Below are 571,785 nucleotides of genomic sequence, written 5' to 3' on the forward strand. Positions count from 1 at the left end.
CTTTCTTTCCAGGCATTAAAATCCTTGAGGACTAGACAGTCACCTATTTTTTTCTCATTTCTCCTAGTAATTCACACATATACTGTAGAAGAGCTATAAATATACTATAAATATATTGAATAAAAGGTGTTCTCTCTCATGATAGTTCTAAAATGTACGTCTATTCAATAAGAGGCTGCTGTACGGCTTGGTTAAAGATTCCTCTGTATCTGATGAAGAATGTTCTCATATCACCATGTAAGGATTTTTCTCTTAGGCCAACCAAAGGTGAAAATAGTACACGTAGGAGAAAATATTTTTGCTCTATATTATTTCCCACTGTTATAGACATTATGTAAGTTAACATGTATGTTTCAATTTTTATCCAGGAAATAGCAACTCATACATGATGAAATTAACAACATAAAAAGTTTGTTAATTAGGCAATCTTAACGTTGTAAAAACAACTTTGTCTTATTAGAACAGTGTTGAGTGGCCTACTCTTTAATTATTTTCTTCAGTGAGGCTAGGATTGCTGGTCTGGGTGTTCCCAGACTCTAGGTGGAGGAAAGCTGAGCGCGTAGGATGGGTGGTACTATAATTAGGCTTCCTCTCCCTACCGTTTCACAATAGCCAAATTCAGTGGAATGAATTAGCAGATCTCACCTGATATCAGTGAGATGAACATTCTAGTCTTCCAGATATTTTTATACAAACTGCACGAACTCAGGAGTCAGTTCAATTTAAAAATATTTGCAACGAAGGTGTTTAGAACCTATCATGCTCTGGTTACAAATACAGGGAGAAGATACAAGTTTTTCTTTCCCCCAACTAAAATGCTTCAACCAGAGAAAACAATAAAAATACAGTCAAGTCAAAGCTCAAATGAAAGTACATTTTAGGTGAAGTATAGGGTCCTATGATGATCTTAAACCCAGTAAGCACTTGGAGTCTAATTGGAAACACAAGACAAACTAGAAGTTAAAAATCATGCAGTGTAGTGCGAATGTTACAAAGTACTAAAGTATGAGTTATAGATTTCAAAACAATAAAGCCCCAAATTGGCGATAATTGATGTTTAAGATTAGTCTAGCAATGCACTGTATAAACACCTGGGCAAACAAAGTTGGTAGCTTGCCAACATCAGTTTCTTATCACTACAAAATAGAATATGGAAACAATAACTGTCATGACACACAATTCATAATGAATTTAGAAAATACTGTTCATTCCCCCCAAATTAAAAAACACCCAGAGTTCCCAATTAGATGAAAAAGATAAAGTACAGTGATTTACTGATTATGATTGTGTGAAAGTAAAAAAAATCTTGGGACCCCAAACTCACTAAGCCAAATGGAAACGTCAAGTTAGAAACTGGGTCATGCCAACCTGCATCTCATTTTGGTTCCTAAATAAGATGGCTAAAATACAAAAAGCTACATACCTCCATCACATTTCGCCCACAGGGAAATTCCTTGGAGGCCCCAAGACTTTTACCCTAAAGTGTTTCTGTTAAGATGCATCATGGCAATGTGAACCGATAGCTTTTCTCCACAGGTGTGGGGACATAGGCGCGAACTCAAAGTCATCCCTCTGCCCGCCTGAGACAAATGCATATCTGATTGTTTCCTCTGCTCTATCGTCTACATTATCTATATTATGTAAAAATGCAGATTCACTGAGCCAGACAAAGGCATGAATGACTGTTTTCCCCTACCCTCTTCTCACATGAAAATTATGTATTTCTCAATATCCTTCCCTTTCCCCTTTAGATATTGAAACCCTCAAAATCATCTTTGGGGAAAGGAATAGACCTATCTCCCAGGTGTGTATCCTTAACTTTGGCAAATAAACCTCAAAAAATGATTGAGATTTGCCTGGGTCATTTTCCTTGATTGACCACGGAGGGATCCTGAGTGAAGGTGGCCCCAGCCTGCAGCAGCTCTCCTATTGGTACCAGTTTGGGCTCTTTATAGCCCAAACCAATAGGACAATTTGTCGAGGTCTGGGACCTCCTCCCTGCAGGAAGTTGGGGCTCTGAGGTTTAATTTGATGTTTAAAAAAAAAAAACTTTTTTTTTTTGGTGGGAGTTTTTACTTGCTTCCGTCAAGGCAGGCAAGCTTGTCTGCTTCTTATCAGTGGAGAACAGTCTTCAGCTTGAGCCTCATCACTAGGTAAGGAGCTGAGTTGAGATTCTGTCTTGCAAATTCTCGTTAATAACTAAAGTTACTGTTAACAACCAGCTGGTCTTGATTTCTCCTTACATTTAGAGCACTCAGAAATTGTATAATTTGTGTGATTGCTGTTCGTTTTGCTTAGATGTCTTGTTTGTTTCTGTCTTGTTAGGTATTTTTGTATGTTTCAGTCCTTCTCTTATTGGATTTGGCCAACTCTAAACCCTCTAGCTTATGAGTATGGAATTTTCCTCCCCAAAGAAATAAGAGCACGCCCCTCTCAGATGTGCAATGGCTCTGAGTAGGATTTCCCATCAGAAGAACATACTTAGGGTCTAATCTCAGCTAGCAGGTGCAAACAAGGAGCTCATCTCCCACACCTTGAGCCCCTGACACACAGTGCCAGGTAGCCACCATACCAGTTCAGGGAGTAACGGCCCTGAAAAGCTAGGTCCCCAAGCAGCACACTTTGGATCCAACAAACCCTCCGACTTGGTCAAATCTGAAAGAAAACTCTAAATTATGTGGAAGGAGCCCTTTAAGTTGGCTAAAAGCCCCACAGCTGTGGAACACAAAGTTCCGCCCTTAGAAACTCCAGCCAGGTATGTGCAAAAACACTTAGAGTGAATTGTCATGCAAATATTTAATCAAGTGGACCACTATAACCAAGGCAGATTCTAACTTACAGTGGCCTTGATGGGGATCTTCTGAGATGCCCAACTTAGTGTACCTGTGAACTAGGATGCAAAACGCAGGCACAAAAACTAAACAACCAGAATGGGAGAGCTACTTTCAGTGGTACCTAGAGAGGAGCAAATAGGGGGAAGATCGCCTCATGTCCTTACAAGAAGCCAACAAACAACTTAGAGTCCTAACCAAGGACTCTCTAAAGTTCTGTCTCTCTTAAAGAAATCCTCAGAATCCCTTACTTCCCCGTGGCACCTCCCCATCTCTAATTACACCCCTACTTTACCCCTGACCTCTCTGAACTTCCCGGACCAGATCTGTTCCCTCCTTCTCCTGCATGTTTCAATCTAACATCTTCCCCTCCTTATATGCCACTCACTCAACAGAAGGCAGTAGGGAGTCTAACTTCCAAGATCCTACCTCCTGACAATTCCCTGACAGTGCCAGCAGCAGCCTCTCATTTGGAAGATGTGGAAAAGGGGGACCCCGCAGGGCCATCTCTCATGATCACCCTGTTTTGGGAACAACCGGCAACACGTAGGGGAACCCCAGTCATTGTCTACCAACCCTGGTCAAAGGCTGAGTTGCAGGGCATAAAGAATTTCTGGGTCTGCATAAGATCCAATTGGGTTTGCCCAAGAATTTGAATTCATTATCAGAACCTATGACCCAGGCCATTCAGACCTCTAACAGCTGGTACACATGTTGGTCTCGGAAGCTAAAGCTAAGGAATGACTGGAGAAAGTACAGTGGTCAGACCCTGTAGCAGACTTAACCCCTGAAGGCCCAATAGAGCTACAATAACCAGCCCCCAGAAATCGAGAGCACAGGCACAAAGATGTGTGGGAATGAGCAACTGCTCTGTTAAATATCATTTCTTCAATATTCCAAAGGGTTGTGGATTGGAATAAAATCCAGCAATGCCACCAGAACCCAAATGAATCAATTTTAGATTATTTTATACAGTTTGACTGAGATAATATGCTCCAAATAATTAACTTACACTCTCTTGCCTGATTCTTCTGATGAAAACCCTCATGACTATGTTCTGATGACTGACCAACTTCTCGCTCCCAGGACAGCCCTACAAGAGATGCCACTGGATAATGCTGAGATAGAATGGTATACAGATGGGTCTTATTTAAGATGGGAGGATGGAAATTTTAGAGCAGGATATGCTGTGGTTTCTTTACTAGAGGTAATTGAAGTGGTCCTCTTCCTCAAGCCAAATCAGCTTAAGGGGCCAAATTGATTGCCCTGACTCAAGCTTGTCAATTAGCAAAAGACAAGACTGTGAACATACGCTGACAGCTGCTAAGCAGTTGGAGTTGCTCATGACTTTGGAATGTGAAAGGAGAGAGGATATTTAACCTCCTCAGGGCAACAACACATAAAAAATGGACAACCAAATATCAGAGCTGTTAGAAACTATTCTCAACCAAAACTTTTGACAATTGTGAAAATCCCAGGTCACTCTACATTGGACACCACTAAAAGTGGAGTTAATTAATTTGCTATTGCTACAGCTAAAAAAGCAGCATTGAAGCCACCAGCCCCAATCCAAAAAATGATCATAAAGCCTGAAACACTTAAAAACATATCGAAGGAAACCTAGAATGTAGCCCCAACAAAAGAGAAATCCACTTGGAAACAGACAGGGAGACACCTGTCTCCTGAAACTAAAATATTGTATGGACTTAATAATAAACCATTATTCCAATGGGATGTCAGGTACCCCTTAAGGAATGTGTTAATAACTTGACACATTGGAATCCAGATAAAAGTATATCCTAGTGTAAACAATGTTACTGGAAACCATCCTCCACAGTGGCACAAAAAGATTTATTCCCAGTGTGTTATTTGTCCTAAGTATAATCCAGGGAAGCTCCTCCATGAGGCCCAAGGTCATTTTCCCCTTCCAGCTGGACCTTTTGAGATACGGTAGCTTGATTTTATCCAGCTGCCATCCTCTCAAGGTTACATGTCTTAGAATGGTCTGCATGTTCAAAATGAAAATGTAGATAATGAAGGATACCTGAAGTCACTGTAGGTCTATTCCTGCTGATTCTGACTGATGTTACCTTATTTTCTGGTGAGCTTGGGTATTATGAGAACACGTATTCTGGAGATTCTCTGATGCTTAAAATGATGGTGCCTTCCTCCAGAGGGGATTTGCACTCTCCAGGCACCTAGGGTCGGTCCAGGACTTCTTTAACCCAGTTCGGGGCATAGGGTTTTTTGGACCATCCAGTTGAGGTGAATTGGAGTTACAAACTCACACAGACTTCCAGCACGTGCTTGTCACTTCACAGAGATTGCGTTTTTCTTTACTTTCCCTCCTCTGCACTGTTCAACACAAAAGAATTTTTTTTTCCCTTAAGATCTCCTGGGGGAGTGTTGGAGGGTTAGAGGGTAAAAGTGGGTTTAGGTTTACTTCTAGTTCATTCCTGACCTAAGGAAGGGTGAAGGAAGGTTTCCTATTAGACTCCCCACCTTTGCCGGAACATAAACTTTAATTTCTGAACTTGTGGACCCTGAAAGAATAAAAACAATAAAATCCAGCTTTCCTTCATTGACATATGTCCTCAGAGGCAAAAGCAACTTCTGTGTTCTGAGACAGGGTCTGGCTCTGTCTGCCAGACTGGAATGCAGTGGCACGATCTTGGCCTACTGTGACCTCCGCCTCCTGGGCTCAAGCTATCCTCCTCCATCAGCCTGCTGAGTAGCTGGGACCACAGGCTGTGCCACCACACCCAGGTAATTTTTTGTAGATACGGGGTTTCACCAGTTGCTCAAGCTGGTCTCGAACTCCTGAGCCCAAGTGATCTGCCTGCCTCAGCCTCCCAAAGTGCTGGGATTACAGGCATGAACCACCACCCAGCTGCAACTTCTGCATCCTGCTTTTCCCTCTAGATTCTCGTTGCCATTTGGATTTTGTCATGATAAATCCTATCTTATCACCTTTCTCATGCTTTTCAGACTTTTCAAATTTTTGCAGCATTTTTCCAACTGGTGGATTAGTCGGAATAGTTTACTGACTACATTACCCAAAACATAACTTCTTTAAGTTTGCAGACTGTCAAATAATTATGGAAATGGGCAGGGAATCTCTTAAATGAAATGACTAAAAGTATTTAGTAAAAAGTTGAAGCAAGATCAGTTCATATAAAACTGTACAAGATACAGTCAATCCTATAATTTAGAGGTAAATCATAGCAATAAGTACTTTTCTTGTTCTTGTTTTTGTTTGCTTCTTTGGAAACAGGGTCTCTCTCTGTCACCCAGGCTGGAGTGCAGTGGCACGATCATAGCTCACTACAGCCTCAAATTTCTGGCCTCTCATGATCCTCCTACCTCAGTCTCCTGAGTAGCTGGGACTACAGGCACATGCCACCATGCCCAGCTAAGTTTTTGTATTTCTTATAAAGACAGGGTTTCACCATGTTGCCCAGGCTGGTCTCAGACTCCTGGGCTCAAGCAGTTCACCAGCCTAGTGCTCCCAAAGTTGTGGGATTACAGGCACGAACCACTGTGCCTGGCTGGGACAAGCAATTTTCAAGGTCAGCTTCCCAGAGCCTCGCAAGAGTAGGGCACATGAAATGGGATGGCAGGGCATCACATCAGGAGGGGTCCAACCTTTCCCCATCTGGTCACCCACAGCAGCTCCATCTATACTGATACCTAGACTTGGCCAAAAATACCACACAGAACAGATAAGCATTACAAATTGCGTCAAGGGTCCCCAAGACCACCCCTGGTTTCAAGGCTTCTCTAGACGGACTTGCAGGACTCAGCATACAGTTGCACTCATGGCTACGGTTGATTACAGGGAAAGGATACAAAGCAAAAAAACCAAAGGGAAGAATCACATGGAATGAAGTCAGGAGGAAGCCAGATGCAGACTTCCTAGAGGCTTCTCCCATCAGAGGCACAGGGATGTGCTTCCTTCTTCAGCAACAAGGTGACAATATGGGTGAAGTGTTACCTATCAGGGGTGCTCACTAGAGACTCAGTGCCCGAGGTTTTTTGGGGAGTTGGTGGTATAGGCAGCCTATGCCTGGCACATACCACAATTTCAAATTCCTAGACAAATAGCAGCTGTTCAGCATACACTATGTTATGTGCACAAAGCAATCCCAACACAGCAAACCACCCTTATCATGTAAGAAATGGTGGGAACCCTCCCAAAATCCAGGTTACCAGATGCCAACCATGGGCAACCTTGCAAGCAGGCCTTTCTAAAAATAGCAGTCTCAGGTCTGCTGTGGTGTCCCTTTACTATACACACAAGAAGAAATATATCATTTAAAACTGATCTTGTGTAACTATAAAACATAAAGGAATTATCTGATAAACTATTAAAATATATAAAAGCTTATAAATATGTCAATATAGAGTCAATAATATGTTTATATACTAGCAGTAACATATACAAACCAACAAACAGAAGGTCCTATATGCAATAGCAACTAAAACATATGTAATGCCTGGAAATAATCTTAACAAGACATGTAGTGACAACATGAAGTAAAAACACAATTATATGAAGAAATATAAAATAAAACTTGAAAAAGTAACCAGATGATTATTCCTGATTAGGAAGACTGGATATAAAAATGATGTTCAAAATTAATTTGTAGGTCTAATGGAACCACAATGAAAATCTCTGCTGCTTTGAGTTCTTTCTTTAAAAGAAAAACATAGGTTTTGGGGGGTTTTGCCTACTTTGACAAAATGATCTCAAAGTTCACTCAGAGAATAAAAAAGGAAGAAAATTCAGAAAAAAAAAAAGTTGTTAGAAGGTGAGTCTCATTCTGTTTTAATCATCTTACAATGATATAATTAAAACAATGTGGTAATTGTACAAAGAATAGCCTAGATCAATGAAAAAGTTAAGTCCAGATATGGTCTTAGTATATGAATAACAAAGAATGCCTCACAAATCGATGAGGAAGACAAAAGTTAGTCAGTATGATTTAGGAATAACTGTTTGACAATTTGGAGCACATTCATCTAAACTCTAATTTTTTTTTAAAGAAAGCCAATCATGTCTGATCTTTTTATTACTGCAAATAGCCATTATGAAATATAATTAAAACCAAGTGTGTTTGGCTTTGGAAAGGTTATAGTTACATTAGTATTTGCTACTTCTATATGTCAAAAAAAGTAGGTAAAATAAAAGGGCAGACAGGCCTGGGAAAAATATTGCAGAGTTAATATATTTTATATTAATAAAATATACATTCACATATTGCTTAATGACAATATACATTCTGAGAAATGTGTAATTAAGCAGTTTGTAGTGAGAACATCATACCCTGTATTTACACAAACCTAGATGGTACAGCCTACTGCACACCTAGGCTACATGGTATGGCTTATTGCTCCCAGACTGCCAACCAGTACAGCATGTTACTATATTGAAAATTGTAGGCAATTGTAACACAGTGGTAAGCATTTGTGTATTTAACATATCTAAACATAGAAAAGGCACAGTAAAAATATAGTATTAAAGGAAAAAATGGTGTACCTGTGTGCGACACTTACCATGAATGGACCTTGTAGGACTGGAATTTGCTCTGGATGAGACAGTGAGTGGGTGGTGAGTGAAGGTGAAGGCCTAGGACATTACTATACACTACTGTAGACTTTATAAACACTGTACACTTACATTAAATTTATTTTTATTTAAAAATAGGGTTTTTTTCTTTGATAATAAATTAACTTTGGCTTACTGTATGGCCACCACCATATATGCAGTCCATTGTTGACAGAAATGGCTTTATGCAGGACATGGCTGTATTGTATCTTTATATGGAGCAGAGGTGATAGTAGAAAGTATTTTGTCCAGGCCATGTGGCCTTGGATAAGTCCTTTAGCTTCTCTAAACCTCAATTTCCTTCCTTCTTGCAGGTTGTGGCAAGGCATAAATATACATAAAGCTCTTGGCATATATTCTACTTATTATGGTTGACTGACAAATGATAGCTAATTAGTAGTGGTGGCAGTGGTAATATACTTGTAGTGATAGTAAGAGCTCACATAACTAAGAAAGCATTGTCCCCAAAGATAAATGCATTAAAAACATGAACAGAGAATTCTCAAAGGAGGAAATAAAACTCATAAACTCGGAAAAATGTTTGACCTCACCCACAAAGTTCAAATTAAAACCATGAAATGGCATTTTTTGGCCCACTAAATTATCAAAACATTTTTTAAAAAGCAGTACCCAGTGCTGGGAGGGTGTGTTGAAATCGATATTTTCATACATTTCTGGCGATTTATAAATTAGCACAACTCTGTTAGGAAGTAATGTGGAAATATGTGCTGTCATTTCCCCAAAAGATCATATCCTCTGATTTAGTAGGCTGAGATTTACTCCTAGGAACAGACCCCAAACATAAAAGTGCTACATGCATACAAATGTTAAGTGTAGTTGTTCCTGAATAATTAAAAACAATCTAGCTGTCCAGCAGTAGGAGAAATTACTACAAATTACTCAGTAGATATGATAAATAGAATGTTACTCAGAAAATACAAGAAGTAAGGCCGGGTGCGGTGGTTCACACCTGTAATCCTAGCACTTTGGAAGGCTGAGGTGGGCAGATTGCTTGAGCTCAGGAGTTCAAGACCAGGCTGAGCAAAATGGTGAGACCCCATCTCTACTAAAATGCAAAAAAATTAGCAGTGCATGGCTAATTTTTTATGTCCGGGTGCCTGTAATCCCAGCTACTTGGGAGGCTGAGGTGGGAGAATCGCTTGAACCCAGGAGGCAGAGGTTGCAGTGAGCCGAGATCGTGTCACTGCACTCCAGCCTGGGCGACAGAGTGAGACTCTGTCTCAAAAACAAACAAACAAACAAGAAGTAGTCCAGGCGCGGTGGCTTATGCCTATAATCCCAGCACTTAGGGAGGCCGAGGTGGGCAGATTGTTTGAGGCCAGGAGTCAAGACCAGCCTGGGTAACATTAGCAAAACCCCGTCACTACCAAAAATACAAAAAATTAACCAGGCATGGTGGCAAGCACCTGTGGTCTCAGCTACTCAGGAGGCTGAGGTGGGAGGATCGGTTGAGCCCAGGAGGCAAAGGTTGCAGTGAGCCAAGATTGAACCACTGTACTCCAGCCTGGGTGACAGAATGAGACCCTGTCTCGAAAAACAGTTAAAAAATTAAAAAGAAAATGCAATGTGAGAAAATAAAACAGGAAGCAGGATTTTATGTGTATTGTGTAGCAGACAAAAGTGGAAAGACATATTTCAATTTAGAAACTAATATTAAAATGTATGCTTATAGAGAATTACTACTTTTATAATTTATAAATTATAGTTAATTAAAATTAGATTTTGATAATTATTTCCACATGATCTCTTTCTTCTTTAAATGACACCAAAATTTAACCTCAAAATCTTGGCACTGACAGCCCTGAGGTTTTTTATATTGCTCCTCTAGAGGGAGCACAAGTGCTTGAAATACTTCACAACCATAACAATCTGTTTCACAATAGTCAAGAATTTTAGAAGGGCAAGAAAACACAGTAATCTACTGCAGTTTATCAGTAGTGTAGTCTGGTGTAGATAATCTAGTCTTAGATACAGAAGACGACCTCTAGCTATAAATAATTTATTTTCTATTATTAGCGCTGCTTTTAAGTGACATCAATTTTCTTGCATTGAGTATATCATCTTTTTGAGTTGAAGTTCCCAGTAGAGATGAAAATGGTGAAAAGGAAAAGAAAATCAAGGATGCAAGCTATTCTCAAAGTCCTAATATTATTGACATGGAATTATGGTTTAATAACTTTTCCTTGAACTTCCAAAGAAAAGTGCTATCAGCCCATTTAATTTTTTGCTTGTTTGTTGTTTGTTTGTAGTTGGTATCCTATTAATGCTGAGTTCCACAGAGCACCAAGAAAAGGAAAGGGAAGAATTTGTATCTTTAATGCATTAGTTAATTTGACTAGGTGTCTACCCAGGCAGGGCAACTCTGATCAAGGATCCAATGTGTCTCTTGCTATGCCAATTGCAAAAGCAGATGGGGTTTCGATTTGGACGGTCCTCAGGGTCAGCCACTTTCTAGCTCTGAGTCCACTCTAAATGTTCTCAAGTTTGTTCAATTTGAATTTCAAAAACCCTAATTAAGGTGCATAATTTCCTTCTCGTAACCCAGTTTTGCCACAAAGCTACATGGAATCTAGAGCAACATGAACAACCATAGCTTCTTCACAAGTACTTATTCCTCCTTCCATCTTTATATACTCAGACAACAACAAAGGCAATAAAAGATGGGGATGATAGGAACCTGAGAACTCTTTTTTCTTCTGACCTGAACAATGAGCATCTTTTCAAATAACATAACAAGTCCTAAGACAACAGCAGATGAACTATTTCTCATGGAAGCTAGAGGTAGAAATGCCCATAAAACTTTTCTATTTAGGGAAGGATTGCTCAGGAATCTCATTTCCTCTATTGGGTGTAGTCTGACAGATGAGATAAAAGGCCAGGATCCTGCAGGACCATCCCCGCCGTGGAGCCCTTGCCCAAAATGAAGGTGCTGAGCTTCACTCCCTGCCTGTCGGGACATCTTCATCCATCTTCTTTGCACTTTCAAACTACTACTACTACTACTTAGTATTGTAATTATTTTTAATTATTTAAAAGGATGTGAGCATTGTAAAAAGTTACCCTCCAAAAGCCCAAAACCCCTGCTAATTTAACTTAAGGTTCTCCAGCTTTCCATGTCAATATATTTTCATCTTATCTAATATCTAGCCCATATTCAAATTTCCACAATTTGTTCCCAAAGTGTCCCTTATAGCTAATTTGTTCAACCCACAGCCCAATCCAGGAGCATGCATTGCTTCTGGGTGAAATGTCCTTTGAGTCTCTTAATCGAGCCCAGTTTCTCTTCTTCTTCCTCCTTTTTTTGTTTTGCGACAGAGTCTTGCTCTATCACGCAGGCTGGAGTGTTGTGGTACAATCACAGCTCACTGCAACCTCGATCTCCTGGACTCAATCGATCCTCCTGCTTCAGCTTCCCAAGTAGCTGGGACTATAGGTGGGCACCACCATGCCTGGCTATTTTTTTGTATTTTTAAATAGAGATAGGGTTTTTGCCATGTTGCCCAGGCTGGTCTCAAACTCCTGGGCTCAAGCAATCCACCCACCTGAGTCTCCCAAAGTACTGGGTTTACAGGCATGAGCCACTGCACCCAGTCCTGTCTTTCTTCTTTTTAATGACTCTGACTTGTTGAAGAGCCAACCAGGACAGTTTTCCTAATTCCTGACTTTGTCTGCTTGCCATTTACTATGGCATTCAACTTGTTTCTCAACTGCTGAAGTTTACATCTGAAGTTAAAACTAAATACGATGAATTCAAGTTAATTTTTAAATCTATCATAGATGGTGGTATACTTCACACTGCATCTTCATCATATTAGAGAAGATAAATATTAATTGCTTGCTAAGATTCATCCCTGGGTTAGGGTAATAGTCTAAGCCTTTTATTGAGTGACAGAATGTTGATTTTTTAATTCTGTCCTTCTACATTCTTGGCAAGCATTCTTCTGAAAATAGAACTTTTTCTATTTGGTTACTCTAAGATACATTCCTTACATAAAGGTTAGATAAATGCTTAATTCTTTCTTTAGTTACCAGTTGTCAAAGTAAGAAGTCAATTATCAAGCCATCTCAAATGATGGCTTATGAGTTCTCTCTTTGGCTTTCTCTTTTTTTAGTATCCCTATAGAAACATGGATTTTTAAAATTTAGTGTGATTCAATTGATTAAATCACTGTTCTTTTTGATGTTCAAATTGTTGCAAATTTGGGTAAGCATGGGCTCCCAATTTGGACATACTTTTTATTTTTATTTTCCATTAAAAATATTTTTAGCATTTCTTTTGTATTTATCTACTTATTTATTTTTGTGCATGAATGAGTTCTTTAGTGGTGATTTCTGAGATTTTGGTGCACCTATCACCCAAGCAGTGTACACTGTATCCAGTGTGTAGTCTTTTATCCCTCACCCCACTCCCACCCTTTCCCCCAGTCCCCAAAGTCCATTGTATCATTCTTAGGCCTTTGCATTGGACATACTTTTTAACTTAGATTTTACAGATAATTTTCCTTCCTCTGGCCATTATCTCAGTCCCCAATTTATGCTTAATATTTTTTGTTAATGTTCTTCTCTCATTGATTTAGAAATACTCTTAGACTATATATCTGTGTATGTTTTGTCTACTATAAAAAAGTTCCACTTTTTAATTTTCAGGTTTATAATTCACATGCATAAAAGTATCCTTATTTGCCAAGTCAGTGATTTGTTGTCCATTTTCTTATAAGTTTTCAAAACTTTATTGTTGTCTCTTCTCTGACAACAATATGGCCTCGTGGAGAGATAGGCAGGAGCCAGGGCATGAAGAGTCTTGTATGCCAAGTTGGAGAATTCGGACTTTCACCTGAAGGCGATCAAGAGACAATGAACAGGCATTGAAGGGGAGTATCATGATCAGATCTCCTTTTTGGAATGATCAGGTGATCAGGCTATAATATGGGGTATTTCACAGATGTGAACAGGACTAGAGGCTGGAAGTCCAGTGAGGGACCTAACTTGCAGTGATTCAAGTAACTAGATCTAAGAAAGTAGCAGTGGGTATACAGAGAAGTGAACAGCTCTCAATGTATTTGGAAGTAGTCAGAAGGGCCGGATGCCATGGCTCATGCCCATAATCCCAGCACTTTTGGAGGCCAAGGCAGGAGGACTGCTCAAGCCCAGGAGGTTGAGGCTGCAGTAAGCTGTGAACGTGCTACTGTACTCCAGCCTGAGTGACAGAGAGAGGCCCTGAATAAATAAACAAACAAACAAATAAATAATCACCAACAGGATTTGGTGATTATTTAGATGTAGAGGCCAAGGGAGAGGAAAGAGTCAAGGATGACTCCAGGTTTCTAGCTTGGGCAACTGCGTGGGCAATGATGCCATCCACTGAGATCTAGCACAATGGATGTGAAACCAGCTTCACAAGGAAGTGTAGCATGCTGCCTTTATAAATGCCAAGTTCCACTACGTTGTATCCTCATTGACATATTAATGAGCACATTTTCCCAGTGAATGCACTTTTCTATTCCAGGAAGTAATACACATCATTTCTACTGGAAATCGTCAACGTTCCCTCTTTTTTCTTCCACAACCTCCTCATCCTGCGCTACCAGTTCCAGCAAACTCCCTGCACCTGTGCCCACATACACTGGCTTCCATCCTGCTTCAGTGGAAGAAAGGCACCTGCTGCTCTTCATGGCACTCCTCTACTTGTGCCCTACAGCCCTCTCATGTTCTCAAGGTGTCTGCACTGGCAAGTACACTTTTTCTCTTCTGTATCATCTTTTTCTCCCTCCCTTAAGGATGATTTCCATCTATATGCTATTATCCATTTTAAAAAGCAAACTTCTCTTGACCTCATGGCCCCTCCAGCTACCACTAAATTTTTCAACACTCTCAAAGCTCTTCAAACTCATTCATATTGTTGTTTTCATTCCTAGCTTTACTTTCTCACCTTTTATTTCTCCCCCGTTCTGTTCCTTAGCTTCTCTCTATTCAGGTTTTTATTCCCACCATTCTACAGAAAGAGCTCTCAGCAGGGTCCCCAATGTAGGTACATTCCACAAAAGTCAAGGCCAGATATCTGCACTCGTCTTATTAGACCTTCCAGCAGCACTGGCCAAGTCTCCCATTCCCTCCTTCATTCATTCAACACATCTGTATTGAGCACTTACTCTATGCCAGGCACTGTTTTAATCCTTGTGGATACAACAATCAATTAAAAAGACAAAGATTCCTGCCCTCTGGAGACTTATATCCCAGCAGGGAGAAACAGTTCACAAGCAAAAAACAGTAAATAACTAAATTACATGGTATGTTAGAAGGCAATAAGGGCTATGGGAAGGAGAAAACATAGAACTCAGCAATAGGCTGGAAGAGTTTCCCTTTTAGCACATAATTATCCCTATAACGAAACATACCCTCTGTGACAATATTTGATATCAAGCCAAATTACAGAATATGTCTCTACAACCTCACATAATAAAAAGGAATCAGATTTTCATCTGCTATCTTTCTGAAGTGCTCTCCTCTCCCCTAATTCTCCTGGATTTGATGTGAGGACGCTGGAGAAAACACAGAAGAAACAGTTGAAACTCGAGAAGGGGGAATGGGGCTTTAGTATTTCCCATTGTGATACTATGTATTGGATCTTGGGGGCAGGCAACAGAAATGGAAGTGGCAAACGTCCAGGGTATAAGCTGACTCCTTTTTTGCCCTTTTTCCAATTATGTCAAGTGATAGCTGTTTTCTCACAGTGGAGAGTGAGTCAGAAACTCAAAGTATGATAAATGGTCCAGGAGGGAAATTCTCTGTGGGTTAATACTTTTTGTTTTCATGTGAAAGAAAATAAAGCTATTGTGTAAATATCATAATTATGGTAAGTATTGATTTTCTACTAGGAATGGCAGATTGTTTACAAAAACGACTGCAATCATTCCTTCGTCGCTGTACGCACACTGCTCCCATCAAGAGGTAGTCTGTTTCCCCCTCCTTTTATCCAATCAGGCCTTGGGACTTACGTTTATTAGCAGAATGTGGTGGAAGTGATGGTGTGAAACTTCCGCATCTGGGCCTTACAGCATTCACTTTCGCCCTTTTGGAACACTGTGCCACCATAGGAGCCGGCCCAAGCTAACATGCTAGGAAATGAGACAAGCCCTGCCGACTGAGGCCTCCCAGACAAGCCAGTCCGCAGTCAAGCCACCAGAAGACTGCAGCCACAAGAATAAGTCCATACAAGACCAGCACAAGAACCTCCTAGCTGAGTCCAGCCCAGCATAATTGACCCACTGAACATAAAACCATAAAATGGACTGTTTCAAACCACTCAATTTTGAAGTGAGCCTGTTATACAGAAATGGGTAACTGATATACTAGGTATTAAATATTTATTATTTATTCAAATGATAATCGTTTTAACATTGAGCATTGATCTTTTAATAAGTAGAATTTGAATAAGTAATTTTAATGTTTATGAAAAGAGGTAACAGTGAAGAGTACATACTGGAACTTTTTTTTCAATAAAAAGTCCAGTAGTGGCCAGGCGTGGTGGCTCATGCCTATAATCCCAGCACTTTGGGAGGCCGAGGCGGGTGGATCACGAGGTCAGGAGATCTAGACCATCCTGGCTAACACAGTGAAACCCCATCTCTACTAAAAAATACAAAAAATTAGCCAGGCGTGGTGGCAGGCGCCTGTAGTCCCAGCTACACGGGAGGCTAAGGCAGGAGAACGGCATGAACCCGGGAGGCAGAACTTGCAGTGAGCCGAGATCGCCCCGCAACACTCCAGCCTGGGCAACAGAGCAAGACTCCGTTTCAAAAAAAAAAAAAAAGTGCACTAGCCCTATATCTTGAAATAAGTGTTTATTTTTATAAAAATTAACCACATTATCCATAGTGTTTCATGACTCACTTCATCCACTCAACATTGTAGATATCTACCCATGTCAATACATGCAGAGCTATATTTTTAAAAAGTTGCATAATATTCCATTGAACAGATACACATAATATATTTGTATAACTCCCTTTTGACTGACAGCTGGGCTAGTTCCCAATGTTAATGTATTATAGATAATACTGAAAGGAACTTCTTTATACTTACAACTTTGAATACTTACTCTTTCAGCCTTGGTTTTCTCATCTGTAAAATGGAGATATATCTGACCCCTCCTATAGAATTGTTATAAAGATTAATGACACTTTGGGACGCTGAAGCAGGAGGACTGCTTGAGGCCAGGAGTTTGAGACTAGCCTGGGCAACACAGTGAGACCCCCTATACAGAACTAAAAAATTAGCGAGGCATGATAGTGCATATCTGTAGTCCCAGCTACTCAGGTGGTTGAGGTGGGAGGACGGCTTGAGCCCAGAAGTTCAAGGCTACAATGAGTTATGATTGTGCTACTTCACTCCAGCCTGGGTGACAAAATGAGACTCTATCTCTAAAAAAAGAAATAAATAAGATGAATGAAATAATGCATATGAAGCCCTTAGCAGTTTGGGGAATGTAACGAGCCCTTAATAAACTGTGGTTTTGTCATCATTATTATTATAAGCTTCTTTAGGGCCCAGACCATGTCAGCATGGTCCCTCAGGGCCTGGCACATAATAAGTGCTCAATATTAAAATAGCTAACACCTGCTAAATGCTTTCTATGGGCCAGACCCTGGGTTCAACTGCAACCTATGAAGTATTACAGGTACTGCTATTATCCCCATATTACAGATAAGGAAATGGAGGCACATAGAAGTGAGGTAACTTGCTTAAGAACAGAGCTAAAATTTGATTTCATAGCAATCTGACTCCAAAGCCCATGCTCTTAAAACTATACCATGCTGCCTCAGTAAATATATCCCCAGTAAATATAGAAATCAATATGATAGATTTCTAGAAATGCAACTTTTGGGTCTCAGGACATACATATTTTTAAGACTTTTCAAACATATATGTAACATAAGTTATTATAATGTTAAGTTTTTGAAAAGCAGTAAATAAAATTTTATATGCAATGTTATCATAACTATGAAAAACAATGCATAGAAGAAAAGTGGAAGGAAACCCATCAAAATGTTATAAGTTACCATTTCTGAAGGACAATTCATGGGTGACTTTTTTCCTTCTATTTTTTAAAATTTTTCTATAACGAGTTGTTACTTTATAAGAACAAACTAAATAACCATAGCCTTGCTTTTGGTGTTATATGTGTTGTTCTACCTCACAGTTCATTCTGTTCTTGAAAGCAAACCTCTCTAAGAAAAAGAATTTTCATGATTAAATGGCATTCTGTATCCTCTATCAATCTTAGAAAGGAAATTAGGGTCACAGGAAATCTGCCTTCCTAACATGAGCATGGTAACTTGTTTGATCTAACTCCTGGCACTAATAAGGAGTGTTGTAGATTTACCTGTCTGATATTTCCTGACTGAGGACAAGAGAACTGTTGTACTCTTGCATCCATTTGTAAAGCCCTTTTTATTGACTCAGGGTTTTGCAAAGACTTTATCAAATTGTTTCTCAAACAATCCTGTGAGGTTGTAGTGTGTTCCACTGAACCTTGGATACACATACACACCTACATGAAAGCAAATGTAGCCAGATAATAATTTGACATATTAACCTCTGTACTTTTTGCCCAGTACTTGCTGCTACTCCAGAGCTTTCCCCAGTTTTAGCAGCAGCTAGAGTGTTCTCTGCTTACTCCCTTGGAGAAAGAACAATATAACAGACCTTGAAGAACACAGGTATCAATTCTTGGCTTATGACTTTCAAAAGCCTAGGCTTAGAGGAGGCCCAGATGACAGAAAATGAAGAATAGCAAAGTTTCACCACATCTCCCCCCATCTAATTCCTCAGCCAGTGAAGGAGAGAGGGTGAAGCTCAAGAGAACAAGGAGAGCTTAGATATTAATACAGAGATTTCTTGAAAAAGTGGCCCTGTACTCCCAAATCTCAGAGGAGTTTCAGGGATCTGACATCGTAGAAAACCTATGCCTCACTTGGGTATAAACAGGGAGAGCAGGAGGAAACAATAATTCTCTAAGCCTTACACGGTATGGAAATAGTGAGAATATTTCCCATGAGTGCAGAAGTAATGAGGACATGGAAAGAAATTACTAGTCGTCAAGTTCACTCTTCTGCCAACTCCAACCTGCTGTAAATTTTAATTCTGGGATTTCCTTTGCATTCTTTTTAGAGTTTCCATTTCTCTACTGAGATTCCCTACTTGTCCATTGACAATTTCTCTAATTCTTTGAACATATTTATTAAATTCAAAATCCAGGTTATCTGGAAGTCGGTTTCTATTGACTTTTTTTTTTTTTTTTTTACATTTTGGTGGACTAGTTACCACCTTTAGGAAAGAGGAACTTCCTGGCAATGCTAGTGTCAAAACTGGATTAAGCAATGACATTCAGGGATGACAATAATCTAATGTCAAAGTAGTTGCTTGAGGTGAAGGAAGGTATTATTTTGATAGAAACGACGCATAATGTGTAATGATTTCCAATCTTCAAGTAAACATGACAGTTGTAAAACCCTTGTAAAAAGTATAAGGATAGCATCTCCAATCCTCTTGATTGGCTTCAAACAACTGACATGACCTGCCCACTCTTTAAAGAGTAGAACTGGAAGAGAATTTAAATCATTAACATCTAAGTCCCTGCCTTCTACCAAGTATGAAGACCATGTCCTCCAATGATGACAATTTTTTTCTAAACAAAAATCAGCTTCCTTGCATTCTAATATATAGGTAATATATACTTACAGAAAAATCAACCAAAACAGACAGGTATAAGGAAGAAAGTACCATTTAATTACTATTAATATTTTGTTGAACATCCTTATAGATGCTGTTCTATGCAAATCCTTATGCATATAAATATTGCACTCACACTGTCACCAACAACGAACCCATTTCTCTATGTCTTTGATCATACTGGATGTGCGCAATCTTTCCAAACTTTACCATCAAACAAAAAGTAAGACTTCAATTTTGTTGAGTGATTTGGTTCTCGTGCTGAGGATAAGGATCTTGTCATGTACTTCTTTCTGGCTTTTAATGGGCAGTATGTGCAATATATAGTGGCCTGGAGCATAAATAAGATGGTTTGGCTACCATACTCCCAGATATATTGCACTAACTCTGTGTGTCCTTGAGTAAGCCACTTCATCTTTCAATGCCTCCATTTCTTCACATGCAAATGAGGGATTTGGAATAGGCATTCTTGAGCTTCTTCTCTGGCTATCAGTAGGGGAGTGATGGCGAATGCACCACGCAGATCTGCAGTAGGCCCCTTTGGATGACTAACTCGATAGCCATGCCCAGCTCCTCTCCCTTCCCTGCTTCTACTCTAGAAGAGGCTGGAAAAACTCAGCAGCCCTTCTGTAGGCCTTTTTTGGAGTTAAGGGATGACAATGTGACCAAATTCTGGCTAAAAAGACAGAGGGAAGTCTATCTGGATGCTTCTAGAAAGCCTTTTGCTTTCCTGATGGAAGAAACAGGCACGAGAGAGCAAGCTCACTGGCACTGTCTCTCCTTTGCCCCTGGCTTCCAGGTAGACTTGATGTCTAGACCTGTAGGACAGTGTGTTGGCTTTGCATTGTGTTGGTGTAAGCAGCATCTGTTATCCAGAATCCTCCCATAGTTCCAGCATTGGCCACAAGGGAAATATTGCATGAGATCTGAGAGGCAGCAGCCAAGCAGCAGCCATGGTTTTTATGCTGTAAAGGACAACACAAGGTGTAAGGAACATTGGCAGTTCTCACACATTGTCACTGACCTGCTGCCTCACCTTGCTGGCATGAGCAGGAGCAAGCCTCACAGTTCCTCCTGCTCCCGCCAGATCACCTCCTATGGCTTCTTAAAGTCCTAAGCCAAGTGCATCTGTAGCTCGGTAAAGGGTGCCAGCATGTTTTGCAGGACACCTGTATTATTGAGGCTGGAGGTAGTGAGAGACACCTGTAGATCCAGCCTGTCCTAAAGGACTTCAGTCGTTCATGAATTCCAGTTTGTTCTCACAGATTCCAGTCTGTTCCCTCTATCATCCACATCTAACTTTCTACTCTGACTGCAATCCTGGCTGACCTATAGTGACTTCAGACTCAACACTAGAACCAAAGATAACAAACAGCCATGCCAGGACTCCTCCACCAGGTCTCATCCTGCAACGTCTAGGGCAGCACTGTCCAGTAGAACTTTCTGTGATGATGGAAGTGTTTTATACCTGAGCTGCCCAGTATGATAGCCACAAGTCACATGTGGCTATTGAGCATTTGAAACGTACCTAGTGCCACAGAGGAGCTAAGTTGTTACACTTATTTAATGTTAATTAATTTAAATTTAAGTAGCCAGATGTGGCTAGTAGCTACAATATTGGTCCAGGCAGGCCTAGTGCCTAATAATAAATTCCATGTTTTTTAAATCACTCGTAGTGGCTCTGTTTCTCTGGTTGAATCCTGACTGATACAGGCAGCAGCTGCTAGCTACATGGGAAAAGCATGGAGACACAAAGCCAGCATTACTAGGAATCACAGGGCTAGAGGAAGAAGCAGCCTGGCTCCTGGAAGTTCAACCAGCTTACAACCTTTGAACTTCTTAGTGAGAAAAAAAATAGACCCCCAGTGGGCAGTGAACTACAACTGTGTGCTTCCAATAAATCCTGCCTCTTTTCTTGGTGGCTTCTGCTTCCTGCCGTGAAGTGGTGTAGACCTTGTCTCGAATACTACAGGACACAGATGGTGTTCTTAGAACTCAATTTGAAAAAAAAAAAGTATTCATGCATGCATAGGAATCATAAAATATAAATTTAAACTCATCTTTTGAACAAGGAAAGTAACATCAATAGAACTATGAACAAGAATTGTTAGCTTTCTGCCCAAGCAATTCTCCTTTCCTTCATGTTTATCTTTGCTTTCTCTTGAAGAATGACCTAGAGGAAGTAACTCACCTTCCACAGTCCTTTGAGTTCATGGATACACAAATGAACACTATGAACTTTAGACTTTAAGAAGTGTGTATTAGTCAGGGTTTTCCAGAGAAACAGAGCTAGTGGGATGGATATATAGAGAGATATTTATTATAAAGTATCGACTCATGCAATTATGGAGGCTGAGAAGTCCCACAATCTGTCATGTACAAGTTGGAGACCCAATAAAGCTGGTGACAAAGTTTGAAGGTCTGACAGTTGAAGAGCCAATAGTGTAGATTCCAGTCCTGGTCTGAAGGCCTGAAAATTATGAGTGCCAACAGCAGAAGATCAATGTCCCAACTCATGCAGTGAGGCAGAGAGTGAATTCCACCTTCCCCCACCTTTTTAGTTCTATTCAAGCCCTAATGGATTGGATGAAGCCCACCAACACTGAGGAGGGCATGTGCTTTACTCAGCCCATCAACTCAAACACTAATCTCCTCCAGAAACACTTTCACAGACATACCCTGCCATCAAGTTTAACCAGCTACCTGGGCAGCCCATGGCCTAGTCAAGTCCACACATAAAATTAACCATCACATAGTGTTCCCCACATACAATGGCCCCACAAACATGAACTAAACAATTAGCAAAGTTATATGGCTCAATTCTAGAACTGAGGGTGTTAATCTGTTTTCTGTTAAGAAACTCTAGGCTCTATGTAAACTGAAACTGTATCAAGATGTTGACATTAAAATTAGAAATGGGAAGAAGCAGCTTTTAAACCACAACATTAATTGAGGGTAACTGACAAGCAAGATTAGACTTGCACTTAAAGGAACAAATATGATGATCCAGTTGCTATGTAGCGACAGCAAACTTATCAACCCTCCTACTCAGCACTACTCAGCAATCTAGCAACATGGAACATACCAGAACTGCTAAACCAAACACACACACACACACACACACACACACACACACACACACACACGTATGTATTCTGTCCAAACGCTGGAAGCAATTAAAAGGAGTAATTTGAACAAGTAATGCTGAGCAGCACAGCAATTAATAGGATACCGGCCCCCCAAGATTTATAGGGTCCACTCTAGTCTTCCTCTTGTTACATACCTTACCACAGGTGAGACACCCTCAGGGCACTACTCACCCAGACCCCATTCACCCTCCATTCTAGACCACCTTCCAGGTACCTGAGATCATGAAATTTCCTGCTCAAATATTGGTCCCATAACTTGCTTCCAGGGCTTGATCAGGCATCTTCCCTAGGTCCACCCAATCAAGGGTCAACTGCATGTTTGAGGTACGTATTCCCAAGACCGAGGTGGCTTTTGGGAGAGAGCTTGGTTATCAAGAAGTATACTGGCCACATATTTCTGTGCAAGACTCCTTGTGGTGCAACACTGAGTCAGGGGTTAGGAAGACAAAGGGGCAGGGGCCTGAGGGAGGATCTTCAATTGCACTCTTGCTCTGGTATTCATAAAAACCAGGGGCCGGCCTGCCACCAGGTACCCATCCAAAGAAAAGCTAGAGACAAATACATAGGAAAGGTTCAATAGTAGGTTTTTGTTGTGAGGGGCCTTATGAAAATTAAAAAGGTATAAAAATATTTGGAAATAAGCACTGTGCAAATTTAGTGAATCTAAAAATCCCTTATTTAATAGTAAAACTGCAGTGCAGAATGCTATAAACCAGACTCATAGTGTTTTCCTATTAAGAAATACTTCTAATTTAAGTTTGATGTTTCCCCATTGCTTGGGGTGAGATGGGGGGAAAGTTGGAGTAGGGGAATAGTCAGAGATGGAGGCAAAGATTAGTGGTAAGTTGTTACTGACCTGCAGAGTTTACAGCTTGAAAGAAAAACTGTAGGAGTTAAGATCCTCTTTCCTAGGAATCCATGCCATAAGAAGTTTAGGGATTGAGGCAGTGGCTGCTGATATGTGAAAACAGGCCTGTAAACTTTGCAAGCGATCCAGTAAATTATGCTTGTCCTAGTGGGACCCCCCACTCCACATTTCAATCCCCAGGCCAGAATCATCAAAGTTGGCAAAAAATATTCATGGAGAGTAAGCAGGCTATAGCAAGATAGGTTCTTCAGCAGGCAATTTGCTTCCTCCCACGTGATGACTGTCTTCTTGCCAGTTCCCTAGGCAGATCAGACCCTTCACTTCCCAGTTGGCCTCCCTTCCCCAAGTGAATGTGATTTCTTACAGAACACAATTACCCATGTTGTCTGCCAAACTGGATTTTGTTTTGTTTTAAGTATCAGCTCATTTTCACGACTATGCAATTATGACAATATGTGGTAGGAAACCATTACTGTCAGCTACAGTCTGAAACTGGCCACTTACCAATACACTTTGCCAGGAACGAGTCTTTCTGGAGGGATACTACGTGGTTAACAGAACACGTAAAGATAAACGGCTAAACAAAATATCAACATTTTCTTACAGAGCTGAGCTTAAGGACAGAACAGTGATGTGCAATGGTTTTCATGTATCCACAAACACAATTCTGTACAATTACAAGAAACATTCCTTTTTTTTTTTCTTTGATGGTTGCTTAACCAAGTGGTTGTTCTTTATGCTGTTGACATAGGAAAAGGTGAAATGCTAGTAACCGAATCAAAGGGGCAGTGCAACAGGCCGCTCGGTGGTGCTCATTGCGTGGTTTGGTTCCTTGGATGGACACACTTGCTTTACACTTCCTCCCAGTTTTTGTCCCAACCTCTTAGTGTATCTTCCTGGGAATGGTAAAAAACAAAGCAAAACATTTTGGTCTTACTTCAAGCTGCCTTTGGACTGTTATTCCCTTGTTTCGCTCTTTTCATGGGATTGGATTCTCCTAACTTCATTGTTTGGTGAGTCTCTTTGCTTTGCTCTTTGCCCCGATCTTCTGTGCATTCTGCGCCGACCCCGCAAGTGCTCCTGCACTCCCTCCCAGCTCGCTGCTGGGGCTTAACGCTTCCCAGCCGAGGTCAGACTGCCGTGCGAGAAATGCCTCTCCGGCAGGTTGAGGACAGTTCCAGTACGGCAACACGTGCGCTTCTGCCCAGTGCCGCGCCCCGCGGGTGTTCAGACGCCTTCTCTCCATCCCCGCCGGCGCGCCCCAGGGACTCGGAACGCCCCCGCCAGTGTGACGCGTCCTGCCTCCCCGGCAGCTCGCGGACACTCGCACTTACAAGGCCTGGCCAGCGCTCCTGGGCCCGCCCCCCGACGATGTGGGGGCGGAGACGACGGCTCCCCTAGGCTCTGGCTCCCGGCCTTGGCCTGCGCGGGTAGGCGCGGGAGCCTCGAGCGCCGCTCGGATGCAGCAGCCGAGCCGCCACTCGGCGCGCGGCGGGAGACCCAGGGCAAGCCGCCGTCGGCGCGTTGGGTGCGGGAAGGGGGCTCTGGATTTCCGTCCCTCCCGTTTTTCCTCTGAGTCTCGGAACGCTCCGGCTCTCAGACTGTCTTCCTCCCAGGTAAAGACCGGGAGAGGACGACACATCTCTTTTCCAGGCACCCCACCATGGGCAATGCCTCCAATGACTCCTGGCCTGAGGACTGCGAGACGCGACAGTGGCTTCCCCCGGGCGAAAGCCCAGCCATCAGCTCCGTGATGTTCTCGGCCGGGGTGCTGGGGAACCTCATAGCACTGGCGCTGCTGGCGCGCCGCTGGCGGGGGGACACGGGGTGCAGCGCCGGCCGCAGGAGCTCCCTCTCCTTGTTCCACGTGCTGGTGACCGAGCTGGTGTTCACCGACCTGCTCGGGACCTGCCTTATCAGCCCGGTGGTACTAGCTTCCTACGCGCGGAACCAGACCCTGGTGGCACTGGCGCCCGAGAGCCGCGCGTGCACCTACTTCGCTTTCGCCATGACCTTCTTCAGCCTGGCCACGATGCTCATGCTCTTCGCCATGGCCCTGGAGCGCTACCTCTCGATCGGGCACCCCTACTTCTACCAGCGCCGCGTCTCGCGCTCCGGGGGCCTGGCGGTGCTGCCCGCCATCTATGCCGTCTCCCTGCTCTTCTGCTCGCTGCCGCTGCTGGACTACGGGCAGTACGTCCAGTACTGCCCCGGGACCTGGTGCTTCATCCGGCACGGGCGGACCGCTTACCTGCAGCTGTACGCCACCCTGCTGCTGCTTCTCATCGTCGCGGTGCTCGCCTGCAACTTCAGTGTCATTCTCAACCTCATCCGCATGCATCGCCGAAGTCGGAGAAGCCGCTGCGGACCTTCCTTGGGCAGTGGCCGGGGCGGCCCCGGGGCCCGCAGGAGAGGGGAAAGGGTGTCCATGGCGGAGGAGACGGACCACCTCATTCTCCTGGCTATTATGACCATCACCTTCGCCGTCTGCTCTTTGCCTTTCACGGTAAGTCACTCCGTACGTTTCCACAGCCCAGCTCTGCTCAGCCTTCTCATGCTCTCCCCTGACGCCTCCACTCTTTCCACCACCCTACAAACTTTTTGCAACTTGTAAAAATATGTCCTAATTTGTAAAGATCTGTAGCCTTCCCCACTCACTTCCCCTCCTCTTTAACCCACTTCCTTCCTCCCTCAATCCTGGCTTATGGGCATTGCTAGGCTAGTTTCATATACAGTAATACAGACCGTCCGAAAGGGAGTCCTGGGCCTCAGCTAAGCCAGCCAATCTCCTCATCCTAGCCCTGTGCGGTGTCCCTTTCTCGCCGTTGCCTGTCTTGGCTTAGTAATTGAGAAAGAGGCAGCCCCTTCCACCTTAGGATGGCTGTCACTGTTCCAACCTGATGACCTGGAGCTGCAGTTTGCTGCCCTGTACCTCTCACCCACTGTTCTCCACTAGTTCTCCATGCTTGCCTTCTGTTCCTGCCAGGGCAAAATGTAGTACCCAACCCATAACATTCCAGCTGCCATTGAAAATGGTCCCAGATGAGAAAGGTCCCTGATGCAGAAATTTAGAGCATTTGTTATTTGTCCTAAAAGTCCAACAAACATCAGTTTATAGGTTTCCCAATTTATATATTTGAATGGAACTCTTTGTGGCCATGAAAGTTTATAAAACCATAATGATAACTAGAGGAAATACTTGGAGGAACACTTTGCTAAGCATTTGTAATATCTTGCAAAACACCCTCTTAATGTCACTGTCAGAAATACACACAGGTGTCCTTCAGCTTACAGTCATGCACTTGAGCACAAAGCTACATGCAGGAATGGCTGGTCCATCTCAGGAAGGGAAGAGTGGGGCTACCTGGGGGACTGAAGGACAAGAGATCAAGTCCTGGCATCATGCTGCCTTGATTTGGGGCAACTTTAGCAGTTAGTTTATGCTAACTAACTGCTAAATGATATGAGGCTGTGAGTTCAAGTCTCCTGAAGTGTAACCTTTTAGCTGAGCCTGGAATATGTCTGAGAATGTGCTGGCCTCTTACAGGGGCTAGGAATTGGGAGCTGTGGCAACTCCACTTCCTAATCTTCAGAAGAGCTAGACTGCTGCTGCAGCATCAAAGCAGTTAATAGTGACTTCCACCTGCCACAATCTTGGAGAAAATAAAAGAGATGGGCAGGGCCTACTATTAACAGGTCTGACCTGTAAAAGCTGGAGGAGAAGTAACTTTATCCTATCTCCTGCCTCCATTACTGCTTCTTATATCTTCATGTGCTCATCTTCAGGAATGGGAAGGGACACAGGGTCCCAAAAGCCTGAATATGATTCTCTCCTCCCCAGCCCAGTTAACTCCCTTTCTTAGCTACGTTCTCTTCTCCCTGGTCCCCACTGTCCTCACCCTTCTACCCCATCCTCTGTCAGGGCAGAAACTGTTCTGAATCGGTTGCTTTGAGGGAATGAGATGGAATATTCAAAGACGCCCTCTTATAAAATGAAGTCGGACTGTGGGAGGCTGCATCTCCCATACCACTCTGAGCACGGGAGTTTATGAAACAGAAACGCTGTGATGTAGAAACCCACATGGCTTACATGCTTTTGATTTATTTTACTAGTAGGAGCTTTTGATGATGTTAGGAGCTAAATCAGCTTTTGAAGGTCAGGACTAGGATGCAGAACATATATCTATGAAAGGAAGCATTTCAAGTTCCACTAAACAGCTTTGCATTCAGCTCGGGAATCAGAAACTATTCCTGAAAGACTGTCTTAGGGTGGTGGGAATTAAGATATCAGTTCTTAGGGTTTTATCTGTCATTTGTGAGTGTATTTATAAAAACATCCCCCACCATCAGCTACTTAAATAGCCTGGGAATGGGTTTGGGGTGATAACACACTTGTGGGGTGATAACACACTTGTGAAAATGATTTTTAGTCTCTTTCCTACATGAGCAAGAGGAAAAAGGTCTCCTCTTTGACCATGACTGACCCATTGCCTAAACTGTATTTTTTTTTAAATAAAGGCAGTGGTTTCCAACAGGTTGCCCTGTTTTCATGTAAATAGGCCTTTTACCATGAGAACTCCATCACTGCCATATGTTTCTGTAAATTCAAATACATGTGTGTGGATATAGATATAGATATAGATATAGAAATTGTTTTCCCTCCCTCCGTTAATATTAGGCCAAGGGCTGCTCCAGAGTTGCCAGATAGAAGGGGCTTTGCGACAGAAGTCTGGCTAAAAGGTGTTGAGGGAGTAGGAGCTTTGCTTTGAAGCTGTGTTTTTATTTCTATTTCCTGTTTATGGCTTAAGGGGGCCAGATGGAGACTATGAAGGGGCTTTTGCTCCCCCAAGCCACCCCTAAGCATTGACACTATCAGCAAATTCCTTTTGCTTCCGCATATATTCATGGCAAAGATTCCCAAAGAGCCGGAGAAAATCCTAGTGTGAAAGTAATCAGAAAGCCAGCCTCCCTGACTTCCGTTCTTGGAACTACCATGACACCATATCCAGATGAACTCGACACAAAATGGAAAGGTGAAGCATTGTCACCTCTTAATAAGAAAATTTATATTGACCACTGATGGCTTTTATTGTCAATAGATTATTGGGAATAATTGCTAGTATATTTCACTTACATAGCACTTTAAGCTTTACGAAATGCTGTACTATCTTGATTTTAAGTTATTTCTTGAAGGGCTTATCTGAAAATTCAAGCTTATGGCTACTGTTTGGTTCATACATTCCGCTGTTCAGAATCCTTGGCATGTGCCTCCAGGGGAAGTTGCTTTTTCCTCCAAGTCCTTTTCTTCTACTTGGCCTACACTAAAATTGTGGTCAGAAGTGGCCTATACCAATCTCACACCTGAAGCAGGAATCATTTCCACATGTCCTAACAGGGGGCTCTAGAAGCAAAGGTTTATGGTTGCCTTCAGAAGTGTTTCTGCTTCTCTAACGGAGTGCACGTGATCTGATAGAAATACAGTGTGAACCACAAATGCAAGCCACGAACGGAATTTTAAATTTTCTAGTAGTCATATAACAAAAAGTAAAAAGAAACAGAGAAAATTAATTGAATTATATACTTTATTTAACCCAATATATCTAAAATATTATCAATTCAAAATATTAGTTATGTAAAATAATTATTAATAAGCTGTTCCAAGTAAGTTTCTTCTTTGTATCCCAGAAAATAGTAGCAATCTACTTTATCTCTTCCCACTCCTTCCTCAGGATAACAAGCTGCTTTCTATGTCCCTCAAAAGTGGACCAAACCACTGGCAACAAGGAGGACAGCTATACCCAGTGGGACACCAGTCTATTCCACAGCACTCCAGTAGTGGACAGAGGAGGGGAATGGGGGAATTCAGAAACCTGGAACTACTAATGTCAAGCATTGTCCCAAAGTTTGGGCAGGTTGGAATTACTGCTTCCTCCGAAGATGCCAGTCTAGGGCTTCCAAAATTTTGGAAGTAAAACTGTAAATTTTTTTTAAAGGCCCAGTCCCTTCAAGTGAAGTCCAATTCAACCTCATATATCATTATTATCAACCACAAAATAAGACTTTTGAATGCTAACTTTTGCATTAACCCATTATCTTCACAACACCATAGGAAATAGTATGATGATTTCTATTGTACAGACAAGGCAAATGACTCACGCTGTGTCCCACAGCTAATGGGTGGCGGAATTGGGATTCAAAGCTAGTCAGTTTAAGCACTGAGCCAATTAACCTAACCACAACACTATCCAAGAGAAAGTACTCATTTCAGGGGTAACAGATGAGATTAACTAAGATTTCATAAAAGAGCTATGAGACTATTATAAATATCTGGACACTTTGCCTCTTAATTCCAACTAGTTAGCTTTAAAAATAAAATGGCAAGGACCTTTTTCTTCATGTCAGCTCAAGGGAGCTGAGCCGGGACCAACTATGTGGTTCCCTTTCTTTTCTCCACAGACCTATGAAACAAAAAGCTGAGACTCAGATTCTAGGAGATTGGCTAATGTAAATGCTGGTCTAAATTAAGAAATAATCAGATTATCCCTCACATAAAATCTTTCATCAGAACAAATAAAACCTCTCTTAAGTGATCAAAAACCATGTGGTGTTTGGGAAATGACATTGTTTTGGCTGCCCAATATGAAATTCTGCATGGAACCAACAACATATTCCAAACTGTTTATTCACTAAAGGGATATTGTATAAATTAATAAATTTCTCCTTATGTTAATCAGCTATTGCCATCATTTTACAGAGATAAATAGAAACTCTTTTCCTGAAATGGAACAGAACACAGGAAATATATGAGATCTCTATTCTTGCCTCAGATACTGGTTGTGTCTTCATATCCAACTCATATCATGCCCCTTTCTCACCACTTTTCTAATTGTGGATAGCTTCTGGCCATTTTAAACTGTTTTCCACATGCCATGAGGATAAAGTGCTTAGGCGTTTTTATTCAGTTCTAAAATTTCAAGAGTAAACCATTGACTCATACTAAAAGCTCTCCAATTTTAGAAGTTATTTAGGGTTATAACTTCTAGGTAAATCTGATTAGTGGAAATCTGATCTTGGCAATACAAAACAAACTCCAGTAAACGGTACTAGAGTTTCTTGTTCATTTGTGGTACTCATTATGTAAAATATAACGTGATTGGGGGTTGAAAAGCTGATATGACATTGGTAGATTACATACATGCAAAATATAACAATTCTGGTAGGAATGAAAAAGAACTCCAGACATCTCTACAGACATCTCTAAGTATAACCACAATGAACTTTGCCTGGTGATAGTTTAAGTTAATGTCCATAAACAACTGGAAGGCCCTTTATCATTTAAACATCATTAATGATGTGTTTGGGGATAGATGAGACAGTTTTAATACACATGATCTTTTAAGAGAAAGTTCCTCTATATGAGTGTTTTCACTTGACATCTTTTCTCCTTTGCCATTTGATATTATGAATAGTGATTTGAATAAAGACACAATTACACTGGTTTTAAAAATGTAAACACAAGGAACCTTATTTCTTTCCCCAAAAGAGAATTTGTGCATCATGTCCACACCTTTGGTCAAGTGGGTCCTCACTGCTATCTCAGATGGTTTAGGCCAGGTTCTCAGCTTAAAGAGAAACAGCTTCTGGAGATGGTATATTTCTTCTTTGGCATATCAAAAACCAATCACAGTATTAAGTTTAAAAAAAGAATAGAAATGGTGAGACAGTGTTTCGGGAAGGCAATCAACAGGTCTCTTTCCAGCTAGAGGCTTAAGACCCAGTTAATCTGCAACTTGGTCTGCTCAGTTGGCTTCTCCTGACCTATTTTGAAGTTTCTGACCCTCTACTCCCTGTCCTTATCTTGAGCTCAAGTCCATTGTGCCTCAGTTTACATTATCAAGGTATACTAAGCTCCATTTTTCTGAGAATATTTTGCTACCTAAAACTGCCCCTAACAGAAAACTAAACCTATGAACCTTGCAGCTGGGACATATATGTGATGGGAAGGGCCAGGGATCTGGTAAGTACATTTAGAAAAGGCGGAAAGTTCCTCTAGAGCAGGGTCCATAACCTGTGCTGCATGGAAAGTGCATGGATTTTCTGCCTGAAATCATTTGCAAAAATGTTTATATGAGTTTATATGTTTGTATGAGTCGTGGGTAGATGGTTCATAGTGTCCATCAGTTTGTCAAAGAGTTAAGAGCCACCATCTTGGAATAAATAGGCCCAGAGGTCTAAACCTTAGCATTTGCTCTTTTTTTGTTTCCAGTTCTGAGAAGCACAGAGCAAAGGACACTCTAGTCCTGCAGCCACACGGATCTGGTTTTTCCTACTGAAAGAAAATAGGCTTCTGTTTCCCTCTACCACAAAGCACCTGTGATTCGGGCAAAGGAATTTCATTAAAGCATCATATACCTCAAAAATAATCTCCCCACAAAATGTTTTTTTTAAAGAATAAATTAGGCAAAGTCTATAGTCAGGACATCTTAGTGTCTTTCAGAAGGCAGATAACCATATAACAATCTATGCTTGCAATTTAACTGTGGAAAAGTGTGGAGGAAAAAGAAGTCCCAGTGAAAGCTAAGTAGCTACTTAGCAATAGCCATGGCTTTTCAGTCCATAAACAGGAACCATGATATCCATAAATCTTTGTGACATCTTTGAAGAGAAATCTCCTCCAAACCCATAATGTGGTCAGACATTTGTGAATTTCATGCGAAGCTTTACATTACAGGCTTTTTATATAGATGGCAGCAGAGTGTGTAGCGGCTAAAAGCAAAGTGTGGTGTCCCATGGATTCAGTTTGACTCCACATTTTCTCTACTTACCCAGACTGTAATTCTATGCAAAGTAATTGATCTTCTAAACCTTCATTTCCTTCTAACATGGGAATAATAATACTTTGTAGGTTTGTGTAAATATTAAACAAAATATGCCTTATAAATTGCTTGGCACCATGCCTAACACACAGTAGGTGTTTAATAAATGTTAGCTGCTATCTCTAGAGGATTCCATTTCCAAGGGAAAATCAGATTGTATATTAATGATCAGGAAATGAATTCTGAAAGCTCAAAGTCTTTTGTTTGATTGACCAGGCCTAAGTGGGCCTTTTGTTTTTAAGTGTGATAAATGAATAATTTTAAACTATTCCAGGTTTTAGATAAGGTTCTAAAGGGATGTCTCACACCCTGGCTGCACATTAAAATTACCTGGAGGAGTTTGCAAACCTTGATACCCATGGCTCAGCCTAGACTAATTAAGTCAGAGTCTCTGGGTTCTGGGGGAACCCACCCCTAGTATTTCAGCATAGGTTCTTTCTATTTTCCCTAAGTGTTGGCCGGCTGAGAAGTAAAGAGAAAGAGTACGAAGAGAGGAATTTTACAGCTGGGCCGCCGGGGGTGACATCACATATTGATAGGACCATGATGCCCACCTGAGCTGCAAAACCAGCAAATTTTTATTAAGGATTTCAAAAGGGGAGGGGGTGCAAGAACAGGGAGTAGGTCACAAAGATCACATGCTTCAAAGGGCAAAAAGGAGAACAAAGATCACATGCTTCTGAGGAAACAGGACAAGGGCAAAATCAAAAACTCCTGATAAGGGTCCAAGAAAGATCACAAAGCAAAGGGCAAAAGCAGAATTACTGATAAGGGTCTATGTTCAGTGGTGCACATACTGTCTTGATAAACATCGTAAACAACAGAAAACAGAGTTTGAGAGCACAGAACCAGTCTGACCTCAAATTTACCAGGGTGGGGTTTTTTCCCCACCCTAATAAACCTGAGGGTACTGCAGGAGATGAGGGTGTATTTCAGTCTTTATCTCAACTGCATAAAACAGACACACCCAGCATGGCCGTTTATAGACCTCCCCCCTGGAATGCATTCCTTCCCCAGGGTATTAATTATTAATATTCCTTGCTAGGAAAAGAATTTAGCAATATCTTCCCTACTTGCATGTCCATTTATAGGCTCTCTGCAAGAAGAAAAAGATGGCTCTATTTTGCCTGACCCTGCAGGCAGTCAGACCTTATGGTTGTCTTCCCTTGTTCCCTGAAAATCACTGTTATTCTGTTCTTTTTCAGGATGCACTGATTTCATATTGTTCAAACACACATGTTTTACAATCAATTTGTACAGTTAACACAAATATCATAGTGGTCCTGAGGTGATGCACATCCTCAACTTATGATGATAACAGGATTAAGAGATTAAAGTAAGACAGGTGTAAGAAATTATAAGAGTATTATTTGAGAACTGATGAATGTCCATGAAATATTCACAATTTATGTTCCTCTGCCGCGGCTCCAGCCAGTCCCTCTGTTCAGGGTCCCTGACTTCCCACAACATCTGGGGAAGGGAGAAAAGCCTCAGAATATTTTTATGTATGTATGTATGTAGGTATGTATGTATGTATGTATTTATTTATTTATTTATTTTGAGACAGAGTCTCACTCTGTCACCCAGGCTGAAGTGCAGTGGTGCGATCTCAGCTCACTGCAACCTCCGCCTCCTAGGTTCAAGCAATCCTTCCCCTCAGCCTCCCAAGTAGCTGCGATTATAGGTGCCCACCACCACGCCTGGGTAATTTTTGTATTTTTTAGTAGAGATGGAGTTTCACCATGTTGGCCAGGCTGGTCTCAAACTTCTGACCTCAGGTGACCTGCCTGCCTCAGCCTCCCAAAGTGCTGGGATTACAGGTGTGAGCCACTGTGCCCATCCTATTTTTAAAGCTCCTCAGGTGATTTAAATGATCAGCCAAATAAAAAGCCCTCATTTGCTCTAAAATTCTGAACCCATTTTGTAGTTGCATTAAAGATAGAAAAGTAGCTCAAAAGAATAGTACCTGGTCAGTGCCAAAATGAAGTTTTCTATGGGAGGCTGCTTCTATACATGACAATGCTAAAATAGCACTAATTCTCATCTGTGCCACTTTGTAAATGTCACAACAAGGCTCTACCTTCTTAACAAAGCCCTGTAGAGGGAGCCTGCCCTAAGGAATTAAAATTCACTGATTCATTGGGATTAGCACTTGGTACTTCTCTCATGTATTGGTAGTGCATACAAAAAGATGGATAACTTCTACCAACCTCTGAAACTGAATTGCTGAATATCACTGACATATTATTAATTATCTTATATCCTTTGTGACATCCTTTAATTCAAAACTCAAGACTGGCTGGAGGGAGAGGAGAATGGGCAGTTATTGTTTAATGGGTACAGAGTTTCAATTTGGGATGATTAAAATAATTCTGGAGATGGTAGTGATGGTTGCTGTTCCTTGTGCTTCTATGTGCATGCAGTCAAGTGCATCCACAAGAGGAGACACAGGAGACGTTCAGGAAAACACAGACATGGCAGATCGCTCAAGGCCACACGAAGAAACATCGGTTTCAGTTAGGAGGCAGAGGGGCAGGAGGGTGGGGAGGATCTGGGCCAAGACTTTATTGGGGTTTCCACAAGAAAGGCAGAGCAGGGTAAACAGTTTAGGGTTGGTTAGGTGGAATAATTTCAGTGGGCTCTAAGCTATAGGGTTGGTCCCTAGTTGCCTGATACCTGGCACTGGAATGATTAAAGCAGAAGAATAAATATTTCCTCTGGGTGTATGGGCTAGATAGAAGAGTTCTGGCCCTGGATAGGTTAGTCTGTGTATCACAGATATGCTCCCAGCCTAACTCTTTGCTGTCTCTACAAATTAGCTAGCCCCTAGAGGGGCAGTCTCTCCCGGCCAAGAGGAATTTAAGATATCAAAACATAATATGCAGAAAAGTGAAAATATAAAAAATATGATTGCACCACAATGTAAATGTATTTAATGTACAGCTGAAAATGGCAAAATGGTAAATTTTATGTTATATTTATTTTACCACAACTTTTTAAAATCCCAGTATCCGTAAGATCAAAAATATAGTAATCTAGGCAAAAGACAAGAACCAAAAGAAAAAAATGGGGAGGTAGAAGACAAAACTTACATCAAGAATTTTGAGGGTCACTGAAATATGTCTCTTCTCCAAGTATAAAGAAGGAACTGGCTGGGCGCGGTGACTCACGCCTGTAATCCCAGCACTTCGGGAGGCCAAGGCAGGCAGATCTTGAGGTCAGGAGTTCGAGACCAGCCTGTCCAACAGGGTGAAACCCCGTCTCTACTGAAAATACAAAAATTAGCCAGGCGTGGTGGTGGGTGCCTGTAATCACAGCTACTCAGGAGGCTGAGGCAGGAGAATCACTTGAATCCAGGAGGCAAAGGTTGCAGTGAGCTGAGATCACACCACTGCACTCCAGCCTGGGTGACAGAGTGAGACTTCACCTCAAAAAAAAAAAAGAAAGAAAAAAAAAAGCTGTCTTCTACAAAATATTGGTCACCTCCCAAAATGCAAATTTTAAGCAATTCTCAAAATTACCCAGCATAGTAGATGAAAAGGAAAGGAAACAGTACAGAATTGCTTCATCCTCTACAACCGTTTTTCACTTCTCATTATTCTGTCACGCTCTAAAGACATTCAGGAACTCTGATGTGGGTTATTCTCCCCTGAAAACCTGACTCATCTTAATGTGTGAAGCTGCAACACCAGAGGCTATGCCTTTTCTGCACTTCTCTACTGGCCAATTCAGTGTGAGTATGTTCTCTGGCTAAACTAGATCATCAACTCAGCTGCAGGCCCTTTCTACAGGAGTGCTCAGTTATGCATCACGTGCACACATGTGTGTGCATATGTAATCACGAATGTGTTTTAATCTATAGACCTATGTGCATCATTATCCTGAATTTCTTACCTCCAAATCACTCCTTTCACACACCAGCCTGTATAGTTTTCATCCAAAATAGTTTAACTGACAGGAAAACTATTGCTCCATTGCATCTCCTCACCTAGTTTTCCCCTTCTCTCTGTAATCTGGGAAACCTATCATCAATTCTTTTTCCTCACTCATCTGCCAAATCTTTTCTCCACTCCCTATGCCAAGATTCTCCAGCATAAACACCTATGGCTGCCAAACCTTCCTGCCCTTGTCCTAACGTAAACAAACTGAAGATGACTACCCTTTGCCCTCTCTGCAATTTGCTTTGTATATCCAGTTGCCAGATGCCTGCGGAGTAAGTACGAGGAGAAAGGAAACAAACTGCTCCTTCTTCTGCAGAAAGGGAGCGAAGAAAAGAGGGGCTAGGTCTCTAAAGCCATTGGTAAGAAAGACCCTGGAGCCTTATAAAGCACTGGTTTTAAATGACTAGGTGTGATCTACCTTTGTTTTCCTCTTTTCTGTGAATTTTGTGGAAGTGTGATCTTTATCAAGATGCACTATTCCATTCCTTCCAACCTGCCCAAACATTTGTGTTGCTCCCTAAGTATCTAAGAAATTGTTTGAGAGCTGGTAGAGCAGTTTGGTCCACATGTAAAGACGTGTCAGCTTTCCAGTGTTCAGGACATTGTTCTGGGGCCTTTGCTAATACAGGCCTGCATGTAGCACACAGTGAGCACTGCACTGCCATCAGGAGAGTTGGAATTTGCATCCTGATTTGGCCACTAATCAGCTCTGGGTACTTAAGTAAATTATCTAATTTTCTATACCCCAGTGTCTGCATTTGTAAAATGGAGATAATAACAATGAACACTGTGGAGCACTTATGATGTGAGCACTGATGTAAGTAGCTTACACACATCACTTCCTATCATCCTTTCAGCAACTCTGTGAAGTGGGTGTGTTATTATTATCACCCATTTTAAAGATGTCAAAACTGAGGAAGAAAGGTGCATTATTAATATCTTGCCATTGGTCCCAAACTATATACAGAGCTAGGATTCAAACCCAGTCCAATGGCCAGAACTCATACTCCCCCTGAGGGTGTTCCATTGCAGACCCTGTCTCACTGAATTGCGATCATTCGATTTAGTATTTGGAAGTAAATGTAACATGCTGTTAATTTTCCTGAAGTTCACTTCCCTATCTGTAAAAAAGAGACAATCTCTAAGTTTCAGAGTTTCTCTAAGGAGTAGAGATAAAGCAGGGTTAGTACCCAGAACAATTCATGACACATATATTAGGTTATTGATACATTGGAGCTACTAATATTATCATTATTATTTATATTATTAAAAGATTCTATTCTAGGTGACAAGAAAAGTTTATTTCTGTCCATTCCCAGTGACACCAGAACATTGTGCATAGTGTTAATGTTAATTGCATTCCACAGAAAACATGCTTTCATTGAGTTCAAAGGGAAAAAATACATTCATTATGTTACAGTTTACATGAGGAAGAAAGGTGAGATTCCCACAACCCACCTTTCGTTTCCCCCCACTACCACAGACAAAACATGGTTTTGCTTTTAAATCTCAAGACATAACATAGGATCTAAGCCTGTCTACTGCTACGATGTAAAACTAACATCATTTTTCCTCTTTGCGTCTTACAGATTTTTGCATATATGAATGAAACCTCTTCCAGAAAGGAAAAGTGGGACCTCCAAGCTCTTAGATTTTTATCAATTAATTCAATAATTGACCCTTGGGTCTTTGCCATCCTTAGGCCTCCTGTTCTGAGACTAATGCGTTCAGTGCTCTGTTGTCGGATTTCATTAAGAACACAAGATACGATACAAACTTCCTGTTCTACACAGTCAGATGCCAGTAAACAGGCTGACCCTTGAGGTCAGTAGTTTAAAAGTTCTTAGTTATATAGCATCTGGAAGATCATTTTGAAATTGTTCCTTGGAGAAATGAAAACTGTATGTAAACAAAATGAAGCTGCCCTAATAAAAAGGAGTAAACAGACATTTAAGCTGTGGTCAAGGCTACAGACCTGCTGACAAGGCACTTCATGTAAAGTGTCAGAAGGAGCTACAAAACCTACCCTCAATGAGCATGGTACTTGGCCTTTGGAGGAACAATCGGCTGCACTGAAGATCCAGTTGCCTTTTGATTTAAGCTTTCCTGTTGAATGACAAAGCATGTGGTTTTGTAATTTGTTTGAAACCCCAAATAGTGACTGTATTTTCCATTTTAATCTTGCTACTACCGTTATAAACATATAGTGTACAGCCAGACCAGATTAAGCTTCATATGTATGTAGTCTCTAGGAAGTCGATATGTGGAAGCAATCAAGCCTGCTTTCTTGTGATCACTTAGTGAACACTTTATTTGAACAATGAAGTTGAAAATCATAGGCACCGTTTACAGTGATGTTTGTGTATGTGGGAGTCACTACAGTACTATTCTTACAAGAGTGGACTCAGTCGGTTAACATCAGTTTTGTTTACTCATCCTCCTGGAACTACAGGTCAAGTTGTCAGGTTATTTATTTTATAACGTCCATATGCTAATAGTGATCAAAAAGACTTTAGGAATGGTTCTCTCAACAAGAAATAATAGAAATGTCTCAAGACAGTTAATTCTCATTAATACTCTTTATTTATCCTATTTCTGGGGGAGGATATACGTGGCCATGTAGGAAGCCAGATATTAGGATTAAAAACTGAAAATTTTGGTTCATTCTTCAGATATACTGGAACGCTTTTAATGTTGATATTGGGGCCATGAGTAAAATAGACTTTATAAGACGACTGTGTTGTACCAAAATTCATCTGTCTATATTTTATTTAGGGAACATGGTTTGACTCATCTTATATGGGAAACCATGTAGCAGTGAGTCATATCTTAATATATTTCTAAATGTTTGGCATGTAAATGTAAACTCAGCATCAAAATATTTCAGTGAATTTGCACTGTTTAATCATAGTTACTGTGTAAACTCATCTGAAATGTTACAAAAATAAACTATAAAACAAAAATTTGAAAATGGAATAGTATTTTATGAAGTCCCTCAAATAACATTTTGCAATTAATATAAACATAGTACCATTTAAATGAGATCAAAGTGGAAAAATTATATTTAATTTGGCAGATTCGTAAAGTGTGGTTGCCAGGTTTTAAAAGTGTGGTTGCAAATTAGAGTTTAAAATATTCATTATAATACTTGGTATTAGAAGATATTTTTTTCCTCCAGTTTTTACCCTTCCAGTATGATCCTTAAATTAGTAGAACCATCTTATTTTTTACATAGTGTTATTATTGGATAGCCACTCCTAAAAAAAAAAAAAAGAAGAAGAAGAAGAAGAAGAGAGAGATGCTTGTTTTTTCCAAAGTCTCATTGAGTTGTTTACCAAAACTATTTCCTTTAAGCAGTTATAGAACTAGACGATCACTTAGAATGATTTCGAACCAATCTAGGCATCAGTGTATTTTGATACAAACAATCTACGTCAAATCAGCTCTTAAGAAGAATAAATAAGTGGTTTGCTTTTCTACAAATTTAAACAAGCCAGGCAAAATTTAACTAAAATCTCGACATATAAATAAATCTTCCCTGTCCACCAGGCATTCTAAAGTTAAGAAATTATTCTAAATGGGACTAATTAGGCCCATGGGTAATTCCTAAACATAAAATTCTGAAGTTGCTTTGAATCTAGAAGATTGATTCCTTTTATCAGATGACTTGTTTTTCTCCAGATGAAAATGTCAACTACAATTTTTCACCCCACCTTACCCCTCCCCCGAAAATCCCAGAATAATGCCTGAGAACTGAAAATAAAAACACAAAATTGGACATAATATCACTAGCAGGAACAAAATGATTCACTCTGGAGGCCAAAGTATAAGAATTTAAGCCACTTATTTAAGCACTGATATATCTCTAGAACTTTGTTTTCCTCATGTACTCCTGTTCCATGCACTGTGCTGGTATTTCATTTACACCAAAATATATGTAGAAGGAGTTGAAAGTAAAAATCCTCTGTAATGGTCATTACCTCCTATTAATGGCAATTTAAAGGTAACTTAGAAAAAAAATTACTAAAATTAGCTATGTAAATATTCCCTTTCTAAAAATCTTACCACATCAGACATACCTGTTTAAGTTACTGATTCATTATCAAGTTAAATAAAACAATAGAATTTACTTAGCCTGATATATTAAAGAACTGAACTGTGATAAAAGAAGATCTAGACTTTATTCTTTGCCCCCAGTAGTCAGAATGAAAAGGGAGAAAGAAACTATAGTTGGGATTCCCTGCAGCATGCCAGCCCTAAGTTTAGGTGTTTGGATATGGGATGGACCAAGCTGTCTGCTCTGAGCTGAGTTGTTCCTCAGTGGTTCAGTGTGGCCCTGGTCATCTTTTCCAAGAAAGAACTGAAAAATTCTGGTGCTAAATTGTGGCCTTGAATCTCCAAAAATCTGATTGGGATCTGAATTTTCTTAGAAGGTATAAGATGACTCTGGAAGACCTGCATCACAAAGTGGGTTGGACCCGCGACAACCCAGAGCGAGACCAAAACTCTGGAAACCACTCCAACTCCAAATCATGATGCTTGCAGAGGCCTCGAACCCTGAGGAGGGAGGCAAAACTGATTCACATCACTACACGCCCATGTAATTCAGTTACACTTCGGCATCTCTGTCTCCTCAGCGTCAGTGCGCTTTGAGAGAGGGATTGTCCTAATACTAATGGCAGGTCAGCTCTGATCTGAACCAAGAAATAACAACACATTCCAGTTTAGAATTTGGTGACTTTGAAAGGCAAGGGAAGACAATTAGCTCTCACTTAGGCAGAGTTTTGTTTATTTCACTTAGCTTAAGCCAAATCTAATGGTTTTTGGAACTTGGGAAGAGCCAGTACTTGGAACTTGGGAAGAGCCACTACTTGAGCCATTTACAGAGAGAGATGCATTCCTCTCGATAAATGATTATTTCATTCATGTTGACTTGCAATGCCTACTCTTACTTGCTCTGTTACAACCTGAATATTTGAAGCCTCTCTTCTGCCTTCATCACTCACTCACTCCATTGGCTTTCCTCTCAATCACCTAACAGCACTATAATTGATTTTTAAATTTACAAGTCATTTTGATGACCTAAAATACATTCTATGGAAAGAAGTATTATTTTAGCAATTCACAAAAGCTACATTTTAATTTATACATGGGCCAAGGCCATGTATTGGGCATTACTTATTTCAGAAAATTGCTTTTTTCCCCCCCTGGCAGCTTTTGTGTTACTATACAAAAAAATTAAGTGCATTTTCTCGAATATTTTTATTTCTTATGAAATGTATGTACTATGTAAGGTCAATTTTAGTGGTTTAATTCTGTGATCCATGTTTCATGGCACATGATAAATCCTAATAAGTTAGGTATTAGTATCATCTTAGATGCCCATTCAGTGGCCCCTCTGACCTCTTTACACACACCTGGCTCTTATTTCTGATTCTCAGTGGTGGTGGTGGGTGCTAGGGGTGATGCTATATATTTATTAACTCTGAGTAACTGTCAAGAAAAATGAGAATACACAAATGGGATGAATTTGCATCTCATAGAATGCAGTGAAGATTGGTACACATGGGAGAATGTAGAGGACCGAGTAAGTATAAAAGAGAGAGGAGGCCAGGCGTGGTGGCTCACGCCTGTAATCCCAGCACTTTGGGAGGCCGAGGTGGATGGATCATAAGGTCAGGAGATCAAGACCATCCTGGCTAACACAGTGAAACCCCGTCTCTACTAAAAATACAAAAAATTAGCCAGGCGTGGTGGCGGATGCCTGTAGTCCCAGTTACTCAGGAGGCTGAGGTGGGAGAATGGCATGAACCCAGGAGGCAGAGCTTGCAGTGAACCAAGATCGCACCACTGCACTCCAGCTTGGGCAACAGAGTGAGACTCCATCTCAAAAAAACAAAAAAAAACAAAAAAAAAAAAAACGGAACCAGACAGACAGAAAGACAACAGGGCATATGACACCTCACCATTTTGGTGCCCTCCTCCAGATCTTATCCAAGTTATCAATGCCCATCTAAAAACAGTGGGCCAGAACCAAACACCAGTAATTCTAAACCAGTCTTACCAATACTGAATGCTGATATTTCAGTTCCTGGCTTAATCTGGATATTATGTTTCTATTAATGCAACCTGGGATTACAAAGCTATCTAGAAACCAGGTCGTATCTTTGAAACCTCCGACAGATAGAAGAAGCAACAGCATTCCAGTTTACATAGAGGAAAACTGGGTGTGCAGGGGCCAAGTGAGTTGGTCACTAGAGACATCCTCATAAGATACCTTTATGATTATGGTGCTGATCTTGCCAACCTGAGACCACATAGCCATTTTGTTTCTCTCTTGTCTCTTATCTCTTGCTTTTGGATTGGCTGTGTACACTAGGGATGGGGAACTTTGGGCTTGTCCATTGAACCTGGTCTTTTGGGTTAATAATTTTGCCGCTGAGATTATGTGGAACTAGATGCCAGTGCCCTACCCCAGAGAACAGGAGTTCTCTTGAAGTGGAACTCACTGCTTTGAGTTACCAAACATTTTTACTAGAGTTAATTGGCAATACTCATCTCAGTCCTAACAGTGTGCCTGACAGATCATGATAAATAAAATGTTTAACAATTCAACAGTGGCACAAGCAAACCTTTGAAGACATAGTGGAGCCTTTTATAGCTCTTACAGAGCTCGTCAGTGCGGCCACATTGTGAAGTGTTCAGAGAACAAGCCAAAAAGCCCTAGGCTTTTGAAAATCCAATGTTAACTTTTTATGTTTTTAAAAATAAATGGCCTCATGTCCCCATGGATGAAAGGTATGATAACCAAAACACTGTGGGCTGCTTGTTGTGGTGTACTACTCTCTGACCTGTAAAAATAATTTTTTTCTGGTGTGAGTAGGCGTTCCGATAAAAGAAGAGCAAGCCTAATTGTAAACTAGAGACTTGACTCTCTTGACTACCTTTTATGGTGATGGGGGAGCTGGACACCCACTCTGAGAGGAAACACTTTCAGATGTTCACATCTTTCCATGACATGCCAGTCTGGAAAACTAAGGAGAGTGAAGAGTCAGATTCCTGTCTTCTACAAATTTCTTCTGTGTTTTCAATGAAGTTATAGTAAACTACAATGGCTGCAAAGAAATATTAAGTGGGGAAACAAAATTATCCTGTTATCAGTGTTAAAGGCTTTTTTGAATAATAAGGACTTTCTTTTGTTTCTCTATTTGAGCACATTAAAATGCTACTAACTGGAATCCTTCATAGCAGGAATTTTGGATTAAGAGACAAATCACATGGGGGGAAAAAGCCTGATAACTTTATTTTTAAACTAATACACTGAAAGGTTAAGTGAGAATCGTGACACTGGGATTAGAATGCAGACGTCTAATCAGGGAATCTTCCATCTAGATGAACTTTCCATTGCCCAGGCCACCCCTCTCTGCTCTCTCCCCCTGCTCATTGACTCCAACCACACCGGCCACCATGCTGGGCCAGGAGCACACCCAGCAAGCTCCCGTCTCAGGATCACTGCCCTGGCTGTTATCTCTGCCTGCAACAAATGCTCTTCCTCCAGGTAGCCCTGGCTCACTTTCCTCACCTTCTTGAACATTTTGCCCCAGAGATGCCTCCTCAGTAAGGCCATTACTGAACCCTCTTCCTAAAACTACACGCCCCTGCCCTACCCATTCGCTTTGCCCTCCTCTATCATTTCCCCATATGAGTGACCTTAGACATACCTCAAGATTGACTTTTTATATAATACTCATGGTCTGTCGCCCCCGAGTAGAATGTGAGTCCCAAACAGAGAATGCTGCCCATTTTGATGTCTAATGTTACGATATCTCACACTTGCCAAGTGTCCTATACATGTAGAATTGTATCCTATACATTTCAAGGCCTTTTTCTATTTTTTATTTACTCACTGTGTTAACAGCAGTGAGGGTGTGTGGGTCTGCAGCAACTCGACTTTTGCCTCCCAGGAGGAAAGAATTTGGCTGAGGGCAATAAAGCAGAGAGAGAGAATGAGGCAGTTTTAGAGCAGGAGTGAAAGTTTATTAAAAAGTTATAAAGCAGGAACGAAAGGAAGTCAAGCACACTTGGTTGAGGGCCAAGCAGGTGACTTGAGAGATCCAAGCATGCTGTTCGGCCCTTGACTTGGGGTTTTATACATTGACATAGTTCCAGGGTTTCTGTTTCTCCTCCCTTGATTTTTCCCTTGGGGTGGGCTGTGCGCTTGCACAGTGGCTTGCCAGCACTTGGGAGGGGCCCCATGCAAGGTGGGTACTGAAGTTGTGCGCATGATCATTTGAGGCACTTTTCCCTTATCAGTCATGTGTTCCAAAAGGAGGGTCATATGCCAGTTAAACTCCGCCATTTTGCCTCTTAGTGCACATGCTTGAGCCTGCTCACCCAACTCCCAAGATCTTATAGGGAAGGTGCTCATCACCACTTTCAGCTGTTTTCTATCTATTGAGATGCAGCCTTTCCCTGGCACCAGCTGCAACCAATTACTATTTTAAAGAGGCAGTTTAACAACCAGCTATCACCTGATGGCTGCCTGACATTCCTGGGGTGGGGGACTCTCCTGTCCAGCTCATGTCTGCCTAGCTACCTACTCTAACAAGTATATTCTTCTAAAGATATTTTGAAAATGATCCCATACCATGTTTTGAATGTGGTAAATCTCATTTAGTCTTCAAAACAACACTGTAAGGCAGGCACTCTCCCCATTCTACAGATGACAAAACCTATTCAAAACTAAGCAAATAGCTCAAGATCACACAGCTTTTAAGGGAAAGTTAAAAAATTAAACTATTTTCTGGCCAGGCACAGTGGCTCACGCCTGTAATCCCAACATTTTGGGAGGCTGAGATGGGCGGATCGCGAGGTCAGGAAATTGAGACCATCCTGGCTACCTTAGTGAAATCCTGTCTCAACTAAAAATACAAAAAATTAGCCAGGCATGGTGGCACACACCTGTGATCCCAGCTACTTGGTAGGCTGAGGCAGGAGAATCACTTGAACCCGGGAGGTGGAGGTTGCAGTGAGCTGAGATTGTGCCACTGCACTCCAGCCTGGGCAACAGAGCGACAGTCCATCTAAAAAAAAAAAAAAATTAAACTATTTTCTGATTTCAAGCCAGGGATCATTCTACTTACCCTACATAATGGAGATCTATAATGGCCCTCTATTTCCAACTCTATTCCCCTGGAAGGAAAATCCCATTGGCATGGCCCTGGCCTATCACCACCATATTTGCAGTATCTAGGATTATGTCCGGTATGTAGTAGGTGTTCATAAATATTTGTTGAATGAACGCATGGCTAATGTCGAGGATACAATCTCTGTCAACCTCTGAAAGACTTCATCTTCCTCCTGTTTTCTTTCCCTCCTGTCTGAACAACTCAATGTGAAGAGCTTTGAGTGGGGCAGACTAAGGCAGGCTTCTGCAGCTGGGGGTGTGAGAGCCCACACAGGGGCCTGGAGTGGAGTATCGAAGCTCAGACGGGGTGAGGATGGGGGTGCTGCTGTGCAGAGTGTGGACTGGGGAGAGTGTTCACACAGAAAGGCAGCCTACAGTGGGCATCTGAGTCCAAAGCGGATAAGGTTATTCACACAGGAGGTGTGATATGGTGTGGGGCACTGGAACCCAAAGAGGGAGGGAGTAGGTGCCCTGGTATTGGGTTGTGGGGCCTGAACAGATTGAGGCAGAGGAGGGTGTCCATTCAGAGGAGCAGCCTTGCTTGGACAAACAGAGCTCAGGGGCCTGGGGAGGCTGTCCACATGGGGTGAACTGCTGTAGGGAGGCAGAGCCTGACTGAGAGGATGGGGCACCCTTGCAAGGGGATGGCCTAGTGATGGGGTTTAGGAACCTGAGTGGGGTGAGACAGGCATGCACTTGTGGGATGGCCTGGCAGGAGCTGTCAGGACCCAGGCAGGGTGTGCATGGCCTCCACGTGGGGTGAGTCAGGGACTCAGATTGGGGACTAACAGCTTGAGCAGGAAGAGGGAGGTGTGGGGAGGGGAAGATGCTGGGGATGGGAGATTGGTTACATACAGAGGGATTTATCAAATAAACAAAGATATTAAAAATAACAAAAAACAGTTTAGTCAGTTAGAGAAAAATGAAAAGAGAGAAAACTGGAATGAATGCTGTGGTGTTGGATTGGAACTGGTATATTGTGTTAGCTCATATTTTTCAACATATAGAGATAAATATGGAAATAAATTCATATGTAAATATGTGTGAGTGTGTGTGTGTGTGTGTGTCTGTGTGTATCCTCTAGCTCTGTCCACTGAGAATAGCTGGGATTAGCAACCTCTTCCCCATCCAATAGCAATGAGCACACCTAGCTCATAGGTCTTGATTTCTAAATACTATTTTCCTCTAAAAGGAACCAGGGCTCTTCTGAGAAATGGCTGACTTCAAAACTGGGGCACGGAAAGTATAAAGCAAGCCTGGAACATCTTAATTATAAGGAAGTGCTCAAGGAATGAGAGAGCCACTTCACAAGAACACAGAAGCCAGTTTGAAAGGGGATTCCCACTGACCAAACTGGGGACAATTTGAGCATCAACATATATAATGATAATAATAGATTATGACCCCTTGAAAAAAATAGGAAACAATGATTCCACACAGATAAAAACAAATTTAAAAATGAAAGTTTAATGAGAAACAGGCAACTTATAAAGTTTCAAAGTACCTGACCATAAAATAACCATTAATTAGGAAGGGAAAGAATAACTTTACAGTAAGAAATCCTGACAGACCCTAATGTAATCAGGAGACCAAAGTAAACTATCAGCAGTGACAGAACCAATTAAATTGTAAGCCAGAAGACAAACTGCAATAAGAATACAGTGTCACTTCTGGGATATTTCTTCTTGTCGAAGAAGTACCTGAAAGAAGTAGCCTAACCCTAATCATGGAGAAATACCAGACAAACCCATATTGAAGGATTTCTACAAAATGACTGGTTTGTAATCTTCAGAAGAGTCAAAGTCACGAAAGTTAAGACAAGAGTGATGAACTATTCCAGACTGAAAAAAACTAATGGGACAGGACAACCAACTGCAACAGGGGAATCAGAACTCTATTCTGTTGCCATAAAGAGCATTATTGGGACAACTGGCAACACTTACTAGGTCTTGAGGAATAGATGCAGTAATGCATCCAGGTTAACTCCCCGACTGTGGTTATTAAATTGTCATTATATAGGAAAATGTCCTTAGAAACACACCATGAGGTCCTGAGGAATGATGATGCACCATGTCCACAACCTAATCTCAAAGAATTCAGGGGAAAAAAGTTACGTGTACTGTGCTCCTAATGTTTCTGTGAGTTTATGATTGTTTCGATACTCAAAACAATTACAAAATAAAACAGTAGGCATACTCCCTTCAAAAGAAAGCAAACCAAAAAAGGGCCATACTGTTTGCACATAGACATACATTAACGATGTAAACTAAAATCACTCTAATTCCTATCACTCTAATCTTTCCTCATATATTTTGTTTTTGAGTTGTGAATGAAGATGCATATATGAAACGAATATCAAAACTAAATGCCAATGATAGCTATCTTGCTCGTTGGAGAATGAGGTGGTCCACAAAGCTGCCATCTATCTGTCTATCCATCTATCTATCTATCTACCTACCTACCTACCTACCTACCTACCTACCTACCTACCATCCATCTATTTATTTATTTATTTAGAGACAAAATGTCACTCTGTTGGCCAGGCTGGAGTGCAGTGGTGCAATCTTGGCTCACTGCAACCTCCGCCTCCTGGGTTCAAGAGATTCTCCTGCCTCAGCTTCCCGAGTAGCTGGGACAACAGGTACGCACCACCACACCCAGCTAATTTTTGTATTTTTAGTACAGACGGGGTTTCACCATGTTGGCCAAGATGGTCTCAATCTCTTGACCTCTTGATCAGCCCATCTCAGCCTCCAAAAGTGCTGGCATTATAAGCATGAGCCACTGGGCCCAGCCAAAGCTGCTCTTTATAAGACTGTTATCAACTTGCTCACCAACAAGTCAGGCTAAGCATTTATATGACATGAAAGGAATTTATATACTTATCACTCTGTTCCCATTAGAGAGAAATAAACCAAACACATTTACAACTGTGAACTGTTATTTAAATTTACATGACTTATTTTGGAAAAATAATGCAGTTATTTCAGCATTAAGTTAATGATAATTTTAGATATCATATGAAAAAATAATTCTGTGCAAAAGAAAACAGTAGTCTACCCACCAGAGGTCTAGCCCACACTGTGATTATTTGAATTTGTGGGCTTTTGCAGCTTCCTCAGAATAATGAGTTCATTCTTAACTACAGAATAGCTGCACTTCAACTTTCTTGTTCCTCACTTCAACCTACACAGATGCAACAAGGTTTCGAATCTCCCAAATGGAGATTTATTGTTCTTAAAGATGAATTTCCGTAAGTCCTTTCCCGTAATGAAATTTCCATTGAACTTTCCATGCATTTCCATAAGAGCAATAAGGAAATCTGTTTGCTCACTTCTCCTGTCAATCATAAATCTGTACTCAAAAGCATGGAAGGATTGTGTTTACTCTGCAGACTGTGCACCAGGATACCCAGGGGAGGGAGCAGATTGTCAGGAAATTAGTCAGAAGTACTGCCTCCTCTACTTAGTGCTAATCTCCTCCCCAGCCCATCCTCCACCCTGGTGTAGGGGCATTGCCCTTGGAAGCAGAATAGCACAGTAGTTGGTATAAAGTTTGAACTTTGAGGTTGGACAGACCTCATTTCAAACCCTAACTCTGCCACTTGCTGTGTAACCTTAAATAAGTTACTTAGACTTTCTAAGCCCGTTTTTTCACCTTCATCATGAGGGTAGTAGCTGCCCACCTCATAGGATTTCTGCAAAAAGTCAAATGATAATAAAATCATACCAAAAAAGTCACAAGAGGTGTATGAAATACTTAATGTCTGGTACACAGTATGAGCTTTAAAAATGCCAGTTATTATTATCATTTATTGATATTTTAAAATGAGAATCTGATCATGTTTTCAGGATCCCATACTTCTAGTGTACTGATTTCCAATCCTCTGCTACTCAAACCTTTCTCATCATGAGGGACCTACACACACACACACCACCACCAACAACACTACCAAAACTAACAACAGCACCACCAACAACAACACAAGCAATATAACAACACTACCAATACTAACAACACTACCACTAACACCAACAACACTACCAATACTAACAACAGCACCAACGACAACACTAGACTTACTACCAATATAACAACACTACCAATACTAACAACAATACTAACACTAACACCACCAACAACACTACCAGTACAAACAAGAGCACCATCAACACTACCAATATAACAACACTACCAATACTAACAACAACAGCACCACCAACAACTACCAATACTAACCACAACAGCAACACCACCAATACTAACAACAACACTACCAATAATAACACTCACCAACACTACTAATACTAACAGTACCACCAACACACTACCAATACTAACAACAAAAAACTACCAATACCAACAACACTAACCCCAACACCAATACCAACACCAACACCACCAACAAAACTACTACCACCAGCACTACAAATAGCAACAACAACAACAATACCAACACCCTCACCCACCCACTACCCCTCCCAACATCATCATCACCATATTTGTGTTTGCCTGATGACTGTGACAGATGTTACCAACAAGTCTAAAGTTGACTGGAGAGCCTGAGGAGCCCACTGAAGCCAGAGGTGTTGCAGCTGCTTGAACCTATGTTGTGTTCACAGCAAGAAATCCCCAAAGAAGTAGTGACTGGAGTGACTGCCCCACCTGTCTCCATCCATCCAAAGACATTCGGAAGCATTCATGTATGTATTTTCCCCCAGGTAGTCTCACTGCTGGCTCTCTCATTTTGTTCAGGTCTCTGCTCAATGTCACCTCCACAGATAAGTCTTTCCTGGTCTATATAAATATAAAATCACTCAATAAAATATTTTTATTACTTTCCTTCCCCTTCCCCTCAGTCTGTTTATTTTTCTTTCTATCACCCTTCTCACTAGCTGGCAGTATATTATCCGTGTCATCATCTGTGAGTGTGTGTGTGTATATGTATTATCTTTCTTTAAACATAGAAAAAAAGTCTTTATCATGGCAAGGCCTTTGTCTGTTTTTTTTTATTTTTTATGTTTTTGCTATTAGAACAATACCTCATCTAGTGGGTGCTTGATAAATATTTTTGAGTAAACAAATACATGAATCAACCAACCAATCAATCAAACTGTCAGCCAGCAGTTTAGGGACAAATAACAGTAACATTTAGTTGAGGTCAAAGGTCTTGCAAAAATGAAATATTCCCATGTTTGCTACAGGGAAATTTACAAAGAAAAGAAGATGACTTCAATACAGTTCATGCAAAAAAAAAAAAAAAAAATCCCCAAAGCAGCCTTCACTACAAAGCTCTTAACACACACTTATAAAAGCATATATTTCTGTGTTATTTCTTTCCTGTTTATTTTCATGACCGAGTTTTTTCTCATAAAATAGGTTTTCAGGAACAGAACCCCACTCTATAACACTGCACCTATAGGACTTCGCAGTCCAATGTGTGACTGTTGTCCAGGAACCAATTCATTCCTAAGTCATCAGTTTCCCCACATCATTGGATTTCCATCATCCCCAGAGTTAAGATCCAAGCTCCTTGGTGGTCAAACAACAGGGGGCTGGTTCCACTCACTTCCCCATCTCATTTCAGGCAACACCTGCTGCCTCCGCTCAGTGCTGAGATACTTCCAGTTTCCCCTCTCCATGCCTGGGTTCCTGCTGCCCCTCAGACTGCAGCACCTCCATTTCCCTGTCCTGCTATGCACTTAACCATTCTTAAGTCTCTGAGGAAGGTATTCCTGACCTGTACTTCCTACCATGACCATAATGAAAATCAAATGAATTCAACATTGTGATCAATAATATGTTTGCAACCCTTTGCTAAAACTGTTCAGAGCAAGTAAAACTAACATAATGGCCCTGCTTTTTCTCTGAAGCTGTGTATTCACTGAAGACATATCTTTAAAATGTTTTCTTCATAATATTCTCAAACAATTCACCCTATTCCATATCCGCTGTAGATCTCGAGATTCTAATTGTGATAATATAATATGCATCTCTCCCAATACCTGTGGAAGTATACCATGATCCAAGCATGTAAAAGAAATTAAATACAGGTAGAAAAATAGCCTTAGACTAATTATTTTTCCCTCTGCAGATAATCTTACAAACAGTACCCAGCTTTTAAGAAATGGCAAAAAAAACAAAGCAAAACAAAACTTAACACTGATTTAGTCAGGCATATCTCTGTCAACTCATTCTATCAACTTTTAACTCAGCAAAAACTCGAAATAAGGAAGCCCAGTTTGGTCAGTCACAAAATTATATATTATTTCATGAAGATTCTCAGAGTATAAGTGATATCTCAGAAATAATGGTGTTATATTTAAATATATCATTTTACATGAAATTTTCTCAAGGCAAAACAAAATAAAATGGATATCTGATAAGCATTTGCATTTCTTATGCCAAAAAACAATACCCCAGGGGCCAAAACTAGAAGCTACAGTTTGAGTTTCCTAAGAAGTCAAGATAAAATCTCAAATAGTGACATAAATAATAAACTCAGCCAGATATGTTGGATTAATAAACTTTTTAGTAGGCTTCCACTTTAAATGTTGATCCCAAAGTCTTGTTTTACGTTCAGACATTTATTTCGAGTGAAGAATTTTGAACTAAGAATAATGACCAATGTTGGCATCTAGCTTTGGCTGAAAATTAAACACAAAAGAAAAATTAGCAAATACACACATAAGAGAACTTGTGCTTTGATTGTGAAGTGGTCATTATGACTATATATGGCATTTCCACTGAGAGGATTCTTCTCCGGAAATGAAAGTGTTGATTGAAAGGTTTCTTCTTCAGACCTATCTTTGGAAAGTCCTTTGAAAATCAAGTACACTTGCGGAAATATTTTGGTTTTTTTTTTTTTTCTTTTTTTCTGAGATGGAGTCTCGCCCTGTTGCCAAGGCTGGAGTGCAGTGGCATGACCTTGGCTCACTGCAACCTCCACCTCCCGGGTTCAAGTGATTCTTGCACCTCAGCCTCTGGAGTAGCTGGGATTACAGGCGCGCACCACCACACCCGGCCAATTTTTGTATTTTTAGTAGAGATGGGGTTTCTCCATGTTGGCCAGGCTGGTCTTGAACTCCTGGCCTCAAGTGATCCGCCCGCCTCGGCCTCTCAAAGTGCTGGGATTAGAGGCATGAGCCACTGCGCCTGGCCCAATTGTATTTTTTGTATCCTATGTACTTCCAGAAAGGATTTCAGGAAAGTTATAATGGTAAGTCACCTATGCAACACAATAATCATGTACAATTATGTATTTCTATTTATATATATGAACTAAATGAAAATAAACTACTGTTTCCTTAATACCGCATTGCCTATCTTTTGTGTTGATGATATGACAGACCTTTGTTATCTAATCTCAATAAGAAGAGAAAAAAGACTCAACTGCTAACTGTGAGGCATTCCAGAAAATGTAATGGACAATGTCCAATAGTGGAACAAAAGAAACAGTCTTCAAATGTAGCCTTAATCAATAGACCTTTATTAAAATTTTAAACTTGGCCCAGTTCAGGTATTCTGTATACACAGACAAGACAATATGATATATATAAGATACTTTCTGACTATCTAGCAAGACAACAATCATGGTGGCTTTTTATTGTGTCGATACCGTTAAGCTACAACTGTTTTTCAGTGCTTCCTTTTTTTCATGGTTTTGGGTTCAGGTTGGCCACAAGAAAAATTTTTGCCAGAATTAGAAGGCAGAAGTAAAGCCTCAGCCATGTTTAAGCTCTGAAGGGCGATGTTAGTTCAGGTAACACTGTGGCTCATACACATCGTTGTATTTGCTGGCTCATCTTGTTGGCATGGGAAGGCCATGGCTAGCCCCCAGATCCCAATCTCCTCCCAGATCTCCATGGGACAGCAGCCTGGCCCACTGTACTTCCAACAGGAGCTAGGCTGCTTTCTTCAGCTTTTTTGAATCCTGTGCCAGGTTCATGTGCTGTTCCAAGTGAGTGCACCAGGTCTTCTGAAGGTCACTCATATCATCAAGGGGGTGGTGGGAGCCCAAGAAAAGATATCCTAAATAACTATCCTAGATATCCTAGGCTGATAAAAGAGATCCTAGAAAAAGATCACCCTATCTTTGAGATTGATTTGGCTTCTGGCTTCCTTCAAAGATATTTTTAGTTTCATGCCATAAACAGGGCATGTAAGGGTGAGTCTACCCTCTTTCCCAAGAAGGCTGTCTTTTAGGCCAAGGAAAACAAATGGTAAAAAGGTTGGGGAACATTCTAGAAAGATCTTTATAGAACTGACAGAGTAAAAGAAGTGGTTAGGTTTCATGGTTTGGACAGGCTATCCCCAGAACAGTACACACTGTTTCTTTACTGACAATAGGAAAAAAAAAAAAAAAAAACCCACACATATATACCTACAAAGCTAGTTGACCAGAACAAGAAGGAAATACCCTAGAAAATGCTTTATTCTATTGGCCTGGAAACCTAACTAATGAAGTGAGACAAGAAACAGAAACACATATGAGAGTTAGAAAGGAAGACACATTGTTTGTAAATAATGATTGTCTGCATGGAAAATCCACTGGGCACTTTAAGCAAACGATTCGAATAATTTTTTTTTAAGTTCAGCAAGTTTGCTGGAAAGATCAACTTGGAAAAACCTGTAGTGTTCCTACACACAATGACAAATGAGAAAATATAATTTTTAAAAAATTTTACCATAAACAGCAAAAATTACAAAGTAGCTTGGAATAAATATATCAAAATATGTGAAAGATCTTTATGGAGAAAATTACACTACTTTATTGAAAGGCATAGAAGACTGACCAAATGTACAGTTACATTACTTTCATGAATGGAAGACCCAATAATATACAAATATCAATTCCCACCAAATTTATCTACAACATCCATGCAATTCCAATCAAGATTTTTTGTGGATTTGTGTGTGTGCGTGTAACTTAAAGTTATTCTAAATCCACGCAGACAAGTAAAATGACCAAGTATATTAGTTTCCTATTGCTGCTGCAACAAATTTCCACAAACTTAGTGACTTAACATTTATCATCTCAGTGTTTCGAAGGGCAGGAGTTCACAATGAGACCTGCAGGGCTAACATCAAGGTGTTGGCCCAAGCTGTGCTCCTTCCAGAGGCTTAAGGTGAGAACTTCCCTTTGCCTTTTCCAGAACAGAATTAAAAACAAACATCATACGATTATCTCAATAGATGTAGAAAAAGCATTCAATAATATGCAGCATCCTTTTATGACAAAAATCCTCAAGAAACTAGGCATAGAAGGAGCATACCTGAAAACAATGAAAGCCATCTATGACAGACCCACAGCCAATGTCATGCTGAATGGAGAAGAGTTAAAAGCATTACCCCTGAAAAGTGGAACAAGACAGAGATGCTCACTTATACCACTTCCATTCAACACAGTACTGGAAGTCCTAGCCAGAGCAATCAGGCAAGAGAAAGAAATAAAGGGCATGCAAATTGGAAAAGAGGAAATCAAACTATCACTGTTTCCCAATTATATGATAATATACATAGAAAATCCTAAAGACTCCTCCAAAAAAAACTCCTAGATTTGACAAATGAATTCAGTGAAGTCACAGGTTACAAAATCAATGTACGCAAATCAGTAGCAGTGCTATACACAACAATGACCAAGTTGAGAATCAAATCAAGAACTCAATCACTTTTACAAAAGCTTCAAAAAAGTAAAATACCTGGTAATATACTTAACCAAGGAGGTGAAGGAGAACTACAAAACACTATTGAAAGAAATCACAGATGACACAAATAAATGGAAATACATCCCATGCTCATAGACTGGAAGAATCAATATTGTGAAAATAACCATACTACCAATTCCTATCAAAATACCAATATCATTTCTTATAGAATTAGAAAAAAAAACTCCAAACTTTCATATGGAACCAAAAAAGAGGCCAAATAGCCAAAGAAATCCTAAGCAAAAAGAGCAAAGCTGGAGTCTTTTCCAGCTTTTAGAGGCTGCTTGCATTCCTTGGCTCATGGCCACATCACTCTGACCTCTGATTCCATCATCTTATCTTCTTCTCTGATTCTGACACTTCTCCCTTTTTCTCATAAAGACCCTTCTGATTACATTGAGTCTGCCTGGATAAATCTAGGATTATCTCTGTATCTCAAGATCTTTAACTTAATTATATCTGAAAAGTCCTTTTTGCATGCAAAACAGAAAGGTTCTAGCGATTAGGATGGGACCTCTTTGAAAGAGGGTCATTACTCTGTCTGCCACACAAAGATAATTTTGAAGAAGAACCAGGAGAGGGTCCTTGCCATACTAGATACTAAGACTTATGATAAATTTCTAGTAATTAAAATCAGGTAGTATTGGAAGAGGCATAAGTAAACAGAACCCAGAAAAGGGCTATCATATATGGGAACTTGGTATATGACATAGGTAGTTTTACAAATTTGGAGGGAAAGCCAATAGACACTGTTAAGACAATTAGTTTTCCATGTAGGAAAAAAGAATGAGCTCCCTAACTCATCACATATATAAAAATCAATTCCAGATAAATTGTGTAGACATAAAGGTAAGGAAAATATTAAAATACTGACAAATAACTTTATGACCTTAAGTAGAGAAAAATTTCCTATATAGACCCCCAAAGCACAAATGATAAATTGTATACATAAAAATGTAATACTATTCCACAATAAAAGACACCATGCATAAAATAAAAAGACAAGCCACAAACTCTAAAACATGTTTGCCACCCATGTGACCAAAACCAAACCATTAATATTGAATACATAGAAACAATGTCTATAAATCTATAAGGCGGTCCAGTTATATAACAATTAAAATAGATCAGAGTCCTAAATCTAAGAGCTAAAACCATAAAAAATCTTAGGAATAAAATAGAGGTAAATCATCATGACCTTGGATTTGCCAGTGGTTTCTTAGATAAGACATCAAAAGTACAAGCAACGAAAGAAAAAAAAGATAAGTTGCACTTCATAGAAATTAGAAACTTTTAGGCATGAGAGAACACTATCAAGAAAATAAAATGGCAACCTATAGAATGGAAGAAATATTTGCAAATTATATATTTGATAAGGGTCTAAGATCTAGAATATATAAAGGGCACTTGTAACTCATCAATGGAAAAATGAATAACTCATTTAAAAATAGCAAGGACTTGAACAGACATTTCCCTAAAGAAGATATACAAATTGCTAACAGGTACATGAGAAGATGATCAATATCATAAGCCATTAGGGAAGTGCAAATCAAAACTGTGATGAGATACCACTTCACATTCAATTGCAATTGTGATAACACTTTTTTAAATGGAAAATTAGTGTTGGCAAAGTTATGGAGATATTGGAACTTTCATAAATTGCTGATAGAAATGCAAAATAGTGTAGCTGCTGTAGAAGACATTTTGGGTGTTTCTCTAAAAACTAAACATAGAATTACCACATGACTCAGCAATTCCATACCCCCCAAAATTGAACAGAGACTCAAACAGATACTTTTAAACCAATGTTTATCAGACTACTATGAAAGGTGGAAACAATCCAAATGTCATTAACTGATAAATGGATAAATAAAATGTGCTACATATATATTATATACACCCCAATATTATTCAGCCATAAAAAGGAATGAAGTACTGATACACACTACAATATGGATGAACCTTGAAAACATTATACTAAGTGAAAAAAGCCAGGCAAAAATAACCATATAGTGTATGGATCCATTTATATGAAATATAATGAGTCAGCAAATGTATAGAGCTAACAGCTTAGTGGTTTCCAGGATCAGAGGTGGGAAGAGAATGGGGAGTAACTGCTTAATGGATATGGGTTCCCTTTTTGAGTGATGAGAAGTTTGAGTGATGATGGTTGCACTGCCAAATATCACCAATGGTAAATTTTATGCTATCTATATTTTAACACAATAAAAAAGCACAGGTGATAAACTGGATACATCAAAATGTAATACTCCTACACATTAAAAGACATCATAAATGATGTAAAAAAGATAAACCACAAATTCTTAAAGACCACTGCCACCCATGTAGCCAAAAAAGCATACAAGATTATAAAGTGAGCGTCTATAGTTCTTTAAGAAAATACAAATCACACAATGAAAAAATGAGCCAAGGATAAGATCAGACAACTTATAGAAGAAAGAATCTAAATGTCCAAGAAAAACAAATATGAGAATATGTTCAACCTCATTAGTAATTGAGAAAATGCAAATGAAAACATCTTTTGCACCCTATTAGACAAGAATCACACATCAGATAAAAATGAATGGGTAAACTAGATCTAAATACTTTCTTATGGATAAGAAAGGTGAAAACAACCCAAATGTTCATTAACTGATGAATGCATAAATGAAATGTGCTACACATATATTACATATACACATAATATACACTCAAAAACAATGTCAAGCTTAAAAAGTTAAGTTTCAGCTCATTTGTAGAATAAACAGACATTTGTGTAAAGTTTAAAAACACATAAACAGAAGCAAATATTTTTTTGAATACAGACATCTATAGTAAAGGTACAAAAACTCAGGACAGATACCCAGTAACTTCCTGATGACAGCTGTCTCTGGGGATGGAGAGACAGGAACAGAGTAAGGGTGGCACAAAAGAGGAGTTGTCCCTTATTTTCATTTCTTAAAAACAAAGTAAAACAAACAAACAAACGTCTGCAATCCCAGCACTTTGTGAGGCCAAGGTGGGAGGATCACTTGAGCCCAGGGGATTGAGGCTGCAGTGAGCAATGATCACGTCACTGCACTCCAGCCTGGGCAACAGAGCAAGACTCCATACCATCAGAGTGAACAGGCAACCTACAGAATGGGAGAAAATTTTTGCAATCTACTCTCTGACAAAGGGCTAATATCCAGAACCTACAAAGAACTCAAACAAATTTACAAGAAAAAAACAAACAACCCCATCAAAAAGTGGGCAAAGGATATGAACAGACATTTCTCAAAAGAAGACATTCATACAGCCAACAGACACATGAAAAAATGCTCATCATCACTGGCCATCAGAGAAATGCAAATCAAAACCACAATGAGATACCATCTCACACCAGTTAGAATGGCGATCATTAAAAAGTCAGGAAACAACAGGTGCTGGAGAGGATGTGGAGAAATAGGAACACTTTTACACTGTTGGTGAGATTGTAAACTAGTTCAACCATTATGGAAAACAGTATGGCGATTCGTCAAGGATCTAGAACTAGATGTACCATATGACCCAGCCATCCCATTACTGGGTATATACCCAAAGGATTATAAATTATGCTGCTATAAAGACACATGCACACGTATGTTTATTGCAGCACTATTCACAATAGCAAAGACTTGGAATCAACCCAAATGTCCATCAGTGACAGATTGGATTAAGAAAATGTGGCACATATACACCATGGAATACTATGCAGCCATCAAAAAGGATGAGTTTGTGTCCTTTGTAGGGACATGGATGCAGCTGGAAACCATCATTCTTAGCAAACTATCACAAGAACAGAAAACCAAACACTGCATGTTCTCACTCATAGGTGGGAACTGAACAATGAGATCACTTGGACTCAGAAAGGGGAACATCACACACCGGGGCCTATCATGGGGAGGGGGGTGGGGGGAGGGACTGCATTGGGAGTTATACCTGATGTAAATGACGAGTTGATGGGTGCAGCACACCAACATGGCACAAGTATACATATGTAACAAACCTGCACGTTATGCACATGTACCCTACAACTTAAAGTATAATAATAATAAATAAATTAAAAAAAAAAAAAAGAAAGAAAGAAAAAAAACCTGAAGCAAATAAAACACATTGTTGATATTTGTTAATTCTAAATAGTGGGCACCTATGCCTTTATTGTACACTTTCCATGCTTTCTGTGAGTCTGAATTTTTTTAGAGTTAAAAAACTAATAGTCTATTAATGTGGAAAAATAAAATAAGACACAAGTCTGCAAAGATGAAGTATATAAATGTGTAAATTTTGCTACGGTGAGAAAATTGACTAAACATGTGTATGTGTGAGAAAGAGAGAAGAAGAGAGAGAATGGAAGATATTTCATGCATCGAAAACTGCCAAGTTGGGTTTATTTGAAGAGACCTCTTAATGACAACTTTGGGGACACTCCCTAGTCAGGGATCTCTGGATAGGGCAGTGCTCAGAGACTTGGACATTTGCTCAGGACAGTGCATGCTGCAATCGACTCAGGGCACTTTCTGTTGCTTCTCTGTAGAAGCCAGCCAAGCAACAAAATTCAGAACAAAACTGCTACCCACTTCTGGCTCATCCAATATTTTTTACAGTCTATGGGTTCATGTTATGTGCTTATTGGCTTAAATCTGATATAAGCCATAATATTACAGGTTGGATCATCGTTTTTTAGACTATGTTTGCCATTCTAATCACAACTGGGAAAAAAGTGATCCCCGGCCCATTTGCTTTTGAGGCTCTTGCCTGACACCAGCTCATGTTTTCTGAAGAATACCAAAAGGAAAATGTTACCACCATTCACTCATTTAACAAATGATCTGCTGTTGATTTTCTGGGCTGCAGATTCTGTGTTAACATTTAAACAGCCACATGGAAATGACAACTTATTGACAAAGTTGGCTAAGAGGTTCCATGGTTCCACAGTTCAGATGTCTAAGTATGAGTCCACATTGCCTGCTTGCTCAGCACACAGGAATGCTTAATTTACGTGGTACTTTTTAAAGTAATAAACACTCCTTTCTAATGCAGGGCTAACTTGCAGAAGCCTGACTTAATATTCTTGGGTTTTTTAAACCATATCACAGGAGATAAAGCAGGGAATTATTTTCCTAAGAATCACTGCAAATTTGTAAATATTGTATGTGAGTAAATATGGCATTAAGATGGAATTTCTGTTTGGTAAGATTCGTGACTGTTATTTTCACAGCATGTTCTGACATAGGAAGAGCATACTTATTTTTTAAGCAGAGCACACAATAAAATGTATAATCCTTTCCAAATCTCATTATTCAAAATTTTCTAGAACACAGCCTCCTTTGTTAGAATATAACCTTGTGGGCAGGGCCTTTATCCTATTTATTTAGCATACAGGTTGTATCTAGTTAGCATCTGTTGTGAATAGTGCAAACACCAGATAATTACATGGATTATGGACTGCATTATCGAACCAAGAATCAAGATGTATGCCCTATCTTTTGCTCTTAAAAGATGGTATGAGAAAAACAAACAAAAAAAATGGAAGTAAAATATTAGGATTCTAATAACTCCCCAATCAAGAAAACTGTGTTTTTGCACATGAAGAAATAAGTGTGGTCATTGTAACTGTGGAAAAATATATAATCTCACACTAAGAACAGTAATGTAAACAGCACATGAACAATTACCTGTAAATCTCTAGAAAGCAAATCTTTATATTGAAGGACAAGAACCAAGATATTAACATTTAGGGGCACACACACACACAAAACAGGAAACATGATGTGGTATGGCCTTGCCCCTTGGGTTTGACTGGGCAGCCAAAGGGAAAACCCCTGACCCAAGCTGTCCTGGGCACATTCTCTTTCTGGTATTTGGAAATGAAGCCAAGAAAGCTGAGTCAGAATCTATGTGTGTGACAGTCCCTGCCGTGTGTAAGCTTGGGCATTCTGGGGAGGCCATGTTTTGCTCTGTGAACTAAAGGGCAGAAAAAGCCATTCAGTAAAGAGAAACAAAGGAGATGAATGTTGTATAATTTCCTGTTGCTGCTGTAACAAATTACCACAAACTTAATGGCTTAAAACATACAGATGTATGATCTTACAGTGCTGGAAGTCAGAAATCTAAAGTTGGCTGGCCGTTTGTATTCTTTCAGAGGTTATAGAGGAAATTCTACTTCCCTGCTTTTTCCATCTGAGGCTGCCTGAATTCCTTGGCTTATGGCTACATCACTCCACTCTGCTTCCATTGGTCACATCTTCTCTGACTCTGACTTTCTTACCCACTTCTAAGGACTCTTGTAATTACACTGAGATCACCTGGATAATCCAAAATAAATTCTCCATCTCAAGATATTTAATTTAATTCCACCTGCAAGGTCCCTTTTGCTATGTAGAGTAGCATTTTACAAGTTCCAGGGATTAGGACACCTTATGTGTGGTGGGGGGTGGGGGGTCATTATTTGCCTACCATAAAAGTTCAAGGAGGAACGGTGATGACAGGTTCCAATAAAATAAAAAGTTCCAATAGCAAGCCATTCCTGCATTTCTGCTCTTGGATGCCATGACACACTCTTATACTCCTGTAAGAAGCCTTTTGGGCAACAGCTGCCTGAGTGCTCTATTGACATGAATTCTGAAGACTTATTGGAACGTCATGATGAGTGAATGAATGTCTGCCAGGGCACCAAACAAGGAGAGCTATCTCATATGTGTCACAAATTCACCATCCTTGCTCAGGATTAGAAGTTGTAGAATTAGTATGGCTGTGTAGAGAATCATTTTGTTCATTATAAAAAGGGGGCTTAAACTATGAACATTTAAATCCTTGTTAATAGTACCAGAACCTTAATTAAGGGCTATTTGCCTTAGGAGACTGTAATCTCAGGAGCTGAGAGTAGGTAGGCCACATTTTACCATGTACCAGATGCATAGCACTTAGAAAAAAAATCAGCTTGATGATTTTGCTATGTAACACCTCTCCCATTGAACAGAACAGTTGCTGTTCGGGGTCCCTGATCACAAACCTTTGAACAAAACAGTTGCTGTTCAGAATCACTGATCACGGACCTTAGGATCGCATCATATGGCTCCTCTTAAGTAGCATGGCCACAGCCAGGAGGCAATCTATCTCACTAGGCAAAACATTTTTCTTTGTCAGAGCATTTTCTCACAAGAGAAGGCCACTGGTTTCAGCAACCCAAAGTTTTCTTTCTGCCAGTTTTGTTTAGCGCCCTGTGCCAGGAGCTCACTTTTGCCTGTATCCTTGGCTCAATTTAATAGGGAATTCTGCCCTGAGTGACACTTAATAACCTCAGTAACCGCTAGCTCCAGTGTTCTCAGTGACTTCAAAGTGCTGAAATTACATCACCACATTCACACCAGCCAGAAACAAAGATAAGCCCAAGATGGCACAGAATTCATGAGGAGCTGAAGGGTGAGCTGGAGGGTACGGCTACATTTTTTAAGTGGCATCAAGAACTCAATCTGTCTCTCAGAATCAGTGACAGCACTTAAAAGGAGAGGAGCTAGACTAAATAACTCACCAGGCAGACCTCCTCCGTTTAACTGCCTTGAAGTTTTCCCTTCCTAAATAATTCTTTCCTCTCTGAAGATTTAAGGAGGCACATGTGATCTAATCCCCCGCACTGTAGCTTCTAAACCCTGTAGAATGAGTGTTTACAAAGTAGGATCTTTTACTAGATATTGTAAAAGAGATGTCTGTGTGTGTGTTTTGCCAAGAAATTAAAATCCAGTCTTTGCCAAGGAGCATAAATATACTTGGCAGAATCCAGAGGCTCAGTAGCAAAGATAAAAGTAATTGTTCCCTTCAGCCAATTGCTCATACTTATTACAAAACACTTATCTTCCCCCAGGGTGGATTTTCTCCCCTGATGCAGTCTGGCCCAGGAAGACATCATCCTCCGCCCTGGAGGGCCCATGAGATGCGCAGGGACACATCAGTACATTTCTATGCAATTCCAGATAGGTACAACCCACAGAGCACAATTATTGACCTAAAACATTTCATCTCTCAGGGATGTGATATTTTCCCCTCCAGTAATGATCAACTTTTAAGAAAGACATTTATATTTTAACTATGTCATTCTTTCCAGTGCTTTAAAATCTGATTTGATTTTCTTCAGCTCTCTGGGCTTTATATAAATGTCAGTAAACTGAATGGGCTGTCAACACTTAGATTAATGATTGGCTAACAGGAGATTTCTTAGTTTTACATTCAGTGAAGCAACTCAGGGACTGCAAGCGCTGTGGTGCTTTTACGATTTTTCCCTTAACCCTTCTATGCCCCTAAAGACATATCACCCTGGGAGAAAAACAACCACAGTGGTCTGATTCTGAGTAAAACCCCTCTGTTCTTCCTTTTCCTGCGAGGTATGCCCCAAACCAACTAATTATCAGAAAACTAAAATGTTGAAACACTCAAATTTAAACTGGTTAAAACTTTTCAACACGATTTGAAGGTCAAAACAAGTCTAACATTTCAACAAAAACTTGTGCCATCATCAGTAACTAAAATTTAATAATACTTGGCAGTGAATTCACTTTACTCTGTGTACTTGACAGCACTATAGCTGTATTTCTTCTTAAAATAGCCTCTAAAACGTTTCAAATAACTCAATTACTCATTTGTTTAGAACTATAGTTGTTTGTGTACTTATCTTACTTTTCTCTTGAATTGTGTGTTCCTGGAAGGGAAACACTCCAAAGCATTGCACAAGGAAACCAAACACGCATCAGACATAATCCCTGTTGTTCAGGAGGTGAGGAAAACACAAGAGATGAGATCCTTACACAAACAGCCATCCCCATCTTCTAATGGTCCTCTTCTGTTTCTCCTTGCACCCCACTGCTACACTTGCAAAAAACATAAACATTGCTTATTATTTATTAAGTGGCTCTTTTCAAAAACTTCTACAAAAAAAGCTGTCCCTCCAGATCCTTTTGAAAAAGAGTAATTCACATTATAAGTCATTCCTATAAATCATCATAATAACATATAATAAGGTTACTATTTGGGATTTTTTGAGCAGAGAGGTAGAGTAGAAAGAGGAAAGAAGGAAGTCTCTCTTCAGAGAATGACTAAAGTAAGCCATTTGGCAATGTTGTTAACATTGTAGCTCACATTTTATATAAAAGCTGGACACTACAGATTTTAGATTATAAATCATTTTTAAAAATCAAACATCCTGGGGAAATGTTTTTAATACATTAATAATATTATTGTCAAGGTATTTTCCCACAAAACCAGAAATAAAAAAGTATAAGAGTCGAGTGCGGTGGCTCATGCCTGTAATCCCAGCACTTTGGGAGGCTGAGATGGGTGGGATCACCTGAGGTCAGGAGTTCGAGACCAGCCTGACCAACATGGAGAAACCCTGTCTCTACTAAAAATATAAAAATTACCTGGGCGTGGTGGCACATGGCTGTAATCCCAGCTACTTGGGAGGCTGAAGCAGGAGAATCACTTGAACCCGGAAGGCAGAGATTGTGGTGAGACAAGATCACATCATTACACTACAACCTGGATAACAAGAGCGAAACTCTGTCTCAAAAAAAAAAAAAAAAAAGAGTATAAGATGCATGGTTTTGCACATTTCATGGCCTGACAAGTAGTTACACAAACCAGAATTTCTTTTAATAAACCAAGAAAGTCAAATTTATTCCAGGAAAAAAAGGAAGATGCAAACAAGTCAAAATCTATCACTAAGATTTTTAGATAATAAAGACACTTAACAGTAACCATCTTCCACCTTCTTTAGCAAACTTAGTAAAACAAAACTTGGATTTATACAAACAATAACCTATGAAGGGCCTTGATAGTATATGAAGTGAGGCTGGGTGCGGTGGCTTACACCTGTAATGCCAGCACTTTGGGAAGCCAAGGCAGAAGGATCGCTTCAGCCCAGGAGTTTGAGACCAGACTGGGAAATGTGGTGAAACTCTGTCTCTATAAAAAAAATACAAAAATTAGCCAGGCATAGTGGTGTGTGCCTATAGTCCTATAGTCCTAGCTACTTGGGACGCTGAGGTGGGAGGATCGCTTAAGCTGGGAGGTTGAGGCTGCAGTGAGCCATGATTGTGCCACCGCACTCCAGCTTGGGTGACAAGGAGAGACCTCATCTCTCTTTCTTTCACTGTGTGTGTGTGTATATGTGTGTGTGTGTGTGTAGTGAAATTTAAGTATCTAACTTTTCTAGTTCTACTAAGCAGTTTATAAACGTAATTTTAGGATTACATGTGCTAAGTAAAGCAAAGTACATCATAACAGAAAAGAGCCTCCCTTATGAGTAAAACACAGATCTTCCAAGATTTTAGCAAAAAAGAAAAGTCCCCAGGAAGTCATTCCATAATGGGAGTCTGCTAAGGTTTTCCTCATGTTGATTCCCACTGAAGCTCTGACTCAAGAATAAACACTCTTCCCTATCCCCTCCCTGCCCCATCCCCTAGTTCCCTTTGACCCATTTAATATTTTCTTTTAGACTTATAAACGCATATACTTGTGTTGCTTTTCATTTGGTAGTGGTTTGTGCTTGATATTTTTTAAGACTTAACTAAATAAAAGAGAACATAAGAAATAATTATGGAAAACCAAAACTCTAAAAACAGGCACAATTCCAAAGTACATATTTCTGATCCTAAAATAATCTCCTCTAACCCTAAAGGACCAGTAATTCTTTGCAGTCACCTTACCCAGCTTCCATCTTTTCCAGTTCCCTGCATTTCTCAAGTTAGCTGAGAATTCTTGGAATCTATACTAATAAGAACCAATCTTAGCAAATAGTTCTTAGACACAAAATTTGACCCTTTCCTTTTGTTTCCTTTCTTTAAATTTCCTTCACCCGTAAGCCTCCACTGAAGCCCAGTTTCCCATTTGAGAAACACAACTGATTAATGGGGACATGGTGATTAGAATAATGAATTATCCACTTCTTTCTAACCCAAAAGTTACAAGTTCAGTCCACCTTCGGAAAAGGCTATGATTCAGTGGCAAGTCACTAAATATACAGCCAACTGTGTGATATCCCTAAACTGGACAACAGCCATTGCATACACACAGTGTTGTGTCTTACTCCACACTACTGGCTTTGGAGGCCATGGAACTCAGGAGGACTCAGCCTGCTCAGGTCTTATCCACAAACCATCCCCAACAGCTGAATAAAAGGAAGACAAATCCCCTCAAGACTGCAGGAACAGAAGACATAAGCACTGGATGAGAAGAAAGTCATAGGGCTATTTGAACAGCAAAGGACTTATGGGAGGAAGTCATCGGGAAATGAAAGTCAGATTAACAGCCCAGAACAAACTGGAATTTGACTACTTGTTTATGACTCAACATGGAATGCTACCAAGTTTTTTTCATGGACGTTTATTCATGTCTGAAACATAAACTAGTGAGAAAAAAATCCAACAACAAAAAAATAGCAACAGACTCCCAGTAATTAGAATAATTTCTAGATTTCTGCTTTTTGTAGAAAAACTACAGTTTGACAGTAATATTGTGAGGAAGACAGCAGAAGCCAAAGATTTGTGGGTGTTTTTTTTTTTTTTTTTTTTTTTTTTTTTTTTTTTTTTTTGAGACGGAGTCTCCCTCTGTCGCCCAGGCTGAAGTGCAGTGGCGCGATCTCGAGTCACTGCAAGCTCCGCCTCCCGGGTTCGCGTCATTCTCCTGCCTCAGCCTCCCAAGTAGCTGGGGCTACAGGCACTGGGTGAGTGGTCATTTTTTCAGATGGGTTCTCTTTTCTCTTTTTTGTTGGTGTCCCATCCATACTCCCTCAGCATTCACCTCATCGTAAACTCCCAGCACTTGTGGCTCTCCACTTTACAGCTTTCTTCCTCGTCATGGAGTTAGCCACACTACAAGTCAAGCCACAAGTGTGAGAGTGCATCACCCTGAGTAATCCTCAGTCCAATGTGAGATGAGTAGTTGGTAGAGAAATACTCTTAACTTCTTCACTCCTCGATTGGTATAACTTTGAGGCCGGTTCTACACTGGATCCCAGGGTTCCCCAGGGGATTGAGCCCTGCCTGCCCACAGTGGTAACCCGATAACACACCCTTCAGAGGCTGCCTTCCCCTTCCCATCTTACTTCTCCAGGTCCCCATTGGTATTTCCTGGGATCATTTCCCTCCCCAAATTACTCATACCCAAATCTTTAGAGTTTGTTTCTGGGGGGACCCAAATTAAGACAGGGTCTTGGCTGACCCTTGTCCCACTGAGCCAAACATGAATGTCATGGCAAATCCATGTAATACCATGAAACAAGTTCCTAGGTACAGCAGTCCAGATGTGCTTCTGTTCAATCATCTCACATCTGGCATCATGAAGGCTCAGTGGGATGGGTAAAGGTGGACTGGTGCCAATGTAACCAAAGAATCAAGTTATGAAGATTATGTAAACGTTGATTCTGAACAGCATTAGCGAGTGTGTGAGAAAACAGGCATTCTCACTCAACCTTCATTGAAGTGGGAAACGTTACAATTCTTTGAAGGCACTATCTATCAAAACTTTGAATGTGTGTATAGACTTTGGCCCCCAAACTCCTCTTTTAGGAATTTATTCTGTAGAAATACTTGTACATGTATGTCTAGGAATTTTCATCATAGCATATTTAAAATAACAAAACAATGTCCACCAAAAGGAGACTGAATAAATTGTGGCACATTCATATAATGGAATAATTCATAGCCTTTTAAAAAATGAGATAAACCTATATGTACTGAGGTAGAATATCTCTAAGATACATTATAAAAATGAAAAAGTAAACTATAAAACATAGTCTCTTTTTGTCTTAAAAAATTGTTTGTAAAGTAAATCGGAACATATAGAAAGACATATTGTGTTTTAGACAGGGAGACTCAACATGATAAAGATGTCAGTTTCAAGTTATTTCATAAATGCAATGCAATCTTAGTAATTAAAAAAATAACATCAGGTTTCTTTTCTGGAGCTAGACAAATTAATCCTAAACTTCATGCTAAAAATAAATAAATAAACATGCAAGAATAGCTAGGAGAGACCTGAAAAGAATGAGTAATTGTTGGGGGTGGGACAGGGATAAAGAGGAGAGGCTAGTCTCTATCTGTTATTTAAATATGTAATAGAAGTCTCCGTAGTTCAGCTGTATGGTACTGGTTGAATAGACTATGGCATGAATGAGAGACAGACCAACAGAACAATAGAAATTACAAAACTAGAGCCAAATCGGGAAACTTAATAAAAGAGATAGGTGGCATTTTAAATCAGTGGGTAAAAGATGGGTTTTAACATATTCTTTTTAATTAACAAAATTTTTAATTAAAAACATTTGAAATGAATAGACATTTAAACAAAGATACAAGCAGATTCATACATTCCAAGTGAATCAGGTATCTGAATGTACAAAATGAGACCATTTTAGTATTAAAATAAATCATGGATTAATTTATTTAAAAGCTGAGAGTGGAGAAACCCCCTACCTAGAACTCGATACCCAGACTTCATAAGGTTAAAATGCTTTCACATGGCAAAAAGTCTTATAAGCAAAGACAAAAGACAAATTGGAAAAATATTTGCAGTGTTTATCATGGAGCTAAACTCTCTCGCACATAAAGAGCTCCTAAAGATTGTGAAGAAAAAGACCAACAATCTGACAGAAAACTCAAAAAATGTCTAAATACTTTATAGAAAAGTAAAAGCAAATGGTCTTTAACATATAAAAAACTTCAACCTCATTCATACTAAGAAAAATGAAAATCAAAATTTAAGGAGCTATTATTTCTCTACCAACAGATGACAAAAAATCCAAAATCTACATCTGTTCCCAGGCTGTGGAGAAATAAGCACTTTATGCACTGTTGGTGGGAATGTATAATTGTAAAACCCCAATGGAGGGGAATTTATCAATTCCACAAAAAATGTATGTTATACAAATATATACATAAATTACATATTTTTATATACAACTATATACATAAATTGTATATTGTGTATATATTAATATATATAAAAATTATTTATTTATATATACAAATATGGCCAGGCGCAGTGGCTCACGCCTGTAATCCCAGCACTTTGGGAGGCTAAGGCGGGCGGATCACGAGGTCAGGAGATTGAGACCATCCTGGCTAACACGGAGAAACCCCGTCTCCACTAAAAACTACAAAAAAATTAGCCAGGCCTGGTGGTGGGCACCTGTAGTCCCAGCTACTGCGGAGGCTGAGGCAGGAGAATGGCATGAATCCAGGAGGCGGAGCTTGCAGTGAGCCGAGATCGCGCCTCTGCACTCCAGCCTGGGCGACAGAGGGAGACTCCGTCTCAGAAAAAAAAAGAATAAATAAATAAAATAAAAATATTAAAATATATACATAAATTATTTATATATACACATAAATTATATACTTTTTATATATACATAAATTATATATACATAAATTATATACTTTATATATACATAAATTATATTTATATGTAAATAAATTATATTTATATGTAACTATATACATAAATTATTTCTTTATATGTAACTATATACATAAATTATTTCTTTATATGTAAATATATACATAAATTATTCCTTTATATATAAATATATACATAAATTTATATAGATACATAAATTTATATATATATTACCCCTTGACCTAGTCATCCCACTTTTAGAAATCTAGTCCAAACAAATATGTACATCTATATATATATACACACACACACCCCCACACACACACACAGAAGACTATTTATTGTGACAATATAACAGCAAAAGATTGGAATCAACCCATTTATCGTCTATCCATCAATAGCATACTGGTTAAAAAAAACTCTTATGCATCCACATAGTAGAATTTATGCAGCTATAAAAAATATTAAGGCAGTGCTCTATATATTGATATAGAATGATCTTCAGGATACATTATTAAATTACTTTTAAGGCAGTGTTGAATAATATGAATAGTATGCTTGTTTTTTAGGTAAGAAAGAGGAATACAAATACTTGTTCCTCATGACAACGTTGTGGTCAACAATGAACCCATATACAATAGTGGCCTCATACAGTTATAATGGAGCTGCCCTGAACAGCTATCATATTTTTGCTGTAACTTTTCCATTTAGATATGTTTAGATCGCAAATACTTGTCATTGTGTTAAAATTGCCTACAGTATTGAGTACAGTAACATGTAGTACAGGTTTATGGCCTTGGAGCAATAGGCTATACCATATTGCTGAAGTGTGTATCATCTAGGTTTGTGTGAATACACTCTATGATGTTCAAACTATGATGACATCTCCTAATAATACTTATATTTTCAAAATATAAACACTGAAAGGTTAAATAAAAAACTAATTAAAATGGTTATGTGGCCGGGTGCGGTGGCTCACGCCTGTAATCCCAGCACTTTGGGAGGTCAAGGCAGGCAGGTCACGAGGTCAAGAGATCAAGACCATCCTGGCCAACATGGTGAAACCACATCTCTACTAAAAATACAAAAATTATCTGGGCGTAGGGCACGCGCCTATAGTCCCAGGTACTCAGGAGGCTGAGGCAAGAGAATCGCTTGAACCCAGGAGGTAAAGGTTACAGTGAGCCAAGATCGTGCCACTGCACTCCAGCCGCCTGGCAACAGAGCGAGACTCCATCTCAAAAAAAATTTTGTTTTCATCTGACCACTGAATAGTTCAATAACAATGAGCACCTGCAACACACAGAACTTAGTCTCTAGATGCCATCCCCACCCTTGAAGGGAACAAAGACACTAAGGAGGATTCCTTGGAGGAATGACTAGTTCTAGGGTTGCAAAGAATAAAAGAAAATGTACGATATGAGCTTGAGAAATCTTTTTGTGCCAGAGAGTAATGAATGCTTTAAAGCACAGTTGTACATATAAAGGACAAAGAAGCTAGCTTGAATGAGCTCTCCACAATCAACTCAAGAATGGGAAGGAATTCAGACAGTAAGTGAAATCACATTACATATTTAAAAATCCAAGAGTTTATGATGATACTCAAAAAAGAGAAAGCCCTCCAAAAAATTCTGTGTCCACTGGAAATAGCTTGTTCAAAAGCTCTCTATTTCTATAATGGTAATTAAAGGGAAAGAATTAGGCATTTATTGTGCCTTTTCTATCTAAATTATAGTTCAAAGCATCCACACAGCTAGCCCTAATTGATGTCAGAGAGTGCCTCGTTACATAATCCTTTCAGATGATAAGTACTGAAGAAATTATAAAATTCAAAAACATCTATTTTACGATCTCCGATGAAATAATTGATTCAGGCCACAGTCATCAACAGATGCTAAAATCCTAGAAAAAAGGTTAATGGGGGAACTAGATATTTGCAGGATGCCAGGCACTGATTACTTGTTGTTTGTAAGGGGAAAAGGAAAACTCTGTATTGAAGAGACTGTGCTGTCACCCCTGAACACACTGATAATCCTGACCACACTAGCAGTGGGACAATGAGACACTGTGCCTCCTCAAGTGATACGATCTGAAGAACATGAGATCACCTATGAAATATTCTTGCCAAAAAGTTAATCCTGAATCTAAGTGGCTATGAAACGGTACTTTCCACAGTTGTAAGAAAGCAACTAATCATGAAAAAGGAAACTGAAAATGGATTCTATATTAGGTGGGGAAATTATTGTCAATTTTGTTAGATGCAGTTAGAAAAATGAGCTTTTTTTCTTCTTGGAGCTGTGTACTGAAGTATTTGGGGGATGAAATGTCATGATATCCAGGAATTGCTTTAAATGTTTCAGAAAAAACAGATGAAATATGGCAAATATTAATCACTATTAAGTTCAGGGGATAGTTACTGTCTTAAAGAGCCCATTACAATAGTCCATCCTGTGAATATATGTTGAAAACTTTTAAAAAATAAAAATAAAAATACCTTCTAAAAACTGTATTTTAATATATTCCATTTTTTATTCTTAAATAATGATATATGAGATATATGAGATTTGTCTGTGTATAGAGAAAGTTTTACTTTTACTCATTCATTAATCAATACATATATGCTATGACTGGTGCTGCTTCTCATGACAGGAGCAGACACAGTCCAGGCTCTCATGAGCCCACATCAGAGCAGAGGAAGCAAACATTAAACTAGTTATGAAATTAATTGTTTAATTGCAGCTGTGATGAGACCTTACAGGAGAAGTCCAGGCTGTAAAGACAGCATCTAATAAGAGGAGATCTGGCCTGGCTGGGGAAGTGATGGACAAGCCAAATGCAAGGCATATATATTGTTCTCCCAAATGCAATGGAATCTTAGGATCTCACGAAGAGAAAGTGGCTGAATTATTGGTAGCAAGAGAGGACTTACAGGTTAGGGGCTGGAGCCAGCTTCCAGATGGTCCCAGAGGCCAGTCAGGTGAGAACAGGGCATGGTATCTGTAGGGACCTACACAGAGGACTTGCCATGTGTTAATCTAGCAGGAACACTGACTCCTTACCAAGCCCGACCAGATACAACAGGTGGGGCAGGGAGAGAAGCAGGTTAGGGACTTCCTGCCTGGAATCAGCTGAACTCCATTTGTAGAGGGAGAGAGCTGAAGTCCAGCTGGGGAAAGCTGCGGAAGAGCTGAGCCAGGGAAATCAGGCAGGGCTCATCCAAGCACGCAGAAACTTGGACGATAGGTCAGACTCCAGTTTATTTACAAACAACAGTACATTACTTGAATTCCCCAAAGTAATACTCTGGAGGAGTATTAACTCGAAGTCTCTCCAGATTGCAAACTTCTCTCAGAGGAATAATAACACATTTTGTCTCTTCCTTCCAAGGAGATATAGAATTGTCTCTAGAGTTTGGCTTGGTATCCTTCCTGAAATAGTCAAGGTAACATGACTTTCTAGTTCCTTACCCTTTACAGATGGAACAAATGTGGTGAGTCTAAAGAGACTATACCGAGTGGTAATTTTTTTAAAAACATGAAATATTTTAAGTACATGGAGAAGTACAGAGAGTAATATGCAAAATACCTTGCCTACCACTCAGAATTGAAAATACATGTGTAGTATGGTTTTGTGCCTCTTTAAACAACTTTTACAATAAATTATCCAAGTCTTATCATACTATAAAGTATCAATTTACAAACTGTTTTGCCACTAAACACTGTTTTTTCAAGATTCATAAATGTAGATCTAGTTTATTTCACTTTAATTATTTGTTATACTCCATCATGAGAATATACTACAATCTGTTAATCCATTTTTCCTACTGGTAGGCATTTTAAAATTGTAAACTTTGAAATATTAGAGGTCACACATCCATGTGTGCTACTGTAGGTGAACATGTACAAGCGTTTCTCTAACATTTATACCAGGAAGGGAATTCCTGTGTTCCTACATTTTTATCTAAATATGACTCTGGCCTCCTGAGGTGCAGAACATATCTTTAAACTGCTTTGAAGTTGGAGATGATGGAGAAATTCAGTGGGATTGTTGATGGACAATATCACCTTATGGGATAATTAATATACATTTATTTGTAGGGTATTTTGCTTTATATAATTACATTGCTTTATTTATTTATTATAATTTTGTTAATCAGTTAATGACCATATTGGATATTATAATTTACTAGCACAAATAACTTGCATTATAAGTTTCTTTTTTTTTTTTTAAGACAGAGTCTGGCTCTGTCGCACAGGCTGGAGTGCAGTGGCATGATCTCCGCTCACTGCAAGCTCCGCCTCCTGGGTTCATGCCATTCTCCTGCCTCAGCCTCCCAAGTAGCTGTGACTACAGGCGCCCGCCACCACGCCCAGCTAATTTTTTGTATTTTTAGTAGAGACGGGGTTTCACCATGTTAGCCAGGATGGTCTCAATCTCCTGACCTCGTGATCCGCCCGCCTTGGCCTCCCAAAGTGCTCAGATTACAGGCCTGAGCCACCGCGCCCAGCTATAAGTTTCTTTTTTGTTAGAATATACTCTCCTCATCCTAGACTATCTAGTAAAGCAAGTCTTAGATCTTCTGGAGAAATCCTAGAATCATACCTTCCTCTCATCTTTTATAACCCAAGGACTATTTTTCCATCAAACTGTATATACATTAATTAGTTTTCTCATCTTATTATAATAAGAACTGCTCAATCCAAGTTTTGGATCTTTAGAAAATAACCAGTGTTGCTACACTGTTTATCTAATTTTAGCTATAAACCAAAAATCTTAATATTTTAGCTATCCTATGATCTCTTCAAGGATATCTACTTAAATGGCACCACTAGTCTACCACCCAGCTCACCTGCAAAATCTAAACTTCTGAACCAATAAATATGACTTTATTAACATATTCAAATATTTTTAACTATTTCTACTTGTAAATCATACATCCTCAGAAAGACATGAGAGAAAAGAAAAGGAGCAAAGTAAATCCAAGATTTGTGCAAATTATGAATTGACGAAGTTCTCTAATGACTTTTCACGGCTAGATTTCCTTTTTTCCTCTCTGTCAGCATTTTATTTTCCATCCACAATGGAGATAATGCAATGACTTTCATTCACATTTGCTTAGGGGTGATGTGAAAGCTGGTATGTAGCTTTAGTCAACTTTAAAATGTCAAATTTATTGAGTTGATTTATTTCAGTTACTTACAACAAATCAGGTTATCTTGACTGAGACCACCATTAGATGGTATTATCTGGCAAAAAAAAAAAAAAAAGGGTAGAGCTAACCTTTAGCCAAACATAGCAGGAATCAATAGAGTCTGTTTTTCATCCCTGAACTCATAGGTATCCTGTAAACTTCAGCTGACCTGGTATCATTCCAGAATGGGCCAGAAATCCTGGGTTCTCCCCAAGTCTGAGTTGTACTGTTTAAGCTGCATCAGAAGGAAGCAACCCACAATTTGTACTTCAGGACCAATAACTATTAAATAGAAGGAATAAGTTCTGGAGGCTATAGTGATAAAAGAAGGGAAACTTGTTTAGCTTTATAGCAACTTTTCATTCCTGTGCAGATATGTGCATCTTGAACATTTCAAAAGTACAAAGGCACAGCTCCAAAAACAATAATATAAACCAGATGTTCATATTGTTAATCTCACCAGATGGAAACAAACATTTACTTTTTCTCAGAAGATAGTGTACATTTTGGAGCACTCCCTAAAGATGACACTTACATGTGGTCGGGTTTGAGGGGCAAGACTGTAGGTGGGAGAATATTGTATTGCTAATTTGCACTTCAATTGAATCCCACCAGGTAAGACCCACTGGCTTGGGCAAATGCTGTGGTACTCATCCACCATTTCCATTAACAGGGCAGCCTCAGAGATCTAAGTCCAGATCCAATAACAGCTAATGATTTTTAGCACTTACTGTGTGCCAGGCACTGTTCTACGTCCTTTCACTTGTATTTATTCATCTAATCCTCCATAACCTCATGAGGTAGATGCTATGTTTTTTTTTTTCTTTTCTTTGAGACAGAGTCTCACTCTGTCACCCAGGCTGAAGTGCAGTGCCACAATCTCAGCTCACTGCAACCTCCCCTTCCTAGGTTCAAGCAATGCTCTTGCCTCAGCCTCCCCAGTAGCTGGGATTACAAGTATGTGCCACCGTGCCAGTCTTATTTTTGTATTTTTAGCAAAGACGGGGTTTCACCATGTTGGCCAGGCTGGTCTCAAACTCCTGACCTCTAGTGATCCATCCTCCTTGACCTCCCAAAGTGCTGGGATTACAGGCGTGAGCCACTGTGCCCAGTCGAGGTAGATGCTATTATATCCTCATTTTACAAATGAAGAAGTTGAGACACAGAGAGATTAAGTAACTTGTCCAAGTTACACAGCTCCAGAGCTTGTGCTCTGAAGCGGCTGGGTAGGAGTGTCCAATGGAGAGAATACAGTCATGGGTTCTTGGTTTCTGTTTCTGGTCAGGCCAATAAATCTCCTTCCTCATCCCATTTTACCACTATGACTAGAGACAGAAACTAAAAACCATCGCTTCAGGCTGCTAAAAGCCCCAAACAAAACAAAACAAAACAAAACAAAACAAAACAAAATAGCAACAAAATAAGGCAGGTTGGACAAGCTTGCTAGACCACAGCACATATTTTGCAAAGCTCCAAGATGGCCAGTCAGCTACAAGTTGACTGAGGTCTAAAACCCTCGGTGACTGGATCCCTTAGAGAATTATTCTAGGATTTGAGACCCCACTGCCAGACTCAAAATCCAGAGGGAAAGACAAAACCAAGAGTGGGACCTGCCATCCACTCTGAAGTGGCCATGAAAAAGTCCTGGCCTTTGGAGACTCTCAAAATCAAAGCTGTTTTGGAGCCAGATCAGGCTTCCTGGGTTTTTTTCCCGGCTATAATTTCATAAAATTCATTAATAGTTCTTCAAATGTTAATAGTTTCACTACAATTAAGGTTAGGGGAGATCTCCTGGTCAAGTCAATTTGAAAAAAAAACAACATTCTGTTGAAGATACATAATGAATCATAATTAACGTGAATCTATTAAAGGTTTATAGATGTCCTACAGTAAAGAAACGTGTTTAATGTTGTTTAAGCTAGCATTTCCCAAACTTGCACCCCTTAACATATCATGGAATATCACTGGGACTAGCGCTCCAGAATGAAGTTGAACAGTGGCATCTCAAGACAGGGGTGGAAAGGTATAGATGCTCTCTGGTCTGCCATGTCTTAAAAACATTCCACAAAACCCGTTACAGCCCCTATATCCCCGCTTCCTGGGCCTGGCACCAGGAGGGCCTTCTCCTCTGAAAAATTTGGCAGGGTGAGGGCTCTGAGACTGGCATTGCATAATCCCAGGCCTAGGCTCAGCCTCCTAAGTCCCATTGGACTTTTCTATCCAACAGCTTGGTGTGTGGCCCTAAGCAACTTGAAAATGAGCCTTTCAGTTCTGATCCACAAACCAGGGGGCAAGACATTTTGTTTGGTTTTTCAGATCTTTGGCAATCTTCCATATAAGTGGTTCCTCAAAAAGCAATGAATCACGAACATCCATTATGGACAGGAGCAACTGGGTAATAATAGAACAGACACATGCTGTCCTTATGGCTTTTTCTTCAAAAGAGGGGGAGCTAAACTGAATTAAGTTCGTTCCCACAGTATGTTACTCAGTGTTTCTTAGGGTATGAGAAACCTGGAAATTACAAAGCAAGCCAAAAATGAATTGCTCTTTGGTTAAGTCACACAACTAATTGTTAAATTCCTCTGCTACCAAACACAGCATCTCATTCCCAGTCTATCAAAGATCACCAAACCAGGCAGTAGCCACCCTACAAATATATTATCTACTGTTCCATCCAACCAAGGATCTCAGAGCTTTTTAAAAGTGCAAACTGATTAGGACATTCATCTTACTGGAAAAGAACTGTTCACAGGCTAGCGCTGTTGTCTTAGGACATCATTCTTTGCTAGGGAAGGTGGAAATTAGGACTGACTTTTATAGCTGCTATAGTGCTCATGAAGATCGTTAATGACACTTTGTGTTTGTTAAGGTGGAGTTATCAATACATGAAAACTTCTTATTAGATTGTGACAATAATGACCTAAAGCTGTTATTATAACAAGTGAAAACCGTACAATGAAAGGGAGGATAGCTATGTGGCCTTGATGTGGTTTCTGTATTTCCATGGCTTTAGTTTCCTCATATAAAAAGAGGATTGAAGAAGAAACTCATTAAACTTCTTTTAAGCTCTGAATTTCTATGAATATATCATAGCCTGGTATAAAATTTGAAATATCCCATGATATAGAATTACATAATTTGTACTGAACTTTTCATGTGTGTTTGCCTTAACTCCTCAGAGGAATGGTAGGCTCCTCAAGGGCAGAGCTGGTACTGCCTTTTCCCATACCTCTTTGTTGAGTGGCTTGTACTAAGTCAGTTCTGTTCTCTACTAAGCCTCCAGGCATGGCACCATGACTGGCCCATCACTGGTGCTCAATAAATACTTGTTGACCAGCTAACATAAGAAGAATCACAATTCTGCCTTCACTATGCCACTGAAACTTCTCACCCAGAATCCATTAACCTCCTAATATTCCAGCCAAACAGCCTCCTCTTGGTCCTCATTAATCTTGACCTGTCTGGAACTTGGGATACCATAGAATTCAATCTTCTGCTTTTTTCTTAGCCTTCTGTACATGTCTCAAGGGGCTTGACTACTGATAGCTCTTTTAAGGAAAACAGCCTTTTCTGAAGATGTGGGCTGGACTTCTTCCATCACATTTTATAGCCCCTGAACCCTCAACCACAGCATTGATCATCAGGTGGTTTCCTGATCCCAGGTGCCTGGCTTGGAGTTCAATTTCCTGAAGTCTTTGGTCGAGAGTTGCCTGCACTACAGGCATGAAAAAGTCTAGGCTTTTGGCTAGCAAGTGGAGAAATAGAGAGGAACTGGCCCAGGCATTCACCAACAATATCGACAGGTCAAACATGATATCAGGGTCAGCAGGAGGGCCACATTGGAGCAAAGTCAGGAAATCAGGAAACTCTTTGAACAACACCAGGTACCCTCCACATGCTTAGTCCTGCCAATCAAAAGTAGCAGGGAGACTAAAGGTAGTAGTGACAAGGTGGCTGCCAGGGCCTGCTATGTTGGCCTAGTCCATCTACTCAGTCTTCATGAACACAAGGCAGTGGGTGGGTAGACATGCAGTATTATCAGAACACTTTCTACTTCTACATCCCTGTGACTTGAAGATGAGATACAAACCAAGTATAATAAGAGAAGAGCAACTGTAATTCTTTCTTATCCTGTGGATTAGATGGGACATAAGGGAGAGGAAGGCAGCTGTTTATGCTTAGTGGGTACTTTAAATTTTACATTTTCATGTGATCAGGAAAGGGACAAAGTGGTCTGATGATTCATTTTACAATAATACTTATTAGGAGTTATTAGGTATTAAGTGCACAACAAGCATAATCACACTTAATTCTCACAGTAGTTATATGGGGTAAGCATCATTCTTCCGATTTTGCAGGAAACCAAGGCTTAGAGAAGTTTATTACTTTCTCAAGTTAGCTGGAATTTGGATCCAAGTCTTCCACGCCCCTAAACACTCTCTGACAGTGTGTCTCAACATTCGATAGACATGTGCTAGTCATCTACTCTGGAAAAAGCACCATTTTGGAGCTATGGAAATTAAAAATATGAACTAGACATAGTTCCTGTGCTCAAAGAGTAGTTCATGATTTGGTAAGATAATTAGAGTCCAGTCAAACTGGTGTAGTACAAAGGAGAATTGAGTGCCATAAGAAACTGAAACATCTATAGCAGTTGAAGACGGAGGTCAGAATGACTTGTGTAAGTACAGGTAATAGAGAAGAAAAGCACAAGATGGACATAAGAAACACTGAATGATCCAGAACTGCCAGAGATGAGAAAGTTTAAAATGAGGCAGGAGGAAGTGCTGTTAGAATGGTAGTTTGGGGCAGATGAAGGATTCTAAATTTCCAGCCTTGATTTAGTTATATTCGCTCTGGAGAACAGCTGATGTTTTCCAGCAGGAGGATGCTATAGAAGAAGTCTGAAAGTGGTCTGCTGTGAGGGTTGGAAGTGGATCAGCTTGAGTGAGGAAGGACATTAAAGAGGCTGGAATCCAGCCAAGGCTGAGAATCCAGCCAAGAGGTAGAGAGCTGATGAGGGAAGGAGCAGTGAGACCAGAGGAAAGAGAATGGGTGAGAGGTGAGAGCAACTAGGGTTGGCTAACAAACAACTGTGGGGCATAAGTGGGAAAAGAAGTAAATGGAATCCCACAGGTGATTCGAAAGATGATGGTATGATCGTCGGTAATGATCCTGAGAAAGGAACTGAGGAGGAAGAATGTTTAAAGGGAAGGTGATGAGTTCAAGATACTTTGAATATACCAACTGGGAAGTGTCCTCAACAAGCCCAAGGGCAAGCATCTGACAGGAATTGGAAGTGTAGGATAGGTGATAAGGAGATCGGTCATGACTGAATAGAGAAATGAATGTGTCACATGCATGAAGACTTGAAGTCATAGAGTACCAAAGGAGAGAAATCATTCATTGATCAATGAACCTGAATGAGCTCTTACTCTGTAGGCATGAAGGATGCAATGGTGATAGGAGCCCTGCTTTCATGAAATTTACCTTCAGGAATGTGGACCAAAAAGAACAAAGCCAAATGCAGAATTTTAGGGGACGTTTATTCTTAGAGGATGAATGGAGAGGAATAGCAAGACAGGTAACAGAGAGAATACCATGTCTTAAATGCCAAAGGGGATATGTTTCAATAAAAAAGGGTAAAATGTTGCAGAGGGAATTAGTTTGTTATAACTATTCCATATTTATGCCTTGAACCTTCTGAACGTGGAGATGCAGCAGAAGACCAGGAAGAGTTCATTATTGGGAAGCTTATGTTCCAATAGAAGGAAGCCAAGGTAAGCAAATTGAACACAAAAATTATACATTGTCATAACATAAAAAGTAAGTAAACAAAATGAAGCAATGAGAAGCTGAGGACTGGGGAAGGCCTCTTTCTCTAGGGCTGCCAGGTGAGACCTCTTAAGGAAGAGATATTGAACTGAGACCTGAGGATGGTCTAAGTTCTTGCAGAGCAGTGAAAGAGTGTTCCAGGAAAAAAGAACAAGTACAAAAGTACAGAAGTCACAAAAGGTTATTAGAGCAACAGAAGGAAGGCCAGTGTGGCTGTAGCCTACTGAGCAGGTAGAAGACTGGTATGAAATGAGACTGGAAAACGCTACTGCCAGTGGTTTAGCAGAGAGAGGCTATGTCTGGGCCTTGGTTTGTGACAGAAGACATAAGGAAAGGGCCAGATATGAAGTAGAAGTGATAGAATTTCTTGATAGATTAACTATGGGAGATGAAGGAAAAGGGGAACCAAAGTTAACTCTGAGATTCTTTGCTTGAGTCAGGTAGGAGGTGATGCCATTCATGTGGATGTGAAAGACTGAGGGAGAAAAACATTGGAGGGATAAAGAGGTCCATCTGATACATGTAAAATTTAAGATGCCTAAGTGAATATTATTTGGATTGCTAAATAAAAATAATGGTTTTTTGGCAATAAGGAGGCCACTGGTTTCCAGGCAGAGGTGTGGCTCATGGTAGTTCCGGAATCATATCCTTTTAGCCACTTCCCTGACAGCACCAATAGAAAGTCTCTCTGAAGGATTCCATTGGTTTGGCTTGGGCCCAGTACCCAGCCCTGGGGTATTCACCATGCCAGTGGACTTCCAAGACTGGATCTTACCTGTTACCTTCACATTCTAGTGGCTGGTGGGCAGTGGGGCCCAGGGAAGGCATGCAGGGTTCATTTTCAGAAAGAATGTAAAAGACATACCACAGAGATAATAAAAATAACCACAACAAGCAGGGAAGTTTGCCTGTGGGAATTGCCATGTGGCAACTTTTTTTCTGGTGTCCTCTCCACTAAAACCTTAGAACAATCTGTATTTTGTTTCATTAGAGACAAAAATTACAGTGAGAAATTGTAGTGGTATGTGGACATCTTTTGCCAAAATAGGCTCACTTTGATGATGCAGCCAATTGGCACTCCTAAGTTATTTCTGTTCAGAGTCCAGAAATGCTGAATAATAAATTGGCTGTTTGATCTAAGTGTTCATTCATTTCCTCGTTAAACAAGTATATCTTAGGTACTTAATATGTGCTAGGAGATGTGGGGTATATACAGATGTATAAGACAAATCCTTTAATCTTGTGGGAGAGATTAGACATCAATACAAACAGTAATACGAAAGAGAGTGAGTTAAGTGTCATTTGAAACAAAGTCCTCATTAGGAACCTGACTGTGATATCTTAAGGAGGAGGTGGTACTTACATAGAGAGAAAGATCCAAGAGAAGAGGATTTGCCAAAGCATAGAGACAGGAAGTTCAATGTGGTATTGTAGAATGGCCAAAACATCAGTTGAGCCATATTCTAAATTTGCATTGCAAGTAATAGGATATAGGGGTTGGAAGCATTAGAGGTGTGGAGATGAGGAGAGGTCAAGAGGTCACCACACCTGCTCTGTGCATGAGCATAGAGAAGAGAGAAGATGGCAGCACTAGAGAAGAAAGCATGGATAGAAAAAAAGGTATGGAGGGAGGAATGTTTGGCTGGACCAAGGGTGGAAGGTAAAGAGGACTTTTGGAGAAGAAGGAAAAAGTGACTGAGGTTTTAAGCCGAGTCAACAGGAAGCTCTGGTGGTTGGGGAAGGAATGGCCAGTTGGTTTTGGATATAGCTGAGCGAGTCTGAGGTGTCAGAGGGACAGACTAGAGTAGATTTTCAGCAGTGGGTTGGGCATATGGAAGCTGAAAAGTCATGTGGACTGGAGACAAAGCTTTGGGCAGTATTAGCTGGCAGGTGAGCTTTGAAAGTGTGGCAGCAGAAGAGATTCCTGGGCAGAAAGTGTGGAGGGGAGGGTTGAGGTCAGAACCTTAGGAAATCAGGACAGTGAGGAGTCAGAGCCATAATCTGAGGAAAGATCAGAGAATAAAGGAGGAAAATGTGATCATGACAAAAGCTAAGGCACGATCCAGCAAATCTTTCATGTGGATGAACTGGTTTTCAGAGAAACAGTTACCTTGTGGCAAACGGAAAACACATCTTTATCCTACCACAACTCACAGGAGGAGATCCTTAGGCTGAGTAGAGACGTGCTGTGCTGCCAGTTAAGCAAGATTTGGCACTTTTGTTTGGAAGTGCGTTTGCCAAATGAGTTAAATATGTCCCTGTCTCACAAAGTGGGCAGTTTTCTCACAAAGTGCCTCCGTAGGCACTAAGGATGCAATGCAATGGTGACAGGGGCCCTGATTTAATGAAATTTAACTTCAGGAACGTGGATCAGAAAGAACAAAGCCAAATGCAGAGTTTTAGAGGACATATATTCTTAGAGAATGAATGAAGAGGAAGAGCAAGACAGGTGACAGACAGAATACTATGTCTGGCAGGGTCTGGACGGCTTTGGGGCTTCCTTCTGGACCCTTCTCAGGAGTCCTTCTCTACCTGGTGGAGTGGGACTTGGAAATAAGGGAACCAAGGAAGCCTTAGATTCAAAAAAGGAGGTTCACATAGAGGCAGATTGGAGGGGTGGATTATTTAAGGAAAAGGATGATTTTGTGGTAGGGGAATTATAAAACCACATCTAGAAGACTCTTCTGTGTTTTACTAGGAAAAGGGAAAGAATTAGAAATGAAAATTAAAAGGGGAACTAAGATATGAAAACAGTGATGTTTTCAGATATTCAAGCTAGTAAATGCTATTCCGTCATCCAGAAACTTGCACATTACATTATATGTGAATTGCCTGCTTTCAAAAAGAGCTGAAAGTCACTTACTTCTAATTTAAAAAATAACGCATGCTGGACTTTGAAAGTATGAAAACACAAAAGAAAGTGCAAAAAAATCAGGTTACCACTAATTCCTAATCCAGAAATAAACTTAGCCTGAAAAATTTCTACCTTGGAATTGGACAATTAGGCTATTTCTAATCTTTTACTATTTCAAGCAATATTATAATGAACATCCTTGTGCATTCATTTTTTAATATTTGTCTGAATATTATCTTACTATGAATTCCTTTAAATGGAATTGTGGGGTGAGAGGAGAAGCACATTTTTTAAAACATTCAATAAATATTGCCAAATTACTCACAAATGATTATACAAATTCGGTACTCCAGCAGCAATGCAACAGTGTCTATTTCCCCTACTTCTCATCAAATCTTTTATATTACTTTGTATTTCACTATGTGCATAGTTGGTCGAATTTTTTCCTAAATGTTAACCTCTGGTATTTCTTATTTTGTGAATTGCTTGTTCTGTACTTTGCCCATTTTTTTGAAATATTCATCTTTTTTTCATATAGTTTGTTACTTGCATGGATAACGATATAATTTATGTGCATATACATTTCAAATGTCTTAATCACAATTTTCTACCTTCTCGTGTTTGACTTAATTTTATAGTTTTTATAATGTACAGAAACATTAAATTTGTTTCACTAAATATAGTCAAATATGTTAATCTTTTATGGTTTCTGCTATGCATGTTATGCTTAGAAAAACTTTCCCACAACAAAATTGATAAATAATCACTTATATTTTCCTATAGTTTTTTGGCAGTCACATATATGTATGTATGTATTAAAAAATTTTATTTTCAATAGGTTTTGGGGGAACAGGTGGTGTTTGTTTACATGAATAACTTCTTTAGTGGTGATTTATGAGATTTTTGTGCACCCGTCACCCAAGCAGTGTACACTGTACCCAGTGTGTAGTCTTTTATCCCTCGCCACCCACCACCCTTTCCCCTGAGTCTTCAAAGGTCATTATGTCATTCTTAGGCCTTTGCATCCTCATAGCTTATGTCCCACATGCTAATGAGAACATATGATGTTTAGTTTTTCATTCTTCAGTTATTTCACTTAGAATAATAGTCTCCAATTCCATCCAGGTTGCTGTGAATGACATTATTTTGCTCCTTTTTATGGCTGAGTAGTATTCCATTGTGTATATATATATATATATATACCACATTTTCTTTATCCACTCATTGATTAATGGGCATTTGGGATGGTTCCATGTTTTTGCAGTTGTAAATTGTGCTGCTATAAACAGGTGTGTGCAAGTGCCTTTTTCATATAATGACTTATTTTCCTCTGGGTAGATACCCAGTAGTGGGATTGCTGGATCAAATGGTAGATCTACTTTTTTTTTTTTTTTTTTTTTTTTTTTGAGATGGAGTCTCGCTCTGTCACCTAGGCTGGAGTGAAGTGGCACAATCTCAGCTCACTGCAATCTCTGCCTCCCAGGTTCAAGCAATTCTACTGCCTCAGCCTCCTGAGTTGCTGGAATTACAGGCACATGCTACCATGCCCAGATAACTTTTGTTAGAAGAGACAGAGTTTCACCACATTGGCCAGACTGGTCTTGAACTCCTGATCTCAAGTGATCCGCCTGCCTCAGCCTCCCAAAGTGCTGGGATTACAGGCATGTGCCACCATGCCCAGCCTACTTTTAGTTCTTTAAGGAATCTCCATACTGTTTTCCATAGTGGTTGTACTAGTTTACATTCCCACCAACAGTGTAAAAGTGTTCTCTTTTCACCACATTCATGCCAACATCTACTATTTTTAATTTTTTTTATTGTGGCCATTCTTGCAGGAGTGGTATCGCATTGTGGTTTTGATTTGCATTTCCCTGATCATTAGCGATGTTGAGCGTTTGTTGGCCATTTATATATCTTCTTTTGAGAATTGTTTATTTTTGTCCTTAGCCCACTTTTTGATGGGATTGTTTGTTTTTTTCTTGATGATTTGTTTGAGTACCTCATAGGTTCTGGATACTAGTCCTTTGTTGGATGTATAGATTGTGAAGATTTTCTCCTACTCTGTAGGTTGTCTGCTTGCTGATTATTTATTTTGCTGTGCAGAAGCTTTTTAATTAAGTCCCATCTCTTTATCTTTGTTTTTGTTGCATTTGCTTTTGGGTTCTTGGTCATGAAGTGTTTGCCTAAGGCAGTGTCTAGAAGGTTTTTTCTGATGTTATCTTCTATAATATTTATGGTTTCAGGTTTTAGATTTAAGTCTTTGATCCATCTTGAGTCAGTTTTTATATAAGGAGACAGATGAGGATCCAGTTTTAGTCTTCTACATGTGGCTTGCTAATTATCCCAGCACCATTTGTTGAATAGGGTGTTCTTTCCCCTCTTTATGTTTTCGCTTGCTTTATTGAAGATCAGTTGGCTCTAAGTATTTGGTTTTATTTTTGAGTTCTCTATTCTGTTCCATTGGTCTGTGTGCCTATTTTAATACCAGTATCATGCTGTTTTGGTGACTATGGCCTTATCATATAGTTTGAAGTCAGTTAATGTGATGTCTCCAGGTCTGTTCTTTTTTCTTAGTCTTGCTTTAGCTATGCGAGCTCTTTTTTTGGTTCCATATGAATTTTAGGATTGTTTTTTCTAGTTCTGTGAAGAATGATGGTGGTATTTTGATTGGAATTGCACTGAATTTGTAGATTGCTTTTGGCAGCATGGTCATTTTCACAATACTGATTCTACCCATCCTTGAACATGGGATGGTGTTTCCATTTGTTTGTGTTGTCCATGATTTCTTTCAGCAGTATTTTGTAGTTTTTCTTGTAGAGGTCATTTACCTCCTTGATTAGGTATATTCATTAGTATCTTTAATTTTTTGCAGCTATTGTGAAAGGGGTTGAGTCCCTGATTTGATTTTCAGCTTGGTCACTGTTGGTGTATAGCAGAACTACTGATTTGTGTACATTAATTTTGTATCCTGATACTTTGCTTAATTCATTTACCAGTTCTAGGAGCTTTTTGGATGAGTCTTTAAGGTTTTCTAGGTATATGATCATATCATCAGCAAACAGGAACAATTTGACTTCCTCTTTACTGATTTGGATGCCCCTTTTTTTCCTCTTGTCTGATTGCTCTGACTGGGGCTTCCAGTACTATGTTGAATAGAAGTGGTGAAAGTGGGCCTCTTTATCTTGTTCCAGTTCTCAGGGGGAATGCTTTCAACTTTTCCCTGTTCAGTATAATGTTGGCTGTGGGTTTGTCATAGATGGCTTTTATTACCTTGAGGTGTGTCCCTCTATGCTGATTTTGCTGAGGGTTTTAATCATAAAGGGATGCTTTTTCTATGTCTATTGAGATGATGATGTGATTCTTATTTTTAATTCTGTTTGTGTGGTGTATCACATTTTATTGACTTGTATATGTTAAACCACCCCTGCATCGCTGGTGTGAAATGCACTTGATCATGGTGGATTATCTTTTTGATGTGTTGTTAGTTTCAGTTCACTAGTATTTTGTTGAGGATTTTTAATCTATGTTCATCAGGGATATTGGCCTGTAGTTTTCTTTTTTTGTTATGTCCTTCCCTGGTTTTGGTATTAGGGTGATACTGGCTTCATATAATTATTTAAGGAAGATTCCCTCTTTCTCCATATTTTGAAATAGTGTCAATAGGATTGGTACCAATTCTTCATTGAATGTCTGACAGAATTCAGCTGTGAATCTGTCTGGTCCTGGACTTTTTTTTTGTTGCCAACTTTTAAATTGCCATTTCAATCTCACTTCTTGTTATTGTTCTGTTCAGACTTTCTATATCTTCCTGGTATAATCTAGGAGGGTTGTATATTTCCAGGAATTTATCCACATCCTCTACGTTTTCTAGTTTATGCATGCAAAGGTGTTCACAGTGGCCTTGAATAATCTTTTTTATTTCTGTAGTATCAGTTGTAATATCTCCCATTTCATTTCTAATTGAGCTTAGTTAGATCTTCTCACTTCTTTTCTTGGTTAATCTCACTAATGGTCTATCAATTTTATTTATCTTTCCAAAGAGCCAGCTTTTTGTTTCATTTATCTTTTGTGGTTTTTGTTTGTTTGTTTGTTTCTATTTCATTTAGTTCTGCTCATAATTTAGTTCTGCTTCATAATTTATTTTCTTCTGCTGGGTTTGGGTTTGGATTGCTCTTGTTTCTTCAGTTCTATAAGGTATGACTTTAGATTGTCTATTTGTGCTCTTTCAGACTTTTCGATGTAGGCATTTAATGCTGTGAACCTTCCTCTTAGCACTGCTCTTGCTGTGTCCCAGAGGTTTTGATAGGTTGTATCACTGTTATCGTTCAGTTCAAAGAATTTTTAAATTTCCATCTTGATTTAATTGTTGACCCAACGATCATTCAGGAGCAGGTTATTTAATTTCAATGTCTTTGTACAGTTTTGATGGTTCCTTTTGGAATTGATTTCCAATTTTATTCCATTGTGATCTGAGAGAGTGCTTGATATAATTTTGATTTTCTTAAATGTACTGAGACTTGTTTTGTGGCCCATCATATGGTCTATCTTGGAGAATGTTCCATATGCTGATGAGAAGAATGTTTGGCAGTTGTTGGGTAGAATGTTCTGTAAATATCTGTTGAGTCCATTTGTTCTAGGGTATAGTTTAAGTTCATTGTTCCTTTGTTGATTTTCTGTCTTGATGACCTGTCTAGTGCTGTCAGTGGAGTATTAAAGTCCCCTACTATTACTGTGTTGTTGTCTATCTCATTTCTTAGGTCTAGTAGTAATTGTTTTACAAATTTCAGAGCTCTAATGTTAAGTGCATATATGTTTAGAATTGTGATATTTTTGTTTTGGACTAGTCCTTTTATCATTATATAATGTCTCTCTTTGTCTTTTTTAAACTGCTGTTGCTTTAAAGTTTGTTTTGTCTGATATGAGAATAGCTACTCATGCTTCCTTTTGGCGTCCATTTACATAGAATGTCTTTTTCCATCCCTTTATCTTAAGTGTATGTGAGTCCTTATGCATTAGGTGAGTTTCCTGAAGACAGCAGAAACTTGTTGGTGAATTCTTATCCATTCTGCAATTCTGTATCTTTTAAGTGGGGCACTTACATTCAATGTTGGTATTGAGATATGAGGTACTGTTCTATTCATCATGCTATTTGTTGCCTGAATACCTTGGTTTTGTTTTTTGCTTTTTTTCATTTTGTTATTGTTATATAGGTCCTGTGAGATTTATGCTTTAAGAAGGTTCTATTTTGGTGTATTTCAAGGATTTGTTTCAAGATCTAGAGCTCCTTTTAGCAGTTCTTGTAGTGCTAACTTGGTAGTGGCAAATTCTTTCAGCATTTGTTTGCCTCGAAAAGACTGTATATTTCCTTCATTTATGAAGCTTAGTTTTGCTGGATACAAAATTCTTGGCCAATAATTGTTTTCTTTAGGGAGGCTAAAGAATAGGACCCCAGTCCCTTCTAGCTTGCAAGGTTTCTGCTGAGAAATCTGCTGTTAATCTGATAGGTTTTCCTTTATAGGTTACCTGATGCTTTTGCCTCATGGCTCTCAATATTCTTTCCTTCGTCTTAACTTTAGATAACCTGATGACTATGTGCCTAGGTGATGATCTTTTTGTCATGAATTTCCCAGGTGTTCTTTGAGTTTCTTGTATTTGGATGTCTAGGTCTCTAGCAAGGCCAAGGAAGTTTTCCTCAATTATTCCCTCAAAAATGATTTCCCAACTTTTAAATTTTAATTCTCTTCTTCCTCAGGAATACCAGTTATTCTTAGGTTTGGATGTTTAACATAGTCCCAAACTTCTTGGAGGCTTTGTTCTTTTTTTATTATTCTTTTTTCTTTGTCTTTAATGGATTGGATTAACTCAAAAGCCTTGTCTTTGAGCTCTGAAGTTCTTTCTTCTGCTTGCTCAATGCTACTCCTGAGACTTTCCAGTGTATTTTGCACTTATCTAAGTGTCTCCTTGATTTCCAGAAGTTGTGATTGTTTTTTATTTATGCTATCTATTTCACTGAATAATTTTCCTTTCATGTACGATATCATCTTTTTAAAAAATTTCTTTAAGTTGGGCTTCACCTTTCTCTGGTGCCTCCTTGATTAGCTTAATATCAATCTTCTGAATTCTTTTTTCTGGTAATTCAGAGATTTCATCTTGCTTTGGATCCATTGCTGGTGAGCGGGTATGATCTTTTAGGGGTGTTAAAGAACCTTGTTTTGTCATACTACCAGAATTGTTTTCCTGGTTCCTTCTCATTTGGGTAGACTATGTTAGAGGGAAGATATGGGATTCAAGGGCTGCTGTTCAGATTCTTTTGTCCCACAGGGCACTCTCGTGATGTAGTGTTCTCCCCCTTCTCCTAGGAGTGGTATAAACCAAACTATAGTGATAGTTTTTGATCTTCTGGGTCTAGCCACCCAGCAGAGCTATGAGCTAGTACTGGGGAATGTCTGCAAAGAGTCCTGTGATGTGATCCGTCTTTAGGTCTTGCAGCTGTGGATACCAGCACTTGCTCTGGTGGAGGTAGCAGGGGGGTGAAGTGGACTCTGTGAGGGTCCTTGGTTCTGTTTTTGTTTAGTGCACTAGTTTTGTGTTGGTTGGCCTCCAGCCAGGAGGTGGCACTTTCAAGAGCACATCAGCTATGAGCCTATAAGGAGGATTCAAACTTGCCCTAGGGACACCTGGTTAAGTATTCAGGTTTCTTGGGCAATGGGTAAGGCAATAGAGCTCCCAAGAGATTATGACCTTTGTCTTCAGCTACCAGGGTGGGTAGAGAAAGACCACCAGATGGAGGCAGAGATAGGTATGTCTTAGCTCAGCCCTTCCTTGGGCAGGGCCTGCTGTGGCTGCTGTGGGGGATGGGGGTGTGGTTCCCAGTCCAAAGGGAGTTATATTCCCAGGGGGATTATGGCTGCCTCTGCTGAGTCATACAAGTCACCAGGGAAGTGGAGGAAAGCCAGCAGTCACAGGCTTCACCCCACTCACACACAGCCCAGAGTCCGAAAGTCTGATCTCACTCCCACCATGCTCCCCCTCAACAGCACCGAGTCTATTTCTAGGTAGCTGGTAACCAGGGCTGAGAACTTGCCCCAGACCATGAAGGCTCTCCACTAAGAAAGCAAGCAAACTCAGTTTTTCAGCATTTCAGGGAACCTGCAGCAGTGACCCATTTCCTTCAGAGGGTCTTTGGATTCTCTTGGCTGTTCTGGTATGTTCCTGCAGTGGTTCTTGGAGCAAAAGTTCACAATGTGAGTCTTCACACACTGCTCTGTCCAAGCGGGAGTGCAAGCTAGATGCCTCCTATCTGCCATCTTGCCTTATCTCTGTATTTATATTTTATATGTAACATTTTAATCTGTGTGGATTTTACTTTTGTATTTTTGTATGTGAATAATTAACCAATTATCCTAACACAACATTTCACAAACTTTGTTTCAAGGTGTTTTTGTTCAGGGAGATGCAAATTGATGCTATGAAAAATGGATCCTAAGATCAAGTAATTTTGAATAGACTTGCATACTATGAGGCCTCTTTTAGGAATTAATGATAACCACTAATGGTCTAATAAGGAATAACAAACTCCAATTACCTTTGACTTAGGGCTTTACAAATGTATTTAAGCATGAAACACTCTTTGCAATGCAACTAGTAAATGCAAATATGTATTGCATGCCTGCTAAATAGGGATTTAAAGGTAAGATATAGTAGCCCTTATCCTCAAAGCTGACAACCAAAAGGGAATTATAGTCTAATAAGGACCATTTTAGAGGCAGAATATGATACTTCCCAAGAGAGTGAACAAAATCTTTAGGGCTTGTCAATTAAATATATCTAAGGGTGAGGAAAAGGGAAAAGTCAGACGAGTCTCGGTGATTTGTAGACAGAACCATGTTGTGTCTGAATGTGTTCAGCTTGCACTGAAAGCACAACACTTGAATGGAGGCAATGAAAAATCTAGAACAAAATTCAGGTGAGAAGAGCAGAGATATAGATTTGGAAGAAAACAGCATAGAGGAGATAGATAAAGGCCTCAAAGTAAATGAATACCATGAGACATGTCTTAGCATGGGCTGCTATTACAAGATACCATAGATTGGGTGGCTTAAATAACAAATAAAATAACAAATTCATTTTTCAGTTTTGGAGGTTGGGAAGTCCAAGATCAAAGTACACCAGATTCTGTTCTTGGTAAGAGCCTCCTTCCTGTCCTACAATTTCACTGTGTGCTCATATGACCTCTTTTTTGTGTGTGCTCATGTGGAGCGAAAGAAAGCTTTAATGTCTCCTCCTCTTCTTATTAGAGGACTAATCCCATCATGGGGGATCCACCCTCATGACCTCACCTAAACCTAATTAACTCCCAAAGACCCCACCCCCATACACCATTACACTGGAGATTAGGACTTCAACATATGAATTTTAGGGGAGGAGAGGAGAGGGAGGAAACAAACATTCAGTCCATAATGAGAGAGATGAGCTGAGAGCCACAACTTGAGCCCTGGGATGTGGCCACATTGAGGAAGATGTAAGAAGAAGAGTTAGGGAAAGAAAAAAATATGGCAGCGTCAGAGAGGAAGGAGAAGAGTCTTAAATAGATTTAGAAGTCCTTGGGATATGTTTGTTTTACAGAATCATTCTGAGATATTTTATTAAAAATTAATTGGCAATTTCCTGGATAAAAAGCTTAGGACAGAGGGTCAAGTGACTTGGTCAGAGGACCATCATGAATCAGCAACTACATATCAGTTCACCACGTATTAAATGCAACTGAAAAGCAGAGCTGAGAAAGGAGAGAAAACTGAAATTCTACCAATTAAGCAACAAGGACGACATCATTTCAAAATGCAAAGAGTTCAAAATACATGGTTGTAATTTTGAAATCATCATGACTATACACAAAATTGGCCTTTCAGCTTTGGTGTGGCTCCAGGGCCCAGCTCCTAACCACTGTGCTAGAGACCTCCTTCTGCTTTGGGGAGGCAGAAGAAAACAGACTAGTTGCAGGAAGATGGGTAGTGCTTGTTATTGCATGAACTGGGGCTATCTGAAGTTAATGGCCAACTTTCTAGTTTTGAAGGGGGTGAGTGGACAGCAGAGTTTGCTAATAATGAGTAAGACCACAAGAACCTTCTGAAAGAGTTGGCTGAGTCACAGACTCTTAGGGTTTGTTTGAAATGTTTAATAAACTATAGGTGGAAGATCCCAAGTTCTGATGTGGGGATCAAGTATTCAGTTGGATCACAAATCCCTTCTTCTGCTTACAATTTTTCTTATGGCTTACATAAGGGCACCTTCTCTGGTTTGTCTCCTTTCTCTTTGATTGCTTGTTCTTTGATTCTTCATTCTTCTCTCATTCCTTAAATTCCATGTTTATGGACATGGCTCCCTAATTCCAAGTCTTTTACGTATAAAATCAGTTTCTTAAACTATTTTGGAAGATGTTTTCATGTTATCACATCTCCATTCATATTTCTTATTTCACTATAAACAAAACCAACCTCCTTAGCCCTCCACTCCCAGGTATCACCACCTGTAGAAGTGTTCCAGAGTTAGTGGGGGCTCAGAGCAGTGCCAGTGTGGAGAGGTGTTGCTGTTACTGGCAGAGACTAGGTAGAGGTAGCATTCAGTTAAGCTACCATGTTCACTCTCAGCCTCTTCTATTCAGACCCTGGATTATTATTAGTGCCTCTAAAGATGGTTCACTGCTACAGTGTGCTTGTTTGTTCCCTCAAACCCCGTGTTTAAATTTGATTCCCAATATTGGAGGTAGGGCCTAATGGGAGGTGTTTGGGCCATGGGGGTGGATCTCTCATGGACAGATTAATCCCTACCCTGGCTATGGGGGGAGGGGAAATGAATGAGTTTCTACTTTATTAGTTTCTGTGAAAACTGATTGTTAAAAGGAGCCTGGCACTTCCTTCTCTTTCTCTTGCTTCTGCTCTCACCATGTGATCTCTGCATATGCCAGCTGCACTTCACCTTCTGCCATGAGTGGAAGCTGCCTGAAGCCCTCACCAGAAGCAGATTCTGGCACCAGCTTCTTGTACAGCCTGTAGAACCGTGAGACACATAAACCTCTTTTCTTTATAAATTACCCAGCCTCAGATACTCCTTTATAGTGACATAAATGGACTAAGATAGTCCACCATATATCACTGGTTTAAATTTTGAGATAGGTCATCAACACTGATAAAGGAATCACTAACATTATAGTTAACACACACTGATTGCTTACTATGTGCTAATCATTGTTCTAAGTACTTTATATTAATTAATTGATTTAATCATTATTAACTCTTTAAAGATGAGAAGGGTGGCTGGCAAGATGGCCGAATAGGAACAGCTCCAGTCTGCAGCTCCCAAGATCAATGCAGAAGGTGGGTGATTTCTGCATTTCCAACTGGGGTACCTAGCTCATCTCATTGGGACTGCAGCCCATGGAAGGCGAGCAGAAGCAGGGTGGGGCATCACCTCACCCGGGAAGTGCAAGGGGTTGGGGAACTCCCTTCCCTACCCAAAGGAAGCCATGAGGGACTGTGCCATGAGGAATGGTGCACTCCGGCCCAGATACTACACTTTTCCCCTGGTCTTTGCAACCCACAGACCAAGAGATTCCCTCGGGTGCCTACACCACCAGGGCCCTGGTTTTTAAGCACAAAACTGGGCAGCCATTTGGGCAGACACCGAGCTAGCTGGAGGAGTTTTGTTGTTTGTTTGTTTGTTTTCATACTCCAGTGACGCCTGGAATGCCAGTGAGACAGAACGATTCATTCTCCTGGAAAGGGGGCTGAAGCCAGGAAGTCAAGTGGTCTAGCTCAGTGGATCCCACCCCCACGGAACTGAGCAAGCTAAGATCCACTGACTTAAAATTCTCGCTCCCAGAACAGCAGTCTGAAGTCAACATGGGACACTCGAGCTTGGTGGGGTGAGGGGCATCTGCCATTACTGAGGCTTGAGTAGGTGGTTTTCCCCTCACAGTATAAACAAAGCCTCTGGGAAGTTCGAACTGGGCAGACCCCACCACAGTGCCACAAAGGCACTGTAGCCAGACTGCCCTCTAGATGCCTCCTCTCTGGGCAGGGCATCTCTGAAAGAAAGGCAGCAGCCCCAGTCAGGGGCTTATAGAGAAAACTCCCATCTCCCTGGGACAGAGCACCTGGGGGAAAGGGTGGCTGTGGGCACAACTGCAGCTGACTTAAATGTTCTGCCTGCCAGCTCTGAAGAGAGCAGTGGATCTTTCAGCACAGTGCTGAAGCTCTGCTAAGGGACAGACTGCCTCCTCAAGTGGGTCCCTGACCCCCATGACTCCTGACTGGGAGACACCTCCCAGAAGGGGTTGACAGACACCTCATACAGGAGAGCTCCAGCTGGCATCTGGTGGGTGCCCCTCTGGGATGAAGCTTCCAGAGGAAGGGACAGGCAGCAATCGTTGCTGTTCTACAGCCTCTGCTAGTGATACCCAGGCAAACAGCGTCTGGAGTGGACCTCCAGCAATCTCCAGCAGACCTGCAGCAGAGGGGCCTGTTAGAAGGAAAACTAACAAACAGAAAGGAATAGCATCAATACAACTAAAAGGATGTCCACACAGAAACTCCATCTGAAGGTCACCAACATCAAAGACCAAAGGTAGATAAAACCACAAAGATGAGGAAAAAACAGCACAAAAAACCTGAAAATTCCAAAAACCAGAATGCCTCTTCTCCTCCAAAGTATCACAACTCCTTGCCAGCAAGGGAACAAAATGGATGGAGAATGACTTTTATGAATTGACAGTAGGCTTCAGAAGGTGGGTAATAACAAACCCCTCTGAGCTAAAGGGGCATGTTCTAACCCAATGCAATGAAGCTAAGAACCTTGATAAAAGGTTAGAGGAATTGCTAACTAGAATAGCCAGTTAAAGGTGAACATAAATGACCTGATGGAGCTGAAAAACACAGCACAAAAACTTTGTGAAGCATACACAAGTATCAATAGCCAAATTGATCAAGCAGAAGAAAGGATATCAGAGATTGAAGATCAACTTAATGAAATAAAGCATGAAGAAAAGATTAGAGAAAACAAGAATAAAAAGGAATGAACAAAGCCTCCAAGAAACATGGGACTATGTGAAAAGACCAAACCTACGTTTGATTGGTGTACCTGAAAGTGACGGGAAGAATGGAACAAAGTTGGAAAACACTCTTCAGGATATTATCCAGGAGAACTTCCCTAACCTAGCAAGACAGGTCCATATTCAAATTCAGGAAATATAGAGAACACCACAAAGATATTCCTCAAGAAGAGCAACCCCAAGACACACAATTGTCAGATTCACCAAGGTGGACATGAAGGGAAAAAAAATGTTAAGGGCAGCCAGAGAGAAAAAGCAGGTTACCCACAAAGGGAAGCCCATCAGGCTAACAGTGGATCTCTCTGCAGAAACCCTACAAGCCAGAAGACAAAGACAGTGGCAGCCAATATTCAACATTCTTAACGAAAGGAATTTTTGACCTAGAATTTCCTATCCAGCCAAACTAAGCTTCATAAGCAAAGGAGAAATAAAATCCTTTACAGACAAGCAAATGCTGAGAGATTTTGTCACCACCAGGCCTGACTTACGAGAGTTCCTGAAGGAAGCACTACATATGGAAAGGAAAAACCAGTACCAGCCACTGCAAAAACATACCAAATTGTAAAGACCATCAACACTATGAAGAAACTGCATCAACTAGTGGGCAAAATAACCAGCTAGCATCATAATGACAAGATCAAATTCACACATAACAATATTAACCTTAAATGTAAATAGGCTAAATGCCCCAGTTAAAAAAAAACACAGACTGGCAAATTTGGCAAATTGGATAGTCAAGACCCATTGGTGTGCTGTATTCAGGAGACCCATCTCACATGCAGAGACACACGTAGGCTCAAAATAAAGGGATGAAGTAATATTTAGCAAGCAAATGGAAAGCTAAAAAAAGCAGGGGTTGTAATCCTAGTCTTTGATGAAACAGACTTTAAACCAACAAAGATCAAAACAGGCAAAGAAGGGCAGTACATCATGGTAAAGGGGTCAATGCAACAAGAAGAGCTAACTCTCCTAAATATAGATGCAACCAATACAGGAGCACCCAGATTCATAAAGCAAGTTCTTAGAGACTCACAAACAGACTTACACTCCTACACAATAATAGTGGGAGACTTTAACACCCCACTGCACATATTGGACAGATCAACAAGACAGAAAATTAACAAGGACATCCAGGACTTGAACTCAGTTGTGCACCAAGTAGACCTAATAGACATCTACAGAACTCTCCACCCCAAGTCAACAGAACATACATTCTTCTCAGCACCACATTACACTTATTCTAAAATTGACCACATAATTAGAAGTAGAACACTCCTCAGCAAATGCAAAAGAACAGAAATCATAACAGTCTCTCAGACCACAGTGCCATCAAATTAGAACTCAGGATTAAGAAACTCACTCAAAACTGCACAACTACATCGAAACTGAACAACCTGCTCCTGAATGACTACTGAGTAAATAACAAAATTGAGGCAGAAATAAATAAGTTCTTTAAAACCAATAAGAACAAAGACACAAGGTACCAGAACCTCTGGGACAGCTAAAGCAGTGTTTAGAGGCAAATTTATAGCACTAAATGCCCATAGGAGAAAGCGGGAAAGATCTAAAATTGACACCCTAACATCACAATTAAAATAACTACAGAAGCAAGAGCAAACAAATTCAAAAGCTAGCAAAAGAAAAGAAATAACTAAGATCAGAGCAGAACTGAAGGAGATAGAGACATGAAAAACCTTCAAAAAAATCAATGAATCCAGGAGCTGGCTTTTTGAAAAGATTAACAAAATAGATAGAATGCTAGCCAGACTAATAAAGAAGAAAAGAGAGAAGACTCAAATAGACACAATAAAAAATGATAAAGGGGATATCACGACTGATACCACAGAAATACAAACTACCATCAGAGAATACTATAAACACCTCTACACAAATAAACTAGAAAATCTAGAAGAAATGGATAAATTCCTGGACCCATACACCCTCCCAAGACTACACCAGGAAGAAGTTGAATCCCTGAATAGACCAATAACAAATTCTGAAACTGAGGCAGTAATTAATAGCCTACCAATCAGAAAAAGCCCAGGACCAGATGGATTCATAGTCAAATTCTATCAGAGGCACAAAGAGGAGCTGGTACCATTCCTTGAAACTATTCCAAACAATAGAAAAAGAGGGACTCGTCCCTAACTCATTTCATGATCCTGATACCAAAACCTGGCAGAGACACAACAAAAAAGGAAAATTTCAGGACAATATCCCTGGTGAACATCAATGCAAAAATACTCAATAAAATACTGGCAAACCGAATCCAGTAGCACATCAAAAAGCTTATCCACCACGATCAAGTCAGCTTCATCCCTGGGATGCAAGGCTGGTTCAACATATGCAAATCAATAAACCTAATCCATCACATAAACAGAACCAATGACAAAAACCACATGATTATCTCAATAGATGCAGAAAAGACCTTTGATAAAATTCAACACCCCTTCATGCTAAAAACTCCCAATAAACTAGGTACTGATGGAACGTATCTGAAAATAATAAGAGCTATTTATGGCAAATCCACAACCAATATCATACTGAATGGGCAAAACCTGGAAATATTCCCTTTGAAAACTGGTACAAGACAAGGATGTCCTCTCTCACCACTCCTATTCAACATAGTATCGGAAGTTCTGGCCAGGGCAATCAGGCAAGAGAAAGAAATAAAGGGTATTCAAATGGGAAGAGAGGAAGTCAAATTGTCTCTGTTTGCAAATGATATAATTCTATATTTAGAAAACCCCATTATCTCAGCCCAAAATCGCCTTAAGCTGATAAGCAACTTCAGCAAAGTCTCAGGATACAAAATCAATGTGCAAAAATCAAAAGCATTCCTATACACCAATAATAGACAAACAGAGAGCCCAATCATGAATGAACTCCCATTCACAATTGCTACTAAGAGAATAAAATACCTAGGAATACAACTTACAGGGGATGTGAAGGACCTCTTCTAGGAGAACTACAAACCACTGCTCAATGAAACAAAAGAGGGCACAAACAAATGTAAGAACATTCCATGCTCATGGATAGGAAGAATAAATATTGTGAAAATGGTCATACTGCCCAAAGTAATGTATAGATTCAATGCTATCCCCATCAAGCTACCACTGACTTTCTTCCCAGAATTAGAAAAAGCTACTTTAAATTTCATATGGAACCAAAGAAGAGCCTGCATAGCCAAGACAATCGTAAGCAAAAAGAACACAGCTGGAGGCATCACGCTACCTAACTTCAAACAATACTACAGGGTTACAGTAACCAAAACAGCATGGTACTGGTACCAAAACAGATATATAGACCAATAGAACAGGACAGAGGCCTCAGAAATAACACCACACATCCAAAACCATCTGATCTTTGACAAACCTGACAAAAACAAGCAATGGGGAAAGGATTCCCTATTTAATAAATAGTGTTGGGAAAACTGGCTCGCCATATGCAGAAAACTGAAACTGGACCCCTTCCTTACACCTTATACAAAAATTAACTCAAGATGGATTAGACTTAAACATAAGACCTAATACTGTAAAAACCCTGGAAGAAAACCTAGGCAATACCATTCAGAACATAGTCATGGGTAAAGACTTCATGACTAAAACACCAAAAGCAATGGCAAATTGACAAATGGGATCTAATTAAAGAGCTTCTGCACAGCAAAAGAAACTATCATCAGAGTGAACAGGCACCCTACAGAATGGGAGAAAAGTTTTGCAATCTACCCATCTGACAAAGGGCTAATATCCAGAATCTACAAAGAACTTAAACAAATTTACAAGAAAAAAATAATAATAACCCCATCAAAAAGCAGGCAAAGGATATGAACAGACATTTCTCAAAAGAAGACATTTATGTGGCCAACAAACATATGAAAAAAACCTCATCATCACTGGTCATTAGAAAAATGCAAATCAAAACCACAGTGAGATACCATCTCACACCAGTTAGAATGACAATCATTAAAATGTCAGGAAACAACAGATGCTGGAGAGGACGTGGAGAAATAGGAACGCTTTTACACTGTTGGTGGGAGTGTAAATTAGTTCAACCATTGTGGAAGACAGTGTGGCTATTCCTCAAGGGTCTAGAACCAGAAATACCATTTGATCCAGCAATCCCATTACTGGCTATATACCCAAGGGATTATAAATCATGCTACTATAAAGACACATGCACCCATATGTTTATTGCAGCACTGTTCACAATAGCAAAGACTTGGAACCAACCCAAATCCCCATCAATGACAGACTGGATAAAGAAAATGTGGCACACATACACCATGGAATACTTACTCTGCAGCCATAAAAAGGAATGAGAGCATGTCTTGGGTGACATGGGTGAAGCTGGAAACCACCATTTTCAGCAAACTAACACAGGAACAGAAAACCAAACACCGCATGTTCTCACTCATAAGTGAGAGTTGAACAATGAGAACAATGTAATCCCAGCTACTCAGGAGGCTGAGGCAGAAGAATCACTTGAACCTGGGAGGCGGAGGTTGCAGTGAGCTGAGATCGCGCCATTGCACTCCAGCCTGGGCAACAGAGCAAGACTGGGGCCTGTAGGGGTATAGGGGGACTAGCGGAGGGATAGCATTAGGCGAAATACTTAATATAGATAAGGGGTTGATGGGTGCAGCAAATCATCATGGCATGTGTATAACTATGTAACAAAACTGCATGTTCTGCACATGCATCCCAGAACTTAAAGTATAATAATTAAAAACAATAATAAAAATAAAAAGTCTTTAAAACAAAAAAAATAAAATAAAGATGAGAAAACTAAGGCACAAAGAGGTTAAATAACTTACCCAACTGGTAAGTGTAGAAGCCAGGATTGTGCCCCAGCAGTGATAAATTTTTCCCCTCCTAGTTCAATTCTGTACATCCTGGGGATCATGCACAGCCTACCTAGGCAACTACAATAGAGATGGCAATAGCCTTGATTGCTCTGCAATGTTCTGAAGAAGAAGAAGAACAAGAAGAAGAAGAAAGAGAAGGAGAAGGAGAGGAGGGAGAAGGAGGAGGAGGGGGAGGGGGAGAGGGACATGGAGAGGGAAAAGGGCGGGGAGGGGGAGGGGGAGGAGGAGGGAAGAAGGGAAAGAAGAAGAGGAAAGAAGAGGGAGAAGAAGGAGGAGGAGGAGAAAAAGAAAGAAGAACGAAGAACCACAACAACAACCACAACCTAAAGGAATAGGGGTGATTCAAGAAGTAAGCTGGCTAAAGAAATTACACATAATTCACAGTGCAAGTGCTGTGGTGAAAGGTGGGTAAGGTATGCTTTTAAAGGCTAAAATTATCTCTGCCTTTTATTTTTCATTATAGAACCTACAGTTATATATAACAGTTAACTCCTTGAGAGGAAGAAAATATTCCAAATTGCTGAACTGATTTTTTTTTTTTACACTGCCTATAACCCTCTCCAATGAAGTTGGAAACTCCCTTACTTAGGTCAAGGAGATGGTGTTTGGTTTTATTTTAAATTGTGGTAAAAGAGACATCACCATTACATGCATTTACCATTACATGCATTTTTTACTGTACGGTTTGGTGGCATGACATATGTTCACATCATTGTTGCACTCACTCTTGTAGTCTGATTTTTAAGACAAGCCTGGACCACAACCTAGAGTCACAATTTGTCAAATAACAGCCACTTTGTTCCTCACAAGGAGTTAGACCCAAGCTGTCTAACTCCTAATATAGTACAAAAACAAGTCTGGATGGAGAGAAGAGGAATACAGTGGTAAGAGGCAAATAGTTCAGGCAGTATTAAGAAATGGAGTTGAGTTCTGACCAGTCTGACCAACATGGTGAAACCCCATCTCTACCAAAAATACAAAAAAATAGCTGGGCCTGGTGGCGCATGCCTGTAATCCCAGCTACTCAGGAGGCTGAGGCAGAAGAATCACTTGAACCTGGGAGGCGGAGGTTGCGGTGAGCTGAGATCGCGCCATTGCACTCCAGCCTGGGCAACAGAGCAAGACTCCATCAAAAAAAAAAAAAAAAAAAGCAAAAGAAAGGAAAGAAGGAAGGAAGGGAGGGAGAGAGGGAAAGAAATGGAGTTGGGTGCAAAGCAAAGAGACAGATACGTAAAGTTAGTGTGAGGCACGGAAACAAAGAAGACTTCCAAATGGCAGCAAATGACTCTGGTGCCATCCTACCTCCCTAAACTGTCGTCCTTCTTGCTTCCTGCTAAACCCTCCTGGAATGCCCTTTCTCTCTAATATCCTACTCCACACCTTCTCTAGCCCAGGAAAACTTGCTCCAATCCTCACTGCATTCATGACCACCCACCACATCTGCAGGTATTTCACTTCTTATTAAAATACATAATGTTAACATTGCACTGCTTTAGATTGTTGTTTAGCCCTTTCATGTGCTTCTGACTTGTTCCTCAAAATTAGCGAAGGCTCCCCCAAGTCAAGGACCATGTCTTAGGTATGATGCTTCATTAGTCCCACTTCCCATCCACCACCATCCCTCATAAAGCTGACCACATAATAGGCATTCAATGAATACTTGTTGACTCAAATCCCATTATTGTGGAAAACCCTCTAAGTGACCTTTGCATGAGTAAGTTCTCAATCTTTAACTTTCTATTTTTATGTGGCATGCTATGGAGATCCATTGTTTGAAATTGCTTCCAGAATTTCTGTTTACTAAGTATGGTTTGAGTTATTTCGTGCAGGCAAAAAAAAGAAAAAAAAAATGACTGTTAGTTGCCGGAAAACATTTTTTATAACATTGTTATTGGCAACTCATGCTTAAATGGAACTAGTTCTTTATTTTGACTGAACTTTGAACACAGATTCACATCCTCTAAGTTTCTTTTGGAGACAACTTTACTCTCATAATAATTTCCTAAGATTGCCAGCTAACTCTCTCGATATGAAGCAGAAATGGCCTGTATATAGAAGAATGATCAAGCTAAAAGTCCAAAGTCTGTGTTCATTTTGCTGCCTTTAGTTAAAACGTTCTGCTAGCAGCAAGGCTGTAATAACCAAATGTTCACCATATGCACAAGCCCAAGAAAATCAAACAATTTTCTGTTGTAATTGGGTAATAATATGGCCTACCTTCTGTCTTACCATTTGAGTTTGAATATGAGCAATAGCAAACAAATACCATTTCTCTCAAGGAAGAACAAAGATTTTCAGGTCAGTATTATTCAAGAATGCACAGCACACAACACCCAGAATTCTGTGATACCAATGACTGCCCCATCTTCCCAAGGTCTTTGAAACACCCATCATGGAGGTTTCTTTTCTTTTCTTTTTTCTTTTTTTTCTGAGAAACGGTCTGGTTTGTCATACAGGCTGGAGTGCAGCAATGTGATCTTGGCTCACTGCAACCTCCTCTGCCTCCTGGGCTCAAGTCATCCTCCCATCTCAGCATCTCATGTAGCTGGGACTACAGGGGCACACCACCATGCCTGGCACGTATGTATGTATGTATGTATGTAGAGACAGGGTTCTGCTATGTTGCTCAGGCTGGTCTTGAACTCCTGAGTTCAAATGATCCTCCCACCCAGCCTCCAGGCGTGAGCCACCATGCCCAGCTGGTTTCTTAACGATGATAAATTAGCATATTATAATATTTTAAATGTATTAAACCTCCTTGTATTTAAATTCCATCTTCCAATTAGATTGCAAACTAGACGTGAATAAGACATTGTTTACATTTGTTTGTTTCACTTACGCTTTGAAACCAATAACTTAATAATTGAATTGACTCATGATTAAGTCAACAAAAGTTGAACTGGCTTTTTCCATCAGAGACTACTGATTTTTTGGTATTCTGCATTCAGAGGATGTTACCATCTTTTATTTATAAATTTAACTTATAAATATTTATCCTTTTTTTAATCAGAGGGTTGCCTGGACTAAAAAGCATGGTTAATACAGAAACCTAGAAGGTGCCAACTTTCTACTGTCTGTTTGATTTTTCAAGTATTTTTTAAAATTTTTGGACTACTCTTTAGCTTTTTTCCCAGGCTGAATCCCATCTCAGATGGCTTTTCTTGAACCAACGCAAGACCAGCTGATAAACGGTACGGTTTACCAATAGGCTAGTACTTCTACTCCATGTTGAATAGCTAAGTCCCTAATGCTCAGCAACACAGGCAGTAGTCTGTAAGACTAATCACATAAAGGAGCTAGGACATCTCCTTATCCCTACCATCCAGATCTTTCATGGACCCTGGGTTCTTCCATCTCCCCAGGGTACTGGTAGCCAGTGGGATTCCATTCCATGCTGTGTACATCAGATAACTGGCTCAGTCCCACTCCCCACCTCTCTTTTCTTTTTTATTGTCTTCTCTTCTCTCCCCTTCGTCCCCTCACCAGCCTTTCCTTAAGAACCACAGTCCTATGAGACCCCGGGGAGACTATTCTGCTGTCTTCCCCTGCACTGACCTGGGCCTTTGCCTCACACTCCTGCTAGCTCTTCCTTCCCACCAACCCCACAGATGCTTCCTGAAGCCCCTGCGCCCTCCCTTCCCGCCCAGCCCACACCAGGAAGTCCCGTGCCCCATCCTTCCCAATCCGGGGAACATGTGAAAGTCAGGCCAGTGTAAGTGAGGGTTTGGGAGTGAGAGGCAGGGAGGGGGCACTTTTATTTCTGGGGTTGTGAGAAAATAAGTTCCTGTAATCCGAAGTTAGAATCTGGAACAAACATCAACAAAGTAATAAGGAACGATTTGTTTCTCTAGTGCTGAGAGTATTATTCTATGGCCATATTCAGTGATGTTGTGAAGACTGGCCTGGAAAACTAAACCACCTCTTGATTTAAAAAAAAAAAAAAAAAAAAAGTATCTGGGGTGTGGGCTGCATTTTGAGCTCCACTAACCTGCAGTCTAACCCAAGATTCTCTCCATTCCCTTCCTCAATTCCACTACTACTTTCCCTGATTAAGCCCATTGATTCTCAGAGCTTCAATTCGTACCTCTAAAAAATGAATCAAAACCTAGAATTCAAGTGCAACTCACCCTCTGAGCATCAGACACACACTTCATCTTGGAGATGTGCCCAGGCCAAGCTGTCCCCAAAGTTTCCCAACTCAATTAAGGTGCCCACTGAGCTCCACATCTTCCCCTCGTATCTGCCCATGGCCAGTGCAGAGAGACCTATGAAAATATCTAAAAGGCACTCCCCTGGGGGCAGTGGGGAGATATGAAAAATGAACTATGAAATGTGCCTGCCCCTTCCTTCGGGAAACTAGGAGCACAGCTTCCCAGGTCACAGGCTCCCGGTCAAGGCGTTGAGCTCCACTATGAGAGCACACGCTGAATTTCAACTCTGGGCTGTCATTCTTGTATAGAAGCTCCTCCTCCCGTCTTCCCTCTTTCTGTCACTATTTTCTCAGTCTCCGGGGTTGAACATCTACCAGTCAGCTTCGAAGGCAGTTCTTCCAGCAAGTCTTCCTGACCCTCGGAGTTAGAATGCGGTGCCCTCAGCGTCCCGTGCCCCACTCCCCCACCTGCTCCCGCCCCCTAGACTTAGCGCACTGCAGTGCAGCCCCCTGTGATTTCCCTGCAAATCACACTAGTGAGAGCTGGGAGTAATGAGAAACTCGGCTGTCTTAGTTATACGGCTTTTACGGCAATTCCCTTATTTCATTTTATATGTATGGTTTAGGCAGTTGGGCAAGTGTGTTAGTCCGTTTTCACGCTGCTGATAGAGCCTGAGACTGGGCAATTTACAAAGGAAAGAGGTTTAATTGGACTCACAGTTCCACATGGCTGAGAAGGCCTCACAATCATGGCAGAAGGCAAGGAGGAGCAAGTCATATCTTAAGCGAAGGGCGCAGGCAAAAAGACAGCTTGTGCAGGGAAATTCTCGTTTTTAAAACCATCAGATCTCGTGAGACTTATTCACTATCAAGAGAACAGTACAGGAAAGACCCGCCCCCATAATTAAATCACCTCACACCGGCTTCCTCCCGTGAGGTGTGCGAATTGTGGGAGTTTACAATTCAAGATGAGATTTGGGTGGAGACACAGCCAAACCATATCAGCAAGAAATACTGAATTTCCTGTTTTCTTCAAACCATTTTAGTTTTTATTTCTATTTTATTTATTTATTTATTTATTTATTTATTTATTTATTTTTTTTTTTTTGAGACAGAGTCTGGCTCTGTCGCCCAGGCTGGAGTGCAGTGGCGCGATCTCAGCTCACTGCAAGCTCCGCCTCCCGGGTTCACGCCATTTTCCTGCCTCAGCCTCCTGAGTAGCTGGGACTACAGGCGCCCGCCACCATGCCCGGCTAATTTTTGTGTGTGTGTATTTTTAGTAGAGAGGAGGTTTCACTGTGTTAGCCAGGATGGTCTCAATCTCCTGACCTTGTGATTCTCCTGCCTCAGCCTCCCAAAGTGCTAGGATTACAGGCATGAGCCACCGCACCCGGCCAAACCATTTTATTTTTATTCCAAATCCCTATCCCACCATAGTGGGATGTAATTCGTTCTCAGTCATCCTTAGCCTTCCCTGCAGGGCCAAGACCCCAGGGACCTGCCTCAGTCACCAGGACACCCCCATGGGATGTGGGTTTTAGCAGCTATGCTGATTCTAGGCTATGTGTGGGGACACTGAAATCTTGGAAAAGTCAAGATTTGAGGTCCCATCACTCCCCAGGGCACTTCCAGGGAGCAAGAGCTCCCACACCATTCCCAGTTTCACCCACCCACCCCCAAGGATGGGAACCGCCACCCCCACCCCACCTCCAGGATTCCCTCTCCCCTCTCCCTCCAGGACACCCAGCCAACTTCCTCCATGCACTTTGGCTTTTAAAAACCAAAAATCAGAAAAGGAAGTGTCTTACCAGGAACTTCTGCCTTTTGCACGCTCTGAGGCAAGGTCAGAGCCTGTCTCCCTGCTTAAATGCGAGAAGATAAATAATAAAATACAGGAAGAAAAACATAAATTCATATCTCAGAAAATTTCCCCAGCCATGTATCTGTCATCCTTGTCCTCTCGCCTGGCACCCTTGCGGTGAATAATACTCCCTCCCTGCCCCACCAAAGGTGTCCACATGCTAATCCCCACGACCTGTGAATATGCCGCCTTACATGGTAAAAGAGATTTTGCAGATGTAATTAAATTGAGAATCTTGATGTGGGGATATGATTCTGGATTAGCCAGGAAGGCTCAGTATAACCACAAAGGTTCTGTTTTTAAGTTTTAATTTGTTCTTTAGATTCACGGGGTACATGTGCAGGCTTATTACAAGGATATATTGTGTGATGCTGCAGTTTGGGCTTCTATTAATTCTGTCACACAGATAATGAACCATAGTACCCAATAGGAAGTTTTTCAGCCCTTTCATCCCTGCCTCCCTCCATCCTTTTGGAGTCGCCAGTATCTGTTGTTCCAGTCTTTATGTCTACGTGTATCCTGAGTTTAGCTCCCAATTCTAAATGAGAACATGCAATATTTGGTTGTCTGTGCATTAATTCACTTAGGATGATGGCCTTCAGCTGCATCCATGCTGCTACAAAGAACATGATTTTATTCTTTTTTATGACTGTACAGTATTCCATGGTGTATATGTCTATATTTTCTTTATCCAATCCACTGTTGATGGGCACCTAGGTTGACTCCATGTCTTTGCTATTGTGAATAGCATTGTGATAAACATGCAAGTGCAGATGTCTTTTGGGTAGAACCATTTGTTTTCCTTTGGGTATATACCCAGTAATGGGATTGCTGGATTGAATGGTAGTTCTATTTTTAGTTCTTTGAAAAATCTCCAAACTGCTTTCCACAGGGAATGAACTAATTTACATTCCTACGAACAGTATATAAGTGTTCCCTTTTATCCAAAGCCTTGCCAACATGTTATTTTTTGACTTTTGCATGTTAGCCATTCTGACTGGTGTGAGATGGTATCTTATCGTGGTTCTGATTTGCATTTCTCTGATCATTAGTGATGTTCAGCTTTTTTGCCATATGCTTGTGGACCACGTGTATGTCTTTGAGGAGTGTCTGTTCATGTCCTGTGCTCAGTTTTTAATAAAGTTGGGTTTTTTTCTTATTAAGTTCCTTATAGATTCTGGATATTAGTCCTTTAACAGTGGTTTTTATAAGAGGGAGGCAGGTGGGCCAGAGAGAGGAGCTGTAAAGGTGGAAGCAGAGGCCAGAGAGAGGAGATGCTACACTGCTGACTTTGAACATGGAGGACGAGGCCATGAGCCAAGGAATGCAGGCAGCTTCTAGAATCTGGAAAAGTCAAGAAAACAGATTCTTCCTCTAGAGCCTCCAGAAGAATCACAGGCTTGCCAACACTTTGATCTTAGCTCAGTGAGACTGATTTTGTACTTCTGATCTCTGGAACTGTTATGATAACACATCTGCATTGTTTTAAGACACTAAGTTTAGGGTAATTTATTACATCCTATTGAAAACTAATGTGCCACCTGTGGGCAGGGACCTTATGAAGTATCTTGCACAGAGTACTCAAATAAAGTTTATAGAATTGAATTCCCTGCCTCTCATATGTAGAAATTCAGCAACAGCATACCTAAAATATCGTTTAATTGGCAGGATTTGGGCAGGGTAGTTTTGGGTTTTTCAAATGTATTTTCCAGGTGTTTGCCCTTACTCTTCCCTCTACCATCCAAGTAGTATTGGGGGCTTTGTTTGTACCCAGGTCTTGGGGCATGGGTGATCCAGCCTGAAAGGAAGAAGCACCTTCAGCTCCTGGCTTTTGAGCCCTTGGGGAGACCTCATTCAGTTGTAAGATTTAGGCATTGGGAAGGAAAAAAAGTTTTTAAAATTTTCCAAATATGAATTTCTTTTAAATATCAGGAGCCACAACATGATACCAGATGATACCATGAATCGTAGAACAGAAGAAATGTGTGATTATGTAAGAACAATTCCTACCACAAGGACGGGCATTCCACCAACAGGAAGACAAGAGAGATTCCTAAATGCTGAGACTGGAGGTCAGCTGCAGTGGGTCTCTGAGAAAGGCCTGTGCCTTGCACTCCCCTGGGCCAGGCATGAAGCCACGGAAAGAATGGAAGAACCCCCAAGTAAGTTTGGGAGATTCCGGAGCCAAAAAGACAGTTGAGACAAAGTGGATGCAGGTCACATGGACTTAAGAGCAGCAGGCTAAGCTGCAGACATGGGCAACAGACACCAGTTCTAGTGTAGTGTTAGGGACCAGACAAATGCCACTCAGCTAGTACATGGGACATTATGTGGCAGCTGTGCCTTGCCCCAGTGCAAAACACTACGGAAGCATCCTCACTATCCTCACCTTCACCCCTCAACAAGGAGGTGAACCCTAGTGTTTGCCTTAGCATTTAGTCCAAAAGAAATTGTTCATCAAGTGATCATAATTAGATAGTAGTAAGTCTTCCAGCACCACTGGCAGAATTTAGTGCTTGAGAGTAAAATAATTTCAGTTATGGAGAGATACAAACAATGACATCTTTTCACATCAAAAATTTGTACCCTGGTAAAAATTTCTACCAACAAATAACTTCTAATACATATGAAATGGAAACTGTCATTGGAATGAAACTCAATCTTTGTTATATAAAATTTGTTTTTATTCACTACAGTTCAAAGAAAATAATCCTATTGTATAGCTTCATATTTAAAGCACCATTTTTCTTTCTTAAAAATGTTTTCACGGCTGGGTGCAGTGGCTCATGCCCATAATCCCACCACTTTGGGAGGCCGAGGGGGGCGGATCATGAGGTCAGGAGATCAAGACCATCCTGGCCAACAAGGTGAAACTCCGTCTCTATTAAAATACAAAAAATTAGCCGGGCATGGTGGTGGGCGCCTGTAGTCCCAACTACTCAGGAGGCTGAGGCAGGAGAATCGCTTGAACCCGGGAGGTTGCAGTGAGCCAAGATCATGCCATTGCACTCCTGCCTGGCAACAAAGCAAGACTCTGTCTCAAAAAAAAAAAAAAAAAAAAAAATGTTTTTACGGTAGTTCTATATTTTTCTCTTTTATGACAAGGTGAATTTAAATTTTATATATCAATTCTACTTTAAATGTGTACATTTTACAGTAGGAGTCTTTTCCCCTTTTATCAAACATGAGTTGATGATTTAAAGCTCCGTTTTTCATCCCAGATGCGAAAGAGAGATAATCTTAATTCACTCAGGGAAAGACACTCACCACAATTTATTTTTATGACCTATCAGTGCAATGGAGTGGAAAGGTCCCAGGCCCTGGCATCAGCAGACATGGTCTCTAGGATCCCCGTGTTCTAGTGCAGTCTCGGTGGGAGTTCCATAATCTTGCTCATATCTTGTTTCTTCTTCTCCCATTTATAAAATGAGGGTGCTGAAAGAGATGATCTCCAAAGCAGTGCTTTGCACACTTGAATGTATAGATCTTCTTAAAATATAAACTCTGTTTCAGTAGACGGAGGGGGAGGGCCTGACATTCTGCATTGTCACCAGCTCCCAGCTGAAGCTGATAATGCAAATCTTTGGACCACACTTTGAAAAACAAGATTCCAAGGGACAGCCCGTATCTAACCTGTCTTGTGTTTCAGCAGCTCATGTATGCATTCAGAGTCCTGCCATTCTGCACATGTTAAGAATATATTTCGGATAGTTAAAAAAAGACCTGTATTGTTCAGGTTTCAACTTAATTTGTGATTGGGATTACTATTAAGGATTGCAGATCACCATAAACAAATACATAAGCACAGCCCTTTCTTCTCTAGCCTAGTGGTTCTAACCCTAACTGCATATTAGTATCACCTAGGGTGCTTTCAAAAACTACCAGTGCCTGCCCACCCACCCCCGCTTACATACACACCAGAATACAATTTAACTGGTCTGGGGAGGGGCCCCGTCACGGGGTCTTACTCAAAAGCTCTACTTGTGATTTGTGCAGCCAACATAGAGAACCACTGCAGGCCAGTCTCTCCAACTATGAAGGCACTTCAGGTATGGCCAAGTTGGTTTTACTACTACCCACAGCTGTTATCCATTAACTCAGTGCATTCTCATGGAAAGCTTAAATTATACAACACGCATAAACATTTCTCTTATTAACTCAGTAAGAGTTCTCGGCAAGAGAGATGATACAGAGCAACTCCCAGCTTTGTTTGGTCCTTTTTAGACAAAAACAGAAAATTATCAAATTACAATGCACACTGTGGCTGTAAGGAGCACAAAACCTCTAAGGGAGATTTTGTCCATTTTCTCTTTTGCAAGGCTCAAATTTAACCAGTAAAGTCTTGCAACGCTAGCAGAAGCCAGCAGAGGCAGTAAAAGTTTCTGGAGGCTCAAATGTCAGCAGAACAATCCGTCTCCAGAGTACAGGTCTTTCCACAATGTCACAGTGCTCAAGAAGCCAGACTCTGTGTTGTAATACTGGCTACACCATTTTCTAACTGTATGACGTTGGGCAGTTTTCTCAACACCTGAATTTCTTTATAAGTAAAATTAGTAAAAGCGATTATGATTAGGTTAAAACAAGTTGATGTGTGTAAGATGTTTTTTTGCACAATGTTTGGTATATAGTAACTATTATTATCTACCCCATGAGATTAGAAGTGTATTATTGCCACCCCCCACCCACACACACACACCTTAAAATTACATTTTAACATTGCCTTAGCAAGACTACAGGATACGTATATTTGTTTAGAGAATGATGAAAAATGTAGTGTGGCTGCTGGCAAGGTCGGGGCAGTCATAAAGCCAGAATAGTAAATTGAGGCTGCTTTGTGGCAGACCTTATTGACTAGGCTAAAAAGTCTAGCTTTATCCTACTGACAATGGACAGCCATTTGAAATTTTTGAGCCAGAGAATGATGTGATCATTTTCCTGCTTTAAAACAGATGAGTGCAGAGTTCAAACAGGGTTTGCAAGTATCTCACCTCTTAAGCCACCAGCATTTCTCTGCCCTACTTCTACAATTGGTGTCACCACGAGATTGCAATTTGTGATTATCCTAAAGCAAAAAGGGACTCTCAAACTACTGACGTTTTTGTTTCTGTCCCAAGAGGACGACAGTTGAACAAAACCTTGAAGTCCCGATGTACCTCTGACAACTCCCAGTCAACCACATCCTTGGGATAATTTTATTTTTCCCTTAAATCTTATAACAGATATTTGTATCAACCTAAGTCACTTAGGTGATTTACATTCCAGTCCCCTAGCAAGACCCAAATCAAAGCAAGAGAAAAGGTAACTGAGAATAATGTCATGGATCATTCTGGAATAACTTAGGGCCTCCAGGTACTATGGACATTTCTTCTTTATTTGAGAGAAATGGCTACCTTGCTAACAAGTAGCTCATAGGTTTAGGGTCAAGGAGTTTACAACTGAGAGTTGGGGCTTGGCAGATGTGATAAAGAATGTGAAAACTTATACAGGCAGTGAATTTTGCTCAAATTAACTCTCACATGTTAAAACCAGAGGTTGTAAAATTAGGTAGCCTGACTCTGGGCTTCTACTTAAGGAATTAAGACCAAACACTCTTCCTTCCTTTCTCTCTCTCTTTCTCCCTCCCCTCCCCTCCCCTCCCCTCTCCTCCCCTTTCCTCCTTTTTCTCTTGCTCTGTCGCCCAGGCTGGAGTGCAGTGGTGCGATCTCAGCTCACTGCAACCTCCGCCTCCCAGGTTCAAGCAATTCTCCTGCCTCAGCCTCCCGAGTAAGTGGGATTACAGGTGCCCACCACCATGCCCAGCTAATTTTTGTATTTTTAGTAGAAACGGGGTTTCACCATGTTGTCCAGGCTGGTCTTGAACTCCTGACCTCGTGATCCGCCTGCCTTTGCCTCTTAAAGTACTGGGATTGCCGGGCGCGGTGGCTCAAGCCTGTAATCCCAGCACTTTGGGAGGCCGAGACGGGCGGATCATGAGGTCAGGAGATCGAGACCATCCTGGCTAACCCAGTGAAACCCCGTCTCTACTAAAAAATACAAAAAATTAGCCGGGCGAGGTGGCGGGCACCTGTAGTCCCAGCTACGCGGGAGGCTGAGGCAGGAGAATGGCGTGAACCCGGGAGGCGGAGCTTGCAGTGAGCTGAGATCCGGCCACTGTACTCCAGCCTGGGCGACAGAGCCAGACTCCGTCTCAAAAAATAAATAAATAAATAAAGTACTGGGATTACAGGCATGAGCCACCACTCCTGGCCCAAACACGCTTAAATGAAACAAATAAATTTCTTCCAACACGTAAGTGAGAGGTATTTGGGAAGTGACGTGGAAGTGACGTTGAAATAACGTAACTTATAAACCTAGTTCTTTCTTGATTTGGGGAGAGTTATTTAACATTTAGATATCTGTTCTCCCCACAATAAACAGTAGTAGCAAATTGTCAGTCATCCAGATGTGCACATTTCAACAAATGCTCTTGCGTGCTTATTATGTGCTAGCCCTTGCGTTTTATTCACTAAATCCTCACCATAACCCGATTGATTAGGTAACACTATTAATCCCATTTTGCAGAAAAGAGGACTGAAACGTAGATCAAGTAGCTTGTCCACAGCCACAGAGCTTGAAAGTGGCAGAGCTAGGAGGCAAACACGGAAACTAGAGTCTGTGCAGCTGCAATAAAATGCAGTCACTGCCCTGAACAAACGTATAGCCTCGTGGAGGGAAACAGCATGTACAAACACCTTTACAACACAAAGTGCATCTGCAAGAAATCAAAAGGGAAATAAATGTTAAGGAAGAGAAGGAGGAAGAGAGAAAACATTGTTGCCAGGGTCAAAGGGCTTCTGGGAAAAGTTGTGTTGGAAATGGGGCCGAAAAGAATGAGTGCTTGGGATTTCACAGGGTGAGAGAGGGAAGACATTCTAGGTGGAGAAAACAACTTGAACAAAAGCATGAAAACAAATCCCAGGCACATTTGGAGTATATCATTACTGTGCTTTAGTAAAAGAGAGGCACAGTGGGTGGAAACAGACTGCACAAGAGCCTGGAGAAGTATTAAGGGTCTGAACCAGCTGGTGGAAGAAGAGAAAGTAGCAAAGAAATCTATGAGACATTAATTACTAAGGAAGAATGCTGAGAATTTGGCTACTCTTTAAGACTAATGCCTAATTCAACTTTGTATTTAGGGTGCGTAATCCTATATCTGGTACATAGTACACTCTAAGGTCATGTGTGTTGATTGAATGAAGGAGGAAAAGAACCAGAGATGGGTCAGGAAGTCAGCTGGGTATAAGTAATTCAATAAGTGTCATAAAAGAACTCTGAGGTTATACATATGAGTAAATGTTGGAGTCGTGAACTTAAATAGAGAAGTCAAGAAGGGAAACTGGTTTGGAGGACTGCCAGTCTACCTCACAAGGTTCTGGCAAAGATGAAATCAAATGAGGTTAATACAGTGCTTCTGTAACTCTATTTGAGGCATGTGTATTTACATTCATTTGTTCACTAAACATTCTTCCACATTCTCTGTGCCATGTATTCATTCAATGAATACTTCATGAATATCTGTAATCTGTGCTACAAAGATGAAGATAACACATTTGTCTGAGAAACTCGCTGCCTAGTGGTTGAGGTAGAAACAAAGCAGAGTAAAAATAGTAGCCAATGTTTATTGACTATTTGCTGCATGCCAAGCAAAATTACTTCGTGTATTGACTCATTTTATTCTCATAACAATCCTATGAGGTGTATATTATTGTGATCTGTGGTAGGCAGAATAATAGCCTCCAAAGAGGCCCATGTCCTAATCTCCAAAACCTGTGACCATGTTATATGACACCACAAAGGAGAATTAAGCTGCAGGTGGAATTAAGGTTGCAAATAAGCTAATATTGGGAAAGGGAGAGTATCCTGGGTTATCCAGGTGAGCTCCATGTAACCATAAGAGCCCTTAAAAGTAGAAGAGGAGTCAGAGTCCGAAGGAGATGTGACAATGGAAGCAACATGTTATAATGGAGTAGTATTATGTCTCAACCCTCCATTGCCAGCTTTGACGATGGGCTTGCTGACACATTGATGTTAGCCCAGTAAGAAAGGCCTAATTCCAACTTCTGAGCTATAGAAATGTAAGATCATACATTTTTTTTTTTTTTTTTGCTTAAAGCCACTAAGTTTGTGGTAATTTGTTACAGCAGCAATAAAAAACTAATAAACTGTTCTATTTCTAGAGATGAGGAAATGGAGGCACAGAAAGATTAAGTTACTTGTCCTAATTTTGGGTACTTAATGTTGTTTTTTCTTGGGAGCTTGTTGGTTTTTCTCACACCTCTCAGGTTCATTTTTTCTTTGGCTCCTTGCAAGATTGCTCATCCCAACCCAATCTCTAAATGTCAGTGTTTCTCAGAGATTTCTTCCAGAGATACACTTCTCTTTCTCTTTGAATTCTTTTCTACATGATCTCATCTATGCCCAGAGTTTTAAATACTGCTCATGATGCTGTATTATACTAATGACTCCCAAAATGATATTTCTGACTGGGACCCTTTCCTCTGAGCTCTACACTAGTAAGCTTGGCATCTGACAACCTGATATCTTTATTTGAATAGATTACAAATATTTCAAACCTAACATGTTCAAAACAGAATTAATTTCTACCACAAACAACTTCCCAATCCCCATATGCAATTATACTTAAGTCAAAAAGTTTAGTCAAGCTTCATCCTCTCTTTCCTTCAACCTCCATGTTCATCCCACCAGCACTTATCCCAATCCATCCATTTTTGTCTGCGTTGACTACCAACCTGGCCTAAACGCCCATCATTTCTCACCTGCAAAATTGTAGTAACTTCCCAATGGCCTCTGCTTCTATCCTTGTTCCTTCATGGAACTCTTTTCCTCACCAAGGTGACAGTATCCTTCTTTGACAGTAAATCAGATCTTGCCACTTCCCTGCTTAACAACCTTTAATGGGTTTTCATTGTCCTTAGAATAACATCCAAGCTTCTTTTCCATGACTCCTAAGGCCCTGTGCAATCCAGTCCCATCCACCTCATCAGCCTCACCTGATGCCATTGCCACTCACTCATTCACCTTTTTTCTTTTCTTTTTTTTTTTTCATTCACCTTTTTTCAATAACACTGGGCTTCTCTCATTGTCTCAACCCTCAAAGTTCTTTCCTGCCTCAAGGTTTCTATATCTGCTACTTCCCTTTTGTGGAGTGTACTTGCACACCTTTCACCTATCTATTCATTCTTTGATTTTCATGTGAAATGTCTCTCAGTAAAGCCAACACCAAACCATGTGAACTAAAGTATTTTCATTCTGTCATCTGACCTCTCCCAAACTTTATTGTTTATCTCAGGTCCATTACTGCCTTCATAGCACTGATTACACCCTGCAGTTTTTTTGTCATTTTGGTTGTTTTTTGTTTTGTTTTTGTCTTTCTAGAATGTTAGAAAATTTGCTCTCAATAAGAGCAAAAACTGTGTCTGTCTTAATACCACGGTAATCCAAGAGCTTATTACTATGCCTGACACAAAGTAGGTGCTCAATAAATGTGTTCAATGTTGAATAAATGTTAATGTACAAAGTGAGTTATGTTCAAAATGGCACAGGAGAGTGACGTCAGCCAGATGATGGAGTAGGAGATGCCAACCTCTATCTCCCCACGAAAACCAACAAGTAGGCAGATACCCATAAATGAAAATAGCTTTGAGAGGACTTAAGAGTCCAATTAAGAATCTGCAGAATGCAGTAGAGCAAAACGGAAAAGAATAACCCCACAGAAAGGACCACTGGGGAGATCAGCCTATCCAAGACATCTGGAGATGCCTAAGAACAAAGAAGAAGGGTGGGGGCTGCCAGTGTCAGTCACATAGTGGGTGTCACCACAGTCCTCTGTTCTCCAGAGGACACTGGCATATTTTTCACCACAAAGATAACCAACGCTACCCTGCTGCAGAAGCCTCCCAAGAGAAGGAGCTGCTGCTGTACTTCCTATTTCCTTCCAACCCTGCATGTTTCCCAGACCCTGGAGCTGCAGCTGCTTCATGTGTGAATGCACTCCAGACCTCAGCTCTGTGGGCACCCTGTGCGTGCCCTTGCCTCAAACACCAGAGCCGCCACTACTATAGCTAGCTCTGCCACAGGCCTTGAGGACTTGATAGTATAATCCAGCAAGGGTCAAAACATGCATACGATTGCTTTAAAATTTAGTGTTTCATCTTTAATGTGAATTTTACATTATTCTCCAAGATAGCTTTGTGTTTTATGTCAACAAAAAAGAATGCTATCTGTCTTCAGATAAAAGGTGATGCTTTATAAAGATGCTCTATTTTTCTGTCTGTGGCTGCATTTACCCCATTTTGAGATTTGCTCATGACCCTGAGAGAGCAGGAATTCATCACAGGAATTGAATGTAGAGGACTGAGATCAAGAGAATGTGCAGGTTAATGTGAAAAATGAACTTGGGGACAGAAGAGCTAGATATGAATCCTCGGTTATCCATTTGCTGGGTGACTTTAGCAAAGTCAATTCAATTCTTTGAATTTTAGTTTCCACACCTGAAAAATAGGCCTGCAGGTTATATCTCTCTAAGAGTTGTAGGCTGTAGTTTTTAATCTTTCCAAGCCCTTCTTCTTTTACCTACCTATTTTGAGGACCAGTCTAGTAGTGTGAGATAATGCCCATTCACCTTGAGAGGATTTAGAAATCAATGGGAACCAGCATGGACTAAGAACTCACCATAGTTCTGAAAAGTGAAAACTTAATTATTTAAAAAAATAGTCATTTGTAACCATATTTTAAAACAATTCATAAACTAATAGAATATCTTACATATACTGTGTCTTGATTTTTATAAAACATTTGACATAGTTTCTTGTGGTACTTTTATGGATAAAATGATGAAAGCTAACTTTTCTTACTGCTTAGCTGGCATTGCAACTGGTTGAATAATACATTGAAAGAGTATTGATTACTGATTCTGAGAAAAGTTCACTTAACAGTGTACCACCAGTCTCTGTAATAGGCCCTGTAAGATGCAGTATTTTCTATTAATAATATGGAAGAAATATTGTACCAACAAATTAGGTATAATTGATTAATACACCAGAGATTCAAAATGATCCTGACAAGCTAGAATATTATATATAAATTATAAAAATAATAATTTAAACAATATTAGCTGTAAAGTTGTACATTTAGCCTTAGGATAGAAAATTCTGGGTTGCAAAGCAATTCTGACTCAATAGATCTGAGTATATAGTTAGTTACAAGTGCAAAATTAGTTGGGGAAAAGTATGGTTGCTTTTTAGCTATCTTGGCTTTAGTTGATATTAATAGGAGTATTATACCCAGAACACAGGAAATAATAAGTCTAATATCATTCAGCAATGAGGAGATAAAATGTTAGATTCTGGAGAAGACTGTAGAAAAAACTAGACTATGTCCTGGAAGAAGTGACTAAATGGTGGGAGTGCTGTTTTATGATCATTTCAAATAAAAAAAGAAAAGTAAATAAAAACAAATGGTGGGAGATCTGGAAAACAGGAGGGTTGAAAGATGTTCTGGGGATGTGTAACCTGATGAGGAAAGTCTGGGGGATTGGGGGACATAATCTTCCCAGCCTTTCCAGCTACCTCCAAGCAGAGACAGTAGACGTACTCCCTCCCTGACATGGTTTGGCTGTGTCCCCGCCCAAATCTCACCTTGAATTGTAATAATCCCCCATGTCAAGGGCAGGGCCAGGTAAAGATAATTGAATCAGGCCGGGCGCGGTGGCTCACGCCTGTAATCCCAGCACTTTGGGAGGCCGAGACGGGCAGATCACGAGGTCAGGAGATCGAGACTATCCTGGCTAACATGGTGAAACTCCGTCTCTACTAAAAATTACAAAAAACTAGCCGGGCAAGGTGGCGGGCCCCTGTAGTCCCAGTTACTTGGGAGGCTGAGGCAGGAGAATGGCGTGAACCCGGGAGGCGGAGCTTGCAGTGAGCTGAGATCTGGCCACTGCACTCCAGCCTGGGTGACAGAGCGAGACTCCGTCTCAAAAATAATAATAATAATAATAATAATAATAATAATTGAATCATGGGGGTGGCCTTCCCCATACTGTTCTCATGGTGGTGAATAAGTCTCATGAGATCTGATGGTTTTATACATGGGAGTACCCCTTCATAAGCCCCCTTGCTAGCTGCCATGTAATATGTGACTTTGCTCCTCATTCGTCTTCAGTCATGATTGTGAGGCCTCCCCAGCCACGTGGAACTGTGAGTCCATTAAACCTCTTTCCTTTATAAATTACCCAGTCTCTGGTATGTCTTTATTAGCAGCATGAGAACAGGCAAATACACTCCCCTTCAGGGGATAGGGTCAGGACCTAGGGAAAAGGGGCAGGTAAAGTGGGCTCTAATACCAGATGAAAAAGAACCAGAAACCACTGAGTAGACTGTCTCAAAAGGCAAATCCTCTATTCACTGGCTGTTCTCAAGAAGAAACTTCATCACTCTGCATCAGGGATTTTGAAGAGGGGAGGATTTTTTCATCTGGTAAAGCTGGATTAAATAAACAATGTGACTCCTTCCAAACCTAAGTTAACATAATTTATTTACAAATTACTAAGACAAGAAGCTAAATAACATAGCTACCAGTCCGTACAGTATACCTAGTTTTACAAATGTGAGGTAAGGCAGAAGTTGCCTACAGATGCCTTGTCTCACTATTTGCGTTTTGTAGCAACTGTTTTCCTCCAGTCACTATTGCAACCAGAGTGAATGTCTTCATGCTTTCACTCCATTAGTGTACTGGTTAAAAGAGCATGAGCTCTGGAGACAGACCGCCTCTGCTTTAATTTTGGTTTTACCAGTGTGGATTGAGGGCACATTACTTAGCCTTCAAGCCTGTTTCTAATCTGTAAACTGGGAATAACAGACCCGTTCATAGAGTGGTTGTGAGGATCAAATGAGACAGTCCATGTAAAGCACCTAGTGTGGTTCCTGCAACATAGCAAATCCTCAACAAATGTTACCTGTGATTGTATTATTAGTAGTAATAGACTGTACGGTTCTTTGCAATGTGGATTTTACCCTTCAACTTTAACTCTCTCCTACTTTAGGGCATAAATTACTGAGTTTGTCTTATTAACTGTTCTGCTTCAGCAACAGTAGAATTGATGATACAAAGTGGGGCTTCTTAAACAGATGGTAAAAGGTAGCATGGTGCAGTGTTCAGGACAGGGCCCTGGAGTCTAATCCTCTGTTATAGACTAGCTCTGTGACCAGACAAATCATTTATCCTATGCATCAGGACTGAATTATCTTTATGCTCTTTCCTGGCTAAAATGTTTTATCCTAAAAGGAGCCATGCATGGAAAATAAAAAATGAGGACAGAAGGAATAAGAAAACCGAAAAGCCTAAACACTGATGATTTAAAGTAGTCTATGAATCAAAGTATCTCCTTTGCAAATTTTACTGTGCAATTAATTGTCCTTGTGGACTGCATATGCTAAGGCAATAATAACCATTTCATCCAATTATAAGTTACTAAAATTGCCCTAAATTTTAATGAGTGTATACCTTGTTCAACAGAGGGGAAGCTAAAGGTGAAACTTGGCAGAGATTGTGACAGTACTCATATGCAGCCCTCATTATAGGTCTGCATGCTAAAGAAATGATCATAGCTGAAAGAAATAGGAAGTTGACTGCTATATAACCCTAGTGTGTTGTTTATTTGATTTGCTCTGAGATTCTGTAGATTTATTACAAAATCTTGGACAGATAGAATTAAAAGAATTCTTTTAATGACAGATGGCCACCTGAAGCTCTACTCTAAGCCAGAGCCACATATTTCCTGTGTATCAGAGATGGCCTCAGTAATCAGGGGCACAAGGTTCACTCTCCTCCTGTCTCCTGCTCCCCTCTACCCTTGTCTCCCAATTTTGCAAGCACCTCCAGAGTGAATGCATTGTACATGCAAAGAGTAAGATTTGCTCCTAGTGTCAAGGAATTCACAGTGTCATAGAAGGAATAGCCACATAAACAGATCACTCCAGTGCATCATCATAAGCGCAATGTAGAAATATGTTTGGAGCAGTATCTTGGTATTAGAGGAGGGCTAACTGACCCAGATGAGGAGCGGGGAATGAGACAATTAAACAAGAGAGTACTGGGCAACAATGCAAACCAAGTCTTTAAAGTTACATAGGAATTAGTAAAATAAATGGAATAGGCGGGGTGGCAAGAAACAGCATAGTGGCTGCAAGTGCACTATAAGCAGTTCCACATTGCTGAATCATAACATGCAAGACAGGAGGTAGGAAATATAGACTAAAGAGATTGGCATGAAATGAACAGAAAAGATCCATTTGTGTGATGGTAAAGTGCCTAGACCGGTAGTTCTAAAAGTGTGGCCCATGGACCAACAGTATCAACATCACTTGGGAACTTGGACATGCACATTCTCATGCCTTATCCTAGACCTGCTGATCAGAAACTCGGGAGGTAGGGTCCAGCAATTGATGTTTTCAAAGGTGATTTTTGTGCACACTATGGTCTGAAGAACACTGGCCTAGACTATCTTGTAGTGGGAAGGGAAATTTTGAAGAGTGACATGGTCAGATTTGCATCTTAAGCCTCTGCTCAGGTCCCTATTTGTCCACCAAATCCCCGTCCCCATCTGTAGCAAAGCCAACCTGGAGACCTTTAGCTCAGAGAAATATTCAAAACTTCATGGTCTCCTGAGCCAGGCAATATTGGACGGTAGGGGCCCAGTTTATCAGCCATTTGTGGAAGTCCATTTCCACTACAGCATGCAATCTCTCATATTAATCCTAACCAAACAGTGCCTCTAAATGGTGATGAAGATTCTGACAGAACCTGCTAGTTCTAGCTGCTAGATCAAATTCCTTTAGGCCCACCACTGAGTTCGGCTACCCCAATGCTGTCAATACCCCAGCCCACAACACCACAGGCTTTTACTCCACTTCGCACCTGTCACCAATACTTAAGAGTTTTATGAACCCGAGTCACGTTTTTCTTCCTTCCTGCTACAGTTCCTGTTGTAGTTCCTGCTATAACAGCCAAAAGAGAGTCCATCTAGTCCCTGATCCTGTGTCCACATCTTGGTTTAGTCTTTTCATGAATCTTATAAAAACAAATCAGGAACATGACATCAAATACACATTTCCCTGCCTTTCATGATTTTAGAGATCACTGGCATAATTAAAGGCCACTTGAGAAGGTGGACTTGCATTTGGGAAACAAAGTAAATTATATTTTCCTACATATTTATAAAACTATAGAGCTGTGTAACATCAAGCTACTGGGATGAAATATGTCCTGAAAAAATCCTTATCACAGAAATATCTTATTGGCTACAAAAGATATAATTGGACCATTTTGAGATATGACCTCATCATCAATGAAAAATTATTTTGTCAAAAATTTCATGCAGATACCATACATATTTAAACTTTGAGATATTGGTCTATCTTAACCATAAATCTGTAAGTTTTATTTTTAGCACTGGAATTTCTCTACCGTTTATATACCACCCTCCAGTATATGAAATAAACAGAAGTGAAGCCACTCTGGTTGAAGCTCAGGAAGGGGGACAGAGTATCAGCTGTCAGCACTTTCCTTTTCCCCATTAGCAGTGCCTGATACACTTCCACAGGCTCATTGGTTTAGAATCATTGATCTAATTTGCTCCCAGCAGGCATGAATAATCCCATTCCACTAATAAGGCTGATTGAGGTTGTATCAGTCAGATTCTCCAGAGAAACAGAACCAATATGATTTGTGTGAGTGTATTCACTCTTTACATAAAAATATATAATATATCCCTTAAAATATCTTTATATATGAATATACTTACATATAATATTTATATATGTAAAATAAAGATTTTTTTTGTCTGGGTGCGGTGGCTCACACCTGTAATCCCAGCACTTTGGGAGGCTGAGGTGAGTGGATCATGAGGTCAGGAGATCAAGACCATCCTGGCCAATATGGTGAAAACCCATCTCTACTAAAATACGAAAAATTAGCCAGGCATGGTGGCATGTGCCTGTAGTCCCAGCTGCTTGGGAGGCTGAGGCAGAAGAATCGCTTGAACCCAGGAGGCAGAGGTTGCAGTGAGCCGAGATCATGCCATTGAACTCCAGCCGGGTGACAGAGCAAGACTCCATCTCAAAAAAAAAAAAAAAAAAGAAAAAGAAAATTAGCTGGGTGTGGTGGTGTGCACCTGTAATCCCAGTTACTCAGGAGGCTGAGGCAGCAGAATCACATGAACCCAGGAGGCAGAGCTTGCAGTGAGCCAACATTGTGCCACTGCACTCCAGCCCAGGTGACAGTGCGAGACTCCATCTCAAAAAAAAAAAAGATATTTCATGTGATTGTGGGGCTGGCAAGTCTGAAATCTGTTAGAAATTCCGTCAGGAATTGATGCAGTCTTGAGTCCCAAGCTAGACTGGAGTCAGAACTTCCTTGAAGGACCTCAGTCTTTTTTCTTAAGGCCTTTAATTATATGAGACCCACTCACACTATAGTGGCTAATCTGCTTTACTTAGTATCTACTGATTTAAATGTTAGTTACATCTAAAAAGAATACCTTCACAGCAACATCTAGACTGGTGTTTGATCAAACAACTAGGCACAATAACCTAGAGAAGCTGGCGCATAGAATTAGCCAACTCAGCTTGGGCTGAGTTTTCTGGCTCATGTAGTAATGAAAAAGGCTCAAAAAATGTTTGACCAGAGGTGAAAAAAGCATCTTGTAGTGCCAGTGTGATCAAAAGATTCTACTTTTAAATGATTAATGTCCAAAACTACAGGTCGAGCAAGGGCCACAAGCAGAGTAAAGAAGGCCTAATTTTGGTGAATTTGACTTATCTCAAAAGTAAATTCTAGAGGAGAAATTCATCATCAAAGTTCTGCCAAAAACGAAAAGCTTTTCATTAAAGATCTATTAATATTTGAGGTTGATAAATTGAGGTTGAAACTCCAGCAGATTGGAGTTTCATGCGTAACTGGGACCTGTTTCCTAGCAGCTGGTTCTTGTTACCAGGGGTGTAAATGATGAATATAAAACTTTTGCCCTTTGAAAGCTGAGCTCATGCTTCGTTTTCAAAAGACTATTAACTCTTTAACCTAAAAAAAAAAAAAGTTCAGAAAGGAGTGGCTGAATAACCAATACAGTATAGTTCACTCATGCATTATTTGATCACTCAAGAAGTTTTTGGAATGTAAGTTGTGTATGTTTACACTGCACAGCCCAAGTCTCAGAATGGTCCCCTCTAAACCCACCCCAAGGTGAACTACATATATTACTATGCTGGTACCACTCTTATTTTGGCCTCATCTGTTGGATCAGGACAGCCATTTTAAAAAACTGACAGATAACATTGTATGCTTTTATTGTATACATGATGTTTTGAATTATTTATACATTGTAGAATGGTTAACAACTCTAGCTAGTTTAAAAATACATTAACTCACATAGCTATCACTTTTCTAATGAGGGCACATAACGTCTACTCTGTTTACATTTTTCAATAATACAATATACCATCAACTACAGTCACCTTGCTGTACAACAGATCTCTTGAAATTTATTCCTCCTATCTAACTGTAATTACGTATCCTTTGACCAGCATCTTCCTATAACTTACCCCTCTAGCCACCCTAGTCTCTGGTAACTCCATTATACTCTCTACTTCTATGAAATCAGCTTGTTTAGCTCCCACATGTGAGTGAGACCAAGCAATATTTGTCTTTCTGGACCTGGCTTATTTTATCTATTTATTTATTTTTGAGACAGAGTCTCACTCTGTTACCCAGTCTGGAGTGCAGTGGCACGATCTCGGCTTACTGCAACCTCCACAGCCCAGGTTCAAGCGATTCTCGTGCCTCAGCCTCCCCGGTAGCTGGGATTATAGGTGCGCACCACCACGCCTGTCTAATTTTTGTATTTTTAGTAGAGGCAGGGTTTCGCCGTGTTGGCCAGGGTGGTCAAACTCCTGACCTCAAGTGATCCACCCACCTCAGCTTCCCAAAGTGCTGAGATTACAGGTGTGAGCCGCTGCACCCAGCCAGGCTTATTTCATTTAACATTATGTCCTCCAGGTTTATTCATGTCACAAATGTCGGGATTTCATCCTATTTTTATGGCTGAAGAGTATTCCATTGTGTATATTTACCGTATTTTCTTTCTCCACTTATTCATTGCTGGGCATTTAGACTGATTCTGTATCTTGCATATTGTGAATAGAGCTAAAATAAATATGGGAGTACAGATATCTCTTCACCATAGTGATTTCATCTCCTTTGGATATATACCCAGTAGTGTGTGTATGTGTGTGTTTAATTTTCATTTTGACTCAGTGTTCTGTGGAAAACTTTAATTCACTTGAAAAGGCTGAACTAAAAATATCAGTAAAGTTTCACTTTCAGCACAAAATTAGAAATGATGTAAATATAATTTTTTATCTTGAAGAATTATGATTTTAAGTTGGAGGATGGATGAGTGAATTAACAACTGTGTTTATGCTATTGGCATATGTCTTGGCCAGTTTTGCTAGTAAACATCTTTGTCAGCTCTATGGGAGCAATTAAACATGAAATATGCAAGTTTTGAATATTGCCAAGTCTTCAGGAACACGTCACTCTCATAAAATGAAACCGTATTGTACTTTCCCTGCTTTAGTCATATGCCTGTACCATTCATGTCAATAAAGTTTCTTTAATTTGTTGACTGGCATCTGGGTTTTAAGAGGCAGAGAAGAGAATCATGATAAATTTATGTTTCAGGCTATTAAGCGATATTTAGAAAAACTGAAATAAATAGTTCATTGTATACAGTCATCTTGTAAGCTTTAATAGTTTTTTTGCCTTTTTCACAGTCATGAAACTCTTTGACAACCTAAAGAAAGCTATGGGTCTAGGGCCTAGGCGCTTGGGAGGCCAAGGCGGGCAGATCACTTGAGGTCAGGAGTTCAAGACCAGCCTGGCCAACATGGTGAAACCCCATCTCTACTAAAAATACAAAAAATTAGTGGGGTGGGGTGTTGTGCGCCTGTAATACCAGCTGCTGGTGAGTCTGGGAAGGAGAATCACTTGAATCTGGGAGGCAGATGTTCCATTGAGCCAAGATTATGCCATTGCACTCCAGCCTGGGTGACAGAGCAAGACGCCACCCCCTCCAATCCCCCCCCCCGCCCCCGTCGCCAAAAAAAGAAAAATGGGTCTAACCCCCAGAAGAATGCATACACGTTCATGTACACTCCACTTTACCTACGTGTATTACGGACCCCAAGTAAAAAAATCCTTTCTTAGATATAGGATATTTGTGGAGTGGAGCTCTGCATAAGCAAGCACAGGTCCTCTAACACAGTCACCTCTACCTGCAGTTTCAGCAGTCAGCCTCTATCTTACTAGGTGGATGTGTAGACAGAATGTAGTCCTGGGTTCCAATTACCCTTCCATCAATCTTCCTAAATGTTCTGGGACTTCTCTTTGTATTCAGGATCAAAGAATTTTAGACTATTAAACCAAAGGTGAAACAAGATTGATGTTACAAATATTTACAACTATTTTTTTGGTAACTATCAGAGAGTACTAATGACAACTAAAACAATTCGGAAACACGGAATAAAACAAACTATACCATGTCCTAAATTTCATATGATAAAATATGAGTTAGGTAATCAGGGATAGTTTTTTCTTCAAATAGTTTATTAAATCAATTTGTACCAGAAACATACGCACACACAGGCACACATATATACACATATACATATATGGGTATACATAGTGAAGCTCTGAAATTACATGAACATACATAGTATTTATGTTAATACTTTTTTGAATATTATTTATAAAGACTATGCCTTTCTTGAAAGGATATCAAGATTTGAAAATCCAAAAATATAAAACAAGAATCTGTGGATTTTCACCTAAAAAGTAATTCTTGGGCCAGGTGTAGTAGCTCACGCCTATAATCCCAGCACTTTGGGAGGCTGAGGCGGGTGGATCACAAGTTCAAGAGATCGAAACCATCCTGGCCAAAATGATGAAACCCCATCTCTACTAAAAATACAAAAAAAAAAAAAATTAGCTGGGTGTGGTGGTGCGTGTCTGTAGTCCCAGCTCCTCAGGAGGCTGAGGCAGGAGAATCACTGAAACCTCAGAGGTCGAGGTTGCAGTGAGCTGAGATCGTGCCATTGCACTTCAGCCTGGGCACAGAGCCAGACTCTGTCTCAAAAATAAATAAATAAATAAATAAATAAATAAATAGTAATTCTTAATTTTAAAAAAGTATAGAATTATTTCTTCAACTAGAAGTTTTGTCTATTCAACTACTTGTCACACATCTGTATAAAAGGGCATTTATCCACAGGATTATTTATTCAGAAAACATAAAAGGTGAGTTGAAAGATATCATCCAAAAAATCTCTATTTTAAAAAGACACTTTTGAGCCATAAAAATCATTATTTTTCTCTAGTAGACCAAAAACTAAAGATCATTTTCAGGGGAATGGACCAACAGCAATGGACAGAGCCTGAATTCTCAGATTTCCCATAGCATCAGCGGACAGAGAAAACTTCCACTTTATTAAGTTGGATTAGAGCAAGTGTTAACAAAATAAAGTCTTCTACACATTAAAAAAAAAATCCCATACTGGCTAATTAAGGGAGCAAGGGAATTACTAGAAATAACTCGGAAATTCTTTCCCACAAATACTGAACTCTCATTCTTTTTACAATGCGTGTCTGTCAACAATTATAAGAAGGAACAGTAAGACAAGGAAAACGAAGAAATTGCTGATTACAGGTTCTGTTAAATTTTATATTTTCAGTGGTAGACATGATTTCTTATATGTTTATAATAATTTCACTTGGGTTGATTCCTAGAAACTTGGGAAAGTATAATCACATAGTTTATAGGTTTTACATTTATTTTTAGAAAGGCAAACCATCTCATGCATTCCTATAAGAAAAAATACCATTGTGAATTCTTGGGTTTACACTCCTAAAATACAAAAATGCTTTCTCAGGAAAAATGAATTATGATCAAAATTTTAAAAATCAGAGATGCAGAACTCAATCCGAAATTCCCTTCATAGGCTAGGGGAAGTGACCAAGGATAAATGAGAACACTGAGGCTAAAAGTTTCAGGTACTGGTTGTGTCTTTAATGTTTTCCCTGAAGCCCAAATCAGATTTAAGTAAGATCTAAGAGGTATGAGAGGTCTGCCTTGAATCCTAGAGCTTGGAAAGTCTCTGGGAAAAGACATGGAGAAAAGAAACACCTTGACGAAAACCTAGACAACTATGGCCTAGTGACTGGGATATATTTGTAACAATGTAGAAAAAGCAAAAAATAACAAAATCTATGCACAGGAGATCGATGATTTAAAACATCGAAATAAACTTTATACCATTGAAAACATACACTTTACAAAAGCACTATACCATGTAATTCAGATTCTGAGAGCTGTACACACTTAAAAGCAGAAAGTGTTTGCAGTACTACTTACAACAGCATCACCTAAAACACAGATCTTCAACCAACAGGTGATAAATGGCAGCACAAAGAAATTATCTAAAATGTATTCTCCCCTAAATTTGTTTTATAAAAATCCTGCCTAGGGCTGAAATTCATCAACTTCTGAAAAATAAGAATTTGGAAAGTCTCAGTTTCAAATGTCCAAGAAGAAATCTTATAACTGTAGCTCAATGGCTTCCTTTGGTGAAAAAAACAGGGTAAATCAACATTACAGTTCATCAATATCACAAAATGGATTGTAGGTTGCATTTGCCAGGCCTTCTTTCACAGTGCCCTGAAGTTTATTTTCCTCTCTCTTATGGGCTCTTCTTTATTCTATCATTTATTATCATTTATTATAATCATGAGATTGATGGTTTCTCCCATATATTTTCAGAGCATCTTAGGCAAGCTCCTTTACTTCTCTGAGCCTTAGTTTCATCATTAGTAATATAAAAATGGAAACATCTACCACTCAGATCTTCCTTCTTGGGACTCGAGTGTAACTCGTCTTCTAAAACATGGAAGTGTCTCTTCCCCACGCACCTGGGAATTTACTACAGTTACATGGTAATTATTTTTTCATGATTTGTCTTCAAATTTACAGCTTATCATGGACTTTTGTTCGCCATGTCTCCTTGAAAGACACAAAGGATGAATCTACCATTTCCTCTGTCTTGTTCTCCTGCATTTCCTGCTTTTCATGCCTAGAAACAAAAAGATGACACTCACATCATGAATATCCATACTAACAACATTATCCCATAAAATGTTATCAATCTGAAAATTTCTGATCTTGACTATCACTCCATCTTCACTTTTAAAAAAGTTGTTTTTAAAGGAAAATTGCTATAAGATTTTAATTCACATCCATCAACATCCACCCCTCTACCCCTGCCCCTCGACTCCCATCAACTGCGCCTACCTAACTTGTGATCTATGGGAAACACCCTTGATTTGCAGTCTGCATACCTCATTCAAGTTCTGATTCTACTCCTTAAGAGCTTTAGAAATATCCCCCTAACTGGCTGGGCATGTTGGCTCACCCCTGTAATCCCAGCACTTTGAGGGGCCAAGGCAGGCAGATCACAAGGTCAGGAGTTTGAGACCAGCCTGGCCAACATGGTGAAACCTTGACTCTACTAAAAATAAAAAAACTAGCCGGGAGTGGTGGTGGGCACCTGTAATCCCAGCTACTCAGGAGACTGAGGCAGAAGAATTGCTTGAACCTGGGAGGGGAAGGTTGCAGTGAGCCAAGATCATGTCATTGCACTCCAGCCTAGGAGACAGAGTGAGACTCGGTCTCGAAAGAAAAGAAAGAAAGATCCTTTTAACCAGGGGTTCCCAAGCAGGTTCACTATCAGCATCATCTGGGCAGCTATTTAACTGTTAAAGCAGAATCTTGGAGCAGGTAGCGGAGGGCAGGAGAGTGAAGCACACAAAAAAATACAAGGGTCTGTTTTATGAAAAACTCTGTTAGATGATGCAAATGAAGACTCTCGTTTGGGACCTATGTGCTGTAACTTCTTTTTTATTCTGTATTTATTTATTTAGAGAGAGAATCCTGCTCTGTCACCCAGGCTAGAGTACAGTGGCGTGATCTCGGCTCACTACAACCTCCACCTCCTAGGTTCAAGCGATTCTCCTGCCTCAGCCTCCTGAGTAGCTGGGATTACAGGCCCAAGCCATCATGTCTAGCTAATTTTGGTATTTTTAGTAGAGACAGGGTTTCGCCATGTTGGCCAGGCTGGTCTTGAACTCCTGACCTCAAGTAATCCTCTGCCTTGACCCCCAAAAGTGCTGGGATTACAGGTGTGAGCCACCGTGCCCAGCCCTATGTGCTGTAACCTCTTGGTTTTGTTCCTAGCTTGTAAAATACTGAGTCTATTTTATAGTGATATTGTGAAAACTAAACAATGTATAGGAAAGAGCTTTATAAATGGGAAAACTGAATATAATACAAGGTAGTATGAATCAATATTTTTGTAAAGTTTAGAGTAAAATAAACTTATCAATCATTTCTGCAGCAACTATCACACACAGGATGTGATATAAACATATCAATACTGACTATCTTCTGAAATGCTCATAGTATAAACTCTCAGAGTGTACCAGAACACGATTTTAAAAACACATAAAGGAGTTTTGAAACTGAAAGACAAAATGTTTTCACAAGACTTTAGAATAACAAACATCGAAATAATTTCACTCTTTCTGACTTCTTGAATTACGTTAAGACTTTACTGTGGGAATCTGCTTCTCAAAGTCCCAGTCTTCTAGGAAAGCAGAGAAACACTGGAAGACTTTGAAGCCAAACTAAAGAAAAGAAATGGATGTGCACATATTGGTATTGGTCTGCCTCCTTCCCATACCCAAGTTGTTTCCTGGAACCATAGTAATTGAGATGCTAAGGGAGGTTTACTAACTCGGTTCCCATTTTGTGCAATTTATATTGCAGGGGAATAAATTGTACTCTAATAGTCTGGAAAAATTATTTCAGGAAATGACTTTGGCCCTAGAGAGTATGTGATTCATTGTAATTTCCAGGGTAAAACATTCACCTACAATTTTTAATCCCTCAGAGGGCTTAACCTACTTACGTTAATGTAAGCAAAGGGGCTGGTAGAAAGGGATTCTTACTCTAAAATGATTGTAATTACCATTTTAGGGAGACCGTGCGTTTAAGGTAATCTATCATAGATGTTTAATTTTCCTCTTTCATCAAAATAGAAACACTTGAAGTTTACTTTTTTACTCTTGGGAATGGGTGAGGAACAATTGAATAGGCTTGTAACCTGAATTCATAACCCACAGTCCAGAGTTCAAGCTCACTAGTTCAACAACACTTTGCTGTATCTGGCTCCTGTTCCTCTCTGGCCTCCTGGATGTCTTTTCTTCGAACACTCTTCACTCCGAATGGAACTAGTGCTCTTGTTTCCCCATGCGCCAGGCTGTTCGAGGTCTGCATGTCATCACCCAGGCTCTTTCCTCTCCCTGGAAATTCCTTCAGTAAATTCTACTCACACTCCAAAATTCAGCTTAAGCATCCTCTCCCCAGGAAGGTTTCCTGGCCCCAGACTAATTTAGCTGCTCCTCCTCCAGGATTCCCCACAATCCCGGGCCACCCTTTGCCTTAGCACTTATAACAACAGGCAAAAGTGATTTCCATGTCTCTCCCACACACTAGATGCTAAGGTCCTGCGGGTAATGGTCCATTCCTTATCTGACTTTATGTTCACAGCACTTAGCTCAGGGGCTGGCACTTAATAGGCATCACAGATGTTGGTTGGTTGAAGGAATGAATGTAAGTGAATGAATGATGTGATCTAAAGATGTGTGGCATGAAATCTCAGAGAATCAATTATGCCACTTGCCAATACTGCAATAACTGCACATTTTCTAATTTTTTGTGTAGCCAGATTTTTTTTCCTTTAAGTGGGAAAAGTTGAACTCAACTTCTCTGGTAACCAAGTAGGCAATAAAGGGAGTCACTTTGGGTGATTGTCCTTGTTCTTTGAAGAGTCATTTGAATTGTTTTTATATGTTAAGCAAATGTAAGCCAAGATTCTCTGCTTATAGCAAAGGTTATATACCCTTTTCTAATACCCTTGGGTATTCACAATTCTAAGAAGGGGTGAAGTGATTTGGACAAGGATCCCTGGGCTTTGGGACAACTTCTCAGTGGGCCAGAGTGTCCCCGAACAATGCTCAGGGGCAGGGAAGGACAAGGGGCTCCCTAAAATAAACCTTGAGGATAGAAAGGTACTAGAATTGTTAAATGGACCCAGCACTGAGCTATAGAGAAGAGCAACAGCAATCCCGAGTCAAGAGATGGCAGATGCTGGAACTGCTCAACCCAGATTCAGGGCACATTTGTACTCTGGGCAAGTGGCTATGGGTGAACCAAAGTTGCTGGTGACTAACAACTGTAACATTTGGGGACCCAGGCCTCCTTTTGGCATGGGGCTTCTCAATGCAGAACCTCTAGGTCATCCTTACTGCTATGCTATTCCTGGGGCATATCTTCAAACCAGCATCAAGAACACGGCAGCATAGTCATGACCCATCCCCTTATCTTCCATTTTCCCACTTGTGTCAGAGGCTGTGGATTTGTTACAGCATTTTCCATTGCTGTTTTCCAGTATAGAGGTTGGAAAACCAAATATAGGACTTACTTCCCAGCTCTTTTGCAGGTGGGAGTGGCTATATGGCCCAGCTCTGGCCCAAGTGTGATACACAAGCAGAATCTCCCAGGCGACTTTTGATTCAGCTTTTGTTCTTCTTATAAAATGGAGGTATCAGGCACTCACCTCTCTCTTTCTTCCTGCCTTAAATTCATGTTAGATGCTTGAGCTTCAACAAGCATCTTGCAGAAGAGAAGAAACAAGCCATTACATTATGGATAGCGAAGCAAAGAGACAGAACCTAGGACATTGTTACCACCATGAAGCTGCTATATCTGGTGACTTCTTATGTAAATAAAGTAAAATATTTCACTTAAGTAAAATAAAACCTGATAAGTTATTGTTAGATTATCTGTTACATGCAGTTAAAGGATTCTGAACTGACACAATTTTCACACCTGCAGTCATATGCATGCAGACACTAGTAGCCACAAGTGGTATTTAGACACATTGGACAGGGGTTATCCCTTAGCAGGAAATCTGGTGGATTGTTAGTACAGAATGGTATTCTCAAGTACTGCACTCCAGGACACCAAGGGGAGTTGTTCAGCCAAACAAAAAACAATCTAGGTACAATTATGTTAATTTTAAGTTCAGATTTGAAGAACAAAACTGCAGTCAAAAAAGCAACTATTGACTACATTAACGATCAAATGGGACAGATTTTTCTACAACCTCCCCCTTTTGATTTCAGCGTGAGCACTGAATATGGACGAAATATTTAATACCACAAAGTGAAAGAAAAAATGTTAATGCTAGATATGAAAATAAGTTTTAAAATGTATTCTAATGGTATCTTTACTTGATCCTAGTTGAAAAGACTGAGGGACAATTGACTAACCTAAGTATCTTTGAATCCTAAAAACAAGAAGTGAAATATTCAGGTCATATGGAAGCCAAATTGTTAATGGTAGTTACCACTTGTCTCCATAATTGGAGTTGGAGGGAAGTGGGACCAGGTATTTTGTTTTTGTTTGTTTATTTCTATATTGTCTAAATTTTATTATGAGAATGTATTACTTTATTTTATTAATAGGACAAAATTTCTAGTAAATGAACCAATCTTTAAGATGAGATATATCCAATGCTTACTATGCATACTCCCATTTAACCTTCAATACCATGTGGTAAGCAGCATTTTCACCACTGGGGAAACTAAGATGTAAGATTTTAAGTAACTTTACAATGTCACACAGCTAATAATTGGAAGAGTCAGGTCCAAAGATTCTTCAGCACAAATCTAAAGCCCATTCTCTCACCAATGTGCTATACTGGTTATGTCTCCCTGATGTTTCTGGATATGCAGGTTTCTCAATTCTGTCTACCGACATGAGAGGTTCTTTGAATGCTACTTTTGTTAGACTGTTTTTAAGAAAACTGTTCTCCAATAGTTTTTTCCCTCAGACTTTAAGTATCTTTAGAAACAGGAATAACCCTACCTTCTTATAATGTTTAAACAGCGACTTACTCAGTGTTCACATTTGTCAAGACCATCTGGGGCGGGTGTGACCTTAGAGTCCTCTCCTGGTAACTTTGGAGAAGTGATTTAGATGCAGCACTCTCAGTAAAATAAACCAGATATTCTGAAGGAGTTTCATGGCACAAAGAACTGGGTAGCTGGTTAGGTTGTATCTCTAACAAGAAAACAAGTTTAAACGTGAGGAAAATTAATTCTTCAAAAATAGCCTTCATAACTATATAAAATATCCACCTGAGAAACAGAAAATCCAGACTGCATTTAATGTCAGAGGAAATGAGTGCTTTATTTGATTAAAATACTGATGTGCAATTTTGCCCACTATAAGTCAAGAAGCCAGTCTGGAATATTTCACAAGACTCCAGATTCTGCATCTGTTTTTTTTATAGCTCTCAAGGCCTGTGTAAGGACTTGACCCTGGGTTATCCAAACTAAATCTTGGATAGGCTTCCACTAATAAATCTTAGTAAAAGAAAAAGGCTTATTTTAAGAGAATGTGAAATTACAGCCTACAACTATAAAGTGTTAAGAATATTAACTCTAAGGGGAGAGATTATTGAATTGTCTGATTATTCTATAATCTAGTCATGGGCCATTTTAATATTATTTAATGTATTTAAATATATTTTAAAATTTCAATGCAGAAGGATGTTATGGACCGGAAAGGCTTTACATGGTATTATCCCACTAAATGGATGTGAAGGAGACTTAGGTTCAATTCCAAATTTTTCCATTCATAAGCTATAGAATGCCTAGATTTTTATCTCAAGCTCAGGCTTGCAAACCCAACTCCTTAACTCTATATCTCTAGGCATCATTTTGTTATTGATTTCTAGATTAATTGCACTGTGTTCAGAGAACATGTTGTACATGATTTTAATCCTTTAACAATTATCAATACTTGCTTTATAGCCCAGTATATGTTCCTTTTTTTTTTTTTTTTTTTTTTTTTTTTTTTTTTTTTGAGACGGAGTCTCGCTCTGTTGCCCGGGCTGGAGTGCAGTGGCCGGATCTCAGCTCACTGCAAGCTCCACCTCCCGGGTTCACGCCATTCTCCTGCCTCAGCCTCCCAAATGCCTTGTGTGTGTTTGGAAAGAATGTGTATTCTGCAATCACTGGGTGAAGTTAGGTCAAGTGTATTAATGACATTGTTTAACTCTTTAATAACTTCCCTTATTTTTTTTCTGCTGGCTCTATTAATTACTTCATATTTAAAAATCTAATATGATGGTGAATTTGTCTACTTCTATTAATTTTTGCTTCATGTAATTTGATACCATGTTATTAGGTGATCACAAATTTACAATGGTATAACTTACTGATGAATTGAACATTATCATTATAAAGAATCTATCTTTTTAATAATGCTTTTGACTTAATATCTATTTCTCTGACATTAAGGCTATCTGACCAGCTTTCTCTCACTTGCATGGTATGTATTTTTTTCCATTCTTTTTCTTTTAACCTTCCTGTATACTTTAGTTTGATATATATCTCTTATAAACTTCATATAGTTGATTTTTTAAATCCTGACAATCTTTTAATTGGAGCTTTTAGTCTGTTTGCATGTATTTACTGACATTTCAGATTAAATTGTTGTCCTATTTTGTGCTGTTTATCCCACCTGTTCTATGTTTCATTCATTTTCTTTTCCTGCCTTCTTTTGGCTGGTCATTTTTTTTTGTAGCGACACTTTTTTTTTTCTTCTCATAGTTTGAAAATTTTCAATTCTCTTAGTGTTTACCCTAGAAATTACAAAATTCATACTTACTGAAACACAAAATTAATCAGTAACTATCCTTTTCCCAAGGAATGTAGAATGCATTAACTCTATTGATTCCTTTTCCTGCTTATATATTGTCATTGTGTGTTATTTTCATTGATGACTTTTTAAAACTCCACAGGACATTGTTTTATGCACTCAATTCTCATTCAGATTTACCCATGTATTTGCCATTTTTTTCCTCATTCCTTTTTGCCTCTCTTCCCTTCCACCTGGGATCATTTTCCTTCCACATGAAGAATATATCCTGAATCTCCTATTTTGCAGATGGCAACTCTGTTTTTGCTACTCTGAAATGTCCTGATCTTACTTTCTTTTCTAAGAAATCTTTTCATGGATATAAAATTCTAGGTTAGCAATTATTTTTCTTTGTTTACTGAATATATCATTCTACTTGCTTCTGACTCAGTTGTTGTCTGACACTACTTTGAATGCAATGTCTTTTTTTTCGTAGCACATTTTAAGGTTTCTCTGCTTTTGGTATTCTGTAGATTCACTGTGTATGTAGGATAAATTTGTTTTTATTTAATCTGTTTAAAAATTTATAAGCTTCTGAATTTGTGAATTGATGTCTTTCTTCATTCTGGAAAATTCTGTTAATTGTTCTTTCCTTTGGCTTCTTTATCATCGTTTTCACCCTTCATCTCTCTGTGGTACATTCTGAGTGATTTTTTATGATCTTCCAACTACCTTTCTCTTTTCAGCTGTGTCTAGTTTAAATTTTTTAGTTATGGGTTTTTGTTTTGTTTTGTTTTTGAGATGGAGTCTCACTCTGTCGCCCAGGCTGGAGTACAGTGGTGCGATTTCGACTCACTGCAACCTCAGCTTCCCAGGTTCAAGCAATTCTCCTGCCTCAGCCTCCCGAGTAGCTGGGATTACAGGCATGTGCCACCACGCCTGGTAATTTTTTTGTATTTTTAGTAGAGATGGGGTTTCACCATATTGGCCAGGCTGTTCTCTAACTCCTGACCTTGTGATTCTCCCCACTCGGCCTTCCAAAGTGCTGGGATTACAGGCATGAGCCACTGCACCTGGCCAAGTTATGGTATTTTTTTTTATTTCTAGAAATTTTCTTTCTTTCTCAAATTGGTTCTGTTGTCTTTTGATTGCCTATTTCCTGAAGATATGTTTAAGCTTGCCTTTTATTTCTTGAAACAGTAAGCACAATTAATATGTCGAATCATGTTCATATCTGAAGTCTTTGTTTGGCTTTTAATTCTTGCTAGTTTTCAGTATGCTTGGTTTTTCCTTGTGTGCTTACTTAATTTTGACTATATGTAAACCACTGCCCTTGAAAAAGTTATCTTGGTCAATACTTGGGGGCCTGCTATGAAGTGGGTAGCTTTCCCCAGAGAGAATGTGTTTGCTTTTGCCAAGTTTCTAGTTCAAGGACCTGTTTGGGACCATTTTAAACTAATAATCACTTGAGAGTTTTTGGACCACATAGGTTACGGCAATTTGGTTTGCAAATCTCAAGGGCTCCAAGTCTGATTATTCTATAATCTAGTCATGGGCCATTTTAATATTATTTAATGTATTTAAATATATTTTAAAATTTCAATGCAGAAGGATGTTATGGACCGGAAAGGCTTTACATGGTATTATCCCACCAAATGGATGTGAAGGAGACTCGGGTTTAATTCCAAATTTTTCCATTCATAAGCTATAGAATGCCTAGAGTTTTATCTCAAGCTCAGGCTTGCATACCCAACTCCTTAACTCTGTATCTCTAGGCATCATTTGATATGATGTAGGCATCATATCAAAACTTGGATATAGTTCCAAGTTTTCAGAGAGGGTTTGGCTTTTTGCTTCTCAGTATCAAAACATCTTTTGTAGTATTTGACTATGTGGAGATGGAGAAGATTTTTTTCTTTTAAGTTTACCTTTTCCTCACAGGCTCTATGGAGTTCCAACCTTCCATGCTGGTTGGACTTTTAACTTTGGTTCCCACTGCAAAGCTGAAGTTTGGGGCTAGGGACATTTGCCAGGGTATGGGACAGGCAGTCACCCACGCCCACACTCCATGCACCTCCTGGGCCAGGCTGGACCAGTTCCGGCCCCGGGGTGAACTTGGAAATCTCACCACAGGCACCTTACAGAGGTGGGCGTGGGGAGACTACTCTTGCTCACTTGAGGCAGAAGCGGTTCATGGGCTCCTGGGAGGATTTAGAACTTTCTACACAACAAAATCCTTCCTTCGTCATCTTCAGGCCAACAGAGACACTTGGCAGTTAAAGAAACTTGACTGTGTTTTTATTTTTATATTTATTTTTTGTTTTTCATTTTAAACAAGAAGTTTATTTAGACAACCCCATGCTTGGCGTCCAGGGAGAACTCTCCAGGATGTTTTTAGAGTCTTTCATCCCTACTTAAAGACAGATTGCCCTACATGTTGACAGCTAGTATAAAGAAGTTATAAAATGTACTTGGATTTAAATGATAACTGAAAAAGGCCAGGCGCGGTAGCTCATGCCTGTAATCCCAGCACTTTGGGAGGCCGAGGCGGGTGGATCACGAGGTCAGGAGATCGAGACCATCCTGGCTAACACGGTGAAACCCCATCTTTACTAAAATTACAAAAAAATTAGCCGGGTGTGGTGGCAGGCGCCTGTAGTCCCAGCTACTCGGGAGGCTGAGGCAGGAGAATGGTGTGAACCCGAGAGGTTGAGGTTGCAGTGAGCCAAGATTGCACCACTGCACTCCAGCCTGGGTGACAGAGCGAGACTCCATCTCAAAAATAAAATAAAATTAGAATTAAAAAAAAAAAGTGAAAAAGATTAAAATTCTCCATCCTATCAATGTATTTAATAATGTTTCTGTTCTTTTTTTGTGTTTTTGGTAAAACAGAACAAAATGCCAGGCGCAGTGGCTCATGCCTGTAATCCCAGCACTTTGAGAGGCTGAGGTGGGCGGATCATGAGGTTATGAATTCAAGACCAGCCTGGCCAACATGGTGAAACCCCATCTCCACTAAAAATACAAAAATTAGCCAGGCATGGTGGCAGGTGCCTGTAATCCCAGCTACTCAGGAGGCTGAGGCAGGAGAATTGCTTGAAACCAGAAGGTGGGGGTTGCAGTGAGCCAAGATTGCGCCATTGCGCTCCGGCCTGGGTGAAAGAGTGAAACTCCATCTCAAAAAAAAAACCAAAAACCAAAAAACTCCAGAGCAAAATAACTTACTAAAATATAAATATGAGAGCTGAGTAAGTTAGCTTACATGGACAAGTGCTTTAGGAAAAAATACTTAAAAGCGCGTCCTTTAATTCTCTGGTTTCCTGCTTTTACTTACATTTTGGCCCAGTAATTTTTTGGTCTCTGGTCAGTCAGCCCCTCAATCGTTTGAATAAAGATTTTAAAAAATTATCTAGCATTCTAAATTGTTTTAAGTAACAGGGTTGATCACAAATAACCTGAAAGCTTGCTCTCTCATTTCCTTTTTAGGTTTTATTTAAGTTTACCTTATTAGTGAGGCCTTCCTTATCCACACTTCATTTTTAGAATCTCCTATACCTCTCCTTACCCTCCTTTGTCTTATTTTTTTCACAGCCATTATCATCTGTGTATCAACTGTATGTTTACTTATTTTCCATCTCATCTGCACTAGAATATAAGTTCCATGAAGAAAGGGGCTGTTTCATTCACATTTCCAAAAGCAGTGCCTGGCAGACAATAAACAGTATTCGTTGAATCAATGAAGAACAGCTCTCCACTAAGCTCCAGCCCAAAGTATCCAACTGTCAACTTGAAATCAAACAGGTTTTTCACTCTTAATGTAGACAAAATAAAACTTTTGATTTTCTGTTCACCCTACCACCACACCAGCTTCCCTTTTCCTCATTTCAGTAAATAGCACCACATTCTTTCAGTTATTAATATCAGAAACTTGAGTCATTTGTAGTTTTTCCCTTTCCCTCAAAACCTAGATCCAATCCATCAGCAAGGGCTACAGGTCAAACCTCTAAAATACAGCTCAAATCCATCCTCATCTCTCCATCTCCATGGCCACTCCTTATGGCAACTGGAATCTTCTTCTGAAGTTTTGCATCCCATCATATTGCTCCCCTGCTTCTTGGTGCACTTAAATGCCTTACCCTCCATGTCTTCCAAAACCCTGTGTAATGCTGCCTCTTCCTAGCTCTCCAGCCTTATCTCTTTACTGCCCCCCTTGCCCATTAGACTCCAGCCATATTGGTTCTATTCCATTCTTTAAATAAGCCAAAATCTTTCCTGAGTCTTCCAGATGCTATTCCTCTATCCTTAATGCTCTTTATTCTGATCTAGGGTGGCTATCTCATCCTTTAAGTCTTAGCTCAAATATCACTCCATTAGGGAGGACTCACCTCACCACTGTACTTAAGTAGGTGGTCCTCTGATCATAATCATTCTGTATCACTTCCCTTTATATATCCTTCATTGCATCATTGCAATTTGAATTATATACTCATCGGTTTGGGGAATTCTTGAACAGGAGAGATTTTCTGTACTTCTAGTGAGAGTGAATTTCTGCTTGGTTACTGGCACAGGATCCTGGGCCCACAAGATTTTCTGCCTTTCTCAAGGGCAAAAGATTTTTGCTTTTACATCTCCTTCAAGAGCAGTGGATCTCTGCCTGGGCCATAAGGGCAGGAAGGTTTGCCATCTCTCCCCCAGTGGCTTTGCTTTGTACAAGACAAAGGTCTGAGGAAGCGGGCAGTGTTTCACGCCTGTCAGCCCAGCATTTCATGCATGCCTGTGTCACTGAGGGGTCTCTTCTCACCAGTCTCTTGCCCCAGTCTTTCTCATCAGCATGCAGTGGAGGCTTGTGGAAAGTGATTGTGAACCTCTGTCATGTCAGGGGACCTATTTTAAACTGATACCGATTACACAGTTGGCCTTTAAAGAATTCCTTAACATTTAATGATTTCTGTCAGTAGACAATTCTCCACGGGTCTCTCACATTTCTGCATGATTGCATGGAAAGGTACTGCCTGCCTTTTTTCTGGACTACCTTTTCAAGGATATTTATATAAAGAACAGCCTGGAAAGACCGACAGAGATACCATCTCTCCAGACAGTATCTCCCTCTAGAAGAAGAACAAGTTTGATTACTGTCCAGTATAATAAAGACCTATTCCTCCAGAGCAAAGGGCAAGCATGCTAAATATCCATTATAACATGTTTGGTTCCCTAAACTCAGGGTTCCTTCTGTTATGCAATCCACTGTGGGTGCAGGTATCACCTGGGCCTCTTCTGATAACACTGTGGGGATGCTGACACTGACTAATGCTACTGGTGTAATAAAGTCATTTGTTTCCAATTCAGGAATCTGAGGCAAACTAACTTGCAAGGAGTGTAAGCACACAGACTCTTCTAAATTCTTTATAATTTATTCTCACTTGCTTTAATGGCAGCCTCCTATTCTCTGATGAAGGCAAAACAGTTCATATATCCTGTTTCTCTCTGAAGGGGGCTTGTCACTCTTTGAAAACCAGTTCCTTTGGCTACTTTCTCTGATGGATATAAGAAAATTTATCACTTTTTGTTGTTAGGATAGGAGTAACATTCTCTTGCAGCTTTCTACATCTTAGGTGGAAGTGAAAATCCCAAAGTGTATCTATTTGATTACTTTTTATTACTGAAATAGACACTGATTTGCAAACTCTTGTTGTTCACCTTACACATATTTAGTTTTTAAAAAAGCATAGGCATAAGTGAGGAACTCTAGGAATTTTGAAAAACAGCTCATGAAATATTTCATCACAAGGGCTGGAAACAATGGACCAGGATATTTACCTTCTAGCACAGGTGAGGCAGGAGAGGGTGAAATAATATGACTCATGAGAGATGAAATGTTATACAAAATGTATATATGCACTGGCAACCAACCCTACTAGAGGACCAGGAGAACATACAGAAAAGCTGTAACCACTCAGAGTAAAGAGAGGGCTTTTGGAGCTCTCAAAAATGGGTAAGAGGTAGCAGAAAGATCTGAAAAGGATACAGAGGATGGTAGAACAGCAAGCAGTGTCTTGAGGATTCATGGGTTTTCTATTTCTTCATTGTTTTTCCTCCTCTGCATTCATTCTCTTTTTCTGGTAAACAGAATTTGGATTTCTTTTGTGAGATTTACCCCTTCTGCATTTGAAAGTACTGTTAGGACCATCAATTAAAGTGACTAGTGGTCCCCAACCCAACTTTCCCAGGACTCCCTGAGTCATAAAAGATAGTATCTCTGTTGAAACTGATTCTTCACTGACTTGTTAGTTCCTATTACATAGAACAGACTTAGTTCCTATCCTTTGAAAGCCTAGTTTAATTTTTCTTCTCTGAATTATCCAATATTCTCATTTTGCTTAAGTGAGCCAAAGTTGAATTTCTGTTGCTTGTAACCAAAGAAACCCAACTGATAGAGGGAGAGTAGTCCAAGAGAGGGCACAGTAGAGACTCAAGAAGGCTTGTGAAGGTAGTCTGAAACCCAGATACTTTATTTAAAATTATTACAAACATTAATGACTGTCAAAATTGCTGACAAAGGTACAATGACTAAGCAATTTCATGCTTCTATGTGCTGGTACTTAATTAGCATTTTCTAATAATTAGGCTAATGATGTTTTATTACTACAAACCATATTTAGAGTTCACTCTCATAGATCCCATATTAGAAATACAAGCAAATGAAAATGAGTTGAATTAATAAGGCATCACATGCTACTGGAAAAAAATTGAGGAGAGGGTGCTGAGAGTAGCAAAGGGTCTATGTTATAAGGAAATACATGCACTTACTGAATTTTAGCTGTTTGATTCCTTAAATTTCAGTTATAAAACTCAGTTGTATCAGGCAAACCATACATGAAGATAATTTAAAGAACAAGATACCAAGTAGATACTAAAATGAAAAATACAGTAGAGCACCAAATAGAATATTCTCAACAAATGTCTCAAAAAATGCACAGAGCAAAAATGAGACAAACAACTGCTACAAACAGATCAGTCTAACAGCTAAGTGATTTGGAATGAAAATTTACTCTTTGGCTAATCTTTCCCTCCCTCACAGATGAGGCCCTGTGGCTCAGGGAGACAAAATGGTTTGTCTGAAGCTTGCAAGGGTATATTTCAGAGACGCTTCAGATGAAGGAGCCTCTCTTTCCATGAGGAGATGGCAGAATGCTGAATTCCTGTTCAATCTGAAATTTAGCCATATAAGTTGTAGAAATAAGAGCAGGTTTTAAGCCTCCCTTAAAATATAAATATCATTCTGAGTCCTCTTCTAGGGTTATCCCATCACTTTCTGAAAATATTAGAAAAGATCAAGTTGTATCCAGGTAATAATCAGGATAAGACCATCTAATACATATCTTTAATAGCCAAAATTTTTTCAAACATGATACTTGAGCAGAACCAGGAAATTCTGGAAACCTAGTCTGCCACAGGTTACCTCACCCAAGGTTACTCAGCCTTGGCACTACTAATATTTTGGGAAGGGTAATTCTTTGTTGTGGGGGGGGTGCTGTCCAATGTAGGTTATTTAGCAGCATCCCTGGCCTCTACTCACTAAATGCCAATAACTGCCCTAGTCATGACATCACAAATGTCTCCCAACATTGCTAAATATCCCCTGAGGAGCCAAACTGCCCCCGGGTTGACAAACACTGATTTCAATATCATGACTACAACAAAACAAATATAACTGCCAGCTGCATGAATGCACTGCGGAGTTAACTGTGATCAGAGTTACATTTTAATTTTAATCCAAGTATAAATCACGGCTAGAACTAAGTTAGTGATGCTAGTTTTTGTCTAACAGGCCACATATGGCTAATGAACACCTGAAATATGGCTACTCGGAAGTAAGAAATGCAGTAAGTATAAAATATGTACTGTATTTTGAAGACTTGGTATAAAAAAGGATGTAAAATACCTCATTAATAATTTTTATATTAATTTAGCTATTTTGGGCATACTACTGGGTGAAAAATAATATCAAAATTATTTTGCCCTGCTCACTTTTACTTTGCTTAGTTACTAGAAAATTTTAAATAAAACATGTGACTTGTATTATAATTCTATTGGACGGCACTAGTCTACAAACTTGAAATGATTTAGTATTATTCTTTAAGGAAATAAATTAAGTCTAGTATGCCAAAAAAATTTTGGAAACCACAGCCCTATAAAATTAGTTCACCTTTGAGCATCATAACTCTTTATCATGCCTAAATGATTTTTCTGCTTCTTTAAACCAATTACTTCTATTCCAATGCTTTATTCTCAGAGTTTCAATCGGTTCTTTTCTGACTGCCGATTTATCTTCATGTTGTTCCTTATCATTCTCCTGTACATCTGTTTCTTTCATACACTTGGGAATTTTCCTAGTGCTATGTTGAGATGTTGCAGCATCCATCATACTTAGAAAATCGTAAGCTGGAAGAGGAGGTTTCCATTCCTGAGCAGGTAAAATTGCTGGAAGGAAGAAACAATCAAAGGTTAAAGATTAACAGCTATAAAATTGTCACATCAACATACTCGAAAATGTTTTATTTTGAAAAACACATATGTAGAAGTGAAAGCTTTATTAGTTTTACTTATCTAAGCAAAGTTAGGAATTTTTAAATTGTCATCGTCAACAAGAAACTTGATATATTTGTCATTACTAGCCATTTTCATTTTTAGATTACATTTACAGACTATTATTTTCTTTCAAAAAGATAAGCATGAATACGGGGAAAAAGGTCCAGAATCTCAATGCCAATTAACCTCTGTTGAAGTTTTGAAAAATAGCAATATGTGTAACAAGATCACAAACACATATGTAAAACGTTATATGTAAAATGTTAAATGAAAGAGTCACTTGCTTCCCTCTTTACTGCCAAAGAAATGTAACTATTTCTTATAAATCATTCAAGAAAAAAAATCTGGAACATATGTAATTATTTATTATATAGTTATTTATACAAGTGTTTCCTTACATTTTAAAGCATTTTCTGTTGTTGAAGCTTTTGATTAACATCTTTTCCACACACTTTATGAAAACAAGTTCATTTTATAAAAATAATTATAGACAAGAAATAATTAAAAATTGCTGTGGAATCAACTGTACTCTATACATAGTGATTAAATAATTTTTCTTAGATAAGCTTCATTACAATGAATCTTAACATTATTTTAAAATATTGGTTAGTAAAAGAGGAAAACTGATTAAAGCTGATAACATGAGATAAATTAGCTAACTGTCTTCCATTTACTAGACAGTTTACAAAACAGTTTCAAAATTTAGTTGTCCCATTTAGGATACTATTTTAAAAAATAAACTATATAAGGAAATGTACAAAGTAAACCTTTTAAATATAAATTCCAATGAAAAATCTATGCACTGTTACACGCTAAAAAATAAATGCTCATAAGATATAAACTTGAGCATCTCTCATAAATTGAGTATCTTTAAGAACTTAGAAAAATCATATAAATTGCAATTTCCTAAAGCTCAAACAAAAATCTGTATATTATACATGCAGTACAGCTGTACTTTGCTTATTGATATATAATTTCTTCACTCATACTCAACTATATGAAATCTTGGTGTTGCCAGGTTAGCAGGTTCAAAAGTGACAAACAGATGATATATTTTCTTGAATATAATGAATATAATGAACAGGTGAGAAGAAGTAGTTTGCAATATGCAGATAAATGTATATTAAAGTATCTGTAAGAGCCCAGTTTAGGCTGGGCATGGTGGCTCACATGTGTAATCCCACCACTTTGGGAAGCAAAGATGGGAGGATACCTTGACCCCAGGACTTCAAGACTAGCCTGGGCAACATAGTGGGAACCCTTCTCTACAAAAAATAAAAAAATAAAAAAAATTTTCTGGGCACGGTGGCACGCGCCTGTAGTTCCGGCTACTCGAGAGGTTGAGGTGGAAGATTCACTTGAGCCCAGATGGTTGAGGCTGCAATGAGCCGTGTTTACACCATTGCACTCAAACCTGGATGAGAGAGTGTGACACTGTCTCAACAACAACAAAGAGTCCAGTTTAAAGTGTAGCATGTAGCAAATATTATATTTAAGAATATTTATTTTTAAGGTCAACACTGCAGCCTAATGGTCTGAGACTATGATAAAATGCCTGAAACATCCCAATTCTGCTAATTACTTGCTGAAGGTACTCTACAAAGATCTTAAGGTTTTCAACTGCAAATAAAACAGTAACAACATAGGGTAACAAATACATTATTCATGAAATCAGTATTGACGATAAATAATACTAATTAACATTTATTGAGCCTTTACTATACACATGCATTATTCATTTAATCTTTACAATTTTATAGATGAGAAGACCAAAGCATACAAAGATCAGGGAACTGGGCCAAAGTTAAGTGTAAATCTCAAATAAGAATTGCCAGAAAGAGCAAGATGGCTGAATAGGAACAGCTCAAGCCTCCAGCTCCCAACGTGAGCAACACAGAAGACAGGTGATTTCTGCATTTTCAACTGAGGTACCGGGTTCATCTCACTGGGGACAGCAGGACAATTGGTGCTGGTCAGCTGCTGCAGCCTGACCAGCGAGAGCTGAAGCAGAGCGAGGCATCGCCTCACCTGGGAAGCACAAGGGGGAAGGGAATCCCTTTTCCTGGCCAAGGGAAACTGAGACACACAACACATGGAAAATTGGGTAACTCCCACCCTACTACGGCGCTTTACCAAGAGTCTTAGCAAATGGCATACCAGGTGATTATATCCCACACCTGGCCTGGAGGGTCCCACGCCCACAGAGCCTCCGTCATTGCTGGCAGAGCAGTCTGAGATCTAACTGCAAGGCGGCAGCGAGGCTGGGGGAGGGGCGCCCGCCATTGCTGAGGCTTAAGTAGGTAAACAAAGCCTCTGGGAAGCTCGAACTGGATGAAGTCCACCTCAGCTCAAGGAGGCCTGCCTGTCTCTGTAGACTCCACCTCTGGGTGGAGTCTGACAGCTGTCTGACAGCTTTGAAGAGAGCCATGGATCTCCCAGCACGAAGGTTGAGATCTGAGAACAGACAGACTGCCTGCTCAAGTGGGTTCCTGACCCCTGAGTAGCCGAACTGGGAGACATCCCCCACTAGGTGCAGACCGACACCTCACACCTCACACGGCGGGGTACACCCCTGAGACGAAATTTCCAGAGCAAGAATCAGAGAGCAGCACTCGCTGTTCAGCAATATTCTATCTTCTGCAGCCTCTGCTGCTGATACCCAGGCAAACAGGGTCTGGAGTGGACCTCAAGCAATCTCCGACAGACCTACAGATGAGGGTCCTGACTGTTAGAAGGAAAACTAACAAACAGAAAGGACACCCACACCAAAACCCCATTAGTACGTCACCAGCATCAAAGACCAAAGGCAGATAAAACCACAAAGATGGGGAAAAAGCAGGCCAGAAAAGCTGGAAATTAAAAAAATCAGAGCGCATCTCCCCCTCCAAAGGAACACAGCTCATCACCAGCAACGGATCGAAGCTGGACGGAGAATGACTTTGACGAGTTGACAGAAGGCTTTAGTTGATCAAACTTCTCAGAGCTAAAGGAGGAACTACGTACCCAGCGCAAAGAAACTAAAAATCTTGAAAAAAAGAATGGAAGAATGGATAACTAGAATAATCAATGCAGAGAAGGGCATAAACGAACTGACAGAGATAAAAACCATGACACAAGAAATACGTGACAAATGCACAAGCTTCAGTAACCGACTCGATCAACTGGAAGAAAGAGTATCAATGATTGAAGATCAAATGAATAAAATGAAGCGAGAAGAGAAATCTAGAGGAAAAAAAGGAAAAAGAAATGAACAAAGCCTCCAATAAGTATAGGATTATGTGAAAAGACCAAATCTACATCTGATTGATGTGCCTGAAAGTGAGGGGGAAAATGGAACCAAGTTGGAAAACACTCTTCAGGATATCATCCAGGAGAACTTCCCCAACCTAGTAACGCAGGCCAACATTCAAATTCAGGAAATATAAAGAATGCCACAAAGATACTCCTCAAGAAGAGCAATTGCAAGACACACAATTGTCAGATTCGCCAAAGTTGAAATGAAGGAAAAAATGTTAAGGGCAGCCAGAGAGAAAGGTCAGGTTACCCACAAAGGGAAGCCCATCAGACTAACAGCAGATCTCTCGGCAGAAACTCTACAAGCCAGAAGAGAGTGGGGGCCAATATTCAATATTATTAAAGAAAAGAATTTTCAACCCAGAATTTCATATCCAGCCAAACTAAGTTTCATCAGTGAAGGAGAAATAAAATCCTTTACAGACAAGCAAATGCTTAGAGATTTTGTCACCACCAGACCTGCCCTACAAGAGATCCTGAAGGAAGCACTAAACATGGAAAGGAACAACTGGTACCAGCCATTGACAAAACATGCCAAAATGTAAAGACCATCGATGCTAGGAAGAAACTGCATAAACTAACGAGCAAAATAACCAGCTAATATCACAATGACAGGATCAAGTTCACACATAACAATATTAACCTTAAATGTAAATGGACTAAATGGTCCAATTAAAAGACACAGACTGGCAAATTGGATAAAGAGTCAAGACCCATCAGTTTGCTGTATTCAGAAGACCCATCTCACATGAAGAGACACCCATAGGCTCAAAATAAAGGGATGGAGGAAGATCTACCAAGCAAATGGAAAACAAAAAAAAAAAAAGCAGGGGTTGAAATCCTAGTCACTGATAAAACAGACTTTAAACCATCAAAGATCAAAAGAGACAAACAAGGCCATTACATAATGGTAAAGGGATCAATTCAACAGGAAGAACTGACTATCCTAAATATATATGCGCCCAATACAGGAGCACCCAGATTCATAAAGCAAGTCCTTAGAGACTTACAAAGACACTTAGACTCCCATACAATAATAATGGGAGACTTCAACACCCCATTGTCAACATTAGACAGATCAACAAGACAGAAAGTTAACAAGGATATCCAGGAATTGAACTCAACTCTGCATCAAGCGGACCTAATAGACATCTACAGAACTCTCCACCCCAAATCAACAGAATATACATTCTTCTCAGCACCACATCACACTTATTCCAAAATTGACCACATAGTTGGAAGTAAAGCACTCCTCAGCAAATGCAAAAGAACAGAAATTATAACAAACTGTCTCTCAGACCACAGTGCAATCAAACTAGAACTCAGGACTAAGAAAATAAATCAAAACCACTCACCTACATGGAAACTGAACAACCTGCTGCTGAATGACTACTGGGTACATAACGAAATGAAGGCGAAAATAAAGATGTTCTTTGAAACCAATGAGAACAAAGATACAACATACCAGAATCTCTGGGACACATTTAAAGCAGTGTGTAGAGGGAAATTTATAGCACTAAATGCCCACAAGAGAAAGCAGGAAAGATCTAAAATTGACACCCTAACATCACAATTAAAAGAACTACAGAAGCAAGAGCAAACACATTCAAAAGCTAGCAGAAGGCAAGAAATAACTAAGATCAGAGCAGAACTGAAGGAGATAGAGACACAAAAAACTCTCCAAAAAATCAATGAATCCCGGAGCTGGTTTTCTGAAAAGATCAACAAAATTGATAGACTGCTAGCAAGATTAATAAAGAAGAAAAGAGAGAAGAATCAAATAGACGCAATAAAAAATGATAAAAGGGATATCACCACCGACCCCACAGAAATACAAACTACGATCAGAGAATACTGTAAACACCTCTATGCAATTAAACTAGAAAACCTAGAAGAAATGGATAATTTCCTGGACACTTACACCCTCCCAAGACTAAACCAGGAAGAAGTTGAATCCCTAAATAGACTCTGAATAGCAGGCTCTGAAATTGAGGCAATAATTAATAGCCTACCAATCAAAAAAAGTCCAGGACCAGACGGATTCACAGCCGAATTCCACTGAAGGTACAAGGAGGAGCTGGTACCATTCCTTCTGAAACTATTCCAATCAACAGAAAAAGAGGGAATTCTCCCTAACTCATTTTATGAGGCCAACATCATCCTGATACCAAAACCTGGCAGAGACACAACAAAAAAAGAGAATTTTAGACCAATATCCCTGATGAACATGGATGCAAAAATCCTCAATAAAATACTGGCAAACTGAATCCAGCAGCACATCAAAAAGCTTATCCACCATGATCAAGTGGGCTTCATCCCTGGGATGCAAGGCTGGTTCAACATTCAGAAATCTATAAACATAATCCAGCATATAAACAGAACCAAAGACAAAAACCACATGATTATCTCAATAGATGCAGAAAAGGCCTTTGACAAAATTCAACAGCCCTTCATGCTAAAAACTCTCAATAAATTCGGTATTGATGGAACGTATCTCAAAATAATAAGAGCTATTTATGACAAACCCACAGCCAATATCATACTGAATGGGCAAAAACTGGAAGCATTCCCTTTGAAAACTGGCACAAGACAGGGATGCCCTCTCTCACCACTCCTATTCAACACAGTGTTGGAAGTTCTGGCTAGGGCAATCAGGCAAGAGAAAGAAATCAAGGGTATTCAGTTAGGAAAAGAAGAAGTCAAATTGTCCCTCTTTGCAGATGACATGATTGTATATTTAGAAAACCCCATCATCTCAGCCCAAAATCTCCTTAAGCCTATAAGCAGCTTCAGCAAAGTCTCAGGATACAAAATTAATGCGCAAAAATCACAAGCATTCTTATACACCAGTAACAAACAAACAGAGAGCCAAATCATGAATGAACTTCTATTCACAACTGCTTCAAAGAGAATAAAATACCTAGGAATCCAACTTACAAGGGATGTGAAGGACCTCTTCAAGGAGAACTACAAACCACTGCTCAGTGAAATAAAAGAGGACACAAACAAATGGAAGAACATACCATGCTCATGGATAGGAAGAATCAATATCATGAAAATGGCCATACTGCCCAAGGTAATTTATAGATTCAATGCCATTCCCATCTAGCTACCAATTAGTTTCTTCATAGAATTGGAAGATACTGCTTTAAAGTTCATATGGAACCAAAAAAGAGCTCGCATTGCCAAGACAATCCTAAGTCAAAAGAACAAAGCTGGAGGCATCATGCTACCTGACTTCAAACTATACTACAAGGCTCCAGTAACCAAAACAGCATGGTACTGGTACCAAAACAGAGATACAGACCAATGGAACAGAACAGAGCCCTCAGAAATAATACCACACATCTACAGCCATCTGATCTTTGACAAACCTGAGAGAAACAAGAAATGGGGAAAGGATTCCCTATTTAATAAATGGTGCTGGGAAAATTGGCTAGCCATAAGTAGAAAGCTGAAACTGGATCCTTTCCTTACTCCTTATACGAAAATTAATTCAAGATGGATTAGAGACTTAAATGTTAGACCTAAAACCATAAAAACCCTAGAAGAAAACCTAGGGAATACTATTCAGGACATAGGTATGGGCAAGGACTTCATATCTAAAACCCCAAAAGCAACGGCAACAAAAGCCAAAATTGACAAATGGGATCTAGTTAAACTAAAGAGCTTCTGCACAGCAAAAGAAACTACCATCAGAGTGAACAGGCAACCTACAGAATGGGAGAAAATTTTTGCAATCTACTCATCTGACAAAGGGGTAATATCCAGAACCTACGAAGAACTCAAATTTACGAGAAAAAAACAAACAACCCCATCAAAAAGTGGGCAAAGGATATGAACAGACATTTCTCAAAAGAAGACATGCATACAGCCAACAGACACATGAAAAAATGCTCATCATCACTGGCCATCAGAGAAATGCAAATCAAAACCACAATGAGATACCATCTCACACCTGTTAGAATGGCAATCATTTAAAAGTCAGGAAAGAACAGGTGCTGGAGAGGATGTGGAGAAATAGGAACACTTTTACACTGTTGGTGGGATTGTAAACTGGTTCAACCATTGTGGAAAACAGCATGGCGATTCCTCAAGGATCTAGAACTAGAGGTACCATATGACCCAGCCATCCCATTACTGGGGATATACCCAAAGGATTATAAATCATGCTGCTATAAAGACACATGCACACGTATGTTTATTGCAGCACTATTCACAATAGCAAAGACTTGGAATCAACCCAAATGTCCATCAGTGACAGACTGGATTAAGAAAATGTGGCACATATACACCATGGAATACTATGAAGCCATAAAAAAGGATGAGTTCGTGTCCTTTGTAGGGACATGGATGCAGCTGGAAACCATCATTCTCAGCAAACTATCACAAGAACAGAAAACCAAACACCGCATGTTCTCACTCATAGGTGGGAATTGAACAATCAGATTACTTGGACTCTGGAAGGGGAACATCACACACTGGGGCCTATTATGGGAAGTGGGGAGGCAGGAGGGATGGCATTGGGAGTTATACCTGATGTAAATGGCGAGTTGATGGGTGCTGACGAGTTGATGGGTGCAGCACACCAACATGGCACAAGTATACATATGTAACAAACCTGCACATTGTGCACATGTACCCTAGAACTTGAATAAAAAAGAAAAAAAATAAAAATTAAAAAACAAAAATAAAAAAAAAAAGAATTGCCAGTGGCCACAGTTTCACAGAAATTAAGATATGGAACAAGTAAGGTGAGGTGGAAACCAGTGGCACCATGTTACTGATTTAGACTATTTCCAGAATGTCCCTACAACCCACCCCACCCCAACCCCATCTCAGAACACCACTGATGGCAAAGATCTATCTACAAGAGATGCCGACAGCAGACCCTGCTAACACAGAAGGCAGAATCCAATATGCAGAGACTGTTTAGTTTTCTTCTTCCTGCTGCAGAGGCTACAGGATTAATTTAAGAATAGGAGCAGTGATGCACAGAAATGACGGAAACCCACAAAGAATGAGCTGGCAAAGACATTAACAAAATTGCAATCAAAGACGTGCCAGTCTCTCAGAAAACTCAGAATTATTACACTGATTCTTTCCTCTGGGTAATGGTTTGAGCTGAGGAATCAAAGCCCTCAGGTATGCTCCTTGCAGGAAAAGATCTTTACATAGGTGATGATAATACATTAGAGTTTACACTTTACAAAGTGCCTCCGCATACATCTTTTAAATAACTATGTGATGTATTCAGAGTGGAAACTATTAAACTCATTCTATAGTTGTACAGGAGGAAACCAAGAATGACTTGCCTAGAGCCACATAGTAATCAAGGAAGCTAGGTCAGGAGCTCAGGTTTCTATGTTTTGAACATGTCCGTTTTTTTTTGTTTTGTTTTTTTTAAGTAATTCTGTTTGAGAAGCATTCTAGCACTAGCTACACATAATCATGACTTAGAGTCCATGGTAACTCTGTCACTGCACCTGCAAAATTACAATACTCATTTGATTCTATAAAATAGCAATGCAGACAGTGAAGTGAACACAGACTTTCTGAGGAGTTTAACAGCTACAGCTGAAAAGATCCCTATACCATGTGGTGAGAATGAAGCAGTCAAAGATAAGTGATAACTACAGAAAGGTCTCCTTCCAGATCCACTTAAACAAAATATTGAATTGAATTTAATTAATTCTGTCCCATTTCCTAGGAAAATATTAAAACCAATAAATTACCTCAGAAAATTAAGACAAAAATACCATCTAAAGGAACCCAGAATAGCCAAAATCGTCTTGAAAATGAAGAACAGGGCCAGGTGCAGTGGCTCATGCCTGTAATCCCAACACTTTGCGGGGCTGAGGAGGGAGGGTTGCTTGAGGCCAGCAGTTCCAGACCAGCCTGGACAACACAGTGAGACCCTATCTCTACAAAAACAGAAACAAAGACAAAAACAAAAAAAACAAAGCCAGGCTTGGTGGTGCATGCATGTAGTGCTAGCTACTTGGAAGGCCGAGGTAGGAGAATCCCTTGAGCCCAGGAGTTCAGGGCTGTAGTGAGTAATGATTGCACCCCTGCACTCCAGCCTTGGGGACAGAGTGAGACCCTGCCTCAAAAAAAAAAATAACAAAACACAAATAAAAGAAAATGAAAAACAAAGTTGGAGTAATCAAATTTCCCAATTTTAAAACCTACTACAAAGCTACAATAATCAAGACAGTGCAGTACTAGCATAAAGACAAGCACAAAACCATATACATGTATGCTCACAGCAGCATTATTCATAATCGCCATAAGTAAAGGCAACCCAATTGTCCATTAACTAAGGAATAAACAAAATGAAACATATCCATGTAGTGGAATATTCATCCATAAAAAGGAATGAACTACTGGTTCATGCTATAACGTGGTTGATCCTTGAAAACCTTATAAGTGAAAGAAGCCAGACCATAAGAAGCCACATATTATATGATACCATTTATATGAAATGTCTAGATTAGGCAAATCCATAGACCCATAAAATAGATGAGTGGGTGCCAAAGGGTGCACAGAGGAGAAAATTGAGAGTGACTGCTAATGGGTATGGGGTTTCTTTTTGGGGTGATGAAAATGTTCTGGAATTCAACAATGGTAGTAGTTGCATGGTCTTGGGAATGCATGAAAAAGTACTGAATCGTACACTCTAAAAGGGTGAATTTTATGGTATATGAATTATATTTCAATAATATGATTTTAATATAATCCATATTTTATTTAAGCATAATATGTTTGTTAAAACTGTTTAACTTGACAGAAATGAAGCAGATCACTTAGGAAGAATGGGTTTGGTGTAATGATTGACCCTAAAATAAATATCTGATGAAATACATACAAATATATAAACTATAATGGTAGATTCATACTATACCTGATGGTTGACATAATACTGAGAATTTGTATACCAGAATGTATATGTATATACATACAAAGACACATACATACATATTTACATATATACACACACATACAAACCTTATTTCAGGACTCTGTCATGGAACAGTGTCAAAATATCATTTTAGGATAGATCATCTAGTGTCTAATAAAATCCTTATATAGTATCTAGGAGACTTTTCGTTACATCAAATTTCATACTATTTGTTCAATATACTATAATAATCTAGGTTACTACATGTTTACTTATTTAAACTATAGCTACCGGCCTATTGTTGCCACAACTATGTATAAATGGTTAAGATTCGAATATAAATTAATATATACACATCCAGACTACAAATATACATTTTTCTATGTTTTCAGAAAAGTAGATATTATGGTATGTTACAAGCCAGGATCATAGATTCTGGGCCAAGATCTATTTTCTTGTGGTTCAAAATTCTGGCTCTGTCCAAATCAGAAAGGAAGTTAAATTGTTTCTGTTTGCAGATAGCATGATCTTATGTATAGAAAACACCTAAAGACTCCACAAAAAGACCTGTTAGAACTAATCAACAAATTTAGTAAAGTTGCAAGATACAAAACAAACAAACTGGACCCTTATCTCACTCTTAACTCAAAAGATATTAAAGACTTAAATGTAAGAACTTAAATTACTAAAATAAATTATTAGACAAAAACATTACAGAAACTCTCCAGGATACTGGACTGGGCAAAGATTTTTTTTTTTTTTTGAGATGGAGTCTCCCTCTGTCACCCAGGCTGGAGTGCAGTGGCATGATCTCCGCTCACTGCAAGCTCCGCCTCCCAGGTTCACGCCTTTCTCCTGCCTCAGCCTCCAGAGTAGCTGGGACTACAGGTGCCTGCCACCACACCTGGCTAATTTTTTTGTATTTTTAATAGAGATGGGATTTCACCGTGTTAGCCAGCAAAGATTTCTTAATACCCTACAAGCACAAGCAACCAAAGCAAAAATGGACAAATGGGATCACATCAAGTTAAAAAAAAGCTTTGTTCACAGCAAAGGAAACAATAAACAATCAGCAATGTGAAGAGATAACCCACAGAATGGAAGAAAGTATTAGCAAACTACCTGTCTGACCAGGGATTAATAGCCAGAGAATATAAGGAGCTCAAACTACTCTGGGGAGGGGGGGGGACACTAATAATCTGATTTAAAAATTGGCAAAAGATCTGAATAGACACTTCTGAAAAGAAGACATTCAAATGGAAAATAGGTCTATGAAAACAAGTATTTCTCTGATCATCAGAGAAAAGCAAATCAAACCTACAATGAGATATCACCTCACCCCAGTTAAAATGACTTTTATCTCAAACAAAGGAAATAACAAATGCTGACAAGAATGCAGAGGAAAAGGAAGCCTTGTACACTTTGTGGGGCTCGAGATTTCAGTGGAGAAAGTAGCTGCAGATGGGGTATAAACAGCAAGAGAACTAGAATTAGAAGTGGTGCCTGAAGGTGAAACTAAATTGCTGCAATATTACGATGAATCTTGAATGGATGCTTCTCATGAATATGCAAGGGAAGTGGTTTCTTGAGTTGGAAACTACTGAAAATGCTATGAACATTGTTGAAATGACAGCAATGGATTTAGAATATTCCATAAACTTAGTTGATAAAGCAGCAGCAGGGTTTCAAAGGATTGACTCCAATTTTGAAAGAGGTTCTACTGTGAATAAAATGCTATCAAACAGCATCATATACTACAGAGAGATCTTTTGTGAAAAGAAAGCTCAATCAATGCTGCAAACTTCATTGTTGTCTTATTGTAAGAAATTGCCACAGCCCAAACTTCAGCACTTCAGCAACTACCACCTGTCAGTTAGCAGCCATCAACACACAGACAAGACCCTCCAACAGCCAAAAGGTTACAATTCCCTGAAAGCTCAGATAACTGTTGGCATTTTCTAGCAATATTTTAAAATTAAGGTAAAAACATTTTTTTGGACATAATGCTATTACACATTTAATAGACTATAGTGTAAACATAACTTTTATAATATACTTAGAAACCAAAAAACTTGTATGATTTGCTTTATTTCAATATTTGCTTTATTGTGGTGGTCTCAAACTGAACCCACAATATCTCTGAGGTATGCCTGTACTTAGAACCAGAATTTTATATAACAATAATGTACTATTTGTAAAATATTCTCATTTTCTATAAAACCACATATTTGCTTACAGTTATAAAAAGAAAACAAGCTGGTATGCACATGGAAAAAGCTACACAAGAAATGTCCTCTGAAATTTACAATTTTAAATTTTATAAAAATAGATGAAAGACTTATGCTTTGGTAGGCCAAAGCTCCCACTGTAACAATTTTTTTAATGGCATAAATTACGAAAATCATGTTTGAATACACAGGTGATCTATACAAACAACATGGACTCAATGAATTAAAATCCAAGAAATAGGCCTTCATAGGGGAGCCGATCACTGACTGAAGTCTAGAACCTTTGGCCTCCCAGTCAGAGACTGTCCACATGGATGATGCTACCAGCATTTTAGTAACTCATCCTACCATTCTTTTGCTATATTTATAGTTTAACATTTATGGAACAAAATACAGAACTACATGTATTAAACAAAACAGAAAACTTACTGATATGATTTTCTAGTCCTGCTTCTAATTTCTTCAGCCACAATACAAGGTTTTCTTCAATTATAGCCTGGTCTGAAGGAAATGCAAATACTTGGCCACCTGAATGCAGATTCACCAAAACAAGAACAGGGAGGGGAGGCAGAGGATCAAAATATGCCCGCAAGATTCGTCTCCCCACTGGAGTATTCTTTCTGCAAAAAGGAACAATTGAACATATTAATGTTTCTTTCTACAACAAAATAATGAAAATAGTAATTTGTAGAACATTAAACTTTTAAGTAGTATCATGCCAGTAAGTTCACTTTATGAAAAGATGTACTAAAAACCAAGAGATCTATGACTATGTTATTAGTAACTGGATTCTTTAGAAGTTTCTTTTTAACATGGGGCACTTTGTTTGACTTAGGAGAAAAGCGGCAGCCAATGACAATTTTAATGAAAAGCAGGCATAGCCTAAAGGCTTGTCAATTTAGGCTTGACACAACCAATAGTTTCCTTCCAACATTTGGCCAAGTATCCGATCATATATCAGCTCAAAAATCAAATTATTACATAACTAGAAGATAACAAGATACTTATTTTTATAAATACTTCTTTTCCATAAAATTGTGCCTTTTCTCAGGAAAAAAAGAAGACATTAATTTCAAATTAAAGAAGTAGAAATAATTATGTTCATACAAGGAAACTCTAAGTTAAAGATACTTAGTTTTCCTAATGTAACACATTCCACATTTTATAACATAATATTTTACTCTGAGATACCCATAATGCTAATTGCCTGGGAATGGGAAAATGTTGCCTCAAGCAGTAGAATGCACTGTGAAACTCTTCACAGCAAAAATGTACACTGCCCCATTTCTGTTATTTTTCAAATGAGTCTAAAGAATAAAATATGTCTTTCATCTGATGAATCTGAACAAGAAACAGTATATTATTTGTGAATTTTGTTCAGACATTAAATGTAACACAATCCATACATCTAGAAAACATACTAGGAAATATTGCTGATGAATGCACGGAAATCTGTCTAAACTTTAAAAATATAGAAGTACAGAAAAAGGAACTGAAGGAAAAGGTCAAAAATCACAATGTTTACATTCTGTATTTGCCAAATTTTCTCAATGGGCATCAATTCCTTTTAAAAATCAGAAGAATTATTGCTTTTAAAAATTTACTGTAGAATAAAATTCAATCTAAAATAAGGTAATCTTTGGACCCTGTTTGGGGGAGTTTAGTTACTAAAATATCATGATAACATATTTAATTCCATAAAATTAACTCCAAAGAGTTAGAGTTTCGTTTCCTAACGAAAATGTAATAATTATTAAACTTTCTTTACCTCTTACATATTAAAAAATAAAAATATACTTACAGATTTAACCAGCAAGGGGTAAGTGAATCCAAGTATTTCTGCTTTACCAGTGTCAATATTGCTTTTTTATACTGAGGATTTATGCTGCCATCACTGAACAAAATCAATAATGGTTTCTGAAGTCTGAAATAACTGGGAAGATTTTCCACAGTGATTTCTGGCTGTCAAAGAAAAGGAATAACAACAACAAAAAATTCATGGGGGATGATAACGAATACAATAGAAAACATTCAAATCGCTCAGTCAATTTTAGTTTGTAAAATGTAATTCAAATACATTTTCACTTAAGTAGAGATTTTACTATATTAATAACTATGAATCTCAATCTTCTCATTCAATCCCACCTCATCTGAGTTATTTTCAAAATAAAACTATTTAGAGAATTTGAGAATAAATTAATTTAAGGGAGTCCCCTGTTTTACAAGATGTAACACTTCTAATAATTTATTATGCTAAAGTTTGGACCAGACTAACCAATACACACATCACAATTGTTATATTTTTCCTCTAACATAAAAATTTTGAAGAAAACTGTAAGCTGAAAAAATATTTTAACATCTATCATTACTTAATAAATAAAAATAGATAAAATTTTACTTTTTCCAATATTATGGTTAAAATCGTAAAATAACCAAAAATATGCTAAAACAAATCCAAACACCAATCTCGTTTCTTTTGAGTTTAAAATAACTGAAAGAATTTAATACGAAATTAGAAATCTAATCCTTTTATCATTTTTATTATTAATTAAAAGATAGGCAGCTGGGAGCGATGGCTCATGCCTGTAATCCCAGCACTTTGGGAGGCCGAGGCAGGCAGATCGCCTGAGGTCAGGAGTTTGAGACCAGCCTCGCCAACATGGCAAAACCCCATCTCTATTAAAAATACAAATATTAGCTGGGCACGGTGGGGCATGCCTGTAATCCCAGCTACTCCGGAGGCTGAGGCAGGAGAATCACTTGAACCCAGAAGATGGAGGTGGCAGTGAGCTGAGATTGTTCCACAGCACTTCAGCCTGGGTAACAGGTGAGACTCTGTCTCAAAAACAAAAACAACAACAATAACAAGAAAAAAAACAAGATGGGGGGTAATCATTCTCCTGCAATTCGCCTATGCTATGCACATTAATATAAAATTCTGTATGTCTTTTCTCGTATTAATCTGCCTTTTTAAAGTTATTTTCATGGAACCTTCGGAGGACAAAGAGGAAGCTTTCTTTTGGCCACTGCACTCTTTTTATTTTAGAAATACTTCTTCACTCACCTCCCACTCAAGGAAGGGCCCGAAATTCTATTATGTTAATATTAGCAGTAACGACTGTCTATCCTCTCTCTCTTTCTATTCTCTCTTTCACACCTTTCTGTAATGGGGTAGACTTAAACAGTCACTTGATTACAAGTCAGAATCCCAGGTTCTAGATTCAGGGAATTGTCACAGTAATAAAACTTTGAGCAAATCACTCTGCACCCCAGTTTTTAAATCTGTGAAATGAGGGAATTGAAGGAAAAAAAATAAAAGATAATAACCATTTTTAAATGTATTTGTAGAAGACAATTTGTCTAAGCTGTTAGTAACAACAATTGGAAAGTGCAACAACAATGCTAATACATTTAGGATTAAAAATAGCAATGACATAGAAAAATAAAGCCTTCTACCATTATCCATTTTTAGTTCCATGTTCATTATTTCATCCTCTGGATACACCTGTGATCTAGATACATCATCCTGTATCAGACAGATAACCCCCAGCTGACATATGGGGAAGCTGACACAGAGACTAACTTGCTTAAGTCACCACAGCTACACAGTGGGAAGGAGTGATGCTAGAATCCTGGCATTCTGCTCACCAGTTTCCCCTTTCTTTAGATTGCACTACAAATTCAGATGAGCTTGTTTTCAATGGTGTCAACCACCTCTACATACAGTCCTAGTTCATCCTGAAGTACCAAATTCTGGCATATAACTTTCCTTATTCAGTTACCATTGCTCAATTCAAACATTTATTGAGTACAAAGTTCAAGATGTTAAGCTGGGTGCTGAATCTATAAAGAAATAAGATCCTTTCCTTGCCTTCAAAGAATTCATACTTTACAAGAGGGGAGAGGTAAGTATACAGACTGCTATAATAAAAAATTTAATGTATGACAATAAAAAAAATATTGGTTCGAAATTAAGCTAAAATCACAAGGTAGGTGTGGTGGTTAATACTGAGTGTCAACTTGATTGGATTGAAGGATGCAAAGTATTGATCCTGGGTATATCTATGAGGGTGTTGTCAAAGATTAACATTTTTGAGTCAGTGGGCTTGAAAAGGCAGACCCACCCTAATCGGGGTGGGCACCATCTAATCAGCTGCCAGCACAAATAGAAAAAACACAAAACAAAAAGTAAAAAGACTAGACTGGCCTAGTCTCCCAGCCTACATCTTCTCCTGTGCTGTATGCTTCCTGCCCTCGAACATTGAACTCTAAGTTCTTCAGTTTTGGGACTCGGACTGCCTCTCCTTTCTCCTCAGCTTGCAGATGGCCTGTTGTGGGACCTTGTGATTTTATGAGTTAAAACTTAATAAACTCCCTTTTATATATAGCTATCCTATTAGTTCTGTCCCTCTAGAGAAACCTGACTAATACAGTAGGGGAGATCATGGATGATTTTAGGAATTGATATTTGAGCTGGACCCTGGATAAAGAAGGTCTCGTGTGTGCTTGAGCAGGGATTCCAGACATAGGGAACATCATGAGGATAGGCAGAGAACTATTAAAGTGTACATAATATTTGGGAATAGTGATAATGAAGGATGCCAGAGTTAGGCATGCAAGAGGCAAATATGACTGTGAGACCAGATGAGTAATGCCTTGATACGTATTCTAGCTCCTGGGAATACTGAGAAGATTTCTGTATCAGATTGGTGAAACAGTTAGGCCTGTTTTTCAAAAGATGACTAACTAGAATATAAATTTGTGAAAAGAAGGACCAGTGGAAGGACCCTACTCTTTCCTATGTCTGGTCAAAAGAGAAAGACCAAGAGATGTGTGAGTTTAGAAGGAAATTGAGTTCTAAAATTAAAAACTTGGATTTAGGAATCATCAGCTGGTAGTGATGGTAGAAGCTATGGGTATGGATAACATTTTCCAAAGAAAAAACACAGCAAAAGAAAAAAAAGAGTTGAAGATGTAATTCTAGTGAATAAATGAGACAGAGGATGGTCAGAGGGATCAAAGAGGACTGAATTACAAAAGCCAGAAGAAAAGAGAATTTTAAGGAGGAATGGTGTAGACAACAGTTTTGACTGCTACTGAGAGGCTAAGGGGAAACACAATTAAGAGGTCATCAAATATGGTACTTGGAAGGTGACCTTTGGCTCTCTGAGTATATAACAGGCTATAACTGTGTGGGTCCTGGTGTTCTAAACTTGTCAATAATAAAAGCATAAAAAAGGAACTCAGTTTATCTGAGAAAAATACTAAACCTATTTCCTAACAGGAAATAGTCTTAAATATATCAATGCTTATGTAGTTAGTTATTGTGTATTTCGGATTTAAGCATTATTTATCTGGCCCAATTTGTCATCAGGTTCATTAAAATAAAAACTTCACACCATAATAAAAAAATTTTCACCCTCTGGTCATCAACTCTCTTTCCTCATCCAGATGAGGGCACTAAAGTCTCTCTAAAGCCTGTTTAATCTTTATTATAGCTGTTCAGTATTAAGTTGAACACCACAAATAAAAACATTGGAAACAAACACTGTCACAATGCATATTACATTTGCTGTAACTGTAAACAGATTTTGATACTAAGTTTCTCCTACGTTTCTAAGGTTTAACGAATATAACCTTTAAAAAATTAGAGATGAATTTTTATCCACTAGAGATGCCAAGATAAAAAGAGTAAAATGGTACAAATCTTCTGTAGGGCAATACAAAAATTATCAGAAGCCTCAAAAGTGGACCTACTCTTTGGACAACCAATTCAAATTCTAGAAATTTAACCTAAATCCATAATCATAGATACACCCAAAGATTACCTAAAAGGATGTTCCCTAAATTATAAATAAAACAAAAACTAAAGACAGCTTAAATAACCAACAAGAGGAAATGAGCCAAATAAATTTTGGTACATTAGTAAACAATATTATGCAGACGTTAAAATGTGTATCTATAGTACTTGATGGAAATACCATTAATATAAAAAGGCACATAGATACATACAGAATTTTAGGTTTGGGGAAATGTATTTCCTAACATAAACTTGGGTAGAAAAGTTATGGTTGATTATAATTTTCTTCTTTATACTTTTCTGTATTACCTGAAAAAGCCAAATAAAGGCTTACAGTAATTCCAAAAATACTACACTATGTATATTCTAAAGGAATTAATAACATGTCACTAATGACATAAATGTTACTTTAATAAGTGATTAAGAAAGATACATCATGAACATATCAACTCAATGATTTGATTACTTGTAACCTATAATTTTAACAGGAGGAGAGAAAGGACAAAACCAAGACCACAAAAAGACTTAATAAAGACTGCAGTCATTTAGTTGAGCCCAAAATGCAATGTCCTTTAGATCATCAAGACAAAAAACATAACAGGATATTCATTTAGCATCTATAGCTGATAAAAGTGCCCCTTGAGTCACTTTGGAAATGTAGAAAATATAAGTTCTAGCTATGTCTAAATATGAAAGCAAACAACTAAAATCAGGTAATACAGGTTACATTTGTAGTGCCCTTGAATCCATTATTATACAGTCATGTATCACATGATGTTTCAGTCAACAATGGAGTACATGTAAGATAGTGGTCCCATAAGATTATACCATGTTTTTACTGTACCTTTTCTATGTTTAGATACACAAATATTTACCATTGTTACAACTGCCTATAGTATTCAGTCCAGTAACATGCTGTACAGGTTTGTAGCCTAGGAGCAATATGCTATACCTTACAGCATAGGTACGTAGTAGGCTATACCATATAAGTACACTCTATAAAGTTCGTATGACAAAATCGCCTATCGATGCAATTCTCAGAAGATATTCCTGTTAAGTGATACATGACTGTACAGGTAAAACATATGAAAAAGCCTTTCATAAGAGAGTATTTTGTTCTAAAACTGTACAAATAGGAGGGTGAAGCAAGATAGCAGACTACTCTACCAGTCATCCCCTCTTCCCCTGCAATGACAGCAATTTAACAACTATCTACACAAAAAAGCACCTTCATAAGAACCAAAAATCAGGTGAGTACTCACAGTACCTGGTTTTAACTTTATATTGCTCAAAGAGGCACTGAAGAGGTAGAAAAAACAGTCTTGAATCATCAATGATACCCTTCCCCCATCCCCTGGCAGTGGCCACACTCCATGAAGAGAGAATCTGTGTGTTTGGGAGAGGGAGAGTGCAGCAATTATGAGACTCTGCATTGAACTCAGTGCTGCCCTGTTATAACAGAAGGCAAAACCAGACTGAATTCAGTGGATGCTCGCCCACAGTGGGTGTATTTAAACCAACTCTAGCCAGAACAGAATTGCCCATCCTAGAAGTCAGAACTTGAATTACAGCAAGACTTGTCACCTCAGGCTGGAGTGTGCTAGGGCCCAAATAAACTTGAAATGCAGTCTAGGCAACAAAGGCTGCAACTCCTAGGTGAGTCCTAGGGCTGAAATGGGCTCAGAGCCAATAGGACTATAAGCACATATGACCTACTGAGATATCAGCCAGGACAGCTGGGGGGTGCTGACGCCACCTCTCCCCTCATCCCAGGCTACACAGCTTGTAGCTCTAAAAGAGACCCCTTCCTTCTGCTTAAGGAGAGGAAAGGAAAGACTGGGGAAGACTTTGTCTTGCATCTTGGATACCAGCTCAGCCACAGGAGGACAGGACCCTGGTCAGAGTTGTGAAACCCCCTTTCCAGGTCCTAGCTCTCGGATGACATTTCTAGATATACCCTGGGCCAGAAGGGAAACTGATGCCTCTATGGGAAAGACCTAGTCCTGGCAGCATTTATCACCTGACAAGTGAAGAGCCCTTGGGTCCAGGTAGTACACTGTAGGACTTGAGTAAGACTCTGAGACTTGCTGACTTCTGAGACTGTGCAGACTCAGCACATTCTTAGCTGTGGTGGCGATGGGGTGAGACTCCTTCTGCTTGAGAAAAGTAGAGGCAAAAGTAAAGGGGCCTTTGTCTTGATCTTACACCATAGGTACCAGCTCTGCCACAGAAGGGTAGAACACCAAGTGGGTTTTGGGGGGCTACAATTCTAGGCCTTGGCTCTTGTATGGCATTCCTGGACTTTCCCTGGGCCAGAGGCAAGCCCACTACCCTGAAGCATGAGTCCCAGGCCAGACAGCATTCACCACAAGCTGATGGAAGAGCCCTTGGGCCTTAAGGGAACATCAGCAGTAGCCTGCCAGTACTCCCTGTGGGCCTGTGGTAGCAGTGGCCATGGGGTGAGGCTCCTCTATCTTTCAAAATGGGATGGATGAGTGGGAAGGACTACATCTCATGGTTCTAGTGCTAGTTCAGCCACAGTACAATGAACACCAGGTAGATTTCTAAAGTTTTTTATTTTAGTCCCTGGTACCCAGACAGCAACTCTGGACCCACCCTGGTCCTGGAGGAACTCACCATCCTAAAGGGAAGGACACAGGCCCAGCTGGCTTAGCCACCTCTGATTTTAGAGCCCCAGGACCTTGAATGAACATAGGCAGTAGCCAGGGAGTGGTTACAGCAAGTCTTGGGAGAGACCCAGTACTGTGCTGGCTTCATGTCTGACACAGCACAGTGCCAGTGGTGGTGACCCACAAGGGTGCTTGCATCACTCCACCCCCCAGCCCCAGGTGGCTCAGAACAGAGAGAGGGACTCCATTTGTTTGGGAGAAAGTAAGAGAAGAGAACAAGAGTCTCTGCCTGATAATTCTGGGAATTCTTCCAGATCCTGTCTAAGACCATCAAAAAGCAGTACCTCTATAAACCTGCAAGAACCACACTACTGCTGGGCTTGGGATGCCGACTAATGCAGATACAGTTTAGATCACAACACTGAAGTCCTTTCATACTAGAAAGCCTTCCCAAGAAGGACAGGTACAAACAAGCCCAGACTTGGAAGACTCCAATAAATACATAACTCTTTAATGCTCAGACACAGAAAAACATCCAACAGTACGAATAGTGTCCTGGAAAAGATGACCTCACCAAATGAACCAAATAAGACACCAGAGACCAATCCTAGAGAAACAGAGCTATGTGTCCCTTCAGACAGAGAAATCAAAATAGCTGTTTAGAGAAAACTCAAAGAAATTCACGATAACACAGGGAAGGAATTCAGAATTCTATCAGATAATTTTAAGAAACAAATAATTAAAAAGAATCCAGCAGAAATTCTGGAGCTCAAAAATGCAACTAACATATTGAAGAATACATCAGAGTCCTTTAAGAGCAGAAATGATCAAGCAGAAGCTAGAATTAGTGAGACTGAAGACAGGCTATTCATAAACAGTCAGAGGAAACAAAAGAAAAAAGAAAAAAAATACAATGAAGCAGGCCTACAGGATCTAGAAAATAGCCTCAAAAGGACAAATCTAAGAGTTACTGGCCTTAAAGAGGAGATAGAGAAAGAGATAGGGGTAGAGTGTATTCAAAAGATAGTCAACAGAGAATTTCCCAAACTTAGAGAAAGGTATCAATATCCAAGCACAAGAAGGTTATAAAACACTATGCAGATTTAACCCAAAGAAGATTACCTCAAGGCATAATCAAACTCCCAAAGGTCAAGGATTTAAAAAAAGGATCCTGAAAACAAGAGAAAAGAAATATAACACACAATGTAGCTCCAATACACCCAGCAGCAGACTTTTCAGTGGAAACCTTACAGGACAGTAACATGACATATTTAAAGTGCTAAAGGAAAAAAAAATTTTTACCCTAGAATGGTGTATCTGATGAAAATATCCTTCAAACATGAAGGAGAAATAAAAACTTTCCCAGACAAACAAAATCTGAGGAATCTCATCAACACCAGACCTGTCCTACAAGAAATGCTAAAGAGAATGCTTCAATCAGGAATAGGACATTAACGAGCAATAAAAACTCATCTGAAAGCACAAAACTCATCGCTAATGGTAAGTACGCAGTAAAACACAGAATATAATGCTTAACGGTGCTGTGTAAACTACTCTTAAATAGAAAGACTAAACAATGAACCAATCAAAAACAATAACCACAACGACTTTTCAAGACACAGATGGTACAATAAGATATAAATAGAAACAATAAAAAGTTAAAAAGCAGGAGATGAAGTTAAACTAAAGGTTAACTTGATAGAGTGTAGAGTTTTTATTAGTTTTCCTTTGCTTGTTTGTTTATGCAAACAGTGTTGTTATCGGTTTAAAATAACAACTTATAAGGTAGTATTTACAAGCATCATGGTAACTTCAAATCAAAAAACAAAATAAATACACACACAAAAATTTCTTTAAATTAAATCATATCACCAAAGAAAATCACCTTCACTAAAAAGACGAAAGGAAGGAAGACTACAAAACAACCAAAGAACAAATAACAAAATGGCAGGAGTAAGTCCTTATTTATCAATAATAGCATTAAATATAAACAGACTAAACTCTCCAATCAAAAGGCACAGAATGGCTTAAGAGATTTAAAAAAATAGTAAGATCCCATGATCAGCTGCCTAAAAGAAACACACTTTACCTATAATGATACACAAAGACTGAAAATAAAAGGATGGAAAAAGATAATCCATGCCAATGGAAACCAAAAAGAGCAGGAGTCATTATACTAATATCAGACAAAATAGATTTCAAGACAAAAACTGTAAGAAGAGACAAATAAGGTTACTAATGATAAAGGGGTCGATATAGCAAGAAGATATAACAATTGTAAATATATATGCACCCAACACTGGAGTACCCAGGTATATAAAGCAAATATTAGTAGGGCCAAAAATAGAGATAAACTCCAACACAGTAACAGCTGAAGATTTCAACAACCCACTTTCAGCAATGGACAAATCTTCCTGACAGGAAATCAGCAAAGAAACATCAGACTTAATCTGCACTACAGACAAAATGGGCCTAATTTATAGAACATCTCATTCAATGGCTACAGATACACATTCTTCTCCCGAGCACATGAATCATTGTCAAGGATAGACTTTAGGTTAAGTCACAAAACAAGTCTTAAATCATTTAAAAAAAAAAAAAAAAAAAACCTGAAATAATATCAAGCATCTTTTCTGGCCACAATGGAATAAAACTAGAAATCAATAACAAGAGGAATTCTGGAAACTATACAAACACGTGGAAATTAAACAATATGCTCCTGAATGACCAGTGGGGTCAATGAAGAAATTAAAAAAGAAATTTTAAAATTTCTTGGAAAAAACCATACCCAAACCCATGGGATACACTGAAAGCAGTACTAAAAGGAAAGTTTATAGCAATAAGCATCTACATCAAAAAGTAGAAAAACTTCAAAGAAACAATCCAATGATACACTTAAAGAACTAGAAAAGCAAGAGCAAACCAAACCCAAAATTAGCAGAAGAAAAGAAATAATAAAGATCAGGGCAGATATAAATGAAATTGAAATGAAGAGAACAATACAAAACAACTAGGAAACAAGTTGGTTTTCTGAAAAGTTAAACAAAACTGACAAACCCTTAGTCAGACTAGCTAGGAAAAAAGAGAGAAGACCCAAATAAAATCAAAGATGAAAAAGGAGACATTACAATTGATACAGCAGAAATTCAAAAGGTCATTAGTAGCTACTATGAGCAACTCTATGCCAATAAATTGGAAAATTTAGAAGAAATGGACAAATTCTTAGACACATACAACCAACCAAGATTGAACCATGAAGAAATTCAAAATCTAAATGGACTAATAACAAACAAAGAGATTGGAGCTATAATACAAAGGCTTCCAGCAAAACAAAACAACAAAACAAAACAAAAAGCAAAAGCTCAGGACCCAGTGGCTTCACTGCTGAATTCTACCAAACATTTAAAGAACTAATACCAATTATCAGGGAAATGCAAATCAAAACCACAATGCAATTCCACCTTACTCCTGCAAGAATGGCCATAATTTAAAAAAATAATAGATGTTGGCGTGGATGTGGTGAAAGGGAACACTTTTACACTGCTGGTGGGAATGTAAACTAGTACAACCACTATGGAAAACAGCTGGAGATTCCTTAAAGAACTAAAAGTGTATCTACCATTTGATCGAGCAATCCCACTACTGGCACACACACGTTTATAGCAGCACAATTTGCGATTGCAAAAATAAAGAACAGTCCAAATGCCCATGAATCAACAAGTGGATAAGAAAATGTGTGTGTGTATATATATATATATGTATACATACACACACACTGTGGAATACTACTTAGCCATAAAAAGGAATGAAATAATGGCATTCGAACCAACCTGGATAGAACTGGAGACCATTATTCTATGCAAAGCAACTCAAGAATTGAAAACCAAACATCATATGTTTATAAGTGTAAGCTAAGCTATGAGGACGCAAAGGCATAAGAATGATACAATGGACATTGGGGACTTGTGGGGAAGGGTAAAAGGAGGGTGATAAAAGATATCTTTTGGATAAAAGCCTTTTTAACTGGAAATGGTGGGTAGGGTGGAAGTGGTGATGGTTACTGGGTACAAAAACTAATTTGAAAGAATAAAGAAGACCTAGTATTTGCCAGTACAACAGGGTGATATAGTAAAAAAAAATTTAATTGTTCATTTAAAAATAACTAAATGAGTAAATTGGATTGTTTGAAACACAAAGGGTAAACACTTGAGGTAATGGATACCCTATTTACCCTGATGCGACTACAATGCATTGCATGCTTGTATCAAAATACGTCATGTGGCCAGGTGTAGTGGCTCATGTCTGTAATCTCAGCAGTTTGGGAGGCCAAGGCAGGAGGATCACCTGAGCTCACGAGTTCCAGACCAGCCTGGGCAACATGGTGAAACCCTGTCTCTACAAAAAAACTCCAAAATTATCCTGTGTGGTGGCATATGCCTGTAGTCCTGGCTACTTGGGAAGCTGAGGCAGGAGAATCACTTGACACCGGAAGGCAGAGGTTACAGTGAGCCGAGATCACGCCATTGCACTCCAGCCTGGGTGATGGAAGTGAAACTCCGTCTTTAAAAAAAAAAAAGCTCATGTAACCCATAAATATATTCATCTACTATGTACCCAGAAAAATTAGAAATTAAATTTTTTTTAAAAACCAGGCTGGGCATGGTGGCTTATGCCTGTAATCCCAGTACTTTGGGAGGCTGAGGCAGGCAGATCACTTGAGGTCAGGCGTTCGAGACCAGCCTGACCAACATGGGGAAACCTTGTGTCTACTAAAAACACACACACAAAAAATAGCCAGGTGTGGTAGTGAGCACCTGTAATCCCAGCTACTCAGGAGGCTGAGGCAGGAGAATTACTCGAACCCAGGAGGCGGAGGTTGCCGAGAGCTGAGATCGCAGCAACAGAGTGAGACCCATCTCAAAAACAAAACAGAAAAACCCATGTAAATAATAAGAATAGTAACTAACATTTGTTGAATGCTTACCAAGGGCTAAACATTGTACACAAAGCACTGTCAAATCATGTCTCATTCAGTCCTCACAGTAACTGTCTGCAGCAGATGCTACTATGAGCTACATTTTACGCATGCGGAAACTGAAGAACAGAGAAGTTAACCTACACTCAGTAAGAAATCAACCAACGATTTGAAGCTGGGCAGGCTGACCTTCCAGAATACACATGCTTTATAACACGTGTCACCCTGGATTAAGCATGTGAACTGAACTTCGGCCACACTAGTCACGGCAAGACGTAGACTTTTAGCAATGGACTCAAAATGCTGTATGCATAATGACTGAACAATAAAACAGAACAATCCAGTGAATCCTCAGCTCACAAATCACCAAGCCCTGTACCAGCAAAAAATGGAAAAATGTGTATTAACATATAGTATCTTTGATCTAGATTTTATTTCAAGTATCATCCTTATTATAAAACATACTCACAAACATTTCCAGTAGTGCATCTGTTACTATTTGAACTATGTCTTCTGCACGGGTGTTAGCTAGTGGGATGCTCTCTATTTTGCCTTCTGTGTGTCTGGCAAGCAGAAGGGCTGGAAGACTTGCAGCATATTTGTTTGACCTATGGAGAAAGGTAGTATTAAAATTCATGATCAAAATCTAGCATGTCAAAAACATGAAAATCTAGGCTAGGAGATCACAGTGCAAGGCAGCAAATGGGAAGTCCTACTGCTAAGGAAAAAAATGAACTCAATTTCCAAACAAACTTATCTTCTATGACAACCTACATTAAAAGAAAGCAACAGGTAATAATCTATAACAAACTAGATTTTTAAAAAGCAACAAGGCAGTAATCCAGCCAGATTTTTTTCTATACAACTTACTCATCAAGAAAATAAATCAGATTTGGAACACAGTGAATGGTTCTCGACCTTTCTGGACTTGCTCACCACACTGCTGAGTAAGAAAATGGGCATTTATGAGAAACCTACTATCTGCCAGGCACTATACTAGGTATTTCAATTATGTTTTTATTTAACTTTCAGAACTAAAATGGTCATTATGATCTCACTTTGCAGATGAGGAACTAGGACTTAGAGAGTGATAAACGGCAGACACAGACTTCAAATGAGGTGTCCCTGACACACAGTCTGTTCCTGACATAGTCTGTACTCTCTCCACTGAAACAAGAGCCCAAATCCACCCTCCCACAATCCCTTTCACTAACTAAACCTAAAGGAAAATTATCTAAATAGGAAGAAAGCTTTGTGTAAAATTACTAGTGAAGTAGTCATGTATAATAACTTAATTCACGCCAGAACAAAGTATAGACATTATAATAACATAAGCATTAGTTGAGAGGCCAGTTTTCAGATCACTTAAAGGAACCTCTTAGTCGACCAGCTGGTTATAAACAAAACACTGAAAACTACTGGTCTAAGTTTTTGGACCACAGCTAAATGCACAATGACAGCAGAGTAGAAGATTGTGGGTGATTACCCATTGTCAGATGGACAGTCCTCGTATTTCCTTCTTCAATATATACTTTATGAAAATCAGTGATTTCACATATAGAACAAAAGCCTGATCACCAAGAGCATATGTCACCAGTGTTCAAGATGGAAGATTTAAGCTTAGATATCACAATTAGGAATTTGTAGTCAGAAGCTAAGACAGACCAACTACTGGGGCTTAGTATGTACACCTATACCTGAAAATGGGCCATAGAGAATGTGATGTGTATTAATAATAATCTCCAAATTTGCAGTTCAGTCCTTCATTCTATAGCAACTAAAATATTTTGGTAGTCTATAGAAGTCCCAGCTTCTAAAGATAACGTAATTTAAGAGGCTAAAAAAGCACTGATTTTTTATACACACACACACACACACACACCCCACCCACTCACCAACCCAGGGGGTAAATAAAAACTCAGATGCTCAAAAAGTAAAATTTATCCCAAACTATGATAACTCCAAAGAACCACATTGTAGGTAACAGAACCCAAAGAGTAAAATTTTTAGAGGAGGATGGTGAAGTACGAATCCAAGATTGTCCCATGGGGGCTTTGGTCTAAAGTAAAATATCTAAAGAATCTATGGTACTTCCCAGGTACTTTATTTCCTAGAAGGAAATAAAAAAAATTTCTTTAGATTGCTATCTTATTTTCCTCCATCAGCTGTGTAAATATAAGCAATTATTAGATAACATTATTTTGCATAATTTCTTCTTCCCTAAAATTAAAAGAACAATAAACTTACAGTAGCAAAACATCTTCTTCAGAATAAATTCCAGTGATAACATATCCTTTTAGGTAGTTTCCTGCTTCACTAAAATCTTCTTTTGCTATAAATACATAGAGAAGACAGAAATCTGAAACCTTTATAATTGTGTATGCTATTCAACTGATGAAGAGATTTATAGATGGTAGTATTCCATTATTAATTAATCACAAATATAAATATTTAAGTGCATAAGACTTATATAATTTAGTGGTTCCAAAATAAATCTGTATTCTCTTTATGGCATGGGATTACTAAAGAAATGTCAATTGATAGAATGCAACATGGTTTCCAAAACAAATGTACTTTAAATGCAATTCATAAGATTTATAGCACTCTAATCATAGTTACTGAATAAATACTTCTTGCCTTTTAATTTACTCCTATGGCAGAGTAAATGGAGACAGCTGTCTTATGTGTAGCCTGAAAAGAGAAGTAGGTATGTAAAATGATATGCAGATTATAACCATAAAATCTAAAAGTATCTTTATGCATAAAAAAACAGAAGACTGAAAATTCTAGCCCTCTAACAGTGTCTGTGTTAGGGTTGTGCAATTATAAGGGATTCTGTGTCTTTTAAAAAAACAATTCCTACATTTTCTCTAATGTGTTTTCATTAGTTTTGAACTTTAATTTGTATTGTCTTTTCTCATTTGTTAGAATGTACATATTCAAAATACAAACTATTTCTATAAATTTCTGAATACATTTTCATAAATAATAGCATACTCTGGATCTTGTTAATAATGACTATCCTATAACCAAGAAGCAAGTCTGAATTAAATCATTGTAGACTAATGAGAAAAGCACAGAGGTGGACTTATAGGTCAAATTCTTGCCAAGTGAAGGCCAAATGATAGTTCAATTCATACATGAAAGATTCATAGCAGTCAAATAGAAAAATATCGATGGAAGAATGAGTCACACAGCACCTACTAGGCTAGGCATGCTGAACCCAAAGATCTGTACCTCAGCAGTCAGCACTACATTCATGATGTAAGCATTCAACATTGTCAACATCGGGTAACCACAAGATTATTTTCTTTAAAAAGGGTACATACTTTCCTTAAGATTGAGCAATACTGTCTGTAGGAAAGCAAACTTACTAGAGTAGCTCAGTAGGCAGCACGGGGAACTCATTTACAATCACAGCTTTAATGAGAAAACAGGCCAGGTGCGGTAGCTCACACCTGTAATCCCAGGACTCTGGGAGGCAAGGTGGGTGGATCACTTGAGGACAGGAGTTTGAGATCAGCCCGGCCAACATGGTGAAACCCTGTCTCTACTAAAATACAAAAATTAGCTAGGCATGGTGGCATGTGCCTGTAGTCCCAGCTACTCAGGAGGCTGAGGCATGAGAATCGCTTGAATTTGGGAGAAGGAGAATGCAGTGAGCCGAGATCGTGCCACTGCACTCCAGCCTGGGCGACAGAGAGAGACTCCGTCTCAAAAAAATATATACATATATATTTTAGCCCATGCTACATCAAAGTAGAAAAGACTCATAAGATTATAAACTAGAAATGACTGGGTGTCTGTACTTTCATTTCTAAGAGAAAACAGAGTGAAATTCCAGTCAATAGATAAACTATATCTAAAGCAATGACATAACAGAATCTGTTTCAGCTTCATTTTAGGTAAGTAGCAGTAGAAAAGTACACCATTATTTCCATATAATTTCCTCATACAAAAGACTCTCTATTTATGAATATGTCTCTTGAAAAGTCTCTTCATAAATCCATGTGTTTGTAAATCCTAAGTGACTCACAGGATGGAAAAATCTATGACTGTAGATCTCAGATGCATATTCATTTCCACTAAACTAGAATACATATTTTCCTCTGAACATTAAAAACCAGGCATATTCTCCTCCTTGCTAAAAACTGCATATATGTCAAAATATATGGCAACCTCAAATACAAGAAAGTACTCAATTATCTAAATAAAAAGATGCATAAAAAGCTTTTCAGCTACAAATATATTTTAATTGCATAAAATAAACACATTTATTTAGCAATATTGATTTTTTTCTATCACATCTTATTGAATAATTATTTTTATAGACACACATATATACATACATCTGTTTTTTACCTCTGTCAGCAGGGAGAGTTGAGAACCAAGAAAACCTCAGTAACTAAAAGCACTCCTAACCCCTATATTATACAAATTAGATAAAAGAGATGGATAAACTCCTGGACACATACACCCTACCAAGACTGAACCAGGAAGAAATTGATTCCCTGAACAGACCAATAACAAGTTCCAAAATTGAATCAGTAATAAATAGCCTACCAACCAAAAAAAGCCCAGGACCTGATGGATTCACAGCCAAATTCTACCAGACGTACAAAGAAGAGCTGATACCATTCCTACTGAAACTATTCCCAAAAATTAAGGAGGAGGGACTCCTCCCCAGCTCATTCTATGAGGCCAGCATCATCCTGATACCATAACCTGGCAGAGACACAACAAAAGAAGAAACTTCAGGCCAGTATTCCTGATCAACATTGAAAGTCCTCAACAAAGTACATGCAAACTAAATCCAGTGGCACATCAAAAAGCTAATCTACCACAATCAAGTAGGCTTCATCCCTGGGATGCAAGGTTAGTTCAACATATGCAAATCAATAAATGTGATTTATCACATAAACAGAACTAAAGACAAAAATCACATGATTATCTCAATAGATGCAGAGAAGGCCTTCAATGAAATACCCCTTCATGTTAAAAACTCAATAATACTAGGCACTGAAGAAACACACCTCAATAAGAGCCATCAATGACAAACCCACAGTCAACATCATACTGAATGGGCAAACGTTGGAAGCAATCCCCTTCAAAAATGGCACAAGACAAGGACGCCCTCTTTCACCACTCTCATCCAACACAGTATTGGAAGTCCTAGCTGGAGAAATCAGGCAAGAGAAAGAAAAAAAGAGCATCCAGGCTGGGCGCAGTGGCTCACGCCTGTAACCTCAGCACTTTGGGAGGCCGAGATGGGAGGATAATGTGAGCTCAGGAGTTTGAGACCAGCCTGGGTAACATGGCGAAACCCTAGCTCTATTAACAATACAAAAATTAGATCTCTGAAAGGAGAATTATAAAACGCTGTTCAAAGAAATCAGAGAAAACACAAATAAACAGAAAAACATCCCAAGCTCATGAATGGGAAGAAACAGTATCATTAAAATGGCCATACTGCCCAAAGCAATCTACAGATTCAATGCTATTCCTATCAAACTACCAATGATATTTTTCACAGAACTAGAAAAAAAGTATTTTAAAAATCGTATGAAACTCAAAGAAGGTTAAACATTATTTTTTGAGTGTTTTTCACGTAATTTTACATAATAAATAAACCTGTTCATTCTCTCTCTTTTGGATGCTGCAGGCGCCCTCTGTAACGTTTCAAAGTCAGTTTGAGGTCAAAAAGACTTAATTTTAAACTTGATTTTGGGAAGCCTATTAAATATGTCAAAAGTCTAAACCACTTATCAAAATAGATCACAGGTCGCTGTAAAATAAATCATTTGTTTAGCCAAAGTGATAATTAAAAGGTTTTAAAAAGCAAACAACTTTATTTGATTAAAAAAGGACTCAGTTTTCAAAAACAATTAAAGGACCTAATAAAGATAGAATATGTCTCCTCTTTCTCTCTTTTTTGAGAGTTTATTCAAAAGGTGAATAAAAGTGTTTTATTCTCTTATTACATGAAATTTATGTGCAAAAGAGAAAAGTAAATTTTTGTTCTTGTATTAGTGCATGATCAATTCTAAAGCTGATTTTAATAAAAACTTATAAACAAATCTCATTTCAGTCAGCTTTTAATAACACAAGATTTTAAAATAAACTTTTTGTAATCTCATAAAAATTTTGAAGTTTTCTTTAACTTTCTACAATTTATTTAATCTATATCTTTTTTATTCTTTTAATTTGAAAAAATCTTTAAGTAACTTCTAAACTAAATTTTTTTCTCACATTTTTATGCCTTTATAACTTTCCTCACCAAAAATATATCTTGCTTTTTTAATAGACTCTTTATTTACAATTCTCTTACATTTAATAGTTTTAATTATATTAACTATAATTTTGACTCTTAGTAACCCAAAATCTAGCAAAAACCTAGAAATTAATTTTGAACTGTTTTATATCAATATTTATAGATGAAAACCATTTTATAATTTTTAGAAAGATATTTTAATTTTATTAACAAATCTATTTAGCTTTTTTATATCATGTAAAAATAAGATGTCAAAGTACATAAACAAACATATTTAATAATTAATGTTTTAGTATTTTAACTTATTTAGGAATGACTCAGACATTTCATTATTACTTAACATGACTTTAAGATTTTTGATTATTGGAAAATAAATAATGACACAGGTACCCTCCTAAATGTCTTTCTCAGCTGTACTGAGTACCCATGTGGCACCCAATGCTTACAAAAGGCAGGGCTCTTTTGGGTCCTAAATTTACACACCAGATGTCAGAACAGAAGACAGGGCTGTGAAAAGGATGTCTGGAGAATCTGACCACTCCCAGCATGGCCATGAGGCAAATCCGGGCCAAGCAAGCAGGAACAAGGGGCCCCGCAGTGGGTTACCTAAGCATTGACAACATGCCTCCAGGCCTCACCGTGGCCACCTGTCCAGACCCCAGAATCTTGAAGCTCAAAACCAAAGACCAGCTTATAATAAGATGTGTGCAAATCTCTGGGGAAGCCCAACAGCCAGCTTTAGCCCACAGACAAATCAAGTAAGTGCCAAAAATATCACAGAAAATTAGCAGTTTTATGTCCTTAAAACATGTAAAGACAGCAGAAACCTGTCTGACCAGTAGACCCAGGCAAAAATGTCTGAATTATATTTAAGTTACACTCTTAAAGCCATTTTTATTTTACTTTGTTAACAACTTTAAAACTAGCTTTACCAAATATCATACAAACATAACACATATAGAGACATACAGACAGAAGCAGATTTTATGGCTCTTATAAAAAAAAATGTCATTTGCTGGCTTTTAAATGGTTTCTCTTTTCTTTTTTTAAACGTGTAGTCACCAAGTTCTTTATATTTTTGTTTATATACATATATTTTTTAGAGACACGGTCTTCCTATGTAGCCTAGGCTGGTCTTGAACTCTTAGCCTCAAACATTCCTCCCACCTCAGCTTCCTGAGTAGCTGGGATTACAGGCAGCTTTTTTTTTTTTTTTTTTTTTTTTTTTTTTAGACAGACTCTCACCATCATCCAGGCTGGAGTGCAGTGGTGCAATCTTGGCTCACCACAATCTCTGCCTCCCAGGTTGAAGCAATTCTTCTGCCTCAGCCTCCCAAGTAGCCGGAATTACAGGCACACGCCACCATGCCTGGCTAATTTTTGTATTTTTAGTAGAGATAGGGTTTCACCATGTTGCCCAGCTTGGTCTTAAAAACTCCTAACCTCAAGTGATCTGCCTGCCTCAGCCTCCCAAAGTGCTGGGATTATAGGCATGAGCCACTTCGCCTGGACCTGGCTACCTGTTACAAAGAGTCTTTTAAAAGAGGCAATAAAAATACTGAAATATTTTCTGAAGCTTCTGCACACCAATAGGCATCCCTGAATAAGCCTAATGAGAGAGTCCTCATTTTTAAATGTACTTCTAAAGTGTAGCATTTTTCATTTGAAATGTTCTACTGTAACTTTAAATTACCTTTAGTAACATTTTGCCATTTTTATAAGTGTTTGTAGGTAGTTGTAGCCAGAAAGTGGAGTACTCAGTTCTTCAGAAATGAAGGATCTCATTTTTATGTTGAATCTTGGCTTTGGCTCTTAGATTTCCTTGATCAACTTAGTCACTGACTTTTTTCCTACCTATGAGTGCAAGAAAAAGAAACAAAGGGGATACAACACAAAAGTCCCTGCAAATTTCTGAAAGCTAAAGTTCATACTACCTACAATATTGCCATTTACTGTCAGTTTCTGTCTGATTCGGAAATCTGAGGCCTTTAACTAGATCTAAGTCAATTAATTATCAGATCTAATTTGATCCTGGACCCAGTCCAATTTCTGTAGCAACTTCCAAACCCAGTTCAGATAAAAAACAAATCTGCTCAAACAAACTCAGATAGCTCAGAACACAAAGTCATGGAGCTTCAAAGTCTGAAAGAGAACTTACCCACGATCCCCAGTGGCTGCGAGAGAGCAATGGACACAATGGGCCCAGCGGGTACACCACTTGGTCACTCGATGCTGCTGGGGGTCGCTGGAAGCTCTACTACAGGTCCTATTTCTGACTCTATCTGTTAAAAGAAAAACTTCAGACTAAATTTAAGAGAGTTTAACTGATCAAAGAAACATTTGCCGGTTGGGCAGCCCCCCGAAACCAGAATAGGTTCACGGCAACCCCGGTGCCAACATGGAGTCAGAAAGGATTTACAGACCGTAAGAGGAAGTGAGGTGCAGAAATAGCTGGATTGGTTACAGTTTGGCTTTTGTCTCATTTGAACAGGATTTGAACAGTTGGCCACCTTTGATTGACCAAAACTTGGTGAGTGGTATAAGAGTAGGTTATAGTCTGTTTATACATCTAGTTAGGTTACAGTTCACTACTTATGGAGAAACCTTTAGTCTGAACTTAAAATATATACAGAGGCAGCGTTAGGCTAAATTTAACAAAAGTTAGCTTTTATTAGCAAAACACAAATTTATATAGAAATGTTAATAAATTCATATGACTTTTATCATTATTTATTCTCTCTTCAACAGATGTTGATGGTCCAGCTACTAACACATCAATGTGGCCGGGTACGATGGCTCACACCTATAATCCCAGCACTTTGGGAGGCCGAGGTGGGCGGATCACAAGGTCAGGAGATCGAGACCATCCCGGCTAACACAGCAAAACCCCATATCTACTAAAAATACAAAAAATCAGCTGGGCGTGGTGGCGGGCGCCTGTAGTCCCAGCTACTAGGGAGGCTGAGGCAGGAGAATGGCATGAACCTGGAGGCAGAGCTTGTCCAGCCTGGGCGACAGAGCAAGACCCCGTCTCAAACAAAACAAAACACAACAAAAAAACATATCAATGTTTGCAAAAAAACAAAAACAAAAACAAACTAAAAGAAATAAAAAGGAATGAATATCTAACTGACAATATTGGGAACAATCACTCCAGTCAAATAATGAAATATCATATCCAGACTACATCATTTTGGTACACCAGAACTACCTTTAAATAACATTATGTTTTTGACTTGTGAGATGATATGTACATTTCATCATTTGTGTAAAAATATGATGAAGCACACCATTTCTTATGTCGATTCCCAATGTAAAAAACAATATGAAAAATTCTTTTCAGTATTTGAATTAGGAAAAAGTTTTCTCTGTGGATTAATCAGCACCCTAACTTGTCTGCTGAAATTTATTACCTATGATGATAGATGGCAAAACTTTCACCTTTTTGTTTCTAGTTGCTACCAGATTGCTTAGGGCTAAGTTTTATGACAAACAACAGTGTTTTCTAGACTTTCTACATAATTACCCCCCACTGTTTTATTGCTGAGTTTTTACATTGTTTTCAATGATTTTATCATATTTGTGCTTTTTATTATCTGAAGACTTAAATTCTTCTTGGAAGGAGGCCTAGTGTGAATAATAAATGAGAAGGTTAGGGAAGCAGGCACCTGAGGTACAGAGAGGACAATGTCAATCGTGGGAGCAAAAACATTCAAAAGGGAAGGAAGGTGGAAGGGTAAAACACAGACTTACTTCCCAATTTTTCATAAAAATATTTTTTTTATTAGGTTATGATCTCTATAAAGCCAGGTGCGGTGGCTCATGCCTATAATCTCAGCACTTTGGGAGGCTAAGGTGGGCAGATCACTACAGATCAGGAGTTTGAGACCAGCCTGGCTAGCATAGTGAAACCCTGTCTCTACTAAAAAGACAAAAACTTAGCTGGGCATGCTGCTGCATGGCACACATCTGTGGTCTCAGTACTTGGGGAGGCTGAGGCATGAGAACTATGTGAACCTGGGAGGTGGAGGTTGCAGTGAGCCAACATCATGCCACTGAACCCCAGTCTGGGTGACAGAGCAAGACTCTGTCTCAAAAAAAAAAAAAATAGAAAGATATGCTCTCTAGGATTTTGCCTTCAAAGATGATAAGCCGCAGGGTACACATTAATATTCTTATTATTTATTTTTTGTAAGTTCCTTTGGCTTTTACTTTTTACAATTCTGAAAACAAAGTAGAAAAAAATTGCTAGATGTAAATTTGTAGAAAGCAAAATTTAATATGTAATCAATAGTATCTACTATGTGCAAATATAATGCTAGACCAGTGGGGTCCTCTTCTCAGACAAATATTCTTAAAATCTTTCATTCAGAATTTGAAATCCATCTCAAGAAAAGAAAAACAAGGAGGAGGGAAGTTTCCTAGATCATTGGTAAGAGTTAGCATAGTGAAGAAAACATTGGCCAGGCGTGGTGGCTCATGCCTGCAATCCCAGCACTTTGGGAGGCCGAGAAGGGTGGATCACGAGGTCAGGAGATCGAAACCCATCTCTACTAAAAATACAAAAAATCAGTCAGGTGTGGTTGCGGGCACCTGTAGTCCCAGCTACTTGGGAGGCTGGAGCAGGAGAATGGCATGATCCCAGGAGGCAGAGCTTGCAGTGAGCCAAGATTGTGCCCTGCACTCCAGCCTGGGTGACAGAGCAAGACTCCATCTCAAAAAAACAAAAAAAGAAAAAGAAAAGAAAAACAAAACATTGAGGGTTTTGTTACCGACTCAAGAGTCCATCTAGATGCAAAAGCAACAAATAACATTCCCAGAAATACCATCGGTCAGAAAAAACACCCTATGTGTACCCTTCCTTAAAAACTTATTAAAAGACACATTCCTGTGAAGCAAGAGATAAAGAGTAAGGGTCTAAGAAAAGAGAAGTTGTGATATTTAAAAAATACTATAGTTTATGCTGCCACGTAAAACTATCAAAGTAAAAATAATTGTTATAAGCATATCAAAGTTGAATGCAAAAACATTAATTTGAATTGCATCAAAAATAAGATGAATTAATAAATAGAAAGATAGACAGGTAGGTACTAAAGCAAATATTAAATGTTAATGGTGGAATCTAGGTGGTGAGTATATGGGTGTTTACTGTACAATTCTTCCAACTTTGCTGTATGCTTGAAAAAGTTCATAATAAAATGTTGGAAAAGTGAATGCAAGGATTTTCTTTAAAAGATTTCCAACATTTTATTATGTATGATGCAATAAATAAATAAATAAATTGTTCAGCAATAAAGCTAATGTGAGTCCATTACATGAAACCATGGCATACAAACAAAAAAAATCATAGAACCCAATCTCTACTAAAAATACAAAAATTAGCCAGGCATGGTGGCACATGCCTGTAGTCCCAGCAACTTGGGAGGCTGAGACAGGAGAATCGCATGAACCTGGGAGGCAGAGGTTGCAGTGAGCTGAGATCACGCCATTGCACTCCAACCTGGATGACAGAACAAGACTCTGTCTTAAAAAAAAAAAAAAAAAAAAAAGGCAAGACTTAAAAAAAAAAAAGAAATTAAAAGAATCTTCCACAAGAGGGAGTCAAAATCATTGAAATGATCTTTAACTTATAGGTTCAAATATGTTTTTGGGGAACATTTTCTCTAGTCCTGGAGAAAATACAAGCAAAAGAAGTAGATACCATATTTTAAAAAATAAAGAAAAACTAAAGAAACAGCAATGAAGCATAAAACAAGCAGCAGATATCCAAATCAGTTAAGAGAATAAGTATAAATTACTAATGCTCACCTAGAAGAGTCAACAGAAAAAAAACAAGAAAATATTTAAAAAGACAAATCAGAGACTTGATTATATATTCAACGTGCATTATAAAACTAATAGATTATAGTATCAATAGGTAAAGTGAATAAAATAGAAAACAATTAGACATATATATTACACACACACACATATAGATAAGGACTTAATATGGTGATGGTGAAATCACATATAGAGGAGGAAAAAAATGATAAATGTTACTATTAAAAAAAAATCAAGTTGGCACCTATGCTCATCCCATGCACTAAAATATCTAAAGGGTTAAAAGCTTTTAAAAAAGGGAAAAAAATCACAATCAACAGAGTAAAAAGGCAACCTATGAAATGAGAGAAAATATTTATGAGTCAAAACTTTGATAAAGGATAATATCCAAAATATATAATTTCTGCAACAACAAAAAAATATAAATAACCCAATTAAAAAATAGGCAAAGGAGTTACAGACATTTCTCCAAAGAATATATACAAATGACCAACAAGCATAATGAAAAGATGCTCAACATCACTAATCGTTTGGGAAATGCAAATCAAAGCCACAACAAGATATCACCTCATGCCCATTAGGATGGCTATCATAAAAAATAAAGTAAAATAACGAATATTGGCAAGGATGTTAAAGTCATTGGAACCCTTGTACACCGTTGGTAGGAATGTAAAATGATGCAGCCAGGGTGGAAAATAGTACTGCGGTTCCTCAAAAATTAAAAACAGAATTACCATATGACCCAGCAATTCCACTTCTTGGTATATACCCAAAATAATTGAAAGCAGAGTCCCAGAGAGATATTTCCATACCAATGTTCACAACAGCATTATTCACAACAGCCAAGAGGTAGAAGTAACCCAAAAATTCATTAATGGATAAACGCATAAACAAAATAAGATATATACATACAATGGAATAGTATTCAGCCTAAAATTGGAAGGAAACTCTGACACATACTACAATATAGATGAACCCTGAAGACATTATGCTAAGTGAAATAAGCCAGTCAGAAAAAGACAAATACTGTATGATTCCATCTGTATGAGGTACATAGAGTAGCCAGACTCATATAAACAGAAAGTAGAGCGGTGGTTACCAGGGCCTGGGAGGAGGATGAAATGAAAAGCTGTTGTTTAATGGGTATAGAGTTTCAGTTTTGCAAGATGAAAATATTCTGGAGATTAGCTGTACAACAATGTGAATATACTTAATACTTGTAAAATAGACACTTAAAAACAGGTAAGATGGTAAATTTTATGTTATGTGTATTTTATTAAAATTTTTTTTAAAAAAATAGACAAAGCAAGACAAATTAAAATAAGAAAATACTGTAAATTAAAGCAAGAAAAAATACAAGTGAATATTAGGTGACAAAAATGATAGGCTTTTTTTATAGCTAAAAGCAATGGAAAAAATCTTAAAGTCAATAGATTAAAAAAATTTTAAATGTGATACATAAAATTATCATTAAACAAAGCTAAAGAACAAATAACAAACTGAGGGAAAATAACTGGAACAAAATGACAAAAGCTTAATATCCGTAATGTACAAAGGTCTCACACCAATTCATTAGACAAACAGTAAAATCCCATTTAAAAAAATGAGTGGGCAAGCACAGTGGCTCATGCCTTACTACCAGCACTTCGGAAGGCCAAGGCAGGAAGACTGCTTGAGCCCAGGAGTTTGAGAGCAGCCTGGGCAACACAGGGAGACCTCGTCTTTACAAAAAATTAAAAAATTAGTGAGCATGGTGGCACATGTCTATAATCCTAGCTACTCAGGAGGCTGAGGTGGGAGGATCGCTTAAGCCCAGGAGGTTGAGGCTGCAGTGAGCTGTGATTGTGCCACTGCACCCCAACTTGGGCAATAGGGAGAGACCCTGTCTCAAAAAAAAACCAATGAGTAATGTATACAACTTACAATTTACAGAAGGCATAGTTATTCTACTGGGAATCTAAACTCATTATATAGTCTAAAATCCATACAAAGACTCAAAAATATTCTTCACATACGGAAGGAAAAAAAAAAAGAAAACAGTACAAATACAGTTTGTAAACAGTTAAGAAAGGCCAGGTATGGTGGCTCACATCTGTAATCCCAACACTTTGGCAGGCCAAGGTGCATGGATAGTTTGAGCTCAGAAGTTAAAGACCAGCCTGGGCAACATGGTGAAATCCCGTCTCTACAAAAACACAAAAAATTAGCCAGGCATGGTGGCACATGTCTGCGGTCCCAGCTACTCAGGAGGTTGAGGTAGGAGGATTGCTTGAGCCCCGGAAGTGGAGGGTGCAGTGAGCTGAGATCACGCCATTGCACTCCAGCCTAGGTGACAGAGCAAGACCTTGTCTCAAAAAAAAAAAAAAAAAAAAAAAAAAAATTTAAATACGTTTTGATATATATATATATTCACCAAATATTATGCAGCCGTAACGTTCATGAAGAATATCAATACATCACTGTAATGTTAAATAAAAACAAGATTCTGGCTGGGCACGGTGGCTCATGCCTGTACTTCCACCACTTTGGGAGGCCAAGGCAGGCGGATGACGAGGTCAAGAAATCGAGACCATCCTGGCCAACATGGTGAAACCTCGTCTCTACTAAAAACACAAAAATTAGCTGGGCATAGTGGTGCACAACTGTAGTCCCAGCTACTCAGGAGGCTGAGGCAGGAAAATCACTTGAACCCAGAAGGCAGAGGTCGCAGTGAGCCAAGATCACGCCACTGCACACCAGCTTGGTGACAGAGCGAGACTCCGTTTCAAAAAAAAAAAACAAGATTCTAACCTAGATACACAGCTTTAGCCCAATTATGTTAAAACATACATAAATATGCAATATGTAGGTACACAGAAAAAAGATGGAAGAAATTACATCAAAATTTAACATTGTCTCTGAAAAATTAGCTTACAGTATTTTATTTTTCTTCAAACTTCTCCATAATTTTGAAATTCTCTATAATTTAAAAAGATATTCTTAAAAAATAAAACTAGCAAGCAATGATATACTGTACTGTATAATTTAAAAGCTCAGCTCTACTTACCTGTTGTCATGGTTGGACTAAATAGTCCCAGTACTGACACACTAGAATAGGAGATCAGGTCTTTATATAATTCCCCACTTAAATATTCTTCTGCTTCTTGAATCGATGTTATATTCACTGGATATGAAATCCTATTGCTGGATAAATATATAGCTATATTAAAAATTAATTTTTAAAGATATTTTCAGTTTGTTTAAAAAAGCATACTAAACATAGCAAACAATATATTACATAGGATAAATATCTTACAAAATATAGAAAATTAAATATTATTCTTAAAGAAAATCAGACTCATTAAACAAAATTACTGTCTCCCCAAAAGTGACGAAATGTACATAGACTCTCATGAATATTTATTTTGTGATCTCAATTCTAGTATCCTCCTTAACCTATTTAAAGTGTTAGCAAAGTCTGAGAATTAGAACTTCTAAAGACCTAAACATTTAAAGATCTTATAATGAAGCTGAATACTTACAGCTGGATAAATTTTAGGAGATCTTTGGTACCTAACATTCCAGCGTAAGATACTGGGTTCTCCCCTTTCTTGTACATCTTTACAATAGGAAATTCAGTAACATTTTGCTTAGTACATACATCAGACCAATCTGCACAGTTTATTCTAGTAAGCAGCATAGTAGATGTGCCTAAATAAAAGGAAAATGCACATTTGTAATTACTAATTGTAGAAAATGCATTTGCTTAGGATTTTCAATATTTTTCTATCCCATTCTTATTTTAACCTCTCAGCATGAAACACTCCTGCTTAAACACTCTCCTGCCTTGATCTTTGCAACACCATCCCCTATTGGCCTTTTCCCTTCCTTTCTAGTTTCTCCTCTTTGTTCCCTTTTGTTGGCTCTTCAGCCAGTAGAGTTGGGAGTCCTTCAAGGCTCAGCTTAAGCTGCCTTCTCTTGTTTTTCTTCACTCTCTTCCTACACAACCTCAATAACCACAGATAATCTAATGAATACTGTATTTATGTCTTTGGCCCAAACTCCTTGTAGTTCCAAAAGACCCATGTATCCTTACTATATTCTGTTTTCCTTTGAATGGAAACCTCCTCAAACTCAACAAGTCTAAAACCATATATGGTTTCTTTTCTGTGTTTGTTGGTAAATGTTGCTGCTCTTGTGCAACTCAAAAAAACAAAGCTTCATCTTTCATACCTCCCCATTCCCAAGCCCTTCATGCCTATTAATTAATCAGCATGTTCTTTCAATTTTACCACCTAAATTTTTAGTATCTCTAATTACTGTCCATTTCTCTTCACTGCCACTACTCAAGTTGTTATTTCTCCTGGATAACTACAATAGGCTTCTAATTCATCTCCTTGAATTCAGTGTCTCTACACTAATACTAGAGATATCTTTTCAAAACTCAAATCTGTTTTGGTACCAGCTTACCCCCACCAACCTTTGCAGAGTTTAAATCTTTCTCACCATGTACAACTTCAAGGAAGCCTTCTCTGACACACTGATCTACATCAGGTTCCCTTGACATATGCTATTATAGAACCATGCTCCTTTCCTTATCTCCTTATGTAATTATATACTATTCATTATCTGATTAATGTGTCTCTACCAAGACAACTCTGTGAGAGCAGGGACTGTGTCTGTTTATTTATCACTGATTTTCCAGCACCTGCAGCACCTTAAATATGCATGTGAATAAATGACATATGTGAAACTCACATAGGACTTCAGACACCTAACCTGTCTAAATATTATAATTTATTTTCAGCCTAAGAAAACACATAGTAGAATCTCAAACAGAAATTCCTACTTGCTCTATAATAAAACGTGTAAAGTTATCTAAAATATTATAAATCGCTATGTGGAAAGAGATCAAATGCTAAATAAAATAAGCACCATACAACTCAAAAGAATAAATTCTAATAAAAAATAAAATTTAGTATCATACTAGATCAAAGAAGGAATCTTTGTGTATCAATTTAGAATATAGTCTAAATGTAACTTAATCATATGATTAAAATTGTGAATGTGATATTTTAATATTTTATCACCAAATTTTTTAAATTTTAATTTTAATTTTTTTTTTTTTTTGAGACAGAGTCTCACTCTGTAGCCCAGGCTGGAGCAATCTCGGCTCACTGCAAGCTCTGCCTCCCGGGTTCACACCATTCTCCTGCCTCAGCCTCCCGAGTAGCTGAGACTACAGGTGCCCAGCACCATGCCCGGCTAATTTTTTCTATTTTTTAGTAGAGATGGGATTTCACCTAGGATGGTCCTGATCTCCTGGCCTCGTGATCTGCCTGCCTCAGCCTTCCAAAGTGCTGGGATTACAGGCACGAGCCATGGCGCCTGGCCTTTGTCTTATTCACCACTATATACCCACTGCCTAGCACAGTGTCTATTACACAGTATGTACCCAGTAAAAATGTGTAAAATGTACATTGGTATTTCTTCATAAATTTTAAATTCTTACATTAAAGGATATTAATACTTGAATTTTGTATGAGCATATAAACAAATATAAATCCTTATATCTTCCCAAATCAGACCTGCTAAGTTACTTCCTATCAAAGTTCTCTTATCCTTGTTTTAATCATTTTGATACAGGAGTTAAGAAGAAATCACTTAGGCAGATAGCAAGGGTATGGGAGTCCTCAGTAAGGTTTTTCTTTTTAATGAAAAGCAGCCCCAGATCTTTTTCTAACAAAGAGCAGCCTGCAAGCTGGAAGTCTGCACGTACTGGCAGGAACTAAGGATTAGACGTTTTCAACATGGCCGCTCGGTCTTCCCTTCACTGCCAGGCATGTGTTCCATAAGGAGCAGACAAGATGGCCCCAGACAACTGGAAAGCCCATTTGTATAAGATTAAGGTGGGTCGACCAGACTTTCCTGTGCCACTGTGTAAACATCATACCTGACTGAATCAATCTATGAGCCCTGTGTAAATCAGACACCACCTTCTAAAACTGGAGTATAAAACTCGACACATTCGCTGCCAGCCAGTCCTTTCCGCTTGGAGACCCATTCCTCTATAGAGGAAGCTGTTTCTCTTTCTCTTCTCTCTATTAAACTGCTCCTAAACTCCTTGTGTGTGTCCGTTTCCTAAATTTTCCTGGTGCATGACAACAAACCCCAGGGTATATACCCCAGACAACGCAGCTGCTTCAATTTCATCAATAAACATCTGGTGATGCTTGTTTATACAAAGTGCCATGTTATATATTTTGCCACCCAAGTACGGAATATAGTGCTCTTCCAGCTGCAGTGCTTTCCTTTCAATAAGCATCCTCAGTATGTCTACTACTGCTAAAAATGTGATTATTCCTTTGTCCCTACAGTTGAAATGGAAAATTTTGATGTTATTTTTAAAACCAGAAAAGTAATACTGATACATATCATTAAAAGTTATACTGAAGTTATCAATTTAAAAGTTTTATTTTTATTCCTGTAAAATGGTTCCAATATTTATTCATGTTTCAATTAAAATAGTCTAATATTCTAAGATGCCTATAGTATTACATCCCATATACTTTATCAATGCAGTAATTTCAAATAGGTTCCTAATTTAAAGGAAAAAACATTATTTTAGATACAGGTATTATGTAAGTATAAAATTTTGACATTTGCTGCCACCTTGTGACAGAGTAAAAAACATTCTTCATTGTCTTGGACTAAGAGATACAAATGGCTTTTTCCCACAAAGTCAGATCTGTCAGAAAAACAGATGATAGAACTAAATGCCCAAGGTATTATTATAGTTTCCTAATTTATAAAGTTATAGTGTAGGCTTCAACATAAACACAAAACATTGTAATTACCTATGCAATGCATTTCTACATTAAGTTCCCTGAACTTCCAAAATAATCCATTCTGATATCTGATTACCAAAAAAAGTTGTTATTCATAAAGAACATAATGAATGAAAAGGAAAACAAGTCCCGATTGCTTATCTACTTTTTTATTCAACAAACACATACAACTCTGAGCCCTTGCATTAAGGAGACAGGTAGTCTCTTTATTTGGTCATTAATAGAAAAGAATGCAAGAAAATCTTTTTCCATTTTCATCTTGTGTCTAATTAAATGGGGTGGAGAGAGGGATAATTAATCGTATTCTTGAGGAATATTATCCAATCACTACTTCATTATGATTTATATTTTCTCCTTCATTGCTTTTCTTCTAAGTATTTGCCAATAAGGCTAGAGAATCTAAAAGAAGAAAACTTAAATTTGTCTGTAGATTGCAACTTGCCTTGCATAAAGGAAAATATGAAAGCAAGTAAGAGGATTTGCTTCTTTAAAAAATGATTAGAGGCTGGGCGCAGTGGCTCATGCCTATAATCCCAGCACTCTGGGAGGCCAAGGCAGGTAGGTTACTTGAGGTCAGCAGTTTGAGACCAGCCTGGACCCTGTTGCTACTAAAAATATAAAAATTAGCCAAGCATGGTGGTGCACACCTGTAATCCCAGCTACTTGGGAGGCTGAGGCAGAAGAATCACTTGAACCCAGGAGGTGGAGGTTGCAGTGAGCTGAGATCACACCATTGTACTCCAGCTTGGGCAACAAGAGCAAAACTCCATCTCAAAAAAATGGTTACAGATTGTTGTGTCTACAGACTTAATTATCCCTTCACTCAGTAATAATCAAAAGTTGGATCAAATGTGGTTGGGTAATAAAAGGAATGGGGACAGACAGAACAGCGTGTGGAGGCTCGCATCATGAACTTTTGCTCCAAAACTGCAGCAATACATAAGGAGAGCCAAGAGAACTGACAGACCCTCTGAAGGAAGCGATTGCACCTGCAGGACCTGGGAGACACCCCAAATACTGTGAGTACTCAAACTGTGGAAGTGGGAAAGGCAGATCGTCCACCCCGAACACACACCCCCATGGCGGAACCTAAAGGTCTAGATTACGGGAGAAGATTCTGACCTTACCTGGAGCTGAGTCAATTTAGAGAGCAGAACAAAAGCGAAATACACGGATAGAGGAAGCAGCAGGAAAATCCCTGTGGGCTCGCTGGGTACCCTACCAAGCCATCTGTGCCTCACCTCACAAGGGGTCCTTGAGGGCTACTGGAGGCACTCAGAAAGGCCACAGGCAAAAAGAACCTCCAGCTGAACTTTGTAACAATTTGAACCAATCGAAAAGTCTCCTGGCCAGAACTCAGGGGAGGGTATGAATCCAGTGTGCAGACGCCACAGGTTGGGGAAGAAAGAAAGCCGTACTTATTTTCGCAGCTGGAAGGCAGGTAGCCTAGGGCAGGTTCTCAGCCCTGTTCACCCACTACCTGCAAACAGACTTGGTGCTTTTGAGTGGGGGCACAGTGGAAGTGAGACTGGCCCTTTGCGTTGTATGGGAGCTGGGTGAGGCCTGTGACTGCTTTCCTCCACTTCCCTGACAACCTGCATGACACAGCAAAGACAGCCATAATCCTCCGAAGAACATAACTCCATTGACCTGGGAACTTCACCCTCATCCCCCACAGCAGACGCAGCAAGACCTGCCCAAGTAGAGTCTGAGCTCAGGCACGCCTAGCCCTGCCCCCACCTAATGGTCCCCTACCCACCCTGGTAACTGAAGACAAAGGGCATATACTCTTGGGAGTTATAGGGCCCTGCTCACTGCCTGTTCCTCCCGACACCAATGCACTTTCGAGCCAATGCTCTCTTGAAAGTGCCACCTCCCAGCAGGAGGTAAATCGGCACAAAAATAGTGCATTAATCAACCAAAGCTAAGAACCCTCGCAGAGTCCATTTTGCCCTTCTGACACCTCCACTGGAACAGGTGCCAGTATCCATGGCTGAGAGACCCACAGATGGTTCACATCACAGGACTCGGTGTAGACAACCCCAAGTACCAGCCTGGAGTCTGGTAGACTTGCTGGGTGGCTAGATCCAGAAGACAGATAACAATGACTATAGCTTGGCTCTCAGGAAGCCATATCCCTAGGAAAAGGGAAAGAGTACTGCATCAAGGGAACACCCTATGGGACAAAAGGAACTGAACAACAGCTTTGAGCCCTAGACCTTCCCTCTGACAGAGCTTACCCAAATGAGAAGGAACCAGAAAACCAATTCTGGTAATATGACAAAACAAGATTCTTCACCTCATCCCCAAAAAAATCACACTAGCTCTCCATCAAGGGATCCAAACCAAGAAGAAATCCCTGATCTACCTGAAAGAGAATTCAGAAGCTTAGTTACTCAGCTAATCAGGGAGGTGCCAGAGAAAGGCAAAGCCCAATGTAAGGACATTGAAAAAAATTATACAAGAAGGAAGAAATATTCAATGAAATAGATAGCATAAATAAAAATCAATCAAACCTTCAGGAAACAATAGACGCACTTACAGAAATGCAAAATGCTCTGGAAAGTCTCAGCAATAGAATCAAACAAGCAGAAGAAAGAACTTCAGAGCTCGAAGACAAGGTTTTCGAATTAACCCAATGCAACAAAGACAAAAAAATAAGAAAATATGAAAAAGCCTCCAAGAAGTTTGGGATTATGTTAAACAACCAAACCTGAATAATCAGCGTTTTTGAGAAAGAAGAGAAATCTATTTGGAAAATATATTTGGGGGAATAATCAAGGAAAACTTCCCCAGCCTTGCTAGAGAACTAGGCATCCAAGTACAAGAAGCCCAAAAAACACCTGGGAAATTCATCACAAAAAGATCAATGCCTGGGCACACTGTCATCAGGTTATCTAAAGTTAAGACAAATGAAAGAATCTTAAGAGCTGTGACGCAAAACACCAGGTAACATATAAAGGAAAACCTATCAGATTAAGAGCAGATTTCTCAGCAGAAACTCTACAAGCTAGAAGGGATTGGGATCCTATCTTCAGCCTCTTCAAACAAAACAATTATCAGCCAAGAATTTTGTACCCACCAAAACTAAGCTTCCTAAGTGAAGGAAAGATACAGTATTTTTCAGACAAACACGAGAGAATTCGTCACTACCAAGCCAGCACTACAAGAACTGCTAAAAGGAGCTCTAGATCTTGAAACAAACCCTGGAAACACATCAAAAAAGAACCTCTTTAAAGCATAAATCTCACATGACCTACAAAACAAACACAATTTTAAAAAAAGGTATATAGGCAACAAATAGCATGATGAATGGAATGGTATCTCACATCTCAATACTAACATTGAATGTAAATGGCCTAAAGTAGCTCCACTTAAAACACACAGAATTGCAGAATGGATAAGAATTCACCAACCAACAATCTGCTACCTTCAAGAGACACACCTAACACATAAAGACTCACATAAACTTAAGGTAAAGGGATGGAAAAAGACCTTCCATGCAAATGGACACCAAAAGTGAGCAGGGGTAGCTATTCTTATATCAGACAAAACAAACTTTAAAGCAACAGCAGTTATAAAAAAGACAAAGAGGGTCATTATGTAATGATAAAAGGCCTTGTCCAACAGGAAAATATCACAATCCTAAATATATATGCACCTAACATTGGAGCACCTAAATTTATAAAACAATTACTAATAAACCTATGAAATGAGATAGATAGCAACATAATAATAGTGGGAGACTACAATAGTCCACTGACAGCACTAGACAGGTCATCAAGACAGAAGGTCAACAAAGAAACAATGGCTTTAAAGTATACCCTGGTACAAATGGACTTAACAGGTATTTACAGAACATTCTACCCAACAACCACAGAATACACTTTCTATTCAACAGTGCATGGAACTTTCTCCAAGATAGACTATATGATAGAGGCCACAAAATGAGCCTCAATAAATTCAAGAAAATTGAAATCATATCAAGTACTCTTTCAGACCACAGTGGAATAAAACTGGAAATCAACTCCAGAAGGAACCTTCAAAAACATGCAAATACATGGAAATTAAATAACTTGTTCCTGAATGATCACTGGGTCAAAAATGAAATCATGATGGAAATTTTAAAATTCTTCAAACTGAATGACAATAGTGACACAACCTATCAAAACTTCTGGGATATAGTAAAGGCAGTGCTAAGAGGAAAGTTCATAGCCCTAACTGCTTACATCAAAGTCTGAAAGAGCACAGACAGACAATCTAAGGTCACACCTCAAGGAATTAGAGAAACAAGAACAAACCAAGTCTGAACCCAGCAGAAGAAAGGAAATAACCAAGATCAGGGCAGAACTAAATGAAATTGAAATAACAACAACAAAAATACAAAAGATAAATGAAACAAAAAGCTGGTTCTTTGCAAAGAAAAATAAAACTGATAGACCATTAGCAGGATTAACCAAGAAAAGAAAAGAGGAAATCCAAATAAGCTCTATTAGAAACGAAATGGGAGATACCACACTGACACCACAGAAATACAAAAGATAATTCAGAACACCTTTATGGGCATAAACTGGAAAACCTAGAGGAGATGGATAAATTCCTGGAAAGATACACCCTTCCTAGCTTAAATCAGGAAGAATTAGCTACTCTGAACAGTCCAATAACAACCAGTGAAATTGAAATGGTAACAAAATTACCAACAAAAAAAGTCCAGGACAAGACAGATTCACAGCAGAATCCTACCAGACATTCAAAGAAGAATTGGTACCAATCCTACTGACACTATTCCACAAGATAGAGGAAAAGGGAACCCTCGCGAAATCATTCTATGACACCAGTATCACCCTAATACCGAAACCAGGAAAAGACATAACCAAAAAAGAAAACTACAGACCAATATCCCTGATGAACATAGATGCTATAATCCTCAACAACGCACTAGCTAACTGAATCCAACAACATATCAAAAAGATAATCCACCATGATCAAGTGGGTTTCATACCAGGGATGCAGGGATAATTAAAATACACAAGTCAATAAATGCAATACACCACATAAACAGAATCAAAAACAAAAATCACATGATCATCTCAATAGATGCAGAAAAAGCATTTGATAAAATCCAGCATTCCTCTATGATTAAAACTCTCAGCAAAACTGGCATACGAGACACATGCCTCAATGTAATAAAAGCCATCTATAACAAACCCACAGCCAACATATACTGAATGGGGAAAAATTGAAAGCATTCCCTCTGAGAACTGGAACAAGACAAGGATGCCCACTCTCACCACTCCTCTTCACCACAGTACTGGAAGTCCTAGCCATAGCACTCAAACAAGAGAAAGAAATAAAGGCATCCAGACTGGTGAAGAAGTAGTCAAACTGCCGCTGTTCGGTGATGATATGACTGTTTATCTAGAAAACCCTAAAGACTCATCCAGAAAGTTCCTAGAAGTGATAAAATAATTCAGCAAAGTTTCCAGATACAGAATCAACGTACACAAATCAATAGCTCTTCTATACACCAACAGCAACCAAGCTGAGCATCAAGTCTAGAATTCAACCTCTTTTACAATAGCTGCAAAAAAAAAGAAAAAATATTTAGGAATATACCTAACCAAGGAGATGAAAGACTTCTACAGAGAAAACTACAAAACACTGCTGAAAGAAATCACAGATGACACAAACAAATGGAAACACATCTCATGTTCATGGATGGGTAGAATCAGTATTGTGAAAATGACCATACTGTCAAAAGCAATCTACAAATTCAACACAATTCCCATCAAAATACCACCATCATTCTTCACAGAACTAGAAAAAACAATCCTGAAATTCATATGGAACCAAAAAAGAGCCCACATACCCAAAGTAAGACTAAGCAAAAAGAACAAATCTGGAGGCATCACATTACCTGTTTCAAACTATAAGGCCAGAGTCACCAAAACAGCATGGTACTGGCATAAAAATTGGCACATAGACCAATGGAACAAAACAGAGAACTAAGAAATAAACCCTAATACTACAGCCAACTGATCTTCAACAAAGCAAACAAAAATATAAAGTGGGGAAAGACACCCTCTTCAACAAATGGTGCTGAGACAACTGGCAAGCCACATGTAGGAGAAACAGGATCCTCACCTCTCACCTTATACAAAATCAACTCAAGATAGATCAAAGACTTAAATCTAAGACCTGAAACTATAAAAATTCTATAAAAAAAAAGAAGACAACATTGGAAAAACCCTTCCAGACGTTGACTTAGACAAGAATTTCATGACCAAGGACCCAAAAACAAATGCAATAAAAACAAAGATAAATAGCTGAGACTTAATTAAATGAAAGAGCTTTTGCACAGCAAAAGGAACGGTCAGCAGAGTAACAGACAACTCACAGAATGGGAGAAGATCTTCACAATCTATACGTCTGACAAAAAACTAATATCCAGAATCTACAATGAACTCAAACAAATTAGCAAGAAGAAAAAAAAAACTCCCATCAAAAAGTGGGCTAAGGACATGAACAGAAACAGTTACAAAAGAAGATATGCAAATGGCCAATAAACATGAAAAAATGCTCAACATCACCAAGGATCAGGGAAATGCAATTCAAAACCACAACTCAATACCACCTTATTCCTGCAAGAATGGCCATAATCAAAAAAATTTTTTAAAAATAGATGTTGGCATGGATGTGATGAACAGGGAACTCTTCAACACTGCTGGTGGGAATGTAAACTAATACAACCACTATAGAAAATAGTGTAGAGATTCCTTAAAGAACTAAAAGGAACTTGATCCAGCAATCCCACTACTGGTTACCCAGAGGAAAATAAGTCACTATGTGAAAAAGATACTGGCACACATATTTATAGCAGCACAATTTGCAACTGTACAAACATGGAACCAACCCAAATGCTCATCAATCAACAAGTGGACAAAGAAACTGTGGTGTATATGTATACAATGGAATACTACTCAGCCATAAAAAGGAATGAATTAACGGCATTTGCAGCAACTGGGATGAGACTGGAGACGATTATTCTAACTCAGGAATGGAAAACCAAACATCATTCTCACTCATATTTGGGAGCTAAGCTATGAGGATGCAAAGGCCTAAGAAAGACAAAATGGACTGTGGGGACTCAAGGGGAAAGGGTAGGAAGGGGGTAAGGAATAAAAGGTCACAAACTGGGTGCAGCACAGTGTATACTGCTCAGGTGATGAGTGCACCAATCTCTCACAAATCACCACCAAAGAACTTACTCATGTAACCAAACACCACCTGTTCCCCAATAACCTATGCAAATAAAAAAATAATAATTTTAAAAAAGGAATGATACACTTAGGTTTGAGTATCTGGAATCAATTTCTCGAGTTTTCAAAAGTGTCAATGTATAAATAAGTTGTACATCAGTACACAGTTTCCATTAAATGAAACAAATTTATGAAACTCTATTATTCATTTATTCAACTGTTAAAAACCAGATGTTCTGCAATGTAAGGCAATATGCCAAGCCCAATAGGCTGATATAAGGCACACTACCTAACCATAAGGAACTTACATTAAGCACACCTAATCCATTATTATCTCTCTAACAGGCCTCCCTCTTTTCCCCTATGTCTTTGCTGAGATGGTAGCACGGATATTTTCAGTTAAAGTCCATTCCTTGGATCTTTATTTGCCCACTATTAAATCAGGTTTCATAGGATAGTTAACATAAAGAGATCCTGGATATTAAAAAGCATTCCATCCATGAGGAGTAAACTATACAGTTTCAAGAACACAGGGATCTTTGATCTCTCATTAGACCATGAGACTGGGTCTTGAATCTGCCAAATTTTTATCTCCAGTATTTAACTGCAGTAACTGGCACAGAATAGGCACTCATAAATGCTTGCTGAATGACTGACTTAAACCAAAAAGATTGTTGGATTAACTGTGTAGCCACAAGTACTTAATACATAGGCTCTCTACGTTCTACTAAAGACAGTTCTATGAAGACAAATCAAAGTGAATGCTCCTAAGTACTCTTGAAACTCCTGGTTCATTAACTTAACCCTGGAGACACAAACATAGTAACCTGAAATTTTATGTGGTTTTCTACATTTTTTGCATGACATAGTTTTACAAATAGCTACAGTTCAGAATCAGAAAAATAAGCATGCATAGCACAGTACAATACCTTTCAGTTTAACTGCCACATCAACATAGGATTGCAAAAATGCCATGGATACTGCTTGCCCTACATGAAAATGAAAAATTCAACAGATATTACTGTGTATCTCCAAAGCATCCACACTGATATGTAACAAATACACAGATTTATGAGGTTTCCCAAAATTATTGTTAAGCAGAAATATTCTACTATACATTTCTTAACATAGTCCAACCACTTAAGAGTTTCAAAAGCAACTGATTTTCCGCACTTGTACTGCAAGGAATATAGCTAAATAGCTATGATTTGAAGATAAAAGCAATATACTCACTATAAATCTATAATAACAATATGTTAAAATCATTAGCGTGAGTCACAATTTTTCAAAATTAATGAACATCTAGTTTAATCATTAACCTTTAATTTGTAAATCAGATATAAATAAATTGCACAATCCCAGAATCAGAAGTAAATGCTTCCATGCACACAGTCTACTTGAGACATATGAAAGCAATTTCATTTTACAACGTGCAATACATGAAATGCCAAAAATTAAATCTGTGTGTTTAAATGTCCTAATATGTAATAGTCTCCTCTAAAGAGTCATACTCACAACCAGCATAGAAGAGTACTATGCTGTCAGAAGCCGTCACTGTTGCATTAAATGTTTCTTCTGTTAGTTCCACTGTGAGTTCCAAAGGTAATTTTCTCTTCCTATCTCTGAAAACAGTTTCTGCCACTTCATCATCCTGAACATCTGAAATGTTGGAAAAGAAATTAATTTAAATATTGATGTATAATGAAAACTATTTAAGCTCTTCTCATAGGAAGCATGTAATAATTCAGTACTTTATACAAACTTTTGAATTCATCCTATCTTAATAGTTAGGACGCATGATATTTAAAAAACTTTCCAGTTGCTTAACTGACGCTGAGATGCTTCCTGACCTAGAAGTTGTAAAGTTTTAGTCAATTTCAAAATTAAAACTTGTTCTACAAAGAATATTAATAGTGCTGTTTTGTTTATGTTGCCTCTACTATATGCCAAGCATTGTGACAGGCACTAGGAAAACTGGTAAACAAAACAGACATAGTCCTGACCACATGGAACTTCTATCTATGGAAAAGTCAGATAAACTGATCACCGAATAAACATATAATTATAAATTATGACCAATTTGTGAAGAAAGGTAAAGGATACACTGAGAGATTATATAACAGGGCTATTTAGATTGGGAAGCCCAAAATCTGCCAGGTAGAGAATCAAGAAAAGAATGTTTTAGACAAAGAGAATTACATACGCAAAAGCTCTGAGACATACAAGAGTTTAGCACATACAAGGCTGAGAGAAGGCAAATTTGACTAAGACAAGACGGGGCTGCAGGAATAAACAGCATGAGAAAACTCTAGGCTAGGCAGTGGCTAGATCATAAGAGGTCACATGAGACAAGAAGTCTGGATTTTATCCCAAAAGCATCAAGTTATGAGTGGATTCTGAATATGTGAAAACTCTTCCTTAATTTAGACAGACCAATCAATAGACTGATAGATCCATCCATCCATCCATCCATCCATCCATGTATCTTCAAAAATACATTTGGATTCATAAATATTCTGTTGGAAGTTTGTAGAGATTGTATGGTAACACAGATGGAGCATATAACTTGACTAAAGGATAAAGCTTCTTAGAAGAGTTGATACTAGCTGAATATGAAAAGAAAAAGAAAATTCAGGTAGGCAGAGAAGAAAGGCAGTGGTGGCATAAAGAGCAAAGAGAACGGCATGAGCAAAGGCACAGTGGCATGTAAGAGCATGGTGCAATCGGAAGTTCAAACACTGACTGGCTATATGATGATAGTAAGAATTGTTAATTTTTTAGATGTAATAATAGTATTAATTATGTTAATGTTAAAAATGAAAATCTTGTATTTCTGAAACCCAGGGAAATACTTATAGATGAAATCTTATGTTTGGGATTTGCTACAAAACAATAAGAGGTAGGGGGTGACTGGAGCAGGATTAGCCATGGTTTGATAATGTGAGGCCAAGTAATGGATAACAAGAATTTGTTCTATTATTCTATCTCCTTTACGGTATGTTCATAATTCTCTGTAACAACACATTAAAAAGAAAGAAGGGAGAAAGAAGACAATACATTCATAGAACTAAAGTATTGTTTTATACATGATTTCTAATACAGTCACACACCACATAATGATATTTCAGTCAACAATGGACCACATATACAACTGTAGTCCCTTAAGATCATAATAGAGCTGAGAAATTCCTATCATCTGGTGATGTAGTGGCCACTGTAGTGTCGTAGCACAACACATTACTCACATGTTTGTGGTGACGCGGGTGTAAACAAACCTACAGTGAGTCATATAGCACATAAGGCCAGGCATGGTGGCTCACACCTGTAATCCCAGCACTTTGGGAGGCCGAGGTGGGTGGATCACTTGAGGTCAGGAGTTCAAGGCCAGCCTGGCCAACATGGTGAAACCCTGTCTCTACTAAAAATACAAAACATCAGCCGGGCATGTTGGCGCATGCTTGTAATCCCAGCTACTTGGGAGGCTGAGGCGGAAGAATCACTTGAACCCAGGAGGTGGAGGTTACAGTGAGCCGAGATTACACCACTGTACTCCAGCCTGAGCGACAAGAGCAAAGCTCTGTCTCAAAAAAAAAAAAAAAAAAGTATAGCACATACAATTACGTACAGTAAATAATACTTGATAATGATAATAAAGGACTAGATTATTGGTTTATATATTTACTATACTCTTATCATTAGAGTGTACTCCTTTCACTTATAAAATAAAAAGTTCACTGTAAAACAGCCTCAGGTAGGTCTTTCAGGAGGCATTCTAAAAGAAGGCATTATTATCATAGGAAATGACAGCTCCATGCTTGTTACTGTCCCCGAAGACCTTCCAAAGGGACACAATGTGGAAGTGGAAGCGGGTAATATGGATGATCTTGACCCTGTATAAGCCTAGGCTGATGTGTGTTTGTGTTTTTGTTTTTAGAGAAAAGTTTAAAACGTAAAACATAAAAGTTTTAAATGGAAAAAAAAGCTTATAGAATAAGGATATAAAAAAAGAAAATATTTTTGTACAGCTGTATGATGTGTTTGTGCTTTAAGTTAAATGTTATTACAAAACAGTCAAAATGTTTTTAAACATTGTAAAAATGTATAAAGTAAAAAAGTTACAGTAAGCTAAGACAAATTTATTATTGAAAAAAATTCATAAATTTAGTACAGCCTAAGTGTACAGTATTTATGAAGTCTACAATCATGTAATGTTCTAGGCCTTTACATTCACTCACTGACTTACCCAGAGCAACTTCCAGTCCTGTAAGCTCCATACATGGTATGTACCCTATACAAATGTACCATTTTTTATCTTTTATACCGTGTTTTTATTGTACCTCTTCTATGTTTACACAGGTTTAGATACATAAATATCTACCACTGTGTTACAGGTACCTACAGTATTCAGTACAGTAACATGCCTAGGTTTGTGGCCTAGGAGCAATAGGCTAGACCATACACCCTAGGTGTGTAATAGGCTACACCATGTACGTTTGTGTAAGTGAACTTTATGATGTATGCTCAATGAAATCACCTAATAATGCATTTCTCAGAAAGTATCCTCATTGTTAAGAGACACATGACCATACTATAAATTAAAATTCTAGATCTGGATTTCAACACAACCTCAGCCATTTTCTAACTGTACGACTCTAGTCAATCACATAACTCTCTGGGCCTCAATGTTCAACTCTTGTGAAGCATGAGAGTTGCACTATATAACTTTAAGGTACTTATAAGCACCAAATTCCATGACACTAAAAAATTACATTCTCAATACCAAAATTAGCAAAGACCTATTTTCTTATTTACCATATTTTTTCTTGTTATTCATATATTTTCATTTTCCTGTCAGTCTTCTCTGTTTCTTTTTCCTCCTTTCCCTCTTTTCTTATATTCTAATAAGCTACCATCACTTGTAAATTTAGTCACTCCTCAGCTCTACCTTCCACCTATTCATTAATAATATACACACTATTTTCAGTCTTTTTTTTTTTTTTTTTTTTGAGACAGGGTCTCACTCTGTTGTCCAGGTTGGAGTGCACTGGCATGATCTCAGCTCACTGCAATCTCCGTCTCCTGGGCTCAAGCGATCCTCCCACCTCAGCCTCCCAAGGAGCTGGGATTACAGGCACATACCACCATGCTTGGCTAATTTTTGTATTTTTTGTAGAGATAGGGTCTTGTCATGTTGCCCAGGCTGGAACACAGGCTTCTTTTCTTTTGCCCTTTTGTGGAACCAGTGTTTTTCATTCTGATTCCATTTTGCCGATTTCTCTGGGGTACACCTGTCTCTGATTTACATTCAAAGACGGTAATGAATTCTTTCCTAACCCTCATCTAGTTTTCCTTTGTAAACGGGAGTGATACAAAGGGAGGGGGAAGAATTATATATGGGCACAACACCATACAACATTCTGGGCCAATATGGATTACTGATAATAGGAAGTTAAGATGAAAAATAAACAAAAAAGGCAAAGCTGCAAAAGAAATACTAGAAACAGGCTGGAGGTTATTGAACGTTTCCAACACAAAGAAATGAAAAATGCTTGAAATGATGGATACGCTAATTATCCTGACCTGATCACTATACATTATATGTATTGAAACATCACTATGTACCTCACAAATATGTACAATTATTATTGGTCAAATGAAAAAATAAAAATAAAAACCAGAAAGATAAGGCAGCATCAGAGGGTAAATAAGGCCATAGAGTCAGGAAACAATATAAAGGCTGTGGCCACAAAGAAATCTTCAAACAGGCAACTCCCACTGAAGACAGGAATCAAATAAACTGAGATTGCGGACAAGTCCTCTAACTCTGAAGGTTCAAATACAGGAACCATTACAGGAATAAGCGAGGAAACAGACCAGAACACAGGTCTGCTTATGTAATGACAAGCCCACTGAGAACTCCAGAGAGGAACACAAGCAATTCTAACCCCTGCATATCGGAAAAGAAACCAGAGCTCCACTCAAACCAAGAAACTGGTCATTGTAACAGTGAAAGCTCTTATTAAATTTATAATATAGATTTTTATCACAATGTATGGAGCTCATGAAAATGATATGTAAATTGCTTCCTTCTTAGAGCTTATAATGGTACTATATAAAACACTCAAGTATTTACTATATGGTATACAAAAATGAACAAGACATAATCCTTGATTTAGAAATATTTATAGACTAGTGGAGAAGAGAAAAAAATAAATGAATAATTACAGAAGAGGATTAATGTTATGAAAGATGTATCAGGAATAGTTATTTCACTATTGCCCAATTGTTGCTTTAAAAATATGAAATTTTAGGCCACTAGATTATTTTAGTGAAGTATTCTTGACTGTCATTAATAAATAAGATTTTATTTCAGGATGCTTGAGTTCTAGCCCAGGCCCCACCATCTGCCACTTGTGGGACTTTGGGCGGATCACTGAACTCAAGAAATGCAGACTCATTGCGTACAAAATGAAGGTGGTATCAGCTAACTCAGAGCATAACAATCGAAGTAAATAATATGTGGGAAAAAGCCTTAAAAACCATACAATACTTCATAAATGTAAGCAATAAATTTTTTTAAAAGCTGAAATAACTGTTTAAAAAAAGTGCTAAAATGTTACTGAAATTTACTCCTTATACCATTAACAACTGGATTTATTTACAAGTACAAATATAACAATATTTATTAGAACTCCATTTCCTAATAAAAATAGTAACAGTGAATTATCATGTTGTAGTTTCTAAGTAGAGTTTTTAAACACGGACTAGTCCAGAATGGCTGAAAGAACTGATATGAAAGATGAAGGCACAGATGTGGGAAGTTTGAAGCCTGATATGTAACAATAAATGCTAATACACTAAACAAAATATGGCATCCTTACATCTTTCAACAAATCAACTTGACAAAATGTGATTCAAAATAAATTCCGCCAGGTTTCTTTACAGAGTCTTAATCTGAATACATTCTTCGAGAAAGTTAATTCATTAGAAATTTCACTGACTTTATGGGTGCTAGGCAGGATAGGGAAGGGATGAGAATCATAACACATTACCTATATCTGGACCTTCCATGTCATCGTCTTCATCTTCTTGTATTTCCTCAATGTGCGTATTATGTTCCACATGAGATATTATTGAATCAACATCATGTAATACCAAAAATTCCACTGGAACTCCCTAGAAATACATTAATTTTTAAAAAATGAATATAGCGAAGTATTTTGGCATAAAAATGTTTTACTTGGACCAGGTGTGGTGGCTCATACCTGTAATCCCAGCACTTTGGGAGGTCAAGGTGGGTGGATCACCTGAGGTCAGGAGTTCGAGACCAGCCTGGCCAACATGGTGAAACCTCATCTCTACTAAAAATACAAAAATTAGCCAGGCGTGGTGGCACATGCCTGTAATCCCAGCTACTTGGGAGGCTGAAACAGGAAAATCGTCTGAACCCAGGAGGAGGTTCAGTGAGGCGAGATTGTGCCACTGCACTCCAGCCTGGGTGACAGGGTAAGACTCTGAAAAAAAACAAGTTTTACTTGTTTGACACTAAAATAAAACTAAGCCTTTGAACTTCAATTCTAAAACTTAGCAAAACGTAAAAGGAAAGGTAACTCCAAAATTACTATGAAAAGAAAAGCATCCAAAGCACACCTTCTATAAAGACAATGGCTACACTGAAAAAGGTGGCAAAAAAGGTGCTGAAAGCTTCACTTGCTTCTTGTCACAACCACATTATATTGAAGTCTGTAAAACATTTCACATATAACAGCAACTTCTACCTCTTTATAAAATGGAAATATATATAATTTTACTGCAAATAGAGCAAATCAAAATTGATTATTCCAACATTCCACGGAAATATTCAAAACAATATTCATCTAAATTAATTCCACTAATAAGTTCAATTTCCTGTTTAGCTATAAACAACATTAAATTACTATGTGCTCCCAGTTATTTTAAGAATACCAAATTCTACTGAGATCAATATTACTTAATATTAAAAATATTACTTAAGATTTATTTTACTATTGCCCAAGTGTTACGCTTTTTAAAATATGAAATTTTAAGCCAAGAGATTATTTTAGCAAAGTATTCTTGACTGTAACTCTATATTGGAATAAAGCTATGAGCTCTAAGTATGTTTGTTCTTTGCTATCACATATCTTCATTTTTTAACATTATATTCAAAACAAGCAATTTTGATTTCTACAGAAATATAATAAACTTAAAAAGTAGAGGAATCAAAATTAAACTTAATTTGTTCTAAAGATTCACAGAAATTTTTGTAGTAAGAGTAAGCCTTTTAATTAAAGTATAACATTAACACAGAAAAGAACAAAAATTTTAAGTATAGAGTTTGAGGGATTTTTACAAAGTGGACATATTTGTATCACCACCACACAGATTAAGATACAGAACATCATCAGCACACCCAGTGGCCATCTTCTTGCTCTTCCTGTCATTAACATCCCCCAAAAGCAATCACTATTCTGTCTTTCATCACTGCTATGGTTTGAATTCTGTTTTATCTTGTTTATTTTTTTGAGACAGGGTCTCTCTCTCTCTGTCACCCAGGGTGGATGTGCAGTGGCACAATCACGGCTCACTGCAGTTTCAACCTCTGGGGCTCAAGTGATTCTCCCATCTCAGCCTCCTGAGTAACTGGGACTATAGGCATGCACGACCATACCCAGCCAATTTTTTGTAGAGATGGGGTCTCCCGATGTTGCCTAGGCTGGTCTTGCACTCCTGGGCTCAAGTGATCCACCTGCCTCAGCCTCCCAAAGTGCTAGATTATAGGCATGAGCCACCATGCCCAGCCCAATATTATTTTAAACAAAACGCAGGATATCTAACATAATCCTGATTTTGTTTTATTTAAAAAATACATATAAATATGTGAACATAGGATAAAAACCAGACTGACACATGATAAAAGCATCAAAATGTTAATAGCAATCTTCTTTGAATAGGAGCAATTTATAATTTACAGATTTTTCTATAATAAAATATATTACTTTAAGACCACATATATTAGCTTTCTTTAAATAAACAGATATTGTAGAACAATACATAAAACAACTAACCTTTTCTGCTCTTTTGAAGACCACATTAGCATGCTGAGGAATGTTCACTTCCAAAGAGTCCCTTTTTCAAAATGGAAATAAATGTTTTATGTTGCTAATGTGAAGACTAATAGTCACCCAGGACGTCAGTAGAAAACATAACTATATTCTTATACTAAAAATTATGAAAAAATATTACAATTTAGTGACTGAAAAATTTTACACATAAATATAGACCAGATTTTCTAGTCTCCATCTTAATCTCCATCTTCATTTATAACAAGGTTTTAAGTTCTAAGTTTTCATCAACCATAAATGAATGTACAGATTTTAGCACAGCAACTAGTTCTAACTATATTGGAATCCATTAAAGATTTGAGTTTACTTATAAGTGATTAAATTATCAAATTTTAAAACATGGAAACTATTAGTGTTTTGCTAAACATAATAAATATTTGATGTTTAAGATACCTTAACAAGAGCAGAACTCCTGCTTTTCCCAGAAGACGCCAAGCAACCCATTCTGCAGTTCTTCTATCAGCTTCATAAGTAGCCTGTTGGCTAACAATAAAAACCAGTGGCAAGCCTAGCTGGAGATGAACAGTTGAAACTTGTTGAGGATCTTCAGCAACTTCAGTCTTCATTTAAAAAAAAAAGAAAAAGAAAAAAAGTGATAATAATATTCCAACATTTGGATTCAAATTCTCCTAATTCTTATTAATAAAGTCACAACTAAAAAAAGTCTGTAAAATAATCCAACACTAACAGAAATGATCTCCTAATTTCCTGAATTTAATGCTCCCAATATACCTATATAGTTTTGTTTGTTTGTTTTTTGAGACAGAATCTTGCTCTCTCATCAGGCTGGAGTGCAATGGCACAATCACAGCGCATTGTAGCCTTAGCCTTCTGGGCTCAAACAATCCTCCCACTTCAGCCTCCCGAGTAGCTGGGACCACAGATGTACACCACCGTGCCTAGTTGTTTTTTTTTTTTTTTTTTTTTAATTTTTTGTAGAGACAAGGTCTCCCTATGTTGCCCAGGCTGGTCTTGAACTCCTGGGCTCAAGTGATCCTCCCGCCTTGGCCTTCCAAAGTGATGGGATTACAGGCATGAGCCATCATGTCTAGACCTCTATAAGTTTAGGCATTATAAAACTAATAGATTTCATAAGAAGTTAAACCAAAAATTATAATCATAAAGAATAAACATATTACAAACAAAAACAATCAATAAAACTGTGGGACTAATTGATAAATATTTCAAGGGAAACAGAACAGATAACTAAGGAATAAACTTTTTCATATAAGAATTTAACATATAATGACATATTACAAAACAATGAGGAATATCTGAGTTAAAGCAGCAAATTAAATACACACATCTAATTTCACTCCCTTCAGAACTCCCAGGAAAACTACAGCAGTGAGATTTTTAAAAGAGATAAACACACATATGTCAAGAATGGAAGAGAAGAAATGGTAGCACAATTTTAGACGTCAGAATAATAACTGACTTAGGAGATCCTACAAGGCAAAACCCTAAGTCATCAGAGGGAAAACTGCATTTTAACTACAGGATCCTAAAATTGCTCAGGAACTGTCGGTGTCAGGCATATCTGGACCTGGGAAGGAAATATTGGAAGGGAAGTGGCAGGAAGGCTCTAAAATAAGGAGGAATGTGTCAAAGCTTTTGAGAGGTAGTTAGATCCCTAGATTCCCCTCCCCAACTCTATGAGCTTGAACAACTGTCACTTCCCCACACCAGCAGAAATCTAGGAACAGCTGACAGTGTGGACACCATGCTGAAATCAGGGAGATTAAGTAACCAAATGTTGAGACGTTCGCCTCACCCCAGCTCTCTTTCCACTCAGTTCCCAGAATGCCAGCAGCCAGGCCTTTGTCCTCAATTGGAATTTGTATCCTTTTTGGGGGACTGAGTAACCCCCAAAAGCCTAAAGATACTGACATTGGGATTCGCCAAAAAGCAGGCCAGGCCCAATTACTCTATGGAGCTCTAGGCTCGGCCTTGCTCACCATTTCAGTCTGCTTACTGCCTAAGAGACGTGGACTTCTGCCACTGCTACCTGCACCTTCTCCACCTTCCACCATAGATGTCTCCCAGACGAGACTCAACCACACTCCTTGAATTCTCACACAGAGAATGTGTGAGAATCTGGAACAGTGTTGCCTGCCTCTGCCCCTCCTCCACTCTCCTCTCTTGCTGCCACCCAGCACAGCTGGCTTCAGGGCCATCTTAGCACTGCTTGGCATTCCCAGGACATTTGAACTAGGCAGGGAGATGGGGTGTCATGTGGCCAGGTGGCCAGAAGGCACTGGGAAATCCCATGGGATGGTCTGTGAAGATCAGACATGTATCAGTCATGGGGCAGAAATGTCGAATACAGCTTACAATGGTGCCACCTTCTCACCATTCCACCTTCCCAACCCTCCTCGGCCCAGTCAGCCAAAGAGGGTCAGTACTATTTTGGCCACATCTCTCAAGTCTCCCCCAACCCCAACTGCCTTGAAGTCTCTGCTCTTTGTCAGAGACTTGCAAAGACTGATGTTTTTGTTCTATTTTCTCATCATTCCATTGTGATAGTAAGAAACTAAGAAGATTAATGAAAAGGTCAGGCACAATGGCCCATGCCTGTAATCCCAGCACGCTGGGAGGCCAAGACGGAAGACCACTTGAGCTCAGGAGTTCAAGACCAGCCTGGGCTACAAAGCGTGACGCTGTCTCTATTTTTTTTAAAGAAAAAATTAAATAAAAATTTAAAAAGAAGATTAATGAAGAAATAAGATGTGAACACATCATTGTTACATATGTATACATACATATTTAAAAGTCACCAAATCCCACCAATGTTCGAATTTCCAATCAGCTTTTAGTTTCAAATTCTAAATTGTGAATAGACATCCAAGGATTAACAAACACCTGAGGAAAGCCTCCAACATGAAAGACAGAAACTAGAACACATAGAAAAATAAATAACATAGAGAAAATACAGACTATATGGGAAGAAGAAAGGTTCAGAAACCACCATAGACAACCTCAAGGAGATGGGAAGAAACCGGATCCATAAAGAAATGAAAAATAAAGTTAAATAAATCTCCCAGAAAGCACAACAGAAATAGATGGAAGACAGAGAAAAAAAGGTAATAAAATTGAAGGACTAGTTCAAGAGGTCTAATATTTAAATAATGCAAGTCACAGAAAAAGAGAAGGGAGAAAATAGAAGAAATCATCACTAAAATAAACACAAAATTTTCCCACAACTGAAGGACACGAGTTGTCAGATTGAAAGAGCCCACTGAATAACCAATAGAGTGGATAAAAGCAGATACAAAGGAAGTTCTCCCAAACTTTCTAATAATTGAACCTTTTTTTTTTTTAGATAGAGTCTCGTTCTCTCACCCAGGCTGGAGTGCAGTGACAGGGTCTCAGCTCACTGTAACCTCTGTCTCCCAGGCTCAAGCAATCCTCCCATCTCAGCCTCCACCAAGTAGCTGGGACTACAGGCATGTATCACCACGCCCAGCTAATTTTTATATATTTTGTAGAGATGGGGTTTTGCCCGGGCTGGTCTCGAACTCCTGGACTCAGTCAATCCACCCACCTTGGCCTCTCAAAGTGATTCCTATCACCAGGGCATAGGAATCTTGGGAGCTATCTTAGAAGTCTGTCTACCATAGGTAAGTATAGATATGTAGATAGATAGATATATCTATAGAGATATATATATATATAGAGAGAGAGAGAGTACTCAATAACTTGAGTTATTAAGTACTCTTAAGTTATTTCGTCTACCATAAGTAGTCCTGTTCCCTGAACTTTGTGTAGCATAGGTAGACAAAATGCTAAGATGGCCCCCAAGATTCCTACCCCCTAGTGAACAAATCTTGTATAATCCCCTCCCCTGAGTGTCAGTAGGACCAGTGGGTAGCCATTCCTTTGGTTAGGTGACATTACATAGGAGTCTGTTGTAGCACACTCAAGTAAGATTCTCCCACTGGCTTTGAAGGAGCAAGCTGCAATGTTGTGAGAGGGCCATGTGGCAAGGGCTTGAGATTAGCCTGTAGGAAATGAGAACAACCCCTGTCCAACAGCCAGCAAGAAAACAGGAACCTGGGTCTTAGAACCACAAGCAACCAATTTCTGCCAAAAACCTAGATGAGGGGAATACCCTGAAGGAGTAAAAATGACTGTTTGTTTTTCCTTGTGTATTCGGAGAACTATTAGTAATTCAGTGTTATAAAGCAAAAAGGAGGAAGAGTCAGCAAGGCTAGAAATCTGGCAAGGGGCCAGATCATTGAAAGCCACAAATATCCTGCCAAGAAAATGGGGTTTTATTGTGTAAGTAAAGTGAAGCCATTTACGAATTGCATGAAGTCATGATCACATTTTAAAATATCACTCTGTCAGCTTTCAAATGAGATTTCAGATGTAAAATTACATGCAGGAAGATGTAGGAATTAAGAATGTTTTCCCAGATGTCTGCCATCAATGAATGGAAAGTAAGATAACCAAAATAATAGAGAAAGAACCAGTGGTGGTAAAGGACAATACCTTAATGTCACATGTGTTAGTGCTTAAGGAGGGATACATCCAATTAACAGTTAGATATATGGGTGGGAGCTCCAAATAAATATGTGACCTGAAAATTCAGATTTGAGAATCCATGTAGTTAATACCACAGAAACAAATGAGATCACTTGAGGGGTGTGCTTTGAGCAACTATCACTGTGTAGCAAAGTACCCTAAAACCTGGTACCTTAAAATGTCAAGAATCATTTCTTTTGCTCAAATATGTGTAAGCTAATCTCTGCTTCATGTGGCATCAGTAGGCTATTTCTTTTTTTTTTTTTTTTTAATTTATTTATTATTATTATACTTTAAGTTGTAGGGTACATGTGCATAACGTGCAGGTTTGTTACATATGTATACTTGTGCCATGTTGCTGTGCTGCACTCATCAACTCGTCATTTACATCAGGTATAACTCCCAATGCAATCCCTCCCCCCTCCCCCCTCCCCATGATAGGCCCCGGTGGGTGATGTTCCCCTTCCTGAGTCCGAGTGATCTCATTGTTCAGTTCCCACCTATGAGTGAGAACATGCGGTGTTTGGTTTTCTGTTCTTGTGATAGTTTGCTAAGAATGATGGATTCCAGCTGCATCCAAGTCCCTACAAAGGACTCAAACTCATCCTTTTTTATGGCTGCATAGTATTCCATGGTGTATATGTGCCACATTTTCTTAATCCAATCTGTCACTGATGGACATTTGGGTTGATTCCAAGTCTTTGCTATTGTGAATAGTGCTGCAATAAACATACGTGTGCATGTGTCTTTACAGCAGCATAATTTATAATCCTTTGGGTATATACCCAGTAATGGGATGGCTGGGTCATATGGTACATCTAGTTCTAGATCCTTGAGGAATCGCCATACTGTTTTCCATAATGGTTGAACTAGCTTACAATCCCACCAACAGTGTAAAAGTGTTCCTATTTCTCCACATCCTCTCCAGCACCTGTTGTTTCCTGACTTTTTAATGATTGCCATTCTAACTGGTGTGAGATGGTATCTCATTGTGGTTTTGATTTGCATTTCTCTGATGGCCAGTGATGATGAGCATTTTTTCATGTGTCTGTTGGCTGTATGAATGTCTTCTTTTGAGAAATGTCTGTTCATGTCCTTTGCCCACTTTTTGATGGGGTTGTTTGTTTTTTTCTTGTAAATTTGTTTGAGTTCTTTGTAGGTTCTGGATATTAGCCCTTTGTCAGATGAGTAGATTGCAAAAATTTTCTCCCATTCTGTAGGATGCCTGTTCACTCTGATGGTAGTGTCTTTTGCTGTGCAGAAGCTCTTTAGTTTAATGAGATCCCATTTGTCAATTTTGGCTTTTGCTGCCGTTGCTTTTGGTGTTTTAGACATGAAATCTTTGCCCATGCCTATGTCCTGAATGGTACTACCTAGGTTTTCCTCTAGGATTTTTATGGTATTAGGTCTAACATTTAAGTCTCTAATCCATCTTGAATTAATTTTCGTATAAGGAGTAAGGAAAGGATCCAGTTTCAGCTTTCTACTTATGGCTAGCCAATTTTCCCAGCACCATTTATTAAATAGGGAATCCTTTCCCCATTTCTTGTTTCTCTCAGGTTTGTCAAAGATCAAATGGCTGTAGATGTGTGGTATTATTTCTGAGGACTCTGTTCTGTTCCATTGGTCTGTATCTCTGTTTTGGTACCAGTACCATGCTGTTTTGGTTACTGTAGCCTTGTAGTATAGTTTGAAGTCAGGTAGCGTGATGCCTCCAGCTTTGTTCTTTTGACTTAGGATTGTCTTGGAGATGCGGGCTCTTTTTTGGTTCCATATGAACTTTAAAGCAGTTTTTTCCAATTCTGTGAAGAAACTCATTGGTAGCTTGATGGGGATGGCATTGAATCTATAAATTACCTTGGGCAGTATGGCCATTTTCACGATATTGATTCTTCCTATCCATGAGCATGGTATGTTCTTCCATTTGTTTGTGTCCTCTTTTATTTCACTGAGCAGTGGTTTGTAGTTCTCCTTGAAGAGGTCCTTTACATCCCTTGTAAGTTGGATTCCTAGGTATTTTATTCTCTTTGAAGCAATTGTGAATGGAAGTTCATTCCTGATTTGGCTCTCTGTTTGTCTGTTACTGGTGTATAAGAATGCTTGTGATTTTTGCACATTAATTTTGTATCCTGAGACTTTGCTGAAGTTGCTTATCAGCTTAAGGAGATTTTGGGCTGAGACAATGGGAGTAGGCTATTTCAACTGGAGGGAAGATTCTACTTTACAGATGGCTCATACACATGGCTAACAAGCTGTTGCTGACTATCAGGAGCTCAGCCAGGGCTGTGGTCTAAGGGCCTTGATTCTCCTCTTCGTGGGCTTCTCCTCAGGCTGCTTAGTCTAACAACAAGATGGGGGTTTTCAAGAATGAGCAAATAAAGAGAGCAAGGCAGAAGCACATGACATTTTGTGAAATATAGCCATTAATGATATATGAAGTCATATATCATCACCTTAGCCTCATTCTGTTGGTCAAGGCAGTTACAAAAGCCCAACCAGGTTCAGGTAGAGGAGTCACAGACTCCACCATTCCACAGGCACAGGGATAGGGTGACATGATAAGGGGAGCTTATGGGATGGGAGGTACTGTTGGACTTCATGAGTCTTGGAGAAAGGAGGGAACCTATTCTGCATGTGGGAGGGATTACTGCAGCCGTAGTCTGCCCCCTGGCTACAACAACTCATATCCCTTCCATGTATAAAATACACACCTCTCTCCAAGCCTCCTAAAGCCTCATCCCATCAAGCTTTGATTGAGATCTGTGCAAAATGTAATACATCATCTACATTTAGTTCCAGGTACAGGTAAGTCCTTTGCATACAGCTCCTGGAAAACTATTCCTCTCAATCTGAAGACCTGTGAACTAAAGAGACAGATCAGCTGGGCACGGTGGCTCACGCCTGTAATCCCAGCACTTTGGGAGGCCAAGGTGGGCAGATTACGAGGTCAGGAGATCAAGACCATCCTGGCTAACATGGTGAAACCCCGTCTCTACTGAAAATACAAAAAAATTAGCTGGGCGTGGTAGCAGGCACCTGTAGTCCCAGCTACTCAGGAGGCTGAGGCAGGAGAATGGCGTGAATGAACCCAGGAGGCAGAGCCTGCAGTGAGCCAAGATTGCGCTGCTGCACTCCAGCCTAGGTGACAGAGAGAAACTCTGTCTCCAAAAAAAAAAAAGAGACAGATCATTTTCCTCAATACATACACAACAGACAATGATGGGACAGGCATAGTATAACCACTATATACACTCCTAGTTGAAGCAGGGAAAAATGGAGGCACACGATAGTCACTGGTCTATAACAACTCTGAGGTTTGTTCAGGCATATGTTGCCAGTTCCTTGACTAGGGCTCAGTCCTGTTCCCTGAACTTGAGACTCTTGGTTACAAAGTCTGGGCCTTGGTCTGCCCTCCAACTTGTCATTTTTAAAAAACAAAACAAAAAAAAAAACAAAAAAAAGGAGCCTGTGATTGCAGCTGAGTAGATTTCTTAGCCTTTTCCTGCCCCTAAAAATTTGGAGGTATAAAGTACATATATCATTTTGTGCTATTTCTGTGTCTTACCATACAAGTTGGTATAATTCTTTTAAAATCTTGTGAGTTTCCTAATTATGAATTTTTTTTTTTGAGACAGAGTCTCACTCTGTTGCCCGGCTGCAGTACAGTGGCACGATTACAGCTCACTACAGCCTTGACTTCCCCAGGTTCAGGGGATCCTTCCACCACCTCAGCCTCCCAAGTAGCTGGGAATACAGGTGCACATCATCATACCCAGCTAATTTTTTATGTTTTTGTAGAGATGGGGTCTTCCTATTTTGCTCAGGCTGGTCTCAAACTCCTGGCCTCAAGTGATCCACTCACCTCAGCCTCCCAAAGTGCTGGGATTATAGGCGGGAGCCACTGCACCCGGCCTAACTATGAAGTTATAATCCATTCCATTTGACAAAAAACAAAATCACAAACATCCTTGATAGGCAGAGAAAGTCACAGGGTAGAAGTATAAAAATTATAACTAAATAAAATATGTAATATAAATAGAAATTAGTGTTAGATATAAAAGTGACAGAAACACTCCTGCATTGGGGTGCAACTACCAATATTTTTCTACAATTCATGTATTACTATCAAATAACTAAAATTACTTAAAAATTAACTTTCAAAAATGATATAATAAACAGGATTATAGAAGACTATTATGAACAATTATATGCCAATAAATTTGATAACTTACAAGAAATAAATTCTTAGAAACATATAACCTACCAAGACTGAATCATTAAGAAACAGAAAATCTGAACAGATCTAGAACTAGTAAGAAAATTAAATCAGTAATCAAAAACCTCCCAAAAAAGAAAAGTCCAGGACCAGATGCCTTCACTGGAAAATCCAACTAAACATTTAAAGAATTAATGCCAATCCTTCTTAACTTCTTCCAAAAATTTGAAGAGGTGAGAATATTTCCAAACTCATTTTATGAGGCCAGCATTACCCTAATACTAAAGTCAAAGATACTTCTAGAAAAGGAAACTACAGAGCAGTATGAGCAATATCCCTAATGAACATTAAGGCAAAAATCCTCATCAAAAACTACCAAACTGGGCCAGGAGCGGTGGCTCATGCCTGTAATCCCAGCACTTTGGGAGGCTGAGGCTGGTGGATTGCCTGAGCTCAGGAGTTCAAGACCAGCTGGGCAACACGGTGAAACCCCATCTCTACTAAAATACAAATAGTTAGCCAGGGCATGGCAGCGTGTGCCTGTAATCCCAGCTACTCAGGAGGCTAAGACAGGAGAATAACTTGAACCCGGGAGGCAGAGGTTGCAGTGAGCCGAGATTGCACCACTGCACTCCAGCCTACGTGACAGAGCAAGACTCTGTCTCAAAATAAGAAAAAAAAAAAAAAACTACCAAACTGAAGTCAGCAGCACATTAAAAGGATCACTCATCATGAGCAAGTGGGATTTATGCTTGCAATGCCAGGATGGTTTGACATACAGAAACTAATCAATGTAATACTGTATACCAAATTGACAGAACAAAGGACAAAAATCACATGGTCATTTCAATTGATGCAGGAAAAGCATTTGAAAATATTCAACACCATTTCATGATAAAAACTCTCAAAAAACTAGGAATAGAAAGAAATTACTTCAAGATATTAAAGACCATAAATGAAAAGCCCAGCCAATATCATATTCAACGGTAAAAAAAACTGAGAACTTTCCCTCTAAGACCATGAACAAGTCAAGGATACCCACTCTTGACACTTTTATTCAATGTAGAACTAAAAGTCCTAGCCACAGCAACTAGGTAAGGAAAACAAATAAATGCGTCAAAATTGGAAAAGAAGAAGTAAAATTATCTCTGTTCACAGGTAACAGGATCTTATATGTGGGAAACCCTAAAGATCACACACACACACACACACACACTCTCACGCACACGCCAGAAAACCATGAGAACCATTTTGCAGGATAGAAAATCAGCACACAAAAATCAGTTGCATTTCTATACACTAATAATGAACAATCCAAAAAGAAAATTAAGAAAATAATCCCATTTACAATAGCATTGAAAAAGAATAAAATACTTTGGAATAAATTTTCAAAAGGAGGCAAAATACCTTTATACTGAAAACTACAAAACATTGCTGAAAGAAAATTTAAAAGACATAAATAAATGGAAAGACATTGTGTGTTCATAGATTAGAAGACTTAATAATATTATTAAAATGTCTATACTACCCAAAGCAATCTACAGATTCAATGCAATCCCTATTAAACTCCCAACAGTACTTTTTGCAGAAATAGAAAAAAAAATCCTAACAGTCATATGGAATCTCAAGGGATTTCAAATAGCCCAGACAATCTTGAGACGGAAGTACAATGCTAGAGGCCTCACACTTTCTGATTTCAAAATATATTACAAAGCTACAGTAATCAAAATAGCCTAGTACTGGCATAAAAACAGACACATAGACCAATGGAACAAAACAGAGAGCCCAGAAATAAACCTCGTGTATATGGTCAAATGATCTTTGACAAGGATGTCAAAATCACTCAGTAAAGAAAGGACAGTCTCTCTTCAATAGACGGTGTTGGGAAAACTGGGTATCCACATGCAAAAGAATGAAAATGGACCTTTATCTTACACCATATACAAAAATTAACTCATAATGGATTAAATACTTAAATAAGACCTGAAAGTAAAACTCCTAAAAGAAAACATAGGGGGAAAAGTTTTATGACATTGAAATAGGCAACGATTTCTTGGATATGACAACAAAAGCACAAACCACAAAAGCAAAAATAGACAAACTAAAACTTCTAACAGAGTAAAAAGACAACTGAAAGAATGAGAGAAAAGGTCTGCAAACCATATATGAGATAAAGAGTTAATATACAGAACACTTAGAGAACTCCCGCAATTCAACAACAAAACAAATAACTCAATTTTTTAAATGGGCAAAAGACTTGAATAGGCATTTTTCCAAAGAAGATATACAAATGGCCAAGCATATGAAATAATGCTCAACATCACTAATCATCAGGAAAATAAAACTCGAAACTACAATGAGGTATCATCTCATACCCTTTAGAATGGCCACTATCAAAAAAAAAAAAGAAAAGAAAGAAGAAAAGAATGACAAATGTTGGTGAAGATATGAAGAACTGAACCCTTGTGCACTGTTGGTGAGATTGTAAAACGGTACAGACACTATGAAAACAGTACAGTCATCCCTGGGTATCCATAAGGAATCAGTTTCTGTATGCCCCTTAAATACCAAAACCTACAAATGTTCAAGTCCTTTATATAAACTGTCATAGTATTTGCATGTAACCTACACACTCTATCCTGTATATCTTAAAATCATCTCTAGATTATTTATAACATCAAATACAATGTAAATGCTATGTAAATAGTTGTTATACCATAATTTAATTTTGAATTATTTTATTGTTTTATTTTTATTTTGTATTGGGTTTTAATTATTTTTTTATGTGCAGTTAGTTTAATCCAAGGATGCAGAATCCACAGATACAGAGGGCTGAGTATATGGAGGTTCTTCAAAAATTAAAAATGAAACTACCATTTGATGTAGCAATCCCACTTATGGGTATATTTCCAAAAGAATGAGAAACAAGATCTCAGAGAACACCCATGTCCACTGCAGCATTACTTACCGTAGCCAAGAGGTGGAAACAACCTAAATGTCTATCAATGGATGAATGGATAAATAAAATGTGATATATACATCCAATGGAATATTATTCAGCCTTAAAAAAGAATAAAATCCTAACATACACTACAACATGGATGAACCGTGAGGACATTATTCTAAGTCAAATAAGCCAACTGCAAAAACAAATATGGCATAACTCAGTGTATATGTGGTATCTAAAGTAATCAAACTCATACAAATGGAAAGTAGACTGGTGGTGTCAAGGACTGGGGTCAGGTAGAGGGGAGATGTGAAGTTGTGTGTTCAATGAGTATAGAGTTTCAGTCATGCAATATTAAAAAGTTCCAGAGATCTGCTGTACAACAATGTACATCAGCTAATACTGTATTACACACTTTAACACTGTTATGAGGGTAATCTTATATGGTTTTTACAACAATGAAAAAAAGGCTCTAAAACAACCATGTTAGGAAACACTATGCTGTACAATATTGCACACTGCCACACAAGTTTTCTAGAAATACGAGCTAAATGAATAAATCATAACAGCATCTTTCTAATTTCCTACATAAAAGAGTAGGTTTAATTTAATCCAAGTGTCTTGAATCTGTCTGAGACAGACAGCTAGATGAACAAACAAAAATAACGTAAAAATTTCAGAAATTATTAAAAATGTATACACTTACCGATCTTTTAACATTTTATCAGATATTTACACTTGAGAATTCTTCTTGGAATTCAGATAAAAGCTTTCTTCTATCTACAAATATAAGCTGAATCTATCATGGAGAAAATCATCAGCATTATAAAATGTCCTTGGTATTTGCCAACAGGACAATAATTGAACCATTTTCCCATCTGTGCTCACTGTTGGGAACCTTAATAATACATCTAAAACAACTCCGTATCTGGCAGAATCTTACTTAACCTATTTAAGATTGAAATTCACTTAAAAATTCTATGCTCAAGATTTATTTTCAGTTTGACATGATCAAAATGACACACCTCCCATCATGAATATAAGACATAGTTGTGTTATATATCTACAATTAGGTGTCCAAGTACCCTGGTTTACCTAAAAGAAAAAAAAGCAATAAACACACACACAAAAGCAATCTGCATCTATTTTCATATGCTTAGAAGTGAACTAATAATACATATAATTGCAATGATCAGACACAATGCAGTTTACAAAAAAGCCTGAATCCTACTTTCCATTTTTATTAGTTTATAAAAAGACTTTGTAAACATACCAAATTATTTCAGATCCTGAACCCAGAAACCCAGGCTAATTTGCAAAGCATCTTACTAAACACACAAAACCCAACCATGATTAAACCCTAAGGGCTTGTATATAGAATAATGTCTAAGATAAGGGAGGGGGGAGGTAGGGAAATGAGCTTCAGTGGTACTATGAGAGAATAAGAATAAAGCAAGAAACATGAATTCAAAGTCAACTATGAAGTCAGCTACTATACTAACAAGAACCTGTAAGAAGTCAACAAATTTAGGTATGAACTTTCGGGACCTCTCTATCTCATTCCAGTTAACTATACCATCAAAGGATATAACCCAGTTAGAACAAATTTTGGTCTAAGAGGTGTTTCCTATAAAAGGGTTTGGCATTACTCAGTTTTTTTAACCTCAAATGTATTATTTAAGAACAAAAAACAACCTCAAACACTGATATGGTCAAATGTTTAAAGTACTAAAACATAAAAGTGACCAAACCAGCTGAGGATTCTAACATCTTCCTAATTCCGCTGGGGTAAGACCTTAGCCACCCTCCAATAGTCTCAAGGAATCTTTCGAGGCTTTGTCTCCTTCTCTGTACTCTGCATTCATTTTCTCTGTTCTGGTCTATGAAAGTCCACGAATCTGTGCTTCTAGGCCTCACTCTGCCAGGTATTTCTAGGCTGACATCAAGGTTTGAATTCTCAGCTTAGCTTTCCAATTAGGCACTGATCTTCAGTTCAGCCTTTCACATCTTTCTTGGCTTCATGCTACTGGTCATTCCTACCTATTTCAGTGTCTACCAGGGCTTCTGGAGCCTCTGCCTGAATCTTATATCCCAGTTCCCTAGTTGTCTAGGAAAAAAAAGTTCAAACAAATAAAACGCTTATGTTATTCTGTGAAAGTGTTGAAGCAAACCCTACTTCAGACTTTGACAATTTAATATTCCTTTTAGGTGAACAGCAGTTAGAACAGGGTCACCTGCATGGCACAATTCTAGGTAGTACCATTCACATTGTATTTTATAAAATGTGTATTTCAAGGGACTGTTGTTCCTACAGAATGCAATATAAATGATGCCCTAAATTTTTTGCCATGTTATACTTTCAGGTAAAACCACACTTAATTTAAGTCAATAAAAAGTTTCCAAAGTTTTGGTTTTTTAATTTCAAAAGTAATGCTACATAATTCCTAGTAAGCATCATAAAGTGAAATAAGATCAGAGAATCTTCCTCCTTATTATCTATCTACAAAAACAAAAAACAGTTTTGAAATACAGCCAAAAAAAAAAAAAATTCATGAGCAGAAACTTTAGGAAAGGGCACAACTTCAAGCCAGAACGTTGTAGCAAAATAAAAACAGATTTTTAGTAAAGCTAGGTATGAGTCCTAATCTTACCCCCAATGCTGAAAGACAAAATCCTGAGAATTCATAATAATACTCCACTAGTCCAAGAGAAGGAAGTGAACCTGGAGGGAAATAGTGAAGAACCATACAGTGAACTGTCCTTTCTCTTTATGTCTGCTCTATGCTAGGATGGAAGCTTAAAAGACAGACAGACCTTTAAATCGCTTTCTTAAAAAAAAAAAAAAAAAGCTTGTAGTCAAAATCCAACCACAGAAAAAAGTCACTTAAAGAACTAAGGAATGGCCAGGCATGGTGGCTCATGCATGTAATCCCAGCACTTTGGGAAGTCGAGGCGGGCAGATCACAAGGTCAGGAGATCAAGACCATCCTGGCTAACATGGTAAAACCCCGTCTCTACTAAAAAATACAAAAAAAAATTAGCCAGGTGTGGTGGCGAGTGCCTGTAGTCCCAGCTACTCCGGAGGCTGAGGCAGGAGAATGGTGTGAACCCAGGAGGTGGAGCTTGAAGTGAGCCAAGATCGCGCCACTGTACTCTAGCCTGGGCAACAGAGTGAGACTCCGTCTCAAAAAAATAAGAACTAAGGAATAAAGCCCATAAAACTGTGGTGGCGAGCTCTGAATCTATTTAAGTGCAGAAGCAATGCTTTTTAGGAAGAGGGTATTATGGTTACAAAACAGAATACACTATCTGGTCTATATAAATATCATAGACCTTGATAATGTTCAAAGAACAAAACAAACACAAATCAGAAGGGCAAGGGAGCTGAGATGGAAATAAACATATGAGGCTAATTTTCTCATCTTTCACAGGTAGGAAAAAGTCAATACTATCTAAAATGGAAACAAAGTTTTAAAATATAATGATTTCAATTTCTTAATGTCTTTCATAACCATTTTAAACACTTGAGACAATATTCCTTAAAGAGCCCTCTACTGATGAAAAACACTTATCAAAAGTTCCATAATCCCTCTAGTTTCACATCAATTTCATTTTCTTCTATTGAACTCAAGATTAGACATCTTACTATAAAGTAGTACACACGATATGACATGTCCATTAATCCATTAATTCCCCTATCTCTATGCATCCATATGGGTGCAAAGATGACAGGTGTGGGGGTCATCTAAAGTTAACTTCTGAGTGAAGGGATTAAGTGACTTCTTAAAACTTTTCCTTCATACTTGGCTGTAATGTTTGGATTACCTATAATACACATGCATCATTTTTATATTTTAAAAAAGACATACTGAATAAGATCTACTGAAGATTTTACATATGCTCAGCACAACCCTTCAACTTTTCAGAGAGAACAGTTTGCTGATCACCATCACCTAGTGTCTCTACAACATTCTTTCAGGCTAATGGTAAGGAAACTGGAGCACCAGAAATCCTAGGTTCTAATATCTACCAATTTTTAAAATAGTGATCAAAGCATTCATAAAAGAGGTCTTGGCCAGGCGCGGTGGTTCACACCTGTAATCCCAGCACTTTGGGAGGCTGAGGCGGGTAGATCACAAGGTCAGGAGATCAAGACCATCGTGGCTAACAAGGTGAAACCCCATCTCTACTAAAAACACAAAAAATTAGCCGGGTGTGGCAACATGTGGCTGTAGTCCCAGCTACTCAGGAGGCTGAGGCAAGAGGATGGCGTGAACCTGGGAGGCCGAGCTTGCAGTGAACCAAGATTGTGCCACTGCACTCCAGCCTGGGCAACAGAGTGAGACTCTGTCTCAAAAAAAAAAAAAAAAAAAAAGAGGTCTTTTCTTAACCATGATGTGTGGTCTTTGTGATCTGCGAGTGCTCACCAACACCCAGAGTTCATTATTACTACCACAGAATATTTTCACTTACACAATGCTCTATTTGGGTTTCAATGCAATAATATATGAAAGTATTAAAATGTCATTTAATGGATAGTCTATTTTCTATTCTGCCTTTAATAAGGAATTATTCCTAAATCCCTCAAAATGAGAAAAAGAAAGGAAAAGATATAACTGTCATTCATCTAGTAAAACATGCATCTGTAAATCAAAACTTAATAAATTTTATGTATGTTAAAATAAGATACATACCTTTTGCAATTATACAGGCAGTAGAAAGCAAATAAAAATATAAAATAAGACACATACCAACAGAGGTGCTTTCATTGTCTTAATAAACAGGTGAATGTTCAGTGTAGTCAACGGCTGTTCCATTAGTGTTCTTCTACATTGCTGGGTCAAGTCTAAGACTAGTTTACAATGAAAAAAGTAGAGATGTGCATATTCCACATCCTCAGAGCTATAAATTAAAAATTAATTAACTTAATGAGGTTCAATATGTGATCCTTCTATCATCCAAAAAGATGTAACAATAAATTTTGTCTTAAGTCTCATGCTTTTGAATTATTATTTTAGTAAAAGTCTGAAAGAGTATAAAATTAAATGAACTTGGCAAAAAAGAAGATATAGGATATTAAAGAAAATTAACCTTAATATCTGAACAAACCATGTGAGTTGTATAAACAGTTTTTTTTCTGAACTCTTTAATATGGTAGTTTCTAAATTATAATAGGTTACAGGCAAGACTATAATCTTTCTTCCATAAAAGGCTGTCACCTTGCGGACAATGAGATTATCTTCAAATATAGTTGCTTTTCTAGAGCTATGCTAAATGGAGCTTTGTAACGCAAATTTTCTAAATTTAATTTAAACCCGAAGCTGTTTTGAATAAACTTCAGCCAAAACAGTTTAAAATAGAAACCATGTGACAGTTTGTGGGAGTTTGTGAGTTTGTATCTGAAATATTACAAAACTCAGCAAATATGGCTTATAATTTGAGCTTTGGCATTCCCTTCAGTATGAGAATTCAAAGATAAACTTATAGTGGAGATAAGGTTTGCCAAAATTAAAATAGCATTTTAGAAATATCCATATGGCATTAGTAGGGTTTGGCAAAATACTACAAAAATTTATTTTTAAAATGCTATTTTAATTCTTGAGACATATTTAAACTGAGCTGACAAGGTTCACTGATGTCAAATTTAATTGCAAAGTAATTTCTAATCAATTCAATGATTAAAGAAATAGTCACTCAAAGATTTACTTAATCCCTACTATGGGTGAGGCCCTGTGCTAAACACAACAGATAAAGGTAAATAAGACAATTACATCCTTGAAGGAGAGACAGTTAGTCAAACAATTAAAATGTAGTTTGTAAGTGCTATAATATGCAAAAATACTACAAGGAACAAGGAAATATTTCTTTCTGCTTCAAACCAGGAAGGAGAAGGAAGGGGAAGAAAAGGGAGATTATTGCAGAGCTTAAAAAACAAAAAGGGAGAGAATGACCCCTCCAATAAGATAGGACAAATGAGCATTTCAAACAAAACCTAAGATGCAATGAAAGCATATAACTTGTTGAGGAGATTCCTGAATAGTCACATACTGCTGAAAGGAAAGTGTTGAGTGCAGGAGGTCCTAGTTAAGGCTGGACTCTGTATCACAGCCTCTGAAACAACAGAATAATGTTGGAAAATTATTTTATCAGGGATCATTTGCTTGCAGATAATGGAAAACAAAAACAGTGAAACTTATTTGAAGTTTATAAGAGAATCTCACAGAATGTAAGGAAAATTCAAATAATTGGATGAGAGAAAAGTTAGAGAATAAATGTAGAGACCTGAACAGGAAGAGTTCAGGGACCTTCGTTTGCCATTAACATTTTTCAGCTCTCAATTCAATCTGGGAAGACATCTTTCTGTTTTACTTACAAGAGGGCAAAACATTCCTGTGAGCAGAACAGCTACCCTGCTGTACAATCCAGCTTTTCCATGTCCAATTCGAAGTTCCTGGGAGAGAGGATCTCTCATCTCTCTCATTTGCTCAAGTAAGCCAATGGATTTGCTGGCCCTAGGTCAGGTGCCCACCTCTGATTTAATGGATTGTAACATTTATGGGGCATGGGTAATATCCTTCTTGGCCCACAGATTTTTTAGGAAGGGAATACAGGGAAGTAGCAGAAAGTACTGGAGCCTATGGCATGCTCTCTCTTTTACTATCTATCATAAATGCTTTTAACAAATAATTTCAAACACACTCAGATCCAATATGATACAGCAAGTAATATACTAGTCTTAACTGATGTTATAACGCCAGAAGCTAGAATAGTGTCTACACCACATAGAAAGCATTCAATAAATATTTGGTGAATGAAAGAATTAACAAGTGAAAGAAAGAATGTATTCACCTCACTCCTGGTGAGGAGATAATCCAAATAGCCAACTACTTTATCCAGAAGTCATATCACAGCACCACTATATTCAGAATCTATAGTCTCTCCCTGTCACCTCAGGTCCAGGGATGACTCATCACCATCTTGTTACCCATGAAGAAATGATAATCCAAACTTCCCCAATATATCATATACTCAAAGCAAATGAAAAACAGGATAAGAAGATAACTGTGCATTTTTAAATTCCCATTTAAAAAACAGGAAAAGCAAAAAAACTTACACAACAATACCATGCCTTAGTCTTAGATCAGAATATATATACATATTCTGTGTGTATATATATACACTATATATATATACGTGTATATATATGTACATATATACACACACATATACTATATATATATGTATAGTATAACTTAACAGGATGTGTAAGGTAAATAATAGGACCTATATCTTGCCAATAAATAACCACCTCTTTATGTTTTAATAACACTATTATTTGCAATTATTCATTAACTAAAAAATATAGAGGCTGGTAACATGAGAGAATACAAACAACTAACCCCCAGAGAAATGGTGGGGCTAGCATGCAATCACTGTGGTATGGAGAATAACAAGGCTTCCCCTATTCCAGGATGGGAAATCAGCAGTACAGACAAACAGTGAGCATGCATCCATTTTATTTAACTCATTAATGAGAGAACCAGCAGAATGAGACAGGTCAATAAGGAGAGACTAATGGAAAAAGGAATGCTGGTCAATGTCATACAGAGCAATAAAAATATAACTTCTCTTTGTAGAAACTTTCTTCTCTCCCTACTCCCCTTCCCTCAAAAGTCATTTCACCTTATCAGTTTGCTATGCACTAGCCTCTAAATGTAGAGCTATAAAACATCTGGGCTTTAAACATTTGTGTGTGGCATATCATATAGCTGCTGTTTCCTGAGAGGTCAGCAGGAGGGCTCATTAAAAACTCTTGGATGGCATTAAAAGGTCATACAATCACCATTTTGCCCTGTTTTGGATTAATTTTCCTGAAGAGCATTTTGAAGTCAAACAAAAAAGAAAGAAAACTTTAACCCTAGGTTGCCCAGCCAAAAAGTGTGGAAAATAGGCTTCTACCTAAAATTGTAAACTAGACAAGAAAAATAAACATTCAAACGTTCTGTTCAAAAACTGTACCTAAATACATTTAAGATTATTATGACAAAGTAACTTACAAAAGTCTCACAAAGAATTTCTGAAGCTTCATTTTGAAAGCTGTTATTTTACCCCCCCATCTGATCACCACAGGAGATCCATTCCTAAGATATCCCACTTGGCCACTCACATCTCGTAGCTTATCCACACTGCCTTCGTTACCTTAGTCTAACATCATTTCTGTATATTTTAAGACTGTATTACAGCAGATGATAGTAATAAAGAGGATTTCAGGTTTCATTTATATTTTCACATCTGCTATGATTCCTTTATCTAAGCCCATGCTGTGGGAGTATAATGGAAATGCTAAGTAATGTGAAATAAGTGAACAAGAAAAAAAAAAACCTTTAAATTTTGACATATGCTTTTTATACATACCCAAGACTTTCCAAAAGGGAAATTTCTGTGGTTAAGACAAATTGGTATGTAGTCCCATACACAAAAGCAGCTTCCATGACTGCTCTGTGCTCTGAAGAAGAGATAAAGGGAGTTGGAAGACACGAAAAATTAGTTTGTGTGACTCTATGTAAACTTCTATTCTGAATATTATCCTACCCTCCTTTATGTTCTACTATATTTAAAGAAAAATCCTTCACAGGGATACTAGTTGGGAAAATGCAGGCAGTTAAAAGAAGTTATAAAAAGTCTATTCTATTCAAGGTAAGAGAAGAATTCAGAGGGAGTAGAAAATGAGTTTTACTTGAGAATATAATATACAACAAACTTGTGGTGGTTTCTTTCTAGTAGTAGGAAAGAGAATATGAACGCACCATACAATTTTCATGTTCGGTTTTATTTGTGTATGTGTCTGTGTATATTATTTCTGGGTTAGTTTTTTAAATCAAACTTACACTGAAAGAAAACAATAATTTTACAAGGCATATTAAGAAAAATGACCACTTCCCCACCCTCTACTGCATTTCCAATTGCCAAGGGACAAGCCCTTTCAACTCTTATTTCTTCTTCTCTTATTTCTTTTATCTCAACTCTTTATTTCATACATATATGTGTATGTGTATCATATATAACTTAATGTATATAAGAGTTTTAGTATTATCTGTTGACTTCCTACTGTGGAAGATGACAAATCATCTCTCTTTCCTGAAACTTAGCTCCACAAATGTAAATACGTCCCATCCCAACTCTCCCAATATAGTTCTAACTTTTATTAGATCAATATCTAGTATTTACTTTGTTGACACAGTAAATACTATTTACAGACGAGCCATATGGTACAGAATGGCCACTTTCCCTTTTTGAGCAACTTCTTCACTATAGTTATAACTATCTTTTTAAAAATTTTGTTTTTTTCCTAATTTCTTCCTAAACTCTTCCACAATTTTCTAACTCTCTCAATACTTCAAATATATCAAGTATACTACCAAATCCATCTTCTTGTAAACATTTCTACGGAGCCTTCTGATTTGCTCCAAGATGGACTCTTGCTACCTGGCCTGCTGCACAACTGCCATCCTTAGGATTCTCTTACTCCCTCTCTTGTGTTGGGTCCTTTTGCCTGTTTTCCAATATCGTCTTCTTTATTGCTCCCTTGTGCCCATTATCTAACACCTTCCTACAAGAGGACATATGGAATAGATAACTTTTGCAGTCCTGCACATCTGAAAGTGTCTTAATTTTATTTTCACAATTAGCTATAGTCGGCTGGGTACAGAATTCTAGGGTCTAGTCATTTCCCCTGAGAATTCTGAAAACACTGCTCCATTTCCTTCCATTTCTAGTGCAGCAATTTAAGAAGTTCAATGCCATTCTGATTCTCAATCCTTGAACTGCAAACTCTTCTTTCCCCTCTGGAAGATTTTAGAATAGTCTTTTAATCTAATATTCTAAAATTTCAAAATAGGATGTTTTAGTGTGGCTCTGTGGTAATCCACTATGCTGGGACTCAATAGGTCCATTCCATCTGGAAGCTCAAACCTTCAGTTCCGGAAATTTTCTTGAATTATTTCTTTGATGATTCCTCCTTTTCATGTTTTATTTTCCTTTTTCTCCTCATTGTCATTTCCAGACAATTATCTTCCCATCCCTCACACATTCTCCTAGCACTTGAATTGCGTATCATCAGATTATTCCACTCACCACCCCACCTTGGAGTCACCCAAAACACCTCAGCCAGGATCACTCCCCATCATTCCATGAAGAATTTAGCTTCTATCACAATGTCACTCTCTCTAGTACTACCCCTGTCTTAATCCTTGGGAATTTTATTATTATCCACGTAGATGATCCTTTCAAAATCCCACTCTCTCAGGCCTTGGCCTTCTTTATCACAGTCATCTTTCTTCAATCATATCTTAACCACTAACTCTACACCTTGCAATTACCAATTACTGCAATCCCCTCTTTAATTTCCATATCTAGCCTCCTCCCCCACACAAACACACATCTCCAGCTCACTCTGTATAGCACACAACTCTAACCTATCAAGACCTACAATCCATAGGTCCTCCCTCTCTGGTCTTCTCTTTCCCCCTAATTAAGCTTAAATTCCCTGGTCAATCTTTATAATAATTTCCCTGCCGTGTTTTTTAGGCTAAAAAATATAATCCAAGTTAACTCATTGTTTGGCCTGTTCAATACTTATGGCTGCAAAAGGAAACATAGCTGGGGAGAGGAGGAGGGAAGCCAAAACAAGCTAGCATCACCATGCTAATGGTGTCACTTTAAATTGCCGATATTAACTATTATTGCTGCCTAACAACCATTCTTTATTTCCAGGCCTCCGAAATAGCTCTCTCAACTCTTCCCTCAAACTAGCTGACGATTTTGTGTCTATTTCACTGAGAACAAAGAACTAATTAAAAAACAAACCAAAACACTTTTATAAACTCTTAGCATCATATCTATCTACCCACTTGGCTGAATGGATGTCCATATTTTCTCATCCCTCTGGTTACCAGAGATGAACCTTCTGTGCTCCCACCCAAGAACAACCCCTGCCCTTGTTCACTAGATTCCATTCTCTCTTGCTTACTCGAAAATTTTGCTCCAGCAACTCTCCCCTCTTTTTCCTGTGTGAGGCATTTCCCCTTTCCTACCAGATCTTTCTCGTTAACATACAAATATGCTTTTTAAAAAATTCTTCTCCTAACCCCATATATTCTTCCAGTCAGTGCCCTGTATTTCTCCTTCCCAATAGCAAAACTTTTCTAACAAGTCTCCATATTCAGTCTTCAATTGCTTTCTACCTATTCTGTCTTATATCCCTCCTACTAGGCATTATACCCCTACCACTCTACAGAAACTGTGCCTGTCAAGGTCACCAGTAACTTCTACACTGCTAGGCATAATGGCCACTTGGCACTTCTGATCTTAAATCAACCTTTCAGCATCATTTGACACAATTGTTCCTGCTCTCCACCTTAAAATTCTGTCTTTACCTTGCTTACTGGGCACTTCTACCATATTCATTCTGTCTCCCTTATCGGTTCCTCCTTACCTTACTGATACATAAATATTGAAGTATCTAATAGGTTCAGTCCTCTCTTTTCCTTCTAGACTCACTCAGTGATCTCTTCTGGTCTCACAGCTTTATTTCTCAAATTTACATCCCTAGTCGGTACTCCCAACATAAAATGCAGTCTAGTAATATCCAACTACCATATTGATATCTCTACTTGAATGTCTATTGGGTATTTCACAAGTATGATGTCAAAAAGTGAATTCCAAGAGCTTCCTCTCCAAACTATCTATTCACAGTCTTCTGAACCTCAGTTGCTAGCAAATTCACCTTTCAAGTAGCTCAGGCCCAAACCCCAGAACCACCCTTGTCTCCACTATTTCTCAATCTATATCCAATAGATCAGCAAACTCAAGTTAGTTTTACTTTCCAAACACTGCTAAAATTCAAACTTACTGCCACCTCCATTGCCCTCACCCTGGTCCAAGCCACCCAGCATCATCTCTTGCTTGACTTATTGCAATAACTTCCTATTTTTCTCCCTTACTCTGTCTTTGCTCCTTCCAATCTAAGCTAGTCAACATTATTTACTGAATACTGGGCACTACTACACCAGGTACAGGAGGGCTATAAGGAAATCAGAAAGAAATAGCTAACACTTTGAGAGCACCTACTACACTCCAGGAACCATTTAATTATTCATTTAATTAATTAATTAAAATAATTTTAATTATTCATTAAAGCTCATTTGATTCTCACAATTACACTAAGAGGTAGGCATGATTTATTTTCCCCATCACTAGGAAACTGAAATTAAGTAACTTGTCCAGGGACTCACTACAAGTAATCAGTATGGCAAGAAGTCTAACCTAGAGAGTTCTTGTTCAACCACTGTATTATGCTGCCCATTTAAAGAAAAATAGTGTAATAGTAAAGATGCTTTAGATTTATTTTAAATATTAAGACTGTAGTAAGAAAATACACTATCTTAAGTACTTCAGCATACATAAGTACAGAGGCACAGCAAAGATTAAAGCAAAAGTCAAAGAATACCTGGTATTCCAGTGGCTCTTACATATGAGAATATAATATTTGCTTTTCCTTTCAGAGCATTTTCTATGTTCTGAAGGTCTTCCAGGTTGGTAATATATTTCACTTCATTAAAAAGAAGAGCACTGAAATAAATACAGACATAATTAGTAGAAAAATCTGGTATGTATTTAGTGACACCACACTTCAGTTAAAGAACCTAACCAAAAGAGAAATATATCTCCATTGAACAAATTATCAGTAGTGATAATGTAAGCATTTTAATGATACTAAATTAGAATCACTCTCCAGATCATTAATCTGTCTCTGAGAACATCAACCAGGGACAGTTGTGAGACGGTGTTCATTCTCTATTACAATGGTCTCAACAGATTAAAACTGTATTCACTAACACCCTAGTCTGGCCAAATAATCCCACATAGATCTCTCAGCCTTGAACACATTTAAGCCCTTCACAAACCTAAACAGCAGGCTTCTTTGCATGGCCTATAAGGTCTAACAAGACCTAGACCTTGTCTATCTCTCCAACCTCATTTTGTTCTACCATTCCTCATGTTTACAACATTCTAGGCAAACCTCAGAGCCTCTGCACACAGTTTTCTTTGCTGGAAGCTATTCCTTTTGTTCCATTTTATAAGTATGATCTCAGATTAAACATCATTGCCTCAGAGAAGTCTTCCCTGTTGGTCTTGTGTAAGTAAAGCCTGTAGCATTTTCCTCTCATTTCACTAGTTGATTCCTTTATAGTACTTATTACAATTTATAATTATTTATATATTTATTTACTTGTTTATCCCCACCTTTCTCATTAAACCCTCACGCCCTTGAGGCAAGGATTTTGTGTATTTTATCACTATATCTGTAAAAACTTATAATACAGCCTAGTACATTGTAGATATTCAATAAATATTTATTGAATGAATGAAAGAAAAAGTAGGGCAGGAATTACTTACTCATTCTTTATTTGAAAAAATGGAAGTTCAAAACACTGAAGAGCTTACTCAAAAACACATTTATTGCATCAAGAAGCCAGGGACAGAATACAGAACAGGTGTTCTCAGTACTAGTCCAGTGATCTTTCCACCTGACTGTAATTCTTCCAAATCATCCCTTCGGTGCATAAGTCAGATTGACTGATCATATTTATTCATCCCAAATTATCCCTTTTTTAAAGTTGTCTACTTCTGTATAAATTATCTATCCCTAACAACTCATTCCACTTAATCCCCATGTGCATAAGTTGTGTATTTTTGATAGGCTAAACTTCAAAAACTTTTGAAAACTTCAAAATTTTCATGTTGCAGGTCCAATACTTAAACGAACAAAAGTTCACTCAAATACTTCAAATAAATTAGTCAAACACAGTTCCTCCTATAAAGTTTTTCCTAATACAGCAGTTCTCAAACTTTTGGTCTCAGGAAACTTTTATATCCTTTAAAATTACTGAGGTCCTCAAGGAGCTTTTGTTTATGTAAGTTATGTTTATCAATAGTTGCCAAAATAGGAATTAAAACAGGAATTTAAAAATATTTATTAATTCTTAAAAATAAATGCCATTACATGTTAACATAAATACTTTTTATTTAAAAAATAACTAAAATTTACAAAACCAAAGGAAAACTTAGTGAAGAATGGTATTGTTTTACCTTTTTTTTTTTTTTTGAGATGGAGTCTTGCTCTATTGCCCAGGCTGGAGTGCAGTGGCACGATCTCAGCTCACTGCAACCTCCGCATCCTGGGTTCAAGCGATTCTTCTGCCTCAGCCTCCTGAGTAGCTGGGACTAGAGGTGCGCACCTCTATACCTATTTTTTTTTGGATTTTTAGTACAGATGCAGTTTCACCATATTGGCCAGGCTGGTCTCGAACTCCTGACCTCGTGATCTGCCCGCCTCGGCCTCCCAAAGTGCTGGGATAACAGGCGTGAGCCACCGCACCTGGCCTTGTTTTACATTTTTTGCAAATATCTTTAATATCGGACTAAATAGAAGACAGCTGGATGTTCATTTCTGCTCCTGTATCCAATCTGTTGTGACATCACACATCATGTAGCCTCTAGAACCCCCAAACCCCATTCATGAGGGAATGAAAGTGAAAAAGCCAAATAATGCCTTAGTATTACTATAAAAATATTTCCACTTAGCAGGCACCCTGAAAGCGCTGCCCTAACTTACGCTGGCTGAAATATTTCCCCATTCATTACAGATTTCTTCCACTTTTTAAAAGAAATGTAAAACTTGATCTTCTATCATTCCTAGGGCTCTCGTTTTGCTTTTATAAGAAATATTTGCTGGGCAGTATTCACTATGTGCTAGATATTTTCAGGTTTTCATTTAACCCTTCAACAATACTTCTGGAACAGTATTACACACATACTCACACACAGACAGCAATCTGAGAGACTAAGTAACCTGCTCCAAATCATACTTCTAGTTGCTGGTAGAGCTTCTGACACCAAGGCCAGAATTTTCTAAATTGTATTACTGACCACTCATAAAAATGGGAAACCAGGTGGAAAGGTGGCAACTAAAGAATGGCAATAGAGTCTCAGTGGCAAGCTGAACTATTGACTGCCTATACATTTTGACTAACAAGTCCAGAATCACCCTTCAGTTACTTCAAAACAGTTGGGTGGTACAATCTAGTTAACTTAATTGGACTACCATGTAAATTCTAGGCTTGGAAATTACATTCACCTAGTCATTACTTTTATTGTTTTATTATCTCCAATCTATTTGCTTCAAAAATTAAATCTGAGTGTACAACTCTCCCCAACCATTGTTTGCAATAAAGACTGGCAAATATTTATTAGGTACTTACCACATGCTAGGCATAGTACTAAGCACTTTATGAATAGTGGCAATTTGTCAATTTGGGGGCTGCCCACTCCCTTTTGCTTTGTCCAGTTTTCAAAGTCTTCAAGGTAGGCAGAGCCCAAGTGAAAGATCACACTGTCAACCTTGCTTTCCCAGATTCCTTGTTACAAGGCATGACTATCTGACAAACAATCACTTGCCTGAGATTCTGAAGCAGGAGCAAGTGATACCAAGAACAAGGAACAGTAAAGAATTATTTCAAGAGGCAGTGGCAATAACAGTTGGCTTCAAAGGTAGCAATGACAAGTGTTAGTCACAGCCCCAATGCAGGTAATGCAAGCCATAGTATCTAATGCTCAGCAATAATGCAGCTGTCTTCCTCAGACTCATTCTGTATCATAACTTTCACTGTATCCAGAGCTGTCTAACCTTTGAGTCCAGTTCTCCAGCTCTTCTAGCAAGGCTGAGATTTCCTATATCCCCTCCAAATCCTTTTCTGCTTAAGCCAGTCAGACCCAGATTCTAGGGCTTATAACTAAAAATCCTCAGCAATGCACTCTGTCTTGTTTAATTTTCATGGCAACCATCTGAAAGTAGAACTATCATTAACCCCATTTTAAAGATAAGGTCATGGGGCTTAAAGAGGTTACCCTGCCTAATGTCCCAAAGCTCATTAAGTAGTCATTATCCATGACATAATAATAACCAAAACTAATGACATTCATAATGTAATGATCTCTATTATTTCTCCCAATGGCTTCCTCACTTTAATATATTCTTTAATATATTAATTTTCAGAATATGAGGATCCATTCCACAGTCTGTGCTTCCTTACTCCAGTTCCAAAGAGGAGAAATACTGACAAAATGGGTTAAAGGAAAAGTCTCTCTTGGGATTTTCTTGCTCTGTTGATGGGGTAAAACAGCCTGGGGCTGCTCTAACTAGGTTCTTCCTGTCCCAGAAAGGCCTTCATTTTCTTTGGCATGCTTTTCCTGAGATTTTCCTGCAATAACTATTAGGTAGATAAGATATTTGGCCAAGAATTGAGTGGGTGTCAGAAAGAAAAACAACGAAGGGTCTACCTGACCCTACTTTTAGAGCAGCAGGCAACTCAATCTTTTTCGAGATACAGACAGTTTCTGTATTACATTTCTGTCATCATTCAAATTCTCAGAACCCAACAAAAAGGAAAATGTAAATGTTTTACCATACCAAAACCCCCAGGAAAAAAAAAAGAGAGGAAGAAATGACTTTTATCTAAATTAATTACTGTGTATTATGACGGGGCAGATTCACACATAAAAAGAAATATCCCAAACTCTTTTAATAAGTATATCTAAATTAACACAGATTAAAAACAAATCAAACAGGTAGAAGCCACCTCTTGAGAGTACAATAATAAAGTTCGCAAATATCAGTCTCAGTCTTTTGTCATAAATTATATATTCTCCTATTAGCTTGTTTCTTATAAAATTCTTACTACTAGAAACAATTTTATGACCTTAAAATTTAAGAGTATTTCTGGTCTTCCCATTCTTAACAACGAAAAAGTAAAACTTCCAAATTCATCATCCACAAATCCAAAATTTAAGCACCTAATATATGTCATGTACCACGTATGCACTGGTAGAAGCACTTTGTATAAAACTTTGCAGTTTGGAGATATAACCATTAATACCAATTAACAGAGCTGTAAGGAATTCAAATCCAAGAAAAGCAATTTTTTCTCATAATTTCCCAGTAAAAAGTACGTCATTATCGAACAGGAACCCACCTGACAGTATCTTATAGGAACAAATCTGATACAGATAAAAGAATGAGCAATAGCTCAATATCTATTCAGAAGAGACCAGCATGGGCACAGTTCAGGAGTTTTAGAGGAGGACAGTTGTAAAAGTAACTTTCCCCTGAGGTTATACAGTAACAGTGCCTAAACACTCAATCCTTACGGTCTGCAGTAATGTGTTAAAGAATAAAATATTAGTAGAAACTATGACAGTTAAAAATCATTCTTCTAATATTTGAAGTTCATGTTATGAGTAGTATGGGTAACATAAAAGGAAAGGAACTTCTGTTTTCTAATAAAATACAGTATTGTCACAAGAAGTACCATATCTTAATAAAGAGTCAATGAGGTTTCACTGTTTCTTACTGGATTATCTTTTCCTTTTGCATCATTTGGTGATTTTTTTTCTTTTGCATCATTTTATTTATTTATTTATTTTGAGGGTCTTGCTCCGTCACACAGGCTGAGTGGCAAAATCATAGCTTACTGCAGCCTCAAGCTTCTGGGCTCAAGCCATTCTCCTGTCTCAGCTTCATCCAAGGAACTAGGATGACAGGCACACATCACCATGCCTGGCTAATTCCTAAAATTTTTTTGTAGAGACTGGGGTCTCATTATATTGCCCAGGCTGATCTTGAACTCCTGGCCTCAAGTGATCCTCTTCCCTTAGCCTCCCAAAGTGCTGGGATTACAGTGTGAGCCACCTCACCTGGCCTGAGGATTCTTAGGAGTCAACAATGAGTACAGGTAAAAAAGAACGGGCTGGGCATGGTAGCTCACTTCCTGTAATCCCAGCACTTTGGGAGGCTGAGGCGGTGGATCACCTGAGGTCCAGAGTTTGAGACCAGCTTGGCCAACATGGTGAAACCCTGTCTCTACTAAAAATACAAAAAATTAGCTGGCCATGGTGGCAAGTGCCTGTAATCCCAGCTACTCGTGAGGCTGAGGCAGGAGAATCGCATAAACCCAGGAGGTGGGGATTGCACAAGGCCGAAATCACGCCATTGCACTCCAGCCTGGGCAACAAGAGTGAAACTAAAAAAAAAAAAGAAAAAGAAAAGAAAAAGAAGAATGGCCTTTCATTGCAACTGCTGCCTCACGGCAAATATTCCCAGCAACTGCCACACCATGAACTCACATTTGTTTTTTCTTCTTAACTGATAAATAAAACTTCCTGCATTTATATATATATAAAACAAATAACATTTTAGATCACTGGGAAAAATCCATAACACATTATTTTCACGTGTTATTTTGATCATCACAATAATCTCATGAGGCTGCAAGTATAACACATAAGAACAAGGAAAATAAATATAAATTGCTCATATTCTCAATCAATAAAAATTAGTTGGGCCGGGCGCAGTGGCTCACACCTGTAATCCCAACACTTCAGGAGGCTGAGGCGGGCGGATCACAAGATCAGGAGTTCGAGACCAGCCTGACCAACATGGTAAAACCCTGTCTCTACTAAAAATACAAAAAAAAAAAAAAAAAAAAAAATTAGCCAGGCGTGGTGGCGCAAGCCTGTAATCCCAGCTACTCAGGAGGCTGAGGCAGGAGAATTGCTTGAACCCAGGAGGCGGAGGTTGCAGTGAGCTGATACTGCACCATTGCACTCCAGCCTGAGTGACAGAGTGAGACTCCATCTCAAAATAATAATAATTATTAATTAATTAATATAAAAATCAGTTGTTACTTTCCTTTTCTAAATACAATCCTCTCTCAGTATCCTCAGGGGATTGATATCCAGGATTGATTCTTGGATACCAAAACCCATGGATGCTCAAGTCCCATATAAAACGGCAGAGAATTTGCTATAACCTACACACATCTCCCTGTATACTTTAAATCATCTCTAAATTGGCCGGGCACGGTGGCTCAAGCCTATAATCCCAGCACTTTGGAAGGCCGAGACGGGCGGATCACAAGGTCAGGAGATCGAGACCATCCCGGCTAACAAGGTGAAACCCTGTCTCTACTAAAAAAATACAAAAAAAACTAGCCGGGCGTGGTGGTGGGCGCCTGTAGTCCCAGCTACTCGTGAGGTTGAGGCAGGAGAATGGCATAATTCTGGGAGGCAGAACTTGCAGTGAGACGAGATCCGGCCACTGCACTCCAGCCTGGGCGACAGAGCGAGACTCCGTCCCAAAAAAAAAAAAAAAAAATCTCTAAATTACTTATCATACCTAATACAATGTAAATGCTATGTTATACTATATTTTATATAGCATATATGTTATAGTATATATAGTATAGTGTATATGTAGTATATATGGTATATACAGTATCTATATAGTGTATATATAGTATAAATAGTATATATAGTGTATATAATATAGTATATATGTTATACCATATTTTAAATTTTATTTTTTTTACTGTTGTATTGTTATATTTGATTGCTTTTTTCAAATATTTTTGATGCACTTGGAGTTGAATCCACAGATGCAGAACCTGTGAATATAGAGGGCCAACTGTATTACCATTCTTAACCCCATCTAGAAGCTGGAAGTAAAATTTTCCTCACATAGTGAATGAACCACTCAATTCTACCACTTTTCACTTTGTACATTTAGAAAGCAGAGTTAAGAATTTTTAGACTATAAATCCAAATCTCATTTTTAATTTAAATTTCATTTATTTCACAAAGTGGTAATACTTTTATAGGATTCGAAACACAAAAGGTACCAAAAAAGTTAAAGACTAAAGAGTCTACCTAAAAGTCCTTCATCCCCCACCCCCAGCTTCCCCATATCATTCCTATCAACCAATGTGTTCAGTTTTTGTGAAACCTTGTAATATTTATGCCACATACATGTATACTATATGCATTTATATGTGCCCCTGTAGAAAGAAATCCTGTGTTGCTCTCCCAGTGCTCCCACACAGATCAAGTCTCCTGAAGATCAAATCTAGCAAGATAGAAAAATGGAGAATTCTCATTCCAGGCATGTTTCCTTTTCTCCAGGAGCCATCTGCTTCCATTCAAAGAGAAATAAAACATATCTGTCATATTGCAAAATATATATTTGGTCCTCAACCCCGCTTCCTGGCATACAACTCTTAATATCCTTACAATCTCCACCAAACTGATGTCTTGTGTAAGCTAATGTGCTGACTGTTGACTGGCGGATAGCTTTGGGATGAGGCCTGGTCACTAAAAGACCAAGGCATGATTAGAGGGTTAGGACTTTCAGCTCCAACCCTCAATCTCTGAGGAGGAGAGAGGTGCTAAAGGTTACTTGGTCACCAATGGCCAATGGTTTAATCAATCATATCTACATAACAAAGTCTCCATAAAACCCCAAAGGGACAGAGCTTGAAGAGTTTCCAGATAGCAAAATGCACAGAAGTTCCTGGAGGGTGGCACACCAGGGGAGGGCATGGAAGCTCCACGCCCCTTCCCATGTGCCCTGCCCCATGCATCTTTTCATCTGTATCCTTTGCAATACCCTTTGTAATAAACCAATAAACGCAAATAATTGTTCCCCTGAGTTCTGTGAGCCACTCTAGAGAAACAGCCAAGCCCGATGAGGGGCTTGTTGGAGCCATGAGAACCCAAATTTATAGCTGTTCAGACAGAAGCATGGGAGCTTCTGTCCTATGTGACTGGCATCTCAGGTAGGGGGCAGTCTTGGGGACTTGGCCTTCAACATGCAGGATCTGATACTATCTTCAGGTAGGTACCCTCAGAATTGAATGACAGGACACCCCACTGATGTCAGCTACAGAGGTGGTGTGTGGAGAAGACTCCTCAAACATCTGGTCGCACAAGTATTCTATGCTTTGAGGGAACAAAGGAAAAATAATTTTTGTTTTTTCTACACACTATCTTCTCTTCCCCAGAGTCAAATGCTTATATTTAGGGATAGAGGCCTTCCTCTTCTGCTCTTACATTCCACAGTAAAAGATAAGCACTTTCTTTTCAGAGGGGAAGAGTAAGTGTGTCAGCTCCTATATAAACTCGGATATTAATAATGTTGAAGTTCTCCTTCAAACCTTGCTATGTATAGGAATAAGCATCTGACTCTTGCCTTGTCATTCTGCAGAGAACTAGCTATGAAGATTGCACTACCATGCTACTCTGGCTGCTGTTATTGCTGTAAGGTCAGTTCTCAAATTCAGAGGTCTTCTATGTGTGTATAACACACATATATATATAAAACACAGACACACAAGTAGGGTAACAACTCAGACTCTTCAGAGTTTTGGACTTAACACCCCCTCTCCTATGTAAAAAGTATTATGCTATGCCCTAACCATTTGATGTATTTCACTTACTATATCCTGCAAAATCAATGCGAGAAAATTTTAATAGACTGGCAAGTCACTATATTTTAAATCAATGATGTTTCAGCAATATTGTAAATATCCTACCAAAAAAGGTACATAATTGACAATAATGGTCCAAAAATATATGTTTCAAATATTAACAATTAGTATAAACATAATCCTAAGTTTATACTTGTTATTCTATCTCAGATTTCACTAACTTAATTTTTTCTTCAATTCCATATTCTGAAAATAACAAATTATCTAAAACGTTGATCTTTTCTGTTGACGAAGTAGCAAAGTTCAAGTATAACTGTAGGTCACTGGTCCAGAGTAAAACATTCTAAATAAGGAACAATTCAAATGCTTTGGGATAAAAGTAATAGCATGGGTTACACATTTTTAAAAAGCAAGGCAAATAAAGTAACACATATTCTGTAATGCAAGCTTTTAGTTCATAAACAAGTATTTTGAGAAAAATCCAAACATCTGTAAATATTTCTTCTTATTATTAGGCTAAGTAGTGGATTTAGATCAAAAATAATGGAATAGTTAAAATTAATATATTTTCATATGTATGTCAATGAATTTTTGTAAATGGAGGCAATCCCAGGAAATTTTGACTTGCCTGTTTACTGACTAATAAAATGTAAATGTAGAATTATATATGATATATATATACAGCTCTTATGTACATATCTAATAGTAGATAAGAGTATCTTAGAAAAAAGGCAAGAATATAAACAGAAAAAATTGCTTAGTAATAAGTTACAGTAATAATATCCTTAATATAAGAGAAATACTATTTTGCTTATTATTAATAAGTATAATAGTTGTAACTAGTTCATTTTTCAATTTATAATAAAAATCCATAAGATTGAAAGACACAAAATTAGTATGCAGAAATCAATCTTTCATATACTGGTATATATATTATACCAAGGTATATATATGTGTGTATTTATATATAATATCTATTATTATAATACCTATTATATAAATTATTACATAATACATATTACATAAATTATGTATAATACCTATATTATAATATATAATATGTATTATAATTATATAGAATAGATATTAATAATTACTATAATTATATAAATACCTATTCTATATAATTATACATAACACCTATTCTACATATTTATATATAATACCTATTCTACATATTTATATAATACCTATTATATGTATTTATATATAATACCTATTACATATATTTTTATATATCTATTATATATTATATATAAAATATCTATATATGTATTTGTGTGTATATACATATATATAATACCTAGGTATATATATGTGTATATATATTATACCTCTTATATAATAGATAAAGGTTTGACAGGTATAGCCTTGGAATATTGCATACGATCAGGCCTGAAAGATCACATAAGGATGTTGGCCTAGAGCTGGACTCCTCACTTTTCAGTGGCTACCCAAAAGCCTAAGCTTATACAAAGGGAAAACAAAAATTCCCTTCCTCTGACCCCATGTCTACTCTTCTACTCTTATCTCCTGCTTCACATTTTATACTCTGGTAAAACCACCACCTTCTCCCAACTACTTCTAACCTCTATGACAAGCTTGTCCAACCTGTGGTGGCTCATGGGCCACATGCAGCCCAGTACAGCTTTGAATATGGGCCAACACAAATTTGTAAACTTTCTTTAAACATTATGAGATGTTTTTGCAAATATTTTTAAGCTTGTCGGCTATCATTAGTGTATTTTATGTGCGGACCAAGACAATTCTTCTTCCAATGCAGCCCAGGGAAGCCAAAAAAAAGATTGAACATGGCTGCTCTATGCCTTTGTCACAAAGTTCCTCTTGCTTTTCCCATCTTCCCCTTTTTCACCAAGTACTTATCCTTTAACACTCATCCCAACTGCCACTTCCTTCAGGAAGCCCACCTAATAAATATCCACCCTCATTCTAGACATGAGTAACTATTCCCTTCTCTGTGGATCCATTAGCCCTTATGCATACATACTTCTACTATGTTCCTTACTTATCACATATTAATAATAGATCCTGTTTCTGTATCTGTCTGTGCAACACTAAATTCCTAGAGAACAGAAGCCATATCCTATTCTGTTTTTTATAGCCAATGTCTAACAAGTGTCTGGCACACAGCAGGAACATGGGGAATAATTTATTTGTGGATTTCAAGTTCTATAAATCAGCATTAGTACAGCACTTAGAACAGGACACTACTAAAGGAGGATTGAATGAGCTGAGCCTCATGGGGTAACCAGTTTAGATAACACAGTCCTCAGTGCTGACAGCCTCTCCATATCTAGCGCCAGCTGTTTCAAAACCACCTTGTCATCAAGTTGTTCAATGTGGATATGCCACTCCAGGATTTGGTGTCAAATGTGGATTCATACTTTATGAAAAGACTTTTTTTTCTGTTTCTTCACCCTCATTTCTGGGTCATCAGGTATCCACTGGAAAAACAGCTGCTAACTAGTAAGCTTCCTGAGAACAAATGTCATATCTATTACTTGGACTTCTTGCTAAGCTTCATAGAACTCCCACCATCAAGATGGCTACCCCTCTGTCCCAGGAAAGGGATTCCAAGGAATTCCTTCCTCAAAAGACCATCTTCACTCATTACAATTGGTTCCTTAGTCTACAAATATCAGGGCCCATGGTTGTCAGGAATTTCTAAAGGCCTTTTGTTAACATATTATTGGGACTGGAACATTTGTAAAGTGATAAGCACAACTTTTCACCTGTAAGTTTTGAATTTCCAGGAGTTAAACTACCAATTTTTGTAGGTAAGAGAGGAAGAGGAGACCCAAGGAGAAAAAGACCGTCAATGTCAGCAAAGGTCTTAGTGGACAACAGGCTTATAACATTAAATTGGAAAAGTCCATGTAAACCTGTGTCCTTAACAAGTTATATTTTCTAGCTCTGTTACGGAAGAGAATATCAGACTTAATTCAGGGAAAGATTCCAAGAATGGTCCCCAGATAGACCTAAATACCAGGCATGGAGATTCCAGGCCAGAAAACTTAAAACTTTCTCTCTCAGTAAACACTGAGGTATGTGCTGGGACAAACTCTTTCCATACTAACTGGGCAGGCACAGAGCTAGAGAATCCAGAAAGAAATCCAGCTGGGATAAGAAGAAAGCCAGGTACTTAAAAAATCCCCATGAGAATAACGAAGATGAGTGGCACATGCCTATGGTCCCAGCTACTCGGGAGGCTGAGGTGGGAGGATCGCTTGAGCCTGGGAGGTGGAGGTTGCAGTAAGCCAAGATCATGCCACTGCACTCCAGCCTGGGTGACAGAGTAAGACTCCATCTCAAAATTTAAAAAAATTAAAAAAAATAAAAAACAAAGATGAGGTTCCTACCTGGTACTATGGTCTAAATGTTTGTGTCTCCCCAAAATTCATATGTTGAAATTCTAAATGCCAATATGATGATATTAGGAGGTCATAAGGGCAGAGCCTAATGACCTCATTCAAGGGCAGAGCCTAATGAATGAGATTAGTGCCCTAATAAAAGAGACCCCGAGAGAGCTCCTTTATCCTTTCATCATGTGAGGACACAGGGAAAAGATGACCAGCTACAAACTAGGGGCCCTGACCCAACACCAAATCTGCCAGTACTTTGATCTTGGACCTCCCAGATTCCAGAACTGTGAAAAACAAGTTTCTGTTGTTTATAAGCCACCCAGTCTATGGTATTCTGTTATAGCAGCCTGAACAGACTAAGATATCTGGCAAAATCCTCACTCCACCAGTTGGACCTCACTTGGTATATGGTTTTGTTGAGTCATCTCCTACTCTTACAAAAGTATCTCCATGTTTCTGTATACCTTGCCATTAAAAAAAATTTTAGATCCTTGATGTGGGAAGATAGATTAGTAATTTGTGTTAAATTGTTGCCTACAAATATAATGTTAAAACCCTGAAATATTTTAATGAATTGTGGTTATTTAAAATGAAATCAATAAATAAGTAACAAGTAAACAAATGAATAGGTAGCCCCTGTACTTACAAGAGAACATGGGCGACAATAGCATTCACATCAAACAAGGTGTCAGTAGGGAATTCTCTAAGCAGTATGTTGCCCCTATAAAAAGTTTTAAAACACAGTAATATTTAAAAACACAACAATATTTCCTTAGAATTCAATTTACTTGTCTATCAAATACATTAGCTTATAAGGTCTTTGATGTTACAGCCTGTGTCTTATCCACATACCTACCAGAGTCCTGGCACATAATACAACGTTCTCAAAAAATACATTAACTTTGAAAAGCCTAGGCTCTGGAACTGGCAAAAAGGCTAGAAAAAAATATGAGTCCAAACAAGGATTCCTACCAATCTCCCCAACTCATAATCAACACACACACACACATAAATTCCCCAAATTAGGCTGGGATGAAAGCAAGAAGGAAAAAAGTGTCCTCAGGGGGTCCCTGAGAAAACAGGACCTCTCCCCCCTTCTTCAGCCAAATCCCAAGGATTTGAGAAACCTCAGGTAGATCAAACCTAAATGCAGAGAGATTGGCAGATCTCTCAAAAATAAAGTACATTTATTTCACACACCCAAATGTGGACCTGACATATCTATCCAGAACACTAAATTTGGTAAGCACTTGCTTACCAGGCATTTGTTGTAGGAGTTTACACAAGAGCCTCACAAAACTACCTTGTGAGGTAGGTATTACTCTCTGTTTTATAAATAAGGAAGTTAAAGTACAGAGAGGTTAGGTAACAAATCTATCACTTGGACTTTTGGTTAAGCTTTACATGATCCCCCCTACATATAACTTTATTCTAGCTCAGTGATATTTTACATATTTAAATATTCTAGAAGTATAGCTTTATATTTGTCCAGCACACTCAGGAAAATAGCTTACTTGAATAAATATGCTTTCATCAGATCCTTTTCTTTTCCACAGTATCTTGATATTTCTTCTTTGACACAATTAACCTTTAAAAGAATATACTTAAGTTTTAGCATATATATCAAAAGGTCAAGTTTCTTGGTTGGAAAAACAAGAAGGAGAATTAAACACTACAGCTTGTTTCAGGTCAAATTTTGTACTTTACTTTTTTTTTCTCATTTGTATACTATAATTGTTCACATATTCAAGTGCATGAGATAACCCAGAGAAAGGCACTATTTCTGAATTCAGTCTCATGGAACAAGTAGGTGGCAACCAGGTAGAAAAGGAAGGACACATTTAAGGCAAGACAAAAAGTATGAGCAAAAGCCAGGAAGCACTTTGGGAGGCCGAGGCGGGCGGATCACAAGGTCAGGAGATCGAGACCACGGTGAAACCCCGTCTCTACTAAAAATACAAAAAATTAGCCGGGCGCGGTTGTGGGCGCCTGTAGTCCCAGCTACTCGGGAGGCTGAGGCAGGAGAATGGCGTGAACCCGGGAGGCGGAGCTTGCAGTGAGCCGAGTGAGCCTGGGCGACAGAGCGAGACTCCATCTCAAAAAAAAAAAAAAAAAGCCAGGAAGCACAAAAGTGAGTGCTAACTTGGGATGATGAAAGCATCTCAGCAGGTGGAACACAGAGGTAGCACATACTGCTGGGTTCCCACCCAAAATCCATCCTTCCCTTTTGTTTACTAACAGAACTTTGCTAAAAGCAAGTGTTTCATTAACAGGCTTTCCCAGCCTCCCCAACAGCCTGCAATGGCTAAATGGTATTAGGAGGAGTCACTGGGTTGGAACTCCTAAAAGGCTCTTAAAAGCGGGCTGATACTTTTGCTCTTTTCCCTCCTTCTTGACCAAAAATAGATAAGATAGCTGGAGTACCAACAGCAATCATGGACCATAAGGCATCTTTAAAGAAGCTACTTGCTAAGGATGGCGCAACAGAAAGAATGAACTAAGTCAATGATGATGTCAGAGCAGCCATACCAGCCCTGGATAGCTTATAATCTGAACTCTAAGTGAAAAAAATATGTAACAACAATCTTGGCAACGACGTGAAGATAAACAGAAGGCAAAAGAACACAAATATAAGGAGAGTTTAAAATAGTATCACATTAGTATAGGTCAAGGATGACTTGGACCAGAAGTAAAGCCAAAAAGGACAGAAGACATTGAAAAGGATTTTACAAATACAATACATAAAACTAGGGAGAAGACTGAGCGTGTACATGCAGATTGGGATAGAGGAGGAGAGGAAAGAGGAAGAAAAGAGCGAAGGGGTTTCTAGATGGGGCAAATGGGTAGCCACCAAGGTTAACTAACCAAAACTAAGACTAGAAGAATAGTTATTTTGTTTCGCATTTGGTAAGGTTTTTGTTTCTTTTAAGAGGGGGTTTTCCTGTTGTTCAATTTAATTTTAATAGGATTTAAGGAAGAAGAATAACAACTGGAGAAGTAACGTTTGTTTAAAAAGGTACAAAACAGGAACCGACACTAAAAAATTAGAAATAGAGAATCAGAATTAAAGTCAGAGTATAGCCATAACCAAAAAGTAAATTTTAATATATGTAATTTAAAATTTTTTTAAGTTACAGCATAAGGATGGTTGGTATTATGACAATAGATGTGTCCATTCATTCATCAATTCAAAATATATTTGAATGTCTACCATGTCAGTCACTGTTCTAGTCATTTAGGGTACAGGTAAGTTCCAAATAAAAATATTTAGCTTTAGAACAATATAAAACAGAGATAACTTAAAAACTAATATGTAGTGTTAAGTGCTATAAATAAAAAAAATTACAAGGGGATAGTATGTGATAGGGCATTTTAGAGAGGAAATCAAGGAAGGCTTCTCTGAAAAGGTGACATTTGCACAAAGAACTGAAGAAATGGAGTAATGCATACAAATACACAAGTAAGTAAAAGAGATGAGTTCTAAGCAGAGGGGAAAATATCTGCAAAGGCCCTGTGGTAACAGTACCTCCAGCAGGTTCAACTAACAGAAAGATGACCACTATGTAATAAGAACGAACTGAACAAAGTGGTGGGTCAGAAAATGAGATCGGCGACAAAGCCAGTGTCCACCATACTCAAAAGTTTATATTTGATCATAATTGCAATGAAAGGACTTTCGCAGCATGGTAGTGATGTATCCTGACACATCTGGCTACATATGGAGAAAAGTCTGTCACGGGACAAAGTGAAGGAAGAAAGCCCAATTATTAGGAGGCTGTTGTGGTTTCCCCAATGAGAAGAGATGGCAGGAAGAAGTAAAAATGAAGGTACAGGAAGTGGTCAGATTTGAAAAGTTCTCATAGTGGAACCAAGTAGTAAATGGATTACTTATCAGAGAAAGAAAAGTCAAGGATGAGAAAGCTTTTTGTTTAAAATCTACTTTGATACACTAAATTTCTTCTGGTTATCACTTGTATAATATATCTTTTTTTTTCCCTTTATTTACTTTGAAGATTTCTGAAGCCTTTATTTTGGATGCATTTCTAAATAGCATTGGTTAGGGTTGGTTAGGGAAACAAGAAGGAGAATTAAACATTACAGCTTGTTTCAGGTCAAATTTTGTACTTTACATTTTATTCTGATTTGTATGCTATAATTGCTCACATATTCAAGTGCATGAGATAACCCAGAGAAAGGCACTATTTCTGAATTCAATCTTATGGAACAAGTAGGTGGTAACCAGGTAGAAAAGGAAAGACACGTTTAAGGCAAGACACACAGCTCTAAATAGCATACAGCTTTCTTGGGTTATTGTATCCACCTTGACATTCATTGTCTTGACTAGAATATGTAGTCCATTTATATTTTAGCATATTCTTCATCCTACCTCTTGCAATCTTAACTTCTGAAAACAATCTTAAATACTGCTTTTTGTGAAATCTTTCCCAATACCATCTGTGACTTTCCACCTCAAAAATCAAATATGGGCTTTCTTCCCTTTAAACTTCAATAGGCTAGGCATGGTGGCTCACGCCTGTAATCCCAGCACTTTGGGAGGCTGAGGCAGGAAGATCACCTGAAGTCAGGAGTTCGAGACCAGCCTGACCAATATGGTGAAACCCCATTTCTACTAAAACTACAAAAATTAGCCAGGCATGGTGGCATGTGCCTGTAATCCCAACTACTCGGGAAGCTGAGACAGGTGAATTGCTTGAACCCAGGAGGAGGAGGTTGTAGTGAGCCAAGATCACGCCAGTGTACTCCAGCCTGGGTGACAGAGCGAGACTCCATCTCAAAAAAAAGAAAAAAAAAAACTTCTATGGCACTTTATTTGTATCTCTCCTATTACAATGATCATAGTTATTCTATTTAATAACTAGCATTCTATTCCAGTTACTATATGTATAGTTATTTAGTGACAGTCTACCAGTTACTAAACGGTATGATTATCTCTTTTGAGTTTCCTACCAACCTACTGCTTCATTTCTAAGTTTCAATTTAAAATTTTATTCAGAGATCCTTGGAGATGATTGCCATTATCACTCTACAGTGAAATCAGTTGTTCAAAGTTAATTGAGATCTCTACACATACAGAATTCCCACATTTAAAAAATAGGTATTTTTTAAGGTATACAGCCAATGTTGGTTAACGTTTCTGTGCTGTCTGCCCTGGGAACTCTAGCTGCAGAGACCAAGAGTGACAATAGCCATCTCTTAGAAGAGGAAGGCTAATGAACTAAGAAAAAATGTACTCAGAAAGTCAGGTAGACATTAACCTGAAAGAATTTAGTATCACTGGGTTACCTCTCATTCAGGTGTCTGATGTATAAATTCTAAGTTTAAATTAAATAAAAGGCTTACATATCTATGTAATCCATGATGCATGTGGAAATTTTCTATAATACTCTATAGCAAGTTTGAACATTTTTTGAGAAAACAATTAAATATGTAATGTTGAGTTGTTATAACTTTGTTCTAAAAACAAATGCGAAAAAGTGAAACATAAACCATTATAAAGAGTTATAAGAATAGAAAAAAACCTATTCAATTACCTCCATTTTAAATGTTACTGCAGTTTGTGTAATAAAAATGTAAAAACAGTTGAATTTTGGCTACCTATTATGAAATATTCATTAGGCAAAACAAAACAGAACAAAAACCTAACTACAGGTTTGAGAAATGATACCACAGGCCCAATAGAATGGTTTACAACATAAAGTTAAATTCTAAGCTAAAAATTTTTAAACAGCTTTTTGTCCCCTCTATATGTAGTATATTATACAATAATCTGAAACTATCATTCTGTGCTTCTGTTTATTCTTACGGAAAAAATATATTTCCACTTTGGAAAAAGATATGAAGCAGAAGTATTTTAAGATATTCAATCTTAAGCCATAAAGTTACAAGATGTTTATCACTAATATTTTAGTAACATAAATATCTTTCTACCTTGGCAACTGAAATTCCATAGTCCTGCAAAGGTCTAACAGCCTCATTCAGTTCTTCAAGAAACACAGATGTTCTTGGGGAATCTAAAATAATAAATGTTTCATGAATGTTTATGAATTGCCCCTTAAAAATGAATTTTAAAATCTGCAAACACAGAATAATTTGTCCAACTAGCATACAACAACAATTAATTAAACATATCTCATTACATATTTTCACACCCTTGTTTTACTATTGTCTCATTATTCTTACTTCTAATGTTTTTATCATGATGTATTTTAACTTTGTAAATGGACCTTAAACACTTACTAAAACAAGAATATGATGTTTCATTTAAACCTAACATTTGGCATTTTTCCTCCAAATTTAATACCATAAACACAACACACATGTACACATACAAAAACTTTCCAAATGATTTTAAAATACCATTTTCGAATCACAATTATAAGGGAGCCAACAGAAATGTGTACTCACTTCACTTATTAATTCCAAGAATAGTATTTTTAAGACATGAAGACTTGAATTGGACTATCAAAAAATTATTAGTTATGTTCAATAGTTATATTAGTTAATTCAGTATAATTAACAATACAGCTAAAGCAGGGTATTAAAGTATTACATTTAAAGTTTTAAAAAACTTAAAATACATGCTAAAAACATGAGAAAGTATTCTTTCAGATGTTATGTTAGTAGCTAATTCTTACCTTGTATTTACTATGAACTAAGCATATAAGTAAAATCATTTAATCCTCACAACAAACTTACAAAGTACTGTTTCTTGTGAACAGATGATGAAAGAAAAACACAGAGAAGCTAAGTGACTTAACCAAGGTCACACCACAGGCCAAGTGGCAGGAGCCGGATTCAAACGCAGTCAGGATTATAGTAACAGCTGTATAGCACATATTATTAATCTTAACAGTAATCTCCCACTGTGCTTATTGATTAAATAGCAATAAAAACATCACAAGAATCATATTAGAATTTTAAAAATACTTACCAGCTTGACAAAAATAAGCTAAAGAGGCTTTTCCTGGTTGCAATGTACTAAAATACTTCTGAGGACTCAGTTCTAGTAAAGAGTCTACTGTTGGCATGTAAAAACTGCACATTATGACAAAAGAGATCCCAACTCTAAAGACACCGAAGCCAGAAGACATCATGAGCTGCAGCTGCATTTGAGTGGAAGATTCTGACTGCTTTTTCACTGCTGTATTCTGTTTCCTAAGACAACACCTGGCACAGAGAAGGTATTCAACGAGGGTTTGTTGAACAAATTTGTTAAATGAATGAATGGAGTAAAATCTGCAAAAAGAAAGTTGTCAGTCACATCATTTGATTTTGCTAGTACTTTATCGTAAAAATTTGAGGGGGGACAATATGTAACAACACTGACTTGATAATACTATTGATTTTTGATACTTACAAAAGATATCAAAGCTATCTAGAAAATGCTTAATTTAGTAGAGTAGTTAAGCTAATTGTCATTTTCAAGGGTTCTAAAATTAATTCTCAAACATTAATCAATCCATTTTTAATTGGGCATTTTGTTTTTATCTATAGTTGATTATGAGAAATAATCAAGTAATTATTTAATACCATTTAGATGGGAGTCAGACATCCAAAATATGCCTAATATGTTTACTTTTACTTTAAATCCCGTAGAAGAAACCTATTAAAACAATGGAAGAACATTCCTTCCAAATATACATAATTTGTAATGCCTAACCCTTAGATTTCTTTATACTGCTTAAAAATTTAAATATCTTTTTCAACTCATACTTTAATTCAACTCTGTGTTCTGAAATAAAATTTGTTCTAGACATCCTCCTCTTATCTTCTTTCTTGGTGTACTTACTTCCATGCCGTCCTCTGTATCTGCTGTTAATTCTCTTTGTTTTCTATTTTGTTACTTTCAAATTTTTCTTGAACAACTTCAGGAAATTTTCTACTGATGATCTATGTTATCTACATTTAAAAGAAGAAAGTTTAGAAAGAATAGTATAATATAAAAACAGCCACAGCTATAGGTGAAAATTTTGTGTTAGAATTTTTAAAATTTCAAACAGGACCCATCTCTTTCAAATGTAAGCTCACTATCTCAAAATAGGCAATAGGAAAAAACAGCAAAAGATTATTTCTATATACTCCTAAAGGTAGAATTTTTCAACAAAGAAAAAAATGATAAAGAATTTGAAATGTATGAAAAATCATATTCAATTGAGTATTTCCTCTGCTCATTCAATATTATCAATAAGCATATAATATCTCTCCCTAATAAGCCAGTGTTCCTCAAAAAAAAAAATGAAGCAATTACTCATTGGTTATTTCCTAATAATTCTGTTCATCAGAGATAGTATATATCAGTGAAAAAATTTGCCATCAATTTTTAATGAGTCAAGAGTTCAAAAACTCAAAGGAAAATGACAAGCAAGAACTATAAGAGGTATATAAAAATGTAACTTTAATGACATAATTAAGGAATACCATTGCCATTAAAATTGATTATACATTATAACCATTTTAAACCAGCCTATTTTAAAGATACTTTATATTAATAGGGATGTTTTAAAATAGGTCATCCACTATTTTCTTCATATTCTGGAGAAAATGAATGCATTTCTGAGGCTAAGGGAATAACTATATAACGTTCATTACTGTATATGAAATAACTATAACCTAATTAAACTGTACAACACGAAAAGCACAGGTGAAAGATTTGAGTATAGAATATCATCTTACCTGGCCTCTAGGTTATAATTTAACTATTTTAACACTAAATTGGACACTAGTGTTAACACATTACTCTTTTCCCCTAGAATGTATTTTGTAGCACAAAAGGTCTAACCAGACAGCCAATGCTTAAATATTTTCCCGTATCTTCTATCTTGTTGGACAAACCAGATTATATATGTGAAAGTACTGTGCTTTTAATCAGAGACATTGGTGATTGTTCTAACATATGTTTAGAGTTAGGAACTCAGTAGTAATCTCTGTAGTTTGCTCCATCTATGGTAAGATTTGATTATTTTAAAAATTACTTAAAGCAAAGAATACCACATGGGTCAGCTAGAAGTAGAATTTATGTCTTCATAATGAAATAAATACTGAATAATGATTTAAGCAAAACCATAACAACTGTTGAGAGAAAGGGAAGATAGAAAATAAGGAAACATGCAGCTAGGGTGGGAAAAGAAATGAAAAGAGAACTAAATTTTCAACTTTCACAAAACCAAAACCAAGTTTATTGAAAATAGGAAGGTCAATGCCAAAACAAACAGTGAGCAGTTAAAAGTAATTGGTTCTAAGGAAGAAGAAATGGAGGCAAGGGAGTTGGGGAAGGATATCTACCTTGTAGGGCCATGGAAGAGTGGACATTTCACATGCATGCAAAATAAAACGCAGTTGCTCAGACATGCGGTCCTCATATAAAGATCTTAACTAAAGGCAAGAGGATGTGGATGGAGAAAGAGAGTATCAGCAAGAGCACAGTGAAAACAAAGGTACAAAAGGTACTCAGTGACTTTTTTTTTTTCCAACCTCCAGTAATTAGAAAAGGTAATTAAAAACAATACTTGGCCAGCCACAGTGGCTCACGCTTATAATCCCAGCGCTTTGGGAGGCCGAGGCAGGAAGATCACTTGAGCCCAGGAATTCAAGAGTAGCCTAGACAACATAAGAGACCCTGTCTCTATTAAAAGTAAGAAAAAAAAATTTGTCATGCATGGTGGCACACACCTGTAGTCCCAGCTACTCGGGAAGCTAAGATGGGAGGATCGTGATTGAGGCTGCAGTGAGCCATGATCACGCCACTGCACCCCAGCCTGGGTGAAAGAGGAAGATCCTGTCTAAAAAAACAAAACAACAACAACAACAACAACAAAAATTAATACCACAAAAATCTAGGTATCAAAACCAAGTGATGAGTACCTTTGGAGAAATGTGGCTGTATTATCTTGGTGTGACAGTCCATTAGTATAGTTCTAGTTCTCCTTGCAGTTACTGATTACACTGAAGCTCCCTCCATCCCCCACCTCTGGGGAAGTTAGTTAAGACCACCAGATGACTTACTGTGGCCAAGAAAATGTGAGCAAAAGTGACATCTGTCTCTTTTGGGCAACAGTTTCAGCAGCTAGTGTTAATAAGGCCAGGCTTTACTGTCTTCTGTTGCAGTCAAGAGAAATGCCCGAATGGTGCCTATTCTATGAACATAAGCATAACAGAGAACTCCTAGCTAATGTGTAATAAGCATGTGACAGAGGAAGAAATAAACCTTGTTGTTTTGTCACTGAGATGGCAGGGGCTATTATAGCAGCATAAACTATTTTCTCTTAACCTGTATATAAACTAGAAGTGAGATGCCACCTTGACAAAGACTCCAAAACACTGGGTTAGGGGCCAAGCAGCATAGAAACTGTTCTAGGCCTACTCAAGGAAACATTTATCAGAGACTGGAGCTCAGCAAGTGACCCATATTAACAAGTTTGATAAAACTGTCACTACAATAGTTTGGAGGTGACATGTACCTGATTAACTTACAATGAATATGTACCTAGGTTCCTGTGGCTAATGAACTTATTTATAGCCCTAAAAGAAGAGGTTGGAAGATAGATTAGTACTGTGTGATGGTAGCTGTTGGTGGTGTTTAACCAGGTATTAAAAGAAAAATACTCAGAGAGGAACTGCCATCCAAAAGACTAGATGTTCAAAACTTAAAACAATCCTTAGGCACCCACCGGAACATGGTCACAAAGCAAACTGACAAAACTGCTCAGACACAGAAAGAGGCCAAATGCTCCAAAGCCAATTTCAGATGTGGCCAAGAATAATAAAAAAAGAAGAACCTCACACAGGGCAAAGCCAAGGACCATGGAGAACTATGCTGTAGGGCATGTGAAGAGTAAGAACGATTTGTTACTGGTCTAAAATAATGACATAAATACAGAAATGGAGTGTAAATGTTTAGAACATTTTATAGCAATTTCACACAGTAATTTTATGTTTATTGAATCTAGTAATTTTAAAATTGGGCTTGAAATTTGATATTCTTTATTTCATTTTTCCTGTAATTCATTTCTATTGTGTTAGATAGGAGTGGTGTTGTTGTTTCAACTGGCACAGAGAACTCAGGGAACAGAACTAGAGCCCTAGCAACATTTGCCCAGAGAGATTTCAACTGTAGATTGCTACAATCTAGAATCTGGTGTGTGTTTTCCATTCTTCTTCTCTCCAAACAGGAACACTTATAGTTCTCTCTCCCAACACTGTCTTATGTATTCAACAGGGGCTGGCAGACAGGTAACTTCTATCTAGACCAGTAAAGAGGTGACCACTGCTGGGCATTACTCAGGGATCCTGAACTTCAGGCTTCACGTAGTGAAGATGGTAATTCTGAATTACCTCCACCAGGAAAAGCCAAGGAAGAACTACATGTACAAAGGAAAGCATTTGTTGACAAGAGAGAATGTTCAAATGTTTCTAGTTCTCTGCACGTTAAAATTATACCTCTCACTTCCTTGAGTTAGGTATGGCCATGACTTGGCCAATGAAATGTGCAAGGTGACATGTACTTCTGGAAGCTTTTAAGAGTCAGTATACGTGTGCAATGAATCACAACACACTTTCCCTCTGCCATGATCACTGATAACACTCAAAATTAGGCCTTCTCTGTCAGCCCAAGTCCCAGAAAGAGAACACCATGGGGAAAAGCTCCCAGCTGATCCAATATAAAATAAACTATTATGTGACAGTTACTACGGGACTGAATGAAGGGGGAACAAAGGCAGAAATGAAAATAAAGACAAAATAATCTGTTTTAAAGAAGGGGTCAGGAGGCTCCTTGCTTCTAGTGAATAAGGGCCTTGAGCTTCCACAACCCTTCATATTTACTGGGTAGCAAGAACAGGGAGCAGCAGGTAAAGGTTGGTCAGCTGCTTGATTTATCACAGGTTCACATGATTGCTAACAGGCTTCAGATGTTCCTGCAGATAATCATAAGAAGCACTGCGCCTGGGGCATGACTGGCCTCAGCCTTCTTCTGGGCGGCAGACGCAGTGTGTCAGTTTGCCAACAACCTGCTTCATGAGAACAGTTTGCTGTTCGCCTCCAGTGGTATACTGAGTTGGTTACGACCCCCATTCTTTCTACCTCCAACACTATTAGGCTGGACGTGGTGGCTCACACCTGTAATCCCAGCATTTTGGGAGGCTGAGACAGGTGGATTACCTGAGGTCAGGAGTTCAAGACTAGTCTGACCAACATGGTGAAACCCTACTAAAAAGTACAAAATAATTAGCCAGGCTTGGTGTAAGGTGCCTGTAATCCCAGCTACTCAGGAGGCTGAGGCAGGAGAATCGCTTAAACCCAGGAGGGGGAGGTTGCCATAAGCCGAGATTGTACCATTGCACTCCAGCCTGGGCAACAAGAGTGAAACTCCATCCCAGGAAAAAAACAAAATAAACTATGATTTTAAACTCCTAATGTTTCGGGGTTGTTTCCACAGTATAACCCAGTCTAGCACTATTAGTAGACCTGGTCTTAGTAATGGGTAAAAGGATTATGACTTGAACATAAGACGACTCTTTAAAATGCAATTTGACTATTATCACAACAGATGCCAATACTAAGAGACAGGAAAAGTCACAGGTAAATGTTTTCCATAGCATGTTTGCCAATACTACCGATACACCTCCCAACTACATGTAGACTTTGAGCCTTTGGGCTGGAAGAGGCCCTCAATTCTTCAGTATAATGGTCCTGCTAGCATGGATCAGAGTTGGCATGTAAGATGTAACTTTTGTCTCATCCCTAAAGAAGTATGTTTGCACAGCTCATTTAAATAATAGAAAGAATGAGTGACATGTAACTAAAGACTAATACAAGAGGGTAACCACACTGTAAGAATGGCTCCGTGAGACAATAGTAGAAAAAGGGCTAAAGCATGCACATAAAATGCTAAAGGCGATAAAAGTGTGCTTTGTTCAGCAACCGAATGTTAAGCTCCAAAGGACATCAAGAAGGAAGTACTTCAAGAGAAAATGCTAGACTTCTTGTTAGTAAGGAGACAGTATAAGGATTTGCCTTTGTGTTCCTGAGGCAGGTAGAACAGATGGTAGCCCTCGTTAGCCCCACCAATCCCATTTTGGTATAGGGTACCATATGCAATAGTAATTGACAAACAGTTCTGCTTTTTTTTTTTTTTTTTTTGAGACAGTCTTGCTCTGTCACCCAGGCTGAAGTGTAGTGGTGCAATCTCCACTCACTGCAAGCTCCGCCTGCCCAGTTCACGCCATTCTCCGGTCTCAGCCTCCTGAGTAGCTTGGAGTATAGGTGCCCACCACCACGCCCTGTTAATTTTTTGTATTTTTAGTAGAGACAAGGTTTCACCGTGTTAGCCAGGGTGGTCTTGATCTCCTGACCTCATGATCTGCCCGCCTCGGCCTCCCAAAGTGCTGGGATTACAGGCGTGAGCCACCGTGCCCGACCCAAACAGTTCTGCTTTTAAATGGTTGAAAGACTACTATGCTAGGGTCATCTGTCCTCTCAGAACAACAATATTAAATCTTTATGCATTTGGACACATTTAAATTTTAGAATAACTGACACCAAGCTTTTCTAGGAAACCCTTGGTTAGTTCCCCCTTTATAGGCCTAATATTCCCTTATGATTAACCATAAAATTAATGGCTTTCCCTCTCAGAAAAGAAGGAAATTAACAACTATAACTATTAAATAAATTGTATCAACATCTGTGGCCATCATACTCAGGAAAAAGACACACTTCCTATTTTGCAACAAATGGAGCATATAATGCTTACAAAGTTCACGCCTAAGAACATTCTGTCTGAAGTCAGCTTGCTTAGTTTAATGCTGCTACTGGAGAACAGAACCTGCTCACTGAACCAGCCTCAAATAAAATGTTGATTAGATCTCAACACAGTTTATCATTTCAGATCCAAGGAGGCAATAAAAGGGGTCAACATCTCTCCCCTTTAGAGCCTTTTCAAAGCAGTTGGGAGAAAAATCCTCTACCGGCACCCTCACCCCGCAACTCTATACACACACTCCCATCCCCCAAAAAAGAAGAAAGGAGGAGGCTATCCAGATTTGCTTTTACTGACACATGGCAGGTGGCAGGTAAGTCTCACAGACAAAGACCTAAAATTAGTATAGGTACCATCCAGATGTTTACTATCACTTTGAGCAGAGAATACAGGAGAAAAACACTTTTATAGTAAAAGTCTATTGATGACTTGAAATGTGCACATCAATGATTATGGAAGATGCAAATAGGCCATGGCAGAGAATATGCGGTGCCCTTGATTTTGACAAGTGCCTAAAACCACACAACTCTGATTTTATGCTTAAATGATTAAGCACATTACTGCAATCAATTACATCACTGCTGTCATGAGCATCCTGTCTCCTATTTGAAGAGACTTGTGTCCTGCCCTAACCACATTCTCTAAAAACACATGACATGAAGTTCTTACGTTCCAATAAACAAAATCCTGCTCCAAAGCACAGATGTTGGATTAGGCCTATTAACTTCTTAGAGCAAGCCGTACCCTCTCATACACTGCACTCTCTACCTGCTCAGCTGAACGTTCCATCTGAGGGATGTCTAGGTAACAGTGCGGGGCCTGTACATCTACTACTACAGTTTGTCAGCAAACCTCTAAGGAACTCGAACCACACTAGTATCTGGTACCTGGACAAACGACTATCCCAGACTCTACAAAATAGACTTTAAAGTTCCCTGTGGAATATTTAGCTAGGAAAAAAAGAGAGCACCACTCTTCTTGGGCAAAGCATACGACAAAGGCCAGCCTGGACAATACAGTGAAACCTCGTCTCTCCCAAAAAAAAAAAAAAAATCAGCCGGGCATGGTGGCGCCAGTACCTGTAGTCCCAGTTACTTGGGAGGCTGAGGTGGGAGGATTGCTTGTGCCCAGGAGGTGGAGGTTTGCAGTGAACTGTCACTACAGCCTGGGTGACAGAGCGAGACCCTGCACGAAAAAAGAAAAACAAAAAAGCATAGGACAAAGGATGGTGAGGTAAGGAAAGCTGGGTCTTGGTTGCTCCAATAGACGTGGCAATGTCTTTCACAAGGATATTGAATTCGTAATGTGCTGTATATTCTAAAGAAAACAAATTATTTCCTCTTAATTTTGCACTACTTGCTAATTTTATTCCCAAATAGGAAAAAAAAAAAATCAACAACTATGTGCCGGCCTAATATACATTAGTCTATGTGATTATTCCTCGCTTCTTTACAGCAGTAACATAGCATGTATTTTCTCTCAGCCCCAGGAATAGCGCCACCATCTACCATACACAGGTCCAAGGGCTTCAATACATGTGGAATTTAAACAGTACAGAATATTCTACTTCCTCTCCAGGCAATCATCAGACTTACAAGTCTGTTTCTGCCTTTTTCCCAAAACTGAAGCCCAGAGCATCTTCCCAAATTCTACGTTTGAAAGAACGAGCTTCCCCCTGCTCACAGATCGCTTCAACATCCATCTGACACTACTATTACTCCTTCTTAAGAGACATATCCCTTGGGAGGGAAGTGTCTTTCACTTAAGAGCTCCGGTTCTCCCCGTTGCCCCTTTCCATCCCCTTGACCCACAAAGGGCTCCGGTGTTTCCCGCCGTTCATACAGCGAAAACAGAAGGTAAAACGCCCTCAGGAGGCTCCAGGTGAGGCCCTTCAGTGCCCCAGAGGCGGGTGTCCTAAGTCAGACTCCGGAGCTCTGCAGTGCAGCCCTGGCTACAGAAAGCCGCTTCGTCTGAATCCCCGGGTCTGCAGGCAGAGCCCACAGCCTGAAGGACCGGCGCTGCCACCTACCTGCCCGGGACCTGCGGACGGGGACCTAGGCCGTTCCTGAGGCCGCGCGGCCAACAGTTCCCGCCGCCACGCGACGGAGTAGGAGGCAGAAGGCCGGGCCGTGCCAGACTAGCCGGGTAGCCTGGAACCACTTCGCCAACCTGCTAAGGCGTAGCACCGCTCCTTTCCAGCCTGCGGCCGCCACCGACTCGACAGAGTCGGCCTCCTGGACAAAAAACAACCTGCGAAGCTCCTCCTTCTCCTCGTGCTCCCTACGTGAGGCATTCTCTAACCAATGGGAAGCGCGGTGGGCGGAGCGAGAGTGACAGACGATTACAGAGTCCTCCCGCCGGCGCGAACGGGCGGTGCAGTAGCAGGTCCAATCAGCAGCGTGGGTGGGAAGTACAGGGGAGGGAGAAAGTAGGAAAATTAAGCCCCCAATCAGATTTCGGGGCCCTCGAGCGACGGGTACGGCGGCCCGTGGCCTTCCGAGCACGGCGCTCAGGGGGCGTGCCTAGCCGGGCCAATCGGCGCGAGCCCACAGTGCGGAGCGAGCGCCTCAAATGCTCGGGTTTCTCAGCTGATTGTCTCCAGCCGAGAGTTGTTTTTTGCAGCTACGGAGCCGAGCCGCAGCAGGAGGAGCCGAGACCCCCGAGGGGTGGGGGGAAAGAGGAGGCGGGGTCGGGGGGAGCCGCGGCTGCTCTGCGCGGGACTCCGGGTCCCGTCACGGCGCTTCCTGGGGTTAGAGGCTGGGGTGGGTGGGGGGTAAGGGGGCAGTCCTTCTCCCCTTCGACGGCGGCTCCGAGTCCAGCCCCTTCCTTCCCGCGCTCGCTCGCCCGGCCCCCAGCCCCCTCATGAGGGTGTCCGTGCCGGGTCCGGCGGCCGCTGCGGCCCCCGCGGCCGGCCGCGAGCCCTCCACGCCCGGCGGGGGCGGCGGAGGCGGAGGCGCCGTCGCTGCCGCCTCAGGCGCCGCGGTGCCGGGCTCCGTGCAATTGGCGCTGAGCGTCCTGCACGCCCTGCTCTACGCCGCGCTGTTCGCCTTTGCCTACCTGCAGCTGTGGCGGCTGCTCCTGTACCGCGAGCGGCGGCTGAGTTACCAGAGCCTCTGCCTCTTCCTCTGTCTCCTGTGGGCAGCGCTCAGGACCACCCTCTTCTCTGCCGCCTTCTCGCTCAGCGGCTCCCTGCTCTTGCTCCGGCCGCCCGCTCACCTGCACTTCTTCCCCCACTGGCTGCTCTACTGCTTCCCCTCCTGTCTCCAGTTCTCCACGCTCTGTCTCCTCAACCTCTACCTGGCGGAGGTAAGGCAGGAGGGCCGGCATGCGGGGCCCGGGCGGGTACGCGGGGCCGCTGGGATCAACTCCCGCTGAGGACCAGCGGGGGCGGGGGGGGGTGGGCAGCTAGAGGCGGACTGGAAACCAGCCTGGGGAAACTGAGGCACACCTGGAGTGTGAGCCAGTGTTTTCGTCCTAAACTTAAGTGGCTGATTGGCTCGATTACTGAGGGGTCCGGGGCTAGGGGGTGAGTGAGTGAGAGTGTGTGTGTCTGACAACTTAAAACAGCAACGGAACGAACCCTTTGTTTGGTGTTCTGGCCCTCTGAGGTAAGGCGTTGGTGGCACCAACAAAGTGGCATCTCAAGAAGTAGCAGCCCCGGTGGCTCTGCCGAAGCCGGACTGTGTTGAGGGAGGTTGGATGCTGAGGTAGCAGCAGCTCTGCTGAAGCTGGACTGCTGCCAGCCATTACGTCACCAGGCAGAGCTGTTCCTCTGCTATTGTTGCTGCGTTTCTTTTATTAGAAGCTTATATTCCCTCCTGCATCTCCTTTCCTGTGGCTCGATAAGCCTCACGCAAATTTCGTTCGATAGTTCCCCAGCAGGGTTGATGATCAATAACCAATGCTGAGGATCAGGATAAGGACCTCCATAAAGCCCTTAATGTTTGTCCCAGTTGCTTCATGCTTTAGTGGTTTATCCTACCTCCTATAGCATAGTCTTTTTTGGACCTTATTAAGAGAAAAAAATACTAGCTCAACCTGTCCCTATTGCAGAAACAAAACCACCAAACTGTTTTTGCAATAACTTGCTTAATATCTGGAACCTAATCACACCCCCTTTCTCTTTTATGGGGAATTGCTGGTTGGATTGCATTGTTCTGCAGCGCTTAGGTATTTGACCCATTTGAAACAGGTTTGGGAGTGTAAGATTGTCAATCATGTGTGTCAGCTGTGGTATTTAAGCCATAATATTTTGAGAATTTCCCCCAAGAAAGTCCTCCTTCCCACCAAAAGAAAAGCTTGAGGAGGGGAGGAAGCAAGGTGACATCATATGCTTAATACAGACTAATATAGAATAATATTGGCCTATGCAGCTAATCCTCTCAAAGGCTTTTTTGGAGGTGATGGAATTAATATAGTTCCAAGCAAAAAATTTTTTTAAAATGACATAGATTAAGTGTTTATATTTCCTACATAAACCAACTCTTTTCTCGTTTAATAAATAGGAAGTAGAATGCATAATTTTAAAGTCAGTCATAACGTCAACTATTTAGCACACTAAAAACAATAGTTGAAAACAACAAAACTAATTTAACTTTTATTATTTTCCTTCTCCATCCTTTGAAAGTCCAAACAATACAATGACAAAACCCCAAAGCAGTAAGCGGAAATAAGCAGCATAGGTTATCACAAATGAGATAATGATGCCATAGTCGTGTCACTTATTTGAGGATGTTCTAATCTAGTTGTCGTTTAAGCTGTTATAACACTTCTACCCTTTATACTTAAACTGATACATTGTAATCTTCCTGCCACCATTTCAGATAGTGTGTTAGTGACTTCTCAACACTGAAGCTTTTACTCCAGCTTGAGATGTTTACCTGAAAGTGACTAGCGATTTTTATGCCAGGAGCATCAGATGACTTGTTTTTTCCCTATACATTTTGATTTACAAAATCGTATGAATGATTCACTGTAAAATAGTTGGTAGGCATTTCATAAAGTGGATTAAACACTCTTTTTTACTTCTTGAGGTATAACATATACCATAAAGTCCACAATCTTAAATGCACACCTAGATGAAATTTTACATCTGTATACACCCATGTTACCACCACCCAGATTAAGATATAAAGCATTTTCCGTGTCCCAGAAGGTTCCCTTTTTACCATCTCCCAGTCAGTAGCTCGCTCAGATAAGCACAAAGTGGGTAAACACCATCACAAAAAAGGATATGTATTTAAGCTCAAAATCCTGAAGGTAAGCTTATATAGCATAGAATCCACAGAGTGTCTAGATTGGGTCTTCAGACTTTGAGCTAATACTCAAGCTAGTGAGGAAGAATTTAAAGTCTAAAAGTCTTCCTGTTAAATGTTTGTGTGATGTACTTTTTTTAAAACGATGAAACTCTATTAACCTGAAAAACATAATTTGGAAAGAAGCTGGGATAAAGCTTTTTTCCTTTGTAATGCCTGCTAAAAAGGGTGTGAGTTGTTTGTCTGTCCTTTCTTTTTATAATCAAATTAGCGATTTTAGGACACAATTGTACTTAAGAGAACAAATTGTCAGTTTTTTTGAAAGCCTATTTGAAAGGAGATATCTTAACCAGAAATCATTTCTCTTTTCATTACAGAAAATCGCCAGGAACCTGTATTTAAGAGAGTATTTGAGTTCAAATTTTTATATCAATTCCAGATAACTGGAAGTATACTTCCCATTGATCATTCTGAATTAATGAAGTTTTTCCTAGTGAGTTCTTCATATTATAGCAAAGTGGAAGGGAAAGCCTATGTGGTAATAAATATAAGACTTAACTGATGTTTAATTTTTTTTAACCAAAGGCCCCTGTATCTTTTTTGAATAGTTGTGTGTGTCTTGATAACCAACTCACTCTGTCTTTACTGTATGCCGTATTAAATACCAATTCCATATTACTTTTAACTTATTTAAAGCATTTGTTTTTTCTGATTCTCACTAAGAGTAGCTTTCAGGACTTAGTTATAAAGAACCGTGGATCAGTATAAAAAGTAAAACAAACCCTACTACTTTGAATACATTTTGGCAGATATTCTAAAACTCATGTTTTTGAAAAGGAGGACTTTGTGTGTGTGTGTGTGTGTGTGTGTGTGTGTGTGTCTGTACTTGAAATAAGATGAAGGAAAGTAGCCCTTTCTTAAACAGTTGAGCTTCTCAGTGTTTCGTACTTAACCTCCTGGAAACCGATAGTTGAGAGAGAGGGGGGAAAAACCACCTTGTACACTAATCTAAAAACACATATTGAACTTCTGGCAGGATAGGTAGGACATGAGCTTTACCAGAGAAAGGTTCACACTCCTGGACTTTTACCGGAGAAGACTTCAATATTTAAAACAGACTATCTGATAAAATTGATTCTGTCTACCATTAGAACATGTTGAACGACTTAAAAGGAGAATTGACAGCATCACACAGTATATCCATGTAAGAAACCTGCATGTGAACCTCCTGAATCTAAATTTTTTTTTTTTTAATGAGAGTTGATGGTATACCATCTTGAAGTGTTGTGATGCATGCCAAAATCAATGAGTTCATCTTCAACATATTGAAGTTCTTACTTCCAATTTGATCTTAGGAGTGCCAGTTGCTTAATCAGGATAAAGTACAGTGACTTAATCACAATGCCAAAACAGCTAGGAAAATTAAATTCAAAATCTTAACTCTTAGATTTATGGATGCTATTATTGTCCCTACCAGTAGATGTATTCTTATATTGGTATACTTCAAATAACTTGCAAGTCAACTTGCAGGTTCATTGATTTTGTTCTGTTCTTTGATTTCCCACAGAAGTGGAAATCATACTTCTACCACCTAAAATAGAAATTCCTTGAGGATAAGAAGGAATATTTTACATATTTTTATCTCTAGCAACTAGAACAATGGTGATTATATTATTGAATGACACTTTATAAAAAGGTCAAAATTTAGAAAATATTTAGTCATCTAAAATGTAGGGGTTAACTTTATTTTGATGAACATTTGAGGTAAATTATATACTGTCTGGAATCTATTTTCTGCCTAAAAGATTTCATACAATATAGAGTTTTGTTTAATGAAACTATTTTTATCTCATGGCAAATGGCCCATACTAATTAGGGCTTTGCTAATTTAGTTTCAATAAATTCTACAAAATAGAAAAGTCTGTAAGACAAGTCTCATATCCTGAGTCAGTTACTGTTTACCAGAAATAGTGGTTTAGCTCAATGTTTGACTTTTATCCATAACTGACTATAAACTGTTTTTGTCTGAATCTACTAAATTTTTTCACTATCTTGATCTTATTTCTCCTGAAATCATCTGTGAAGCTGAAGTTTCAGATACATACCTGTAACAGAAGACATGATTATAATGCCTTATATGTTATGCAACTGGTATTTTCAAAGCACTTTGTAACATTTATTTTCACAACCCCCATGAAATAGGTAGACATGGATGTGATTTGTCCAAAATTACATGGCTAATATGTATCAGATGTGAGACTATTATATAGCTCAGGTGCTATGAAGTCTTACCAAGTAATTTCTTCCTATACCATGAACTTTCCTGGATGTATCATTGCTTTATTACTTGGTGCTTCTCTAACTTGCTTTCCCATTTTCACACTGTTTGAAACCTTTTCCACTGTCTAGCAAAGTCCTTCCCCTTTCATCCACTGCATATGACTCCTGGTTTAAAGAAGTAGAAGCCAGGGTCATCTGGCTGACCATAGATTCAGAAAAATGCCTAACAGTGCTGCAGAGAGTAGTCAGTCTTTTTCAATGCATGATTGGGCTGGCAAGAAAAGGCCAGAAACTACCAAAAAAAAAAAAAAAAACAAAAAACAGCAAATGCAGAATGATAAACTCTCACACAAATGTGTGTCTTGGGGGTAGGGCAGGAGTGGTTTTCAGCTGCCTCCTGTTATGCTACTGCCCAGATTTTAATTTTGTGCGTTGAGGGTGTAGGGAGGTGGTATTGCAGGCTGTGCCTTGCAGTGAGGTCTTATTAAAGACTTCATCCCCTCCAGCATAATGCCACAATCCTTTAAGTGTACATCTTCAGTGGATCAACTAGGAAAATAAGCAGGTCCTCAGAGCTAGATAGGGGGTACACATTGGGAAATAAAAGTCTTCCCTGGGAATGCAAAACAAGCTCATTCTTGTACAAGTTTGAAGCCTAAATTCACATAAGTTCTGTGAGTGGACTGGGGGGTTTCAGGAGATCTAACTTGAAAACATAGTTATCCTTGCTTGATATTAACCTCAAGGAGCTATAAGAAGCAGATGCAAAGCATCTGTGGAGGAATGTACTTTAAACCCAGACTTCTGACAGATAAAATTCCAAAAAACATGGGTTCAGAATCAAAACTCACACTGGGGAATTGCAGATACCAGAATTATCAAATACATAGTACACAATAATTACTCATTTATGAATTAAACACTGTTGAAATGTAAAACTTAAAATTGGCACATTTGGAAATCATTTTTAATGAAAAAATTAAGAACTGAAATAGATGGTTAAAACAGATTAAACACAGTTAAAAAGAAAAAGTGAACTAGAAGATCTCAGGAAAAAAAATCACTCAGAATATAGCCCAGAGAAATAAAAGATGGAAGATACAACCAATGGGTGAAGAGAGAATGAGGAAATAATGAGCAGGTCCAACATATGTGTAATTGGAATTATAGAGAAATTATTCAAAGGGAAAATAAGAGTTTACCCAAATTTATGAAAGACATCAAAGTTTCAAATCCAGAAAGCCCAACATATCCAAGGTGGGCTTTGTGAAAACATATTTTAAGTAAACTTCAAAACAGTGGCCTGACGTGGTGGCTCATGCCTGTAATCCCAGCACTTTGGGAGGCCAAAGTGGGCAGATCATGAGGTCAAAAGATCAAGACCCTCCTGGCTAACACGGTGAAACCCCAGCTCTCCTAAAAATACAAAAAATTAGCTGGGCATGGTGGCACGTGCCTGTGGTCCCAGCTACCCGGGAGGCTGAGGCAGGAGAATTATTTGAACCTGGGAGGTAGAAGTTGCAGTGAGCCAAGATCACACCACTGCACTCCAGCCTGTTGACAGAGCAAGACTCCATCTCGAAAACAAAACAAAACAAAAAAACTTCAATAATCAATGTGATAAAAACCATATGTATAGTGTAAAGGAGAAAATCATACGATCATCTCAATAGATCCAGAAAGAAGAATTTGATGAAATTCAACCATAGATGATTTTTTTAAATTAACTTAGTAAATGAGGGAAAAGGGGGATTTTTTTTTTCAGTCTAATAAAAAGCATCTTCAAAAAGCCTATAGCTGACATTATACTTAAGAAATATTCACTGCATATTACCTAGGACAAGGACAAAGTACTTCACAACATTGTGCTGGAGGTCTTAGCCATTGCAATAGGCAAGGGAAAGAAAAACGTTTGAAAATTAGAAAAATAAGTAAAATTGTTGCTATTTGTAGGTGACACAATTTCTTAGGTCAAAAATTCTAATCTATAGATAACTACAGGAAGTAATATCTAGGCTTATAGGATATAACTTTATATACTAGCAGAAAACAGAAAAATGAAATATAAAAATTCCACTTGGCAGGGCATGGTAGCTCACGCCTTTAATCTCAGCACTTTGGGAGTCCGAGTTGGGAGGATCACTTGAGCTCAGAAGTTCAAGACCAGTCTGGGCAGCATAGACCTCATCTCTACAAAAAAATTTTTAAAATTAGCCAGGTGCCGTGGCATATGCCTCTAATTCCAGCTACTTGGGAGACTGAGGTGGAAGGATCACTTGAGTCCAGGAGATCAAGGCTGCAGCGAGCCAAGGTTGTACCACTGCACTCCAGCCTGGGCGACAGAACAAGACCCTGTTTCGAAAACAAAAGACAATTCTACATGCAATAGTGTCAAAAAATTAAAATACTTAGGAATAAATAAAAGATGTGCAAGACCTCTACAAGAAAAACTACAAAACATTGAGAGAAATTAAAGAGGCCTCAGTGAATGGAAAAATATACCCTGAAAAGGTCATTGTTTTTAAGGTATTATTTCTCCCTCAATTTGACCTATAAATTCAGTGCAATTCCTATTACAATATTTGCAGGATATTTTGGTAGCTGTTGCCAAGATGGTTTTAAAATATGCGTGGACATACGAGGGACTTAGTAAGGATCACACAACTTCAAGAGTAACTGTAAAGCTACAGTAATCAAGAGAGTGTAATACTGGGGTAAAGATAGACATATAGATCAATGGAGCAGGATAGAGAATCCAGAATTCGACCTATATGTATATAATCAACTGATTTTTTTTCCCCAAAAGTGCCAAGGTAATTTAGTGGGGGAAAAGTTTTGTCAACTAATAGTTCCAAAATAATTGAAAATTCCTATGGGAAAAATGAACATTGATTCTTACCTCACACTATAAAATGTACTTGACATAGATCATAGACCTAACAGTAAAAGCTAAAATGTGTAGAAGACAGGAGAAGATGTTTTCTTGGAGGAGGCAAAGGTTTCATAGTAAACAAAAAGGTGTGAACCAAAATTGACAAATGAGACTATCAAAATTTAAAACTTTTGTTTTTTGCAAGACAGATAATGAAGAAGCAAGCCACAGACTGGGAGGAAATATTTGCAGCACATGTATCTGGCAAAGTACATTTATCCAAAATATATAAAGAACTCATAATAAGAAAATCCAGTAAAAATGAACAAAGGATTTGAACAGATACTTCACAAAAGAAGATATATGCATAGCCAAGAAACACATGAAGAGATGCTCAAGATTTAGTTATTAGGAAAACAAAAATTACACTCACACTGAGCTACCACTAAGCATTGATTAGCAGGACTAAAATTTAAAAGAGTGACAATACCAACTATTGACCAAACTGTGGATTAATTGGAACTCCTACACTGATTATATGAATGTAAAGTTTTACAACCACTTTGGAAAACAGTGTAGCAGTTGTTAAAAAACATAAGCCTGTCATAAAATCTAGCCGTTACAGAAGCCAGGTGTGGTGGCACAGGCCTATAGTCCCAGCTACTCAGGAGACTGAGGCAGGAGGATCACTTGAGCCCAGCAGCTCAAGACCAGCCGGGGCAGCATAGCAAGACCCTGTCTCAATACTTATGGAGAAAAATCTGGCCATTATAGATATTTACCCAAGAGAAATGAAAGCATATGTTCCTATAAAAACTTGAACATGGATGCACATAATAGCTTTATTCACAATAGCTCAAAACTGAAATTAACCCAGATGTTCATCAGAAATGAATGAACAAAATATACCAATACAAAGGAATACTACTAAGTAGTAGAAGCAAAGAAACAAACTACTGACACAACAACATGGATTAATCTCAAAATCAGTATGATGAATGAAGGAAGCCAGGGAAAAATGAGCTCACACTGTATCATTTCATTTATATTAAATTTTAGAAAGTGCAAACCTATGGTCACAAAAAACAGATCACTAGTTTCCTGGGGTCTGGAGCAGAAGGGAGGACTTACAAAAAGGGGGCAGGGTGAAATTTAGTGGCTGGGGAAATATTCTGTATTTGATTATGATAGTTTCAAAGGTTGTACAGCTTTCTTAAAACTCAGAATTGTACACCTTAAATGCATGCAGTGTATTGTACATAAATTATATTTCAATGAAGTTGATTTTAAAACATTTCAGGCCTTTGCAATTTACTCCAAGAATAAAAGCTGAAGCAGAGAAGAAATGTACAACATGCAGCTCCATCATTTATCAGCTCTGTGTAACTTGGTTAAGTTACTTGCTTAACCAAGATTTGGTTAAGCACTTACCTTTTCTGTGCCTATTTTCCTTATAAAAATCAGAATAATATCTGCCTCATAGAATTACTATGAAAATTATAGCCTTCATAAAAAATGTTTGGGACATGGTATGTACTATTGATTGTTAGCTATTGTTAAATTTTAAATAATTGGGATTTCAGTCTACATTCTCACACCCCTAAAACAACAAGCCAGAATTCAGTAACAAAAATAACTTGTAAAGCTGAGCATGGTGGCACGTGTCTGTAATCTCAGCTACTCTGGAGGCTGAGGCGGGAGGATCACTTGAGCCCAGGAGATTGAGTCCAGGCCTAGGCAATGTATCAAGACCCTGTCTCTTAAAAAACTACAAACAAAAAGCAACTTACAAAGGTTCATTTAGAAATTTTTAAAACAGTTATGAACAACATGGGTAAAGGAAGAAATTCCAATGGCATTTAAGAATACTATATGATAATAAAAATACTGTGTATCAGAACTTGAATTATGCAGCTAGGTGGCATGCAGAACTAAATTTAGAACCTTGAATATTTACATTAGAAAAAAACAAATTTAATAAGCTAATCATCTAATTCATGTTAGAAAAAGAACAGGATAGATCCAAAGGAGATGAGTCTTGAGTAATAAAATAGAAAAAACAAAGAGGCTTGATAAAGCCAAAAGCTGCCTGATACCTTTGTTCATAATCAAACTTCTTTCAGAGGTGACCATGCATATATTACCATTTTCTCACTTCTCCAGCCGCTCTAATCTGCCTTTCCCCCATCACTCTACAAAATAGTTGTTGCCTATGGCTTACGGTGACCTTCATGTAAACAAGTTTATTAGACATTTTTCAGTCCTCATTCAAATTAATTTCTCAGCAGCAGCTGACCCCCCGTATCTTTCCCCTTAACACTGGCTAGCACATTGAATAGCATTCTCCTGATTTTTTTGTTACCTTGATAGCTTCTTTTTAAGCCATATGCCTGTCTTGCCATCAGAGAGGTTGAGATTTCTAAACACTTAAGCCTAGATCCCCTCTTCTTTCCAAGTGATCACATTCACTTTTGTGACATCATGCCACTTAAAAACAGATGACTCACACACTTATCTCCGATCCTTACTCACCCATACTACTCTGAGCTGGTTCTGTAGATTCTGCACTGATTTGACATCTTCATAATATCTGATGCACTCAGATTCAACATGATCTTTCTTCCTCCTTTCCCACCCCACACCTATATTCATCAAAACCTGGTTCTTGAACCAGGCACAGTTGCTCTGCCTGTAATCCCAGCAATTTGGGAGGCTGAGGTGGCAGCATCACTTGAGCCCAGGAGTTCGAGGCTGCAGTAAGCAATGTTTGTGCCACTGTACTCCAGCCTGGGTGACAGAGCGAGATCCCAACTCAACACACACACACACACACACACACAAAACTTGGTTCTCCTCTTTTGTTCCCCATTTCTGTGACTAGTATTGCTATCCAATTATTTATATAATTCAGAAACATGTGAGTCCTTCTCAATATTGCTTTCTCCCTCATTCCGCACATTCACTGCATCACCAAATCCTGTTACCTCCTAATATCTCTTAAGTCCATTCACTTCTCCCCTTCAAAAAGTCTGCTCCAGGCTACTAGCATCTATTGACTAGTCCATGGCAGTTAGCCTTCTAATTGGTGTGTCAGTGTACTCTGGCCCCCAGAGGCCCAAACTCTCGTTTTTTGAAACAAAAATCTATTATAAAAACCTCACCCGACTAGGCACGGTGGCTCACACCCATAATCCCAGCACTTTGGGAGGCCTAGGCAGGCAGATCACGAGGTCAGGAGTTCGAGACCAGCCTGGCCAATATGGTGAAACCCCATCTCTACTAAAAAATACAAAAATTAGCTGAGTGTGGTGATGCGCACCTGTAGTCCCAGGTACTTGGGAGGCTGAGGCAGGAGAATTGCTTGAACCTGGGAAGCAGAGGTTGCAGTGAGCCAAGATCGCATCACTGAACTCCAGCCTGGACAACAGAGTGAGACTTCGTCTCAAAAAAAAAAAAAAAAAAAAAAAGCCCCACCCCTAAATTCCTCCATTGGATCTAATTACTCATTAGAATGGAGAGAGTTTTATACATACTACAAGGCACTTCATGGTTCCAGCCTAATCTCAAACTGTGTTCCTCATTCCTCACCATTCCAGCCACATTAAACATTCTTTTAGTCCTTTGTACTTGCCATATTCCTTCTGCCACAAAGCCATTCCATTTTATTTTCCTGCAACTTAGAATGTTCTTTCCTCCTCCTTTGCTTAGTTAACTCTCAACTCCAGGGCACAGTGCTTCTTCAGGGAAGCCTTCACCCAACTACTCAAGTTAGATTCCAAAATTATAGACTAGTAAAGCATTATGCTCCTCTTCATATCATTTGCAATTGGAATTTTATATTTGTGTGACTTCTTTGTGTGAGCTTACTAGATTGATAAGCACTATAGGAATAAGGACCAAGTCTGTTCTTGCTGTATTCCTGGTACCCAATTTAACATCTGATGTGTATTAGGTACCTGTTCAGTAAATAATGAATGAAATTCTTGTTCACCATATCCCAAATAGCATAGTGGGGAGGAATCCCTGAATATATAATTTCACAGCAGAATTTGCTCTACCCTTTTCTTTCTTCTCTTTTCCCACTTATCTGCCTCCTCCCTTCAAAAAGAAAAAAATGCTTGCTTTAAAACAAGAGTCCCAAAATCAGATGCCTAGAAAAACCTGAATGCTACAACCTCTGAGAGTATAGGGAGTGTTGGTGTTTGTGGTGAATCGGAAAGCAGATGTTTAAAGAGGACAATCACATTAATTCGGTTCCAGCTGTGAGATTACATTGTCAAATCATCTGATTTTCAAAAGAAATCACAAATTTGGATTTCTTAAAATGAGAAATCTACTTTTTAAATAATGACAGGATTTTCAAGTATGTTAAAAATACTGTAGGCTAATACTGAATAAGCTAAGCAAAACTTTTGTGGATCAAACCCAAACCATGGGCTATTTTCTCCTCCTCTTCTTCCTCCTCCTCCTCATAGGAATAAAACAACTAAATATAATTCTGTCTTTATAATTTCCACCAAGCTTTAATTATATTTAATACCCATCAAAGTTAGTTAAAATGAACTCTGAGTAATTTATACCTTATGGAAAAATTATGGTGTTCTAAGTCTGACCAAATGTATAGAAAGTACCATATATTTTTGGATATGCCATCTATGTCTGCCTTGCCCCACTATACTACATATTGCTTTAGATCAGCCACTATTTTACATTTATTTTGAAAGAAATTTTGCATACCCTTCAGCACTTAGGACTATTATAAATGTGGTCAGTGCTTAATGACTTAGAGTAAATTAGTGGTAAAGTAAGTGAATTTAAAAGAAGCGTTTTCTTCTTTCCACCTCCACAAACAGAATCAGAATCTAACTTCATGGACTGTTTCATCTAACTTGTTTTAAATAAAGACAAACTTTTAAAAATTAAATGTCCTTGTAATCTTATTATTTTAACTTTGGTAAAGGGGTACGTTTAAGACAGTACATCATAAATATCCCTGAACAAGGAATCTGGGCACCAGAATTCTAGTCCAAATTCTGCTTTATTTGAATAACTGATATTTGCAAATCACATTTTTCTGGGCCAGTTGTATGATTTGTAAAGTGGTTAGTCTCAGTGATATCTAAGATACCTTGAATTCTAGTATGCTGATACTAATAAAGCATTGCAGAATTTGAGAATTTTTGCTTAAATTCTTTAGTACCTAGTTCTGTGATCTAATACAGTATCTGAATTATATTTCTGAGATATAGATGCCAATTAAACAGAGTTATACATAGCACGTTAAAACTGATCAAAATTTATTTAGGGCCCAGGGATCATCATCTTTCTAGAATAATATTTCAAATTTGTACCTTCTCTCTTCTTACAAAAACTCAATTATAGCTACCATTTTCATTAGCATATTAATCACACTCTACAATTTGTTTTTCCAGCCTCAGAGTCTCAGAGTATAAAAAAGCTTAAGAAATATTTTCTTAAAAATTTGTACTCTCCTCAGCTATGTAGGATCCAGTCATTTGAACTGCTTTGAGGCGGTGTAGTATATAAACTAAGGAGAATATGAACTTTTATTCCTTTATAGCCCTATTTTAAGTTGTTTCATTGGTGAGGAGCTCCTTGTATTTTTTCTGTCTCCAAGGGCTTTTTTGGAAGAGAAAGTTCAATGTGAGGGCTAAGGCTGTTAAGTACCTAATTGACATTTTTTTTAATCTATTCTGAAAAGAATAGGACATTAAACAGCAGGACTAACATCTGTAACTTAAGTCAGAATAGACAGAGCATATATACTTGGCAGTAGCAGGAAATCCTTTTGCCCAAAGTAGAAAAAGTGATATGATTACCTGCTAGGAGCATTATACGTAAGTAGGTTTGTAGAGATGAATTAACAGGCTAGAATCAGTCATGGTTAAAGGTACCTACATGTTTTAATGGATGGTAGATTTTCCAGGTTTTGTAAATTGGATGTTTACAGGGATACTATTAGAACACCAAATACAGGCCAGGCGCGCAGTGGCTCACGCCTATAATCCCAGCACATTGGGAGGCTGAGGTGGGTAGATAATCTGAGCTCAGGAGTTCGAGACCAGCCTGGCCAATGTGGTGAAACCCTGACTCTACTAAAAATACAAAAAATTAGCTGAGCATGGTGGCATGCACCTGTAATCTCAACTACTTGGCAGGCTACAGCAGGAGAATCGCTTGAACCCGAGAGGCGGAGGTTGCAGTGAGCCAAGATCACACCACTGCACTCCAGCCTGGGTGACAAAGTGAGACACCGTCTTAAAAAAAAAACTCTTTATACGGAGATATTAGGTAGTTAAGAACTTGGGCACTGGAGTCCCATTCCATGGACCCTTGCTAAGTGACCTTAAGCGGGTAACTTCTCTGTATCATAGTTTCTCCATCTGTACCTACCTCATGGGGTTGGGAAGTTAAATAGAATAATACTTTAAATATACCAAGAGTAGTAAGTAGTAGAACATAATAAGACTCAAATAGTAGCTATTGTTATTTTAGAAAAAAAAGAGCATCTCTAAAATTAAGATTTTCCTCTGCTTTCTTACATATAAACTTTAGACAATATGATAAACACTTTTTCTAATTTATGGTAATATTTGTGATACCATTATTTCTTTAGTGTATGATTAAGATAGGTTTGTAGGTATTCTCACCTTTTAGATGATAAACCGAAGTCATGGATTTGTCCTAAACCACATTAGAAATTAGAAGGATTGGAAGGCAGGTCTTCTGACTACACTGCTTTTTCTGTCGTACTCTAGAATGAGCAGTTTTAAGCTATTGTCAGCGTTCATTACTGCTTACATTCAGATTCTTTTTTTTTTTTCTTTTGAAACAGAGTCTCACCCTGTCACCCAGGCTGTTGTGCAGTGGTGTGATCTCTGCTCACTGCAACCTCCACTTCCTGGGTTCAAGCAATTCACCTGCCCCAGCCTCCCGAGTAGCTGGGATTACAGGCATGCGCCTCCACACCCAGCTAATTTTTGCATTTTTAGTAAAGACGGGATTTCGCCATGTTGGTCAGGCTGATCTTGAACCTCTGACCTTGTGATCTGCCCACCTGGGCCTCCCAAAGTGCTGGTATTACAGGCGTGAGCTACCGTGCCCGGCTGAGATTTTTCTTTTTTTTTTTTTTTTTTTGAGACGGAGTCTCACTCTGTCGCCCAGGCGGGAGTGCAGTGGCCGGATCTCAGCTCACTGCAAGCTCCGCCTCCCGGGTTTAGGCCATTCTCCTGCCTCAGCCTCCCGAGTAGCTGAGACTACAGGCGCCCGCCGCCTCGCCCGGCTAGTTTTTTGTATTTTTTAGTAGAGACGGGGTTTCACCAGGTTAGCCAGGATGGTCTCGATCTCCTGACCTCGTGATCCGCCCGTCTCAGCCTCCCAAAGTGCTGGGATTACAGGCTTGAGCCACCGCGCCCGGCCCCGGCTGAGATTTTTCTTAAGAAATCCAGATTAATTACCGGGTGGCTGGCAAGATGGCCAAATAGGAACAGCTCCAGTCTGCAGCTCCCAGGGAGATTAGCACAGAAAGTGGGTGACTTCTGCATTTCCAACTGAGGTACCCGACTCATCTCATTGGGGCTGGTTAGATGGTGGGTGTAGCCCATGGAGGGCAAGCAGAAGCAGGGTGGGACGTCACCTCACCCAGGAAACACCAGGGGTTGGGAAACTTCCTCCCCAGCCAAGGAAAGCCATGAGGGACTGTGCCTTGAAGAATGGTACATTCCAGCCCAGATAATACACCAGGAGATTCCCTTGAGTGACACCACCACGAGGGCCCTGGGTTTCAAGCACAAAACTGGTCGGCTGTTTGGGCAGACACCGAGCTAACTGCAGGAGTTTTTTTTCATACCTCAGTGGCACGTGGAACACCAGCGAGACAGAACCGTTCACTCCCCTGGAAAGGGGGCTAAAGCCAGGGAGCGAAATGGTCTAGCTCAGTGGATCCCACCCCCGTGGAGCCCAGCAAGCCAAGATCCACTAACTTCAAATTCTTGCTACCAGCACAGCAAGACCTGAGACGCTTGAGCTTCGTTGGGGGAGAGGTGTCCACCATTACTGAGTAGAGCAGGCGATTTTCCACTCATGGTGTAAACAAAGCCACCTGGAAGTCAGAACTGTGCAGAGCCAACTGCAGCTCAGCAAAGCCACTGTAGCCAGACTGCCGCTCCAGATTCCTCCTCTCTGGGCAGGGCATCTCTGAAAGAAAGGCAGCAGCCCCAGTCAGGGGTTTATAGCAAAAATGCCCATATCCCTGGGACAGGGCACCTGGGGGAATGGGGGGTGACTGTGGATTCAGCTTCAGCAGACTTAAATGTTCCTGCCTGCTGGCTCTGAAGAGAGCAGCAGATCTCCCAGCACAGCGCTTGAACCTCTGCTAAGGGACAGACTGCCTCCTCAATTGGGTCCCTGACCCCTTTGCCTCCTGACTGGGAGATACCTCCCAGCAAGGGTCGACAGACACCTCATACAGGAGAGCTCCAGCTGGCATCTGACGGGTGCCCCTCTGGGACGAAGCTTCCAGAGGAAGGTACAGACAGCAGTCTTTGCTGTTCAGCAGTATCTGGTGATACCCAGGCAAACAGGGTCTGGAGAGGACCTCCAGCAGACCTGCAGCAGAGGGGCCTGACTGTTAGAAGGAAAACTAACAAACAGAAAGGAATAGCATCAACATGAACAAAAAAGGATATCCATGCAAAAACCCCATCCGAAGATCACCAGCGTCAAAGAACAAAGATGGGTAAATCCATGAAGATGAGGAAAAAACCAGTGCAGAAAGGCTGAAAATTCCAAAAAACAGAATGCCTCTTCTTCTTTGAAGGATCACAACTCCTTGCCAGCAAGGGAACAAAACTGGATGGAGAATGAGTTTGACAAATTGACAGAAATAGGCTTCAGAAGGTGGGTAATAATGAACTCCTCCAAGCTAAAGGAGCATGTTCTCACCCAATGCAAGGAAGCTAAGAACCTTCAAAAAAAGGTTAGACGAATTGCTAACCAGAGTAACCAGTTTAGAGAAGAACATAAATGAGCTGATGGAGCTGAAAAACACAGCACGAGAACTTCATGAAGCATAGACAAGTATCAATAGCCAAATCTGTCAAGCGGAAGAAAGGATGTCAGAGATTGAAGATCAACTTAATGAAATAAAGCATGAAGACAAGATTAGAGAAAAAAGAATGAAAAGGAATGAACAAAGCCTCCAAGAAATATGGGACTATGTGAAAAGACCAAACCTATATTTGATTGGTGTACCTGAAAGTGATGGGGAGAATGAAAACACTCTTCAGGATATTATCCAGGAGAACTTCCCTAACCTAGCAAGACAGGTCAACATTCAAATTCAGGAAATACAGAACACCACAAAGATACTCCTCAAGAAGAGCAACCCAAGACACGTAATTGTCAGATTCACCAAGGCTGAAATGAAGGAAAAAGTGTTAAGGGCAGCTAGGGAGAAAAGTCAGGTTACCCACAAAAGGAAGCCCATCAGACTAACAGCAAATCTCTCTTCAGAAATCCTATAAGCCAGAAGAGAGTGGGGGCCAATATTCAACATTCTTGAAGAAAAGAATTTTCAACCCAGCCAAATCCAGCCAAACTAAGCTTTGTAAGCAAAGGAGAAATAAAATCCTTTACAGACAAGCAAATGCTGAGAGATTTTGTCACCACCAGGCCTGCCTTACAAGAGCTTCTGAAGGAAGCACTAAATATGGAAAGAAACAACCAGTACCAACTCCTGCAAAAACATACCAGATTGTAAAGACCATCGACCCTATGAAGAAACTGCATCAACTAACGGGCAAAATAACCAGCTAGCATCATAATGACAGGATCAAATTCACACATAACAATATTAACCATAAATGTACACGGGCTAAATTACCCAATTAAAAGACACAGACTGGCAAATTGGATAAAGAGTCAAGACCCATTGGCATCCTGTATTTAGGAGACCCATCTCACCTGCAGAGAGACATGTAGGCTAAAAATAAAGGGATGGAGGAATATTTACCAAGCAAATGGAAAGCAAAAAAAAGCAGGGGTTGCAATCCTAGTCTCTGATAAAACAGACTTTAAACTAACAAAGTTCAAAAAAGACAAGAGCATTACATAATGCTAAAGGGATCAATTCAACAAGAAGAGCTAACCTAAGTGTATATGCATCCAATACAGGAACACCCAGATTCATAAAGCAAGTTCTTAGAGGCCTACAAAGAGACTTAGACTCCCACACAATAATAGTGGGAGACTTTAGCACCCCACTGTCCATATTAGATTAATGAGACAGAAAATTAACAAGGGTATTCAGGACTTGAACTCAGCTCTGAACCAAGCAGACCTAATAGACATCTACAGAACTCTCCACCCCAAATCAGCAGAATATACATTATTCTCAGCACCACATCACACTTATTCTAAAATTGACCACATAATTGGAAGTAAAACACTCCTCAGCAAATGCAAAAGAACGGAAATCATAAACAGTCTCTCAGACCACAGTGCAATCAAATTAGAACTCAGGATTAAGAAATTCACTCAAAAGCGCACAACTACATGAAAACTGAGCAACCTGCTCCTGAATGACAACTGGGTAAATAAAAAAATGAAGACAAATGACTAAGTTATTTGAAACCAATGAGAACAAAGACACAACATACCAGAATCTCTGGGACACAGCTAACACAGTGTTTAGAAGGAAATTTACAGCACTAAATGGCCACAAGAGAAAGCAGCAAAGATCTAAAATCGACACCCTAATGTCACAATTAAAAGAACTAGAGAGAGGCCAAGGCAGGTGGATCATGAGGTCAGGAGTTTGAGACCAGCCTGGCCAACATAGCGAAACCCTGTCTCTACTAAAAATATAAAAAATTAGCTGAGTGCAGTGGTGGGCACCTGTAATCCCGGCTACTTGGGAGGCTGTGGCAGGAGAATCGCTTGAACCTGGGAGGCGGAGGTTGCTGTGAGTTGAGATTGCACCATTGCACTCCAGTCCGAGGGGCCATGTGAGACTCTGTCTCAAAAATATTAATAATAAAAGATCTGGAGAAGCAAGAGCAAACAAATTCAAAAGCTAGCAGAAGACAAGAAATAACTAAGGTCAGAGCAGAACTGAAGAAAAACCATTAAAAAAAATCAGTGAATCCAGGAGCTGGTTTTTTGAAAAGATTAACAAAATAGATAAACTGCTAGCCAGACTAATAAAGAAGAAAGAGGAATCAAGTAGACACAATAAGAAATGTTAAAGGGGATATTACCACCAATCCCGTAGAACTGCTGACTGCCATCAGAGCATACTATAAACACCTCTATGCAAATAAACTAGAAAATCCAGAAGAAATGAATAAATTCCTGGACACATACACCCTCCCAAGACTAAACCAGGAAGAAGTCAAATCCACAAGTAGACCAATAACAACTTCTGAAATTGAGGCGGTAGTTAATAGCCTACCAACCAAAAAAAAACCCAGGACCAGACGGATTCACAGCCGAAATCTACCAGAGGTATAAAGAGGAGCTGGTACCATTCATTCTAAAACTATTCCAATCAACAGAAAAAGAGGGAATTCTCCCTAACTCATTTTATGAGGCCAGCATCATCCTGATAACAAAACCTGGCAGAGACACAACAAAAAAGGAAAATTTCAGACCAGTATCCCTGATGAACATCGATGTGAACATCCTCAATAAAATACTGGCAAACCGAATCCAGCAGCACATCAAAAAGCTTATCCACCATGATCAAGCCGGCTTCATCCCTGGAATGCAAGGCTGGTTCAACATATGCAAATCAATAAACATAATCCATCACATAAACAGAACCAATGACCAAAACCACATAATTATCTCAATAGATGCAGAAGAGGCCTTGACTAAATTCAGCAGTCCTTCATGCTAAAAACTCTCAATAAACTAGGTATTGATGCAGCGTATCTCAAAATAATAAGAGCTATTTATGACAAACCCACAGCCAATATTGTACTGATGGGGCAAAAGCTGGAAGCACTCCCTTTGAAAACTGGGACAAGACAAGGATGCTGTCTCTCTCCCCTCCTATTCAACATAGTATTGGAAGTTCTGGCCAGGACAATCAGCCAAGAGAAAAAAATAAAAGGCTTTCAAATAGGAAGAGAGCAAGCCAAATTATATATGTTTGTAGATGACATGATTGTATATTTGGAAAAGCCCATCATCTCAGCCCAAAATCTCCTTAAGCTGATAAGCAACTTCAGCAAAGTCTCAGGATACAAAATCAATGTGCAAAAATCACAAGAAAACCTATACACCAGTAATAGAGAATTCCCATGTGTAATTGCTACAAAGAGAATAAAATACCTAGGAATACAACCTACAAGGGATGTGAAGGACTTCAAGGAGAACTACAAACCACTGCTCAGGGAAATAAAAAAGGACACAAACGAATGGAAAAACATTCCATGCTCATGGATAGAAGAATCAATATTGTGAAAAGTAATATATAGATTCAGTGCTACCCCCATCAAGCTACCATTGACTTTCTTCACAGAATTAGAACAAACTACTTTAAATTTCATATGGAACCAAAAAAGAGCCCATATAGCCAAGACAGTCCTAACCAAAAAGAACACAGCTGGAGGCATCATGCTACCTGACTTCAAACTATACTACAAGGCTACAGTAACCAAAACAGCATGGTACTGGTACCAAAACAGATATATAGAGCAATGGAATGGAACAGAGACCTCAGAAATAACGACACACATCTACAACCATCTGATCTTTGACAAACCTGATAAAAGCAAGCAACGGGGAAAGGATTCCCTATTTAATAAATGGTGTTGGGAAAACTGGCTACCCATATGCAGAAAACTGAAACTGGACCCCTTCCTTACACCTTATACAAAAATTAACTCACAATGAACTGAAGACTTAAATGTAAGACCTAAAACCATAAAAACCCAAGAAGAAAACCTAGGCAGTACCATTCAGGACATAAACATGGGCAAAGACTTCATGACTAAAACACCAAAAGCAATGGCAACAAAAGCCAAAATAGACAAATGGGATCTAATTAAACTAAAGAGCTTCTGCATAGCAAAAGAAACTATCATCAGAGCGAACAGGCAACCTACAGAATGGGAGAAAATTGTTGCAATCTATCCATCTGACAAAGGGCTAATATCCAGAATCTACAAGGAACTTAAACAAATTTATAAGAAAAAAAATCCCATCAAAAATCGGGTGAAGGATGTGAACAGACACTTCTCAAAAGAAGACATGTATGTGGCCACAAACATATGAAAAAAAGGTCATCATCACTGGTCATTAGAAAAATGCAAATCAAAACCACAATGAAATACCATCTCATGCCAGTTAGAATGGCAGTCATTAAAAAGGAAACGACAGATGCTGGAGAGCATGTGGAGAAATAGGAATGCTTTTACACTGTTGGTGGGAGTGTAAATTAGTTCAACCATTGTGGAAGACAGTGTGGCGATTCCTCGAGGATCTAGAACCAGGAATACCATTTGACCCAGCAATCCCATTACTGGGTATATACTTAAAGAATTATAAGTCATTCTACTATAAAGACACATGCACCCATATGTTTATTGCAGCACTGTTCACAATAGCAAAGACTTGGAACCAACCCCAATGCCCATCAATGATAGACTGTATAAAGAAAATGTGGCACATATACACCATGGAATACTGTGCAGCCATAAAAAAGGATGAGTTCATGTCCTTTGCAGGGATGTGGATGAAGCTGGAAACCATCATTCTCAGCAAACTAACACAGGAATAAAAACCATACACCGCATGTTCTCCTACGTGGCAGTTGAACGATGAGAACACGTGGATACGGGGTGGGGAACATCACACACCGGGGCCTGTCGGTGGATGGGGAGCTAGGGGAGGAATAGCATTAGGAGAAATACCTAATGTAGATGACGGGTTGATGGGTGCGGCAAACCACCATGTCACGTGTACCTATGTAACAAACTTGCACGTTCTGGACATGTATCCCAGAACTGAAAGTATAATTTAAAAAAAGAAAAATCCAGATTAAACTAAACATTTCTTCTACTTCTTTCTTCCCTGAGATATTCTGTTGATCCTTCTGATACATTCTGTTCCTTTCCCGGCCCCCCACCATTATTAGACCTATTTCCTCTGGTGAATCTGGTGCTGCCTTTGTCTTTCCAAAAAGCAATTCTGCTGTCTTCCTAGCTCAAAAAGCATGAAGGGTGTTATGAAAAATCAGTAATATACAATGGGGGAAGTAGTGTTGGAAAACTTTTTAAAGGACAGCATTGTTTCAGCACAAATTCAGTTTAAATCAGTTTTCCAAACACCGCATGTTCTCACTCATAGGTGGGAATTGAACAATGAGATCACTTGGACACAGGAAGGGGAACATCACACACCGGGACCTATTGTGAGTGTGGGGGGATAGTATTAGGAGATAAACCAGTTTTCTAGGGAGTCTGAATCTATATTGTATGAGACTCTTGGTTCAGGAATAAATTCAGTATATTCCATAAACATAAGAAGCATTAAGTTATCTTCAATGAAATGTTTATAGTAAACTAATGAACAGTTCATAGTAATCAGTTATATTTTACAGATATTTTTAGTAACAAAAGCTCACAAATTTTTCTTCTCACCTATAAGTTTAATATTTCACTCCTGAAAATTTTAGTTATTTATACTTTTCAAAAATACTTCTACATGGTGGCATGCACCTGTAGTCCCAGCTCCTCAGGGGACTGAGGTTGGAGGATCACTCGAGCCCAGGAGGCCAAGGCTTCAGTGAGCTGTGATCATGCCACTACATTCCAGCTTGGGTGACAGAACAAGACCCTGTCTCAGTAAAAATGAAAATGAAATTTAAAAAATACTTTTAGTTAAGTCAGGGGCATGTAAAGTTATCTAACAATCTGAAAAACAACACAAAATAGAGATGTTAGCTCAGTTATTACATTTTACTAAACAGATCATTTGATTTCTTAATACATTTTCTTGGGCATGTTAATTCTGCAGATCTTGAACATCTAATAACTAGCTGCTGTGACATATAGGTGGCACATTAATAAAACGAATGAATTGCGAGAATTAAACTATACCATCTAAAGATCCAAATGTACAAATACATCAAAGAAAACCAGGATCCCTATGAGCCTTGAATTGGGAGTCAGGACATCTGGGTTTTGATCCTATTCAATTTCCCGTGTGTGTTCCAGGACAGCCTACTTTAATCTCTAAAGCTCAACTTTGTTATCCATAAAATTAAGTTACTGAACTAAATCTCTAAGGTTTCTGTTAGTCCAGGAGACTTCAGGGACAACCTTCCAGTTATCTTCTAGGGGAGTCTTATAGATAGAGCTTAGTCTCTCACCAAGAAGTTCCTGTGAGCCGTGTTGTTTGAGGTTTGTCATATAGGCATGGAGCATCCACATGGCTGACTTTACCCAATCCCCAGCCTCTCCAGAAGTTAAACTGATACTATATGGCCCAAGGCTGCACCATAACTCACATTTTTAGCAAAAACTATTTGGAATGGCCTAAGGCCCCAGATAAAGAAAAACTCTCTTATCAGGCAGACTACTCTACGTGTGTACACTTTGTTTAACTCCCACTTATAAGTGAGAACATCAGTATTTGACTTTCTGTTTCTGAGTTATTTTACTTAGGATAATAGCCTCAAATTCCATCAGTGTTGCTGCAAATAATAGAATTTCATACTTGTTATAGCTGAGTAGCATTCCATGGCCCATGTATACCACATTTTAATCATACATTGATAGACACATAAGTTGATTCTGTATCTTTGCTACTATGAATAGTGCTGTGATAAATATAGGAGTGAAGGTGTCTTTTTGATATAAGGATTTCTTTCCCTTTGGGTATATACCCAGTAGTGGGATTGCTGAATGGAATTATAGTTCCATTTTTAGTTATTTGAGAAATCTTATTGTTTTTCCATAAAGTTGTACTGAAAGAGATAGAGAGCAATGTAGTAATGCAGAAAGACTTCACCCCACTTACATCACTATACACGTCATCAAGGCAGAAAGTCAACAAAGAAACTCTGGACTTAAATTGGACTTCAAACCAAATTAACCTAATAGACATTTATACAACATTCTACCCTACAACCACAGAGTACACATTCTTCTTACCTGCCATGGAACATTCTCAAAAATTGACCATATGCTGGGCCACAAGGCGAGTCTCAATAAGTTTTTTAAAATGGAAACCATATTAAGCATCTTCTCAGACCACAGTGAAATAAAAATAGAAATCAGTACCAACAGGAACTCTTGGCTGGGCGCAGTGGCTCACACCTGTAATCCCAGCACTTTGAGAGGCCGAGGCGGGTGGATCACTTGAGGTCAGGAGTTCAAGACCAGCCTGGCCAGTATGGGGAAACCCTATCTCTGCTAAAAATACAAAAATTAGCAGGGCGTGGTGGTGCATACCTGTAGTCCCAGCTACTCTGCTCGGCAGGTTGAAGCAGAAGAATCACTTGAACCCAGGAGGCGGAGGTTGCAATGAGCCAAGTTCACACCACTGCACTCCAGCCTGGGTGACAGAGCGAGACTCCTCAAAAAAAAAAAAAAAAAAAAAAAGATACCTGGAAATTAAATATTTGCTCCTGAATCATCTTTGGGTAAACAGTGAAACCAAGGCAGAAATCAAAATATTTGTTTAAATGAGTGAAAATAGATACCAGAACCTCTGGGATACAGCAGAAGCAGTGCTAAAAGGCAAGTTTATAGTGTTAAATGTCTATATAAAAAAGACATTTCAAATTAACAGCCTAATGTCACACCCCAAGGAACTAGAAAAACAAGAACAAACAAAACCCAAAGCTAGCAGAAAAGAGATCAGAACAGAACTAAATGAAATTGAGACCAAACAAACACACACACACAGGATCAATGAAATGAAAAGTTGATTCTTGGCAAATATAAACAAATTAGTAGGCAAACAAAAGAAGATATAGGATTCAAATAAGAACAATTAGAAACTATAAAGATCTGATTTTATCTTTAAAATCAGATAAATTTAAATTTAAGGGTGCAGTGGCTCAAGCACATAATCCCAGCACTTTGGGAGGCTGAGGCAGGCAGATCACTTGAACCCAGGAGTTTGAGACCAGCCTGGGCAACATAGCAAAACACCATTTCTACCAAAAAAAAAAAAAAAAACAATTAGCTGGACATGGTGGCATGTGCCTGTAAGTCCCAGCTACTGAGGCTGAGGTGGGAGGCTTGCTTGAGCCTGGGAGGCAGAGGTTGCAGTGAACTGAGATCGTGCCACTGCACTCCAGCGTGGGTGACAGAGTGAGACCCTGTCTCAAAAAAAAGCAATAAAGGTAACATTACAACTGGTACCACAGAGATACAAAGAGTATCAGAGACTACTGTGAGCATCTCTATACAATTCTGATTTTTTATTATTTATATGTGACTTGTTTTTTCCTTTCTGAAAATAATAGGTTATTCTTTGATTCCAGTGTTCTGAAATGTCATAGTAATGTATCTTCAAATGTGTCTGTTTTCTCTCCATTTTGTTGGATATTGAACAAGCCCCTTTAACTTACTAACATGTATTTTTTAGTTTAGGGAAACATTCTCATATTTTTAACTTGATTTTCTCCCCTTCTTTATTTGTTTCTCTTTCTGGAGCTCTTAACGTTTGGATGTTAGACCTTTTAAATGGATCCATTTCTCTCTTATTTTGCGTCTGTCTTTTTTCTCTGCTTTTTGGTGGAGTTTCCCAATTTCCAGCCCGCCTCTAGACTTTTTAAAATTTCTACTAGCATATGCAATTCCCTTCCATAAGCTCCTTTTTATTCTCTGTATTTTTTAACCAGCATCATGTTTTTGTTTCAGAGCTCAATATCTTACCCACTGTCTCTAAGTTTATTAAGGATAGTTTTCCTGTTTTAGTTTTTAAATCTGTATTTTTTTATTTGTTTGCTTTGCTCTCTTTTATTTTATTTTATTTTATTTATTTATTTATTTATTTAGAGACAGAGTCTCGCTCAGTCACCCAGGCTGGAGTGCAGTGGCGCGATCTCAGCTCACTGCAAGTTTTGCCTCCCGGGTCCACGCCATTCTCCTGCCTCAGCCTCCTGAATAGCTGGGACTACAGGCACCCGCCACTATGCCTGGCTAATTTTCTTGTATTTTCAGTAGAGACAGGTTTTCACCGTGTTAGCCAGGATGGTCTCGATATCCTGACCTTGTGTTCTGCCCATCTCGGCCTCCCAAAGTGCTGGGATTACAGGCGTGAGCCACCGCGCCCGGCCTGCTGTCTTTTATTAAAGACTTTGAGCTATGTGGTTATCCTTGGCTCTCTGCTCATGATTAAGAGTGGAGGCCAGGCACAGTGGCTCAGGCCTGTAATCACAGCACTTTGGGAGGCTGAGGTGGGCGGATCACCTGAGCACCTGAGATCAGGAGTTTGAGACCAGCCTGGCCAGCGTGGCAAAACCCTGTCTCTATTAAAAATACAAAAATTAGCCAGGCGTGGTGGCGCATGCCTTTAGTCCCAGGTACTTAGGAGGCTGAGGCTGGAGAATCGCTTGAACCCAGGAGGCCGAGGTTGCGGTGAGCTGAGATCGTGCCACTGCGCTCCAGCCTGGGCAATAAGAGCAAGACTCCGTCTCAAAAAAAAAAAGGAAACTCTCAGCTTATGGGTGAGATATGTACACTTTGAGCTTCGCTGTAGGGTGATCTGGCTGAACTATTTGTTACAGAACCTCTGTTGCTAGTATGTTTAGATCATTCTTCTTGGGCTGCTAAGATTTCTCATAAAAAAAAAAATCCTAATCTTCCAAAGAGTAAAGGTCTATACCAGCATTTTGAGAACCTAGTCAGGGAAGAGGGTTAGGGTGGGGGAGAATCCCTATGCTTGGTGTATACCAGTCATCTCCATTTTCAGTATGGTGCTAAACTATCAACTGTGCCTGGCATTTAACTTTCATACTTTAGACCAAAGGCTTTTCGGTGGCCTCTCCAGAGAATAAATACCCAGATATCTGCCAGGATAAAAAAGAGACATTTGCCCAGGGTATGGACTAGGGAAAGAGAGATTTAACTGCTCTTAAACAGCTTTTATCTACCCCTGTTTTAGCCACCGCCACTTCCCAGTTCTCTCTGATTGGTACCTGATTCTCCAGGTACCTTTTGAAGATTCTGAAATCACGTTATTCTCAACCCTTCTCACTACTAGCTTGGGATTCATCTTTCTTGTGTAATCATACATTGTGTTTGGTGTCCCTAAGGTCACCTTCAGCCTTGATGATTTGCTAGGACTCACAATTGTTAAACTCATGGTTACAGTTTATTATAGTGAAAGGACATGGAGTCAAATCAGAGGGAAAAGATACATAGAGTAAAGCCTGGAATAAATCAGACACACACTTCCAAGAGTCCTCTCCCAGTGGAGTTACACAGGATGTGCTTAATTCATTCAGCAATGAGGTGTAACAACACATGTGAAATGGTGTCTACCATGGAAGATCATTAGAAACTCAGTGCCTAAGTTTTTTTTTATTGGGAGCTGGCCATGTAGGTACCCTCTACCTAACAAATACCAAATGTCAAGACTCCAGGAAAGAAAACAGGTATTCAGTATAGACTATATTATTTGCACAAATGCTTTAGGTAAAGTGAAGCACAACTTATCATTTAAGGAATGGTGGGAATCCTCCTGAAAGCCAAATTTCCAAATGCCAGCCACAGGCCAACTTTATAAGCAGTCTTTCTAAGGATAGCAGTCTCGAGCCTGCCATGTTAACCTTTTTCTGCACATACACCCATCTGCTTTCTAGCTTCCAACATTCGTTATTGCAGTCTTTCCTATTCTACTCAGACTTATGCCTTTCATGAAAATCCCTTTACTATTGTTTTAGTAGAATTTCAAGTTGGGACAAAATTAGATATGGATATTCAATATTTATTTGAATTATCAAAATTCATTTGATCATAACTTAAACCATACCAATTTGTATAATGTCATTTTTAAGCAGCTTAGAAGAAATCAGACTAAGCAGAGAGAAGAGACTGAAAGAAAACAAAATTTTTTTTTTTTTTGAGACGGAGTCTCACACTGTAGCCCAAGCTGGAGTTCAGTGGCACAATCTCGGCTCACTGCAACCTTTGCCTCTGGGGCCTAAGCAATAATTCTCCTGCCTCAGCCTCCCAAGAAGCTGGGACTAGAGGTGTGCACCACCACACCCAGTTAATTTTTTTGTATTTTTAGTAGAGATGGGGTTTCACCATGTTGCCCTGGGTGGTCTCGAACTCCTGAGCTCAGGCGATACCCACCTCGGCCTCCCAAAGTGCTGGGATTACGGGCGTGAGCCACTGCTCCTGGCCAATGAAAAAAATTTTTTAAGCATTAGGGTATTAAGACCCTAAGAGAGATGCAAGAAGATATTGAATCCTAGAAACAAGAATAGGCTGCTGTAAATATATATATATATATATTTTAGTAGATATATCTACTAAATATTTATATATTATTTATATTTATATAATAAATACTTATATTTATATATTAAATATAGAAATATATATTTCTTAGTAGACAAAATATATACATATGTTTTTTAGTAGATAAAAGTTATTAGGCAGGCGTGGTGGCTCACACCTGTAATCCCAGCACTTTGGGAGGCTGAGACAGGTAGATCACCTGAGGTCAGGAGTTTGAGACCAGCCTGGCCAACATGGTGAAACCCCACTAAAAAGTACAAAATAATTAGCCAGGCGTGGTGGCAGGTGCCTGTAATCTCAGCTACTCAGGAGGCTGAGGCAGGAGAATTGCTTGAACCCAGGAGGCGGAGGTTGCAGTGAGCTGAGATTGTGCCACTGCACTCCAGCCTGGGCAACAGAGTGAGACTCCTTCTCAAAAAAAAAAAAAGTTCTTAACCATATGATAGGCATTGAAAGTGAACATCTGGCCAGGTGCAGTGGCTCATGCTTGTAATCCCAACACTTTGGGAGGCCGAGGCAGGCAGATCACCTGAGGTCAGCAGTTCAACACCAGGCTGGCCAACATGGTGAGACCCCTTCTCTACTAAAAATTTAAAAAATTAGCTGAGCGTGGTGGTGCACGCCTGTAATCCCAGCTACTTGGGAGACTGAGTCAGGAGAATTGCTTGAATCTAGGAGGTGGAGGTTGATTGCGTCACTGCACTCCAGCCTGGGCAACAGAGAGACTACGTCTCAATGAAAGAAAGAAAGAGAGAAAGAGGGAAAGGGGGAAAGGGGGAAAGGGGGAAAGGGGAGGAAAGGAAAGAAAAGGAAAGGAAAGGAAAGGAAAGGGAAAGAAGAAAAGAAAAGGAAAGAGAACATTGAGGAAAAGTGCATGTATTCAATTTATGGCTAAAGTAGCTAAATGCTTCATATTTTATACACAGGCAATATTAATGGTAAGCTTGGGAATGGTGCACTACTCTCTATAAGAACTTAAGCAATTGATATGGAAATTGGATTACTGCTTCTGTGAAAGTCATCTACTTAATTGGATATGTATGCCTAACTCTTCACCATGGAAAAGAGATTATGTTTACCACAATTCATTTTTGTGTCAATTTCAAATTTTATATTAGATATGCTCTCCAGTAAAGTTTCTATTTTAGATCAACAAAAGGGGGAAAATTAAATTGACAAAAATAAATTCCATAGAAAAGCATCTGTTCTATAAGTGTTTCAGTACCTACTATCTTCAAAGCAACATGGTCTACATGTCATGGGTGAAAATAAACCATACAAGCTCCAGTGTAACCCTCTTGGCTTAGTCTGCTTAGTGTTCAGGCTCATGTAATAAAATACCATAAACTGGGTAGTTTATAAAAAACAGAAATTTATTTCTCAACATTCTGGAGGCTGGGAAGTTTCAGACCAAGGTGCCAGTAGATTTAGTGTCTGATAAGGACCCACTTTCTGGTTCATAGACAGTGCCTTCCCACTATGTCCTCACATGTTGTAAGAGGTGAGGAATCTATGGGATCTGTCTTATAAAGATACTAATCTCATTAATAAGGGCTGCATCCTCATGACCCAGCAGATCCCAAAGGCCCCCCTCCTGATACTAATCACATTGGGGGTTAGTATTTGAACATGAATTTGCAGGGAACATAAACATTTCATATCATTGTGTATTCCTCAAGTCTTGGGATACTTGTATTAATATTACATTAGGTGACAGTCACAAACAAAATATAATTGCAATACTCTCATCTTTCCTTTATTTGAAGAACTAAAGGAGATGTGTAAGTCTGCATTTTAAAATGGAAATATCTGGCCGGGCATGGTGGCTTATGCCTGTAATCCCAGCACTTTGGGAGGCCAAGGCGGGCAGATCACCTGAGGTAAGGAGTTCAAGATCAGCCTGGCCAACATGGCGAAACCCAGTCTCTAATAAAAATACAAAAATTAGCCGGGTGTGGTGGCACGCACCTGTCATCCCAGCTACTTGGGAGGCTGAGGCAGGAGAATGGCTTGAACCTGGGAAGTGGATGTTGCGGTGAGCTGAGATCTTGGCAGTGTACTCCAGCCTGGGCAACAGACTGAGACTCTGTCTCCAAAAATAAATAATTAAAAATAATAAAATGAGAAAATCATTTCAAATCACTTGTATACGGTTTGAATATTACAAAATAAAATTGAGTATGCTAGTAATATTATTTTAAATCTTCAATAATTCAAAAATCCTAAATATTTTCTAAATGAGGATCTGCTAGACTGTATATGGGATAAAAGTAGATTGTATGATATAAAATATTTGATAGCCATTAACCCTTAAAATTCTTTATACTTTCATAGAATAATATTCTTTTATAAGTGGCCCATTTATCCATTTTTTTTCTGGTATTAAGAAAGATCTGGAAAGATATGGCGCATCTGACATAAATTGACATCAGTAAGTCATTTAGATACATTATTTATCATTCTGAACTTCAAAAAATCTACATAAAGCCTCTGTTTATTGTTTCACAAATTATTTCAGTATCTTAACAAATTATATATAATTGCTTGATATTTTTTCATATTACTAATTTTTTAACTCACGATCATGTCCTGTTAGCTATATTCTATAATATACTTGGCATCTATTAATAGCAGATAATTGTGTTTAAGCCTACTATAATCCAAATGTGATTTAAGCACCTGGTTATGCTTATATAACGCATTGGAACATGTTCTGCAAATCTGGGATGGTAGCTGACCTTTATTTTTTTTTCTCATCCAGCTCAACTCTCTCTTTCACACCCATTGTCCCATGACCTGTAATTTTTATGGATTATCCCTCTCACCCTGTCCTGATTCTCTTCTTCACGTGATCCTTTGAAATGCCTTCACTGAAATCTAGCTCTTCTCAGATGACATTTCATGTCCTTTGTGGGAAAAATGATCAGCCTATTTTATACTTCCCAATACTACTTACTAATGTTATACCATCGTCATCTCTGAAATCTGTGCCATCCGATTAGATCATCATTGGCTGTAATAATAACTTCTACCTTCCTGGGTGAATCAGCACTTTCTTCTTTCTTGCTTGGTCTCCTGTGATATATGATCTTCCTCAAAGCCCTTATTGATAACCCATCTAATGTCTCAATTCAGTGGTTTCTCTGAGCTCTAAAACCCTCCATTTCTATTTAAGCCACCCAGTAGCATGACCACACCTTGGACCAGCTCTTAAAAACTGAGCTATATTTCCTGACCGATGTCTTCTCTTTTCCCTTATATATATTGAGTTTATTCTTTTATCTGTTTTTTACCCTCATCCTGACTTGTAGTCACTTTATCTCTTCTGTTCTCCCCACTCCATTCTAGTATTCCTCATCCCTTGACTTTTTGCGGTGCCAAACCTGTTCATTCACCAGAGTGAGTTCTTCCTCTACAATAGTTCCCACATTTTCTAGTTCTAAATTACTACATGAAAAAAATGCATCCTAGTTATTTGAACTTTTTGTAATGTGTCAACCTAAAATAACAGAGATTCTCCAAAGACAGTAAGTTTAGTCAGGAATGAGGAGAATGATTATGATCCAGGTTGTATGTGCTAAGCTGGATCATGGGCATATTTAGGGAGACCAAGGCAAGGGGAAACTTTTAAAGGCAAAATTCAAAAGGTTACATAGTTGTTTTGAAATGGTTACCCCTCCCCGCGAGGATTAATAAAAGAGTGATGTCATTCCAAGGCTGAACAGGCAGTTGCTGGATAGATGTCCTCACAGAAGTATTCTTTGTGCAAGGTTACGGTGACTTTTATGCAAGGTCGTGTTCTTCAGAGAATCCTTGTAATCATTTTTATTACAGAAATGTGCAAAAGACTCCTCCTTTTTGACCTCCTGACTCCCTTTTGTTAAGATTTGGCATAAGTGATTCCACTTTGATTCTGACAACTTTGACAGGATCTCCCTCTGTTGCCCGGGCTGGAGTGCAGTAGCATGATCATAACTCACTGCAGCCTCAAACTCCTGGGCTGAAACAATCCTCTGCCTCAGCCTCCCAAGTAGCTAGGACTATAGGTGTGGTTGTAGTCCTGATTGATTGATTGCAGAGACAGAGCCTTGCTATGCTGACCAGGTTGGTGTCAAACTACTGGCCCCAAGCAGTCCTTTTATCTCAGCCTTCCAAAGTGCTGGGATTTCAGGCATGAGCCACTGGACCTGGCCCATTATTTTTTCCTATTAGATTGTTTTCATTTTAAAATCAGAAAACCTTGCTAACTATATCCACTATCAACTGCTTAACTTTAACTGGACCTTGCTGTTTCTCAATATATTCTTTTATAACCTTTCTATTCATATGTTCCAAATGTTTTTCATATTCCTGTGCTTAAATCTAACATCTTTCACAAGAAGTGACCTTGCCTCCTACTTTCCTAGAAAAAAATAGAATCCATCTGCCAATTCTCTCATCCTTCTTCTCTATATCAAAATATCAGAATCCATACTATATCCACATTTTTTTATTTTAACAAAGAGCTGGTTTGTAAATTATTTTAAATTTTCTATGTAGACCTCCAGGTTTTTCTTTAATTTTCTTTTCTTCTCTCTTGACTCAATAGTGTCTTCCTTTTCAGGACTAACATGCCTCTTCTGTCTAGAGCCTTCCTGACAATTAAACTAACTCACTCTCTGTTGCTTCTCTCACTCTCTCTCTCTCTCATTGTCTCTCCACTCTTCATCTTCTTCTTCTCCCTCTATTTAGTCAATTTCTGACCAACAGATTGCTAAATCTTCAACCATGAAGAATCTTTTACCCTACTTTAAATTTAACAGATTAGACTGCTATTGTTTTATGTACATATACTGACAGAAAACACAAGACCGAGACCAGGTGCGGTGGCTCACGCCTGTAATCCCAGCACTTTGGGAGGCCAAGGTGTGTAGATCAGTTGAGGTCAGGAGTTAGAGACCAACCTGGCCAACATGTTGAAACCCTGTCTCTACTAAAAAACACAAAAATTAGCCGGGCATGGTGGCAAGCACCTGCAGTCCCAGCTACTTGGGAGGCTACGGCACGAGAATCACTTGAACCCAGGAGGTGGAAGTTGCAGTGAGCTGAGATCACACCCCTGCACTCCAACCTGGGCGATAGAGGGAGACTCAGTCTCAAAAAAAAAAAAAAAAAAAAAAAAAACAAAGAAAAGAAAAGAAAACACAAGACCCACAAGTTAGAGTGAAAGACCGTTTATCACTCATGGCTAAAGCAGCAACAAAAGCAATGTCTTTTTGCTGTGAGTCTCAAAGCCCCCAAATTCATAGGGCAGCACTATGAGAGGATGTTACCTGCACATTCAGTGGGGAATGCTACGGGAGAGAAAACCCTGAAATAAAAAAAGAGAGACAGAGATAGACATTTATTCTGGAGTGTAAGCAAATCTTCACCAGGGAGAGAGAGGGAGACTTTACTATCCTGGAATGTCCTCAGGGAGTGCAATGTTCTCTACCTTTATTATACCAGTCAGGAATATTCCTTCTGACCTTAAAGTAAACACTATGTCTTGCATTCAAGGATGTTTGTCATGCAGTCCCCTTTGCTCAGAAGATACAGACCATGCAAAAACATGAGACATTCATAGAGAATTCTCTTCCAACACAGATTTTTCCAGGTTTCTCTTAGCTTCAGATATCTCTCAGTCTATACTCACTGCTTCTGTTGTCTTGCTTCCTATCAACTCCTTGCACTTCTGCTCTGTCAATCTGAAAATTATTCTTTGCAAGGTACCAGTGACATACCAGTCACTCAATTAAATGGTATTTTCTTAATCATTTCTGACATTTTTCAGAATTTAGCAATGGCTCTACTTTCTTCCTTTTAACTCTAAACTACTCTGCTGTTTTCTATGACTAGTCTGATTCTTACGTTTCTCTCCTCTGCCCATCTCCCTTTTCTTTACTCTGTGCTTTCTAATTCTGACTATTAAATGTGAACATATCACAGGTTGACTCTCATTCTACACTTGTTCACACCTCAAGTGTATTCTACTGAGTTTCAGCTGTCACCTCTATAGGTGACTGTAATTTCCCTCTTACATTCCAAAACTCACCTATTATCTTTTATTTCGCCTAGATGTAATAAATTTTAAATGTAACAATACATTTCATGACCTGGCTTTTAAGTTTTTTTTCAGTGGGGCCCTCATTCTATCAATTGTTTAGATTCAAAACCTGAAAATGTAGTTTAGTCAGCTCAGTCAAGTTCAACAGTCTTTTAACTGGAATTCTTTGCCCCACTGTAATGCATTTTATACACTGTCACTTAAGAAGTCATTCAAACATAGAATCATATTACAGAGTTTATAGCCAGCCTAATTCTTCAGCATTTTATACAAAACCTCCATAATTTGATGACTGCTTGCCTCCAGCTTCAACTTCTGCTGTTTCCCACACTATCCCACACACCACCACCATATGAAAGTACTTTCTTTAACCTTAATTCACTGCTCATTTATTCAAATACTTTCTGAAAACCTATTGTGAACCAGGCATTACGGTAGGCACTAGGGCTATGTATCTGAGTAAATTATGGTCTTTCTTAAGAGAGAAATAAATATGTAAATAAATGCTGTAGAGTATGATTAATAATGCAAGAATAAAAAGAGTTTTCTCTCTCGCTGAGACACTTCACCTAACAATATAAAGAATGACATTCTCGTAATGTCTGGAAGGATGAGTTGGAATTTGTTATCTGGCCATAAAGCATAGTCTAAGCAAAGTAAAAAATATGTACAAAGGCACAGAGATATAAAATTGAACCACTTATTTGAAGAGTTGTAAATAATTCAGAATGACCAGGCCAGGTGCTGTGGCTCATGCCCATAATCCCAGCACTTTGGGAGGCTGAGGCAGGTGGATTGTTTGAGGTCAGGAGCTCGAGACCAGCCTGGCCAACATGGTGAAACCCTGTTTCTACTAAAAATACAAAAATTCACTGGGCATGGTGGCACATGCCTGTAATCCCAGCTACTCGAGAGGCTGAGGCAGGAGAATCGCTTGAACCATGGAGGTGGATGTTGCAGTGAGCTGAGATCATGCCAGTGCAGTCCAGCCTGGGTGACAGAGTGAGACTCCTTCAATAAAATGTAAAACATAATAATTCAGAATGACAAAACTGTACGTTTGAAATTGGGGCTAAAAGGATACAAGGATGGGAAGGTGGAGCTAGACAATAAAAGACCTTTTATGTATTAAAGGAGTGTGGACTTTTTTCTGGAATAGTGTGATCAGATGTAATTTTTTAAAAGAAGTTCCTCCATCATAATTTATTCAGGTAGGAATCATTGGTAGATATTACGAACTAGTCAAGGAAATTTGAAGAATAAAAGATATTTACATAGTCTCTAAATATTGCTCTATGTGATACTCTTTAAATACAATGGGAAAACAGTAACTAAATGGTGGGAAAACACTATAAATACCACTTTAACCAATTTATTAAAGTTTTTTGTTGTGTTTTGTTTCTGAGACAGAATTTTGTTCTTGTTGCCCAGACTGGAGAGCAATGGTGCAGTCTCGGCTCACTGCACCCTCTGCTTCCCGAGTTCAAGCAATTCTCCGGCCTCAGCCTCCCGAGTAGCTGGGACTAAAGGTGCGCACCACAACTCCCGGCTACTTTTTTTAATTTAATAGAGAGGGTTTCGCCATGTTGGCCAGGCTGGTCTTGAACTTCTGACCTCAGGTGATCCACCTGCCTCAGCCTCCCAGAGTGCTGGGATTACAGGCATGAGCCACCACTCCTGGCCCAACTGATTAAAGTTCACAGTAATGGGACAAATCAGCATCATGAACCTCCTGATATAATGCATTGAAGAGAATGCAACATCATCACTTATGTGGTAATCCTACCAAAATGCATATCCAAAAATCTAATAATGAAGAAACACTATAAGACCACTGGTCTCTATATTCTTCAAAATTGTGAATATCATTAAAGACAAAGGAAAAAAGTGAAGATTAAAAGAGACTAAATACACATAAAATCTGTACATAATGCATAATCCTGGATTTTTTTTCATAAAGGACTTCATTGGAATGATTGGAAAAATATGAATAAGGTATGAAAATTACATGATGGTATACACATACAGCTTTATGATTTTTGTAATTATACTGTCGTTACATAGGAGAATTTTCATCTTTAAAGAAGTATACACTGAAGTACTTAGGGCAAAGGAGTGTTGTACAACTTGCTCTCAAATGATTTTTGGAAAATCATACAGAACATTGATGTTCATAGCAGCAGCTTTCACAATAGCCAAAAGGTAGAGGCTACCTAAGTGTCCATTGATGGATGAATGGATAAACAAACTATGGTATATACATGCAATGGAATATTATTCAGCCTTAGAAAGAAGGACATTCTGACACATGCTGCAGTTTAAATAAACCTTGAAGACATTATGTTAAATGAAAGTCACAAAAGGACAAATATTGTATGAATCTACTTATATGAGGTACATATAGTAGTCAAATTCATAAGGACAGAAAGTAGAGAGATGGTTGCCGGATCCTGGAGGAGGAGGGAATGGGCCGTTATTGCTTAATGAATGGGTATAGAGTTTCAGTTTGGGAAAATGAAAAGGCTTGGGAGATGGATAAAGGTGATGGTTGCACAACAATGTGAATGTACTTAATGCCAGTGAACCATACACTAAAAAATAGTTAAATTTTATGTTCTATCTATATTACCACAATTTTTAAAATTTAAATAAATCATGTATGGAGGGAGAGTTTTAAAAAGTGGTCAAATGAACAGTTATCATCTGAAGAGGTGGATGGAATTAAGAATGAAAGTAGAGGAATCAATTAAAAGGCTGTTGTAATAATCCGCTGTGATAGTGGAGATGGCAAAAGTGGATGCATCTGAGACTTAATATAAGTGGTACAGTTTAGAGATGAATCATACTATTTTCGACTCCTTCATTACATTCAGCATCTGGTAGATGGTAGTACTGTTACCAAAACACAGTCAGGCACTACATAACAACATTTCAGTAAATAACTCACCCCACATAGAACAGTGGTCCCTTAAGATTATAATGAAGTTGAAATATTCCTATAACCTAGTGACGTAGCCATTTTAACATCATAGCCATTGTAACGTCATAGCACAGTGCATTACTCACATGTTTATGGTGATGCTAGTATAAACAAAGCTGTGCTGCCAGTGGTATAAAAGTGTACCACATACAATTATGTACAGTATATAATACTGGATAATAAATGATTGTGTTACTGGTTGATGTATTTACTATTATTTTAGAATTCCTTTCTACTTATTAAAAAAAAAGTTTACTGTAGAAAAGTCTCACATAGGTCCTTCAGGAAGTATTCCAGAAGAAGGCATTGTTATCATAGGAGATGTCAGCTCCATGCATGTTATTGCATCTAAACACCTTCCAGTGACACAAGATGTGGAGTTAGAAGACAGTGATATGGATGATCCTGACCCTAAGGCCTAAGCTAATGGCGGTGTTTATGTCTTAGCCTTTAAGAAAAAAAAGTTCAAAAAGTAAAAAATGAAAACATTTTACAATAGGAAAAAAAAGCTTATTGAATAAGGATATGAAGAAAGAAAATATTTTTGTACAACTGTATGATGTAGTTCTGTTTTAAGCCAAGGGTTAGTACAAGAGTCAAAAAGTTAAAAAGTATATAAATTTAAAAAGTTATAGTAAGCTGAGGTTAATTTATTGTTCATTTTAGAAATAAAATTAGTGTAGCCTAAATGTACAATGTTTATAAAGTCTACAGTAGTGTACAGCAATGTCCTAGGCCTACACATTCACTCACCACTCACTCACTGACACCCAGAGCAACATCCAGCCCTGTAAGCTGCATTCATATTAAGTGCCCTATACAAGTGCACCATTTTTTGTATTTTATAACATGTTTTTACTGTATGTTTTCTATGTTTAGATACACAAATACCATCGTGTTATACTTGTACATAGCATTTGGTACAGCAGTAACATGTTATACAGGTTTGTAACCTAGGAGCATAGGCTGTATACCATATGACCTAGGTATGTAGTAAGCTATATCATCTAGATTTGTGTAAGTGTACTCTGTAATGTTCACACACTGACAGATTGTGCTTTTTTGTTGTTGTTTTTAATTATACTTAAAGTTCTAGGATACATGTGCACAATGTGCATGTTTGTTACGTAGGTATACATGTGTCATGTTGGTTTGCTCTACCCATCAACTCAACATTTACATTAGATATGCTATCCTCCCCAGCCCCCACCCTCCTATAGACCCCGGTGTGTGATGTTCCCTGCCCTGTGTCCATGTATTCTCATTGTTCAACTCCCACCTATAAATGAGAACATGTGGTATTTGGTTTTTGGTCCTTGTGATAGTCTGCTGAGAATGATGTTTTCCAGCTTCACCCATGTCTCGGCAAAGGACATGAACTCATTCTTTTTTATCACTGTGTATAGTATTCCATGGTGTATATGTGCCACATTTTCTTAATCCAGTCTATCATCGATGGACATTTGGGTTGGTTCCAAGTCTTTACTATTGTGAATAGTGCCGCAATAAACATACGTGTGCATGTGTCTTTATAGTAGCATGGTTTGTAATCCTTTGGGTATATACCCAGTAATGGGATCGCTGGGTCAAGTAGTATTTCTAGTTCTAGATCCTTGAGGAATTGCCACACTGTCTTCCACAATGGTTGAACTAATGTACACTCCCACCAACAGGGTAAAAGCGTTCCTATTTCTCCTCATCCTCTCCAGCATCTGTTATTTCCTGACTTTTTAATGATTGCCATTCTAACTGGCATGAGATGGTATCTCATTGTGGTTTTGATTTGCATTTCTCTAATGAGCAGCGATGATGAGCATTTTTTCATGTGTATGTTGGCTGCACACATGTCTTCTTTTGAGAAGTGTCTGTTCATATCCTTTGCCCACTTTTTGATGAGGTTGTTTGTTTTTTTCTTGTAAACTTAAGTTCTTTGTAGATTCTGGATATTCGCCCTTTGTCAGATGGGTAGATTACAAAAATTTTCTCTTATTCCTTATGTTGCCTGTTCACCCTGGTGGTAGCTTCTTTTGCTATGCAGAAGCTCTTTACTTTAATTGGATTCCATTTGTCTATTTTGGCTTTTGTTGCCATTGCTTTTGGTGTTTTAGTCATGAAGTCTTTGCCCACACTTATGTCCTGAATGGTATTGCCTAGGTTTTCTTCTTGGGTTTTTATGGCTTTAGGTCTTACATTTAAGTCTTTAATTCATCCTGAATTAATTTTTGTATAAGGTGTAAGGAAAGGATCCAGTTTCGGCTTTCTACATATAGCTAGCCAGTTTTCCCAGCACCATTTATTAAATAGGGAGTCTTTTTCCCATTGCTTGTTTTTGTCAGGTTTGTCAAAGGTCAGATGGTTGTAGATGTGGGGTGTTATTTCTGAGGCCTCTGTTCTGTTCTATTGGTCTATATATCTGTTTTGGTACCAGTACCATGCTGTTTTGGTTACTGTAGCCTTATAGTATAGTTTGAAGTCGGGTAGCATGATGCCTCTAGCTTTGTTCTTTTTGCTGTTTGTCTTGGCTATGCAGGCTCTTTTTTGGTTCCATATGAACTTTAAAGTATTTTTTCCAATTCTGTGAAGAAAGTCATTGGTAGCTTGGTGGGGATGGCACTGAATCTATAAATTATCTTGGGCAGTATGGCCATTTTGACAATATTGATTCTTCCTATCCATGAGCATGGAATGTTCTTCCATTTGTTTGTGTCCTCTTTTATTTGTGGAGCAGTGGTTTGTAGTTCTCCTTGAAAAGGTCCTTCACATCCCTTGTAACTTGGATTCCTAGGTATTTTATTCTCTTTATAGCAATTGTGAATGGGAGTTCACTCATGATTCACCTCTCTGTTTGTTATTGGTGTATAGGAATGCTTGTGATTTTTGCACATTGAGTTTTGTATCCTGAGACTTTGCTGAAGTTGCTTATCAGCTTAAGCAGATTTTGGGCTGAGACGATGGGGTTTTCTAAATATACAATCATGTCATCTGCAAACAGGGACAATTTGACCTCCTCTTTTCATAATTGCATACCCTTTGTTTCTTTCTCTTGCCTGATTGCCCTGGCCAGAATTTCCAACACTATGTTGAATAGGAGTGGTGAGAGAGAGCATCCTTGTCTTGTGCCGGTTTTCAAAGGGAGTGCTTCCAGTTTTTGCCCATTCAGTATGATACTGGCTGTGGGTTTGTCATAAATAGCTCTTACTATTTTGAGATACGTTGCATCAATACCTAGTATATTCAGAGTTTTTAGCATGAAGGGCTGTTGAGTTTTGTTGAAGGCCTTTTCTGCATCTATTGAGATAATCATGTGGTTTTTGTCATTGGTTCTGTTTATGTGATGGATTATGTTTATTGATTTGATATGTTGAACCAGCCATGCATCCCAGGGATGAAGCCAAGTTGATTGTGGTGGATAAGCTTTTTGATGTGCTGCTGGATTCAGTTTGCCCGTATTTTATTGAGGATTTTCACATAGGCATATTCGTCTAAAATTTTCCTTTTTTGTTGTGTCTCTGCCAGGCTTTTGTGTCAGGATGATGCTGGCCTCATAAAATGAGTTAGGGAGGAGTCCCTCTTTTTCTGTTGATTGGAATAGTTTTAGAATGAATGGTACCAGCTCCTGTTTGTACCGCTGGTAGAACTGGGCTGTGAATCCATCTGGTCCTGGATGTTTTTTGGTTAATAGGCTATTAATTATTGCCTCAATTTCAGAACCTGTTATTGATCTATTCAGAGATTCAACTTCTTCCTGGTTTAGTCTTGGGAGGGTGTATGTGTCCAGGAATTTATCCATTTCTTCTGGATTTTCTAGTTTATTTGTGTAGAGGTGTTTATAGTATTCTCTGGTGGTAGTTCGAAATTCTGTGGGATTGGTGATGATATCCCCTTTATCATTTTTTATTGTGTCTATTTGATTCTTCTCTCTTTTCTTCTTTATTAGTCTTGCTAGTGGTCTATTTTGTTGATCTTTCAAAAAACCAGCTCCTGGATTCATTGATTTTTTGAAGAATTTTTTATATCTCTCCCTCTTTCAGTTCTGCTCTGATCTTAGTTATCTCTTGCCTTTTGCTAGCTTTTGAATTTGTTTGCTCTTGCTTCTTTAGTTCTTTTAATTGTGATGTTAGGGTATCAATTTTAGATCTTTCCTGCTTCCTCTTATGGCATTTAGTGCTATAAATTTCCCTCTACACACTGCTTTAAATGTGTCCCAGAGGTTCTGGTATGATGTGTCTTTGTTCTCATTGGTTTCAAAGAACATCTTTATTTCTGCCTTCATTTCGTTATGTACCCAGTAGTCATTCAGGAACAGATTGTTCAGTTTCCATGTAGTTGTGCGGTTTTTAGTGAGTTTCTTAATCCTGAGTTCTAATTTGATTGCACTGTGGTCTGAGAGACAGTTTGTTGTGATTTCTGTTATTTTACATTTGTTCAGGAGTGTTTCACTTCCAATTATGTGGTCAATTTTAGAATAAGGGCAATGTGGTGCTGAGAAAAAGGTATATTCTGTTGATTTGGGGTGGAGAGTTCTGTAGCTGTCTATTAGGTCTGCTTGGTGCAGAGCTGAGTTCAAGTCCTGGATATCCTTGTTAACCTTCTGTCTCATTGATCTAGCTAATATTGAAATTGACAGTGGGGTGTTAAAGTCTCCCATTATTGGGAGTCTAAGTCTCTTTGTAGGTCTGTAAGGACTTTCTTTATGAATCTGGGTGCTCCTGTATTGGGTGTATTTAGGATAGTTAGCTCTTCTTGTTGAATTGATCCCTTTACCATTCAGTAATGACCTTCTTTGTCTCTTTTGTTCTTTGTTGGTTTAAAGTCTGTTTTATCAGAAAACAACTGCTGCTTTTTTTTGCTTTCCATTTGTTTGGTAGATCTTCCTCCATCCCTTTATTTTGAGCCTATGTGTGTCTCTGCACATGAGATGGGTCTCCTGAATGCAGCACACCAATGGCTCTTGACTCTTTATCCAATTTGCCAGTCTGTGTCTTTTAACTGGGGGCATTTAACCCATTTACATTTAAGGTTAATATTGTTATGTGTGAATTTGGTCCTGTCATTATGATGTTAGCTGGTTATTTTGCCCATTAATTGGTGCAGTTTCTTCATAGCATCATTGGTCTTTATAATTTGGCATGTTTTTGCAGTGGCTGGTACCGGTTGTTTCTTTCCATGTTTAGTGCTTCCTTCAGGAGCTTTTGTAAGGTAGGCCTGGTGGTGACAAAATCTCTCAGCATTTGCTTGTCTGTAAAGGATTTTATTTCTCCTTCACTTATGAAGCTTAGTTTGGCTGGATATGAAATTCTAGGTTGAAAATTCTTTTATTTAAGAATATTGAATATTGGCCCCCACTCTCTTCTTGTTTGTAGGGTTTCTGCCAAGAGATCTGCTGTTAGTCTGATGGGCTTCCCTTTGTGGGTAACCCGACCTTTCTCTCTGGCTGCCCTTAACATTTTTTCCTTCATTTCAACCTTGGTAAATCTGACAGTTACGTGTCTTGGGGTTGCTCTTCTCGAGGAGTATCTTTGTGGTGTTCTCTGTATTTCCTGAATTTGAATGTTGGCCTGCCTTGCTAGGTTGGGGGAAGTTCTCCTGGATAATATCCTGAAGAGTGTTTTCTAACTTGGTTCCATTCTCCCTGTCACTTTCAGGTACACCAGTCAAACGTAGATTTGGTGTTTTCACATTGTCCCATATTTCTTGGAGGCTTTGTTCATTTCTTTTTACTCTTTTTTCTTAATCTTGTCTTCTTGCTCTATTTTATTAATTTATCTTAAATCACTGATATCCTTTGTTCCACTTGATTGAATCGGCTACTGAAGCTTGTGCATGCATCATGAAGTGCTTGTGCTGTGGTTTTCAGCTATATCAGGTCATTTAAGGTCTTCTCTACACTGTTTATTCTAGTTAGCCATTCGCCTAACCTTTTTTCAAGGTTTTTTGCTTCCTTGCATTGGGTTAGAACATGCTTCTTTAGCTCGGAGAAGTTTATTATTACCGATCTTCTGAAGCCTACTTCTGTCAACTCGTCAAACTCATTCTCTGTCCGGTGTTGTTCCATTGCTGGCGAGGATCTGCTATCCTTTGGAAGAGAAGAGGCACTCTGGTTTTTGGAATTTTCTGCTTTTGTGTTCTGGTTTCTCCCCATTTTTGTGGTTTCATTTACCTTTGGTCTTTGATATTGGTGACCTACAGATGTGGTTTTGGTGTGGATATCCTTTTTGTTGATGTTGATGCTATTCCTTTCTGTTTGTTAGTTTTCCTTCTAACAGTCAGGCCTCTCAGCTGCAGGTCTGTTGGAGTTTGCTGGAGGTCCACCTCACAACCTGTTTGCCTGAGTATCACCAGCAGAGGCTGCAGAACAGCAAATGTTGCAGAACAGCAAATATTTCTGCCAGATCCTTCCTCTGGAAGCTTCATCCCAGAGGGGCACCTGCCTGTATGAGGTGTCTGTCGGCCCCTACTGGGAGGTGTCTCCCAGTCAGGCTACCCAGGGTCAGGGACCCACTTGAGGAGACAGTCTGTTTGTTCTCAGAGCTTGAACTCTGTGCTGGGAGAACCACTGCTCTCTTCCAAGCTGTCAGAGAGGGACGTTTAAGTCTGCAGAAGTTGTCTGCTGCCTTTTGTTCAGCTGTGCCCTGCCCACAGAGGTGACCTTTAGAGAGGCGGTAGGCCTTGCTGAGCTACGGTGGGCTCCACCCAGTTCAAGCTTCCCAGCTGCTTTGTTTACCTATTTAAGCCTCAGTAATGGTGGATGCCCCTCCCCCACCAGGCTGCAGCATTGCAGGTTGATCTCAGACTGCTGTGCTAGCATTGAGCAAGGCTCTGTGGGTGTGGGACAGAGGTACAGGAGGCAATCTCCTGGTCTACCAGTTGCTAAGACCATGGGAAAAGTACAGTTTTTGGACGAGAGTGTACCATTCCTCCAGGTACAGTCTGTCACGGCTTCCCTTGCCTAGGAAAGGGAAATCCCCCAACCCCTTGCACTTCCCGGATGAGGCAACACCAGCCCTGCTTCAGTTCGCCCTCCATGGGCTGCACCCACTGTACAACCAGTCCCAATGAGAGGAACCAGGTACCTCAGTTGGAAATGCAAAAATCACCTATCTTCTGCGTCGATCTTGCTAGAAGCTGCACACTGGAGCTGTTCCTATTGGCCATCTTGAAAGGGACCCCTCATATCTCCAAATGGTGCATTTGTAACAATGCATTTCTCAGAGCATATCTCTGTCATTAAGCGACACATGGCTGTACAGTAGGTAGGAGTAGATGCACAGGCGTCTGTCTTTGCCTGATGATTCACCTGCCTCACACCAATTTACTCTTCGTAAGTTGGCTCAGATATGAGAAGTCCTCCCTGATGCTCCAGACAGTTTTTCCCCTTACCTCATACACTTTCTTGGAGCAAATTACTATTTTTCTCTTTATAGATTTAGTGATAGCATATTTTGCATTTATATCACAATGTATCAGAATAGATGGTTTATCTGTTCTTCCATACTCTGAGCTCCTAGAGAGCAGAAACCGTGGTCATGTTTATGAATCCATAGCATCTTTCATAGAATGTGATATATAATAGGCACTTGGTAAATGTTTGAATGAAATCAGTACATTACCATGTACCTCCACTATTTTTCTTCATAATATACTTTCTTCTTTCTTTCCAGGTCCCCAAAGTTCATACTCTACTTCAATAGTCCTGTAACTGGTCTTTCTACTTTTATTTTGTAGTTCCTCTGTAGTAGCCTGTACATTAATGTCAGATTAGTGAAATTCCGTATTTTGGAATAACTATATAAAAACCTTCAATATCTTCCCATTATCTAAAGAATAATTTAAAGTTTACCAGTAAGGACTTGAGACCCTTAGTACCATGTTCTCAGAATATACCATGTTTATTTCAAATTTTGTTTACCTACCCGCCTAACTTTATTCAACAAGTATCTGAGTACCTGCTTTTTGTAAGGCTTTGTAAAAGAAGAAAGTTTACTAAATATGATATATGCTCATTATCTCTGTGTTCACTTTTGGTACCTCATCTCACTTTACTAATTCATTTCATTACTGAAGAAAATAGTCTTTGGAGAACACTCAGCCATATTCATATTTAAGCAAGAAGTTCCATTTTAGAATAAAACATGACTAATGAAGTTTAGGATAGGTGGCAAGCCATTCAGCACAATGTCTGCCTCATAATAAAACTTCAGTAAATGTTTAAACTGAATTAATTCTGTTTAAATCTTTAAAGATAGAAATGTAAGTTTATGTTGATAACAAAGAAAGTTATTGATTTATTGTTTTAAGCCTTTGGAAAACTGTCTTTTAATTTATGGTAGTTCAGCTGTTAACATTTGAACTTTGCTTGCTGTATGTTGTTTATAGTTGTAGCACTTTAAAACACAAAATCAGAACATATTTAAGAATTCAATATTACATGTTTTCAAAATTTTCTTTTTATATTCTCTTTATAGGTTATATGTAAAGTCAGATGTGCCACTGAACTTGACAGACACAAGTAAGTTTTATGAGTATCTAAATTTCTATCTAAAAGATCTAAAGCATTAATTCATTAATAATAAGGCTTAGTACCTAAAAGATCTAATTTTTTTTATAGCAGACTTCTCGTGGTAGAAGGGGAGTGGTTGTTGAAGGCACCTTCACGGTTTTATAGAAAACCAAGTTGTTAGATTGGTTCAAAGGAAGTAAATTGGGTAGCTCAAATTTCTCTCCCTTCAGCCATACAGCTGACTCAGTTTTTGTTTGTTTGCTGCTCTGTCCCTGCCCTGCTTCAAATATTAGATCTAACTGCATAACTTTTGCCAAAGTTAGATTATGCTGTTTGAAGTGAGAATGTTCCATGAAATAAGTAATATTTCAGTACTGATCAATCTCAAAAGCGAGAGTGCTAAGCTGTGGAGTCAGGAGATTGGGGTTTCCAACCCAATTTTCCCACTAACATGCTTACTATGCAACTCACGTACCCTCTCTGTGCTTTGGTTTTCTAAACTACTCTAATTATCTGGATATATAGGTAATTCCAAGATCCTTTTTGGGTTTCAAACTATGTAATTACTGTTTTCGTTATTTAATCTGGAAGAACTTTAAAATACAACCTTTTAAAACGAAAATCTTTTTGCTTTACATGTACACTAAGCAGTTTAGTTTGCTTGTTACAGATTGCACATTACCTTCAATTTACCTCATTTAAACCATTTCCAAAGGCAGCTACTTTATGATTTCCACTATTGAAATGACCCAATATATCAGAAGCCAGATAAATTTCAGCATCATATGTATTTAATTTGGGAGTATAAATGTGTTTGAACTGGGATTACATTTGTACAGATAGTTGTTACTGCTACTTGATACAGATAGCAGCCTTAACTGAAGAGTTCTTATGAGGTAGCCTAAATTTTCTTAGGGGGAGGAGATTAAGGATTTTATGTGCAGAGTTGCTCTTTATGCACAGTAAATATGCAACTTTATAAGAACATGAGGTATTAATGAGTGCTTGAAACTCTACATATACTGTCCCTATGTTCTTCTTTAGTCAAGTTTGAAAGCATTGTTTGCTATAATCAGACCATTCATAAGGAATGTTGTTTAAAACATGCTTTAACTCTTAAAAATTTTTTTTCCTTTTTCTTTTTTTTTTTTTAATTGATACAGTCTCGCACTCTCACCCAGGCCGGAGTGCAATAGCACTATCTTGGCTCACTGCAACCTCCACCTCCTGGGTTCAAGTGATTCTCGTGCCTCAGCCTCCTGAATAGCTGGGACTACAGTTGTGCGCCACCACACCGGCTAATTTTTGTATTTTTAGTAGAGATGCGGTTTCACCATGTTAGCCAGGCTGGTCTCAAACTCCTGGCCTCAAGTGATCTGCCTGCCTCGGCCTCCCAAAGTTCTGAGATTACAGGCGTGAGCCGCCATGCCTGGCCTAACTCTTAAAATTAATATTAGGTAATCAATATAAATTTAGGTACAGTATATTAATTTTCAGGCACATTATAAAAGCCTGATAACTCTTGGATTGGAAAAGTTAATGAAAATATGCTTAATAGTTATAAAAATGAAAAATTTGGGATTACTTGAAATAGTGTTAAAATTGTCCTGTCTTATTCCTGGTAGAGACAACTGAGTTCAGCTCAACCTGAGATTATTTCTGAATAAATGCTTAAAAATCTATGCCATTCATAAACATTTCAAACTGAAGGAATTCTTACACCTAACATAACAAACTAATTCAGAATTAAATTTAATTTCTTGTTAGTTATATGACCATCTAATACACTTTTTTTCTTTCAGAGTTCTACTGCATTTCGGCTTTATAATGGCGAGCCTGCTCTTTTTAGTGGTGAACTTGACTTGTGCAATGCTAGTTCATGGAGATGTCCCAGAAAATCAGTTGAAATGGACTGTGTTTGTTCGAGCATTAATTAATGATAGCCTGTTTATTCTTTGTGCCATCTCTTTAGTTAGTTACATATGCAAAATTACAAAAATGTCATCAGCAAATGTCTACCTCGAATCAAAGGTAAGTATATTTCTTAAATTGGCACTTGAAAATCTAATTTCAAATTCTGAGCCTACTAATCATATATTAATGGAAAGTTTATATTGCTATTTTATTTTATTTTATTTGAGACAGAGTCTTGCTATATTAATCAGGCTAGAGTGCAGTGGCTCTTCACAGATGTAGTCATTGTGCAGTGCAGCCTTGAGCTTTGGGGCTCAAGTGATCCTCTGCCTCAACCTCCCAAGTAGCTGGGACTACAGACATTGTTTTTTTTTTTTTTTTTTAATATCCTGAATAACAGTTACACTTTGAGCATGAAAGAATAATCACTAGAAATTAAAAGTTATTCAATATTTGGTCCTTACTAAACAATGGTTTAAAGAAAAGAAGAAAGAATATACTAAGCATATTGTATTTTCTGTGATTCTGCATTGGAGGCTAATCACATGAAAGAAATCAGAATATATATGAACGGATCAAAAATAGTCTATAATATAAAGCCACACTCGCATCTTAAGATTTTGCACAGTAAGGGTGGCAGGGTTAGCAATGTTAAGATGTCATATAGGTAAAAGTGGTCTTTATTTGTATAAAGGTTAGAAAACGTTACTTCACCCAATAATATGAAGTCTGTATGATACTTGAAATAACTAATTGTGTAGCAAAATTTATAAATGCCTTGCTTCTCCCTTGCCTTATACTTTGGATCAACAAACAGAAGCCAGATATTAGCTTATTAACAAATAAACATGGAAGTTTCTACCATTGTTGATTGACTGTGTGATTGAGTAGAAAATCAGTCATCCCAGTTTATGTGTGGCATTGGGTGTGAGGGGGTAGATATGTGGATGTTGGGGTGGGGTATGTACATAAATACATTTTTACAGCCACTTCCACGGAGAGCTTGCTTTCTTGCTTTAATTTGACATCATTGCCTATTCACTAATAATAAGCTGAGATAGTATCTTAGACAGTTAAAACAGTCCTCTGAAATATTTTTAGGCTTCTTTCTATATTGTCATTATCCTTAATATAGTCCTAGTAAAGTAAGGTACTATAATTAAATATATGGTAATCAACTTGTCCTTTAAATGTAGGCAGAGATTTTAATTTTACTTTTTAAATATATTTCAGTGGAATGCTGGGGGAGATACTATGTGTGTGTGTGTGTGTATATGTATATATATATGTAGAGAGAGAGAGAAGAGACAAAATCAGACTTTCAAACCTATTAATCTTACCTGGAAAATTATTTTATTAAATTTCTAGTCTAGTTTGCTCCTAAAATTTAAATATTTTAGGTAATTCAGGCTTTGGTTTGACTGTTAAAAATAATACTGTCACTGTTACCATCCATAATCTTCTGGTAGGAACAATGGCATTTTTACTTAGTATGATAACATTACTATAGAATTCATACCTCTTGCTTGTCTAGGGATAAAGCATAAATAGATGTTGAATCTCAAGTGCTTCTCCTCTAGATACCTAGTGTATTTCTAAGTTTGGTTTTTTACTTGCTTTGAAATAGATAATACTCTGAATAAAGTCACCAATCTGAGAAGAAAATTTCATTTAATAAATCCTCCAGAATTATTTGAACACCGTTCCCTTCCTATCATATGAAAGGTATTCACTTATTTATTATTAAAGTTTTAAATTTAAAAACTGCATGGATTCAGAATTATCTAGGAATACTACAGATATACATGTTCAGACATATTCACCTATAAAGGTAGATGACATACTAGATGATTTGTGTAATATTGTAATGTTAAGTAGTTCCCAATCTTCCTGACTAGATTATAAACTTCTGTATTCAAAGAGCATGTCATCTTGCTTTCATGTTCTTGTAAAATCACTAGACTCATTTTTGACTTTTGACTTCTATAACAGTGTACAATAATAGTCATTCCTTTTATTCAGTCAACAAGTGTTTATTGAGCCTCTTTCACTTACTGGGTTTTTTGGTGGTGGTGGTTGTTGTTTTTCTCTCTCTCTCTCTTTCTCTCTGTCTCTCAATACCTTTGGTACTCTTTCACTATCAGACTGACCCTGTTTCTTGCTGTCTTTAAGAGCATTTCCTTAAAGTTTAGACTTTGGTCTTCTGTCTTACTCTTTTCATTCTTCCTTCCTTTACATGTTCTGTGATAGTAAGATCCTCTGTAATTTGTCTCAACCAATCTTACCTTCCTTATTTCCAAATGACACACAGTATGCCCTGTCTCTATATTCTTAGGCTGTTTTATTATCCAGGAATGGCTTTCCTCCTCCCACACATCTCTACCTGATTGCTCATATCTTATCTAACTTTAAAGACCTCACTTAATCTTTCCCCTTGTTATGAACTCAATTTGATCCCTTCCCCCCAACTCTAAAATAAAATTTAGAAATAACTCACTATGTGAATTATCTTAAATTTTTATTTATTTCTCTTGAGGCACTTACCAGTTTATACAAGGTGGCATTTGTATATGAAATCTACTTTTTTTGTATTTTTAATTGACATTCTATATTTAGTTGTACATATTTTTGGGGTACATGTGATATTTTGCTGCATGTATATGATGTGTAATAATCAAATCAGGGTAATTGGGATATCATCACCTCAAACATTTATATTTTTATGTTGGAAATATTACAGTTCTTTCTAGTTATTTTGAAACATGTAATAAATTGTTATTAACTATAATTTCCATAATGTACTATTGAATACTTATTCCTTCTATCTGACTGTATTTTTGTACTCATCAACCAACTTCTCTTCATCCTCCCCTACCACTCTTCCTTTTCCAGCCGTTAGTAACCATTATTCTACTCTACCTCCATGAGATCCACTTTTGTAGCTCCCACATGTGAGTGAGAACATGCAGTATATTTGTCTTACTGTGCCTGGCTTATTTCACTTAATGTAATGAACTCCAGGTCCATCCATGTTACTTCAAATGACAGGATTTCATTCTTTTTATGCCCATGTAATAGTCCATTGTATACATATACCACTTCTTTTATTCATTCATCTGTTGATGGACACTTAGGTTGATTCCGTATCTTGGCTATTACATTTTGCTACAACAAATATGGGAGTGCACCTGTCTCTTTGACACAGTGATTTCCTTTCTCTTGGATATCTACCCAGCAGTGAGATTTCTAGATCATATGGTAGTTCTATTTTTAGTTTTTCAAGGAACCTCCATACTGCTTTTTGGGGTTGTTTTTGAGATGGAGTCTTGCTCTTTCGCCAAGGCTGGAATACAGTGGCGCACTCTTGGCTCACTGCACACTCTGCCTCCCAAGTTCAAGTAATTCTCCTGCCTCAGCCTCCAGAGTAGCTGGGGTTACAGGAGCCTGCCACCACGCCTGGCTGATTTTTTTTTTTTTTTTTTTTTTTGTATTACTAGTAGAGATGGGGTTTCACAATGTTGGCCAGGTTGGTCTCAAACTCCTGACCTTAGGTAATCCACCCTCCTTGGCCTCCCAAAGTGCTGGGATTACAGGTGTGAGCCACTGCTCCCAGCCTCATACTGTTTTTCATAACGGTTGTCCTACTTTACATTCCCATCAACAGTGTACAAGCATTCTCCTTTCTCTACATATCTGCCAGCACTTGATTTTTTGTCTTTTTGATAATAACCATTCTAACTATGGTGAGATGATAACCCATTGTGGTTTTGATTTGCATTTCCCTGATGATTGATGTTGAATTTTTTCATTTAACTGTTGGCCATTTGTATGTCTGCTTTTGTAGAGATGTCTATTCAGGTATTTTGCCCATTTTTAATTTGATTATCTATCTTTTTGCTATTGATTATTTGAGTTCCTTATATATTCTGGTTATTAATCCCTTGTTGGATGGATAACTTGTAAATATTTACTCCCATTCTGTAGGTTGTCACTTCACTTGTTAATTGTTTCCTTTGCTGTGCAGGAGCTTTTTAGCCTGATGTAATCCCATTTGTCTATTATGACTTTGGTTGCCTATGCTTTTGAGGTCTTGCCCAAAAAATATTTGCCCAGATGAAGGTCCTGGAGCATTTCCCCAATGTTTTCTTCTAGTACTTTCATAGTTTCAGGTCTTAAATTTATGTTTTAAATCCATTTGGAATTGATTTTTGTACATGGTGAGAGATGGGGCTCTTTTTTTTTTTTTTTTTTTTTGAGATGGAATCTAGCTATGTCACCCAGGCTGTAGTGCAGTGTTGTGATCTTGGCTTACTACCACATCTGCCTCCCAGGTTCAAGTGATTCTCCAGCCTCAGCCTGCCAGGTAGCTGGAATTACAGGCGCTCACCACCACACCTGGCTAATTTTTTTGTATTTTTAGTAGAGATGGGGTTTCGCCATGTTGGCCAGGCTGCTTTTAAACTCCTGACCTCAGGTGATCTGCCTGCCTTGGTGTCCCAAAGTGCTGGGATTACAGGCATGAGCCACCACACGCAGCCAAAATGGGGCTGTTTAATTACTCTGCATATAGATAACCAGTTTTCCCAACACTGTTTATTGAGATTGTGACTTTCCCCAATGTATGTTCACTTTGTTAATTGCAAAATTGCAGAATTGGCATCTTTGTGAAAAATAAGTTGGCTGTAAGTGTGTGGATTTATTTCTGAGTTCTCTGTTCTATTCCACTGGTCTGTGTGTCTGTTTTTATGCCAGTACCATACTGTTTTGGATACGATAGCTTTGCAGTATAATTTAAAATCAAATACTGTGATGCTTCCAACTTCATTCTTTTTACTTAGGATTGCTTTAGCTATTCAAGGTCTTTTGTGGTTCCATATAATTTTAGGACTTTTTTTCTGTTTCTTTGAAGAATGTAACTGCTATTTTGACAGCTATTTCATTGAATCTGTAGATCACTTCGGGTAGTATAGAAATTTTCACAATATTGATTCTTTCAATTAATGAGCATGGGATGTCTTTCCATTTTTTGTGTCCTCTTCAATTTCTTTCTTCACTATTTCATGGTTTTCATTATAGAGATCTTTTACTTCTTAGGTTTAATTTATTCCTAGGTATTTTTTGGTAGCTGTTGTAAATGAGATTGATTTCTTTATTTCTTTTTCAGATTGATCACTGTTAGCATATAGAAACACTACTGATTTTTGTACAGTGATTTTGTGTCCTTCAATTGTACTGATCACTTATCAGTTCTAATGGTTTTTTGTGGAATCTTTAAGTTTTAATATGAGATCATGTCATCTGTAACAAGGATTAATTTGACTTCTTCCTTTCTAGTTTGGATGCCCTTTATTTCTTTCTCTTGCCTAATTGCTCTTAGACTTCCAGTACTATGTTGCATAAAAGTGGTGAAAGTGGGCATCCTTGTGTTGTTCCAGATTTTAGTGGAAAGGCTTTCAGTTTTTCCCCATTCAATATAATATTAGTTGTGTGTTTATCATATTTAGACTTTATCTTGTTGGGGTATATTGTGTACCCTGTTTTTTTAGGGCTTTTATCATGAAAGGATGTTGAATTTTATTGAATGCTTTTTAAGCATTTATTGAAATGAACATACGGTTTTTGTTCTTGATTCTGTTACTGCAATATATCACATTTGTTGATTGTATACATTGAGCCTTCCTTGCATCTGTGGGATGAATCAACTTGATCATGGCAAATGGTCTTTTCAATGTTTTGTTGAATTCTGTTTGCCAGTATTTTGTCAAGGATGCTTGCATCTATCTTCATCAGAGATGTTGGCCTGTAGAGTTTTTTGTTGTTTGTCTCTTTTTCTGGTGTTGGTATCAGGGTAATGCTAGCCTTATAGAATGAATTTGGAAATAGTCCCTCTTCTTCAGTTTTTTGAAATGGTTTGAGCAGAACTGGTATTCTTTAAACTTTCAGTAGAATTTAGCAGTGAAGTCACAAGGTCTTGTACTTTTCTTTGATGGAGGACTTTATTACTGTTTTAATATTGTTACTCATTATTGGTCTATTCAGGTTTTCTTCATTATTCAATCATGGTAGGTTATATGTGTTCAGGAACTTACCCATTTCTTCCAGATTTTCTAATTTGTTGGCATGTAGTTTGTAGTAGTCTCTAATGATTTCTTGTATTTCTGTGATATCTGTTATAATGTTTCCTTTTTCTTTTTCTTTTTTATTTTACATGAATACTGCTTTTATTTATGAATTAAATTTGTTTGTTTACTTTGAGACAGGGTCTCACTGTGTCACCCAGGCTGGAGTGGGCAATGGTGTGATCTCAGCTCACTACAGCCTCGACCTCTCAGGCTCAAGGGATCCTCCCACCTCAGACTCCCAAGGCTGGGACTACAGGCATGTGCCACCACACCCAGCCAATTTTTAAAATTTTTTTGTAGACAGGATCTATGTTGTCCAGGCTGCTAATGTTTCTCTTTTCATCCCTAGTTTTAATTATTTGAGTCTTCTATTTTTCTTAGTCTAGCTAAGTTTGTTGATTTATCTTTTCAAAAAACAAACTTTTTGTTTTGTTCCGCTTTTGTACTGTTTTAAGTCTCAATTTCACTTATTTCTGCTTTAATCTTCATTATTTCTTTCCTTCTACTAATTTTGGCTTTGATTTGCTCTTGCTTTTCTGTTTCCTTGAGGTACATTATTAGATTGTTTATTTGAAATCTATTTTTTTGATGGAGGCATTTACTGCTATAAACTTTCCTCTTGCTACTGCGTTTGCTGTATCCTACAGTTTCTGGTACGTTGTGTTTCCATTTTTGTTTTTCTCAAGAACTTTTTAAATTTCCTTGTTAACTTATTCATTGAGCCATTGATCATTCAGGAACATGTTGTTTAATTTCCACGTATTTTTACAGTTTCAGAAGTTCCTCCTGTTACTGATTTCTAGTCTTACTCTGTTGCAGCCAGAAAAGATAGTGATATTATTCGACTTTGTTTGATTAATTTGTTGAGACTTGTTTTCTGGCCTAACATGTGGTCTATTCTGGAGAATGTTTTAGGTACTGACGAGAAAAATGTGCATTCTGCACAAGTTGGATGAAATGGTTTATGGATGTCTGTTAGGGCTAGTTGATTTAGAGTATAATTTAACTCCAGTGTTTCTCTGTTGATTTTCCACCTGGATGATCTGTCCATTGCTAAAAGTGAGATGTTGAAGTCCCCTACTGCTACTGTATTGCAGCTTATCTCTCCCTTTAGCTTTACTAATATTAATATTTGCTTCATATATTTGGGTGTTCTTGGTGTTGAGTGTGCATATGTTTGCTGTTGTCATGTCTTATTGCTCAGTTGACTGAACCCTTTGTATAATGACCTTTGTGTCTTTTTACAATTTTTGACTTAAAGTCTATTTTGTCTGGCCAAGTGCAGTGGTTCATGTCTGTAATCCCAGCACTATGGGAAGCCAAGGTGGGCAGATGGCTTGGCTCAGGAGTTCAAGACCAGCCTGGCCAACATGGCAAAACCCCGTCTCTACTAAAAATACAAAAATTAACTGGGCATGGTGGCACACGCCTGTAATCCCAGCTGCTTGGGAGGCTGACGCACAAGAATCACTTGAGCACAGGAGGTGGAGGTTGCAGTGAGCCGAGATCACACCACTGCACTCCAGCCTGGGCAGCAGAGCCAGACTCTGTCTCAAAAAAAAAAAAAAAGAAAAAGTCTATTTTATCTGATATGAATATAGCTCTTCCTACTCCTTTTTGGTTTCCATTTGCATGGAATATCTTTTTCCATCCCCTCATTTTCAGTTATGTGTGTCTTTATAGGTGAAGTGATTTTCCTGTAGGCAACATATAGTTGAATCTTGTTTTTTAATCCATTCAGCAACTGTGTCTTTTAATTAGACAGTTTAATCCATTTACACTCAATGTTATTATTGATACATCAGGAATTACTGCCATTTTTGCTTCTTTTCTAATTCCTCTCTTCCTTTCTTCCTTTTTTACTGTTTTCCTTTGTGGTTAAGTGATTTCTCTGGCAGTATGTTTTAATCTATTGCTTTTTATTTTTAGTGTATCTGTTACAGATTTTTGCTTTGTAGTTACCATGAGGCTTACAAAAAAATATTCTGTAGTTATAACAAGTTATTTAAGATTGATAACAACTTTACTTTGATCACAAAAAGAAGAGAAAAAAAGCAAAGAACCCTATACACATTACCTCCATTTTCTTCCCCACATTTTGAATGTTTGATGTCATAATTTGCATTTTTATATTGCCTATCTCTTGGTAAATTGTAGTTATTATTTTTAATTCTTCTGTCTTTTAGTCTTCTTAGTAAATATATAAGTGGTTTATGCATCATGATTATAATATTAGTGTAACAATCATGTTAACAGTCTTTTTCTTGTGGTTTAAAAAAATCCCTTTAGCGTTTATTGTAGGACAGCTCTGGTGATAAATCCCCAGTTTTTGTTTGTGAAAGTCTATCTCCCTTTCACTTCTAAATAATGGCTTTGCTAGATAGAGTATTCTTAGAAGGCATTTTTTTTTTTCCATCCGCACTCTGAACATATCATCCCATTCACTCCTGGCCCATAATGTTTCTGCTGAGAAGTCTGCTGCCAGGTGTATTGAATCTTTCCTAAATGTTATTTGCATCTTTACTCTTGCTGCTTTCAGGATCCTCTCTTTGTCTTTCACCTTTGGGAGTTTGATTATAATATGTCTTGGAGTATCCTTACTTGGACTGACTCTGATTGGTGACCTTTGACTTTCCTGTACCTGGATATTTATATCTTTCTCCAGGTTTGGGAAGTTTTCTGTTATTATTTCTTCAAATAAACTTTCTACCCCTGTCTTTCTCAGTTCCCCAGCTAACTCCAATACCCCAATATCTGCTTTTTTATGTTGGCCCACAGATCCATAAGCTTTCTTCATTTCTTTTTTTTTTTTCTTTTTTCTCCTCTGTGTATTTTCAAATAGTCTGTTTTCAAGCTCACTGATTGTTCTGTTTAACCAGTTCTGCTGCTGTTGCTCTCTATTGCATCTTTCATTTCATTCATCATATTTTCAGCTCCCGAGTTTCTGTTTGATCGTTTTTATTATTTCAATCTCTGCATTAAATTTCTTTGATATATTCCTCAATTGAGTCTCTGTGATTTCCTGAAGTTCATTTACCTTCCTTAAAACAGCTATTTAACATTTTTTCAGAGATCTCACATCTCCATCACTTTGGGGTAAGTGGCACCTTATTTTATCCATTTGATGAGGTGATATTTCTCTGAATGTTCTTGATGCTTGTAGAAGTGTGACAGTGTCTACATATCAAGGGGTTACATTTTTATTTTAGTTTTCACCGTCTGGCTTTGTTTATGTCTGGCGTTCTTCAGAGGGTCTTGCAGGGATTCTAAACAGACTGACTGTGGTGTTTCCTGAGCCTGTGTCCACTGCAGTTGTCTCAGCACTGGAGGATGCTCTAAGCCTAGGCTTGCTCCATGTCTTGTGAGGGCTCAGAAGTTGATGCCAATTTCTAGCCCAGATGGATCTGGGGAAGACACAAGAAAGGTACTGGGGCTGTGTGGGAATGCTGGCCAGGGACCTGAGTCCAGAAAACTGTCCCAGTGGCCTAGATGGGTGTGCCTCCCAGCAGGTATTTACACAGGAGTAGGTGGAGCTTAAGAGGCAAAGGCAGTATGACTTCAATGACATGTAAGACCTGGCCTCTGCCTATTTTTGTGATTCCCCTATCACTATCACTCTCCTCTTCCTTTTCTAGCCACATTGACTTTTTGTGCCCCAACTTCTCACCACAAAAGATATACTAAGTTTATTCCAGCCATATAGCCTTTGTATTGTATATATTGTTCCCTCTGTCTAAATTACATTTTATACAGGTACCTATGTGACAGCTTCTTTGCATTCAGGCCTCAGTTGCTTTTTCAGAGTTGCTCTTCTTCACTACCCAAATAAGACTGTCCCCCATTCTGATTACTACATCTGTCACCCTCTTTTGTTATCTTCACAGCATTTATCGGTAGCCAAAATTATTTCTTCATTTATTTTCATACTGATTTTCTGCTTCTCCCTGCTAAAGTATAAACCAGGAAAGGAGCTCTCTTATGTGTCTTATTCATTTTTCAGTCCTTTTCTAAAATAATGCCTGGCATATTTTAGTGAAGTGAAGATAAGGGTAGTCTCCCCTTATCTGCGGTTTCCTTTCCACAGTTTCAGTTACTGCAGTCAACCTCAGTCTGAAAATAGGTGAGTTCAGTACAATAAACTATTTTGAGAGAGACGAGCACATTCACATATCTTTTATTACAGCATTTGTTATAATTATTCCATTTTATTATTATTTTGTTAATTTCTTACTATGCCTGATTTATAAATTAAATTTTATTGTAGGTGTGTACGGATAAGAAAAAAAAAATAGTACATATAGGGTCTGGTACTATCCATAGTTTCAGGCATCCCCCTAGGGTTTTGGAACAGATACCCTGTGAATAAGGAGGGGACGACTGTAGTAGATGTTCAGTAAATATTTGTTGAATAAATACATCTATGCTTGCATGTAGTCTTTGCCAGAGCAGCTTTACCCTAGTAACCAAATAAGCCTTCACAACTGGGTCATATCAAGAGCAAATTGAACCAATAAACATGCCCAAGTTCACATAGTTGAACCAGGATTCAAACTCAAGTCTGACCACAGGTCTCTGCTGGTAACCACCATGGATTGACTCCATTTACATCACCCTGTGTTTACGTATAATCTTTTAGGTATGTATTTTTATATAGGTTTTAATTTACATGGATATGTTTGTTTGCTTATTAATAACATTATTTCACATAAATTCTTATTGGAGTTTGCCATAATACTCTCCAAAAGAATAAATCATTTTATAATGCTATCATTAATATAAAAGTATACCTGCTTCCTCTGCTCCATCAATATTTGGGTCTAAATTTTATTTATTTTGGTTTTTTCATTGATATACCTTAAAAGTTTTAATTTAGATTTATCTAATTGATATGCATTTATAATTCATGTAGATAATTATTCACATTTCTATATGTATAAACTATTTCTCAATGATTTATGGAGTGGAATCTGGGAATTTATTCTTTATATCTTTGGCATGTGTGATTTCTGTTTATATTAAAATGTTATCTTTTTTAAGAATGATAGCCTTCATAAGTTTTATGTGTACCTAGTTATGAATAGATATTTAACCTTATTAAATTCTTGTTAATTACTTTATATTGCTACAGTTTTCCTTTTCTATTTATTATACAAATATAGTAAATTGACTAGATTTTTGTTACATTCCTTGAATTTTGAGGGTACAGCCCCCTTTTCTTATTTTTTTAATTTTTGTATTTTTATTATATTATTTAAAATGTTATTAAACTTACACTTGAAGTAAAATTAACCAACTTTTTTTGACTTTTTAGTATCCTTGTCAGGTTTCAGGATATAAATATATTTATTTCAAATAAATTGTACACTACATAGTACAAAGTAGTAATAACTCAAGGTCTAGAGTTATATTGCTGGATTTAAATCAGAGATCTGCCATTTATCAGCTCGATGACTTTAACCTCTCTGTCCACCTTTAAACTGAAGATAAAGTATAGTAATCATGTCCATAGTAGTGTTGCAAGGATGAAATGATAATGTATGGAAAGTCATAGTATATTACTTGGCACTAAAAATATAAATGTTGGCTTGCTATCATCCTCATCATCGTATTTTGACATAGTTTATAGAATAGGATTGTTCTTACAAAACTTGAAAAAAATCCTTTCATTACCCATTTAGCAGAATGTTGTTATTTGGTAAGCTTTTATGGTTTTCTTTTGTTTTTCACTGTTACTTGTCTGTTAACTAGTTTTATTTCACCAGACTTGCTGTTTTATGGTTTTATGGGCAGTTAGCCATATTATCCTTACTAAAAATGTATTTTTTCTGATTATTAAAACTTGGCAATGTGAAAGAATATGATTTTTTAAATATTCTAAACAGCAGTAGTGTCACCACTGACACTTAACTATATTTGGAACTCAGTGTAAATGTAAATATAACTTTATACCCTCCTTTTCCCCTTATACTAGTGAAGAATTTTCTCATGCTATTAACAATTCTTTTTAAGGCTGCATAACATTTCATCATATACCAAAATTAATTCTTATCCTACTGATAGGCCTTTAAGTGGTTTTCAAAAAGAATGTCAGCCTCCATAATGTTAATTTTCTTCAAAATCAGCTTTGTTTTGCTTTTTATTTTTAGTAAGACTTAGAGGTTTTAGTAATTACATCTAGAACTGTCTATCCCAGCCTCAGTTTACAGAGCACTCATGTATCTTTTATGTTATGATTTCCATTACTTTTTTTTTCTTTATAGGGGCATGTTCTCACTGTGTCACCCAGGCTGGAGTGTAGTGGTGCAATTATAGCTTACTGTAACCTCAAACTCCTGGACTTATATAATTCTCCTACCTCAGCCTCCCAAGTAGCTAGGACTGCAAGCATTCACTACTACATTCAGCTTTTTTTTTTTTTTTTTTTTTTTTGGAGAGAACAGGTCTTGCTGTGTTGCTCAGGCTGGCCTTGGATGATCCTCTCATCTTGGCCTTCCAAAGTACTGGGATTACAGGCATGAGCCATGGTACTCAGCCCATTATTTTTTTTTTAATTCTTGGAAAAGTTTTTATTTTTAATGTTTGTGGGTGCTTATTAGGTATATATGTATGGGGTATATAAGATATTTTTGGGCTGGGAGCCGTGGCTCACGCCTGTAATCCCAGCACTTCGGGAGGCTGAGGCAGGTGGATCACGAGGTCAGGAGATCGAGACCATCCTGGCTAACACAGTGAAACCCGGTCTCTACTAAAACTACTAAAAATTAGCCAGGTGTGGTGGCGGGCGCCTGTAGTCCCAGCTACTCAGGAGGCTGAGGCAGGAGTGTGAACCCAGGAGGCGGAGCTTGCAGTGAGCCAAGATCATGCCACTGCACCTCCAGCCTGGGGAACAGAGTGAGACTCCGCCTCAAAAAAAAAAAAAAAGATATTTTTGATGCAGGCGTGGGAAGCATAATAATTACATTATGGAAAATGGAATATCCATCCCCTCAAGCATTTATCCTTTGTGTTACAAACAATTAGATTATACCCTTTTAGTTATTTTAGAATACACAATTAAATTATTATCCATAGTCACCCTGTTGTGCTATCAAATACTAGGTCTTATTCATTCTTTCTAACTACTTTTTGTACCCATTAACCATTCCCACTTCTCCCCAGCCCCTTCCACCACCCTTCCCAGCCTCTGGTAACCATCCTTCTACTCTTTTATCTCCATGAGTTCAATTGTTCTCATTTTTAGCTCCCACAAATAAGTGAGAACATGCGATGTTTGTCTTTCTGTGCCTGGCATATTTTATTTAATGTGATGATCTCCAGTTCCATGTTGTTGCAAATTACAGGATCTAATTCTTTCTTATGGCTGAATAGTACTTCAGTGTGTATAAGTACCACATTTCTTTATCCATTCATGGGTTGATGGACACTTAGGTTGCTTGCAAATCTTGGCTGTTTGGAGAGTGCTGGCTGCAACAGACACGGGAGTGCAGATATCTCTTTTATATACTGATTTCCTGGGTATATACACAGCAGTGGGGATTGCTGGATTGTATGGTAGCTCAGTTTTTAGCTTTTTGAGGAGCCTCCAAACTGTTCTCCATAGTGGTTGTACTAATTTACATTTCCACCAACAGTGTCCAAGGGTTCCCTTTTCCTCACAACCTTGCCAGTATTTGTTATTGCCTGTTTTTTGAATGAAAGCCCATTTCACTAGGATGAGATACTTCATTGTAGTTTTGATTTGTATTTCTCTGATAATAAATGATGTTGAGCACTTTTTCTTTTTTTTTTTTCTTTTTTTGAGACAGAGTCTCACTCCATCACCACAGGCTGGAGTGCAGTGGCATGATCTCAGCTCCCTGCAACCTCAACCTCCTGGGCTCAATCAGTCCTCCCACTTCAGCCTCCCAAGTAGCTAGGACCACAGGCATGCACCACCTCACCTGGCTAATTTTTGTACTTTTTGTAGAGATAGAGTTTCACCATGTCACTCAGGCTGGTCTCAAACTCCTGAGCTCAAGCAATCTGCCCACCTCGGCCTTCCAAAATGCTGGGATTACAAGTGTGAGCCATGAGTACTTTTTTGTATTCTTGTTTGCCATTCTTTTGAGAAATTCTTTTGTCTTCTTTTGAGAAACATCTTTTCAAAGCTTCTGACCATTTTTATTTTATTTTCCTTTTTTTGAGACAGGGACTCACTCTGTTGACTAGGCTGGATTGCAGTGGTGCAATCACAGCTCACTGCAGCCTCAACCTCCTGGGCCCAGGTGATCCTCCTGCTTCCTGAGTAGCTGGCACACACACCACCATGCCCAACTAATTTTTTATATTTTGTAGAGATGGAGTCTCGCTATGTTACCCAGGCTAGCCTTGAACTCTCGGTCTTAAGCTATCCTTCTGACTCAACCTCCCAAAGCATTGGGATTACAGGCATGAGCCACCATGCTCAGCTGCCCATTTTTAAATTAGATTATTAAATTTTTTTTTCCTATAGAGTTGTTTGAGTTCCTCATATATTCTGGTTATTAGTCCCTTGTCAGATGAGTAGTTTGCAAATATTTTCTTCCATTCTGTTCACTTACTTAACTGTTTGCTTTGCTGCACAGAAGCTTTTTAACTTGGTATGATCCGATCCATCCATTTTTGCTTTGGCTGCTTGTGCTTGTGGAGTACTACTCAAGAAACTTTTGCCCAGACCAATGTCTTGGAGAGTTTCCCCAATGCTTTCTTGTAGTAATTTCATAATTTGAGATCTTAGATTTCAGTCTTTAATTCATTTTGATTTAATTTTTGCATGTGGCAAGAGATAAGGGTCTAGTTTCATTCTTCTGCATATGTATATCCAGTTTTCCGAGCACCATTTATTGAAGAAACTACCTTTTCCTCAGTGTATGTTCTTGGCACCTTCATCAAAAATGAGTTCACTATAGGTGTGTGGATTGGTTTCTGGATTTTCTATTCTGTTCTACTGGTTTATGTGGCTTGTTTTATGTCAGTAGTATGCTGTTTAGGTTACTAACACTCTGTAGTATAATTTGAAGTCAAGTAATGTGATTGCTCAAGTTTTGTTCTTTTTGCTCAGGATGTCTGGCTATTCTGGGTCTTTTGTGGTTCCATATAAATTTTAGCTTTTTTTTTTTTTTTCTGTGAAGAATGTCATTGGCATTTTAATAGGGATTGCATTGAATCTGTAGATTGCTTTGGGTAGTGTGGACATTTTAACAATATTGATTCTTCCAATCCATGAACATGAAATATCTTTCCATTTATTTGGTGTCCTTTTCAGTTTCTTTAATCAGTTTTTTATAGTTTTCATTGTAGAGAGCTTTCACTTCTTTGAGTTAATGTCTAGATATTTACTTTTATTTGTGGCTATTATAAATGAGATTACTGGTTTGATTTCTTTTTCACACTGTTCACTGTTGGCATGTAGAAATGCTACTGATTTGTGAATGTTGATTTTTGTATCCTGCTATTTTTTAATTTGTATTCGTTAAGCAACTGAAACAGTGCTGTGATTTGATTCTTTTTCAATATAGCACTCTCACTTGCTTTTTAAATACTAGTTATTGTAAATTTGAATAGTTTATTTCTACTCTTTCATTTTTTTATTTTATCACATATTTAAGGTTGCTACTTTCTTCCATGTCAATGTCCTTGTAGAGACATTTAATTCATTTTTTTTAAACTAATACAGGCATTTAGAGCAGTATGTTTTCTCAAGCACTGCCTTGGCAGCTCTCCATAATCTTGTAATGTTGTAGCAACAGTCATTATTTAACAAAAATAAAGAAAATTTCTGTTTAGATTTCAACCCTGTCTCAAACATTGCATATTTACACATCAGTGTAAGTTGGAGATTATCTCTAGTTATAGGTCTTCCTTCAACCCATCTTGGAAAAAAAAAGCCTAAAATTCACACATATGTTCTCCTTTTTGTGTTTGTTTCTTTGTTTGTTTGTTTTGAGATAGGGTCTTGCCCTGTCACCTAGGCTGGAGTGCAGTGGCCCAGTCTCAGCTCACTGCAACCTCCACCTCCTGGGTTCAAGGGATTCTCATGCCTTATCCCCCTGAGTAGCTGGGATTACAGGCATGAGCCACCACGCCCAGGCTAATTTTTTGTATTTTTAGTGCAGATGGGATTTCATCATGTTGGCCAGGCTTGTCTCAAATTCCTGGCTTCATGTGATCCGCCTGCCTCAGCCTCCCAAAGTGCTGCGATTACAGGCGTGAGGCACTGCACCCAGCCATGTTCTCTTTAGGTTCCTTATCTTCCACATGAAATTATAAATTTTACCCTTTGCTTGATTGTCCATGCATGGAATCTGACCTACTAAATAATATAGAATTTCTGTATTCCAGGTTCTTGTTAGAGAAAATAAACTCTCAACTGTTAAATTCAGAAGTTTAGTTGCCAGAAAGATTACCTGAAGGATGTGCAGTCCATTTACCCACCTATTCCATTTTACACTCAGCCCAGTCCAGGTCACTGAAGTTTTGTACCAAGACTGCATTGTATCCTGGGTAGAGTCGTCTTTTCTGACCTCCACTCTGATACCATACTTTGGCCTACATCAACATATTTGTAAAATTTGTTGTAAGGAAAATTTATTTTAAAGCCATAATTGTGTAATGTTGTTGAGGATATTGTCTATATAGTGTCTCCAGAGAAGATATTTTGCTCAGATTCAGTACCTAAAAACTAGTATTGGTTAAATCCTTCTTTCCTCTGGCTGCTCTGTTCAGAGGCAAATATGTGGCTCACCTCTGTCAACCATAGATGATCTTATGATATCTATTTTTGGTACTGGCTCTACCTCTAGTTTCATCTCACTTTCTTACCCACCATTCCCTCACACATATACACATACATTTCCATATTTATTTTTATTTTCTGTATATCTCTGTAATTGCTTCAAATTCTCTTGTGCAGTGAGAGTGGTATAAATAAAAAATAGAATCAGATATACTTTATATTTCTTTTGTCAGGTATATCAATTTGAAATTAATATGGAAAGGCCTTAGAGAGTGTGTATTAAGTGATTAAAAGATGGAAATTGGCCGAGCGCGGTGGCTTACGCCTGTAATCCCAGCACCTTAGGCAGCCGAGGCGGGTGGATCACTTGAGGTCAGGAGTTCAAGACCAGCCTAGCAACATGGTGAAACCCCATCTCTACTAAAAATACAAAAAGTTAGCCGGGCATGGTGGCGGGCGCCTGTAGTCCCAGCTGCCCGGGAGGCTGAGGCAGGACAATGGCGTGAACCCGGGAGGTGGAGCCTGCAGTGAGCCAAGATCGCGCCACTGCACTCCAGCCTGGGCAACAGAGCGAGACTCTGTCTCAAACAAACAAACAAACAAACAAACAAAAAGATGGAAATTTAGGATCAGAGAGATAAGGATGTAAATCCCAGCTCTACTGTTTATTGGCTGTGTGACCTTAGTCAAATTGCAGCATCTTTAAGCTTCACTTTCTTGATCTGCAAAATGGAGATAATGATAGTGCTCTCATGGGTTGCTATGAGGATAAGAGCTGTCCATACCTTATATAGTTGTTGTAAGGATTAAATTAAAAAATACAGCCGGGCGCAGTGGCTCACACTTGTAATCCCAGCACTTTTGGAGGCCGAGGTGGGCAGATCACGAGGTCAGGAGTTCAAGACCAACCTGACCAACGTGGTGAAACCCAGTCTCTACTAAAAATACAAAAAATTAGCCAGGTGTGGTGGTGCACGCCTGTAATCCCAGCTACTCGGGAGGCTGAGGCAGGAGAATCGCCTGAATCTGGGAGACGGAGGTTGCAGTGGGCCGAGATTACACCACTGCACTCCAGCCTGGGCGACAGAGGGAAACTCCATCTCAAAAAAAAAAAAAAAAAAGTGCTTGGTATAATGCCTACCACTAAAATATTGCTTATAAATGTTATTTATTATGGTATTAATGTAATTAGGGGATGGTAACATAACTTCAGAGAGTTCCTGAACACTTGAAAATGTTGGCAAAATTTGACTAGAGAGGGGTCCTGTATAATGATCAAATCTCAAAAGGAACAGTCACTGAAAAAAAAAATAAGAATTACTGAAGAACAGGATTCCCCTTTTGAATATTTTAACTTTGCTTAACTCTATATGATTTATATTCTAATCTACTTTTTGGTAAGAGTTGACATGTCTGATAGATTACATTTTATCTACTATTTAAGTAGTTTTTCTTAGAAATTTTTGGAACAAATATGAAATGACCTTTTTGGTGGGCATTTTTGTTCTGAAATCTTATACTACAATCTCAGTTTTCTTTTGTTTGCATTGACATGGTAGACTGAATACTGTCTTTTAATTTTTTGTCTATTGCTAACATTTTAAGTGTGCATTACTAACTTAGGCAAAGTTTTATGGAGTTTAATTATTAATGAGCACCCCTTTCTATAGGGTAACTCAAATAGTTTCCATTTATTACCATGATTATCAGTATTTGTCTTTTTCTCTCTCATTAAGTTTTTTTTATTGCTGTTTGCTTTGCCTTCATTTGTAGAATTTCTGGGGCACTTTTACTTTTTATCAGAATTATAACTTTTTATCAGAATTATAAATCAATTAAGTAAATAAATATACTTTTTATCAGAATTATAACTTTTTATCAGAATTATAAATCAATGAAGTAAATAAAAATACTTTTTATCAGAATTATAACTTTTAACATTAAAATACATGCTAATAGAATTAATTTATTATAACATTATTTTTCATTTGAGAAAAAATAAGAACAGTTATAAGAATATAGAAGACATGTTACTTTTAAAGGACAAAATAACTCATCAGCATAAAAAGGTTCAAATCGGCTAGATGCTTGGTCCCTGAGATAGCAAGTTGGGATTCTTTGTATGAAAAACCAATCAAAGAATGGGTAGGAATGAAAGTTAAGCTTTTAGGCTTATGTATCTGGCCAGGGACATGTACAATTTTATATCTGGATAAGGGTATAAAAGGAATCATTGGTACTCAAGATCGGCTTGTCTGCCAGCCCAATCAGCCATTTGCAAATAATACATTTTCTCACTCCCTCCTGTATTTCTAACAGTTTTAATTATTATATAAACTTTTCTATTCTATATTCACTCAATGCTTGATCCTTACTATTTAACATATTGGGATGGGAGACAGCATCAAGCTTTTTCAGAGACACAGTAACATTCAATCAAATAATATTTCTTATCTTTCATACAAGGCAACTAATTCTGTACAGCTAACGCAATGGTTTATGGTAACTTAGACCATAAAGAAACAGGCTAAAATATTATTAATATCTCTCTTCCAGCACCTTGAAATAGCACTTAACTAGAATTTGGAGAGGGTGATGGTAGAAAAATACAGACTGCATTATCCCCTGTAATAGATGTGATTGCTACCTTCCTAATATTTTAATTTTAATATCCTAATATTATAATTTCTCCCTTGAGTTACTGGGATTTACTTTATCCCTCTTAAGCTGTGAAGCTTCTTTAATTTGCTGCCCTAGCTACTGCAGTTGTTGTACTCCCAGTCTTACTTCCTATTCTGTTGCTGAGCTGACCCACCACACCTTGTCCCATTTGAAAAATCCCTGCTTACACTTAGGTTTATGTCTTCTGTCTTCTCCTAAGCCTAAGTAGTTTTTTCCCTGTGCTTGTAGACCCTTTTACTCTATGAGCTAGCATTTTCAGAAATTTTTTATTTTTCCATGGCTAGATAGCCCATCCAGTAAAAGCCATCCATTCCATAATGTCAGGGTCATAGGAGCCAGAGATTGAGTTTCATTGTGACTTAGCAGCATGAAACTGTTTGTGAAACTGTGTAGGCCTTATAATTATCAAGATATGTTTTTAAATTTATTAATTAATTCTACTTTATTTTATTGTTTTTAATGCTGAGGTTGGCATTTTAATTTCAAAATGGAAATAGTATTTGTAAGATGATTTGAAAAGAAAAATACATGCACGGTTCTATGTCTGGTAATGGCTAAGATTGCTCCTAATGGAACTTTCCACAGATAGGAATCATAAATTCTGGACAAAGTGTAAAAAAGCACTGAAGGCAATGGAGAACAACCACTTAGAAGAAGAAAATGACACTGAGTGAGTTTCCTGTTTTTTACAGCTTCTAGCCTGAGAGAAGGTCCCATCGATGGGGCAGCCAAAACTGAAAAAGAGAAATCCACTGTTTTACTGGCTTGAAAAATCAGAAGATAAAATTATAGTCACTACTGCAGATGTAAAGTGAGTAGGAAATCTTAGGAAGAAGATACCAGATAGAAGAAACCCCATACTTTTATTATAAAGTCTGTCAAAATTTTATCTGATACCTGAACTACACATGTGAAAGACAGGCTCCAAACAGCATAATTAAGGATAAAGGAATTTAACTGAGATTTCAGCTGACCTATGTATGGGAGACAAAGTTTGGGATTTCAGTTCAGCCAAGTTAGTTGTTTGCTAAAATAGTCAAAAATCAACATCTTTCAGAAGAACATAGCAGAATCCAGACTCTTAAAATATGTCACTCACAATGTCCAGGTCAAAGTTACCAAATATATGAAGAAACAGGAAACATATACTCAAGAGCAAAAACCAAAACTCAAAAGGCAATGAAGACAACCCCACTACCACCAAGATAACCCAGATTTTGGATTTATCAGACAAAGCATTTATAATATGCTCAAGAGTTTGAAGGAAAATACCCTTGGATAAATAAATAGGAAATCTCAAGAGAAATAAAAACTATTAAAAAGGAACTAAATGGAAATTCTAGAATTTAAAAATACAGTATTTAAAATAAATGTCACTCTCGCTTAACAGCAGCATACTGGAGATGAAGGAAGAGTCAGTTCACTTAAAGATAAATCAATAGAATGTATCCAATCTAAAGAACAGAGGAAAGTGGGGAAAGAATATAATAAAACAGACAGAAGCTCAGGAGTCTAATTATGTGTAACTATAATCCCCAAAGGGAAAGAGGAAGAAAATGAAGTTTTCTTCCTTTTTCTCTATATTTGAAAATGTTTGAAAAAATAATAACCTAAACTTTCCAATTTTGGTGAAAGACATAAATTACAAATTTATGTCTTTCAACCTCAGCAAACCCAATCAGGATAAATATGAAGAAAATTTTGTCTAGGTTCATTACAGTTAAAGTGCTCCAAACTGAAAAGAATAAGAAAATCTTGAAAACAGAGAAAAATAAGTTACAGAATTACATAAAGGGACATCAATTTAGATGATCACTCACTTCTCATCAGAAATAATGAAGGCCAGAAGACACGGAAACAGTATTTTTTAAATGCCAAAAGAAAAAAGCTGTCAACTCTGAAATACAAATCCAGTGAAGATATTAAAGAACAGTGGAGAAATAAAAACACTTTCAGATAAAAGAAAACTAAGGGGATTAGTTACCAGCATACCTAACACTGTAAGAAATGCCAAGAAAATTCTACAGATTGAAAAGAAATAAAACCAGCTTGAATTTCAGCTCTTCAAGAAGGAATGAAGAACATGAGCAATAGTAAATATGTGGGTAAATATGATTTTTAAGTTCTTTAAAATATGATTATGCAAAGCAAAAATCACATAATATTGTGAGGTTTACATATGTAGATGTAATATATAATTCTCTATCTATTATATATAACAACCATACCATAAAAGAGAGGGTGTAACTGGGTCTATACAGTTGCAAAGTTCTGACATTTTATATCAAGTGATGTGATATTAACTACTATGTAGACTGTGAGAAGTTAAGGATATATATTATAATCCCTAGAGCAATGGTTCTCAATTTTTTTAGCCTCAAGACCCCATCACACTCCTAAAAGTTATTGAGGATGCCAGAGAGCTTTTGTTTGTGTATATCTATTAATACAAACCATACTGTAAATAAAAAATTAAGAGATTATAAAAATATCCATTTATTAATTTATTTAAAATAAGCCATTACATTCTAGCATAAATGTTTTATTAAAAAATTTTAAACAACAAAATAATAGAAGATAAGCATTGTTTTACATTTTGCAAATCTCTTTAATATCTGACTTAATAGAAGACAGCTAGATTTTTATGTCTGCGTCTGCATTCAATCTATTGTGATATGTTGTTTAGGTTGAAGCATATGAAGAAAATCCATCCTCATACATATATGTAGTTGGAAATGGAGGAGAATTTTAATAGACTTTTCAGATAATTGTGGATATCTTCTTTAATACTACACCAAAACTCAGAAGTGGAGGTTTCTTAAAGGTTAGTTGCCATGTGGAATATAAAAACCATATTGGTGAACTTTTTGTACTCTCCATTGGTCGATCTTGCATTTGAATCATTTTGTAACATCATGCATTAATCATTTGGAAAAGAATGGTCCTAGATCTTCAAAATGTTGATACATTTCATTAGACAGTATTCAAAAGCATGTGTTAATCATCAGACCATCTCATTAGAAAAGTCTTTTAGTTTTAAGAAGCTGTTAATCTTACAGTACAAGTATGTACAAGTTTCTAAAAATTACAATTTTCACTTAAAAGTTTACATTTTATCATTGGAAATAAATGCTGCCAGATGTTTTCATTGAAGTGATACACTCATTTTATTTATTTTTGAAAAAATACATGCCCAGTAGCCAAATCCAAATAAACCATTGTTTGTCTGCCAGAGTTGCCTGTCAGGTAAAAAATGGTGTTCTGTGAAAAAAAGTGGTTAGATCCACTCACAAGTCAATCACTTAAGTGCTTTTCCTCAAAATAGCTGCTGTACTTGAGTATAGAGGAGAATTACTTTAAGGGCACATCTCATCTTATCACACGAATGTTAAATACACATGTACTCTAAGGTTTATATTTAATATAAATTATATTTTCACTGCGTCACCAAAGATATTCTTCAAAGAAACTGACTTTCTTTTTTTAAGTACGAGTGCATAGTAGTAAAGAATACAGTCACTGCTGGTACCGTTCATTGCCACCATCTTGATTTATGCTAAGGCCCAATAATTTTACACACAATTGGTTTAGCACAGATAGTGAATATATCAACACAGTTGACCCAGGATAAACAATCAGAAAGATTATTCAACGCTTTGATTATTTTGGTACCACTTGTGTTTCCTATCAGGCGTTGACATAAAAGAACATTTTCTTGGATGATTAGTTGGTGCTGACAGCATATAAATACAACAAAAATAAGCCCTGCCACATCTGTACATTCATTCATTTGTAAGACAAAAATGTATTTGTAGACAAAACATTAAATTAATCTTTACATTTTCAGTTAAATACTTAAATCAGTGAATTTATGTATAATTGGAAATGGCAATGACATGGTTCTTTTATAAACTTTCCATCCAGCAGGCATTCAGCAATGTCGATTATGTAAGGCTATACTGGTTTCTCATCTATAGAGTACTTTACTGGCCAATGCAATATAATAACTTAGCCTTTATAATGCTTCAGTGAGTGGCCATTTCCATTCTAGTCTGGAAAGTTATAAAAACAATATTTGGTGTTTAAAGCATTAATGATACCTACATTTAAAATTTCAATTCCTTTTGCTTTAAACTCTGAATGATTGGTCTCAAAGTGATGCTGCAGCTTCACTTGGACCATAAAACTATTCAAAAATGTTCTGTTACAGAAGACACAATAAAGTAAATTATTAACATTTATAAAACTTACTGAAAGAGGCTTCATATTTTTTCATATTTTCGTAATATTTTTTCCTTATTTATAGTTTCATCCAGTTCATTTGATGTAGATTCCTCTCTTCATTGAGTCAGAGAACTGTCTATCACTTTCATCTTTCTCAGCATCTTAGAGGTAAACAGGGAAGTTGGATGTTGGGAAAGATTATTGTGCTAAAATATATAACACAAAATTTACCATTTTAACCACTATTAAGTGTAGTCAGTGTCAAGTATAGTTCAGTATCATTAAGTACATTCATATTGTTGTACAGCTGTCACCACTGTTCATTTTCAGAATGTTTTTCTCATCCCATACTGAAACTCTGTATCCACTAAGCAATAATTCCCCCATTTCTAGGCTAATGATCCATTCTTAAATATGAAAATATATGTAATTTTTTTATTTTAAAGTAAAATATTATATTCTAAAATCAGTTTTATTTCTAATTAATTTTTTTTAAGTTTTTGAAGAAAATTCTTAAATATTGTAAAATAAATCTTCATGGTATACATATTCTTGTGTTTCCATGTAGGTGTGAGCACAATTCTAAATAACCCGTGGATAAAAAAAAAAAAAGAAATAACAAGGGAAATTCTAAAATATTGCAAACTGAAAGATAATGAAATAAAATATATCAAAATTTGTGGAATGCAGTAAAAATTGTACTTGAAGGGAAAAGCACAGTTTTAAATAATATATTAGAAAGTAAGGATATAAAATGAGTGACACAAGATTCTGCCTTAGAAATGGTAGTGGGAGTGTGTGGAGTAGGAAAACGTAAGCCCAAAGTAAGTAATAGAACTGAAATAGGCCAGGCATGGTGGCTTTGGGAGGCTGAGGCAGACAGACAGTTTGAACTCAGGAGTTTGAGACCAGCCTGGGCAATATGATGAAATCTCATCTCTACAAAAAATACAAAAATTAGCTGGGTGTGGTGGTGTGCACTTGTAGTCCCAGCTGCTCACGAGGCTAAAGTGGGAGGATAGCTGGAGCCTGGGAGGCAGAGGTTGCAGTGAGTCAAGATCATGCCACTGCACTCCATCCAATGCAATAGAGCCATACACTGTCTCAAAAAAACAAAAAACTGAAATAAAATAAAAATAGAAATCAATGAAATAAGAAACAAAACTTGGAGAAATTAAAGCCAAAAGTTGATTCTTGAATACATCAATCAATTTTATCTACAGGAAAAGAAAACAGTGAAAATACAAATTGCCAATGTTATGAATGAAAGAGGGAATATCACTAAACATCTTATAGACATTAAAAGACAAGAGGATATATGAACAACACTTTGCTGATAAATTTGAGAACTGAGATGAAATGGACAAATTCTTTTAAATATACAACTGTAAATTGATAGAAGATGAAATTTATCTTATGTTAGATTTTGTCATCTAAGTAGACCCACATTTATTAAAGAAATTAAAGTTATTATCAAAAATTTCTCAAAACTGCAGACCCAAATGATTTCACTGGTTGATTCATCAAATATTTAAAGAAGAAACAACACCAATAGTATACAAACTCTTAGAAAACAGAGGAGGGGGCTGGACACGGTGGCTCACTCCTGTAATCCCAGCGCTTTGGGAAGCTGAGGCGGGCGGATCACAAGGTCAGGAATTCAAGACCAGTCTGACCAATATAGTGAAACCCCATCTCTACTAAAATGCAAAAATTAGCCAGGTGTGGTGGCATGCACCTGTAGTCCCATCTACTCGGGAGGCTGAGGCGGGAGAATCGCTTGAACCCAGGAGGTGGAGGTTGCAGTGAGCCAAGATTGCATCACTGCACTCCAGCACTCCAGCCTGGGCGACAGAGTGAGACTCCGTTCCCCCCACCAAAAAAAGAAAGAAAATAGGCCGGGCACGGTGGCTCACACCTGTAATCCCAGCACTTTGGGAGGATGAGGCGGGTGGTTCACGAGGTCAGGAGATGGAGACCATCCTGGCTAACACGGCGAAACCCCGTCTCTACTAAAAAAATACAAAAAATTAGCCGGGCGTGGTGGCGTGCGCCTGTAGTCCCAGCTACTTGGGAGGCTGAGGCAGGAGAATGGCGTGAACCCAGGAGGCAGAGCGTGCAGTGAGCCAAGATTGCGCCACTGCACTCCAGCCTGGGCGACAGAGCAAGACTCTGTCTCACAAAAAAAAAAAAAGAAAGAAAGAAAAGAAAATAGAAGGGAAGAACACTTTTCCTTTTTTTTTTTTTTTTTTTTTTTTTTTTTTTTTTTTTTTTTTTTGAGACACCCAGGCTGGAGTGCAGTGGTGTGATCTCGGCTCACTGCAAGCTCCGCCTCCCGGGTTCACGCCATTCTCCTGCCTCAGCCTCCGGGGCAGCTGGGACTACATGCACCCACCACCACGCCGGGCTAATTTTTTGTATTTTTAGTAGAGACAGGGTTTCACCGTGTTAGCCAGGATGGTCTCGATCTCCTGACCTCGTGATCTGCCTGCCTCGGCCTCCCAAATTGCTGGGATTACAGGCGTGAGCCACCGCGCCCGGCCGGGAGAACATTTCTTAGACCCGGTTTTATGAGGCCAGCGTTAGTTGATGCTAAAACTTGACGAAGATATAGTGGCAGCCGTCTGTATTCGCAGGTCCTACATCCATGGATTCAACCAACCTTGAACTGAAAATATTAAATAAATACAAAGTAACGATACAACAATAAAAATAATATAACTTTTTAAAAACAATACAGAATAACAACTATTTACATATTTTTCACAGTATTCGGTATTATAAATAATCTAGACATGATTTAAAGTATACAGTAGGATGTGCACACTATGTGTAAATACTATACCGTTTTATATAAGGGACTTGAATATCTGTGGACTTTGGTGTATCCACAGGGGGTCTTGGGACCAATCCATGGATACTGAGAGATGGCTGTACATTAACACTTACAGACTAGTGTTCCTAATACTTAGAGACAAAATCTAATCAACATATAAAAAGGATAATTTATTGTGTCCAAAAGATGTCTATCCTAGGAGTGCAGCATTGGTTTAACATTTAGAATCAGTGTAATTCACTACATTAAAACAAAAGAGAAAAACCACATAATCATTTCAATAAACAATGAAAAGGCATTTGACTAAATTTAGTAACCTTCGTGATTAAAAAAAGAAAAAACTCTCAGCTAATAGAGAATAGAAGAAAAGGAAAGTACTTCAATATCATAAAAGACATCTACTAAAAATCCTAAAACTAATGTCATACTTAAATATTGAATGTTCTGCCCCTAAGATTGGCAACAAAGTAAGGATGTCAGCTCTCACCATTTTTATTCAATATTCCAATAAGACAAGAAGAAGATACAAAAGGTAAAAAGTGGAAATTAAGAAGTAAAACTGTCTCTAATTGCAGATAACAGTTATTTAAGGAGAACATCTTAAGGCATATACTAAACAACTAGAATAAATGAGTTTAGCAAGTTCTCAGAATAGATCAAAATACTACAAACACATTGTATTTTTATATATAACAGGAATAATCAATTGGAAAATAAAATTTAAATGAACAACACCATTTACAATAGTAGCTCAAAAAAAAGATATTTAGGAAAAAATTTTCCAAAAAGCAAGCAATATCTGTATACTGAAAACTACAAAATACTGCTAAGAAAAACCAAAGAAGACCTAAAATTAGTGAAGAGATATGCCATGTTTGTGGATTGGAAGGTGCAGTATTGTTAAGATGGCAATTCTCCCCTAATGAATCTGTAAATTGAATGCAAACCAAATCATAATTTTACCATGCTTTTTTTAAAAAAAGGAAATTGGGCTGGATGTGGTGGCTCACACCTGTAATCCCAACACTTTGGGAGGCCTCGGTGGGAAGATTACTTTGGCCTAGGAGTTCAAGACCAGCCTTGGCAATGTAGTGAGACGCTATTTCTACAAAAAATTTAAAATTAGCAAGACATGGTGGTGTGCACCTGTAGTCCCAGCTACCTGGGGAGCTGAGGTAGGGATACCCTTGAGCCCAGGAAGTCAAGGCTGCAGTGAGCTGTGATCACACCAAAGCACTTCGGTCTGGGTGACAGAGTAAAATTCTGTCTCAAAGATAAATAAGTAAAAATTTAAAAATTGAAATTGACAAGTTGGGAAACTCACCAAGTGGTATACAGCTTTTCACATGTCAATCATACTTCAATAAAGTGGTTTAAAAAGAAGAAATTGACAAGCTGATTCCAAAATTTGTATGACAAGGTAGATGATCTAAATATTTAAAGTAGTGCTGGCTGGGCGGCGCGGTGGCTCATGCCTGTAATCCCAGCACCATGGGAGGCCGAGGTGGGTGGATCACAAGGTCAGGAGATCAAGGCCATCCTGGCCAACATGGTGAAACCCTGTCTCTACTAAAAATACAAAAATTAGCTGGTCATGGTGGCACGTGCCTGTAATCCCAGCTACTCGGGAGCCTGAGGCAGGAGAATTGCTTGAACCTGGGAGGTGGAGGTTGCGATGAGCCAAGATCACACTGCTGCACTCCAGCCTGGCGATAGAGCAAGACTGTGTCTCAAAAATATATATATATAAAAAAATAAAAAATAAAGTAGTGCTTTCCTATAGAATTTTCTGTGTTGATGAAAATATTCTGTAGCTGTACCGTTCAGTATGATAGCTAGCCAAATATGACTTAAAAAGTGGCTAGAGCAACAGGAACTGTTCAGGAATTTTTAGTTTAATTTAAATGTAAAAACTCTCATGTGGCTAGTGGCTATTGTGTTGAACAGTACAGAAAGTAACCCTGAAAATGAAAGGGGTTCATACTACATTATGTTGAAACTTAGTATAAAGCTACAATAATTAAGACAGTGTGCTACTGACATGAGAAAGACAGATTAGTAGAACAGAATGAGAGCTTAGAAATCAATCCACTTAATGTGATTTATTGATTTTTGACAAAGATGGTAAAGCAGTCCAATACCGCAAGAAATTTTTTAAACTAGTGCTGAAGCAACTCGGTATCCATATGGAATAAAATGAACCTCCAACTCTATTTCATACTATACACAAAAATTAATTCAAAATGGAACATAGACCTAAATGTAAATGAAACAAGTGAAAAGCTTCCAAAAGAAAACGGGGTAGTTGCAGCAGATTTCTTAGAGGGGCAATAAAAGGTAATAACCATGAAAAAATAAGTTGATAAATTAGAATTAATTAAAATTTAATCTCATCAGGCTGGGCATGGTGGCCCACGCCTGTAATCCCAGCACTTTGGGAGGCCAAGGTGGTCAGATCGCTTGAGGTCAGGAGTTCAAGACCAGCCTGGCCAACATGGTGAAACCCCATCTCTATTAAAAATACAAAAATTTGCCAGGCGTGGTGGCAGGCGCCTATAATCCCAGCTACTCAGGAGGCTGAGGCAGGAGAATTACTTGAACCCGGTAGGCAGAGGCTGCAGTGGACCAAGATTGCACCACTGCACTCCAGCCTGGGTGACAGAGGGAGACTCTGTCTCAAAAATAAAAAATAAAAATAAAAGAAGTAAAAATTCTTATCAAAGGCAAGACTGAGAAAATGCAAAGGCAGGCCACAGACTTCAAGAAAATCATATATCTGATGAGAGTTGATTGTTAGCATATAAAAAGATCTCCTACAACTTACTGATTTAAAAAGACAACCCAGTTTGGAAGTGGTCAAAAGATTTGAATAGATTCTTCACAAAGAAGATATACCAATGCCCAGTAACACAATATTAGTCATCTGGGAAATGCAAATTAAAACCGAAATGAGATATCACTACACATCTTCCAGCGTGGCTGAAAAGATTGACAGTCCTGAATGAGGTCTATAATTGGACAGTTGGGTGGAAAAACTGAAACTGTCACACTTTGTTGGAAGTATAAAATTGTACATCCATTTTAGGAAAAGATTTGTCAGTTTCTTACACAGCTGAACTTATGACCACCATATGACCCAGCAATTCCACTCTTAGGTAGTTACCCAAAAGAGGTGAAAACATATCCACAAAACTATTTGTACAAGAATATTCATAGATTCTATCTAACTGTCATGTAAACAAACTCATATAATCAGAAAGTGGAATTAATGTGATTTACTGGCTCAATTTTCCTGGGTCTGAGTTTTCCAGGATGTGGGACTTCAGGTGCTAAAACCAGAAAACCCCTAAGCAAATCAGGAAGACTTGGTCACTGTCATTATCCTCTCAGCAATAAAAACAACTAACTCCTGATAGATACATCCAAAAACAAGGATGAACCTCAAAAACATTCTGCAGAATGAATGAAACATACAAGAGTTCATATTCTATGATGCCACTTACATGAACTTCTATAGCAGGTAGAACTAAATTGTAAAAAACAAAGCAGGGGAGCATTTGTGTTTTGGGTTTGGTTGATGGGGAAGGGGTGTGAGGGAACTTTCTGGAATGATGATGTTCTATATTTTGGTGGAGATTTGGGTTACACAGGTGTATACATTTGTCAAAACTCAATGACTAGTAAGTTAAGGTTTCTGCATATCTGCATTCTCAAAGTATCTGTAAACACTATTGAACTGCAATGTTTTGGATACTGAGGTGTTTAGGAGTTAGGTATAACTCTTTTTCACTTATCAAGTGTGGAATTTCTTTAAAAGTGGTATGTAAGTGTCAGAGACAGGGAAAGGAAAATCATTCCTTGAGAATTTCTCCTGAGTTGAATTGTTTGTTCTGACTCTATTTTAGGAAGGTTTTCTTCAACTTTTGATAACACTTTCCATGTCACTGGATCCTTATTTTTCATTTTGTAATCCTGTATTTTGCGGGGGTGAATCTTTTGTTTTCCAAATGAGTGGGTGTCTTTCGTTGTTTTATGTTTGTAATTTGACTAGAGGTTGTTTGGTTTGTTGTATTAATTACTTCCACATTGATTCTTTGCTCTTTTCTCACAATCTTTTTTTAAAAGCTTCCATAGTATTTATAGATTTAAACAGAGTTTCTCTGTATTATAGCCTGTTTCTGACATTTGTCTTATTTCCCAAAGCAGTGCATATAAACTTTCGCAGTTATTTTTGAGGATGGTAATTCTTACAGCATTCTGTTTTCTGGTTCTTGTTTCCTTACTTTAATAATACATTACTTCTAAAATTGGATCTGGAGTGGTTTTAGATTAACTTTTTTATTAACAATTTTTTTTTGGATTCACAAAAATAAAATAGCATATTGTAGAAAATTTTAGCCTAATTTTTAAGTTTTGCCAGTTTTATTTTCACACATACTTTTTGTGATGGTAGTGTGTTAGCTCAGAGAAGGTACTCTGTTACTATCCCAACATCTTTCAGGGTATCTTTTATGGTTTTGTTCTTTCTTTTCATATACCTCTAAAATGAGTTGTTCTGAGGAAGTCAGTTATAATAATAGTTCTCAACCCCACAAGAGCCCTGCAAGACCCAGTGCAGTTCTAATGAAAACATTTTTAATTACCTGTTTCTATCCTGAAATTAATGGCTTTTTAACCTACCTACACACATAAAATTCAGTGTAATTGCCTTAATTGTAACATAACGAGGAAATAAAAGAGAGTAATTAATAAATATTTTGATACATTACTTTTGGAGCATGATGTAATAGATGTTTGTATTTAGACACAGAAACCATGAATGGGGCAGCTATAAATGCAAACTGTTACGGTGTGTTGCATTGGTCACTTGTATACCACAAGCAATATTGCTGTCAATGTCATGATTTTCTGAAATATTTGAACAACTGATAAAATTCTGAAGAAAACAAAGTACAAATTTCCTTCAATTTACACATTCTATGTGTTTCTGGAAATTTGGGCATCTATTTAAACTATGCAAACATGTACTTCGTTTATATTCAAAACAGAATCAGGTTCTGACTCAGATCATTATAAAGAGGTGTTTCATCTTCATGAATGTCTGGGAGGACATTAGAAAGTTATCAAGGCCAGAGCACAGTTATCTTAGGTGGAGGATTCTCCTGTGACTTGCAAGTCATCTAGCGTCCCTGGACCTTGTGCACTAAGTGCCATAATTGCCCCTTCTTAATCATTGTGACAACCAAACACAAACTTCCAAAACACAATATTGGGTGTTTGTGTGCAATGGAACTCTTTGGCAAGGATGTCACAGTAATTTTTTTAATGCATAAAATAAAATACACAGGATTGCAAAGAAAATGGATTTATGGAAATACAGACCCCAGGTTAAGAATCTCTGCAAGAGGTGACTACCACACCCTTCTCCAATATACACACTCCAGTTGAGAACCACTAAGTTGGAAGAGCTTTTTATGTTGAGGGAAATGCTGAAAGCCATAGTCTTAAAATTTTAAGGATTTGAAAGTACATATGGGTGCCCAGAACATTTGCCATCAACACTGTCATCAATAGGGGACTAACAACCACTCTCTTAATAGAATCTAAAAGAATGAAAGCAAATAGCATAGGAACTCTATTTCTATTCTAATTTTGTATCAGAAATTAAGTGTATCAAATGGACTAATGCTTCTGTTTTCCATTCTTTTCTCATTACGACTAAACTACCTCTTTGATTAACATCAATTAAAGTTCAGATCTTTTGCCAACTTGTTTATTCATATATTAAAAGACAACCTTGGCAGAACAAAAATCTTTCTCCAGCTGCTATTTGGCAAGTTGGCAAAAAACGTCCACATATTAAACACAAGCAGTTCTAGGAATAGAAATTGAAAAGCAAAATAATCAAGAGTTTATTTCAACAGGTGCTCACTTAATGCTTTCTAGGAGTACATTGCAAGAGGTGACCATATTGTATGTACATGAATAGCTTGTCATGACAAATGTGTAGAATACTAAAGATGATTTTTATTTGTTTTAGGGTATGTCTCTGTGCCAGACTGTCGTCGTGGGCTCTGTAGTCATTCTTCTGTACTCTTCCAGAGCTTGTTATAATTTGGTGGTGGTCACCATATCTCAGGATACATTAGAAAGTCCATTTAATTATGGCTGGGATAATCTTTCAGATAAGGTAAATACCTACCACATATTCCCAGTCTAACAATGTGATAATTAACTTACCCTCATCTAGGAGAATACTGTAGTGTTTGACTTACAAACACATTTATGGAATCTCTGTTTACTGTCAGTAATCATACTTAAAGCTTTGTGTTTAAAAATCTTTATATATGTGTGACATTTGAAATCGTTCTTCACAGAGAACTTCTACCAAAGGAGTATTTTCTCTCTCCTTTTTGGTAAATAATAATAGTGCCACAGGCCTCTTGGTCGTATGCTAATTTTACTTATTTTTGTTAATGATGGTGTTTAAATATTTCTAGATAAATGAATTGGCTATTATTAGCCAATTTTCCTCCTCTTTATTAGGAGGAAAGTAACTCTCCCCTACCCAAGAATTACATATACTCTTACTATTTGGTTCAGGTTTAGATGTTTAAATAATGGCTTTCATAAAAATCTGGCTTTGTCAGCCTTGATAATGGGAGAGCATTCGTAGTTCCTTGGGTGTCCAGGTATTTGCTATCATAATTCCCAGTACTCTATGCATATTTAACTTTCTAGCATTCCCATATGCTTCCTAAATGTACATTTTGACATAGCTATGTGTCATATTTTAATAGTAATTTAGCTTTGTACTGAATTTTAGGGACCTTGGAATACTGTTTTTTATTTACCTTTCTAAAGTGAAGGAATTTTCACATGTGGTTCCTTGTGGCAGATTCTCTTCACTCTTTTTTCCATTTCCCTCTCCCAACATCTGATAGAACAGAAACAAATTTAATATGTAGATTAGGTCCAAAAGCATATTTTAAGTAGAGTTGAGCTGAGTGACTTAACATGTTACATTTTTCTACAGGTGTAATTCAGGGTAAGTGCTGTTATTTTGCCTATGGAGCAGCTGGAACAGTAATGTCTTTAAAAGTCACTCTCTTCAGATTATGGGGCCTAAATATGAGATCACTCCGTATTATCCATATATTAAAATGGTCATAAACTGATACATTTTAAAAATTAACTGCTTTTTATTCTAACTTCAAAGCATTTTATGTCCTTTAAAGGATAAGTGTCATTACGTGAGAAACCACAAAATATAGAAAGTTTTAAAGTTTATGTGCCTGTAGTTAATATATTTTTATCTTACCTGATTTGAAACAAGTTAACTGTGGAGGTGATTGCTTATGCATTAAACAGATGTAAAAATTCTCGGCCATATTCTGTTTACAGGCTCATGTAGAAGACATAAGTGGAGAAGAGTATATAGTATTTGGAATGGTCCTCTTTCTGTGGGAACACGTGCCAGCATGGTCGGTGGTACTGTTTTTCCGGGCACAGAGATTAAACCAGAATTTGGTATGATATCATAATATTCTCCAATGCTTGTTCTCTTATTTTTAAAAATTATGGAACATTTGTATTGATTTTCTATTTTTGGCAAAGGTTAAAACTAAAAATTATTGTAGTTTCTAGCCTCCTTTCTTAGTGGAAAAGTAAAACCTTCATATGCTATCTAATACTTTGTTCACAGGCACCTGCTGGCATGATAAATAGTCACAGTTACAGTTCCAGAGCTTACTTTTTCGACAATCCAAGACGGTATGATAGTGATGATGACCTGCCAAGACTGGGAAGTTCAAGAGAAGGAAGGTAGATGTAACAAAGCCACTTAGCCTGAATTACTATTGAAATTGATTGAAAAAAAAAATCTAAGCTTTAACCAAAATATGAAAAAAGGTGATTTGGTAGTAATATGTCAATAAATAAGATCGGCAATACTGGAGTTTAAAGCAGATGTTAAACCCAGGGTGGGACCTGCATTATCAGGAACTACCATCTGACTAAAGCGTATATGCCTTTGGGCTTAAATGGTACCAACATTTCAGGATCACTTGCTGGTTCAGAGCTGTTTGTGGGAGGGGGATGCACAAGGAAGAAATACCATTATAGTGATTATGTATCTGTTTCCATATCTCTAGTGCTGGTCAAAATTCAGAGAAACCCTAGATAAAACTCTGGGGAAGCTTAACTGCCATAGGAAATCTTCCCATGCCCTCCTTGTTTCAAAACCATTTCAAGTCCTTAACTAGTACACTATTAGCTGTGATTTGGGCAAGGAGAAAAGCTTAATGGCTGAAGCCATCAAGCATAATGGCTTCAGCTTGATATGACATTTTCTGTAATCCTAACTTCATCAGGACAAGTTACATAATCTGTTTTTTGAGCCTGTTTTTCATCTGTAAGATAGGGATAATAGAACCTATCTCAGAGGTTTGTTGTGAGGGTTAAATGTATATGTGCGTCTGCATACATACATACATACACAGATGTCTTAGAATAGAACCTAGTACAAAAGGACTACATTGTTATCAGCTGATGATCAAGTTCTACCAGTTCCGAGTGGCATTTATTCATTCTTTTGTAACATAATGCGATATAGAATCCAGGATATTAGATAAAAGTCAATAAACTTGTGGAAAGGCATTATGTTATTTGACAAAGAACATATTTCAATATATTTGATTGCTTTTATTACAAAATTCATTGAAAATGCTAAAAATTCAAATGTGACTTCTTATATCCTGATCATAGTCCTATGGCTTCTTTGCCTTTTTTTGTTGCAGTTTACCAAATTCGCAAAGTTTGGGCTGGTATGGCACCATGACTGGGTGTGGCAGCAGCAGTTACACAGTCACTCCCCACCTGAACGGACCTATGACAGATACTGCTCCTTTGCTCTTTACTTGTAGTAATTTAGATTTGAACAATCATCATAGCTTATATGTGACACCACAAAACTGACAGCATCACCAAGTCATGATTCTTGAGTTGTTTTTCATAAATGTGTATATTCGATGTGTTTAAATTCCATCTACATAAACATTCCATTATCTGTTGCAACTGAAAACAAAATCTGGAAGTGTGGCTGTGTTTGGTAAAGAACACAGCTATTATTTTTGACCTTTTCATAGTAAAATGAAGTAAAACGGAAAGTTTGGAATAGGAGAAAAGAGAGATTAGATCTTAAGGCACTTGATGGCCTCCAAAAATCCTGACTTTGGAACATCAAATGCATGTGTGCACTTTTATCTTTGTTCTGAAAGAGTCACTGCAGTCCCCAAAGTCATATGCCAATGTTCACACTGGAATACTATATTGTACACCGAACTGGAAGGCAATTTTCCTATGAAAATCAAAGCCTATATATTCATTGGTATGCTCTATATGGAAATCTTAATAAAAATTTTATAGTGTGAACAGTGCAGAGTTAAGGCATAAAAATGTTTCACTCTCTATAAAAATCTACTGAAAATGTGTAATCATTGAAGACAGTTCTTTTAAGCATGATTTTAAAATAGCGACTGAAATTCAATCATTTTAAACAAATGATAGTAGTAATCCATTAGTTATGGCCAGCAGTGTTCTTTGGAGGCCACAATAATTTCAAGAGGAAAATATACCAGTGAAAATGGTGTGGCTATTTTGAGTAGAATTGGTCAGTTGATTATTTTGTATAATTGAGATATATGTGGTAGTTTAGCATGATTCTTCAAGAAAGCAATAGTGACTTTTGCATAGGGAGATTTTGGTAGAAACTTCTTGGGACTAAACAAGTTTAGAGATGCATTTAAGAATTATTCACAAAATGTATAATTCTAAATTAAAACAAATATATTTTCAAAAGCATTTGATTTCTCTGAAGCATGATATAGCAGTGAATCAGGATTGTCCTCAGGTAAATGAAATCATGATACATTATTGCAGTGAACTCAAGTGCAATACTTTGTGAGACATATAATTCCTCCTATGATTTTCACATTTGTATATCTTGTATATGGGAAAAGCCAAATTAAATTGAATTCAAATTAATTCCAGCATTAGACTAAATGAGCAAATTTAAGTAAATGTACAAACTAGGTAAGTATAAAACCACAGGTTAACAATATTGGAGTACTTTTAGAATTACATTAAAACTGTCTTAAATGTCCTATCCCAAATCTTAAAAAGAAGAAAATGGTAGGCTAAGATAATACAGAATTTTAAAATGCACTTTGTACCAGTGTCTATATGGAAAGAAGTAGATGCTGAATACCTCAAGATGCCAAGGGAACAAGCAACATTGGGAAGTTGTCACAACATGCTCAAAGACTAACTACAATTGTCTGCTATCTATTTCTTCAGAACTGAAACTAATACGAGTATCCTTTTCTGTTTTATACTTTGATTAGAATGTTATTTCCTCCCAAGTAGCTGAGACGGAGGCTGAGGCGGGAGAATGGCGTGAACCCGGGAGGCGGAGCTTGCAGTGAGCCGAGATCACGCCACTGCACTCCAGCCTGGGAGACACAGCGAGACTCCGTCTCAAAAAAAAAAAAAAAAAAAGAATGTTATTTCCTCTCTTACTTAAAATGTATTTCAACTTTTTAACAACTGATACAATAACTTCACAAAAGTAAAACACTAGGTTGAAACCCTAAGGAAAAACTGAAATTGTTAATGCTTTCCATCTTTTGGGAGGCAAGTACAGAGACAAATAAATTTCTTTTTATGATACAAAATGACTTTGTATTCAATCAGAAGCATATACTTACTTACATTATTTTGGGTTTGTTTGTAAGTTCTCTCATTGTAACCAAGTTATTTAAAATTGTATAATATAAAAAGTTAACCGTGGTATTAAGTGACAAAAGCGTATTTTTATTACAACTTCAGTTGTTAGATTTCTTCTCAGAATGCCAACTGTTTATTTTGCTAATAATGTTAGGTATCTAACATTAGATAGAGCTGTCTGAAAAGATACATTGTCTTCGTTAATCCTTGGGGTTCAAGGTGATGACGTTTTTCTGGTAAGGTTCCCCTTGATAATGTTCCTATTTAACCAAACTAAAAAAGATTACTTTTTAAAAATTTCTCAGAAAAAATAACTTGGTTCTTTCTGCTGCATTAGTTGATTGTTCCAAATTTGAGATTTGTAAGTTTATTCTTATCACTGACTAGGGTACCCAAATTCTTGCATTTGTCTCCTTATACACATCTAACACATCACCAAAGACAAATAAAGATACACTCTGGCCCAGTCTTTGCTTAAAAATTCCAAAGCACTAGGAGCACTTTAAGTTTGGTCTCGAAAGTTGTTTATAAAATCAAAGGGCTACCGATTCCCTGTTCATCCTGCACTGAAGCACATGATGACAATATCAAACCTTCATTTTTGTTCATTAAAAAGTGAATTTCATTACTTACGTGTGTAATTCTATAGTGATTAGCAGTATTTGTTTTCATCATTTCACTTGGGTGGCCATTAATTTTGAAACTTTTACCACTCATTGTAGTTGGTTGTAGTTTTATGGAAAATGTAATTTATAGCTAAAGTGGCTTTTTTATGCATAGCTGCCTTTTTTATTGTTTAACAGTGTTTCTCAGCTATATAATCAGTTTCAAACTGGTTGTAAAAGTATAGCTGTGGCCAATGAATGTATTTATTTGTTGTTTCACTAAATTGTAACAAAACACTACTATTGAAAATAAAAGTGTTTGTGCTTTTATTTAGAGGTCTGGTTTTCTTCATCTCTTATAATGGACTAAGTTTCTATCATATAAGGATAAGAACATAGTGCTACCACAAAAAAAAAAAAAAGAGAAAAAAATCAGGAGTTACAAATGATAGTTTGCCTTTAGTGATCGCATAATTTGTCGTATCACTTAATATACACCAGTTTGACATGAAGTGCCATGCAGTTTAAAATGCCAATACATTATTAGATAGTACATTTTTATTCAAACATTAAGCTAAGAAAAATTGTTGTATGAAATAATTTGTAACACCTCTCCCCGTCCCTTTGGAATCTTAAAACAGGAATCCATTTATCTACCTTATAATCCTAGGAAGGTATTCTTTGATTATTCAAGAAATTCTTCAATGATGCTTAACACAATTTTCCCATGAAAGAAGTTCCTTTTCTTCCCAGAATAGACCCTTTTCATGACCCACCAAAAACCATACCAAATCTTGAATACAATTTCAGCTTTATTGACCCCCTGAAGTCTACAAATCCTTGGGACTCTACTGACCCTTGCTGTAAAGTGAAGGGAGTGAAAGTATTTGGAATAAAGGTAGGACCTCTAATATAATAAAGATGTCACTTTAAAATCAATTTATTCAACAAACATTTATTAAACGTTCATATGCCAAAAACTATGCTATGGAGATGCAAAAAATAAAAAGGTTCCTTTTCCTGCCCTTAAGGAGCTCACATTCTAGTGAAGAAGACTTTTGAAAAATAAAACAATACAGTACAATTTAAGTGACATACAATAGAGGTAGGTTGTAATTACAGTGGTGACACAGAAGTAGAAGTTAGATGACTCTCCTTGAGTGGAGCAAGGGAGATTTTACAGAGGAAATGCTTATGTCAGGCCTGCAAGATGCATAGGAATTTTCCAAGTTGGGGAAGGATGACCAGCGCACTTGATGCAAAGAGTACAGCATTTACCAAGGCGGGAAACCTGGCCATACAGGGCTTTTGAAGAACTGTTAAGTCTGTTTCACCAGAACATTCGGTGGAGGAAACACATTACACATCAGAAGACCTTGTACACCAACCAGAGGGGTTTGGCTTTCTCCTGAAAGTTCCTGAAGTCATGGAAGGGTATTAGGGAGTAATGCTGTCAGAGTGCTTCTAGAAAGCCTACTCTGGTAACATTGAGCAACAAATAGGAGACCAGCTAGGTATAGGAGGCAGGTTAGTACTGTAGGTATTAATAATATCAATGAAGATGAAAGAGTGATGTATCAGAGAGGTGGAGATAAAATCAGTAAAAAACACTAAATGATAGGGGAAGGTGGAGAAGAGGAATGAGCCTAGAAAACATAGAATATAATGGTTCTAAAATTAACCAAAGTAAGGAACACAGGCATTAGAGTAGGTTTTGCAGACAATGAATGTTTTAAGACACACACAGGTGTCTGTGGGACAACCAAGTAAAGTGCAGCAGGCAGATGGATTGAGGAGTTTGGCTAAAGATAAGGATTTAGGAATTGCTGAACTGAAATGACCCAAGCGTGAGAAGTGGTGTTATGATTAAGAGGAAAAAAAAATGGAGGCCTGAGGAATAACATTAAAGGAATAAATGAAGAAGCTAAAAAGGGGGGGTTCAGGAGTGAGCAAAATGTAAATAATCAAGGGAATAAATCTTTCAAGTACAGGCTGTCAAAAATGTCAAATAAGTAATAGCTTGTGAATTAAACTGTGGATTTAGAATTGATTTTAGACTTCACAGGAAGGGACTGTTAACTATACAGCCAAACGGCAGATTTCAGTTGCGGAGCCAGTGGAAGGTGACAAAGTAGAGGTAAGAATATTCCTTCAAAAGGATTGGCTGTTAAAAAAAAAAAAAAAAAAAAAAAGGAAAGGAAGCATAAGATGAGAGAGGGGGATACACAAAAAATGGCCATTTGAACCCACACTGTATTTTATGTAGAGTGATCACTTCATAGTCTTTTGAGTCTCCAAGAGGATTGACTTATTTAGTGGGTTAATGTCTTTCTTTTCCTGCCTTAGAGAAAATGAAGTGGCAGAGGAAAATAGGTCACATTATTAAACTTAGTTCTGCGATTATTCATTTAAAATATACTGAATACATATGCATACATTCATCCAACAAATATTTATTGGATACCAAGTATGTGCTTGGCACTGTAGCAGGCCTTAGGGACACAGAAGAAAAAGTGTACAGCAGTGTCAACTGACATTTCTTAACCACTATATAAATAAACCCCACTCTACTAATAATGGGACATTTCAACATGTTATACCTGATAAGACATATGTAAAGAGGGCACATGATTTTGAGGTATATAGCTTTTTCTCTACAATTACCATGTGATATAAATTCCTAAACCCCTTCAAATAGCTTTATAAATGAAGAGCTTCCATTAATGAAAACCTCCCAAAATTACAGTTCAGTTTTAGGGAGACAAAGGAACTTCGTGTATAAAAAAACAAAACTTAAACTGGGTATGGTGCAGACACCTGTATTCCCAGCTACTTGGGAGGCTGAGGTGGGAAGATCACTTCTGCCCAGGAGGTCAAGTTCCAGCCTGGGCAACACAGCAAAACCTTGTCTCTAAAAAAAAATTTTAATAAAATAGCCTACCCTATTACTATACACATCAAGCGTAAAACGGGCAACAAAACTCAAAAAGAACTTTAGACTGGAACTTGAAATTATTATTTATTCTAAGGCTTATAGTAGTATAGTTCCAGAATTGTGGGAGGTTTTTTTTTTTTTTTCTGAGAAAATCATTTTTAGAAATTATTCAGTATTACACTGAAGTATTTAGGGTTAAAGGGGCATGATGCCTGTAACTGACTTTCAAATGATTGAGGAAAAATTGTGTGTGTGCGCATGTGTATGTGCATGTGAGTGTGTGTGTGCGCGTGTGTGTACAAAGAAAGCATGAAAGATAAAGTACATATGAACAATTAGTGAATCTGGGTAAGAGAGCTCTTTGTACTATTTTTGAAACTTTTCTGTAAATTGGAAATTATATAAAAATAAAAAGTGTTCCCCAAATTTTATTTAGTATTAGGGAAAGTATTATGAGAATAAATATATAATCTATTCAACTTTTCACAATGTTTAGAAATCTCCTGTGCCTTTGAGTTGTTATTGTACATTTCTACACACAAAAATAACCCAATCAAAATAGCAATATCATTCTAAAAGTGATTTGTTTCATACCAATGTATTTTAGGATTGCCAGATAAAATACAAGACTCCCAGTTAAATTTGAATTTCAAACAAATAATTTTTTAGTATAAGTATTTTCCAAATATTCCATGTAACATATTAAAAAACTAATTGTTGTTTATCTGAAATTCAAATCTAACTAGACAATCTTTATTTTTATTTGCTAAATCCAGCAACCCTAAATGTATTGAAAAATTCTACATTGCTAATTACGGGTCATTCATGAGGCCTCCTTAGCATTTTCCTATTAAATGCTTGTCATATTTACCATAGTTTTATTTATATTACATCTTATTACACAAAATGCTAGTTTCAGACACTTAGAACATTCACTTTTATCATATATGAATTTGATAATCCTTTTATTCAATATTAAACTTTAAAATTTGTACCACATTATTAAAGTATTACTTTTCCTCACAGTAGTATTATACATAGACTTAACACAATTTTTTAAAATGTGTTTACTTAAAACAATATAATTCTCCTTTACAAAAGCAACTTTATATAAAATGTTTGGCTTAAGACTGTCATTGCTATTATGCCTTTGAATGAAATTCCACTCTTTGGCCTCCACTGTCCAGAAACAGGCACATATCAGCTTGTTTTCTTTAATGAATACTTTGTAACAAGTTCCTGAAGTTTTCTAATTCTTTCACACTTGTAGAAATTCTGTAACCAAAAAATATTTCACTCAGAAATCATCTTAGATAAATTTTATCTGTAAAAGTTACTCACTTTGCATTTTAAAACAACATTTTTAAAGTAACTTATTTCAATAAATTTCAGGTGCATAAAACATTTAATATATTTTAATATATTTTAGTTCTTAATTTGACATGGTAAAACTAAGGTATTAATGTCCAGAAATTAGTTATTTTAAAAGTATTTAAATATGCATGCCAGATTCAGTGATTCACTCCTGTAAACCCAGTATTTTTTGAGGCCAAGATGGGAGAACTGCTTGAGGCCAGGAATTTGAGATCAGCCTGGGCAACACAGGGAGACCCGGTCTCTACAAAAAAAATTTAAAAATCAGCCAGTCATGGCTGTGTGTACCTGTAGTCGTAGCTACTTGGAAACCCGAAGTAGAACTGCTTGAGCCCAGGAGTTCAAGGACAGTGAGCTATGATCATTCCACTGCACTCCAGCCTGGGCAACATAGCCAGATCCTATCTCTAAAAAACCAAATTATTTTAAATAAATAAAATAGCCAGGTGCAGTAGCTCATGCCTGTAATCCCAGTGCTTTGGAAGGCCAAGGCGAGCGGACCACTTGAGTCCAGGAGTTTGAGACCAGCAAGGGCAATATAGCAAAACCCTATCTCTACAAAAAATTAGCCCAGCATGGTGGTATGTGCCTGTATCCCAGCTACTCAGGTGACTAAGGTGGGAGAATCTATTGAGCCTGGGAGGCGGAGGTTTCAGTGAGCTGAGATCACATCAGTCAATCAAATACCTAAGTATGAGATACATAAGTATTTAAATACTTCTGTATTTTAAGCATTCGTAAGTATACTCCCTTTATATTAAAGCATATAGTATTTGGTATAAAATATGTATGTATACAAATATAATATTTAGGTATAAGTATTCATAAAAGTATTCATCTGCTTATTAAAGAATATAAGTATAAAGTATATAAACACAGAACTATAACTATTTTTAAATGCATAAGTATATGAATACTTAAAATACACCATATTTAGTAAATGTAGAAAGAATCAATGCTATTGGCCTATAAAGAGTAAGAATATTAAATGTATGACTACATTGTTTTCAGTAATTTTTGTAAAGTAAATTTTGTTCATTTTGAGTGCACTTAGTTCTGCTCTCTATAATGAAAAAAATAGTAGATTAATGAAATATTAACTATCAAACCCCTGGGTGCGAGAGACACAATTTTGAAGGTCAATTATTTCAAGCCCAAAATTATAATATTTTTTAAATGAGGAAATGTAGTCCTTTAAAAAATATTAATTTTTATAAATCTCAGCATTTCTTGCATGATAGGCCAGAAAGAATGCATCTGTAAATATTTTAATGTAAGTTCCTTATTTCATGCTTTTCTTTAATCATTTTGATGGGAAATAATTGTTTTAAAAAGAATCATTAACCTTTTTATATAATGGTGAATTCACAAAGAGATTTACATGTACACCTATGTTAAACATGATTTTTCTAGCACCACAAAAATAATTGGATAGCAAAAAAATGTGCTTTTAAACAATTTTTAATATACAAATTCGATAAGATGAATATTAAAATTCAATCAGTAATTATAATTATGATTTTATATTTACATGTATGCACATTTTTTTTTCTTTTTTTTTTTTTTTTGAGATAGTGTCTTGCTCTTCTGTTGCCCTGGCTGGAGTGCAGTGGTATGATCTTGGCTCACTGCAACCTGTGCCTCCCAGGTTCTAGCGATTCTTCTGCCTCAGCCTCCCGAGTAGCTGGGACCACAGGCATGCTCCACCACGCCTGGCTAATTTTTTGTATTTTTAGTAGAGTTGGCCAGGCTGGTCTCGAACTCCTGGCCTGAAGTGATCCACCCACCTCAGCTTCCCAAAGGGCTAGGATTACAGGCATGAGCCACCATGCCGCGCCCTAATTATGATTACAAAAGTCAACAGATGAAAATAAAGACCATCATGTACCAATTGTATATGTCTACATACTTGAGGTATTTCATAATATCCCATAATTCTGTAATGAAATAATTTCTTCAAAAAAAAAAATTCCTGGCTGGGCACAGTGGCTCACGCCTGTAATCCAGCACTTTCAGAGGTGGAGCCAGGCAGATCACCGGAGGTCAGAAGTTCAAGACCAGCCTGGCCAACATGGTGAAACCCTGTTTCTACTAAAACTATACACACACACACACACACAAATTAGTCAGGTGTGGTGTCATGCACCTGTAGTCCCAGCTACTTGGGAGGCTGAGTTGGGAGAATCACTTGAACCCAGAGGGCAGAGGTTGCAGTGAGCCGAGATCACACTACTGCACTCCAGCCTGGGCTACAGACCAAGACTCCATCTCAAAACTAAATAAATAAATAAAATAAAAAGGATATTCCTTACCCAGTTTTTTCTGAGAGCATATATGTTGCTTTAGACTTACTTGGCTACCAGAAGCAATTTCAGTACATTCAAACTAACCTTCCAAATGCGTTGAATAATGATACTATTTCTTGTCTGGTTAGATGGAATTCATAACTAGGTCCACTTTCTGGCATATTTGCTATCAATTTCTCAGAAAACAAGATCTTCAGAGCAGTGCCCAAACCCTGAGTCTATAACAGAAATAAGAAAAAAATAAAAATTAGAAAATTATTCATGCAAAGGGTAAATGAGAAATAGGAATGACTAGATTTGCTTACCTGAAGCTTTCCCCACAGACGACATTTAAAACAACCAACACAATCCATGATTCTTGAAATATTTCTAAAATGCAGTCGAAAGTCCTCCTGAAAACAATTTAACAAAATTTTATTAAGATGTACTATACAGTCAATTACTGAGTATTTTCAGAGCACATTCTATGTGCCTAACACTGTGCAAGGTACTACGGGGTACCAAAAATGAGAAGAGCACTAATATTCATTGATTTTACATACCAGATCCTTACATATACAATCTCATTTAATCTTCACCATGAATCCAAAAGGTAGATATTATTATAATCTACACCTAATGTAAAAAACAAGATTCAGAGTGTTTAGGTAACTTGCCTAAATTCCCACACTAGTAAACAAAAAAACTTAGAACCCAGGCCTGCCTGACTCCAAAGCTAAACTATCTGCAAAAATATACAAAATAACTTTGTCAAGGTGTCCATGGTAGATGATTAACTACATGTCAATAGGTGGAGAAAGGAGGGTGAGGCAGGGTTAGAGACCATCATTTACCAGAAGGAATGAGGGAGGGAATGAGTGAAGAAGGTTTCTTTTTTTTTTTTTTTTTTTTTTTTTTGAGAGGGAGCAGCGCCCTGTCACCCAGGCTGGAGTGCAGTGGCAGGATCTTGGCTCACTGCAAGCTCCACCTCCCGGGTTCACACCATTCTCCTGCCTCAACCTCCTGAGTAGCTGGGACTACAGGCGCCCGCCATCACGCCCGGCTACTTTTTTGTATTTTCGGTAGAGACGGGGTTTCACCATGTTAGCCAGGATGGTCTCGATCTCCTGACCTTGTGATCCGCCCGCCTCAGCCTCCCAAAGTGCTGGGATTACAGGCGTGAGCCACCATGTCTGGCCCATTGTTACCATATCTTAATAATATTCTCTATCTTGGTTTCAGTACCTGTCCAGTAAGAGGTACTAATTTTTTTATTTTTATGACCACATGACATCCAAGCAAGAGGTACTAATTTTAAACCTACTTTAAAAAAACTAACCAGTAATATTACTCTACAAAGATTCTGTGATCTTTTAGGTTTCCTTTAAACTACAGCTTTGACCAAAACTTATAGAAAAATCATACTTTTAACAATAACAACAGAGTAATAAGTTTACTCTAAAGAACATGTTCCCATCCTATGAGCTGTTGACTTCTAGAAGACTTAATAGTTCTTATGAGGATCTACAAAATCCACATGGAGACAAGACTGTATACCACAAAATAAATAGCTCACATGTATGCACTATAAATTTCCAAATGGATAGAAATGTTATGATCAATAAAACACAACTTTTACTTTAAAAGTATTACTAAATGCACGGTAGCTTTTTGGCAATCATATTTTCAAAATCAACAGATACTAAAAATACTCTGTCATGAGAAGAGGCCTTGAAAGTTCCTGAGTATAAGAGACTCTCATACTTGTGAGAGTTGGAAGCCTCTGTTCTAAAAGATTGTGCTTGCTTTTGTAGATGCTAATTTCAATGTCCGATTCTACGTTAATTCAAATACTTGAAAGTGACAGCTCTTGAGTAAGTCTTTGTATGACATGTACAGAGAGCAGGCATGGTTGTACAATAGCCAAATAAACACTGTAAAATTAAAACCAAGCACATCAAATAGCATGCATCTTCTTCTGCTTAAGTGAACTTAATATGCTAGGACCAAATTAATAGGCTAGAAATTTACTAGATCAAATTAGTAAAAATTAGTAAGGATTTCACAGGAGAAAATCCTTGTGACTTAACAAATAACAATCATGTACAATAACTTGAGTATATCCCCTAATTATCTCAGGTTAGAAAAAGTATGGTCCTTAAAATAACCAGTACCTAAATCACTTACAGATTTTACTTGTTTAGACATACAGTTTTAGGTCATCACTTTAAATTACAGCCAGTCAACAGAATGATCAAGCATTCTGTGATTCATATTCAGTGAAACCAACTGACCAGTTCTTGCGCAAATTCTCAAATATTTTACAAGTCTTCAAATGAGATCAAATTCTATTTGAATTGAATGCTAAATAATTCTCCTTCATACAAGTCCTCTATTTCTAACCATACATTGATAGGGTACTAAGGAAACAAGATGAGATTTTTAAAATTAATTTATAAATATGACTGTTCAAATCGATGTTTACCAGAAACCACTTTTTAAAAAAGTAAATCTTTGATAGTAGCATGTTTTGTTTTTTACATCTTTCCTGTAAAAGATTCAGAAAAATTCTCTGTTACATAAAGAATCTCTACCTAAACTTCATAGGACATTAAAGGTGAGTGTTTCCGAGTTTTGATCAAATTAAAACACTGTGAGAAATCCTTCTAATCTGCACGATTTAAAAAGAGCTGATGCCAGAACACTTTCCAATAAAGCAGCAAGTAAACTAAAAAAAAAGGAACATATTGAAAATAGTAGGAAAAAAAGAAGTCTTATTACAGCATCTTCCCCCTCACTTTCTAGTTCCTGGAAGCTGTTTAGGCAGATTATATAAGCACTGAGGTATGTATTTGTAGCAAGAATGCTTCAAGTAGGAGGTAGATGGGAAGTCAAGAATAAGTATTATCTAACAGCAAAAAAACTGAGTGCATAAAATCAGCTTCTTTCATTACAGAAAGAAAGAATAAGAAGCAGAGGAAGATATTTGTAAATATTTTGATGAAATCAGGCTGGCTATGGTGGTGGCTCACACCTTTACTCCCAGCACTTTCGGAGGCCAAGACAGGCGGATTGCTTGAGGCCAAGAGTTCAAGACCAGCCTGGGCAAAAACAGTGAGACCCCCAACTCAACAAAAAAAATTTTAAAAGTTAGCAGGGCATAGTGGTGCCAGCCTGTAGTCCTAGCTACTCAGGGGGCTGAGGTGGGAAGATGGCTTGAACCCAGGAGTTCCAGGCTGCAGTGAGCTATGATTGTGCCTCTGCACTTCAACTTTGGTGACAAAGTAAGACCTTATCTCTTAGAAAAACAAAAATATATATACAATATGTATGAAACCAGACATATTTATACAGAAATCTATCTATACATATCTACCATATCTAGTATCTATATCCAGTATCTTTATTAAGACAAAGCCCAAATCATTGTTAATTGTTACCATATCTTAACAATATTCTCTATCTTGTGTTTCAGTACCTGTTCAGTAAGAGGTACTAACTTTATTTTTACTATTTTTCTATAACCAGATGACATCCAAGCAAGAGGTACTAATTTTAAACCTACCTTAAAAAAAACAACTACTCAATAATATTACTCTACAAAGATTCTGTGATATATATATATGAGATTTCATATGTACATATATATAATTGCATGTGTGTGTGTGTATATATATATAAAAAATCAGATCAAGCCCAGTAGTACGGAGGGCCACCTGCCTCTACTTACCAGTAGAACTTTGTAAGAGAGAAGAGAAATATAATTTTACTTGACCCCCTCTGGAAATCCCTTGAGGGTGGAAGCTCTCTTTCCTTTTAATGACAAAAAATTGTGCTGTGCACATAATGAGTGTGTAATAAATCTTCCTGGTGATGTTTGATATTTATAGTATTATGTGGCAAATACATACTCAGAGATTGTCTTGCCTGAGGTTAGACCCTATTAAAAGGCAAGGCAATGACAAGACCCCATTCTGTGGGGTATTGAATCTATTCTTTCCCAACTGCACACTGGTATTCGTAACTGTCTTTAATTCCCAGTGAATAAGATGAATGGAAGGGGGTGCAATGGCTCATGCCTATAATCCCAGCACTTTGGAAGACTGAGGTGGGAGGACCACTTGAGCCCAGGAGTTTGAGACCAGCCTGGGCAACAGAGCAAAACCCTGTCTCTACTGAAAAAAAAAAAAAAAAAAAAAAAAATTAGGTAAGCATGGTAGTACATGCCTGTGGTCCCAGCTACTCAAGCTACTCAGAAAGCTGAGGTGGGAGGATCGCTTGAGCACAGAATTTCAAGGTAGCAATGAGCCGTGATCATATCACTGCACTCCAGCCTGGGTGACAGAGTGAGATCCTTTCTCAATAACAATAAAAAAGATGAATGACAAAACATCACACTGTGCCTTCTCCCACTAATGAAGATCTGTTAATTAATATCATCTTCAGAATTCTCTTCAGCAAAAGATAGACTAATATGCTACTCATGCATTGGATCCATTTCCTTTAATTTATTACATCTATTACATGAGATCATCAATGTGAAAGGCATCTATAAGGTATACAGCAATATACAGATATCAGTGTTACTTTGAATATAATGCAAAATAGACTTTAAGTGGCACCTGCCTTTGGACTTGATTTTTTTGAGGAAAAGAAAGATAATGATTCTGATTTTTTTCTTATTAATTTCAAGATGTATATATCAAGATTTACTGTTAAGTATACATACATGTATTTATTAATTGACAAAAATTTTATAGGTTTATGGATACAATGTGATGTTTTAATGTGTATTTACAATGTGAAGTGATTAAACCAGGCTAATTAACAAATCCATCACCTCACCTAATCATTTTTTGTATAGTGGAAACTTTAAAATCTACACTTTCGGCAATTTTGCAATATACAATGCATTATTACCACAGTTACCATTCTGCGCAGCAGATCACTAAATCTTATTCTCCCTAACTGAAACTTTGTACCCATGGATCAACATCTCCTTTTTCCCCACCCACCCCCAACTCCCAGCCTGTGGTAACCACCATTCTACTCTTTTTTTTTTTTTTTTAATTAAAGACAGGGTTTCACACGATGTTGCCCAAGCTGGTCTTGAACTCCAGGGCTCAAGCAATCCTCCCACCTCAGCCTCCCAAAGTGCTGAGATTACAGGCCTGAGCCACCGCACGTGGCCTACTCTCTACTTCTGTGAGTACTATCTATGGGTTTATATTCGTATCTGCATAAGTGTTAATCAGTTTGTATCTAACAATTAAGATAAAGTATAAAATAATTACCTTTAGTTTGTGTGCTTCTTTTTTATCCCCAGCAAAAAATGAATTCTCATCAAAATGCAAAGGAAATGACCTGCATTTTAAAACAGAGAATATTCATTTTCATGTGTTGTAAATATTAAAAGTACTGCTAATACAACATTTTACTGGTCATGATAAATAAAGAGGAGAAAACACAGTAAAACCAATACTCCAATGCCCAAAACAAATTCTTATCCTCAAGCCTCAAATCTCGATTCTAACTGCATGAGATAATTATAAGTACCGAAATATGACCCCAAATCCAATTTGTTCAAATAAACATGAAAATAATACATTATCAAATACTAAAAGAATGGCTCTTAAAACTAAAAATGTGTGCCTCTCAGTACCCAAGTCAAAATAAAAACAAAAGCAAAATTCAATTTGAAAAGACCTACAAACAAAATTAACTTTTAATTATGTTCTAAATAGTTTTCCTTTCTCTAAATGAATACTTAAAAATTTCAGGCAGAGCACAGTGGCCTGCACCTGTAATCCCAGCACTCTGGGAGGTCAAGGTGGGTGGATCACTTGAGCCCAGGAGTTCGAGACCAGCCTGGACAACATGACAAAACCCCATCTCTACAAAACATACAAAAATTAGCCCGGTGTGGTGGTTTGCACATATAGTCCCAGCTACTTGGGCTGAGATGGGAGGACTGCTTGAGCCCAGGAGATCGAGGCTGCAGTGAGCCATGATCGTGCCACTGCACTCCAGCCTGGGCAACAGAGGGAGACCCTGTCTCAAAAAAAAAAAAAAAAAAGAAAAAAAAGAAAATTGATTTTGTACATTACTTGTCACTCTTCTATTAATGTATAAATTTTAATATATAATTTACTTGATTTCATGAAGTATTTCCAGAAGTAACATTTTGTTTTCCTCATCCTGAATTTTATTTCCAGTAAAGAGTTGAAAATCTGGGCGCTCGAAGAATGGTAACACTTTGGATAAAGCCCTTAGTTCTATTAAGTAGAGAAAATACAAGTTCTTAAGCCTTCTTGGACCTTCTCCTTCAGTCAAAATTCCATCAAATCGCTGTTGAAATTCTGTAATGTTGTGTCCCCATTTCTTTTCTAACCACGTGTCTAAGGAAGAAGAATTAAATATTAAAAACTGAATTTGACAATTTTTACTTTAATTATATTAGGTTATTCATGCCTGCAGAATTTCATTTAGCATTTTAAATTATATAATAACAACCAGAAAATGATTTTTCACAATTTAGCCATTAATAGTTTTATATTAATATTTTATTTTCTAAAACCCATCCTTACAATGAATTCAAAGTTTTACTGAAAAAGCAAGTCTTATTAATAATAAAAATCATTCTTAATTTTTGTGGGTGCATAGTATCTGTTTATATTTATGCCATACATGGCATATTTTGATATAGGCATATAATTTATGTATTAATCACATCAGGGCAGATGAAGTTTCTTGATACTCTACATTTTTAGTTACTTTAAAATGTACAATTAAATTGCTATTGATTACAGGGTCATTTTTATGGGTATAATAAAAATTATTTATAAATATAAATAAAATCCTGAATCTTAAAATTCTGAGTTCTGCTTAAACATTTTTAAAAATGTGTTATGTATTTTTCTTTGAACATGTGGTCTCTCTGCCTGCAAACATACAGAATTTTAGTTTTGATTTACATAGAGTTAGCTATGCACATATATTACTCTAAAAATAAACCATAGGTGCAAGAAAATTATAGAGTAAGTGTGTTTGGGTGAGTATGAGTTTGTACCTGTTTTCAGAAGAACAGAGCAATACTGGAACAAAACAAATATTTTAATAAGGTGACTAATTTACTAGAAAACTGAAAACCTCAAAAATGCTGAAAGCAAATCTATACTCTGCTTTTTATTAAATTCATTACTGTAAAATCTTCTGACTTATGATTCAGAATTTTCTGTTTTTCTTTGCCTAATTCTTATGCTAGACTTATAATTCTCTTGTCTCTTATAATTTTTTTTATAGTTTATGAGGTATTCATTATGTGAGCTGGTCATGACGAATAAGAATGATTTTTATAAAATTTAGTAGTGCACACAAAACAATTTTTAGATGTATTTCCAAAATTGTGTATTATATTTTATTTAATTAGGACATTCCATTTGTTCTTTTACTTGAAGAATTCTACATAAGCCTATTTTTTTTTTACTTAGTTTATTCTCATTATAATTGACATAAGCAAATTTATATATTTATTGAGTCAATTTGTTCAGGTAAGAACTAGGGATGCTTCATAAGTCATGAGGATGTTTTTTTATATATAAATGTAGCAAACAAACATACAATACTTGCTGTGTAACAAATGCTCCATGATAAGCCATAAATATTCCTGCTACAGTTAGTTTGTAAGTTCAAGTCAGAGAAGGAAAATATTAATAGTGAAGAAATAAGATTGATTCTTCATGTGGAGATAACATTTTTCCATGCTGAAAAGCTAAATCTTGCTGAATTTAAAGAGAAATTCTGTTTATTTCCTAGTTATCTTTAGTTTTGTTTGTCCTATTATGTGTCTTCTAACTGTGTATTCATCACAGCCCTTCTTCTTTTTCTATGAGATGGCTACAGTTTTCTCACTGTTGTCTTCATGCTATGTCATTTTACATGGTACTTTGTAGGTTGTGATGAGAAAGTTGGTATTTTTAATGCACTCAAAAATTGGTTTTAACTAGAGAGTTTGCTTATCAATATAACTTTCACATCAGTTAATTAAGATAAAAGGCAAACACTGTCCACAGGTGAGAGGATTAAATAACTTAGCATTGTTTTTCTCTGCTTGTAAAAGGAAAATCTTATTAAATTCTTACACAGGTGAGGCGTGGTGGCTCACGCCTGTAATCCCAGCACTTTGGGAGGCCAAGGCAGGTGGATCACGAGGTCAGGAGTTTGAGACCAGCCTTACCAACATGGTGAAACCCCATCTCTAACGAAAAACACAAAAATCAGCCGGGCTTGGTGGCACAGGCCTGTAGTCCCAGCTTCTCAGGAGACTGAGGCAGGAGAATTGCTTGAACCCAGGAGGCGGAGGTTGCAGGGAGCCAAGACTGCGCCACTGCACTCCAGCCTGGGCGACAGAGCAAGACTCTATCTCAAAAACAATAATAATAATAATTCTTACACAGTGTGACACATATCAAATTTGCTAGAAAATATATCATAGAAATTAAATTAGGAGTTAATTGTAAGTGAAGAATTTTAAATTTAATGTTCTATGATACACTTACAGCACATGTTTCCATGCAAAATCTTTCATTTTTAAGTGTGAATGTTAAAGGTAGAAAAATAATAAAATGATCTCTGTGGATTTTAAATTTGAAATAATATTTCTTTTCCATATTGATATTGCAACTCAGAAGAATTTCTCACTCTTATTTTATGTGATTTTTTTTTTTTAGTGGGTGAAGGTCAGTCTACAGCTTATATTCTTAGTCTACTAACTGTAGTCAACTTCTTGGTCATTTTCTCTAAAAAAATTATGAAGATCATGGCAACTTTTAGATTAAACCATTTTCGGTTTTTTAATGCAAACTTGTTTATTGTGTTCACAAAGTGGCCAGTCATAAGACCATAAGCAACGCCTGCCCTTTCAGTGGCTTTCCTACCATTACCATCTGTAATCAATAAATGTATATTTATTTTGTAAAACATAATATTTGGAAGTATATATACATTATCAAATGCTTAATTCTAGGTAATTATGCCACACAGTTAACGTTTCTGTGGCAAGAGCAAGTGACATTGTCAGCATTTTTCAAAACTACAAATACATTATTTTGATCTATAGTCACTACACTGTACAAAAATATCTCTTGAACTTATTCTTTCTATTAACTATAATTATGTATTTTTTTATCAACATCTTTTCAAACCCTCCTTTCTCCTAAATACCTTGGTGTCTGGTGGTCACCACTTTACTCTCTACTTCAATAAGATTAAGTTTTTTAGAATCCCTTTGTAAGTGAAATCATGAAATAATAATCTTTGTGCCTTGCTCGTTTTGACAAATATAATGTCCTCCAAGTTCATTCATGTAATGGAAAATAATAAAATTTTCTTTTTTAAAGATGAAAAAATAATAATAATCAAACTTCTGAATATAAACATATTTATAAAACCTAAATACACAATTTGAAAATGATGATCTAAAATTACTAATGAGTTTAGGCCAGGTACAGTGGCTCAAGCCTGTAATCCCAGCACTTTGGGAGGCCGAGGCGGGTGGATCACCTGAGGTCAGGAATTCGAGACCAGCCTGGCCAACATGGTGAAACCCCGCCTCTACCAAAAATACAAAAAATTAGCAAGGCATGGTGGCCTGCACCTGTGGTCCCAGCTACTCAGGAGGCTGAGGCAGGAGAATCACTTGAACCCAGGAGGCAGAGGTCACAGTGAGCCAAGATCACGCCACTGCACTCCAGCCTGGGTGACAGAACAAGACTCTGTCTCCAAAAAAAAAAAAAAAAAGTAAAATTACTGATGAGTTTAAACTGCCATTTAAAATCAAAGTTATGGCCAGGCACAGTAGCTCACGGCTATAATCCCAGCACTCTGGAGGCCAAGATGGGCAAATCACTTGGGCCCAGGAGTTCAAGACCAGACCAGCCTGGGCAACATGGCCAAACCTCGTCTCTATAAAAAATATTTTTAAAAATTAGCTGGGCATGGTGGCATGCTCCTGTAGTCATGAGGTAGAAGGGAGGACTTGGTTCAGGAGGTGGGACTCAGGACACTGAACCAAATTGAAAACTAGCTAAAACAGGGAGGGGGTTGAAGCAGCTTTCCATAACACACACCCACCAGTGTGCCATGTCAGTTTCTCATTCCCATGGCAACATGCAGAAGTTACCACCCCTTTTCTATAGCAATGACCTAGAAGTTACTACCCCTTTCCTAGAAATTTCTGCATAATCTGCCTCATAATTTGCATATAATAAAAAGTGGACTATAAATATGGCTGCCGAACCGCCTCTGAGCTGCTGCTCTGGGCACACTACCTAGGGGGCAGCTCTCCTCCACGAGGGGCAGTACCTCTGCTGCTGCTGTACCCTGCCACCACCAGCTGGCCTTCGAAATTTCTCCTGGGCAAAGCCAAGAGCCTTCCCAGGCTAAGGCCCAGTTTTGGCCATCATACGCTAGACTGGGCAATAGAGTGAGACCCTGTCTCAATCAATCAAGCAATCAATCAATGAATAAAATGGAAGTTTCTATATTTTGTTTCTCAGAGTTGTGATACTTTAATTCCAGAAGAAATATGATACTGATGAAAATCAACCACAGTCTCATTTTCAACCGTATTAAGGCAAAAACAGCAGCAGGAAAGGCTTTTTACCCATTTAAACTCCGGGCCTGATACTGGCACACAAATAAAAAGGTTCTGATACAATAATATCTATCAAATAGCAAACTGTGCTGTTAGGAGCTATTTAAATTCCCACAAGAGAACAAGAATATTTCCAAAGTGATATGGACAATTTTGAGCAGCTTCTTAAAAGAAGGTAAAGAGAGTTAAGAGTATGTTGAACTGTTCAATTATGTCTATAGTTACCACCTTTCTGATTACTACCATTTAAGAGTGAATTTTTACTTCCTAATATTCAATCAGGTCAACCTTTTCCCATTCAGGCAAATGCCAGGAAAATTTTAAGAATATCTAAAAATAAGAGTGGTAAACTGAATAAAAGTAAATGTCACATACCTTGTAAAAGATATCTTGCACTCAAATGCACATTAATGCTTGCATGTAGGCCAGATATAAGTCTGTAGAATGCCCTTTTTTCTACACAGAGACCTAAGAAAAAGCAGTGACTTAGAAATAAAATTTCATATGTGAATCTTGTAGACATAAAATTAATCTCATGAGAAAAAGAAATCATTGAAATTTATTTTAAAGTTTCTAATTACCTTCTAGCCAACTGTAAAAAGTGTTCTCTGAAATCAAAAGAAAAATAAGTCATAAGATTGGAAAATGCCAAAATACAAGGTTTTCAAAAGTTTTAAAGCATTATAGCAAATTTGTGCCAAACAGCAATTTAAAGATTGTTTAACCTAACAGTCCAAGTCTTAATTGCAATTTCTCGAAAGGAAGAAGAAAAGTTTGTGGTATGGATTCAGTTAAGTACCAATCTGCTGCTTGGTCTTTAAAAAGCTTTAGCATTGCCTTAGGTAGACCCAGTCTCATAAATTTCTGGTTAAAGTGTTTTACATGAGGTCAAAATGCAGAATTTAAATAGTAAATCAATCAAGAATGGGAAAATACCTATCCTTGATAACAATTCATGCCATGAAGACTAAGGATTCATTACATGCCTTTTAAATTATAAAAAAATTAAAATGATGACAGTATTGGAGGGGTACTATTTGTATTTAGCTGATAATATTACATGCCATTCACTATTTCAAAAGAGCAATTCAGGAAAATGTTACAAACACCAAATATCACTTATATTCTTATGACCTAGTAAGATCATTCTCAATATATTTAATGCCTAGTAATTCTACAAATACAATAATGCCTAAATTAACATGATAGAATACTACCTAACTAGTCAACATGGTCAAATAACATACAACTATGACAATAATGGCAGGGCACAGTGGCTCACGCCTGTAATCCCAGCACTTTGGGAGGCCAAGGGGGGCAGATCACGAGGTCAGGAGTCCAAGACCAGCCTGGCCAACATGGCAAAACCCCGTCTCTACTGAAAATACAGAAATTAGCTGGGCGTGGTGGTGGGTGCCTGTAATCCCAGCTACTCAGGAGACTGAGGCAGGAGAATCGCTTGAACCCAGGAAGCAGGAGTTGCAATGAGCCAAGATCGTGCCATTACACTCCAACCTGGATGCCAAGAGCAAAACTCCATCTCAAAAAAAAAAAAAAAAAGAAAACAACAAGAATGTAAAGAATGTAGAACGTGGCAATACATAAAAATGTTTACTTTAAATATACAAAAGGCATCAGAAATAATCATTACAACTCTATAAACATTCATGTATGCATTTGCTACAGAGATGATAAACACTGTACAGTGTTTTCTACTAAAGTTGCTTACAGTAATGTTAAAAATGAACCAAACAAGCATAAAAATAATGGAAGGAATGGCAAAGGGAATAAGCAATAAATTGGAATATATAAAAACTCAAAACATCTATTTGTCAGAACACTTCATAAACAAAAGCAAAATGCAAACAACAAACTCGGTAAAATGTATGTTGCAAATATGACAAAGGGAAAAGATCCTAAATATATAAAAAGCTCAGAAACTAAATAAAAATGCTGAAATGCCCACTTAAAAAGAGTGTATAAATAATACGAATTTAAAAATTCACAAAGGAAAAAATAATATGGTAATAAGAGGCAAAAAATGTTTGATCTTACAGGCAATAAAAAATGCAAATGAAAACAAAAGATATATGACTTTACCTATCAAATAAGATAAAAATATGATCATCTTTAATGCTGACAAGTGTTGGATAAAACTACTTATATATGTAAAACATAAATATCAAAATGTTAGCAGAGAAGTGTATCTGGTAGTAACTAAGGGTGTGGTTCCTGGAGTCAAACTGCCTGATTTAAATCTTAACTCTGCTACTTACAAATCATATTATTTTAGGCAAGTTGCTGAACTTCTCTTCATCTATAAAATGGAGACAGGAATAATACCCCTAGGATTGTTGAAAGAATTAAATAAAATCATATATGTAAATTGCTTAGAAAAGTGCCTGGCACAGAGTTATTAATTATTTGGGAATGGTGGGATTATAAGGAATTTATTTCCTTATAAAAATTTTCAAGGTTCTTTTTTTCAAGTTTTTGATCATGAATTAGGGAGTTAGGGGATAATACTGCTTAGGACCTAGGCTTCCAGTAAAATTTTCAGTTCATTGTGTGTCTGTGTGTGTGTGTGTGTGTGTGTGTGTCTTTTTTTTTTTAAAGACAGAGTCTTGCTCTGTTACCCAGGTTGGAGGGCAGTGACTCCATCTCAGCTCACTGCAACCTCCGCCTCCCAAGCTCAAGTGATCCTCCCGCCTCAGCCTCCCGCATAGCTGGGATCACAGGCATGCACCACCACACCCAGCTAATTTTTCTATTTTTAGTAGAGACAGGGTTTCACCATGTTGGCCAGGCTGGTCTCAAATTCCCGGCCTCAAGTGATCAGCCAGCCCTGACCTTCCAAAGTGCTGGGATTACAGGCATGAGCCACCATACCTAGCCAAGAAATCAGTTCAATATTATAATCCTGAAGTACCTATTCTCAAGTTGACCTGACTGTGGTCTAAACAATCAATATGATAGCTCTCAGGAATAACCCTTTGATATTTGGCCAAAATCAATACTTGTAATAAGACAGTTTCTCTAAGGATGGCTCCCACAGGTTAACGATCTTTTTTCTGATACTAAGAGGTCTTCAAATAGAATTTTAAAATCATAGTAGCCTCCTTTAATGTGGCTACAGTATAGCATAGAACTAGGTTGACACTCAAGGCAAAATAAGGTTACTCAAAACTGAAAATTGTAGAATCACATGTACCAGTAGCAAATATGAGGCATCTTTGGAAAAATAATCTCACTGCTAAACAATTTCTCTTCCAAACAGGTCTGAGTCAGCATTTTATTTAGCTGCTACAGTTACTATAATATAAAGTACAATAATAAAATAGCAATGTTATCAGACTTTAGTATTCTGTTATCTAGACATAAGGCAAAAGCAATTCATAAGAATTATGTTCGTAAAATAGATGATTTTGAGGGAAAGAAAAGTGATACTTCACATTTTAGCATTTTCACCTAGATAGACTAAAGCTAAACGCCATTAAGTCTTTTCATATTTTTAAGCATATGGTCTTAATACCAAATGTTTGCCGGGCACGGTGGCTCAAGCCTGTAATCCCAGCACTTTGGGAGGCCGAGACGGGTGGATCACGAGGTCAGGAGATGAGACCATCCTAGCTAACACGGTGAAACCCCGACTCTACTAAAAAATATAAAAAAAAATTAGCTGGGCGAGGTGGCGGGTGCCTGTAGTCCCAGCTACTCGGGAGGCTGAGGCAGGAGAATGGCGGGAACTCGGGAGGCGGAGGTTGCAGTGAGCCGAGATCGCGCCACTGCACTCCAGCCTCGGCGACAGAGCGAGACTCCGTCTCAAAAAAAAAAAAAAAAAACCAAATGTCATTTCAATTTCATCCTTGAAGCAAAAAGACAAAGTAAACCTCATGTATGTTGAAACTGTTAGCATTAGTTAGACTTGGCAATGACACCTACATCCAACGAGTCAGCATCAACCTTAGAAGCCAGCTCTGAAATCAACACTCATCATTCCCAGAACCTTCCCACATGAAACCCAGCAGATCCTAGAGTTCAACAGTAAAAGAGACAGGACATTTCCCTGGCCTGAGGCAATGGGGGAGATGGGGAGTGGACATGCTTCTATATTCAGGGTGGTAAAATGTGCAAATGAATGATCAGAGGCTGAGGCACGCTGTTTCTAACGTCTGAACCGAGACACAAAGTCACTTTCCCTTAATCTGTGCTAGTACCTCCAGACTTTCAGATAAATAAGTAAAACTTGAGTTCTTCTGATTTTTAGAGGTGGGAAGAAAAAATAAACTTTGCCATAATAAACATTTGAATGTATAAACAAATTCATATATGTAATATATAATAAAGAAATTATACTTACCTTCACTTTTCCCTGAAAAGCAAAACAAAATGTTTATTAAAATAAATTCCTTCCAGTGCCCCTTTTATAATGCTACACTTTCATAAAAATAAGACTAGCCATTATGGCTAGTTTTAGTCCAACAGTTCATTCACACAAGTAAAATCTGAAAGTGAGACATTCGTGACTGCAACTCTATCTGGTAGTGATATGAATTATGCCTGATTTGACTAAATGGTGTTATCTCCATGAGTGTACATAAAGAGGTTCAGCTCATGTGAGATTTAATATACCCTGACAGGAGAGAAAAATCTAATCCATCACCTGAGAGTAGTTTTCAGTATCTTAAGGACCTATGTTTATTTGGCTGGCAGAGACTTTTTCCACCTTTATTTATCCTAAAGCTGTAATATAGTTTCTGTTACAGATTTTTATTATTGCTTTGAAACCTCCAGCCTCGCCTTACAATAATTAACCTTAGTCAGGAATATTTTCAGACTATTTATAAGATTCAAATTATACATAATACAGTAATTTGTGTGCCACTGCTTATTTACTACTGAAAATGTCTTCAAAAATTTTGCCCACTTTTTTTAATGCCATCAGTTTATTAAAGAAATATATAATCACTGCAAATATATGTTTTATAAAAAACAGGCAGAATAAAAAATTATTCATAATTCCCCAGCTCAAAGATAAATACTATTTACATTTTAGTGAATGTCTTTTTTGTTTATAGATATATTAATTATAAATATATTATACATATTGTTTTGATACCTGCTTTTCCTCACTGTGTTATTGGTCACTTTTTGATTTAAATGAATAAAAATTTACAGCAACATTTATAATGGCTATTTTCTACTATGTGACTACACCATAAGTCATCATTTAACCAGTTCCCTAATGATAAACATTTAAATTGCTCCTATGTATCTTTATGGTAAGTGACGTGGTTAATTACTTTATCAAATCATGTGAGATCATGATGATCGCCTCCATTAATTTGCATTTCATCTGATATTAAATCAATGGCTTCCACTGAGTCACCACATGTGACTCTGTATAAACCCAAAAGCCTTAAAGATTTTTCATTCCTAATCTAAGAAAGAGAAATCTGCCAGAATTTAGGGAATGATGCAATCTCAACCCCTTTTAGGAGGAAATTTATATTTGTTAACTATTTGAGATCAGCATCTTTTCAAATAAAGTTTAAAAATGAAAACCTTACACTTTTGCTGAAAGCACATTAAAGATTTTATCAGTAAGCACATATTTGAAGAGAATAAGGATACATAATTTCTAAAGAAAAAGTCTGAACTCATACACTGAAATGGCTTATTCAACAAACCATTCTTCATATTATAGACAGGGCAGGGTTTCTGTAAGTTTTAATTTTACAGCCCGTCTGGCATCTACACAGTGTCTAGCACATATTAAATGGTGGATAATCATTTGCTGAAAGAACAACTGACTTTCACTATTGTAGACAAGACCACTAAATGAGGAGAGCAATTTTCACTGATCATGTATCTAACAAACTACTCCATCTATAATGTGTCAGGCTCTATAGAGAGAGATAAAACAGATAAATGCTACCCATATCTTCAAAGTACTAGGGTAGATTGATAGATATATAAATAATAATAAAATGGCCGGGCGCGGTGGCTCAAGCCTGTAATCCCAGCACTTTGGGAGGCCGAGATGGGCGGATCACGAGGTCAGGAGATCGAGACCATCCTGGCTAACACGGTGAAACCCCGTCTCTATTAAGAAATACAAAAAACTAGCCGGGCGAGGTGGCGGGCGCCAGTAGTCCCAGCTACTCGGGAGGCTGAGGCCGGAGAATGGCGTAAACCCGGGAGGCGGAGCTTGCAGTGAGCTGAGATCCGGCCACTGCACTCCAGCCTGGGCGACAGAGCCAGACTCCGTCTCAAAAAAAAAAAAAAAAAAAGAAAAAATTTGAGAGTTCTGGATATTTATTTATCTGTGGGATGAGTAAAGCTTTTAAAACACTGACACTTTACTATGTCTGCAAAAATATATATAATAAATATATACCCTAATCTTTATTTTTTGATAATCTAATACCAGGAACTTCATTATAAAAATATTTTTTACTGAAGTACAAATAATTTAAGCACCAATCTCTGCAAGGGTGAGGCATAACTCTACGGAAACGGGACTGTGGATTTTATGACCTCAACTGTTACTGCCATTTATCTTGCGTTCCCCTTCCTTTGAATTAAAGTTCCCTAGCTGAGAAATAACATAACAATGCAGTAAGTAACTTACCTTGACCAGAAGCCAAAGGATTTAAAGGTCTTTTAATTGTCTGTGGCCTAGAAGTAAAAAGAATTAAAAATATAAACACAAATATGTTACCAATCATGTTATATTTAAGTGATATTATCTCAGAAAGTTGCTTAATATCCAAAATCAAATTGTTTTATTGAGATTATAAAATACTTAGTTTCCTCTAAATGCTTTAAGGGAGGGTGACTAATTGTTGTAGTAATAATAGTTCCTGATCTTTTCCCACTGTAGCGGCCAGCAGGCCATTTCCTAATCGCTTCTTCAAATGAAAGAAGAGAAAATAGCAGCCAAGCTCTTCTCTTAGAGTCACTACTATGTTTTTATATATACGATATATATATATCTTTATATATGTGTGTGTACGTATAGCACAAAGTGTACCCCAATTGAAAGACAAATAAGCAAAAAATATTCAATATAAGCATTAAAATTAAAAAATGGAAAAAAAATAGTGTAGATTATTTTCCACTTAGGTAATCTTTAGACACATCAATTTGCCCTGTAGCTAAGTTTGTTACAATTTAAATAAAAGTTGTTTGTTCAGTAGGAAAAAATAGAAATTTTCTGGAGAGTTACTATGTCACTAAAGTGCTTTTAAATCCCAAAATAAATATGCATTAGTATTAAGAGTAAACTATAGGGATTGTTTTAACATCTATTTTAAAAATTTGCACAACTGGAGACATTTTGAGAACAGAATATGTAACCTATATTTTAAAATACACAATATAATTAACAGCCCCTTATACATTGTTTATATTGTTAAAAATTATGGGAATCAGGATACAAATTAGTAAGAAAATGACTACAAAACTAATACAAATCTAACAAATGCTTCATGGATTCTTAATTCACATTAAAAATAACAACAGTGCCAGGCATGGTGGCTCACGCCTGTAATCCTAGCACTTTGGGAGGCTGAGGTGGGTGCATCACCTGAGGTCAGGGGTTCAAGAACACCCAGGCCAACATGGTGAAACCCTGTCTCCACGAAAAATACAAAAATGAGCCTGGTGTGGTGGTGCGTGCCTTTAGTCCCAGCTACTCAGGAGGCTGAGGCAGGAGAATTGCTTGAACCTGGGAGGCGGAGGTTGCGGTGAGCAGAGATGACATCACTGCACTCCAGCCTGGGCGACAGAGTGAGACTCCGTCTCAAAACAACAACAACAACAACAACAACAACAAACCTTTAAAGTAAATATTTAAGTCAGTAACCAAATATTTCTAATAATAGTCAAGATAATTTAAATAAAACACACGGCAGAAATAAGTAATAAAAACTCTCTCCTTTCCAAACTGGAGAAATTCTTCAAGTTAAAAACAAAACAAAACAAAAAAAAAACACCAGTCTGACATTTTATTGGTGTAAACATAATTACTGATCTCATACTTATATTTGACTTATAAAAAGTGAAATATACAATATTATCCCCATATTTGGGAACTCCAAAGACTTTCCCAGAACTCTCTCCATCTCTAAGACAGCATGACATGCTCGCGCATACATTGTTCCCAAAAACCAGTAAGTACAAAGTTTAGAGCCTCGAGGCTTACATGTGAGTAACCTGAAGCATTTCTCAGACACCTGGTGATCAGCAACTGCCTCCAGCCTAATGGTTACCAGGACAAAGTGGGCTCTTTCACTTACTAGATCTTTGACACAACACAAATCATACAACCTCTCTAAGTCTCAGTTTCTGTCTATAAAACAGTGATGACTGCGACACAGGGTTACTGCAGGGACTAAAGGAGAAAACGTATATAACGTGCTTACCACAATGCGTAGAATACAGTGAGTGCTCAAAAATGAAACCTATTATAATTGTTCTGTGAAATCAACTTAACTGTAAAATAACTAAAGTCACAGAAAGGGGTGTGGAGAGCACCAAAAAGAGAATTAAGAGTTGTATATTCCTTTCTCGACACCACCACCATGTGATCTTGGGAAATGAAGTAAACCTCTCCAGCTCTAGGTTACCTCATCTATAAAATGAGATCCTATAATCTACTCAAGGAACATTTGCGAAGGGCCTACAATACTCCCATAAAAGTCTAATACGCCTCTAACTCTTAAAAAAAAAAAAAAAAGGAAAAATTTGTGGAAACTCATTTCCCCAGAAGGAAACTGGACTAATAGTCATGTTTCTTTGTACAAATACATCTTTTAACAAAGTGAATTTTATTTTTAATTTTAAATCATTATGATTGTTTATAAAGAGAAATCACCACATCTTACATGAATTTTTCTAAATGAAAATGACACATACTTAAAACAGTTTTCTTCATAGATGACATTCCATATTTTCCAAGCATCTGGTCCCTTGTAACCAGTGTAGCGCTCAGGATTAAGAAGCAAATCTACATATTCAGCATCAGGGGACTGAATGTCTGTAAAATAAAATGTCTTATTAAATCTTTCTTATCCTCAGTTACCTTAAAAAGCTAGTACACAAGACTGTATTCCATTGATTCTAGCGCACCACAAATTTAACAATGTGTCAGGAATTTTAAAAAACTTTTCAGGAGAAAGAAAGGAAAGAGGCTGGGTGTGGTGCCTCACGCCTGTAATCCCAGCACTTTGGGAGGCCAAGGTGGGCGGATCACTTGAGGTCAGGAGTTCAAGGCCTGCCTGACCAACATGGTGAAACCCTGTCTCTACTAAAAATACAAAAAGTAGCCGGGCGTGGTGGTGCACGCCTGTAGTCCCAGCTACTTGGGAGGCTGCAACGGGAGAATCGCTTGAACCCGGGAGGCAGAGGTTGGAGTGAGCCGAGATTGAACCACTGCACTACAGCTTGGGTGACAGAGCGAGACTCCATCTCAAAAAAAAAAAAAAAAAAAGAAATGACAGAAAAGAGAGAGAAACACACACTGCCACATTAATTGTACATACTGGCTATAAAAACATTATGATTTAGGAACTGTAAAAATAGGAATATGTGAATTTTAGAATCAAAGAAACATGGTAATTCAATTCTTATAAGCGATCCAGACAAAGAATATAACATACATTTCCCTCCACATTAACCACAGCAGTTCATCAATAACTACAGTAAATGAAGGAGTGTTAGTATCATACACTGCTTGTTACCAAATACTTTCTTCTTAGACGACCACCAGCAGGATCTGCTACCAATCTGGCCAAAAGCAAAAGTTACAATGCAACATGATTCTGTGTCAACATTTATAAAAGGGAAAACTGGAAGCAACCTAAACATCCAACATCACAGAACAGTTAGAGCACGGGCTCTGGAGCCAGAACACCCAGGCTAGAATCCAGACCCTGTTACTTATTTATCATTTATAATGTGTTATCACCTCAAAACAAAAAAGATGGTCCCAGGGTGGGCGTGATGGTTCATGCCTGTAATCCCAGCATTTTGGGAGGCCTGAGGGCAGACCGCTTGAGCCTAGAAGTGATTCTAAAATTCACAGGCAACCTGGTGAAACACCAGGCATCAATAAAAAAATTAGCCAGGCACCATGGCACGTGCCTGTGGTCCCAGCTACTCGGGAGGCTGAGGTGGGAGAGTCACTTGAGCCCAGGAGGTCCAGGCTGCAGTGAGCTGTAATTGCACCATGGCACGCCAGCCTGGGCAACAGAGTGAGACCGTGTCTCAAAAAAAGATGGGCCATAGTCCTCCAGTGGCTTTGGGAAATTATTTGGTACTATAATAATACTTTATTCATATATAAAGCTTAACAGTATGAGCCAACGAAGAATGAAACAAAAAATGAAAAAGTGGACAAAAATGGTCTCAATGCAACCAAAGTCAATGACAAAAATATGAGCACAAAAGTGCTTAGAGGAGAGTCCATCAAGTTCTCAACTATACCTATTTTTATTATTAAAAAACAAATATAAAAACAAAAAAAAACCCTAAGTGTGGTTATTTTTTACTCCAATCCACAGTATATTAGAAGAATAAATTAGGAGGAAAGTTGCTTCTAGAAGCAGTACGATGATGGCATCTTAAAATAGCAGAGTTCAATGCAGAAATGGCAATGAAAATAACTAGAAAAACAAAACATAAGGACTTAAAAAATTAGCATGGAATCATCTAGTTCAGGAATGGATAACTGTTCCTTTCAATTAATACTAAAGGTAACTGCCACATATTAATTATAATAAATTCATTTTATAAACCCTGATGTTTAAAATATATAAACAGCCGGCCGGATGCAGTGGCTCATGCCTGTAATCCCAGAACTTTGGGAGGCTGAGGCGGGCGATCACATGAAGTTGGGAGTTCGAGACCAGCCTGACCAACATGGAGAAACCCCATCTCTATTAAAAATACAAAATTAGCCAGGCAAGGTGGTGCATGCCTGTAATCCCAGTTACTTGGGAGGCTGAGGCAGGGGAATTGTTTGAACTCGGGAGACAGAGGTTACAGTGAGCTGAGATCATGCCACTGTACTCCAGCCTGGGCAACAAGAGTGGAACTCTGACTCAAAAAATAAATAAATAAAAATGAAATAAAATAAAATAAAATATATAAACAATGGTCAGTATCCAGTACTTTAAGAAAACTAACCACCAAGAAATGATTAAATATTTAAATATTCTACCTAGAGATAAATATTTGTTGCCTCATAATTTTAATTATACTTTATTCTTCAAGCTTATAAAAAATATTACTATATTAATGTAATATTATAATTATATTATAAATCTTATAATTATACTATAAATATTATTATAATTATAATTATATAATTATATTTAAATTACTATAATTATATTAAATATTACTATAATTATATTTGTGCCAAGAATTTTTATGATGTGTTGGTTCCTATCACCGAATAGAACATGAATTTTTTCACAGAAAACTAGTCAAACATGTTTTGTGAAATCTAAGAAAAGACATTTAAGAGCCCATTTGGCCCTTATAGGAAGATGCCAATATCCAGCCCTAGAAGCAGAAAACGTATGTTGTGCAAAAACCTATATGATGTGCTGTTTTCTATCACTGAATAGAACCTGTTTTTGACAAAAGCTCAAATTTCCAATTAGGATTTTAAAAATACCTTCTATATTTCACATACCATTTACATCCATTATTTAGTCCTGCTAAAGCTGTCTTTCTTTAAAATATTCAGCTTTTTTAAACAGAAGAAACTAATACAAATGGGTAAGTGATCCACCAAACTCCACCATATAAGAAATGAATCATTGATTCTCACTTGGTGCTGCACATTGCGGTCACAAAAGGATACTTTGTTAACGAAGGTTAAAATATTACCATCCTTTTTCTAACATTGGAGGACTAAAAAAAATTATAGTTGCATACTATAAATTTAGTTTTATCTCACAACAATATTTAAGGTAAAAATAAAAAATCCTTGTAGAAAAGATGGCAAAATAAGGGAGTTGGAAGAATATCTTATCCCCTTCCTTTACTAGACCAAATCTTGATATAGGTCTATACCCCTTATACAACATGCCTAGGACCATGTGTGTCTCGGCTGGAATGGAGAACTTTCCAGATTTTACGAAGGTAATACAGTACACACAACATCTATTGCATATTACTCCAGCTAGACCTGGGGCAGCAATCTATTCAAATACATAAATATTTCTACAGTGAAACATACGAATACTCACACTAAATGAGCCTGTGCTAAACGCAGGGGCAGAAATGTTCAATTTTCAGAGTTTTCAGATTTTAGAATTGGAAATAAGGAATTATAACTAAGTATATACCAAAACATGGCTACGGTTTCCATTAAGGAAAGCAATTTTCCCCAAAAAGAAGCCACAAAATTAAAAATACTTTCTCTTTTATGGAGATTGTAGGCTTCATCTTTTGCTTATAATTAAAAGAATTTATATCACTGTTTTCACTAATTTGTTGTGGTTGTTTTGGGAAAGGGTCTCACTGTCTTAGGCTTGGAGTGATGCAATCAGGGCTCACTCCAGCCTCAACCTCCCTGGCTCAAGCAAAACTCCCACCCCCCTCGAGTAGCTGGGACTACTGGCACATGCCACCAGGCCTGGCTAATTTTTGTATTATATGTAGAGACAGAGTTTTACCATGGTGCCCAGGCTAGGCTCAGCAATCTTCCCTCCTCGGCCTCACAAAGTGCTGGGATTATAGGCATGAGCCACCAAGCCAGGCCTGTTTTCACTAATTTTGGAAAGATCATTAGTCCACTAGAAAAGAGCCACAGAAGAATACCAAAACTCAATTTGATTTTTTTAAGCAAATTAAGAGGCTAACAATTCAACTTAGAAAAAGGAAATAGCACAAAAAGGAAGAATTGGAAAATCTATACATCTTAATCAGAGGTTTTTATTCTTTGTTGGTTTGTTTCTTGAGACGGAGTCTTGCTCTGTCGCCAGGCTGGAGTGCAATGGTGCAATCTCAGCTCACTGCAACCTCTGCCTTCTGGGTTCCAGCGATTCTCCTGCCTCACCCTCCTGAGTAGGTGGGATTACATGCATGAACCACCATGCCATGATCAGAGTTTTAACTCCTAGATTTTAACAGCACCAGAACTCTGGCTTAACTTTAGACATTACAAACTCGACCAATGGTTCAATATTCTCTTCTCCAAAAGCAACATGGACCATCATTAAGGAAAATACGTAACACACCAACAGCAATATAACTGAAGGAGGTTTTTGTAATCCCTACATTTTAGCTATTTATGCAAAATGTATATACAAAATTTTATAAACTACTAGCTACACAGAACGGCAACACTTAAGAGGTAAATTTTTTCTAGAAACTGAGCTTTTTTAAACTGTGGTAAAATAGATATAATAAAATTTACATTAACCACATTTAAGTATACAATTCAGTGGGGTTCATTATCACCACTATCTGTCGCCAAAACTTTTCCAGCACTTCAAACAGAAACTCTGTAACCATTTAGCAATAACACCTACCCATCCCAAACTCTGACAATCTTTAATCTACTTTCTGTCTCTATGAATTTGCCTATTGTTGACATTTCATATAAGTGAAATCATTTAATACTTGCCCTCTGGTACCTGACCTATTTCACTCAGCATGTTGTCAAGGTCCATCCATGTTGTACTATATATCAAAGCTTCATTCCTTTTTCTGGTTGAATGGTATTCCACTGTGTGTTTTATATACCACATTTTGTTTATCCACTCAAACACTGCTGGACAATGGGGTTGTTAAGACCTTTTGGCTACAATGAACATTATTGCTTTGCTATCTGTTTGAGTCCTTGTCTTTAATTTTTTTGAGTACATACCTAGGAAAGGAACTGTTATGTCATATGGTAATTCTATGTTTAGGTTTTTGAAGAACCACCAAACTGTTAGAAACTGAGCTTCTTTCTTTAATAACATTTTTCTGAGATGGGGTCTTACTATGTTGCCCAGTCTGGATTCAAACACCTGGGCTCCAGTGATTCTCCTGCCTCAGCCTCCAGAAAAGCTGGGACTACAGGCACACACCACCATGCCCAGATTAAAATAATTTTTTAAAAAATATTTCTTAGGTATAATTTTAAACATAATGCATACTATCAAAAATATTATACCATCAGCTTCACAGAAGTTATCTGAAGAATCATCATGCTTGGTCCACTGAAGAACAGCCTTCTGTGTTTCCTCACTTCAAACAAAGAAAAAAAAATAACATTACTATTTTATAAGTTAATATGTAACATAAAGAAACATGAAATACTACTGAAAAATAAAATCAAACCTCAGAGATTCATCCACTGCTCCAAGTCGTTCAGCTTGTTCACATTCTTCAATGAGATTATTGGCTTCTTCAGAATACTAAAGTGAAAAAGGGAATAAATAGACTATAACTTATTGCATCTTTAAAACTTTTTTAAAATTTAGAAGTTATCTGAAGCTCTTTTTTGATTTTATTTATTTATTTATTTTTGAGATGGAGGGTTGGAGTGCAATAGTGTGATTCTGGCTCACTGCCACCTCCACCCCCTGGGTTCAAGCGATTCTCCTGCCTCAGCCTCCGGAATAGCTGGGACTACAGGCATGCACCACCACACCCAGCTAATTTTTGTATTTTCAGTAGAAACGGGGTTTCACCATGTTGGCCAGGCTGATCTCGAACTCCTGACCTCCGGCAATCCACCCACCTCGGCCTCGCAAAGTGCTGGGATTACAGGTGTGAGCCACCGCGCACAGCCTCTGAGGCTCTTTTTATAGCTGGCACCTTCATCTTGGCTTCAAGACTTTAAAAAAAAAAAATAAGTTTTCATGTTCCTCCTGAAACTAAAAAATAAAATGCTTTGGCTGGGCGCAGTGGCTCATGCCTGTAATCCCAGCACTTTGGAAGGCCAAGGCGGGTGAATCACAAGGTCAGGAGATCGAGACCATCCTGGCTAGCACAATGAAACCCTGTCTCTACTAAAACTACAAAATATTAGCCAGGCATGGTGGCGGGCACCTGTAGTCCCAGCTACTCAGGAGGCTGAGGCAGGAGAATGGCGTGAACTCAGGAGGTGGAGCTTGCAGTGAGCCAAGATCACGCCACTGTACTCCAGCCTGGGCAACAGAGCGAGACTCCGTCTCAAAAAATAAAAATAAAACACTTTGCCTCTTGTTTTTTGGGGGGAACACAATTTACTATTATGTTCACAAAATAAAGAATACAGTTCTGATAACTCATTACTAAACTGCCCACGAATAAAATCTTCAAGGTTTTAAGAAAGTCATGCGGTAAATGGTCAACAGGCACTGTCTTACTTTTCTAATGACGTAAGTGTGGGCATCAGTTTTCTCTTCCATAAAATAAGCAGTTGGACCAAATCACGTGTGTCTAAAGTCCATCCCATGCCATGATGCTAAGAATGCCTGGGAACCTACCATGTCATAGAAAAAATATTCTGTAATCTCAGCACTTTGGGAAACCGAAGTGGGGATCACGAGGTCAGGAGTTTGAGACCAGCCTGACCAACATGGTGAAACCCCGTCTCTACTAAAAATACAAAAAAAATTAGCCGAGCATGGTAGCACGCACCTGTAATCCCAGCTACTCAGGAGGCTGAGGTAGGAGAATCGCTTGAACCTGGGAGGCGGAGGTTGCCGTGAGCCCAGACCATGCCACTGTACTCTAGCCTGGGTTACAGAGCGAGACTCCAGCTCAAAAAAAAAAAAAACAAAATCCAACATTTTTTTTTTTTTTTTTTTTTTTTTTTTGTTGAGACAGAGTCTCGCTCTGCCGCCCAGGCTGGAGTGCAGTGGCCGGATCTTAGCTCACTGCAAGCTCCACCTCCCGGGTTCACGCCATTCTCCTGCCTCAGCCTCCCGAGTAGCTGGGACTATAGGCGCCCGCCACCTCGCCCGGCTAGTTTTTTGTATTTTTAAAGTAGAGACGGGGTTTCACCATGTCAGCCAGGATGGTCTCGATCTCCTGACCTCGTGATCCGCCCGTCTCGGCCTCCCAAAGTGCTGGGATTACAGGCTTGAGCCACCGCGCCCGGCCAAAATCCAACATTTTTAGGTTTCCAAAATATATTCTTTAACAATCATATTTCCTCTCAATGTCCAACTCACTTTACATATATATTCTACTAGGCCTGTACATGGCATAAGGTAAGCAAGTTGGTTTATGGGATTTCATAACACACCAGTTCATCATACAGGTGAAGGACAACACTGGGAGGCCACGAATTCAATCACTCAACAAACATTTATTGAGTGTCTATTTTGGCCTTATTGTTAGGACAACTATACAAACCACTTTCCAGACAAGGACACTAAAATAAATGAACCCTAAAATAACTAAAATGATATAGTTTTTTGAAATATTTATTTATTGAGTGACAACTTAGTTTCATTATATTGGTATAAACATGTAAGACAACATAAGACAGCTTGCTTCAAAAACTATCTTTAAAAATAAAATTATTTCATATATAATTAAGTATTAAAGGACAAAAGGATATATGTTCAACCTATAATCAAATGGCTCAGAAAATTATATATAATGTATAAAAATATATGACATATTATATAGTACACATAAAATATATATCACATATATAGTGTTAGATATTATATAGTATGTATATATACTTTTTTGTGTGTATATATACACACAAAAATGTGTACATATGCAAAAATACATGCATATATATACACAAAAATGTGTATTTTATATATATAATACACATATACAAATGTCCATTTATTTTATCATGCTTTTTGTGTGTCCATATATGCACACAATAAGTATGGTAAAACAAATGTGGCCAGGCATGGTGGCTCACACTTGTAATCCCAATACTTTCGGAGGCTGAAGTGGCAGGATTGCTTGAGTCCAAGAGTTCAAGAACGACCTAGACAACACAGCAAGACTTTATCTCAAATAAATATATGTGTGTGTGTGTGTGTGTGTGTGTGTGTGTGTATAGATATATATACACATATAAACATAAAACAAAAAATAAATGTGGTAAAATATAAAAATGTAGTGAATCTGCAGAGTGTACAAAATGTCTTTATATTAATGTTGCAACTTTTCTGTGAGTTGGCAATTATATCGAAATAAAAAGTTAAAAATACTGGCTGGGCGCAATGACTCACACCTGTAATCTCAGCACTTTGGGAGGCCGAGGCGGGTGGATCACAAGGTCAAGAGATCAAGACCATCCTGGCTAACATGGTGAAACCCCATCTCTACTAAAAATACAAAACAAAATTGGCTGGGCATGGTGGCATGCACCGGTAGTCCCAGCTACTCAGAAGGCTAAGGCAGGAGAATTGCTTGAACCCAGGAGGTGGAGGTTGGAGTGAGCCGAGATCACGCCACTGCACTCCAGCCTGGGCGACAGAGCAAGAGTCCATCTCAAAAAAAAAAAAAAAAAAAAAGATTAAAAATACCTACCAAAAACGAACAAAGTTTGTTTAAAAAATAACATATACCTAAGTATATTAAAACAAAAATTTTAAAATCTTACTATTGCAATTACCCAAATATTTAAAAATAAACTGAACAAAATAACCATTCTTAGTTGCTGCTTAATAATTTAATCAGCTTCTTAGTCACATCTGATACTATGTCATTAGCATTTTTCTGAAGAACATACTTTTTTCCAATATGTTATTACTTTTAATTTTTCATAAAATTGCCCATAATCAGGCTGGGCACGGTGGCTCATGCCTGTAATCCTGGCACTGTGGGAGGCCGTGGCAGGTGGATCACCTGAGGTCAGGAGTTTGAGACCAGGCTGGTCAACATGGTGAAACCTTGTCTCTACTAAAAATACAGAATTAGGCGTGGTGGCACGTGCCTGTAATCCCAGCTACTCTGGAGGCGGAGGCAGGAGAATCGCTTAGAACCTGGGAGGCGGAGGTTGCAGTGAGCCGACACTGTACTCCAGCCAGGGAGACAGAGCAAGACTGTCTCAAAAAAAAAAAAAAAACCTGCCCATAACCTTCTTCAAAGTTACATTTTATGATTGATCAATTTACAAACATTTTGTAAAGTTACATTTTATGGTTGATCAATTTGAAATTATCGATGCCTTCTACAGATAAAATTGTTTTCCTTCTCGGCAGATGTAATTTTTTGTGTGTGGTTTTTTGCTTTATTTTTTTGAAACAGGGTCTCATTCTGTCTTTCAAGCTGGAGTGCAGGGGCACAATTATGATTCACTGCAACCTCCAACCCCTGGGCTCAAGCAGTCCTCCTGTCTCAGCCTCCCAAGTAGCTAAGACTACAGGCACATGCCACCACACCTGGCTAATTTTTCATTTTTCTTAGAGACATGGTTGTGCTATGTTACCTAGCCTGGGGTCTCAAGCTCCTGGGATCAAGCAGTCCTCCTACCACAGCCTCCCAAAGTGAGATATAATTTCTTTTTTTTTTTTTTGAGACAGAGTCTCACTCTATTGCCCGGGCTGGAGTGCAGTGGCACAGTCTCAGCTCACTGCAACCTCCTCCTCCCAGGTTCAAGTGATTCTCCTGCCTCAGCCTCCCAAGCAGCTGGGATTACAGGCACCTGCCACCATGCCCAGCTAATTCTTTGTATTTTTAGTAGAGATGGGGTTTCACCATGCTAGTCAGGCTGGTCTCTAACTCCTGACCTCATAATCCACCCGCCTCAGCCTCCCAAAGTGCTGGGATTACAGGCGTGAGCCACCATGCCTGGCTGAGATATAATTTTTTAATTGAGAAAACAGTCTCAAAGTAAAATAAAAAAAAGAAAAAACATTCTCTCTTTAGGTAAATATGTGGAAGTATTTTAACCCAAATATTTTCACAAGTTCCATTCTTTTGCCCCTAAAGTACATTTCTTCAATAAATATTTTAAGACAAAACATCAAATAAGTTGTCTTTATTTTTTGATTATTTTTAAGTGTTTGGACAAATTTAAAGCGTGGGTGTGGTGGCTCATGCCGGAAATCCCAGCACCTTGGGAGGCCAAAGTGGAAAAGCTGCTTGAGGCCAGGAGTTAAAGACCAGCCTGGGAAACACGGCAAGACCCCATCACTACAAAACAAATTTTTAATTAGTTGGGCATGGTGGCATGTGCCTATAGTACCAGATACTCAGGAGGTTGAGGTGGCAGGATTGCTTGAGCCCAGGAGTTCCAGGTTACAGTGAACTATAATCTTACCACTGCATGCCAGCCTGGGCAACAGAGACAGACCCTGTCTCTGACCAAAAAACAAAACAAAACAAAATAAAAAAAGTTTGGTCAAACTTAGATACAATGAAATTGTAATCCTCAATTTCATTACATCTCAGGTCAGAATATAAACATATCCAATTCAAAGCAGAGTTCTATCAAGAGGATATTCTTGCCACTAATGGAGATACTCCCAAACACATTTATAACATTTCAGAACACAATTTCTGAATCATATTAAACACCATTTGGACTTTCCTCATTTAATGTGTTTGATTTCTCTCTAGTTTTTGTAGGAATAAATTTAAAGGCCTTTGTTTACAAGCTTTGTCATAATGATTTTTTTTTTCTTTGAGAAAGGGTCTCTCTCTGTCGCTCAGGCTGGAGTGCAATGGCATGACCATAGCTCACTCCAGCCTCAACCTCCCAGGTTCAAGTAATCTTCCCCTTTCAGTCTCCTGAGTAGCTAGGACTACAGGTGCATACCACCATGCATGGCTAATTTTCGAAATTTTTTCTAGATACAGGGTTTCACCATGTTGCCCAGGCTGGTCTTGAACTCCTGGTCTCAAGCAGTCTGTCTGCCTCGGCCTCCAAAAGTGCTGGGATTACAGGCATGAGCCACCACATCCAGCCACTTTGTCATAATTGCAATTTGTTAAACCTTAACAGCTAAACTTTGTTTCTTCTTTATGCATTCCATTCATTGATACTAATTTTTCACTGATTTAGAACAAATTGCAATAAAAACTTGGAGAGGTTCATTTATTAAAAACTGATCAATACTACTAAGAAGCTCTTGGGTTGTTTTACAAAGTAGTTCCTCGAAGCCTCAAAACATTTATAAAATCTGATTGATAACAGACAGCAAAATAAGTACTATCATACTGAAACCATACCAAAGTAAATTTTTTCAGCATCAGCTTAATCTCAAAAATTTCACAATCATAACTTAGTATGTATACAAATCACATACTAACTTTGACAATTACTCCTTTTTTTTTCTTTTTTTTTTTTTTCTGAGACAAGATCTGGTTCTGTCACCCAGGCTTAAGTGCAGTGGTACAATCTCAGCTCATTGCAACCTCTACCTCCAGGACTCAAGCAACCCTCCCACCGCAGCCTCCTGAGCAGCTAGGACCACAGCTGCGTGCCACACACTCAGCTTATCACCGCTCCTATCTTAACTGGCAAAATATCACAGCTTGTGTGGACACAATTATGAATTATTTGTATATTTTTATTATAAATGCATTTCTGTTTCATAGATTTCTTGATTTATTAAGGACATTGGTTTTTACCCAGAACATTGCTTTTATCAAAATTTATATGTGTACTACCACAAAATATTTTACCTTCAATTTTGAGCTTTAACTGAATTTATACTAGCATTCACAATAGTGATAATGTTTTCCTTCAACAGAATGAACTTCCAAAAGTTTTACTTTCAGTCCATTGATTAAATGAAATAAATCGAACAATTTTTTTTTCTCTGTCTCCCAAGCTGGTGTGCAGTGACGTAATCATAGGTCACTGTAACCTGGACATTTAGGTTCAGCTTCCTCCTGGTCTCAGCCTCCTGAGTAGCTAGGATTGTGGGCAGGCATCATCACACTTGGTTAATTTTTTTTTAGTTTTTATTTGTAGAGATGGGTCTCGTTATGTTACCCAGACTGGTCTTGAACTCCAGGCCTCATGCAATCCTCACATGGTGGCCTCCAAAAAGCACTGGTAAGCCACCATGTGCCCAGCCTCAAGCGATTTGTTAAATGAAATGAAACAGTTGATAATGACACCATTCAACTATGTGCAAAGTTCTTCTGCCACTGGAACCAAGTCAAAAGCTATGACTTCATTCTTTGACTCTGTGTGTGTATAAGAAAACATGGAATTAAAAATGGGCAAAATTAGTTTAGAATCTACGATGGAAAATGTTCAAAACAGTGGTTACCTCTGAAGAAGGAGTGTGGTTTGAATGGCATAGGTATGAGAAAACTTTGTAGAATAATGCTAACATTCTATATCTTAATAGAAGCCTAGGTTACACAGGTATATGCATTTGTCAACATTCAGCAAATGCACACTTAAGATTTGCATATTTCATTGTATGGTAATACTTTTATCAGGCCGGGTGCGGTGGCTCACGCCTGTAATCCCAGCACTTTGGGAGGCCGAGGCGGGCGGATCATGAGGTCAGGAGATCAAGACCATCCTGGCTAACACAGTGAAACCCCATCTCTACTAAAAATACAAAAAATTAGCCAGGCGTGGTGGCAGGCACCTGTAGTTCCAGCTACTTGGGAGGCTGAGACAGGAGAATGGCATGAACCTGGGAGGCGGAGCTTGCAGTGAGCCAAGATCGGGCCACTGCACTCCAGCCTGGGTGACAGAGTGAGACTCCGTCTCAAAAAAAAAAAAAATACTTTTATCAAAAGTACACATAAACAAATATTGGACTCTAGTTAATGATATACTTCTACTTATGTGGATCCATCTAGTTAATGACATATTTAGGAGGAGGTATACTGATGCCTGCAATTTACTTTGAAATGCATCCAAAAAATAAGATGTTCTAATGGATGGCTACAAGGATGGACAGATGAACAGATATGTGGTAAAGTGAGTTCATTACAATTGTGGAATCTAGGCCAGGCATGGTGGCTCATACCTGTAATCCCAGCATTCTGGGAGGCCAAGGTGGGCGGATCACCTGAGGTCAGGCGTTTGAGACCAACCTGGCCAACGTGGAGAAACCCCATCTCTACTAAAAACACAAAATTAGTCAGGCATGGTGGCGCATGCCTGTAATCCCAGCACTCGGGAGGCTGAGGCAGGGGAATCACTGAACCCGGGAGGCGGAGGTTGTGGTGAGCCGAGATCGCGCCACTGCACTGCAGACTGTGGGCAACAAGAGCGAAACTCCGTCTCAAAACAAAAAAAACAAAACAAAATCTGAATAAAGTACGGACTTTCAGATACATTTTTTTCCCTCTATTTTATCTTTGATACTTTCCATAATAAAATGTTAAACAGGCTGGACGCGGTGGCTCACACCTGTAATCCCAGCACTTTGGGAGGCCAAAGCGGGCAGATTACCTGAGGTCAGGAGTCCCAGACCAGCCTGGCCAACATGTTGAAATTCCATCTCTACTACAAATACAAAAATTAGCCAGGCATGGTGGTAGGTGTCTGTAGTTCCAGCTACTCTGGAGGATGAGACAGGAATCGCTTGAACCCAGGAGGCGGCGGTTGTAGTGAGCCGAGATCACGCCATTGCACTCCAGTCTGGGCAACAGAGTGAGACTCCATCTCAAAAAAATAAATAAAATAAAATACATAAAAAATAAAATGTTGGCCAGGCGCGGTGGCTCACACTTGTAATTCCAGCACTTTGGGAGGCCGAGGCGGGCGAATCACAAGGTCAGGAGATCAAGACCATCATGGCTAACACGGTGAAACCCCATCTCCATTAAAAATATAAAAAATTGGCCAGGCGCAGTGGCTCAAGCCCGTAATCCCAGCACTTTGGGAGGCCGAGACGGGCGGATCACAAGGTCAGGAGATCAAGACCATCCTGGCTAACATGGTGAAACCCCGTCTCTACTAAAAAATACAAAAAACTAGCTGGGCGAGGTGGCGGGCGCCTTTAGTCCCAGCTACTCGGGAGGCTGAGGCAGGAGAATGGTGTAAACCCGGGAGGCGGAGCTTGCAGTGAGCTGAGATCCGGCCACTGCACTCCAGCCTGGGCGACAGAGCGAGACTCCGTCTCAAAAAAATAAATAAATAAATAAATAATTAGCCAGGTGTGGTGGCGGGTGCCTGTAGTCCCAGCTACTCGGGAGGCTGAGGCAGGAGAATGGCGTGAACCTGGGAGGTAGAGCCTGCAGTGAGCTGAGATCACGCCACTGCACTCCATCCTGGGTAACAGCGCGAGACTATGTCTAAAATAAATAAATAAATAAAATAAAACGTTAACAAAAACAAACAAAAAGAATGAGAGCTATTCAGTATAAATACTTCTCAAAGGGTTTCACCGCCGGAAGCAGATAAATGGGATAGTATGTACAAGGCAGGTTTTTTAAGTTTTTCATTAAGATACTAGACACATCAATAGGTATACGTACATACCTTGTAGCTTGCAGATTTAATTCCATCAGGAACCTCATCCTGAAAAAGACAAAATATGTTTTTAGATGGCATTTATTCTATCTTTTTAAAACATATCTTAAATTTCTATGATTTATGAGAAAAATCCATAAAACCAATTATCGAAGTTGGATTTTTTAACAGAATAGTTAGGTAGTATTTATATGATTTCTTAAAAGTAAATAAAAATTCAAGAACAAATTATTCTATGGATTGCTGAGCATACACTATGTATATTACAGCAAGGAAATGTAAAAATAGTCATTTAGCTATTATTCCTTTTGATGTTCAAATTGTTCCATATTTGGCCACTAGGAGATCCACTGAGTGCTAACTTGATATTTATACCTGTGTTCTTTTGATATTACTCCAGTGGTCCTTAGTAGAAATTTGTTTTGTTTTGTTTTCTGTGATGGCCAGATATTCTGGGTTCTTGGAACCCAGGGGTTTGGGTCACAGAGACAGATCCCTCATGAACAGCATGGTGCCATCTATGAGGTAATGAATTAATCTATTAGCTGTATTATCTAGAAGTAGTAAGTTCTATTATCTAGAACTAATCTATTAGTTCACTTGATACCTGGCACCTCCCTGCTCTCTCTTGCTCTCTCTTGCCATGTGATATGACAGCTCCCTTTTTGCCTTCTGCCATGATTGTAAGCTTTAGGCCTCACCAGAAGCCAAGCAGATGCTGGCACCATGCTTCTTCCCACTGCAGAACTGGGAGCCAAATCTTTGGAAGATATTATCCATCTAAAAATATTCTTAGTTTGTAAATACAGATAATGTTAGCTTAGCAGAGAAGTGCCACGATTAGATCAGTTAGAATGCTAACTGGCAGTATTGTGGGGAGTGTGGAATAGAAGATGAGATGGGGAAGAGTCTGATAAAGTAACATAAATGTGTTAGTCCATTTTGCATTGCTATGAGGGAACACCTGAGACTGGGTAACTTATAAAGAAAAGAGTGTAACTTATAAATAAAAAAATAGTGAAACCTTGTCTCTACCAAAAGTACAAAAAATTAGTTGGGCATGGTGATGTGTGCCTGTAGTCCACCTGTAGTCCCAGGTATTTGGGAGGCTGAGGTGAAAGGATTGCTTAGGCCCAGGAGGCAGAGGGTACCGTGAGCCGAGATCACACCACTGCACTCCAGCCTGGGCAACAGAGCGAGACCCTGTCTCAAAAACAAGCAAAAAACACAAACAAACAAACAAAAAAGTATTGGCATGAAAGGCATTCTGCCTTTCAGTTCTTCCCAGCTCTGCAGAAGCTTAAAATAACCAGATCCTGACTCAATTTTTCAGTGCAAATTGGTAACTTTCACCTGATTCTTTTATAGCACTTCTATACATTCAAATCAAATAATAAATATATATTTAACATTTCTCAAATGCTAAAATTGGTTGTTTTCTCTAGGATTTACAATGAAATACATCTCATTCATCAATCTGTCAACTGATGGAATCAATAAGCTATTATTTTATGCTACAGTATTTTCAGCGTTTCTGCTCCCTCCAATCTTCTTTTCCAAATGGCATCTCCTAGTTCTACACCTCATCAATAATAATCTGAAATAACTGCTATCTCAAGATGAGATTTAACTTTGCAATAACTGTAAAATATTTATATTTTCTAATATTAATAAAAAGTTCATTTAATGAAGAAGTATAATTAAATGTCTTTATTAAGCATCTACCATATTTCAGGATTTTTACTAATTCATATAACTAGGATACTGGTAAATTTCCCCAACTAATTTTTTCTATTACTAAATTATAAACGTAAAACTTAGAATACAAAATGTTTACATTATTAATATCACTTTAATGATATGCTTATGCTTTGATAGTAACAAAGTATTTCATAAATTAATCCTTTAATTTTCAGTAAGTTGTGTCTATATGAGGATTAATGTAACAAAAAACATGCTTCTCATTCTCATGGTAAAATGCCCATAAATAGTATTTGACATTGGCCTTAATTCCACATGCTAGATAATAGTCTGGATAACAATATTTACATATGTAAAATTAAACCACCCAAAACCACAATACCACTTCACACCCACTAGGATAACTATTATCCAAAAGAACAGAAAGTAAAAGTATTGTCAATAATGTGAAGAAACTGGAACTCTTGTGCATTGCTGGTAGGAATGTAAAACGGTACAGCCACTGCTGAAGACAGCATGGCAGATCCTCAGAAAAAAAAAATGGAACTAACACATGATCCAGCAATTCCACTTCTAAGTATATACCCCAAAAAACTAAAGTAGGGACTCAAATAAATATTTGTGCATAGCAGCATTATTCACAATAGCAAAAAGGTAGAAATAACCCAAAAGTTCATCAACAGGTGAATGTATAAACAAAACATAGTATAGGCATACAGTGGAATATTATTCAGCCTGAAAAAGAAATCGAAGCTGGGCATGGTGGCTCATACCTGTAATCCCAGCATTTTGGGAGGCCGAGGCGGGCAGATCACCTGAGGTCACCAGTTCAAGACCAGCCTGACCAACGTGGACCAACATGGAGAAACCCCGTCTCTACTAAAAATACAAAATTAGCTGGGCATGGTGGCGCATGCCTATAATCCCAGCTACTCGGGAGGCTAAGGCAGGAGAATCACTTGAACCTGGGAGGCGGAGGTTGCGGTGAGCTGAGATCACACCACTGCACTCCAGCCTGGGCAACAAGAGCAAAAAAAAAAAGGAATCAAATTCTGATACATGCTACAAACATGTATCAGGCTAGAAACACTGTGCTAAGTGAAATAAACCATGCAAAAAAGGACAAATATTGTATGATTCCCCTAATGCGAAGTACTAGAATAGTCAAATTTGGAAAGAAAACCCAAATGGTGGTTGCCAGGGACTAGGAGGAGGGAGAAATTAAGACTTATTATTAGGAACAGTTTACAGTCTCAGTTTGGGAAGATGAAAAGTTCTAGACATAGATGGTGGCAATGGTTGCATAACAATGTGAACATACTTAATGCCACGGAACTGTACACATAAAAACTGTTAAAATGGACAACTTTCGAGACCAACATGGCCAACATGGTGAAACTCTGTCTCTACTAAAAATACAAAAAATTAGCTGGAGGTGGTGGTGCACACCTGTAATCCCAGCTACTTGGGAGGCTAGGGCAGGAGAATTGCTTGAACCCAGGAGACGGAGGTTGCAGTGACCTGAGATCGTGCCATTGCACTCCAGCCTGGGCGACAGGGTGAGACACCATCTCAAAAAAGAAAAGGTCTACTTTATTTTAAAAGTAAAATAAAAAGATGTACTTTTAAAGGGAATAAATTGTCATTCAAAAATATTTTTAAAACTCTATTTTCACAGTAGGATACTTCAAATGTTAAAGCTCTGAAAATTCCTAAGTAAAACCAGGTGTTTTGTCCACTCACACCCCAGGAAATCCAAGGCAAAAATACACCCAAAAAAAGGGGGGACAGAATTTTGTTTATACTTCAATTAATTTCATTTTATTATGCTACATACATAACTTGGTTCAGTAAAAGATGTAAGAGGAAAAACAAACATCAAGCCAAAAGAACTACTATCAATCTCCCTAATGAGTCAAAGGACTATATTAACCACAAAATGTTAATTCTATTATTATGAAGGCAGTGTAATTCAAAATTGGTTTTATAAGTTTGGGTTTTTAATGTATAAATATTGAATGTTATATTTAAACTAAGGACTGCACGATTATTTTAGTTATATTGGCCCCCTTTAAAAAGTTGTAATGGGCCGGGTACAGTGGCTCACACCTGTAATCCCAGCACTCTGGGAGGCTAAGGCAGATGGATTGTTTGAGCCCAGAAGTTCAAGACCAACCTGGGCAACCTCATCTCTATTTTTTCAAAAAAAAATCTTAAAATAAATAAATAAAACAAAAAGTTGTAATGGATGAAAAAACATGTAACAGTTTTTAAATGTATACATGGTTCTTACAGATTGACATGGTTTGACAGCACAGTCCCTTCTTCCACACTGGCTGATGTCATTCCAGAAAGGACATGGTCTCTTCAGGTTTACCTGTAAAATAGTAATAGGAAAAAAAATGATAAAAATCAGAATCCCAAAATTATAATTGCCAGTTACAAATTATGGTGCTATAACTTGGTCACATTATCAATTGCAAACATATTATTTCTTCCACCTTCTGTTGCCAGTTTCCAACAACTGCATAAATGTGAAGCTGGTATAAATTGGTAAACTTGGTTAGAAAGACACAGACTGGGCCAGGAGCGGTGGCTCATGGCTGTAATCCCAGCACTTTGGGAGGCCAAGGCGGGCAGATCACCTGAGGTCAGGAGGTCGAGACTAGCCTGGCCAATGAGGAAAAACCCCATCTCTACTAAAAATACAAAAATTAGTCGGGCATGGTGGCAGGTGCCTGTAATCCCAGCTACCTGGGAGGCTGAGGCAGGAGAATCGCTTTGAACCAGGAGGCGAAGGGTGCGGTGAGACGAGGTTGCACCACCACACTCCAGCCTAGACAACAAGAGTGAGACTTCATCTCAAAAAAAAAAGGACACAGATTGGGTTGGGCATGGTGGCTGACGCCTGTAATCCCAGCACGTTGGGAGGCCAAGGCAGATGGATCACCTGAGGTCAGGAGTTCAAGACCAGCCTGGCCAACATGGCAAAACCCCATCTCCACTAAAAATATAAAAATTAGCCGGGTGTGGTGGCAGGTGCCTGTAATCCCAGTTACTCAGGAGGCTGAGGTAGGAGAATTGCCTGAACCCGAGAGGTAGAAGTTGGCATGAGCAGAGATCACGCCACCGCACTCGAGCCTGGGCGACAAAGCAAGACTCGGTCTCAAAAAAAAAAGACACTGACCGCCATTAAATAGACCCTGAACAGAGGGCAACTAGGAACCAAAGTAGCTCGACTCACATTCTTTTCAAACAAGAACCAGTTAACAGATAGAGAATAGACAATTGTAAACTCTGACTACAACTAAATACTCCATTGGTCAGGTTTTCTAAACTCTTCTAGTAGATATCTCAAGATAAAACAGCACAAGTCATTTGTTAAAATAATATAGGTCAGGATAAAGTCATGATTCTACAAAAAATATTTAATTATTTTAATTAATTGAAACCAATCTGATGTTTTAGAAAATTATGATCTCACCATTTTGATAACAATATATAATAATTTCTGTCCTAACTTAAATTTAACCAACTAGGTTCTAACTCAATTGTGTAAAATTCAGTTACTAAAATTATCCAATGGATGGTTTCAGAATCACATGGTTCACTCTTATGAACTGAATTTTCTTTTTTTTTTTTTTTTTTTTTTGAGACGGAGTCTCGCTCTGTCGCCCAGGCTGGAGTGCAGTGGCCGGATCTCAGCTCACTGCAAGCTCCGCCTCCCGGGTTCCCGCCATTCTCCTGCCTCAGCCTCCCGAGTAGCTGGGACTACAGGCGCCCGCCACCTCACCCGGCTAGTTTTTTGTATTTTTAGTAGAGACGGGGTTTCACCGTGTTAACCAGGATGGTCTCGATCTCCTGACCTCGTGATCCGCCCGTCTCGGCCTCCCAAAGTGCTGGGATTACAGGCTTGCGCCACCGCGCCCGGCCATGAACTGAATTTTCTTAACAAAGCCTATATCAATTTTAATTAACAACTACAATGTTGAAGCTCAGTAATTCTTAAGAAAATGTAATTATCCATTTAAAGCATTCATATATAAAAAAATTAAAATTAAAAATACCTTGTAATATCTAAAGTAGTCACTTTCGAGAAGTTTTTGTAGTCTTGGGAAAAGCCTGTAGTTATTAAATCTATCAATAGTTTCAACGTCACAGGTACAATCATCCAAGTAACCACTAACCTGTTACAAAGAAAATGAAATATTAAATTGAAATGTCCTAAATGCAACAGGGTTCTTTTTCCTCACGTGGTTATTAGGAAACAGCCCCCTATACAACCAATCCTTATCCTCCCTCCTCCCACATAGTTTCTTGAGATGGGGTATGACAATAATCTAGTAATACTGCTGCTCTTGCTATATACTGAGGAATGGATTGGATACTTCTGTAAGGTGTGCAGAGCTCATCTCACACACACACACACACACACACACAGAGTTGGTCCCCTGGCAACCATTTATTTTGTAACTCTGCCCTCCAGGCCATAGTTGACCTGACCAAGGGTAGGCAACTAACTCAAACCAGGTCATAGTCCCCCTCCAGGATCCTAGAATTGAGAATAACAGGGAAAGATGTCTCCCTGTGGCAAGACCAGTAAACAAATACTCCATCATGTGAACTGAGGAGCACATGAGCCAGATGGCAGAGAGGAGAAAAGTTTTAAAAGATACACAAAGCTTGATCGTGCTTGGAATTCTTGGGGGAAAAAAAAGATACACAAAGAAGCAGAAGTAGGAGATAGAGAGAAAGTACATGCTACTTGGATATCTGAGGGATTTCCAGCTCCCACTTTCACTTCTTTTCTGAGGCACAGCTGCATTCCCATCCTTAGCTTTCAGTAAAGATCTAACAACCCTCATAATAGGCTGTAACAATTTCTTAAAGGTTTGGAATGGTGCTTAGAAACTACTTATCATTAGTAACAATGAAACAGCAAACTGACCTCAAAGTCAGTCTGCTCTTCAAATTTTTAAAGCTAATGTCTCAACGATATGTACTAAATCAAGCTATTAAATGCGCATATCCTAGGATACAATGGTAATGATAATAAATATTATCAGTTATGAAACTAGAATTCTTTTTTTCTTTTTTTCACCAGTGTTACTTGCCAAATTAAACTAAAATTCTTAGGTGTTTATTTGAGCTAGAAAAACATCTGACAGAATTAAAGATTGCTTTAAGAAACAAATACGATTCCAAAAATAAAAACAAACCTAGAAAAAAAATGTTACATATAGCATGCTCCAGAAAAGAGATATTTATCATACTCTGGTCTAGATATTTGCATTTTAATCTACTTTGGATTATATTTTAGGAGGATCTATTGCCTAGAAATAAATAATTTAAAAATCTACTGACAAGGAAGCAAATCAATAATACTCTATTGAAATACTGAATTAAGATTCAGTATTTTAGAATACTGTAAAATCCTAAACTTTAATTTGAGAATATCACAAAAGAGTAATGGAAATTTTTCACCTAAAAGAAATAAGAATACTTTGGATGACAACAGCAATATTCAAGAGGAACTTTTTACTGCTTTTCCTATTCTTACTTGTTTTGGACTAATTCAGTTTCTAGAAATCTGATCTACATATTTTGTCATGTAATAACTATTTTCATTCCATATGCAAATTTGTCCTTGTTTCCTACTAAAAATTCTCTGAATACACAAGAATCTCAGAGTCCTAATTTTGGATACCAACAACACAAAGTACTTTTAACCTAAATGATTTGATTTTTCAAACTTTCTTTTGAACTTTAAGAGCAGAACTTCTAGGGACAAAAAAACAGCTGTTTCTCCTCTTTGATACGAATTATTATACAAAGAATGACAGACACAGAGACTGCAAAGGCCAAAGGGACATATGCAAAGTAGAGACATTAAGTTACAAAAAGAAATACATGAAAAACTTGAGAGCAAGTTTCAAGACATCCATTCTTCCCCCAGAGGAATTCATTTTTAAGGTAAAAAAAATCTTCAAGACTCAACTCAGTATCACCTTTTTCAGCAAGCTGTCCTTCCAGTACTCCTTACCACCCGCTGGGTTACATGCCTCTTCCAGCTGCTCCCAGGTCACTCCATACACTATTATCTAAGTATTACTGTACCTCAGCAGTGAATTTATCTATTTGGCTCCTGCCCACTAGAGTATAAAATCCTTGAGTGAAAAATCATATACTTCCAGAAAGCACACAGTAGATGCTCAATAATTATTTGTGGCCTGTAATCCCAGCACTCTGGGAGGCTGAGGCGGGAGGATCACTTGAGGTCAGGAGTTGGAGACCAGCCTGACCAACATGGTGAAGCGTCATCTCTACCAGAAATATAAAAATTAGCCAGGCATGGTGGCCCATGCCTGTAGTCCCAGCTACTTGGGCGCCTGAGGCAGGAGAATCACTTGAACCCAAAACGCAGAGGTTGCAGTGAGCCAAGATTGCACCACTGCACTCCACTGCACTCCACTGCACTCCAGCCTTGGCAACAAAGTGAGATCCTGTCACAAATAAATTATTATTATTAATTATTATTATTATTATTTGTGGAAGACGTGGGTGAATACATGAATGTTGTCCATTGGCACTCATCACTGGGGACCAGCACCATACTGTCTCATTAAACATATCTAGAACCATGTCACCTATGGTATGCTCAGTGCCCCAGAGTACACAAGCACAGGGGCAGAAACACACATAGCAAGTAAAGCAAGCAGCAAAGGTAAACACCTTTTGTGTCCATCATTCTTCCTATCTCTATCCTCATTACAAAGGAAGCTCTAAGAAGCCCCAAACCAGAAAGAAATGCAAAAATCCTCCAGAGCAGAGGTGGCATATAGCCAAGAGACCTCAAAGGGAAAGGAGGCAGGATAAATGGTAGATTTTAAAATGTTCTTGGCCGGGCGCAGTGGCTCACGCCCGTAATCCCTGCTTTGGGAGGCCGAGGTGGGCGGATCACGAGGTCAAGAGATCGAGACCATCCTGGCCAACACGGTAAAACCCCGTCTCTACTAAAAAAAATACAAAAAATTAGCCTGGCGTGGTGGTGGGCGCCTGTAGTTCCAGCTACTCGGGAGGCTGAGGCAGGAGAATGGCGTGAACCGGGGAGGCAAAGCTTGCAGTGAGCCGAGATGGTGCCACTGCACTCCAGCCTGGGCGACAGAGCGAGACTCTGTCTCAAAAAAAAAAAAAAAAATTAGCTGGGCATGGTGGCGCATGCCTGTAGTCCCAGCTACTCAGGAGGCTGAGGCCAGAGAACCGCTTGAACCTGGGAGGCAGAGGTTGCAGAGAACCAAGATCACACCACTGCACTCCAGCCTGGGCGACAGAGCTAGACTCGGTCTCAAAAAAAGAAAAAATGTTCTGCCCCTTCTGAAATATGGAGTACAACCACAGGTGGCAGGGCAGCTAAGGGAGTATAATAAGGGTGGCAGGAGTTTCAATGGATGAAGACAGTTCAGTAAAGAAAAGACAGGAAGATTCTCGGAAATCCATGCCATCTGACAGCTCAGATAAGCCTGCCAACCTGATCCCTGGGAGAGAGTCTGGCAAAGATGGTGGCAGGATCAGTTCTAGAAACCAGAGAACAAAGCATAGTTACTAGAATAGAATCTCAGTCAGGCAGTGGCTCACGCCTGTAATCAGCACTTTGGGAGGCTGAGATTCGTAGGTCTCTTGAGCCCGGGAATTCCAGACCAGCCTGGGCAACACGGTAAAACCCTGTCTTGGCCAGGCACAGTGGCTCACGCTTGTAATCCCAGCACTTTGGGAAGCCGAGGAGGGCGGATCACAAGGTCAGGAGATTGAGACCATCATAGCTAACACAGTAAAACCCCGTCTCTACTAAAAATACAAAAAATTAGCCGGGCGTGGCGGCGGGCACCTGTGGTCCCAGCTACTGGGGAGGCAGAGGCAGGAGAACGGCGTGAACCCGGGAGGCGGAGCTTACAGTGAGCCGAGATCACGCCACCAGCGGGGCGACAGAGCGAGACTCTGTCTCAAAAACAAAACAAAACAAAACAAAACAAAAAAACCCTGTCTCAACCAAAACTACAAAAACAAAAACAAAAACAAAAAAAACTTAGCCAGGCATGGTGGCATACGCCTGCAGTCCCAGCTGCTTAGGAGGCTGAGGTGGGAGGATGGCTTGAGCCTGGGAAGTCGAAGCTGTGATGAACTGAGATTGCGCCACTGCACTCCAACCTGGGCAATGGGAGTAAGACCCTGTCTCAAAAAAACAAAAACAAAAAAAGAGTAGAGCTTCAGGAAAGGGCTAAGGTAAAATACAGTTAATAGACACAGAACAGGATCCTGGAAACAAAGCAAAATCCTATTACCTCAACTAAGACCAAAGACAGGTGCCAACTTGGAACAGGGAGGACTGGATGTTGTTTCAGGAAGTGCTAAGGCTGCCTAAATAACTACTAAATGGAACAAAGGTAAGGTGGAAAATAACTACTACACTATATCCCAAGGTGAAACAGAACTCTAACCTACCATAGGAATCTAAATTTTTTTTAAAAGCTAATGTGTTTCAAAGGTTAGTATCCTAACGTTTGAGGTTCACTGCTCTAAGCTTCAAGTAATGACAGCTTTTGGTAGAGGGCCAATCTAATAAGCAGAGATAAGAAGGCCCCAGTTGAGGGACGATAAATAGGAGGACCAAGGTAGGCCTGACACCTTAACATGGACCACTTCAAAATTCTAGCCTTTGGTCAGGCATGGTGGATCACACCTGTAATTCCAGCACTTTGCGAGGCGAAGGCCAGAGGGTTGCTTGAGTCCGGGAGTTTGAGACCAGCCTGGGCAACACAGTGAGGCCTTATCTCTACAAAAAAATAAAATAACTAGCCAGGCATTGTGGTGCACGTCTGTAGTCTCAGCCACTTAGGAGGCTAAGGTGGGAGAATCGCTTGAGCCAGGGAGGTCGAGGCTGCAGTGAGCCATAATCATGCCAATGTACTCCAGCCTGAATGACAGGGCAAGACCTTGCCTTAAAAAAAAAAAGTCCTAGTCTTTTTAAGAGTTAGAGAGCCTTGGAAGGCTTTCTATTACAACCGCCCAAGCAAAACGGAAAATGCCTCTATTAATATCCCTCAAGGAACAGGCAGTGTGTAATAATAGTGTGTACATTCTAACATCAGACCTCCTTAGGTTTGAATCCCATCTCTTCCAGTCATTAGTTTTTCACTTATTTAACCTCTCTAGGCCTTGGTTTCTCGTATTAATAGAAAATAGTGGCCGGGCGCAGTGGCTCATGCCTGTAATCCCAGCACTTTAGGAGGCTGAGGCAGGCGGATTACCTGAGGTCGGGAGTTCCAGGCCAGCCTGACTAACATGGAGAAACCCCATCTCTACTGAAAATACAAAAATTAACAGGGTGTGGTGGCATGTGCCTGTAATCCCAGCTACTCGGGAGGCTGAGGCAGGAGAATCACTTGAACCCAGGAGGCAGAGGTTGTGGTAAGCCGAGATTGCGCCATTACACTCCAGCCTGGGCAACAAGAGCGAAACTCCATCTCAAAAAAAAAAAGGAAAAGAAAAGAAAACAGTAATAGTTTTCATCTCAAATATGTGATACCAAGGTAAATAGTACAAAGTAAACTGTTATTACCCTACTTCTGCTTAAATGCTTCCAATGAAAGGGAAGCATGTATTACTTCCCAAAGTAGCACATGGCATTTTCATCATGAATAAGAAAAATACAGCCAAATTTGCAGCTAAAATTTCCCAAAAATTTGACATCTGTAGCCCCAATGGAACAAAGAACTAGATAACCAACAGTTAGCTATGGAAGGAGCCTCAATTACTTTGTCTGTTGACTCTCTCTGATTTGACCAAATGCAAAAGGCAGGATAAAGGAAAATTACCACATACTGCTTGTTCACTATTCTCATGTTACAGGTATCCTTTAATTTGCAATGAAAGACAAAACAACACTTTCTAAAGTTTTCCTGTTTATCAATATATTCTAGTCTTATCATACATTATTTTATTTTTTCACTCAAAGCGCTGTAAGAATCTATTCCTCATATACTTTTTTTTTTTGAGACGGAGTTTTGTTCTTGTCACCCAGGCTGCAGTGCAATGGTGCGATCTCAGCTCACTGCAACCTCTGCCTCCCAGGTTCAACAGACTCTCCTGCCTCAGGCGCCCACCACCACGCCCGGCTAATTTTGTATTTTAGCAGACACAGGGTTTCACCATGTTGGTCAGGCTGGTCTCAAACTCCTGACCTCAGGTAATCCACCCGCATAGGCCTCCCAAAGTGCTGGAATTACAGGCGTGAGCCACGGCGCCCAGCCCTCATATACATTTTTTGTGAAATATCCTTTAAACGTGCTCAAAGTGTGAATTAGGAAAGAGAAAAAAATAAAAGGTATCCAAATAAAAAATAAGTAAAATTGTCTCTTTTTGCAGATGACATGATCTTACGTATAGAAAATCCTAAAGACGGCCGGGCGCGGTGGCTCAAGCCTGTAATCCCAGCACTTTGGGAGGCCGAGACGGGCGGATCACGAGGTCAGGAGATCGAGACCATCCTGGCTAACACGGTGAAACCCCGTCTCTACTAAAAAATACAAAAAACTAGCCGGGTGAGGTGGCGGGCGCCTGTAGTCCCAGCTACTCGGGAGGCTGAGGCAGGAGAATGGCGTAAACCTGGGAGGCGGAGCTTGCAGTGAGCTGAGATCCGGCCACTGCACCCCAGCCTGGGCGGCAGAGCAAGACTCCATCTCAAAAAAAAAAAAAAGAAAGAAAGAAAATCCTAAAGACTCCACCAGAAAACCATTAGAACTAATAAATTCAGTAAAATTGCAAGAAACAAAATCAACATACGAAAATCATTTGTGTTTCTATACACTAACAATGAACTATCCAAAAAAAATTAAGAAAACAATTCTATTTACAATAGAATGAAAAAGAATAAAATACTTAGGAATAAATTTAACAAGGAGAGGAACGATCACTATGCTGAAAACTATAAAGCAGTGATAAAAAAAAAACCTGAAGATTACACAAATAAATGGAAAGATATCCCATGTTCATAAATTGAGAGAATTAATACTGTTAAAATATCCATACCACCCAAAGTGTTCTACAGATTCAATGCAATTTCTATCAAAACTCCAATGGCATTTTTCACAAAAATAGAAAAAAAAATTGTAAAATTTGGATGGAACTGCAAAAAATCTCAAGTAGCTACAGCAATTTTGCAAGAAGAACAAACCTGGAAGCAGCATACTTCGTAATTTCAAATTATATTACAAAGCTACAGTCATCACAACAGTGTTGTATCAGCATAGAAACACATACATAGACCAATGGAAAACAATAGAAAGCCCAGAAATAAACCCACACATATGTGGCCAACTAATCTTTGACCAAGACCATACAATGGGAAAGGACAGTCTCATCAATAAATGGTGGTGGGAAAACTGGATATCCATGTGCAAAAAAATGAAATTGGATCTTTATCTTATAATATACACAAAAATCAACTCAAAGCTGATTAAAGACTTCAATGTTAGACCTGAAACACCAAGACCCCTAGAAAAAAACATAGGAGGAAAGCTCCATGACATTAGTCTTGGCAATGATTTTTTATGTGACACCAAAAAGACCAGCAACAAAAGCAAAAACAAGTAAGTGGGACTACATGCAACTAAAATGTTTCTATGCAACAAAGAAACAAGCAACAAAATGAAAAGGCAACCTACAGAATGGGAGAAAATATTTGCAGACCATCTGTCTGACAAGATGTTAATAACCAAAATATAAAAGGAACTCACACAACTCAACAACAAAAAAACAAATAACCCAATTAAAAAATGGGCAAGGGCCAGGCACGGTGGCTCATGCCTATAATCCCAGCACTTCGGGAGGCCAAGGAGGGCAGATCACCTGGGGTCAGGAGTTCAAAACCAGCCTGGCCAACAGGGCAAGGTGGCGGGTGCCTGTACTCCCAGCTACTTGGGAGGCTGAGGCAGGAAAATCACTTGAACCCAGGAGGCAGAGGTTGCAGTGAGCCAAGATCATTCCACTGCACCCCAGCCTGGGTGACAAAGTGAGACTCTGCCTCAAAAAAAAAAAAAAAAGGATAAGGACCTTATATATCAAACATTATGTGCTACACCTTAAATATATGCAATTTTTTTTTCCTGACACGCAGTTTTGCTCTTGTCATCCAGGCTGGAGAGTTAACGGCACGATCTCACCTCACCGCAACCTCTGCCTCCCAGATTCAAGCAATTCTCCTGCCTCAGCCTCCTGAGTAGCTGGGATTACAGGCATGTGCCACCACTCCTGGCTAATTTTGTATTTTTAGTAGAGACAGGGTTCCTTCATGTTGGTCAGGCTGGTCTTGAACCCCCCACCTCAGGTGATCTGTCTGTCTCAGCCTCCTAAAGTGCTGGAATTACAGGTGTGAGCCACCACACCCAGCCAACATATGCAATTTTTATGTGTCAATTATACCTCAATAAACGTGGAGAGAAATACATAAATAAATTGATGTGCTCAAAGTGTGCTTTATTTGGCAAAGAACTTCAGGCGTATTTATTGTTTTATGACCATAAAAAAATAACATGAAAAGTACTCATCTGTTGACACAAGTACACTGGGACAAGTCTGTCAATGGAAACAGGGAAATACCAAAGATTCCACACCAGGTAGTAGGCACCATTCTAAGGACCTAGAACGCTACAGGTCATTTTGGTTTTAAAGACTTAGTCTTGCTGAAACTTTAAATTGTCATCAAATGACTGGCAACCATCAGGAAAATATTTCTTCCACACAGTTTATTCAGAAAAGCCTGGAATGCAGCACACAATGAGAGTCAGTGGACACCTCTCCAGTGTAACCTGTTTCAAAGATCCCTCTGACTAAGTTTTAATCCTGGGCTTATTTCCACCCACCACTTAACATATTAGCAAGTGTCTCTCCCATGGCTCAGCCACTGGGGCTAACAACTAAAACCATTGTTTCAATTGACCTGACAAGACAATTGACAGGTTAAATCTGCTAAATGCACGCCAAGCTAAAAAATATCCATTTTTGGAGTATTTATTTTGAACTCTGAGCTACTCTCCCCTTTCATTAGCCTGACAGAGATTTATCGTGCTCCAATAAGCTATCTTGAGTGCTACTAGCACTAGCCATATTAAGATTGATAAAACATCGTGAGCAGGCCGGGTGCGGTGGCTCACGCCTGTAATCCCAGCACTTTGGGAGGCTGAGGCAGGTGGATCATGAGGTCAGGAGATCGAGACCATCCTGGCTGACACGGTGAAATCCCGTCTCTACCAAAAGTACAAAAAAATTAGCCAGGCGTGGTGGCTGGCGCCTGTAGTCCCAGCTACTTGAGAGGCTGAGGCAGGAGAATGGCGTGAACCCGGGAGGCGGAGCTTGCAGTGAGCCGAGATTGCACCACTGCACTCCAGCCTGAGCGACAGAGCGAGACTCCGTCTCAAAAAAAAAAAAAAAAAAAAACATCGTGAGCAAATCAGAGTTTACAAACATTGTGAGCCACCGTGCCTGGCCTAGGTTGTATACACAATTCTTACATGAGGTTACATATACAGATTCACAAGTCTAAGGCAATGAATCACTCATTTTGAGCAATTAACACTTAAGCACTATTATCAAAGGAACTTACAACATACAGTGAAAATAATTTTAGCAGGATTTGATGTCAACTAACAGGTGTATGTAGCAACTGACCAAATTCAAAGACTTCGTTGGAGCTATCAACCAATCTGAAAGATCAGTTCCAGAAAACATGCAAATGGCTTGCTACGCAGAATAATTTTTAAAATATACTCCTGCTGGCATAGTGCTTGCATCTTATAATTTCCCTAGGACTTGTTGAGCATCAATTATTTACCAGGCTCACTTCTTGGAAGTGTCACACTATTTTTTTTTAATTCATTTTTTGATCTCCCAAAAATTGTTCACAGTAGGTTTCAACATATGCTTGATGAATTTAATCTGATTACTTGTAGAGCTCTACACATTTTAATTCAATGACTTTCTAAGGCCACAGCTCTGGCTCAAATCAGAGGTGACATTCTGTGAACTGAACGCTACAATAAGCCAGGCACCATGCAACAGTGTGATGATGGATGGGGATGTGGTAATCCAAGGCAGATGTGGTAAGAGGGACAGGCAACAGGAAGAAAAGATAAAACTATTACCACAACAATCAACGGGACTGTGCAGCTCACTGGATATTGTAAACAGAACCAGAGAAGATTTTAACTTGTATTTCCAAATATTAGGTGAAAATTTAGTTTTTAATTTAGTTTCTAGCAATATTTCCTAACTTGTTTTTTTAAGTGCTTAGGATCTGTGCCTCCCACGAATCCCCAATGAACATTATTCACTAAACTATAGCTCTTCAGGGCAGGGATAATGCCATAATTATTTCTGTGTCCCAAACACTCTGGTCAATGTGCAGAGTGGTTACGTTTGTTGAATGAATGATTAGTACCATTTATCTCCCCTTTTCTTTCTTCATTGTTTTTTCTTTTCCCTCTCATGCTGTTTCTCTGTGTATGTCTGTCTATATGCTTACCTCTACTTTTCTCTGCATGTCTATTCATCAGTGCCACCTTTCCTTCCTTCTCCCCTCATCCTCATCCCTTCCATTACCAGCCCTATTGTTTCATTTATAGAATTGGAATCGATAGTCTCTGTTCTTAGTTAAGTAGGTCATTTTTTTTAAATTTTTTTCACTTAGGCTCCCTCAAATCATGAGATAAGTAGACCATTCTAAATTTCTAAATTTCTGTTAAAACTTTTTTTAAACTATATGATCCTCGGTTTACATTATTATTATTATTATTACTATTATTATTATTATTTTGAGGCAGGCTCTCACTCTGTCACACAGGCTAGAGCACAGTGGTGCAATCATGGCTCACCGCAGCCTCAAACACCATAGTCAGTGGGCTGGGAAAGGCAGACCCACCCTTAATCCAGTAGGCACAATCTAATCAGCTGCCAGCACAGCTAGAATATAAGCAGGCAGAAAAATGTGAAAGAGAGACTGGCCTAGCCTCCCAGCCTACATCTTTCTCCTATGCTGGATGCTTCCTGCCCTCAAATATCAAACTCCAAGTTCTTCAGTTTTTGAATTCAGACTGGCTCTCCTTGCTCCCCGGCCTGTAGACAGCCTATTGTGGGACCTTGTGATTGTGTGAATTAATACTTAATAAACTCCCCTTTATCCCTTTATATATATATATGTGTGTGTGTGTGTATATATATGTGTGTATATATATGTGTGAATATATATATGTGTGTGTATATATGTGTGTGTGTGTGTGTATATATATATTTCACTAGTTCTATCTCTCTAGAGAACTCAGACTAATACAGACCAGGTCTCCAGGCTGGTCTCGAACTCCTGGGCTCAAGCCATCCTCCTACCTCAGCATCCCAAGTATCTGAGACCACAGGCGCACACCATCACACCCAGCTTTTTTCTTTTTTAAATTTTTTTGTAGAGACATGGGTTTTACTATGTTGCCCATGCTGGTCTTGAACTCCTGGACTCAAGAGATCCTTCCACCTCGGCCTCCCAAAGTGCTGGAATCACAGGCTGGAGTGACCACACCCAGCCCAATTTACTATTTTTCAGGGTTGAGTCTGAAAAGAAACACATTTAGCCACCCTCGTTCTAAAAGAAAAAGGGGCTTAACAGAAGTTTATGTTAGGGAAGTATTTGAATCTGAGGGTATTGTGAAAGAGGAAAAGTTTAATCACTAGTTAGAAGAAAAAGAAAATAAATGTAAAGAATTTAAAGTTCTCCAATTTTAAGCAGAACTCCAAAAAGGTTACTAAGGGAAAACAAAAGTAAAAGTTGAAGAGTTCAACATGTACTTTTATTCCACTATCCAAATCTCCAGAATGTAGTTGAAAATGTTACATTGAACATCTTCTTTCCCTAACGAATATTTTAAAGTCACTTATTTCTATCTTTTTTTAAAATGTTTAATCTCGGTGTTGCATTGTATTTCTAATCAGAAGAAAAATGACCCTTTTTCCTTTTAAGTACTTGATTGTGTGTCGTTGGCAATCATTGAAGGTAAAGGACTTTTCAATGTCTTAGTTGTAAAGTAGCAATTTTCTTTCAACTTCCCGTAGTTTCCTAGATAACACTAACCAACTCCCAAATCACTCAGCAAAACAACAAAATCCAAGAATGTAAAGCAGTGGAAGAGAAACCTTTCATAATATTTAAACGTATCTTTCCTTCTACATGGTATCATGCCCCTAAACACATGTTATTTCCGGTAATAAATTACTAGCAAAATCCGTTTAGAAATAATATGGATGCCTACCCCTTAGTTTTGTATAAAACGTAATTTTTATCAACAGAGTCAACCAAAAGGTGGCTTTGACAAGAGTAATCACATTGAAATACCAGATATGGAGGATAATGGAAACCTGTAAGTTTTTCTGAATTTTTTGCTCAAGGAACAACATCTCTTACAGAAGGAAATGATCATAATCCGCTTGTAATCAAACTTGTGCACTGAAGAATAAGGACCATCCTCCCAATTCATACCAGCTTAATGGGTGTCACGATAAGAGAATCTCATTACATTCGAGAAAAAGAGCACACAGGACCAGAAAACAGAGGGCAACTGCGGTCCCAAAGACATTAGTTAGTCGGGCTTAGACATAGAAAAACCACACGCAGCCATTCTTCCGCCTAACATCGAGATCTGAGAGGAGCCCACAAACGTCTTAGCCAGAAAGGCTGGCGAAATGCACGCAGCACTGGCACTGGGTACACAAGTTCCCGGTCAAGAGAGAAGTGAGAAAGATCTAGGCTCTGTGAAAATAGCAAATACTGGCAGTGCGTTGTACACTGTGCACACTCTCCCTGGGCAGAGAAGACCAACAAAGATGCATAAACCCACTCAACCGCGTGCACCTAACCCCTCTCCTGGGCCGAAGCACCGGAGGGCGCGCCGACGTCCAGGCTGCCGTGGAGGCCCGGTTCACGCCAAGCCAGATTCAGTCCCGGCCACCGGGCAGCAGCACAGGAGTCTCATTCCCGGCGGGACGAGATGCAAGGACGCATCCCCAGCCGCTCACCTGCCAGGGCGTGCGGGACAGAGCGCGCCGCGGAGGGCGCCGGGACCCACAGCACCAACCGGCACATCGCTCACCTGGCAGAAGCACCTCTGTGCCGCTGTCTCCGGGGGCTGCTGCTCTCCGTGGCCCGAGCTGAGCAGCCACACGGCTCCCAGGAGGCCAATCAGGAATCCCCAACCGCGGTCCATTGCCGCTCCGGCAGCTCGTCGCTCCACGCCCGGGAGTCCAGTCCGCACGCTCGGTCGCGGCCCGTGCGCCCTCAGATGAAGCCCGCGCGGGCCGGCCCCGGCGGCGCCCCACCTCGGGGCCGCCTCCCAGGCCCGCCTCGGCCCTCCCGCCTCTCAGCGGTTGCCACCTAGCGACCCAGCCTGCGGACGTGCCGCGGCGCCCGCGCCAGCAGCCCGGGGCACGGCGGTTCCTTCCCGGCGCGTGAGGCTGACGCACCGACCAGCTTCCCGGCTCGGCCCCGCCCGGCCCGGCCCGCGCCCGCACCCGCGCCCGCCCCCGGCTCTGTGACGCCCCCGGCCTGGAGATGCGACCCGGCACGCACAACCCCAGGCCCTGCGCGGTTGTTGGGGGTCCTTCCCGTTCCCAGAGCCAGAGCGAAAGCCGGAGCGGCCTGTGTTTTCCTGCGGGGCCCCGCCCCATCCCGCTCACTCCGGGCCAATCCTTCCGTATCTCAATGCGAGGCAATCAAATCGTACGAATTACGTGTCCACCGTGTTCCCGGCGGAGTCTTAAAGCTGAAAGGGATATTAGAGAGCATCTAGACCAGGGCGGCATATGTCATTTATATTTTTAGTAGCCACAGCAAAAGAGTAAAAATAACAGGTACATTTTATTTTTAAAATATTTTTATTTAACCCCGAATGTGCAAATTATTATTTCAAAATATCAATATTCAATTTATTCATATTTGACTTTTTTGTCTTTGAAATCCAGTGTGTATTTGATGCGAACTAGACCCATTTCATAGTCAAATGTGACTGGCTAGTGCCCACTGTATTAGAGAGCGAGGGTGAAAGCCACCCTCTCATATCATAGGAGGAAACAGGCCCTTCAGGGAAGTGAGGTAACGTGAGCAAGGATTGGAGCTGGGTAGTGATAGAGCCAGGTCTTGTGATCCCGAGTCCTGATCTTTTAACATTCAGCGTTGGGACTAGTCTATACGCTTCCCACCCACCCCTCCACCCCCCCAACCCCCCCCCAACCCCCCCCCCCCCCCGCCCAGATAGGGCCTTCCTGGGTCACCCAGGCTCTCCTGCAATGATGCGAACGCGGCTCACTGCAGCCTCGAACTCCTGGGCTCAAGCGATCCTCCCACCTAAGCCTCCTGCGTAGCATAGACTACAGGCGTGCGCCACCACGCCCGGCTAATTTTATTTTTAGTAGAAACAAGGTTTCACCGTATTGCCCAGGCTGTTCTCAAACTCCTCAAGAGCGATTCTCCGGTCTCAGCCTCCCAAAGTGCTGGGATTACCTTTTTTTTTTTTTTTTTTTTGAGGCGGAGTCTCGCTCTGTCGCCCAGGCTGGAGTGCAGTGGCGTGATCTCGGCTCACTGTAATCTCTGCCTCCCGGGTTCAAGCGATTCTCCTGCCTGAGCTTCCCGAGTAGCTGGGATTACAGGTATAAGCCACCACGCACTCCGTTAATTTTTGTGTTTTTAGGAGAGAAGGGGTTTTGCCATGTTGGCCAGACTGGTCTCTTAACTCCTGAGCTCAGGTGACCCACCCATCTCAGCCTCCCAAAGTGCTGGGATTACAGGCCTGAGCCACCGCACCTGGCCTTACTTTAAAAAAAAAAAAAAAAAAAAAAAAATTTTTTTTTATTTGAGACAGAGTCTCACTTCCTCCCCCAGGCTGAAGTGCAGTGGTGCAGTCTCGGCTCACTGCAACCTCCACTTCCGGGTTCAAGTGATTCTTATGCCTCAGCCACCCGAGTAGCTGGGATTACAGGCCTGCACCACCACACCCAGCTAACTTTTGTATTTTTAGTAGACATGTGGTTTCACCATGTTGGCCAGGCTGGTCTCGAACTCCTGACCTCAAGTGATCTGCCTGCCTCAACCTCCCAAAGTGCTAGGATTACAAGTGTGAGCCACTTCACCAAGCCTAAGACGATAGTTTCAAGGTGAAACTGGCAGCTTTCCGACATCTTGCATGCACATTAGAAGTTGAAATAGTTCAAATGACTCAAACTCATGTATTTTACTGCAAACCCTAGAGCTCTGCCTATCACTGCCAAGTAGACATGTAGTAAAATGTCAACAACCCATGTGAGATCCTGATGGACCTGAGAAGCTCTAATTCTAGTATCTACAACATGTCTCACATACATATTAATACAATCTCCCTCCTAACCTGAAAGCTTTTTTTTTTTTTTTGAGACAGTCTTGCTCTGTCACCAGGCTGGAGTGCAGTGGCGCGATCTTGGCTCACTGCAACCTCCAGCTCTCTGGTTCAAGTGATTCTCCTGCCTCAGCCTCCTGAGTAGCTGGGACTACAGGCATACGCCACCACCCCCAGCTAATTTGTTTGTATTTTTAGTAGAGACAGGGTTTCACCATGTTAGCCAGGATGGTCTCAACCTCCTGACCTCGTGATTCACCTGCCTTGGCCTCCCAAAGTGCTGAGATTACAGGCGTGAGCCACCGCACCTGGCCAAAAGCTTTTTCATATTCCTATATAAAGGCCCCAGTTATCCTTTTTAGGGCCAGACCCAGGAATTAAAATTGGCATGTCAGGCCGGGTATGGTGGCTCACGCCTGACCCAGCACTTTGGGAAGCTGAGGCCAGCAGATCGCTTGAAGTCAGGAGTTCAAGACCAGCCTGACCAACATGGTAAAACCTCGTCTATACTAAAAATACAAAAAATCAGCTGGACATGGTGGTGTGTCCCTGTAGTCTCAGCTACTCAGGAGGCTGAGGTGAGAGAATTGCTTGAACCCAGGAGGAGGAGGTTGCAGTGAGCCAAGATCCTACCATTGCACTCCAGCCTGGGTGACAGAGTGAGACTCTGTCTTTAAAAAATAAATCAATAAATAAAAGTAAAATTGATATGTCAAAGAAATATCTGCACTCCCATGTTCATTTCAGCATTAGTATATAATCTTTAATGATATTTTCTACTTCATCTTTCTTCACTGAATTGTAACATCTTTAAACTTCTTGAGCAGGGATTGTGTTTCAAATGTTCCTGAGACTCCCAGAGATCCTTAACAAGGATCTTGTCTTTGTATATGTTCATGGAATAAATGAAAACCTTTCATTGGCCACAGTACTAATAAATGAAGATTAGGCCATCAAAAATGAGAAACACAATAAGAAAAGGGGAAACGAATAAAGCCTATGATTTTAGAAGGAAGCAATTTGAATATGAATCAGCTTAAATTTTACCCTAATACAATGACCTGTAACCTAGGGGAGCTTAAAAATGGCAGTGTTCCCATCATAGAAATTATTTCCCATAAAACTCAAACTCTGGCCGGGCGCGGTGGCTCAAGCCTGTAATCCCAGCACTTTGGGAGGCCGAGGCGGGTGGATCACGAGGTCAGGAGATCGAGACTATCCTGGCTAACATGGTGAAACCCCGTCTCTACTAAAAATACAAAAAACTAGCCGGGCGTGGTTGCGGGCGCCTGTAGTCTCAGCTACTGGGAGGCTGAGGTGGGAGAATGGCGTGAACCCGGAAGGCGGAGTTTGCAGTGAGCCGAGATCAGGCCACTGCACTCCAGCCTGGGAGACACAGCGAGACTCCGTCTCAAAAAATAAAAAAAAAACTCAAACTCTTTCCAAGAATAAATTTCTAGCAAACTTAGAAAAAGTATCCACATTTTTTTACTTTATTGTCTAGATAATTATAATGTTTTCTTTCAGATTTGCAAGAGATTTTAGAATAAGTAAATACAGTTTTATGTGTGTGATGTGAGTATCACTGAAGTGTCCCTGAGAATCTTTCAGGCCAGAAGGAAACTCCCTTTGTATGAATTTGCTTCTTCAAATACACCTGCTCAGGCAATCATCTCACCTGTGTTAGGGCCCATGCAATCACTGATTAGTCATTCAATAACTATTTAAAGAGCACCCACAGAGTACATAGATCAACCTTTGATTTCTGAAAGCCCAGCTTCCCATTCATTACAACTCTGCTAAATAACATTAAATTTTTTAGAGATGAACAAGGTCACAAACTTGTTTTTCTGATACTAGTGATTATAACAATAACATGACTTAGATTTAATGCACACAGCATTTCCTGATGGAATTCTGATTACTGTGTAAATAACAGCTACTATTTTTTTTTTTTAATGACCAAAGCAGGAAATGGCTTGAGCCCAGTGTCTCAAAATGGTATGTGGGGATTTCTGTGGGAAGCTTCTCAGTACCTAAACAATTTCTGTCATTGGATAGACTGGAAGAAAATAATTTAAAGGAAATAATTTGGGAAAAGAAGAAAGGCTAAGTAAAAACCTAATGGGTTTGATGCTGATATTTTTATTAGAATCATTCCTGTCAATATTTACTGAATTAAGGTTGCACATATGGTACATTACTAAATATTTGTCTCAAGGTGCTTAGAATCATCTGAAGTGGGAAGACATGCCACATAATATCTTCACCTTCTTTACCTCGCATTCCTGAAAGCAAGCTGTGTATAGTCACTAACTTCACTTCTCATTAACTCCTCAACTTCCTACTCACATTTTAACCCATGGTGCACTCTGGTTTCCAGCTCTACTCCCCTGAAACTCCTCTTTACATGGCCTTCCTATTGCCAAACCCAATGACCAATTTTCATGAAATCTCTGCTGCATTCTGAAAATGCCGATTCCTCTCTCCTTCAATTCGATTTCCTGCACTCCAGCCTGGACAACAAGAGCAAGAATCAGTCTCAAAAAAAAAATTTTTTTTTATAAATCAAATAGTATACTGCTTGACATACATAGCCCCACCATGATACAAATATTGGATAGCAATTTAACCAAAACTTACATATATTGCATGCATGGAGGATGCAAGTAGGAAAAGTGGGAGTCTGGAGTGAGGGTGTTAAATCTTTATCTTCCTAATTTGGTCAGAAGATAAATCCTAAAATTTATATATCAAGAAATAGCAGCATAAGGATATTATTTAGAAATACAAAGGTAAGTATAGTAGAAACACATTTAAAAATGAAGGGAGTGGAACTCGGGATTAAAGAAAAGTGAGACAATAGACACCTCTTTTTCAATTTAATCTTTAGTACTTTTTTAAAAAGCTCTCTTTATGTTATTGCTTTATTAAAAGCACATCCCAGAAGCCTAGAAACTCTAACTTCTTTATTTTATTTTATTATTTTATTTTATTATTATTATTTGAGATGGAGTCTCGCTCCGTCTCCCAGGCTAGAGTGCAGTGGCAAGATCTTGGCTCCAGAGACTGCAACCTCTGTCTCCCAAGTTCAAGCAATTCTCCTGCCTCAGTCTCCCGAGTACCTGGGACTACAGGCATGTGCCACCACTTCTGGCTAATTTTTTTGTATTTTTGGTAGAGATGGGGTTTCACCATGTTGGTCAGGCTGGTCTTGAACTCCTGACCTCAAATGATCCACCTGCCTCAGCCTCCTAAAGTGCTGGGATTACAAGTATGAGCCACCATGCCCGGCCGGAACTCTAACGTCTATTCCTACCTCAACATCTCACTGCTTAAACATAGACACATTAATTTAAGTGCACTTTCTTTGTTTTTTGTTTTGTTTTGTTTTGTTTTGTTTTGAGGTGGAGTTTCACTCTGTCGCCCAGGCTGGAGTGCAGTGGCACGAACTCAGCTCACTGCAACTTCCGCCTCCCAGGTTCACGCCATTCTCCTGCCTCAGCTTCCCGAGTAGCTGGGACTACAGGCGCCAGCCATCATGCCCGGCTAATTTTTTTGTATTTTTTAATAGAGACAGGGTTTCACCGTGTTAGCCATGATGGTCTCAATCTCCTGACCTCGTGATCCACCTGCCTCGAACTCCAAAAGTTCTGGGATTACAGGCATGAGCCACTGCGCCTCGCCTAATTTAAGTGCATTTTCATAGGTATTTGGGAGTAGACAGTTGGGATGAAACATTTCTAAACACTTGAGTGTTGTGGCCAGTGTGGGAGCAAAAGTAGTTGCTACTTGCCTATTTGATACCGTTTCCCAATTTTTCTCTTAAAAATAAATCTGTTCCTCTTGCATTTGTTATCTATCACTGTGTAACAAATTACCCCAAAACTAAATGGCTTCAAACAACAAACATTTATCATCTCATGGTTTTTAAGGACCAGCAATTCAGTAGCAGCTGAACTGAGTTGTGTGACTCAGTCTCTCATGGTGTTGCAATCAGTACTAGGGCTGCAGTAATCTAAAGGCTTGCCTAGAGCTGGAGGATCTCTGCCAAGAACTGCTTGCTCATGGCTGTTGGCAGGAGGCCTTAAGTTCCTGGATGGCCGTTCCTTGCCATGTAGGTCTCTCCATAGATCTGTTGATGTGTCCTCATGCCATGACAGCTGGCTTCTTCCACAGGGAGTTATCCAAGGGAGACTCAAAAGGAAGGCTAACACTTTTTGTGATCTAGTCTCCATTGTTGCACACTGTCACTTCCATTTTATTTATCAAGAGTGTCACTAGGTCCAAGGAAGAGGAATTATGCTCCACTTCTTGAAGTGGAAAGTGTCAAATAATTTGTGTACATATTTTAAAATGACCACACTCATCTGTGCCAAGTTATAGGAAAACAGATTGAGAAACTATCCTTACATGATTTTTGAAGGTCTACATCAATTTCATCACCGTTTGTTATGACATCACTTTTAATGACTCCAAAATAAACTAAGATATGCCCGACCTTCTTATATCTCTTCCACCCTATATGTTCTAATTTTCATTTTTTGGTCACATTTGTATTTTTCTGTTTTCACTTTATGATATTTTAAGTTCCTTGAGTACTGTTCACTTTTCTTAGTCTTTTTATAACTCTGCTTACCTATCTTGGTGCCTGATATATTCATTCATTCAATATACATGTATCTCTTTTACTTCAGACACTGTGCTAGATACTGGGGATCCAATCAGGAGAAATAAATAGTCATAGTCCTTGTTTTCCAAGGGGTTACAGTCCACTGCAGGGAAAAGACTCTAAACATTTAGTCATGTTTAAGAATATATAATTCAAGTTGAGCTATGTTTTCAGATGGAGAGGAATACAGTCTTATAGGCATGTATAAAAAAGTAACGGCCAGGTGCAGTGACCTGTAATCCCAGTACTTTGGGACGCTTAGGCAGGTGGATCACCTGAGCTCAGGAATTTAAGACCAGCCTGACCAACATGGTGAAACCTCATCTCTACCAAAAATACAAAAATTAGTCGGGTGTGGTGGCGCATACCTGTAGTCCCAGCTACTCGGGAGGCTGAAGCAGGAGAATCCCTTGATCCCAGGAGGCAGAGGCTGCAGCGAGCTGAGATCGCGCCACTGCACTCCAGCCTGGGCAACAGAGTGAGACTCCTGCTCAAAATAAAAAACAAACAAAAAAAACAAAAAAGTAACAGGGCTAGTGTAGGCATGGAGAAAATAGAAGATTCATCTGAAGTTGAAATGCTGCCAGATGGGTGACGGAAAAAGAACAAGGGTTAAGGGAATTTAAAATATTGATGTGATTAATGTTAAAATAACCTATCAGTATGTGCTCATAAATATTTGTTAAATTGAGCCAAACTGAACTATCTTTCTCTGCCTTGTCCTCTCTTCTTTACTTCTTGATGTCAGACGTTACAAATTTGGTATGGATGGACTAGTTTGACCAGAGTAGTTGCAACTGAGTGGGAGAAGGGACTATCCCTGCCCAATACAGCTTCTTTGTTCATTGTATGCTGCAAGAACCCAGTCATATTTAGAAAAATTGGCAGAATACGGTGGCTCACGCCTGTAATCCCAGCACTTTGGGAGGCTGAGGTGGGTGGATCATGAGATCAGGAGATCGAGACCAGCCTGACCAACATGGTGAAATCCCATCTCTACTAAAAATACAAAAATTAGCCAGGCATGGTGGTGCATGCCTGTAATCCCAGCTACTCAGGAGGCTGAGGCAGGAGAATCACTTGAACCCGGGAGATGGAGGTTGCAGTGAGCCAAGATCACGCCACTGTACTCCAGCCTGGCGACAGAGCAAGACTCATCTTAAAAAAAAAAAAAAAAAAAAAGAAAAGAAAAATAGAATGGAATATTCACACAATACCCATGAGAATTGTTCCTAATAAATTTGAAGGCATCCTTTACGTGACTTTGGGTCATTAATTTACATAAATTTGTACTTTATTTGTATATTTAGGATATACATATTTAAACTCAAACATTCATGGCCATTGGATATACCAAACAGAATCCATTCGGAGAATTTTACTCATTTTTTTTGGACAACAATTAATTGTCCCCAGGAACAATGATGGCAAGAGGTATAGCAACGAGGAACTGTACTGCAAAAATGGGAGTCATTAATACCCTTAAAATAAATATCTATTCAAAAGAACACTATTGAGTACTTACTATGCAGCAGACGTTGTGTTTAGGCATATTATCCTATTTAATACCACGACCCTATTAGAAAAGTGCAACTATTATGATCATTTTACAGAGATATTGAGGCAGTCTGTAATTTTCCCCAAATCACAAAATCTGAAAGTTGACCAGGCATGGTGGCTCACGCCTGTAATCCCAGCACTTTGGAAGGCCGAGGCGGGTGGATCACTTGAGGTCAGGAGTTCGAGACCAGCCTGGCCAATATGGTGAAACCCCATCCCTACTGAAAATACAAAAATGAGCCCAGAATGCTGGTGGGCGCCTGTAATCCCAGCTTCTCAGGAGGGTGAGGATGACAATTGCTTGAACTGGGGAGGCAGAGGTTGCAGTGAGCCGAGATTGTGCCACTGCACTCCAGCTTGGGTGACAGAGCAAGGCATAGTTAAAAAAAAAAAACAAAAAAAAACAAAAAAAAAACTGGCCGGGCACAGTGGCTCACACCTGTAATCCTAGCACTAAGGGAGGATGAGGAGGGTGGATCACCTGATGTCAGGATTTCGAGACCAGCCTGGCCAACATGACGAAAACCCCTCTCTACTAAAAATACAAAAATTAGCTGGGCGTGGTGGCGCAGGCCTGTAATCCCAGCTACTCCAGAGGCTGAGGAAGGAGAATTGCTTGAACCTGGGAGGTGGAGGTTGCAGTGCGCCGAGATCGCGCCACCGCACTCCAGCCTGTGCGGCTGGAGCGAGACTTCATCTCAAAAATAAACGAATAAATCTGAAAGTTCTCTCAGACTTCAAAGTTCCTGCCTCAGCCTACTTCAGCATCTTTATCTTGTACCCTACATCTCTACAACCCACCCCCTACTGGTCTCATTGGCCTCCTTTCTGTTCCTGGAAGTGAGCCAAGCTTTCTACCCACCCCCGCCCCACCCCACTCCAGGACTTGCACTGTTTAGGTTTTCTTCAGTTGTTGCGAGGCTGGCTCCTTCTCATCTGAGACATCTGTTCTAGATTAATTCTTCCCACCATACTTCTTACCGTGTTTTAATTCCTTCATAGTATTTGTTAAACTCTGATTTTTTTTAAAATTTCCCACCAAATGATAAGTAGATCTACCTTTAAGACCTCATTCACTGACTGAATGGATGGATAAAACTGCCTACTTCTCCAGCACGTGGAGGTCTTTGGTATACTGTGTTATACCAAAGGCCATCTGTGTTGTGTCAACAGGCCATCATCGGAACTCTTTTGAGGTATTACACATTCCCTACTTAACTTCCATCTCAGTTTATTACAGAGCCTTTTATACTTCCGGGACAGCAGTGACTTAATACTGAGGCCTCTAAGGGGAAGACCGAGATAACTGAGTCCTGCTTTACCCATCTCGGCCTGCCGGAAACGGTGTGGGTGTAGTCCTCTTTCAGTGTATGTCGGCGCTCTAGGTGAACCGAGACACAGAGGTGGAAGTGGAGTAGAAAGGCGGGGCCAACCGGAAGGGGCGGGTTCATGGGCGAACCCACCCCTCCAGGCCGGGTTTCGTCCCTCGCCCCGCCCCTTCCCCCGCCCGGACGGCCATGGCCATTCCCGGCATCCCCTATGAGAGACGGCTTCTCATCATGGCGGACCCTAGAGATAAGGCGCTTCAGGACTACCGCAAGAAGCTGCTTGAGCACAAGGAGATCGACGGCCGTCTTAAGGAGTGTGAGTGCACCTTTCTTTCCATGTAATCAAGTGCCTCGATTCGCTTCTGCCTCTGACAAAGTAGAAGCCTTTGGCCGAGCCCAGCAACCGAGCCTTAGAGATGACCAGGCCTCGGTGAGGGACAAGGCGCTTTGTCATCCGGCCCTGAGCTTGTGGAGCAGCACTCCTTCGCGTGTAGAAAAGGACCAGTTCAGCCCAGGTGACAGAACGGCCTTGAGGTGGAAATGAAAAAGAAGTAGAGGCGGAGCGGGGAAGTGGGCCGAGGATGTTTCCCAGGTTAGGGTGCAAGGAGGGTAGTGCTGGTGGAGTCCCGGGACTTGAAGAGGGAAAGGCGCTTGAGTCAAGCAAGCTCAAACAAGAGATGAGACTCAGGGAGTCGGCTTGTTCTTGGAGTCGAAAGACGGCCGCGGAGCTTTGGAGAGAAGTGTTCCAGTTGTCATAATAACCCATATCGTCTTTTGTCGTGTTTCGTGTTGTACTGTATCAGGCATACAAATTTCCCTTACCTCCTGAGTGCTTAACTTTTTTTTCATTTTCATTGAAATGCATGAGTGGTTTAATTAAATGAAGGAGGACCATAATTAAATGATTCTGTGGAGAACTGCATTTGTTGACTTTATTTAGGGTAGAATATCAGAAAATAATCCAAGTGGGTAGGTGAAGAGGTGAGGAAGGGTCTGATTATCATTCGGATTTGTAGTCGCAAATCCTAAGTGTCAGGGTGTCAATATCTCTTAAGAATATAACTTAAGATGTGCTTAAACAAGTATTGCCGATCAAGAAAATAAAAATATGGTGCTTTCTCTGTAACATTTTGTTGTTATACATGCCACCTACTCATTACAAACAGCATTATGTCTTGTATGGTTTGAAATAGTGGATGGGAAACTTAGGTAAAGTGAAATAGACTTACGTAAACAGTAAAGTGAGAAGTAGCCACTTAAACACACTAAGATTACTGTTCAATTATAAATGTTCAAATTGTATTATTTCAGTAAGGGAACAATTAAAAGAACTTACCAAGCAGTACGAAAAGTCTGAGAATGATCTGAAGGCCCTACAAAGTGTCGGGCAGGTAGGTAATGGAGTTTGGGGAATAGGGGTCATGGTAATTTGCTTTTTTATTTAGCTGTTGCCAAAAAGTAATGCTTTTTATTTTCTTCCTTAGATTGTGGGTGAAGTGCTTAAACAGTTAACTGAAGAAAAATGTGAGTGAATTAACTCATTAATTAGTAAAGAAATAGCCCACCTCTCTCTAACTTTTGAAATGCTTACTATTTTAATGACAATAATGCAGAGAGATAGTATTTTTGCATAGACTTAAGTTTTCCTTCAACTAATGTCTTCTTGGAGGACAGAAATACAACTAAACCCTCTATCAACGTGGATATGTATTTTTTTACTTTCTATTTTTCAATTAGTTCTTTTATGTTTTTTCTTCTAGTCATTGTTAAAGCTACCAATGGACCAAGATATGTTGTGGGTTGTCGTCGACAGGTAATACTTTATATTTGTATAGGGCCTGATGATTGACAAAAGTAGTTTCATGTAAGTTATTGTCTCTAATTCTTGAGGCAAGCAGGTCGGGCATTTATTCCCATAACTCACAAGGATGATTTGTTCAGACACAGCTAGTTATTAACAAAGCCTGAATTCAAACCATGGGCTTTGACTCCTAGCATTCTGTACTTGCTACTGTATTACATTGTCTCAGTGAGATCTATTAATAGCCACTTAGAAATAAAAGTATTTTAGAACTGGAAAATAGACATTTTAATGTCATTTTTAAAGAGGACTTACAAGTGTTAGATACCATCCGCTACCTGTGTTTATATTTAGACATTCAGAACTGTTACTTATGGACTGTACCATGGCCTAGGTTAATTTTGTATAAGGTCATTTGGATTAGGGTAGGGCAAGTTGAAATAATTCTCAGTTTTATTTTATAGTTATCAACGATGCCAACAAATGACCTCAAGTCATTCAGTAGTGTCTGAAATCAATTTATGTACTATTCTTTAGAAAGTGCCCTTAGATAGAGAATTCTTTTAAATTCATTGGAAGAGCTTTCTCTGTTTTATTGTCATTTCAGGTTCAGGTTTTAAAACGTTCACAGAACATGGCTGTAAAATATAATTTAATCCAGAAACTAAATCTCATATTAGGATTTTGCCTAGTATATAAGTGGTTGACATTTTCTTTTTTTTTTTTTTTTTTTTTTTTTTTTTTTTTTTTTTGAGACGGAGTCTCGCTGTGTCTCCCAGGCTAGAGTGCAGTGGCGTGATCTCGGCTCATTGCAAGCTCCGCCTCCCGGGTTCACGCCATTCTCCCGCCTCAGCCTCCCAAGTAGCTGAGACTACAGGCGCCCACCACCACGCCCGGCTAGTTTTTTGTACTTTTTAGTAGAGACGGGGTTTCACCATGTTAGCCAGGATAGTCTCGATCTCCTGACCTCGTGATCCACCCGCCTCGGCCTCCCAAAGTGCTGGGATTACAGGCTTGAGCCACCGCGCCCGGCCGTGGTTGACATTTTCTAAGTCAAAATATTAGATACCTAAACTGACAAGGGGTTTTTATGTCCCTTTCAGGGCTCTGTGGATGCCAAAACTTGGCATTTCTAAGATATTTCAGGTTGCATGAGGGCAAGACTGTATTTGAAAACTAGAAACATTAGAAAAGCCAAAGTATATATAAGTTGAGTATCCCTTATCCAAAATACTTGAGCCAGAAATATGCTTTTGATTTTGGCTTTTTTTTTTCTTCAGATTTTAGAATATTTACATTATACTCATAGAGCATCCCTAATTAAAAACATCAAAAATTCGACATGCTCCAATGAGCATTTTGTTTGAGCATCATGTCAGCATTCAAAAAATTTCACATGTGGAGCATTTTGGATTTTCAGATTAAGAATATTCAGTCTGTATTCCCTATAGATGTAAACATTGAAATAGCTTCATATTGATCTGTCCTCTTCTTTTTTTTTTTTTTTTTTTGAGACGGAGTCTCGCCTGCCGCCCAGGCTGGAGTGCAGTGGCCGGATCTCAGCTCACTGCAAGCTCCGCCTCCCGGGTTCACGCCATTCTCCTGCCTCAGCCTCCCGAGTAGCTGGGACTACAGGCGCCGCCACCTCGCCCGGCTAGTTTTTTTTTGTATTTTTTAAAGTAGAGACGGGGTTTCACCGTGTCAGCCAGGATGGTCTCGATCCCTGACCTCGTGATCCGCCCGTCTCGGCCTCCCAAAGTGCTGGGATTACAGGCTTGAGCCACCGCGCCCGGCCAATCTGTCCTCTTCTTTTTTCAAGTAACCTCACTTAGCCGTTTTTCTTTCTTTAATTGTTATATTAATCCTAGTGTTTTGCCTGTCTTCCTAAATTTGAGCTCTTTGTAAAATCCTGTGACAAGTGGTAATTTATATGATTCTGAAATTGTATTGGCAGGCAATTTTTTAAACTATTAAAAGGTAACTTGGCCAGGCGCGATGGCTCACGCCTGTAATCCCAGCACTTTGGGACGCTGAGGTGGGTGAATCACGAGGTCAGGAGATTGAGACCATCCTGGATAACACGATGAAACCCCGTCTCTACTAAAAAACACACAAAAAAATTAGCCAGGCGTGGTGGTGGGCGCCCGTGGTCCCAGCTACTCGGGAGGCTGAGGCAGGAGAATAACTTGAACCTGGGAGGCAGAGCTGGCAGTGAGCCTAGATCACGCACGCCACTGCACTCCAGTCTGGGAGACAGTGAGACTCTGTCTCAAAAAAAGAAGAAAAAAAAAGTAACTTGGGCCAGATGGGGTGACTCATGCCTGTAATCCCAGCACTTTGAGAGGCCAAAGTGGGCAGATCATGAGGTCAGGAGTTCAAGACCAGCCTGACCAACATGGTTCAACCCTGTCTTTACTAAAAATACAAAAAAAAATTAACCAGGCGTGGTGGCGTACACCTGTAATCCCAGCTACTCAGGAGGCTGAGGCAGGAAAATTGTCTAAACCCAGGAGGCAGAAGTTGCAGTGAACCAAGATGGCACCACTGCACTCCAGCCTGGGTGACAGAGACTCCGTCTCAAAAAAAAAAAAAAAAAAACAAGAGGTACTTCATCTTGGAAAAGTAACAATATCCTGAGTGTGAGATGGATCTATTAAATTCTATCAATTTTAGCCAGATATGCCAAGAAGTTATTTAGTATGGTTGAACCTAATGTGTAATGTGCTCAGCATGTGCCTGTCATGTAGCAAAGGCATGAATGATGGTTGCTGGGTTTTGGGACTTTCATTTTAAAGCATTTTAATAAAAATCTCTTAAGGGGAAACTGCATTTTTCCCTATTCTCATGAGCATTTAACACACATTCTTCCCAGAAGCTGTACATTTCAAAATAAATCTGATGAGCACACCTTTAAAATGCTTCCCTTTCCTCTCCCTAGAATGTTCACTAAGGGATTTTTCTATAAATGCTTTGGTAGCAATTCCCAAAGTCACTGTACCATTGCCACCTCAAGCTTTGCATATTAGTCATTTCACATTTTACACTGAGATTACACAAAGGGGCATTCTTTTAAGGGGCAGGCAGAAATCACTTTAAATTACTTATTTTATACGCCATTTTGTTAGCATGGAGTTTATAATCTGATATTTGTGTTCTCTCTGAAGGGTAAAAATGAGTATTTGACTTCTAAATATTAAACTCTCGGTAGAGTGTTATTCCTTTCTTAAGTGTTTATGTAATATCTTTTGTTTTACAAAACTAGCTTGACAAAAGTAAGCTGAAGCCAGGAACAAGAGTTGCTTTGGATATGACTACACTAACTATCATGAGGTGGGTTTCTTATTCTATTGAGTTTACCTTTTATTTTTCACAAAGGGTGGTTTTTATCTGAGATACATGCTTCTTGAGATCACTGAATATTTTGGCACTTTTTACCTTTTACTAGTTTCTAATTAAGCACATCTTTTTGAGATCAGCTGCAGGTGTTTGCATGAGCAAGTTATCTGTATGCTATCTGTAGGCTGAGAGAAAATATATCTTCCAAAATAAAAATACTTACCTTTTCATTCTAGATATTTGCCAAGAGAAGTGGATCCATTGGTTTATAACATGTCTCATGAGGACCCTGGGAATGTTTCTTATTCTGAGATTGGAGGGCTATCAGAACAGATCCGGGAATTAAGAGAGGTTGGTACTGTGTGCTTTGTTCTCTGAGCTTAGGTAATAAATACTAGTAGTTTTAGGATTCTTCACAGGAGAAACAGGATGAAAAAGTACTTTTTGTCTAAATTATCTAAATGGTAGTTAAGAATATTATGCATTTACTGTTCTTGCTAAGAAGAATAACACTGAATTTCTAGCTGTGAAAATTACTGTTTTTTTTATTTGGAGATAAATTGGTTTTAGAAAAATCCTGCTCTTTTTGTGGCAAAGGAACGGAGAAAAAGCTAAGAATAATTGATGTAATCTGATGTCCTGTGGTTTTGATTATCATAATAAGTTACTTGGGATAATGTGTGCAATGAGTTTTTTCCATAACCTCATTAATACTAGCTTCCCACGCTTACTGAAGGGTAGGGTACCTATTCCTTAAATATTTTATTTTGTTAAAGCTGTTTGCTGCCATTCAAGAAAACCACTGGCTTTAGAATTGTCTTAAATCTTTTAAACTTTTAGGTGAAGAATCAAATCAGGATTGCCTTACTTCATAGCACAGACAGCTTCTTAACTGTTATCTGTAAAGCAAATTACATTGTCCTATGGAGTTCATCCTAAATTAGGCTGTGAATATTTAGGAGTTAATGGGAGTAATTGGAATGTCTTACACAATCTGATTTAAACCTAAGCCAGTTTTCATACTTCAGTACATTAATTTTTTTTGGAACACTTATTAAAAATACAGATTACTAGGCCCTCTGAGTGGTTTTGATGGACTAGATTGGGAGCAGGCACAGAAATTAGCATTCCAGGTGATTATGAAACCAACTTTTTCTTTGACAATACTTGAAGAAGCACTGGTCTAAGTGTAAAAAAAAAAAAAAAGGCAGTTCTCACCTGTATTTAATGAAAGGACAACAAAGGAAGAACAAGTGCTTCATAGAACGGTGAAAGCTTACTTTCAACAGCGATTTGCTGCATTAGCCATAGGAGCAGAAAGAATCCCATGTGTACATGCGGTATCCTTTACTGTCTGCAGATACTTTGCACTTTAGAGTATTGATTTCTCTCACTTCTAGCTTTTCCCAGTCACACTTTATGCACATATGGACACAACTTTTTTTTTTCTTTTGAGACAGGGTCTGTTTCTTTTGCCCATGCTAGAATGCAATGGTGCAATCTCAGCTCACTACAACCTCTACTTCCCAGGCTGAAGTCATCTTCTCACCTCACCCTCCCAAGTAGCTCAAGGCATGCATCACCACACTTGATTAATTTTTTTATTTTTGTAGAGATGGGTTTTCACTATGTTGTCCAGGCTGTTCTCGAACTCCTGAACTCAAGTCATCCTCCAGCCTTGGCCTCCCAAAGTGTTGGGATTTACAGGCGTGAGCCACCACACCTAGCCCAACACAACTATTCGATAGAAATTTCTCTCTCGGTTGGTTGTGGTGGCTCAGGCCTATAATCCCAGCACTTTGGGAGGCCAAGGTGGGTGGATCATCTGAGGTCAGGAGTTCAAGACAAGCCTGCCAATAAGGTGAAACCCCATCTCTTCTAAAAATATAAAAATTAGCCAGGTGTGGTGGTAGGTACCTGTAGTCCCAGCTACTCAGGAGGCTGAGACAGGAGAATCTCTTGTACCTGGGAGGCAGAGGTTGCAATGAGCAAAGATCGCACCATTGCACTCCAGCCTGGGCAATAGAGTCCGTCTCAAAAAAAAAAAAAAAAAAGGAATTTCTGTCTCAAGTTACTGGTACTATAAGTAATTTAAATTGGACTTTCAGATCCTCAATATCGCTAGTCTCCACTTTTCTTCCTTGAATCAATCTTGAGAGCAGAACATACTGTTCTTTTAAAGCTGCTGTGGCAAAACGCCAACAGATAAAAATTTCATATACCTTTTCTCTTGGTATGTTATCAAATCCATCCCCCATTTTAGAATTATTTTGTGTTGTATTTTCAAATGCAAACTAGTATAGATCTTTTGAGTTGTGTTTTTTGTTTATATGTTCTTTTGACTTAACTGATTTTTTTGTAGTCTAATTTTTAATTGAGGTATAATTTACATTTAAAAAATGTAGATTCTTAAGTGTACATTTCAAATATGTTTGGACAAGTAATATATCTGCATAACCATCACCCCAATCAAGTGTGTGGTTTATTTAAAAAACACTATTTAAATTTTTTTAGATTTAAGAGATCTTAAATCTACCTAAAGCAAAACCTCTTAATATAAATGGTTTTACCTAACATGGAAGTCTAGGTCTATTATGAATTATGATGTGTACACCTAATTAAGGTAATATTTGACTTAAAGTATTTGAAAGTACATTAAAAATCTTGACTAACTTTTTAAGAAACATTTAACTTCCTTTCTAGGTGATAGAATTACCTCTTACAAACCCAGAGTTATTTCAGCGTGTAGGAATAATACCTCCAAAAGGCTGTTTGTTATATGGACCACCAGGTTGGTATTGAATTATTTCTACTCCACCAATAAGATAAATGAATTAAGGAATTAAAAAAATGAAAATTTTTTTAATTTTTATTTTCTTTTTGAGACAGGGTCTCTCTATTGCCCAGGCTTTAGTGCAGTGGCACAATCTTGGCTAACTGCAACCTCTGCCTTCCGGGCTCAAGTGATTCTCCCACCTCAGTCTCCCGAGTAGCTGAGACTGCAGGCATGCATCACCATGCCTGGTTAATTTTTGTATGTTTTGCAGAGAAGCGATTTTGCCATGTTGCTCGGGCTGTCTCAAACTCCTGGACTCAAGCGATCTGCCCACCTTGGCCTCCCAAAATATTGGGATTACAGGCATGAACCACTGTGTGTGGCCATAAGATGGAAATTTGATGTGGGTAGTTCCAACTTCTACTCTGTTCAGAGTGAGAATGAGAGAAAATTTTTTTTTTTTTTTTTTTTTTTTTTTTTTTTGAGACGGAGTCTCGCTCTGTCACCCAGGCTGGAGTGCAGTGGCCAGATCTCAGCTCACTGCAAGCTCCGCCTCCCGGGTTCCCGCCATTCTCCTGCCTCAGCCTCCCGAGTAGCTGGGACCACAGGCGCCGACACCTCGCCCGGCTAATTTTTTGTGTTTTTAGTAGAGACGGGGTTTCGCCGTGTTAGCCAGGATGGTCTCGATCTCCTGACCTTGTGATCCGCCCGTCTCGGCCTCCCAAAGTGCTGGGATTACAGGCTTGAGCCACCGCGCCCGGCCAAGAATGAGAGAATATTTATGTCTACTGTTCTTTCAGGCATGCTTAGTGCATTTGTGCCTCACAGTATATTTATCTTAATAGGCCATGTGATTCTAGTTTAATAGTCTTCAAATTGTGGTTCACAGATCTAGAGGTGCTTTCATGGAATCTGTAAGGTCAAAACTACTCTACAATACTAAAATGTTAAGCCAGGCGCAGTGGCTCATATCTATAATCCCTGCACTTTGGGAGGCCGAGGTGGGCGTATCACCGGAAGTCAGGAGTTTGAGACCAGCCTGGCCAACCAACATGATGAAACCCTGTCTCTACTAAAAATACAAAAATTAGCCAGGCGTGGTGGCGCACACCTGTAATCCCAGTTACTCAGGAAGCTGAGGCAGGAGAATTGCTTGAACCTGGGAGGCAGAGGTTGCAGTGAGCCGAGATCGCGCTCCAGCCTGGCTGGACTTCTCAAAAAAAAAAAAAAATTTTTTTTTATATAAGGGAAATGTACCAATAGCCTACTGCTTGACATACATAGCCCCACAATGACACAAAACAAAAAACTAAAATGTTGTTTGGCTCTTCCACTGTGCTGACATTTGTGCTGATGGTGTTAAGAGCAACATGGTTAAAATTAAATTACTTGCACTGTAGCGTGAATCAGCGTTAGTGGCATGAAACAGTACTAGTTAGTAACCATTGTGTTCTTTACTGCCACATACTTGCTGTGTAAAAAAAAAGTCAGTTTCACTTTAAAGTCCTTGGTGAAACAGTAAAAATTATTAATTTTATTAAATCTTCATCTTTGGGTAATATTTTGTGTTCTTTGTGATGAAATGGAAAATACATATAAAGTATTTCTGCTGCATATTGAATAAGATAGTTGTCTTTAAGAAAAGCACTTGTTGGCCGGGCGCGGTGGCTCAAGCCTGTAATCCCAGCACTTTGGGAGGCCGAGACGGGCGGATCACGAGGTCAGGAGATCGAGACCATCCTGGCTAACACGGTGAAACCCCGTCTCTACTAAAAAGTACAAAAAACTAGCCGGGCGAGGTGGCGGGCGCCTGTAGTCCCAGCTACTCGGGAGGCTGAGGCAGGAGAATGGCGTAAACCTGGGAGGCGGAGCTTGCAGTGAGCTGAGATCTGGCCACTGCACTCCAGCCTGGTTACAGAGCGAGACTCCGTCTCAAAAAAAAAAAAAAAAAGAAAAGAAAAGCACTTGTGCAGTTATTTAAGTTGCCAGCTGAGTTTGTTGCTTTTTATGCAATAGTGTTTTTGCTTGAATGGACCATTTACAAACATACTGTGGTTATCAGACTGGTTACTGGTTATTAGTTATTGATTACTCAAGACTGGTTTTTGGTTATTTGGCTCACATTTTTTCCAAAGCGAACAAATTGAGCCTGTCATGTTAAACAACTGATACCATCTGTTGCCAGTGATAAAATTTGAATTGTCAGGTGAAAATTAGAATTTTTAAAAACATATATCTGGCACTATGTGGTTGACAGCTTTTTCTTTTTTTTCTTTTTCCTTTTTTTATTTTTTTAGATAAGGTCTTACTCTGTTGCACAGGCTGGAGTGCAGTGGCGTGATCATCTTGGCTCACTGCAACTTCTACCTCTTGGGCTCAGGTGATTCTCCCACCTCAGCCTCCGGAGTAGCTGGGACTACAGGTGTGTGCCACTATGCTAGGCTAATTTTTGTGTTTTTAGTAGAGGCAGGGTTTTGCCATGTTGCCCAGGCTAGTCTTGAATTCCTGGGCTCAAGCAACCCAACCACCTCCGCCTCCCAAAGTGCTGGGATTATAGACATGAGCCACATTGCTCAGCCATGGCAGCCTTGTAATATATTAATACTTAAAGACTTTTCTGATCGGATAAGTCGTGAGAATAACAAAAATTTTTTATATTGTGTAATGAAAAATGTCAACATTTGGAAGATTTCCATAACTCAACCAGTACTTTCCAAATAATCAATACTTGATGTTAAAATATTCATAAGTAAAAGATCCAGTGTGCAGGATAGACCAATGTATTTTAATGTAACAGCAGTTTCTGTCATAGTCCATGTTGTAAGTAGATAGCTATTATAAAAAAGACAAAAGATAACAAGTGTTTGCAGCATGTGGAGAAAAAAGAAAGAACCCTTGTACACTCTTGGTGGGAATGTAAATTAGCACAGCCATTTTTGAAAACATGGAGGTTCCTCAAAAAACTAAAAATAGAATTACCGTATGATTCAGCAATCCCACTTCTGGGTTTATATCTAAAGGAATTGAAATCAGTGTGTCAGAGATAGCTGCCCTCCCATGATTATTTCACAATAGCCAAGATACAGAAATGGCCTAAAAATTGCCCATCAATGGATGAATGGATAAAGAAAATGTGGTGGCCAGGTGTGGTGGCTCATGCCTGTAATCCCAGCACTTTGGGAGGCTGAGGCAGGTGGATCACCTGAGGTCAGGAGTTCGAGACCAGCCTGACCAACATGGAGAAACCCCGTCTCTGCTGAAAATACAAAATTAGCTGGGTGTGGTAGTTCATGCCTGTAATCCCAGCTACTCGGGAGGCAGAGGCAGGAGAATCACTTGAACCTGCGAGGTGGAGGTTGCGGTGAGCCAAGGTCGCACTATTGCACTCCAGCCTGGGCAACAAGAGTGAAACTCTGTCTCAAAAAAAAAAGAAAAAGAAATGTAAATATACACACTGGAATACTATTCAGCCTTTAAAAAGGAAACCCTGTCATTTGTGACAATATGGATGAATCTAGAGGATGTTATACTAAGTGAAATAAGCCAGACATAGAAAGACAGTTACCACATAATCTCATTTTCATGTGTTAAAAATTGAACTCATAGAAACCAAGAGTAGAATGGTCATTACTACAAGTTGTGGTGGTGTATGGGGATGGGGAGATGTTCAACAAAGGATATAAAGTTCACTTAGACAGGAGGAATAAGTTCTAGGTGATTTATTGCATAGCATGGTGACTATAATAATGTATTAGCTATTTCAAAATTGCTAGAAGTAGATTTTAAATGTTCTAACCACAAAGTAATGATAAGCATGTGAGGTGATGGATATGTAGATTCGCCTGATTTAATCATTCTTCAATATATACATATATCATAATTTAACCCATAAATATACAATTTATTTGTCAATTTAAAATTGATTTTAAAAAATTATATTTTGATTAAAATTTTAATGTTGAGAGCAAAAGTACTTCGGAATTTTTTTTTATTTGAGACCAGGTCTTACTCTGTCACCCAGGCTGGCGTGCAGTGGCAAGATTATTGGCTCACTGCAACCTCCACCTCCCGGATTCAAGCGATTCTCCTGCCTCAGCCTTCCCAGTAGGTGGGACTACAGGCACGTGCCACCACACCCGGCTAATTTTTTGCATTTTTAGTAGAGATGGGGTTTCACTGTGTTTCAATCTCCTGACCTCGTGGTCCACCCACCTCAGCTTCCCAAAGTGCTGGGATTATAGGCGTGAGCCACCACACCGGGCCAAGTACTTTGGAATTTTAAATGAAAATTCTATTTAGGATTTAGCTTTCATTTTGGAAAATTTACTTGCCAAACGATTATATTCTTAAAAGGATTTTAAACGTTTGTTTCACATAGGCCGGGTGTGGTGGCCTCTGTCTGTAAGCCCAGCACTTTGGGAGGCCGAGGTGGCAGTATCACTTGAGCCCAGGAGTTCAAGACCAGCCTGGGCAACACAGAGAGACCCGTCTCTGAAAAACAAACAGACAAACAAAAAACTTAGCTGTGCGTGATGGCACGTGCCTGTGATCCCAGCTACTTGGGAGGCTGAGGTGGGAAAATCGTCTGGGCCTGGCAGGTCACGGTTGCAGTGAGCTGTGATCTCGCCACACTCCAGCCTAGGTGACAGAGTGATTGCCTGTCTCAAAACAAATTTTTTCTACCTTACCATCTAATTAAGACTTCTTTTTGTCATTCTTAGGTACGGGAAAAACACTCTTGGCACGAGCCGTTGCTAGCCAGCTGGACTGCAATTTCTTAAAGGTAAAGGGAAGATTATTTTGTACTTATTGAAATTTAATTTTACTTGAATTGTCTTATATTTACCTTCCTGTTTTTCCTTTAATCAGGTTGTATCTAGTTCTATTGTAGACAAGTACATTGGTGAAAGTGCTCGTTTGATCAGAGAAATGTTTAATTATGCCAGAGACCATCAACCATGCATTATTTTTATGGATGAAATAGATGCTATTGGTAAGAATAACACCCTTGTTGAAAGTTTTAGGACTTTTTTTTAAATGTAAAAGAACGGCCACGCACGGTGGCTCACGCCTGTAATCCCAACACTTTGGGAGGCCGAGGTGGGCGGATCACGAGGTCAGGAGATTGAGACCATCCTGGCTAACACGGTGAAACCCCGTCTCTACTAAAAATACAAAAAATTAGCTGGGCATGGTGGTGTGCACCTGTGGTCCCAGATACTCGGAGGCTGAGGCAGGAGAATGGCGTGAACCCGGGAGGCGGAGCTTGCAGTGAGCCAAGATCGTACCACTGCACTCCAGCCTGGGTGACAAAGCGAGACTCCGTCTCAAAAAATAAATAAATAAATAAATAAATAAATAAATAAATAAATAAATAAATGTAAAAGAACCTTTTCCCCCCCTCTTAATCTGTAATTGTGACTTGTATGAAGTAGATACCACAATGAATTAGATGTTACTTTAACCAGTTTTAATAACCTTTCATGGCCGGGTGTGGTGGCTCGTGCCTGTAATCCCAGCACTTTGGGAGGCCTAGGTGGGCAGATCACGAGGTCAGGAGATTGAGACCATCCTGGCCAACATGGTGAAACCCTGTCTCTACTAAAAATACAAAAATTAGCTGGATGTGGTGGCATGTACCTGTAATCCCAGCTACCGAGGAGGCTGAGGCACGAGAATCACTTGAATCCAGGAGATGTAGGTTGCAGTGAGCTGAGATCACACCACTGCACTGCAGCCTGGCGACAGAGCGAGACTCCATCTCAATAAATAAATAAATAAACCTTTCACTTTAACAAAATGAGAAATGTTACACCAAAATCAAGTCTAACTTTGTCAGCATAATTCTTACTCTTTAGTTTTCATCTTAATGTTTTAAGCACAGACTGTTATGTTCTGTTTTCTCAAATGATGGTTATAGAGGAAAAGAGTAATGCATATAAATTTCCAACTCTACTATTTTAGGTGGTCGTCGGTTTTCTGAGGGTACTTCAGCTGACAGAGAGATTCAGAGAACGTTAATGGAGGTAATATTTAGTAAAGGGGGTTTATAAAGAAACCAGTGTTTATTAAATGAAGAACTGAACATTGCATATTTGATAGTCAAAATATATAGAACATTTTAAATGAAATATAAAATTTGAAAATATTGTCAGGAATGAACATGTTTCTCTATCACAAACTCTAAGAAAATGACTACTAGAAAATAAGGCTATCTGCCAAATTCCATTTGGTATATACCTGTACTATTCTGTGTGTTTTGAGCAGATCAGTCATTCATATATTTAAATTGATTCTTATGAATGTGATCTTGTGGTAGTTTTATGAAGACATTTTATGTAATGGTCATATTAAGACCGTTGGCAATAAATGAGCTATAATTATGTATGCAGCTGCTCTAAAAATTATTTTTTCTCTCACTTTATTGCTGAGACTGAGGCAATTAAAATAGTTGTGATAATTGAAGAGGATAGTTGACACGATGAAAGAATGCACATAAAGCTTTCCCCCAGTTTTACCTTTCCCCACTCCAAATTCTGTGAAAGTGATAACAAGAGTCCAAATACATTTGCCACTTCAAATAGAAACTAGGTAGCATGGGAAATGCAGTGTCAAATTCTTTCTTCTTAGGAGTATTTGAAAAATCTCTTTTCATAAATTATACAGATCTGCTCAGAAGATACATAGTATTTGGAAATTATAAAATATCTTAGAAACCTTAAATTGAGATATTTTTAAATGACACAAATACTAATTTTATTCAAGTAACTAAATATATCATCAACTAACACATTGTCAGACTAGCTATATTTTAGTTTGTTAAATGCAGTAAGGTTTTTCATTTATTCAAGAAAACTTTAGAAATTGAGACAATATTTTTTATGTCTTTCAATATTTCTGTGTACAGAATTATTTGAAAAAATAGACCAGACATGGTAACTTCTGCCTGTAATCCCAGCACTTTGGGAGGCCCAGATGGGCAGATCATGAGGTCTGGGCATCAGGACCAGCCTGGCCAATGTAGTGTCTCTACTAAAGATACAAAAATTAGCTGGGCGTGGTGGCACGTGCCTGTAATCCCAGTTATTCAGGAGGCTGAGGCAGGAGAATTGCTTGAACAAAGAGGCAGAGGTTGCAGTGAGCTGAGATTGCCCCATTGCATTCCAGCCTGGGCAACAGAGCAAGAATCTGTCTCAAAAAAAAAACAAAAAACAAAAAAAAACAGTCCCTCAGCTACTCAGGAGGTTGAGGTGGGAGGACTGGTTGAGCCCAGGAGGCGGAGGTTGCAGTGAGCAATGATCAGGCCACTATACTCCAGCCTGGGTGACAGAGTGAAACTCTGTCTCAAAAAAAAAAAATTATGGGTTTACTATCAAATTTGTAGAAAAATCTTTGTATCCAGTTATCCTAATATAAATGTTGTATCTGACATATCATAAGCACTTTATATATTGGATTTTATTATTAGCTTTTATTTTTAAAAAAATTGATAAAATTTTGGACATTGGAAATTAGATCCACATAGTTTAATTTCATAATTCTTGACATGATGGAAGCCTTCAGATTTATTAAAACTACCTGGTAGCTATAGAAAGATACATAGCTATTAAAAGGCACATAATCTAGCTTAGAACTTTGAGGCTAGAAAGTATATCCCTTTATATAATAGAGAGAAAATTAGAATTCTATCAAATGACCATTCTGAAGATAGAACATATCTATCAGTAGACAATACATTTCATGGCATTAGATATATAAAAGGTGCATGCTATTTTTTTAATGGTTAGAATGTTTGTACAATCTGATTCTTAATATTCTTAGTTACTGAATCAAATGGATGGATTTGATACTCTGCATAGAGTTAAAATGATCATGGCTACAAACAGACCAGATACACTGGATCCTGCTTTGCTGCGTCCAGGAAGATTAGATAGAAAAATACGTGAGTTAAGGTTCTTCACCTACTACCTATTTCCCTTTGTGCCCATTTGTTTTTCCGTGCTTCACTTCACCTTCCACTGTATTTTATAAAAGATAAAACTGGACTATAAAATAATTTTTTATTTTCAGATATTGATTTGCCAAATGAACAAGCAAGGTTAGACATACTGAAAATCCACGCAGGTCCCATTACAAAGCATGGTGAAATAGGTAAGGAAGTCATCTATTTTATATGTATTTATATTTGGTAAATGAAGAAAAATACTGTTAGAAATTACTGATAGTTTCCTAAATCTGGTTTTAAATTCAGCAAATAGTTATTGAGCATCTACTATATGCTAGGAACCATTGTAAGTGTTTTGTAAGGGCTGACGATATATCAAGGAACAAAACAGACAAATTTCTGCCATTAGATAACTTACATTCTTGTTAGGAAAAAACAGATAAAGTTAGTAAAACAAAGTATAATAGATGATGGTAAGTGCTATGGAGAAAAATAAAGCAAGAAAGTGGGGGGTGGGCATGGTGGCTCACTCCTGTAATCCTAATGCTTTGGGAGGCCAAGGCAGAAGGATCACTTGAGGCCAGGAGTTTGAAGCTGCAGGGAGCTATGATCATGTGACTGCACTCCAGTTTGGCAAGACCCTGTTTCAGGGGAAAAAAAAAAGAAAAGGGGGATAGGAAATTAGGGAAGTGCCAGGAGCAGGCATGAGGATATACATTTTTAAACGACAGGGAGGATTAGCATAGGGAAGGACTGACCAAGAAGGTAATTTTTTAGAGATAGGGTCTCACTCTTGCCCAGGCTGGAGTGCAGTGGTGTGATCCCAGCTCACTGCAACTTCTGCCTCCCAAGCTCAAATGATCCTCACACCTCACCCTCCTGATTAGCTGGGACTGCAGGCACACACCACCAACCCTGGCTTGTTTTTTTGTAGGGAAGGGGTTTCACCATGTTGCCCAGGCTGATCTTGAACTACTGGGCTCAAGCAATCTGCCCACCTCGGCCACCCAAAGTTCTGGGATAACAGGCATGTGCGTCTGTACCCGGCCTGGTTTTTTTGGTTTGGTTTTTTTGTTGTTGTTGTTTTGTTTTAAATTTATTCCTGTTAAATGCTGACAATAGGTCAGATAAAGAGTTCTCAGAGTAGACCTTTGGATTTAACTATGTGGAGGTAATTGATAATCTTGTCAAAAGTAGCTTCTTGGGAGTGGTGGAGGTGAAAGCCTATTTCAGATGGGTTTCAGAGAGATTGAGAAGAGAGGCATTGAGTTTAGACATTTCTTTTTTAAGAGTTCCACAGAGGAGGCCGGGCGCGGTGGCTCATGCCTGTAATCCCAGCACTTTGGGAGGCCGAGGCGGGCGGATCACAAGGTCAGGAGATCGAGACCATCCTGGCTAACACGGCGAAACCCCGTCTCTACTAAAAACACAAAAAATTAGCCGGGCGCGGTTGTGGGCGCCTGTAGTCCCAGCTACTCGGGAGGCTGAGGCAGGAGAATGGCGTGAACCCGGGAGGCGGAGCTTGCAGTGAGCCGAGATCGCGCCACTGCACTCCAGCCTGGGCAACAGAGCGAGACTCCGTCTCAAAAAAAAAAAAAAAGTTCCACAGAGGGGACAGAAGAAGTAGAAGGGGAATGCTGATGAGGATTTGGCAGAGTTTTCTTTAAGATGGAAGAGTTTACAACCCCCTCTTTTTTTTTTTTTTTTAATAATGCTGCTGGGAATGACCTAGGAGAAAGAGAAATTGGCAATGTTCTTTCCTTGAAGACGGATTGGCCCTATGTATATGTGTACTTTTATGAGACTGGAGGAAAGGCAGAGTACATAGATGCTTATGAGGACAGGTTCTTAGTGCAGGAACTTGTAGAAGTGTTTTTTTCTGAATGCTTCTGTTTTCTCAGTGAAGTAGAATGCACATTCAGAATGAAGATAGGGAAGTATTAGAGATTTGAGGACAGAGGAGAAGGTATAAAGTCATTACCTATGGAAGTGAGGGATTGGACTAGGGTACAGGCCAGTAAAACATGGCTTGTGAGCCAAATTCTGCCTGCCCTGTGTTTTTGGAAACAAAGTTTTGTTGTAACCCAAGCATGCTCATTTATCTGTTGTCTATGGCTGCTTTCCTACTAGAATAGCTGAGTTGAATAGTTAACAACAGAAACCATATGGGCTGCAAAGCATACAGTATTTACTCTCTGGCCCTTTACATAAAAAGTTTGCTGACCTCCAGACTAGGGAAATCTAGTATAATTTCCAGGCAGCCTTAAAAACTCTTTAGAAGTTAATGGTCTGAAATAATGACAAATAGCTGATTGTTGCCTTTCACTATCTTCATTGCTCCTGTTAGAGAGTTTTGAACTGGAAAGACTGAACTGAACAAAGGATGTCAATGGATAGGTTTCTTCCACAAATACTGAACTCTTGCTAGATGCCAGATATTGTGCTAGCCTTGGGAATTCTTGCTCTCAGGAAGCTTAAAATGAACTTAAACCTGATTAAAGACAATTCATGAATATCTGTATGATTTCAAATAGAGAACGACATGCCCTATATTGCCTGACCAAAGAGTGCATCATCAAAGTTATTCAAACTGTAGTAGCCTGTGCTGTCTTATTTCTCTTACTATTCTGTATCAGATCCATTGCTGCTACCCTAATCCTATAGCTCTTCGATTCATGTCTGTTATGTGGGTGGCTGGAGAACTCGCTTTGTTACTGCTACCATAGATCTGATACTTCACCACTTGAATCTTGCACAGAAACCAGAGAAGCTAGCTAATGCCTGCAGTAGCATTCAAAAATTCCATGTGATACAATTATGTCTGATTACTTTTCAGTTTTGCTATACTTTATATTTGGCTTGTATGATTAAACAAAATAAATTCCATTGTTATAATTGGTTTTGAGTGTTATAGGTTTATTCAAATTAAAGATTTGGTTACAGTTTTGACAAGAGTCATAGCTTAACAGGTATCTGGAGTTCACATGTGCATAGCTATTTCACTGTATAAAAATAGGTTAAGGTATTTTGAGATTTTGGTGATATTTCCTGTTTTTAAAGTTTCAGGGGTGTGTCTAATTCTGCTTGGTACTGGTTTATTTAACAGAAGTCTTAGTTTTTGGATATTAATATTGTGGAATGTTAACAGAGGTGATGTCTAGCTGTTCAAACTCAAAGTAAGCTCTTCAGTTTAAATTTTCGATGTGGGCATAAATCAAGTAAAGGTCTAATTTTTAAAACTAATTTCCAATATTTTTTCTAAACAGATTATGAAGCAATTGTGAAGCTTTCAGATGGCTTTAATGGAGCAGACCTGAGAAATGTTTGTACTGAAGCAGGTAAGGGTTTAAAGTACAGTTTTACTATTGATTTTTATTTTTAAAATTTGCTGAAATTGTTTTGAGTTTGTCCAAAAGCAGAGCCTACACTTTGCAAGGATTTCGGTTCATGCTGTTCTTTTAGGAATTGATTCCAGGAAATAGGAGAAACAGGGTAAGCGAGATGGAAAGAGGGAAAGCTAATATGAGGGTGCACCATTGAGGTAGGTGCTGTAGGAAAGGGAGGTTAGATCTCAGAGAAACGTACAGAATGCCTACTAGGATCACCCAGCTGAAAGTTGGGAGACTAGAACATTGATTTACCAGTACTCATCCCCCATTGGATGAGATTTGCCCTTGGTAGTGTTAACTCCTTTGCACTTCCACATGCCTTAGGGCAGAATGTGAAAGGAGAGGCATGTAATAGAACACTGGCCCCCTGAAGTAAGTCTGAGGCTCTACAGAATTGCCTACTACACCTGTGGCTGAAATTAGAATAGGCAAGCACCAGAGGTATCTGCTGCAAAATGGATCATGTATGTTGTCTGGTACTAGTCTATGAGCAGTGTTTTGAAAGATTGATTTATGAATTATGTGATCATGCCATTTGTATAAAATGTAGTATTTAAATATAATTCTCTATGGGTTGTGTGATACTTTTTTTTTTTCACTTCTACATTGTATGTAAAAATTGTGTGATGCTATTTTTATTTCCAGTACCAAGTAGCTTTCATCCCTACCTAGAATCACTTAGTTTTTGTCTTCCATACAGAACCTTTAAATAGAAAAAATAAACTTCTACAGTATAGTTACTGACTTTATAGGTTATAGATTTTCTTAAGTATTAGAATATGTGATTTCCTCTTGCTTTTCATATCATGTTTACCCTTAGTAAATTCAACACAGTGTTTAAAGTGGCTACTCAGGGAGGGCTTCTCAGTACAAGTATCTTCATGGGTATTGGGTATGCTGTGAGTCAGTATCTGCATCAATATGCAGCTCAGATACTTCCGTTCACGTCTAGAAATGCTGTCAATACAAATCAGGGTAAATCATGCTCACAGAGCCTTATCAATAAACTAAACTGTTTAGAGGTAAACCATCATATAGCTTGAACAAGTTAGAGTAATTTATGACATTCTCTTTCCAAAATATAAACCAGACCAAATTATTATCAGAAGATTGTTTTGGTTAGATTGTAATCCAAATGCAAGCTGTGCAGTGAACTTAAAGGCTGTTGCTATCAAATTATATGCTTTTTTCCCCTTACATATTCTTACAAATTTACCTTTAGTTATTGCAAATGAGCTATAACTTCTGTGTGGATTAAAATTTTAGTTTTTTAAACTAGGTGGGATATTCACATCTGGAAGCATACTGAAATTCTTTCTTTTTGGACTTCAAGCCTTTTTTGTTCACATTTTTCTGTAAGTTAAAATACGCTTGATTCAACTATAGTTGCCCTTCCTGTTCAGGTCCTGACATTTTCTTTTTTTGGATTAGAATATATCTCTGTTTTATTTTTTCTTTTGAGACGGAGTCTCACTCTGGCCCAGGCTAGAGTGCAGTGGCATGATCACTGCTCCCTGTAGCCCAGACCTGATCATTTCTCCTTTATCTCCCAGTAGCTGGGACTACAGGCGTGCACCACCACACCCAGCTAATTTTTGTATTTTTTTGTAGAGACAGGTTTCACCATGTTGCCCAGGCTGGTCTCAAATTCCTGGGCTCGAGTAATCCACCCACCTGGGCCTCCCAAAGTGCTGGGATTACAGGTGCAAGCTACCAAGCCTGGCCAGGCATCTCTTGTGCAGATTTACTCATTCACTAAAGAGATTTGGAAAACAGCCATGTGTGCAGGGTTTACAAAAATAACTTACCTAGTTTCACTGTAGCTTTCTAAACAAGTTTTGAAACTTTATTTTTTTAAAAATCAGTCATTTCCATTCACCTGGTTTCTAGGACAACATAGATTGTTTCCTTATGTAGACATCTAGAAAGGAAAGAAGATAGGAAATAATCCTTGAAATTTTCTATTTTAACTCCCTTATTTTATGTAAGTGAAAATTCGATGCAGGCAGATCCTCAGTGGAAATATAGAATTCATTTAATTAGTAAACAGCAATAACCTTATCTGCTTTAGTTTATCATGAGTTAGGATTATCTCAAAATCTGGGACCCATATCCATGACACAACTAATGTTTAATAAACTACATACAAGGAAACTTTCACCTCTTTGTCAAATAGTATTTGAGAAGGTACTTGTCAAAAAGTTGAAGGAAAAAATTGAGTTGTGATACTCAAATATGAATCAAATAAAAATACCAATTTGTACATAAATTAGGTAAATTTTAACACATGAATAATGACTCTGAATTTTGCTAAAACCCGCTGTTGGCTTTCTGTGTGATTCCCTATTCTCAAAGTTTTTGAATATTAACAAAGAATGGCTATCAAACTTACTCAAGATTTTTTTTTCCCCATAAATGTGTGCCTTCTAGCAAATTGCCTCCTGTCAAGTTAAATTATGCTTAAAATGTGTACGTGGTGTTGGTAGTTTTGATTTGTTTCGATTATTTATGCTTGTTTTTAGTAAGACCTACAGTCAGATACAGGGACCATTTGAGCCTGATTTTATTTTATTTTTTTGAGATGGAGCCTCACTCTGTCACCCAGACTGGATTGCAGTGGCATGATCTTGGCTCACTGCAACCTCCACCCCTGGGTTCAAGCAATTCTCCTGCCTCAGCCTCCCGAGTAGCTAGGGTTACAGACGCCCACCACTACGCCTGGCTAATTTTTGTGTTTGAGACGGGGTTTTACCATGTTGGCTAGGCTGGTCTCAAACTCCTGACCCCAGGTGATCTGTCCACCTTGGCTTCCCAAAGTGTTGGGATTACAGTTGTGAGCCACCGTGCCCAGCCTTGAACTGGATGTTAAATATTCATATAATTGTCTCACCTGTTTTTGTTTTAGAAAATAATCACACCACCACTATGGATTTTTTTGTTTTTTTTTGTTTTTGAGATGGAGTCTTGTTCTGTTGCCAGGCTGGAGTGCAGTGCCGCGATCTCGGCTCACGGCAACCTCCGCCTCCTGGGTTCAAGCCATTCTTCTGCCTCAGCCTCTCGAGTAGCTGGGACTACAGGCGTGCGCCACAATGCCCAGCTAATTTTTTTTTTCTTTTTTTTCTTTTTTTAGTAGAGATGGGGTTTCACTATGTTGACCAGGATGGTCTTAATCTCTTGACCTCGCGCTCTGCCCACCTTGGCCTCCCAAAGTGTTGGGATTACAGGTGTGAGCCACTGCACCCAGCCTGTGGATTTTAATTGAGAAAAGATGGTGGTTTTTAGCAAATTGGAACTACTGGCTTAGAAGTAATAAATCTAAACTTCACATTTATTCCATAGAATTACATTGTTTTTCTTGTAATGAGCATATAATTCATATGTGATATATAGCAGTCATGTGGTTTTATTCTCCACAGGTATGTTCGCAATTCGTGCTGATCATGATTTTGTAGTACAAGAAGACTTCATGAAAGCAGTCAGAAAAGTGGCTGATTCTAAGAAGCTAGAGTCTAAATTGGACTACAAACCTGTGTAATTTACTGTAAGATTTTTGATGGCTGCATGACAGATATGGCTTAATATAAAAATAAAGTTAAAGAAAATAATGTATGTATTGGCAATGATGTCATTAAAAGTATATGAATAAAAATATGAGTAACATCATAAAAATTAGTAATTCAACTTTTAAGATACAGAAGAAATTTGTATGTTTGTTAAAGCTGCATTTATTGCAGCAAGTTACAAAAGGAAGAGTGTTGAAGCTTTTCATATTTGCTGTGTGAGCATTTTGTAAAACATTGAAAGTTGTTTGAGATAGTGGTATAAGAAAGCATTTCTTATGACTTATTTTGTATCATTTGTTTTCCTCATCTAAAAAGTTGAATAAAATCTGTTTGATTTAGTTCTCCTACGTATATATTCTTGTCTTTTCTAAGAGTACATTTACTATGGTCCTTTAGGTTCTTTAGCAAGTAAACTATTTGATAACCCAGATGGATTGTGGATTTTTGAATATTATTTAAAAATAGTACCCATACTTGGTGTTCATAAGATCATCTTCTTAAATAAAACATGGATGTGTGGGTATGTCTATACTCCTCCTTCCAGATAGTATTTACCTATTCTTCATTTACTGTGATTAAGCTCATTGTTGATTAATTGAAAATATACATGCACATCCATAACGTTTTAAAGAGTATGATTCAATGGAATATTTGCTAATATGTGACTTAGTTTTCTTGGTTTATGTAAGATGATCGGTCCCTGTTGAGGATGTGAAGGTCTGGACTCTCTTCCAGGAAATATTATAACATACACACAATTTTGCATATACTGTACTTTCAGGAAATGTATTGTTTCCCAGGCTCATCCAAGGACTCTTTAGGTATCTATGGATACCTGGCTAACAGTGTATGATGTAGGGGATGTAGGAGTGTCAGAAATGTTCAAAACAAGATTTCTGTTACCTATACATGATTCTTTCTCGTATCATCTGGCAATAAAACTATAACAGTACACAAAGGAATCATTAGGCATAAATAGTTATTAAAGATGCTGGTGAAAAGAAAAGACAACTTCAGTTTCATAAACACTAAAGAACCAAAAATACATGACCTAGCTAATGACACAATAATTCTTCAAATTAAAAACTTCCTAGCAGGATATTATGTGCCTTTTTTTAATTTTAAAAGATGAAGAACAGTTAAAATAGTGATAGAGAAAATGGAGTGCTCAAGTTAGCCATCTAATACTCAAATTATACAGTTCTGTTTCTATGTGTTGGCAGTGCATTTTATGTGACAATATAAAAAGAATGTCAGGGGAGGTTTAAGTCAAATATCTACGTGATCTTTTCACTTATAATTTGCATTTAGTTAATGAGTAACTTGCCTTTTACCTTTGTGGCAGTGGTTGTTTTTTAAAGAATCAATTTGGTGTACAAATCCTTTCTTTTCTGTTTTTGAGAGAGTTTTGCTCTTGTTGTCCAGACTGGAGGGCAATGGCACTATCTCGGCTCACTGCAACCTCTGCATCCCGGGTTTAAGTGGTTCTCCTGCCTCAGCCTTCCAAATAGCTGGGATTACAGGCATAGGCCACCACACCCAGCTAATTTTTGTATTTTTAGTAGAGACGGGGTTTCTCCATGTTGGTCAGGCTGGTCTCAAACTCCCGACCTCAGGTGATCCGCCCACTTCAGCCTCCCAAAGTGCTGGGATTACAGGCGTGAGCCGCCGTGCCTGGTCCAAATCTTTTCATTGTGGGTTTACAGGCAAACGCCACCACGCCCAGGGAATTAAAAAAAGAAAGTTTTTGGGGGGGGGTGTCTTACTATTTTGCCCAGGCTGGCAAATTCCTTTTAAAATATATTAAAAGCCATGTGGTTTATTAATTTTATTTCAAAATATAATAATTAGTGGAATAAGCTTTACAGTATTATACACAATTTACTAAGTCAGCTATCAGTTCCTTTTTCTGATTTTTTTCAGTTGTCATTCTTGATATTTTCTAGGTAATCTAAACGGAGTCGTATTTTCAAGTACTCTTAAAATACTTTTAAGATTGTTAAAGCATTGAGCCGTTTAATTCTTTGCTTAAAGGTGATGGGTGTTTCATTTTCTGTATGGCACTACGTGATTTTAAATCGAACTCTTCATTTGGTTATAAACTCAGCATAGATTGTGCAGAATTTTGAGAGGGGAGAAACTATAGCTTTCCTTTCGGATGCCACTATCTGGTGGGTAGCAGGTTTTGCCTGTCTGTTCTTACGTTAAAGAAGGGCTCTACGTCCTGTCTGGAAAGGGCGGAGCTGGCTCGGACCGCCCCACTGCCTTTCCCAGGACCTTCACTCGTCCTGTCCCACCGCAGCCCCGCCTCCTCCACGCCGGGTGAGCCGTGGCCTAGCAGCAACCGAGGCTCCGCTCCCCCACCCCCCGGCGTCTGCGCTCTAGCGAAGGGGCGGAGCAGGGGTGGTGGCGCGCTGACACCTGGCGGCGGCGGAGGGCGGGCAGAAGGCGAACGTGGGCTGGGATTGGCTGAGGCGGCGCGGGTGGAGGGGGCGGGAGGGAGGCGGCGAGACGGTTGTCGGGCTGGTACCCGTGCTGGATCCTGGGCGGCCTGAGGGTTGCGGAGACTTTAGGGGAGGGAGACGGCAGCGGCATGGCGGCCGGGTGTAAAACGCCCGACCCTCCTCTTATCCGTCTTCGCCGCCGCCGCCGCTGGAGTCACTGGGACCCTCTAGTCTGCGTGTGTTAGTTTAAGCCCGCCGCCCGCCTGTGAGCCCTCCGCTCCGCCGGCCCTCCTTCCTTCCGCCGCCGCAGCCAGCCCAAGGGTCGGCCGGCTGTGTAACACTCTCCCACCCCACCCACCAGCCCGCGGGCCAGCACCATGGAGGACATGAAGCTGGAGTTCCCTTCCCTTCCACAGTGCAAGGAAGACGCAGAGGTGAGTCGGCCCCGTGGCTGCCATGCACAGGCCTCTCCCTGTGGCTCCGGCCGAGGGGCGATCCCAGTCCCCAACCGTCTTAGCCCCCACCTGCGCGGGCGCCCTGCCTCCTGAGGGCGTCCCGGGACCTCTGAGGCCGAGCAGTCGGCTCCAATCCCGACTGAGTTTCTCGTCCTTTCCAGACCCCGCGGAGGGACAGCGTTTGGTGTACTTACATTTGAGAAGAGGAAAAGCAATCCCTGAGTCCCTAGGCTTGGTTGGCATCCAGGACTGACCTGGAGTAAGATTCCTCTTTTATTGTCAAAGTAACTTGAAAGCGAAGTTGGTTTTAATCTCCTTTTGAGGAATGTCTGTGGTGTAAACGATTCACTTGTGGGACACATGGCCCCACATGCGGAGTAGACTCGGCGCCTGAAGTTTGGAAGCGCGCCTTCGAAAAGTTTCCCAAAGTTTTTTATTTTTAGACAAAGCTATGACCCGCACAATAAAGTGTCTCAAAGCTAGCTCATCTGAATCTGATAACTCTTAATCAGAAATCTCGACCTTTGGAGGAAAATTAATATTGAAAGTAAAATTCTATATACCTTTTCTCCTGGTTTCTAATTCGTGGCTATTTTTACTCCACCTTACATCCCTGCCTGCTGTTTCTATTCGGATTTTATTTTTCATCTGTTGCTAGTTTAACGTTTAACGACATTGCAGACTACTAAATTAGAATTTTCTGGAGGCTAAATTAACAAGACGAAGATACTCAGCTATGCTTTAGTAGGATTAAGAAAGAAAATGTAACATCGCTAGTTAAAAATACCTTTAAAGTAGTTGGGAAAAATGAAGCCCTATTTTTAGGAGACCATTCAGTTTATTCCGAATATTTATTCTATTGAGTATCTTCATTTGAGGTTCTTTTTTTTCTTGAGACGGAGTCTTGCTCTGTCACCAGGCTGGAGTGCTATGTGGTGCGATGTCGGTTCACTGCAACCTCCGCCTTCCGGGTTCAAGCGATTCTCTTGCCTCAGCCTCCCGAGTAGCTGGAACTACAGGCGCGCACCACCACGCCCAGCTAATTTTTGTATTTTTAGGGGAGACGGGTTTCACCATTTTGGCCAGGGCGGTCTCGATCTCTGGACCTTGTGATCCGCCCGCCTCGGTTTCCCAAAGTGCTGGGATTGCAGGTGTGAGCCACCGCGCCCGGCCTAGGTTCACATTTTTGTTTGGAGGGCGCTCTTGTGGTATTGATGCTTGACAATTACATTTGTTTTAAGAGTAGAGACTTTGTGACTGGGTATCACCATTGCAAAATGGAGTGCAGTGGTGCGATCTCAGTTCACTGCAGTCTCGAACTCCCATGCCCAAGCCATCCTTTGACCTCAGCCTCTCGAGTAGCTGGAACCACACCTGGCTTATTTTTATTTTATTTTTTTGTAGCGATAGGGTTGTTCCTTAGGCTGGTCTTGAACTCTTGGCCTCAAGATCCTCCCGCCTTGTCCTCCCAAAGTGTTAGGATTACAGGTGTGAGCCACCGCACCTGGCCCAAAACTATACTCTTTATTTTTTTTATTTTTTTATTTTTTTGAGACAGAGTTTCACTCTTGTTGCCCCAGGCTGGAGTGCAATGGCGCTCTCTCAGCCCACTGCAGCCTCCCCCTCGGGTCCTGGTTCAAGCAAGCAATTCTCCTGCCTCAGCCTCCCGAGTAGCTGGGACTACAGGCACCCGCTACCACGCCTGGCTAATTTTTTTTGTATTTTTAGTAGAGACGGGGTTTCGCCGTGTTGGCCAGGATGGTCTCAAACTCCTGACCTTGTGATCCGCCCGCCTTGGCCTCCCAAAGTGCTGGGATTACAGGCGTGAGCCACCGTGCCCGGCCAATTATACTCTTAAATAAGAAAAAAAGAGGTCATATTTAGGCTAGTTATAAAAATGAATTTATACTTAACATGCAATAATGTGAATGAAGAGTATGATTTTGTTTATTTGTTTGTTTATTTATTTATTTATTGAGACGGAGTTTCGCTCTTGTTGCCTAGGCTGGAATGCAGTGGCGCGATTTCCGCTCACCGCAACCTCCGCCTCCCGGGTTCAAAAGATTCTCCTGCCTCAGCTCCCTGAGTAGCTGGGATTACAGGTGCCCGCCACCACGCCCGTTTAATTTTTGTATTTTTAGTAGAGACGAGGTTTCACCATGTTGGCCATACTAGTCTCAGACACCTGACCTCAAGTGATCCGCCTACCTCAGCCTCCCAAAGGGCTGGGATTACAGGCTTGAGCTACCGTGAAGGAGTATACTTTTATATCCTCAAAATGATACAGTAATTTCAGCACTTAACTGCAAGCAACCTTACAAATAATGTAGAGGAGTCCCACATTCCAGGTGAAGAAATTGTACCTTACTGAAAATAAGTGATGTGCCAAATTAACAACACAGTAGCACAAAACACCAGGAGGACCTTGGCCTCCTAATTTATTGTTCTTTTTAATACACTTCAATTCTTCCCTGCCCTAATCTTAAAAATTCTAGTTTAAAAATTTCCCAGACTTTGCATTTAATCTGGTACTGTATATATCATTATGTATGCCTTATTCCTGCAAAACTGATAAATTCTTGGTGGGAATATACCTGTCTTTTCTGTGTGGGACTGTTGAAAACATACTCTTTTTCTGTGCTGCCAGATGTGTGGGGATTTTTCCATACCAAGCAGTTTTCCAGCAGGCATGAACTGAATGTCCCATAATTCAGTTCTGTCACGTATGTACCTAAAGTTAGTCAGATCCCACAGGTTAATGGCTCAGTCCCACAAGGGTGCCCCCAACCTCAGATGGTAACCACAAGTAGTAGGTTGTCACCTATACACTCCTGACTGACTGGAAATCAGGGTTCCCGTTACTCCCTCCTTGGTTCAGTTAACTTGCTAGAGTGGTTTACAGGACTCAAGGAAGTACATTTACGGGTTTATTATAAAGGATATTACAAAAGATCCAGTGAACAGACAGAAGGAAGAGATGAATAGGGCAAGGTATGGGGGAAGGGGCACAACACCATCCCCAGTATCACCAGTGAAGAGCCGTGATTGCAAGTTGTCCAGGTGCTTGGCGTTTTGAACAAAGAATTGGACAAAACTCCCAGCAAAGCAAAGACAGAATGAAGCAACAAAAGAACAAAAACAGGGATTTATTGAAAACAAAAGTACACTCCACAGTGTGGCAGCCGCCCTAGCAGCCCCACGCTTTACAGAATGTTCTTGGGTCCAAATACCCCCTAGAAGTTTCCCATTGGCCACTCCAAGCTTACCTCATGTAAATGAAGAGATGGCTTGCAGTTGGCCTGATTGGTTGCCAAACCCCCCACCTCCCGTCAGTCGGCTTCGTTGTGGACAGCAACCATTCAGTGGCTAGAGTGAAGTTACAAAGTTGCAAAGGAAGATTCCACCGGCAATCAGTCTTGATTTGTAGAGGACAGCCGATTTTCCATCTACTGTGCAGAAAAGGTGGGGGGTGGTTGCAACAGGAGTAGCCTCTGGTCCTTTTGTTACTTAGGCGTGGAAAGTTAGGGTTTTCCTTTCAATTTAGTTCTGGGAAGTCAGAGTGAAACAGCCTTAGATTCCCTGCCTCCTACTTGCCTCACTAGCACCTCCAGTGTTTCCATCCAGAAGCTCAACAAATCTTATCAACGGTTTTTACAGAACTTCATCTCCAGCCCCTCCCATAAAGGTGTGTGTGTGTGAGGCTGAGAGTGCAACCCTCTAGTCAAATGGTCTTTCTGGTGACTGGCCCCACCCTAAATCACTTCATTAGCATAATCAGGTTTGATCATAAATAGTGGCTCATAAGTAACCAAAGACACTCCTATTAGAAAATTCCGAGAGTTTTAGGAGGACTATGACAGGAACTGGAGAGAAAGATCATGTATTTCATATTGCATCACAGGGACAGAGGTAATGCTTAAAGCTAGTGGATAATGATGCAAGTATTGTCTGCTGAAAGCCAATTCATTCCATATTTCATAATATTGCATGTTTGGTATCTTTTGGTTGCAAGCAACAAAAACGAACTTAAGCAAGAAAAAGAAGAAGTAATTAAATGCGGCCAGGCTCACGCCTGTAATCCCAGCACTTTGGGAGGCAGAGGCAGGCAGATCACGAGGTCAGAAGATCAAGACCATCCTGGCTAACATGGTGAAACCCCGTCTCTACTAAAAAAAAAAAAAAAAAAAAAAAAAATTGGCCGGGCGTGGTGGCGGGTGCCTGTAGTCCCAGCTACTCCGGAGGCTGAGGCAGGAGAATGGTGTGAACCCGGGAGGCGGAGTTTGCAGTTAGTCAAGATCTCGCAACTGCACTCCAGTGTGGAAGACAGAGCGAGACTCCATCTCAAAAAAAAAAAAAAAAAAAAAAAAGGTAGTTAAATCCAGAAAGGTAGTGGTGCAGCTAGTTTCAAGGATTTGACTAGACCCAGGTATTATAAAGCATCAGAACTGCCTTTGCCTCTCATGAGTTCTTACCTCTACTTTCTCTCAGAGTCTCTGCTTTCTTTCCGGCTTCTCCAAGATGTGAAACTTGGCCATCAGCTGCTCTGGGGTCACACCTTATGAATTTGGTTATTGAGGAATAAAACTGAGCACTTCCAGCTTCTGTATTTGAAATCTAGAGGAATGGCCTCATTTAGGTCATGTTCCCACACTTTGGATCAGTCACTGTAGCCAGGAAAGGGCAGATACGAGGGGCCCAATCTAGGTCATATCCCTAATTCCTTGACTAGAGGAGTGAAGTTTGTTGTTCGTAGCCCTCCCACCAAAACCATAGGAACATTTCCACAGGTAGAGGGTACTTTCGGGGCTGATAAAAGTATACATAGAGGCCACATAAATAAACTATTAAATAGGAGCGTATAGTTTTTCATAATAAACTGACTAATAAATGCTGTTAATTTTCTAATCTCCAGTGAGATAATGCAAAGTGTCAAATGGTCTTAAGTAGTTAGAGTGATCAGCCAGCATTATTTCTTTGACATAGGGAGCACTACCTGGAAAGCCCAATTATAAACCAAATTTAATAACAATGGAATTCAAGCAGAGAGTTCAGTGAATGCTTTTAATGTTAATGTGATCAAGCTGTGATAGCTTGATGATTCTGTCACCTCTACAAGAATATTATTTTCATGTTTCTTGAAATATTGGTATTCTTTGTATAGGACAGTGCTAACAAAAATTTAGTTTGCAGAAAGATTGTTACTTTTTTTGTTTAAAACTTTTTCATGATTTTCCATTGTTTTGAAGATGAAGCTTAAACCCTTGACATTATTTCCAAGGTCCTGTATGGTTTGGCATCTGCATACCTCTCTAACCTCATTATGAGCTACTACTCTTGCTCCCTTCTGTGTAAGCCCTAGCCATATTTATCTTTTCTCAGTTCCTGGAATGCTTTAATTCCCTTCCCCCTCCCACCCCCACCTTTATGTTCGCTGTTTTCCCCTGCCTTGGCTCCGGTACCTTCCTTACCCTCACCTAATTAACTGCTTACCCTTGGGTTAAATCCCACTTTAGGCAACATTTCTTCAGAAAAGTTTTTCCTGTTTGCTAGTTGCTCCAACTCCTTTCTTCATCCCCTAGACTGGTTCACTTCCCCAGGTACTATAGCACTTGGTACTTTAATAATACTTACCTTTGTAACACTTACAATTTTTGGTCATTGTCTATTTTCCATTTAGACTGAACCTTTCATAAGAGAACTTAGATATTAGGAAGAAGGAGCAGCTGATAGTACCATTTTTTAAGCAAATTGATTGTAGCTGGGGCAGTAGGTTTTATAATTTAAAAGTTAATGTTTTATCTTCTCTTCTGATAGAAAATGAAATATTTATTTACATTGCAGTTTGGCAACTTTCCATGTTTCTCTTTTCATTTTTCTTGTGGATCCCATAGTACAGGATCAAATATAGGAATTACTTAACATACCTGGCTGAGGATTCCTTTTCTAGCTCCTTTATTTAGAATGGTGCTTTTTAACCCTTCCTTACTGTAGAGTAAGGAATTTTTTTAAATTACTGATGCCTGGACCTTACCAGCACCTATTACAGTTTAATTTGTCTGAATGAAGCTAGATGGTTCTAATGTGTAGTCAGGTTTAAAAATTGCTGGTTTAGAAAATATCTTACTCGAGTGCTCTTCTGCCCCTGCAGTCCCTGCCCACCCTCTCTTTTTATTTGAGTGAAACATTTTGTTTTCTCCTTTGGTTTAAGCAAAGATCAAGCTTGGTGTGGGAATTAAAGGAAAAGGACTTTGGAGGGGTTTACCTATTTTTTGTAGCAGAGAAACTGCAATACTAACTTTTCTGTTTTGTGGAATGTCCCAGTGTAAGTCTAGTATTCTGATGATTTTTTTCTCCCCCAAACTGTTGCACCCCACCTCCAGCCTATGTAAAATTTGTATTCTATTTTAGTATTGTGTATATAGGATTCGGCACTATCCTCAAACATGTGAACATATCACCTGTGGATAAAGGGGGACTACTGTATTTGTAAAAGTTCATATTTCATATTTCAATCCATATAAGAATTTTTTATTTTATCTAATGGTTACAGTCTATATCCTTCACTGATGTGTTTATTTGAGGGTCTTTGGACATTTTTGTAACTTTTTTTCCTATCCAAATGCAGTTTTATAGATCATTTTTATGGGAAGGAAGAAGATAACTCAGAAGGATGTTTTAACATGTGGTACCTTTTAGCGCATGTTGATTGAAAGATTTTCACTTGTGAATTAATTTCTCTCAGAATCATGGTGTGTTTCACAATAGAGGGTTATTTTGGTTTATCTGGCTTGCCTTGGTTTGGTAAATGTGGTTGAAGTGCTTGGCTACTCATAAGGTTTGGGGAATTGATTGTACTAATTAATTACAATAGTAGCTTAAAATAGATCATTGGTGGTGATACGAAGATGCTTCCATTAATACCACGGTTTCTAAAATGATAGATTTCAGGAGTAGTGTGGGTAGGCTGAGATTAAGAATTAAGTGTGATAGTGGTAAGACTTGGTTATTAGACACGTGTTCAGACAGATGGATATGTGGTAGAAGAAGACTATGAGCATTCAGACTTAAAATCTTGATTAGTAGGATCCATAGACAGGCAGGGTTTTTTTGTTTGTTTGTTTTTGTGTTTTTTTTTTTTCTTGAGACAGCGAGTCTCAAGAAAGAGAGACTCTTTTTTTTCTGTCGCCCAGGCTGGAGTGCAGTGGCAAGATTTCGGCTAACTGCAAGCTCTGCCTCCCGGGTTCACGCCATTCTCCTGCCTCAGCCTCCTTAGTAGCTGGGACTACAGGCGCCCACCACCATGCCCAGCTAATTTTTTGTATTTTTAGTAGAGACGGGGTGTCACCAAGTTAGCCAGGATGGTCTCGATCTCCTGATCCCGTGATCTGCCCGCCTCGGCCTCCCAAAGTGCTGGGATTACAGACGTGAGCCACAGTGCCTGGCCGACAGGCAGGTTTAAGGTTTGTTCTGTAGGTAGTAATCTGGGTTAGGGCAGCGAAGAAGGTGGATTCTGAGATCAGCATCTGATAATAACACCAGGAATAGTTCCAAATGAACTTTTCTGTGAGAGAAAGCTTTCTAGGTTTCAATGGATCCATACCTATTGCAGTAATTACTTGTGTTCTCTGAAGAAGGCTTATCTGTCCTGTGACTAGGAATATTTTCATTCCCTCCTAGTATACAGCTTGCTTTTCCCTCTTATAATATCTTCCTTGTATATATATCAAGAGAGTCTTTCATGTTGTATTACATATAACCTTATGGAAAGCTCAAAATTTATTTGAAGCCTCTTGTTTTGCTAAAAGGTTCAGGTAAATTTTGCATTCTACCCCATATGTACCTGTTTGTTTTAATATAAAAATTGTTTAAATTAGTAACCAGTGAAAGTACTGTTTCTCCCTAAAGAAATTTTTTGATAAAATTGATACTTCAGTAGTTTTGAGTGTCTTTTGGCGTGTTGCCAAATGAAAGTGTTGAGGAAATGCCACTGCAAAATATGACACCTTGGTAGATTGATTACTTTAAGTTGGAAACACTTGCAAAGTAGCAAATGGGGAGAAAGCCTTTCTCTGAACTCCTATTATCTACCTAAGGACAGATCATCCAAAAGAAGCTCAGTTTGCTCCTAGGGAGTTTCATCAACCAGGGAAGATTAACTCTTATCACTGGAGAGGAGAGTAAAAGTCAGCACCACACCCAAACTGTCACAAAGTATCATCTGTTATTATTCTGAGGGCCCATTTGCCTTTCTCCAGAATTATAGTAGCTTAAAATAGATCATTGGTGGTGATACGAAATTGCCTATATACCCCTACCCCCATCCTATAGAAAGGATATATAGGCTCCTAAATATCACTGTTTTTTTGTTTTTTTTTTTTTTTTGGTATACACTTTTCTATCCTGTGATACCCCATGTACATAATAAATTTCTATGCCTTTTCCTTTTCTCCTTTTAGTTTATTTCATAGACTGGTTTTAAATATCACTGGCTTTTTTTTTTTTGGTATACACTTTTTAAAAATATCACTTTTTTTTGTACACTTTTTCCTGTGATACTCCCATACGCATAATAAATTTATATACCTTTTCTCCATTTAGTTTATTTAATACACTGTTACTGAATCCTGTCGGTAGAGGGAAAGTCTTCCCTCCCTTACACAAGTATTTCCCAGAATATATGTACACTATTCCTTGATATGTGTTACCCTGTTTTTTTTTCTTTAATTATACAAAATTTAGTGATTTCACTTCAGATAAATCAAAAGTATACCTTTCTTTAATTGATTTTCTTCTTTTTCACAGCTCTGACAAGTTGCTTCAGGAAGATAAGGCTGGCTGTTAGACGACTTAGGAATCTTTTAAAAAGAAAAACAAAGTCAATAGCATTTAGTGCAGTAGATCTCTGAAATGCATCTAGTTTGTGCTTATTCTGTGTCAGGCACTGTGCTTATCATTAGGAGTACCATCACTAAAAAGAGTCTTTGTCCTAAAGTCTTTAAAAACTCTTCTTTTTCCTTGTTTCATTTCCTTTTTTTTTTTTTCCCCCCTTGAGATAGGGTCTGTCTCTGTTGCCCAGGCTGGAGTGCAGTGGCACCATCGTGACTTACTGCAGCCTCAACCTCCCAAGCCCAAGTAATCTTCCTGCCTCAGCCTCCCAAGTAGCTAGGACCTCAGTCATGCACCACCACTGCACCTGGCTAATTTTTAAATTTTTGTAGAGATGAGATCTCCCTATGTTGCCCAGGCTGGTTTTGAACTCCTGGGATCAAGCCATCCTCCTGCCCCAGCCTTCCAAAGGGCTGGGATTACAGGTGTAAGATACCATACCTGGCAAAAAGACTTATGTATAAAAAGATTACCATAACACATTAGTAAGTTAAAGAATCTGAGCTGGGCGTGGTGGCTCACGCCTGTAATCCCAGCACTTTGGGAGGCCGAGGCAGGTGGACCATGAGGTCAGGAGTTCAAGACCAGCATGGCCAAGATGATGAAACCCCATCTCTACTAAAAACACAAAAATTACCCGGGCGCTTGTAATCCCAGCTACTCAGGAGGGTGAGGCGGGGAATTGCTTGAACCCCAGAGGCAGAGGTTGCAGTGAGCCAAGATCGTGCCACTGCACTGCACTCCAGCCTGGGTGACAGAGCAAGACTCTGTCTCAAAAAAAAAAAAAAAATCTAGTAAACAATTATGTTTCCCTTATTGCTGGCTTAGAAATTACATGCTTTATTTCTATTGTGTTAATATCCATAACTTAATCATTATTTTATGCAGCCAATATTTGTTTAATTGTAACTATATGTTTGCCGTAAAGTTCATTCTTACATTGAAAGACTGTGTAGTGTATTGATTAAGAGAATGAATTCTGGATTCAGACTATCTGGACCCAAAATCAAGTTACTTAGGTTCTCTATGACTAACATAGACAATGATAGTATCCTTTCTTCAAAGAACATCTTAACTTTTTTTCTTGAAAGATATTTTTCTGAGCATATATTCTTAATTAACAGTTATTTTTGTCCTGCCACTTTGAATGAATTATTCTTGTCCTCTGGCTTCTTTCATGCAATTGAGAAGTCAATGTCCATCTGATTGTCCTTCCTTTGTATGTAATCTGTCTTTTGTCTAGATGATTTTTTTTAATAAAAGTGAAATTTATGTAGTATAATGTACAAATAATAAGTGTACAATTCATTGAGTTTTGATAAACATACACTAGTGTAATCTACCCCATCAAAATACAGGAATATTCTATTAGCATAGAAGGTTACATCTACTTCCAGGCATTTCCTCTCCCATTCCACAACAGGCAACCAGTAATCTGATTTCTATCAACCTAGATTAGTTTTCCTTGCTCTTGAACTTGATACAAATGGAATCATGCAAATGGACTCTTTTGTGTGTGGCTTTCTTCACTGAACATAATGTCAATGAAATTCATCCATGTTGTTGTGTTTATGAGTACTCCGTAGACTTTTATCTCTGAGTACTATTCCCTTGTATGAAGAGACCATAGACATTTGAGTTCTTAGAGACTACAATAAATAAAGCTGCTATAAATATTCATGTAGAAGTCTTTGTGTGGGTATATGTTTTTTTATATATGTGTGTGTGTGTGTGTGTGTGTGTATATATATACATATGTATGTAAAGCCTAGGAGTGGAATGGCTGGATATTATAATAGGGTAGGTGTATGTTTAACATTTCATTTTACATTCCCACCAGCAATGTATGAGAGTCCCAGTTGCTCCACATCATCACCAGCATTTGGGGTTGTCAGTCTTTTTAACTTTAACCATTCTAATGGTATGTAATGATATCTTTTGATTTTATTTTTGAGTTTCGTGTGTGTGTGTGTGTGTGTGTGTGTGTGTGTGACGGAGTCTCACTCTGTCACCCAGGCTGGAGTACAGTGGTGCAATCTCGGCTCACTGCAACTTCCACCTCCCAGATTCAAGCAGCTCTCCTGCCTCAGCCTCCCAAGTAGCTGGGACTACAGGCGTGCTACCTCCATGCCTGGCTAATTTTTATATTTTTAATAGAGACAGAGTTTCGTTATGTTGCCCAAGCTGGGCTCAAGTGATCCGCCTACCTCAGTCTCCCAAAGTGCTGGGTAATTTACAGGCATAGGCCACGGAACCTGGCCTACTCACTGATTTTTAGTTTCAATTATACTTCTTATTTCTACATATTCTGTGTTTTTAAAAATCATTTTCTTAGTCTTTGGTCATATTTTGATACCTAATTTCTTTAAATTTTTTATACTTTTCATTATTGCTTATAATATATGCAGTTTTGTAAGTGTAACTCAGTTGTTTCCGCTTCCTATGGTGGCTCACTTCCTGTTTTTAAATTAGTTTCTGATTGTGAGCTTGTTGGGACTTTATCTGTGTGAATTATTTCTGATCTAGGTTTAAGGTGTGTTTTTCTAGAGAGTATGTATTTGCTTCTTCCAGGAATCCAGGATGCAATCTACCCAGAACCACTTACATTAAATTCTCACTTGGCCTCACAAAAGTAATTGAATTCTAACCCCAAACTTGAGTGGATGCCAGATTGTGATTAGGAAGACCCCACTCCACCACTACCAATACCTACCCAGAGCCAAAGCTAGGAAAGACAAGAGTACTCACTTCTATGGGATGAGTTGAATTTTTGGTTTTTTTTCCTTCCCTAGTTTATCTTTCACTGAGGATGTTGCCTTTGGGAGTTCCAGCTTTTTGGTCTTGATATGAGTTCAACTTTGAGCAGATCACAGACTTTGTCTTGTGTTTACAAGTACATTTCCATTTAAAATAAGGCCATAGTGAAGATGTAGAACAACTAGAACTCCCATACATTGCTGGTGAGAGTGTACAATGGTTTTGGAAAAGTTTTGGCAGTATGTAGTAAAGCCAAACATAGTTCTACCCTGTGTCAAAAGACAAAATTACAACAAATTTAGCTTAAAAATCTAACTGGCTTTTATTAGTGGTTCATCTATCAGGCAGTGTGTCATCAAAAGATTTAGAAAAGGCATTTCAGTGTGCTGTGCAGAGGAGGCTGCATTTATAGGCAAAATCTAGCTAAATAAAGCAGAAATGAAACAAAAAGTAGATTGGTCATTTCCAAGTTAGTTTCTTTGTAGTGTTGAAACAGAGGGGACTTCCTTATGCTGGCTCAGGATAACAGGCCTCCTCTGATTGATTGCTATGAATCTTTTGGATTTGTTTTTTTTTTTTTTTTTTTTGAGATGGAGTTTCACTGTTGTTGCCCAGGCTGGAGTGCAATGTCATGATCTCAGCTCACTGCAACCTCCGCTTCCAGGTTCAAGCGATTCTGCTGCTTCAGCCTCCCAAGTAGCTGGGATTACAGGCTTCTGCCACCAGGCCCAGCTAATTTTTGTATTTTTAGTAGAGACGGGGTTTCACTATGTTGGCCCAGCCGGTCTTGAACTCCTGACTTCAGGTGATCCACCCACCTCAGCCTCCCAAAGTGCTGGGATTACGGGTGTGAGCTACCACGCCTGGCTTTTTGGTTTTTTTTAAACTGTCATTACTCAGGGTTTATAGTCTACTACTATATTGCTGAGAACAGTTTTCAAGATTAAAAACGAAAATGCTTTCTGTTTCTCTTAATTTAAAAAAACCTGAGACAAAGCTTCCAGAGCGAGAATCAGACAGCAACACTCGCTGTTCAGCAATATTCTATCTTCTGCAGCCTCCGCTGCTGATACCCAGGCAAACAGGGTCTGGAGTGGACCTCAAGCAAACTCCAGTAGACCTACAGCTGAGGGTCCTGACTGTTAGGAGGAAAACTAACAAGCAGAAAGGACACCCACACCACAACCCCATCAGTACATCACCATCATCAAAGACCAAAGGCAGATAAAACCACAAAGATGGGGAAAAAGCAGTGCAGAAAAGCTGGAAATTCGAAAAATCAGAGTGCATCTCCCCCTCCAAAGGAAGGCAGCTCATCGCCAGCAACGGAACAAAGCTGGACGGAGAATGACTTTGACGAGTTGAGAGAAGAAGGCTTCGGTCGATCAAACTTCTCAGAGCTAAAGGAGGAACTACGTAACCAGCGCAAAGAAACTAAAAACCTTGAAAAAAGAATGGATGAATGGATAACTAGAATAATCAGTGCAGAAAAAGACCTTAAAAGAACTGATAGAGATGAAAACCATAACACGAGAAATATGTGACAAATGCACAAGCTTCAGTAACCAACTCGATCAACTGGAAGAAAGAGTATCAGCAATCGAAGAACAAATGAATGAATTGAAGCAGGAAGAGAAGTGTAGAGAAAAAAGAGTAAAAAGAAATGAACAAAGCCTCCAAGAAGTATGGGATTATGTGAAAAGACCAAATCTACGTCTGATTGGTGTGCCTAAAAGTGATGGGGAAAATGGAACCAAGTTGGAAAACACTCTGCAGGATATCATCCAGGAGAATTTCCCCAACCTAGCAAGGCAGGCCAACATTTAAATTCAGGAAATACAGAGAATGCCACAAAGATACTCCTCGAGAAGAGCAACTCCAAGACACATAATTGTCAGATTCACCAAAGTTGAAATGAAGGAAAAAATGTTAAGGGCAGCCAGAGAGAAAGGTCAGGTTACACACAAAGGGAAGCCCATCAGACTAACAACGGATCTCTTGGCAGAAACTCTACAAGCCAGAAGAGAGTGGGAGCCAATATTCAACATTCTTAAAGAAAAGAATTTTCAACCCAGAATTTCATATCCAGCCAAACTAAGTTTCATAAGTGAAGGAGAAATAAAATCCTTTACAGACAAGCAAATGCTTAGAGATTTTGTCACCACCAGGCCTGCCCTACAAGAGATCCTGAAGGAAGCACTAAACATGGAAAGGAACAACAGGTACCAGCCATTGCAAAAACATGTCAAAATGTAAAGTCCATTGATGCTAGGAAGAAACTGCATCAACTAGCTAGCAAAATAACCAGCTAGTATCATAATGACAGGATCAAGTTCACACATAACACTATTAACCTTAAATGTAAATGAACTAAATGGTCCAATTAAAAGACACAGACTGGCAAATTGGATAAAGAGTCAAAACCCATCAGTTTGCTGTATTCAGGAGACCCATCTCACATGCAGAGACACACATAGGCTCAAAATAAAGGGATGGAGGAAGATCTACCAAGCAAATGGAAAACAAAAAAAAACAGGGGTTGCAATCCTAGTCTCTGATAAAACAGACTTTAAACCATCAAAGATCAAAAGAGACAAAGAAGGCCATTACATAGTGGTAAAGGGATCAAGTCATCAGGAAGAGCTAACTATCCTGAATATGTATGCACCCAATACAGGAGCACCCAGATTCATAAAGCAAGTCCTTAGAGACTTACAAAGAGTCTCAGACCCCCATACAATAATAATGGGAGATTTTAACACCCTACTGTCAACATTAGACAGATCAACGAGACAGAAAGTTAACAAGGATATCCAGGAATTGAACTCAGCTCTACACCAAGCAGACCTAATAGACATCTACAGAACTCTGCACCCCAAATCCACAGAATATACATTCTTCTCAGCACCACATCGCACTTATTCCAAAATTGACCACATAGTTGGAAGTAAAGCACTCCTCAGCAAATGTAAAAGAACAGAAATTATAACAAACTGTCTCTCAGACCACAGTGCAATTAAACTAGAACTCAGGACTAAGAAACTCAATCAAAATCGCTCAACTACGTGGAAACTGAACAACCTGCTCCTGAATGACTACTGGGTACATAACAAAATGAAGGCAGAAATGAAGATGTTCTTTGAAACCAATGAGAACAAAGACACAACATACCAAAATCTCTGGGACACATTTAAAGCAGTGTGTAGAGGGAAATTTATAGCGCTAAATGCCCACAAGAGAAAGCAGGAAAGATCTAAAATTGACACCCTAACATCACGATTAAAAGAACTAGAGAAGCAAGAGCAAACACATTCAAAAACTAGTAGAAGGCAAAACTAAGATCAGAGCAGAACTGAAAGAGATAGAGACACAAAAAACCCTCCAAAACATCAATGAATCCAGGAGCTGGTTTTTTGAAAAGATCAACAAAATTGATAGACTGCTAGCAAGACTAATAAGGAAGAAAAGAGAGAAGAATCAAATAGACGCAATAAAAACTGATAAAGGGGATATCACCACCGACCCCACAGAAATACAAACTACCATCAGAGAATACTATAAACACCTCTACGCAAATAAACTAGAAAACCTAGAAGAAATGGATAATTTCCTGGACACTTACACTCTCCCAAGACTAAACCAGGAAGAAGTTGAATCTCTGAATAGACCAATAGCAGGCTCTGAAATTGAGGCAGTAATTAATAGCCTATCAACCAATAAAAGTCCAGGACCACACGAATTCACAGCTGAATTCTACCAGAGGTACAAGGAGGAGTTGGTACCATTCCTTCTGAAACTATTCCAATCAATAGAAAAAGAGGGAATCCTCCCTCACTCATTTTACAAGGCCAACATCATCCTGATACCAAAGCCTGACAGAGATACAACCAAAAAAGAGAATTTTAGACCAATATCCCTGATGAACATCATTGCAAAAATCCTCAACAAAATACTGGCAAACCAAATCCAGCAGCACATCAAAAAGCTTATCCACCACGATCAAGTGGGCTTCATCCCGGGGATGCAAGGCTGGTTCAACATATGCAAATCAATAAACGTAATCCAGCATATTAACAGAACTAAAGACAAAATCCACATGATTATCTCAATAGATGCAGAAAAGGCCTTCGACAAAATTCAGCAGCCCTTCATGTTAAAAACTCTCAATAAATTTGGTATTGATGGAACATGTCTCAAAATAATAAGAGCTATTTATGACAGACCCACAGCCAATATCATACTGAATGGGCAAAAACTGAAAGCATTCCCTTTGAAAACTGGCACAAGACAGGGATGCCACATCATCTCTCTCACCACTCCTATTCAACATAGTGTTGGAAGTTCTGGCTAGGGCAATCAGGCAAGAGAAAGAAATCAAGGGTATTCAGTTAGGAAAAGAAGAAGTCAAATTGTCCCTAGTTGCAAATGACATTGTATATTTAGAAAACCCCATTGTCTCAGTCCAAAATCTCCTTAAGCTGATAAGCAACTTCAGCAAAGTCTCAGGATACAAAATCAATGTGCAAAAATCACAAGCATTCTTATACACCAGTAACAGACAAACAGAGTCAAATCATGAATGAACTCCCGTTCACAATAGCTTCAAAGAGAATAAAATAGCTAGGAATCCAACTTACAAGGGATGTAAAGGACCTCTTCAAGGAGAACTACAAAGCACTGCTCAGTGAAATAAAAGAGGACACAAACAAATGGAAGAACATACCATGCTCATGGATAGGAAGAATCAATATCGTGAAAATGGCCATACTGCCCAAGGTAGTTTTTAGATTCAATGCCATCCCCATCAAGCTACCAATGACTTTCTTCATAGAATTGGAAAAAACTGCTTTAAAGTTCATATGGAACCAAAAAAGACCCTGCATTGCCAAGACAGTCCTAAGCAAAAAGAACAAAGCTGGAGGCATCACGCTCCCTGACTTCAAACTATACTACAAGGCTACAGTAACCAAAACAGCATGGTACTGGTACCAAAACAGAGATGCAGACCAATGGAACAGAACAGAGCCCTCAGAAATAATACCACACATCTACAACCATCTGATCTTTGACAAACCTGACAAAAACAAGAAATGGGGAAAGGATTCCCTATTTAATAAATGGTGCTGGGAAAATTGGCTAGCCATAAGTAGAAAGCTGAAACTGGATCCTCTTCTTACTCCTTATATGAAAATTAATTCAAGATGGATTAGAGACTTAAATGTTAGACCTAAAACTATAAAAACCCTAGAAGAAAACCTAGGGAATACCATTCAGGACATAGGCATGGGCAAGGACTTCATGTCTAAAACACCAAAAGCAACGGCAACAAAAGCCAAAATTGACAAATGGGATCTAATTAAACTAAAGAGCTTCTGCACAGCAAAAAAAACTACCATCAGAGTGAACAGGCAACCTACAGAATGGGAGAAAATTTTTGCAGTCTACTCATCATCTGACAAAGGGCTAGTATCCAGAATCTATGAAGAACTCAAATTTACAAGAAAAAAACAACTCCATCAAAAAGTGGGCAAAGGATATGAACAGACATTTCTCAAAAGAAGACATGCATACAGCCAACAGGCACATGAAAAAATGCTCATCACCACTCGCCATCAGAGAAATGCAAATCAAAAGCACAATGAGATACCATCTCATACCAGTTAGAATGACAATCATTAAAAAATCAGAAAACAACAGGTGCTGGAGAGGATGTGGAGAAATAGGAACACTTTTACACTATTGGTGGGACTGTAAACTAGTTCAACCATTATGGAAAACAGTATGGCAATTCCTCAAGGATCTAGAACTAGAAATACCATTTGACCCAGCCATCCCATTACTGGGGATATACCCAAAGGATTGTAAGTCATGCTGCTATAAAGACACATGCACACGTATGTTTATTGTGGCACTATTCACAATAGCAAAGACTTGGAATCAACCCAAATGTCCATCAGTGACAGACTGGATTAAGAAAATGTGGCCCATATACACCATGGAATACTATGCAGCCATAAAAAAGGATGAGTTTGTATCCTTTGTAGGGACATGGATGCAGCTGGAAACCATCATGCTCAGCAAACTATCGCAAGAACAGAAAACTAAACTCCGCATGTTCTCACTCATAGGTGGGAATTGAACAATGAGATCACTTGGACACAGGAAGGGGATGATCACACACCAGGTCCTATTGTGGGGAGGGGGTAGGAGGGAAGAATAGCATTAGGAGATATACCTAATGTAACTGATGTGTTGATGGGTGCAGCACACCAACATGGCGCATGTATATATATGTAACAAACCTGCACGTTGTGCACATGTACCCTAGAACTTTAAAGTATAATAAAATTAATAAAAATAAATCGCGTGGTAAAAAAAAAAAAAAAAAAAAACCTGTCTCTCATTGTAGGATTATTATTCTCTCTTTTCATTACAGATGGATACCATTTCTACCTTCTGTGTTAAAAATGCTTTCTGGGCCAGGTGCAATGGCTGACTCCTGAAATCCCAGCTCTTTGGGAGGCCGAGGTGGGTGGATCATGAGGTCAGGAGATCGATACCATCCTGGCTAACATGGTGAAACCCCGTTTCTACTAAAAGCATACAAAAAAATTAGTCTGGAGTGGTGGTGGGCACCTGTAGTCCCAGCTGCTCGGGAGGCTGAGGCAGGAGAATGGCATTAACCCGGGAGACGGAGCTTGCAGTGAGCCGAGATCGTGCCACTGCTCTCCAGCCTGGGCGATAATGCAAGACTCAGTCTCAAAAAACAAACAAACAAAAAATTACTTTTCTGACTTGGAGAATCTGGGTGAAGGGTAAATGGAATTCCTTTTACTATTTTTGCAACTTTTCTATAATCCTAAAATTACTTCAAAATAAAAGGTTAAAAAAGTATTTTCCAGACTACTTTGGAAACCTAATTACTAGTAATAATTCTGAGTTTTAAGCAACCAACTTAGAAACTTTTGGAATGCAATCAATCCATTAACAAATGAGGACTATCTGTACTGTAATTTTTTTTTTTTTTAAGACGAGGTCTTTAGTCTGTCACCCAAGCTGGAGTGGTGGGGTTATCTCGGCTCATTGCAACCTCTGCCTCCCAGGCTCAAGCGATCTTGCCACCTGAGCCTTCTGTGTAGGTGGGATAACAAGCAGGCTCCACCATGCCCAACTAATTTTTTTCTATTTTTAGTAGAGAAGGGGTTTCACTCTGTTTCCCAGGCTGGTCTCAAACTCCTGAGCTCAAGCAATCTGCCTGCCTCAGCATTTCAAAGTGCTGGGATTACAGGCATGACCCACAGAGCCTGGCCTTCTAGTCTTATTTCGATTCTTCATTTCAATTTACTATAGTTACTTTTCTCTTTTTCTAACTTTTTAAAATATTTTTTATCTTTCACCATTGACATTTTGTGTTGTTTTACAGCTTATTTACATTGGTCTGCATTCCAAAGACAAAACAAAGTCTCTTATCTTTTGTGATATGTGTTAAAATAATTGAACAAGAATGTTAGGACCAAGTGAGGTGTAGGAAAGGCTCTTTGATAAGCTTTTGGCATTTTAGATCAGAGATGGCAAGTACCTATGACACAGCATTTTTCTTTTATCCATTTCAGGTATTATTTGTTGTTGGTTTTTTTTTTTTTTTTTTTTTTTTTTTGAGACGGAGTCATGCTCTGTCGCCCAGGCTGGAGTGCAGTGGCCGGATCTCAGCTCACTGCAAGCTCCGCCTCCCGGGTTCACGCCATTCTCCTGCCTCAGCCTCCCAAGTAGCTGGGACTACAGGCGCCCGCCACTTCGCCCGGCTAGTTTTTTTGTATTTTTTAGTAGAGACGGGGTTTCACCGTGTTAGCCAGGATGGTCTCGATCTCCTGACCTCATGATCCGCCCGTCTCGGCCTCCCAAAGTGCTGGGATTACAGGCTTGAGCCACCGCGCCCGGCCTCAGGTATTATTTGTTGATCAGACATTCTTCTTGCTGTCTTGGACTACACAGTGTTTTAGGTATCTATTGTCAGTTGATTAGAGTTGGCATGAGAAACAAAAAAATCTAGTGACATCTCTGACTTAGAAGATCAGTTTTGGGGAGAATCTTCTGGAATATCTATTCTATTCTTAAGTTTAATGAGCAATTTCATCCATTATATGAAGTAATATAATAATTCTGGAAGCCTAGTTATTTAAAGAATGCCTTAAGCTTTGTTTCTTGTCACTTCAATTTTCAGATGTTTGTGAAACCAAGTCTGCTATTTTAATAAAATATTCTTAAAGTATAATGTAACTTTAAAAAATCTGCATACTTGTATGTCACATCTTTAGCCTTTAATTGGGTGACTTTTTAAATGTTATCTACTTTTATTCTTATGTTTTCCTCCCCTTTTAAAGGAGTGGACCTACCCTATGAGACGAGAGATGCAGGTATGGCAACCTTTTGTTTGTTCAAACCAACCCATGTTATTGTAGTAACAACCTCATTTTATAGGATTTGAGACCTGCTGATTCATGATCTGTAGGTTCATCTTTATGTATTTTAAATAATTATTTTAAATATTTAAGGTTAATCTTGGATCTTAAAAAGATGGGAAATTAGAGGAATATAATAATAGGTGTTTGTACTTAATGAGTCACTTTCTCTTATTATTATTATTGTTGTTATTATTATTATTATTATTATTTTGAAACTGAGTTTTGCTCTTGTTGCCCAGGCTGGAGTGCAGTGGCACGATCTCGGCTCACTGCAACCCCCGCCTCCCAGGTTCAAGCGATTCTCCTGCCTCAGCCTCTTGAATAGCTGGGATTACAGGCATGCGCCACCACGCCTGGCTAATTTTGTATTTTTAGTAGAGGCAGGGTTTCTCCATGTTGGTCAGGCTGGTCTCGAACTCCTGACCTCAGGTGATCACCTACCTCGGCCTCCCAAAGTGCTGGGCTTACAGGCATGAGCCACTGCACCTGGCCAATGAGTCACTTTCTTTTTCGTCATGTGAAAAATTGGATACTATCTTTGTATTCCTTTTGAAAGCAGTTTGCTTTCTCTGTTTGTGTAGATAGGGAGAGTTCACTGTACAACAAATAAGCATTGTTCATTTTGTGTCCGATTTTCAATCAACTTCCATAATTAAGTCTTTTAGAAGATCAAATTGAATACTTTCAGTTTGGAATGAATTAAATGATAGCTAACTCTCATAGCAACTCATTTTCTTTTGCATTTCATACTTTTTACAGTGAGGTCTGTTTGCCCCAGGATTAAGCAGTATCTTGTTCCTGGGAATCCCATGACTTCTAAAAATCTGTTACTTTTCTCTCTTAATGAAAATTCACTTTGAAAAAATATGTGAGTAACTATGAGGCATTTTGTTTGGTGCTATGAGGAATGCAAAGATGACTAAATGTAATTTCTGCCCACAAAAGCCTGGTGGGAGAAATCAGTTTTATATACAAATAATTATGACTTATAGAACTGAACTATAAAGTTACTGTTAGTATCTGGGATGTGATATATCCAGACTGAAAGCTTTCTATATTGAATTTACATAGAATAAATTTGAATTCAGCTTCTGGAAGGTACATATTTAAATTGTTGAAATTTTGTCAACTGGCAAATATTTGAATTTGGACTTTTTATGTTACAGTAATAATTTGCTTCTATCAACTATAGATAATAGTTTTAGGTCGGGCACAGGAGTTCATGTCTGAAATTCCAGCAGTTTGGGAGGCTGAGGCAGAAGGATCACTTGAGCCCAGGAGTTCCTTATCAGCCTGGGCAACATACTGAGACTTCATCTCTGTTTTTTAAAGAAAAAAAAAAAAAAGATTAAAAAAATAGATAATAGTTCCAATCTTGTTGTATCTTGTGTTGCTTTTGATTTGGCCAAATAAGGTTTTGTGTAGGTTTAAAAGGATGATTTCCTTTATGCCTATTTTATTTCCAGATTTTAGCAGATAATAGAAGTAAAATTTAAAAGATTTTATTAATGTAAAACGCAACATTACAATGTACTAATTCCATACAAACTGCTTATAAAAAGCTCTGTAAGTTCACATATCCAACTTTTCAGAGCTGTTGATATAAAATAAAGCTGTTTAAATAAAACTTGAGTGTCTTATTCGATATTATAAAGCATGCCTGCATTTCTCTACCCAATCATTTGCTCATCGTGGATAGGAAATGCTCCCTAATTAACAAACTTTTAAGCAAATTGTTTTAACAACTATGAAAACACCCTACAAATTCAGTTATATGGTACATAGTCTTATAGATTTAAATTGCTGATGGTAAATACCTCAATTTTTTTTTTTTCTAGGAAATTTTACCTGGATTGTTCTTAGGCCCATACTCATCTGCTATGAAAAGCAAGGTATGAACTTTGTTAGATTCACCAAGAGAGACTTTTATTAACCAACTTTTCTTGGGTAAGTTTTTTGGCAATAAAGAGTTTTATTTTAGGGAGCATCCACAAGTACTGTCTGTTAACAGTGATTGTCACTTTGGAGTACATTCCTCTTTCCTTATTTTACTAGACCAGTAGTTCTCAAGTGTTTCACCACAAATCACATAGTTTTTGTTTTTTCCTCATGAAATTTGTATGTTTGAAAGATTTACCGGATAACTGACCTTTAATAACTTATTTACTCTCTAAAATACTAGACATCTGTAATTGCTAATCATAGCTTCAGAACAATATGAGGTATACTTAAAGCCCAAAATAAGGAATTTCTATGTTTAGTTAAACCTTCCTTATCAAGGGTAAGACTGTGTGTGTTAACTGAAAGTGATTCACCTTAGTTGTTTTGCCAGCCAGACTTTAGAGGGCTGGTTGGTATCCCTGATCTGAAGTTTGAAACTTTTTGAGCACCAGTATGTCACTCGAAGGAAATCCTCATTGCAGTATTTCAGATTTTGGATTTTTGGATTAGGAATGCTCAATTATAAGTATAATGCAAATATGCAAAACAAACAGAAAAATACAAACTCTGAAATACTTCTGGTCCCCGGCATTTTAGATAAGGGATATTCCATCTTTATAGATATTCTACATAGTCAAACTTTAATGGACTTACTCAGCTGCAGTTAAAATAGGTAGATCTCATTTTAATATGTTCTTACCACTTCTAAAAGATTCAGTGCTACTAATTCTCTTTGAGTTACAACATGAAACGTACCACAAATGTCTTTCCCCAATACTTTGCCTGTTCAGAAGTCAGTATACTTAAATTGTGTTTGATATCTCTGTAATTTAAAATGATGTTCTTAGGAATTTAACTGGTTTTAAAAGGTCATTGATTTTGAAACTTGAAGGTTTTTTTGACTGCTGAAACATGGCTAAGAGTAAACCTGGACATCCTGATGACTTTCTGCTTAGTTGGAAAGATAGGGAGTTAGTAAAACTAAGTACTAGGGAAAGGACAGGGCAGGTAACTATAGACATAGCTATAATTTATTTTGTAAAAGACTGATGTAAACAAGGTTATTGTCCATATAATTTGCTATTCACCAAGTACTAGTCTTCCAGATCGTTTTAGATAATTTTCATTTTTAAAATTTCCATTGTACTTTATAAATATACATACAGTATTTATCACATTAAAGTATTTGTTTAAAGATCTGTCTCCTCAATGGGAGGCTGAGGCAGGCAGATTACATGAGGCCAGGAGTTTGAGACCAGCCTGGCCAACATGGCAAAACCCTGTCTCTACTAAAAATACATAAATTAGCTGGTTATGGTGGTACGTGTCTGTAATCTCAGCTACTTGCGAGGCTGAGGCACGAGAATTGCTTGAACCTGGGAGGTAGAGGTTGCAGTGAGCCAACATGGCACCACTGTACTCCAGCCTGGTTGACGGAGTGAGACTTTGTCTCAAAACGAAACAAAAACACACACCAAAAAAGGTCTAGTTCTTCAAAACTTCTTCTCTTGAAATGTCACCATGATCTTATTAGAAGGAGAAAAAGCCTCTATGGCAGTATTTTATATTTCCCACCCTAGGTAACCATAATATAGCCCATATTTGTTTTCATAGCATTATCTGAAAACAACAACAAAAAATAATAATGGAGATAAACCTAAATGGATAAACTCCTTTTTAAACACTCATTTATTGTTATTATTATTTTGTGAGAGAGGAGTGGGGTCTCGCTCCGTTACCCAGGCTGGAGTACAGTGGTGTACTATCATAGCTCACTGTAACCTCAAACTCCTGGGCTCAAGCTGTCTTCCTGCCCCAGCCTCCCAAGTAGCTAGGACTACAGGCACACACCCCCATGCCTGGCTTAATTCTCAAATTTTTTCTAGAGGTGGGGTCTGGCTGTGTTACCCAGGCTAGTCTCAAATTCCTGGCTTGAAGTGATCCTCCCAAAGCACTGGGATTACAGGCATGACCCACCATGCCTGGCCACATTTACTTAAGTATATCTTTTATTAAATTCAAATACAGTTTAAATAAAAGAGTCAAATTTAGGGCCTTTGTAACTAGTAAACTATTTCTTTCTTTTTTTTTTTTTTTTTTTTTGAGACGGAGTCTTGCTCTGCAGCCCGGGCTGGAGTGCAGTGGCCGGATCTCAGCTCACTGCAAGCTCCGCCTCCCGGGTTTACGCCATTCTCCTGCCTCAGCCTCCGGAGTAGCTGGGACTACAGGTGCCCGCCACCTCGCCCGGCTATTTTTTTGTATTTTTAGTAGAGACAGGGTTTCATGGTGTTAGCCAGGATGGTCTCGATCTCCTGACCTCGTGATCCGCCTGCCTCAGCCTCCCAAAGTGCTGGGATTACAGGCTTGAGCCACCGCGCCCGGCCGTAAACTATTTCTTTTTGTAAAGTTTTTCTGTTGTTTTTAAATGTGAGGTAAGGTCATAATTTGCTTTATATTAGGTTGGTGCAAAAGCAACTGCCTTTGAAAAGTACAAAATAATTCTATTCGCTGTTACGTTAGGGCTCTATTTTGATAGTTTATTTTTACTTAGTAGTAGTCTAATGGGCCTTCAAAGCTTGTTTGAGCATATTTATACATAATTATGTGCATCATCTTGTACTTTCTCACATTCATAAAGTAGATAAGAAAACTCCATAGGTCATCAAGTATACACGAAGGACTTAATTTTGAATTTGTTGTGGAACTGGCACAAGTCTCAATATAGAACATTGGTTAATTATTAAGCTTACCAAATGCTTATCTCACTTTCCCTAACTCAGGTTATACTCAAATACAAAGATAATTGAATTCTAATCTATGCTGACATAAAACTTGCTGCAGAAATTAAAACTTAAAACTTGAAAATTATATTGTCTTAGCTCAGGCTGCTCAAACAAAATACCATAGACAGGGTGGCTTAAACAACAGACGATTATTTCTCTGAGTTCTGGAGGCTGGGAAGTCCACAGTCATGGTCCGGCTCTGGTGAGGACCCTCTTGCAGGTTTGCAGATCCCTCCCTTCTTGCTGTATCCTCACACAGCCAAGAGAACGAGTTCTTGCCTCTTACAAGGGTACAGATCCTGTCATGGAGGTTTCTACCCTCTTGACCTCAATTTAAAACTGATTACCTCCCAGAGACTCCACCATCATATCTTGGGGGTAAGGATTTCAACATACGAATTTGAGGTGATGCAAACATTTAGTTCATAACACATAAATTATTATTTTTTTACTTTGCTCATGAATTATTAGTGCTACTGTTTTGTACTATTTAAAATGCAGGAAATGGGAATTAAATATATAGGATTTTAAACTGAATGTGTCAGGAAATTCAAGGTTATCTGATTCTCTTGCCATTGTGATTTGTTAGTTCATTTATTGAACAGATAATTATTGAACACTTAACTAGTTATACATACTTGATACTTAAGTGATTGTATTATACACTTTACACATACTGTGTATCAGTGAGCAAATACAAATCTTTTCTGTCAAGGAACTTAATGCTCTAGGTAATAAAATAACATCTATAAACTAACTTAAACTTATAATCACTTGCAAATGAAAATTTATTTTTTGGTAATTTCTAGAATTGTCATGTTAAATTGCTTTTAAGTATGGAGCCAAAAGCACTACAGGTTGAGTATCCCTAATCTGAAAAATCTGAAATGCTCCAAAGTGAAACTTTTTGAGTTTCAGCATGAAAGCACAAGTGAACTCCAGTCAAAATTTTGTTTCATGCACCAAATGACTGTATGAAATTACCTTCAGAGTATGTGTATGTGGTGTGTGTGAAGCATAAATGAATTTTGTGTTTAAACTTGGATCCTATCCCCAAGACATCTCAGTATGTATAGGCAAATATTTCTTTTTTTTTTTTTTTTTGAGACAAAGTCTCGCTCTGTTGCCCAGGCTGGAGTGCAGTGGCGCAATCTTGGCTCACTGCAAGCTCCGCCTCCTGGGTTCATGCCATTCTCCTGCCTCAGCCTCTCGAGTAGCTGGGACTACAGGCGCCCACCACCTCGCCCGGCTAATTTTTTGTATATTTAGTAGAGACGGGGTTTCACTGTGTTAGCCAGGATGGTCTTGATCTCCTGACCTTGTGATCCGCCTGCCTCAGCCTCCCAAAGTGCTGGGATTATAGGCATGAGCCACTGCACCCAGCCAAGGCAAATATTTCAAAATCTGAAATCTGAAACACTTATGGTCCTATCTTGGGACCAGCATTTTGGATAAGGGATACTCAACCTGTATGGAATATAATAACACGCCATTGAAGTTGCCATTTTTAACTTCAGGAAAATTTTTAAATGGTGAAAGGTTAACTAGATTATGTGAAGTATGTAAATTAATTCTGACTCTTAAAGTATACTGGGAGAGGCAAGGAGTTGTCTAGAGATTTGGGCTCAGGTACTGCTGTTAACTAGGTCAGTGATGTCCAAGTATTTGGTAATGTAACTGTTTTATGTCTTAGTAGTCCCCTCTAAAGAATAAAGATTGCAGTCAATATATATAACTACCATTTATTAAACACTTGCTGTGTGTCCCAGGTGCTATGCCAAACATCTTGCATAAAGGCTCCATTAAGCTCTAAAATTATAGGTATGAAATATCCCTGTTAACCTTTTGAGGACATTAGTGTGTTAGTCTTGAATCACTGAAATATCTTGCTACCCACTTCAGGTCTATTATAAAATTAGCTTTAATCCCCTGGACTTAAGCAGAGACTTGGGTTCTGTGTATTTTCAAACATCTGTGTTATATAGTAAGAGGATGTTTGATATTTTAAAATATTCATCTTCCCTGTCCTCCCCCTGCTTTTTTTTACAGCTACCTATACTACAGAAACATGGAATAACCCATATAATATGCATACGACAAAATATTGAAGCAAACTTTATTAAACCAAACTTTCAGCAGTTATTTAGGTAAGAATTATTGCTATGATTTGTAAAACACGTATTGAAGATTCATTTCAGGTTTTGTACCATCAGTTTTTTCTGTATATAAAAAATGGGTCATACAGTACATAGTTTTTTACAATAAATTTTACTTAAAATACTTAAATAATTTATGCCCATAATGCAAAATTCTAAAGGTTCAAAATAGTGTATATTGTCAAGAAGTTTCTTGGAAAGTAAAAATTAAAAAGAATTTAAAAATAACATATACTGAAAAGTAGATTTTAGTATACATTATTTTATCTCTTGAGGGATAAAGGAATTGAGTATCTAGGGAAAGGTACAGGGAAACAACATCTACTATTACCTCTTTATTGGGTAGCTTTCCAGTGTTAGGTTAAATTTATGAGCATATTCTTATAGATAAACTTTTGTTTTTTACATTGCCTTTGTTTTTTTTTTTTTGTATTTTTTGGAGATTGGTTTATATCAGTATGTATATCAAACTGCTTATTCTTTTTAAGTTGCATTATAATCCACTGTATGGCTATACTAAAATTTATTCAGTCTGTTGGACATTTAGATTGTTTCTGGCCTTATACTAATATGTATAGCATATAGTGACTATCATTGTACATATTACTTAATTTATACATGAGCATATTGATAGGGCAAATTTGTAGAATTGCTGGATATGAGTATGAACATTTTAAATTTTGATAGATGTTGCAGATTGTTTTCCAGTGCATTGTATCAGTTTACATTCCCACTGTCAAGTATATGAGAGTGACTCTTCCCTTGGTATCTCTCCAAGATGGAATTATGAAACATTTTGGAGAGTCTCAAAGTCTAATGGAGTAAAAGTGGCATCTCATTTGATGTTCTTATTTATCTTACAAGTTCAGTTGAGCATGTAATGGTTTTTAATGTTCTTTATTTTTTAACTTCATTTTTAAAATAGAGTATGTTACACCTGGTACAAAAACTCTACTTTTTCTCCTCTAAACCCAGACCACCATGCTCCTCTCTGAGGAGGCAGCTTCTTCCTTCAATATCTATGTAAAAGTATATATGTTAAAAATATTTTAGGCCAGCGCAGTGGCTCATGCCTGTAATCCCAGCATTTTGGGAGGCCGAGGTGGGCAGATCACCTGAGGTTAGGAGTTCAAGACCAGCCTGGCCAATGTGGTGAAACCCCATCTCTACTAAAGCGAAAATTACCTGAGCGTGGTGGCACATTCCTGTAGTCCCAGCAACTCAGGAGACTGAGGCAGGAGAATTGCTTGAACCCAGGAGGCAGAGGTTACAGTGAGCCGAAATCATGCCACTGCACTCCAGCCTGGGCGACAGAGCAAGACTCCATCTCAAAAAAAAAAAAAAAAAAAAAGCTGGGTGCAGTGTCTTACGCCTATAATCCCAGTATTTTGGGAGGCTGAGGGGGGTGGATCATGAGGTCAAGAGATCAAGAATATCCTGGCCAACATAGAGAGACCCTGTCTCTACTAAAAATACAAAAATTTTCTGGGCATAGTGGCGTGCGCCTGTAGTCCCATTTACTCAGGAGGCTGAGGCAGGAGAATCACTTGAACCCGGGAGGCAGAGATTTCAGTGAGCCGAGATTGTCCCACTGCACTCCAGCCTGGCGACAGAGTGAGACTCTGTCTCAAAAAAAAAAAAAAATTTAATGCTTTGCTTTATTTTTAAAATGAAACCAATCTATAAATATCTGTATACATACTCTAAAATACATTGTTTGAACATATAATAGAATACTATGTAACCATGAAAAAGAATGTGATATATCTATGTGTTTGGATTTGGGATGATCTCCAAAATAATGCATTGCATGAACAAAGCAGAGTGTGGAACAAGGTGTATATATTCGCAATGTGTTGAGTAAATATATATATACTACATTAAGTATATTTATTCTTGTATATGCATAGAAAATTTCTGGACCAACAGGCTAGAGACTTCATAGTGATTGCTTCTAAGAAGGGAAATTCAGGGCCTGTGATGGTAGAGGGACATATTTTTCTTTCATGGTTTTTTTTTTTTTTGAAATGGAGTCTCACTCTGTCACCCAGGCTGGAGTGCAGCGACATGATCTTGGCTTACTGCAACTTCCGCCTCCTGGGTTCAAGCAATTCTCCTGCCTCAGCCTCCTGAGTAGCTGGGATTACAGGCGCACACCACCACTCCCGGCTAATTTTTTTTGGTTGTGTTTTGGATGGAGTTTTGCTGTTTTGCGCAGGCTGGAATGCAATGGCGTGATCTCGGCTCACTGCATCCTCTGCCTCCCAGGTTTAAGCAATTCTCGGCCTCAGCCGCCCAAGTAGCTGAGATTACAGGCGCCCACCACCACTCCGGGCTAATTTTTTTTGTGTTTTTAGTAGAGACGGGGTTTCACCATCTTGGCCAGGCTGCTCTTGAGCTCCTGACCTCTTGATCCACCCACCTCAGCCTCCCAAACTGCTGGGATTACAGGAGTGAGCCACCACACCCGGCCTAATTTTTGTATTTTTAGTACAGATGGTATTTCACCGTGTTGGCCAGGCTTGTCTTGAACTCCTGACCTGGTGATCTGCCTGCCTCGGCCTCCCAAAGTCTTTTTCTGTTGTGTATGTGTATTTATGTGTATACGCATAGAATTATTAAAGAAAATGAGAATGTTGTTTTAAAATATCGAACTATATAAGGTGAAACTAATCTTAAGAAAAAACCAACCAAAAAATCATACTGTTCGTTTCTAATGTGTACTGAATTTTTGTTCAAATTATAATGTTGTTGGTGCAGGTTCTTTGTCCTAATGGAAGAACCATTTCTCCTTAAACTTTTACAGTACTAGTTTTTAGAGATTGGTAGTTCTACTAGTAGTTCTTGACACAGAATATGTTATGCATTAAAATATTTAATTTCATTCTGAGTTAACATTTTTCCTCTGAAGCATTGTTTTATACAACTGGAATTCCCAATCACTTCAGGCTACAGTCATTGTTGAAATCCTTGGATTTTCCTCAGATCCTGGGGTTTAGCTTCTGCGGTGTTTTGTTTTGTTTTGTTTTGTTTGAGACAGAGTCTTGTTCTTTCACCCAGGCTGGAGTGCAGTGGCACGATTTCAGCCCACTGCAGCCTCCGCCTCCCAGTTTAAGTGATTCTCTGCCTCAGCCTCCTGAGTAGCTGGGATTACAGGTGTGCACCACCACACCTGGCTAATTTTTATATTTTTAGTAGAGACGGGGTTTCACCTTATTAGCCAGGCTGGTCTTGAACTCCTGACCTCAGGCAATCCACCTGCCTCGGCCTCCCAAAGTGCTGGGATTACAAGCGTGAGCCACCATGCTTGGCCTCAGCTTCTCTGTATTAAAGTCCTGAATTCTTTGAAGTTGTTACCGGGTAACTGATCATTGAAGAACTGTAATTTTTAATGCAAAATTGTCCTTAAAACTAGTTTAATAACTTAGCTAATTGCCTATAGTTGTGTTAATAAACAGTGGTCTTAGGAATGCTTAGAAATGGAAGTTTTTTACAAAATAAAACAAGCTAACATATTAAAAATGCCTTATTTTTAAGTATTTTGTAAAGTGTAAAATTCAAGACAAGTGCTCTCTCAGCTGGTTTTTTGGGTTTTTTTTTGTTTGTTTTTTGTTTTTGCTTTACTAAAAATTAGTTCAAACGGTGGATGTTTGAGTCATGGTTCCATAGACCATGCCTTCTGTTTTTATTTGTTCCTTCTCTTTTAGACTTTGGACTTCCTCTGAAATGTCCTCTGTAGTTTTATGAGCAGGGGTCACAGGACCACTTAGAGAACAATCTTCTGGTCTTAGAGAAATTGATAGAAATAAAAGAATAACATAACGATTACAGGTACCTTTGTCTTTATTTCTAGGTCCACTCTGATCTAGAGGAATGTATCTTCCTGCTTGTGATTTTTCTGTTTTAGCCAGATGGTTCATTATATGCCAATAAAATATGTATTTATTTTTGAGATAAGAATCTTGCTTTGTTGCCCAGGCTGGAGTGCAATGGCCCAATCATAGCTTACTATATCCTTGACTTCCAGGCTCACACAATTCTACCTCAGCCCCCTGAGTAGCTGGGACTATAGGTGCACACCACCACACCCAGCCGATTTTTTAATATTTTTTAGAGATGGAGTCTCCCTCTGTTGCTCAGGCTAGGCTCAAGTGATCCTCCCACCTTGGCCTCACAAAATGCTGGGATTACAGGCATGAGCCATTGTGCCCAGGCTGATGGATTTTTTTAAATACTAAAATATCAGAGATGTTAACATGGTGTTTCAAGTTTTAATGCCTTCAAGCAATGTAAAATCTACCACACAGTTCTTGGGAATATGATACTTTGAAAGTTGTTTTGCATTCTTGTCATGGTTACCAAGAAAATAATGAGTTATTTTTTTAAAATACATTAAGCGTTTTACTTAAAGTGTGCTTATCACAAAATACTCTATTTTCAGATATTTAGTCCTGGATATCGCAGATAATCCAGTTGAAAATATAATACGTTTTTTCCCTATGGTAGGTACCAGTATTTTAAAAAATAACATTTAAATTTATTTATGATTTGACTTCTTAGTTGTGCTGCTTCTTTTTTCTTTTCTTTTCTTTTCTTGTTTTTTTTGAGACAGAGTTTCACTCTTGTTGCCCAGGCTGGAGTGCAATGGCACAATCTTGGCTCATCACAACCTCCGCCTCCTGGGTTCAAGTGATTTTTCTGCCTCAGCCTCCCAAGTGGCTGGGATTACAGGCATGAGCCACCATGCCCTACTAATTTTGTATTTTTGGTAGAGACGGGGTTTCTCTGTGTTGATCAGGCTGGTCTCGAATTCCTGACCTCAGGTGATCCGCCCGCCCCAGCCTCCCAAAGTACTGGGATTTCAGGTGTGAGCCATCACACCCAGCCCCTTTAATTGTGCTTGTAAAGCTTACTACTTTTACTTTGCTGTGACTGAAAATTATGTGATTGTGTTTTTTTTTTTTTTTTTTTTTTTTTTTGAGACGGAGTCTGGCTCTGTCGCCCGGGCTGGAGTGCAGTGGCCGGATCTCAGCTCACTGCAAGCTCCGCCCCCCGGGTTTACGCCATTCTCCTGCCTCAGCCTCCCGAGTAGCTGGGACTACAGGCGCCCGCCGCCTCGCCCGGCTAGTTTTTTGTATTTTTTAGTAGAGACGGGGTTTCACCGTGTTCGCCAGGATGGTCTCGATCTCCTGACCTAGTGATCCGCCCGTCTCGGCCTCCCAAAGTGCTGGGATTACAGGCTTGAGCCACCGCGCCCGGCCTGTGATTGTGTTTTTTAAAAAAATGAATTATTTGTAGAAAAATTTTTTATGATCTCCAGAAATTTGAGGAATCATATTGTGAATATATTAGATTCAAATTAAATTTTGGCTTCTTTTTTTTTTTTTTTTTTGGACTTGTCTACTACAAGACAATTATTTGTAGCATTTTGGAAATTTGTGAATTAAGATAATTTTTATACCTATAAATTAGGAAATTGTTTTCAATAGGTTTCATTTTATTTCATTATATGCATTTAATTTATGCTTACATTAATCCACATGTCTTTTGCCTCCAGACTAAGGAATTTATTGATGGGAGCTTACAAACAGGAGGTAAATAATATTTCTTTTCCTTAACTAATGTTTATATTTTGATTATTTGTTAATTTTTTAGTTGGTATTTGTCTTAAATGCAGGATATGGAAGTTACAATTACATGTAGTAGCTTACTCCCAAATTTTTATTTTCCCAATTACTTGTTTCATTTCGATAGGCTTTCTGGAGTATCCCTGTAGACTGTTTTCAAATTCTCTGTGAGCTTTCAATTTCTTTAATAAGAGTCTGGTATATTCTCTACACAGCTAATAATAACAAATTGTAAAGATTTGAAAATAAACATCCAAGCGATTATAGTATATAAGGAAGGAGTTACTTTACTGTGGTTTCAATATATTTCAGCTGCTGACTCAGGTGTTTTTCTATTAGAATAACGAATTCATGTTTTTCAGGAAAAGTTCTTGTGCATGGAAATGCAGGTATCTCCAGAAGGTATGAAGTTAGAAATAATCTTTCTTTCTGTAACATTTAATTAATGAGTTGTATTTTCTGGTTGTTTTCTAAAACTATTTCCCCCTCTTCAGTGCAGCCTTTGTTATTGCGTACATTATGGAAACATTTGGAATGAAGTACAGGTAAGAAAATACCCTAAAACCTAGCCACAGTTTAAATTCTCATTAAAATGAAGCTTAATGGGAATGGTTTGGAAGTTTGAAGTTCTTATTCCCCTGATTATTTTTCATGTAGTCATGTTTGATTAGGCAGGCCCTTATTGTATGGTTAGTCTCAACCTAATTTATCTAGTTGTATAGATATGCATAGGCTAATATGGAAATCCTATGAAAAACTACTTACGACAAGAGAATTGGTTGGTCTGAGTATAAAAACTCCTGAACACAAATGTTATGCCTTATTTAAAAGGCTAATTTGTCATGTTCTACTTTAACAATAGTTGGATGAAAAATTACCTAGGAATTGTTTGCAGCATCTGTTTGTAATTCAGAGTAGTCTTTCTTATCAAAAATTATCTTTTCCAAGCATTCTATATAGATTTTTTAAAAGATGGGGGTGGTCATGAGCTTCTTACCCCAAGACAAAGCAAAAGCCTGGCCAGTGTACAGTATTTCCTTTCTCAGTTTTTCTTGTTCTACAAATTAGAAATCTTGTAGTAATCATTGACACCTTTTTCTATTTCAGTCCCCTTTTATATTTAAATTAGAACGGGAAACTTTGCTTTAAAATATCTATTCTTAAAAGAATATTATTTGAATACAAATATTTATTTATTTATTTATTTATTTATTTATTTATTTTGAGACAGAGTCTTGCTCTGTTGGCGGGCTGGAGTGCAGTGGCATGACCTCGACTCACTGCAACCTCCGCCTCCCAGATTCAAGCAATTCTCCTTCCTCAGCCTCCCTAGCAGCTGGGACTACAGGTGCACGCCACCATGCCCAGCTAATTTTTGTATTTTTATTAGAGACAGAGTTTCACCATGTTGGCCAGGATGGTCTCGATCTCTTGACCTTGTGATCCGCCAACCTCAGCCTCCCAAAGTGCTGGTATTACAGGGGTGAGCCACTGCGCCCGGCCTGAATACAAATATTTAATTGCAAAAAGATTGAACATGTATTGATGGACTTTATGTTGTATATATTCTTTTTATTTGGAATTTTGTCAGAACATTAATGTTGGAAATAATTTGTATTTATTGGGTCTTTGCTGTGAGCTCAGTACTATTATAGGCACTTTTATCTAATTTAAGCCTCATAACAACAAAAGTAAACCTCTTTAACTAGTGATAATATTTTGAGCTTGAACTTGTACAAAATGCTTACATTTTATAAGCATTTAACATGCACAAAATGCTTACATTTTATATATTTATTTTAGAGACAGGGTCTTCCTCTGTTTCTCAGGCTGGAGTATAGTGGCACAATCATAGCTCACTGTAGCCTTAGACTCCAGGGCTCAAGCAGTCCTCCCACCTCAGCCTCTCAAGAAGCTGGGACTATACCACATCACTGTGCCTGGCTAATTTTTAAGTTTTTTGTAGAGATGGGGTCTGACTACATTGCCCAGGCTGGTCTCAAAGTCCTGGCTTCAAGCAGTCCTCCTGTGTTGGCCTCCCAAAGGATTGGGGTTACAGGCATGAGCCACTGCACCTGGCCACTTTACACTAGTCTCTTATTCATAGTAGTTTCCCAAGGTAGGTGTTATTAGACTCTTCATTAAGTAATGCTGTCACATTAATATTCTTTTCTGTTTTCAGAGATGCTTTTGCTTATGTTCAAGAAAGAAGATTTTGTATTAATCCTAATGCTGGATTTGTCCATCAACTTCAGGTAACTTCTCTTTTCTTCCTCTTTAAGGCAGTTGGAAAGTAAGATATAAAATCCTTTGTACATGTAATTTAGGTGTACAATTTACTTTGTAAATACTTAAAATTGCCATAATCTGACTATTTTGATCCTTTATTCAAGTTTATATCTCTATTTAGAAGAATTTTCTTGAATGGGTGTGGTGGCTCATACCTGTCTGTAATCCCAGCACTGTGGGAAAACAAGGCGTTTGGATCACTTGAAGCCAGAAGTATGAGATCAGCCTGGGCCACAAAGTGATACCCAATCTCTAAAAAATAAAAAATAAACAAAAATTAGCCAGTCATGGTGGTGCATGGCTGTGGTCTCAGCTACTCAAGAGGCTAAGATGGGAGGATTGCTTGAGCCCAGGAGTTTGAGGCTACAGTGAACAGTGATTGTGCCATTGCACTCCAGCCTGGCCTACAGAGTGAGACCCCATCCCTAAAAAATTAAAAAAAAAATTTTTTTCTTAAAAGCTGGCATTACCAAGAAAAAAGGGTTAAAGATACATTATCAAATCTAAGGTAAAATAATGGCTGTTAGAAATGTCTTTGATTTTTTTTCTTCATTTTGATCACACAGAGCATAAGACAGTTTTGATTCTAAGTATACTAACTGTAACAGCTTTTTCCATTATATGTTTATCTTTTCCATGTTGTTTCATATTTTGTTGATGCCTGGCAGATGCACTGAAGAAGACAATAAATCTGAATTAATCCGATTAGACCAGGTTATTCAGTTTATTCCAAGAGGCCAAATCATAGGCTGCAGAATGTACTCTAGCTGATTACATCCAGTTATGTAGGAATAAAGCTCATATTTCAACATCAAGAATATTTATTACAAAATATATTGTTGTAGTTACCAAGCTTTAAATTTTATTTTAATTTTTACTTTTAATTTTTACTACATTCAAAAGAGAAACAGTGTCATCTGTGTTCAGCCTGTTCATGTAAAATGTTTGTCTTCTGACTTTATAAGTTTCTTTGCCTTTTACCATGTTGTAGAGAACATTCTTGTTTTTTTCATTTAAAAAAAAATTTTTTTTTTTTTGAGACGGAGTCTCTCTCTGTTGCCCAGGCTGGAGTGCAGTGGCCGGATCTCAGCTCACTGCAAGCTCCGCCTCCCGGGTTTACGCCATTCTCCTGCCTCTGCCTCCTGAGTAGCTGGGACTACAGGCGCCCGCCACCTCGCCCGGCTAGTTTTTTGTAGTTTTAGTTTTTTGTAGTTTTAGTAGAGACGGGGTTTCACTGTGTTCGCCAGGATGGTCTCGATCTCCTGACTTCGTGATCCGCCCATCTCGGCCTCCCAAAGTGCTGGGATTACAGGCTTGAGCCACCGCGCCCGGCCTTAAAATTATTTTTTAAGCTTTTCTTTTTTTGTGGATACATAGTAGGTATATACATGGGTGCATTAGATATTTTGACACAGGCATGCAATGTGTAATAATCACATCATGGAAAAACAGAGTATCCATCCCCTCAATCATTTATCCTTTGTGTTACAAACAATCCAATTATACTCTTACTTGTTTTTAAATGTGTGAAAACATTCTTTTTTAAAATTAATTTTTGTATTTGAAAGAGCAGTATATGCATATGTTTAAGAAAATTGTTCTGGCACAGTGGCTCACGCCTGTAATCCCAGCACTTTGGGAGGCCGAGGTGAGTGGATCACCTGAGGTCAGGAGTTTCAAGACCAGCCTGGCCAACATGGGGAAACCCCATCTCTACTAAAACTGCAAAATTAGCTGGGTGTGGTAATGCATGCCTGTAATCCCAGCTACTCAGGAGGCTGAGGCAGGAGAATCGCTTGAACCTGGGAGGCGGAGGTTGTGGTGAGCCGAGATCACGCCATTGCATTCCAGCCTGGGCAACAAGAACGAAACTCTGTGTCAAAAAATATATATATATATTGGAAAGATCCTGATAGGTATATCTGTGTGAATACACCTGTAAGGTAACTGAAGTGGAATTGGTGGGTTCCAGTGCATCTGAAATTTGATAGATGTTTCCAGATTGCCTCCAAAAAAGATGAAATAATATAAACTTATACCACCAGGAAACAAGCCTATTTCCTCCTACCCTAAATAACATCAGTAGCCAAAAATGATTTTTTTTTTTTTTTTTTGAGATGGAGTCTTACTCTGTCACCCAGGCTGGAGTGCAATGGTGCCATCTCGGTTCTTTATAACAAATTCTGGTGTGTCCTTTAGAGATCTGAAGTTTTCTTTTTTAAAGTGCCAGTTCTAGTTTTTGAACTGTTAATATGGTGACTTGAGTTACTGGATCACATTAGATTAGATTTCCTAATATTGAATCATCCTTTTGGTCCAGCAATGGATCCCACTTGGTTATGATACACTGTTTTCTTAATGTATTGCTGGATTGTATTTGCTAATCTTTTTTTTTTTTTTCAGGATTTTGGAATCAGTTAAATAGTAAATTGGTTTGTCTTTTTTTTTTTTTTTTCTATCCTTTTCTGGTTTTACTGTCTCTATCAGTGTTCTCATTTCTTAATGGAAACTTTCCGTTTCTCTTTGTGCCATAGATCAATTTAGATTAGATTGGAGTTACTTGTCTCTTAATGCATTAGTATATGGCACCTGTGAATTATCTGACCATAATGTTTTATCTAATTCAGTTATTCATTATTTCATTCATTCATATATTTTGACAGTAGACCAATTCTCAGACAACATTCTTCGTTCGGTGTATCGGTTTGGTTTTCTTTTCTTTTTTTTTTTTTTTCTTTTTTTTTTTTTTGAGGTAGAGTCTTGTGCTCTGTTGCCCTGGCTGGACTGCAGTGGTGCAATCTTAGCTCGCTGCAACCTCCGCCTCCTGGGTTCAAGTGATTCTGCTGCCTCAGCCTCCAGAATAGCTGGGATTACAGGCGCCTGCCACCACGCCTGGCTAATTTTTGTGTTTTCAGTAGAGACGAGGTTTCACCATATTGGCCAGGCTGGTCTCAAACTCTGGACCTCAGGTGATCCGCCCACCTTGGCCTCCCAAAGTGCTGAGGTTACAGGTGTGAACCACTGTTCCTGGCCTGGTTTGATTTTCCGATACTCCTTAGGTCACTTTGGAAGTATTTATGATCTTCTGTGTAATCATCGATTTCATAAGAGTTCTACATAGAGTTAAGGAAAATAGTATCTTGTACTTTAATATCTTTTGGTTCTATTATTTTTTTTCTTCATCTGGTTAGTCCATGCCATTTTTCTGAATTCTAATTTCTGCTTGCGTGGTACTTTGCTTTAGTGTTGTTTGCTGCTGCGGTTGTGAATTTCCTGAATTGAAAACTTGGTTTCTTTTTATTCTTTCAAAAATTCAAGGCCACTAGTTATCCTCTTTGCATTGTGTTACTCGCATGCTGCAGATTCTCATCGGCATTATTTTTATTGTTATAGCTTGATATTCTGTGATTTCAGTTTTGGTTTTTTTTTAAAATCTAATATATGTTGTTTTTTTTTAATTGTATAGGTGACTGGGTTTCAAAATTTTTAATTTTCATATTTAGTTTTATTGTAATCAGAGAATGTTTTTTAGTACATTGTTTTTGATGTTTTCTTTGTGGTTTAATATGTAGTTGTCATGAATTTTATGGGCATTTGAAAAGAAGATGTATTCTGTTTTCAGGGGATAAAGTTAAATGTGTTTGTCCACTTGATCTGTCTTGGACTGAAATCAGTGAACTGGAATCTATTACTATATTTTTATTTTTTCCTTATTTTTATGTTTACTTTTTCTTTCCACTTTTTTGGTTTTGCAAGTTTGTTTTCTGTACTTACTATTTGGTACATAGAAATTCAAGTTAGGTTTTTATTTTAGTTGTACCCTATTTAAATTTCACGGTTTTTTGGGGGTTTTTTTGTTTGTTTTTTTTTTAGACAGAGTCTTTCTCTGTTGCCCAGGCTGAAGTGCAGTGGTGCAATCTCGGCTCACTGCAACCTCTGCCTCCTGGGTTCAAGCGATTCTTCTGCCTCAGCCTCCCAAGTAGCTGGGATTACAGGCATGCGTCACCAAGCCCGGCTAATTTTTGTATTTTTAGTAGAGACGGGGTTTCACGAAACATGTTGGCCAGGCTGGTCTTGAACTCCTGACACAATCCGCCCACCTCAGCCTCCCAAAGTGCTGGGATTACAGGTGTGAGCCACTGCGCCCGGACAGATTTCGGTTATTTTACCTTGCAATTAACCTGGTTTAATATTGTAAATCCTACTCTTTCTTTTTTTTTTTTTTTTTTTTTGAGACAGAGTCTCACGCTGTTGCCCAGGCTGGAGTGCAGTGGCGCGATCTCGGCTCACTGCAAGCTCCGCCTCCCGGGTTCCCGCCATTCTCCTGCCTCAGCCTCCTGAGTAGCTGGGACTACAGGCGCCCGCCACCGCGCCCGGCTAATTTTTTGTATTTTTAGTAGAGACGGGGTTTCACTGTGGTCTCGATCTCCTGACCTTGTGATCCGCCCGCCTCGGCCTCCCAAAGTGCTGGGATTACAGGCTTGAGCCACCGCGCCCGGCCAAATCCTACTCTTTCTGTTTGCTTGCATTTGCCTTTTGAGTTTTCCCATTCCTTTGCCTTCAAGCTTGCTTTTTTTTTCATTATTATTATTATACTTTAAGTTCTAGGGTACATGTGCATAACGTGCAGGTTTGTTACATATGTATACTTGTGCCATGTTGGTGTGCTGCACTCATCAACTCATCATTTACATCAGGTATAACTCCCAATGCAATCCCTCCCCCCTCCCCCTTCCCCATAATAGGCCCTGGTGTGTGATGTTCCCCTTCCTGAGTGCAAGTGATCTCATTGTTCAATTCCCACCTATGAGTGAGAACATGCGGTGTTTAGTTTTCTGTTCTTGCGATAGTTTGCTGAGAATGATGGTTTCCAGCTGCATCCATGTCCCTACAAAGGACACAAACTCATCCTTTTTTATGGCTGTATAGTATTCCATGGTGTATATGTGCCACATTTTCTTAATCCAGTCTGTCACTGATGGTCATTTGGGTTGATTCCAAGTCTTTGCTATTGTGAATAGTGCCGCAGTGAACATACATGTGCATGTGTCTTTATAGCAGCATGATTTATAATCCTTTGGGTATATCCCCAGTAATGGGATGGCTGGGTCATATGGTACTTCTAGTTCTAGATCCTTGAGGAATCGCCATACTGTTTTCCATAATGGTTGAACTAGTTTACAGTCCCACCAATAGTGTAAAAGTGTTCCTATTTCTCCACATCCTCTCCAGCACCTGTTGTTTCCTGACTTTTTAATGATTGCCATTCTAACTGATATGAGATGGTATCTCATTGTGGTTTTGATTTGCATTTCTCTCATGGCCAGTGATGATGAGCATTTTTTCATGTGTCTGTTGGCTGTATGCATGTCTTCTTTTGAGAAATGTCTGTTCATATCCTTTGCCCACTTTTTGATGGGGTTGTTTTTTTCTTGTAAATTTGTTTGAGTTCTTTGTAGGTTCTGGATATTAGCCCTTTGTCAGATGAGTAGATTGCAAAAATTTTCTCCCATTCTGTAGGTTGCCTGTTCACTCTGATGGTAGTTTCTTTTGCTGTGCAGAAGCTCTTTAGTTTAATTAGATCCCATTTGTCAATTTTCACTTTTGTTGCCATTGCTTTTGGTGTTTTAGACATGAAGTCCTTGCCCATGCCTATGTCCTGAATGGTATTCCCTAGGTTTTCTTCTAGGGTTTTTATGGTATTAGGTCTAACATTTAAGTCTCTAATCCATCTTGAATTAATTTTCGTATAAGAAGTAAGGAGAGGATCCAGTTTCAGCTTTCTACTTATGGCTAGCCAATTTTCCCAGGACCATTTATTAAATAGGGAATCCTTTCCCCATTTCTTGTTTTTGTCAGGTTTGTCAAAGATCAGATGGCTGTAGATGTGTGGTATTATTTCTGAGGACTCTGTTCTGTTCCATTGGTCTATATCTCTGTTTTGGTACCAGTACCATGCTGTTTTGGTTACTGTAGCCTTGTAGTATAGTTTGAAGTCACGTAGCGTGATGCCTCCAGCTTTGTTCTTTTGACTTAGGGTTGTCTTGGCAATGTGGGGTCTTTTTGGGTTTCATATGAACTTTAAAGCAGTTTTTTCCAATTCTGTGAAGAAACTCTTTGGTAGCTTGATTGGGATGGCATTGAATCTATAAATTACCTTGGGCAGTATGGCCATTTTCATGATATTGATTCTTCCTATCCATGAGCATGGTATGTTCTTCCATTTGTTTGTGTCCTCTTTTATTTCACTGAGCAGTGCTTTGTAGTTCTCCTTGAAGAGGTCCTTTACATCCCTTGTAAGTTGGATTCCTAGGTATTTTATTCTCTTTGAAGCAATTGTGAATGGAAGTTCATTCATGATTTGGTGCTCTGTTTCTAAATTACTTGATTTTAGATGCTTTTCCTCAATATTGTCTAGGATTGAGTTTTGCTATTAAATCTGGTATCATCTGTTTTCTAATAGGTGAATACACTTTCATTTACTGAAAATGACAGGTACAATCTTACATTATTTCATATTATGCTTTCTGTTTTAAAAGGATCCTTTTTTTAAACTTCTTTTTATAGTTTAAAAGTTTTTGATGTGTTTATGTTTGTTACATAATTTTTAAGGTTTTATTTGACTTTTCCTTTTTTTTTTTTTTTTTTTTTTGAGATAAGTCTCACTCTACTGCCCAGGCTGGAGTACAGTGGTGTGATCTCGGCTCACTGCAGCCTTTGCCTCCTGGGTTTGAATGATTCACACACCTCAGCCTCCCGAGTAGCTCGGATTACAGACATATGTCACCACATCCAGCTAATTTTTGTATTTTTGGTAGAGACGGGGTTTCACCATGTTGGTCAGGATGGTCTCGAATTGCTGAGATCATGTGATCCACCCGCTTCGGCCTCCGAAGTGCTGGGATTACAGGCGTGAGCCACAGTGCCCAGCCCTTAATCCTATATTTCAGTAAGATTCAGCCAATCCTATTACCTGTCCCAGTGTCTTTATTAAACTCTTGGACTTTGAGTATTGTTGTTAAGGATAGTTCATGGAAACTATATTCCCGTGGAAACTATCCCTTTGCATATTGGAAAATATTTTTCTCTTGCCCTTATATTTGAATGACAGTGGCTAGATGTAAAATTTTTATTTAGTACTTTTTCCCTAGTGATTTTGTACACAGATCTGATATTAAGTATTTTTTGTTTTTTTGTTTTTTTGGAGATGGAGTCTCACTCTGTCACCCAGGCTGGAGTGCAGTGGCGCAATCTCGGCTCAATTGCAACCTCCACCTCCCGAGTTCAAGTGATTCTCCTGCCTCAGCCTCCTGCGTAGCTGGGATTACAGGCACATGCCACCACACCCAGCTAATTTTATGTTTTTAGCAGAGATGGGGTTTCACCATGTTAGCCATGCTGGTCTCAAACTCCTGACCTCAGGTGATATGCCCGCTTTGGCCTCCCAAAGTGTTGGTATTATAGGCGTGAGCCACCACGTCTGGCCTAAATATTGTTTTAGAAAAGTTTGAAGGCAGACCAATTTTAAGATTCCCCCGTTAGGTGAATTGATTTGTGTCAGGAGAAGGTTGTCTAGATCAGCAGTCTGCAACCTTTTTCGCACCAAGGACCAGTTTCATGGAAGACAGTTTTTCTGCAGATGGGGTGGTGGGGGAGATGGTTTCAGGACAAAACTGTTCTACCTCAGATCATCAGGCATTATAAGGAGTGTGCAACCTAGATCCCTCGCATACCATAGGGAGGGATAGGTTTACCACAGCGTTTGCACTCCTGTAAGACTCTAATGCTGCTCTTGATCTAACAGGAGGCAGTGCTCAGGTGGTAATGCTCCGTGGAGTGCCACTCGCTTCCTGCTGTATGGCCCAGTTCCTGACAGGCGATGGACTGATTTTGGGGTCTGCAGTCCAGGGGTGGGGACCCCTCGTCTAGATGACCATAAGATGCTTTATCAAGGTGTATCCTGGTTTTTTGTGTTTTTGTTTTTTGAGAGGGGTTTTGCACTGTCACCCAGGCTACAGTGCAGTGGTGTGATCATGGTTCACTGTAGCCTTGACCTCCTGGGCTCAAGCGATCTTCCCACCCTAGCTTCCTGAGTAGCTGGGACCATGGGTACACACTACCACACCTGGCTAAGTTGTTTGTTGTTGTTGTTTGAGACGAAGTCTCACTCTGTTGCCCAAGCTGGAGTGCAATGGCGCGATCTTGGCTCACCGCAACCTCTGCCTCCTGGGTTCAGGCGATTCTTCTGCCTCAGTCTCCCGAGTTGCTGGGATTACAGGCATGTGCCACCAAACTGAGCTAATTTTTGTATTTTTTGTAGAGAGACGGGGTTTCACCATGTTGGTCAGGCTGGTCTGGAACTCCTGACCTCAGGTTATCTGCCTGCCTTGGCCTCCCAAAGTGCTGGGATTACAGGTGTGAGGCCACACACCTGACTTAGTTTTTTAAATTATTTTTGGTAGAGATAGGGTTTTGCCATATTGTCCAGGCTGGTCTCAAACTCCTGTACTCAAGTGATCCTCCCACCTTGGCATCACAAAGTGCTGGGATTACAGGCTGTATCTTGTTGATTGCTCTACATCAGTTTTTTTCTGAGTCATAGTGTGCTCTTACCACTTGGAAATTCAAGCCTTCCCTTATATCAGGAAAGTTGTCTTCTATTGTGTATTTGCCCTTTTGGTGGTTCTATTTCTGTTTCTTTTTAGTGTACGCCTTACCCCGGTATAGTTTATGTTCCCTTTTTTCTTTATTTGCTCGTTTCTCTGTAAGTATTTTCAGCTTTGTTCTTTTTTTTTCCACTTGATTTTTCTCACATTGTTTTCCATGTCCCATGCTGCATTGTTTCATTAAGTATTTATTTGGCATTGTTTTAATTAGGCACTGACAGTAAAGCAGAGAACAAAACAGACAATAATCCTTGACCTCATGAAACTTATTTAGTGGGAGAATCAGACAGCAAACAAAATGTAGTAGGTCAGAAGTAATGGATCCAAGAAAAGTAAGGCCATGTAAGGAGGGTGGGACAAGAATTGCGTTTTTAGAAGAGTGGTCAGAAATGGGCTTACTGAAAAGTGGTATTTTGAGCAAAGACCTGAAGAAATGCACATATTTGGGGGAAAGCATTTGAGGTAGAGGAATAAGTATTAGTGGTTTGAGGTGGGAGCATAGTTCTTAGAACGATACTCATTTCATCCTAGGGCCAGTCCTCATGACCTCATCCCAACTTAATCACCTGCCGAAGTCCCCACATTAAGTGTTTGGACTTCAACGTATGAATTTTCAGAGGAATGCAAACATTCAATCCTGTAACTGCCATGTTTTCTTTGATTAATTTGTTCATAATTTTCATCTGCTTCATGGTATAAGTTTTATGGCATTTTCTTTATGACGTTTGGTTATACTCTTGCTTTTCTGTTTTTTTGTTTTTTTCCTTGTAAAATCTTTGAGTAAGACCTAACACTGGTTCCTTTTTGATTATTAGTCATCTTTGAACTGGAGGTATTCGTCTTAGATCAGCTATTTACCCAAGAATAAAATTGTGGGAAAGGGGCCAGAGGAGTGGTTGGAGAAGGCAGACAGCTTGAATTTTCCCAGGTTCCTTTGGTGGCATGAATCAGTGAGTAAGAAGCAGAGCAGCTTATATCACAGGTTTATTTTGTTTAAATTGATAAACACTGATGTATGTTAGAATCACCTGGGGAATTCTTAACCAAGCCAATGAAATGAAAATCTATGAGGGTGGGGCCTAGGTATGTAGGTTTTAAAGTGCCTCAGGTGATTCTCATGTATATCCAGGCTAGAATTGCTGATTTAGCCTTTACTTTTAGCTATCCATGATCAACTGATGCTTGGCTACGTAAAACCGAATTTCTCTTCCTCCTTACCATACTTACAGCCTGCTGCTTGCAAAAAACGGCAGGTATACATGTTCACATTTTCCTTAATATGTCCCACCTTCTCCCATAGGCCACTCATATTTCCTGACTTTTTCATACCATGCAAGGGCTTGTTGGTTTTATTTTAGGTCACCTTTTTTAGCGAGCTATGAACTGTACCTACTCTGGCCCACAGAGGAGTTATCTGCTATGCCTAGCTTAGTATGGTTCTATTTTTTGAAAATTTTATTGTGAAATTATAATACATATATAGAAAATGCATAAAATGTAAATAAACATCCATGTAACTATTGCCCAAGTACAGAAACAGAATGTTTACCAGAACGCCAAAAGCCTTTTTCATGCCCCTTCTCAAGCACAGATCTGTTTCTCCCTCCATAAAGGTAACCGCTCTCCTGACCTAGCTGGTAATCAATTCCTTTTCCCCTCATTCTTCTCATTTTCAGAGTAATGGATATTTCCTAGTTTCATCAAATGTTTTCCTTGTTTTCAGAAAAGAGAAAAACAAAAATGCCTTTATTCTTATAACTGGAAGCAGAGGACTATTGAGATTGCCAATTTAGGTTTTTGGTGTTTTTTGGGTTTTTTTTAAACAGATGAAGTCAGAGATCATTATAGCTAATGCCATACTGACTGGCAGTTCAACATGTAGTACCCTAGCGCAAGCTATTAGCCAGACTTGATTTATAGTTATCAGTATTATCAGTAGTTCCGAATTTATGAGACAGGAATTTTAAACTTCCATTTATCTTCAAACAGTATGGCACTAGAGTTTTCAGTACAGATGAAGAATACCAAAAGTGTATTGTATATTAATCACTATTTTGGGTACCCAAGAATGTAAATATATATTCAAGGTAATTAACTTTTTTTTTTTTTAAGGAATATGAAGCCATCTACCTAGCAAAATTAACAATACAGATGATGTCACCACTCCAGATAGAAAGGTCATTATCTGTTCATTCTGGTACCACAGGTAAGGATTTTTTTCTTTTTGGAGAAATTTGGGAAGAGAGATAATGAAAGGTGGAGAACTTGCTACAGGTTACACTGAACAATTTAAATTGTTTAGAAAACTTGTTAAACTATTGAGCTCAGATAATTCCAAAAGGATTCATTTTATAATGAATAAATGTGTACTGTAATAAGCTTAAGTCTTTTAAGTAGTAGTACATCCATGTTGTAAAGATTAAAATAAGAAGAAGAATCTGGAGAAGGGGCCCTAAACATGCTTAGGTGATCTTATTAAAAGTAAAGGGTGGTTAATACAGCATGTAGGGTGGCTAATGTGAGCTGTTTTTCTCTTGCCATCAATATTTCCATCCTTTCCTCCGTCTGTTGCTATTTCAGAAGTACCCTAAGCCCCTTATTTTCAAAGTTAATCCAGGCATGCTCTCAAAATCTTCCTTTCCCAAGACCGTGCTACCCGTGTTTATCACCTTTGTTTCTCTCCTAACAAAGCACACAAGGTATTTTTAATTTATTTCCAGTTTTTCCTACCCTGCAGTTCACTTCAACCTTTGAACCAACAGTTACATAAGGCAGTAAGAACAGCTTATATACCTAGTTAGCACTGACCTGGAAATTGAGGACAGGTGATCTGATCCACAAGTATAGAATTCATTGCACTGTACTGCACTGCCTATAGTGAGTGATATGACTGTATATTCATCCCCAAGGCTCAACTTCCTAATTGACTTTTTTCTTTCCTTTGCCAAATCTATCTAATAATTGCTTTCCGCATCCTATAGGGTCTGTTTTGTCAGTATTGTTAACATTCCTTTTTTTAATAGTGACCTTAATCTAGTTCAGGTCCAGATTTGCCTCCTCTCCAAACTTTTGTTATTTGGTCTGTTCTGTACATAGTGGCCAGACTTATTCCCATGAAAGATATTTCTAATAATGATATTTTTCCTTTGCCAAAGCCTCCTTTGGCTTCATTCCTACAAAAGTTTATAGAATGCCATAAGCCCTTCTGATTTTTCGGTTTCTTTCTCTCCTTGTTCCTCTTTATGTCTGCGTTTCAGAAAACAACTACTGATGGTTTCCTGTGTGTGTCTTTTCCCCACCTAAAGTGCATCACATTTAGTCTCCCTATTCTTGGTTCATATGTCATCTCCTCAGGAAGACATGATGATTAATGCACTCTTCCTCCAACCCCTAGTCATTTAGAGTTCCCATAGAAGCACAGCACTTCATCTGAAACTTAATCACAGCATTTAGGTTTAGCGTAAGGGCTAGGATATTTTTTCTCATTCAATTGTGTTGATACTATATTTTTATCTTTATTAATTTTATAGTGAAACATTCTTCATATTAGAATGTGCCCTCTGAATTAACATTATTATTACCATGATGTAAGAGTCCTATAGGGCATAAGTTTAAGGTCATGCCATTGTTAGGCAAAAAACATAGCGGACCCTCTGCTGGTTTAACTGTTCCCTAAAGTTTTCCTCCATTGAGATTCTAATTTCTTGATTATGATTTTTGGGGATATAGAGAGAGCTTTGATTCTAAGTGGGAGGTTTCTGTACTAGCAGATGCTGATGTGAAGAATAGATAAAAGAAAATCTCTTTATATGCTTCATACCTTCCTTTCTCCCAACCTAAACTTCCATAGCTTCAGTGGAAAAATATTTTCAGCTGCTCTTCATAACAGCCTCTATGAAAGCAAAAAGATTATCTACAAAAAATTATACAAGATTAATTTCCTAAATTTTATGCCCTAAGTCACATGTTTATGGTGCCTAAAAAACAACTTGATAACAAAACATTTGTGTATTATCTCTTTAAAAGGTCTGTTTCCACACTAGTTCAAAAATTATTATTTATTTTATATGTAATACCTAAGACATACTTAATAATTGAGAAGGAAGATATATCCTGTCATGAAGATTAAAAAGTTACAATATTTAGGTAATGTAGGTAACAAAGGAATTTACTAAATTTTGCTATAAGTTCAGTGGTGGAATTTTCATAGTGTATACATGATCACTTAATGAATAACAAAAATTTTACTTGCTGTAACGTTTTAACATGAATTTATTTTAGTGCCCTTTTAATCTTCATGCAATAACTTTTAGGCAGTTTGAAAAGAACACATGAAGAAGAGGATGATTTTGGAAACATGCAAGTGGCAACTGCACAGAATGGCTGACTGAAGAGCAACATTATAGAGTGTGAATTTCTATTTGGGAAGGAGAAAATACAAGAGACAATTATAATGTAAAATGGTAAAAACATAAGTAGTTTTTTTTTTTCAATTACATGTTGCTTCCAGACATACTTCTCTGCAACTTGTTGAGCAACATTTTAAGATGTTGGACTTCTGCAATAGATGGCACTGATGGTTTTACTCCTTTAAAAAAAAAAAAACATACACACACACACTTTACAAGTTTTATTATAAACCAAGAATTTTGGACTTGCAAAGAGGTATTATTGCAATAATGCACTTTTCATACTTGAAATTTATTTGTATGATATAAAGTTATTACTTTAAACAAAATGCAAGTATGGGGGGATTGTTTATAAAGTTTGGGTAATTTATAACAAAAGAATTTGCTAAGGTTTGCTAAAAATTCATTTTTCTGTTCTATATATTACATTTTTAACATAATTTTACAGTTCAGTTTTATGATGGAGCCTCTTACAGAAACATTAACAAAATGCAGGAACCTGCCACATTTCTTTTTTAGTGTAACTTAATAGCTTAATTACCATTTTATTTTTTATACTTCTTGTTCCATTATTAATCTTTAAATCATGACCCTAATCAGCTGTCCTTACTTTAACGTGATCTAATTATTGCTTCCTTTCTTATTACTTTCCTAATTTGTTTATTCTATATTAAAGAAAACTACAGTTTCAATGATAAAAGGAAAATGTTTTGATTTATAGTACCAAGTGCTTAAAAACAAGGATAGTGTCAGATTTTCAAGTGACTTTCCTTTTTGCATTTTTTGGCGGTAAAAGCCAAATGTTGTATTTGTTCTTTTCAGAGTTGTCCAGCCCTTCTTTCCTTTGTCCAAAATGATTCTAAATAGAATCTAATAAACCAATGTAGCACCATTTTTTTCTAAATGAAGCCCCAAAAAAGAAAAGTGCCTTGCATCGTTTTTAAAAAACTTAAATCCTCATGACCTCTAAATTAGTACGTAGAACACTGAAAAGTTCTTAACATTTTTGTGTAATTTCCTTTCTTTTTAAACCATAAATTAGTTTAAACTGAAAGTATGAGACTGGAAGAAACATTAGTAAATCATTTGGAATATAGAATGTTTACTCTTCCGTTTTATGTTGTCTTAATGATTCTGTGAGATTGTTCCGGCTCAGACAGAAGCTTTTCTTTGGGGAAGGTGATTTGTGGGAGACTCTATTGTATTTTAAATTAGCATTTTAATCCATTCTTGACATTCAGTTAGTCCATATCTGCCCCATAATTTGCTTTAGTAAAGTCACTTTATGGATTTTTGGCTATGTTTTAGTTTGTGTGTATAAAAGTTCTAAGAAAACACTTTTGCTATTTTAAGTATGTAAGGGAAGAGAGGAGTGTTTTTAACTTTTTATAGTGGATGACTTTAGGGTAGTACAAACAAAACTCCTTTGTATCTAACTTTTCTCAATCCTCTCTTGAGGTGCTTTACTAATGGGAATGATTTCTCTATGTTCCCTTGGTACCAAGAGGTACTATGCAAAGTAACCTATTACACCAAGTTACTTGCTTTGCTTTCCTCTCTATGATGTGATAATACAGTAAAAGCTTTCTTATCCAGCATAGTGGGAGAGTAGAGATTAATTAAAATTGTTAATTAAGAGTTAATTCCGGCCGGGCGCGGTGGCTCAAGCCTGTAATCCCAGCACTTTGGGAGGCCGAGACGGGCGGATCACGAGGTCAGGAGATCGAGACCATCCTGGCTAACACGGTGAAACCCCGTCTCTACTAAAAAATACAAAAAAAAAAAAAAAGTAGCCGGGTGAGGTGGCGGGCGCCTGTAGTCCCAGCTACTCGGGAGGCTGAGGCCGGAGAATGGCGTAAACCTGGGAGGCGGAGCTTGCAGTGAGCTGAGATCCGGCCACTGCACCCCAGCCTGGGCGGCAGAGCAAGACTCCGTCTCAAAAAAAAAAAAAAAAAAGAGTTAATTCCTATTGACCCAGGTGATATTCCTCTTCTGATTTCCCTCCCCTTCCCTTCTCTTATCTTACAACTGTGAAAACAGCATATTGTTAATCTCGTTGTCATCCAGTATTCTGCTTTGTGATTAGGTCCTTTGGTGTGCAGTGGTCTAGTGGAGTCAAGATTTGCATTGGGTTTTCTAAAATTCCAGTTGATAAAAGTTCCAGATAACATAGCTTTCCTGTATATAGATCACTACTGGGCAGGTCAGCAAAGATCTCTTACAATGTAATAACAATCTGTGATATTTCATTTAGCAGAAACTCTGCTTAAAAGAATCTTCATAATAATAAGTTTAGGTTTTAAAAACTTGTTTCATAAATATACATATATCCAATCTAGTAACCTGGCCAAAAGAACAGATTTTGTTATTGATAATTTGTAGCTGGTAATTTTCCACTTTTTCTATCCACTGTAATTTTTATGTTGTCACTAAAGTGCCTGCCCAGTACTGTATATTAGTCTCTCACAAACACTGGGAAAAGGGACTCTTATCATCTTGAGTACTCTAGATATATATATATAATTTTTTTTTTTTTTTCTTGAGACAGAATCTGTCATGTCACCCAGGCTGGATTGCAGTGGCGCAATCTTGGCTCACTGCAACCTCCACCTCCCAGGTTCAAGTGATTCTCCTGCCTCAGCCTCCCGAGTAGCTGGGATTACAGTTGCATGCCACCATGCCTGGCTAATTTTTGTAGTTTTAGTAGAGATGGGGTTTCACCATTTTGGCCAGGCTGGTCTCAAATTCCTGACCTCAAGTGATCCACCCACCTTGGGCTCCCAAAGTGCTGGGATCATAAGCTTGAGCCACTGCACCCGGCTGAGTACAATATTAATGTAGACAAACCATGAAGTTTATTTTTTCATATAAGAACATTACAAGTTTGTTTTTTCTTACATCTGTCCACCTAATGTTCAAGTAGTTCTGGTAGCTCTTCCTATTCTTTATTCTATTTGATTCCATTTCTGTGATTCCTTTATTACCATTGATGTTTTGTGATAGTTAACTATGATAAATTTAATCATGATTTATTTTCTAGAGTATTTAAAGTGGGAGTGATCACCCAATTCCAACATTAAAAGTGTAATCTGGGCCCATAATTTAGAGTGAAATTGTTATCAAAACATAGGGAAACTGTATTACTGTTCATTTTGAAAATATGAAACTTGAGTATTGAAAGTATTCAAACCTGGAATGGCAGTATTCTAATTTCAGTTAATTGGTTCATGTTAATTTCTTACCTATTAGATGTTTAAACAGCAGTGTCCTTTGTTTACTTATATCTACTCTATGGTGGAAATGTTAAACCATGATAGCTTTTGCTACCAGCTCAACCACTTTTAGAACAGTTGTGGGGAGATTTTATGCTTCATCTGAGTTTAGAAGTAATGTCAGAAAATGTTAAGCATGTCCGTATTAAGAAAATATAAGGTTTCTAATTGTCTTATTAATATGGTAATTCAAGTGAATTAGAAATATTTAACTGCAATCTTGAATTATAAAGTTGAGATATATGTATCTCTCTCAAGATCTCAACTTGATGTAAAGTAAATGAGCAGTTACCTGGCGGATTTTTTTTTTTAATAACTGATTTAATCCATAATCTCATAACAAACATAGCTTCACCTCAGTATTTTCTTTCTTTCTTCGTTCAACAGTGCTCCAATAAGGGAATGCTAGAAAATAGGTGAGAAGTACTGAAAGACCTTTTATTTTTAAAAAAATTATTGATTAGAAAAGGTCTCTAGGGTCTTCGAATGCTGGATTTTTTTTTTTTTTTTTTTTTTTTTTTTTTTTTTTTTTTTTTTGTCTTTCCCATCTGTGGCAGCTAAAACAAAAATCACTCAAAATATTCAGGTTTACATGTTAGCTCTCTCTCATAGGGAGTTGCCATACCTCACAGTTCAAAGTGTATTCTATAGATCAGTAACATTATACTGACATGTAATTGCAGTTTACTATGCAGCAAAAATGATTCAAGAAGAAAAATAACCTACAGTGTCTATATACCTTTGTATACACAATTGCTTAAGTTACTCTGCTTTTAACATTTGTACTTGGATAAAATGCTTATGTCTGTATAGGAATGTCACAGTACAAGATGCTGCTAGCCCAGGCACAAAGTATTAAAATTATTTTGTGAAGATTGGTGGTTGTATTAAAACTGCTGTGCCATTATACCTCCAAAATATTGAAAAATTCATTCATACTGCTGCTTATGCCTCAAAACTTCTTTACTTAGATCGTTATCTACTGGGTAAAAGTAACCCAAATTTACTCCGAGTTAAGAGTGGATGAACATTGAATGTTGAGAAGCACTTAAGAGTATGCTCTAAAACACTGTGGTTACACACACAAAAAAAATTATGGTCTGTACTCCAGGCAAGCCTCAAATTCTACCTCAAGTTTATTTTTAAGGATTAGTTGAGCAAGTTTGGAGTTGGAAGTGAGAGAATCATGTTTAAAGGAAAGGGTAGGTCATCCATAGAACAGCTTTAAGTCATTACGAAAAGAAAAATACTTCTTGCTTTTATAGTACCATCTTCCTCCATTAGGCCTACCTGCATACTGTGCTTCATTCAAATCTAAGATCACCTCACAACTACACCATTATTTTAGGCACCACTAAAAGGCAATGTATGGCTAACAAAACTATGACAAACCATTGATAATATATCCAGATTTCAGATATGTTACAGTACATCTTAGTTGATGAAACAAAAATATACAAAACATGAGACACAGTAAAAATGACAACTACCACTTCATTATACCTTTTCACAAGCAAATAGTGCTCAAAAATGTGAACAGCCAGACACGGTAGCCCACACATGTAATCCCAGATACTCTGGAGACTGAGGCAGAGGATCACTTGAGCCCAGGAGTTTGAGATCAGCTTGGGAAATATAGTGAGACCCCACAGAAAAAATTAAAGCCAGGTGTTACGGCACACACCTGTAGTTCCAGCTACTGGGGAAGTTGATGCAGGAGGGATGGCTTGAACCCAGGAACTGGAGGATGCAGTGAGTTGTGATCACACCTCTGGACTCCAGCCTGGGTGATGGAGTGGGACACTGGCTCTTTAAAAAATGTGGGCCAGGTGCAGTGGCTCAGACCTGTCATCCTAGCACTTTGGGAGGCTGAGGCGGGAGGATCATTTGAGCCTAGGAGTTAGAGACCAGCCTGGGTAACAGAGAGAGACTCCATCTCTAAAAAAAAAATTTTTTTTAATTAGCTGAGTGTGGTGGCATGCACCTGTAGTCCCAGCTACATGGGAGGCTGAGGTGGAAGGATCACTTGAGCCCAGGAGATTGAGGCGGCAGTGTATGGTGATTGTGCCCCTGCACTCCAGCCTGGGCAACAAAGCGAGACCTTGTCTCAAAAAAAAGAAAAAAAAAGGCTATGGTGGGTATACTGCCTGTGGGGTAGTCCTGCTCCACAAGGAGCAGTTTAAAAAAAAAAAAAAAAAGTTTAAGAATGTTTTATGTAGCATTTTTTCATATTTACATTTACTCACCATATGGCTTCAAAAATCATAAACATACTCAACTAAAACTACAGATCACCATTGTCCTCAATGACACAATTTTTGTATGGTGTACCTTACCTGTAATTGTATTTCCTATGGGAAGATTTAAGAGGTATCTTAGGAACACTATTTAAAGGGATTTACTGAAGTGCCAACCTTGTGAATGATTTTACCTCAAATTGTTCAGTGGTAAGAAAGGTAGTAAAGCATTTAGTTTTACCTTTAACTAGGCTAATTTTTTGTTTTGTTTTGAGACAGAGTCTCGCTCTGTCGCCAGGCTGGAGTGCAGTGGCGTGATCTCGGCTCACAGCAACCTTCGCCTCCTGGGTTCAAGCGATTCTCTCACCTCAGCCTCCTGGGTAGCTGGGATTACAGGCGCGTGCCACCACGCCCGGCTAATTTTTCTTTTTTTAGTAGAGACAGGGTTTCACCATGTTGGTCAGGCTGGTCTCAAACTCCTGACCTTGTGATCCGCCCGCCTCAGCCTCCCAAAGTGCTGGAATTACAGGCGTGAGCCACTGTGCCGGCCTAGGCTAATTTTTAACATGGGTTTTAATTACCAGAATTTACCTGATAAAACAAACTACCCTTTGCTAAGGTTGTAGGACTTCTGAAAAGACAAATAACTTTGTTGCGTTTCACAAAGGACAGATCAGTTCGTCTGTATAGGCCATAAGCAGGTAAGTAGTGCACTCTTGGTGAAGGATTTCTGTTGTTTTGGAAAGCCAACTATAGCTGGCTGCATGGAGGGAAATCCAAAATCCAGATGATGTGGCGTGAGTCAGTGGGGTGAGAAACACTGGTATTTTCTTTGCAAGTTCGTTTTACAAAGAGCACATAAAACTAAACTTTTATGAATTATGATGTAATCTAATAGTTCAATAGCAGACTCAAGAAAAGCACAGATGTGATTCTAACAGAAGACTACTCATATGAACAGGTTTAATGTAACATGGAATGCAAAAGATTAGAACCATTAAAGTATTTAATTCTTCAACTTAAAAAAATTTAAATAAATAAAACAGGATAATGACCAGAATAGTGCCATTATAATCACATTAAAAAGTAAAGCTTCCATCAACATTTTATGAATTTGGCAAATCTAGTACAATACATTTTTAAGTATTGTGTTTCACTCAATTTTGTGATACTCCATTTTTGAAAAAACTTAGGAGAGGCTTCAGATACCCACGAAAAAAAAAATCAGGGTAGAAACACATATGCTGAGGTTTACTAATTCACTGTTTAAAAAGGACCTTAGATGTCCCACTATAATTGCTCTTAGGCGTTTTTAACAAATGAGTAGTTATAATTCACAGAAAAGACAAGTGGTACTTTTCAATCTACATAGACTGTACTATATAAACTTTTAGTAAAATATATAAATTGTTTTAATCTTGTCAAATAATTTTCATCTACTTCTTTAAAAGGCTGACCAGGTTGTTTGCCTGTATTGAGATCAATGAATGTTGGACTATATACTATGTTATAATAACTTAACTTATCCACCCTGACTTAATATGTGGGAAACAATACACCCCTAAGTGTATTGAGATGTTTCTTTGAAACAAAAATATTTAATTTTATGCATGTGATAAGAAACAGCCTTATTCAATGAATACTTTTTTAACTGAGCAACACAGATAGCAGACATATAACTCCTTATTACCCATACTCAAGAAATGAGGCCAAACTTTTAGAAAAATACAATGCAAGAAAAGATTCAAGTTAAAAATATATTCCTTTGGTTAAAAATCATCCCCTTTATAATATTCATCTGTAATCTAAATTCACAGCATGTCCCACCAGCCCAAAGTAATCTTCTAAATGTCATTATACTTGTAGTATTACAATGTTTTTTCAGTCCAGTATTTATGGAGGTCACTCGGCTGCAGCAACAAAATGTTTCAACTCTAGAGAGTGTACCATTGTAGCATTAGCCCCTTTGACAATTTTCTTAAAAGATTTTTACTTTAGAAACCTCCGACACATGTAGTTTTCTTCAGATACAGTATATCCAAACTTTTTATAGAAACCAACATTTTGTGGTAGACATTCAAGGGTAATCTTGTAACAGTTCAGTTTCTTGCTTAGCAAAGTAAGGGTTGATAATAACCTGAAATTTAAAAAGGGGGGATGGTGAGGAGATAGCATTTATTAATAAAAATTGATTCTAGTAACAATATGAATTAATGTTATAAAACTTAAGTTTCCTTAGAAACAGGTTTAGATTATGGCTTTTCCCATTGCATTCATGTAAGTAGATAAGCATTTAAATCACCAAAACATTTTTACTTAGAGTCAAATATACTTTTATCTAGTAATCTCCAGCTCACTAATAAATAGGACAAATACTAAACTCACCCTAAGCCCTCTTTAAAAATGAAATTTAAGGCCAGGTGCAGTGACTCATACCTGTAATCCTAGCACTCTGGGAAGCCGAGGCAGGCGATCACTAGAGCCCAGAGGTTTGACACCAGCCTGGGCAACATGGCAAAACCCCATCTCTACAAAAAATATAAAAATTAGTAGGCATGATGGCACATGCCTAAAGTCCCAGCTACTCCAGAGGCTGAGGGGGGAAGACCACCTGAGCCCAGAGATGTCAAGGCTGTGGTAAGTAGTGATTGCGCCACTGCACTCCAGCCTGGGCAACACAGTGAGTCTTTGTCTCAAAAAAGAAAAAGAAAAAGAAAAAAAAAAAAAAAACGAATTGTAAGATGTATGTTAACACTAAAAGCCTTTTTAAAAAAATGACCAAACAACTTGGGAGCAGTCAACATTCCCACATAAAATGAGTACATAATAGCTTTGCTCTTTAATCATTTTTAAAGCTGCTTTAATATTTGTGAAGGTATCAGATTAACTCAAGATTGGTCTAATTAATATGAAGTGGAAACAAAGCAAGTCTACATCTATACAAAGTTTCTTAATGAATCCAAACCCATTATTAAAGTGTGGATCTAAGTGCTTTAGAGGATAAAAACTATAAAAGATATATAAACTTGAAGGGTTTGCCCATGTTTGAACAGACTAAAAAATCTTATTTTTAAAAAAAAACAAAAGATCTTGATTGAAGTATGACTGGCTGGTTGCAGTGGCTCATGCTTGTAATCCCAGCACTTTAGGAGGCCAAGGATCACTTGAATCCAGAAGTTGGAGACTAGCCTAGGCAACATAGCAAAACCCTGTCTCTACAAAAAATTAGCTGGATGCAGTGGTGTGCACCTGTAGTCCCAGCTACTTGGGAGGCTGAGATGAGAGGCTCACTTGAGCCCCAGGAATTCAAGGCTGCAGTGAGCTGTGATCATACCACTGCACTCCAGCCTGGGCAACAGAAAGAGACCCCATCTATTAAAAAAAAAAAAAAGTATAAAATTAAATGGACTAGAACACAAGAAATTGGTCTGTTTTGTTCACTGAAGTATTCTAAATACCTAGAATAGCATCTGATACATAAACAGGTATTTAATATTTGTTAATTCCTTAAAACTCAGAAGAGTTAATGTTAAAAAGCAAGTTCTTGGGCCAGGCACAGTGGCTCCCACCTGTAATCCCAGCACTTTGGGAGGCCAAGGCAGGAGGACTGTTTGAGACCAGCCTGAGCAATATGATGAGGCCCCACCTCTACAAATTTTTAAAAATTAGCCAGGTGTGGCATATACCTGTAGTCCCAGCTAATTGGGGGACTGACGAGGATTGCTTGAACCCAGGAGGCTGAGGATGCAGTGAGCTGAGATTGAGCCACTGCACCTCAGCCTGGGTGACAGGGCCGTCAAAAACAGACCCTGTCTCAAAAACTAAAAATTATAAGATGCAAGTTCGTATAAAAGGGCAATAAATCAATACCACTTATTTATATTTATTTTAAATGATTTAGATAAACATATAGGGGATTATACAGTGAAGGCTGTTTCAGTATTTCTACAACTTATGAGAAGGAGAGATCATAGAATATTCTGTAATAGTTGAACACTTCCTTTGTTTTTAAATATGACAGAGAAGCTGAGGCAAATCCGATTAGCCCAAAAGTGTATCTCCTACTAGTATGAGAGTATTACTTTGAAAAGTTAATAATTTAAAGATGTTACTGTCTATAAAGAAGTATGCTTCCAATTTTCAAACTTTAAGGCAAAATATGTATAATAATACTTTATTTCTTCATGAAATTCAGTCTAAACTATTGGAGTGAGTTCAAAATTAATGAAGCCAAAAAGAACTTCAAGCAAGTATCTTGGTAAGAAACTAAATTGGAACAAAATTTATCCAGGGTTACCTTGTTTCTGCCTACTTACAATTTGCCAAGCTGCTTTCCTCTGCATTCATCACTAACAACAACATCTTCTACTCTTCCTCTCTGAAAATATTTACAATGTTTAAAGGAGTAAGCATTTACTTTTGTTTTTAGCTAAAACGAGTAAGAATTTACTGATAATAAGAAGTATATTTTGTAAACTTGAACTTCACAGAAACCAAATGCAAAAAATATTATACAGTGAAGGCTGTTTCAGTATGTATTTCTACAACTTATGAGAAAGAGATCATAGAATATTCTGTAATAGTTGAACATTTCCTTTGTTTTTAAATATGACAGAGAAGCTGGGGCAAATCTGATTAGCCCAAAAGTTTGTTTCCTACTAGTATGAGAGTACTACTATTAAAAGTTAATAATTTAAAGATGTTTTTACTTATTAGAGGAAATAGTATGAGTCAACTTGTGACCTAAACTTGTTTTGGCTGTGTCCCCAACCTTCCCACCCCGTTGTCTTTACACAAATATTAGGATGTTGATCAACACCACCAAAATGTAACCTTTTCATGAATATATCCATCATTCTACTCCTTGCTTGCTAGAAAGTTTAGATATCCAAATAAAATTAATGTCTAGTACAGAAACCCCACCGAAATTCTTAAGTGTCACAGAACACATCCCAAGTGTTCCCTACTTTATTCTCACTGAATTACTTAAGGTTTTCTCTCTTTTTTTTATTTACTGTTTTACGTGAGTTATTCAGGGATGAAAGGGCACTACATGCATTAGATGTATCATAATTCGAACAATAATATTCTGAACCCTTTATCATGTGGAAACAAATCTGTGCTCATGTAGTATATTCTAAGTATTGTTTTTTTAAGAGTAACATTAGGGATTTTGTGCATTACTGCTAAATTGTTTGGTTTCTCTATGGCTATACCAAATTGATCCACCTTACAGAACAATTTTAGCGTACAATTCATACTGTTAATACATTTTCTTTCTTAAAGCTCTCAGAACACACTGGGAAAAGGGATTTCTAAGAAGCACTAAAAACCAGTGAGAAAATAGATTTGTCTAATGGAAACTCAAAGTCAGTTGTGCTAGAAAATACCTGTCCATTTTACTTATAAGCAGCACATACCTTAGCACAGGAATGGATGAATTTATGTTCTATAATCAGAGTTGCTGTAGCAACAATCTGTCCTAGAGTCACATCTTCTACAACTGTAACATAATAATCCCCAGATTTCTTCATATGCTCAAAAGATTCTGTGGAAATTGGACAACAAAGTGTTACACAGTAGACATTCAATTTTATGGGGAGCCAGAAAAATACTAGGATTAGCTGACTTAATTACTAAATGTTTAAAGCTGTTTTACCATAGTAATTTACCTTCCATTTCTAAAGAAAATATTACCAAGTAGTTGAAATATCACCAATTAGTATCAATTGGAATATAACCTACACATTCAAAATATCTGCTAGCAAAATAAAGACTAATATAGCTATTTTAGATGAACAAAACTTAAAATACAAGTAAATGGCTGATATTGCCACTTCCATGACTAATGAAAACTTCAGTTTCTTCATTTACTTTAAATAGATCTCTTTAACTTTTATACTCAATAGATATTCAAATATAACAAACCTGTGCACATTTTAACAAGAGCATGTTTACATGGCTCAATTCTAGAATTTTTAGTCTTTTGGTTTCAAAATATTTTTACAAAATAGATTTTAATTTTCCCGTTGTGATGGAAAGTCTTTTGTGATAACATGACTTGCTCGTTTGCTTTGAGAGCACCTTGCAAGGAGGTAAAACATATGTTTCCAAGTAACGTTTCCAAGGCACATAGCAAATAGGTGCAAAGATATTTCCCCTCAAATGGACTGTCAGTACTATTGCTGAAATAACACGGTTTCTCATCTAATTGATGTGCACACAAAGAAAAATTCAGGAATAAAAACTGAGGCTAATAGTCTCTCATATTGTTAATTTCTATGGTCTCATTCCAGACAGAGATCTAAAATGGGAAAAAGAAATAAATTCAATGAATGAAAATAAAAATGAGAATCAGAATGATGGTCCTCATTCTCAGGAGGGTCAAACAGAGTTCAATACAAAATTACCTATTATAAGGAAACGAAGAATTGTAATTCCTCAGCTATTAAATATTACTAAATATTCAGTAATGATAATAATACTTCATTTCCTTTATAACAGGAAAAGCACTGGTAGAGCACTGGACAGAATTAAGGTTTTATTCCTCACTGTAGCAATAACTACCTGTGATCTTGGGCAAGTCTTTGGATCTCTCTAAATTCCCATTTTCTCATATGTCTAAAAGAAGGGGGACAGGGGGTGGGTGGACTAACTCTTTAAGATACCTGCTAACCTTAAACTTCAATACAAATAAACCCCAAAATAAATTTAAAGCGTATGGTCTTAACTTTGATTTGGTAATGAAATTTATGTAAATATAACCACAGTAAGGGAAATACTACAATAAAAAATGAAAAACCTCTAGAGTTAACACCTAGGTCCTATGGTACAGTAATTATCTAATAAAGTAGTCAGATAGTTTGCAAAACAAAGTTACTGGTACATTTGGATTCTAGAACAACTCAGCCACATTAATTTAATTAAGAAAACAGCTAATTTGTTCTTTGAATAATTTCCAGCTATTTGAACAAACACAGAAGTGGGCATTAAACAGCTCTAAACAAAAATGAAATGATGTTTCCCTTTATTTCAGGAAAAAGAGATTATAGTACTTACTCATAAATTGTTCAGGGCTGACAACTCCAGTCTCTGTTAGCTGACCCAATACCTTAAAAAAACCTAGTTTTGAAAAACAGATTTCAAATTACGAGACGAGCAAAAGGAAGACAGTATGAAAGTAAGCAATATATTAAGCAGGTGGGCTTATGGGCAATTATTTTTTCAGAACTTTCTATAATCTTTTAATTATTAGAATATAAAGTGAACCCTATTCTTCTGTAATTACTACATATAACAAAAATAATAACAGGTTTTACCAGTGCTTCTGCCTGCATAAGATATTTTAAATAGTGCTGACCTTAATATCCAGTGTTTATAGACCCAGAACATACATTCTTCAATGTATTATATTTTACATTAAGTTCAATGTAAAGGGTGCCAAATTTTCCCAAATATGTGATTTGGTTTTACTTAAAGGTACAATATGGCCAAGTACAATATGGCCAAATATAATATTTGCAAATTAAAGTGTAAGTAACACTGTTGAGATTACCTACTCTTTAAAATTGTAATTTCTAGTGAATTTCATTAGTGTTACCTGAAATTAATGTGAAACTGCACCTGGAATTCTGAAAATCTTAACTTTTCTACACTAAATAATTAATTAGGCCAAAATTAGGCCCTTCAGGCTGTCTAGCAAAGAGATAATTGTGAAAAGTACAAAGTTGACTTTTAATTACCAAAGTTTAAGGAAGTTAACTTGGAGAATTTACATGTTAAAAAAAGAAACGTACAAAAACCCTTTCAACTTATCCAAGGAAAATTATTTCCACCTTCATTCCCCAACCAGCTTAAGATTCCTCCTTATGTGTCATTATACATGATAATTTAATTTTTGTTCATGAGAAATCTTTTTGGCTTAATTAGGAAGGAGTGATGTCATATTTAACTCATTTCAAATATTCCACAGTAATATTTGGTCTTAGCTATGACATACACTCATTGGTATTGTCCATCACTTTAAAAACTAAGTATTATACAAAAAAAGTCCAAAAGTCAAATATTTTTTAAAAATTATCTGCATCATAATGTTTATAGAGAAAAATGGAAAGCTAACTCTAATTTTATACAGGCTTGTGTACATTACCTCTATTTAAGTCAGCGGTACAGAGAGGCCTCAAAACCAAGCCTTCTCCAGGATGTGTTGGGGAAATGGCTGGAGAAAATGTAGCTGTATTCTGACTCCAGTCCACTTCTTTGAGTAGACTTGGGTCAAACATAGGAGTTTCATCAGGTTTCATCTTTCTAGTAAGGTCTAAAATAAAAATGTAAATATTAAGTCATTTTATTTAATAAAAGGAAAATTATGATTGTTGAGAAAGTTAATATAAATTAATGCAATTAGAAGCATTCTTTAGCAGATACGCGAGATATTTTACTGCAGCCTATCCTGAATCTAACATTAAATTCCACAACTACAGATAAATAGAAAAATCATGCTTACTATCAGATAAAAAATGGCTAAGTGACTAAATTAGTAAGTTTTAAACTACAAAATCCCATTTATTATCAGGCCTTCTTTTTTTTCTTTTTTGACAGAGTCTTACTCTGTTGCCCAGGCTGGAGTGCAGTGGCGCGATCCCGGCTTACCGCAACCTCCGCCTTCTCCGTTCAAGTGATTCTCCTCCTTCAGCCTCCAGAGTATCTGGGATTATAGGCATGTGACACCACACCTGGCTAATTTTTTGTATTTTTAGTAGAGACGGGATTTTGCCATGTTAGCCAGGCTGGTCTGGAACTTCGGACCTCAGGTGATCTGCCCGCCTCGGCCTCCCAAAGTGTTGGGATTACAGGCATGAGCCACCGCCCCCCGCTATTATCAGGTCTTTTAAAACATGTTTTTCCTCTGGGTTTGTGCTACTAATGAATAGCTGACTTTTCATGGGCTCTTAAATTTTTTACATTATGTTCTTGGATTTTATTATTGAGCCAAGAAGTCATCTGCTTCAACAGGAAATTGCAAGGGGAAAAAATTTTTTTAAAAAAAGAAGTAATCTCTCAGTCTTACTTGCCAAAAAAGAAAACTTTCAGCAATGCACGGTGGCTCATGCCTATAATCCCAGCACTTTGGGAGGCCGAGGTGGACGGATCACCTGAGGTCGGGAGTTCGAGACCAGTCTGACCAACATGGGGAAACCCTGCCTCTACTAAAAATACAAAAATCAGATGGGTGTGGTGGCGCATACCTGTAAACCTAGCTACTCAGGAGGCTGAGGCAGGAGAATCGCTTGAACCTGGGAGGCAGAGGTTGTGGTGAGCTGAGATATTGCCTTTGCACTCCAACCTGGGCAATAAGTGAAATTCCCTCTCAAAGAAAAAGAAAACTTATTGGGCATGTAGTTTGTTTTTTTTTTAAGACAGAGTTTCACTCTCCCAAAGTGCTGGAATTACAAGCATGAGCCACCGTGCATGGCTGAAAGTTTTCTTTATTGGCAAGTAAGACTCTAAGAGATTACTTTTTTTTTTTTTTTTAATTTTTTTTCTCCTTGCAATTTCCTGTTGAAACAGATGACTTCTTGGCTCAATAATAAAATCCAAGAACATAATATAAAAAATTTAAGAGCTACCATGTGAGCCACCATGCCTGGCCACATGTAGCTTTTCGTTTTGTTTTGTTTTAAATGAAATATGAATAGAAGATAATTGATGAACAGGCTCAAATTAATTTTTTTTGGCCTTCTCAGAAATACTTTACCTTGGCTATGATAGATATACACTGAAGGATTTTGTTTTCACAGCCGATTTTCTAAAAATCTGTAGTGTGGGCCAGGCATGGTGGCTCACACCTGTAACCGCAGCACTTTGGGAGGCGGGACAGGAAGATCACCAGAGGTCGAGACCAGCCTGACCAACATGGCAAAACCCTATCTCTACTAAAAATAAAAAATTAGCCAAGTGTGGTGGCAGCCACCTGTAATCCCAGCTACTTGGGAGGCTGAGGCAGGAGAATCGCTTGAACCCAGGAGGTGGAGGTTGCAGTGAGCCCAGATCACATCATTGCATTCCAGCCTGCGCAACAAGAGTGAAACTCCATCTCAAAAAAATTAAATTAAAATTAAAATGTATAGTGTAAGTTTCTCAGTTGCATCTAAGCACCTTAAAAATAGCCGGTGTGAGGCCAGGCGCAGTGGCTTAAGCCTGTAATCCCAGCACTTTGGGAGGCCGAGACGGGCGGATCACGAGGTCAGGAGATCGAGACCATCCTGGCTAACACGGTGAAACCCCATCTCTACCAAAAAAAATACAAAAAATTAGCCGGGCGCGGTGGCGGGCGCCTGTAGTCCCAGCTACTCGGGAGGCTGAGGCAGGAGAATGGCATAAACCCGGGAGGCGGAGCTTGCAGTGAGCTGAGATCCAGCCACTGCACTCCAGCCTGGGCAACAGAGCGAGACTCCGTCTCAAAAAAAAAAAAAAAATAGCCGGTGTTTTTCATGCTATTGAAAAGTGATAATGATATTTCCCCCTCTTTTTTGAACATTTAGAAATGAGCAGGTTCTCACTCATTGTAGTGTTTTAAAAATGAGACTAAATAGCAGAGAAGTAATGATAGGAAGGAGGAAAAACAAATCATATAAAGCATAAAACTGGGGCCAGGGGGCTTCTGTGCAGCACAGAATTGCTGAAAGAAACAGATGCTTCCCAACAATTAAAAGTTGAGTATTCCTTATCCAAAATGCTTGGAACCAGAAATGTTTCAGATTTTGGATTTTTTTTTTTTTTCAGATTTGGGGATATTTGCATATATATAATGAGATATCTTGGGGATGGGACCCAAGTCAAAACGGAATTCATCTGTGTTTCATATACACCTTATACGGATAGCACAAATATTTTGCACAATATTTTAAATAATTTTGTGCATGGAAAACTTTTTGTACATGAAATCAGATGTGGAATTTTCCACTTGTGGCATCATGTTGGCCCTCAATAAAGTTTCAAATTTTGGAGTGTTGGATTTTTGGATTAGAGATCCAAAAAAAGCAGTCCCCAACTTATTTCTATATCCAGTTAAAGAAACCATATTTTAATGAGAAAACAATTTGCCCAATAACCTAACTCCCAATTGTTCCTTATGCATAAGTCACAGTATGCTTTAGGGCTAATATTCTTCACTTTTCCTTAAACTAATAAGTTTCTGCCTGTGTAATCCTATGTAACTATATAAGCAGTGCTACAATATAGTAGTTAAGGGAAGGTAGTGCGATGTAACAACAGAAGTTAACACTTGCTCAGCACTTCCTATGTGCCAGACTATTGAAAGAGCTTTACTAATTCATTTATTTCAACCATCCTACAGGTTAGGTGGGGTTATTATCTACAGTTTAACAGATGAGAAAATGTTAAGTAACTTGCCCAAGGTCACAAAATTAGTGAAGCCAGGATTTAAACCTAGGCATAGAAAGAGCATGAGCTTTGGATTCAGACCTGATGTTCAAATGTCAACTGTGTGATACGTACTAAGGTAATTAAGCTCTTAGAATGTAGTTTCCTCATTTGTAAAATGGAGATGAAATTACTGGGAGAATTAAATGCATGACTGTATGCAATCAAGCACTTAGCAATACCTGGAATACAGCAAGTAATAAGATACATGCTAGTTAGCAATAAATTTAAAATTCAAGTGTATACATTTTTTTCACCTTTATTTTAATTCATGAATCAGGCACTGTGCTGGTTACAGGGACTGCAAAAAGAATGACGGGCTGTTATGTTTATGTTATACTGAAAGTTAGCATTCTTGGATAGAAAAGAATAATGCAGTTTATAATGTAGACTGCTGAGAGGTCCCCCCGGCCACACACACACACACACACGCACAAGGATTCAAATTATGCTGTACACACTATACCTGGTTCTAACAATATTAAGGAAAATACAGAAATTGTGATGATCAAGCAGTCATTTCAAATTTAACAAGTTTAATATCCATTCAAAATAGGTTTTTTGTTTTGCTTTATTCTGTTTTGAGACAGGGTTTCACTCTGTTCCCCAGGATGGAGTGCAGTGGTGCAATCATAGCTCACTGCAGCCTCAAACTCCTGGGCTCAAGTGATCCTCCTACCTCAGCTTCCCACAGTAGCTGGGACTACAGGCTTATACCACGCCTGGCTAATTTTTGTATTTTTAGTAGAGCTGGGGCTTTGCCATGTTGGAAAGGCTGGTCTTGAACTCCTGACCTCAAGTGATCCTCCAGCCTCAGCCTCCCAAAGTTCTGGAATTACAAGCATGAACCAGCATGCTCAGCCAAAACAAGTTTTTAATAGATGAATTTGAATCCATGTGTTTTAGTGTTTTGTCTAAATTGGATCCTCGAGGTTTGTGTGTGTACTCTCATCTGAAAGGTAGGTAGCAACATTGTTTTTCAGGTATGTAGATAACAGGCTAAGTATTTATTAATAAAGTGAAATGTGTACAGTATTAAAAATGTAAATTCCTCAAGGCAGCACACTATTTAAACATTTTGGTCACGCTATTAAACATAGTTGTAAATACAAAGTTCAAAGAAAACTCAAAAGAGAATTTAAATCAACCTTAACCACATTTAACTAGATTCCTTTTTCCTATAAAGTCTGTGTTTACAATAAAAATGTGGTCTAGAAAACATGAAAAATAGGGTTAATAAGTTTCATGAGAGGGAAGAAGTGTACAGGAAAACAACTAGGATTAGGAAGCCCTTAACTAATGAGTTTTAACCAGGAAATACTAATATGTTCTTGTACTTCAGAGACAGTCTTATTCCACGAATGATCATAAAAATAAATAATATTGGCTAACACTTAATGAAAACTTTCTATATGTTAACTCTTAAAAATACAATGAACAATGTGTCATTATCCCAATTTTACAGATAAGGAAGCAGGCACAGTAACTTGCTCAAGGTTACAGTGCCAATAAGGAACAGAGTGAGGATTCAAAATGAGGCAACAGGGCCAGCTTCAGAAGCCCCTGACCTGTGCCGTTACAGAGGGCACACTGCACTTAGTTTAATACCCTGCTGCCACTGTTTTGAAATTCTTAATTTTTTAACAAAGAACTCTGCATTTTAATTTGGATTACTACAGATTACGTAGCCAGTCCTGCTAGGTAGTATGACTTCAGACTCTGCTCTTAACCATTACACTGAAGATGCACTACAGTAGATATATTCCCTACCTTATTATTGTACAAGGGTTAAAAATTAAGTCATAAGCAGCACTTAGAACTTACATTTGGAAAATGGGAATCAGACTAGTCAAAATACATTAAACAAAGCATTCCAGATTGAAATAAGAATCTATGAACCAGGCAATCAGAAATTAAGATCAAAAATGTTTTTATGGGCTCTTCTACAAAACAGCCATACTGAAGGCCCACTTTAGCTCACTCTCTCCTCAAACGGTAAAATTCTGCTGGTGCCCAACTAATGTACTGGGCAAGGTGAAGCAAGATACGACTTGAAACCCAGTTCCAAAGGGTTTTAGAACATAATTAAATAAGTAACTTTATATAAATAATCTTTTAGCATCTTCAAGTGCCCAGATACTGCAAAACTAGGAAATTTCTGCAAATAAAATTGCACAGTTGCATGAAGCGAAATCTCGTATCATTAGGATCTTTAAAGTTTTTAGATTAACTTTAAAAAGTATAATAAACACTAACCCTCCTTAAGGATTCCTCAGAACCTTTTCTGATTAACTGCTAAATTAGCGGGCGTTTAGAAGACCCGTTTAAGCCTAACCCTAGCCCAATAATGCCTAGTGAATGAATAACGAATAAAACTTACTTGTAGGTCACATTTCAGAAAATCCAGAAGGACAAAAAAAAAAAAATTCCCAAACTGCCACAATACCGCGGAAAACATACACCAAATTCATTTTTACTAGTCATCAAGTCAATTGAATATTTTTTCACTCAATTGAATATTTTTAAACAAAATTTCAACTATTTGGCTTCTGAGCCTCGGTATCAGATTGGAATACGAATTGGGGAGAGAGGCTGCTGCTAGAAGCAACCAACTGAGAGCAACAAGTAATAGACACCGGAGATAAAGATTTTAAAAGTCGATCTACAAATTTTAAAAACATAATCTAAGGCCAAATCTAAACCACCCTATGTATTTCTCAAGAGCTCCTGGGGCACCTTCTAAGTACAGGTGAATGGGGGAGGGGCGGACTTCGGATTCCTCTATATTCATTTTATAACAATTTCGATAACAAGAATCCATTCTGAATCTCTTTCGTTAATGATTTTTAACACACCTGGCCATGTTTATTAAATTGTGTAACTGCATGAATTTTCAAAAGTATTTTCTGATAGTTTATTTGACCTTTACAAGCTAGGTGTTATTCCCAGTCTACAGATGAGGAAGCTGGAGCACCTGGAACTCCCAAGACTTGCCCCTTAGGTAACACAGCATATAAGTGACCTAGGGCTAGAATCCTCTTGTTTTCGCATCTTGACCTCGATTACCATCCTCAGCAGACCCCAATCTTCACATCATCCTACCATACAGCTAGCGCTCTCTCCCCTATTTGGCAAATCCTGCCTAAATTAATTTCTTAAGATCCATTCTAGGATTCGTTCATGAGGGATTATCCTAACAAAACGAATCGTCCGTTCAATTTTGTATGAAAATTTTAAATTAGTTTGGCTTACATAAACATCAGTTCCTACAACAGAAATCACAGTACACCACTCGGTGTTTCTAGAAGTAGGAGCCTAGGAAAAAGAGACAAAGGATGTCCCTCTGTACCGTGGGGAAAGCGCCGACCTAGTCGGTGCGGAGGTGGTCTTCGGAGCAGCTGCCTCAGGGGCTCCCGACCACCGTGGGATGCGCCCGGGAATAGGAGAAAAGAAGGGGCCTGGGAAGTTCGTGCCCATTCAAAACCCATGGCTGCAGAGAACGCGACCAACTGTCTCATTTCCCACGCCAAAGTCTGGGAAGCGAAGTTCCGACCCCAGTCCCAGTGCCAGTCCTGCCAGGCCAAGACCCTCGTATGGCCGGACCGCTGGCCATCATCCTTAACCTTTGCTCCAGGCGCGCGTGCGTTCAACTTCCTGGGACCCGCGCTCCACACCATGTGCACCCAGCTGGCGAGGATTAACGCCCGGCTCCTCCACAACACCCCCGGGGGCCTCGCCGGGGCACCAGTCACACCTGTTAGATAAACCTGAAGGCAGGCCCGCCCCAGCCCCCAGGACACACGGTCCAGCTCTCGAGCCCCAGCCCCGGTCTCTCCTCACCCGTAGAGGCCCCGCGATCGGCGCTCCTTGCCAGGCGCGTCGGACTCTCCCGCACCAGGGTGCACAGCACCGGATCCGGATCCGGCTTCAGCGCCAGCCCCACCTCCTCCTCCACCGCCCGCGCCACAGTCGGGAACCGCGGCCCAGACGTGGCAGCGCCAACGCCTCCACCCCGCCTCTACCCCCTCACGCAGGGCCGCGCGCAGGCGGGCGGAGGCGGAGACGGAGGCGCCGGCCGAGGCGCCACCGGCCCAGGCCCAGCGAGCGAGGGGCGGGGCCCGGAGAGCGGGGGCGGACCAGGAGGACGAGGGGCGGGGCCTGAGGTTCGCGTCGGCGCCCGGGGCGGTGGCCGCCGGACCAAAGCTGGGCTCTCCGGGCTCCTCCTCCTCCCTCCACAAGGCCTTTCCCACCGCGTCATTGTCTCGGTTTATCTGCGTACGCCTGCCTAGCAGTCAGCCCAGCAGCGTAAGTGGTGACCAGTGTGGGCCTCTTTGATCCTGAGACTCGACCACTGGCCCTCTCCATTTGTCCCTTGTTGCCTTCCCTTCATGATTCAATCCATTAATTAGGACTTTTCCTACCAACTGGCAGCTCAGAGCCCCGCATCCCCAGGCCTCTGAGTCACAGTTCCTGCCTTCGTGAAACTAGGAGTCGGGGCCACTGCATTCTACTCCTTTGGGACTTGTTTCATTTCTCAGTCCCTCAAACGCTTTATTGGATGAACATGGAGTTCATGTTCATCCAATAAAAACTGCAACAGTTTTGCCGCCCAGGAGACATTTGGCAATGTATGAATCATTTTCAGCCTCTCATGTGGGAGAGAGGTGCCATTGGAATCTCCAGATGGTGGAGGGCACAGGTGAGTAGAGGCCGGGAATACTGCCAAACGCCTTACAATGCGCAGGACAGCGCCGCACAACAAAGAATTACCTGGCCTGAAATGTCTGGAGTGCTGAGGTTTAGAAACCTTTCGTTAGAAGAAAAGTGACTTCCTTCAGAGCCCCATTTCTGAAGTGTCTTACCTAAGTAGCACTTTGTCCCTATTTTAACAGATAAGGAAACAGAGGTTCAGAGATGTTACATAATTTACTAGTCTCGTAGCTAGTAGCTCCCCTTCCTTGCCTTGTACCATAATTTTCGATTTATTGAAATCGCAAAGTATTTTATTCTTAAGCAATAGTATTCAAGAACCCCATAGATCGTATACCAGACATTATATTTTTTGCTCATTTATGAGATTTAAATTTCAGTTAACTCCTTTACTGATTTATGCTTTCTCAGAACTTCAAACATCAGTGAGCTTATGGCATCCACGTCTCTGTTTTTATCTCTGTTTTTACACCCATACATACAAAAGAATATATAGGGCATGAACAGGATGTGGTGGTGTGCATCCATAGTCTCAGCTACTCCAAAGGCTGAGGCAGGAGGATCACTTGAGCCCACGAGGTTGAATGCAGCCTGGACAATAGAGCAAGACCCTGTCTCTAAAAAAAAAAGAAAAAGAATACGCAAGGCATAAATAAAAATAAATACTCATGGCTGGGCGTGGTGGCTTACACCTGTAATTCCAACATTTTGGGAGGCCTAGGCAAGTGGATCTTGAGCTTGAGTCCAGGAGTTTCAGACCAGCCTGTGCAACATGGCAAAAACCTGTCTCTACAAAAAAATACTGAAAATTAGGCAGGCATGGTGGCAAGTGCCTGTAGTCCCATCTACTCGGGAGGCTGAGGTAGGAGGATAACCTGAGCTTGGGAGGTAGAGGCTGCTGTGAGCCATGACTGTATCACTGCACTCCAGTCTGGGCCACAGAGCAAGACCCTGTCTCAAAACAAACAAAAATTTTAAAAAATACTTATGTACACACCACTAATCTTAAGCACATGGCCCTCCCCGTTTTTCTTAGCAGATTTCTGGTCAGATGTTTTCAGTGATTTTCTCCTGTACAACAAACTGCTGTACATTTTATAAATTAGCAAAAAGTGAAATGTAAGCAATTATATAAAATCACAGAACACAAGACTTGTAAGAGGTACCCCCAGAGATCTCATACATTCCAGATATCCTCCTCCTTACCCACATTGGGCCATAAGAACCCAATTTCTCATTAATAGACAAAGTCGATCACTCTGGCCAGTAAAGTTAACCCCTTTCTTTGCCTGTAGGTAGGTTCACTCGGCAATGAGGAGCCCAAGATAACCAGGAGACAGTTTCAACTTCTGGTTTAATGGAACCATTGGAATGTCCTTTGGTGATTTTTATTTATTTTTCTAGATTCTTAGAAGAAATGCTGCATTCACCAATATTCCTTTTTTTTTTTTTTCTTTTTTTTTTGAGAGGGAGTCTTACTTTGTAGCCCAGGCTGGAGTGCAGTGGCATGATCTCAGCTCACTGCAACCTCCACCTCCTGGGCTCCGATTAAGCAATTCTCCTGCCTCAGCCTCTTGAGTAGCTGGGATTACAGGTACACGCCACCACACCCAACTAATTTTTGTATTTTCAGTAGAGATGGGGTTTCACCATGTTGGCCAGGCTGGTCTTGAACTCCTGACCTTGTGATCCGCCCACCTCAGCCTCCCAAAGTGTTGAGATTACAGGTGTGAGCCACCACGTCCAACCAACAACAATATCCTCATCAGCACAGATAAGGCTATTATATGGAAAAACATGGATGTCAGTGATTCAGTTGAGAAATGATTCAGGAATGTTGGCCTGAACGAGAAGTTTAAGAATACCTTGGCCAGGCACAGTGGCTGACGCCTGTAATCCCAGCACTTTGGGAGGCTGAGGCAGGCAGATCACAAGGTCAGGAGTTCAAGACCAGCCTGGCCAACATAGTGAAACCCTGTCTCAGAAAAATACAAAAATTAACCAGTGTGGTGGCACACACCTGTAGTCCCAGCTACTCAGGAGGCTGAGACAGGAGAATCACTTGAACCCGGGAGACAGAGATTGCAGTGAGCCGAGCTTGTGCCCATTGATCTCCAGCCTGGGTGACAGAGCGAGACTCCATCCCCCTCAAAAAAAGAATACCTTAACCAATTTATTTCATTTATATTTTCCTCTTAATGTTTGCACAGGAATTAGATATAACAATCCATGTCTAATTAAATATAAAAGAGTTGTTTCACTAGGTATTACAAGTTCCAAGTGATAAGATATTATAGTTTTAAATTAGCCACATTGTTTCTTTCTTAGTGGTATATAAATTAATGGTGTGTCATACAATGGATGTGTCTAAGACTGGATGAAATATGGTACAGGCCGGGCACGGTGGCTCATGCCTGTAATTCCAGCATTTTGGGAGGCTGAGGTGGGCAGATCACGAGGTCAAGAGATCGAGACCATCCTGGCCAACATGGTGAAACCCCATCTCTACTAAAAATACAAAAATTAGCTGGGCGTAGTGGTGCACGCCTGTAGTCCCAGCTACTCAGGAGGCTGAGGCAGGAGAATCACTGGAATTCAGGAGGTGGAGGTTTCAGTGAGCCAAGATCGCGCCACTGCACTCCAGCCTGGCAACAGAGCGAGACTCCATCTCAAAAAAAAAAAAAAAAGGTAATATGGTACATACTTAATATGGTCTTAAAGTTATAATTCTCTGTTATTGTTTCAATGTCCCCTCCAAAACTCACATTTAGATTTAATTGCCATGGTACAGTATTAAGAGGGGGAGGCCCTTAAGGGGTGATTAGGTCATGAGTGCTCTTCCCTCACATAATATGGATTAATGCTGTTACCATGGGAGTAGGTTCCTGATAAAAAAGGATGAGTTCAGCTCCTCCCTCTCTTGCTTTCTCTTACACCACTCCTTCCATGTGATGCCTTCAGCCATGGGATGACCCTCAACAGACACTGGTACCATGCTCTTGCACTTCCCAGCCTCCAGAACTGTGAGCCAAATACACTTCTTTTTATTATGAATTACCCAGTCTTGGGTATTCTAATACAGTAGCAGAAAACAGGCTAAGACATTCTCTAAACATGTTTATAAATTATTTCATTTGATCCTCATATGAATCCTGTGACATAAAGTGGGCACTACTATTTCCATAATGCAAGTGAAACTCAAGCAATTTTCCTTTTCTTTTTGAAACAAGGTCTCACTCTGTTGCCCAGGCTGGAGTATGGCTGCACAATCTCAGCTCACTGCAACCTCTGCCTTCTGGGCTCAAGCAATCCTCCCACTTCAGCCTCCTGAGTAACTGGGACTACAGGCGTGCACCACCACACCCAGCTAATTTTTTTGTATCTTTATTAAAGATGAGGTTTCACCACATTGTTCAGGCTAGTCTCGAACTCATGACTAGTCATGAGTTCAAGCCATCATGTGCCCACCTCAGCCTCCCAAATTGCTGGTATGACAGGCATGAGCCACTGTACCCAGCTGTACTTTTTCTTTTTTTTATGAGCGAAGCTGTGTGTCTGTTCTCATGCTGCTAATAAAGACACACCTGAGACTGGGTAATTTATAAAGAAAAAGAGGTGCTCATGCCTATAATCCCCGCACTCTGGGAGCCAAGGCAGGTGGATTACTTGATATCAGGAGTTCAGGACCAGCCTAGCCAACACGGTGAAACCCCATCTCTACTAAAAAAATACAAAAATTTGCCAGGACTGGTGGTGGCGGGAGGCTGAGACAGGAGAATTGCTTGAACATGGGAGACCGAAGTTTCAGTGAGCCGGGATCATGCCATTGCACTCCAGCCTGGGTGACAAGAGTGAAATTCCGTCAAAAAAAAAAAAAAAAGCTGGGATCATGCCATTGCACTCCAGCCTGGGCAACAAGAGTGAAATTCCGTCAAAAAAGAGAGAGAGAGAGAGAGAGAGAGAGAGAGACAGAGAGAGAGAGAGAGAGAGAGAGAGAGAGAGAGAGAGAGAGAGAGAGAGAGAGACAGAAAGAAAGAAAGAAAGAAAGAAAGAAAGAAAGAAAGAAAGAAAGAAAGAAAGAAAGAAAGAAAGAAAGAAAGAAAGAAAGAAAGAAAGAAGAGAGAAAGAAAGAGGTTTAATGGACTCCTAGTTCCACATGACTAGACAGGCCTCACAATCATGGCGGAAGGCAAAGAAGGAGCAAAGTCATGTCTTACATGGCAGCAGGCAAGAGGGCATGTGCAGGGGAACTCCCCTGTATAAAACCATCAGATTGACTAGGCATGGTGGCTCATGCCTGTAATCCCAGCACTTTGGGAGGCTGAGGTGGGCAAATCACTTGAGTTCAGGAGTTCGAGACCAGCCTGGCCGACATGGAGAAACCCTGTCTCTACTAAAAATACAAAAATTAGCCAGGTGTGGTGGTGGGCGCCTGTAATCCCAGCAACTCAGGAGGCTGAGGCAGGAGAATCACTCGAACCCAGGAGGTGGAGGTTGTAGTGAGCCGAGATCACGCCACTATTCCCTGGCATGGGTGACACAGTGAGACACCATCTCAGAAACAAAAAACCTATCAGATCTCATGAGACTTACTCACTATCACAAGAACACCACAGGAAAACCCACCCCCATAATTCAGTTACCTCCCACTGGGTCCCTCCCATGACACGTGGGGATTATTACAATTCAAGGTAAGATTTGGGTGGGGACACAGAGCCAAACCATATCATTCTTTTTTTTTTAATAGACATTTGAACTTAAGAACTTAATAAGGCTGGGTGCAGCTCACGCCTGTAATCCCAGCACTTTGAGAGGCCAAGATGGGCAGATCACTTGAGGCCAGGAGTTTGAGACCAGCCTGAGACCAGCCTGGCCAACATAGTGAAACCCTGTCTCTACTAAAAAATACAAAAATTAGCCGAGTGTGGTGGTACGCATCTGTAGTCCCAGCTACTCAGGAGGCTGAGGCAGGAGAATCACTTGAACCTGGGAGGTAGAAGTTGTAAAAAAAAAAAAAAAAAAAACCTTGAAATATTACAGCAATACAGAACAAAGAGTGATCAGTCTCCATATTTCTGCCTTCAAAGATAACCACCGTGTTAGTCCATTTTCACACTGCCATAAAGATACTACCTAAGACTAGGTAATTTATAAACAAAAGAGGTTTCATTGATTCAGTTCCACGTGGCTGGGGAGGCCTCAGGAAACTTACAGTCATGGCAGAAGGTGAGAGGAAGCAAGACACACCTTCACAAGACAGCAGGAAGGAGACAGAACAAATGGGAAACTGTCAAACACTTTCAAAACCATCAGCTCTCGTGAGAACTCCTTCGCTATCAGAAGAACAGCATGGGGGAAACCGCCCTCATGATCCAATCACCTCCCACAAGGTCCCTCCCTCAAGACATGGGGGTTGCAATTTGAGATGAGATTTGGGTGGGAACACAGAGCCAAACCATATCAACCACTGTTAACAGCTTGGTAGATGTTCCTTCAGACTGCCTGGTTTCATTTTCAGCCCTTCCATGTAGCTGACAGCCTCGGACAAATGGTTTGTCCTCACCTTGTCCCAGTTTTCTTATCTCAGTATAATAGTACAGGTTTTCAGAGTTTGATGAAGGTTTAATAAAATAACATATGTAAAGTGTTCAGTATTGTGCCTGACATATAGTACGTGCTTAATAAATGCTCTCTGTGTACATATATTTGCATATAGTCAGAATAAGTTTGCAATAACAACCTCCCAAATCTGTGACTTAACAAGTTTTTTTCTTGTCTTACACCAATTGTTAGGGCACTTTCTCCATGTAATCACTCAGAGATGGAGGCTAATGGCAGTTCCACCCTATTCTGGTCAAAATCTGAACTACATGACATCTTTAGTGACCAGAGTAGTGAAAAGGGACTGGAAAATCATACATGGAACTTTTACTGCCTCATCCCATAATTGACATACTTCCCTTCCGCTCACAATTTATTTGCCATATTAGTAATTGTAAGGCTGCCTAGGTACCAAGGTAGCAGGGAAATTCAGAGTAGAGAATATTTGGTGACTGCTTTACCTCTGTCACAATCCACATGTTTTTTCCCTAGAGTCATATAATACTGTCCAAACTGTGTTGTAATTTTTCTTTTTTTTGGCGTGTGACGTTGCTTTCTTTTAATTGAAGTGAAGACAAAACCTGGTCATGTTCAGAGATTAACAGCCTCATCCAGGTGGTCAAGTACAATTTTGTCTTTCTTGGTTAACCGGGCCCTAATTTCAAAGAATTTCCACATGTTCTTTAAAATCACCTGAAACTGTCCTGCGCAGGCTCACACCACGGCTCTGTATCAAGGGCTTGGCCCTGCCTGCAGCCAAACGGCATCTCACTGGATCTTCTCATCTAGAAGAGATCTTCAAAACCATTTAAAAATTTAAAAATTCTGCATGAACAGCCTTTTCATTAGTTGCCCAGTCCACAAGAACCTGGTGCTGCCTACCCCCTCGTCCAGGTCCACGTAGGGCCCGGCGCCCTGGGAAAACATCTTGTCCACGGCCGGCTTCATCTCGGGCCCGTGGCGCTCTAGGCCCACTTCCGGCCACGGGGCCGCTTCCTATTTTTCTTTTTTTTTTAAACAACTCTCCATATTAATATTCATTCACTCCGACTGTTAAGCCCTTCTATGTATCAGGAATTGTTCTAGGTACTATGACATATCAGTGAAGAAAACATTTGATAATCCTTGCCTTCATGTAGTTCATTAGACTGTCAACAGATCAGAAAAAAAACATTTAAAAAATTATAAAATGTTAGAAGGTGATCAAAGTTATGGTGAAAAATAGGAAAGGGAAAAGGCAGAAGAAGTGTTGAGGTGCAGTGTTAAATAGAATAGTCAGAGAAGACCTCTCTGAAATGTCATTTGAGTTAAATTCTGAAAGGTGTGAGGAAGTGAGCCTTGTGACTATGTCTAGAGGAAGAGCATTCCAAGAAAATAAAACTGTCAGAGTGGCTTGGTGATGCCTGAACATGCATTTTACTATTTTTGTACATGTCTGAAATTTTCCATGAAAAAAGTTAAAAACAAAAAGTAGCCCTGGTAAAAGGGAGGTTGAGGCGGGTGGATCACTTGAGGTCAGGAGTTTGAGACCAGCCTGGCCAACACAGTGAAACCCCATCTCTACTAAAAATAAAAATTAAGAAAAACATTAGCCGGGCATAGTGCCTGTAATCCCAGCTACTTGGGAGACTGAGGCAGGAGACCTGCTTGAACCCAGGAGGCGGAGGTTGCAATGAGCTGAGATTGTGCAACTGAACTCCAGCCTGGGTGACAGAATGAGACTCATCTCAAAAAAAAAAAGAAAACAGAAAAAACAAATCTTACCAATGTACCACCTCAGAAACAATGTTTTAACTTGTTTGTTTCCCCACACCCTCCTTAACTCTGGCTCCAGACATTGCTGGTTTTTACTGCATCATTGTTTCTCATACGCTAATTTCATCTTTCCAATTATTTGCTAAATTCTTAATTATATCTTACCTTTTTTTATTCCCCCCTTTGTATGATTTCCTTCAAAGTGATTGGACATATAATAAATTCTCTATTAAAAAATAGTAAATTGAGAAGTAAAACTTAGTGATGGCTTTACTAAATATGTCAGTGCCTAGTAATTCTTATAGCATTTTACTATGTTGAGGATGTAAAAAAGCAGGTTGCAGAAAAAATTATATCTACAAGCAATTTTAAAGTTTTTAGCATTAGGGCCGGGAGCAGTGGCTGACGCCTATGACCCGAGCACTTTGGGAGGCCGAGGCGGGCGGATCGTGAGGTCAGGAGATGGAGACCATCCTGGCCAACATGGTGAAACCCATCTGTACTATTAAAAAAAAAAAAAATACAAAAATTAGCCAGGCGTGGTGGCGTGCCTGTGGTCCCAGCTACTCGGGAGACTGAGGCAGGGGAATCACTTGAACCCGGGAGGCGGAGGTTACAGTGAACTGAGATTGCACCACTCTACTCCAGCCTGAGCAACAGAGCAAGACTCCGTCTAAAAAAAAAAAAAAAAAGTTTTTAGCATTAAAGTGCTGATACTGTCAGACACCATGGTTCACACCTGTAATCCCAGCACTTTGAGAGGCTGAGGTGGGAGGATCACTTGAGCCCAAGAGTTTGAGACCAGCCTGAGCAATACAGTGAGGCTCCATCTCTATAAAAAATAAAAAAACAAAATTAGCCAAGCATGGTGCTACAAGCCTGTAGTCCCAGCTACTCAGGAGGCTGAGGCGGGATTGATCATACTACTGCACTCCAGCCCGAGCAACAGAACAAACCCTATCTTCTCAAAAAAAAAAAAAAAAAAGTTGGTTCAAAAATACTTTGGATATTTTTTCAAGTAATTGGACAGATGCAAGGTACAACTGGAAAAGAAACCTTTCTTAGTCACATACTTATAATTCTTTCACTTAAATTTATTCTTTTTTTTTTTTTTTGAGACAGAGTCTCGCTCTGTCACCCAGGCTGGAGTGCAATGGCACGATCTCAGCTCACTGCAATCTCCGCCTCCTGGGTTCAAGTGATTCTCCTGCCTCAGCTTCCTGAGTAGCTAGGATTACAGGTGCACGCCATCAAGCCCGGGTAAGTTTTGTACTTTTAGTAGAGACAGGGTTTCACCATGTTGGTCAGGCTGGTCTCGAACTCCTGACCTCGTGATCCGCCTGCTTCAGCCTCCCAAAGTGCTGGGATTACAGGAGTGAGCCACCACGCCCAGCTTAAATTTATTCTTTTGGGCCAGGCACGGTGGCTCACACCTGTAATCCCAGCACTTTGAGAGGTCAAGGCAGGCAGATCACATGAGGTCAGGAGTTTGAGACCAGCCTGGCCAACATGGAGAAACTTCATCTCTACTAAAAATACAAAAATGAGCTGGGTGTGGTTGCGTGCGCCTATAATTCCAGCTGCTTGGGAGGCTGAGGCATGAGAATTGCTTAAACCCAGGAGGCAGATTGCAGTGAGCCGGGATTGTGCCGCTGCACTCCAGCCTAGGTGACAGAATGAGACGCTGTCTTAAAAAAATAAATAAATTATTTTTTCAGTTTACTTACTGTTGCCATAGAAACAGGCTACACTGCATAAACATTTTGAGTAAATTCTACATTTTTTGCTTAAGATGCCCAAGAGTCTCAACAATTAGATGATTGTGATTGAAGCAAAAAATGAAATCAGCCTCATTCAGTTCAAAGAGTTTGGTCAACTCCCTAAACCTTATTTAACTTGATTGTGAGGTCACTCCCAGACACCACTGGGAGTTTCTCTAAAAGAGCACTCACTTAGAACCACCCTGCATTGAAGGGAAGTGGTGACAAGCTGCTCAAGTAGTAAGGAAGAACTCTTGTCACAGACAAATTTGTCAGTGTTAGTCACACAACTAGAACATAATGTTTAAAGGAAAATGTATGACATTGCTGGAAAGCTATGTTGGAAGAACTGCGGCCAAAGCAAAGAGAATTACAAACATAGGGAGAATTGCACTTTCATGACATGAATAACTTAGAAGACTGATATACAAAAAAAAGCTCTGTGTTTTGTTTTCAGTTTGGTTTTCATAATTTAGTTCACCCTAATTGTAATCTATTTGATATGAGGCAAAATCTCTATTTTGAGAACAATGTTGTTACCTTAGAAAAGAAGGGTTAGAGCATTATGCTGACATGCAGCTGGAAACATTTTTAGGATTTGGAATGATTCATTTTTTAGTATAAGACTCTCTAAGCATAGCCTTTATCTAATCATAAAAACAGTTTTACAATAGTGGCCATAACTCAATGTCAAACACAGACAACACGTGGCATAATCATAATTTAACGATCACCCAAGTTGCTTTGAGATCATAAATAGTAGTTTTCATCTCTGAACCTCAATTTTCTCATCTGAAAAATGGAAACACAAAATACCTTTTTTTCATTTTGTGTTTTGTTTTCTTTTGTTTGTGTTGTGTTGTTGTTGGGTTTTTTGTTTGTCTTTGTTTTGAGACAGGGTCTGACTCTGTCACCAATCCTGGAGTACAGCTCACTGCAGCCTCGACCTCCCAGGCTCAGGCTATCCTCTCACTTCAGCCTGAGATATGAACATGAAAAATACAAAACATGAAAAATGAAGAAGAGTTGCCTAAGAAACTTCTTAGTTGGCTAAGAGGGGAAAGTAGTTTAGGGAGAGGATCCAGCATTGAATTGATTTTGAAGTAGTGTCGAAAGGAAAGCCAACATGGCTACATTGTAGAGAGACAGGATCCAGATCTTGGCAGCTTTGTAAAGGATTTGACCTTTGTACTGAAGGTAGTGGAAAGGCATCTAAGTTTTTTGTTTGTTTCTTTGCTTTTTGGTTTATATATTTAAGCGGGGAAGTGACATGATCACTTGCATTTTAAAAAGATCATTCTGGGTACTATGTACAGAGTGGAGGAGATGATGGCGCACAAGCACTGTAATATATATGTGGGTAAACAAATCAGGAGGCAGCTGGAGGAAATGGATTGGGGATTGACAGAGAAGGGGGAAAATATGGACTGATTCATGAGATATTTAAGAAATAGGATCAGTAGATTGTGAGGTAAGGATGAATGAATCAAGAATGACTTTCAGATTTTTGGCTTAAGCTAATGGGTGGAGGCCATTTACTTAAATAGGGAATACTCAAGGAGGGGAAGGCTTGGGAAGGAGAATAGTGAATCATAGTTGATCGGCACATAGCATACACAATAAGCCAGTGAGAGTACTAAAGTCTCAAATCACATGTATATGTGTGCAAACACAGGTTCTTATAAAAATCATACTTGTGGCTTACTCTCTACATCTTGCTTTGTAAGTTCTGGATGATTCTTTCCTTTCAGTAGTCTCTTCCAATCCTATTCACGGGCATTTCTGATCTTTTCAGACCAGGTCTTGGGTGTTGTAGTGGCTGGAGCTTCAAACTGCACACTTTGGAGGCTTTTCTTTTCTATAGACTTCAAAACTTCTTGTTTTTTTCTCTTATCCTTTGGCCTTGCACTTAGGATCTGATTTCATCTAAAGATTGCTTCCACAGCTTGATCTTGTTAAAGTTCTTATACTTTTTATTTTCTTTATTGGATTCTATAACAATATACTCAATTATTTTCTATTGTCTTCCCTATGTTGTACCAACCTTCAAAAATAAATATAAAACAAGAAAACTATTTTGAAGGAAAAAGCATATTTTATCACAAGCTATTATTGCTAATGGTTATGAGGGACACCTGTTTTACAGTAACAAAACAGGGTTTAACTGAATTCTTTCAGTCTTCTTAAAAGATACAGCTCAAAACAATAATATAGAAAAGTTGAAAACAGAGTAAGGAAGAGAATAGCAGGCAAATAACAACAGAAAGCCAGTATCGATCTATTAATATCAGAAAAAAGCAATATTTTAAGGCAAAAGCATTACTAAAGATAAAAAGGGTCACTAGATATGATAAAAGAATCCAAATCCAAGCATGACAGGATTTAGAGAAAATCCCACAATCATAATGAGAGACGTTAACATCTATTTCTTAGTGATAGGTCAAGCAGACAAAAAGATAAAATCAGCCGGGCAGATGGCTCATGCCTGTAATCCTAGTGTTTTGGGAGGCTGAGGTGGAAGGATCCTTTGAGTCCAGGAGTTCGAGACCAGCCCGGCAGCACAGCCAGATCCTCCCTCTACAAAAAATAAAGAGTAAACATCAGCCGGGGTGATGGCATGTGCCTGCAGTCCCAGTTACTTGGGAGGTTGAGGTGAGAGGATCACTTGAGCCCAGAAGTTCAAAGTTACAGTGAACTATGATCCTTCTACTGTACTCCAGTCTGGGTAACAGAGTGATACCCTGTCTCAAGAAAAAAAAAAAATTCCTTCAAACAATCAAGTTGATCAGCAACTAACCTAACTATAATACTAACCTGTGGGCCAATATAAACTTCAAAACTCTGCAAAAAGACAACAAAATTTAAATACTTAACAATATAACATTTAATGTCTGATATCCAACAAGAAATTATCAGACATAGAAAAAAAGCAGCAGGGCCTGGGCTCGGTGGCTTATGCCAGTAATCCCAGCACTTTGGGAGCGAGGCTGGCAGATCACAAGGTCAGGAGTTTGAGGCCAGCCTGGCCAACATAGTGAAACCCCGTCTCTACTAAAAATACAAAAAAATTAGCTGAGTGTGGTGGTGGGCGCCTGTAATCCCAGCTACTTGGGAGGCTGAGGCAGGAAAATCACTTGAACCTGGGAGGTGGAAGTTGCAGTGAGCTGAGATTGAACCACTGCACTCCAGCCCAGGTGATAGTGCAAGACTCTGTCTCAAAAACAAAAAACAAAAAACAAAAAAACAGCAGCAGGCCAGGCGCGGTGGCTCATGCCTGTAATCCCAGCACTTTGGGAGGCCGAGGTGGGCAGATCATGAAGTCAGGAGTTTGAGACCAGCCTGGCCAATATGGTGAAATCTCGTCTCTACTAAAAATACAAAAATCAGCTGGGCGTGATGGCACATGCCTGTACTCCCAGCTACTTGGGAGGCTGAGGCAGAAGAATCGCTTGAACCCCAGAGGTGGAGGTTACAGTGAGCCAAGATCAAGCCATTGCACTCTAGCCTGGCAACAGAGGGAGACTCCATCTCAAAAAAAAAAAAAAAAAAAGGAGAAAGAAAAAGAAAAGAAAAAAAGCAGCAAATTGTGAACCAGAAAACTATATCTATGTAGACACAGTTTAATATTAACATTAACATTATAATACACAGTGTTCAAATATATAAACATTGTATATATATATAGTATATATCATATGTACATACACCCATTTATATTTTTGTTCCAGTGCTTTTCACCTTGGCTAACTTCAATGCTAATGCCCCGAGAGAGATGATATTGGTTCAGAGTGTTACAGAAATAAAGATACAGCAAGGCAGGTGGCTCCAAAATATATTTCATGCTAGATTGGGGAAAAGGGACATCTTCATGGGCTGTAAATTTCTCTCCACTTTTTTTTTTTTTAAATGAGAAATCTCATACAGGGAAGACAAATTTTAGTTTAAAAGTCTCACTAGTACTACACAGCAGTCTCATCCAAATGCTGGTGAAACTTCGGAACATGATCATGCTAAAAGAGCCTTTATTCTCCCCACACAAGTATTACAGAGTCTTCTGCTATTAACATCTATTGGGATTGGCATTCCCAATCACCCTTCCTAGTTTCTGGGATATTCTCTCCCATCTACAGTGGAAAGTATGAAATTACTAATAAGCAGAACAGTGGTTCTCAAATGTGGTCCTGAGACCGGCAGCATCCGCATCATCTGGGAATTTATTAGAAATATAAATTATTGGATTCCATCCCACACTTAAAATTTTTCGTATTTTTGGTTGAGACAGCGTTTCACCATGTTAGCTAGGATGGTCTCGATCTCCTGACCTCGTGATCCACCCACCTTGGCCTCCCAAAGTGCTGGGATTACAGGTGTGAGCCACTGTGCCCGGCCATCCCACTCTTACTGAATCAGAAACTGTGGGAGTAGATTCTAGGAGTTTGTGTTTTAATAAGCACTTCAGGTTATTCAAAAGCTTGTTCAAATTTAAGAACTACCAAATCAGAAAATATTAGTGTACTAGTGGACATTAATGTCATGGACCCAGGATCTTCCTGAGGGAATTTTTCAGGAAGATACGAAAAAGAATATAGAACAACTGCAACCATACAAGTAGAACACCTGGATATGCAAAAATAGGCCATCTGAGCCTCTTTGAGGATAGTCATGGACAGCTTTCAGTATTACAATGTGCCCTTTCTTTCTTTCTTTCCTTCTGTCTTTCTTTACCATCTGAGTCATGGAGATATACACATATCCTTCTCTGTATTATTGCTACTACTATGGCAAGAAGCACAAAGGAAGGTAGAAAAGAAAAAGGAAGACCTATCTTCTTCCTTTTTAGAAAGTGTTTAATAATTTCCAGCTGAAGTGGATATTTGATATTTGATCTTGTCTTTGCACCTCTCCATTCTCCTAACCGTAATTATAAATCAGGAGTGTGAGGATGGTGGAATATGACAATCACCTACAGGGAGCTTTATCCGAATATATATCTCACGCCCCCTCACTAACTGAGATGTTGACAGAGCAGTGTGGGTGGATTAGTACATATATGCTGGCAAAACTTCCTGTGATTCCAACCTACTTTTATCCTCACCTCTCCCTATACCCCACCAGTTATCTTGGCCTTTTGTCAGTGCAGGAGGAACTGTCAGGATCACCGATTTTATCTTCTATCCCCTAGTACTTACTAATATGCACCTACTACAACTTAGTGCCATGCTGTGAGATGTGGGCTCTGTCCTCGATAATTTTTTTTTAAGACTGAGCCTGGCCCTGTCGCCCAGGCTGGAGTGCAATGGCGTGATCTCCGCTCACTGCAACCTCCGCCTCCCGGGTTCAAGCGATTCTCCTGCCTCAGCCTCCCAAGTAGCTGGGATTACAGTCGCCACCATGTCCGGCTAATTTTTTGTATCTTTAGTAGAGATGGGGATTCACCATATTGGCCAAGCTGGTCTCCAACTCCTGACCTTGTGATCCACCCGCCTCGGCCTCCCAAAGTGCTGGGATTACAGGCCTGAGCCACTGCTCCTGGCCAAGAATTTTATATTGTAATTTACTACACAAAAGAAACAAACAGGCCGGGCGCGATAGCTCACGCCTGTAATCCCAGCACTTTGGGAAGCAGAGGCGGGCGAATCACAAGGTCAGGAGATAGAGACCATCCTGGCTAACACGGTAAAACCCCACCTCTACTAAAATTACAAAAAATTAGCCGGGCGAGGTGGCGGGCGCCTGTAGTCCCAGCTACTCGGGAGGCTGAGGCAGGAGAACGGCATAAACCCGGGAGGCGGAGCTTGCAGTGAGCAGAGATCGCGCCACTGCACTCCAGCCTGGGCGACAGAGCGAGACTTTGTCTCAAAAAAAAAAAAAAAAAAAAAAAAAAAAAAAAAAAAACCAGTGAAAAGTATTGGACTAAATGCAATCAAGTGCTATATGGTGTGATACAGACTTCAGGACTATGACATCTGGAGAAGAACAAGATCTACGTTTCCCACTCACTTTTACAACACTGTCTTCTCATCTTGGAATTTTTGGGGTCAGATGGCCCACCAAGCTGCCAAAAGGACAAATAGACACTCACATTCCACTCATGTATGTGAACAGAAAATGTAGAAGGGAAGAGTAGCAGCAATTGCTTTGTGAAACACGTCTGAAAATCACGGGTGAAGTGGGGCCAAAATAGGCCAAGAACAAAAACAAGAAGTCTTTTGATGTAGGGCGGCTGATCGGCCTGCGGTTATTTCGTGCTTCTCCATCCCTTTCCTGTAGCCGGATCCTCGGCCATTTTGCTTTTGGTTTATTTTTTCAGCAGTGAACAAGTGGGACAAGAATAAACTTTAGTGCAATTTATCTTGTACTCCTTAACAGTAAAAGGTTTAGTGATGAGAACATTTCAAAATATTGACTAAGCTTTATCCACAGTAGGATATACTGTGGAATGAAAAAATAACAAGGTGAGAATAGTACACACACACACACACACACACATATATATATTTCTGTTAAAGGGGGAAAATAATATATTTAACATAAACATTTTTGGGAAGATACCCAAGAAACTGGCAGTATTAGTGGCAGTCACTGGGTGACTGACCAAATGGGCAGGGCAAAAAGGGAGTTTTCTGTGAAAACTCTTATATTTCTTGAATTTTGAACCACTGGTTTGTATGACCTATTTTTAAAAAATAAATCAAAAATTTTCAAGTATTGGCTAAGAGGAGATCTAGGAATCTCAGTCCTTTCACCTAAGAGGCATCATGATGTAATAGAAAGAGCATTGTTTTGGGGGTAAAAAAAGAACCTGGTTTTGAAACCTGGTCTGCTATTTACTAGTTCCATGACCTTGGCCACGTTCCTTAAGTTACCTGAATCTCATTTTGGGCATTAATAAAATGGCATAACAAAAGCTACTTTGTGAGGATTTGACATTATATAAAGCTACCTTGTGCTTACTAAATGGTAGCTATTATTCTGTGGATTTCCATTATTCCTGCTATCCATTACTACCAATTAGGAGCTGGATGGTGATTAAAGGGAACTCGAGTTATGAATGAGGTCTCAGAGAGTCTTAATTTACAAATATCAACTAAAAACTGCAGCAGAAAAACAACATTACAAAAAAAAATTTATTCAGGCATTTTTTGAGTCTTTAGGTAAGTGCCAGGGCTTTTTGAGGCTTCTAGCAATCAGTGACATTTAATGATGAACAGCTCCATAATGCAATCTAATATTGGTTCTCCTTTCTTCCTCGCTTCATTACCCTTTCCCTATCCCTGTTTCTGGGAACTGCTCTCCCTAATAAAGTAATAGCACATAAGCCTTTTGCCTCAGACCGTGCTTTCTGGAGAAACACAAGCTAAAACTAGGATCTGCCTAATCCCACTGAAGACAGTCAGGGACTGCATAGCAGATGCTACTGGTGTCCTTCCCATGTGCTTTTAGGCCTTAATATTAATAGGGCTTGCTGACCAGGAGTGGTGGCTCATGCCTGTAATCCCTTCAAGCACTTTGGGAGGCTGAGGTGGGAGAATCACTTGAGCCCAGGAGGTCAAGACCAGCCTGAGCAACATGGTGAAACCCCGTCTCTACTGAAAAAAAATACGAAAATTAGCCAGGCATGGTGACACGTGCCTATAGCTACTTAGAAGGCTGAGGTGGGAGGATTGCTTGAGCCCGGAAGTTGGAAGTTGCAGTAAGCTGAGATGGCGCCCAGCATGGGAGACTCTGTCTCAAAAAAAAAAAAAAAAAAGTTGGGGGGGTTTGCTTTCCCCAAAATTGGCATATTTTGCTTTATGAAAGGGCTTTCTTTGCCATCCTCAAATAATACTTTATCCCATTCTGTGGACTGTCTTTTCATTTTCTTAATGGTGTGGTTTGTGGCACAAAAGATTTTAATTTTAATGAAGTCCAGTTTAGCAATTCTATTTTCATCACATGTGCTTTTGGTGAGATTTACTCCTATGTTTCCCTTCTAGTAGTTTTAGGGTTTTTTGTTCTTTGTTTTTTTTTTACATTTAGGTATATGATGTACTCCTAGTAATTATTTATGTATGGTTGAGGTAGGTATTCAATTTCAATCTTTTGCATGTGGATATCCAGTTGTCCCAGCAATAGTTGTAAAGACAATTTTTTCCTCATTCAATTATTTTGGCAATCTTCTGGAAAATCAGTTGACTGTAAATACAAGGGTTTACTTCTGGACTCTCGATTTTATTCCATTGATTTGTATGTTTATCTATGTGCCAGTACCACTGTCTGTATTACCATAGTTTTGTAAAAGGAAAAAGAGACCATTTTTCCTCTCTACTCAACACACTTGCAACATACTTCTGTGACCAGACGTGTGTGGGTTCTTCCCCACACCAAGGAATTCTTCAGCAGACACCAACTGAGTGTCCTAGAATTCAATTTAATTCTGATACTATCTACTTGGAGACAGTGTCAGATCCCACGGGTTAAGGGCTCAGTGCCACAGGACTGCCCCCCACCTCCCCACTTCAGACACTACTCGAAAGTCCCAGGCTGTGACCTGTACTTCTGACCTACCATCTACAAATCAGGGTTCCCACAATGCCCCTCAATGTGCTCAATAATGTGCTTGGATGGCTCACAGAACTTAGGGAAACACTTTACTTGCGTTTTTTGGTTTATTATGAAGAATATTACAGGCTGGGAGCTGTGGCTCACACCTGTAATGCCAGCACTTTGGGAGGCCAAGATGGGTGGATCACTTGAGGCCAGGGGTTGGAGACCAGCCTGGCCAACATGGTGACACCCCGTCTCTACTAAAAATACAAAAGTTAGCCGGGAGTGGTGGCTCACGCCTGTGGCCCCAGTTGCTCGGGAGAGTGAGGCAGAATTGCTTGAATCTGGGAAGCGGAGGTTGTAGTGAGCCAAGATCGCACCAGACTTGGTCTCAAAAATAAAATGAAATAAAATAATAAAATAAAATAAAAGAATATTACAAAGGACACAGATGAATAGCCAGATTAAGAGTTACATAGGGCAAGATCTGGAAGTGTCTCCAGCACAACGGTTTCTTTTTTTTTCTTTTTTTTTTTTTTTATTTGAGACAGAGTCTCCCTCCTGTCACCCAGGCTGGAGTGCAATGGCGTGATCTTGGCTCACTGCAGCTTCTGCCTCCCGGGTTCAAGCGATTCTCTTGCCTCTGCCTCCCGAGAAGCTGGGATTACAGGCGCCCGCCACCACACGCAGCTAATTTTTGTATTTTTAGAAGAGATAGGGTTTCGTCATGTTGGTCAGGCTGGTCTCGAACTCCTGACCCCAGGTGATCCGCCCGCCTCGGCCTCCCAAAGTGCTGGGATCACAGGCGTGAGCCACCACACCCAGCCGAGCACAGGGGTTTCTATTCCAGTGGAGATGAGGTGGGCCACCCTATCAGCACTGTGGATGCCTTCACCAACCCAAAAATCAAATCTCTTTATCCAAGGGTTTTTATAAGGCCTGATCTCCAGTACCCCCTCTAATACTCCCCCATTTCCTTGAGGTTGGTGTTTAGAGCTGAATTTCATCCTTCTAATAATATAATCGTATGGTCTTTCTGGTGGCTAGCCCCATCCTGAGGTTATCTGGGGGTTCCACTCTAAGTCATCTCATTAGCATAAACTGGAGACAAAGGCCAAAAAATATACATTTCTTTTTATACACATTTGAAATTGGAATGTGTGGGTCCTCCAACTTTGGTCTTCTTTTTCAAGACTGTTTGGGCTATCATTTTTTTTAAATGTACATATTTTGGATCTTTTTAAATAAATCTTTTCTTACTCCGAATCCATCAAATATTTTTCAATATGTTTTCTAAAAGTTTTTTTTTTTTTTGAGACGGAGTCTCGCTCTGTCGCCCAGGTTGGAGTGCAGTGGCCAGATCTCAGCTCACTGCAAGCTCCGCCTCCCGGGTTTACGCCATTCTCCTGCCTCAGCCTCCCGAGTAGCTGGACTACAGGTGTGCACCACCACGCCAATCTAAGTTTTGTATTTTTAGTAGAGACAGGGTTTCCCCATATTGGCCAGGCTGGTCTCAAACTCCTGACCACGTGATCTGCCCTCCTCAGCCATTATAGCCTTTTAGTAAGGTAATCTAGTAAGGTAAATCTCCCTATCTTGTTCATCTTTAGAAGTGTGTTTCTGGATCTTATATATAAATGTTAGAGTTTGACAACTTTCACAAAAACAAAACAAAAACTTTGGATTTTGATTGAAATTACATTGAATCTATAGATCAATTTGAGAAGAATTGGCTTTAAAAAATATATTGGCTGGGCATGGTGGCTCACGCCTGTAATCCCAGCACTTGGGAGGCCCAGGCAGATGGATCACCTGAGGTCAAGAGTTCGAGATGAGCCTGGCCAACATGGCGAAACCCTGTCTGTACTAAAAATACAAAAATTAGCCAGGCGTGGTGGCGGGTGCCTATAATCCCAACTATGAATTGCTTGAGCTCAGGAGTTCAAGATCAGCTGGGGCCACATGGCAAACCTGTCTCTACAAAAAAAAAAAAAAATTAACCAGGTGTGGTGGCCTGCTCCTGTAGTCCCCCCTACTCAGGAGATTGAGGTGGGAGGATTCCTTGAGCCTGGCAGACAGGCTGCAGTGAGCCAAGAGCGTGCCCCTGTATTCCAACCTGGGTGACAGAGAAAGACCCTGTCTCAAAAGAAAAAAAAATTGTATTTCTTTTTAAGCTAAGATTTTTTGAAGTCACAGATATTGAATTTTATCAAATGCTCTTATCTGTATTTATTAATTGTATGATTTTTCACTTCAATCTGTTAATGCAGTGAATTACATTGTTTTTATAAAAATGTGAAACCAATCTGTGCTTCGTAAAATAAACCCAACTTGGTTACCTCGTTTTCCTTTTTTTATACATTGCTTGATTTGATGTGCAATTATTTTGCTTAGGATTTTAACATCTATGTTTGCGAATGAGATTGGTAGATAATTATCTTTTCTCTTTTTCTTGGAAGTTTTGCACTCACATGTTATGCTATCCCTTGAAACATTAGGAATTATTTATTTCTTGAATATTTGATAAAATTTGCTTAGCCATCCATGATTTTTATTTGTTCAATTTCTTTTTCCCTTCTTTATTGAATTATTTTGAATTGATTGAGGTTTCTGGAATAATCATTACATGTTTTCCCCTTTGGAGTTTATAAGCACACTGTTTCTATTCTTTAGTGGTTACTAGAAATTTCAACATGCGTATTAACTTATCCAAGTCTGTAGCTAAGCAATACTTTTCACCTTTGGTCTAAGAACCTTAGAACACTTTAACTCCTTTTACCTTCCTCCTGATCTATATTATTGTTGCAATGTATTTTATTTCTGTCTTTTCCAATTTTACACCATAAATCATTGTTTTTATTTTATATAGTCAACATTCATTTATATATTACTAACATATTTGCTACTTCCTTTTTGCATCTTGGACTCTCTAGACTGTTCCTTCTGTTAATAATCTCTGTGAGTCCTTTTCTGCTGTTTTGTTTCTGCTGATTCTTCCTCATGTGCTTTGTTTCTTGTGTGGTTGGTTTTTGTTGTGTTTTAACTGTAAGCTGTTGTTATCCCTAGAAAATCATTTGTGGGGGATTTTGTGAGGCCTCAGGTGAAGGTGGGTCCCTTCAAAGTGTATTTATACTTACTTCTACCAGATGCTTAGAGTTCTACTAACCCAGGACAGGACCACTTTAACGCTGTAGCCGTGGGCTTCGGGAATCATCAGCTGATGTGAATTTGGGCAGAATACCCAGGTGAGGCTCGGGTTTTAGTTACAATTTCTTAGGAGCAGGTTCTCATTCTCCCTAAGCCTCTAAGCACCAAAACATCTTCTCTTGCAATCTGCTCTGAGTTCCCACTTCTACTTAGATATTGGCCTGTGATTTTACCCTCCGGTGAGTGATTTTATGTTTTAAAGAATATTTTTAATGCCTATTAAGTATTTTTAGTTATCAGTGGGAGATGCTGTCTATATAACAATGTACCATTACTGAGTGTAACATTGTCTTCTAAGAGTTTTTTTAAAAAACTGTGGTAAAATATACAAAACAGATTTTATCATTTTAACCATGTTAAATCGTGCACTTCAGTAGCCTTAAGTACACTCACTGTGTTGTGCAACCATCACCACCATTCACCTGTAGAGTTTTCATCATCCCCCAACTGCAACTCTATACCCAGGAAGCAGTAGCTCCCCATTTTCTCCAAAACCCAGGCCCCTGGCACCATTCTACTTGCTGTCTCTATGAGTTTGACTATGGGTACCATGTATGAGTGGAATCATACAGTATTTCTCCTTTTGTGACTGGCTTCTTTTAGCAGAATGTCTTCAAGTTTCACTGTGGCATGTGTCTTTCTAAGAGTTTGAAAGTTTTTTTTTTTTCATAGTTATAGCCTTAGTTTCCCTGGGATTAATTTGTATTTAAGTGTGAGGTGTAGATCTAAATGTATCCCAATACGGATATGCCATTGTCCCAATAGAATTATTGATTAATCCATCTTTTCCACACTGATCAATAATGCCATCTGTCATATATCGGATAGCTATGTAAATATAAGCCTGTTTCTCTGTTTGGCTCTGTTGGTCTATTATCTATCCTTATACCAGAAAGTAGTCATAGTTTGTTTTTTTTTTGTTTTTTTTTTTTTTTGAGACAGAGTCTTGCTCCGTTGCCCAGGCTGGAGCGCAGTGGCCGGATCTCGGCTCACTGCAAGCTCCGCCTCCCGGGTTTACGCCATTCTCCTGCCTCAGCCTCCCGAGTAGCTGGGACTACAGGCGCCCGCCACCTCGCCCGGCTAGTTTTTTTTTTTTTTTTTGTATTTTTTAGTAGAGACGGGGTTTCACTGTGTTAGCCAGGATGGTCTCGATCTCCTGACCTCGTGATCCGCCCGTCTCGGCCTCCCAAAGTGCTGGGATTACAGGCTTGAGCCACCGCGCCCGGCCGTCATAGTTATTAAGACTTGAAAGTAATTCAATATTATTTCAACATGTAAACAATACTTTTAAAACATTATTATATTTTTCTAACTTTTAGGTTCAGAGGTACATGTGCAGTTTGTTATGTAGGTAAACTCGTGTCACAGGGATTTGTTATACAGATTATTTCATCATCCAGGTACTAAACCTAGCACCCAATTAGTTATTTTTTCTGACCCTTTCCCTCCTCCCATCCGCCACTCTCAAGGAAGCCCTGGTGTGTGTTGTTCCCCTCTCTGTGTCCATCTGTTCTCGTCATTTAGTTCCCACTTAGAAGTGAGAACATGCAGTATTCTTAATATCTGATAAGACAGATCCCTCCTCCTAGTAGGTATGGATTTTTTCTAGCCTCAGCCCATGTCATCTGGAGCTCCCCCATAGGCCTGTGGGTGAAGGCTGAAAGGGGAGAGGTAGTGTGGCAGAGTATGCAGGCTGAGGGTGGAAGCCCCCTGCTTTTTTGGTCTGTGCCTTCACGCGCCCTTGGGTTCAGTTTCACATGTGCTGCTTCTGCCTGATTGCTGGGGGTGCTTCAGGTGATCACTCTGTGGATCAGAAAGCACCCACTTTGTGGCACTGCTAGATCAAGTGGTCTGCTCGTGGTCATTGCCTTCTCAGCGCCTAATAGCTGTCTCAAGAGTTGAAACATTTAACATATCCATTCAGTGAATTTTTTTAATTGAATTTTATTGAATTTACTTTAATTTATTGAATGCCTACTACATGCTAGCACTGTGGATTTAGCAGTGATCCAAATAGACAAAAACCCTTGTTCTTATGAGATTTAAATTCTGGTCTATTAAAAGCAAAATACTGTAGTTTTTTTGTGTGTTGGGTACAATGTATGATTATTAATGAAATTTGTTCTTTCTGAGATGGAGTCTCTCTCTGTTGCCCAGGCTGGAATGCAGTGGTGTGAGGTTGCTCACTGCAACCTCCGCCTCCTGGATTCAAGCAATTCTGCCTTAGCCTCCTGAGTAGCTGGGATTACAGGCACCCGTCAGCACACTGGGCTAATTTTTGTATTTTTAGTAGAGATGGGGTTTCACCATATTGGCCAGGCTGGTCTTGAACTCCTGACCTCAGGTGATCTGCCTGCCTCAGCCTCCCAAAGTGCTGGGATTATAGGCGTGAGCCAACACACCTGGCCTGAAACTCATTATTTTATTGGCCTTTGTTCTCTACATTTAAAATATTTCTGAAGACATGTTAATTTGAAAATACTTTATTGCCGGTGATAAAATCTTAAGGTTGTTTTAGTGAGCACAGCATTGACTGGCAAAAAGATATGTATATCTGCATAATTAGGTCAAATTTCTTTTTTCTTTTTTTCTTTTTTGAGACAGTCTCGCTGTGTCACCCAGGCTGGAGTGCAGTGGCACGATCTTGGCTCACTGTAAGCTCTGCCTCCCAGGTTCACGCCATTCTCCTGCCTCAGCCTCCCGAGTAGCTGAGACTACAGGTGCCCACCGCCACGCCCGGCTAATTTTTTGTATTTTTAGTAGAGACGGGGTTTTGCCATGTTAGCCAGGATGGTCTCGATCTCCTGACCTCATGATCTGCCCTCCTCGTCCTCCCAAAGTGCTGGGATTACAGACATGAGCCACCACGCCCCGGCCAAGGTCAAATTTCTGATAGGCAAAACTGCAGTAATGGCGAGGCTTCAGCACACTCTGAATGCACTTGTCAACCTGCATCCTTCCTGAAAATACTTCACCCCAAAGAGTTTGCCTTTTTATTTTCTCAGTATGTAAAGTGGATGATTTAAAAGATAAAGGTAAAAACTTTCAGTCTGATCAATACTAACCATTTAATACAAACTAGTGACACACACAAAAATGACTGAAAATTGCTCGTTTGGATAGATGTATGCTGGCTTAGCAGAAGAAAATGACGGTTTCTTTGAATTCAGGTTTAGATTATTTTCCCTCATAAAGAATGGAAAATGTATCACACAAAAAAATAAAAATCTGAATAAGGCAAATGACTTCACTGCTTATGTTAAATGCAGGTGGTGACTTACAAAGCTGGCTTATTTAGCAAATCCAGCTAACACATGAAAGGCAGTACTATACATTTCTGTACAAGATTGCTATAATTAATATTTATCATAGAAACTAGAAGTTATTTGAGACTCTTCATTTACATGTCATCGAAATTAGAGTAGTCATGGTAAAAATCATTATTAGACATCTTTCTTTCCTAACAGTTCTTTGACAAATATGTCTCCTAGATTCTAAAAGGGACTGACAAAAAAATCAGAGAAACTTTAGACCAGCAAATGACATAAATGACTTACCTTCCCACCAGATAATACTTGTCAAGAAATATACCAAAATTAGGCTGAAATTGCTTTATCACCTTTATTGCAATAAATCTGTGTATATCTTGTTAGGGATTAGCCTATCATAACTCACAAGATTAAAATATTATTGCTGTTTATATTTCTTTCTTTCTTTCTTTCTTTCTTTCTTTCTTTCTTTCTTTCTTTCTTTTTTTTTTTTTTTTTTCTTTTTTGAGATGGCGTCTCACTCTGTCGCCCAGGCTGGAGTGCAGTGGCAAGATCTTGGCTCATTGTAAGCTCTGCCTCCCAGGTTCACGCCATTCTCCTGCCTCAGCCTTCCAAGTAGCTGGGACTACAGGTGCCCGCCATCATGCCCGGCTAATTTTTTTTTTTTTTTGTATTTTTAGTAGAGATGGGATTTCACCATGTTGGCCAGGATGGTCTCGATCTCCCAACCTCGTGATCTGCCCACCACGGCCTCCCAAAGTGCTGGGATTACAGGCGTGAGCCACCACACCCGGCCATATCTATTTCTTTATTTGAATCTGGGTTCTCAAAAGCTTGTGACCTGAAAAAGAAAAAAGAAATTGCCTGGATGCTAAATCTGATATTTGGTATTGGCTCCATGTATTTAAGTGTCCGAATCTGATACACCCTGTGACCAAACAAGACAAATGGGAAACTCTTCCTCCTTGACGTTAAATTGAAAATCATTTTAAATATTAAAGCAAGACATATTGAACAGATGCAAAATTGGCATGAGTTTTAATTGTTATCCTGCAACAGGTTGCTTTAGGCAGCTAAGGTCTAATTATCATAGAAGTGATCCCAGCTGCTTAGGAGGCTGAGGCAGGAGGATCAATCGAGCCCAGGAGGTCAAGACTGCAGTGAGTTGTGATCATGCCACTGCACTCAAAACTGGGTAACAGAATGACACTCTCATAAATAAAATAATACATAAATAGAGCTGTAAAGAACATCACTGGAACAATTACAGACATTTCGATTTAAGCTGGATAAGAGGTAGGACATTACTGTTGATTTTCTTAGGTTTGATAATGACACTGGGGTTATGAGGGAGAATATCCTTGTTCTTAAATGATGCTTGAGGGAATATTTAGGGGAAAAGTGTCATGATATCTGTGACTTTCAATGGGTTCAGAAATCAAAATAGATGAAGAAGACTGTTACTAATAGCCAGATGAAGGTGGTGGGTTTATGAGTGCTCATTATTCTATTCTCCCAACTTTTAAGGGTGTTTGAAATTTTTCAAAATAAAAACTTAGATTAAAAAATTATAGTTCTTTTTACTTTTCCCTGTTTAAAAAGAAGTTATTATGCAATTTCCCAGAGAGAATCTATCCCCAAAATATGAATTAGAAATTGGAGATCATGCAAATTGGAGGAAGATTCAGAAAGGATTTTGGTGTTTTTCTTTTAAATCTAAGTTATACCACTCAAGGGTAAACTTAGATCTGAGGCAGCACTGTTCATGAACTTTGTCACAACAAATATTGATTGTTTATTTGCCTGAACTCCGTTTAACCTTGTACATTCACCTTCGTGTTGGCGAAGAGTTGTATTTCATAATTCCTAGCAAGGCAATGCCACCTAGTCCACATATGTGTTCACATTATGGCACACCTGGGGGCGTGGTGGGCAGCGGAGCCAGGACAGTTAGAAGATGCAGTTTCACTTGGTGAGTTTACAATTTAATTGGAAGCCAAAACATGGTGAAGCTGAAGAACACCCTCAGAACAATTTGGAAACTACAAGTTAAAATAGCACAGTTCCCTGGGAGGCGGAGGTTGCAATGAGCTGAGATCGGCCATTGCACTCTAGCTGGGGTGACAAAGTGTGACTCCGTTTCTAAATAAATAAATATAAAATAAAATAGCACAGTTCCAAAAGTGGTGATAAGGAGGAAGCTGTCACTAACACTGGTGTAGAAAAAAAGCTGTGGTGATAATCCAGATGTGAACAATGACCAGACGTTTGCTATAGAGGTCACACTTCTGCAGAGATTACGTTTTTCTTCAAGTCCCAGTAGATTCAGGGTGCCACCATTGGAATTTTCTGTTGCTAGCCACATTTCCATTTAGGGATTCCTTCCCTGAAGTTGAAGACTGGAATGGCATTGTGTATCTAACCATGGAGGAACTGTTTTTGTGACCATAGTTTCAGCAAGTCCACAAAGCCCCCAGGGTAAAGAATGCATCCAGTTTACTCAGTATATATCGTGTATACAACATATCACAGTATTAGGTAGACATTTTTGATCCTTAGTATCAGACTTAAAAGAGAGTGTTACTGATTTTCTTAAGGAATGCCAAAAAGAGTAGTTGATCCCCTAAAACGTCATGATAGGCTGGGCACAGTGGCTCATACCTGTAATCCCAGCACTTTGGGAGGCCAAGACGGGTGGATCACCTGAGGTCAGGAGTTCGAGACCAGCTTGGCCAACATGGTGAAATCCTGTCTCTACTAAAAATACAAAAATTAGTTGGGCATGGTGACAGGCACCTGTAGGAGAATCACTTGTACCCGGGAGGCAGAGGTTGCAGTGAGCCGAGACCACACCATTGCACTCCAGCCTGGGCAACAAGAGTGAAACTCTGTCTCAAGGCCAGGTGTGGTGGCTCACGCCTGTAATCCTAACACTTTGGGAGGCCAAGGTGGGCGGATCATGAGGTCAGGAGATCAAGACCATCCTGGCTAACATGGTGAAACCCTGTCTCTACTAAAAATACAAAAACTTAGCCGGGCGTGGTGGCGGGTGCCTGTGGTCTCAGCTACTTGAGAGGCTGACACAGGAGAATGGCATGAACCCAGGAGGCAGAGCTTGCAGTGAGCCAAGATTGTGCCACTGCACTCCAGCCTGGACGACACAGCGAGACTCCATCTCAAAAAAAAAAAAAAAAAGTGAAACTCTGTCACAAAAAAAAAAAAAAGAAAAAAGAAAAAGTCATGATAGGGGAAAGAACATGACCTAGATTCATATAGGAGCTAAGAATTCTTACAACTACTATTGTCACGTGCGTCCGTGTGAAGAGACCACCAAACCGGCTTTGTGTGAGAAACAAGGCTGTTTATTTCACCTGGCAGCCTGGCCAAGTCCGAAAAGAGAGCAAAGGGTGGTGGGATTATCATTAGTTCTTATAGGTTTTGGGATAGGCGGTGGAGTTAGGAGCAATGTTTTGCAGGCAGAGGGTGGATCTCACAAAGTACATTCTCAAAGGTGGGGAGAATTACAAAGAACCTACTTAAGGGTGGGGGAGATTACAAAGAACCTTCTTAAGGGTGGGGGAGATTACAAAGTATATTGATCAGTTAGGGTGGGGCAGAAACAAATCACAATGGTGGAATGTTATCAGTTAAGGCTATTTTCACTTCTTTTGTGGATCTTCAGTTACTTCAGGATATCTGGATGTATAAGTGCAGGTCACAGGGAATATGATGGCTTAGCTTGGGCTCAGAGGCCTGACATTCCTGTCTTCTTATATTAATAAGAAAAGCTAGGCCGGGCGCGGTGGCTCAAGCCTGTAATCCCAGCACTTTGGGAGGGCGAGACGGGCGGATCACGAGGTCAGGAGTTCGAGACCATCCTGGCTAACACGGTGAAACCCCGTCTCTACTAAAAAATACAAAAAACTAGCCGGGCGAGGTGGCGGGCGCCTGTAGTCCCGGCTACTCGGGAGGCTAAGGCAGGAGAATGGCGTAAAAACCCGGGAGGCAGAGCTTGCAGTGAGCTGAGATCCGGCCACTCCAGCCTGGGCGACACAGCGAGACTCCGTCTCAAAAAAAAAAAAAAAAAAAAAAGCAAAACAAAATGGTGGTGAAGTGTTGGAGTGGCGAAAAATTTTGGGGTGGTATGGTGAGATCATGGGCGATGTTTCTCAGGGCTGCTTCGAGCGGGATTGGGGTGGCGTCGGAACCTACAGTGGGAGAGGTTCAACTGAAGAAAGATTTTCAGGTAAGGGGTGATATTGTGGGGTTGTTAGAAGGAGCATTTGTCATATAGAATTATTGGTGATGGCCTGGATGCGGTTTTGTATGAATTGAGAAACTAAACGAAAGACACAAGGTCCAAATAAAAGAAAGAGAAAAATAGGTATTCAAGGACTAAGAATTGGGAGTACCCAGGACGTCCAATTAGAGAGTGTCCAAGGGGGTTCAACGTTATTGTTTGCTTGGTTGGTGAGTTTTTGGGCTCTATCCTTGAGTTTTTTTTATGTTGTCATTTACCAGACCAGATTGATTTAGGTAAAAACAACACTCTTCATTTAAAAATATACAGAGTCCTCCTTTTTCAGCAGTGAGTAAATCGAGGCCTCAGCGGTTCTGGAGGACAACTGCAGCTAAAGAGTCAACCTGGGCTTGGAGGACAGTTAAAGTTTGTGATGTATCTGTAACGCTAGCACAGAAGTCATTAGAGAGGCTGCGGAATGTTGTGACAGAGGTTGAGATGCCTGCTATTCCACTTCCAAGTGCAACAGTGGAGGCAGAAAGTCCTAGACCCACAAGTAAAGGGATTAGTGGGATGACTCTTTTTGTCGTGTTGGTGTCTTGAGGGGGACAGGCAGTTGTTTGTTCCCATCTGCAAACTGGATTCTGGGGGTAAGGAAGACTAGAGTACATGTGCCCATCCAGTTGGCAGGTAGGTACATGTAGGTGGAAGAGACACATAAAAAGAAGAGACCTTGTGTCAGGCAGAACTGGAAATGTAAAGTGAGAAGGTGTATTGAAAGAGGAGTCCTGTACCCAAAATCCTAGAGCTCCAGCAAGGGCAGCAGCCATTAGAGGTTGTAATGGGGATGGATGGTGCAACTGCGCAGAGGGAGAGGTTCAGTTCTCATGGTGTATGAGAAAGCGCATAGTGTCTACAAATAACCTTGCACTGCTATTCATGGGGCTGGGGATAAGCAAGCAAGAGGAGGGGCCAGGAGGAGATTCAGACGAGCAGGGGGAGGGTTGCCAAGGATGGAGTGAGATGCAGGGTAGGTGTCCTCCTAACCAGTAGTGACTGCCAATGTTTTTTAGTTTGTCAGTAATGATAGAGGGCATATCAGTAATGTGAAGTTGGAATGCTCCCATCTGTTCGGTAATATATGTGACTGGGTTCTGGAGATAAAGAGCAAAGGAACATTTGGACAATAGAAGGTTGCCTAAAGGAATTCCAGTAGGCTGTTGTCAGGAGATGCATAAAGGAACGGCAACAGGGATAGTTGTTTGTGTGGTTAGGGGTCCAAATATTGGGGGGGTGGAATTGACTAAAGGAGAAAGGTGCCGTAGGTAGATGCGAAGTGTGGCAGCTTGTTGGTGTGAAATGCCTGGGGTGTTCTCACCAAATCTGTCTAGAAAGTAAAGAAGTTCCTCAGGTGGGTAAAGATGAGGGCTATTAGAGGTTCTGAGGTGCAGGGGAGATGGGAGAGTAGCCCAGTTGGCCTGTAGAGCAGGGATGGCTGTGTAAGAGCAGGAAGAAAGGGAAACATATAGCCAACAATTCTATGCTAGAGAAGGATTGGAGGCAGTGAGGAGAGAGTGGGTGAGATTGATAGTATGCTGGAAGTAACTAGGGAGAGGTAGAGTGGCATAAGAATGGGAATGAGAATAAGAGTGAGTATAAAAGTAAAGAATAGGACTTCATCAGGGTGGAAGTATTAGAGGGTGCCCTGTCAGCAAAGATCATCTATCCACTCCAAGAGGGAGTCAAGAGTGGTGGTTTGGGAATACCACCAGGAGATATCAGCGGTGATGTCTTGGAGAAACAGTGTAAACCGGCAGCATAAACAAGAGCAGGTCATTTATGAGTAGTTGAGAATGGTGAATAGGAGCATGACTAGACAGAATATAGTAGGGATAACAAATTTTGGGGACACAGTCCAAGTAGTGGGGTGACTGTGTAAAGCCCTGTTGCAAAGAGTAGGGTAAGGACGAATAGACCTAATAGAATGAAGGTATGTATTAGGCTCATAAGGTTTATTATTGTTCTTCAGAAATGCGAGTGAGTTTAAGGGAAGTAGGGGAGAGTACTTGTGACTTCCAGGAGGAAGAGGAGATATTGGGCTGTCTGTCTGATGGACACAGCTTTATTCTGGAACGGTGAACCCAATGGGGAGGGTCCTGTAGGCGGACAGCAGTTGGGGTACTAGAGATGACTAAGTAGGGTCCGGTCCATTGAGGTTGTAGAGTTTGAGGGATCAGATTCTTAACAAGAACTGATCGTCCAGCTAGGGTGTCTTCATATGGCTAGGAATCTGGAGTAGGCAAGAGAAGATTAGCAGCCTGGCGAATTTCCTGGCTAGCCTGCTGGAAGACTGGAAGATAGTTGCCTAGAGGGCTGGTGTCTGGGACGAGGTTGGGGCCAAGCAAGAAAGTACGTCCATATAAAAGTTCACATGGACTGTACCCTGTAGCATCTCGAGAACAGGCTCTAATTCTGAGAAGGGCAAGAGGTAAAAGTACTGTCCAATTCTTTTTAAGTTGGAGGCTGAGCTTGGTGAGGTGTGTCTTTAAAAGACCATTAGTCTGTTCTACCTTTCCTGAAGATTGAAGACGGTAAGGGGTATGAAGGTTCCACTGAATACCAAGAGCCTGAGAAACTGCTTAGGTGATTTGACTAGTAAAGGCCAGTCCATTATCAGACTGTATAGAGGTGGGAAGGCCAAACTGAGGAATTATATCTGACAAAAGGGAAGAAATGACCACAGTGGCCTTCTCAGACCCTATGGGACAGGCCTCTACCCATCTAGTGAAAGTGTTTACCCAGACCAAGAGGTATTTTAGTTTCCTGACTCAAGGCATGTGAGTAAAGTCAATTTGCCAGCCCTGGGAAGGGGCAAATCCCCGAGCTTGGTGTGTAGGGAAGGGAGGGGGCCAGAACGATCCCTGAGGGTAGTAGAATAGCAGATGGAACACTGAGAAGTGATTTCCTTGAGGACAGATTTCCATGATGGAAAGGAAATGAGAGGTTCTAAGAGGCGGGCTAGTGGCTTGTAACCTACATGGAAGAGGTTATGAAATGATGATAGAATAGAATGGGTCTGTAAGTCCGGAAGGAGATATTTTCCTTGCTCCAATAATCATTTTCCTTCTGTGGGAAGAGACTGATAGGTGGAAGTTTCAGTGGGAGAGTAGGTGGGAGTGACCGATGAGAAGGAGAAAAACTGGCCGTGAGGGGCAGAAGTTGGAATGCTAGCTGCTGCTTTGGCTACTTTATCAGCATAAGCGTTGCCCTGAGCGATGGGATCTGATGCCTTTTGGTGGCCCTTGTAGTGTATGACTCCCGCTTCCTTTGGAAGTAAAGTGGCCTTGAGAAGAGTTTTTATTAAAGAGGCATTAATGATGGAGGACCCTTGCGTAGTGAGGAAACCTCTTTCAGCCCATATAACAGCATGGTGGTGCAGGATATGGAAGGCATATTTAGAGTCAGTGTAAATATTGATGCTTAATTTCTTCGCAAGAGTGAGGGCTCGAGTTAAGGCAATGAGTTCAGCTTGCTGAGAGGTAGTGGAGGGGAGCAGAGTGGTAGCCTCAATGATAGACATGGAAGATACTATAGCATAGCCTGCCTTTGCTGGTATGTGGCTATTAGACCTGGTGGAACTGCCATCAATAAACCAGGTGTAATCAGGGTGAGGAACAGGAAAGAAGGAAATATGGGGAAATGGAGTGAATGCCAGGTGTATCAGAGAGATACAGTCATGGGGGTCAGGTGTGGTATCAGGAATAATGTGGGAGGCTGGATTGAAGTCCGGGCCAGGAAAAATGGTAACTGTGGGAGACTCAATGAAGAGTGAGTACAGCTGAAGAAGCCAGGGAACAGAAAGTATATGTGTCAGGTGTGAGGAAGAAAATAGATTTTGGAAGTTATGAGAACTGTAGAGAGTGAGTTGAGCATAGTTTGCAATTTTGAGGGCCTCTAAAAGTATTAGGGTGGCGGTGGCCACTGCACAGAGACATGATGGCCAGCCTAAAACAGTAAGGTCAAGTTGTTCGGACAAAAAGGCTACAGGGCGCAGTCCCAGTCCTTGTGTAAGAATTCCAACTGCACAGCCCTGCACTTTGGCTGTGTGTAATGAAAAGGGCTGGGATGAGTCAGGGAGAGCTAGCGTGGGCGCAGTCTCTAAAGCTGTCTTCAAGGAATGGAAAGAGGAGTGGGGAAAGGATTTAGGATCTATGGGGTCAGCTAGGTTTCCTTTTGTGAGTTTATATAATGGTTTTGTTAGGATGGCAAAACCAGGTATCCAAAGGCGAAAGTATCCAACCATGCCCAGGAAGGAAAGGAGTTGTTGTTTTGTAGAAGAGGCTGGGGTTTGAGAGATCAGTCGGACATGATTGGCAGGGAGATCACGTGTGTTTTTATGAAGAATTATGCCGAGGTAGGTAACAGATGGAGAAGAAATTTGAGCTTTGGAGGGGGATACCCAACATCCCTTGGAGAATAAACGTTGAAGGAGCAGGAGGGTGTCTTGTTGAGAAGATTCAAAGGAGGGGCTACAAAGTAGAAGGTCATCAATATATTGAATAAGGCGAGAAGTGGAGGGGGGGAAGAAAGTAAATCATGAGAAAGAGCTTGGCTGAAGTAATGAGGGCTAACCTGAAGCCTTGTCGTAGTACAGCCCAGGTAAACTGCTGGGACTGATGGGTGTCAAGGTCAGTCCAGGTAAAAGCAAATAGAGGCTGGAACGAGGGGTGTAGGGGAATAGTGAAAAAAGCATCTTTAAGATCAAGAACGGAATAGTGAGTTGTGGAGGAAGGTATTGAGGACAAAAGAGTCTATGGGTTGGGCACCACAGGGTGGATAGGCAAAACAATTTGGTTGATAAGGTGCAGATCCTGAACTAACCTGTAATACTTGTCTGGTTTTTGGACAGGTAAAATGGGGGAATTGTAAGGAGAGTTTATAGGTTTTTAGAAACCCATGCTGTAGCAGGCGAGTGATAAAAGCCTGTTGTGGGATGGGATACTGGCGTTGAGTGGGGTAAGGGTGATTAGGTTTTAATGGGATAGTAATGGGCAGGTGATCGGTTGCCAAGGAGGGAGTGGAGGTGTCCCATACTTGTGGATTAAGGTAGGGGAATACGAGAGAAAGGTGCAAAGGAGGCTCTGGGTTGGGAAGAAGGGTGGCAATGAGATGTGGCTGTAGTCCAGGAATAATCAGGGAAGCAGATAATTTGGTTAACATATCTCAGCCTAATAAGGGAACTGGGCAGGTGAGGATAACTAAAAAAGGGTGCATAAAAGAATGTTGTCCAAGTTGGCACCAGAGTGGGTGAGTTTTAAGGGGTTTTGAAGCTTGGCCATTAATACCCACAACAGTTATGGGGCAGGGAAACAGGCCCTTGAAAAGAAGGTAATGTGGAGTGGGTAGCCCCCGTATTGATTAAACAGGAGACAGACTTACCCTTCACTGTAAGAGTTACCTGAAGCTCGGTGTCCGTGATGGTCCGGGGGCTTCCGAGGCGATTGGGCCGTGTCAGTCTTCAGCTGCTAAGCCGAGGAGATCTGGGAAGGAGTTGGCCAAGGAACGTTGGGTTTGGGCTCCAGGGGTTTTAGGAGCAGTGGCGATGTGAGTCAGACAGTCCGACCTCCAGTGGGGGCCTGCACAGACAGGGCATGGCTTAGGAGGAATCCCAGGCTGCAGGCATTCTGAGGTCCAGTGGCCAGGCTTTTGGCATTTGAAGCAAGGTCCATGAGGATGTTTTGAAGGAGCCCCTGGGAGCTGTGGCTTGGATGTTCTGAAGTTTTGTATGCTGGAGACGTGGTTGTGGGTTGTCTTACAGTGGAGGCAAGTAGCTGTAACTCAGAAATGTGTTGCTGTCTGGCTACCTCCTCTCTATTTTTGTACACCTTGAAGGCAAGGTTGATTAATTCCTGTTATGGGGTTTGAGGGCTGAATTCCAATTTTTGAAGCTTTTTTCTAATGTCAGGAGCTGACTGGGTGATAAAATGCATATTAAGAATAAGGCGGCCGGCCGGGCGCGGTGGCTCAAGCCTGTAATCCCAGCACTTTGGGAGGCCGAGGCGGGTGGATCACGAGGTCAGGAGATCGAGACTATTCTGGCTAACACGGAGAAACCCCGTCTCTACTAAAAATACAAAAAACTAGCCGGGCGTGGTGGCGGGCGCCTGTAGTCTCAGCTACTTGGGAGGCTGAGGCGGGAGAATGGCGTGAACCCGGGAGGCGGAGCTTGCAGTGAGCCGAGATCACGCCACTGCACTCCAGCCTGGGAGACACAGCGAGACTCCGTCTCAAAAAAAAAAAAAAAAAAAAAAAAAAAAAAAAAAATAAGGCGGCCTTCTGGCCCCTCTGGGTCTAGGGCGGTAAAGCGTCTAAGGGTTGCTGCTACACAGGCCATGAACTGGGTTTTCATCTTTACCTTGGGTAGTTTCTTTAAGTTTGTCATAATTAACAGCTTTGTAAGCTGCCTTTTTAAACCCTTCAACCAGGCAGGAAACCATGTAATCTTGCCTAGCTATGACTGGGGAATCTGCCTGATGGTTCCATTGGGGATCTTCTCGGGGAACTGCTCTAATGCCTTCCTGGAGGTCTGACTCACGAAGCCGGCGGTTATCAGTGTGAGATTGGGCTAGAGAAAAACTCCTTCCCGGTCATCTGGGGAGAGGGTAGAAGTTAGGATGACATTTAAGTCACTCCAGGTTAAACAGAGTTTAGACATTTAGTCACTCCAGGTAGGACAGAGTTAGATATCAGAATTCCTGTATATATTTAAGTGGGGTCTGATGAGAAAGAGCCTAAACATTGGCTGATTTGGGAAAGGTCTGAGAGAGAAAAAGGCACATGTACCCTGACTGTGCCTTCAGCTCCGGCCACCTCTCTAAGAGGAAATTATTGGGGAGGTAGGGGAAAGCTAGTTGCAGAATGAAACTGTAAAACAGACCGGGTGTAGGGAGGGGAGGTAATAGAAGGGTTATAGGGTGGGGGAGCAGAGGTTGAAGAAGAGTTGGAGCCTTATTCAGCCTGGTGGGGAGTGACCTGAGGAGGAGCAGTCTGGGGAGGAGGTGAGAGGTCAGATGGGTTAGTAGACTCAAGCGAAGCTTGGGGTTGGGACTGAAGGGACAGGCAGGGGGGAAAGAAGGAGGATTTGGGACGAGTTGCACTGGGAACAGAGACTAGGGAGGGAACGAAGTGTGAAAAATGCCTGGACGTAAGGCACCTCAGACCATTTGCCCATTTTTCGACAAAAATTATCTAGGTCTCGTAGGATGGAGAAATCAAAAGTGTCGGTTTCTGGCCATTGAGAACCATTGTCAAGTTTGTACTGGGACCAAGCAGTGTTGCTGAAGAAAATAAGACGCTTAGATTTTAGGTCAGGCGAGAGTTGAAGAGGTTTTAAGTTCTTGAGAACACAGGCTAAGGGAGAAGGAGGAATGAAGGGTGGAAGGTTGCCCATAGTGAAGGAGGCAAGTTTAAAGAGAAGGGTAGAAACACAGAGAAGGGGGGTGGGGAGCAGCCCTGGGCTGCAATGTGGGTGAGCAGCCAAAGCAGACGTCCCCGCAATTGACTTGCCACCAAGGGAATGTGGGTGAATGACCAAGGCAGGCGTCCCTGCGGTGATCAGACACCAATAAATGGAATGTGGGTGAATAATTAGGCAGGTGTCTGTGCAGTGATTAAACACCAGGTGAAGACTGTCTTCCTGAGTCTGTGACTGGTGCCAGAGTTTTGGGTCCACGGATAAAATGTGTCTCCTTTGTCTCTACTAGAGAGGAAAAAGAACTGGAATTGGAAGGACAGGGAGATTGAAGGGTAGCGAGAGAGGGAGATTGAAGGGTAGCGAGAGAGGCTGGAGAAGAGAGTGAAAATACTGCTTACCCGATTTAAAATTGGTGAGATGTTCCTTGGGCTGGTGGGTCTGAGGACCCGAGGGCTGGAGGATCTCTTCACGGAGTGAGGGTGAGGACAGGGGACTGGTTTCCTGAAGGAGTCCCTCTGACCCGGGTCTTTGGCCCCAAATGTCACTCGCGTCCATGTGAAGAGACTACCAAACAGCTTTGTGTGAGCAACAAGGCTGTTTATTTCACCTGGCAGGCGGGCTGAGTCCGAAAAGAGAGTCAGCAAAGAGTGGTGGGATTATCATTAGTTCTTACAGGTTTGGGGATAGATGGTGGAGTTAGGAGCAATGTTTTGCAGGCAGGGGGCGGATCTCTTAAGGTACATTCTCAAGGGTGGGGAGAATTACAAAGAACCTTCTTAAGGGTAGAGGAGATTACGAAGTACATTGACCAGTTAGGGTGGGGCAGAAACAAATTACAATGGTGGAATGTCATCAGTTAAAGCTATTTTCACTTCTTTTGTGGATCTTCAGTTGCTTCAGGCCATCTGGGTGTATATGTGTAGGTCACAGGGAATATGATGGCTTAGCTTGGGTTCAGAGGCCTGACAACTATGACATTCATTCTAAAAGTTTTATCCGATGTGATAGACCTATTACAATTCTCATACATTTACCCAGGCACTTTCTGCAGGTATAAAATATATTGACTTAATATTGTGCTTTTAAGGCTAAAAAATCATTTTTTAATACACGAAAAATGCACAAAAGTATTCCTTTCCACCTCTAGATGGTGCTGTGTATTGTGTTTTGTAAGCACAAGTTGCCTAGTTTTTAAATTGGACGGACTCAAAGATTAACCATCTTATTTTACAGATAAACTAAGATTCATTGAAATTTTGTTTCAAGATAAAAATTCTGGTTTGAGGCAGAGCCAGGACTAAAGCCTGTTTTAGTTGAAGTGTTTAATGTACGAATCATTTTACAGAAAGTATTGTTATTCCAAAGTTATTGCAACAGTATTATACAATTGTGACAAGTTTAAATTTTTATTTTATTGATTTATGAAATTTTCTGCCAGGCGCGGTGGCTCACGCCTGTAATCCCAGCACTTTGGGAGGCCGAGGCAGGCAGATCACAAGGTCAGGAGATCGAGACCACGGTGAAACCCTGTCTTTATTAAAAATACAAAAAATTAGCCAGGCATGGTGGCGGGTGCCTGTAGTCCCAGCTTCTAGGGAGGCTGAGGCAGGAGAATGGCGTGAACGCGGGAGGCGGAGCTTGCAGTGAGCCGAGATCACACCACTGCACTCCAGCCTGGGTGACAGAGCGAGACTCCACCTCAAAAAAAAAAAAAAAAAAAATTTTTTTTCTTATAAAGTTCTAAAAGAGGCCAGGCACGGTGGCTCACCCCTGTAATCCCAGCACTTTGGGAGGCTGAGGTGGGCGGATCAGGAGGTAAGGAGATCGAGACCATCCCGGCTAACACGGTGAAACCCCGTCTCTACTAAAAAAACAAAAAAAATTAGCTGGGTGTGGGGTGGGCGCCTGTAGTCCCAGCTACTCGCGAGGCTGAGGCAGGAGAATGGCGTAAACACAGAAGGCGGAGCTTGCAGTCAGCCGAGATCGCGCCACTGCACTCCAGCCTGGGCAACAGAGCAAGACACTGTCTCAAAAAAAAAAAAGAAAGTTCTAAAAGAAAATGATTCTCCAAATTAAGATGAAAATAGATAGTAATGACAGATAATAGACTATCATTATGTGTACATCTCAATTACTATATCAAAGAACTCCCAATGGTTAAAGAACACAGATAACTTGCTGAAAAGAAAATATAAATTGGTAATAATTACATGAAAATATATTTAAACTCACTAAGAATTAAAAACTAAAATAGCAACATGGTATCCCCTTGTCCCTTTCAGATGAGCAAAAAAGTCCATAAAGTGATCATATTTCAGAGACGCTGAGTGAGTGGTGAGACAGGCATGTCACCCTCAGGCAGTAGGAGCATAAATTAGTACATTATTCTGAAAGTGAATCTGACAGATGTTATCAAGAACCTTAAATTGTTCAGACGCTGACCTAGTGGTCCAACTTCTAGTTTGCTTTCTGTAGGAAATAAACAGAAATATGGACAACTTATGTGCAAAGATATTGACTACATCATTACATATGGTACTTGTAAATAAGAAAATCATTACATAAATTAGGATATGGTTATGCTATCTCACAGCCATTTACAAACTTTTTGCAAATAATTCTAAATGACATAAAGAAAATATTAATAATACTATCCTAAATTAGAGAGGAGACTAAAATCTATTAACATGGTATTAGCTTTATAAAAATATTATAGTATTTGGAGAAAAAGAATGAAAAACATTCAAATATTAACAAAGGTTATCTAAATATGAAGAGTATGAGTTATTCTTTCAACTTTCCTCTATTTTTCAAGTTTTCTATGAAGTATAAATAGTACTTCTATAGACAGAAAATATGTTATTTTCAAAATGAAATAAGTAGCCTTTGAAGTGATTTTGAAACCTGTCATTCTGAAACTTGACATTGATATCTGAGGCTGAGAGAGTTTCAGCTTTCCCATTCTCCTCCCTTAGACTGGCAGTGAGAATGAGGAGGATATGCTACATGTAGCTTCATTTCCTAGAGTCAGAATCATTGTGTCTCACTGGCTTTCCCTTTTCACTGTTTGATTATGATTGAGAAAACTTTGAAACTCTAAAATCTAAAGTTTATTTTAGACAGCAGTGAATAATCATGTCTAAACAAATCTCCCTGAACATATATATATATTATCCACTTTTCTTCTTCAGGGTTTTCCCTCTCCCTTATTCATTTTATTCTATGGATTTTTTTTTTTTTTTTTTTTTTTCCTGAGACAGGGTCTTACTCTGTCGCCCAGGCTGGAGTGCAGTGGTGCGATCTCAGCTCACTGCAGCCATAGTCTCCCCGGTTCAAGCGATCTTCTCACTTCAGCCTCCCCAGTAGCTGGGAATACAGGTGAGTGCTGCCGTGCCCAGCTAATTTTTGTAGAGACGGGGTTTTGCCATGTTGCCCATGCTGGTCTCAAACTCCTGGGCTCAAGCAACCCACCTGCCTTGGCCTCCCTAAGTGCATGAGTCACTGTGCCTGGCCTTGTTTTATGATTTTTTTATTGACTCCATTATTACAACTTAATTGTATGCATTATAACTCATCAAGCGTTCTAATGTCAAACTCACACATTCAGATGTCTTGTGAGCTTCTCCTTAGTTTATCCTAAAACCAGTGACTAAAAAGGCTCTCAACTTAAAATAGACTGTTGCTAGCTCTCAATACTGAAAACATTCATTCATTTTTGGAGGAGAAAATATTGGTTCATCTGAAACTTCCTTTTAAAATTCAGATTGTCTTCTTAATGATGAAAATCATAAAAGGCATATTCAGTGTAAGTAGTGAAAAAGTCTAGAATTACACAGCAAGAGACCTTCACATGTGTCCTGGAGATTGGTTAGAAGGACAGTTAGGAAGTAACAGTTGAGCATTTCCATCTGCCACTAACCACTTGTGTGATATTTGACCATTTTTTTTTTTAATTTTTGTTTTAATTTATTTTTCGTTCACCATCCGCATTTCCACAGTGGCAAATTATTTATGCTCAGTTTATTTGCCTATAAAATTAAGATGGGACTGGGCGCAGTGGCTCATGCCTGTAATCTCAGCACTTTCGGAGGCTGAGGCGGATGGATCACTTGAGGTCAGAAGTTCAAGACCTGGCCAACATGGTGAAACCCTGTCTCCACTAAAAATACAAAAATTGGCCGGGCACAGTGGCTCACGTCTGTAATCCCAGCACTTTGGGAGGCCAAGGCGGGTGGATCATGAGGTCAGGAGTTCAAGACCAGCCTGGCCAAGGGAGTGAAACTCCATCTCTACTAAAAACAAAACAAAACAAAACAAAACCCAAAAAATTAGCCAGGTATGGTGACAGGCACCTGTAATCCCAGCTACTCGGGAGGCTGAGGCAGGAGAATTGCTTGAACCCGAGCGACAGAGGTGGCAGTGAGCTGAGATCACGCCACTGCACTCCAGCCTGGGTGACAGACGGAGACTCCGTCTCAAAAACAAACATACAAAGAAAAAACAAAAATTAGCTGGGCATGGTGGTGTACGCCTGTAGCCCCAGCTACTCGGGAGGCTGAGGCAGGAGAATCACTTGAACCTGGGAGGCAGAGGTTGCAGTGAGCTGAGATCGTGCCATTGCACTCTGCACTCTAGCCTGGGTGACAGAGTGAGACTCCATCTCAAAAAATAATAGGAAAATTAAATTAAGATGGTAGCCCAGGTGACCTGTGACTCATGGTCTGATGGAGGGGAGGAATATTTGGAATTGTGCTTGCAGTGGAAAATCTGGGTCACATGACTTCCATATGTTTAAGATCCCTTCTGGCCAGGCATGGTGGCTCACGCCTGTAATCCCAGCACTTTAGGAGGCCAAAGTGGAAGGACTGCTTAAGGCCAGGAGTTTGAAACCAACCTAGGCAACAGAGTGAAACCCCATCACTACAAAACATTTAAAAATTAGCCGGGTGTGGTAGCATTGCCTCCATAGCCACAGCTACTCAGGAGACTGAGGTGGGAGGATTGCTTGAGCCCTGGAGATTGAGGCTGCAGTGAGCCATCATCATGCCACTGCACTCTAGCCTGGGTGAGAGAGTGAGACCCTGTCAAAAAAAAAAAAAAAAAAAAATCTCTTCCGATTCTGAAATGCTTTTCTGCTGTGTCCCTTCATGACGATGTCTACAACAGGAACCGCCTGGGCCCTTGTCTTACAAGCTTGCACCCAGATCCCATCAGTTTAGAAGCCACTGTTTGCTTCTGTTTTTTTAGTGATAGGATCTGAATGTTTGTGCCCCACCCCACCTATATTCACATGTTGAAAACTTAATCCCCAAGGTTTAGGAGGTGGGACATTTGGGAGGTGATTAGGTCATGAAAGTGCTGCCCTTTTAATGGGATTAGTGCCCTCATAAAAGAGACACAGAGAACTCATTTACTCTTTCCACCATGAGGCCACAACTAGAAAATGCCATCTATGAACCAGAAAGCAGGCCCTCAGCAGACACTGAATCTGCCAGCACCTTGATCTCAGACTTCTCAGCCTTCAGAACTGTGAGAAATCAATGCTTGTTGTTTATTAGCCACCCAGTTGATGGTGTTTTGTGTTAGCAGCCAAAGACTAACACAGTTACTCAGAGAAAACACTGCTTAAGTGTTAGATCTAGGGGCAGAGAAACTGCTGCTGAACCCCTAAAATAATGTCTTGTATCAGTCATAAACACCTCTGGATGGGTGCAGCAGTCATGTATAGGGAATTGTTAGTGAAACTCTAGTGTCTAAATTCCTGCATTGTCTCCCTATTCCTCCCTATCCGGGGCCTACCTTTTGAGATAGAGTACACAGATGGCTACCTACGTGATGTGATTTGAGGGGACACAAGACAGGGTTCTTCATCTAGATAGAAATACCTACCACATGGCCTGCTAGTCCAACATTACTATATTTAACTTTGGCTCTTGAAGGCTACTGCAGATTATAAAGACATTCTTCAAAAAGTGGAGAAAATCCAACCCAAGGAGAACAGGAATATTCATAGTGTAGAGAGGATGAAGTTCAAACAAAAACGCTGGTGAGGCTACCATGAGATTTTATAAAAACAGATTTAAGGCCAGGAGCGTTAGCTGACGCCTGTAATTCCAGCACTTTGGGAGGCTGAGGTGGGCAGATCACGAGGTCAGGGGATCGAGACCATCCTGGCTAACATGGTGAAACCTGTCTCTACTAAAAATACAAAAAATTAACCAGGTATGGTGGTGTGCGCCTGTAGTCCCAGCTACTCAGGAGGCTGAGGCAGGAGAATTGCTTGAACCCGGGAGGCAGAGGTTGCAGTGAGCCAAGATTGTGCCACTGCACTCCAGGCTGGGCGACAGAGCGAGACACTGTCTCAAAAACAAAAAACAAAACAACCAAAATCAGATTTAAGAAATAGTAGACTGTGACAGTGCCTCAGACAGCAGCCAAGGGCATTTACTTTTAACACCATGAGCATCTATCTTTACGTCTCTGTTCATTCCAGTATTATCAACATACCATGCTTTGATGGTAAATCACAAAGTCGTCATATAGTTTGCCTATTATGTTTGAGTAGCTGTTGAAGAATAGATTTCAAGTTAAGATTTCCTTCTTGGCTGTTTTTAAAATGATTTCTTTGGTCTGAGTTGTATTCCATTTTTGGCCATCAGTGTGTTTATAGGCAAACTTCTTATGTTTATCTCTGGGTGCTTTGTTTTGTAACTATATTTAAAGGCATTAATAGTGAATGCCTTTCACTATTCACCTTTAAACAAGATATTGTAAAAGTGTGTTAAATAAAGGGGAAATTTTCTATGCCTTAGCCTTGTAAATTGTAAACAATGAATAGGTTTTATTTTCTCTCAAAGTTCTTAGAGCTACTCACAGTTTATAAACATAGTGAAATGATAAACTTACCAGTTTATCATTTTAAATGTAGCTTAATTAGAGATGAAGACAAAAGCAGATTATGAGAAAACAGAATTCTGGGCACCTCAGGTAAATATAGTGTAACTTCTTTGGCCTAGGGAAATCTACAATTTACTTGACGTTTTGGTTGATTTTTCTGTGATTCCTCTTCTATATTTTAAAAATATTCTTAGATGTTGTAGATATGTATCCATTTGTTCAACAGATTATCTGTTTGAACACAGACACCCACTGTGTTCTGAGAATTATGTTTGTGCTTGAAGCTACTAAGTGGAATAAGACAAAGTCCCTCTCAGTGTCAATAGGAGACAGAGATAACTACAGAGTCTTGTTACACACACAGAAATATGCTCGAGGTTCCAAGAGATTACCTGGGAAGGAGCCCCTGGTTCTGTCTGGAAATGCCAGGGGAGACCTGCCCAAGGAGGGAACACTTACGGGAGGGAGTGCCACCTGTCCTCCTGATCTAGATGGGGAGAAAAGCAGCTCTGTGACAAGTGCTTGGCTTGAGGGAGCCCTGGTGCTCGCCACAGCCTAAGAGGTTCTGGGGAGGAGCTTAGAGGTTCTGGGGAGGTGCTCAAAGAAGGACCACTAAGAGTTAGAGGAAAAATATCGAGTAAGAGGCATGCAGAGCCGAGGGCCAGGGCACAAACGTGTTCACATAGCTTACTCAGAGAAAGACAAGCAGTTCAGAAAGCCTGGGAGGCAGAATCTGTCAGGGGAGCTGATGCAGGAGGGTGTGGTGGGATATACATTTGAGATTTGAACTCAGGTATTCAAACTCCATAGTCTGTGCATCTAAATGCTATACTATCCTGCCTTGAAAAGGCCTCAGGGGCCTTCTCTGGAGAGCCAGTGCTTATGTCACATGGACACACTTACAACACACATTATCTTTTATGTATATACATATAAATACTTAATTTGCCAGTGATAGGGAACCACTGAAAGCAATTGAATTTTAGTAGTATTATTATTTTTGAGACAAGGTCTCACTCTGTCACCCAGGCTGCAGTGCACTGGCACGATCATGGCTGACTGCAAGTGTTGACCTCCTGGGCTCAAGTGAGCCTTCTGCTTCAGGCTTCCAAGTAACTGAGACCACAGTTGGACACCACCATAACCTGCTAATTTTTTTTCTTTTTTTTGAGATGGAGTTTTGCTCTTATCTCCCAGGCTGGAGTGCAATGGCATGATCTCTACTCACTGCAACCTCTGCCTCCCGAGTTCAAGCTATTCTCTTGCCTCAGCCTCTGGAGTAGCTGGGATTACAGGCGCCTGTCACCACGCCCAGCTAATTTTTGAAATTAGACGGTGTTTCACCATGTTAGCCAGGCTGGTCTTGGACTCCTGACCTCAGGTGATCCGCTCACCTCAGCCTCCCAAAGTGCTAGGATTACAGGTGTGAGCCACCGTGCCCGGCCAATTATTATTATTATTTTTTTTAGTAGAGATGGGGTGTGGGGCTGGCAGGGGGAAGTTCTCAGTGTGTTGGCCAGGCTGGTCTCGAACTCCTGAGCTCAAGTGATGCTCCTGCCTTGGCTTCCCAAAGTGCTGAGATTACAGGCGTGAGTCATTGCGCCCCGCCCTAGAGTCCTGATTTTAAGGGGCTGTAACAGAAATGAGGAAGAACAGCGTCAGGTGATGAAAGTAATCCAGACAGGCATATAATAAATGATTGTTGAATGAGTAAATACTTAATATGGGCAAGACATGGGGTAGTGCAAGGTTTTCTCTATTTGTAGATGAAAAAGTAATTTAAGAAGATTTCTCAATACTCCCATTGACTTGTGTGAAGTTGCTCCAGATTTTAAAGGGTGTTTGTCTTCTGTAGAGGCACATATTTTTTTTAATTTTTCTTATGGAAGAACTATTGTTGATCAAAAAAAAGAAAAAGAAAAGAAAAGAAAAAAAGCAGTGAAAGGCCTAGGATTCCAAAATTTTCCTGATATTTTTAAACTGAATTGACAAATGCAATTGGAAAGTTAACACAGATTAAGTTGAGATTTTAAAGAGGGGTTCTGTAATGGCAGAAGCATCTTTCAACTCCAGCTGTTCTAACAGCAGCTTCCTGTCCATCTGTGAGTCATTATTTTAAAAAGTTGTATTTAAGTTAAATAATGTCACTACTTAGCATTTTTTGTAATTAGATATAGTGATTAGACTTTTAAAATTATGCTTGAGTTTTCAATTAAGAAAACCACGACAAAGTAATAAAATAACAAGTTTCAAAGATCTGAAAACGTCTATTGAGTAAAAAATACTGAATTAGAAAATTGAATTATATGGCATTCCTATTAAAGACAAACAAAAGGCTTCTAAAATTTTACATATTTAAGTAATTAAGACAATCGGAAAATTATGAATCAGGCTCTCAATTCTGTAGTCCCTTATAGTATGAAACTCCATGATAAATCTGCTGGATTTATGAACTGAGGATGCTGATTTAGGAGGGCGTAAAACCCTGTAACATAATGCTACTTACTGAGGGTTATGTTTCTTTGCTTGTTTAATTCTTTGAGAAAGTAAAAAGAATAGAGTAAGGGGTTGATTGAACTCATCTGGAAGAACCCATGGCCCCATGCCCAACACGAAGCCTTCTCTTAAATCTTGCCTACTCGTTTGTCTGTGAGCCCTCTCCCTTTCCCAACCCTTCTCACCTGTTGTGAATCCCTGTGCTCCGCACCTTGGCATTGAGGGTTTCGTTCTGTCATTTTAAATTGTCATAGTTGTTTCGTGTGTACATGGTAGAGGCTTGTCCCTAGAGTTTCCTTTTCTTGAAGGCAGGGAGCATGCTAGGTTTTATTGCCATTTTCCTACAAGGGCTTAACTCACTCTGATCTCTGAATACCCTGTTTCCAGTAGTCTGATCGTTAATTTTCTGTGTCAGCTTAGCTAAGTTATAGTGCCCAGTTGTTTGGTCAAACACCAGTCAAGATGTTGCTGTGAGGGTATGTTTTAGATGATTAACATTTAAATCAATAGGCAGGGCGTACAGCAGATGACCCTCTGCATTATGGGTGGGCCTCATTCAATTAGTTGAAAACCTTGAGAGCAAAGACTGAGGCTCCTTAAAGTATAAGGAATTCTCAAGACTGCCCCACAGAAACCCTGCCCAAGCTTCCAGCCTGCTGCCCTATGGAATTCAGCCTCTGGACTGCAACAGCCTCTCTTATCTGCATTTCTAGCCTGCTGGTCTGCTCTTCAGTTTTCAGACTTGCCAGCCCCCACAGTCACGTGAGTCAATTCCTTAAAGTCAATCTGTGTGTGTGTGCGTGTGTGTGTGTGTGTGTTTGTGTGTGTGTGTGCGTGTGTGTGTGTCTCCCCTATTGGTTCTGTTTCTCTACAGAACCCTGGCTAAGAAGTATGAGAAATCTACAATAGCAGGGCACGGTGGCTCACACCTGTAATCCCAGCACTTTGGGAGGCTGAGACAGGCTTATCATGAGATTAGGAGATCGAGACCATCCTGGCTAACACGGTGAAACCCCGTCTCTACTAAAAAATACAAAAAAATTAGCCAGGTATGGTGGTGGGTGCCTTGTAGTCCCAGCTACTCAGGGGGCTGAGGCAGGAGAATGGCATGAACCCAGGAGGCAGAGCTTGCAGTGAACTGAGATCACGCCACTGCACTTCAACCTGGGAAACAGAGCAAGACTCCGTCAAAAAAAAAAAAAAAAAAAAAGAGAGAAATCTACAATAAAGGATAACAAGACTGTAAGACATTTCAATGAGCTATATCATTTTTATAGTAACCTCTGAGGAAACTACTATCTGGTTATCAATTTGAAAAAGTGACAGATCTTAAAGGAGAAATAACTTAGCCAGTCAACCACTGTACTTACCTCCTAAGCAGACTATACTCAGCTGTCATTGATTTATTTTTTTACTTTTTATTGGGAAATACTTTTACATAAAAGTTGCAAGAATAATACAAAGAAAACCTGTATACTCTACCCAGCTTCACCTAGTTTACCCATTAACTTGATCATTGTGCACATACTCACGTATGCAACTTACAATATTTCTTTTTCTGAATTATTTGAAAGTCAGTTGCATATACTTCAACTCTTTTCCTCTAAATGCTTCAGTGTGTATTTCTTAAGACTAGGGATAGTCTCTTGCTAATCCAATACAGTTAACAACTAAAGTAATTTTAACATTGACATAATCTGTATTCCAATAGTATCTATTAGTCTAATATTACCCTTTAAAGCATTTTCCAGGCCGGGCGCGGTGGCTCAAGCCTGTAATCCCAGCACTTTGGGAGGCCGAGACGGGCGGATCACAAGGTCAGGAGATCGAGACCAGCCTGGCTAATACGGTGAAACCCCGTCTCTACTAAAAAATACAAAAAACTAGCCGGGTGAGGTGGCGGGCGCCTGTAGTCCCAGCTACTCGGGAGGCTGAGGCAGGAGAATGGCGTAGACCCGGGAGGCGGAGCTTGCAGTGAGCCGAGATGCGGCCACTGCACTCCAGCCTGGGCGACAGAGCGAGACTCCGTCTCAAAAAAAAAAAAAAAAAAAAAAAAAAAAAAAAAAATAAAGCATTTTCCCCCCTTTATTTGGTATGAGATCAAGTTACCATGTCTTTCTAATCTGGAACATTTCTACATCCTTCCCTTGCCTTGTATAACATAGGTGTCATCAATTTTTTTTTCTTTCTTTTCTTTTTTTTTTTTTTTGAGATGGCGTTTTGCTCTTGTTGCCCAGGCTGAAGTGCAGTGGCACAATCTTGGCTCACCGCAACCTCCACCTCCTGGGTTCAAGTGATTCTCCTGCCTCAGCCTCCCGAGTAGCTGGAATTACAGGCATGCACCACCACGGCCAGCTAATTTTTGTATTTTTAGTAGAGATGGGGTTTCTCCATGTTGGCCAGGTTGGTCTCGAACTCTTGGCCTCAGGTGATCCACCTGCCTCGGCCTCCCAAAGTGCTGGGATTACAAGTGTGACCCCCCCAACCCCCACCCCTGCCACTCCCTCCCCTGCGCCTGGCTCCATGTGCCATCAATTTTGATGCAAAATTTCTAGGGAAATTGTTCAGTTAAAGGCAGTTTTCACAAAACTCAGAGTCAAGGATAAATCAATGTCAGATGTAATTTCCCCACTAGAACTTCATTAGGATTCCACAGAATCCTCGGTATGAAACATATACCCTACAGAGGCCTGACTAAATGAATCTCATGGCCCCATGGTTCTCTACTATGCTTTCCTCATCTAGGTTTTCCTCTTTGCCTTGGGCACAGTCAGTGGGTACGACAGACTTTCATCTGAAGTTTAGTGACTAAAGAGCTCATTCTGAATTAGAGCTGGACTTGGGAATTAGAACCAGATCTGTTCTTCAGCTCATTAGTTCATAACATAAGACAAAACTAAGGGCTTCAGTTTTTCAAAAATTAATGAGAAGACATTGAAGTCACTGGCAACAGGCTTTTCCAAAATATGTTCTCTTAAGCCTTATCTAATGTATTTTATAAACAACTAAATATAATTAAGCTACATTTAGCCCATAGCAAGCTCTGGCTTTTTTTTTTTTTTTTTTTTTTAAACAGAGGGGAACATTTGATTAAATTACTATTCATCTGAAAACGTTTGATGGGGGAAAAAATCCATTAGATGCGTAAAGACAGATAACATTGAACAGTTAATTGGAAACAAAGAATCACATGATGTAATACAGATAACTAAGGAAAGGGGTTGCGCATCTGAAATACATTTTTATGTGCTGGTTGAAATATATTTTATAGTCCGGTTGAAATTGCTGTCATGGAACTCTTTGGTCCAAAACTGGAAGTCATCTAGTGTATCACATTACATCTTCATTTTGGCTGACTCATTGTGTTGGCATGTTTTTGCTACAGATGAATGTAGAGATGGTTCACATCATACTTTAGAAAATATGTCTTTGGATAACAGAACAGAACATGATTAAGGAGAATTCTGAATTATTAGGCATTCAAAAAAAACACAAAAAACTAAAGGCATTTTCTTTTGGCCTGTGAAAATAACTTAGTGTTGTTTTGTTTTGTTTTGTTTTTTTGAGACGGAGTCTCGCTCTGTCGCCCAGGCTGGAGTGCAGTGGCTGGATCTCCGCTCACTGCAAAAGCTCCGCCACCTCCCGGGTTAACGCCATTCTCCTGCCTCAGCCTCCCTAGAAGCTGGGACTACAGGCGCCCGCCACCATGCCTGGCTAATTTTTTTGTATTTTCAGTAGAGACGGGGTTTCACCGTGTTTGCCAGGATGGTCTCGATCTCCTGACCTCGTGATCTGCTGGCCTCGGCCTCCCAAAGTGCTGGGATTACAGGCGTGAGCCACGGCGCCCGGCCGTATTTTTTTTTTTTTTTTTTAAAGAAAAAACAACAGGAAAAATATTAAAATTTGACGAGATGGGTACATATTTAGGTGATTACCAGTTAGCTAATTACCAGGCAGAAATCCCCAGGTAGCAGATGTTATTTTTGTGAAAAAGAAAGCTTTTTTGTGTTACTTAGAAAACTTAATGAATAAAACAATTGCCATTGAAAACCCTAAATATGATTCTCACTTAGAAACAAACTAATTGTGGGGCCTATAACCAGAGTCAGGAAGTTAGTAATAAAGTTAATGAAGACAAATGACCTAGTTACCTAATCCCATCAATGCCTCTTCCCTGGAAACCCAAATGGCCTGGGGCCAAAGAGAGGTCTGCTAATACTACATGCAAGAAGCATCTTTGATGAAATAGGGGTTTCCAAGCACTTTTCTAAAGTACTTTCCATTATTTACCATACGGGAGATTAGGTGTGATGTGAATGCGAAACAGTTGTTTTCATTAATGAGAGCCACCCATGAGTCCCTGGACACCTTGACAGAGGACAAAGGCATGCTTCTTTCTCATGGTTTGAAGGGAATAAATTGTTTCCATCTGAATGAATCTGTACTGGCCAAATGTAGAAAGCAGTTGCATGTCCAGGGATAAATTCTGGCCTTTGCCTTCCTACTTCAAGTGGTTTTCCACCCCTTAATTTACCTAAATGAAATTTAGAGAGGCTGCTCCACACTTCCTCCCGTGGAGACAGCTTCTCCAATGAGTCATGCAGACAGACACCCTCCAGCCACCGGGGTGTGTTCTCTTTTAAGCACAGACAGGGTGGCGTCCCAGCAATGGCCTCCCACGTCACCGACAGTGACGGCAGCCCCCTCCAATTTCTCGGAGTGGGTTGCAGACTCTGCCAGGTGCCACGGCCCTGAGAAACCAAGGAACATGTCTAAGGAGCCTACAGAGTGGGAAGGAAATGCGGGTCACTGAGGACTGTTGTGCGTCACTTAACAAGAGCAGCACGTGTGCCCGTATGTGGGGGCGAGGGCTGAAAGTGTGCTGGGTCAGGGGTGGGGTAGACAGGTGGTGACAGTAAATGGGTGTAGGGTTTAGACTGCCTGCAACAGGATTTCAAGCCTTAGGCATTGTTTTTTAAATCCCTGATTTAATTAATGTATGTATGTATTGAGACAGAATCTCTCTGTGTCGGCCAGACTGGAGTGCAATGGTACAATTTCGGCTCACTGCAACCTCCACCTCTTGGGTTCAAGTGATTGTCTTGTCTCAGGCTCCCGAGTAGCTGGGATTACAGGCGCCTGCCACCACGCCCAGCTAATTTTTGTATTTTTAGCAGAGACAAGGTTGGCCATGTTGGCCAGGCTGGTCTCGAACTCCTGACCTCAGGTGATCCATCTTCCTCAGCCTCCAAAGTGCTGGGATTACAGGTGTGAGTCATTGTGCCCAGCCTGAATAATTTTTTTTCTATTCTCCCAAGAGGGCTTGGATATAACCACTAAATTTTCTAGCTTTTAGAAGGTCATGAACCTATGGGCTCATAGGACAAATACTGTTGGATTTTATTTACCAGAATGCAATTAGATGATCAGATAAATTATTGGTTACTTTGACAGTAACTATGATTCCCATGGGACTATTGCTTTTGAAATGCCAACACTTTTAAGCCTTCCAAGGTTCCTGCTATGTGTTAAAGAAAAAACTAATCTGATACACTTGTTAAAATAGTAAGGCGGACTCTGTTCAGGACAATTGCAGTAAGAGCTTTGAACCAGAGAGACTGAGCTCAACTCTGAATATAATCAAGACAGCTGAGGTTTGATGGCCAGCAAGCAGAGTGAGGGAGTCAGTGGATAGAAATTATGAGACATCAAGGATAGGGGGCTTCTTGCTAAACTGATAACACAGGATTCTTGCTGAAGACAGGTCAAGGACTTACATGTCAAAGGTCCCGGGGGATGAGGAACTTGATCAGATATTGAGGGGTGGGGATTCTCTCTGTATGGACTCGGCAGGATTCTTGCTAAAACAGGATTTATGGAGACCCAGCAAGGGCAGTGAGGCAGGAGAATAGGGTCTGGGGCAGGGAACCTAAGGATTTCCTAGAGCTAAATCCAACAGAAAAACCCCAGCTTTCTAAGACCAAGTAAATAACTTTGTAACTCTACTTCAGCTATGACAGGAAACATCCTCTTCATTTGTATAGGAGGTACACCAACTAAATAACTTTGTAACCTCACTTCACCTTCTTCATTTGCATAGGGGGTACAACAAGTAAATAACTTTGTAACTTCACTTCCGCCTCTTCAATTACATATGCATACACCGAGTAACCAGTGGGAAACCTCTAGGGGGTATTTAAACCCCACAGAATTCTGTAACCCCCCCCTTGAGCCCCTTGCTCAGGTAGCTCCCATCCTGTGGAGTGTGCTTTTGTTTCATTAAATCTGTGCTTCTGTGGCTTCATTCTTTCCTTGCTTTGTGCGTTTTGTCCAATTTTTTCAAACCAGCAGGAGGCTAGACACCCTCAACTGGTAACAACAGGGGCCAAGGTCCAGGCCTGTTGAGAAGAGGGCTCAGAGGAGGCTGACCAAAGCTTGGCGAAGGAGAAGGCTGTTGTCATATATACTAAATATGATTGTCCGCTGCAGAAGGGGGAGTGAAGGCCCTGGTGCAGTTCATCTGAGAGGCGGAAAAGCCTTTCTCAGACTTGCGCTTGGGAGGTAATAAACACAGGGCTTCTATGCGAGGGCCGTGATGTCTCTTCTGAAAGGTAGATACCAGTGCTGCTGGGGCCAGCAGGGTCAGCCACTGGGCCAGTTATTCTCAGGTGTCAGCCAGAGCTTCCGGGCCTTCTACCAGCCCAGCCAAACAATTTGCTGTTAAATTGGATCCAGAGAGACTTGGAAGTCTTGATTTATATTCTAGGGTCAAAATGGACTAATCAAATCCCCCTTGTATTAGTTTTAGCTATTAAAAAGTTGAAAATGCATTTTAGATTATAAACCTGACCTTGTGGGGTGAGATAATTATCTTAAAAGCTCATGTAGGGTTTTGTGTGTGTGTTAAAATATACAAAACATAAAATTTACAATTTTCACCCTGAGTGTACAATTCAGTGCCATTAATTACAATCACATTTGCCACTATCTCCAGAACTTTCCCGTCACCCCAAACTGAAACTCTATACCCCTTAAATAGTTACCCCTCATTCTCTCCTCCCCAGTTCCTGGTATTCACCATTTAGGTTCTGACTCTAAGAATTTGATTACTCTAGGCACCTCATATAAGTGGAATAATATAATTATTTGTCCTTTTGTGACTAGCTTATTTCTTTTAGCCTAATGTCTTCAAGATTCATCCACACTGTAGCATATGTTAGAATTTCCTTTATTTTATTTTACTTCATTTTTGAGATAGCATCTCACTCTGTCACCCAGGCTGGAGTGTAGCAATGCAATCTTGGCTCACTGCAGTCTCCAACTCCTGGGCTCAAACAATCCTCCTACCTCAGCCTCCTGAGTAGCAGGGACTACAGGTGAGTGCCACCACACCTGGGCTAATTTTTGTATTTTTTGTAGAGGCGGGGTTTCACCATATTGCCCAGGCTGGTCTCAAACTCCTGAGCTCAAGTGATCCCCCCATCTCAGCCTCCAAAGTGCTGCGATTACAGGTGTGAGCCACCATATCCAGCCTAGGGGTTCTTTATATATTCTGGATATTAATCCTTTATCACATATGATTTGCAAATATTTTCTTTTTTTACTTTTTTTTTTTTCCATAGAGATGAGGTCTCACTATGTTACCCAGGATGGTCTCGAACTCCTAGGCTCACCGATCCTCCCACCTCAGCCTCCCAAACTGCTGGGATTACGGGTGTCAGCCACCATGCCCAGCCAATTTGTAAATATTCTCTTGCATTCTGTGGGTTGCCTTTTCACTCTGTTGATAGTTTCCTTTAGAAGGTTTAAATTTTGATGAAATTCAGTTTAGCTATTTTTCTCTTTTGTTGCCCATGCTATTGGTGCCATATCCAATAAATTTTTGCCAAATCCAATAGCATGAAGTTTTACTCCTATATTTTCTTTCTTTCTTTCTTTTTTTTTTTTTTTCCAGATAGGATCTTGCTCTATCACTCAGGCTGGAGGGTAGTGGTGTGATCAGGGGTCATTGCAGCCTCAATCTCCCGGGCTCCAGCAATTCTCCCGCCTTAAATGGCCCCCTGAGAGAATCATACAATATTAGATGCCTGCTACTTAGGCACAAGACGGCTTTTGGGGATGCCGGACCCCCATTTACATGATCAACCAAATCATACGGTTACAAGCTATCTTAAAAACAATCACTAATAAAACCGGCAGAACCTTGACTATTCTGGCCCCGCAAGAAACTTAGATGAGAAATGCTATCTATCAGAATGGATTAGCTCTAGACTACTTGCTAGCAGCTGAAGGAGAGATCTGTAGGAAATTCAACCTTGCTAATTGCTGCCTACACATGGATGGTACTACAGGTGTGCGCCACTGTGCCTGGCTAACTTTTTATCTTTTGTAGCGATGGTATCTTCCTACGTTACCCAGACTGGTCTTGAATTCCTGGCCTCAAGAAATCCTCCTGCCTCAGCCTCTAAAAGTGCTGCGATTATAGGTGTGAGCCACTGTGCCCGGCCTATTCCTATGTTTTCTTCCAAGAGTTGTATAGTTTTCACTCTTACACTTGAGTCTTTGATCCATTTTGAGTTAATTTCCATATGAGGTGTAAGATAACGCTCCAGTTGTATTCTTTTGCATGTGAATATCCAGTTTTCCCACCACCATTTGTTGGAAAAGATTGTCCTTTTCTCCGTTGAATGGTCTTGATATCCTCGTTAATCATTCTGTTTTATTTAATATCCTTGTTAATCATTCTGTTTTATTTAATATCCTTGTTAATCGTTGTTTTATTTGACATTGAGAAAAGAAAACTGTTCGAATTAAATCTAACATTTTAGATTTATATTTCACTTTTTAATACATTTTCAAAATCCATGCATTTGCCACAGTTTTTCACCAGCCCTTTGCCCAAGAGTCAATGTGGGTCATGAACTTGTCTGCAGTAGGGGTGAGGAGACCTGGTCTAGGGAATGACTCTATTGGCTCCATGGCCTTTGGATGGTTTGAGGAAACTCAGGCCTCCCCAGTTTTCCTTGCTGGGTATCCTACAGATTGAGTTTTCCTTCTAAAGGAAACATTCCTTTAACTTAACAAACTTTTTGTTTGTTTGTTTTTGAGACAGTCTTGCTCTGTCTCCAGGCTGGAATGCAGTGGCATGATCTCGCTCACTGCCACCTCTGCCTCCCAGCTTCAAGCAGTTCTCCTGTCTCAGCCTCCTGAGTAGCTGGGACTACAGGCGCCCACCACCACACCCAGCTAATTTTTGTATTTTTAGTAGAGATGGTGTTTCACCATGTTGGCCAGGATGGTCTCGATCTCTTGACCTCATGATCCACCTGCCTTGGCCCCCTAAAGTGCTGGGATTACAAGTGTGAGCCACCGTGCCTGGCCCTGTCTTAAGAAACTTTTAAAATGCCAGTACACATGGGAGGAATACAAAATATTAGTGACTCACATACTGGTATGAATTCATTTACATTGCTTTCCTCCCAGGCAGTTAGCTGAGAGGAGGAGAATTTTAACTTTAACTTTAGTGGAGGGTTGGGGAGAAGGAGAGGGAGAGGAAGAAACTTTGCTTTGGGGACAAGGTCACCTTCCAAGGAGGAATGTGGGTGCCTGGGTGTGGTGCTACCCTGGACAGCACGAGGCATTGAGTAGCTCGGATGGAACCAGGAGAGAGGACCAAGACCCAGAAGGGGAAGTAGGAGAGTCTAAAGATACATTTTGCCCACTTCACAGCTGCGCCAGGGAGAGGCCCTGGGAGTGAGCATGAGTAATCCAGAGATGTGCATGCATGGGGCCCGGCCCTCTTTTGTTTATTCTAATGCTGTCCTGGCAGCAGCAGACACTTCCCCAGGCCTGGCAATGTTTCTTTCAGATATTGTCTGGCCAGTCCATCTTTGGAGGAAAAATGAAAAGATGGTAGTGCTGAAAAACCTCTAACTAGAGAATTTTCTTCCTGTGACCCTCACCTCCATCTCCAACACATTCACACACACAATTATCTCCTTGTGGGATTTGTCATGATTTTATAATGATTCTAATTTGAATTGCTTGCACTTGTTTAAATACCAGATATTTAAGATGTAGAGTGTGTTATTGATGCTGGGATACCTCTGGTGAGTACTGGATGGCTTGTGGTTTGTTTTGAGACAGGTCTCGCTCTGTCACCCAGAGTGCACTGGGTGACACTGGAGTGCAGTGGCAGTCACAGCTCGCTGCAGCCTTGACCTCCCAGGCTCAACAGATCCTCCTACCTCAGCCTTCCAAATAGCTGGAACCTCAGGCACATGCCACCATGCCCAGCTAATTTATTTTTATTGATTGATTGATTGAGACAGCCTCACTCTGTTGCCCAGACTAGAGTGCAGTGGTGTGATCTCGGCTCCCTGCAACCTCTGCCTCCTGAATTCCCAGCACTTTGGGAGGCTCAAGCGATTCTCCTCGCTCAGCCTCCAGGCACAAGCCACCACACCCAGCTAATTTTTGTATTTTTAGTAGAGACAGGGTTTCCCCATGTTGGCCAGGATGGTCTCAAACTCCTGACCTCAAGTGATCCACCTGCCTTGGCCTTTCAAACTTCTGGGATTGCAGGTGTGAGCCATAGCGCTTGGCCAATTTTTTATATTTTATATATTTTTAAATATTTTAATATTTTTATATTTTTTGTTGAGATGAGGTCTTGCCATGATGCCCAGGCTGGTCTGAAAGTCTGGACTCAAACCATTCTCCCTCTTCAGCCTCCCAGAGTGCTGGGATTACACGTGTGAGCCACCACACCTGGCTGGAGTACTGGATATGTTAATAGTTCCATTCATACATTTCAAGAATTCAGATGTTTTTTAAATTACTAAAGGCTGACTTTTTATCCTGTAAACTTCTAGCGCAAATCATCTCTACTACACAGTAGAGAAAAATAGTTTTAGAATTTGGTTTAGTTATCCCTAAAGCACCTTTTATTCACAAAGGGAAAGATGTATCTGGATCACATTCAAAATGTGTCTCATTAATGCCTCCTTAATCTAATTAATTTGGCCATGGGGAAGTTAACCATTGCTGAATGTTAATCTCATAAAAAGTACCAAAAGCATAGTCTTTTTGTTCTCTGATAAGGATTTTCCCTTTTCTATTTCAGAATGAATTCTCTCTTTCCTTAGTCTTTGTACAGTTGCAAGAATTGACATGTGAAACTATACAAGATATCACAGGCTGGGCGAGGTGGCTCACACGTGTAATCCCAGCACTTTGGGAGGCCGAGGTGGGTGGATTGCCTGAGGTCAGGAGTTCAGGACCAACCTGGCCAACATGGTGAAACCCTATCTCTACTAAAAAATACAAAAATTAGCTGGGCATGGTGGTGGGCATCTGTAATCCCAGCTACTCGGGAGGCTGGTAGAGGAGAATTGCTTGAACCCGGGAGGCAGCGTCTGCTGTGAGCTGAAATCGTGCCATTGCACTCCAGCCTGGGTGACAGGGGAGACTGTCTCAAAAAAAAAAAAAAAAAAAAAAAAAAAAAAAAAATCACAAATCACTCTAGCCAATGATTTTCTCTATGACAAATCACACAACTCTCTTTAAGAAGTTAATGAGAGAGGCCGCCCTGTGTTATCACTAGGAAACTGGAGTTTCTACTTTCCATTATCTTTCATTCAGCATCTACTTTTTTTTTTTTGAGACAGAGCCTAACTCTGTTGCCCAGGCTGGAGTGCAGTGGCATGATCTCGGCTCACTGCAACCTCTGCTTCCTGGATTCAAATAATTCTCCTGCCTCAGCCTCCCAAGTAGCTGGAATTATAGACGTGTGCCACCATGCCCAGCTAATTTTTGTATTATTAGTAGAGACGGGGTTTTACCATGTTGTCCAGGCTGATCTCGAACTCCTGACCTCAAATGATCTGCCCGCCTTGGCCTCCCAAAGTACTGGGATTACAGGTGTGAGCCACCACACCTGGCCTAGGAATAAGATATTTCTAATAATAGTTTTTCTCTTAAAGATTCCAATAAATGGAAAGAAATACCATACCTGTGAATTGAAACACTCAATATTAAAATGTCAGTTCTCCCCAAAGTAAAATAGAGATTCAGTACAATCTCAAGCATAATCCCAGCAGTCTTTAATGTATTAATAGGAGCTGAAAAGATGATTTAAAAATCTATGCAGGCCATGCGTGGTTCATTATATACTGTATTTTCTTTGCATATATTTGAATGTTTTCATAATAAAAAGTTTTTAAAAGCATGAAATATAAAAACCAACTGATTGGATAGATCATAGTTGGCTGCCATCTCTATACTTTTCCTGGGCAATGTTCAATTATCCATATAAAGGGGACAGAACACATTGTACTATTACAAGCTTTGGAGCCATTTTGCAGCTATGTGGCTTTGAGAAAATTTCTTGACTTCTCCGTAGTCTGGTTCCCTCTTCAGGCTTGTAACATTCATGTGAGATCACACGCCTCTGGTGTAAAGTGCATTGCCAAGCCCCTGTGATGCACTACTTGTTCAATAAGTGTTCATTACCGCTCATGGAGGGAAAGTGGGGCAGAGATTACCTTTAGGAAAATGTATTCTTGGCCAGGTGCGGTGGCTCATGCTTGTAATCTCAGCACTTTGGAAGGGCGAGGCTGCCAGATCGCCTGAGGTCAGGAGTTCGAGACCAGCCTGGCCAACATGGTGAAACCCCGTCTCTACTAATAATACAAAAATTAGTCGGGCAGGGTGGCGGGCGCCTGTAATTCAAGGTACTCGGGAGACTGAGGCAGGCAAATCGCTTGAACCCAGGAGGCGAGGTTGCAGTGAGCTGAGATCGCACCACTGCACTCCAGCCTGGGTGACAGAGTAACACTCTGTCTCAAAAACAAAACAAAACAAAACAACAACAACAACAAAAAAAAAAAAAACCCAAAACAAAAAACTATTCTTATTTGGTTTTGGAAAAATCCTTTTCTGTTTATTTTGAATGTGACTGACATTTGGGAACTGGCATGATAGGGACACACTGCAGGAGATTTGGGTAAGAATAAATGAGAGAGGACTCTGCCCTTGCAATAGACTCTTCACCTTCACACTTAACTTGAGAATTAACTTCTGAACTTTGTCTCCACGACACTATCTCCACATTCCTGACAAATAGCACATAAAGGGATAATGCGGACGACCCTGACTTTTTTTTTTTCTTGTTTGCCTTTTGAATTTGAGGGCACCTATCTCTGGATTGTTTTGATTGGGTCAATATTTAAATTGGCTCTATTTCCTGTCTTTACAACAGCTAGTAATAGAGAAGGCTAAGATTTTAGACCCAAAAATAGCAGAAAAAAGGAAAAAAAAATATCTCCAGCTAATCAGCTAAGCATATAATCATATCAACCCCGGGCCTGGAATACCGTTCTGAGTTTCTTTTATTAGCAACTTTCACTTCCGTGTTCTCACATTGTTATGGGCTGATCTTTTCCTTTGGCTGGAGTTCTTTTCTTCTTTCAGGCAAGGAATTCGTTTTAAGCACCTTCTCTATGCCAGGCCCTGTGAGGCACTGGGGATGTGCGGACGAGGGCAGCCTCCCAGTTCTCAGCCTAGGAGACAGACGCTGAGGACATAGTAAGAACCTTGTGGGGACACTTTAGAGAGGGTTGTCAGGGAAGGTCCCCTCAAGATGTCTTGAGTGCAGAGCTGTGGGATGAGAAGGGCTCTGCTGGTCTCTCTTGCTTTGCATAGTATCGGTTACCGGTGTCATTTTTTTCTCTAGAGGACCTAGATGGAATTTACCAGAAAGAGCTGTCTTTGACGATTTATTTAGGGTCACGGGCTTTCCAAATCCCTTCACAGAAGTTGCTCTGAGCACCACAACATGTTTTGTTTTAGAAAAGCAGATTTAAGCACATCTGCCCTGGGTCTAAGGTCTCCGTGCACTCCTAGCCGTGTCACAAAAAAGATTCCCACGCTTCAGCTCTCTTGCTGGTTATCTGTGATCTCGTTCCTTCCCTTTTGTCCTCCCCTGAGGATGTGCTCACGTGCTGCTGTCTGTTTCTGGCCCATCTCTCTCTCCTCATCCTAAATGTAAGAAGTGTCTTTAATGGACATTGGGCTTCCCACGGGTCTTCTCCATGACATCCTGTTTGGGAAGCTTCAGTGTGTTATACCCCTTTATCTTAGAGTTCTTTAAAACATTTTGTTGCTTTCTCATTTTTGTTCCTCCAGTGCTTTTTAAAAAATACAAGCATTTAGCTGGACGCGGTGACTCATGCCTGTAATCTCAGCACTTTGGGAGGTGGAGGCGGGTGGATCACCCGAGGTCAGGAGTTTGAGACCAGCCTGACCAACATGGTGAAACCCCGTCTCTACTAAAAATATGAAAATTAACTGGGCATGGTGGCGCATGCCTGTAATCCCAGCTACTCGGGAGACTGAGGCAGGAGAATCACTTGAACCCGGGAGGCAAAGGTGCGCTGAGATCATGCCATTGCACTCCAGCCTTGGCAACAGAGTGAGACTCCATCTCAAAACAAACAAACAATACAAGCATTTAAACTAATTTAGGTTACAACTGATGCTTCACATGCATGTATTTTTAAAAAGTTATTATTTATTTTAGAGATAGGGTCTCCCTCTGTCGCCCAGGCTGGAGTGCAGTGGTGCAATCATGGCTCACTGTGGCCTTGAGGTCCTGGACTCAAGTGATCCTCCTGCCTCTGCCTTCCAAGTAGCTGGGACTACAGGTGTGCACCACCATACCTGGCTAATTCTTTGCTTTTTTTTGTTTGTTTGTTTTTTGTTTTTTTTTTGAGACGGAGTCTCGCTCTGTCGCCCAGGCTGGAGTGCAGTGGCACGATCTCTCAGCTCACTGCAACCTCTGCCTCCTGGGTTCAAGCTATTCTTCTGCCTCAGCCTCCCGAGTAACTGGGACTACAGGCAAGCACCACCATGCCTGGCTAATTTTTGTATTTTTAGTAGAGACAGGGTGACAGGGTTTCACCATATTGGCCAGGCTGGTCTTAAACTCGTGACCTCATGATCCGCCCGCCTTGGCCTCCCAAAGTGCTGGGATTACAGGTGTGAGCCACCACACCTGGCATACTCAGCTGATTCCTTCCTTCCTTCCTCCTTCCCTCCCTTCCTTCCTTCCCTCCCTCCCTCCCTCCCTCCCTCCCTCCCTCCTTCCTTCCTTCCTTCCTTCCTTCCCTCCTCTTTTCTTTCTTTTTTGTAGAGTTGGTCTAGAACTCCTGGGCTCGAGCAATCCTCTCACCTCAGCCTGCCAAAGTCCTGTGATTGCAGGTACAAGCCACCACACCTGGCCACAGGCACATTATTATTTTTCCTGTGTTTCTTCAGGATGATTTTAAATGATAGAGTCTCCGTCGTGTTCTGGTTTTCCCATCTGCACTTGGGAAATAGTTGGCCAAGTTTAGCTTCATTTGAATAACTCAAACATGTGCTACATTACTCCACATGACTTCTTCGTTTGTGGATTTGATCCAATTTCTTTTTTTAAAAAAATTCCTTTTGGAGGTTTTCACAAATATTTATTGAGCATCTACCATTTTTTCATGTCAGGGTGTGGAGCTCCTCACTGACCTGGAACCTTGCTTCCCCGCCTTGTGCCTGTGCCTTCCTGCCTTCTCCCCTGGGCCAGGTCGCTGTGGCCCACGGCCTCTCTTTGCCTGCTGAACACTTATCCCTGCCATCATGCACCCAGCAGCTTGTCATCATCAGCCGGCCGTGTGATATGTATCAAACTGCTTGTGTGCTGTCTTCCAAGAGTCTTTTCATCCCTGGGCCCTCCCTCACTGAATATAGTGTTCTCTTCCTTCTGGACACTAAAAGTACCCAATTTGTTAAAAGGATAATGGCCCTTTGCGCTCTACCTCTCCCTACTCAACTTAAGTAACCTGCTGTGGTCTTCAGCTCTCCAAGGGAAGTTTCTTCCCTTTCTCAAAAGAATATGTTGACCAAACAGCTTTACTTGCTTCCTTGGGGTCAGTGCAGGCTGAGGAACAGCTCTGAATTTGTAGATCTCTTGGAACAAAATGAACTCACTGGCCTCCGTGATTTGTGACCTCTTATATAGAGACATCACTCAATTATGTAATAAACATTTAGTTATTAAAACCCCCACCCCCTTTTTAAAGAATAGTTGCCTTAACAGATTGCAAAAGACTATGCCCCAGGCTTTTATGGAATACAGACAGCTTCTTAGCTTAATTTCTCAGGATATAAATTAAGAACAAGTTTTTTTTTTTTTTTTTTCTTTTCTTTCTTTTTTTTTTTTTTTTTTGAGATGGAGTCTTGCTCTGTTGCCCAGACTGGAGTGCAGTGGCATGACCTCTGCTCACTGCAACTTCTGCCTCCCTGGTTCAAGCGATTCTCTTGCCTCAGCCTCCTGAGTAGCTGGGATTATAGGCACACGCTACCACGCCTGGCTAATTTTTGTATTTTTAGAAAAGATGGGGTTTCACCATGTTGGTCAGGCTGGTCTCAACCTCCTGACCTAATGATCCACCCACCTCGGCCGCCCTAAGTGCTGGGATTACAGGCGTGAGCCACCACAACCAGCATTGTTTTTTTTTTTTTTTTTTTCGAGATGAAGTTTTGCTCTTGTTGCCCAGGCTGGGGTGCAATGGCACAATCTCGGCTCACTGCAACTTCTGCCTCCCGGGTTCAGACGATTCTCCCGCCTCAGCCTCCCGAGTAGCTAGGATTACAGGCATGTACCACCATGCTTGGCTAATTTTGTATTTTTAGTAGAGATGGGGTTTCACCATGTTGGTCAGGCTGATCTTGAATTCCTGACCTCAGGTGACCCACCTTCCTTGTCCTCCCAAAGTGCTGGGATTACAGGCGTGAGCCACCATGCCCGGCCTTTTTTTTTGGACAGAGTTTTGCTCTTTCTCCCAGGCTGGAATGAAGTGGCGAGACCTTGGGTCACTGCAGCCTCTGCCTCCTGGGTTCAAGAGATCCTCCTGCATCAGCCTCCCAAGTAGCTGGGATTACAGGTGCCCACTACCATGCCTGGCTAACTTTTGTATTTTTAGTAGAGATGGGGTTTCACCATGTTGTCCAGGCTGGTCTTGAACTCCTGACCTCAAATGATCCACCCGCCTCGGCCTCCCAAAGTGCTGGGATTACAGGCGTGAGCCACCGCATCCGGCCTCAAGAGCAAGTTTTACAATCAAATCTTACAGGTTTAGAAATCGTTTTTAAGGATCAACATAATTTGCTCTCAAGCAGTTCTTGGAAGTAGAGGAGACATTTTTCATTCATGTTGTTTGCCTCAAGAACAAAAAACAAAAACCCTCTAGAAGTTCTACATTGCATGAATTTGTCTTAACCAGAGAAGATTAAAGAAAACATCTGTCCAGTTTCCTCTTTAAAGATCTTCATAGGAGGAATTCTGGGCATGTGAAAGAGGTCAAGGTCACAGTGTAGGCTCCATCTGTAGCACCGCAAGGTCTGGAATGGGGCCTTGCAAGGAACTTAGTTCCGGCTTCCTGCTAAGAATAAGCAGAAGACATTTACTTTTCATTATGTGGTTGCTTTCCGCAGAATCTATGAGAAAGTAGAAGGAAATGTCTAAAGTACTGCCAGATGGTGAGTACTTGGAGCCCAGAAGCTAGAGACTAAAGCCCAATCAGAAAGAAAAGTGACACATAGGACAAGACAGGCTCTTTTGAGAATACCTGAAACTAGAGTATGATAAACCTTCCATGAAGACATTTAGGCTGATCATACAAAGATATTCCTTGGGTATGAGGTTTAGAAACAAAAGTCATATCTAAGTGACAAAGAGAATCTCAACATTAGCCTCCTATTAGCTACTGATTTGTTCTTGGCAAGTAAGTTTCTTCCTTGTTGAGGCTGTGTTTGAAGAGTTAGGGCTCCCTTTCCCCATCTTTGGTACAGATCAATTAGTATTGCCACTGCTGGTAAAAATTATGGCTTTTCATTCAAAATAAACCCTTGTAGACAAAGCTCAGGTGTGTCTCCTTTAGTCTATGATACTCCTCTGCCTTTTCCATTTTCACTGAAGCTGCCCTGAGCTAGTTTTACCGAATATATGTGTATATCTTTAAGTCTCCTAATGGTTTTACGTACCTGTAATTACTGCTTCTGCTGGTCCTCTCTATATGAACCACGACCTTTTTTTTTTTTTTTTTTTTGAGGCGGAGTCTTTTTTTGAGACAGAGACTTGCCTTTTACTCTCTACAGCAGCTTCATAGTTCTCACAGTTCCACTGGTGTGCAGTGGCACAATCTTGGTTCACCGCAACCTCTGCCTCCCAGGTTCAAGCGATTCTCCTGCCTTAGCCTCCCAAATAGCTAGGATTACAGGCGCCTGCCACCACGCCCAGCTAATTTTTTTTTCATTGTATTTTTAGTGGAGAAGAAGTTTCACT

At 39.1% G+C, this 571,785-nt stretch overlaps 8 protein-coding genes across 52 annotated transcripts; 4 read left to right on the forward strand and 4 right to left on the reverse strand.

Moving 5' to 3' along the window:
- Positions 1-24,634: 24,634 nt before the first annotated feature.
- On the forward strand, positions 24,635-38,988 carry PTGER2 (prostaglandin E receptor 2). 3 transcript variants are annotated; one of them, XR_006699549.3, is made up of 3 exons: positions 24,635-25,714; positions 35,701-35,817; positions 37,615-38,988. XR_006699549.3 is itself a non-coding variant. In XM_005561260.5 (3 exons), the coding sequence occupies exons 1-3, from the start codon at positions 24,872-24,874 to the stop codon at positions 37,846-37,848; spliced, it is 1,182 nt and encodes a 393-aa protein (XP_005561317.2). In that variant the 5' UTR covers positions 24,635-24,871; the 3' UTR covers positions 37,849-38,988. The 3 variants fall into 3 exon arrangements, 2 of the variants coding, with proteins under 2 accessions (XP_005561317.2, XP_005561318.2); XM_005561260.5 differs by lacking the exon at positions 35,701-35,817 and adding an exon at positions 36,280-36,384; XM_005561261.5 differs by lacking the exon at positions 35,701-35,817.
- A 102,625-nt stretch (positions 38,989-141,613) lies between these two features.
- TXNDC16 (thioredoxin domain containing 16) lies at positions 141,614-257,329 on the reverse strand. 30 transcript variants are annotated; one of them, XR_012415795.1, is made up of 22 exons: positions 257,119-257,329; positions 249,126-249,235; positions 248,268-248,503; positions 247,265-247,347; positions 242,830-242,903; positions 241,962-242,036; positions 229,061-229,182; positions 224,968-225,058; positions 221,304-221,454; positions 205,256-205,422; positions 204,806-204,866; positions 202,772-202,895; positions 197,235-197,378; positions 196,649-196,708; positions 185,155-185,323; positions 184,680-184,816; positions 171,790-171,874; positions 170,012-170,150; positions 169,382-169,915; positions 157,939-158,099; positions 156,567-156,757; positions 141,614-143,606 (listed from the first exon to the last, which is right to left on the reverse strand). XR_012415795.1 is itself a non-coding variant. In XM_045396420.2 (22 exons), the coding sequence occupies exons 4-22, from the start codon at positions 248,443-248,445 to the stop codon at positions 143,341-143,343; spliced, it is 2,478 nt and encodes an 825-aa protein (XP_045252355.1). In that variant the 5' UTR covers positions 248,446-248,572; positions 249,126-249,235; positions 250,619-250,708; positions 257,119-257,329; the 3' UTR covers positions 141,614-143,340. The 30 variants fall into 30 exon arrangements, 20 of the variants coding, with proteins under 20 accessions (XP_045252355.1, XP_073853497.1, XP_065404882.1 ...); XR_010588479.2 differs by lacking the exon at positions 169,382-169,915 and adding an exon at positions 149,021-149,182 and having other exon boundaries at positions 248,268-248,572; XR_012415793.1 differs by having other exon boundaries at positions 169,687-169,915; positions 248,268-248,572.
- Positions 257,330-257,639: 310 nt separating this feature from the next.
- Positions 257,640-343,825, forward strand: GPR137C (G protein-coupled receptor 137C). 5 transcript variants are annotated; one of them, XR_012415802.1, is made up of 9 exons: positions 257,640-258,395; positions 303,540-303,583; positions 305,377-305,605; positions 325,738-327,150; positions 327,732-327,869; positions 338,146-338,295; positions 339,510-339,635; positions 339,811-339,929; positions 340,904-343,825. XR_012415802.1 is itself a non-coding variant. In XM_045396422.2 (7 exons), the coding sequence occupies exons 1-7, from the start codon at positions 257,952-257,954 to the stop codon at positions 341,079-341,081; spliced, it is 1,290 nt and encodes a 429-aa protein (XP_045252357.2). In that variant the 5' UTR covers positions 257,640-257,951; the 3' UTR covers positions 341,082-343,825. The 5 variants fall into 5 exon arrangements, 2 of the variants coding, with proteins under 2 accessions (XP_045252357.2, XP_045252358.2); XR_012415801.1 differs by having other exon boundaries at positions 325,631-327,150; positions 340,904-342,764; XM_045396422.2 differs by lacking the exons at positions 325,738-327,150; positions 327,732-327,869.
- A 609-nt stretch (positions 343,826-344,434) lies between these two features.
- Positions 344,435-403,160, reverse strand: ERO1A (endoplasmic reticulum oxidoreductase 1 alpha). The gene is made up of 16 exons (XM_005561264.4): positions 402,999-403,160; positions 389,883-390,002; positions 388,109-388,192; positions 384,124-384,162; positions 375,093-375,169; positions 374,926-374,999; positions 369,666-369,786; positions 367,378-367,424; positions 365,104-365,115; positions 361,325-361,351; positions 361,119-361,211; positions 356,241-356,487; positions 355,384-355,453; positions 350,416-350,502; positions 350,195-350,328; positions 344,435-347,705 (listed from the first exon to the last, which is right to left on the reverse strand). Exons 1-16 carry the CDS (start codon positions 403,110-403,112, stop codon positions 347,645-347,647), a joined length of 1,407 nt encoding a protein of 468 aa, XP_005561321.3. The 5' UTR covers positions 403,113-403,160; the 3' UTR covers positions 344,435-347,644.
- A 9,687-nt stretch (positions 403,161-412,847) lies between these two features.
- PSMC6 (proteasome 26S subunit, ATPase 6) lies at positions 412,848-435,989 on the forward strand. Of its 3 annotated transcripts, none has more exons than XM_045396424.3 (14): positions 412,848-413,347; positions 414,144-414,223; positions 414,317-414,356; positions 414,593-414,645; positions 417,896-417,963; positions 418,206-418,320; positions 420,673-420,760; positions 425,467-425,528; positions 425,615-425,738; positions 426,710-426,771; positions 428,567-428,687; positions 428,816-428,896; positions 431,957-432,028; positions 435,496-435,989. In XM_045396424.3, exons 1-14 carry the CDS (start codon positions 412,954-412,956, stop codon positions 435,612-435,614), a joined length of 1,479 nt encoding a protein of 492 aa, XP_045252359.2. In that variant the 5' UTR covers positions 412,848-412,953; the 3' UTR covers positions 435,615-435,989. The 3 variants fall into 3 exon arrangements, with proteins under 3 accessions (XP_045252359.2, XP_073853514.1, XP_005562522.2); XM_005562465.5 differs by having other exon boundaries at positions 413,044-413,148; XM_073997413.1 differs by lacking the exons at positions 425,467-425,528; positions 425,615-425,738; positions 426,710-426,771; ... (2 more) ...; positions 431,957-432,028; positions 435,496-435,989 and adding an exon at positions 423,043-423,433.
- A 2,161-nt stretch (positions 435,990-438,150) lies between these two features.
- STYX (serine/threonine/tyrosine interacting protein) lies at positions 438,151-487,807 on the forward strand. 3 transcript variants are annotated; one of them, XM_073997414.1, is made up of 11 exons: positions 438,151-438,520; positions 458,566-458,598; positions 460,485-460,593; positions 465,420-465,517; positions 469,968-470,028; positions 471,084-471,120; positions 471,516-471,555; positions 471,648-471,698; positions 473,336-473,408; positions 484,221-484,314; positions 486,422-487,807. In XM_073997414.1, exons 5-11 carry the CDS (start codon positions 470,026-470,028, stop codon positions 486,493-486,495), a joined length of 372 nt encoding a protein of 123 aa, XP_073853515.1. In that variant the 5' UTR covers positions 438,151-438,520; positions 458,566-458,598; positions 460,485-460,593; positions 465,420-465,517; positions 469,968-470,025; the 3' UTR covers positions 486,496-487,807. The 3 variants fall into 3 exon arrangements, with proteins under 3 accessions (XP_073853515.1, XP_005561324.1, XP_045252360.1); XM_005561267.5 differs by having other exon boundaries at positions 460,485-460,538; XM_045396425.3 differs by lacking the exon at positions 458,566-458,598 and having other exon boundaries at positions 460,485-460,538.
- Positions 487,808-490,907: 3,100 nt separating this feature from the next.
- On the reverse strand, positions 490,908-507,584 carry GNPNAT1 (glucosamine-phosphate N-acetyltransferase 1). 3 transcript variants are annotated; one of them, XM_005561270.5, is made up of 7 exons: positions 507,312-507,584; positions 503,729-503,772; positions 500,176-500,343; positions 499,086-499,148; positions 497,447-497,574; positions 496,343-496,404; positions 492,870-494,163 (listed from the first exon to the last, which is right to left on the reverse strand). In XM_005561270.5, the coding sequence occupies exons 3-7, from the start codon at positions 500,327-500,329 to the stop codon at positions 494,016-494,018; spliced, it is 555 nt and encodes a 184-aa protein (XP_005561327.1). In that variant the 5' UTR covers positions 500,330-500,343; positions 503,729-503,772; positions 507,312-507,584; the 3' UTR covers positions 492,870-494,015. The 3 variants fall into 3 exon arrangements, with proteins under 3 accessions (XP_005561326.1, XP_005561327.1, XP_073853516.1); XM_005561269.4 differs by lacking the exon at positions 503,729-503,772 and having other exon boundaries at positions 490,908-494,163; XM_073997415.1 differs by lacking the exons at positions 496,343-496,404; positions 503,729-503,772.
- Positions 507,585-532,637: 25,053 nt separating this feature from the next.
- On the reverse strand, positions 532,638-545,065 carry LOC135971981 (uncharacterized). Of its 4 annotated transcripts, none has more exons than XR_010588483.1 (3): positions 544,412-544,764; positions 541,979-542,175; positions 532,638-533,140 (listed from the first exon to the last, which is right to left on the reverse strand). XR_010588483.1 is itself a non-coding variant. In XM_065548814.1 (2 exons), exon 2 carries the CDS (start codon positions 540,840-540,842, stop codon positions 539,655-539,657), a length of 1,188 nt encoding a protein of 395 aa, XP_065404886.1. In that variant the 5' UTR covers positions 540,843-542,175; positions 544,412-545,065; the 3' UTR covers positions 539,075-539,654. The 4 variants fall into 4 exon arrangements, 1 of the variants encoding a protein (XP_065404886.1); XR_010588484.1 differs by having other exon boundaries at positions 541,998-542,175; positions 544,412-544,760; XR_012415806.1 differs by lacking the exon at positions 532,638-533,140 and adding an exon at positions 536,043-536,507 and having other exon boundaries at positions 541,998-542,175; positions 544,412-544,931.
- Between the last annotated feature and the right edge of the window lie 26,720 nt (positions 545,066-571,785).

The sequence above is a fragment of the Macaca fascicularis genome, chromosome 7 (genome assembly GCF_037993035.2).
Source record: "Macaca fascicularis isolate 582-1 chromosome 7, T2T-MFA8v1.1".
Taxonomy (NCBI): Eukaryota; Metazoa; Chordata; class Mammalia; order Primates; family Cercopithecidae; genus Macaca; species Macaca fascicularis.

What these genes read in the sequence shown, in the direction of transcription:
- PTGER2 (XM_005561260.5), top strand. Translation starts at nt 24,872, where the DNA reads ATGGGCAATGCCTCCAATGACTCCTGGCCTGAGGACTGCGAGACGCGA. An exon ending in TCTGCTCTTTGCCTTTCACG is followed by an intron (nt 25,715 to 36,279) that starts GTAAGTCACTCC and finishes TTGTATATCCAG; the next exon opens with TTGCCAGATGCCTGCGGAGT. An exon ending in CTAGGTCTCTAAAGCCATTG is followed by an intron (nt 36,385 to 37,614) that starts GTAAGAAAGACC and finishes TGCGTCTTACAG; the next exon opens with ATTTTTGCATATATGAATGA.
- TXNDC16 (XM_005561262.4), bottom strand. Translation starts at nt 248,445, where the DNA reads ATGCAGCTGCAGCTCATGATGTCTTCTGGCTTCGGTGTCTTTAGAGTT. An exon ending in ATGGAATTTCAGTTGCCAAG is followed by an intron (nt 242,904 to 247,264) that starts GTAGAAAGATAT and finishes ATTCTTTTAAAG; the next exon opens with GTTAATTGTGTCAAAGAAGA. An exon ending in GGAGTTCTGCTCTTGTTAAG is followed by an intron (nt 204,867 to 205,255) that starts GTATCTTAAACA and finishes ATTTTGAAAAAG; the next exon opens with GGACTCTTTGGAAGTGAACA.
- LOC135971981 (XM_065548814.1), bottom strand. Translation starts at nt 540,842, where the DNA reads ATGGTTGGATACTTTCGCCTTTGGATACCTGGTTTTGCCATCCTAACA.
- ERO1A (XM_005561264.4), bottom strand. Translation starts at nt 403,112, where the DNA reads ATGGACCGCGGTTGGGGATTCCTGATTGGCCTCCTGGGAGCCGTGTGG. An exon ending in TTAAATCTGCAAGCTACAAG is followed by an intron (nt 375,170 to 384,123) that starts GTATGTACGTAT and finishes TTTTCACTTTAG; the next exon opens with TATTCTGAAGAAGCCAATAA. An exon ending in AAGAAGCACACAAACTAAAG is followed by an intron (nt 350,503 to 355,383) that starts GTAATTATTTTA and finishes AATTGTTTTCAG; the next exon opens with GAGGACTTTCGACTGCATTT.
- STYX (XM_005561267.5), top strand. Translation starts at nt 438,464, where the DNA reads ATGGAGGACATGAAGCTGGAGTTCCCTTCCCTTCCACAGTGCAAGGAA. An exon ending in CTATGAGACGAGAGATGCAG is followed by an intron (nt 458,599 to 460,484) that starts GTATGGCAACCT and finishes TTTTTTTTCTAG; the next exon opens with GAAATTTTACCTGGATTGTT. An exon ending in AATGCAGGTATCTCCAGAAG is followed by an intron (nt 471,556 to 471,647) that starts GTATGAAGTTAG and finishes CCCCCTCTTCAG; the next exon opens with TGCAGCCTTTGTTATTGCGT.
- GPR137C (XM_045396422.2), top strand. Translation starts at nt 257,952, where the DNA reads ATGAGGGTGTCCGTGCCGGGTCCGGCGGCCGCTGCGGCCCCCGCGGCC. An exon ending in TCAACCTCTACCTGGCGGAG is followed by an intron (nt 258,396 to 303,539) that starts GTAAGGCAGGAG and finishes TTCTCTTTATAG; the next exon opens with GTTATATGTAAAGTCAGATG. An exon ending in AGAGATTAAACCAGAATTTG is followed by an intron (nt 339,636 to 339,810) that starts GTATGATATCAT and finishes CTTTGTTCACAG; the next exon opens with GCACCTGCTGGCATGATAAA.
- PSMC6 (XM_045396424.3), top strand. Translation starts at nt 412,954, where the DNA reads ATGGGCGAACCCACCCCTCCAGGCCGGGTTTCGTCCCTCGCCCCGCCC. An exon ending in ACTACACTAACTATCATGAG is followed by an intron (nt 417,964 to 418,205) that starts GTGGGTTTCTTA and finishes TTTTCATTCTAG; the next exon opens with ATATTTGCCAAGAGAAGTGG. An exon ending in TTTGTTATATGGACCACCAG is followed by an intron (nt 420,761 to 425,466) that starts GTTGGTATTGAA and finishes TGTCATTCTTAG; the next exon opens with GTACGGGAAAAACACTCTTG.
- GNPNAT1 (XM_005561269.4), bottom strand. Translation starts at nt 500,329, where the DNA reads ATGAAACCTGATGAAACTCCTATGTTTGACCCAAGTCTACTCAAAGAA. An exon ending in CAGCCCTGAACAATTTATGA is followed by an intron (nt 497,575 to 499,085) that starts GTAAGTACTATA and finishes CAATTTCCACAG; the next exon opens with AATCTTTTGAGCATATGAAG. An exon ending in GGAAAGCAGCTTGGCAAATT is followed by an intron (nt 494,164 to 496,342) that starts GTAAGTAGGCAG and finishes TTTAAATTTCAG; the next exon opens with GTTATTATCAACCCTTACTT.